Here is a 526,928-nt window from a genome sequence, read left to right as displayed (position 1 = left end):
TACAACCGTTTATAACCTGCATAGTTCACATTTCTGTATAGCTTTCATATTTATATCCTGTTCATAGCTTGTACTCACTACAGCCTGTACATACTTATAGTTATAGCATATTCATAACATACTTCATACCGTGTACATTATAACATACCATAATAGACCCATTTCTGTAATATACTCACATATCTATATTATTGCTAATATACATTGGTAATATATCTATATCATAGCTAAAGCACTTCTGGATGGATGCAAACTGCATTTCGTTGCCTTGTACCTGTGACATGTGCAATGACAATAAAGTTGAATTCTATTCTATTCTATTCTATTCTATTTAGTCAACCACGAAGTATTCTAGGGTCAAATACGGGGCCATGTGTCCAACAGCTGAAGCTTGGCTGAATCTGGGTCACGTAAGTGGACGATGATCCCAACAAATCAACAACAGAACGGCTGAAGAAGAAAAAAAGAGTCCAAATGTTGCAACAGCCCAGTCAAAGTCCAGACATCGCCATGATTGAAATGCTGCGGTGGGACCTGAAGAGATCTGTGCATAAACAAACGACCGCAGACCTCGATGAACTGAAGTGTGCCAAAATTCCTCCACAACACTGTGAGAAAACTTCATGTTTTTCCTGCTAAAAGTGGTTCTACAAGCTGTTGAATCATGCGCCGTAATTCGTTCTTCACACACTTCTTCTGCGCTTTACCGCAGCTAACTGTTAAATAACGATCTGAGGTTGTATTTAAATCATTTTGAGACCTGGATTTTAAAAATTATATCCTGATATGTAAAACCTCAGACCTGACAGAGAGAGTACAGTCTTTTTCCCCCCTATTATATACACAATAAAAAAAATGGATGTGACTTTACGGAGCCAAAACACACAGTCAGCTCTGGTGAGTGATACCTCAAAATAACAGCGTAGTGCTATTTTGGCTGATCAAAGTCCTGCTATTGTTAAAACACAGCCATAATCTGTTGCAAAAAGAGTTATTTTTAACCAGGTGACAGGGTGGTGTTGGCCAGGTTTCCATTGTGTTCAGGCTGGCATGGGGCGCTACAGTATGTGAGCATGTGTGTGCTTGTGTGTCCGTGTGAACAATGTGTTTTTGTGTGACAGAGACACAGAGAGTGAGGTGCTTGACAAAGGGGAAGTGGTCTTTAGGAGTAGCGTCTGGCAGGCTGACCGCTCCACAATAGCAGCAGGGAGGACAGGACATCCTGCTTAAAGCCTAAACTGAGCTGAGACGCGCACACACACACACACACACACACAATGCTTTGCACACCACCAGATGTCTTTAACCGTCTTAATTGCTGATGTTGAAGAACAAGCACTTAAAGAAGTGTGAGTCACACCGTGTGATAAGAGCATATTTCCTGAATGGTGTTTCACGTCTTGATTACTGTAATTGAATCCAGATAGTGAGCCTAAACAAGCTACAGCTTCATGTAATCATCCAGAGGGTATCCCATTAATTTGGCAAGGCCTAATATAAGTCACAGTGGCATGTAAAACAGTGCAAACAATGCCATTTTCACATATGTCCTTACAGTGACTTTCATCTGCCACCACCAAATCCACTTTAATTTATTCAGCCATCATCAGAGGGGCTGGATGCTAAAGCAGTATTAATAAAGTTAAATGTGATTAATAATCAGAGTATTGGACCTATATTACCTCGACCTAGAGCCCCAAAACGTCCCCCAATCACACAAACCTATGCACTCCTCCCTCCTGCTTTTCTGTGTTTGGTAAGGGTAACTAAGCTGTGCGGCCCTGGCCAGGGCTTTGTGAGTCACACCAACCAGAACAAAGACCCCATTACTGCCACCCCCGCCTCCTTCCCTCCCTCCCTGGCCTCTTCTTCTTGGACCCTTCTGTCCAACGCTCCTTTAATGCGATGATGAGTGTATTTCCTTTGCTTTTCTTCCCTTGCCTCTGCCCATCCTCTCATTCACGGGCTCCAGGAGGGTTTAGGGGTAGCCCCGTCATGCCGTACATGCCTCTCCCCTGACAACAAGGCTGGACAAAGGCAGCAAGGCAGTATAACACAGGAGTCTCGAGCTTTGTAGGCTCTTTTTGGACTGATGTTAACAGGAGTACAGTGGGCTTTACTCCTTTACTCCTGTGTGTATGTGTGACCTTAGTCCCTGAGACGGCATTAATCTCTGACCTGATTAGACACTCGATTGGGCAGAGCCCAGATCAATGCCGCTGGCTTTAACTGAGGCCTCTGAGAGCTACTACAGCTTGAGATTGAGGGGGAGTTGTTTACCCCACAGCACTGATAGGTGCAGCATGAGCAGCCATGGGTGAGTGCCCGTTTCTCCAGACTGAGAGGCGAGGCAGACAGGCTGACCAGACTGACCTCAACCTGTTCAGACTGAGCTGTTTGTCTTTGTGATATAATGGGCTGATGTTCCTCATTTCAAGGGAGTAAAAAGTCAGCTCTCAAAGACTGTATCAGCTCTTTTTCCAAACATGGTCTTCTTGAAGGGGAAAATTGGCATTGCTCCAGGGGATAATTGAATTTAGTTTAATTTTAACCCTCTTTACTGTGTGATACAATAGATAAAAGCACTGTGTTACCATAGCTGTGTTGAGTGCTGAGCTTAGAAACACTGAGGTGATGAAGTAAAAATCCATAAATGCCACTGATACATGAAAAAATGACGTCCTTCATCCTAATAGCATAAACATTATAACCAAAGTTTTGTATTTAAAGTTCGGTTGCGGGAGTGGCCTCTGTGGAAACATGGCCGACAAACCAGTGGGAATTACATCGGGGCATTTGCTTTCTGGACTTTTAGATACAGGGAGTGCAGAATTATTAGGCAAGTTGTATTTTTGAGGAATAATTTTATTATTGAACAACAACCATGTTCTCAATGAACCCAAAAAACTCATTAATATCAAAGCTGAATGTTTTTGGAAGTAGTTTTTAGTTAGTTTTTAGTTTTAGCTATTTTAGGGGGATATCTGTGTGTGCAGGTGACTATTACTGTGCATAATTATTAGGCAACTTAACAAAAAACAAATATATACCCATTTCAATTATTTATTTTTACCAGTGAAACCAATATAACATCTCCACATTCACAAATATACATTTCTGACATTCAAAAACAAAACAAAAACAAATCAGCGACCAATATAGCCACCTTTCTTTGCAAGGACACTCAAAAGCCTGCCATCCATGGATTCTGTCAGTGTTTTGATCTGTTCACCATCAACATTGCGTGCAGCAGCAACCACAGCCTCCCAGACACTGTTCAGAGAGGTGTACTGTTTTCCCTCCTTGTAAATCTCACATTTGATGATGGACCACAGGTTCTCAATGGGTTTCAGATCAGGTGAACAAGGAGGCCATGTCATTAGTTTTTCTTCTTTTATACCCTTTCTTGCCAGCCACGCTGTGGAGTACTTGGACGCGTGTGATGGAGCATTGTCCTGCATGAAAATCATGTTTTTCTTGAAGGATGCAGACTTCTTCCTGTACCACTGCTTGAAGAAGGTGTCTTCCAGAAACTGGCAGTAGGACTGGGAGTTGAGCTTGACTCCATCCTCAACCCGAAAAGGCCCCACAAGCTCATCTTTGATGATACCAGCCCAAACCAGTACTCCACCTCCACCTTGCTGGCGTCTGAGTCGGACTGGAGCTCTCTGCCCTTTACCAATCCAGCCACGGGCCCATCCATCTGGCCCATCAAGACTCACTCTCATTTCATCAGTCCATAAAACCTTAGAAAAACCAGTCTTGAGATATTTCTTGGCCCAGTCTTGACGTTTCAGCTTGTGTGTCTTGTTCAGTGGTGGTCGTCTTTCAGCCTTTCTTACCTTGGCTATGTCTCTGAGTATTGCACACCTTGTGCTTTTGGGCACTCCAGTGATGTTGCAGCTCTGAAATATGGCCAAACTGGTGGCAAGTGGCATCTTGGCAACTGCACGCTTGACTTTTCTCAGTTCATGGGCAGTTATTTTGCGCCTTGGTTTTTCCACACGCTTCTTGCGACCCTGTTGACTATTTTGAATGAAACGCTTGATTGTTCGATGATCACGCTTCAGAAGCTTTGCAATTTTGAGATTGCTGCATCCCTCTGCAAGATATCTCACTATTTTTGACTTTTCTGAGCCTGTCAAGTCCTTCTTTTGACCCATTTTGCCAAAGGAAAGGACGTTGCCTAATAATTATGCACACCTGATATACGGTGTTGATGTCATTAGACCACACCCCTTCTCATTACAGAGATGCACATCACCTAATATGCTTAATTGGTAGTAGGCTTTCGAGCCTATACAGCTTGGAGTAAGACAACATGCATGCAGAGGATGGTGTGGACAAAATACTCATTTGCCTAATAATTCTGCACTCCCTGTAGATGCCTCCATTTTTTTGGGTTTGGGTGATTTTGGGTCAGTTTCCTACCTGGCACCATGTGATTAACTGGTAAATTTTTCCTAGTGTTAGAGCTCACAGTGGGTGCCTTTGATGGAATATAGGGGAGGAGCCTCTGTGGTGACATGGGCGACAAACCAGTAGGAATTAAATTGGGACATTTGCTTTCTAGTCTTTTAGATAGATTCCTCCGTTGTTGTTGGTTTGGGTGATTTTGGGGCAGTTTCCTGTCTGGCACCATCCTAGTTTCAACGGTCACAGTGGCTGGCTTTGGTCCAGTAGGGCAGGCTGGTTTCTGTGGTAATGTAGGTAAAGAACCAGTAGGAACTGCACAGAGACTGCTGCGTCCTACTCTTTTAGATTTATTCCTTATTTCCTCTTTGTTTTGGCCAGGGTTTGGTGTGATTTTTGGCAGGCGTGTTTCTTCTTGCCTGCCCGCATTTGAGAAATGATATATCTCATATGTGGCATAAGCCAGCCAAATCGTTGATGTTTTACTGCTTTCACTAGATGCATTGGATTTTTCTGTCATTTCAATTCTGCTTTTTTCCTCCCTTTTAGGCATGTTTTGGTTGGGTGTTTTTCTTTTGTTTGTTTTTTTAAGTGGTTATTCTCTTGTGCTAAATGTTGCTTTAGTACAGACGATGTGTGTATAATTAAGGACCTCTACAAGGTTTGTCTTGTATTTAAGCCTTTTCGCATTCTATGATCACGCCCACATGCACCGTGATGTCATGAGGCAGGTTCCTTTGATCTTCTATCATTCCATTCACATAGTTATATAACACTGTAACTTGTTTATACTAAATTGTCAAAGTAGTTTATTTCAGTTCAATTCAATGATCTTACCTGGTATTGTTCTTTAGATACATTTTGATCAAAATCTGCTTTTATGATTGAAATAGATTTTTTTAAATAATAATTATTTTTTACATATTAGTGATATTAGCTGCATTATCTTTGTGTGCATTTAAATCAATGTGGGTGCCTTATAAGTCTTGGGCATTCACTTTCTTTTAGTTTACTGCAAATTTATATAATGTCCAGCATTGTGCATATGTATTGGCCAGATGAAGCCTATTCCAAATCTATTAGTTTAGAAACTCTATCCCACTTTGCCTATCCTGCAATAATAACAAATTAAATCATAGATAAGAAATGTTATTGTCCATATCCTCCTGACTGTTTTTTTTTAAATCCTGACTCCACTAATGTAAATTACTCCTTTTTATTGTAACAGTTTAATTGGGATTCCCAATCATTTAGGTGACAAATACTAGATGGGTAATTCATGTCAAATTATTTTCATATTCAGTTCACATTTATTTGTAAGCTGGTATAGAGACAAGTCGAAGTTGTTATTAAAATGCATCTATAATTCATCCTTGCCACTAGGGCTGGGCTATATCATACCATTCACGGTAATAACGGTGTAATTTTGGGCAACGATAGGAAAATGACATATCGCGATAGAATATGGGTAAAACGTGCATGCGCAGTGCCTATGTTAACATACACACATGGCGGCGACGCAGAATGAGAAGAGCGAAAGTGGATCGTTAAATAAAACGGATGAACCAGAATTGGTTAGTAAAAATGCTGCAACTTCAGTGGTGTTGGACTGTGGGTCAGATACACAACAAAGCACTATTTTTGGTAGAGCATGCTAGCGGGCCATCGTTATTACCGTGTTGTTTGGAAAATACGGCACGCTTAAAATCAATCCTTTGATTTTTCTGAAAATCGACAGTGCCCCTTATAATCCCGTGTGCCTTATGTATGAATTCTGGTGTTTACTGACCTCGAAACAATTTTATGCGCTCGAAAATCTGTCAAATGTTTTGGTGCGACTTTGCAAAGCCACGAAGCCGCACTGCTTGATGGATTGTCGGAGCATTACGGCTATCGTAGGCAGGCGCCTCGCGGAGTGATACGTACTGTGCTTCAACATAATATTACCGTATTGTGTGTGTATAACCTCTTTTTAAGTTTTGTGGATATTATACATGGTTATGCTGAGGATATGTTGGCCAATTTCCACTGGAAATGCCTTTTGGTTAAACTGTCAGCAAGGAATTTGCATTTCCACTGTTACATTTTTATATAACTTTAATGCACATGAAAACAGCTGCTTGTTTAAGTGAAAATACATTGATGGGGTTTTTTTTTTTCAAATGTATATCGTGATAAATATTTTTGGTCATATCGCCCTGCTCTAACTTTAACTCCCAAATATACAAAACCTGATGGTGCCCAGTGAAAGGGTTTTACATATAAAGGTTCAATGGCCCCTCCACTACACATAGTCATTATAACAGATTTATCAAAATTTACCTTGTATCCAGATATAAGACCAAAGTCCTTGACACACCTAGTAAGAACAGGTAGATAGTTAGCAGGGTCAGTCAGTGTCAGAAGAATATCGTCTGCATAGAGCTGAATTTTATGTTGTCTATCCCCAATTTTAACTCCATGAACACTGCGTGGTGACGTAGGCGCGTGCATGTGTGTCCCGGTCACAGCTCCTTTCAGCATGGCCGGAGATAAGTCACTGCCACATTGCTCTCTGCGAATTACAGTTTGTTCAGACCCCAAGCTGCAATGTGAATACAGCCGAACCGCCGCGTTTTTGTTTGTCGTTAAGAGACTCGTTCGGGATAAGTTTTGTGGAGGACAGAGTTTGCTAATATACGTTTTTAATGAGTTTTAGCCGAGAATGCAGCTGAAATGCTAGCATGCTAAGTTAGCCTGATCGCTAGAGGCTTGTGAGCGTATTCGCTGCAGTTTTTTTAACAGCGTGCACTCTTTTTTTTTTCTTCGTCAGGAGAAGTGTACTGGCAGTCGCGTGACACACACAGAACAGACACTTATTTCTGTGTTGCAGATGTGCAGTAAAGAGCCAAAGACCCAGTACTGTCTCCTGCCTCTTACTTTCACGCCAGAAAACAACGCAATGACGGGCGTAACTAGGGCTGCCACGATTAGTTGACTAGTCACGATTACGTCGACTATCAAAATCGTCGACGACTAATTTAATAGTCGACGCGTCGTTTGAAGCTTTGTAAGATCCCAAAAGACGCAGGAATAAGTAGTAGGATTTAAGAGTGTAATAACGGACTGAAACAGAAGATGGCAGCACTGCATGTACAAGGATGCCAGCTGCCGTTAATCCCTGAAGAAGAAGAAGCAGCTCTGTCCCAGAATTCCTAGTGCAGCCCAGCTCAGTTTCCAACAATGGCGGCAGCTAGTTAGTTTTAATATTACTCTTATTATTCTTTCTGGGTCACAAAATAAACGTTTAACATATTTTCAGGCGAGAATGTAGCTGTGTAAACCTCAAATATCTGCTCAGTTTATCAAGACACCACATATTTTCAAAAGCGCTCCGACGTTTTCGGAGACGTCTGTTACCCACTAGCTCGATAGCTAGCCGGGGGCAAGGCTCACTAGAGCCCGTGAGAACACCGGACTCCCGGCAAATCGTTTTCAAACCCACCGCCGTCTTTCGCTACTCAGGTTAAACATGATATATGAGTCACTTAGATAACTTAAAAATGTTATTGTTTGGCTTTTTTTTAGTATTTTATTTGTTCCTGAGTAAATCGGTTTGGCTGAGATTAAAGTTATAGTTTTTACACAGCTGAATAAACATCAAGCAGACAGCTGATTATCAGAAGTGTGAGATGCTGGAGAATTTACTCCGGTGTCCTGTTATATTTTAGATAGCAAGGAGTTTATTAAACTTCACCAAAACAATCTGCAGATTTCATTCAAATTTAATAAACTATCATCTTGTCTTTATTTTTAGTTAGCACATACCTTAACACTTAAAGCTGTAAGCTAATGATAGTTATATAAGAGCAGATGCTGCTGGTGCAATAAGCTGTAGCTGTACGTCCAATGGATGCATGATCTGATTAGTCGACTAATCGCAAAAATAATCGGTGACTAGTCGACTATCAAAATAATCGTTTGTGGCAGCCCTAGGCGTAACACATGAACGGGTTACACTTACTCCTCGGAAAACGTGTCAGTGTGATTAAGGAGGTCCTCGAAGTATTCCTTCCACCGCCGGACAATTTTCTCAGTCGAAGTCAGCAGCGCTCCACCAGCACTATACGCAGTGCAGGTAGAGCACCACTTTCCCCTCCTGAGAAGCAGGCCGAGGGGATATTAGAATACCCACCCCAGTCCGCCGCCTCTCACCAGGGGCAAGTCCAGACTGAGACAGAGTCCAGCCCCTTTCCAGGAGACTGGTTCCAGAGCCCAAGCCATGCGTAGAGGTGAGCCCGACTATATCTAGCCGGTACCTCTCAACCTCATGCACTAACTCAGGCTCCTTCCCCACCAGAGAGGTGGCATTCCATGTCCCAATTGCCAGTTTTGGTAGCTGGGGATCACTCCACCAGGGCCTCCGCTCCTGGCCGCCGTCCGGCACACAATACACCCGACTCTGGAATAGTCTTCCCCTCTTTATAAAATTCTCTTCATCCTTGGAAGTCTTTAAATCGAATCTCAAGACCTACTTATTTTCCAAGGCTTTCGGATCTCTTTGATATCTTTTTTTATTCTGTCTATTTGGTCTCCTATCTTATTGGATTGTGTTGTATGTGTATATACGTTATGTTCACATATGTGTGCTTGTGTGTGAATTTGTACAGTTTTGTATATGTATGTGTATGTACTTGATGTCTTTTAAATGTGCTATATAAATAAAGATGACTTGACTTGACCCCTACGGCACCTCCTGCAGGTGGTGGGCATGCAGGAGGATGGGCCCATGTCCCCTTTTCGGGCTGTGCCCAGCAACCAGACGCTCGCCCTCGGGCACCCTCCCCGGGCCTGGCTCCAGGGCATGGCCCCGGTAACCCTATCCCGGGCAAGGTAAACTGTTCACTCGATGTTTTCCTCATAAGAGTCTTCTGAATCGCTCTTTGTCTGGTTCCTCACCCAGGACCAATTTGCCATGGGAGACCCTACCAGGGTGCAAAAGCCCCCGGACAACATAGCCCCTGGGATCCCTGGGACACACAAACCCCTCCACCAGGATAAGGTAGCGATTCACAGAGTAACTGTATTTTGAATACCACCCTTTTAAACAGTAACTGTAACGGAATACAGTTACTCATATTTTGGATTTTAAATATGTAACGGCGGTGCATGTATTCCTTTACTTATGACTCCTGTTACCTGAGAGATTATTGTATATAGCAAAAATAATAATAGTTAACATACAAACCTAAACATGTGAAAAATAATAAACTTCACTTGAAAACTATACATTTATTCCATTACGGGCGACCTAGCCAAAGGCTGGCCATCCTGGCACAAGCTCAAGATAGGGCTCCATGTTGCTGGTGCACCAGCTTAATGAACAGCTGTATATATATATATACAGCTGTTCATTAAGCAACCTACATGCATAGCTGTCTCTTAGTTAAAATGATCTCAGTGCAATAAACAGCTTTTTAGGGCCGGAAGGGGTGCCATCAAGGGGGGGCAAGGGGGGCACTGGCCACCACCCAAGATTTGCTGCCCCCTCCAGTGGTCCCCACTGGCAAGCGGAGATGGGCATCCGATTACTTTTTTCAAGTAACGAGTAGTGTAAGAGATTACTATTGCAAAAAAGTAATTAGATTACTGTTACTTTCCCGTAAGCACGCTGTGTTACTGCGTTACTAAACCTTCATGATTTTGCTTGTGAGAGTGTCTCATGACAGTGACGTAAGCATGTGCGACGCCCGTGGCAGCAACAGACGTGTGCAGATCAACAATGGATAATATGGAGTGATGGAGAGAGTGCAGTTTAAAGCATGGACGTACTTAGATTGCTTTAAGTTTTAGTCCGTAAAAAGTGAAAAATTACATTAGCGTACACTGTACACTCTGCATGGGAAGAAAACTTCTATCTACAGCGAAAAATCAAACTTCAAATCTGAGCAAGCGCCTAGCACGCCGCCACGGGAACGTGACATTCACAGAGAAACCCCCAGATCCCCCTGCAGACATGACTGCGACACCAGGCAAACCTCCACCTGCTCCACTCCTGCTAAACAAGTGAACATAGATTTAAGAGTGATAGGACTTAGTGCCGCTGAATCTTTGATTTTATTTATTTTCTGCTGTGTTTTACTTGCATCTATTTGAAAGAGTGTAAACAGAATATGCAGAATATGCAGAAAATAAGTTTAAATGTTAAACAATTTCTTCAAGTCAAAAACTGTTTCATATAGTTAAATCTTTGCTTAATGCAGTGTGCATAAAATTAAAAGATTAAAACTCATAAAACATTTTCTATTTGATTCAATTTCATATGATGGATTATGCATAAAAAATAGAATTGGACTGAAAGGTCTGTTGCTTTATTACGTATTCAGGTCGTGTATCATGTTTTTAAAAAAATTACTAAGTAACTAATTATTTTTGAAAATGAGTAATCAGTAAAGTAGCGGGATTAATCAGTAATTAGTTACTAATTACTTTTTTCAAGTAACTTGACCAACACTGCTGTCAAGACTGTCCTATGCTGGTATTAATTCTAATAAATGTGAGCAAAAGAGAGCGACACCCTACAATGAGTTGAAACATTAACTTCTTATTTATTAATGCTTAAAACTGATTATTATGAATTTCAAAATCTTATTTGGTTTTCAGTGTTATCAACTTTAACAGCAGGAAATTAACTAGGCATATATTTCTTGTCTCTCTTTTTGACATATTTTTCAAGTAACCTGTATTTGACAACACTATAATAAAACTGGAAATTCTGTATTTGGTGCAACACTCCACATGACCACTGCTATGAAAAAAAATTCTGGAGACGCAACTGCAGCAATAACTTCAGAAATCTCTGCTGGAAACATGTAACAGTTTATAAATATTTTATTTATACATCAAAATTAAGGAGGAAAAAATACTTTTCCTGTATATTGTGAGTACGTTTGCAGGTAAAAAAAAATCAGTTAAATACAGTAAAATGAACGTGTGTCACAGCTCAAGGGATGGACATGCTAACCTGTCTAGAACAGGTCTGCAACCTTTACTATCCTAAAAGCCTTTATGTGCGTTATCTTTCTGATTTCTCATCCACGGGAAGAGATCATCACACAGATTCACCAGAATAAATGAGAACAAGGCGTCAGGTGGTAGAAGTAGGCTATGATGAACTTTTTTTGCTGTTGTTTTTTTTTTTTAATATACATTTATAGGCCGGACATTTTTTACAGCTGTTTAATCTAAAGAAACATTTACAGCAAAATGTAACAAAAAGAATGAATTTTCATCTTAACATTCATCACTTTTGAGCAGCTCCAGAGCAGCAGGTTTAAAAACATAAAATGTACTAATGGATGGACTGCTGTGCAGTTTGGTGAATGCTTCCAGTGGATGGTCTTTGTCCTGTGACTCTTTGTGTGAGCTGATGTTGTATTATATATACTTAACAAAATGTAAAACTGTAACTTACTGTCAGTTTAATCAGTTGGTGAAAATCTGCACATTAATTGATAGATTTCTTTACAGACATCATAGCTGCAACAGTGTGACAAAGCATGTGGCTTAATGATCTGGACTGATGGATTTTTACGAGTTCTTTGACACTGGAAAAATTAAACAGTCCAAATGAGGGCGCTGTTGAACTACATGTCAAAACTAGAGGCCATTCTGTACTGTTATATGTTACTGACTGTTTCATTGGTGACAAATGACATGTTTTTGATGAATGTATCACAACCTCATCTTCAAGAAATGTTAGGACAAATAAATCAGGTCCTATCAGGGCTGTTGGCAATGAGTGGATACAGGTTTGGTCCATTTGCTAATTAGTAAAAGTCAAACACAGAAAGAGTTTTAAAGTGGCCGACAGGCAGGTTGTTGGTGACTTTTACATGATAGAGTAAAAAAAGAGTAGATAAACTCGAGGAGCATGGCAGCCTTCCTGAGAATCATGGTTAGCAGGATCAGAGAAGAAGTGAAACCAAGGCCACAAGCACGGAGGCAAAACAGCAGACGCATTATTATTATTATTACAGATAAAGGCAGTGGGAGAAAACAGGAACATGAGAAGGAAAATACCCAAGGTATGAAAAATTTCAATTTCAGCCTTATATTTAAAATTGAAAGACAACACATCAAAGATCAAAGCTGAGAGAAGATGAAGTCTAAATGTCAGAGGGCTCATTACAGACATACAAACTTCGGTCCGTAAACCTTTGATGCAAACCGGTCGAGCACAAGGCCCATGTTGATTTGAGATGAAATGACCCAGTTACCACGGTCTCTCCTTTACAGCCTGTAGTGCAGATGAACCTTGATTCTTGAGAGAACAAACAGGACATGTTGTTATTTTTAAAAGTGTAACCTCCCACATTGTTCCCCTGTGAGTGACAGCTGCGATGCCAAAGTAGTCTGTGTAGGGCGACCACTGCCAAACATCACGGGAAGGAAGCGGCCACCGAGGCCCCTCTTTCTTAAGCTGTTCCTCGCTTTTCAGCTTTAATTGATTTCTTCCAGGAACACTTGAGTTTGCAGCTACACACTGATACACACAAACACAGTAGTAAATAGGTTCGCATAGAAGCAGAGTTCTTCGATCCTCTTCAGTCTTTTACACTGTGTCAGGAGCTCCTTGGAGTGGATTATGTAAAGAAGCAGCGCAAGCAGCTCTGTGCTTCCTTCTGCTGGACACACCGCACACTGCAAGAACAAACTCTGGATTCACTCACAAGTACGTGGAAGCTGCTGCTCACATTAACTTTGAACCATGTAATGTGTTCACCCCTCTCTGTGGTTGGAACTTCCTTAATTTCATCATGTATGGCAGCGACAGAGCACATATTTCTCGGCACTGACTGCTGTGTGTGATGTGGTTATGTCGCAGATTCTATCCAGATGTAAGCGCCTGTCGTTATCTTGAATCTCTCATGTGCTTTGTGACAAATGTGAGGAGTTCAGGTATGACTGTGGTGGTTGGTTAGATCATGTCTTGATACAGCCCTGCCTGCCAAGCTGAGTGTTTGTGGCTTTGGTCCTGCCCAAAGTTACCCACATTTCACTAACCATCCATTAAATCGTTTAGGAAAATTATTTTCCAATCAGCGTGTGCGCATTTGTACTATCCATATAGTAACAAACTAAATCAATAGAAGACATTACGGAAATTACGCTGAGGCCATTTCCATTCATTAGAGCTTCCTTGTGACCCATCCCAGTTTGTTGTTTTTGTTGTTGTTTTCCGTTTTGCCGCACAAAAGAAATGATGAAAAGCTGCAGTGAACTGGAAACCTTTTAGAAAAGACTGTTATGAGCTCTAGTGTGTGGTTTTACCGCAGCAAACATTTTATTGTGTTGCACTCTGGTATTAACACCATTTCCTGGGCTGGCTGCCAGTTTAAATAAGGGAGAGACAACAAGTGAGCGTGCATTTGCACGTAAAGCTGATCATGTCATATAAGCCTCTCAAAAATCAAGTGTGAAAGCCGTGTGTGTTCAGATTCCCATTTAAAGGATGTTTTGCCCTGTTGCAACACATTTTGTTGTACCAAAAGTATTCGTTTTAGTAATATATGTCAATACATCATTTTAAACTAAGCAAATTTCAAGTGTTACTCCAAGTAATGTTAAAAAAAAACTAAACTTGCTTTTAGTTTGTGTTTACACATAAAGTTGCATTTAAAAGAATTAAAAAGTCTTTTTATGTCTTACACTCAGACGTTTCTCTGCTCGGTTCATAAAACACTGTACATAAAAGATGGGCATTAAATGTGGTTACTGAAAAGTGAAACGGCTTAAATGTGAACTCTTTTTGAATCGTCGTGCCGAGCAGGGTGTGACGACTTTGAAAACAAGAAAAGGAAAAATTGTTTAGAAGTTTATGAGAAAATTACACTAATTCATATTTGATATGTGACCTCAGTAAAGAGCTTCCTAATGAGTTAATGGTTATAGTCACATGTTTTAACTCTTACTGAATATAACATTACATTACTTTTGTCAATTATAGTCCCATTAAGACTCAAACAGATGCAGATAAAGCAGGGAATGTTTTAGTGCATGGCTCCGCCTGTAACAGATAAAACACAAAAATTCCAAAGATTAACCCCTCGATGCCTAGTGTACCACATTTGATACCATAAAGTCACAGTGCAACTTTTCCCCCTGAAAAACCTGAATAAACTCCACAATGCAGCCCCCCCCCCCCCCCCCCTCCCCCCCCAATCCCAGATAAAGCAAATATGATACAAATTAAAAGTCCATCCATTCTCTTTTCCTTGTATCCTTATCAGAGTTGCTGGGATAAGCTGGAGCCTACCTCAGCTGTCATAGGGCGAGAGGTGCACTCAAATTAAAGGTCAAATTAAAGGTCATTTATAGAAATTAAAATGTTATTATGTTTTAAAGCAAATTCCTCAGATCATTCATAAAGCAAATTTTCCTCAATGATTATCTGTTTATGAAAATAAAGCTTTGAATTTATATAAATCCCTTTCATTTTACTCTGAAGCTCCTGAACTGGATAAGTGACTATGCAAATGGAAATGCAGATGATAGATTAGTCACTGATTAGTTGTCTATTTATGACTACTGTAAGTATGAAACACTTGTATTTCCTGTTCCAGCTGAACAGAAGGCCCAGTGTAACTTCTACTTTGCTTTCTGTAGTCAAATTCATGTTTATTAACATTTTAAAGCATTCATTTTTACATTAGTATATTTTTTTATTGGTTTTATAAATTAAAATTAAATAGTCTGTATGACAGATTATTCGCAGAAAAGCTTACATAGTCTGGCTTGTAAAATATGTTTTTATAAATAAGATTTTGTTTTTGTATAAATACAACCATTTCCCCATCTCTTACAAAGGTCTAATGATAAGAACTCTTTTTCTTCTGTGGTTGACCGTAGAAGATGGCATAATGCAGCCATGAATTCACCAGCCATAACATCTTCCTCAGATAACATGAGAAAGTAGGCAGGGAGGGGGGAAGCACGATGCCAGGAGAGGAAATCTGAGCATCCTGAAATGCTGAGGGGTACGTCTGAAGTCTGAAGTCCTGCAATGTTTTGCAGTGTAGCAAAGACGTGAGTTCCAGCAGCACAAGCATCCAGGCCAGACGGCAGCTGAGCTGCGCCCAGCGAGAAGTCCTGAATCTCTGACTCTGCTGAGGCCAGCGTGACACCAGCGTGGCCTCGAGTCCCAGCAGACCCAACAGCAGCAGAGAGGCCAGCTGATGTGCATCAAGCAGCTGATGACAGAGCACTTTTGCGGCCTCTCTCCACCAAACCAATTTCCCGTCCTTCATAAAACTCACCTCCGCCTTCCAGCCCGCCTCCTCCATCCACTTGCCCAGTGTCGCTCCCAGCCGAATCGCCCAGTGCAGCAGCACCAGGCTATCTGAGAGAGCCAGGTGGCTCAGGAGGACAGTGGAGGGCTTGGTGGAGATGTGAGGGGAGCGCAGGAGCGACAGAGCACGCAGGCTGAATACACAGCCCAGGAGCAGGGGGAGGCCCACCCCATGGGGGAACAGCAGCACCGTCACCAGCTTCAGCAGTAAAAACCTGCGTAGCCATCCTTTGGAGGCCGGGTGCACCCCTTTTGTGACTGAACCAGGAAGGCAGAGGCAGCTTATCTCCCAGATCGACTTTAAAAGTTGATGCGACCTGCAGAGAGTGCAGCACGGGGCGGTTAGCTCAGAATGACATAAAACAGTTTAGACACTAAATAATTCTCTAAATTGTCGCTGCCTCACCACAGACTCACTGCTGACTTATCTCGTCTACACATGAGACGAGTTTTTATGAGTAGGCAGTACTACTCATGAAGGCAGAAGCCCAGGCAAGCAAACAAACCACTGATAAATTCCTCAGCTTTACAGGAATCTTAAGATTACTCATGTTAACTTCATTTAGCCTATAAGTCAAGTTACACTGAAAAATACAGCAGTAAGTTATGCTTTTAATTGGAAAATAAATATAACGTGCAAACTTTTAAAATTTCCTAAGCAAAGTAGCTATATACCAGTTTATGTGTATAAAAACTCTCATGATTCACAGTATGTGTGTATTCAAACCTTAACTAAAAGTATCTGGGAAACAATACGTTTGAAACTGCTCTTATTAATTATAAAAGTTAGCTTCATTTAGATCAGGGGTGGGCTGCAGGTTTTAGATGTGTCCTTGATCCATCACAGCTGATTCAAATGGCTAAATTACCTCCCCAACATGTCTTGAAGTTCTCCAGAGGCCTGGGAACAAACTAATCATTTGATTCAGGTGTGGTGGCCCAGGGTGAGATCTAAAACCTTTAGGAAACCAGCACTCGAGTCCTGGAGTTGCCCATCCCTGATTTAGATCATTTCCTCAGCTTTGTTAACCTTCGTCTATCGTTTCTAATATCTAAGGAACTCACCTGTGTATAGACAGGAAGTCGCGACTGAAGGTCATTGCCCTGTTTCACCTCTTGTGCGTTGATCCCTTCTTTTAAAAAAATCACATTTTAGCCCCTCATCCCAGCCTGGCTGCCGGCGTGGGCAAATGGAAAACAGTGAGTGTGAGGAGCCCCAGCTCTCTTCTCCTTATTAGTGCCGGTTGCTTCAGCTCAGTTGGCTCATTCTCACTCTGTGGTGTCATGTCTGTGAGCAAAGCTGGATCTGACTCACGAACGCAGAGGATCTGTGCCCAAGAGTTATCTTTTAACAGCGGACATCAGCCTAACCTGTATGTTTTTATGGCACAGAGACAAAAAGGAGTTTCCTCAAAGAGCCTTTTATACAGACTAATATCAAACCAGTAACTAATACAACTTCATATAATTTTGTCTTTTTTCTTTTTAGATGTATGATTGAAGAGTTGACTAAACAGCCAGCATGTGCTGTCAACATGTCATGTATTGCTGTAGGGCAGGTAGAGACATTCCCACAACAAGGATGTGATCACTACAACAACTGCTGCCAGCTAAGAATGACTCATTACTTGACTCACTTTGACATTAGTTGTATTCAGTTCAAGTTTGTTTATACAGCACCTAGTTACAACAGCAGCCACCCAAAGACACTTTGTTCTGCAAGCTAACAACCGCACGAAAACCCCAACAATCAGATGACTCCCTATGAATGAACTCTATGCAGCAGTGGGAGGGGAAAACTCTTGTAAGAGGAAGAAACTTCTGGCAGAACCAGCTATGGGTTGGGGGCGATGGGAAAGACTGGACGTGTAGCAGTGGGGAGAAAAAAGAGGTGACTGGAGAAGAAACCAGCGGATCACACAAAGTCCGGGAGTCTGAGCCTATAGCGGCGTAACTAAGGGACGGTTCAGGGTCACCACATCCGACACAAAGACTAATCTTAAAAGTAGAGAGGGTGTCTAACTGGCCCAAATGGACACAAACTGTCTAATGGCTGAAGGCTGTTAGGACGTTTTTGTATGAGGAGAAAGCTTTTAAATTAAACTCTGTAATTAAGAGGAGGTAATGAAGAGAAGCCAGTACAGGAGAAAAATGCTCTATCTTTCTGCTCTGTTGCAGTACTGTCACTGCAGCTTTTTGGATTAACTGCACAGCCTGATAATAATGAATTACAGTAGCCCAGCCTAGAAGTAATGAATGAATGACTAGCTTTTTGGCGTCAACCTAAGACGGGATGTTTCTGTGATATTGGGCAGATGAATGAAAGGCTGTCCTAGATATTTGTTAATGTGTGGATTGAAGGGCATATGCTGTTTAAAAACAACTCCTGGGTTCCCCACAGTGTTACTGGAGACCAAGGTAATGCCATCCAGAGTAAGACATGCCTAGTTTAACTAGATGATTTGTGTCCCCTGGCTTCACAGATAAATAAAGCTTGGTATAATTTGCAAAGCAGTAAAATTATATACTGTGTTTTCTAATAATACTGCTAAGGGGAAACATGTATAATGTAAATAGCGTTGGTCCCAGCAAAGAACCCTGAAGTCCACGATTAACTTTTGCATGTGAAGAAAAGCCATTTACATCCAAAAATCTGAGTTTATCAGATGTGATTGAAACCACTGCTGCACATTTCCTTTAATACCAATCCTATTATTGGAAATATTAAAGATAATACAGGAAAATGCCAATTTTATTTAACCTCCTAGGACCTGGTGTCCACATATGTGGACATCACATTCTGCGTTGCCTAGACCAGCGGTCCCCACGGACCGATTTATGTCCGACAATATTTTCACGGACCGGCTTTAAGGTGTTGTGGATAAATACAACAAAATAAAACCAGTAACGGTACAAAAAAGAACATTTATTCATAGCACACAGGAAAAGATCCAGGGAAACCGAGTTAACGATAAAAAATAACGATAAAAACTGATAAAAACCCTGAAAACCATAAATTTCACACCCGAGCCTCAACTCTCGCAACCCAGTACCAAACGACTCCCTGGGATTGGGGACCGCTGGTCTAGACCACAATACTTAATTTTGCTCTATAAGGGCCTGATATCTCTTACGAGAACATTACACTGCCACTGGTCTATCGAAATTTAAAACGAATGTCCTCATATGTGGATATCAGACCCTTATAGAGCAAAATCAGGTAAAAAGATAATTCTTTGATTTTACATTCATCAGGTCCTAATCAGCTCAAGTAGCAAAGAGAAATTAAAAATGCATGCCATGAAAGAGTTCAGGTCTTAGGAGGTTAAGGTAACAAACTGTATCAAATGATGCACTGAAGTCTCCCAGGACAAGCACAGAGATGAGCCCATGGTCAGAGGCCATGAGAAGGTCATTAGTAACGTTCACTACTGCTGTTTCTGTGCTCTGAATCCGGACTGAAATTTCCTCAAATAGATAAGTCCTTTGCAAAGTTAGCTTAGTTAGTTGTTTCACAGCTATTCTTTGAAGAAGTTTTCAATAAGAGAAAGGTTGGAAAAGCTCAATGATTAGATGAGACATTAGATAAGGCTTGGCACGTGGTGCTTAGGGGCAGCATGTTGCTGCTCTGGATGAAGTAATTATTGGAGAGAGTTTGCAGAGGCTGATGGGAAGGCAACTGTCTAGATAAACATCAGTAAACAATAAGGTAGCTATAATTAATGAGGTACTTGTCTGAAGGTCGTAAATATTTTTTCCTTGAATGCTTACAATGTTGTTATTGTGAAAAACAAAACATAAAGTTTGATGGAATTCTTGGGTAAAAGAGCTCCAAGGCGAATAGGTTTACTGCAGAAAAGGAACCTCGTGTTGTTCCTCTTTCTTTTATCAGTGAGAAACAGTAAGAAGTCTGTGATTTGTGAAGGTGTTTTTTCATACAGCAACAAATTATTTATCCAGGCTGATTGAGAATTATAGCAGCAAGGCAAACTTGTCTAATTTGTCCCTTTCTTTTCGAGAGAAGCCACGCTGTCCAGTATTGCATAAAGTGAGGCATGCATCGCTCCTAACAGGAGCAATAATGCAATATTTGCCAAAAATGCCACAAACTTTGCACATTGAATTGCTTCATGTATTTGTTGCTGTGCTTATCACTCATAACAGGTGCAAATTTATTCTGTCTCTAAGCTGGTAAACACTTGTCTGCTGGCTGGACTGGCTTTTTACTTTTAGTCTGGTGCACTTTGCATGCAGTGTTTACACAGTGAATAAACCAGACGAGTATGTTTGTATCAGTGTAGACATGACAGTTCGTTTGTGAGTTCTCATACGCATGACTTGATTGACGCCAAAACTAACACAATTATGTTTATTAGTTTCGATGCTTATATGAAAAGAGGATGGATTTATGGTAGTGGCAAGAGGTGGAGGGATGAGATTCTAAACTAGCATGTTATAAAGAAAGTAATGTTTCAGAAATTAATGAAACAATAACAAGGAACAAAAAGGAACGAATACTTTGCAAGTAATATTACAGTGGCTCTAACATGATTTATCCAGGAAAACATTGGGTGTTAAGATTTAAACACAAGATTTAAGATTTAAAAATATTTCTTTCCCATCACTTCCTCTGTCAGCTTCATTGTCCAGGATGCAAAACATATTCAGTTCAATTCAATTTTATTTATTACAGCGCCAAATCACAACAACAGTCGCCTCAAGGTGCTTAATATTTTAAGGCAGACCCTACAATAATACTGTAGCGGGTCAGGGCTGTTCGGGGTTTTGTTTTGACAGTTATGTTTTGTTGTTCTGTTGCCATGGTTACAGGTGACGCTCTCTCTGCGACTGTGTGTTTCCGGGTGAGAGAGCGCCTTTTTTTTGTTGTGTTGTTGTGGTGTGCTGGTCTGCCTATGTTAATAAACGGCTGTGCTCCCTGCCTAGCTCACGGGAAGCAAGACCAAACGATACCTCCGTCTCCTCCTTGTCTGAGCTCGCCACATTGGTGTCAGAAGTGGGATTGCTCACCCTCGCCGTAATGGAGAGAGACATTCGGAGGCTGGAGCAAGCCGTCGAGGAGAGCATTCGCTGCTTGGGAAGCTGGCGATTGAAGAGAGAGGAAGCGAGCGGCCATGTAAGTCCCCCGACGGGTCCCGACGGCGCAAGCGCACCGTGGCGGCGGCCCATCGCGGCGGCCCATCGCGACAGACGCTAGGACAATGCTTCATGGGCTGCCTCTGTCGACCGACGCACCAAGCCCCCGACAGCGAGCAGTTATGCCTACAACGCCAGCTAAGGTACCGAAATACAACGGGCTAACCCCGCTAGAGCCCTACCTCTCACAAGTCCGGCTAGCCGCGAGGCATAGTGGCTGGAGCGACGAAGAGGCTGCCACACACCTAGCACTAGCATTGGAAGGAGATGCACTGCAGGTACTCCTTGACCTAGCCCCGGCAGAGCAGCATGAGCTCCAGGCCCTCACCATGGCACTCGAGAGGCGATTCGGGCAGCGGCACTCCACTGATCAAAGCAGGGAGCAGCTGACCAACCGGAGCCGTCGGCCGGGGTAGAGCCTGGGCGCCTTTGCAGTGGATGTGTTGCTGTATGCTCGTCGTGGCTACCCGGAGTTCCCAGCAGCAGCCCGTGAGGAGCTCAGCTTGCATGCTTTTCTGTGAGGACTTTTTCCAGAGCGACTACGCCAACACGTCCGCCTGGCCATGCCTCAAACTCTCCATGAGGCGCTCCTTGAGGCTGAAAGGACCGAGCTGGTGCTCACCTCGCGACCTAACCAGCAGGTGCCCCCCCAAACTACCCCCAAATCAGAGCCGCAGACTGCGACAGCGTCCTTGTCGACCGACCAACCGCTGCTACCGGTGCGATGAGCCTGGCCACGTGGCGCGTGACTGCCCAGCACCTGCCCCGAAGACCAGAACTACGCAGCCTCATCGAAACGGGGAGGGAGCGGTGTAGCGAGGGGACCACCGCTCCAGCTTCCTGCCCCCCTCCAAGGACGATGCACGGTGGTGGGCCGAGTCGGGCACCTCAAGGGACTCTACCTGAGCTGCTGTGTTGAGGACCAGCCATGCCGGGCCCTGGTGGACACGGGGTCTACCATTTCCCTAATACGACCTGGTGTGCTCCCTGGAACGTCCGGGCCGCTTGTGAAGGGTTGGTCACCCCCCGACACCCAGCTGATGACAGTGACGGGGGAGAGAACTGACATGCGGGGGAAGAAACCGTTGCGGATCCGAGTGAAGGATCTGGAGCTGGTGCACGACTTCTGGCTTGCTGACATTCAGGACCAGTGCATCATCGGCCTTGATCTGCTGACCCGCTGGGGGGCCTGCGTTGACGTCGCAAAGCTGGCTATCACTCTTGGCACAGAGACTCTGGCCCTCCAGTGGGGTCAAAAGCAGGGAGCGGAGGGGACCAGAGACAGACAAGACAGGCGTCGGGCAGCTGCCGCTCAGCAGATTTCGGGCGCCAGTGGCTCTGGGTCATCTCTACTCACCTCAGCCCCAGCCTCTCAGCCCGACAAATCTCCCTCCCTCGAGCCAGCCCCCTCCACCGCCTGACTGACAAGGGCCAGCCGTTTGGCTGGGGTGATGCCTGCGCTGTGGCTTTTGCGCGGCTGAAGGGGGCCCTCACCAGAGCTCCAGTCCTGGCCTACCCCGACGCCCGGCAACCTTTCATTGTGGACACTGATGCTAGCAATGTAGGAGTCGGGGCGGTCCTTTCCCAGCAGGACGAGGCCGGAGATCGGGTGGTGGCATACTTCAGCCGTGCTCTGGGGCAAGCCGAGAGGAACTACTGCGTGACTCGGCGGGAGCTGCTGGCCGTAGTGCTGGCGGTGCGGCACTTCCGGCCATACCTGCACGGCTGCCGGTTTCTCCTGCGCACTGACCATGCATCTCTGACTTGGCTCCTGAACTTCAAGCACCCGGAAGGTCAGATGGTCCGCTGGTTGGAGGTCCTTCAGGGCTACGACTTTGAGATCCAGCATCGGGCAGGTCGACAGCATGGCAACGCTGATGCCCTCTCCAGACGGCCCTGCATGGCCGTCGAGTGCCGCTACTGTCTGCGACAGGAGGAGCGGGCCCAGGAGGCGCTGGGGGTGGCTACTGCTCAGGCCGCGGCCAGCGGAGGGGGATGGCTCCCATTGACCACGCAGCAGCTGAAGCGGGAGCAGGAGGCCGACGCGACGTTGGTTCAGGTGGGGGCCTGGCTGGAGGCGGCGCAACGCCCAGACTGGACGGGGGTGTCGGGACAGGAGCCCGAAGTGAAGGCCTACTACTCCCAGTACAACAACCTGGAGACCCACGACGGCCTCCTGTACCGGAGATGGCGGGTCCCCGGTCAGGGCAGAGATCTACTGCAGCTGCTGGTGCCTCGGTCGCTGCGGTCGCAGGTGCTCAAGCTTGTCCACGGCTCGGTGGGGGCCGGCCACTATGGGAATGCCAAAACTCTCCGCCGTCTCAGGGGACGGTTCTACTGGCCTGGCTGTCGACGGGATGTGGAACTTCATGTGCACTGCTGTGACACCTGCACGACACAGAAGGGCCCAACTCAACGCTCCACTGCCCCCCTTCAGCAGTACCTGGTGGGGGCCCCAATGGGAGTGGGAGTGGACGTCCTAGGGCCTTTTCCCGTCACAGAGTCAGGGAACCGGTATGTGTTGGTGGCTATGGACTATTTCACGAAGTGGTGAGAGGCCTACGCGGTGCCAGACCAGAGCGCAACGACGACGTCTGAGAAGCTGGTGGAGGAGATGTTCACCCGTTTTGGGGTCCCGGCTGAGCTCCACAGTGACCAGGAGCGTAACTTCGAATCGAAGGTCTTCGGGGAGATCTGCCGGTGGCTGGGGGTGGAGAAGACGAGAACCACACCGCTCCACCCGCAAAGCGATGGCTTGGTTGAGCGCTTCAACCGCACGTTGGCCACCCAGCTCGCCATTCTCACCGGCCGCCACCAGCGGGATTGGGACCGACATATGCCCCTGGTCCTTTGGTCGTATCGGACTGCGGTTCAGGAGTCCAGCCAGTGCACACCTGCTGCTCTGATGTTTGGACGGGAGCTCCGGACGCCTGTGGATCTGGTGTTCGGGTCCCCCCCCGAGCCGGAGATTGATGGTGGGCCAGAGATGGACTACTACAGGAGGCTGAGGGAGCGGCTGCAGGTGGTTCATGACTACACCCGCCAGGCCCAGGCCAGCGCCGGAGTACGACAGAAAAGAGCCTACGACACCAAGTGCCGAGGGGGGGTTTTCATGCCTGGTGACAAGGTTTGGGTGTACTGCCCGGTTCGCAAACTCTGCAGTCACTGGCAAGGGCCGGCGGAGGTCATGGAGCGGCTAACAGAAGTGGTGTACCGTATCCGCATGCCGGGCCCGGGGCGCATGGTGGTGTTGCACCAGGACAGACTCTCACCGTACCGACCGCTCGCTCCAGCAGATGCCGGGGCAGGGGATGCTGGTGGCACCCCATGCTCTAGTCTGAGTGACTTTTTCCCCGCCGGTCGAGATCAGCCAGTGCGCCAGAAGAAGACACCTGGACATTTGCAGGACTTTGTGTTGGGTAATGGGGTTGTCGGGGACGACTGACCCCTTAGGTGGGGGCTATGTAGCGGGTCAGGGCTGTTCGGGGTTTTGTTTTGACAGTTATGTTTTGTTGTTCTGTTGCCATGGTTACAGGTGACGTTCTCTCTGCGACTGTGTGTTTCCGGGTGAGAGAGCGCCTTTTTTTGTTGTTGTTGTTGTGGTGTGCTGGTCTGCCTATGTTAATAAACGGCTGTGCTCCCTGGCTAGCTCACGGGCAGCAAGACCAAACGATACCTCCGTCTCCTCCTTGTCTGAGCTCGCCACAATACATTCAGAGAAAAAACCCAACAATCATATGACCCCCTATGAGCAAGCACTTTGGCGACAGTGGGAAGGAAAAACTCCCTCTTAACAGGAAGAAACCTCCGGCAGAACCAGGCTCAGGGAGGGGCGGGGCCATCTGCTGTGACCGGTTGGGGTGAGAGAAGAAGGACAGGATAAAGACATGCTGTGGAAGAGAGAGAGAGATTAACAAGTGTGATTCAATGCAGAGAGGTCTATTAACACATGTTGAGTGAGAAAGGTGACTGAAAAGGAAATACTCAACATCCCCATCATCCCCCAGCAGTCTACACCTATAGCAGCATAACTAAGGGAGGATTCAGGGTCACCTAAACAAATATAGAAAACATTTTACAATACATGCTGAGGCTAAGCATGGAAAATGATTGTCATTGTGACATATCAGCATGCCATCACACTGCCAGCTCATGCACCGTCTATCTATCATCAGCAAGGAATCCGATCTTTAAGTGATGACGTATGAACCCTGCTTCAGGGTCAAAACTACTCTGCGTTTATTAAGGCTGTTGTGTGTGTAACATGTTTTAATGCTTTGTATCTTGTTCTATTTAATCTGAACAAGCCCCTAAAAAAGTCAGTGATCACTGTCGGCCTCTCTCAGTTTTATTACCACTGTTTATTTTAAAGCTTCGTTTTTAAAACCTTATGATGTCACTACAGCCCAGCTCACGCAGCAGTATATTAATGACTAACCTCATATTGTGGATGGATTATCTCAGTTGTTCTCCTGACTGAAGTTTGGTCTGTTTACAGCATCCTGCCATGCGACTGCATTTGTCCCTAACCATCGGGAACCCTCACATTAACTTTTATTGAGTGGAAAAAGTTAGCGTTCCTCCTCCAGCTTCACTGTGTTTATGTTATGCTAACGTAGCTGTGTATCTAGCGATCACGTAGCACATCATTATATACCAGCTAGCCCAACTTGAGTAACCCTACAAACGTCACTGCTGTTTAGTTTTCTGTCTTCACTTATGTTGGAAGTGATAGCAGAGCTGCACGTCTTAATTTGTTTCAGAAATCTCTCAGTCAGGACATGCTATATTATATTTAGATGGAAACTAGCGAGCTAACTTTCTGCTAACTTCTAACTCTGTTAAATTTAATAAATTCTGTTTTCATGGATGCCTGGATGTTAAACTTAATTGTTACATCTGGTAGAGCAGCAACGCTGATCATTTTATTAAAAATGACAGAATTTAGATAGTTTTCAACTCTCAGTAATGCCGCAGTGATCGCTTGACTTTGGGACCTGCAGCGTAGTTTTGGCCCAGACACAGCTAATGACGTCAGACCAAATAGGTTATAAACAGTTCACCAAATGAATGCCCTCTGTTCCACATCAAAACCGTTATATATAATCTCAAATTAATAAGGATCCTTCATCTGTCAGTCTGTCTATTTTTGAGAAATGTTCTTCTAATCCACCTCTAGTTGGTGACTCTTTGGCCCAAGCTGGAAATTGTTAGGATGACCAGTGTGTGTGGGGTGGTGGTGGTATTGGGGGTGTCCACGTATACTGAGCCACATTTCTTTCTTGTAATTTCTTTAAGCAGCCTCCAGGAATAGTTCACTCTTAAAAACAAGTTTTCAAACAGCTATTTGAAATGGTCTAAAATGCTCTTCAGACTGGGTCTTGCTACAAAAAATGTTTTTAGTTAATTTAATCTTTGTCTCTGTTTTCCTGTGACAAATGACCTCAGTCACTCACATATGCTGTATGGATGAGTGGCTGTTGAGAAAGTCTGAAACCCACAGTCTGCATGTTCTGCATAGTCACATTTTGAGCAATCGCACACACACGTCCTTCTAGCTGTCTTCATTTCAAAACGAACTTTACGGTGGCCCTGAGAGGCCAAACGGACTGCAACTTCAGAAAACACTTGCAAAAAGAAAAATGCTGCAAAAAGAAAAACACCTGCAAAAAGAAAAATGCTGCAAAAAGAAAAACACCTGCAAAAAGAAAAACGCCTGCAAAAAGAAAAACACCTGCAAAAAGCAAAATGCTGCAAAAAGAAAAACCTGCAAAAAGAAAAACGCTGCAAAAGCACACAAAACACAACGGAAATGTTTCTGGGGAGACAATAACCCGAAGGACCAGTTGCACAAACCAAAACATGTATGTATGGCTGTATCCCAATTCAGGGTCTGCAGCCTTAAAGTACGCAGCCTTAACGGTCCTCAAGGGCCGTGTACTCAAAGACCGCTGAGGCCGGAAGTGCGAGGCTTGTAGGCTTGTGAAATGGGACGGTCTAGCCTCCGTCGCGCTGCCCAGGTTGCCTAGCAACCATGATACTAACAGCTGGAAACGTTTCATACAGCTTTGTTTGACAGAAATGAAGGAGAACATATTTTGTACATTTGTTTCTACATGAGCTTTGTGTGATTTGATAAGTATCTGAGGCTGAGACCACAGGACTGTAAAACATGATTGTTGGGCTTCATTTCTGTACTGAACAGTCATTTAAGATTAGCTAGTAAATAACAATTAGCTAATGTTGTTCATGAGACTAAAGTCATCTCACTTTGGTAATGTAAATATAATATGGCCAATATTATAGTTATTATATTAATCATTATTAGTTATTACAGCAGTGAGTTTGAACTCCGTGTCAAATACTGAGCTTCAGTAAAGATTCAAGTTGCATTTATTTATATTTCCTATCACCTTAAATCTTCACTCAAAGACAAGTATCTTTGACAGTGTATATATAGATGTATTATATATGAGACAAATATTGTTCTTTTAATATGTTGGCATTACTACATTTGGCTCAATGCTTACATATATGTGTAAAAAGAAAATGTACGAGCTGTGATAACTGTTTCTGATAGAATGAAGAGTAGACTGATATATTAAATATTCCTTTATTGGGTGAGAAAATCAGACCATGTCATAACTGTTTTAAGTCATACAGAATAGATATCAGAGCCTTAAACAGGCTGACTTCTGCTAAATGGGTCAAACTGGGCAGAAAGTATACAAACACATAACATCCTTATAGAATATGATGTAACACTATAGATCAACTTACCTCAGAATATATAAAGCATATAAACAATTACAGCAATATGATACAACAAACACAGCAGTGCTACTAATGCAAAATACTCAAAGCTTCATAGAACTGAAACAAACATTTATTTTTAGCTCCATTCTGCTGCTGATACATACTTTAGGTTTCTGAATATTAAACTTGTTTCTTCCTTTCATAGTGTGTAACCTGAAGGCCCTGAGTACTTTCTCCCACACTGAAAACACTAGGATGATAAAATTATTTGAACATTACCTAATAAGACTGATTCAGGACAGACAATTAGTTATGTTAAACTTTTCTAGCAGTCCTTCACAAACAGGGAACAGTCTGTCTATTCTCTCCATCTGTCAGCTGCTGCTGGCTCTTCCTCCTCCTCTTCCTCACACACTGCTGAGTTTGTCCTGGTGGATCATCGGGGTGCAAAGCCTCACAGATGATGTGGAGCAGTGGGTCCCTCAGTCTGTCCTCACTCTGGACACTTGCAGTTGTCACACATGGAAATCAAATGTGTGATAAGCTGCAGGATTCAAACACAAGTGTAACTTATAAATACATGTTCATACTTTTATTCCACAATCAGAGAGAAAGAAAAAGAGAGAGAGTGCAGGACAGACAGACAGGTGACAGTCTCAGGTGTACACACTGCTACACAACAGCACAAGAGAAGGAGGATTTAGTGTTTGTGTTATTACGAGTGCTAAACAAGAAGAGTTCCCAGATGGTACAGTGGACACATGTGTGACTCCTGTGATTAAAGCATCTTTCTTTCAGCTTAACGAGTGAACCGTCAGCTCGTTCAAACACACGTTAAAGTCCGTTTGGCTCGACACCACCGAACAGAGGCAGCAATATAACATAGCTAACATTAACAGTGCAGTGAATCCTGCTTGTGCTGTGATATTCAGGACTGCAAACCAAGCAGCATCACTGACTTTCAGCTTGTTGTGTTTGTGGATATATGACTGACTTTAATTATCCACAAATCATCAGATTCTCTGTAAGATTAAGGTCGACTATCGAATGGCGTATAAAGTAAAGGCCTTAAAACAAAGTAAACGCTGAAAGTACAAACATCGCTAATGTCACATAACTTTGCCGGCATGTGGCCAACAGTGATGTTTTAATGTCCTTCATTATTAAACATTTGCACATAAATAAGTGACATAATATTCAGTACTTACTTTTGAAAGTTTACTCTTTGGCCGCCCCGCTTCCACTTCTTTGAAGTGTCTCCCAGTCCCAGTGCACTTGTTAGCATGTTTTGGTTCGTGCAACTGGTCCGTCGGGTTATTGTCTCCCCAGAAACATTTCCGTTGTGTCTTGTATGCTTTTGCAACGTTTTTCTTTTTGCGGGTGTTTTTCTTTTTGCAGCGTTTTTCTTTTTCCAGCGTTTTTCTTTTTGCAAGTGTTTTCTGAAGTTGCAGTCCGTTTGGCCTCTCAGGGCCACCGTACGAACTTTATAATTTACGATAATCTGTTAGTAGAAGCTGCAAAACACTGGACTGAAAGAACACTCGGCTAGTCTACACAATGAGCAGATTTACTAGTAAAACTCTTGAAAATGTGCCTCTTGGTTGGCGGATTTATTTGAATAAATGAAATGTTAGTGAAGATGAAGAAACCCAGGATATATGAACTGTCTACAATGCAACAGTAGTTACATCTGACTGATAAATATATGATAAATAATATCAGTGATGATCTAATCAATGATTTGATTAGAATCTGCATGACCATTTAGGTTAACATGCTCATGATGAGACTCACATACTTAAAGGACACTTGACTTAATACAATTCTAAAAACATCAGGATGTTAGAACAAAGGACTCCCACGACAGATGAGCATCTGGAATCCTCTTGAGCAGCTGGTGTCCTCAGTTTCTAGATGTTTACTGACCGCTGTCAAAGAGGAGGGAATGCTACACATAGGTAAACATGACTGAGCTGTGTTACTGGCAACAAATTCAAAGTAAGCTCCTATTTTTTCCTAAAACAGTTCATTGTCTCAGTTGAAACACTTGATATGTGCTCTCGTGAATAAAATATGAGGTTATTACATTTGGAAATCCGTGCATTCTGATGTATTTTGATTTTAAACAACATTTCAACTTTGTTTTTTACAATCGTGGTTATAAAAATGTTGTCACAGATGTAGACTAGATACACTTTCACACAAAGTGTGTCCTCATATCTTTACTTCCACTGAAAGTGGCCTGTAAGTTGTTCTGCTTTTGCAGGATGATACAAACAGCGCTTACACAATGTTAACGGCTCAGATAAACAACAGTTTCCCCATGAATATTTCTTTTGTATGATTTTGGTTTTATTGCTTTTTATACACTATTAGATTTATCTGTTTGTTTGTTTTTTCATTTGTTTGCATGCACTAAACTAGTCTGGTTTCGTCTTTGTTTGACAGGTGTTATGTGGTAAATATGGTAAAAATATGAAACAACAATGCTGAGTGTCATATAACTCTACATACTCTGCATGAGGACTATAACGACTAGCAGGGGGTCATCTGAAAGGACCGTATTCTTACATATGTGCAGCATACACTCTGGCTTAAATTCTTTATCATGATGTGTAAAATGAAGCTGTACCATTCAAAGATGTGTCACTATTTCCACTGACCCAAAGCATCCCGGATGTTTGAAATAATATCTCTAGATCAGTTAACAAGAACTCTATACATGCACAAACAATGTCAGCGACTAGAAAACCACAAAGCTTTACATGTTGTTTGTTTCCTGTGAGTGTTCTGGCAGGGTTCTGTCTCAGAGGTAATTGCTGAGGTAAGTGGTAATTTCAGAGATAAAGTGACCTACATAAACATCTGCAGGATAGCACCGGCTCTGCAAAAACCCACAGAATGGACCATTTTTAAAGTCAGATATCACATCAATCATATGAAGACGTTCTTTCTCATATGATTTGAAACAGATTTGAGTTTCAGGGGATCACGCATATATTTAACGGTGATTTGAACCTCAACAAATCTCTCTTTAATCTATAACAGCTATATTTTGCAAATTATGGAGGTGAATAATGACAGATTTAACAGTGTAACACTGGTTTAAAATGATTTAATTAAATTAATGTGCATTAGTTAATGATGAGGAATGGCGGCTGCTCTCATTTCCATGAAAGGACTGGAGCTGCTGTGAAGTCAGAAGTGTTGTTGGGCCCATTTCACGTATGTAGGGTGGCTACATCCAATAAACAGAAGTTGACAGGAGTAATACCTAAATCTGTGACTACTTCCAAAAGAAGTCATGGATTCTTCTAGCATTAAGGATTATCACAAAAGAGGTCTGTGTTCCAGTTTACAATGCAGCGACTGCTTTAAACACGCTTTTATGTTTGGTGTTTTTTTTTTTTAAATGTGAGCATTAACCCACAGATAAGTCATCTGTGTCAGCGCTTTCTCTTTTTTAGTGGGTTATTTTTTCCCCCAATCATTGCTAACCCGGTGTAAGCCACATACCTAGCATCAAACCTAGTAACTAGCTAGTGAATGTCCATCTGTTCTTGTCCATCCATCTATTTTCTTCCGCTTATCCAATTCAGGGTCATAGGTGGGTGGCTAATGGATACGGATTTGTCGCAAAGCCCTGCAAAGCGGGACAGACGCTAGGAAGAAGAAGAGGTGGGTGGCTAACACAGAGCGGCAGACAACTGCTCATACTAAAAGTAAGTGTTGGGGAGTAACGGAATACATGTACCGGCATTACGTCTTTAAAGTCGAAATGTGAGTAACTTTATTCTGTTACAGTTACCGTTTAAAAGGGTAGTATTCAGAATGCAGTTACTTTGTTGAACCAAAGGGATTACATGGTGGTCTTTTCCTGTTTCACATGTTGGGCCATGCTCTCTCTATTTTTGGTAATTCCACGCCGCTGGAAACCCAAACAAAACACGCATTAAGACGCTCTAATGCCTGTGTCTCAATCTCGCGGCCCATGTCACCCCTACTTGCGGCCTGCATATTGACGTAATGAAATATTTTTTTTAATTATTGTTCAAAAAATTATTTAATATGAAGGCAATAGGCAGAGTGTTACAGGCATAGAGAATGTAGCCTCATGGGCAGTGTAGCCCTGTTGTAAGTAAGCTATTAAGACTTGACTGTACACTGTGTTCGTGTTTTCCTCCGAAACAATAAGTTCCACTGGAGCAGCCTTTCAACGCCTCTGTCTGTCTCTTGCTAGCAAAGTTGACCCAGACAACAAAGTAAAGCCCGACACGGAACCCGACGTATTAGCCAGAGGTCCCTTTACTACGGTTCAGAGCCGCGGATCTGTTTTATATACACGCGGAATAGTTTTCTATACGAGATCGCTGCAAAAAGTGCAACCTTACCTAATGTCCACCTACTGTTACTCATTTATATTAAGATTTAAAAATCTAGTTGGTATTGGTATGGCAAGTAACCCTCAGTGATAGTAATAAATCACACAGCAATAGGACATTCATGTGGTTGTAAAAAGCATGATAATATATTAAGTAATCCAGAGTATTCAGAATACATTACTCTGAGTAACGTAATGGAATACGTTACAAAATACATTTTGGGGCATGTATTCTGTAATCTGTAGTGGAATACATTTCAAAAGTAACCTTCCCAACACTGCTAATATTCACACCTAAAGCCAATTTAGAATCATCAGCTAGCCTAGCATGCATATAGATGTGCATATAGCATGCATAGCCTTGCAAGCACATTGACGTTCTTGTGCTGAGGCAGCAGAGCTAACCACTGTGTTGCCCTATGACCGTCGCAGAGAATTTAGCAAGGAAGGTAAACTAAAACTAAAACTGATATGCTTTTAGCGTTCAAACACAGGCTAAAAAGTCGAATCTATCTAACTTGTGTAGCTAATAAAGCTTAATTTAATCCATCTATCTGTAGCTATTCATATATTTAACTGCGGATTTAGCATGGAGGGCTTGATCTTATCCCAGCTGAAAATGGGTAATAAACAGAATACCTGCCACTCAGGTCATGGTCACACCCACAGCCAATTTAGAAATACCAAGTAAACTGTTAGACATGTCTTTGGGTCACTGTAGGAAGCCAGAACACCTGGAGAGAACGCACACAGGCGCAGGAAGAACATAGCAATTAGCAGTTACACAGCTGTGGCAACCGTGGTATTGGGGGAAACAAAGCTCGTCTTTTTTGTCTTTTCCAAAGAGCTACAAGTTAGCTGGAAATGCTGAGGCGAGACAGCAAAAGAGCTCTGTGTAAATGAGCAGTCAGTCTTGTAAAATTCTGAGTAAATGAGGTAAATCCGGGATGATACACTCAACATGTTAAGCGTCTCCACTTCCCGCCCACATTGGACTGTTTTATTGCATTTTGTAGATCAATACAATTATGATCCACAAAGAAACCACAGTTCAGAATCCACAAAGTGCACTCGAGTTCATCACCAGTTAACAGTTTTCAAGTGCACGCTCACAGATGCAAACAGATAACGCTAATCTGTCGAGCAAGTGTTTTTGAGTCTGCCACTGCATATGTGCACTTTGATGTACTGATTAATGCTCTAGATGCAAATCCAGATTTCTCAATGCGCCATTGAGTTTTGCGATGGCGGAGGAAAGCATTTGTTGCCAACATTAAGAGTCAAATCTCATTGAGGTCACACAAAGAACGGCTACATGTGGTAAACGCTAAACACTTTGTACGTTTTTCAGTTTCTGGCGCTCGTATTTCGTGGAATGTAATGACTCAGAAAAACAAACAAACACACAAATATCCTCTCAACATCTTTCAACATCTTAAAAGACCTGCCCCCACCTACCCGTCATTACTCCCTGCGTTTGGCGCTAATGCACTTTCAAGCTAATACATAATGTAACAGACGCCTTTGTTTTTCTATGCTTGTGCTGAACCACTAAATAGGTTACAGATGAATTATCTTGCCCTTCCATCTCAAAGGCCGTTCAACTGTGAGAATGAGTTTGCCCATTTCCACTGCAGCATCCGCACTCCATTAACTTAGTGTAAAGCACGCTCATTGACAATATACAAAGGAAATGCAGCACAACAGCTGTTGATGATGTTGTTGTGTTTTCCTTCTTTGGGTTAACCAACTATCTCTGCATCTCCTTTCTTCATAGCTAATCGTCATAATCACCTGTGTCAACCCGAGTTCCAACTTGTTGTCGAAATGTTCAGACGAAACAGCTGCGCTAAACTCTCCAGTTTACTTGACAGCTGCATCCTAAACAACGTGTTCATTACAAAGCGACTAGACATAAGCAGTCACCGAAAGCAAAGACTTTAAATGTTTCTATTTCCCAACGCTTTTCATGCAGTGCCCAGTGAAATTAGACACTATGTACACAATATGTTGTTAGAAATTGCTGTGTCAACAAGGTGTCAGACTCGAACAGGTCAGGCAGGCTGATACAACCATCTGAGGGGGAAATATGAGAAAATAAATAAAGAACAGATGGTGTTTGCATTGCACCAGGAAAGTGTGAAGTGAGTGGAAAATATGGGTTTAGGGTGTGTGTTCAGCAGAAGCAGATACTGGCCTATCAGGATAAACCAGTAAGTGGCAGTAAAAAAAATATTAGTAACAAATTTTGGCAAATGAAAGCACAATATTGCCTACAGCGAAGAAGTAAAAAAAGATCACCTTTACAGTGGTTTCCCCCCACCCGCATCTGTGCATGAGCTAAAGTGTTTGTGATGTCACTGAGTTTGATGTGACTGTGCTGCATGGTTAAAGACCAGCCCCACTTCGACTTGCTTTCAAAGTGAGCCTCTGAAGACGCAGCATCATTCCATTACTGTGACAACATCTGGTAGATGAAGCAGGCAGTCGGTCTGAGGCAGCATTGTGATTGCGGACATCAGGCGGGAGTGAAGATTGACATACCAGCCGCGGTTTTTGAAAACAAGAATTCACCGGTAAGGAGAACATGCCTTAGCTGGAGTTGAATTTGCTGGAATGTGGGTTTTATTTTTGTGATGTTTATACTTTTGCTAACAGCTGTGGGTGACAGAGAAAGCGCTCAGCAGCGTGTAGGCTTATTGTTAGAAGTTACCACTCATTGTCTGAGCGGTGCAAATAATGTATTTGTTAATTTAAAGAGTGCTTTGAGAACGTATTTCAATCAAAAGTGAAAGAGCAACAGAAAGTCTGTTAACTGAAACTGAATCAATGAGTTTTTAGCTTCACAGTAGTGAATGTGCATTACAGTTACGCTCAGGTGCACGGTGAGTTATGTAACACACATGCACGCTCCTTAATAATTTATCGCCTGCACAATGCTAAATAAAACGATTTGCCCTCTAGTGAAGTGGAGTCTGACAGAATGTGATCCATCTGTTAATAATGAGTCTGTGACAAGTGCTCACAATGAACAGTGTCTCAACATTTCACAAGAACTGCATCTAAAAGAGACATTAGCTTATGAAACCAAAAACAGAAGCTTTACCATGTGACAGGATGGAGGTTGAAAGTGCTTATCTGTTTTCGGTGTTTCTTCCAGAATTGCATGACAGGCTCACAGACTATCTGAGAAACAATCTACCACATTGGGGTTACAGCACTTTACACAGCTCTGCGTTTTTGTCTTCTCATATGCATATTTTCTGGGGGCCTGAACCACTTTCATTTACACATTTTTATGCACGCTCATAATGCACTTTCCCTCTGTCTCAGCAGCTACACAAATGGAGAATGTGACAGACGGTTTGCAGGACAACTCCAGTCGGTGCGAGTCCATCGATGACTTCCGTAACCAGGTCTACTCAACAGCATACTCCCTCATCACAGTTCTAGGCCTGGTTGGGAATGGCTTTGCCCTGGTGGTGCTTATCAGAACGTATCGCCAGAGCTCGCCCTTTCACGTCTACATGCTGAACCTGGCTGTGTCTGATCTGCTGTGCGTTATGACGCTGCCGCTGCGAGTTCTCTACTATGTCAGAAAGGGAGACTGGCACGAGGGGGACTTTCTCTGTCGTATCAGCTCTTACGCCCTTTATGTAAACCTCTACTGTAGTATTTACTTCATGGCAGCTATGTCTTTCACGCGTTTCTTGGCTATTGTTTTCCCTGTGCAGAACCTGCGGCTGGTGACAGAGAACCGTGCACGCCTTGTTTGCGGTGCTATCTGGGTAGTGATCTGTCTTTTATCCTCACCCTTCCTGATATCTGGCCAGAAGTTTGATCCGGTAACGAATAAAACCAAATGCTTCGAGCCACCTCCACCCGGGAAAAGCTTGAAAAAACTAATCGCGCTGAACTATGTGTCGCTGATGGTGGGCTTTGTCCTGCCCTTTCTGGTCATCATACTTTGCTACGCTGGCATAGTCCGAACCCTGCTTTCCCGCACCCACGCTGCCCGCCGTCAGCGGGGCACAGGCACCAGAGCCATCCGGATGATTGTCATTGTCCTGCTGACCTTTCTGGTCAGCTTCATGCCTTACCACGTGCAGCGCACCGTGCACCTGAACTTTCTGTCTCGGGGGGACACTACCCACTGCGAGAACGTTTCCATGCAGAAGTCGGTGGTGGTGACGCTGTGCCTGGCTGCTGCCAACTCCTGTTTCGATCCACTGCTTTACTTCTTCTCTGGGGAGGGTTTCCGCAGCCGGCTGTCCTCGCTGCGCCATTCCATGAAGGCAAGCACCATGCAACGCACAGACAGGCGAAAGCCCATCACAGCTTCAGAGTCAGGGGAAAACCAACAGCTGAAGACCGGTTAAATGGCACCATGAAGACAAGTTGTCAACAAGAACATTTTATCAGGCTTAGAGTGAGTAGCGCGCTCACGCCGACAAAAGACAGAAGTTTAAAAATGTTGACAGTTTTAAGTATTTAAACAGACTGTCTCCAGAGGATGATCCTCACGTAAGTTGATATTTATCATCTCAAAGTATTTGTTAAATATTTAAGTGATGTTATGTATTTTAAGTATAATGTAGCCTGTCGTGATCTAAAGGTTGTGGTGTAAATGCAAATATATATGTTATGTCACTGCATGAATGTATTTATATGATGGTGTAGTAGGCTATGACTTTTTATTGAAGGTTCAAGAAGGTCAAGGTTCGAACTTTGTAACTTGCATATGAAGGGTTAACCTCTGCCTCATGGTGAATACTGTAGAAAGAGCAGTGTGGTAAAGACTGTGGGTATTTATTTTCCTTTGTAATTATTCTACTCTATGCTGTCGCTTTTATTTTTCACATTTCTCTGTGGAAACATTACTTTGATTTCTAGTTTTTCAGTACGAGTTATCATCATTTCCTGTCTTAGTTTATGTGTTTTGGTTTACTCTGAGATTTCTACACATTTTAGACATTTTTCATGTATTAATAGTAATAAATATTTCACATTTTTACAGTATAATCTGGAGGAAGGTTTGTGGATTTAGAGGGTACCTCTAAAGCAATAGTTGACATTTTGGGAGATTAAGAACGTACTCATGTGAAACTGCAGCCACATGACTGGAAGAGGGAGTAAATAGCTTGCATGTTGCTCTCCACAGGTAACACATCCACCTACAGGTGTCTGTAAGGCTCACTACTCAGTGCACATATTTAATCCCTCTAATGTTTACAGCTTTAGCTTTATGCTGAATTAAACGTCACTTTCACAAAGCAACATGAGAATGGTGCCACTCTTTTTACTACCTGACATTAGCAAAAATAAGCAACATTTATTACCCAAAATGTCGAACTATTCCTTTAAACACATGGAAATATGTTGCTGTATTCAAGCAATTTTTCAAGCCATGTATAATAACTGCATTAATAAAAGATTCTGTACGTGTTTGTTCAAAGTGATCGTATGTCATAAAAGTCTATTAAATTCCCAGAGCCCTTAGGAGCAGCTACACCCTCTGGCCACTGGGGGTCAACACCAGTACAAATATTGTTAGTTCTTGCGTACAGCTCATTGTCTCCCTTGCCATACTATCTTTTTAGAAAAACAATGAGCCACGGTTTTCATGTCTAGAAACTGTGGAGGTCTTTCACAAATTGAATTTGTGAGAAACATATAAGTCATATGATCATATGTATGGTATGTGAGCATACAACCCCAGTTCCCAAAATAGGTGGGACACTGAATGATCATCTGATTTGTGTCCTCTTTTATCGACATTTCTGTTTTTTGGTTTTCTTGATTTTTTTTTTGTGGCTTGTTTGTTTGTTTTGTTGTTGCTGGGTTGTTTTTGTGTGGTTTTGTGTGTGTTTTGTTGGGATTTTTTTGTTTTTTTGGAGTGATTTTGAGGGTAAGTAAAGGTTAAGAGCGTATTTCAACCTTCCATAAACCCACAACAGCCATGCCTGAATTATGCTTCGGGGGTAATTTAGAAATACAAAACAGTGAGAGAAGATGAGACTGCTGAGGCTGACCCTGCTGATTAGAACATAGAAGGCCACTGTATTACCGCTTCATACACAGATAATATCAAGCACATGATCGGCTCCCCCCTCCATTGGCACAAAAAGCTGTTTGTCTCAGTCTGGAAAACAGGAGCTATCTATCCCATAACAGTATTAGTGTACCTCACAGCAAGGATGCTAGCTATACAGGAAGCAGAGAAAGTCCCTGCTTGATTCTTACTTGCTTCTAAAGATGGTATAGATAATTGTGCACTATTCATTGCAGGAAGTCACTCACATAGCTTTATTCAATTCATGCTGCAGATTCATTCCTATTTAATTGATTTAGCCTTCATTTATGTATCATGCTTATTTCTACCTCTGCATTGTTATTCTGGGACAATCATTTCATTCATTAAACTCTGCTTAAGGCTATTTGAGGCCCACCTTACTAAAGACAGTCTTGCCTATGATTGGCCAGCATCTGGAAGCACGGTGAGGGGCAGAAATTGTGGCTTGTAAAAACTGTTTTATTGTTGGAAAGGTTCGAAACCTGTAAACCTGCTAAGTAACATGATTTTCTAATTAATATTTTAATTATAATTAATATTTTTCCAGGTTGGACACGCTTAAAAAAAAATCTTGACAGATTTCATCTGTTAAATGTAACAGAATATTCCTGTTATTTTTAAGTACATGAAACAGCAATAAAATTAAGACTTTTATTTTAAAAGCGAACTAAAATTAATAATAACAATAAAGACATAAACATAAAATTAGCTTTATTTTTTTTCGAGGAATCTTGTCCCATTCTTAATTCAGCAACACTGTAAAATTTAAGCATGAACAGCCTGTTTAAGGTCATTAGAGAGCATCTCGATCCAGTCTGAGTTTGGACTTCAAACTCAAAACCTCCAAAACCTTCATTTGTTTTTATTTGTTTACTTTGTTTGTTTTTTTTCTAATCCACTTTCACTGACTTCACCTTGTCTAACAGGTTCTATTTAAGTGATATCCTTATTCATCAGGTCTGGAAGTAATTAGGCCTGGGTGTGGTTACTGAAACTGAACTAACCATTCAGACTGTATTCCTCAGATATTTTACTCATAGGAGCAACTTTTAAACATGTTTAAGTCATTACTTAAAACTTTACGCATATTAAATGTAAATGTCCAACACTGTAAGATTATACTGAATGGTTTTGGGGGGTTTTGTGTTTTGTTTTTTAAGGGGAAACAGACTTACTTTTACAACATGTGTAAACACTCACTCTGTTAGATGAGAAACACTTGGAGGAGCTTCCTGGGAGAGCTGTTTCTGTGTCAGGCATTTAGCCTTTCAGTCATATTTTCAAATTAAGTAACCTACATAATCAGAAAAGCTTGCTAAAATACTTCTGAGGGATTTTTGTATTTGCCTTAGACAAAGAGTTCACACTGATGAATACCACGAGAGGAACAGGCCTTGAATATGTAGTTGTCCACGGTGTTTTAATATTCTGTGTTTGAGAGGCCGATCGAGTTTAGGGTTTTATGGAGCTGATCAAAAACAGAATGGCCCAAGGTGATACAGAATTACCCCACAGATGTTTATTTACAGTACTCTTTTCCTTCGCACATGCAGCTATAATTTTTGAAAGTTTTTGTCAGCTGATTTGAAATCTTCGAAAAATGTTTTTCCATAGCATCTTTCCTTCCTGGTAAACAGTCGTATCTGTCAAACTAGTGTGTAACAAAAGCTTTCTGTTGAAACTCTGAACTCTCTAAACACAAGCTGATATTTTTCTTAGACTGGAGAAAGCACATCAAGAGCCAAAGGCCATACGTATGCAACATGTTTTCATCCCCGGGCATCCCGGCATTCTGTGAAATCCTGCTTGCGTCACAGAGACAAGGTGTCCTTTGGCTCTCGTGCCTTGAGACAGTGTCTGCATTGATATTAAATGCAGGGAGAGAACAGACTCTTTTTAGGAACCACAAACGTAGCAGCAGGCTGAAGCAGTGATGGTGGAGTGCCTTGAAGAGCTGGTCAGCTACAAGATTACAGTTCATGACCTGTGTGGGAGGTTTACACTTTGTTTTCCTCACTTTTTACTTTCACTTTCACTCACTGCTTGATTCGGCTTGGCCACCACGTTTTTTGTATTGCTGCCTCTGTATGCAACCACAGTCAAGGTGTGATTGACGTGTCAGTCAAGTCTACAATCAAGAGAAGCCTTCACGAATGGAAATATAAAAGGCTTAAGGTACAAACAATGGGTTACACTCAACAACAGGAAGATCAGATTAGACTTTGCCAGAAAGCATTTTAAAAAATCTCCTGCACAGTTCTGTAAAAACTGATTTGGACAGATGATCAGGATGTCCTAAAACTCCTTGAAAAGCCTTTAATTGATCCAAAATGCTGCAGCAAGAGTCCTGACAGAGACTAGGAAAAGAGAGCATAGTTCTTCTTCATTGGCTTCCTGTTAAATCCGTATCCTACTCATCACCTACTTGAATAATGTCTTGAATAATCAGGCCCCATCTTATCTTAATGATCTTATAATACTGTATCACCCCATTACAGCTCTTTGCTCTCAGACTGCAGGCTTGCTTGTGGTTCCTATAATATTTTAAAGTTGAATGGGAGGCTCCCAGTTCGGATTCAGGAGACAGACGCCCTCTCTACTATTACCATTAGGTTTAAAACTTTCCTTTTTGATAAAGTATATAGTTATATAGGCTGGATCAGGGATTCCCATGATGCATTGAGTGATTCTTCTTCACTCACCTTTTTCACTCACTATGTGTTAATGCACCTCTTTGCATTTAATTATATGTTATTATTGATCTCTGGCTCGCTTTCCAAGCATGTCTTCTGTTCTGTCTTCATCCACTGATCCCCAGTCGTTTGCAGAAGACAGCCGCCCCTCCCTGAGCCTGGTTTTACTGGTTTCTTCTTGTTAAAAGGGAGTTTTTCCTTCCCACCCTCGCCAAAGTGTTTGTTCATAGGGGGTCATATGATTGTTGCGGTTTTCTCTGTTTTCTTTGTGTTAATCGTGGCTCAAGAGTTGGCAGATCGTCTTGTAATTGGAAGCTTGCCGGTTCGAGCCCCGGCTCCGACAGTCTGGGTCGTTGTGTCCTTGGGCAAGACACTTCACCTGTGGTGGTCAGAGGGCCCGGTGGCGCCAGTATCCGGCAGCCTCGCCTCTGTCAGTGTGCCCCAGGGCAGCTGTGGCTACAATGTAGCTTGCCATCACCTGTGTGTGAATGGGTGGATGACTGAAAGTAGCGTAAAGCGCTTTGGGGTCCTTAGGGGCTAAGTAAAGCGCTATACAAATACAGGCCATTTACCATTTAATGTGGGGTCTTGAGGGAACTGTTGTTGTGATTTGACACTCTATAATTATAGAGTAAATATAATTGAATTGAATTGAAATGTCAAGACACAGAAGCTCCTCACAATGCATTGAGGTCTCCATCCAAAGTCCATCACCCCAAGACTCTATGAGCAACAGAAAGAGGTAGGGTGAGGATTAATGAGTGCCAGAGATACAATCCAGGAAGAAACATGGAGCATCTATGAACAGATTAGGAAGACTGCACCCCGGAGAGGAAGCTAGAAGAAGTGGCTGACATCAAGAAATCATACCAGTGTCTAGAAAAGCCTGGCTTACAGGACAACAGACGCTCTGATCATGGAGGCACAAGAACAGGCCCTAAGCAACAGATCCATAGAGGCAGAAGTCTACCACAGCTAACAGGGCCCAAGTTGCAGACTCTACAAAGATGACCTGAGACTATCTAACACATAGTAGCAGGATATTTGTTGGGACTGTCTACACTGAGAGGCTAATTAAGTGACTGAGACAGTACACAGGAACATCTGTGCCGCATATGGACTAGAAGTCCCCAACTCCCGATGGGAGACACCACCGGTGGTGTTTGGGAACAACAGGGCAAAGGTCCCGTAGGATTTCAAGTTTCAGACAAGCAGCTGCTGGTCAACCAACCGGACATGTGGAGAAGACCACAGTTGTGACAGATGTTGCAGTGCTAGCAGACAGCAACATCAGGAAGGAGGAGAAAATAGAAAAGTACCAGATGCTGAAGGCACAACTAGAGAAGGTAAAGTCTAAAGTAGTAACAGGAGCATTAAGAGCTGAAAGAGTGGTTCCAACAGATCTCTGACCAGGAGAGCGCAGTCCTAAGAACCGCCTCTGGAGGAGGACCCGAGCTTCAGGAACATATAGATGTTACATACAGCATGTTTGGCCTTGTGGTTTTTAAATTACTAATTGAATTCGGAGACGAGAGCCTTGAATCTAAATAACTACTGGACTCAAGTCATATCAGGTAATCAGCCAAACTTCTTCCAATCAGAGAAGACCGCTACACTAAAAAAAACCCAGACAGTCATATTTGCTGTACTAACCCTCCAGACGAGGCCCCACCTGCTCTAACAGGAAACTTGTGAAGAGTGCAGCAGTGTCAATGACAGTAATTGTGTATCGCATTGAAAATATTTTTAGCCAGCAGTGTATTTTTGTCCACACTGTGACGCACGCAGAGAGAAAGGCCCCTTCAGTCTGCATGACTTTGAAAATGTTATCATCCCATCACTTCTCTAAATCACATAAAGCCTTGCGGCATTTGTTTTCCACAAAACAAATGAAAACGAGGGTCGCTTTTAAAATGGATTGGGAACTGTTGGGATGTTACAGTGTTGATGTTGTGTACGTTCTTGTTTTTATCCTGCACCTATAGACCTGACGAGAACTCGTCGGACATCAAGTCCTTGAAGTAGGAAGTGCTAAAGGAATTAGGATCTTGACAGTGTTTCTCATGACTTTGTGCAATATTTCATATTAATTAAAATTGGCAAAAGCCATAGTTTCACTGCTCTCTGTCCGGCCAGCTTAGCTCTCCAATAAACAGAATGAATAAGATTCCTAAAACTCTCCAATTCTCAAACTCCAAGAAGCCTAAATCTTGTTCAATCTGTGTGAGCACCAATGACCAAATGAGTCACAGACTTGCTGATCTTCTACCATGAAATTCTCACATAATCTGAATCCGATCAATCTGAGCAGAACTTCACAGCTGAGTCCACACTACGAGAGCACTTTAATGGCAAAAGCTGCAAATGAACGTTTGGCAGAAAACTTAACTTTGGGAGGATTATTCAGACAGAAAGCTCATTGTTCGGGGGGAGGTCAAAAGAAGCAGTCCCTTTTGAAAATTTCAGTTTGACTCTTTGAGGCGGAAAACTGCTTTGTTAGTCAATGAGGGAAGAAAGAGAGGATTTGGAGCTTTGGTAAGGAGAAGACAGTCATGATGCAAATTTCACTGAAATGCTGCAGCATGTCCAGACGCAGTGAAACTGGGTCATCCTGCTGATATCCCAGTTAGACCTCGTCTGTTTTGGTGCCTTATGCACGTCACTGCCTGAACATTAGCAACACATACTGGCCTGTTTGAAAGCTTCAAGACAAACTGGTTAGGAGTATACTGCGACAGTTTGTGAGCAGCCTGTACAAGTTCATCTGAACCAAAGAGAGCACTTCACAGAGCAGATCTTGAGCAAATAAAAAAATGTAAACACAATTTGTTCCCTATGAATACTAAAAAGTTATCAGTTATCATCATTTATAAGCATGCAATGCTTAGGTCATGCAATTTAAAACAACAAGAGGACTTTTAACTCGTTTTAATTCTTCAACTGAAAACTACGGTGGCCCCTAGAGACAAAGCACGTACAAACTCCAAAACACTTACAAACTCCAAAACACATGCAAACTCCAAAACACGTACAAAATACAAAACACGTGCAAACTCCAAAACACATGCAAACTCCAAAACACTTACAAAATCCAAAACACGTGCAAAATCCAAAACACGTGCAAACTCCAAAACACGTACAAACTCCAAAACACTTACAAACTCCAAAACACATGCAAACTCCAAAACACGTACAAAATACAAAACACGTGCAAACTCCAAAACACGTACAAACTCCAAAACACTTACAAAATCCAAAACACGTGCAAAATCCAAAACACGTGCAAACTCCAAAACACGTACAAACTCCAAAACACGTACAAACTCCAAAACACTTACAAAATCCAAAACACGTGCAAAATCCAAAACACGTGCAAACTCCAAAACACGTACAAACTCCAAAACACATGCAAACTCCAAAACACGTACAAAATCCAAAACACGTGCAAAATCCAATAAAACAAAATCCAGTAAATAAACAACAGACAGAAATGACGCACGTTGAATTGTCTTACATTTCACGCATGCGCAGTACAAGAACTTCAGCGTTCTTGTACCACATCCATTTCAGTGTGGATGAACAACTGTTTGGAAACGATTTTTCAATTCCACTATTCATTCACTCTCGCATTCACACACTGGAGGCAAGCTACAGTTGTAGCCACAGCTGCCCTGGGGCAGACTGACAGAGACGAGGCTGCCATATCGCACCATCGGCCCCTCTGGCCAACACCAGTAGGCGGTAGGGTCTTGCCCAAGGACACAACGACCAAGACAGAGAGCCCGGGGATCGAACCGGCGACCTTCCGGTTACAGATGCACTTCCCAACCCCCTGAGCCACGGGGGTTGACCAGAGAACAGTCTTCCACTTTGTCTCGGCCCGTTTTAACTGAGCTTTGGCCTAGAGACGATGCTAGCTGGCTCATTTTTGCATATGGATTCTTCTTTGTATGATAGCACTTTAACAGTTTTGTTTTTTTATGGTAAAAAAATATAGGATTATGAGATATGCAAATCACTGTACTCCGTTTTAATTAAGATTTTACCTATTGTCCCAACTTTTCCAGGATCGTGTTTGTAAAATATAAAATTAAATAGTAGCTCTGCGCACTTAAACAACTATGACATGCGATGAGTCTAATTACAATTAAACTGGATAGCTTGACTAGATCTAAATTTTCTGTTTTTCACACAATCTTGCGAGATTTTCCATGTATCTGTTATCTCACACGTACAGGCCCAAGCCCTCTGTGAGGTGAGCGAGAGGAAACAGCTGCTTTTGAAGTTGTAGCTGAAGTGCCCTGGTGTGGAGGAGATTCACAACAACCTGAAAATTGTGGGTATAATTAAAGGAGGCTGAGGAATAACATAACACACGCCAGCTGCTGAGCCTGAGATATCAGCAGAGTCAGAAGACACAAAGAAACCAGGAAGGGAGAGGCGGAAAAGGGGAACCCAGGAAAAGCTGCTGGCTTCAGCAGAAGTAGCAGGTTTGTTTACAGAGGAGTGCTTTTGCCTTGTATCTTACAGGACGCAAAGTAGCAACACTTCTTTACTGTACTTAAGTAGAATTTTCAGGTCTCTGTACTTTACTTGAGTAGTTTTAAGTTAGGAGCCTGTGAGTTATTATATCACATCATTGCAAACATTCAAACATCAAACAGATTTGAGTCTGAAAGGTAATCCTGTTGCCTGCTAACCAGATAGATGGTATAGCGCTTTTCTAGTCATTAAGGACCCCAAAGCGCTTTACACTACATTCAGTCATTCACCCATTCACACACACATTCACACACTGGCGATAGCAAGCTACATTGTAGCCACAGCTGCCCTGGGGCGCACTGACAGAGGCGAGGCTGCCGGACACAGGCGCCACCGGGCCCTCTGACCACCACCAGTAGGCAAACACGGGGTTAGTATCTTGCCCAAGGATATTTGGCATGCAGCCAGGAGGCAGCCTGGGATCGAACCACCGACCTTCTGATTAGTGGCTGACCTGCTCTGCCACCTGAGCTACAGCCAGATGATGAGATGAGATGAAAGAGGCAAAACTGTGTGCCAAAGTCAGGGGCTAAAGTGGGTTGTGTTTCGATTTATTGTTATTTATTTATTTAACAACTGCAGGTGTCCGTAAGTTGAGGTTGTGGTACTTTAGCATTTAGCTAGCTCCACTGAAGAGGCGCAAGCATAACGGGAGTGACTTTTAAGTGTCAGCTAATTTCAAATGCACCGTTTCTATCAGCTCAGCAAACATCAGCAAACACACAAACTTATTTCAAAGGGAGAGAAAAGAAAGAGAGCTAACTTCACCCAGAGATGGAGAAAGATAAGAAAGACAGGAGAGGAAGAAGAGAAGCTGTGGGTACCGACAAAAAGAACTAGATCGCGGATACAAGCGGTGGAAATGGGATTCCTCCAAAGGGTGGCTGGCCTCTCCCTTAGAGATAGGGTGAGAAGTTCGGCCATCCAGGAGGGGCTCAGAGTAGAGCCGCTGCTGCTCCACATCGAAAGGAGCCAGCTGAGGTGGTTCGGGCATCTGACAAGGATGCCTCCTGGGCGCCTCCTGGGTGAGGTTGTTCCGGGCATGTCCCACAGGGAGGAGGCCCCGGGGCAGACCCAGGACACGTTGGGGAGATTATATCTCTCGGCTGGCCTGGGAATGCCTCGGTGTTCCCGTGAATAAGCTGGAGGGGGTGGCTGGGGAGAGGGAGGTCTGGGCTTCTCTGCTTGGACTGCTGCCCCTACGACCCGGCCCCAGATAAGCGGAAGAAGATGGATGGATGGATGGATGGACTGCTCATTTAAAGCTTACATGTAAGTCTTCATGCTTTTAAATCAGATATTGGGACTGTACAGGCGACATTATGTTTTTTCATATTGCTGAAAAAAAGCTGAGGTAGAGTAACTGTTTTATTTAAAGGTGTCACGTTATCTGTAATTCTGGTTTAAATTATATTCTTTGACTTGTTGTTATTCACAGTTATCCACAGCGTCATACACAACAAAAGGTTGCATGAAAAGGTTAGTGCAGGATAAACAGGTTCGCTTGTTGTTCTGTGTTGGATTTAAAGGTTCTCCTGCCTGTTGAATCCATTTTAACCTCTCCACTCTTTTTTAAATATTCCTTCTTTTTCTGTTCTCATGTTCTACTTAACTGATTAAAGCTGACTACTTTCATTAGAATTAACATTTAAACTGAAGTAGAGTTTTTAATGTCATTTATTCGTGTTATTTCATTATTACATTAATATAACACAAGGCTCAGTTAGCTTTGCTCTAAAATAGCTGGTAGTAGCATCCTCCAAAGAGCTGCGTTTTACTGTTTTACTTTGAGTACATTTTAGAGCCAGTACTTTTTTACTTTTACTTGAGTAAAGAAGCTGAATCAATAACTGTCTTCAACTTTTACTGGAGTATTTATTAATGACTTTATCACGTCTGAAGCATTGTCTATACAATTTTGAACTAAAAGGCAGTCGCTATGGAAATAAGCTACATGCAGGCTAATTAAATGAATTGATTTTCTCATTAATTTATATTTTTATATATGCTTTCAGACTAATCAGACTATTAGGGAAAAAAGCAACAAGCAATATAATTTGCACTTTGTGAATAATGACATGTACACTATAAAAAATTACATGATTTATTTAACCACAAGAAGTCATACTGGATAGTGTTTAACAGTAATTATAGACTTCCAGTCCTCCTCTGGCATTAACATTGGGGAAAAACTGTGGGCCAGGAGCTTCATGGTATGGTTTTCCATGAGCGAGCAGCTGCATGCAGGCCAGGCACAATTCCAGGCATTGGCTGGAGCCACCACTGGACTCTGGAGCCGTGGAAATGTCTTCTGTTGAGTGATCAAACACACTTCTCTGTTTGCAAAGTATGATGGACAAGTCTGAGTTAACAAGCATATTACCTGCCTGGCTGCACTGTGCAGGGAAATCCTTGAAGGGAATGAAGGGAAATCTAGATCCTTCAGCTCACTGAGACATTTTGGACAATTCCATGTTTCCAGCTTTGCGGGAACAGTTTGAGGAAGGCCCTTTCTGTTTCAGCATGACTGTGCACCAGTGCACAAAGCATGGTCCATAAAGGCATGGGTTGTATGCGTTTGGTGTGAAAGAACTTGACTGAACCACAAAAAGCCCTGACCTCATGCTCTTCTGGATGAATGGGCAAAAATTCCAACAGACACATTCCAAAATCTTGTAACAAGCCTTCCCAGAAGAGTGGAAATTGTTGTGGCTGCAAAGGGGGGCACCAATCCATACAGAACCAATTTAGATGTTTTACATCTGCCTGTAAGGCTGTGAGACTAGACCCTGGCCCCTGGTAACACAAAGAGCTCAGCCCAGAGTCTACAAAAGAAAAGAGACGACTAAGAGCTTGTTCACACCTTTAGCTTATTTACTCTACTTGAAATCTGCTGACGAGCCAGTAAACTTGTACTATACTTTGGTTTCTTTTCATGCAGAGAAATTCCAAGCGAACACCACAACAAACCACACGAGAACATTCAGTCCATTCTTTGACAAAAATAAATAATAATTTACAGCAGAGATGTTCTTTTATAGATAGTTGCTATAGTTTGTGTAATCTCCATGTGTACTCTGCTGTATCAAAGCATACATACTTGCAGTGTACACCTGGTAGTTGAGTCTGAGGGAGGCTGGATCATCTTGATGTGATACACATATGCATGACTGTGGACACCCTAAAATATTTTAGATTGGGTTTCTTGGATTTCATTAAACATGACTGTCATTGTTGGTATATGAGACTGTGGGCGGGACTTAATTGACTCATCTGACTTCCAGTTCAATTCAATTAGGCCAGCGGTCCCCAACCCCTGGGCCACAGACCGCTCCGTGAGTCGTTTGGTACCGGGCCGCGAGAGTTGAGGCTCGGGTGTAAAATTTATGGTTTTCAGGGTTTTTATTGTTAACTGGGTTTCTCTGGGCCTTTTCCCGTGTTGCAGTTGTGCGTCTTATTTTGAAAGAAATATTTACGCGTTACCATAGCGACGAGAGCATTAAGGGGCAGAGAGGAGGATGTTACTCTCAATGTTGTTGGCGCATTTCAGCAGGACGCTGCTAAAGTTACACAATTACACAGTAAATTGGCTTTTATTGTTATATTTACAAAATACCACAGTTTTTGTGTTGATTGTATGATTTTCTTTTGTTGTATTTATCCGCGACACCTTAAAGGCTGGTCCGTGAAAATATTGTCTGACATTAAACCAGTCCGTGGCACAAAAAAAGTTGGGGACTGCTGAATTAGGCTCATTTACATGGCATCAAATCACAGCAACAGTTGCTTCAAGGTGCTTTATACTGTAAGTTAAAGGCCCTACAGTATTAGTTAAAGTTGGAAGGAAAAACCCATTTTTAACAGGACCAGGCTGAGGAAGGGGTGGCCGTCTGCACTGCAGGCCTGAAGTGGTGCCGTGTTATACTGCTCCAGATCCACAGAGCAGACGTGTACCTCTGTCGGTGGGTGAGGCAGTTGCTACTAGGGATGGGTACCGGTATCCGGTGCCATGATGGCACCGGTTCTGACATAAACGGTAGTAACCAGACCGAAAAGCAGCGCACATTTCGGTGCTTTTTTTCCTGAGCTGTGATACACTTTAGATTCTAGCCAATCATTTTACGTTTCCGAGGATAGTAGGCGGGTCCAGGTACGTACGTTCTTTTAGAGCAGAGCTACAGATTAAAAACGCCCAAGGCGAAGCGGTCAAAAGTCTGGCTGTACTTCACAGCAACATATGTAAACTCAGCAGCCTGCAACAAGTGCTTTAAGCTGATACTGTGATACTGTCAAAGGAGGTAACACCTTGAATCCGATGAAACACCTGGCGACGCATAGCGTTTTTTTTAAAAGCCGAGAAATGCACCGTATTTGATAGCTTGCTGCGAGACCTCACACCGTGCACATCTACTGCAGGTGTGGTGCCTGTTATCGGACCCGGTGTTAGCAACATCCCCCAAAAACCCGAAGAGTACAGTCCTGGCCCCTAGCCCTGCCAGTGTAGCAGAAATGATGATGGATGCAGCAGCAGCCGTTCTTCTCTGCGTGAGTAGCTTAATGTTGTTCGTGTGTAATTTACGTTGAGTAGGCTAACCACGTTATTACATTAATGCATGTAAGGTGAACTAGCAAACATCATCATAGCTACATGCGGCTGTCTTCTTGTTTGATGGCAGATACTCCCTTCACCCTGGCCAAAAAGGCTAAAATGACCAAAGAAAAAGTGGAAAACAGTTAAACATGAGAGGTTTTTGGACAAAGTTTGTGTTTTTTCCATTGTTTAAGCGCTGCTTCCAGCCAAGAGTGATACCATATATGCCCCATAGCTGCAGAAAAGGCTAACATTGTTATCTTTTTACAAAAAAACAGCTGAACATGAGAGGTTTTAGGACAAAGTTTGTGTTCTCCATTCTTTAAGCACCGGTTTGAGCACCGTTTAAGCACCGGCACCGTTTCAAAAGTACCGGTTTGGCACCGGTATCGGATAAAACCTAAACGATACCCATCCCTAGTTGCTACAGTAGGAGAAGACAGCATGCAGGGTTAAGGTTGTTTACTTTCTTTTTCAAGTGGCCATTGTGTTTACTTCCACCCATCACATGGCACCTGGTCACAGTCTCCTCATCAGGGCTGAGCTCGACCCTCAACATCTACCATCACAAAAACACACACGCGCAATCACACACTCAGATGCACACAATGGGCTGCTTGTTATCTCCAGCAAGTGTACAGGAAGCCTCTCCTGCAGATTTCAGGGTCAAAGTCATGATGTCGGCATGGTCCTGCATGTGCCACTTGCTCATGCCGCAACCTCATCAATGCAGCCTATTGATGCGGCAGCCATTTCCTCCAGTTAACTGAAGACAGCACCTCTTATCCTACGGCCAGTTAACACTGAAAGCCACTGAAATATGAGAACATGGCGATTTTGTTGTTTTCACTGGCGTATATTTCACATCTGAATAATCAGTGGTTTATGTGTAGTCTGCTGCTGCTATTACATGGGACACCGGCTTACGTAGGCTGTTGCAAAGCTTGTAATTAGCAATGTACCCAGCACGTCCTGATCCCTGACACTGCAGCCATGATAAAAAAAACAAATCTGTTTTCATCAAACAGTTCTCTTTCGTAGAAACCTTTTGCCCGGTTTTATGGAGCTCACATGCTCATGTTAAGCATTTGTCAATATTTGTGGAGACAGAAAGTCTGAAAGTTTGAAGACCTACCATGTTTACTGTTTCATAAAAGTCATAGAGCAGTGATGTGTTTTTGAAGTTAGTTCTGCTTAGTGTTGCCACTGCAAAACTCAAGGGGGAACTCGTGGAATTGTTCATGAAATGAAGAATTCCACTGCAAAACTCAAGGGGGAACTCGTGGAATTGTTCATGAAATGAAGAAAAGTTTGCATGTTCTTCAACAAATTTATATCTTACATTCAAGACATGAGGGAAGTAATAAACTTTAAAATTAAAAAAAAGGTTTAATGTCTTCCTGCTCTTCCACCCACGGTGATGGCGAGGACGCTTCATGCTGTTTTCAGAAAATTCAAGTCAGTGGACCAGAGGAAAGAGAAAAAAATGTAAAGCAGATGTCCAGCTGGGTTTGTAAGCACAGCCAAACCCCCTCCACAGCACCATGTTGAGAGGAAAGAACATAAATTCTGATGAGATGCTGTACTAGAAGCCAAAACAGGTTAGAGATTTCAAAATTTTTATTCTACTGGCTTTCGCTGACCTAAAAATCCCATCAGGCTGCTCTGAGACCAGCGCACCTAAACATGCAGCACAAACAGATGCAAAAAAGCTGGAGCTGTGGAAGAGATTTCACAAGCCCCGAGCTGTTTGGAATCAGAGTGTGCAGAGTGTGTGTGTCTGTGTGTAGCCTCTGGGTAAATGTGCAATAATGTAAAACAGGATTTGGATCACCCTCAGCTGTGAGCAGGTGTGAGGTTTTTTTCCAGCTAGTCAACTTCCTCTCTTCTCCTCTTCTGTCCACTGACCTTGTTTTTAGCAGTTAAGAAAATCAGCCACTGCGAAAGGGCTTTGCCGCAGATTCACAACATACATTTATCGGGCCGAAAAACAACTGGCAGCTTTGTGTCCCTAATTACGCTGTTTGCCAGCCGGTAATGGGATGCATGAGAGCTTCATTAGAGGCGGTGAGCCCCTCTCTGTCGTCAGTGACCTCGAGATTTGCATTCGTACACAAACGCACCGCAAATGCAAGAGTACAGGAGGCGGCCAAAGACTCAACATTCCTCGCTGGTGGCCGCAAACACATTTACACACACCAGGGTGGCCTGGCCTTCAGTGCTGCCATCATTCAACCAGAAGACAAAAGACTTGAATGCATCTGTGCTTCGATTCTTCTGCTGAAAATGGGTTTGAAAAAGAGCCACCTTATTGCTACATGTTTTTATTTTGTGCAGTTCTTCATTAATCATAACATTAACTGTTTAATGACACATAACATATTTAAAATAAAGGACTGGTGGTATATATCTACAAGTTATTTTGACTTGGGTTTAGTCAGTCTGCCTAACAGATGTTTTATCATGTGGGTCAGCTCTTGCACAAGCACATGGCGACTGTAGAAAAGTAAGTGTGATGGTGATTGTGTTACAGTCCAACTGCAGCACAACAAAATAGTTGCAAATGTGTGCCATGAACTGAAATGGCTGCTTCAAAGATGGGGACCAGGTCTGACACCACTCACAGTCCGTCTTCAAATACTCTGGCGCAATGTGATGGTGACAAGGTGGCAATAAAACTGTGTCTGTCTGCTATCGGTTTGCTGCCAGTTTGTGACTGAATGGGGTTAAGTTGGCAACTACATGCAAACTCTGCATGTAAAACTCATGCAATTAACTGATGAATAAGCAAAGACTGCAAATCTGATGTCGTCTACATACACATAGATTCCAATTACTCATATTTGGTGTTTATAACTAGGGTGGTAATTAGTTGCAAACCTTCACCAGTCTGTCTGAGAGTGATTGCAGTCAGTCTGAGTTGCCTATCTGGCAACCTGAGCAACTGCCTTGTTCCTGAGCCATTATCCAGTTGATACAGTGAGGACAAACTATGACAAACTATAGCAGAGCGCACGGCCTGTTGTTGACGTTCTCATACTGTTTCTGAGTTACTACAGACATGTCATCATCTGATGAGCAGGTAAGTGTGTTAGCCTAACTATTAGCCTAAAAATCCATCATCAGTATTATATGAATCATGAGATTAAATCACACTTACCTAGCATGTTTTGATCCTGCAACTTGTCCGTCGAGTTATTGTCTCCCCAGAAACATTTCCCTTGTGCTTTTGGAAATATGTTTTTTCCTATTTCCGTTTTCTTTTGTCCTATTTCCGTTGTGTTTTGTGTGCTTTTGCAACGTTTTTCTTAATGCTGGTGTTTTCTTAAGTTGCAGTCCGTTTGGCTTCTCAAGGCCACCGTATAAAGCACTTTAACTGATCTTAAAACTAGCTATTTATTGATTAGCAAACCATGCTAGGCTAAAGGCTACTAGCATTCAACAGCAAATTAGCAGGTTAACACTACGTTCTGCTAGATAATTAAAGCAAACAAATATTATCACATTATATTTACTGTACCTCTGTCTCTGCTACTTTTTCCTCTTGAACGATCAGATGTAATTGATTCTACTGTAAGATGGAGTCAAATAGGAACCACACCAAGTCAGCCACAAAGTGGCAAACCACATAAAGATACAGAGCTAGGCGCTGAGTGCTGAGGCCCATAGTTTTCAAAAGTTGCCAGCGCTTTGGTGATTCAGTAACTGCAGGGTTCCAAACCTCCTGTGGTTTTAACATCAGCACAAACAGTGCACACCAGGAGTTTAACAGCATAGCTTTACATGGCCGAGCCTTTCATCACCAAGCACAAAGCCAAGAATTGGATGTAGTGTAAACATTTTACTAAACCTGCTATGGAGGCGGCAAATGCAGGATGAGCACTTGTCAGAATGTTGTTTCTAAAATGCTTCTTTTTAGTGAAGAAACCAGCAATTGCTTTTTAGGAATGTGGGATGTTATTCCCCCAGTAACCAACTGGAATCAAATCTACAAAATAAAATTATGGCGTTAAAACATCTAAGACGGTGTGTGCATGTCAGAGGTCCCTTTGGTAGAGTCCTTAGCACTTCAGGAATTTAGAAATGGACAAAAATATACTACACTACTGTGCAAATAGTCTGGAATTTTGCTAGGAAAATGGGAAAAAGATGGAATGATTTATTGAAAAGTTCTCCTTTGGATGTTGGCTGTCTGTTATTCTGTTCTCTATCAAAATGATCCCACACTACTTCAATAATGTTGCAATCTGGGCTCTGTGCAGGCCTTGGATAGTGATCCATAGTGTGTCTTCTATCCAGGTATGTTTTTACAAAGTGTTTGGGATCACTGTCGTGCTGAAAAATGCAGCTCTTGTCAATCAGATTCCTTCCAGATTGTACTGCATGCAGTACTACATGGAGGATCAAAAGGTGACAGTACTTTTCTATGCTCATACTTCCCCAACACCATCGGCTGAAATGCAGCCCCAACCATGACAGTGCCTCCACCGTGTTTTACTGTACCCATCTCCTGACCTCCTCCATACATACTGATCATTATTTGAACCAAAGCTTTAACATTTGGACTGATCCATCCATAACACTGCCGCTGATTTTCAGTCTAGTTCATGTATAATTTGGCATAGATCAGTTTTTTCTCCCTGTTTTCATTTCTTAAGAATGGCTTCTTGACAGCCAACCCTCCACTGAGAGCAGTTCTGATAAGGTGAACAGAAGATGAATCATCTCTCAGTTCCTTTGTCAGTTCTTTTCTTAAGGATATGACTTTCAGATCCTGCTCATCTGCTGTAGATAGGTTTTCAGGTCTGACATTTATACCTTTTTCCTGCACCAGTCCAGTTTCCTCAAAGGACACACTGCACACCACGCCAAGTTTCCAGCTAATAGCTCTTTGGCAATCACCTTGTAAGTGTAAAAATATTATTTCATGCCTGTCAAACTGTGTTATCCTTGGCCTTTTTCATATATTCAGCTAAAGAAATGAAAGCAAAACGTGTCTTTTTGTGACAGGCTGTTAGTAACAAAGTGCCTAAAGATAACATTTTAAATTCAGTTCTTTACTAAGTTTTCTGTAGACACAGCGTTGTGTCCTCCCTTTGAGTTAGGTGCCTTTTTGTGCTTGAATTCACTGGTCAGTATTAAATGGTTTAACAGAAAAACAGCAAAAGAAAAAAATCATTTGAAAATGGTCAGGCACAAGGACTGGACTGAAGATGCCGTTTAAAAATGGCACAGTCTGATACCATGAAGGCCAAATAGAAAACCATTTTAGGATGTTATAACAATCCCAGATTTCAATCAGCGCCCTGTACTACTCAGTGTTTCATACAGATGGAACAGCAGACTTGTTATACGTGCATCTCTGCACACATGCGGTGATGAGAGACACTATTTTACAGTCCAGACCTGAAGGAAGCACCAAATGGTTGTTACCATCATTCACATGGTAGTTCAGAACTGCCTGTCTTATTGTAATCTGCATTCAGGGAGCTGTTTTCAGGTGAATGGGTAAAACAATATTAAGTAGTTCTATCTGTCTGGTTCTTTATTCCTTTCTGAACTTTTATTATAGTCTGTTTAGCTGGTTTCATGTGTGTGAAATGGCTAATAATAAAAGGTTAATAAGATCCTTGCTAAAGTAACAGTTACAGCCTCTGTATTTAAAATAAATACTTGTGTTTAGAGCTAGCAGGGAATATGTCTTATCCTTGATAATATAAGTACCCAAATGCTTGACTATTGAGCAGAACAACAGTCCCTATATTTAATCTTATATTTTTCTCTGTCCTTTTTACTGCACAGGGTCCACAAACAGTGGGAACAATCCATGATCGCTTCCTGAACTAAAGCCAAACTTCCCAAATTTCAGAATGACTTCAGACCCACGGCCTTGACCTCTTTATTAATAAAATCATGAGAAAAAATATTTAAAACAGCAGTGAGCATCTTGACTCACTTTGCTTCTAGAACCGAGAAGGGACTCAGGATCTTCGCCTTAAGAGTTCGACTGAAAATGCAGAATTGTTTGGGGACTTCAGCGCCACACAGCCAGACATGCAATTGCAGAAGCTCGCTATCAGAGTTAAATGTCAGTCCTCTTTTTCCTTTTGTACTCATGGACTCTACAAAAATGAGACATTGATCAGACTTAGATAAGTTAGCATAACCCATCCACCCAAAACCAAAAAAAGGTTGTTTTTGTGCATGCATGGCTTTCTATATTGTGTGCTTCTAAATTCAGGATTTAGTGTTACATTCATGCGTCTATGTGTGCTAAATGGGTTACCCACTGGTTATGGTGTATCCCACTGCAGTATGACTAACAGCCCCATGGGGACAAATAAAATCAGTGATTGATTTATGGTCAGATTTTCCAGAACTCCTGAAAACCACAAGAAACCCACAGCAGAGGGTGATAAAATAAGAGAGATGACAGCAAAGGCCTCACTGTAGCGTGACATTCAGCCTGCTTATGTTGTATTTGGTGGGGGGGGGGAGAGACAGGTGTTCGAGGAGAACCAGGCAGTACACCGAAGCTCTAAACCAATGAACATATGGTATGTTTTTGAGCTTTACTGGGGATGGAAACCACATTTAAACCACATGAGAATGATCTGTCTGGATATTTTTTCCCCCTCAATACAGATGTCCTCTATGAAAACTAGGGAGGAGAGAAGTAGTAAATGATTATGTTTTATATGTGTTGCATGCCTCCTAAAACTTATCTCTCATACTGATAATGTGGCCCCTTTTGCGTCATGCAGCATAAATATCAATCAAGAAAACATTATGCTGCATGGGAGATTTAAGTCTTATAAACATTTAACATCAAAGGGAAATCCTTATATTTTTGTCTTTCTTCCCCATATGAGGTCGCTCAGCATAAAATGTTAATTCAAGCGGATACAGCGGAAAATCTTACAACATACAAATAGTGAAGTTAGTTCACTGTCTTGTCCAGTTTCTGTTTAGTCTTGGTACTGGATGATATCTTCCTATTCACTCAGGATTTCCCCAAAACTAGCAGTATGAAGACAGTTAACATCATTCCGACATCTACCAGTCAGGTATTGTACTAAAGATGTATTAAAGCTTCATGAACAGCCGAGCATCGATAAGTGAGTGGAAGATGCCACTGGTTCAACCTTCACATAGTAATGGTGTAGTACAATGGTCCCTCGTTTACCGCAGGAGTCACGTTCCAAAAATAAATTGCAATAGGTGAAATCTGCGAAGCAGCCAGCTTTATTTTTTACAATTATTATAGGTGTTTTAAGGCTGTAAAACTTCTCAAAACACACTTTATACACTTTTCTCAGACAGGCATGAACATTTCCATGTTTTTCAAGTTCAAAACTTCGTAGTCCAGTATTATAGAATGAAACCAAAATCAAACCTTGTTTTCAGGTCCAGAACACGGGAATAGAGCAGCTGCCAGAGAATTCAACATTAATGAATCAATGTTACTGAAGCAGAGGAAGCAAGAAGAATGAGTTGAGTAAAGTTTGACTTATCTGACTGTTTTGTTTCGCTTAATGTGCCTCATAATCCGGTGCGTCTTATGGTGTGAAAAATACGGTAACTTCTACCTTCCTTTAGCATGTCCAGAAGTTGGGGAGAAAACTTACAAACATACAGTGCAGCACTTCAGAGTCACACTGCTAGCCATCGAAGATTTACGTAAATTTGATAAGCTGAACGCATTCTGCACTGTACAGGAGACATGGCACGGAGAAGACTGATTGACAGTGGTCTACAGCCAATCAGGACGCAGAACATAATGCGCTGTAAAAAAAAAAAAAAAAAAAAAAAAGCCTGCAAAATTGCCAAAAACCCCGTTATAGCGAGGGACCACTGTAATGCTAATGTAGTAATGCTAGCATCATAAACCTATACAGATTCACTATAGAACTTTCACTTCTTAAAAGCCTAAAATTAAGTTCTTTTGCTCGTTTTTGGACAACTTACTTGCAAACACACCAGACTGCTAAAATGACAATCGAGCCCTGACATTTTGAACATGTAATTCACAACATCCAGTTACACTAATTATCAGCCCAAACGTGCATTTGCACATAAACACAGGCCAAGATGCATGTAAAACATGTTAGTGAAATCAAGAATCTAAGACATGAACTGTTGTTTTTAAGATATATTTTTAAGATATTATTAGAGATTGAGCGTTAGCTGCTCCTAGAGAGCATTCATCCAGCTACAATTTAGCTCCATGGTATGAATCAGTGGGTTAGTAACGCTAGCTGATGGAGTAATTTGAAAACAGCCTTGTCCACTCAAGACAATTTTGTTATGTGTGACAGCTAGCAGTTCATCTTTGTATTGGCTGTGGAGTTTTCACAGAAGCCCATTTTTACGCAAACATTAGGGCCCAACCATCTCAAATCAGCCAATTTTTTAGCACATTTTTTGCTCAAGCATCTCCGATTGGACTAAAAGTTTCATGGACTAAAGCTTTAACATGTGTAATCATTTCTGTGAAATTTTAGCTTGAAATTGAAAAATGGTCAATGAACCCGCTTTCTGGGCATTTTTGGCACAGCGAAACCTGTGGCAATGTTTTAACATGAATACTGCAAAAACTATTAAAGACAAAAGCCTGAAACATCCACTGGCCCATAAAAATGAAGGAGAACCTGTAATATTGGGACAGATACATAAAAAAAAAATGTCTGACACTTGGCTTGTTAAAATATGAAAACAACTTCAAGCTGTCCTGTAAAGTCCCATATTTCAATAATAAAAAACTTCACATTGGAAAAAACAATTAATAATAATTCTGAATGGTATCTACTTCAATTTCACAATACTGCAAAATGACACATGTAGAATATGTCGTAACATGAAAATGAAAAAATAGCAGTTTTCATTTAGCTTTCATGTTGGATGGAGCAACTATGACAAGTTGTCCCACAGAAACAAAAATATCGGTGGATTTTGCTGTTAATACAACAAAACATTTATCATATAATATACTCATATTTTCACATCCAGATGGCACTCTTATTATAACTCGGAAAATCTTGTTAAATATGTGGATATTTCTTGTTTTCGAGACCTGGGTCACTTAATCTCAAATCATTAAAACATTTTTTCTGCTCAACCATCTGCAATTTGCATAAAGAATTGAAACGTCAGTTTCTGCTGGACATATCTCTTCAACATGTCCTTGAAATCCTTGTTGAGCTTTCCAAGAAAAGAAGCATTTATGGTCAAGAATTGTTTCATATTATCTTTATGTTTGTTTGGTTTTTTAATCATTACTTTACTAGAACACAATGAAGTAGGCTGAGAGGAAATCATTAATGCCAAGTAAAGCCTCTAAGGTACAGGCATCGTGAACTCTTAACTTCTAATCCTAATAAACCAAACGATCGGCATCTATGCATTTGCATCGCAGGATATTATTGCAAATGTTTATGTATGTTTTCCAAATTCAACTGGATTTAAACATATCATGTGTATTTGTGTAATGAGGGAGGGAGTGCTCTCAGGAGATCAACGCCCTATATCAACATGTGCATCATTGTCAAGCAGTTCCTTTTCCTGAGGTAAAAAAAGAGTTTTAACGAACTCTGAAAAGGCAAAAGTGCTCAGAGACACGACCAAGGTAAGGCAGGCTGAAACCCAACCATCAAGACTGGACCAAGAAACATCTGAAAACAGATTTTTCAAAGGTTTTATACACTGATGACATGAGAGTGACTCTTCATGGGCCAGATGGACGGGACTGTGGCTAGACCAGAAACATGCACTGAGATCCACCTCAAATCAGATGCCAGCAAGGTGGAGGTGGGGTTAGATTTAGAATCTGTTGGGGTTTTTTTTATTACTCTCACTTCTTCTATTCTTCTAGGAAAGCCAAAACCTCACTTTTGCTTTCATAGACATTCAGGTTTGACTTTAGCATTTTGGATTGACCCGGAACACTGTACTTGATCAATAGTAAAAACGAATCCTCAAAAATATACTTTGGCTAATAATTGTTCACAAGGTTCAGAGCTACTTAGTAACCAAACCTGTTGTCAATAAATATCGTTAGCTGACCAATTTTGACTGGGAAGATATTGTTGCTGTTTTAACCATGTTTGCAGGGATAAAAGTCACATGTTGGGGATTTTTTGCAGAAGATCTATCCCAAATCTTTCCCATAAAATCAGTCCAATAAGGGAACCAAGCTTATCAGGGAAGGTCAGATTTATTAAGTTCACATGCCGGCTTATTGAGGTTTTCAGTTACAGAACTTCTAAATCTGTCATGCACATTTAAATTATTCTGCAAGCTATTGTTCCAAACTGAGAACTACTGAACAAGAAACATTCAAGCCCTTGAAGTTATCAGCATCCCTGATGCTGTCTTTGTGTATCAGATGTTTCCTGCACAGGGCCTTAGCGGAAAGGAAGTACCCACCTATCCTGACTCTGACACTAGCTATCTCGTACTGTTATGTTGTTGCTAAATAGACCCTTTGCCCCGAAGCCAGCACTGCAAACGTTGCTTATTCAATAATAAATCGGATGTGTGCAGCAGGTTTCCTAGATGTTGATGTCATCTGGAAGTCACTGTTCCTGTTCCCAAGGGTAGAACCAGCCAGGGGCTGGTGGGAATTGTTCACGTGCTGAGGAAGGGTTACAACATGTGTGCATAGTGTGGCTTTGGGGTTATCACTGAGCTACTAATTGGAAAGGCTGTCAAAAATTAAAAAAAGAAGAAGAAACTTTGTGCAGTGTAAGGTACCTTTTCCCATTTCTCACATCATCAATCAAATTTGTACACGTTTCTGAAAAATTACAGCAGACGGGTGTGGACAGAGCAGGGAGGGGGGATTTTCATAATAGCCCTGTGATAACCCTCTCGTCAGTGCTAATGCACACATGCCTAGGCCCAGCTATACACTAAACATAAGACAGAGCTGCAAAACAGATTGCTACCAGATGTGCTTTTCCTCTGCACCAACTATATGACAATTTCCAACCTTACTCAAATATTTACCGGAAAACTGCAGTTATCATAAAACGTAATTTTCTGGTAAATATTTGGCACAGAGATCTCATCATCCAACACTAAGAAATTCATGACAAATCGTTCAGGTTGTATCCCTGGGAAAATCACCTACTGAGTAATGCTGCAATTTTCTCAGTCTTCCGTACATTTGATATCCAGCGGTATTTTCTTTATTCGTAAGAGAGAAAACAAAATCATAAAGCTGGTTTGGATTTCATTAAAGAATAAATTCCAAGCTCAATGAAGAGGTTTCTCTCTAATATAGTCCCTACTGTTCTTCTCTCTCCTGCCAAGTGGTATCATGCTACAGAAACAGCAGCGTGCAGAAGAGAAACTATTAGAGTGTTAATGGTGCTGTCTTTGGCAGGACCGTGTGCACCTTCTGCTCAACTCATCCCCCGATCCTGTCGGTCTGAAGCATTATTTTTAGCATATTTAAGTCCAACGGCAAACTAATCAGTCAATCCATCTCACAATTTGTCTTAGGATTTATCACCTTCATCCTTCGCCATCGCTGAATTATACTGCTATAGGCCTTGGCTCTTCCCAAGGTAGAACAGTTTCTGTATTTAAATATGGAGAATCTTTAAGCAGCTGATGCCAATTTCAATGGCAGATTGTTGTTGTTTTTTTTTTGGGGGGGGGGGGGGGGGGGGGGGTGTTTTTTTTGTGTGTGTGTGGGGGGGGGGTTCTCTTCATAGTTTTGCTTGTAATTGAGTACTTTTGATGGTATTGATGGTTTAGTTTATTATTAGCTTTTTTAAATTTACCAGCAGCAAAAACGATGACCTCCAGACAGAAGCTGAAATGTTGGCTCAAATATTCAGTTCAATTCAATTCAATTCAATTTTATTTATATAGCGCCAAATCACAACAAAAGTCGCCTCAAGGCGCTTCATAGATACAGAGAAAAACCCAACAATCATATGACCCCCTATGAGCAAGCACTTTGGCGACAGTGGGAAGGAAAAACTCCCTTTTAACAGGAAGAAACCTCCGGCAGAACCAGGCTCAGGGAGGGGCGGCCATCTGCTGCGACCGGTTGGGGTGAGAGAAGCAAGACAGGATAAAAGACATGCTGTGGAAGAGAGACAGAGGTTAATAACAGATATGATTCAATGCAGAGAGGTCTATTAATACATAGTGAGTGAGAAAGGTGACTGGAAAGGAAAAACTCAATGCATCATGGGAATCCCCCGGCAGCCTACGTCTATTGCAGCATAACTAAGGGAGGATTCAGGGTCACCTGGTCCAGCCCTAACTATATGCTTTAGCAAAAAGGAAAGTTTTAAGCCTAATCTTAAAAGTAGAGATAGTTTCTGTCTCCCGAATCCAAACTGGAAGCTGGTTCCACAGAAGAAGAAAATATCAACTGGCTACTCCAGAAGCCCTGAAAACAGACCAGACAATGTGTTTCCAGATAGTGCACAAACCACTGAGCACCTTTTCTCTCCTTTTCCCTTCATGCCTTTTAATCCCACTATGCATTTATGTTGTCTTCTGAGGGTAATGTACCATTTGTTGTTGTAGTGTCCACTATTATGTCAAAATGATGGACAAAATAAGGAAAATTATGCAATTCTTGTCATAGGTGTGTTCTACAAGAAATCTGAAAAATGCTTTAGGATTTATGCTGCCACCCTAAAAGGGGACTCATGGATAATTTCCTATATGAATGGATCCTCCCTTTATTTATTTTTTCAAACCAAAATGTTTAAAAACAGTCAAAACCAGAGTAACTGTAAATCCCACTCATTTCTGTACACTGCGTCCATTGTACCATCTTCAGGATGATTTGTACTTATAGTGGAAAACCAGTACTTCCATAAAACAGACAAGTCCTTCAGCACCACAGCACTGTTGAACAAAGGATAACTTGGACTTGATGCAAGGGCAGGAATATGCAATCCTGAGACAGTGGACCAACACGAGTTCGTTGCAGCTTTAGCAACAGTGATGAGTGAAGTCTGGCGAGGAGGCCTAACAATGCTGTGTAATTTCCAGCATCCTAATGTGGCAATCTTCCTGTGGAGTCCAAACTCCACCTATTCAACTTCATCACTCATATACAGTTCTAGTTCCATCAAGCCAAAGCAAAAGTGGCTATTGTCCCCTGAGATTTAAGTCTGTCTGGTCACTGAAAGATTGAGTTCAGCTGTGCTCTAAATCTTTGTTTCCCCTCACAAATATCCAATCCATCCGGAGCTAGCTCGGCTGAATAGAGTAAACAATGGACCATTATTTTGTCAGCACTATAGTAAAGACACGCAGTACCAACTGTACCCTGTTCACACATTTGGAGAACATGGAGAGTATTATGCATCCAAATATTCAATATTCTTTGAGCATGATGTTCTCCCTCATTTCCTGTCACCACTCCAGTGGCAAACAGCTAAACTCTGCAGAACAGAGATGTTTTGGGGTTTTAGCATCATTTTAGTGAAAGATACCAAGAAAAGAAAATAGATTTTTTGGAATCTCTGGACCTTAGGAAATTGGATCTTTCTGTAAAAGTTACCAAAACACATCAGATTGAGCTACTTTGTCTAGAAACAAAAGGAATGACACACTTTATCTGATAACTTTGTTCCTTATAACTTACAGCCTTTTTTGTGCCACAGACCCGTTTATGTCCGACAGTATTTTCACGGACCGGCCTTTAAGGTGTCGCGGATAAATACAACAAAATAAAACCAGTACCGGTACCAAAAAAACAGAAGGTTTATTCATAACACACGGGAAAAGACCCAGGGAAACAGACTTAACGATAAACAACGATAAAAAAATAACGATAAAAACTGATAAAACCCCCGAAAACCATAAATTTCACACCTGAGCCTCAACTCTCGTGGCCCGGTACCAAACGACTCACCCGGGGGTTGGGCACCACTGACTTACAGCACATAGTGTAGTCTGACTACTAGTTCAAGGAACTTTCCTCTTAGCCTTTCCTGTTTTTTTCAATCTACCTTCAAAAAGGCACCCCCTCCTTAAAAATGATTAGCGTGTAAAACAGAACTTTTAATACTCACCACTGAAAAAATATCTCTCCTTTAACACCCGAATGATACAACATCAAGAGCCAGAGGGATGCATTTTAAGGTTGCTATGTTCTACATCACAGCAGCACACCAATAGAGGAAGGCTCGATGTTGTAAAAAGAGCAGTTCTGGCATTTGGCAGTACTTTATGTTCTTATTATCAGTGAAAGCTGACGGTAGCAAGTGAGCTGAAACAGGAAAAGCAAAACTGCATGCAATCCCCTGATGATTTTGTCCTGCAGGCTATTCTCACGGTTGCAAAAACTGTATATAAGGTGTAAACGTCACAATAAGATGCAAACAGAATGAGATGTTTGCCTTTTTGGTTAGCATTGTCACCTCACAGCAGGACTTCTTCTAATCCAAACCTCCTGGTTGACTGGAGCCTTTTTGTGTTGGGTTTGCATGTTCTCCCTGTGGGTTTCCTTTGGGAGATCACGCTGCCCCTCATAATTCAGAGTCATGCATGCTGGGTTAAGTGTGATAAATTGGCCATGTGAATGTTATTTGTCTCCATGTGTTAGCCTAGCAGTGGATTTGGGATTTTGGGATCCTTGTTCTGTTGGAACATATAATTGTATCCAACTTTCAACCATCTAGCTGCTGATTTAAGATGAAGTTGAAGAATGTCTTCATTATTTCATTCACCTTGTTCAATGCAGCATTAGCACTGGCTGCAAGAAAGCTCCAGAGCATGATGGTACCACCACCGTGCTTGATAGTTGGTACAGTTTCTTAGGTTTGAAAACCTTTACTACTGTGAACACAAGTAAAGATGGGACATGCTATATAACAACCAGCTCAACCATTCATTGTGACCAGATAGCTTAATCTTTGTCTTGTCTGACCATAGCTTGTCCATGTGAGCCATTTGAGCTTGAAGGTGTTGATTTTCGAGTGGGTGCTTCTTTCTTAATCAGCCTCTCTGAGTGTTTGGCGATGTTTTACTGACAATGCTTCACTGTGGGCAGTGAGACTGGTGTTTCAGGAGTTCATATTTCATGGTGGTTCCTGTGTTGTTTCTGAGCATCCTAACCAATTTCCTGTCATCTGAAGGTGATGGTTCTTCCAGCATTTGTGTGTTGACGTATCAGAATAACTTGTACTTATATCTATGTACAGTTGTGCTATGTTTCCCTGTTGAGCAGAGGATGGATGGTATTGGTTTGGGAAGTTTCTTTTTATTTTATCAGTATTTGCTGGCGTATGCATGTATATTGCCACTAAAACCTGATTTTACTGTTTTCATATTTTCTGCTTTAAAATCAGATCAAAATAAAATATATTGTAAGTTTTTATAAGCACATATTAAGTTTTAGTTTAGCGAAAAGAAACATTTAGCCTCCATTTGTCTTCACATTTAGAAGAAGACGGTGCATTCACTGCTCGTACTGCTTGGCCTCTCTAGATTTATGTCAAAAGTCATGTGACGAGCCTACATGAAGAGATTAATTCGAGCTGCTGGTGCTGGCCGGTATTGTTAACCAGTAAAATTTACATATTCTCCCATTATGCAAATTGTCAGGTTAGCTACACCCTAAAAAGACTTCTCTTTCAGATATTCAGATCAACAAAAATGTAATCAGTCATCAAGTTCATTCCATTTTTCTGCCAGTGCAGGATTTCATATTGCAGTGCTCATCTTTAATTTTATCAGATACAAAGCCAAAATTTGACACAAAGAATCTCCAGAGTCTTCTTGAGTTTTTGATGTTATTTAAGGTGGTGCCAGAAGCCTTGACTAGCAACCTTTCCAATTTGCACCCCACCTTTTCCCAAAGGTAAACTGGGATAAGCTCCAGCCCCACCACAGTCAAGATCGGATAAGCGGTAAAGGGAAAAAAAAGAGATGGTGCCAGGTTAAAACAGTCCTGTCTGCTGGATAAACTCCTCATGTTTCATCAGGTTAGATCCAGCACCCCTTAAGTTTTTTAATCATATGAACTCGGTGATATCAATTGTTAAAAACTAATGTTGGGTGACCAAGCATTGTTCAAACCCACAGATATTTGTTTTCAGTTAACATAACTCATTACAAAAAGATGTCAAACATCTCTGAGTTTGCGGGAAGACCTTATTTACAAAGTGATGGAGTAATGGTGCTGTGGCATGATGAAGAAGTGTGGCTTTATTTCCAAAGTTTAAAAAACTCCAGAGTTCAAGAAGTTGAGCAGGCATAAATGAAAGATACAAGAACGATTCTTTTTGTGCTTTTTCTGGAAGCGGAACATGATGTGTTGAAATTGGATTTATCACATTACAGCTGAAGAAAGACGAATGAACTGTGCACTTGTGTGCCTTCAGGAAAAAAAATAGATCAGATGGGTGAAAAGAAATTAAGCGGCAGAAAAACTTCAGCAATGATGAGAGGGGTTTGATGTTTTTTTTAAAGAGTCTTAATATGTTTGGGGATGAGTTTTGCCCCAGGAGGCTTATTGTGCAGCAAGAAACATCATATCCAACAAATGCTCATCAGGTTCCTCCCACTGGACATCAGCCTGAAGGTGGAGCCATGGAAACTTAACTCACACATGAAGATCAATCATTCTCTTCCTCGATTGTCTTTTTGCAACCTCTGTTCTTTTTTGAGTATAAAACAAAATAGACTCCAACTTGAAGAGCTGTCGTATTTGCTGCTTTCCAACTTCAGAGTTTGGCTGCTTCCTGTGGTAGAGGAGGAGGAAGAAGGAAGAGCTTTAAAAAGTGCCTATGTGCATCTGCCAAGGCCAAATTCTCTAGAAGCACAACAACACATCCTCTCCTCGGTTCCTCCGTCTCCTCAAGCACACACAGGTGCAGAGCAATGCTGCATTAAGGAGTGTGTAATGGTGATAATGTCTGTTAATGGTTTAATAATTTGAGGCTGTGGTAATGACAATAATGATGCACCAGGAATAGTCGCGTCCCAAAATAGAGCAGGGGATGGGTGCCATTAAACAGACTCCACAGAAAGGTCCTTTGTTTGTGTGTGTGTGTGTGTGTGTGTGTGTGTGTGTGTGTGTGTGTGTGTGTGTGTGTGTGTGTGTGTGTGTGTGTGTGTGTGTGATGTGAAGGATTCACATATGCAGAGGGTAAGTGTGCAAGCATGCATTTGTTACAAAGAGAAATGATTTCATTATTGTATGTTTTGAATTGTTAAACTCTAAGATTGTTAAAAAAAATGAAAGCACACAGTGTGTTTGTGTTTGTTTGATAATGCATGTGTTGCACCTTTTGAATACCTAAACAGCACTTAGTCATCAAAGTAACAACAATGCATGCAATAAAAACAAGTGTTAAGTTCACACCTGCAGGTTAGAGTAACAGCAAAAGGCAGGTGTGAAACCCTCAGATCCTGCAGCCTCTAAAGATGTTTCCATATTAGAGTCATGCATGAAGTCATATCATAAACATAGGATACATTTTTATAACAGCATATGTGTCACTGTTGCAACTGCCCACCCTCAATAGCCGAGTTCAGTTACAACGCTAACTTCCTCCATTTGAATAAATCATGTGAATATTTTCATTTCGTGTGTAATCATCTTTCAGTCATGTGGACAGTAAGATAAATAATACGTTCTTTATTTGACCCATTTTGGGGGAAATGATCATATTACAGCAGTTAAAGTAATGATAAAAGATTTCACGGGGGCAGCTGTGGCGAAAGGTTGGTGGTTCAGTCCCTGGTTCCTCTAGCCTGCATGTGGAAGAAAACTTAGGCAAGTTTCCCCTGATACAACCATTGGAGTGTGAGTGTGTGGATGAATGTTATCTTTAAAAAAAGTATCAGTGTGTTTGTGAATGGATGAATGAGGCTTCCCATAGGTGGTCCAGGTGAATCAGTGTTTTAATAACTGAGATAGATTTGGTGCAACCCACCTCAGTTTTCCCCTGGAGATGGAGTCGATTATTCTGAAGAGGCTCATCAGTGGAGAACGGCTGAAGGCAAAAAAGATTCCCATAAAACAAGCAAACAGCAAAGGAAAGGTCATATATTACACATTTATTATTTGTGCGTTATCAGCTGGAACAATCCGATACGCTTTTCATCTGCAGTATTGAAAAGATGTATTTCAAAAGTCTTCCTGCATTCATCCTGACAACACAATGGAAAGGATGGCTGTGTCTGATTGGCTGCTTTCGCAACCTCCCGGCTTGGGTATTTAACCCCCTCGACTTGTCGGGAGGCTGCTCAGAGCGCAGGCGGAGCAGGGAGGGGAGGTTTTACGCACAGTTAAGCACGGTGTGAACTCTGAACGCCTGGAACTCACACAAACAGAATCGGGCCAATCAGAGGAATATTGATCTAAAACGTTGAGTTTGAGCACATCATAACAGCGCGGTCCGGTAAGTCGAGTGAAGCTGGTATTAATTTAATAATTAACATTTGATTCAATTTAAATATGGAGAGGCAACAACAAATGTATGTTGTGTTATACTAGACTCCTATCTATCTATCTATCTATCTGCAGTTTTGTGTATTTATTAACTGCTCTTGTGCGTCTGCTACTGCATTCTCCGGGCTTTTTGAAGTTTGCACTTTGCAATATGTTTTGTTGCCATGTCATAGAGTTTTATATTTACTGTTTTGAACCCCATTCAGTCCTTTGTGCCGGACTTGGTGAATGCTTTAACCTACTTCCAGCCTGTCCTCTGATGCTCCTGCATGATCGTGTAGTTTTCGGACAGCTGCAGAGCTGAAAACGAGCGGCTTGTGCGCCGCATCACCAACTGATCTCAGGCTGCGACCTTTGTCGCTTCCAGAACCTGCAAGCGCGCAGGCTTTGTCTTTAAAATGTGTGCCATGAATGCATCACAACACCATCAAAAGAGTAAAGCTTTGAAGAGCTTTTCCTTCTTGCTAGACAGGATTTATCGGATCTTTTCACCCTGGAGATCCTGCAGGGCACTGTCGGAGAAACATTTAACACTTTAATAGTGATTTTTTTAAAGGAGGCTGTTTAACTATTACCTAAATTCAGGTTCGGTGGATTTGGAAACATTTGGAAGCATTGGTTTTTATCCCCTCAGAGCCATGTAAAACGGCACTGTGATGATGTGCACTGGATTTTAGACATTGCGCTTCTAAACAGCAGTGACAATGTGACGAAGTTCAACAAATATTCCCACAAACTTTACTTATGCGGGATTTGTTTGCTCGGATATACAAGCTCCCAAGCTTTTTGTCTAAAAATAGAGTTTTCAGGTTTACGCGCACTGTGTTCTCACTTTAAAAAAAATGCATAACTTTCAGCGGCTGTTTTCTGCCGCAGGGAATCATTTCAGTCATAAAGGCATGCGAAGCTTTATCTGATTGTTGCACTTTTATTGCCAACTAATTATCTGGCCAGCGCTATAAAATTAATGATAAAATTAAGCCACCTCCTTTCCACAGCTTGGGATGAAAACCACATGTTGCTTTCAACAGTCACATTTATTGTGTGCTGCTCGGATAATTCAGAATGTGAAGATCCCAAGAAAGTGAAGACAGTTTGATGTCATTTCCTCACATCATGGACATCCTGGAAATTTATGCTGAGGATAAATGCTTCCTAAAATCTTCCTGCCATCTCTTACTTTGAGGTCACTCTCATGACTTCTGCCCTCTCCTTCATTGTAGCTCAGATACCCCCCTCCTTCATTCTGGCTCTCCCTTTCCTGTGCATTCCTCCCTATTTTATTGTCCTTCCAAACTGTACGGTAGATCAAGTTGTCAGTTTTCTCCTGTCCTGGCCTCTTGTGTCTTCCTGCATTTCATTGTTTTTTAAAAACACAGTTTTCAACACTTCTCTGCGCTCCCACCTTCAGCCCCCACGCACAGGCATACACTATCTGACCACCGCAATATCCTTTCCACTGCTGCTCAGCTGGTTGCCAACATTCCCCCTCCCTCTCTCTCAACCTCTTCAGATGTGGAGCCAGCAGAGCTAAAGGTTGGAGATGGTCTCTAAAGCCAAATCTATTAGATTAAGAGGATTGGGCCAGTTAAAACTCAGGTTTCCAATTAAATCAGACAATTCTGCTCTAACATAGCCTAATGAGCTGCCATGTTACACAACACAAAGGCATCATTCACATGACTGAGACATACGTTTGGACGATGGCCACATTTTTCAAAACTGATTTCTTGTGATATGTGTGTGAGTTGACCCATGTGATTTTCTGTCTTTGTGTGTGAGAACAGAACCAACTAGTGTTTTTCAGTCAAATGCATTTATGAATAGCAGTTGTCTTTGAGCGAGTGTGTGTGTGTGCATGCGCTCAAGCGTAGGTTGCTTCTTTTAGTGCATCTGCATTAAATTTTGCAAATGCAAGTGTATTCTGACATGATTATTTAAAAGTAACTGTGTGTCCGCAAATTGTTGCCTTTCCAAACCATCATGTCAAAGAGGTTTGCTCATCTGCGCCAAGATGAAGATTGTACCCATCTGTGTGTGAGTGTGTCTGTGTGGTGTGTGAGCATGTGTGTACGTCTTCACCCCGATAGCGTGTCTCTATAGACGCGGTTGTATTCGTCAATCAGCCCATTTATCCCTCCACGCTCCAGGCCATTCTGAGGGTGTGTGTGTGTGGTGGGGGGGCATGATTCTTGAGAGGGCTCATAGCCAAGTTAGAGTCCTCTATGAGTGAAAGAAAGAATCTATGTCAGAGCGCACGGGACACACAAACACTGTTTTCATCAATATTTCATCCCTCCTGCTCCCTTTGTTCACCAGCCTTTATTTTACAGCTTCTTTTTCATCACACAAAAACGCTGCTGTGATGATGTGTTTAATATACGTGCACATGTACTCAGTTAAATATATTGTGACGCCTGTTGATTCAAGAGCAAATTGTTTACTCAGGATTGTGCTTGAAATGTTTGCTTTGTTTTATAATTACTTAGACCTGAGGATCAAGCGACAATAGGCTGGCTCATTGGTGTGGGGATGATTTTGCTCTTACTTGATCCATGAACATACTGCAGGGGTCGCTGAGATTGTTAAACAGGTTTCGTTTTTTTAATTTCTTCAAAAAAAAAATTTTTCACCATAAACCAACAACAGGAGAAATTTAAATTTGCACCTGGTGATGTTGGTCATGCTCAGAGGGGCATGATTACCTGTAGTAAACTTTTTAATAATCCATTCAGTAGTTATTTTTATAATTATTTTGTACGGAACCGTAAATGTGAACCCCGAGTTGAAAAATCACAGGATCAGCAACAAGTACATATTTTATAGGGTAAACAAAAACACAGGCGTGCTTTTGGCGTTCTAGATGAATCAAAAGTCATCCTCTTCCAACCATAAATATCTTTTTATGCGCCCTGAGAATCTAACATTTGTTAGAAATACTTTAGTCCAAAGCGGTGAACTCACCATCGTTGCTGGTTTTCACCTCAGCATGCATCCTGGCAGGCTTGTCTTCATTTCACACATGCAGCAAGTTTTCTGTTTTGATGGTTGAACTATTTTCTCCGCAGGACAACTTGGACTCAGACGTTGCCAGCTGTGGAGCAAGGCCCAGTGGGTGGATGCGTGTGTGTGCCTTAAGTGTGTGTTTTCTTACTTCTGTGCACCTTTGGGTGAGGCTTCTGTGAAGATGAGGGCCATCACACTGCTGTGTCTTCTGATGGTTGCGGAGGCTGCAGCCTCCAGGTTCGTCCGTGACTCCCAAAGTGGGCTTGAAGCTTTAGAACCCGCCAACAACAACGCATCAGTTGTTCTTCCACCCTCGCAGCCGGGCCGACCACGGAGCTCGCACCCCCCCATGTGCATAAAACCCACGGAGATCAGGCAAGCCTTCAAATATGTGAACACCATCATATCCTGCCTGATCTTTGTCATGGGAATCATTGGCAACTCAACACTGCTCAGGATCATATATAAGAACAAATGTATGAGGAATGGACCTAATGTACTCATTGGCAGCTTGGCACTGGGAGACCTGTTATATATTGTCATCGCCATCCCCATCAATGTGTACAAGGTAACCAGATTTATACTATGTGTCTTTATGATTCTTTTCATAGTTTAACATAGACTGTACATAAAAGATGGACATAGCTACATTACCCACTGGTTGCTGGATTACCCCTCTGCCAGCTATGAGTCTGTTTGTCTGTTGTTTTTTGTGGCTTCATTTTGGAGTTTGTCACTTTTATGTGATCTCTGTCTCTCAGGTCTCTAATTCAGAAACTGTTTGCTCTGTTAAAATCACACAGTTATATCTTTGAATAAAATTCAATTCACTGTTAATACAAGTGAAAGTTTCGCATGACAAAGTCTTCATTAAACAATTTAGCTGACTTACACAATATGTAAAAACTTAATATTGATTCAGTTTATTACCAAAGCTGAGGATGCATCTCATTTAGTATTACTTCAAGCTAAAGCAGTTTACATTGCCTAAATGTAAACCTGATAAATAAATCAGGTTTATTTATTGCTTTGTAAGATTTGATGTTGCAGACTTATCTACCTAAAACTTCAAGGGATTGTCAAACCCATAAAAAGGCAGATGTAAAGTGTTATGCTGGGATTTTCATAGAAATGTCTTTATTCACTTGCACTAGCCAATGGTCAGAGATTTTAGTGCAGCCAGACAATCCCAGCCTGCAGGAGCTTATTAAACCAAAAAACAATATTCGAAACTTTTTTGTGGGAGTATTAAGATGCATTTCAACAGCATGATTTAATGAAGAAACATTTAGAGTGCGAAGGCTTTACAACCTCTGATAGATTAGCGAACAGTACAGATTGCTGTGAGCAGCTGAAAAATATAAAGTCCCTTCTGATATTCAGATGTGTGGCCATAATTTGTTGTTACACACGCTGTCCTGACCCTGAGCAGAACTTATTACCCCTGGGAGATGGACTTGGCAGTCACGAGGAACATGCTGTTGTTGCTTTTGGCATTAGAAGCTGTATTAATGAAAGAAGACACGAGGAAAGAAGGACCCCTAAATGGACCTCAAAGAGGTCTGCCCGCATGTTTACACAGGTGAACTTCTTACATTTACAAAACTCTCTCCTCTCCGTCTCTTTTTCCTGCAGCTGTTAGCCGAGGACTGGCCGTTTGGCGTGTACGTCTGTAAGCTGATGCCGTTCATCCAGAAAGCGTCGGTGGGAATCACCGTCCTCAGCTTGTGCGCACTCAGTATTGACCGGTGAGTACACCACTACTCCACACACATACATAGACACTGATAAGTGTTAGTATTAAAATCAGCTAATGGATGTCTCTGTTTATAGCTACCATGCAGTGACATCATGGAGCAGGGTGAAAGGGATGGGAATCCCACTGTGGAAAGCTGTGGAGGTGACACTGATCTGGCTGCTTGCTGTGGTGCTGGCAGTTCCCGAGGCGCTCGCATTCGACATGTTGGAGATACCATACAGAGGCACCAAGCTGAGGGTTTGCCTGTTGCATCCAGAACAGACCACAAGCTTTATGAAGGTAACCACCAGATTGTCACAGTCAAGTCAAAATTTACAGCATCACAATGTAGAGGTCACCAGTATGAGGTGGAAAAACTGCACAAGTACTTTTTATATAAACGTATTAAGGTCATAAGATGTTAGTTGTTGCAAAAAGGTGTCCTTTGCTACCTTTGGTTTCCCAATTTCCATCACTGTGCACAGAAATTAACAAGATATTGTTAAACTCTTCTACGGTAAATACAGAACTACATTTTGGCCTATACTCTTATTTCTGCAACATGATCACGTTGTCCACCATGTTAATTTAGGATGTCAGCTTGATAGCATTCTCTAAAAATCACTTAAATACTGGGCTAACAGCTGGCAATGATGACATTCTCATTAAAATGCAGGACACTTAACACAATAAATAACATACAAGCTCTTCCTCCCCCCCAGCCAGTAACAGCAGATGGCTCCCTGAGCCTGGTTCTGCTGGAGGTTTCTTCCTGTTAACGGGAGTTTTTTCACCCCACTGTCACCAAGTGCTTTGCTCATAGGGGGTCATGTGATTGTTGGATAGTTTTCTCTGTATTATTGTAGGATCTTTATATTACAATATAAGAAGCCTTGAGACAACTATGGTTGCGATTTGGTGCTATATAAATAAAACTGAATTAAATTAAAGGTGACTAGTGTTTTGCTATAAACAGAATAAATCATAACATTATAATTTATACCATCAGTTCGCAAAACAGATGATAAACAGCCTGAGAAATACGAAGTGTAGAAACAACAACATGTCTCAGGCATTTTGCCTTCAGTACGGAAAAACTAAACTGTTGTAAATCGAAGAAATGCATCAGCACAGCTCCATGTGTTGATCACAGAACATCAGTTTGCCCGGAGAAGTCGTGTGTAATGATTGTTGGCAAGAATGTGGTAAGAGTTAGATTCCAGGCTGAACCTAATTTATAGCAGAAAGAGCTTAAAATGATATAGGTACCTTCTTCAAACGTTGTGGATGTACCTCACAGAACTCCTGTTCACTTGCAGCTGCACATTAGTCCCACTTAGATCAGTGGTCTACACCAAAAGTGGAAAAAAATCCACTGTCCTGTTTTGTATTTTTTTTAAAGAAAGCGATCGGGATCTGCACTAAACTAAACTTCTTCTTTCCGCCATGTCCTTTGTCCTTTTGCACCGACTTTCATAAAATTGAGTTTGTTAGTCTTTGAATAATCCTGCCAACAATTACAGACAGTGTGACAGTTTAAAGAAGAAGAACAACACACAATATCTAAGTTAGGCGATAGGCAGATAGGTGAAACTGCTGCAGCTGATCGGCGAGGAAGTGACCTCTCCCATCAGGATTAAAATGTTTGATGCTGCCGGGTCAAAGGTTCAGATTTTTCCTTTAATTTGTCTGCCGTCTGAACCTCCACCTTAGCTGAGGAAATATGAAAACCAGCAACATGGAAAAACTCCAAACAGCTGGATACTTACATCTTTCTGAGATGTATGATCTAAACAACTTCAGTTTGGCAGAGAGGAGTTATGTATCAATTCAAAATGTTTGATAGGGATTATTATCCCACAAACACATGGTCAAAGTTATCCAGCGTGTTGATTTGAATCTGTTAGGATTGGGCTGAGGGGGAATAAACCCCTTGGATTCTATTCAGCTTGCACCTGATGTTACTTTCGAGTGCAAATGTCAACAGAATGGTTCTCTTCAAAGTAAAGCGCCTGGACAGCAATGATACAATTAGAGTGTTTCTTTAATCAGGCTCCTTTTATCACTCTGCCAGTAAGTTATTAGTGAAAGCAAAGAAATGCAATACAACACACTGCAGGCAAAACATGTCAAATTACTTTTTCACAGTTCATTGATAAAGCCACGCAGCAGGATCAAAATCACAAAGATATTTTGATTCTTTTAAGTCTGAAGGAAGGAACCACAGAGTTCAGTGGAAACAAAGCAGGAAGCTGGCTTTTCATGTGTCGTCATCGGTGACAGGATTTGAATTATCTTATAAACCTACAATGTCAGCTTTGATCAACAGTCAGATTTAAGCTGATTATTGCTATGAATCAAGGTACTGTTTATTAGTCATAAGCCACTCCTCATTTCTTTACAATCTCCAGGAAACCAGAGTTTCTGTTATTTTTTTTAAGTCCTCCAGGCTTTCTGAAGGTCTTTCAAAGTTTTTATTTAGTTTGGACATCGCCTGCATCATCACACATTTTTAGTCCGGTCCTTGTGCCTGAACATTTTTAGAGGATATTTTTTTCCCTTTGTTTTTTCATTTGTTAAACTGCTTAACATTAATCTATGAGGGATGAGTAAATGTTGTCTACACATAACAGACAACTTGGCAAAAAACCCAGTTTAGCACTTTATTAATTGCAGCCTGTCATAAAAAACACATTATTTGTTCTCATTTCTTGAGCTGAATTAAAAAAGAAAAAAACAGAAAAACACAGCAAAGTTTTTGAAGCCAAATAATGTTTGCATTAAAATAATATTCTGCACCATCAAGGTGTTTCCCAAAAAGATGTTTTGGTGCAAAAGAAGTGGCAGGCCTAAAAAAAAAGATGTATCCAATTATCTATGTCAGAGGAATTGTATCTGAAAATTATGTCCTTAAGAAATAAGAAAGTCATCATCAGCATGTATGTAAAAGTTCAGTGTCTGCAGCATCTGTAAAACACCGTGGAGGCTCTGTCATGTTTTGGCTTTCAAGGTTGTTGCAATTTTACAAACTCGTATTTTTCCTTGTATGCTGTATTTCCATGTATGTTTTCACCTATTTCCATTTTTCCTAGGAAAAAAACAAAAACAAAAAAAAAAAACAGAGGGGTGGCTCAAGACTTTTGCACAGTACTGTAAAATATAATACACATAATTTTATGTCGGTTTAACAAAGTAAATATTCAAGCTGAAATATCAGCAACAATATCAACATTATCCATATAAGCAAAGATTAGCAAAGACGCAGCTAATCCACCAAAGATGTACAACAGGTCAGGAAAACAGTGATTATGTTGATGACACAAAGTTCTGGGAAACTTGTGGATCAAATGAGATACAAATGGATTTATGTACTTAGACCAAAGTTGCACTGTACCTGCCTCTTACAGGTTTAACATGACATTATCTTGAAAAATAGATATGTATTTTTTCCAGTACCCTTGTTTTGTTTTTTCCCAGTTCTACAAGGAAGCGAAGGACTGGTGGCTGTTTGGCTTCTATTTCTGTTTCCCTCTGGTCTGCACGGGAATCTTCTACACTCTCATGTCCTGTGAGATGCTCAGCCGCAAAAAAGGCATGCGCATCGCACTCAATGACCACATGAAGCAGGTAGAGATGCAAATGACAGCCATGCTGGGAACCATTACACTGATTAGCTTATGCAATGGCAATGTCTGTTATAATTTACAAGAATCACTCTCAGAGAGTACTGGTCACTCAAACTAATGACTAAATTCACTGGCGCAGTGGATCTTTATATTAGTTTGTGAAATACAGCTAACCAATGACAGCAAAACTTTCTTTCTGTACACAACACATTACAGTAACCTGTGAATTGTGATTAGATCAAGAGCTGGGTATGGTCACCTTACTCTTCCTCTGATTTCTTTGTGTGCGTGTGCTGCAGAGGAGGGAAGTAGCAAAGACAGTGTTCTGCCTGGTGTTGATTTTTGCTTTCTGCTGGCTGCCCCTTCATCTCAGCCGTATTCTGAAGAAAACAGTCTATGACGAGGATGACCCCGACCGCTGTGAGCTGCTCAGGTAGGCACGTAGATAGCCAGTGCCATTGTCCTCCATTCTGAACCTTCCTGTAGTCTTGCATGTAAACCTTGGCTTTTTTATCTGTCAGTTTCCTGTTAGTGATGGATTACATTGGAATCAACATGGCCTCCATAAACTCCTGCATTAACCCGATTGCCCTCTACTTTGTCAGCCAAAAGTTTAAAAACTGTTTCCAGGTATGCAATAAAATTACAAATGTGGTTTTACTAGAAAACCTATTTGTCAAAAGTCTAAACCTTATGTATTTTTTTGCTGTTTCGTAGTCTTGCCTGTGTTGCTGGTGTTACAGAACATCTCATCTGGATGACCGAGGACGCTGGAAGGGCTCATGCCACGGTAACGGACTAGACCGCTCCAGCTCCCGTTCCAGTCAGAAATACACAAGCTCTTCATAAATGCAAACACACAGACACACTAATTGCACACCTCCTCCTGTACACACCAGTGCTCCCATCAGGGACAAACAGCAGTCTCAGTGCCGACAAACTGGCCTTCAGATCAGAGTCAGAAGGGGAACCTGGAGTCACTTCTACAGGACTCGCCGCAGACTGAAAGACTCAAAGATCAACCCCAAAATGCTGATGAAATAATGGAAGTGTGCCTCCTCAGGCTGTAATAGTAAATGCAAAAGCTTTGATGAAACCGATGCTACATAAACACGTTCATATTCCTACGCTGAGGCCTCTCTAGAGGACAACTCGGTAACACTAAAAATGCATTTATACAGAATGTTTATTCAAACCACTATGTAAATGTATGTACAGTATTATTTACATATAGAGTGCAAACTTACCATCATATTTAGCCTTAGTATTTTGTGTAGCTATGAATAAGCACTGAAAAACACTACCTGTTGAAGCTTTATTACCTCACGGGGAAAGCTAGAGGGAAACTGTGACCCTTAGTAATTTTACAATGTAGCTTCTATTTTTCTAAGAAAACAACACACAGCACACGAAGAGCTTGTGTTACCTAAAGACGTGAGGTGTCCACATGTTATTATTGCCAAATATTTCACCTCTATCGGAGAGCAATAATGTTTCTGCCGCTGGAAATTAGTCTGAAAATGCTTTGTGAGAGCTGTTTAAGTAATACATTTCTGAGCCATGTAAAAGCTTTTTGGAAGGAAAAAGAAATTTGCTGGATAAGCTGTATGTAAGTGAATGATTTTAAAACTCACATAACAAGGGAAGGTTAAAAAGTTCCACAACACAGCCCATAAAAAGCTGAGGTCAGACATGACTTAAATGAGGCATCATGGACCTGTAACTTGTGCAGAGAGCAACCATCGACTTTTGTTTCAAACAGACTCAGCTTTTATGTTGAGGATCGTTACTAGGAATGACAGCTGGGTGCTCAGACCCAGAGACCAAACGGGAAATTGCAGTGGAAGAGCTTGCAGCTTTGAACGAGGAGTGTGACCAGGAGCACACATATTCTTCTTATTATCATTATTATCTATTTTTTAAACAGTAAATTAGTCTCCCAGGGTCAGACAGTCGAAGCAGGGCTGGGCTGTAATGTCCTGAGTAGGGTTTTCGCGATACTAGAATTCCGACACTCAGGAAAATACTCAATACCTGATGCTATTTCTAACACCAAAATGACAAAATAGGCATACTTCTTTTAAAATATTAGAACAATGCTGGTTCATGCAAAGGATTGAACCATAGCCCTGTTCATTTTCTGTGCTTCTGTTGACTTAGTCCCACGTTTTTGTTGCTGAACAGAGTTGAAGAGGTAGGCTGCCAGTGAGAAATAAAACTGGTTTTTTTTTTTACACAAACAAATGTGCCTTCGTGTTAAATTAACAGTCCATTAACTTTACAGACAAGCAGGACTGATAAAATCTGCTGCCTAGCTCCAAAATTACCGTTATTATTTCATTATTAGTCATAGCTGCTAGCTTAATGATAACAGAAAACTAACGTGGGTTAGCTGCTAACAGTTAAATGGCTAATGCTAACATTTATGCCAGTCAGATTAATGTTTGTGTTAACTAAGTAATACTTAATGTGTTTGAAACAGGAGTTTTACTGACCTCTCAAACTTCCTCAGAAAGACAGGATATAAGTCTTTTTTAAGATGCTTTGCCAAGTCTGTTGATGCGTTCAGCTGCTAGTGGGGGGAGGGGCCGTGCTGCATGAATTTGTCTGTCTAGACTTCTGTGGTGAGTCTTTGTAGAGCCTACAAAGTCACCTGTGTAACTGACCAATGTCATTGGCAGCATTTGTGTATGTGCAAGTGCATTACATGTTAATTACCCCGTGGCTGTGTTTCTGTTTTATATGCCAGCCAACAGAAACAAACGAAACGCTTTTTGAAGAAAAATCTAATCTAATCTAATGTCATCTCACAATGAGAAGGATAAAGGTAGCTGAAAGTAAAGTGAATGCAAGAACTTAATAATCACATATAAATCTAATATAAAAACTCCCCCTCAGAAGGAACGCATTTATTCTGTATTCACAACATTGTCACTTGGGGAGAAAAAATTGCATGTTACAGTTCATTTTAAGAAAATGGGACAGTGCCAATATTAATAACACTCAGTCCAGTGATAAAGAAAAGCCCAGGATGAACCCATTTTATGTAGCGTGCTAATTTCCGTACAGTGTTTCTAAGATGTGATTAGAAACGCTTTCACTGTTCTCAGTAATCGTGAAATGTGCGTATTCTGAGAATCCAGACAACGTGTTTGAGATCATTTGGAAGGCTGAAATAGAGCACACTGAAATATGTTTATCATTTTAACGCCTGGACACAACATCAATCAAGTCAGCTGATCATGCAGTATGTGACTCATTAAAATCTATTTCTTGCCATTTTGAGCCTGCTTTTAGCTGCGTCTAAGTGATTGTACAACTTTGTAAGTTTCCTTTGTAAGTGGGACCAACAAGCTGAGACATGTCGGTAATTTGACCTGGACGATCAAGTTAAATGTTTATATCCCCTTATGTCTGAAATCACATTTATATTAGTATGCAGTAATAAATATCATTTTATAGCACTTGTGTTGTTTGAGGGTTTTTGTTTGAGTCATTACAGGTCAGTAGAGATGCAGTCACTAATTGACACCTTACAACATGTTACATAAAGTAGAAAACGGTGAACAAAACAACCCGTCTTCTCTGTCAATAACAGCTTGTAGAAGCTTAAATGTGATATAAACATAATGCTTTCTTTTTCTCAGAAGAAGCTGCATTTGGTTTGCATTTGATATCACAGATCATAAAATGACAACTTGTGAAACGTCTTGACTTTACTGCTGACAAATAGAGAAGCTGATTCCAAGAAGCGGGTCTTGTGGTGATTTACTGTAGACCGAATGTGAGAAAAAGGATCTTTAACAACTGTTCACATTACAGATCTCTTTAATCTCACAAAACTGGCAGTTGTCACAAAACAACATAGCTGAGTCCTGAGGTCAAACGGAGACGGCGCTGCACTGGATTCCTGGAACAACTGAATGAAAGAATTTAAGCATAAAATCCTCTATTGGCACGTTTACAAGGACTTTAAGGCAAATATTTAAAGATTAGAAAAATAATATTCACTTTATAGGACTTTCTGAGCTCCTACGCCAGACACTTTGGAGAGTTCCAATATGTTTTACATAAACGTGGTATGGGCTGGAACTTCATCCTGCTTCTATTCAATTCTAAACTTCGTGACGCTGACAAAACCACATCAACACTCAAAATTATTGTTTGTTAAGAGAATTATATATTCTTAGCAATGCTTCAGTGTCCCAGTGCTGCTGTCAACAAACACATGTCCAAGTAAACAGTATTTAAAGTTTGTGACCATGTTTCATGTGGTTCTCTGTCATTATATGAGTTTCGTGTATTTTGCATTTGTGCATGACTGGCACATTAAACTAGGATTTCGAATTAAATCATTTTGAAAACCACAGCAGTGGCATCAATGCATTATTTCTCTATTAGTCATCCCACGTTACAGTGGCTATTGAGCACTTGTCTGTCTGCATTTCTGCATAAAAATGACCTTGAAGATTAAAAGATTTTCATGAAATTCAGGAAAAAAAATTCAAAATTACACCTACATGGGATGGGGCAAAAGTTTAAGAATTTCTAGATTTAGTGGATAATTTAAAGGTAAAATTAGGAGACACATGTTATCAATCCATTGAATGAAAATCGGGCGTGGATGGTGGGTTTTTGATGTTTTTAAGTGAACAACAACAACAACATGACTGGAACAACAGGGATCTATCAAAGGCTGATCTTTACAAAACACATTTGAGGGAGTGGGTCGTAGTTGGTGTTGATGCTCATGCAGCTGGAAGAGGTTACAAAACCATCCCAGAAGAATTCGGACTCCACAAGTCCAATCAGTCAGACAGATGGTGTTCAACTATGAAGGAGAGGTTGACAATCAAAGATCATTCCCACAGCAAACCATGTTACAGTCATCAAGGTCACAAAGGAACAGTCGCAGGCCTCTCTCTCTCTTTCTTGGCTAATGTTTGTGTTGATGACTCCACCATCAGGAGAACAGCCAACGGCAATCTTGTGCATGGAACGGCTTCAAGGACAGAGCGCTGCTCTCCAGAAGAGCGTACGCAGTTTGCTCAAGATCACATGGACAAATCACAATACTGCTTTAACAATATTTTGTGAGCAGGTGAGACTGAAATCAAAGTTTTTGGTGCATCTGATCTAGGATGACTCAACTTAATTTTGAACTTTAAAGAAAAGTCCACACACAAAATTCACTTGTTTTAGCTGCCAAAGTAACCCTTTAAATTAGGGTTGTCAAAGATAAGGCTGGGGACTAGAATCGGCCTAGCAAAGCCGCTGGGCCACCAAACAACTTTGGAAAATGTCAAGGATGCTATAAAGTTTCAACTTTAAATTGTATTTTCATTTATTTTTCACCTTTTCCTACTTTAGAAAGACCACCCTCATTGCCAGTCATACTGCACTAAAGTAATTAATTGGTAAACAATTAAAAGAAAAGCTTTTTCACTGTTTCTGTTTTGTTTTCTTACAGTGGTTCATTCTCTTTAAATGTACAAAACTTTAAGTTTCCTATAATTTTGTACATTTATTTCTTTTTTATTATAGCTGCATTTCTTGTTCATGTAGGAAAAACTGGGACCAACTGTTACAATACTTTTTTAAATATTTATATATCTCAGGGATTTAAGATGCGCGTAAACTTTAAGTTATATTTGCTCGTCCCACTTAAGCTCTAACTGAGCTGTATGACGCATACAGTGTACAATAAGTTTGATATGGTCTAACGTGCTTACCAACTGCTCATCTGTCAATCAGTGGTATCCTTGTCACTCTTTGGTAATTACTTTGATTGCTGCTTTGAAGATGGAAAAAGTTTCATTCAGATCCTGCTCACTTTGTTTTCCAGTGATGATTTGGCCCATTAATACTCAAAACCCCTGAATGTCAGTGACACTGTGGTCTCTGGTGGTCACATCAATGGTATTTAATGTGGCTCATGCAGTCATGCAGCTTCTAAAAAGATGGCACAACACATTCTCGTAAGTTGATTTTATTAGCAAAAATTCACAAATGCTTTTCTGGTGACTTGTGGTACTTTGGTTATGTTAGCAAATTTGTGACAAATTTTGACATTTACAGCAATTTATCTAACAATTGTAATTCATTCTCACAATGCCTGCAGTCCTGAAACCAGGTTACTCCACACTTTGTTTCTCAGCTGGTTGTTGTTTTTCCTCAAACTCTTTTCCATACTCGAAGAGCGCGCCTTGCTTGAACATGTGACTGATGAAGAGATGCGATTAACCTCAAATGACTTTAACCTTGTTATTCACACTTCACTCCCCTCATATTTTCCCTCTGTATTCTTGGCACTGGGCGCAGTCCTTCACACCACATTCTTCTTCTAATAAGGACATTCGTCAAACACAGCTTCAAAGGACAGATGAGAGCAATCTAGGGAAAAACAACATTTAGATCTGGACATCCGTGAAAACCGTCTCCCTATGAAGGAAAAAATAATAATAATAATGTGAAATCCATGGCTTAAAAAAGGAAAAATCAAAGTCTTTAAGAGTTTAATGTTTCATATTTGTTTTACTCATCATTCCAGCATTCAGGGATGATAAACACAAAACGTATTCACATTTATCATCATTAATCAATTTGAAAATACTACAAATACAAAAGCTGCACAGATGTTTGAAACTGATACAGACTGTGTTCAGGAATCGGAGAACTTGCCATTCCTCCTGCTCCCCAGTATGTATATTTAAATAATACGAAAAAAAAGTAGAAATGTCCAGGTAACTCATTTTCATGGTGTGGATGCAGAACTGGTGTCTCCGACTCCCCCCGCTGTCCCTCGTGCCAAACGCCGTTCATTCCATGGGTTGCTCCTGTCTTTCTTTGAACTCATTAACTCTTGCCTGGAACAAATTTAAAGAACGTCCAAGTCAGAGATGGATTTCAGGCAGCATGTGGGAGTGTCACATTTAATTAAAGCCAGCTGACTGTCCTTTCACTTAAAATTACTGTTTGCTAGAACGCCCAAGGTTTCTTTCTCTGTCCTGTTATGTGCTTGGAAATTCAGGTTGGCTTCTTGTTGCTTTCCCCAGTTTAGAAATGAGAGCACCAGGTCAGCTTCTCCGCAGGACTCCTGTGATGGGAAGAGACCCTGCGGTAGGAAGAAATTGTTGGCAGCTGCTAACACGGGCTGATGATCCTCCCTGCACAGCACACAAGACTAGCACACCACCTGCCTTTGTATTTTTTACTTATTGGTGGTAAGTCAATGCAAAAAAACAAAACAAAACAAAACAAAAAAACCCTTTGAAATAATTTTTTTTTAAGAAAAAAGAAAAAATGGATTTGACTGTGCCTTTAGTTATTTCATCTTTTTTCTCATTAGAATAGTACAACAAAATCAAAATACTGTCCCACATCAGTGCTGAAGAAAGACAAGCAAAACAAAATGGGGCGATCGTGGCTCAAGAGTTGGCAGTTCGTCTTGTAACCGGAAGGTTGCCGGTTCGAGCCCTGGTTCAGACAGTCTCGGTCGTTGTGTCCTTGGGCAAGACACTTCACCTACCGCCTACTGGTGATGGCCAGAGGGGACGATGGCGCGATATGGCAGCCTCGCTTCTGTCAGCCTGTCCCAGGGCAGCTGTGGCTACAACTGTAGCTGCCTCCACCAGTGTGTGAATGTGAGAGTGAATGAATAGTGGAATTGTACAGCACTTTGAGGGCCCCGAAAAGCGCTATATAAATGCAATCCATTATTAATATACACAGTATGTGCAGTTTGCATGCTTGGTTTGAATATTCTCCTCTCTATATTTTGCACTGTGATAAAGGAACTCCCAGAGATCATTCATAAAAGTCTTTGAGGTCCCACCTCTTACGTGCAATCTGTGCTCTCTTTGTAAATACCACAGTGCATTTTTTTAACGCCAAAACCAATTTGCGTGGGCGTTAGTAAATCTTTTATGTTGTGTGGAGGAACAAAGAACATATGAAAACAAATGGAAAGAAAAAAAACAACCAAGTTTTCAGAACTTCAACTTGTCCAGTCTCATGGAAACCGGACAAGTTGGTGTTCAGCATGCATGAAGTTGACAGTGTTGCTGCATTTGTTTCAACAGGTAGCCAAAAAGGTCAAGCTGAAACTTCCACAGCTCAACAACCAATAACCAGCTTCCATCCATCAATTTTCACAACCTTTTGTCCAATGCAGGGTTGTGGAGGGAGTGGAGCCTATCCCAGCTATACCCTGAAATGTAGGGTAGACTCTGGCAGGTTAGCAGGCTATTGTAGAGCCAATACGAAGACATAAAGAACAATTTACAGTGACATTCACACCAATTTAGAATCCCTAAGTGGCCTAATATGCATGTTTTTGGACTCTGGAGGAACCCATGCAAACTCCACAAAGAAAAGCCGGTTCACTATCAGCGGGGTCAGACCCAGGACTTCGCTGCTGTGAGGGGACAGCGCTAATCACTGCACCGCTGCCCTATCAGTCCAGTACTGTCCACTCTAAATACTTTTAATGGTTTAACCTCCTAAGACCCGAACTCTTCCACGACATGCATTTTGGATTTCTCTTTGATATTTGGGCTGATTGGGGCCAGATGAATGTAAAAACAAAGAATTGCCAGATTTTTTTTTTTTTTTACCTGATTTTTGTTTCTAAAAAAAATGAGATCCACATATGAGGATATTCATTTAAAATTTCGATAGAACAGTAGCAGTATAATGTCCTCATAAGTGGATATCAGGCCCTTGTTGAGCAAAATTGAGTATTTTGGTCTAAATAACCCAAAATGTGATGTCCACATATGTGGACGCCAGGTCCTAGGAGGATAATTTAGGTCTCTGTGTTCTGACCAATCACTGGCAGGCACATTCAGCGACAGCTTCAGTGTTTAGTAGCAGAAGCAGCTCCACCCAGGCCGAGCTGGACATGAAGCCTCCTCTCTCATCAAAATGGAAAAAAGAAATTATTCCACAACTGTGGAATTTACTGCTCATGACACAAGGCCTCAAGCACTTATTCCTCAGTCATTTATGTGCTCGAATCACAAGTCGATAGAAGTTCTATTTTCAGAAATCATATGAGTATAGGCAGGTGCATGCTTTTTATAATGAAATTACACTAATAAAGTTAGCGAGGAGATTGCACTCATGGCACTGTGGCTGATTTAGTTAATCAGGAGATAACATGCAGACATGACCGTAAGCTGGGATTTCTGCAAGATTCCAGCTCTATCATCAATTAAGGGAAATTTAGGATGCGTAAATGATGATTGACTGGATCATGTCGAATGACATCTCCATTTATGTTTTACGAGATAATCGCTGTGGTCCAAAGGGACCGTGCATTTATACTTGAGCCGTCACAATAGGGAAAACAAGTTATCTGCCCTCCACTGATGATGGCTTTTTCCCCCCATTCCCCACGCACACGCTTAAATTAGAGCTGATTAAACCAATTCTGACCAGCTGTGCTGAAACCACAAACTCAGACTTTCCTGTCTCAGAGTAAAGAGTTCAAGGTGATTCTCAGAGTTTATCAAATCTGTTTTCTGGAACGCACCCCGGGTCATTTTTCTATGTAAGACACATGTTGTGTACAGAACAGTCACACATGCTTACCTGAAATGTGTTGAGAACATGTTGACAAACATCGCTGAGCTCGTTCAGGCCTCTCCGCAGTGGCTCTGCAGCTGGAATTCCCCCTGAAGCAGATAGCAGATACTTCTGACGAAAACCACCACCGACAGCACAAACAGAACAAAAACCACCGCAGAAGATGTAGGCACTCTGTTAGCCACTCGTCTCTGGGTTTCATTTAGCGCTGTGAGTCATCAGGCGCCCATGATGAGCACAAAAGCGGACACTCTGCACAAATTTATTATTGACAAGGGTCACCAGCGCTGTTAAGAGATGAGAAGCACGCATCAACCACATTTGCAACGTGGGATCGTTTTGTCTTGCCCAATTTGATATTTCAAGTGTCGAAACAAACGCCACACTTGCAAGCGATGCATCGTGAGCGCTACAGAGAAACTCTGCCAACGAACTGACTGCACCCTCACCGACGATGGCTTGTAGGCACGCTACGCGCTCTGGTCGGCATCTCGATGGGGAAAGATTCATTCTGCTGCAGAAATAACGAGCCCAAACACGCCTCGAAGCTTTGCAAGAACTACTCGAGGGCCAAAGAAAACCAAGGAATCCTGGACATTTCCCCCACAGTCACATGACCTGATCCTTGTAGGATATTTACCATATGGGGGACTGACTGTGCTGTTCCTTATTTTCTGTTATATATACTTTTACAGTGGTGGATACTCATGTTCTAAATAGAGATGGCACGATACCACTTTTTTATGTCCGATACCGATATCATAAATTTGGATATCTGCCGATACCGATATGAATCCGATATAGTGTGTTTTTTAATCAATAAAACGTTTTTTTAATATCTTGCTGCATTTTGTATAAGTTTATACTCAAGTTTAAATAAATAACAACAGTAAAGCTATTCTGTTATACCTGTATGTAAAAAATACACTGCGCCCAAAATATTTCATAGTTCAGCAACACTGATCAATCTAATAAACTTAAACCTACTCCATCCTCCCTATTCTGGTATTTTAAAGAGTACTTAGCAGAAATATTAAGCAACCTAACTAATAGGGTTGCAAACTCCCAGCAAAAAAAAATAGGGAACCACCCCCCACCCTCCACCTCATGATGCTTAATCGATGTAATCAAATTTAATTTGATGCAGTGTGAAAAAATGCACAGAAATAAATTATTTTTCAAGAATAATTAAATAGATTCAACATCTTTCTTCAATAGAATTGCAGAATTCACAGATGGTACTTTCCCAAAGGAAAAAGTACTATAGCTTACTAGGGTATATTAGACTTAACAGTTACTATATACAGTAATGGACTTCTATATATTTTACATCAGATTAAAACTTTGGGTGTAAGAGTCAGATAATTATTTATTAAAAGCTAGATATTTTAAATGAGAATAAGAAAGAAAAGTATGTCTTTGTGCCCCCTTTTCCCTGTTCATGCCCTATCGGCCCCCCTGGCTAAACTTTGCTAGATCCGCCCCTGCACAGTTACCAGCCGTCAGCTACGTAGAAAAAGATCCTGGTCTAGAAAGTAATATTAAATAAATTCTAACAACAGCTTATCAAGCTTAATAGTGTTGCTGTTGTTCAGCCGCTGGTTTCCTCTTTCTGGTGAGAAGTGGGCCAAAAACAAAGAAGAGAGACGGACTCACGACAGAAAAGCCGATCAGCTGATCATTAAGCAGTTTCACGATTGAAGTAGCAGCAGGAGAGAGAGAGAGAGAGAGAGAGAGGGGGGCAGTCGCTCCATATATCGGTTGTTAAGCTTAACGTGGGAATGCTTTACAAACATTCAGAGATGAACTTACACACTTGCTTTACTTCTCTCTGGGAAAACGTCCTCGGAGATGAAATGCTGGATTGCTAGCAAGGCTACAAATACACACAGCCGCTCTATCACGTGATGCATACTGCTGCAACGTGCTACGGTTATGAGCCGAGTTACGCCGTGTAGCAACTTTTGTGGGGTGCTTTTTTGATATTTAATGGATCGGATTACATTTTTTATTTCTCGCCGATATCCGATCCAGTAATTTGGGTCAGTATCGGACCGATACCGATACGTAATATCGGATCGGTCCATCTCTAGTTCTAAATAATGAGGTCCATGTATGTACCAGCAATCGCTGTAAGCCAAAAGTTGTTTTGTGCTCTTGAGTCTTTGACAGGTTTTCTCAGGTGCACAGCTCTTGCTATGAGCTTAAAAAACTCTCCTCGTTTAATTCTTTTGTTTGCAATGGGCGGCCAATCAGAAGAAAGCTAAAGGTAGGTGTGCCTTAAAGGAAGAAGAGCTAAAAAAAAAAGAAAAAAAAAGCTTGTTTCAGAGTTGCACACAGCTGCATTTAGGTAACAGCTCTGCCTCTTCGTTCTTCACCGTGTTCTTCTGCGGCGCCACAATAGACAGGGACAACTTTGTGCAACAGTTTTTATTGATATGTGCGCTCTTATCACTGCTCATCTGTTTTTAGTCGGTGAAACACTCGTGTTTACACTGTGAAGTGATCGTTACAGAATTGCACATTAAACGAAGCATTGAAGTAAACAAAACAGGATTTTTTTTTTTTTAGAATCTAGTTACTCGATGAATCGTTGAAGCCCTAAAACGCTGTCACAGAAATTGCTGAGATGCTCGCGTGTCCTCATTCCAGTCACACGTACTCACTTGTTCACCAGCACACTTAAACATGCAGACACACACACACACACAAACTAAATCTAGCTCATCCAGGTGATACAATACTGTCAGAACTCTTTCTACTAATCTAAGAGAGCCAGTGTGTAATTTTTGACAGATATAGTCAAAAACAACATGTTTTAAAAGAAGAGAAATGCTGAGTTTGACCCAAAGAACACCATCCGCACAGTCAAGCATGGAGGTGGAAAAACTATGATTTGGGGCTGTTTTTCTGGTAAAGGTACAGGACGACTTCACTGCAATGAGTGGCCAGTGGGCGAAGCTATGTACCATAAAATTCTGGCCTAGAACCTCCTTCCCTCAGCCAGAACACCAGCAAATCAACCCACAACTTTCATGTAATGCATTCTTTTCTGGATGTTTGGTTGATATTCTGTCTCTTTCCATTTAAATAAAGCTGCCATAAAATTAGAGACAGTTTATTTGTTTGTTAAAAAGTTTGCATATTCAGCTGGAGACCTAATAATTACTCCCCCCCTGTATACGTGTGCCAAAATCTGGAATAGAAATAGTAAAAGTGGGAACTAATACATGGACAGCTTTACATAAAATCATATTAAAACATGAAAAGAACGCCCGATTGAAAAAGTCAAAGGAAAAACTGAACTGAGGCCTGGTTAAAAGAATATTTCCCTTTTTCTTATGCTAAACTAAATATACAGCGACACAAAACCGGGATATGGAAAATGAATGTTCGTCATGAGCGACTGTGCAAGTGCACAAAAAAAGAAACAATTCAGGGTTGTGTCATTGATCGTTAACTGAATATGCTTTTGTTGGCTGCTGTTGAAACCAAGCTGTCAATTTTTTATGTCGCTGCGCTTGACTATCTTGTTTTGATAATCTAAGCGATTAACCAAAAAAAGATGTGGCATTAAAAAACAAATGAAAAGAATGCTGCGGCCCTCCTGGCCCCCTCAACTGACACGGATGACCTCAATCCAGCGTTGTGATTGCGGTCTTGGTGGAGAAATTTAACAACCAAAATAAATACAGATCATTTCAAAGGGCGATCTGATGCCCGAAAGCGTAGTGGAAAAGAGGGGGAGTATTTTTTTATTTCTCCTTGTGCCTCGAAGGTAATTGGGTCTAGCTGTATTGAAGCCGTGAAGAAAAAAAAGAAACCTCCAGGCAACCAGAAACTTGGTTCAACAACAAAAACAAGCTGTTTTCTCAGTCTCGCCGAGTCCTTTCATGTGACAGGGCTGCTCTTATCTTTTGTGAAAGCGGATGACAGATTTTTTTTTTTTGGGCAACGGTGCAAGTGCTTATAGCTCTCAAAATTAGGGCGCGTGTGTTATTATTTGCAGTATATCGTGATCAGCCTTTTTACCTTGCAACGCTGCCTGAAAACCTTTATTCCCAATAAACACAGCCATACGGAGCGGTGTGTATTAACAGAGACGTCTCTCACCTCGTGTCTGAATGCGAAAGTTGATCTTGCTCTCTGACGGATGGGTGATGGTGTAGCCGCAAAACTCCACATCCGCGCTGGCAAAAGAGAAAAGTGGGAAAATGAAGCTGAGGTTTGCGAGCATTCTCAGAGTTTTGCTTAAAAAAAAAAAAAGACTGGTAATGACTACATTTTTTTACATTAGCAGAGCTTCTCCTGGCAGGATGACAAGAGAGCCCCAAAAACAGGGAAGAGGGAGAAATCACATGCTTCCTTTTGATAACACTGTCATAAAATAAAATGATTATCTTATTATTGTCTATGAGCTGGAAAGCGAGGAAAGTCCCTTCTAGCTGGAGTCTTACTACAGATAACAGCCGTCAAGCTTCAGTTTGAATGTCAAATAAGCCACATGTGTGGGAAGCGATTTGAAATATAAAAAGAAAAAAAGAAAACACGACGGTGACCATGCTGAGTTCAAAGGGGGGGAAAAACAACACAAAAACGCTCACTTCTTCATGATCATGTATCTGAGGGAGTTCCCTAACGTATGGTCCTCGTCGTGCAGCACAAAAGTCACACAGCCCTCATCTGCCCCGTCGGCCTGGACCTAGAATGCCAAAAAAGACCACTCTTAAAACATCGCACAGCCAACATGGAAGAGAAACATTACACCAGCTTCCTCCTCTGAGATTAGTGAGTGGGCGATTCGCTCACGCTCATTCTGCACTTCCAAAATATTCAAAACATACAGAGTTACAGATGCAAATAGAAACAGACACTGATTACATGCACAGTTGGGTCCAAGAGTATTTGAGAAAGGACATGATTTTATTTGATTTTTTTGCCTCTGTACGCCAGCACAGTGGATGTGAAATCTATGAGAAAAAGAAAAATCAAGATGTGACTTGGAGGACTTGGAGCTTTAATTCAAGTGTTTTAACAACAAAAGTGGACCTACTGTGCACATTCCCAGCTCCATATTTTGCTCATTGGACTCTTTGTTTGGGTCACAGTAAATTTTCTTATCTTTAAACTCAGGCCTCATAAACTTTATCAAACATCTACAACACACAATGTTACCCCGTTCCTCCTTCTTTTAGGCCAGCCTTCATCTGATTGGCCACCATTCACAAAGTGAAGATCTGCACTGGAGCAGCTAGAGCTTATTTAAAGTGCCTGACTTGACCATGTTAGGGACATCCACTCTCAACAGGAGAAACAATAGTTTGCTGTTTAGAGTAAGCCGGAACTTTTTAGCTCTTAAGAGTCTTTTTTTTTAATGTACAAACACTAACTTCATTATTTTCAAGTTTTTGCTTTCTTTATGGAAAACCATCAAAGAATTGCAGACATTTTTACACGACAACCCACATTTTTACAGCTGCGAAGGCATGCAGGCCTTCACTGCGGCCGTCTTTAGCTGCCGTTTGTTTGTGGCTCTCTCTGCTTTCAGTTTTGTCTTCACCAGTAACTGAAAAACATGCTCTGCTGGGCTGAGCTCTGATTTACCATTCAGGAATATTTCATGTCTTTGCTTTAGGAAATTCTTGGATTCCTTTCCGTCTGCGTTTTGGGTTATGGCACTGAAAGCACCGTCTTATCAGTTCTAAAGCACTTTGGCTGAATCTGAGCAGAGAGTACTCCCTGTACGCTTCACAGTACATCCTGCTCCTTCTATCAGCACTCACATCATCAATAAAAACCAATGATCCAGTTATACCGGCATCCACACATGCCCATGCAACAACACTGTCTTCACCAAAGATGATGAGGTACTTCCCCTCTTATCATATTATCCCCTTCCAAGGTAGTTAAAGCAATACTTTTAACCCCCACTTGAATTAAACATGAAGCTTCATATTTCATTTTTAATTGGCATCTTTATTTCACATCATCTGAGGTAGGAAAATTAAGAAAAATGCATCACTTTCCAAATACTTATGGCGTTTATCTTCATAGGATATGAACACTGTTTAACTACTGCCCCCTAGTGGAGATACTGTTAGGTACCCGTGGACTGAGACAAATCATCTAAATTAAACAAGTAGGTACCCTCATGTTCCAAATTACTGTTTGTCTCCGGTGCTGGTAATGCTTCAAAAAGACAGATTTTAGCGTATACTTAAGTTAGATTAACGCCGTTTAAGTTTATTTACTGCTAGTCACTGTAGCTACCCACGTGAGGAGCACACAGGCGGTCAAATCGCTGTCATTTGCTTCTTTAGTTAATTGATCCGACCTGGAGAAAACAAAGACGAACCCATCCAACCGCGCACACCATCAAACCACACACGATTTTCGCTTTTTACCATTTCTAGTACTGCTTTCTTTTCTCCTTCCCCGGCCATGCTTCACTTTCCCACTGCATCCGTCAACAGAGTAAGGTTTAGTACTGTGCTCCTAAGCTCTGAATCTAGTTTGACAGGCAAAGGAAAGTTCAATACGACTGGAATTTACCTCAATGTTTTGGTAACATATGTATGATTGTAGCCATAAATGATCAAATTATCAGATAATAATTTTAATTTAAAGTGACGCAGCTCTGTGGTTGGTAGCATATTTGTCAAACGCGTCGTTTGGCGACTCTGCAGCGTGAATATGGCTTAAATTTTATATTATTGTTGTGCCTGGATGCTTAATAACATAACATGTTTACTTAAACAAATAGTTATTTTTAATACTTACCTAATAAATATTTATTTTAATAAAAGCTAACCTGTTCAGCAATTAACAATGGTAAGTTTTGTCACATCTCTAGCTGCAGGGGAAAGCGTTATCTAGCGTTCAAGTCGCCTGGAAGACTGTAACAGGGGCGAAATTTGCGCCTCTTCTATAACAAGTTGTTTATACGAAGACGTGACGACGGAACTACGTAATATGTAACTGGGGTAAAAAAAAAAAAATGTAGTTCCAAAAGGGAAACAACGACGTTAAGCACATAGAGACAGAAATGCGGTAGGAACTACACTCCCCAGCACGCGCTTGAACATGTTTCCGGTCTGGACGATTTGCGAAGCAGGCAGAAGTCACTCGAAAAGGATTAGCCAACTAGCAACTGAAACGTCTTTAAATGTGGGGATTTTGCGCTAAATGAGCCACTTTAATCGTCGTTGAGACATCCAGGTACTGAATATGATGTTATGTGACTATTACGTACGTTAGCTCAGTAGCTAAAAACAACCGACATGGCGTCAAGTGGCTAACTACCTTTCTGACGCTAATATGTAGGTATAATGGTCAACAACAGTGTTAGCTAGCTTGTTGTTTCGCAAATTTTGGTTCATCTAGTTTTAGCTGACATTTTACTCTAGCATGACAACCTGTTCATGATTGGGAATTTTCCTACGGCGTTCTAATCGCAGTATTTGGATTTCTTAGTTACACCTGTTCACATGTCATTTTATTTCCTTCTTCCTGTTATCTGTAACTATTTTTGGCTGTTTCACAAGAATTATTCTTCCCTAATCATTATCATTTGGGTTCCCCCCCCCCCCCCAGCTCAGCAGTAACACCTCGCCTTCCTTGTTCTTCTACCTCCAGGGAGGTAATAAAGGTGAAAACCCAGCTGTTGCCATGGCAATCCTGTTTGCTGTGGTGGCTCGAGGAACCACTATTCTTGCCAAGCATGCATGGTGTGGGGGTAACTTCCTGGAAGTTACTGAGCAGATCTTAGCTAAAATTCCCTCAGAGAACAACAAACTGACATACAGCCATGGCAGGTAAGGGCGTGTGCGGCCTGTGTCATCCCCAGTTGGCAGTTTACATCCTGTTAGTGACAGTGCCTACGGCGGTGTCATGTGATAAAGTACAACAGAGTTCATTCCTTGTAAAAACTGTAGGAAAAACAGCCCTACTGTATAAAACACCTCTCATCTAACGATTAACCCTTCTGCTTTATTTTTAGCTATCTGTTTCATTACATCTGCCATGACAGAATCATATACCTGTGCATCACGGACGACGTAAGTATATATTTGACAGTCATATATTTTTGTCAGGGGTTTGGATTTGCAGTAGGCCGTTTGTAGATGTTATGAATGTATTTTAAAAACCTGAATTAGTATAAAAATAAATATAAACCACCCAGCCACTGTAGGAAATGGACACATGTCCTGTGTTATTGTAGAAAACCTAGCATTACTGCTGTTGCTAAAGATGAGATAGGGTTTTGAGGCAGCCACAATTTATTGTATGCAACTTCTTATAAACCTATTTGACTCTCATCTTCTAAAGGACTTTGAGAGGTCACGTGCATTCACCTTCCTCAGTGAAGTGAAGAAGCGTTTCCAGACAACATATGGCTCACGAGCACAAACAGCCCTACCTTACGCCATGAACAGCGAGTTCTCCTCTACACTGGCAGCTCAAATGGTGTGTATGATGAAAGCCTGAATGTACCAAGCAACGTTTCCTGTTACTGCACTGTGATGTCCTAATATTTCTGTGGTTTAAAAGAAAAAAAAAGGAAACTGAAGAAAACGTGAAGAAGTGTGACGTGTTCCTTTTCTTTGCAGAAACACCACTCGGATCCACGTGGACCCGATCGTGTCACTGAGACTCAGATGCAAGTGGACGACCTGAAGGGCATCATGGTCCGCAACATAGGTGAGCATCTCTTTAATTTCCTCATTTTGTATTTATTCATAAATAAATAAATAAACAAGGCTCTGAGATGGAAAAACATTGACTAAAACTCTAATAAACCAAGTTAGATAAAACCTGTAATGTTTGTCTGGTGTGTGGTGTGACTTTAAATGAGTGCAGTGTTATATCATGAGCGACCACCTCACTTACGATGCATGATGTGCTGTGTTTAGTGAATTACTCATATGTATTGTATTATGTGTATTCACACTAAATTCACTGTTTGCATTCATGTTTTTACAGACTTGGTAGCTCAGAGAGGAGAAAAGCTGGAGCTGCTGATTGACAAGACAGAAAACCTGGTTGATGCAGTGAGTTTAACTACAACTGATTAGGCTCTGTTGCTTCTACTTATTTTCTGATGCATAACATTTGTCGTTAAGTATATACTGCAACTGCAGTCTATTAAACAACAGATATTGTTACCGATTACATTTTTTTTCCTCCTCCTCCTTCAGTCAGTCACATTTAAGACCACGAGCCGTAACCTTACACGAGCCATGTGCATGAAGAACTTCAAGCTGACTCTAGTCATTGTGCTGGTTGCCCTTGTGAGTACAGACACCGAGATGATGAAAACAAGTAGTGCATTGAGCTTGGCTTCTCTGTGCCTTATTTAGTGCAGCAGTTGTGAAGGAAGTGAACTCTGTCTGTGCTCTTTTTCAGGTGGTGATTTACATTATTGTCTCTGCTGCCTGTGGAGGTCTCAACTGGCCCACGTGTGTCAAACAATGAGAGGAGAGGGGGGACAGACGAGAGGGAGATGAAGGAAAAGGGACAAAGGGGAGAAGTGCCTGTTTAACTCTGCTTGCCAGTGGACACAGTAGAAAATACCACGTTCCTTGCTTTTTACTCCTTTGGCTTCAGAAGAGCTGGAAAACTATTTGCTCCTCCTCCTCCCACCTCCTTTCTCACCCTGACTTTGACAGTGCACATTTATATGCCTTCTGGACCTGGAGTCCCACCTCATACCCACACTAATGGACAGCAGCCACGTGGCCTAAAACTGATGTGGAACAATGGTCTTGTCTTATGTTTGTCTGGTGCATTCATCTTGTCTCATGCACTCGGTTGGCTGATGTATCAGTTACTATACTGTCCTGCACCTGCCTGTGTAATTAATCCATATAGATTTAACTACAAAGGTAGCAAAGTTTGATTTGTGAGTGTCCTGTTTAATCTTGGATGCCAACAGAGTATGTGGGTAACGTGTTTTAAATGTATCACGAGGGTGTAGTGTATGGGCCTCTGTTGAAGAACTTTAAACACATTGTTGACTAAACTGATGCAGTATACAGACTTTCTGAGAAGTTTTATCACTTAGCACAGTTGTATCTTCTAAGGTTAATGTTGTGAAATACCCTGTATGATCATAAAAATAAATATTGTACATTTGATTGATTAAGGATGGTTGTTTTAAAGCAAGTGTGATTTCTGCCTGTGGAGTTGAGGCTTCCCTTCACCTTTTACCTCCCTCTTTGAGGTTCAGTGTGCCCAAGTTTTCTTTCTGTTAACAAAATGCACTTTTTTATATTATGTTGTACATAGATTTGCTTCCTGACATTATATGGCTGATGATCATTATGTAACAATTGTACATCCTCATTTAAAATAAATAAATTCTGATGGAACTGAGTGATTTGCCTCTAAACCAGGAAAGGACAAAAGGGTGTTGTGACATGTATTCCACAAGGCTGCAGGCCCTGATGGCATACCCGGGCGTGTTCTCAGAGCGTGTTCTGGGGAGCTTGCAGGAGTGCTGACAGACATATTCAACCTGTCCTTGGCCCACGCTGTGGTACCGGCCTGCTTCAAATCCACCTCCATCGTCCCGATACCCAAAAACTCCAACCCATCTTGCCTCAATGACTACCGCCCAGTAGCACTCACCCCCATCATCACTAAGTGCTTAGAGCAGCTGGTCCTAGCACACTTCAAATCCTGTCTCCCCCCCACCCTGGACCCCCACCAATTCGCATACCGCCAGAACAGGAGCACAGAGGATGCAGTCTCCATCGCACTGCACTCTGTCCTCTCACACCTGGACAACAACAACACCTACGCCAGAATGCTGTTTATAGACTTCAGTTCAGCGTTCAATACAATCCTCCCCTCACAACTCATCAGGAAACTGACAGACCTGGGCATCAGTTCCCTCATCTGCAAATGGTTACTGGACTTCCTGACCAACCGCCCCCAACATGTCCGGCTGGATAACCACTGCTCATCTACCATCACAATGAACACCGGTGTACCACAAGGCTGTGTGATGAGCCCCTTCCTCTACTCCGTCTTCACCCACGACTGCAGACCTGCTGATGGTTCCAACACCATCATTAAGTTTGCAGATGACACCACGGTGATTGGCCTCATCAGTGACAACGATGAGGCCGCCTACAGGGAGGAGGTGGATCGTCTGGCTGAGTGGTGCGACACAAACAACCTGCTGCTTAACACCGAGAAGACCAAGGAGCTCATCGTGGACTACAGGAGGAATGCTGACCCACATCCACCCATCCACATTAAGGGGACGGCTGTGGAGCGTGTGAGCAGCTTCAAGTTCCTGGGAGTCCACATCTCCGAGGATCTCACCTGGACGACCAACTGCTCCAAGCTGGTCAAGAAGGCTCACCAGCGCCTCTTCTTCTTGAGGACTCTGAGGAAGAACCACCTGTCCTCAGACATCCTGGTGAACTTCTATCGTTGCACCATCGAGAGCATCCTGACCAACTGTATAACAGTCTGGCACGGGAACTGCTCTGCCTCGGACCGGAAGGCGTTGCAGAGGGTCGTGAAAACTGCCCAGCGCATCGCCGGAGCACCACTTCCTGCCATAAAAGACATCTACAGGAAGCGGTGTCTGAAAAGGGCTGGGAAAATCATCAGAGACCCCAGTCACCCATCACATGGACTCTTCACCCTCCTGCCCTCTGGGAGGCGCTACAGGAGCCTCCGGACTAAGACCACCAGGTACCGGAACAGCTTCTTCCCCACAGCTGTCAGACTCCTGAACTCTGCCTCCTGACATCTGACCCACGTTAACACATGGACTGAACATACACACACCCACAATGGACAACTGTACCCTCAAACACACAATAATAACATGGACTGAACCACCACTCACAACCACTAGCACTTTATATAGATACTGTAGAAATTATCCACATATCTAATTTATCTTAACTGCACTACTGTATAGCTCTGTAAATAATCATTCTGTACATACGATAATTTTTAACCCTACAACTGTTTACAACTTGCATAGTTCCCATTTCTGTATAACTGTATATCTCAGATTTCTGTAAAGTTATTTATTTCATATTCTGTATAGTTTTTCATATTTATATCCTGTTCATAGCCTGTACATAGCTTGTACTCACTACAGCCTGTACATACCTATAGTTATAGAATATTCACAACATACTTCATACCGTGTACATTATAACATACCATAATAGACCCATTTCTGTAATATACTTACATATCTATATTATTGCTAATATATATTGTAATATATCTATATCACTAAAGCACTTCTGGATGGATGCAAACTGCATTTCGTTGCCCTGTACCTGTGCATGTGCAATGACAATAAAGTTGAATTCTATTCTATTCTATTCTATTCTATTCTATTCTATTCATTTTAAAAAGGCTAACTGAATGTATCGGTGTGTACTGATCCTAGGTAAATAGCACATGCACGGAATACGTTTATTTTTATTTTACAACTAATTATGTGAGAAATATGGCCGTCTCACAGAGGTCAAAGTTCATGTAAACAACTCTTCTTCAATCACTCCTCCCTGTTGATAGTTGAACTCTGGCACGGTGAAACACGTGACACCGTGAAGTTTTCCACGACAAAAATACAGTGAAAAGGGGAGAAACGAGCACGTGGAACCGATTGCCCACCGGCACCTCGAGCGCTCGCTCCCGTCGCTGCTGCTCGCCCCTGTGACAGGTAGCTAGCAAGTTTTGACATTTCTGTGAAAGTACTTTTTATGAACTCACTTGCCTACAGTATGATTTAAAAGGTGGAGAGAATGTAAGAACGTTTTTGTTTTTCTTCTTTGTAAATATGTAATTAGAAAATTAAAGGTATCGCAAATTACACCTGTTTTCAACAGAAAATAATGTTAACGCTAAACGCCTCGGCTTGTTTGTTAACCGTTCTTTATTTGGTCATTTTGGCCAGCCGTTGAAGTTAATCTGTGTATATACTGAACCATTTTGTAACTACAGTCAGAGGGGAACTGCTAACAGACCGTAGACCCCACAGCGACTTCAATGAGCTTTTTCTTTGCTATTTGTAGCAACATCCTATGTTTACTCCTGAAGAAATTGTAGACCTGAGTGACTGCTGGAGGAGGACTCACACACGAATGGATATCCGTCGGGTTCAGGGGTCGAAGATGTTTTGATCAGAAGTTGCTGTACTAATGACCATCATGTGAAAGGGCCAAGGGATTATAGTGCTTCTCTAAACGCCACCTAGCAGCATTCATTCTATTTTTGATAACCCCTGAATAAGTTAATTTATGACAAACTTTCAGTTGGCACAATGTAGAACTTAATGTTATTAAAATTTCAGCCACATGTAGCTTTCTGTGAGTATGGACATGTCTCTGTGTAGTTGGTGTTTGCTCATTGCTTTGAAGAGAGCAGACTGCACAGGCTCATTGGTTTAACTTTGTTTCCCTGGGCTGTCTCTGACCAGCCTTTTTCCCTGAACAGAGCTTGCTGTTTTAGTGTTGGACAGTCCAGTGACTGGGCTTTTGATGGCTGGTCCTGCTACTCATAACCACTCTCTGTGTGATACTGATATGATCCAGTCAACCAGGAAAAGGCCATTTGGGGCATTGTATGCTGTGCCCGAGGGGCTTCGTGAACAGAAAAGCATTGTTCTGTTGCTCTCACTCCAACTTTTAAATGTATAATTTAATTTGCAGGCAGTAACTTGCACTACATTGATCTGAAGGAGAACAGAGACACTTAAGTGGATCCCTTAATCAAACACATTGCGTTGTTTGTGTTTTAAAGCTGCTTTTAACTTTTTGCATTGTTGTGTAAGACCAGTGTTTTTTGTTGTTTTTTAAAAAGCTCCAATCATGTTTATGTCAAGATCAACAGGATTTAAAAGTTGTAGGACTCTTAAAACCAAGAGCGGGGATAATAACTGTGCTCCATACCATGATTTACATCTCAAGTCAAGATTGGACTGCCGTGTCTCGGGTCACAGGCCTTGTATAGATTAAGCAGAAATAGCTTGGGTCTTGGTGGTCTCAGTCTCTGGTGTCACATCACTGTTGTCATTTCAGGATCAGGTGTCAAGCTGGCTGTGCCATCAAAGAATGATGTTGTCAGACTGAAAACTGTGTTTTGCCATCATTGTGTGGGTTTGAATGCAAATTCCAATACTGATGTACGGTTAAAAACGTTCATAGCGCAACTTTCTCCTCTTGCTAGGCCTCACATCATTCTGCTCTACTTTTCATTTATCCGTTGCTAAAAAAGCCGCCTGATCCATTCCCTCATAAAAGAGGGACTTTGGCTGCTTAGCAACAGTGAATGCCAAGTCGGTCTGGCAGCCCATGGCCACTCCCCTCGGCATGGATAAGGTAACGTGTTGCTCTCTGCCTCACTTGATCCTTTTGTGAACTTGGGGAATGAACCTCTGCAGTGAGCGCCGCCTCTAGCTGGACCTTTGCATGCTTGCACAGGCGGAGCAGTGTGCAGCTAAGTTACTGAGTTTGTCTGAGACAGGAGCTGGTTAGATGGATTGATGATCCACTTCTGCAGCAGGCCTACAGGACAAAATCACGTTACCTCAGGGAGTGAAAGAAGTGAAGCTAACAACTGCATGGGGGGGGGGGCACTCTCACTCAGACTGTGATGTTACTGATGCACGGCTGATTCTGAACACGAGGACAGAGGAGCGGCGGGATGGCGATAGACTCTCACCCAATTGCCTGCTTAGCTGGCTGGATTTTGGACTTTGCAAGGAAAGTAGTAATTGGATTGTCTGTGAAAGGCTGAAACGAGGCGAATGGAGCTACAAAAAGTGCTTTCCAGTGCAATACAGTAAGCTTAAATGCTGACTAAAGATATTTTCTTTCTTACTGTAAATCTCTGGATGCAGAGGATGCAAATGGAGGTATTGAAAGTTAGTTTATACTGTAGCCGAGTACCTCTCCTTAAATCTTTGTACACAGTTGTGCTTCCTTCTTTGACTGTTCCTTATTTCTGTTCACTGTCTCAGTGTCTTGTAACTTGAATCTCTCAGTTTTATTTACCCATAAACATCGTCAGATTGTCAGCACCTTACATAATACGCCATGCCCAGGCTTATTTGTAACAACCAAAACAACTGCTCTTTGTCATTATTGAGTTTACAGCATTGGCCTTGAAGGTGCACTTCCACAGTTCAATGTGCACATCAGCTTGTCAGGGCTATATATTATACTTCATTGTAGAGATTGCAATGTACAGTAAGGTGTGTTCTCTCTGCCTGTTAAACAAACACATTCATCGAGTTTTTGACCACAGATCGTGCTGATAAGATTCACTGAAACTGTTGGAATTTTTTCAGCTCTGATATTAAAGGCGAGGCAGGATATGGACATAACGCCATGTTTCTTCAAAGAAATAGGCTGTGATTTGACTTCTTGAGGGTTCAAGCTTTAGTTCAGTTTTTGTGTCATCGTAGGATTTCCCATTTCAAAGAGTGCTTTATTTGAATAAATGTAACTACACTGAACCTTTTTTTAAGGTGATTGAGATATTTTTATTTAAAAAAAGAAAGATCAATATAATCTGCAGGTGTCTGCGCGACTGCCAAGTTGTGTCATACTTCAAGAAGAGCCAGGTCTTTGCACAGGGAAAGAAAAAGGTCATTTTTCTGGATTGTTTTCATAATGCTGCAAAATATCTTGGCACTAAAATACGCAAATAAGCCAAAGGCTTATAGGCTGTTTCCCAACAATGGGTGGCGGGCGCTTAAGTTAACAATGTTTTCCCAATAAAAGGATGAAAATGATGGAAACAAAAATCAAAACCTACAAGTAAAAAGCTTTACAACACAATTTATCCAATTTTATCGAAATGTAAAAAACGTCAGTAAGGATGTTTTTTAAAAGTAGCTAGTAGACTGTATGACTTTATCTTTGTGTACATCCAAGTGTTAATTGTTCTTAAAAGCAGTAGCAATGCTAAAAGCTGTTTGTGTGTGCATTTTCAAGTTGTTGGTGACCCGATGTCTGCTTTTCCTGTCATCTGTACCCCAGTGGATTTTGTAGTTGTGGCTGGCGAGCTCTGCTGTCCAGCCTGCTTGGATAAACACAACAGTGCATAGCAAAGCTGTGGAGACAGTTCATTCATGTTTTTACTCTCACATGAGCCACGGCAGAGTAAAAACATCCCTCCTAAAAGTTGGTCCATCCTTGCATTGAAGCCATTTTTGAAATCATGATTCTACAGCACTGACTGTGATATTTTCGTGCAGTTCTCAGTTTAAATATAAAATGCATCACGCTGAAAAGATTACAAATTGTTTGGGTTGGTTGTTCACACAGGCTCACCAGTTTTGCTGAGCTGTAGATTCAGTTTCCTGCTCTTAGCTGACATTAGTGGCATCGTGTGTTGTTTTCTATTTCAAGGTTCAATAAGTTGTGTATTCAGAGTTGCTCTTCTGCTTATCTTGGTTGTAATGAGTTATTTGGGTTACTGTTGCCACAGTTGGCACCAACAATCATGTCCCGTTAAAAGTCACTTGCATCGCCTTTCATCCCCACTCTGATGCTCAGGTTGAAATTCAGAATATTTGTCAAATTTCTTGGTTTATTAGATACTTGCTTTATGGAGGCGTTAAACAGGTGTACATAATGAAGTGGCTGGTCAGTGAATGTTGGTGCTTTTATGCTGTTCTTTGAACATACAAATGTATTGACAGGCTATGGTGCTGCTTTCACCAAAATGGTTTCTTTTTCTCCTCTTTTACAGAAATCCTTCCCTGGTATCAGATTTTAATGGGCTTAAGTGCTGCCAGCTGAACGCATAACTGAAGCTGTTCAGCACTTAGGATACACAAGAAAAAAAATCCCATCAGAATTCTTAAACATGGCCAGTGACCAACCTGAGAGCATGGTGCCTCCACCTCACAGTGACATAAAGCTGATCCTTTCATCTGAGACTCACCCATCCACGCCTGTGTCACCTGACTCCAGCAGTAGTATTTCGTACATGAATGTCAGAGGAGCCAGCAGCTCTGCTGACATTAACGTACTGGAACATCGCCTTAGCCAGGGCTCCCCTGTGGATAACCTTTACAATACCACCTTAACACATGGGGATGTCTTCTGTGGTGTGACTTCAAACTTGAATCAAACCTTCATTGCCACACCTGTGAATGATGGCATTAATTTCTGGAAACAAAACTTGAGCCTCATGAGCAATGAAGACGCGGAGGCTTTTATTAGGCACAGAGGGGATGAAAGTAACAATACTGTAATGTCTCAGAGTTCATGTGAGGCATCCTGGAGGGGATCCAATGAGAATGACTGCTGCTCTCTGAGCTCTGGGGAAATGGTAATGAGGAGCAATAGTTTCTGTCTGGAGGACCAGTCACTCTTATTAGTCTCTTCCCTGGAGGAATCATCCATCTCTCCAGCTGCACGTCGACTAGAATCACCTGCTGTATCGAACCTGCTGTCGACCACCTTTCTAGACGTCTGCAATAAACCCGCAGAGAGAGTCTCAGAGGAGAACACAGGCCATCCTTGTCTTGGTGTGACTTTCATTCAGGCAGACAACAAGGAGCTCCTCGATGAGGAAAATGAAATGGCAACATCGAATTGTTTTGTAGCTTTGCCAAATGAGAATGAACGGGGGCTTTTCACAACGTTTATCTGTGAAACCTCTCCAGACTGTGGAAAAGAGGCAAACTGCACCAGTGCTGAAGCAGAACCTTTGCCCCCATTTTCAGCGGCATTTACACCAGAACAAGGCAAGACCTTTGTGTCCACTCTGTCAAATACGCAGGAAATTGATGAGGGTGTTTGTACTTCCACTCCAGTGCAAAACATTGAGAACAAGATAAACGGCCTCCCCTCGTCTCCTTGCATTAGAAATGTGAGCAGCCCAGGATGTCACCCTGTTAAACAGCAGCAAATATCTGTCACTAATAAACAATGTTTAGACCCAGGACTGCCACCTACAGCAAGAAAGGCTAAGAAAATAGAAATTAAAAGGTTTCCCAAACCTGACTTCAGTCATGTAAAATCCAAAGTCGTAACAAGAGATCCACAGGAAACCTCAGTGCCAGGTACTGTGCCACAACATAAACAATCAGAAGTTAATTTGGGGAATAAACGTACTGAATCCCTGAGAAGAACCCCAAATGGTATGTTTCCTGCCAAGAGAAGAAGTAGCACTACATCTGATTCTGCCACCAGTAAAATATTTAATGATGGACAGTTAGAAGTGGATGCTGGAGCTGCTAATTTGGGATTAACAGTGACACAGTCACGTGAGCATACTGCTGTGGATGGCCAGGGCAAGAGCAGAGAAACCCCAGCAGGCCAGTGCAGTAAACCCAGCTCTCAAACAGAGGGGCCCTCTTCCAGCAAAGTATCCGAAACCTCAGCACAGCACGCTTGCAGCCAGAGCAGCTTCTCATCCCTAGAAAAATCCCTGGGTAAAAGTGGCCCCAAACCAACTCCAAAGAAGGGTGTGTCAAACAAAGCTGTGGCCAGATCAGGCTCATCTTTGGGTCAGGACAAGTCTTCTGTCTTCAAGACATGGCCTCGCTGCTCATCTGAGAGTTCGTCATCAGCGTCCAGGACACTTCAGGAGACGCAAACAACTCTAAAGTTCTCAGCTAGTTTTAACATTACTAAAGCTGACACCCACCAGAGACCAACCAAAGCAAAGAACCTGAGCTGCTCTTCCCAGAATAAACAGGCCATACACTCTGAGGACCCTACTCAAAACTCCTCCAGAGAGGTCAAGAAAATAAGCCTCGTGGTGAGTAGATGGACCATTGATTTTGAAGGTGAATATGTATGAGTGTCAGAGGTGGGGGGGCTACAGGGGGCTTTTTCTTGTGTGTTGTAGTCCATCTGGGCCAAATGCACAAGACCTGCAGACTAAGTGAAGAATTGTTCTCTTTTCAGGCAGAGTCAGCAAGAGCTCATTTGGATGATGGTAAGACTAGATGTGTACCTTGGCGACCGTCCCCTAGACTTGCTAGGAGAACACCACTTTCACAACCTCCACCTGCCAGTCCCAGACCAACCACTTTGTCAGCCAGGCAGAGACGGGGATCCCCGGGGATGAATGAAATCAGGACTCCTAAAGCTGTAGGGAAACCTCAATCCGAGCAGACGAGCATTACAGGTATGGGTCATGTTTGCTTGATTAAACCTGTTATGTTGAACTTGGTCTGTGGCAACAGTTCAGAAATGTTAAAAGTTATTCTTTGTCTTGAGGAAGCCAAAGTTCACCTATAAATTCATTAAAATACTAGACAGGAGGCCACAGTCAATGCCTTGTAAAAGTAGAACCGAGGGATTTCTTAACTGGATTTTTCGATGTTATGTAAACAGAATTGTGTAACAGGCCTTTTTAACCTTTTGGCTCAAAGCACCACAGTTTCTTTTCTTTTTTTCCCAGGAAGTTGGGCATGTAGTCCAACTGATAAAGCAGGACTATAAATATTTATAATATTCACCCAATACTTCAAGAAGAAACGACTGCAAATTCATTACTTTTCAATGTGCTTTCATACTAGAATTAGGTTGTCATGACATTTCCTTTCCACTAGAGGGTGACATTGAGCAAAGTCTGTCACAAATTATTCAGGTGTTTGTCAAAAATGGACAGCTTACTCAGCGCCATTGTTAGATGAATCCTGAGGAAAGGAGAGAGACTGTTCATCTGATGCGAAGCGGTCTGCAAACTGGAAAGTAGGGGAAGGAAAGGGAGTTTTTGAGGTTAGCAATGGTTTGAAAGGAGGACAATATTTAAACCAGTTGGACCTTTAGCACAGTAAAATGTCATGACCCATGACTGTAGAAAACAGTTGTACACACAGCTTTAAATTTAAATTGAGCTACAGCATTTTTGTTTATGGATTGTTGTTAGGATTGTTTGATTTTTAAATATTTAGAGTTGGTAAGATTGCAAAGTTCCCAAACTTATGTTTCAGTGACTGTTAAAACTGAAAGTAGTCACACTTTCGCATTCTAGTTTCTGTGCAATTGAAAGTGGTTTTAGCTTTAACTTTTAAAAATATCCTTATTTTTATCTGGATCTGACACATCAAAAATACCTAGAACATGACTCTTTATATGTATTAGTGAGCTTATCCTTAATAAAGAGGTTCATGCTGCTGACCTCATTTCCTTCCCCAGGCTGTCAGAGAGCACAGGCAATAGGAGAGCCATCCCTGGGATCTGCCTCAGCAGCCAACATTGAGCCCCAGGTCAATGGACTACAACCTCCTCAGACTCCCACTCAGCCCTCTGTTATAGGTCCTCGGTCCACCCCTGTTAGTAAACTACCACACAGGACTTTGGGGCCTTTTAGGAGCCTTACTCAAACCAGTGTTCAGCGTGCGCTATCCCAAAGCTCTGGGAATACACAAGGTGAGATTAATAAGAATTTTCTGTCGCTTTTAGAAATAGGATATTATTTCTAGAAATAGTGCCAGTATGCTGTTATATAAAGGTATAAAAACAGTTATGAACTGGTTTCTGGGATTAGCCATGATGTTTATTGGAGGGTTTTTAAGGACACACGTGGCTAGGATGATGACCTACTTTGCCCTGGCTAGGATTGGAATCTCCCCTTGGGCAGTCTTTCTCTGATTGCAATGCTCCACCTCTGCTATGATTATAGGTGCTTGACATCTTAAACATAGATTTTTCTGATTTCTTCTGAAAGGATGTAGAAACATGTTAAACATAAAGCTGAATGAATGAACGGAACCCCAGGAAACTGAGAAAATGATCTGCATTGTAAGGGTTATCTGCTTTGGAGTTCTGAACAGCCAATCAGAATGTACTGATGTGTCATGAATAGATGGAGCAATGTTTTGATGTGAGCTTCCCGAATCCTCAACGGCATAGAGCTCTCTGATTGGCTGAGAGAATATATTTGTCTAAGTCGGGGACCCCCTTGTTGGTTGTCATGGCAACGGCTCCTATTCCACTCTAGTTCACATGCAGCATTGCCTGGAGGAGAAAGAGCAGACATACACTACAACTGATGCCGTCTGAGGTGGATTAAAAGGAGCATTTCTTCTGTTTTTTGATTGAAAACCAATGGCTGGCTACACTGGGCTTCGAAGCTGCACCTGGACGGAATTTCCAGCTTATGTTTTCAACAGTTCTTCTTTACTTACACAAGGCAGTGCAGCATCCAGCTGTGACCTCACTCTCTTGACCTGCCTGCTCATTGGATCCTATCGCTTTTGCATCATCCCTTTGTTAGCTGCATTTAATGGAAAAGAGAGAAATCTGTGGAGAAGTAAGTTGGGCTGGCAGCTGACTCATTAGTGGGGTTGCCATGGTGAATTATTTACTGTTTGGGATCTTATCAATTTGGATGACATAAGCGTTTGTTTAGCGTGCTAAAAATTGTAGATTCAGTTCTTTTTGCTATTGTTTTGGTCATTTTGTCATCACCATTCCTTATAATACTCTCTTCCAATACTTAATTTACATTGTTACATTCTACATTGCACATGTTAGAACTAAAATATTCTTTGTCTCTAAATGGCTTCGAATGACTTTCTGACAAACTACTAGTGATGCTGAAGGTTGTTATACTAATTCCCAGTGAATTTCCAGAACATCATGACATACACTGCGGTATTTAACCAGTCTGTCTCTAATGCCTCCAACAGTTTCTGGAGGAGTTTCACACAAAGCAACCCCTTTCAAATCTGTGGTACTGAAAGCAAGGCTCATCGCGACCTCTGGGAAAAACACTGGACCAAGTAGGATCACACTACCACACGCCACACATATCGCAGTCTTTCATTGTAAAATGTGATTAAATTTAAGCCTTCTTTGAATAACAATTGATCACTTTTTGAACAGGGCATTGATTTTTTTTTTCCATTATTTTTTTTTATCTATCTTTTAATGACCTTGATAAATGTGACCTAATCTGTTAAAGTTTGTATAGTATGGTAACGATGCTTGATAAGCACTGTTTAGTCTTGATTAAATTAAATTGTCTCCTCCTCCTCAAACTAGTTCTAACTTAAAAGCAGTTTTCTGTTTCACAGTTGTCATTCACTCAGCAGGCAGTGTGTCACCTTCATTATGGGTCAGATTAACTCCAGCCTCTTTTCTCTCCTGGATCTTTTGCTTGTAACAGCTTTGTCTACGGTAAACAAGCCTGCTGCTTCCACTGGAAAAGGAGCATCAAATTCTATAATCGGTCCTCTGTTAAAGACAGCTTCTGCAAAACTTGCTCGATCAACGCTGGTTGGATCTGGTAAGACTCGTTTTATTCTCTCTGTATTTTACAGAATTTTTAAAGACCTCCTCACCCCTAGGACAGCAGTCCTCACTCATGCCTTATTGGCTGATCTAGCTGCTATTTAAAGAAATCTATATGTAAGTATAAATACAACGTAGACCAGGCAAACAAATTGTGCAGACAAGCTAGTGTGCTGTCTACTAATGACTAACAATTTCATATTTCCACTGCTGCGAGGAACGTGTGGCATATTAGTCAACCCAGCTTTTAACTTGAGAGTTGCTCGCTGTGATTCATACGCAGTGCTTGAAATTTCAGGGCTTCTCATCTCTTGCTGTCTTTTATGGTGTCAGTGGATTGTGTCTTTGAGCAGAAGCTAAACTGGAACACACATTAAATTAAACCTGATTTGTCATCATACTGACCTTGCCATGAGCTTCCTGTTATCTATTACTATCCCACTGCCAGGGACACAGGGAAATGGAGTAATGCCTTGGCAACTTCAAATTCCCATTGGCTGATGTTCTCATGCTTGCTCCTCCCACCCTTTTTTCTGCTCCCTAGCCCCACCCCCTCTACTCTCTCCCCTGGCATCCTGGCAGTGCTACAGCACCGCCATCATCCAGCTTGGAGATGCTGCTTTACTTTGGGAGATTTGTGCATTTTTGTGAAAAGCTGACGGCTGACTTTACAGAGGATTAAGAGATTTTTGCTTCCCCCCCATTCTGCCTTTATCACGTCTTTCAGACTGTGCCACGACCAATGGCCAGGCTTTGACCCTGTACTGTTCACAGCTGGGAATTAGATTTTGAGTTGGGACTTCTGCCATGCCGAACTGGGTGCCCTCACTTTTTTCAAGGCCATCTCAGTGGAGTAGCTGTTACTACTGCTTTATATTGATTTATTTAGTAATTTTCCATCAGACCTCATCAGTGCTGCTGTTACCTGAGGCATGATGCACTGAGAGGCACCACAGCTCGTGGTCCTTAGCCAGCACCAACCATCTGAATCGTGAAACGGGTTTTTGATTTTTAAATCAAACTGTTAGCTGAAGACTTTGGTTCTTTTGCATTGTTTTTGAGATGTTATGGTCTCCGAAGCTCTCCTTGTCCAACATCCACGTGCGTCTGACAGCCAAAGGTTTACTCCGAAATATTCAGCTGCTCTCAGGATGCAGGAAGAACACTGTGGTTTTCCAAGCAGGTCTGTCAGTTGTTTTGGTGTTAAATATTGTTGTCAGTGTTATTATGACATTTTGAGCAGTTTCTGTACTGTTGTATTTAAGCCAATCAGTTTGCCTTTCAAGTAGATCTGTGGTGTCAGTTTATGAAATCCATTTTTAGCTATATACTAATTGGCAATACAGATGGCTCCAAAGCATGTGACCCTGGGCTGAAGTATGCTAGGACTGGAAAAATTGAAGAATAATTTAACCAAAAACTGTAATAGTCTTTTTTTCTCTCTCTCTCTTTGACATTCAGTGTTTGTTTATATTATCTTCAAACGTTGATTATGTATCCAAATGTCCCACTTCCCTTCCATGCTTCCTGGGATTTCTATGACTCTTGTTTCAGTCAAATGTGCCAGGGTTATTTTGGTTCTTTATGTCTAAGTGACTCCATGGCAGTCTTGTTGTAATTGTAGAACTGCATGTTTGCTTAAAGCTTTTGTACGTTTTTTTTTTTTTTTTCTTTTTTTCCTCAATTGTGGTAAATTTGTTTTATGAAGCAATTTTGGAAGCATTTTGTATCCTTCTAGTAATTAAATTGTATCATTTCTTTTTTTAAGGTCTAATCTGCTACTGTATCACTGATTCACAAGTATTAAAACTCGTGCATTTTTCTTATTTTCATTCATTATCATACTATTAGAGTTGTGCCCCTTACTGTATTAGCCAAGAACTGTAACAAGCCCCTGATTGTGAGGGGTCTCATCATCCTTCATGCTTTGTGCTATGATGTGATATCTCCTCACACCAGCAGAGCACAATGCTGTGGAGTCATTAAATCTCTCTGTTTAAGTATAGAAGTTAGATACAGTTGGTGCAGTTATTCTTCTTTGAGTCTGAAGTGAAATGAGAAGCTTGTCATTATTTTGTATTTAGACACTTGGATGAGAATAGCTGTAAGTCCTGTGTTGCCATGGAGCAGTAGACAAAGAAGGCGATTATGTGCTTATGTAAAGGAAATTAAATGTCATGTGGGTGCAGATTTGTGTGTTTATGTAAAGCAAAAGTGACACGATGCTTTTAAAGCATTGTAGAAAGGTTTAATAGTGACTCGCTGACAATACGTTTGTTAATATTTGAATATTTAATTAATGTTTTGAGTTTGTATTAGTGTTACACTGGGTCGTCATCACAGGAGAAAAGTGAATGCTTCACTGAAACATAGTTTTACAGCCTGAAATGTGTAAATGTATGAAGCAAATGATACAGTAGATAATCTTTTTCTTTCTCTTCTACACAAGCACGTTTATATAACATGTTGGTGAAGTTGAGATGTTCTCTATTTGTTCTAGTTTCCAGCCAGCAGAGGGCGTTGTAATTCAAACAAACCTCTGCTAGGTTTGTTAAAAGCATTGCAAAACACTTCTAGAGTTCCAATTCAATTTAGTACAACATTAAAAAAATCTCAGAACTATGAACAAAATCCATATTGAAATACTTGGCCAAAAAGTGTTTCATGTTTTAACTTTGTTTACAAAAAAGAGAGTGTAGACATTGAAGTCTGTTACATGTAATTCAAATGGACGGAATGTTTGTAAGACGTTAAAACTGAAAACAAAAGCTTGGAAATTTAAAAACATGTTGGGATTTTTTTTAACTACATATTTCCATTATTTCAGGAAAAATGTTTGAATGGTCTTGAATCATCTGAGTCCCAAACATCAGTCTTTTATAAACATAACTTAGTCAGGATCACAAGTCTTGTGGTTCCAGCTACACGATGGTGACAATTGCTAACCAAACATCGAAATATTTAGAATCTTTCCGTGAATGATGCAGTATGTCCTTTTTTTTTTCTTTTTCTTTTTTTTTTGGCTATTTGATAGCCTCAGTGAAGAAAGGACAGGAAAGCGGGGGCAGAGAGAGAAAGGCAAAGACATGCAGCAAAAGGCCGCAGGTCGGACTCAAACCCGGGCCGACCGCTCTCAGCCGTATGGCATGTGGTTGCCCGCTCAACGCACTGAGCTAAATCAGCGCCCATGGTGCAGTATGTCTTAACAGTTGTAACACATGTAGTTGTTGCAGAACAAGACAGGCATTTTGTTTGTCTTAAAGGCTGTGCCCGACGCTCGTGCTGAACAGTTTACTCTGGCAGCCGTAAAGTAAGCTGCACATCCGGATACAGAGCTTTGAAAACTCGAGTCTGTCTGTATGACGCCAACATTTTATGGCTGCAGAATGATGAATCTGTTTTTATATAACTCTAGTTTCTCAGAGCAAGATTGCATCGATTTCATCCCTCCAAAATTTGATTAATGAATGAGTTGCTATCACAATGTTTAATTTGGTTCAAAAATGACACTCTTACATAAAAGTTCAAGATCAATGTGACTTAATTCAAAAATGTATATCCAAAAGGTCAACTTTACTGACTTTCATGACTATTGTTCAATGTCTAAACATCAACCTGAGGGAGGCTTACTGCTGAAAGGTGATAATTAGTCCCAGAGTAATGAGTCCCACCAGCAGCTGCATGTAGTAGCAGTATATTCCAGTCATTAAAGCTGGGATTCCTGATATGTCCCAGGCTATTTTCAGTACTATGTTATGAAACTGTCTCTTAAGAGCTAGCATGATATATAAACATGTCCATTAGTATCATTGTAATTGATGTTGGAGCTTTTCTTTCTTTTTCTTTTTTTTTTTTTCCCTCCCCCAAAACAGCATGTGTAGTGAAATTTTCAGTCAGGTGTTCCTCTGTTATAGTAGAGTAAACGATGTGAACTGATGGTAGCTGTTGCATATCAGTGATGTATGTCTAAGGCTGATGTAAATCAACGCTGGCCTTACTAAAATAAGCTGTCCTTGGAGACCAGTGCCTGCAGAGCACTAGACTAAAATCTAATTGTATTCAGTGAATCTATTTTTTTCTTTTTTCCCTTTTTCCCTTCGGGGCCATCAGAGGAGCAGCACTGGGATTCATCAGACTGCCTGATTGGACAGATGCATGCATAAGTGCTTTGACTCGGGCCTTGTTGCAAATGTGCGCCTGACATGAGTGTCGTGATTTGTACTGTATTGTCAGTTCACCTGCAGTGATTATGGAGGGCAGTTTGTTGATGATCGGGGTTGTCACGACACTAAAGTCCTTATTTTATTTTATTTTTTTCCCACAGTGGACAAGAACAAATCCAAAGCTGGCTCCCACCAACAACGCCCTCAACAGCAAGCATCACAACAGAAGCAGAGCAACAGGCCTCAGGATGCAGTGCCAGCGAGTCTTACAGAAGTTGACAGAATAAACCAGAACGTCCAGCAGCTCAAAGGACTCCTGAGAGGCAGTAACTGTAGATTTGAAGCACTCTCCATAGTCTTGCAGCAAACATTGACTGGGGTAAGAATTGATTTATTTCATAAAAACACTTTCATTTGCAGTTTAAAGTATATTTTATGACACACATTTGGTTAGTTTTGAGACATGGCAATCATTAACCAAGTTCAGTGAGTTCAGCTCACAGTAGTTTCTCATGATCATCTGTTCAGAGTAGAAACTAATGTTGTCGAGCAGTGAGTTTGACGTTCCAGTAAAACACATAAAAAAATATTGCTCTTCATATTAAGCTAATAATTTTTCTGCACATACGAGTCCATTGTGCTTGAATCATAACTACAAGTGTTGTAACATCACATTGTGTGTTCTGACAGAGGGGAAACTTAATGGCATTACTGTTTCCAGGAACAGCACGGGGACTGAATGTGTGAGAGGTTGAACAAGGATATACTGGGATGTTGTCCAGTATTAAACAGTCCTGCTGTTGTCTTTTGTTTTGGTGTGTAATAGTTGTAGGTGTGGCTGCATCCCAAAAGTCTCCCCTTAAAACAAATGTCTTATGTGTAGCTGTAAATGAGTTCATAGGTTGTACAGGTAGCCAAGCATGACTTGCTTTGCACTTAAATATGTATGTTTAAACTTGCTTTTATGCTTCTTTAGCTTCTAGGCTCATGGTTATGATTACTGCAGGGCTTTTGCACATCTATCCTAATAGTCGTACTCCACCCAACCATCAAACTGCCTTATTTAGTTGTTGTCAGAGCAAAACTATGAAGATAATGTAAGTGAAATTGTTTCTTTGTTTGAATCCATGTGTTCTTAAAGAGAAGAAATACTATCTGCAGGACACAGTGTTTCAGCTCTCTGGGTTGATTCAGTAATGCCCTTGTTTGATTACATCATGTGTTATGCATCAGTGGCAAAAAGTCTGGTCTGGTAGGATTGTTCTCTCCTGGTCACTTTGTGTTTTGCAGTGGTCAGACGCTGATATGTTCGTGTCTGTAAATTTTCATTTAGCACCCCGGTGCTGTAAGCTCTGTTTGTTGTGGTGTAGTTAGGGCGCTCTGCAGCTAACAGTAGTTTCAGAAAACGAAGCCACTGCTTCTCTCAGCTGTAATGCACGCAGTCACCTTTGAAGTTTTTTCTCCTTTGGCCTTAATATCAGCAACTGCTTTTACTTCTGCCTTACTCCAGATTTTGACACCAGACAAATTTATCGTTACTGCAGTTACGACAGAGTTCATATTTGGCCAAGAGAAACCTCAGAGGACTCGAGTCTAGGGGACATTTTTGTCTCCATTTAACATGATTCATCATTCCAACCAATCAAAAAAACAGCAATAACTTCTTTAAAAGCTTGTGTGGTTTACTGCACATTATTTCCCCCTGAATTAATTTTTCATTACTTTTGATAATGTCTGAAGTTTATCTGCTAGTTTGTGGAAACATCTTCTAGTTCTTACTGATCTGCAGTATGAATTCTTCCCCACAGAAATAAAAGCCAGAAGGTGGAGCATGTTCCTGAAGTATGGAGTCATGCCTTTCCTTATTCAGGGTGGAGTCAGTTTGGTGCAGGTGTCCAACTCCGAAATTTTTCAGGCTTTTCCCACCACTGCCTCTCACCATTTCTTTCTCCCTACTTACCCCATGCTCCCACAAAATGGCTAAAACTCTTTCGGTTCGCTTAGTTTGAAAGGCCAGTGTCCAGTAGCACAGATAAGTTATAAAGATTTAATTTAAGTGATCATTATTTATTTATTATTAGTTTGTACCTGAGAAGTTGATTCACTGGACAGCCTCAGTCTAGCCAGAATTTTAACCCTGACAATGGATGTGGTCCACCTGGTGATGAGCACTAGAAATTGGCTTCAAAATGATTTATATATATTTATTTTAGTAGCTTGTGAATATTTTTAAATCTAAACTTCTTTTTTTTTGTTTACATGAAAACATAACAGATTTTTTTTCATGTGGTCTCAGTGCAGTCATGAGGAAGACATTTGGAGCAGAATGCGTTTAAGTCGCTGCTCGTGTCATGTGATGTAATGTGACAGCTGGTATGAGGCACAGTGTGTGATGTTGTGTCACTGATCTTTGCCTCTTTCCCCTCTGTTTGGACGGCTGGGTTGTGAAACTGAATGCATCAACAAATATTAAAAACACGCTCGTTCCTCTAGGATACAAAAGTCTCCTCCCACTGAGTCAGTTTATACTATTGCATGTACTGCTTCTTTTTGCTACCCCTATAGGATGATACTATTTAATGCTAATGCTTGCTGTATATCAGACGCAGGGACTTGCCTTTTATATGTAATCTGAAGTCACTGAGGTTGTGAGATACAGATCTAGTGATTTTTGGATGTCGGGTGTATTAATGTTCAGATGTGTTACGCTTTGAAATCTGGTGGTCACTGATCATACCAAGAATAGCTAGCTGGACCTGGCCCTGACACTTTGAGAATGCCCCAGCTGTTGACTTGATATGGTTATGAACAGCAGCCAAACGCTAAGCGAGGACTGTTTCTTATCATCTGGTTGGATGGGGTGTTTGCCATGCCTTCTCTTAACACTTTCCCCACCAGACTGTTGTTTTGACAGGGTGAAAGAGAAATGCTATAAGATTGGTTTCCTCTTAGCACAGAAATGGAAGCACATTACAAAAAATCAAAAATATGACCTTTATTTATTTAGCTATTTATAAAAAATTTTATTTATGCTCTGTTTGCTTGTTAAGTCTCAATATTTCCAGGAGACGGGAACGTGATCTACATCAGTCATGGTCTCAGTTGAGCTTCGTGTCATCCTACACCTGACATGGATCATAGTTGTATACACGAGGGACATTTCTCCTGTCTGGATTAGGCTATAAGAGTTGTGCAGTGCAGAGGCTTGTGCTGAGTAATGATATCAAATTAAATTAGCGAAAGCATCCACTGCCTAACAAAACAATCTGTATTTTGGATAATGAAGGAGATTTTTTGCTTACACTGTAGGGCTGCATGGTAGCAAGTTGGGGTTTTTATTGTTGTTGTTCAATTTCTGGGTGAAAATCATGTGAATAAAGAAGAATAAAAGGGCACTGCTGCATTGTAGTTGATGGGAACTGAATTCAAAGAGGAAAACAAGTTGAACTGTAGACATTTTCTATACTGCCAGCTAGTGAACAAATAATATTTGAATGCTGGTGAGCAACACGATTTACAGTCAGTGAACATAAATCCTGTTGCTCACACAGAAGCTGGAAATTTCCTCTGTCACAGCATTGTATCATCACCTTATAGGAAGACGGTGCCTGTGCAGCCTGTAGCTCTACAGCAGGATGTAATATAATTGTGCAGAGGGGTGATTTAATCTGTTTGGATGAGTAGTGGGGGATGGTGGTAATGAAGCCTCTCCGTGTATCCCATGGGTAGGTCACTGCACAGCACAAGTCCTGCTCCAGCAGCCTGATGTCAGACAGCTCTGAAGAATTTCTGTTTGCTCCACTCCGGCTGCCTTTACTGCTGTCTTAAAGTGACCTCACCTCACTGAGGAGGCTGTTCTCATGCACACTGTAGCCTGCCCCTTCTGTTATTTTAGATGGAATACGGTAATGCACTCTGCAGTCACTCACCACAGCCAGGGAAGCGGCTTTTTCAGTCCTGCCTCAGATGTAGTCAGAGCAGTCTGGGAGGAGGTGGCGCGCCCACCTGGACCACTGTCTGTCCTGGAGTACGCAGGGGGGGGACTCCAGCACCCAAGCCTCTGGCTGAGGCTGGACAATGGGCTGTTCTGGCAGCAAAGCATGCCTTAGTGCTCCCTGCGCTGCAGAGAGGGTAACTAGCTTCTACATTGTTCCATTCTGCAGTGAGGAATAGATGCAGGACAGGGTGAACATGTATTTGCTAATGTAAACTGATCAGTGAGGTGATGTTTAGCTTGTCTTACTTGCCTGATTTTTCTCATATCCATAATTAAATAATACCAGGTATTCGGTGTGCTGTGCACAGTGTCAGGTTGTTGATGTGAATCGGGACAGTAAGTGAAACGTAATAGACGGGAGATAAACAGTTTTTGGATCATCTATGCGTCAGTTTGAAGTCTAGCAGGAGCACTGCAGCTACAGCACAGCCTTTCCACTGCAAAACTGACTCAGAAAGAGAGAAGTAAGGGAGTTTCTTCTCTCTTTTCTTTTTCTTTTTTCAGTTCCTCTCAGTATCACTTGTTCTGGCTTTTTCTTGTTAGCTGCGTATGCTGGTGGTGGTTGTTGTTGTTGCTGCTGCTGCTCTTGGTGGTTTTTGTGTGTATTTCAAATGCAGTATTTTAGTAGGAAAACTGCAGTAATTGGATGATTGCATTACTTGCATTTCCCCTTTTGTAATCTTGACTGTCACAATTTAGTCTTGTTACTGTGCTGGAATAAAGCTGCAGAAATAAATGCACGAGTATGTGTGTGTCTGTTTACCTTTTTCTTCCCTGCAGCGCGATGAAGCCACGCAGCAGTGCAGGGAGCTGTCCCAGGAGCTGGTCAATCTTAGAGAAGAGCTCGGTAAGTTGGGTCACCTTGGCTTCATGTTAAGTGTTTGCAGTGTTTAGCTGTGTAAAGAAACACTGCTGGTGCAGGGTTTGCATTTAGTTACTTTGTCTGGATTTTTATTTTTAATCCCTTAGGTTTAGATTTTTGTTCAGGTTGGTAGAAATTAAGGAACTCTTTAAGGGTGATTTGACTTTATCTTTAATGCCATGCCCTGTTTGCGGTCACGGGTTAACTTTTATATGTGTTTCATGACTAAAGATGATCATTTCCAGATGCAGATAAAGCTTTGACCACACAGACTGTCCATGCAGCACTTTCTTTACTTAACTGTTTTGTCCACTGAAAATCAGTTGCCAAGGCAAGTAGTTGGTTACGTTTAGTCTTTTTTTGTTAGGGATTTCCATTTCCCACAGCGTGGCAGTCTGACCTCTGAACCCACACAGGAGGGGCTGGTGGAATGCCACACCACATGAGGCCTTGTGAATTCTTGGAGAGAGTGATCCATGTTTTATGTCCAGCTTAAGTGCTGTCAAACAGGCCCGAGCACACTCAAACATAGCTCACACACCAGCCTTTATCTCTTTTACCTCAGGCAGCAGTAGTACTGTGGCCCCTCCCTCACAGCCGCAGGACTTCCACATGACTGCTCTTATATGCTGAGCGCTGTTGTATTTGCACTGAAACACATTCTTCATTTCTGGGAAGCTACATTCACCTCAGGCAGACTTTTTGTAAACTTGTTTGGATGTGTGAAGTTGTTGGAATTATTTTAGGAATATTGTCTCTCTTTTAGTTAATTTCCTTGTATGCGTACTTTGCAGATTCTCTACTTATCCAAGGAGCAATTTGTTGATGGTATTTTTGCATTGCTTCCAAACCCCATCTCACCCAAACTCTATGAGCCACAAGATGTTTTATGTGGAGGGGTTTGGACATTAAAGTCACATGACTGCAAAATGCTTTGCTCCTCTTTGTTGAACTATACGTGCCAAAGCCTGATAGATTGTCCCTTCGTTTGCTTGTCATCTGTTCCTGGATCTGCTGCCATTATTCCACTCTGAATAAGGCATTCTCAGGCAATGAAATGTAATTCCTTGACTTTCCTTTTTCTATTTTTTTTTTCATTTGGTTTGGGAGATTACCTCACTGTGCAGTGACACCCTGAGAACATCAAATTGTACCTGCCACACATGTGTCACTACAGAGCAACATCTGGATTCAGCATTTGACAGCCACTGCTGCAGGTGCACATAGTTGCAAGTCCTGAATGTTTGAGGTTTTTTTGTCATTCTTATTAGTGTTAATTGTACAATAAATAATACATTATTGTATTATTTGGTTCAGTCTGTTACTCTTGTTTTGGATCAACTGTAACCTACATAATTTCCTTAGGAACTATTAAAGTATTCTGATTTTAGAGGAGCACAGCCTGTTTGACATGGAAGAAGTTTTTGTTCTTCATAACTGTCTTAACACTATCGCAGTCTCTCTGTAGTGCACTGACTGACCTGCCAGCTGACAGATATTTGCACTGTTTGTGCACAGACACTTGAACTGCAGACAGTTTATGGAGTTTGCTTCTCTCACCCACTTCAGCCCAGATATAAACACTTGCCAGTGGAAACAGTTTGGAACTTGTCAGGCTGATTTGGAGATGGAAAACAAAAGACATCAATGGCAAATAAAGGATAAAATGGCCAATGATCATCTTGGAAATGGTTTAAGAAATCTGCCTTGAGATGTTGTGAAAGAATTTGGACTCATTTCTATTTCTTCTTGTGTCTGGAAATGACATGCAGTGTAGCTGGCATCAGCACTCGAGTGTGAGAGGCACCTCCCCTTGAAAGTCAGTTTTTCCATTCCTTTTTGGAGAGCATTTGGTGACACATGTTCGCATCAACGAGGACTTTGCTAAAAAGGCTTTTATTAGAGGACACATCAGATTTCTTACAGTTACTAATGAAAATTTTCCTCTGACTTTGCAGCTGTACAGACTGATATTTAATAAACAGAGTAGCTGAATACAATGCAGGCTGTCAGCTTTCACCAAGATAAAACTTTATCCTTCCAGTTTCCTCTGTTCATTCATCTGAGCGTCTGGAGAAGGAGAATGAGGAGTTGCGTGTTGATCTGGAGGATGCACTGCACAAACTGCAGGAACAGCACCGTAATGACCTGGCTGAGCTGGAGCAGAGGCTGCAGGCCTACTACCAGGCTGAGAGGGACAAAGTTCACCATGCCTACCAGGAAGAGGCAGACAAGTCCAAAACTGTCATGCAGCAGCAGGTTTGTCTCTACAGCACCTTCTGATTCTTATTTTGGGAAATTTTAAGATGATTTACAGCCTACATTGTCTAGTAGTCAATTTTATTCAATCCTGTGGGGAAAATTAGCTGACTTTTATGTTCTGTTTAAAGATTGAAGAGCTTAAAGCAAATCATGAAGCCATGAAGTTGGACCTTGAGAAAAGCCATGAAGAACAGCTGCAGTGTGTTAAACAGCAGTGTGAGATGTCACTGGAAGGTGAGAGAACAATCCAAATATATTCATCACCTGCATAATGCAGGCATTAAATATTGGAACATTTGTCTTTGTTTTTATTCCATGCATTTTCATTGTGTTCATTTCATTTTGTGATACTGGAATCTGCAAACCTTTCAGAGCTCAGGAAAGTCCACAACCAGGAGCTGGAGGCTTTGGACAAAACCTTAAAAGATGCTGAAGCCTCTCTCTCTGTGAGCTTCCTCTTCTGCTTTTTTAAGTCCTCTTACAACAGGACTGTAGCTTACTTTGTAATGGTTTGCTCAGTCTTTGTTGTGCTGTACATCCACAGAGTCAAATTGAGGAGCTGACCTCAGAGAATAGTGCTCTAAATGAGAGGCTAACTGCTGAGGAGAGGAAGAGGAAAGAGCTGGCTGAAAACAGTCAGGTACTCTGTGCTTATTATAGCTCAGATCTGATACAGAAGCATCTTGTGACTCTAGTGTCGTTTTCCCCCTGAGCATGAAAGGTGCAACATAGATTTAAGATAAAATGGGAACAGATGCAAAAATGTCTTCATATTTTCTTAGAGGATTTCATTCTCGAGTCTGCAATGATTTGTTTGTTCAGTAATTAACCCTCATTAACTCTTCTCTACTGTATGAATAGGTGTGAATTGAAATGAGTTAACTTCTGCTACATATGCACTAGATTCCCCCGCCCAGAGTTAATTTTCCTGCAGTGCTGTTGTACATTAAGGCCGCCACTCCTCACTAATGTAAAGTGGCTCTAACTGTACTCTGTATTGTCCCTCAGCATAGTTATTTAGGCGAACTACCTCACATTACCCCGTCACTCCATATTTGTTATTAATACACTTATTCAGAAAAAAGTGGCACAAACTGCAGTTCAATAAAACTACACATGATCAGTAATGGAGTGCTTCATTAACCACCCCCCCACCCATATATGGTCTGTAATTATTATTATTATTTATTTATTTATTTATTTTTTGGCTTCATAAAGGATCCTAAGCAGTTTCCCTCTACTTTTTTCACTCACAGAAGGACCCTCGCACTCTGTATCTGGAGCAGGAGCTACAAAGTCTCAAAGTCGTGCTGGATATCAAAAACACGCAGGTCCACCAACAGGAGAAGAAGCTCATGGAGATAGACAAACTGGTCAGACGATAAAGAAACTTAAAGTTCAGCACTGCTGCTGAGACTTTCCCTTTTAAACTCGCTCTTTTCATTCATTTTTTTTTTCCAGACAGAGAAAAATGTAAAGTTAGACGAGAGCCTTAAAAAAGTCCAGCAAGAGAACGAAGACCTCAAAGCCCGCATGGAAAAGCACGCTGCTCTTTCAAGGTAAGAGTCCACCATATGGGTTCATAGTGATTAATTCCACAGAGTGAAGCAGCTGAACAGCTGCCTCAGCTCAGACTCATTTTAAATTACTGCATTCATTAAGTGTAATGAACACCAAGCTTTTTTTCTGTGTGCCAATATAATTCCTAACCTCTAATGCACCTCCACTTTATTCCAAAAACGATCGATCACGCCACCATCCTGGTGCCGCAGCTACTCACAAAGATTCCAAATATGTATTGAAAAGTGACTCATATTCCCTTTTCCATCTGAGGAGGTCAGTGGGGTTGTAGAACTGTTTTTTTGGAATTGCTTTTACGACCCTAATTCCAAATAAAAGTTGGGATGCTTTGTCTTATCTTTGTTGCCGCGCAAAGGAAAATGCCAAAAAGGAATATTGTATGGCTGAGGCCGTCGGTGAGCACAGCATTAAAAACAGGCCTGATTCTGTGATGGAAGTCGCTGCATTGGCTCACGAGCATGTCTAGAAATGACTGTCTGTAAACTCACCGGGCCTCCACAGCGTCCCAACGTTTTGTCAAATAGGGCTGCAAAACTGACCTTTATGCCTTCAGGTGGAAGTTACTGAGATTCAAACTCATCCAAATATAGAAAACACACACACTTCAGGTGTGTGTGTGTGTGTGTGTGTGTGTGTGTGTGTGTGTGTGTGTGTGTTAAATTAAAGTGTGTACTTCGGTCATCAAAAAATGGAAGAGGCCTGCTAAATTGGTAAAGTAATTCTCAGAAGAAGGCAGCAGTGATAATTTCATGGTTTCATCCAGGAGATGAAGCTGCATCACGCCTGCTCGACTACATATTTCAGGATGCCAGTTTGAGCTCTTGTTTTCAGAGCTGGGGGCACATCCGAGTAAGCAGAGACTTTATTTTATAGAGTCGACTGACCCAGAAGGCATCTAGCTGGGCATCTATTTTCCTATTTTTGCATATTTGAGTTGTGAATGCACTTTGTTGCCAAGTACAGTGATCTGATTGGTCACATCTGTTGATTTGGATCCAGAAAATTTGAAAAATCAAGCTTGGTTTGGAAAAAATAATAATAGGTGTGTCCAAAATAATATTATTGAAACATAAAATATTTATACAGATTTTGTGCTTCTGGTGTGTAACGGCCTTTAGTCTGTGTCCAAATTTGACATAAAGTCAGTTGTGATGTAAAGTGCAGCGCAGATGTCTAAAGATCTCTTAGGTTAATATATTAAAGTTTCTAAAACTGTAAAATTGGAAGGAATCAAGTCTAAGAATGTGTTTATTAATGAAACTTGTCAGAGAAACACAAAGACACGAGACACTGCTGAAGAATTTTAGATCCTCCTCCTCTCAGCATACGGAGGTCAAGGGAATCTGTCTGGAATGCTGACCCCATTTCCAGAGAACTGATTGGCCAGTAGGTGTTGTTTTCATACGTGGTACCTGCATATGTGGAGCAGGTTAGCCTTGCAGCACAAGTGACTGTCACAGTACACCCCAGTAAAAAAAACTGTATACGATGAAATGCTTTGTTCAGGCCTCGGCTCGTCTCTGACTCTGTGTTGATGCACCGCAGGCAGCTGTCCACAGAGCAGGCCATGCTGCAGGAGTCTCTTCATAAGGAGTCCAAGGTGAACAAGCGTCTGTCCATGGAGAACGAGGAGCTGCTGTGGAAGCTCCATAATGGAGACTTGAGTAGCCCACGCAAGGTGTCTCCCACCTCCACCTCTCCCTCCCACTCCTTCAACTTCCAATCACCTCGCAGCTCTGGCTGCTTCTCCAGCCCTCCCCTGTCACCCAGATAACAACGGGCTCCTGCTTCCGGGAAGCAGAACACTGCATTTGAGTTATCCCTCTGGACTTAAGAGCCATCTTTGTTTCCTTTGCATTTAGCAAAACATCAGCCTGACCTTGGCTCATTCAGAATGAGATGAACTCTGACACTGCAGAAATACAGGAAAAACAACACTGCACAGAAGCACTTCATAAGGAAGGCCACGATGCTTGCCTTTAGAATTTGATTCTTTGGATGGAGGAAAGAGGAAATCTCAGGACTTCTATGTAATGAAACACTTTGTTATTTGTAGAGGCTTATCTTTGCTGAAGCTCGGCATACACACACAGTACATGCAGTGAAATACATGCATGTGTACATTTGCAGGAAAAAGAGGAAAAAAAACAATAAACTTCTTATGCCGATTTTTTCTTTTTAAATTACTATTATTTTCTTTCTATAAAACTAATAAGTATGTTCAGAATTTCCTTGGTTATGTTATTTTTAAAGGTTTTTGTTTTTTTGGTAATAGTTGGGTTCTGGATCATTTGTGGCCTTGTTCGGTTTTGTTTCAATGTTTATTTGACCGAGGGACCAGTCCAAGTCTCTTTGCATGTGTAGCCCATACCGAAGCCTCCTAACACAGCTTTAAAGTCAACGTCTGTGCAAAGAGCTGACCAGAAGCGGCTTTGCTCATCTGTGTCAGAGACTGTATCTTGGAAATGTCTGAGTATTTTGTGTGGAATTTGTATAATAGATGTGCTGATCCTGTTTGAAATAATCTATTAATAAAGTCTTGTATTAAACTGAAGCTGTGAAATGGATTGTCAGTCAAAACTGGTAAAAGTGGTACCCACATTTTATGATGAAGCTCTACTCGTGAGCTTTTCTAAGGAGATATTGAAGTTATGTTTTTTGTCATGTTTAAATGCCAAATTTCCCTCACTCTAGTTGACTGAAATGCTATACAGTGTATATACTGGGTCCAACCTGTTAATGCTTTTATAAACCACAAGCATTCATTCATAATCCTAATCCAAAGTATATTTCAAAATCCTAACCACCAGTAACTTTTCAACAAAGTGGAAATATCAGCAAGTGTTGCACTGGATCAAAATAAGCTGCAGGCCTCAGATCACATTCCACATACGGAGCACATTAAGACGTCCGCCTGGCACACAGCTCCTCTTCAGACAGAGCGGGACTCTGACTCCTGCCACTCTCCTTTCTGTTTTTTCTTACAGCTTCATTACTCGGTTTAAATGAAGCCTAACTCTAATTAGTCAGGGATGTTTGATTTGGTGTCCAACACAGCCCTCTGCCAGAAGTGACAGCAGCCATGTGGTGTCGTCATGGCAGCCCCAAATGATTAGGACTCCTCCCCCCAGAGCTTGTGCTATTACCTTCATTTATGTTATTCTAGAGTTAAGAAAATTGTGTTTTCCAGTTTTGTTGACTTCTGGGATCACATGACGCACGTTATGAAACAACTTTTCTTTTATCTGATGTTCCTGAGATCGAGTAATTTGGAGTGTGCTGATTGGCTCTTTACTGTTCTTTGGACTTCAGGTATTTGCATACTTAGACTCACTGTTGTGCTGCAAAATGAAACCTCTATTTGTTTTAATAGATGTATGTGAATGACTGTCGTCCATAGCTTGCTTTTAATGACATGAACTTTTCAACTTGGCAAAAATGTATTTTTATTTATATACATGCTGATTTCATGTATTTCATAGATTTAAAAAAAAAAGACACACCAATGTGTCAAAAACTCTTGAATATCAGATGGAGCCAGCAGGTCAGGTTGTTTGGGGCTATTTGGAGATGATGGTGGTCCCCACGATTGTCTCGCCATGCTGGCTCTTGGCTTTACACATGTATTCTCCAAAGTCGATGGTTTCCATGTCCTCTACCGTCAGGATGCTCTGGGTGACGCGCGTGGTGTAGCCCATACCTCTGTTAACCAGCCTCCAGGAAGTCTGGATGTGAACGGGTCGGGAGCCCTACACAACAGGAACACATGATTTCCTCCCACTGTGACAGTTATCAGCAACAATAAAGAGCATAATTGTAACAAACTCATTTTACTTTTATCAAAAGAAAATAGAAAAATCCATTTTTAAAGGTGGCAACAGAATCTTTTACTCCTAACCTTCAGCTTTTAAGTAGAACATCATGTATACCACAATTGGGTTTTGTTTTTGTTTTTTAGGGCATCTTCGAAATACTCAAATGCAGTGAGTAAATTTTATAGTGACAACAAGGCTAATGAATCATAAAAACACACAACTACATAATACCTTCTCTTTTAAAACCATTATTAAACTAAAAAAAATCTAAATATATGAAGTCTAAATTTCAACCTCAGCTCTGTCCTGTAGACTCCTTTGTTTTTCTAAATAGTAAAAAGTTGGACAGAATTATTATTATACAAAGTACATTTTAAGGGCCTTTTAAAAACATGTTGATTCATTCTTAAAAGCTAACTTTACCCATTTAAGGACTACGATGATCTTTTTCATTTTTAATACCTGTAATCGGGTCTGACTTTTAGTCCAGGATTTCTCTTACCTGACCAGGATAAGTCCAAGTGAAGCTCACGTCCACGTCTGGCTCTCCCAGCACTGTGCAGGTTACATTGACGTTGTCGCCTCCTCTCACAGAGTCTGGAGAGGCTTCAAGGCTCACAAACGGTGGCCCACTGGGAACTGTCATCGAGAGAAAGATAAGTTCCATCTCCTTAAAGTATTAAAGTCATTTAAAAAAAACAAAACATAAATATATATAAATATTTGATGGTATTCAAACAGTTGAACCATACTTGAATCTGGATTTTTCTCCACCTGCCAGTCGACCGTGCCACAGCAGCTTAACTTTATCTAAACCGCACAATAGTTCCATTACATAAATCTGTCTCCCTTTTGCAAAATCCAGACTGTTTCCACTTTAGTTGGCAGGCGTCCACATTAACCAAGCACAGCAGTGAGGATTAAAGAGGCTCTTGACATTTTTGAAATACAACCATTTCCTGGACGCCGATTAAAAAGTAGACGTCGTAGAAGTAACCAGCGCTTGATTCATAACATTGCGAAAAGTTGATTGTCGCCACTTAGAGTCAGTAAGATAAATGGTTATGCGTAGCAGTTAGTTCCACAGAGCAATAGTTAGTGTTTCTACATGCAGCATGTTCATATCTTCCATTACTGTATTTATTCATGAGGTGTCATGTGATTGATTTGTGCTCACCCTCCACATAAAGCAGCTGGTACTTTGTGGAGATCTGAGGGGTGTCCATGGTCTCAGCCTTGCAGTAGAAGACTCCCTGGTGCTCTGGCCTCGGGTTTTGCAGGACAAAGCCCTTGGTGGGATCATATGCCATCTGGGTCATATTTGCTGTGATTTCCACCGGGGGGACCTCTCTGTGCAGGGACGTCTTGGCCTGTGGCTCGGTCACACGGCAGGGAACCACGGCAGGCTGGTCTGGGCGTAGATACACAATCTCAAAGTGCATGGTGGATGGAACGAAGAGGTTGTCTTTGTCTGTTTGGAGAAAAAGTTATTGATGTTTTTGTTAAGAACTTGCCCATCCCAGCTACCATAGGGCGAGAGGCTAGCTATACTCTGGTCAGATCGCCAATCTGATGCAGAGCTAACACAGAGATACAGATGTTGTTACATTAACACCTATGGCCAATTTATTGGACAGTCTCGGTCGTTGTGTCCTTGGGCAAGACACTTCACCCGTTGCCTACTGGTGGTGGTCAGAGGGCCCGGTGGCGGCAGTGTCCGGCAGCCTCGCCTCTGTCAGTGCGCCACAGGGTGGCTGTGGCTACAATGTAGCTGCCATCACCAGTGTGTGAATGTGTGGATGACTGGATGTGTAAAGCGCTTTGGGGTCCTTAGGGACTAGTAAAATGCTTTTTATAAGGCCTTTTATAAGAAAGGCCTTAAAAAAAGACTTTGTTTGATAATCACGGTTAACTCAGAGCAGGGAGTTGAAAGTCTTGATTTAAATTCTTAGATATTATTTGAAATAAATACTGTGTTTTATTCCACTTTACTGCGAACCTTTTGCTCTGAACGAATAACTGATTAAATCATTAATGAACAATTATTGAATGCAGTTGCTTCACAGAAGTTTTGGACAAATCTGTCCTGTGGAAAAAATATTTATTCCAGTATTCCAGCCAGCAAGGAGCGATATTACAAACAGATGGAAAGAACTCATCACCTGCTGAAGCATCCAATGAAATGATGCTGTCTTACAGTATATATGGTGTGAGTACTGGGCAAAATTCTTTTTTATGCTGGATCCAAATTCTGATGGTAATTTTCTGTGTTCATAAATCCATCAGTTGTGACAATATATCTGACACCGAATCCCAAACCATGACAGAGCCTCCAGCATTTTACAGACACCTGTGGACACTCACTCTCCTAACTAACTCTGTACATACTGACAGTTATTTCGGCCAAAAAGTTCAATTGTGGATTTTCAGTCCACCGTTCTACTGAGACCATTTTTGATGAGGCTTCAGTGCAATCCACGCGATTGTATTTGTCTCTAACCATCGGGAACCTTCGAGTTAACTTTTACAGAGTGGAAAAAAGTTAGCGTTCATCCTCCAGCTTCACTGTGTTTATGTTATGCTAACATAGCTGTGTCGCTAGCGATCACGTAGCACATCATTATATACCAGCTAGTCCAACTTCAGTAACCCTACAAACGTCACTGTTGTTTAGTTTTCTGTCTTCATTTATGTTGGAAGTGATAGCAGAGCTGTACGTCTTAATCTTTCAGACATCTCTCAGTCAGAACATGCTATATCATGTTTTGGTGGAAACTAGCGAGCTAACTTGTCTGTTAAATTTCATCAATTCTGTTTTCATGGATGCCTATTTGTCAAACTTGGTAAAGCAGCAACGCTGATCATTTTATGGAAGATGAAAGAATTTAGACAATTTTTAACTCTCAGTGATGCCGCAGTGATCGTTTGACTTTGGGACCTGAAGCAGAGTTTTGGACCCAGATTCCTCTGCAAGGCTCCTGACTACGGTAGCCGTAATTAGTGATGGTAAATTCGATTCTTTTTACTGAATCGAGTTTGAATGAGTAACTCATCAAAGTGAATCGAGTTTTTTGAGTCACTGAGTCAGTTGACCAGAGAGTGCAAAAAAAATGTACAGTTTCACTCAAACTTAATTTGTTTCTCTTGTCATGTAAATCCTACTGATAAGATGAGTGATTGAAAAAAACAACTATTTTTAGAGAGCAAAAAAGAGCAAAAAAAAAAAAGATTTCTAAAGGGAACATTAATTGTATTTATTTTTATTTTATTTTATTAGTATTTTCCTCAGATGTGTCAAATATATATATATTCTCATCTAAATGTCCACTGAGCTGTGTGCCAGGGGGCGGTAATGCTGCTTAACATTGGTTGCCAACCAAGAAGAAGAAGAAGAAGCAGGAGGGAGGGGGTGAGTGAGTGATTCGTTTACGCTACGATTCTTCGTAGCTTACCAAAGTCGTACTAAAACATTTTTTGACAAAGTTTTGAGCACCGTGTACCACATAAAATCCGTTCGAGGTCAGTAAGCACAACCAGAATTTATACATAAGGCGCACTGTCGATTTTCAAGAAAATTAATTGATTTTAAGTGTGCCTTATAGTGCGGAAAATACCACAAGTTAAAAAGCAGTCAAGATCCAAAGAAAAACTTTGAGAAGACCTTCAGAAAGCCTGGAAAATTATTGCTCAAGACCACTTTAAAAGGTTAGAAGAAAGTCTGGCTCCTTGGAAGCAAAATATAAAGAATTTCTAAAATTACCTTTGAAATAGATGTATGAGACGTAGGCGCGATCGTGGTCCTTCTCACACTCTGTACCATCACATACTATCACCCAGCAGCTGTAAGCCCCCGTGTCGGCAGCAGAGGGCGACGTCAGGATCAGCTGACTGTACTTGTCGCTTTGCTTGATGCTGCAGGCGAGAACCAAAATATAAGATGCTCGCATTTAATGATTCACTGCATGAAGTAGCGCGTGGTTCCTTCCAGCACCTGAGGCGTGAGTTATTGAAAGTATCCAGGTAAGTCGGGTAAGACCATCCGATTTTGCTGCCTTTGCAGCGCAGCTCCATGTTTTTCCCAGGAGTCAAAATGGTGCTCTGGCCCAGGCGGAGGAAGCGGCCTTTATCCAACACCTGCGTCAGGAGTGAATGGCTTCTGCCTCGTCCGTCTTTCAGCGTAGGCCACACCTTTACCCGTTTCCCACCTGGACGGATGCGGTTCTCTCCGATGTCTTTTCTGCGCTTGACCTGCTGGCAGGCACCTGCAAACACAGAGCCATAGAGGGCAGAGGGGAGAAACTAATAATAAATAGATCAATAGATATGATAGATATAACTTATGTATCTATAACTTCCAAGTCTGATAAAGAAGCCAACAGGGAAAGTGCAAAAAAACTGCAGTTCCTACGATGGCCACTTGAGGGTGGCTCAAGTTAGTCCCCAAAGACTTTCATTTTAAAATGGCCAAAAAATAAACTCATTTATATCATGATATAAATAAAAGGTTTCATTTCCACCTTCATGGTGAAATTTTCTATAACCCATTTGAGGCAGTTGTACAAAACCCTAAAATGATCCAAAATGATTGTTAGGGTTACAATGACAATGTCACAATAACACTGCAGCTCTGTCCATTTCAGTTAGCTGCTCTTTCTCCAGCTGTGGTAACATTAAAACAGGATGTGTAAAAAGTCCAAGTTACTGGCACAGTATGGCCATAGCCGTTCCTCTCCTTTTGCTCTCTTGTTCTCTGTGAAACACACAAACCGTTAAATACAAGAAAAATCAGCCTGAAGTGTAGACTTTCAGAATTTGTTGTTTTATTCCTCAGAGCTGCATTAATGGAAACTCAGAGAGAGGTCAGTAGTACAGGCTAGATAATTAAAAACGCCTGCTGCATACCTTAGATCCAGCTGGTTTGAGTCGGTCTGCAGGAGCACTTTGGGAAAAACTTTCAAAAACTCAAATCTTTTGCATGCTTTTACACTTTGCATACATAAAATGCAAAGATTTTTTTAAAGTCAGTGGCTGCAGACCTCAGAGGGAGTGTAAACAGAATTTAAACTTTGCAGTTTGTGAGTGAGATCTACTGCGTGATTGCACCTCCCATTCTACGCCCACCACATAGGCCGATGCCCCCAGCCAGTCCTGATGCATCCTCAGATTGTCTCATTCTCCCTCTTCTGCATTGTTACAGCCAAAGCTGTGGTGATTACGTTAACAGCCATCTTTCTTCACTAACAAATTGACATGACAGATGTGGAAATGGAGACTTACCATTTTGGAGCTCTACCACGAGCAGAGTCAAGCAAAGCACAGCCCAGAGGTTCATGGTCAGAGGGTCGAGGAATCTGCAAGTTCTGGAGAGAGATCGGGGGGGTTTATGAAGGGGTGAGGCGGGTAAAGAAAGTCAGGCTTGGAGCTTGGCTGGAAATTTGCAGGCTCCAGTTGCCCTATTTAGATTTCCAGCTCCATCCTCCTCACAGACTGAACGGAAGAGGGAAAATAACTTCAGAGCTCCTCTGTTTACTCCCATTTCTCTGATCTGAAGAGCAGAAACTTGTAGTTGGAAGCCCTCTGCTGGCCCTCAGTGTGAACTGTCCTTCTTTTAGACAAGAAAAGTCAAGGCACATGCCCATATGTATATTGAAGGAAAGTGAAATATTAATAATGCCTCATTATGAATAGCTAGATATATGTACCAGCATGTAACCTGAAAAAATGTGAGCAGCTCATTGGGAATCCAGAGAGAGCTGGAGGGTCTTTTTTGACTTAGTTTTCTAATTATACCTTTTTATTTTTGTGTCATAGAACAAGGACTTTAGACTTTTAGTGGGAACTTCATTGATGTCATTGTCAATGTTTTCATGAGACTGAAGGACATCTACAGCTGTCACAATGCTCCTTTCTCTGATTCTTGTGTTTTTGCAGAGAAATGAGCTTAAAAAGCATAGATTACAACTACAAATGTAAGCATTTCTCTTTGCATAGAGTTTAGATGTGAAAGTGAGCTAACTTTTAATAATGAGTTTTTGTTCTTGAACAATTTTTGAGCAGCGCCCCCAAGTGGAGAGTGTGTGTTTATGGACACTCCTGTTTTTGAGAAGTTTCTGAGGAAAAAATACAAACTAAAAAGTTCATCTTCCTGTGGAAATTACAAGCGATAAGACACATCTGACACTGTATTGCCAGAAAATACATTTTATTTTATTGTATTTGTGCAGTTGGTAATAAGTGACACTCCATTACAGCATCTTCTGCAGTACGTTCTTCATCCTGTACCCTCATTGCAGTCCCCTGCACGTCAGTGTAGAGCTTCTTTGTAGCAGAACACGTTACTAACACCTGCTGAATTTGTTTCACAGTTTTTAGACCACGGAGCACATCGATGAACCACAGCTTCAATGCTCTATCTATGGAAAAATGCACTCCAAGGAAAATACCAGCAGTCCTTAAAAGCCAAGAGGAATGAGTACAACCACACAAAATCTCTTGAAACCAGTTACAAACCGTTTAAAAAATACATATATACATGAGGAATGAGGAGCTTATTTTATATACAGGAATACTTTGTTAGGCAGCGATGACAAAGGTTATATGAACAGCATGTCTACATCAAAATATCGCAAAATATCAGACAAACAGGAAAATATATGTGATAGAGTGAGAGCTCTGCTTCAAATAACTATCTTTTTATTTATGTAGTAACAAGTTCAACAAACTCCAGGGGGAACCTGTTAAATAAGACCACAGCAACAGTTACAGAGATCTCACTACCTATAACAGAGGTTTCTATGGGTTGTTACATAATACCTACACATGGCTGAAAACGATTGGCGTGCTTTCAGGTGAGTCACGTCAGGACATGTTATGTGTCTACAAAACTATTTCACACATTGTACATTTCTCTGAAAGTCTTGTGATTATGATTTATACACAGCTAGTAGAATTATATGTGTATGCTGCACTAAGCTACTGGTGTATCAAACTCTACATTGAACTTTACATTGATGCCTTACCTGTACAAACCTGTCAGTGTATGGAAAAGCTTCTCTGCAGCCTTGCACTGACTGTTTCAACGCTAAAATAAATGAAAATCACTCTCCAGTGTGTTACCTGTCCGTTCTCCCTCCATGCTTGTCCACAAATGTGACTCATGGGATGTGGTCCCATCCCAGTCATAGAGCGATTCCTCATCATGTGCCACTGATACGTAATACTGATGCTGCCTTTGCAGACTGAATGTGCTTGTGAAGCACACACGGTGAAGCTGTATATACAGGCACATCCAGGAATAGCTGCTGTGTGCTTTTATGTATCTGTTCCCTCACACAGTCTGTGAAGGAGCCGGCAGCCTTTAACACTGGCTGGTCTTTTCTGAGCAGATGAAAGACTCCTGTTCCTTTCCTTCTGCATCCACATTGTCACGCTTCTCCTGGTTGCTCCTGGTGTTTTCCTGTGCCGTGCCACTTTGAAGCTGGAGCTGGCGCTGACGCTCTACACTGTGCCACACGCCATACCCAAAGTAGATCAGGAAGCCTGAGAAAAGTGGTGATGAGACAGGGGGAGATGTGGAAAAGAGCTTACTGGGAACAGCTTGACTCTGTTCAAAGGTAACCAAAGTAATCTACCAGCATATCTAAAGCTCTATTATATCTTCATTGTTTACTCACTTTACCCATACAGATTCATTTCCAAAGGGAAACCTTAAAAGCTTCAAAAAATAAACTAAAATTGAACTGCAGCCCCTCAAATTGCCATTTGAGGCTGTTTTCAAGAGTTATTCCCTGCATATCCTCTCATGGTAAAATGTATAAATCCACAGCAGAAGTACACAACTTTACATGCTGATGTTTAAAAAGACAAAGAAAAGGTTATTGATTGTTAGCATAGACATTAACTTTAACTCATTTTGAAACTTTGATCAAATAAACAGATATGACAAGGAGGGATGAGTATGACTGCGAAACCATTTGCTCATTGGTCAACAACATGTGATTGACAAGTAATTAGCCAACAGGTAACCCTCCTTTTAACATAATATGACTGAAATTTGCAAAGCAGATTAAATATTTATTTAATATGACTCAAATATACTTCCTTAAATTTGTATTGGCTCATGGCTAAAGGCACTCACCAGCAGCCATCCACACAGAGAAACGTATCCAGGTGTCTCCACTCAGCTGAACCATCAGGTAAATGTTGACAAATATGCTTAAGATTGGCAGAAAAGGCAGAAGAGGTACCTAGAAAGGAAAAATCACACCAAAATAATCAGATTTAGATGCTGTTATCTCATAACAAAAGCCCTAGTATTAAAACCAGAGTTACAGAGCTGGTGCGTACCATGAAGGAGACCTTCTTCTTAGTCTGAGGCTGCCTGATGACCATAAAGATGCAGCTGCTGAAGACGAGCAGACACACGGACAGCGAGGCCAGGATCCACACTTCCAAACCCAAAACGGAGTTGATGTGGTATGTGGTGAGATAGCTGATCACACACACCACCAACACTGTGGATTGACGACATTCACACAGTTAATTGTGACACAGAAACCTTAAAAACAGACTGAAGTCAATCAGGAGAAAAAATCCTCACTGAGAACGTAAACTGTGAACTTACCTAGAACGCCAGTGGACATGTTGACAACACTGGACGAGCGCTCGGAAGGTGTCTCGGGAGGGTGTAGAATAGTCTGCAGTGTGGAGCTGCCTCCCTTTAGCATGTTGAGGTGGGACTCTGACTCTGTCAAGTCTGACTCACCCTCTTCAGACGCGAGGCAATCCCTCTCACCTTTACTTGCCTGCCGCTCCAGAGCTCCATCTGGCTGATACCTGGAAGAAAGAGAAATGTTGGTTTTTACTGAGGTTTAAACTCCAGATTGCTCTGCTGTAAGGCGGTGTTATGTTCTGATGCAGTCTCAGTGTTCTGCACATCTATCAACTACTGTATGTCTTTCACAAAAGCGCTAGACTTTTTTAATTTAAATGATTCAGCAAGCAAAGTGTGTCCGTGTTTACTGATATTTGTGGTGCAGGCAACAGAGGTGTGCAGCAAGTTCAGTTTAGCAAGTAAACATCTTTATTTACTCAAGCGGCCACTGAGCAGTGTACAGTCAGACCATTCACAGCCCTTACATCACCAGTGTGATGCAATAACAAGGAAGGCAATCATTCCTGTGGGCATCTGGGAAAGCTATTAGAGACGCTCCTGCAGAATATTACACAAAGATGATTCTGCTCCAGTTAAACTTTTGAGTTATTTAAAAATGTACCAACCTGAGAAGCAGTACACACACAGCAACCAGCGAATAGGCCAGCAGAGTTCCAATGGACATCATGTCCACCAGGGCTTTGAGGTCAAACAGGAAAGCCATGATGGCTAAAGTAAGCAATAAAAGAAGGAAAGAAATGAACACAAACACTTTCACCCTTAACACTAAATTTCAACAGGTAGGATCATTACTGATTCCCTTCACAGTCACAGAACACGATCCTTTACACACACATACAGTAACATGGAAAAGACATTTCCTTCTAATTGGACAGTCACCAGATGCAAATCAAATTTCATGCAGATGTGTTTTCACTAGAGCACAACAGCTGTATTCATCTCCATATTGAGTCATTTGATGTGAGATATACTGCGGTGTTGCTTGTCTTGTATCTCAGCACCAGACTTCAGTATGGAAGTTTTCTCAGCAGCATGGTTCAGTCACAGAGCAGTGGTATGTCCGCTGCTTCTCACAACATTATATTAAAGCAAAAATATCAAAGAAAGCTCCCCTGCTCAGTACCGTCAGGTGCTCAGTACATAGCCTGTGGTGGTGGTGCAGGTGTGCTGGGTCTCTCCCAGGGTTCACATCTGCCAGCCACTTCACAAAAGCTGGATGAGTGCGATCCACAGCAGGAGAGCTTTAAAATACTGCGAGAGCCAGTGTTAATTCTGTCTCACAGTCATTTTCATCATAGGTTTTGCCAACGATCCTTTGTTTTCTGACAACAACAAAACAGTAACTAAATAAAAACGAATACACGAGGACAAAAACTATGATGAAATGTATAAGCGCTTTCGTCAATAAATAATCTAATTTGAGTCAACTGAATCAACTTTAAATTCAGCTGTTTAGTTTAGACATTTATCCAACTAAGACTAAATCTAAATAATTTGGATGACTTAATTATGACTAAAACTGAATTATGTTTTAGTCAAGAGACTACGATTAAACTAAATCTGAATCCAAAATTAACACTGGTATGTGCACCACATTGACACACAAAGGCCAGACTACTTGAAACTAATACATCCTATTTTATTGAAACCTTTTTTTCAAATACTTAGATTATAAAAGAAATACTTTTTTACTTTTTTCAGCAGGAATGCACAGTGATGCTCCACTCTGTGTGTGTGTGTGTGTGTGTGTGTGTGTGTGTGTGTGTGTGTGTGTGTGTGTGTGTGTGTGTGTGAGTCCTATGCCTAGGTTTACGTGACTGTGTTGAAAACTTCACCTCAGCTCTTCTCTGCTCTGCTAAAAGTCTGATGCCAGGAGCAGCTGCTGTGCTTTGGGCTAATATTAGCATACATGACAACTTGACTGATTCTGTTTAGCATGTCCACCATATTAGTTTAGCACGCTGAACACTTGTCTTTGCTGTTTGTGCCCAAACACAAAGTACAGCTGAAGCTAATGCAACACCTCCAGAGCTGAATAAGCCAGCTGCAGTTGCCCAAATGACCACTTGAAGCTGCTTCCAGTTTACCTCCATGTCCAAATGGATAACCAGCATGAGGAAACGTGTACAGCCTGGAGCAAAGAAATTATTTTATTCCTGCTACCTTCCCTCTGCACTAAACTGGAACTCTCCATCATGGTTGTGGTGTTGTTCCCTTTTGGAGCATTTTAATTGAATTATTTAACAAATACCATCAACTGCCAGTACTTGTGTTATTTACTTAACAGATATCTGTGTCTCTGTGTATCTTCCTAACCATGCCTGTTTAAAACTCTTCCATTATTATTATTATTATTATTATTATTATTATGGCCAGCACTTGTATTTAGTTACTTTCTAGCTTCTTTTTGAAAAAGTAGCCAGCTGGATTTGTGGACATGTGGTGAACTTTTTTAAAATCAGACAATATCCTTGGAGCTGGAAACTGTCTGAACTGGGTTGTTGGTTTTGTCACATGCTTGTGGAAACACCATCACCCAGTTTATCATGCAGTCACCGTGACCAAACGATTATCTGTAGAGAGATTGTTTTAAAAGAAAAATAAAAACACCATGATACAACCCCATGATAGGTCCGGCAGCTTACCCGCAGTGGTACCTGCCGCCATGGTGGCAGCCACAGGCGACTGGCGCTTACTCACTTTGGACATAAATTTGAATAGAATACCATCTCGTGCCATGGCAAAGAGAATGCGTGGTAGAGGGAACATGGAGCCCAATAGGCTAGGGAGAAGAGGGTTGATGGTTAAGTTGAGGGCTTTCTGGGAAAGAAAACATGACACCTGCACAACTGTGAAAGAACAACAGGTGTATACAGACGTACGACAAGGTCCTTACACGCTAGATAATTAATATCAGAAAGCGTAATGGCCCAATTTGATTCAGAACCAACATTGACTGCGCTGTGTCTTTCACAGTTGATCGGTGAGGAGAAAGATTAGCTTAGAGTGATCCCACTTGGATTCTCCCTGGCTCTCACCTGCAACTACACCGGAGCTCATAGTGGCAATAAGTGGGGTCTTCGTCTTAGGATTGATTCGGGCTAAGGCTTTGAAAAGCACCCCATCCTCTGCCATAGCATAGATTACACGAGGCATAGGGAAAATGGAGCCCAGCAGACTGCATGAGATAGCAGAGACATGCAAGACCAACACATTAGTCAAAAGCCCCAAACCAGGACAGTAAATCACACACACATAGGGCTGAAACACACACTGAACGTCTTTCTTTCCTGAAGGTAATATCATCATTTTTTCAAGTTTAACAGCGGTGTGCAATCCCATCGTGTTTTAAAAGGGATTGCACTTTTCTTGCATAAGGATACAAATGCCAGTCAGTACAATAACAGCATATATAAATTACAGGCTCTGGCAAAAATACAAAATGTAATTGCTTTGAGTCCAATCAGATAATCTTCACCTGAATGTGACCATGAGATGGATTGACAAGGTTTCTTGATAGTAAACCGATTTATAGACCCTCCGGGAAGAAAGACAGAATAGAAACTGCACCATTAGATGGTTTGGAGACACTCTCCAACTTTCTCATTAAATGAAGAGGCTTTAAATGTCAGAATGACATCACAGAGTCATGCAGGTGTCTCAAAACAGACACAATTACATATTGCACCCACCACACCCCAGATTAGAAGGAAGAATCAATCCATTATAAGACACACCTGGAGATATGTGGTCAAAACTTTCAACCAAATCTCAGCCCCATTTATCCCCAGCTGACAGCGTCCACAGCGATCACAAATGTAGCATTACATCTAAAGGTTTGCTGTAGCAACACATGTGTTCGTTTTCTAATGCATGCAGCTTGATTTGTTAAAACAAATCCAGCGGTTACCTTGTGGATAGGGCGCATAGTGAACCCACAGCCACCACATACTTCGCAGGGCCCCAACCCACATATTCAAATGCCATAGGCAGGGGACTTTTTTCGTCCAGTAGGTAGTAGGGCATCATCAGCGTGAGGGCAGCTGACACGCCAAAGTATGCCAAGAAGCACACGGTCAGTGACACCACGATGCCAGTGGGAATGGCCCTCTGAGGGTTTTTGACCTCCTCACCTATCAGACACAGACGCATGAAAACATGAAGCTCTGCTTTCGTAAAACTCACATTAAAACTCAACCCAACCGTGACTCACCTGTTGTTGCAATGCAGTCAAAGCCAACAAAAGCATAAAAGCAGGTGGCAGCTCCTGCTAAGGTCCCACTGAAACCATAGGGCATGAATCCTCCAACGCCATAATCGCTGCTCACATTGGCCGTCACGGACAGGTTCCTGTAACATGTGCACTCGTGACTGGAAGCAATGCTGCTTACAATGCTCTGCACGTTGTTTCATATTAACTGATGTATTAAAGGGTAGGCGTCTTTGCCCCGTCTAGGATTGCCTCTGCAAATAAATAAATTACCTTGTAGCTATGGTGACATTTATAAGGGAGTCTTCGGTTATCTTCCAGTTGTATGCGTCTCCTTTGACAAAGCCAGAGATGATAACGAACAAGAGCACGAGCACATTGATCGATGTGAAGACTTTATTGACCCAGGCTGACTCCTTCACTCCAAAGGACAGAAGTCCTGAATGTGTAGATAGAAAACAGAGCTCAGATGCTTGCTGTAGAATATTTAAAATGCCCGCACAACTCTATCTCTGTCTCTCAATCTAACCCTGCAAGGATCCAAGTCCAGCTGTCACTGATTGCAAATTGTCACAATTTAGCCAACTGATTGTAAAAAAAGTTACCTGCTTTGTATTAGCATGCTGTATTAGCATCCTGGGTAAAAGGTTATGTCTGTACTGGTTTCTGCCGTGAAGGAGGATTATCAAACTTATCACAGCTTTTCCTCAGGTCTACATGGATATCTGTACAAATCCTCAAATGAAACTAACAGCAGTGCGTGCAACAAATGCAGAGAATGAAGGCAGAAAATTATTTGCTGTGTTTTAGGACATGACCCGACTCAGATTTTGTTATGGATTATCTTATATTTGCATAGCTTGTGTATCTGCCATCCTCACAAAAACAGCCAAACACTGGTGGACTGTTACTGAGTCCCACTGACTTAATGTAATCATCGTATTGGCAGGCCGAGAGCAAAAACCATGATTAAATTGTTTGAGGGTTAAAGGATTGAACGTAACAAAAACTAGTGCAATTGTGCAAAATTCTCCAAATTACTGTATGTGAGCAAGACACAACTTATGCTTTGACTTAAGTGATCAAAATCTGTAGGAGCTGCAAAAACAGGGTGCATGTGTGCACCTAACAGACTCACACAGCCCTCTGGGATCCCTCGCCCTCTTTAACACAAGAGTCCCCTGCTTTCCTGTTTTAGATTATGTTATATTATGTCAGCCGTGGCTCATAAGCTTGTTTTTGCTCAAGATGCAGCCAATTCTAAATTTGATTTATTCGCTGCAGCCTGTGTGTCAACGGTTTGACTTGAATCTTGTGATTTTCAGCTTTTGTTTTGCTGCCTTACCAGAGAGCAGCAGAATCAGGCAGACCGCAAAGAAGTCAGGGTACTGGGCCAAACCAGGAGAATTCATGCTGAAGTGGGTTTTACAGAATATCTCTATGTGTCCTCCTATCATTTCATCGAATGTGCCGCTCCATGCTCTGGCAACTGAGGAGGTGCCTGTGAGGAAACAAAGAAAATACGCCATTGGAGAGCCGGTGTCTTCTTTACATAAAAACGAATTTGAGCATTGCCCCTAACTCACCGATCACATAAGAAAGGATTAGATTCCAACCAGTGATGAAGGCCCAAATCTCGCCTACAGTGACATAGCTGTAAAGGTAAGCGGAGCCGGTCTTAGGGACTCGGGCGCCAAACTCGGCATAGCACAGGCCGGCCATGACAGAGGCCATGGCGGCGATTAGGAAGGAGATGACGATGCTGGGACCGGAGTCTCCCTTGGCCACCTCTCCAGCCAGTACGTACACACCAGCCCCCAGAGTGCTGCCCACTCCCAGAGCAATAAGGTCAAGGGTTCCCAAGCAGCGGCAGAGCTTGGAGTCTTCCAGGCTGTTTAGGTCGACCACTTTCCTTCGCACCAAGGAGCGGCTGAATGACAGAACCTGCTTCAGCATGTTGACACCTGAAATCAGAGAGCGGAGAAAAATGTTGAATAAACCAGTCTGCTCACATGTTGTGGGGCATGAGTTGATGATTTAATAGTTTAATAGCTTTAATATTAATACTTGAGACCAACCTGTCAAAATGACAGTGCAACCAAGAGAAAGAAAATCACGTCTTAAAAATTCCCTACAGGGCTCCAGAACTGCGAAACCAAAAGGGCAGTGTGCAAGTGCAGTCTGAGTTAGCTGCACCTGCTCTGCAGTTTGAACTTACAGCTTGTTCTCTGCTGACAAATCACAGGTTGCACAACCTGTGAGATTAACCAAAAGGTGGGGGGTCGAAAGAAACGTTAACCCTACAAACCATGAATTCTAGGAATGCTGCCAAATGCTGTTGCTGGCAAAAGGTCCATACAGTAAAGACTCCTATCAGAATGCATTGTTCAGGATTATCGTGCAGCTCTAACTACTCAAAGAGCTGCATTCATGAAAGACATTCCTGCAGCCTTCTGTACTAATTGCATATAAAGGACATTAAAAGACTGTACAGCCTCCTTTGTGTTCATTCAAATGTCTCTTGTTCCATTTATGAGATCGATGGGGAAGCTGTCTAAAAATATTTGCATGAATACAATATGTTAAATAGGCATGAATACTCCCGCTCCATTATGAATTCCTGCTCATTCTCTTTGGCGTTAGAACTCTTTCTTTAAACTTAAACTTTGTTTCTATTTAATATCAGGAGATATTAATTTTCAATGTGATGGCTCATTAATATTACAATGAGGGCTGCATCACAGAATCTCCATAAATACAGTGGATGGAAAGTGAAGATAGCAGCGAGCAAAATAAGATTTTGGCAAGTAAAAGTCCAGCTTTGCTTAAAGTATAGTGAAGTAGAAGTTTGCTAGGAAAGACATCGTGTGTGTTTTTAGATTGTGCCATGACTGCATGCAACATATGGTACGGATCTTAAAGTGAGGCTCATCAGAGTCCTCACAGCGAAACTGTTAGTTTGCAAAAACAAAAAACGTTCAAATGTTTGAACACGTTTCTACTTCATTAGACATGCGGACCTACCTTAGAACAGATGAGTAGGAAACTGAGGGGTTCACGCTGAGACACAGAACCAAAATTAGCTGCTAGAAGTCTCAGTTATTTTCTTCTGCCTTGCTTCTGCTGAGAACCTTGAGAGATCAGCTGCACAGTGAAGCTCAGGTAAAAGTGAGACTACACCTACAGATCTGCGCTGGAGCCTTAAATCTCTCCAGTGTGCTGAGCGCTCATTCACTGTGCCGTCACATAAACTATACAGAGCAGCAGTTTTCACTCCTCCCCTCAGTGGCTCAGTGTTTCTTCATAGGATTTGCCCCTGCCTTACCCCTAAACTGACGTCCCTAGAGGAGGGACGCAAGAGGAGGAGGGGACCCAAGGGAATTAAAGTGGGGTTGGGGAGTGGGTGGAAGAGAGGGGGGCACTTCCATGCTTTTGGTTTGTGGGAGTAAGATTCTGTGGAGGAACTGCACAATAAGCTCCCTTCACAAGATAACACAGAAAAAATGAGGTTTTACAGTAATGGGGAAAGGATTTTTTATTTTTTTGTCATTTCTAATACATACTCAGGCTAAAAATTCCCAGCTGTCCACGCGCTTACTGACCACTGGGCAACATGATTGGGCAACTTTCTCTGATAAACACAAGTACTGTTTACCCAGTGCAGCCCACAGGAGCGCTGCTAAAAGCCCTGATTGGTCAATGAAGGGTGTAGAAGTAGTGCAAATCCTCCTAATGGAAGACAGATATTGCTCAATGTACCCTGAGCCATGACCCATGACTACAAAATCAATAACAGCTCGCCATGGTACGCCTCCAGAAACGCCTGGCATCTCCACAGGAGCTTCACTTATGAGCTCCAGCTCCTGGAGGGAAAAACAAAGTCCCATTTTTCCATCAAACACGACCTGCAAATTACAACTAAAGGTCGAGTTTGCAGCGGAGACTGTGTTTTATTTTTTCTGCCAGGACCAGCTCAAACCAGCTTAAAACCTCAGTGGGAAGGTGGCAGCTGGGCCCTAGAAACACGTCCAACCCACAGACCAGAGATTCGACAGCATGACAACAACAAACTCTCTCTCAGTTTGGCCATCCAGCCAAGCAGCCAAATATCATGGGCGATTGCCCACCGAGCCTGGCTGCAGGAGCGGATTAGCTGACCGGCATGCTGATGGGAAAGCAAAGTTTTCCTTAGTAGTGCGCTAACAGGAGACACAGCATTTAATGCTCATGCTCTTCACATTCATATGGACTGAAATGAGGGTTAAAGCAATTTTTCTTTTTTCTTTTTTAAACTGTGTTGTTTGGTGCTTTTAGGAATGGACGAGCTTTCCTCACATACCGTTTACACTGTAACCATGGAAAGGATGGAAAGGACCCACCGAGCTCGCTGTATTTCATTGTTGACATGTGCTAATTGTGTGAAGCCAATTGGATGCCCTGATGGCTGAGTGACCCAGCTCCAAAAACGTGAATATGGTCAACAGATTGAGTGGTGTTTGTCTTGCAGATAGCAGGACTTGTTAACACGGTCCAGTTAACACTACTGTCACCAGGAAATGTTAGAGTGAACAATTATTGATAAGCCAGGCTGCAATGACAGAGATGCCCAGATTTAAACATAAATGTCTGGGACAGGAGGACACGTTTATGTGAAAATGCCAAAGTTACAGGGTTGGAGGATACCACTGATAACTTGAAGTAATGAAAAACAAGACATCATTTTTTATGTCAAATAGGAAAACAGCAAAATGAGCAAAGAAAAGTTCAGGGTGGCAAACCAGTGTGTTAAAATGCTGCTGCTGTAGATCAGATATACTGAGCTGAACCAGCATCATCGTGTAGCTCACTGTAAAGTCAAAGGAGAAACTCAGGTTAGGCATTTGCTTAGAAGGCCAGAGTGGTTTAGATGCCGAATTTCATAGAATGGCGTAAAGCCTCTTTATATTGCTTTTCAAGAACAGTCTGGGGACTCGAGCCCGAAGACATTACCTGTTCTTAGTTTGACATAATGCTGTTTTTATGAGCTACAAAGACCACTGCTGAAGGAAAAGTCACTCGGAGCTCTACTGAAAGTGATTTCCTGTCTGTATCTGGGTCACTGTGCAGTGTAGACGGTTGTTTTAGTGGGTCACACTCCTGCAGAAAATGTCAAAAATCACAAACGTCCACGCATTAAGTGTTGAATGTGGGTCATGATACAAGGACTCAAGCCATCAGATATTTCTTGCAGCATATTTGGCAGTCGCAGCAGATTCTTTTAAGCGTGATCAGCACTATTCAAGTATCATGTTTGAGACCCTCGAGTGAAAATGACTTCCAAAAAAGTGTACCCACAAAGCTGGATGGTCTTCATAGGGAATTTCGCAACATTAAATACATATTGGGTGTTTGGCAATTGCTACCATTGGACACACATCGATAATAAAACACATAACTTGTTGGATTCTTTTCATTATATGTGCTGGCTCGTCTCTGCTGAAGTGTGATATTAGAAATGAACTGTTTTCTTTATACTAATTTCACAATAAAGTTTTGTTTTGTTTTGTTTTCAGGGAGAATTTCTCATGCATGAATGCATCAGGAGTCACTAAGTCACAAATCCCTCCTAGTTAGTTTTACTGCTTTTATTCTATTTTCTTTTCTGGTTATTGCCCGGCAACAGATGGGCGCTGCTTCTCACTGGTGTACGCTGGGCTGCAGATGATAAAAATACAGAAATGCTTGAGTTTTGGTTTGAGTTGCCAAAACTATAAAGATGTCTGCAGAACTTGATAAAGTGAAATAGGAGTGGAGACTCATATAGCGTCCAGTTTCAAATCATGTGGGGCCCATCTGTATTTGTACTCATAATAGCTTTAACAATAACTAGCAATCTGTGCATATTCAACATATCCTGTCTTCTAATCATCCTTATTTTGCACAAATTACATCAGCTTTTGCTTTGCTTTTTGTCAAGCAAATTACAGTGATGTTTAAACAAAGAGAGAGGACAGAGTTTAGTGCACAATATTTCCAAATCAAGTATCTATTGTCTCTGTGTAGTAATTAAAACATCTTCATAATGTAGAACGAAGGTAAAAAAGAAACTTGCATATCAGAGCTATTGATAACTAGTCATAATGATTAGAGTATCTAATAAACCTTCAAATATCAAAGCCCCAGGATGTAACTGTGCCTAATTAGACATGTTCTCCTCAGTTCCTCTCTGCCCTGGTCCTTTTTGTTATCGTAATACTTTGTCATTTATTTTTCCAACCTCGTGCAAAGATTTCACACACAGTACCAGCTGGCTCACTGGAACTGGTTCACATCAGTGGAATGCAGTCTTGACATGCCAAAGTGTCTGTGGCAACAGAGCTTCACATATACTTCAGTAGGTCTAATCCACCAGAATCACTTAAAACACTCGACAAACAAGAGATATTCAAACCAGTTTAAGCAGTGCGTGGTCTGTCCACACCAGCAAACTGACTGGATCAACTGGACATGCCGAGTGTAAATCCTCTCTTAAATTCATGACGACCAATTTACAACATAAACGATCAATCCAATCAAAATGTGCACATTTTCCTTTTAAATAAACGGAAACTTCTAAATGTCATTTCCTTGACCTTTAGTTAATGTTCCCTTAAAGTTCCCAGAAAATGACAGTTACAAACCTTTAAAAATGCAGGATCATTTTCCAAGGAGTATTTTTGCAAAATCTTTTTTTTGTTCCTGCAGGGAACATTTCCTAAACATTTCCTGAGAATGTTGCTTAAAGGTTCTCTAAAAGTTAAATATCCTTCAGAGAAAGTTGTCATATAGTTCTAATAAGTGTTACAAGAACTGTCACCTTCAGGAAACATTAAGAAAAATGAGTTTTTACACCTTGAGAGAATGTTTAGGGAGTCTTCATGAACTGTACATAAAAGATGGACACACTTACAGCGATATCATCTATTTGCGTTGAACTGTGTTCTTTGAAGCCTCAACATTAACATTCTGGCTGCAGCCATGTTGCATTTTTGAAGCCAGAAGGTGAAATGCAAAAGCTTGATTTAGGCTTTTGCAGGAAATCTATGTCCTAATTTATGTAGTAACCATAAACTCTGTTTATCCCTACACCGCAAACTTCCACAACATTCAAGTCGTAAAGTATGTATCGACCCAAAGTGTAGTTAAATTCCTGACAGGTACACATCACGTTACATAAAGGTTGCGGCATTGAGTTAAAATCATTTCCAGTTATGGCGTAAGTTATGATTACGTAGATGTATAATTCACGTGTTAGGCTAGCAAGCTTGGTTAGCAAGCAGCATCTATAAACTGCACCAGTGTACCTCACAGACATGTATACTTTGTAGTTAGTGATAAATGGTGGTTTTCACCACACATAAATACATATTTGTCAGATAATTCCAGTAAAAATGCTCCAAAAGGGCCTAACGGCACAAACTGGTGTGGAGTTTAGTGACTCTGTTTAGTGGAGATGAGGCCTATCAGTCAGCTACTGGCTACAACTGACTCTGCGCAGAGACCTGCCAATCAGAGTGGCCATGTGAGCATGTTTTTAATGGATGGAAATTGGGCATTATAACATGGGTTTGTGTGAATTGACTTTCATTTTGAACTCCACACCAAGTGGTCATTAGAGGAACTGCAGTTTGTGACACTTCTATGTTGGCTGCATTTTTGTTCCCCCTGTTGGCCATTTAGGAGAATTTTTATTCTAAAAATTCTAAATTGTGGTCTTGGGGTGAGTTTAGCAGAACTTATTTTATAGGGTTTGGAGCCTTTTCCACAAACTATGTATTTGTACTATTCAGTACGACTTATGTCTGTGAAGGTTCTCAGTCATCCAGTCCAAGCTTTGCAAAGAGCTTGGAAAGAAAATGTTCTGGACTTCTGCTTCTTCTTGCTTGAAGACGTTTCACCTCTCATCCAAGAAGCTTCTTCAACTGAAGAAGCTTCTCGGATGAGAAGCTTCAAGCAACTTAAAGAAGTCCAGACGCTTTTCTTTCCAAGCTCCTTAGACTATTCAGTATGACCTGAAACCAGCGCCTGAGTTTTTAAAGTCATCAGGTCAGCATTCACTGAGGTTGTCGCCCTCTGTTGGCCTCTAAAATGAATGATGTTCGGGGCTCGTCTGTGTTCGGTTCACTTTTCAGACACAAAGCTGTTTCCATCTTTTATCTACTGTCTATGTTCACAACCGTGACGGCAACAGCACGACACTGAGCGGGCTTTAGGACCATGCGCTGAAGTCAGCTCAGGCAATAGCAATATTATGGCTGCTTAACCTGAGAGCTACTGACGGACAGCTCCAACCTTATGAGCCAATTTAACGCCTTTTATAACACTGTTGTGCACATGTTCTAGTGCTGGTAGTTTAGCCGTGGCTGGAAGCTTAGCTGCCGATGGAGCACATCCGACTGCCAAAGGTAACCGCGGGTCGGGCTGCAGTGATTTGCTACATTTCCGCACTGTACCGCCACTGGCGCTCCAGCAGCAAAGCGTCATGCGCACTCTAAGATCAAATCTAAAGTCAAATAAATAAGACAAACATCTGTCTCAATCCAAAGGACGCGTGCTGCTGTGTTCGCCACGTTGGCAGTAAGGTCACTGCTTTGAGGATGTGTTTCTCTGTCATCTCACACATATGTGCAGCTGTGTCAAACACGCGTGAGATGTGCAGAGGATGAGGCTGTTTTGATGCTGTCCTTCCTCCTCCCCCTTCCAGGTGGAGAATGTCAAGCTGCTTGACAGAATCTCCCACAGAAGGAGGCGGGTGGGCACCCTGTACCTGACTGCCACACACACCATCTTTGTGGAGAGCGAGGCCGGAGTGCGCAATGAAACATGGGTAGGGATCACAGCCCGTGATAAGCAGTCTGTTTGAAGAGAAAAAAATGTTAAGCGTGCGTCACCAGCAGGCTGCAAGACTAACATTTTGCAATCCTCCAAAGCACACTTCAGTAAATTTGTTTTTTTAAACCTTTGCTCAGGTACTTCACAGTTTGGTGTGCAGTGTGGACAAACTGGCTGCAACTCCTTCAGGATGCCCTCTGCTTATTCACTGCAAGAACTTCCAGGTTCTTCATTTTATCATTTCTAAAGAGCAGGAATGCCACGATATTCATCTGTCCCTGCAGCGGCTCTCCCAGCCAGGTGAGCTGTGTCATTATGCCAGCAAAGGCTTGGACTGGATTCCTCTTTGATTATCTTCTTTTTTCTTTATGCCAGCATTTCTGTATCACTGTAAATATCCTGCCTCCCTAATCTGCTCATTTGGTCTAGTTTTCATCTCCTCTGCTTTTGCAACACTTTGGCCTTTTGGACTGAAACAAGTTGAAGGTTGTGCTCATCAGCCTTTAGCTGTCGGTCCCTGTTTTGTCTTTCAGAGAGTTATGACGAGCTGTACTGCTTCTCCTATAAGCCAAATGTTGATGAGAAGGAGAGACGACAGGAATGGGACTTCTTGGACCTCAAGGCTGATTACAGCAGAATGGGACTCCCAAGCTCTCTGTGGAAACTCTCCCCGGTTAACCAACACTACAAGGTCAGTGAGCTGGCCTTAGATGCACATTCATCCTAATATGGACAGCTATGCCTAAAGGTTTGTTTGGTCTTTTTTTCTAAAGGTGAGTGACACTTACCCTGCTGACCTGTTTGTACCCGAGAGTGCCACACCACCGGTCATAGTGGGGAGCTCCAAATTCAGAAGCAGGGGCAGATTTCCTGCCCTGTCATACTACTGCAAAGACAATCATGTAAGTTTATTACAGAGTATTTCTCTTTTTATTTTCCATACACTTCCAATCTGCCCCATAGTAGTACAAGGGATATGAAGTGATGCTAACAGAGCTAATATCTCCAGTCCTGCACAACGAAAACATTTTGCAGGAGCTGAGGTAAGAGATTATTTACAGGTATATAAAATAAGTTTTGAATGCTTCACTTGGACCGTTTTAGCCACAGAAGTGACTTATGAGAAAAGTTGATTGGTCTGTTCTTAAGATGCAAAAGTTCATGTTTCACCAAAAGAGAGAAAGAAAAGGGGAAACCGGAAAGAAAAAAGGCTTTGAAAGTCTCACACACCAAAGCAAACATGAGTCACTGCTGTCAGGAAATCTTTTCCCATTTCCATGTGAAAGCAGCATCGTCATTGTGATTGGCCGGTAGAGAAAAAGCACCAGATTCTGTATTTAAAGTACGATTTGTCTGAGGTCATGTATTCATCTTAATTAATCCCAAAAAAGCGATAGTGGCAACCTGAGAGCAACTTCCGGACAAAATGTGGTCGAGATGGTTAATAATGTATTTTGCCTTCTTAATAAATACATTCTTAATAAATGTTCGGGGTAAGATATGACAGGCTGCTGATGGATTAGGTGAGATATGCTGGGATTGACGTGCTAATCACAGAAGATAAGGAGTGTTTTCAAAGCTTGTTTATGTTAATCTGACGACGTCTGATCATGTGATGTTTATGAATGAATCCCATCCTGGGAACCTTTCTATAAAACCTGAGACAAACACTGTTTTAGAGCCGGTAATAATGACACTTTCAACACAAATGTGAATGTATGTCGGGCCAATAGTTGACTACAGCTGGGTGTGTCACCTCTGCATCCTGCTCGGGTCACTAAAAGGCGTGCTTGTTTTAACGCATGCCCTAAAAAGCAATAAAGAGATGCGCGATTCTCCTTCAAATCCTTCATCTGCTCGTTGGCTTTGATCTACAATTTCAGATCTAGCACAGACTGAAGTATTATTGAGGTTCGGCTTTTTGGTATCGCGATGAAAGCAGAGCCTGTGGCAGGTTGGACAAAGAATGAATGTTGGCAAGGACTTAACTGGGTCTGAAATTATTGTGTTGCTTCCAGCTGTTTATAGAAGTCTTTCCTATTTTACTAAAATCCATTACTTATATTAAAATGTCCCTGAAACTGACACCAGATCAACTGGGATCTGACAGCAGATGAGCTGAGTTTAAATTTTATTAGTTGTTTCATCTGTTTCAAAAGCTAATAAAACTCACAGTTTTACACAGAGCATAATACCGTAGACTATCAGCTTCATGTCTGAATGAAGCTTTGACAAACATTTGAATAAAAGTGACCAATTTATGAATCACTTGACTGATGATTCAGCAGGAATGTTATGTATCCCGTGTCTGATATGGTCTTAATACTGTTCCTCTTCTTCAACACGGCCAGGTGTTACAAGGCTGTAAAAAAAGAAAGCAAGACAGACGTCCATTTGGTCATTAAATAGCAACATGAATCATTACTGTCTCCCTGATCTTGGCTTCATATTTGTGAAAGTCGTATATCTGACACAAGAAAAAGCCAAAGTGCTCATAATTTATCTTATTAATCCATAATTCGACGTTTAGGAGTGCTTTATGTGTGTGAGGTCAGCTTCCCAGGGTTCAGGGTCCTGCTTGTGTAGTTCAGCGCATACAAAGAGCTCCACTTTAGTTCATGTGCCCAAGGGGAGAGCCACACAGTGATCTCTGGCTATTTCCCATGTTGCTATTAAATGTGGAGATATGAGAAACTGTGTGGTTGAATAATTTAAATTGAACATGCAGGGGAAGGAAAAGTACTGTGAATTTCAACTCGTCCTAATTCTCATATATTAGACTGGTTATTGTGCGTGTGCACTGAATGTTGTGAACTGATGAGGATGAGTCCCCGTATGAAGCCTAGCTCCTCTTGCTTCCTCGCAGGCTGCCATCTGCCGCAGCAGCCAGCCCCTGTCAGGTTTCAGCGCTCGCTGCCTGGAAGATGAACAGATGCTTGAGGCCATCTTGAGGTCCAATCCCTGCAGTGACTTCATGTATGTGGTGGATACCAGGCCTAAGGTGAGCCCTTTGTATCTAAAGGAAAGGCCTGCAAGTGTTTAAAGCATCAACTGTATATTCAGGTGGGATTTATTTTTCCAGACTGTGCGCTGCCGGCTGAAGATCTCACAGCAAACGCTTTGAAAACATCCCAGATCTCTGCTAGGTGTTATATGATCAGTATTGATGGCAATGTTTCTGCAACATATGCGTTTTATGTAATTTGGCCTCTGAAAGAGTTTGAACTCAGTAGTTTGCTTTGCTTCTAGATCACCATAACTTTGCCTCTACACAGCAAAGCCAATGCCTCCAGTTTTGAAGAGTTAATTCAATCCAATGAGCATGAAATAACAACTCCCTAAACAGAGACATCCACTGAAATTCATCATTTTCCCTTTCTTTATATCTTATGAAGATCATGTCTCTATAACTCTTTTTGAACCATGGGCAGCACAGTGGTGCAGTGATTAGCACTGTTGCCTCACAAAAAGAAGGTCCTGAATTTGATTCCACCACCTGGCCGGGCTCTTGTGGAGTTTGCATGTTTGCCCCCATGTTTGCGTGGATTCTCTCCACGTACTGTCTCTCTGTGTTATCCCTGGCGGCCTGTCCAGGGTGTACCCTGCTTCTCGCCCTATGTTAGCTGGGATAGGCTCCAACCCTTGACAAGGATAAGTGGAAGAGAATGGAAGTATGAACTGCTTTATGTTTGGACGCTGCTTCAACTCCGTACTCAGACCATTCCACAGTTTCACTCCACGCACAGAAACACAAAAACTTTTCCTGGTAGTACGCACATTCACAAAACCACATTACTTTTTGCTTTGAACAGAAATTGTGCTATTTGTAATTCCATTAGATCTGCAAATTTCAGTATTTCAAACTGTAAGAATAGTGAGTTTGTATAATTCTCTGATTCCAGACTTCTGCACAACAGCTTAAGTAAGAGGAAACCAGCGAACTGTAGAGAATATGGGGGAGATGTACAGTCTAATGCCTGCTTTGCCTTGTTTAGTATTGCAATGCTTCTTGAAACTTTGGAATGAAAATATCTTACGTGTGCTCTCCGATTAAGTCTCTCATCTGTTATTACCCCAAGAAATATATTTTCATTGACTCTTTATTCTTTATGCCAACACAGAGGATTTTAAAATGTGACCGTGATTATATGTACAAAAGCACAGCCTCACCTGCACATTGCATCTACAGGATCAGTCCTACATTTGTCTCGATCTATTATTGTCTCTCCATTTGCCCTCTATTTGTTTAATATGCATTTTGAGCGACATATCCTGGTGAAAAACGACTCCCAAGGTTCCTCACATTGTTACTGGAGGCCAAGGTAATGCCATCCAGAGTAAGCATCTGGTTGATACCATATTTCTAAGATTTTTAGGGCCGAGTACAATAACCTCAGTTTTATCTTAAATAAAGAAGCAGAAAATTAGAGGTCATCAAAGTCTTTATGTCTTGAAGACATTCCTTCAGATAACTAATTAGTGTGTGTTATCTGGCTTCATAGATAAATAAAGTTCTGTGTCATCTGCATAGCAGTGCAAATGTATGCTACGCCCTCTAATGATACTGCCTAAGGGAAGCATGTATAATGGAAACAGAATTGGTCTCAGCACAGAACCCTGTGGAACTCCATAACTGACCTTAGTGTGTGAGGAGGACTCTTCATTTAAATTAACAAATTAAAGTCTATTAGATAGATGTGATTCAAACTACTACAACACAGCACCTTTAATACCTGCAGCATCCTCTTATTGTGAGTGGTATATCTACCAATTCTGGTATTCTATGGCAAATGCCAACTGAGCTCCATGGTCTGGACAGTGACCTCTGGCCTTCATTGTGATATCTGATGTCTCGTCCTGCTGATGGGTTAAGGACCTTCTATGGCCCTGTCCAGCTCTGGAATCTCCTCCATGCTCTTCAGACTTGGCTGCGAAACACAGCAAATCATCTGATTGATGTGCCATCGTGGAAGACTCCTCATGTTAGATGCAGTGCATCTAAATAAATGCATAAATTGTGAAAAAATAATGAATGAAAATGTCTGTGGCTCCCATCTGTAAAATCATTCCTGATGTGGGGGGTTTTCTCATTGTTGCCCCTCTAGTGTACCTGTTGTCAATTCATTGAACACCAAAGCAGCCAAAGTGAATAACAGTACCTTCTGCTACCCAACTGACAGGATCAATATCCCAGACGTTTAATCAACTTGATCCTATAGTCTGATTCATCCTTTTTTAAGTATAATGGGAGGAGGGAAATGAGTTTTAGATACACTATGTTACTATAGTCCAGTATTGCTACTATAAGTTGTAAAACCAGCCTCTTTCTGACATTACAGATTGTTGGGATTCTTGAATGACAGCTGCATAAAAAAACTGAATTTTTTTTTCTAGCTGAATGCGATCGCAAACCGAGCTGCAGGAAAAGGGTACGAAAACGAAGACAACTACTCCAACATCAAATTCCAGTTCGTTGGGATCGAGAACATCCATGTCATGAGGAACAGCCAGCAGAAAATGCTGGAAGGTAATTACTGTGTAATTATCATTTAGCTATAATGACAGCTTGAGCTGGTTTTTTATTTGCTGTCAAGGCTGTCAAAAATGTTTCACCACATCATATTTTACACAAACGTTCTGGCATTGTCTGTTTAAATTGGCCGCGTCATCACATTACTAAAGCAGAGCGGGTCCCCGTGGGATTTTTTCATATGCAGTCACGCAGAGTGAACTGTGCTGGAATCAGGCCTCAAATGAGCCCACAGGAGAATTTCTGGGTATTGTGCAGGGGTGCTCCTAGGAAGACTTTGAATCCATCTGGGTTTTATTTCAGAGCTATTTTGGTTTCCCGGAGCGGACAAAACCCTGGACATTATCCCCCAAAGAGGGACAGAGGGCGTGAGAATTATGCGATTTCAAGCCTGAAAAGTTATAGTTGCTCTCAGTTGTGATAACTCTTTGCCCACTAGCAGCACAAGGGAAGTCTTTAAATGCTGGAGACAGTGCCTTGCCCTTTCACGTCTGCCTTCCTCTCTCTGCCCGGTTGCACACTTCAATAAGATTAAGAAGACCCCCCTCCCGCCTGACAGGAAAGCCTCAAACATCTCTTCTTAGTGCAAGTCCACTGTGCGAAGTGTTACAAAACCTTAGAGGCTAAAATGAACCCGTTCACCTGCTTCTCTGTTATCAGCTCTTACAGGTCGGCAAACTGATGTAGTATCAACAAAAAACCCACTTTGTCCACACCTCAGTGAGTAATCTGAGGGTTACAGTTATCTAAAGGTGATTTATGACCATTAGTGTAATATAGTCTCATCAGCTGAGTTCGATTGAGTTCGTGTCACGCTGCCTGTGAGTGAACCTGACGATGGAAAATGTTTGTAAAATAATTTAAATACAATGAAACGACACAGTGAGCCTGCAGCCGTTGGCACTAGAGGGAAAAGTTAGTGCATCATTAAAATGAAAAGGATTCATCCTCTGGGGAACCATTACTGTCTGGGCAAATTGATGGCAGTTGAATAAGTGAACTGAAGTGGTTTTATATTGCTCATCCCCAAGTGGCTGTCGCTGGTGTGAACAAAGCCACCGCCAGTGGGAACAAATAACATGAGAAGATAAACAGAATCTGCTTTAAAAAAAACAAAATATGCTCGGGTGACCCATATGTTGTCTCAGCGTGCACAGATTCCCTGTAAACTTGTCTCTGCTGCTGTCAGTGTTCTGTGAGGTTTTAATAAAGTCCTGCGATCAGGTATGCTCCGTGTTTCCTGACAGTGAGACAGCTGTGTTGTGGTTACAGTGTGTGAGCTGCGTTCCCCCTCCATGTCTGACTTCCTGGAGGGTCTGGAGAGCTCAGGCTGGCTGAAGCACATCAAAGCTGTTTTGGATGCAGGCATCTTCATCGCCAAGGTCAGTCTGGAGGCTAATCCTCACTGTCTGCCTCACCGTTGCCCTCGATATTGGTTTAGGTGTGGGTTTGTTTGTGTTTTGTATCTTCTGTGTGTCTGTGTGAAACCAACATCATCCATCTTTGCAGGGACGATACGAGAAGCCCTTGAGGCTTTCCCCCACATTTACACGAATGAGCCACAACCACTGACAGATGAAGTGGTTATCATATTTATCATCTCATTACAATGTACAGCGGTCCCTCTTTTATCACGGGAGTTACGTTCTAAAAATAACCGGCGATAGGTGAAATCCACAAAGTAGCCAACTTTATTTTTTACAATTATTATAGATGTTTTAAGGCTGTAAAACCCCTCACTACACAATTTATACACTTTTCTCAGACAGGCATGAACATTTTCACACTTTTCTCTCTAGTTTAAACACTCTCAAAGTTCAAACCTTTGTAGAAAAATAAGTCCAGTATCATAGAATGAAACCAAAGATCAAACCCTGTTTTCAGGTCCAGAACACGGGAATAGAGCAGCTGTGAGAGAATTCAATCAATGGTACAGAAGTGGAGGAAGCAAGAAGAATGAGTTGGGGAAAGTTTGACTTATCTGACTGTTTTGTTTTGCTTAATGCACCTTATAATCCGGCAAATACAGTAGCTTCTACCTCCCTTTAGCATGTCCAGAAGTCCAACATTTTGTGCAATGGTTAGCATCTTCCTCTGCCTTCTGGGTGCTACCGCAAGTGTCTTTGATGGTGCAAAACACTTCATCGATATTGTTGTGTTTGTATGGGAGAAAACTTACAAACATACAGTACAGCACTTCAGAGTCACACTGCTAACAATTGAAGATTTATGTAAATTTGACAAGCTGAACACATTCTGTACTGTACAGGAGACACAGCACGGAGGAGATTGATTGACAGTGGTCTACAGCCAATCAGGACGCAGAACACAATGCGCTGTAAAAAAAAAAAAAAAAAAAAAAAAAAAAAAGCATGCAAAACTGCACAAAAAAAAATCCGCAAAAGGTGAACTGCGTTACAGTGAGGGACCACTGTAATGCAAACTTTGGTATAGCAAACAAAAGCACTACAACATCACCTGTTGGTTAGTGAACTCGTGTTATGAAGTTCTCCGCAGAGTGGGTTTGTTTTGGATGTTTTAACTAAGAGATGGGCCCGACAGCAAAACTGTATGCTCATTGGCTAACAGCGTGTGATTGGCACCAAGCATATCCATAGAATGATCAGTGTCAATAAAATTAACTTTATGTCTTATTCAATATTACCTGAAACTTATTACTGAACCTATAAATTTAACAGGAAGATGTTCACTGGGGTCAACGAGACAGCGAGCCGAGGACCGTTTTCCCATAGACTCCTATACAACCACGAGTGTTTTGGAAAGCCAACATTGTTGCCCCCTGCTGGCCATTTTAAAGAATGCGGGTTTAAGACACTTCAGTGTTGGCTTCACACTTCAGATCCACATCTTCCTCCATGTTTTATACTGTCTGCACCTCAAAACCACCTTTGTGGTGTTTTTAGCTACAGCAGATTACTCCTCGACCACATTTTGTTATGATACCATCACGAATGTACACAGAAAGACACACACAGCGAAACTGATACCGTCTGCGCTGCTGTGGCTTTTTAATAATGTTCCAAATTATCCAAGGGAGAAAGGAGTGTCATTAAAGAAATTGTGTGGGTCTTCTAATTAAAACATCATGATTGTACTTTTTTAATAACACGTCTCTCAGGTTCGAGGTAATACAGCCAAGATTAGTAAAAGGTCAGTATGGGGTACGGGGTTCCTGTGATTAAAAATTATCTGATGACTGGCTGGTTTTCTTCTCACAGCTGCTGTAAAATAGCATCTGTGTGCAAAGCAGAGGTACGTATAGTGCACAAGTGGAAAATCACCACATCTAATTTTGGACGTTTTATTTGTCTTTCTGTGTGTGTGTGTGTGTGTGTGTGTGTGTAGGCTGTTGCAGAGGAGGGGGTCAGCGTCCTTGTTCACTGTTCAGATGGGTGGGACCGTACTTCTCAGGTGTGTTCAGTGGCCTGTGTGCTGCTGGACCCCTACTACAGGACCCTCAGAGGATTCATGGTACATACTGGAGCTTTTTTAATTTAAGATACAGAGCAGGGTTACAGCTCAGTGGTATCATGTTAATATATCCAAATGCATTCTGGCTTTACATCAAAGGGGGTCATACTAGGCTCACGTTGCTTGTTTGTTTAATCCAAAGCAATCTTTACTGGCTAACGTGAAATACACCAGAAAAATAAATAAAACAAAGAAGCCTACTTTTGAGAAATCCCCCTGGAGTCGGGGGGGAAATTACCCCACAAAGTGGGTGTGGAGGTTCAGTCGTTCTTCCCATGACTCAAAGACATCTTGCTTGTGTTTTAACACTTTTCTTTCTGCATTTAGGTTCTCATAGAAAAAGACTGGGTCTCATTTGGACACAAGTTCTCCCACAGGTCTGCCTCTGAAACGTGACTTTCATGGCATCTGCTGGATGTGGTTTAAATCTTCTGATTTCATTCCATGCATCTCTTTTCCAGATGCAAACACGTGGTTGGAGACCCCAAAGAGGTGTCTCCCATCATCGATCAGTTGCTGGAGTGCGTGTGGCAGCTGATGGAGCAGTTCCCCTGTGCCTTTGAGTTTAACGAGAGGTTTCTAATCACTATACACAATCACGTCTACTCCTGCCAGTTTGGCAACTTCATTGGAAACAACCAGAGGCAGAGGATAGAGCTGAGGTGAGATTTAAACCTGCAGACACCATGTTAGGAGAAGATTGTCTTTTTGTCTTTCCCCTGACCTTATTCTCATATTTATTTCCCTGTCTTCCATTTGGACTTCACATAGAGTTCATGAGAGGACTCATTCTTTGTGGAGTTATCTATGGGCGAACCGTACAGACTACACCAACCCCCTGTACAGGCCAAACCACAGCCAGACTCAAGGGCTCCTCCGTGCATCAACTTCCCCCTACAGTTTTAAGTAAGTTCTCTCCAGCTCACCAGCTCACACAGCATCACTTGAACCCTGGTATGTGCACTGTAATCAGGAAGATAATCATTATGTGAAAGGTAAAGACATTCATTGAAATTTTATTCTGCTGATGCATTTCGCTTTTTTTATGGAGATTTTGGAAAGGGCTGTACAACCGTTTTGACCATGGGATGCATCCTCGGCAGTCCGTAGAGGATTATCTACGGGCCATCCAGGAGGAGACACAGCAGCTGGAGGAGCAGCTTTCTTCACACACACAGGTAGGACAGGGCTATGCTGATCTGCCACAAGCTTAAAACCATTTAAAAAAGGCCATAGGTGTAACAGAAATTGCTGAAAACCTGATGCTGGCTATAATAAAACAATGTTTTGGAGCTTGCTATGTAGCAGCAGAGTAGTCAGAATTCCCATGTTGATTCCTGTGGTCCTACAAACTGTGGTATGCATGTGCAAAGTAATGAAAGAAGGAGGACTTGTCTGATCACATTTTTTCTTTTACACTGACATATGTTTTGTTTACCTGAGAAGGAGACAACATCAGGGTGACCTGTGGGAGGAAGACAAACTAGCTGAACTAAACTTCGCTGCAGGTCACATTCACCCCAACATGGCAGTTATATTCCCTCTTCCAGCAGGATAATGCAGCTCAGCAAATTCCCCAGACCTTCCCAAATTCTCCAGTATGTGCAGCATGCTGAAAAAACCGTAATTCCTTGCGAGTAAATTTAACAACCTGTGCACAAAGAAGCCATCACGCGTGCGACCGTGTCTGCTTTGCGAGCACTGCAGCAGACAACTGTGTTAAATTGAGTTACAGCAAAATTAGCGCTGTTTTAAAAGTTTTTTGTTTAAAATTTGGAAAATGAAGTTTGCCGAATTAACTATCAAAGGATATAGCTTGCTGTGTAGCAGTGGATATACTAAAAACTGGCACAGGATTACTTTAAAGCTGAAGAAATCTTTCAAATCGGATATTCTAGGGAAAGTTTTGGAGCCTTTTTATAACTTCTGACATAAATATTATTCCATGCTAATGTGATGCCAAAGGTTCTGGAGCCTGTCTCTGGATGGGTCGCAACTGTTTTGACAGCACGGGGGGGAGGGGCTGCACTATATTAGGGAGGTGATTTTAATATTGTTGCTGATCACCGTGCATTCATACTACATCCACCTGGATGTTTTTGTGATTATAGAAAATGACGGTTGTCTTCATTTCTTACATTATCAATAGAAGATTTCTCAGCTGGAGCAGGAGCAGGAGTGCAGTGATTCCTGCAAAGCAGCCGCCTTTGATAAGAGCCCCACGGTTTGGGCTCCTGGTAACAACCTCGGTCTGGCCAACACTCCTCAGGACTACACCGGCGGCTTCATCACCGGCAGCCCCTGTCAGCCTAAAGGACCAGACAGCATCCTCCTGCCAAAGAGCACGAACCAAATATCTGACGCCAGCTTCTCCAACGGCAGCGACCAGGAGTCTGGGATCGCGGACCTGAGCTGCCGTTCACCTCTCAGCGAGGACAGCACCAGGGATCCGGACTCGGATGAGGCAGCCTACTCGGCTGCCTGAGGACGTGTAGCGTTGGCTGGGAGGCGCAATGCTAGCCAGACGTCACCTGAGCGACACTGAACAAACACTACCATTACGTTGATCGTGTGACCCGACTATTGGCCAATTTCAGTGCGGGTCTTATTGGGGTTGCACGATTTGCTTACACTTTTGTTTGCATGCATGGTGGACTTTCCATGTTCCTGCATTCCTTCGTGTTCATAGTTGTTTCCTGTAGCTGACTGCATTTAACCTTGTCTCAGTTAAAGAGTCCAAAGAAAGCTTACATTTTTGGACATTTTAATCCATATTCAACAGAAAGTAGGAGCAAGACTGACTCTCTGCAGTTTACTGTATTTCTAATGATAAGCCATTTAAGTGCTTCTATTCAGTAGATATTTGGCTTTACAATGTAAACACCTTAACAGTGTAAAATGACATGACGTGTGCTCTGAACATAGGCCAGTAATACATGGTAGTTAACATTTAATGCTGAAAGAGTGGCAGTGATTCTGATATGCCCAAATGTAGCAGCACTTCAACCCCAAAGGACTATATTTATGACTGAAGTGAACTCACTCTGCAGGCCACAGTGACCTCAGCTGGGGCTGGGAGTCATTACACTCTAATAACCAGCGGTCAGTGGTTTGTTTTCAGCACCTTGCGGTCCACTCCTGAATGTTTCAGCATATTATAGGATTTCACGGGGTTTTACTGCCAAGGGACGTAAAAGGAAGCTTTTGAAAAGACAAAGTGATTTAATAAACGTCTGTGCAGCGTGTCTCGACATCAGTGCACGACTGAACTACCGGAGCATGTGAACACACAAACATGGCGCTGCTTAGGGCAGCAGATGACCAACAGAGACTCCTTGAGTGTTTGTGTTATCTCAGCTGTCCAACTGGCAGTAAAGCTGCTTGCTATAGTAGCGTAGTACCCATTATTTTTTTGGTGAACTCCTGCTAAAGAACAGTGCAAAGATTACCGGGCAAAGCATGTGAAAATATTTTTGTACTATAACCTATTTTTGTCTCCTCTGACCTCGCTTTAAATGTTTGTTTTGTTGTTGTTTTTTCAGTGTCTAAAATGTCTGAGTCATACCAAATTCTGTCCTTGTATTAAAAAAAATACCAGAAAAAAGCCTTAAAGCGTTCTGATGCTGCCCTCATTTGTTCAGTTGGATCAAGATAGGTTTGCAAAAGTGCTCGAAAGGCAAACTTATGTAAATTTAAGTCAGTTTTCTGCCATATACTTACTTTTTTCTTGTTTTATTTAAGTGGGAATAGAGTCAGATTACAATATCACATTCATAAATGGAGAACAGTGTAAGTAAACACAGCCACTGCACAAAATGAGAGTCTTTGTTAAAGTGTGCTGTTATTGTGCCATTTGCGTATTCAGGTCACCCGTTCTCCTGATCTAATTTTGCTTCTCTAGTCAGATACTCGAGCAGCTGCCTCATAAATGCACAGTCTGACATTATTTACACAAAGCAGTACGGCTCAAATCCTTCATCTGAAAACAACAATTTATTTGATGTTTGGACTTAACATAAAACAGATTTGCATTACATCATCAGGCAGGTTAAGTAAATGGCAGTAAAGCCCCTCATTTTAGGGATGAATGATGAAGACTTCAATGTCCTTGTTGTTGCTGAACATCTGCACAGCTGTGCTGGCAGGGAGCCAGACCCCTGCCACCACCAGCAGTCCTGCTCCATGGCTCATTCAGCTGTTTTTATTTATTATGGGTGTGAGTTTTTGGTTTGTCATTGTAGTCTTTACAAAATGTACAGATTAAACCAAACCTCTACTAAAAACTGAACAGACAGTCGGCTAAGTAAGTAAAGTAAGTCAAATTTTATTTATATAGCACCTTTCAAGACAAAGATCACAAAGTGCTTCACAAAAAATACCGGGGCATTTAAAAAAACAGACAAAAAGTTAACCAAACACAATTCCAAAAAGATGAGTTTTCAGTTGTTGTTTTTTTTTAAAACAACAACAACTCCTGAAGAGTTGGTGGGCGGATCAATCCAAATACTGATAGTATCTATATCAGCGCTGGTGTTGGTATCAGATTAATACTAGCATGATAGGATCGAGGCTTTGTTTCTATCCCCTAAGTTCAGTATGTAGCCCACTGAATTGCATATATATTACTATATATGCAATTATTTAAAAAACATGTTTTATATATATATATATATATATATATATATATATGTATATATATATATAAAACATGCACTATGAAAGATGTCTGAATGTTTTTGTGTTGAGTGTCATGTCTGTTTTATTTATCACCTACATCACATTTAAACAACAGAAGCTGACCTACAGCGCTTCAAAGACAGGCATATTTACCTTCCAGGTCACCAATAAAATGCAGTTTCAAATACAACAAAAGCTGTTTTTTGTGTTTTTTGTTTTGTTAACTAATTATTGTGACGATTTAGTGACCATTAAAATGTGTTCAAAATTTGCAAACTGATGATAATTCCTTTTCTAAATCATGACACACTGCTCTACCGTCCATATGCTGCTGATATAGATTCAAATTAATGTAATACGAAGCCTGTATTTACTTGGTTTCGGCTCAATATAAAAACTTGGAGTATTCCACAAGACTAGAACTTAGTTGGTTAAGGTTAAGGTTAAAGTATTCTTAAATGTATGAATGTGATTGGATTAGGAGAATAAAATGCTGCAATATATTTGTCACAATCATAACCAAATTAGTTTTGATTGTGATTCTTTAACTTTCTTTTGTGGTAGAAACTTTCTTCTAATCATTTTCTAGAATAAACGTTGCTGCTGGGTTGGTCTTATTTGGTGTTCATACTTTGCTGACAAAAATAAATAATAATAATAATATTAATAACAATAACAGCAACATTATTATTGTTGTTGTTGTTCTAATTATCATTATTATTGTTGTTGTTGTGTTTTTATTTACTGAAATGACTTTTATTCATGTATTTATTTTCATTATACTGACTGGAGCACTAGCGCATATCTAATACAGTAAAATAAATTTGAGTAGTTTTCAAGGGCTCTGTGCTTAAGCTATACTTACACACGTATATACGCGTATGACGTTGCTGTGTTACGTGATGACGTCCAGTTGTAGGCTCAGCTATGATGGCAGCCGTAGGTTGACATCAATACGATACTGAATATAAAGTATTTAAAAGTTAGCGGAAACTCCCCCGACACTATAACGTGGAATAAACTAACAGTTTTCTGATAGTACACGCTTAAAACACACACCCGCCCGGTTTGGGGAACGGTAAGTTAACGAAGCTACGTTCACCTTTGCTGTATCAAAGTGGCGCCGAGTGTGTGTCTGTGTGTGTGTGCTTGCACCAGTCTCTTTCATGTTCTGCACACAGTCTCAGTTATCTGTGAGCTAGCTGTCCACTTGCAGGAGCTGCTTTGTCTCATTACAGAGCTCCTATTCCTCCTGCCCGTGTTAACTAATGCTAGCTCTGCAGCCTGCTAACTGTTGCAGGTAACCTAGCTAGCCGAAGTGCTGCCGAAAACCCGAGCTAATGCGAAGAGCAGTCGGCTAAGCCCGTCCTGCTCATCATGAGGAGATAGCTGCTCCTCCCACTGGTTCCTTTTATGTAACAACAGTTAGCATACATTATACTAGAATAGAAACACTAACTGCGAGTAAAGTTAGCTTCCCCAGTGTACCACAAGCAGGCTAAAGTTGTTTCCTGTGCCCAATATAGAAGCCTCATTTGTTTTCAGTCAAGTGCTGTGTCAGGAATCCTTCTGTGCCTTTGGTTTAGGTGTTAAAGTGCACTTGTTCAGCCCCCTTTAATGTAATATGCTGACCTATGACAGTACACTTATGCACCACGTTGCAGATGTTGTGTTTATATTCATGTACAATTCTTTGTCTCCTTGCATGGTGAAGTGGCACTATGCCCGCAGCTACTGTGGATCACAGCCAAAGAATATGTGAGGTTTGGGCCAACAACCTGGAGGAGGAGCTGAAGAGGATACGACATGTCATTCGAAAGTACAACTACATTGCTATGGTGAGTGGTGCCACAGTCGCCGAGCCTCTCCGTGCCCACATTTCCGTTGTTCATCGTGACTCATCTGCTTGCAGGACACGGAGTTTCCAGGTGTTGTAGCCAGACCGATCGGAGAGTTCAGAAGCAACGCTGACTATCAGTACCAATTGCTGCGCTGCAATGTGGATTTGCTGAAGATAATACAGCTGGGCCTCACATTTATGAACGAGCAGGGGGACTACCCACCCGGGACGTCAACGTGGCAGTTCAATTTTAAGTTTAACCTCACGTAAGATTGCAATCCGGTCTGTCTGTCTGTTGTAGTCCTGCTGGAGCTCCATAGATGGATTGATCAGCTGATAACGGCCCATCAGTGCATGCAAATAGTAAAACCTTTCTTGACTTTTTTTTTTTTAACTACATGTTATACATACAAAGATGCTCCATTGTTTACAGTACTCCTGGCTCGTTCTTAAGTATAATAAACAGACAGCGTTGACTGCTGCTGGAAAGATGGTGCAGAGATGCTGTCTTGCTTGTGAAATACTGTAACTGCACACAGTACTGGGGTTTTGACTCCCTAAAAACCAGCAATACAAAGTCCCCCCAAAATCCTTTATTTTTCTCATATTCAATTTAGATGTGTCCAGATTTGCAGTTAACTCTGCAGTGTGGACATGCTGTCGCTGTCTGCCCCTTCTGACAGTAAGCAAACCGTGCCATGCCTTTACTCACTACTGTAGTGTGGCACTGTATCCATCTGTCAATACAAAATGTTGAGAGATTTATCTGATGGGCTTGATCCGCTTTGTGTGAATGCATTTGACAAAGGACTTGGATGTAAAATAAGTTTGTTTCTTTCTGTGTAAAAGTCTCCACTCCAGCTTTAACGGGACATGAATCGTTTCTACATGCAGGCCCGACTGTAAATATTTGGACAGCTTTTGGTCTACGCACTGTTTCAATATGACACTAAGTTTGAAATAAAACAACTAATACTACACTACACTACACTGCCAAGTCTCAGCTTTAATTTTGAGTATTGCATTAAAACTATAGAGAGAAGTGTGTGAGACAGGGGCCCAGAGTTTTGGTGCTCAAAAGTTATTCAGGTACACACAAAATCATCATGTTTGCAGTTTTGTAAGCGACTGCTTTGAGTTTTTGACTTAAAGACAGTTGCAGATGCTTTGTAACCTCCCTGCTGATGATCTCCCAGTCCTCAACTGCTCACGTTTTCAGCTCTTTGCTGCTTGTGGCAGCTACCGCCGCCTTTTGGAATGGCGCTCAATCAGAGGGCTGACTCGGCCAGTCGAGAATTTTCCTTCTTTTTACTCTTGTAAGCCTTTTGGTTTTATGTAGAGGATTGTTGTCCTGCTGAATAATGAAACATCCAACAGGTTTTGATGCAATTGGCTGAATGTAAGCACAACTCTGCATTCAACTTACGGCTTCTGCCAGCAGTGAAATCATCAACACCAGTGAGCCAGGGCGTTTGGCAGGGTTACGTGCACGAATCCTAACAGAAGCCCTTCGATGTTAGATGATATGGCATTTTATGTTCCAAGCTTTTCCCTTCCTAGGGATAATAGAGGTAAATTTTGGTGTGATCAAACAGAACATGGTTCCAAAACACTACTTCATTTCTTTTTGTACATTTTTTGCAAACTGCAGCCTGTCAGTGGTGAGACCTCTGAAGTCATGGACAGGGAGTTGTTTCTTGAAGGAAAAACATGTACGCTGCATCCTGAAGTGCATTCATAGTTTGTTGCCACCATCTAAATATTTTTTCTGCGGATCCACAAAAGACCCAACCAGCTGATTTTGACAATCAACGTTTTCTTTTAGTTTTAGTTTTTATTTGAACGGAGGATATTCTTCTAGTACATTTCTGTTTAGTTTTGTGGTTTTCTTTTTCTTCACTGTTTGCAGTTTAGGTACAGTGTGTTAAAGGGTTAGAGCTCCCTTACATTTTTGTAATATTCATCTAAACCTACTCAAATGAATCCTGAGACTTGGCATTTTAATTTATTACACAATTTTTTTTGTCCCCCAGAAAAAAGCTGTCCAAAATTAAACATCAGTTGATTGTCTAATGTTGTAAAATTTCATACGGCCAGTTTATTTGTCATTCAAGAGCAACATTATAATCCCTAAACTTAAACTGATTACTGACCTGTTACCTAGTTGACTGTCCTTTTGTTGTTTGTGACTTTCTTCCCCTTTAGAGAAGATATGTATGCACAGGACTCCATTGAGCTCCTGACCACTTCAGGGATTCAATTCAAGAAGCACGAGGACGAAGGCATCGAGACGCTTTACTTTGCAGAGTTGCTGATGACATCAGGTGTGGTGCTCTGCGACGGAGTCAAGTGGCTGTCTTTTCACAGGTATTCTGCTCTGACTTAAACTTTGCAGTGTCATTAGTAACACTTGTGTTTACCTGCTGCTTCACATCCAGAAACTGGCTTATAGCTATTTTATACACATATGGCAGCAAAGGCAGATTTCCACAATTTTTTACTCTTTAATAACAAAGCACTTATTAGAAACACAGCGTTTTACCTTTGGTACACTATCACGAGTTTGAATATTATATATTACCTTTGTAAAAGCTCTTGATATATGAGTGTTTGAACCAAATTACATGTCTGCTGAGCTGTTCAGACATGCTGTTTAGTTTCAATTTGAAATTATATTTGTTAACCTGTAAAACAGGTTTGTCTTGTCTCGTCTTTTTAATAAGAAATGTTACAGAGCGCCAAGATTATTTAGCCACAAACGTGTTAACACCAAAAACACAGCACTGTGCCGTCTTTCCTTTGCATGTTGCTTCCAAGCAGCCAGACTTGCTGTCAGGCTTTCTAAAGCTCCTTCAAACTTTTTCTCTGAACACTGACGACTTTTTCACTGATTTTTTTTTTTCGAGTGTTTGTACCTGAAAATATTCAGAGGAATGTTTTTTCTTTTCTGTTTGTTTGTGAAGCCATTTAACACTGACCTCTGAATCGTCCTAGCATTAAAGGCACCTAACTCAAGAGATGAACCAGTGTTGCAGCCACATGTAACACACTACTTTGCAAAGAACTGGTTTTAACTCTTAACTTAACTACTTTCTTACTAGCACATTCTCACAAAAACACATCATTTGTTCTCATTTTTTATGTATGAAAAAATACCAAAGAGAAAAAAAATTGGACAAAAAAAACAAAGATTGGGTTTGAAGGTCACTGATGTCACTTTTATTCTCGTCTAGTTTTCTCAGTTGCCACAATGGAATTTATAACTACAGTGTATTTTTATTTCAATGTTTCTTTGATATGAAACTCTTAGTTATCTTTGTTTCCTTGGAGACTGAAAGTGATACAGTATTTGACACCAGCTGCTGTGCTCCTAAGCAACTTTATTAAAGTGTGTGCTGTGTGTGTTTTACAGTGGCTATGACTTTGGATACCTGATTAAGATTCTGTCCAACGCTAACCTTCCTGAGGAGGAGGTGGACTTCTTTGAGATTCTTCGCCTGTACTTCCCAGTCATTTACGATGTCAAGTACCTCATGAAGAGCTGTAAAAACCTGAAGGTGCTTCTATAAATATTACAGCAGCATGCACGCAGCATCTCCTGCTTTATTAATTTAATCACCTTGATTTCTGATGCAATCCCTCAGGTTTTACTTTGACTGCATGCACTGATCTCAAGTGTGTTGCTTTCAGGGTGGGCTTCAGGAAGTAGCTGAGCAACTAGAGCTGGAGAGGATTGGACCACAACATCAGGCTGGCTCGGACTCTTTGCTCACAGGCATGGCTTTCTTCAAAATGAGAGAGGTACGTACCCCGTGTTCGAGAGTGGAGAGGATCTGAATAAGGACCCAGTTTATAATACAGGTTAACACGTTGTCAACCCAAAACTCAGACGTGTTTAATACATGTAGTCAGTTTAAAAACTTCAGTCTCTGAGAAAGGCTGAGAGTAGGGTCAACATGAACATAGAGTTGGGGACACTGTAAAAATGGCTTCAAGTCCTAAACAGTTAATGGAGTACTTTTGTAAAACTCTGTCATTTAAAGTTTGCACTTCACTCACATCCTGATTGTTTGACGACTGATCTGACCATGAACTCAACAGTAAAGTGTTTAATGTCATAAATAATATTCAATTCAATTCAATTAATACAGTGCCAAATCACAACCACTGTCACCTCAATAATACATACAGAGAAAAACCCAACAATCATATGAACCCTATGAACAAGCACTTTGGTGACAGCGGGAAGGAAAAACTCCCTTTTAACAGGAAGAAACCTCCAGCAGAAGCAGGCTCAGGGAGGGGCGGGGCCATCGCTGTGATTGGTTGGGGTAAGTGAAGGAAAACAGGATAAAAACATGCTGTGGACGAGAGACAGAGATTAATAACAGATATGATTCAGTGCAGAGAGGTCTATTAACACAAAGTGAGTGAGAAAGGTGACTGAAGAAGAAATACTGAATGCATCATGGGAGTCCCTCCACCTATTGCAGCATCACTAAGGGAGTATTCAGGGTCACCTGGTCCAGCCCAAACTATATGTTTTAGCAAAAAGGAAAGTTTGAAGCCTAATCTTAAAAGTAGAGATAGTGTCTGTCTCCCGAATCCAATCTGGAAGCTGGTTCCACAGAAGAGGGGCCTGAAAGCTGGAGGCTCTGCCTCCCATTCTACTTTTAAATACTCTAGGAACAACAAGTAAGCCTGCAGAGCGAGAGCGAAGTGCTCTAATAGGGTGATATGGTACTACAAGGTCATTAAGATAAGATGGGGCCTGATTATTTAAGACGTTGTATGTGAGGAGCCGGACTTTGAATTTAATTCTGGATTGAAGTAAGCAGTAGGCTGGTTTTCCCATAGCAACCAGAAAAGTCCCCACCGTGCTGGCCAAACCTAATAATACAGGTTTATTGCACTTTGATAGAGATGGGCAGGTCGATTCAAATATCGCTAGTATCGATACTAACGCTGGTATTTGTATTGGATCGATACCAGCATGAAAGAATTGATACTTCACTTTGTTTTTCTTCTCTAGGTTCAGTGCGTTACTCCCAATCATCAGAAAGTAGACATGGCAGTGCAAACAGCGCTTCTTTCACACAGGCTCCGCCCCCTCCTCCCTGCTCTGCTGTGTTTAGTTGTTCTGAAGTCATGTGACTTGAATGATTGAGAAAGCATAGTGTTGACCTTAAATGAAAGCATTACAAACAGTAATGTGTGTTGGAAGGTGTGTTTTATTGTCTTAAATAATTATTCTGGAAAGTTATACCACTATGATATCAATATCACCAATACCAATAACTGATATCGGTAATTTTGGCCCTTTATTTACTTGGTACACTTTGACGTGATCTTTTTTTCACACTTTGTGTGTTATCCTAACCACTAATCGATTGTATTATTGTGTGGGGGTTTTTTTTGTAATCCTTCCCACAGATGTTCTTTGAGGATCATATCGACGATGCAAAGTACTGTGGTCACTTGTACGGGCTCGGCTCAGGCTCCGCCTACGTCCAGAACGGAACCGGAAACGCGTATGAAGAAGAGGCTAACAAGCAGCAGTCGTGACATCGCTCCGAAACTCTTCCCATCCTGCACTTCACACCCAAAATCAGTGCGGCTCTGACGCCAAGCTCCCGAGTGACAGTAATAATGGAAGAAGAAAATAACCTACACGTGCATCGTTTAGCAAGCTGTTTCTCAAGTTTCTCATAGGCTCTGCTCACTTTAGACCAATGAATATGATGGTCCAAAAAAAAAAGAATCACCGCTGTCCTCACACATGCAAACAACTGCATGTTTGAGTTTAGTCTTTTATTCCTAAGAGGCAGCGTAGACGGCGTGTGGTCGGTTCAGTTCAATTTAACATGCTTAAAAAGGTGGGATTTTAGTTTTCCTAAAGTGTTCTGTAGAAATGTTTTGCACTTTAAAGCTCTAACCTGATTTTATAAGGAAAGCTGAAAATGTTTCCGGTGTGTTTGTGTGTCTCTCTGGCCTCTTTGTTGCCTTCTCTATGTTCCCATTTCACATTGTGAACATGTAAAGCTGTACTATCACAACTCTCACCACGCTCAGCCTTAATAATAACTGCATTCTTATCTTTTAACTTTTTAATTTATTGGCATTGACTAGTTGCCCCCATTTCAACACTAAGACCACACAGATTTCCTCTCTGATAGTTGGGGTGTGTTTACATGCGCTTGAATCTTGAGGATTTTTCTAATCGGTCCCGTTAATGTTAAGTTTATAACGACCCGAGTAAGAGCTAAGTCCACTGTGATAAGCCTTTTAAAGCGGTGCAGACCATAAAGCAAGTGGATGCCATTTCTTTATTATCAGTTGGTCAGAATGGATGCACACTGATGTGCGTGTAAACATCATGGATACACATCACCTCAGCCGACCAACAAAAATGCGTTGGGAAGAAAAACAGAATGAAAGCTGTATGAAGTGCCGAGATAACCACCAGAGAGTCCATTTTTGTTTTAATTTATAGTTTTAGTGTTGAAATAAACGAAGAGGAAAGTTTTACTCGAAGTGACGGTGCTTTTTTTAACAAGCGGGAGTTCATTTGTAGTTCTGACCTTTGAATTAGACTTTTTGTGCTTTTTGGTTCCCTTCACGTGTTGCTTTTCCAGTTCATTCATGCCGCATAAAACTGCCGCATGTACAAAAGAAACAAAAACAATAAGAAGAATAAACGCTGTGTTGTTGAGTAGTATCCTGAACTTGCATAGGTGCGTGTTAAAGCGTAGGCTCACGGCTTATTAACCTCCCTCGGTGACAGAAACTCGACAGCTGAAGCACTTCCCTCTTTCTGCAGTACGTCTTTCTCTCACTGTAACCGAGTCGAAGAAGAATATGCAATAAAAAAGAGGAATGTTTTTAGATGATTTTGTAAATAAAGGCTTGAAATTTTTCTACCATCGTATCTTTCAGTGGCTTCGCGTTCTTCCATTAAAGAATCGAGTGAGACCGAAGATGAGCTCATTTTATTCTTGTAAGGCATCACAACTGTACAGTACATTGCCTCTCACATCCATATAGTCTTTAAGTCATACACAGAAGAATAGAAAAATAGAGATCGAACATTGACTGTCACTATGAAGCTTTTTGTTTTGAGAAGAGCGTACATTCTTTAATTTTCAGTGATGCTTTTAATCGTTTCCAGCCTCAGAAGGTCAAAGTAGACCACACGAAGCGACCGGAGCAGATTTTTTTTTCTTTTTTTGCTCTGCAGTACATCCACAACATGTGAGATATTAAAACAATCAACAGAATCTGCAGCAGCATCGCACAAAGGCTTGTTTTTGCTGGCGGGCCCTTCATAGACAGAACAGTCGGGAAGCTTTTTGGCCAGCAGTTTGACGTCAGACTGTAGGACATATTTGGCAGGAGGGGGGATTGAGGGGGGTGGGGCGCTGTCATACGCACAGAGCACCACCAGCTTTTAGGTGTGACGGCAACATCCTCATGTATGCTATAAAGATGTAGCAGAGCCCTTATTGGAATTTAATTACTACTAACTACTCTTTTCTGTGGTGGGCGGGGGACACGTTCACTTCACAAGGTGTGTTTGCGTTGACATCCTGAGATGAGAGCATGCATCATTTCATCAACTTGCACAATACTCAACACAGCGGGTGGAGAAACCTGCCCCCAGCCCCTCAAACGACAAAAAAAGAAACGGAAAAAGAAAAATGTCTGAAGGAATGTCAGTTATATAGCACATTAACATCACTACTAATCTATACTCAGAGCAAACATTTGGCAAACTGCATCTACTCGAGCGCTACGCTGTGAGAACGACTGAAAACGAACAGACTTGCAGACTTTTGAACTGGGACGTACAAAAGCAGCTCACTTATAGTTCATAAAGTGCAAAAAGTCCGCTCTTCTGTTGCTGCTGTGTGCTTGTCTGTATAGAAAAAAGAAAACGGGATAATTGGAATGCAGTTTCAAATACGGTCGACTTGTTCCAACTTTCAGGCAGCAGCAGATAATAACAATAAGAGAAGTAAATGACGATTATTATGTTTTCCTCCGGTTTGTTAACGAAGTCAGTCTCTCATAAGCAGGGTGCACTAATGGAAAACGACAAATATGATGTCACCACCACGTCACGTTCTGATAGGCACGGACACAGAGGAGGGGGCAGCATAGACCTGCGAGACAAAACAAGGAAACATGAATTTTAAAAATATAATCCTGAATCTCATTCTGCAGGTAAGGTATGCGTGAGCGTAAACATACATTTCTGGTTTCAAAGTGTCAAACGTGGTTACGCCTCGTTCTCTATGGTCATCCCTGGGTTACTGGCACCTGAATCAAACACACAGGTGGAACATTACTCAACATCTTGGAGTGCAGTACTGTGCAAAACTCCTGAGCTCGCACTCAGTTTTTAACATTTTAACTGGAAAATGGGAAATAGGTGCAGCAATCCATGACTGATGGTGCTCCACACACACACATATTTCACTGTACTGCGTGTTTGGGATTTTTGCCATGCAAAAAAGAATAATAATTCCATAAATTCTGACAACATCCCAAACACGACCGAGAGGAATGCAGCCCAAACCATGACAGAGCCTCCAACGTGTTTTACTGATGGCTGTCGACACAACCGTCACTCCTGTATGGTGGCCCTGAGTGGACAAAAACAGACTGCAACTTAAGAAAACACCAGCAATAAGAAAAACGCTGCAAAAGCACACAAAACACAACGGAAATAGGAAAAAAGAAATAAAAAAACCGAAAACAAATAGGAAAAAACAGATTTCAAAAAGCAAAGGAAGTGTTTTTGGGGAGACAATAACCCGACGGACCAGTTGCAGGAACCAAAATATGCTAGGTGTGTTTTATTCTGATGATTCATATAATACTGATGGATGAATTTTTAGGCTAATAGTTAGGCTAACACACTTACCTCTCATCTTTTCTTTCCTCATAAAACCGATAGATCCTCCACTTCTTTTAAGTGTCTCCCAGAGCAATTCTTAGCATATTTTGGTTCCTGCAACTGGTCCGTCGAGTTATTGTCTCCCCAGAAACACTTCCGTTGTGCTTTTGGAAATCTGTTTTTTCCTATTTCTGTTTTCATTTTTCCCATTTGTTTTGTGTGCTTTGCAACGTGTTTCTTATTACTAGTGTTTTCTTAAGTTGCAGTGTGTTTGGCCTCTCAGGGCCACCGTACTTCGTCCTTCGCACATACTAACAATGTTTGAGCCAAAAATTTCAAATTTGCATTCATCACCCCATGAGGCCTGATTTTCAATCTGGTTCGTGTGATTTGGCATACCTCAGCCTTTGATCAGTAGCTACTAAAAAAAACAAACATTCTTCTGAAAATGAGTGGCTCAAGACTTTGGTACAGTGCTGCTGTTTTATCATCAAGCAGCTGCGGAGAACCCTACAGAAGGAGCATCATCTTACCCTTCCTGTCCTTGTCCGTTGCAGTTTCATTCTCTGACCAGGAGGGGGTGCTGGTGAGCAGACGACTCTGGCTTTCTCTGAGTGGTTTGGAGGGGAACTGACGGCCCTCTGCTGCACTAAGATTACACAAAGAGAACCGGGGGTGAAAATCAACGCAAAAATGTTCCTGTAATCTAAACCTGGAGACCAATCACTGATAATGGAGCTGCAAACGGGTGATCTATTTTCCTGCATAATTAAATCTGCACAATTGATAAAACCCCTATAGGCTAATATGCAGCTGTGCAGACTCGTGTTTCTGTAAAGTACTCAAGTTCACATATTAATTGGATGGTGTTATTTTTTACTCACCTCTTGTTGGCTGGGTTGGAGCCAGTTGGTGAGGAGGGCTGCTCCGGATCCAGATTCACCAGGCAGGTTGGGAACGAACAGCCATCGCCTAAACTGTAAGGCCACCAGACAAGAAGAAGCACAGATCCAGTTACTGTAGATTGTAAGTGTTCTATGTTATGGATGCATATTTAAGTTTAAGCAGATTCTGTTAAAGCAAACCTGTGTATGTTTTTACTGAATATGAGTCCCTTGAAATTATATATATTAAAGCATGTATGGATAATCAAGGCAGCAAAACGACTCTGCAAAGTTAGTTATGCAGTGCAGTGTTGTTAGGTAACACTAGCCACCAAAAACTGCTATTCATACCAACCGCTGTGAAATGCTAAAAGCTGCAGTTCCTCTAATGGCCACTTGAGCCCGCCACCAACATTCCGTCAAACCCCATCGACTCCAGTGTTAAAAAAAATCCAACTTTACAGCACAAATAAGCACGGTTACAGCTTTCATTTTTAAAACATCAGATATTTACATTTAAATAACAGCATAGCTTGGCATGTAGTTAATTGTAACGTGACATCCAGGAAGTCCATGTTCCATTTTTATCGCAGGTCAGATTCTTGTTACTTTGCAGTTCATATGGCTGTCACTGCCAAATTGCTGTATATTCACAAAATAATATTTAAGCTGCAAAACTGGAGCATCAGCATCAACTCACAGCGGTGATGTTGCTGTTTCCTGAGATCTAATGCTCTGCTGCCGTCTCTTCTGGGACTTTCTGTCTCTTTTGAACCATTTTGTTTCAAACTAAGTGGCGATGCTCAGCAATCCCTGAGCTCACTGCTGACTTCATTCATCCACGGCTGCTTTGACAACGTTGTGTTTAAATATGCTAAAATAATTCACTAAACTGCTTTTTTTTTTCTCAACATTGCCTGAAGGACATGATTATGAAGGTGATTATAAATGTGAATTCCCCACATGACTCACCGAAGTGTAAATGTTTATGCCGGCATTATTCAGAGCTGGTTGTGATCTAATAATATAACATTCTGAAGAGGCTGTTTGTATGACTTTACTTGAGATACCAGGAAAAAAACCCATAAAAGAATGCTCTGATATCATGCTTGGACATTTTTCAGTCACATACTAGCCTCTCAGCAGGTGTGGGGTGATTATAATTCTACTGATCACATTATTGTATCCTGAAGCAGCTCCTCGAGTCTCTGACCTGATTGCTCTTCAGGCTAGACTGAGATTTTAGAGGTCATCGGGGTTTATAAACTGTAAAATAACCCTCTGTAGGCTGATGTTAATCATTTATGACTGGTTCGAATGCTTTGTCTGGTATTTGAGAAGTGGTTTTCAAGCTGCTTTTGATGAGCTCACCTGGAGAAGACAGGGATTGGCCAGTATTTGACTTCATCGCCAAACACCTGGCGGAAGTTCTTGCTGAAGCCCAGACTGAAGCCGTTCTTATCCGTGCCGTGACGAAACACCGGAGAACGCACCGCCTCTGTAACAGCAGATGAGGAGAAGAAGAAGAAGAAGAAGAAGAATTAGAAACACAGCACTCCCTCCTCAGCCTCTGCACAATCTGCTAATTTTAAACTGGAGCTCGATCAAACAGCGGATCATCGCGGGAGCCGCTCAGGCTGAACTGTGGCATCGAGAAAACAACTCGGAATCAAAGTGTCTTTGTTGTGCAGGAAAAACTAGATCTCAGGCTGTTTCGCCAGGTGTGACTTCTCCCTCTGAACACCGTATCAGTGTCTCTTACTAAGCTGCTTACTGCTCCCAGCCTTGTGTCTTTGCATTACACTGTAATATACTCCTCTGGATAATCCACTCTCCTCCATGCACAGGGACAAAGTGTGCCACTGTGCACGCATAATGGGAAACCCCTCTGTCTGACAGCAGCCCAAAGAGGCTCATCAAGGCAGTGTGCTGATGAGAATGGTGACAGATGGAGAAGGGGGGGGGGAAGCCATACAGCATCCTTCATCATTAGTGCAAAGACGACACTGTGCAAACAGAGGAGGCAGATTCCTAGAAAACAGAGCGCTGGTGTCCAGCTGAGGCTTTGCAAACACTGCGTCAAAACTCAAAACACACAGACGCACGCATGCAGGCGCGGAGGACGCCACCTACCGAGAGTGGATCTGTTCTTGCAGACGAGCCAGCAGTGATAGATGAAAAGCGAAGCCAGGCTCACGGAAAACATGGAGGCCGAGAAGAAGAGGAAGAGGATGTGGAACTTTGCCTGAGTGTCTGGGAGGCCGTTCTGAGAAGGGAAAAACACACACACACACTTTAACAGAGCTACACCGGCACAAAGCTGACACAAGAATAAACTAAATCTCATCAGCGGGTGTTCTCTAACTGGAGAGACTTCAACTAGCTGTTTTAAGGGAAGCAATCTCTAATTTAGTAGCTGGTTGGTTCATACCAGGTATTCTTTTAGGCGGAAATGTGCTCTACCTCCAGCCTTGTGAAAAAGGGTAAAACATAAATATTCATCTGTGATTAAACAAGTTTTCATTAAAAACAACAACAACAACACATTCACGCACGGACATATTACACCATGATCGCTTCGTACTTACAGTCCAAAACTTGATGAAGTACTGAAGATCCGTAGCAGTTATAAAAAGGCAGTAGAGTAGCGAGTACAACAAAAACAGCATGAAAAACTTGTAGTTGGCGAATCCCACACAGTTGTTCACCCTGCAAAATAACGAATGGATGAAAGGACGCAGGCTGCTGATGGAAACGATTGTATGCACACTTCAATATTCCTCAGACAATTCTGACATCCTTTACATCGCTGTGCAGAGCAGCAGGGATGGGCTGGGGGGAGGGACCTTTTTTAATGTTAGCTAATGAAACTAAGTCGACAGAAAGCAGCTGTTACATTTGTGTCTATTATTTCAGCTTTTTTAAGGGGTTTTTATAATACACACGCATAGCTCAGTCAACAAAAGGGGAAGATACAGTCTGCCAGGCAGCAAAGTGACAGAAATGCAGTGTTTCTATCAGGTGTTTGTGAATTTGTTTGGGTTTTTTAGCTGGAAAAATCATCAACCAGCAATTAGTCCTTTTAACCAATCAGAGACCAGCACAGGTGTGTGTGGTTTCACTCCCAAATAAAACCAGCTAATTAAATAAATAACTAGAAATCTCAGATTTTATTGCTTCATGTCCCAGTATAAACTATATACACAGTTCCTACTGATTCTCCTGTTTTTCCCCTGAACACCAGATATGGTGCATTATTCACAAGAGAGCCGACAAGCTGGTCGTGTTTACCAAAAATTAGACACACTAGGATCGGATTTGTTTTGTCTCCCTCTGCTGCCAGAACCAGCTGGTGGCTTAGAGTATCAAATCAAGCTGTTTGTGCATCTACGTCAGGGGTTTGAAACTTTTTCTGTTTTTCCAGAAGGCTTTACTGACTTAGATAAAAATGAAAGCTGGTACACCGAATCGAAATTTGCTGAGAGGTGATGATGAAATTATTGGAAGCAGAAATGAAAATTCCATCAAAAAATTAGTCTATATTTTTTTCCACTAGCCTGATATGCAACACTTCCATTATGAAACTGTTAAGTATTACTAGCTTTTATGCTTCTTATGATTTGATTTCCTTTTAGGACAGAGTGGGCTGGGCTGTGTGGTCTAAACGAGGCCTGTTTGCTAGTTATCTTGAATGCTCTGGCAATGTGGTGCAATCTCAGTATGATGGATTGCAGTGAAACTTGCTGTGGGGCTTTACTGAAAGGGAATTTATATCGCTAAAGAGCATAAGTGCACGTGAGTACAGCGGTGCACTAATGCAGTGTCAATAATCCAATACTGTGTGTTAAATAAAAGACAGTCACTCCATACCAGGGGCAGTGGTGATCCATCTTCAGGATGCATCTGTAACACAGCAGGGTGAGACGTCAGTGAAACTGTGAGTAACTCTCTGTGCACCTGCGTGCGGCGAATAGTGCGGTCTGTTCTCTAAAGGTGCGTGAGCGAGGAGCCGTACTTATCACAGACTGAACAATGGTGACATCGATCAGGCTTCAGCAGCTGGCAGCGGTCACAGAAACGGATTGCTGAGGAGACACAGCCAATTCAATCACACAGCCGTCAGCAGCAGTAGCAGCAGCCTCTCCTAACTCCTGACCACAGACTAACAAGGTGACAGGCGTGAGAGCTGCGCGTCAGTCTAGACTGTTCCAGCTGTTCTGCATCAGCGGCACCGCGTGCCGTTACTGTACCTCCAGAGTTGGTGCGGGTGTAGATGGGCAGATCCTTGGCTATCCTCCTCAGGATTTCCTGCTGAGACTCTCCCCGATCTTCACGCTCCAGCAGCTCCTTGTCAGAGTGGGACAGGTGAAACTATGGAGGGCAGAGCACGGAGGGAAAGGCAAACAACACCTGTGATTTATCAGCAGACCAATCTCCCATCACTGCTGTTCACCGCCTCTTTGCATTTGTTAAAACCGATTGAATTATTCTGCCAGACAAGCCCCATGCTGTGTGAGAATCAGTAATGCGGGAATTTCTACTACTGTGAAACCCAACTTAGCAGGGCAGTTTCTTCCATTTGTTTCTGGGTTTTCTTTTGGGTTTTTTTTTTTTTTTGGGGGGGGGGGCTTTCTCCAGCCCTCGCAGGCACTGGGGCAATTTATAACCGAACACTGTGGAAACAAATAACCATAACAAACAGCAATGATTGCTGCCTGCGTGTCTGCGGTTCGCCTCTGTGGAAATTGCAACAGTGGCTTTTCTCTTAAGATGTATGCATACGTTCACGCCGCGGGGCTTAAGTGCTGTGGCCAGGATCAGAACCATTAAGAGTGCAGATCCAGGCACTTCCACTGGAAAGTATTATTAGTCTAAATGCAGCATTCAATCACACGGGGAAGCTCTAACCTACAGCTTCCCTTCACACTGCGACATGCACGCTGCGTCACGGTCGGACACACTCACCTCCTTCAGGGGGTTCATGGACTTGGTGAAGATGGTTTGCCAGTACGCCCACACAAACATGATAAAAACGACATGGTACACCAGCAAGTATACGACTGCAAGCAAAAACAAGAAAGAAGAACACTATCATCAATTTTCAGCGGTGCGAGTTTAACCGTTTACTTACACTCCATTGAACAAGAACGATGTTGGTGATTCAGTTTTGCCTTTTTTCATTGGAAAATCGGTAGAGTATTAAAATCAGCCTGCAGTAATTATTATTTGTTGTTGTGCCAAACACTGGGATGGTGTAAATCAAAGTGAAGGAGAAATCAGGTTCAATGAACAAGTTGTATAAACTCAGCATTGAGCCAATCATGGCTTCACTATGCAGCTTAATTACTTTTAAGATGCCTTAAGTGTGTGCTGATGGAAATTTTATTGCAGGCACAGAATCCATTTAGAGAGTCTCTTTGATTATTTCCTCTGCTAAAGCGAGCGCCAGGGTGGAAGTGTGCCATTGCTGTTTGTCAGCAAAAACAACTGAGCTGAATTTCATGAAACTTGGTAGGAAGCATGTGAAAGAGAGTCTGGAGGTGGAGGTATGCTCTGGAGAGAAGAAGAATGAAAATCTATAGTAGAAGCAAGACAGAATGCATCTGCGTGAATAGGGGAGGTATAACAGTGGAGATGCAAGGAGGTAGTGAAGGTGGATGAGCTTAAATGCCTGGTGTCATCCAAAGCAACAGACAATGCATAAGAGAGGTGAAGAAGAGAGTGTGGGCAGGGTGGAGCAGGTGGAGGTGAGCATCAGGGGGTTTGTGACAGAAGGATAGCATCAAGAAACAAAGGGAGGGTTTACAAGATGGTAGTGAGGTTATAAATTGTAATAAACTATAAGACAGGAGGCGGACTTGGAGGTGTCAGAGTTGAGGATGCAAAGGTTTTCATTGGGAGTGACCAGAATGGACAAAAACAGCTCAGGTTGGAGGCTAAGCTAAAGAGGCAAGGCTGAGATGGTTTGAACATGTGCAGAGCAGGAAAAAGGAGGTTGAAGATGGAGCTGCCAGGCAGGAGGAAAACAGGAAGACCTCAGAAGGATGTAGAGAAGGAGGACATGCAGAGGGTTGGTGTGACAGAGGAGGACGCTGGAGGCGGGGTGAGATGGAGGCAGATGATCTGCTATGGAGACCCCTAAAGGGAGCGGCCGAAGAAAGACAAATATAATTAAAATTGAACTGAACTGAGATCAGTTTCATGTAACTGGAATTTTCCAACTATGACAATGAAGTTTACAGCGTAGCAGCTTAATAGGTCTTCTGACAAAGCAATTAATTTATACTTCCATGCATTTTAACATTATTTAGCCATGTTTCTTTCTTTTTTAAAAAATAGGTGGAATCTAACCTGTCAGTGACATTAAATGCTACTAGTTATCAGGATTTATCCTCTGGAGAGTCTGAATATTTAACTCCATCCAACTTCCCTCCTTAAAAAGACTGCTGAAAACAAACCACTCCTGTCTTCATTTGGTGTCTTTGAACTTACCTCCATATTGTGAAATGCACACTAAATAAAAACCTTTAAACATATAGTTTAATGACAAAACCCAATGGCACATTCCCAGCTGGAGGGCTTACCTTTGCAAAGACTAAAAGGCCACTCAGCTCAACACCTAACAGAGAACAGCTGCCTCATGGAGCTCAGGATGATAAACGCCATTATAAAGCACTTACCCTTTTCTCCTGTGTCTTCAATGGACTCTGAAGAATGGAAAGGGAAACAGTGAAAAGACACAGTCAGACTACCAGAAACAGATTTTTCACATATACATTTCTTCCTTAACTTGGGGATGACCCACGTGTGGGGTGGTTCTCACTGTGACTGTCAATATGCTCGGCCATCAGTCAGCGCCTGAATTGAAATCAGCAAAACGGAGAAACGCTGACTCTGTAGAGCCTCCGTCCCAACGTCCGGTCCCACACCAGTCACAAAATCAATATGCAACACGCTCCCTGTCAAACAGTTTGACTCATTGTTCCTCCATAGCTGAGCATTGAGTACAGGTAGTGAAAAACAGAGGAGCATCCTGCACAGCGAGTGTGTCTGTGTCTGAGTGTGTGAATTCCCACAGAAGGGACCGGGTGAAGCTGGAGGCTGACAGGAGCACCTTGATGAGCATCCCAAAAAAACCTGCACACACACACGGGCGCACACACACCTTCAGCGCTGGACTCAAACATTAAAAAGGCGGAGGTTAAGACCTGTTGGGAAATTTCCTGTTGGTGTTTTTTACATTTACCTCAAAGCAATGATTAGTTAAGCATACGGAATCATCTATCATTGGCAATCAGGCAGTAACGCGGCGTGCACACACACACAGACACTCAGAATAGGTGAGCCACGGAGCTGAATCGTGGCACACAGTCAAAAACTGTGTGCGTGTTGCCATGCCAGCATAAAAACCCCAGAGTCTGACAGTGTGTGTGTTTGATTAAGGACATGTGCATGGATCAGCGCTCCCTAATCGTGTTTGCATTCCTGATAAAAAGTGTCTCCAAAAATGGACAAGAAGCTAAACATCATCTGACTTCACTTCTTTAACAATCTTTAAAAGGCGATCGATTGTTCAAAGGCTGATGTTGTGGGTGAGTGGGGGGGGGTTACGGGAAAGTGGGTCAACCTCAGATTGCTTGGGGGTGAATTATGTAAGCCAGACAATGGGATTAACATGAGCTGATGAGCGAGCTGTATCAGCTGATGATGCTTTCACACAACTGACTCTGTGTATGGCTGCGGAGAGCACGCTGGCCCCGAGCGGCCACTTTCCTGGCCTGCTGCGGCTGTTTTCATCAGCCCGTCCCATGTGACCCGAGAGCATCACTGTTGTTTCCCCGTTGTTCAGCAAAACAGCGCAGTTATATAAAGAAAAGGCTATTTTTCTATTCCCCTGAAGTAATGAAAGAAGTCTCGTGGGTGGCGGCAGACACGTGGTGACCTGTAATTCTAGAAGAGGTTCATCGTGGGACAGGATGTAGCTGCTGTGTCATGACACTATGACTCCTGCACACTCTAAGCTCTGGTGTCTGTCTAAATTTGGAGAAGATCAGATAAAGGATCAATCGGCCAGAACATCAAACTGCTTCTGTTTGGTCTCATTAGATGTTCTCCATTATTGTTGTGACAGAGCAGATTTTCTTTCCTTGTGGTCTGACAATGTGCCAAATGGAGCACAAGAGTAGGCTGCCGAGACTCCTCTGAGACATCCTAGAAACCATTACTCACTATCCAGGTCAACTTTGTGCTCACTGTTCACCGAGGAGACTCGCCGTCTGTAACCGCGCCACCCAATGATCAGCAGCTGGAGGGGAAGTGAAGGAAGGATGCCTGACTAAAGCCATAAGAGACTTTTATTGCTGGCAGTGTTTGTCACACGATGACGCTACTGCAAACTGAACCTGAAGCTATTACAGTAAGACTTTAAGATAGTGCTGATAGAGGTGTTAGAATCAGATAATCTGAGACAGATGGTCCAATCCCAATCTCACACCCTGTGCTACATACTTCATAATAAAAGCAGGCTGCACAGTCCTCCAGTTGCACTGTGAAAATACACATTTCTCACTTGCCTGCAACAATATGCTGACAACTGGCTGAAGTGTTGTTGTCATGTGTCTGTCCACACACACACACACACACACACACACACACACACACACACATTGCGTAAACAACAAGACATTCTTGTGAATGCCAAAATAAAATAAATAAATAACAAGCCTGATTCACAAACTGCTGAAAGAGAAATGTGTTTCCACCCAATCTCAAAAAATCCACACACACACACCAGTTAGGGGCATTTCCCCTTTCCTCACACACACTCTCTCTCTTACACACACACATCAGCCCCCCTTACTACCGAGACAGCTCATTCTTACCTATGCAAAGCTGCAAAACATACGCGTAGTATGACCACGCCACTATCAGAGCGATGAACAGGACCGGGATCCAGTACAAAACTCTCTGACAGCCCCGCTTGATACTACGCGAGCCCGACGGTGCCATAGTCTAGGAGCGGATCATTTCCCGTGCGCATTCGCGTGGTGCTCTCCCCTCTTCTCCCCCGCTGCGTGTGTGTGCGTGTCTTCCCGTAGACTGTCACTGCATCGTAGCTCCGGCTCTGATCAGCCTAATCGACAGCTCAGACGCAACATCCTAAACCAGCCTCCCGCCCTGCCTCCTCCTCCGCTGGTGGTGGTGGTGCTGCTGCTGCTGCTTGCACCGCTCTCCCCTCTGATCGTCCTGCTCGACTACTAGTACAGACTACAACAACACATCAGACGGCTCACGCACACCTGTGCACGAGCTCAAGCACACATTCACTACGAGTCCGCGCTCGCCTGCTTCCCCACAGGTTGCCATGACGTCCGCGGGATGCTGCAAGCCTGGCACATTTTTCAGCGCGCGCAGAAAATGGGTTCAGCAAGTTCAGACGGACTCGTGCGCGCGCGCCGACTACAAATATAGGTCCAGTCTACACAAGACTGTGAGGTCAGTTGTACCTCTCTGGTCTGTTTTATTTTTTGTTCAGATGGAGTGATGTGATTCAGCTCCTTCCTCACACACTCATCCTGCTCTCTGTGTTCTTGTTTGTTTGTTTGTTCGCTCTTCTATCCCTCTCTCTCCGTCCTTCCTTTGTGTTTAATCATTGCTTGACAGTGGAGGCGGAGGTCTGCACGATCCAGCTGCTTCTACTGCATCTCCACCTGCAAAATATTCTCGCAGTCCTACCGCAGAATGCTTTGTAAAGGCAGACTGCACACTATAGCGTGTGCCATGTTTTGCACAGTGATTTATGATTTTTTAAAAAGCAAAGAACTGGAGGTTCGAAGGGAAACAGAAACAAATATCCCATAAAAATGTAAGTAAAGAGCACCTTCTGAGTATTTTAAAAGGGACTAGGCACAAATAAGATTATAAATATTAGTATTAATATGTAATAGTTTGTAGTGTTTGCCCTTACATTTACTCATTCCTGGGTGCGGGCTGTATTCTTACCTCTTTTTCTCATTTCATATCAACACATGCTCCAGTTGTGTAGGCTACAGCGTTAACATGGCCTCTTATTTAGAAGGGAGAACGTATATTTTTCCCCTTCAGACTGTGTTGTCGAGAATCCTAACCCTCCCCTTCTTACATTGAAAGAAACATTAGTATAGAGGACCAGGCTGTTTTAGAGTACGCCTTTGAGATGCAGGCTGTTATTGTGGCATTTTTTCTCCTTCATTCAAAAAGGGCAACCCTGAAGGCACGTGCAAAGTTGTTTATCTGTTTAGCATCCTTGTGCAGCCATGTCTTTTCAAAAGTTGATGTTGCATGGTTAGGGCCAGGGCATGACACCACGAACCTTTGCAGGTCTAAAGCTTCTTAATCTTCGGAGTGAAGGCTGAGAGAGAGCACGCCAAAACTCCGCACAGTAACATCCTGCATCCCAACGGCATACCCAGTCAGGATGCTCTATAATACAGCCTGCACTCATAGAGTAGTGTAAGAAGAGGAAGTTAGCAAACAAAAAAAAGGACAGTGCAAAAGACTCAGCAAAGATAACACAGCATGATAAACAATGAAAATAATTATTTGAAAGCACCACAGAATCACTGGGAGCTTTGCTGTATTATATTCCAGTATAAGCTGGTTATCCCCTAATTTATGTGTTGAACTTTACAAACGTTGCAAATTGATGCGTGTAAAATGTACCAAAGCACAGAAAACGTATTCAAATTTCTTCAGAAAGGACTTCAACCTACACTTAATGTGTGCCACAAATGAATCATAATTGTAAATATAACTATAATAGAATAAATAATAGAACAATAAGCACTTACAGGTCTTGTGCTCATTCTATGGATTCTCCCCTCGTGTGCCTCACAGTGTTTGGGTACACGGACCAAAATCAATCAAGTCAATCAATCCAGATCATTATGGCTCACTTTTCGACCAGTTTTCAAAAGTATTTATTTTACCAATTAATATATTACACATGTGTATTATTATTATTTGCTACGTACATTATTGAGAGCCCTGTTGTGCAAAGCTTAATTGTGATCATGAATACGTGAGTTTACATGAGAATAGCTGATGTAAGGTTTTATCTGACGATAAAGTGAAAATATCCTTATGAATGTGTGTTACTTTGGGAAGTACAGCCCTGTTAAATGGAGGGAAATTAAACTGATTGAAAAGATGGCGCTGGAGGGCAGCGCAGATGACCTGAAGCTCTCAGTGAAGCCACAACGTGACACAACAGCAGGCGTCGGTTACATTTCCACACAGATTCAGACTAATACACTTGGATAAGTGATGCTCCTCAGCCTGTGGAAACAGTCGTGTGATGGTTCCAGCGGCTCAGAGAGCCTTTTTAAAATCTGAGATGATAAAGGGAGGGGGATTGTGCTTGAGACCCGGGATCCAGTGTCTTTAAGTCTTAAACATGTGTTGTTTCAGTTAGTGGGATTCTTTCTTTAATGTTTATAGTCTCCCAACTTGGTGCAGTTCTTTGAAGTTGCTGAAGCACCACTAAACAGACCTTTTCAGATGGCACAATTTCTGTTTATATGAACTTGATTGCTCACATGAAAGTGAAGGAAAAGTGAAGCCCTCATCAAAACAGGCTGGAATGCAAAGTACAGTTGAATAGCTAAGAATGAATGTGTGATCACTGAAGTGACACTACCTTTCATGTAACTTCAGTAAGTGCAGGATTAGAGCACGAGACTGTAAATTATTACCCTCCTGAATTAATCATTTAAAGATTAAAAAAAGCCCCCGATTAGAGTCTTGAACACCCACACAGCCCCAAGTTCCCAATGATTAATACTGTTAATGATTTGCCTTCAGGTTGAGATTAAAACAGCTAATTTTATCTAGTGTGGTGCTGCCACCAGTCCACTGTAATCACAGAGAGGAGAAAGCAACAGCAGTTTGTTGAGAGGACGCTCGGCCGGGAGCGGTTTATTCGCCTACAGGCGTGAAAACAGTGATCACATGGGTGACGTGCATGTCGGTGTAACAGTCGAAGCCTGATCTGAAGTAAAGAGGCAGCTCAGCTATTCCAATATTTAAACAGAGAGTAGTCTGAAATGCAAACACATTAGTCTGGTTAATATTAAAGCATGTAACTTTTTTTTTCCTCAGCACAGCTCTACCCAAAGCATGACATTGCTTAAGAACTCATTACAATAAGTGGAAGTTAAAGGAACAGTACATTTAGTTTCTGTAACTCCATTTATATTAAAGCTCAGGAGTGAAACAAACATATGGCTTTAACATTTTGCATACGTTTATACAGAGGTCATCCCTGCAAGTGGTGTGAAAGCACTTCTCTGCACCAGCCAAGAAATGATTAACACTGTTAGCTGCCTGTAGTCAAACGGGGGGGGAAAGCCACAGTGAGTGTGTTCGGGCCTGCTGCCTCTCTGGAGGATCCTGGAGGGTTTTAGCTGCAGAGCTTTGGGGGCGAGCGAGAGGAGGAGGAGGGGAAGCTGATCTGTTCAGGGGGGCTGCAGAGACCACAAAAGGACCAAGTATGCAGGCATATCAGGCTCAGGACAGAACGAGTGACCAAAAAAAATACTTAAGCATTAATAAGAAAACCCTGATTTTTCTTTTTTAAATAAATAAATAAAAGTCAGCAACAATAAATAGCAAAAGCATATAGTTAGACTTGCAGAGTCCTGTAACGCTGGGTGTTAAGTAGCAGGTCACTGTGTTCATTTGACCGCTTACAACGCCTCTTCCATTTGGCTGACCACATCCTCTTCGTGCCACATCCTGTTTATTTCAAAGCTTCTAAGATAGAGCAATAATGTGCTGCAGTGTGCATTAACCCTTCTGTCGTCGCAGAGAGGAGAGGCTGCTGATCCACACTGTAAGACATGCACTGGTGCTGGGACCTGCACCTGCTGACAAAACAGAGAGAAGAAAAAAAAAGTAACCATGGAACCAAATCGCATTAAGAGAGCATTAAGACAATTCAGTATTTCCCTCTGAGGAACAAAAACCTTCTCTTAAAAAAGGTCATGGAGCTCAGTGAAGCAGCAGTCCTGCAAGTTTAGTAGAGTAAATTTTTAGCACAGGCTCTGTACACCTATTGAGCACAACACTGTGCCCAGCTGCCTAATATTGTGTTTGTGCCCCTTTTGCTGCCAAAACAGCCCTGACCCATCGAGGCACGGGCTCCACTAGACCCCTGAAGGTGTGCTGTGGTATCTGGCACCAGGATGTTAGCAACAGATCCTTTCAGTCGTGTAAGTTGAGATGTGGGGAATTTGGAGGCCAAGTCAACACCTCAAACTCATTGTTGTGCTCCTCAAACCATTCCAGCAGAACATTACCCACAACCTAACAGTGCCTTCACCAGCTCACCTTATTCCTATAGAAGCGTTTCCATACCCAACAAACTGTGATGCTCTGTGTATTCTGACACCTTTCTGTCAGAACCAGCATTAAGTTTCCAGCAGTTTGAGCTACATGAGCTCGCCTGTTGGATCGGATCATGCGGGCCAGCCTTCACTCCCCGTTTGCATCAGTCAGCATTGCCTGTCCATGACCCTGCCAGCGGTTCACCACTGTTCCTTCCTTCCTTTAGTTTCTTCCCTCCTTTTCTTTCTTCCTTCCTTTTTTTTTTTTTTTTAATCAGAGATCAGATTATTATGCCCTCTCCTGTGAGGTTCCTTTGAAACATGTATACAGCTTTAAACTGCACTGCTCACTGCTCATGTATGCAGGCCTAAGCCGGTATCTGGTGGCAGTTGTTCAGGCGTTAATATTACAGTGAAACTTAATGCTGCCGACGAGGACAGCGTGGGCTTCAAACACATCTCCAAAGACTGTGTGCTGCTGCAGTGCAGTTTTTAATTCTTTGTATTTTGTCCCATTCGTCAGTGAACGCTGACACCGTGCAAAAAGCTTTTACCTATTTGCCTGAAAGCTCCTTCTTCATGCAGGATTTGAAAGAGACAAACTTTTCCTCCACTCGGACGCCCTGTGAATTATGTGCGAAAGGGGAAAGAAAGAGAAAGAAAGTCAGTTTGATTTGAAGAGAAGCCACTAGATGGCAGTATAGTGCCATATAAAGCTCAAATCGTTGAGTTGTGTTTCAGTGACAAAATGCAGCAGGAGTGTAATTTAAACATGACTACGTGGTGTATCTAAGGATACTGCAAGCTAAAGAAAAATGGCACAAAATCAGCCTTTACTTAAAGTCAAAATTAAGCAGAACACATGACGATTTTGTTACTAGAAGCTGATCAAGTAGAGGAAATTCTTTAAAGTACCGCTGAATGTAAACATGCATATTTGAGTTCTTAATTAAACCGTATTTTCCTGTTTGACTCTGATTTATGTGCTCACCTTTGAGCCCATTTGCACTGACAGAGAGAGTTAAAGAAAAAAAAAAGAAGCAGAAAATAGATCAATAATGCATAAAAGCCCTCAGCTGTCCTACCCCAGCACGGCGGTGCAGCCGGTCCTTCATGACGCCAACAAACTCCCTGTGGCTGAGCTTATTGTCGTGGTCCTCGTCGAAGATCCTGAAGACAGTGCTGACCAAGTGGGGGGTCAGTTTGATGCCGGTGGCCACGTACACCGCTCTGGCAAATTCCTCTGCAGATGACACATTATCACATGTGTATTACCAATGTTAACAGTATCAAACATCAGTATCAAGCTTTGGATCCTCGCAATTATGCGGATCGTACTTTGATACCATCCACCTAAACATTGCTGCAGTCCTGCCACGCTCCACGATTCCCCGGATCTCCGTCCAACTAAGCATCTGTGCGATATGTCAGACCAAGGACACGAGGCGCCCTCAGAAGGCCTTATTTATGCCCTGAGTGGCTCCAAGCTGTTTTGGTGGCACCATCACCATATTAGGCTGGTGAATCTAATGCTGTGGTTGATCAAAGGAACAATATTATAAATATTAAAGCTCTCTCAACTTTTAAATGAAAGTCAGAGAGGTTAATTTATTCATGAAGAGCACAACTCAGACTGGTGGAGGAATTTACGACACTCTGTGCAACAAATAAATATACTTCTATTTTAATCGAATGGATTTAAGACTCGAGTTCTACACAAAGCATTGAATCACATTTTAGACAGGAGCAGCTAAAGCGCAGGCTGAACACTTCAGCCAAAGACACCTATGAGTCAAAGGTCATCAAGCCCATCATCTCTGACCAGCCTCACAAAACTGCTTGTAGCTGCATGGGAGCAAATCCCTGCAGGCAGGTAACCTCCTGCACTGGAGGCTGCTTGAGCAGTTGTAAGCTGTTAATACACTCACATGTAGATTCAGTGTTCAGGTGTGGATTTACTTTTTTTGGCTCTAGCTAAATGATGGTACCATTTTTTTCGGATCTGTTAACAGTAATGATGCTAAGGAGACGTTTAAACGCTGCACTTTTTGTCTCTTTTTACAAACATAAAGAAATTGAACATTAGAGTTGGAATGATCATAAACTGTAGTTATATCACAGATTTCGACGTCATGCGACAGACTGGCGACCTGTCCAGGGTGTACCCTGCCTCTCGCCCTGAGACAGCTGGGATAGGCTTCAGTCCTCCCGCAAGCCTGAAAAAGGTTAAGCGGAAGAGAATGGATGGACGGATTTTTCTCGACTTAAAACTCTTTATAATTAGTCCAGGTAGACTACGAAATGGTTGGTCCTTTCTATAGAAGTTTAGAAGTTGTGTTTTTGGTTTTCCCCCATGAGTCAGAGACAGACAACAAGAAGTCAGAGACACAAAATAAAACTAAAATCACTTTAAAAGCACCTTCTGTCCATGCATCCACAATGTGAGACGTTACCTTGCCCAGTTGAGCGGTTGGCAAAGTTGTACATTTGCATGGCGATGGTAAAATCCTCCAGGTTGTTAAGGAATTGGAAGAAGGACCGAAACTCCTCAAAGGTGATTCCCTGCACAGGAATAATAACCAAATAAAAAAAGCAAAGCTTTTATTCATGGACATGATACCGCCGAGACACGTAAAGCAAACAAGACATATGTGTCAACACTCCGGCACCGTGTGCTAAAATTCACACAATGCGTAATCTGCTTTCTTTCATCTTGTGGGGAATCCTTTAGTGTGTGTGGGACCTTGGAGTCATCAGATAGATAACACACCCAAACAGACAAAGTATACATTGCTGGATTTTCCCTGTGCGGTATGGACACGCTGAGCTGTCAGCAGCGGGTGAGGAAGGGGGGGAGGATCGTCGCTTTTGGGAAGAGGTCAGGCCGTTTGCAGACTTTTCTAAAGCAGATTAACCTGATACTTGAATAAACAAAAACAAAAGTGATGAATCCCCAAACATCTCAGGCTTGGCTGATGACTATAACCCCGAGCCCATTGATGTCCACTCAACCATCCTGCAGCTACTAGCTGCTTCTCTCGCCGGGGGCCCAGCCAAACAGACAACACACACAGCCGAACAAATGGAGTAATGACTAATCTGTGATGCTTTGCTGTTTTAACAATGTGAGAGCCATAAAATATCTCTCAGCGTAATGACGAGACCCACTTGATTATCAATGGAAATCTAGCAACAGGCTACTCCAGTTGGCTGAGGAGCTGCTGGCACCTTCTCATGCGGGTCAGCGTGCCAAGAGGAAAAACAAATTCAAGCCAAAATGAGGCTGTTTCACTCAACAGCTAATTCACAGAGCGGCATTAAAAGGAAGAGATGGGTGAAATGCTTCCATGTTCATGTAAACCAATATCTTCGCAGACTACTTCGGGATTAAAGCCCCACATCACCACGCGAGGATCCAAACTTTGTCTTTGTAGAAGAATCGTGATTCTACAGAGCATCTGGTGAAAAGGCTGCATAGCTTTTGGAAATCCCCTCCAACTGCTGGACTGATGTAGTGTTATGACTTTTGCAGTTGTTTTTATTGGGGTTTAGCAATTTTGAAGCTTTGTGTTTTATTCGGGCCACACAGAAGTGGGAATTCTTTCATTTTGGGAATTTAACAGGACGGCCACAATATTTTGTGGCTTTACAAGGTCTTATCTTGTCTGATGTAGTAGTTTGCCAATTAGCAGCAACACATATCTTCCATTTAGGATAGAGAGTATACTGGACTATAGGGGCGATATCATTCCCATGCATACTTAAGTGCAAACTGAGTTGAATTAAACTAACCATCTTCAAGCTAAAGTTTAGCACAAACAAATGTCAACCCTCTTTTCTTATACTCAGCAGCTAATTACAGAAAGCATGCAGTGAAATACAGAAATTCTGAGCTGCGGCTGCTGCTGCAGAAAAACAAAGTCAATGCACAGTTGCCAAAAACTGCACTTCCCTGTGTGGCCACTTGAGGCTCCAAAAGCAAGCCGACTCATGGGCATCAGGGAGGACAATGTATACAACCTGCTGCAAAAATTATTTGGTCACTATAGCTAAATCTACAGCAGCCAGGCAATTTAAGAAAACACAAGCAAATAGACAAAATGCTACAAAAGCACACAAAACACAATTTTTCGGTTTTGGTGTTTTGTTGGCTTTTCAGTGCTTTTGCTGGTGTTTTCTCGGGCTGCAGTGCGTTTGACCTCTCAGGGCCACCGTATATTTACCCCTTCATAACAATTGTACTGACTATGACATGCATATAACTCAACTCTTCCAACTAAATGAAGGTTAAAGTTTTTGTGACAGCATGAATAAGACCACGGCCTTCATCATGCTGTATGATGAAGGGCATGGACACGTGAATATGGTATTTTATTTTATTTTTTAAAGGTGCAACACTTTAAACTTCGGGTGACATGAGAGTTTTCATTCATACAGGCTATGATGAAAATACAGATGTACTTCTTAAATTCATTGTTAGGAAGTAGGGGGATACTTTGCGAGTATACTGGTGGTATTGGATTATATTATATTGTAGGTTAAACCTCGTTCTTTGAGTAATGTTGACAAAGGGAAATTGAAGGTAAAAGCGCACCTTTTCATCTGGTATACTGTGACACATGTTCTCCAGATACCCGCTAACATCCTCGACATTGGTGTAGCGAAGGAGGACCTGAGCAAAATCTTCCTCGCCGATGGTGGGCATGCCTTTGGAGTAGGAGAGGAACTCTATCTCAAGCACCTCTGTCTGCAGGTTGTCCATGAACCTGAAGGAGTGAGACAGACGGCAGCTGCTGACAGGAAACGCCATCGCCAGAAGCTTGGTACAAAGGAATACTTAACATAGTCAATAACAAAACCACTAACTGTCGGTGGGTTAGTATGGTACGGTATGAAAATGATTAATGGCCGTATAATAGCGTCAGATAATGATTTTTTTTCCAGGGACATCATCATTAATCACCGAGCAAGCAACGGGCTTCTCGACTCACTTGTAAAAATCCTCAAATTTCAACTCAGCTTTGCCTTTTTCCCCAAAGAAATGCACCAAGAGTGTGGTCTCCGATTTTAAGTCCACGTTCTATGAGAGGGAACAAAAGTTCACAGCATTAACACACAGATGTAGCTACAGACTGCAAAACCACACAATGCAACAAATCCCACTGATTACTGCAAACATTAAAGCAGAAACAAAGTTTCAACAAAACTTCCCATCCAGCTGTCAGGTTCAGCTTTTGAATGTTCCAGATTCAGCTCGACTCAGAATTAATTAATTCTCCTTTTTAACAAACGTGTGCCATGCAACAGAACCATCAGCCATGCCACGCTTCTTCCTGTCGACGCGCCATTTAAAAAATTCACACCACTGATCAGACAGATGCGTAAGTGGAGAGCACACTCTGCTGCGCTCCCTAACACATTATTGTCAGATTCCAGCAGAAGCATGAGGAAACTGAGATGATGCACAGCATCGTTTTTGTGATTATTTAGCAAAAAAGCAGCTTAAAAAAGTGCCCGGCTACCTCGGTGAGATCAGAAAACAGAACTTGACTCGTGCCACGTCTGAGAACATCCCACATGCCTCGGGCAGCCACATGCTGACCGTCTTTTTTTAGAACCTGTGGTAGCAATGGAAGCACAGCTGTTAGAAGACATAACACATCTGGTTCGTGTCACCAAGAGAAGGGGAATGGAAGGTGGATGCACAGACTCAGACGGTACATGGTGTTACAGGCGGGAGGATCGAGGAAACAGAGCGAGATGGGGAACTGGGCAGGCGTACAAAAAAAAGACAGACAGACAGGTGAGCTGAATACCCACAGAGACAACGGGGACAGACACATGCAGAAACAGCGCGGGGCTGACACCTGCGTATCCGAGAGGCTGATCGGCCCTGACATGAGCCTGCGCTGCAGCGATGCATGCAGCCTCTTGGCAGGGATGTCGAGCCAACGTGGCTAACACATGTCCAAAGCATGCGAGGTGTAAGACCTGGAGGAGGATTCATGCCAGGTCAGCGCTGAAACTGAATCCGACAATATGTCATCGTTTGATGCTACACTGCAAAGTAAATGCAGGCAATCAAACACCTTCCATCACCAGAACTGTAGTGTTTTTTTTGCCCCACGTCACATCCACTGCTCGATGCTTACTGGAAGCCACTCTGCTGTATTTTTCTCAACGAGCTCGGGCTGCTTAGATCTTTGATTAATGGATAATTACCATTATTACAGTTTACACTCCTTCCTTAGCTCTCCCAGCTGCCGCGGAGCTACTACAGCTGCTCCAGAAAACATTTTCTCCTTACTGATGTGCAATAAAAGAATTTAAAAAAAGATCACAGGAAACCAGTCTTCCGTTTAGTGAAGAAAAACAAATGTAACTCCCACTTATGAACCAAAAGATGTTGGTCCCCTCTCATTCTCATTGTTTATTATTTCAACCCATCATTTCTTGAGCCTCAAGGCCTCTCAAGTCCCGACATCACCTCCCTGAAAAACAAAAGTATGGCAAAAACCAACCAGAAGCAGCCAGCTGCTGCTGACACGTGTTCTTAAGTGTGGCTTGCTTCATTTCATAATATTTATTTATCTTATTCAGTTCTTTTTTTCATCTCTCAGGCCCGAGGGAGAAAGCGAGACAGCTGATAAAACAGCTCTTCCTCTACGCCTCAGTGCTTCTTAGCAGAGAGGGAGATGTACGGCATGATCCCGCAGCTAATTACGGAACAGCTCTTTAATGCTCGCCGCTGTTCCCATCTCATCCCATGAAAAGACTCTGAAACACTTGTAATTAGAATATGCTGGGGAAAGCCCAACCGCAGCACTCAAGACGTGCCTGTTATGTCTTATTGAAAAGGTTTGACTTTTGAACTCTGTGCAGGAAAGACACCTACAGTAAAGCAGAGGGAATCAAAACACACAAAAAAGAAAGAAGAAGAAGAAGACACACCTACAGGTAAAGTGTTCAAGCAGCGCTCTGTGTTAGCTGCAGGCTCTCCTACGTGTTTGCAGAGCGGCTTTCACAGTGCTTCTGCTGCTCCTGTCTGACTGGCATCTTCATGGTCAAACCCATCTCTAAAGGTAACCTGAGCCTAAATACCACTCCTCAAGAAACTGTAAAAATAAAACATGTGGGTCCGGGCAAAAGCGGTGTCAGTCGTCAGGTAAGAGCTTTTTGAAGTGAAATCTCTTGCCCAACACTGACAAAAGGCGAGTACATAAATCATCTGAGCTGCACCCCTCCTGCTTTTGCCACACACACAAATATGAGATAATTCTAAAGCACAGAGTGAGGTATTTCGGATTTTACTGAATGTGAAGTGAGGTTATCTCGGACAAATACGGGTGGTGTCAGCCTCTCAGAAACATGTATATTTCCTATGATAACTCAGGTTAAGGAGACCACATTCCAGAAAGCGTGCAAGAAGAGGCACCGTTTCCAGGCTACATACGCTGCGAGCCTGGGATTTGTGATTTCCGTAAAGCTGCAGGCTCTGAAATGCAAAAGAAAAAAGACGGCAGGTGAATTAGTGCAGAGTGTATTTTAAAACAGGAAGACAGCTGGAAAAGACATCAAGTCGAGACAGCGTATCTGACAATGGTCCCAAATTACTGTTAAGCCTTATAAACGCATGCACAGCCAGCCCATCCTGATCTAGAGAATCCATTCTAATGATCTTTTTGATAGTTATACGGGCGCAATTTTAATTCAAGGCCGTCCAGAGATGCTAACGTTTGTCCCAGCAGAATAAGCTCCTCTATGCTGCGTTCTTATGAGATAAGACCTCAAAGAGTCGCTCTTATCGCTCTATTGAGCTCGCCCTGTTTACATCCACCTGCATGCAGTGTAAGACAACTCCAAAGAGATGAAAGCCTTAGGCATGTTTTACCCTGTATGACCACCGTCACCTCTGTGCAGCGAGTGTTCTCTCTAGGATTACTGCAAGTGTCTCAAGCGAGCACAGACCCACACAGTCTGATCTGACCTCAATGTTGAGATTCAGACTGATGTCTTTAAATCTGCATTACTTCTTTTCTTTTTTTGGCACTAATGCGGGAAACAGAGCAGGCAGTAAACACGCCGTCTCACCAGCTTATTAAGTTCATATGAGAAGAAGACTGACAACATTTCATTGGAGGTTTCTGAATGTAAATCAATCATTCTCCTTTCAGCTCTGATTTTGGCCTCCACCAACTCCTCAGGGACAATATGGCTCTTTAGCTGCAAACTATGTTCTGCTCTAAGGGGGCAGCATTCGTTGGATTTCTAAAAGCTCTTTTTTTCTTAGTTGGAAACAGTTAAAAAGAAACTGTTGTAGCCCATAAAAAATAGCGAAATATATAAAAATAATGTTTTGTTTCAGCTCTGTCAGTTCACACCAATTCCCGGTTTGTGGTCAAAGCGCGAAAATGCACTGAATAATGAAGGGATGAAAACTGCAGTTCCTCAAACGGCCATATGAGGTCATTAATAGTAAACTCCCTGTTAAAATGGCCAACTTAAGTAATGCTAGCAACACTTTTCTAGTGTTGCAACTCAAACCGGTGGCTGCTGTTTGTTGCTATACTTGTTTGGCATTCAGTTTTATCTCTACCGTTAGCGTATAACTCTCCAGCTCATTATCATGTTCAGTTTAAATAAAAATAGCTTAGCTTGAGGCAAATTAGTGGTGGCATCTATCGTTTCCTCACAACAGCTTTTGTGACACACTGAATTACCACCTTGTTGCATGTTGTTGCCATAGATTGTATGTCAGAGAGAGATGTCAAAAATGTGACTTCACCCACTGGCTAAGTCCTTCAAAGTGGGCTTCAGTGTGGAGCCAGAAATGAGCACATCTTGAGTACTGAGCAATTAGTTTAGTTCACTAGCACCTCAAGGTCCTTTATATTGTAAGGTAAAGACACTACATTAATAGAGAAAAAACTGCAACAATCAGATTACTACCCCAACCACCAACATGAGTAAGTATTCTGTGACAGTGGGAAGGAAAAACTCCCTTTTAACAGGAAGAAACCTCAGTTGGAAACACACTCAGGGAGGGGCAGCCATCTGGGCTGATGATTTGCAAGATATCAATAGACCGTGTCCAGCATGTGCACAGAGACAGGAAAAGGTGTTAAATTAACCCCACAGCAAGCCACATTGTTTGTCTGATAAGCGCATAAAAAAACAGATCCAGACCTCCAATAGTTCCTATATGATAAGTTGCAAACTTTGTCACAGTGTTGCTTGTGCAGACGGCATGCAGCATGCTTTTCAGGCCTTTTCTGGTGAATCCGGGCTGGTGAAAAAAAACATTAGAGCCACTAAAAAAAGGATTTAAGCTCATACTTGCTGGTCCTGTCTTTGCATATCTTCAGTAATGTCTTTTCTGTCCTTCTTCTTACGGAAAATTTCTTCCAGCTAGGATAGAACATACCATATATTAAACATCAAATCCATGTGATTAAATCTGATAAATCATGGTGATTTCCATACCACCAAGAACTCCCTTTTGTCCACCATTTCATTTCCATCTGCGTCAAACATGTTGAAAGCAATCCTGAAGCCTGCATGGGGCTCTAGAAGCAAACACAATGGATTTACGTCAGACAGGCGCCTTTATATTGCTTTTTTTAAAATATAAATTTTAAAGATAACAGAGTAAATCAGTTCAAAGGTATGCTGACTTGTTAAAATGCAGAGCAGGAAGAGGTACTCTGTATAACTGATGACACCTAGAACAAAGACAAAAAAAAGAAAAGAGTCAAGACAAGAAACAAAAACCTAAATGTTCCTTTTCACCCTCAAAATGGCATCAAATGACTTAACCAGTTAGCTCAAGGTGTTTTCAGATGTTCAAAGTCATGCTGCCGAGATGAACAATCCATCCAAAGAAACAGAGCACGCCTTCAGACACAGGTAATCTCCTCGTGCTTGGCGATAACATCTTAAAAGGTGCCTTTTACTTCATGCTTGGTGTTCCCCTCACACAAACACCAACTTTACAACTGAGCTGACCTATCTGGACACAAACCCAAACAAATTTAAGGCCCGTGGCTTTCTGATCGTGTTTGGGTAACAAGTTGTAATACATTCTCGAGTGATCTGTCACTGATTGAGAATAGCCGATTTGGGCTTTGTGTTGCATCCTTCAGCCCCCTTTGTTGTGTGACATGGTAAAGAGAAGAGTAAGTGTCAGGAGACATCTCAACCAACTAAGGAGGCTTCTCCCTCCTGCCTCTGAAAGCATTCCCAAGCTTTTGTTTGCTCAGGAAGATAGAGAATCGAGCTAAGATAGTTCTGGGTGACTGCTCTGGATGTTATGGGAAAAGAATTCAGGTTTGCTGCAGGGAGATATTTTCAGAAAGAGGAACACTCGAGGAATAAAACCCAACTAGTCAGGAAAGATTTAGTTATTACCGTCTTATGCTTCTCCTTGGAGCTGGAATCATTTTGCAAATGCACAAACTAAGGTGGGAGAAGATCATCAGTCGTGCATGGGATCAGCCATAAAATCATCTAAAAATATTCTAAAACAAAGCACCCAGCTCTCTCAGTTTGGCAGGTATGACCCTATAATGACAACAGATCTCTACCTTCAAAGCTTTTAAAGCTTAAACAGCTTGAAGACAGGGAAAAAAAACTTTTAAGATTCCTGCCATGTCTCACCAATACCACACACCTTCACTCGTGGAGGGAGACCCCCCTTCTCCCTTCAAGCTCAGCCTCTGAGCTCAAGTAGATGTTGTTAGACAATACAAAGAATTCCACAAAAACACTTCATACAGAGTGGCAGTCCCGGAGATGTAATCCAATGCCATTCTTAGGCTTCATCATGTCCGTGGTGATCAGGGGGGTGGCCAGTGGGACATGTCTCGACACAGCTGGGTTCAAACAGCTCCCTCATTCTCAAAAGCAACGCTTTGTTCACAGATCAATCTAGTCCTTTTTTCACTGACAAAGCTGCAACGTTTAACAGCAGGATTAAAAGCTCCAAATCCCAGCATTGGCACTTAGCTAAAGCAACACAGGAGGAGAGCAGAACAGTGAGATCTGATGCTCCACTGCCACGTCTGACCTGCTGCGCTCAGAGTTTGAAGGCCCAGGTGGGAACATTAAAAGGGGACTTTGAGTCACACTGACAACTTCAGTTGGGCTTCGTGTGATCTCACGAAGACCTCAGGTTTGCGGCAGTTTCACAGTCTGCTGTTTTCAGCACATATAGGCTAAAGACGTGCAGAGTGCGGTGTTCATGTGTACGGTTTACGAGCTTCAGGAGCCTGCGCGGTGCACACGGTGAAGACTGGGAAGTCACAATGTTGCCGAGTGCAAAGTGACAGATTTCAGTTGAGCTGTCAATGTAAAAACTTAGCACATAAATTCGATAATTTATGCCACCAACAAGAAGTCACTACACTTGAGTAGGTAACACCAGAACATTTTAAAAGCTCTAACCTTCTTAATGTTTTAGCTTTTTAATTGTGCATGGTATAATGAGCATAGTGGCTCATAGTGTAGTGGTTTACAAGTGAAGGATCCCACTGTGTGTTTTGCATACTGTAATTAAAAGTAGAAAACTTTGGGAAAATCTGTCTTGGTTGCCTTTTCTCCTTCGTATTTGTGACGCTCTGTCTGAAATGCAATACAGTCTTCAGCAACCTGTCATTTCTTTATATTTTGTGAGCAAAATGGGAATATTTATTGAAACATGCAAGCGTACAGGGAAATATAGTATAAAAGGCGAAAACAGAGTTTGTACAATAACGAGCTTAAAAGTGAATATTTGTATGATCACCTTTATTCTTCAACGCAGACTGAACTCTCTTAGGCAGCTTTCTTTTCATTTCTTTAAGTAGTCTTCAGGAAGAGCTCTGAAACATTCAAAGCTCTTCTTTGCATGTCGGCTACCTTTTGTTCCAGTCTCTGTAAAGATCGTCCCACACTGCTTCAATAATGTTGCGGTCCGGGCTCCGGGGAGGCCAATCCGTGACCGATAGTGTTCCATTGTGTGTTTGTCTATCCAGGTATGGTTTTACTGTGTTGGGAGTATCCCCAGTGTGTCTTTTGTCCTGTCTTACTCCCCTCACATCCAACCAGTCAGCAGATGGCTGCCCCTCCCTGAGTCTGGTTCTGCTGGAGTTAAAAGGGAGTTTTTCCTTCCCACTGTCACCAAGTGCTTGCTGATAGGCCATCATAGGTTGTTTTGACAAGATTCCCAACACCACTGGCTGAAAGCACCTCAAACCATGACGGAGCCTCCACCGTGTTTTACAGTTGGCTGTAGACACTCACTGTTGTACCTCTCTCTCTCCAAAACATTCAAATCAGTCCAGTTCTTGTGTAATTCGGCATACGTACGTCAGCCTTTTGTCCCTGTTTCCCTTCCTTAAGAACGGCTTCTTGACAGCCATCCATCCACTGAGACCATTTCTGATGAGGTTTCAGTGAACAGTGGATGGATCAGCTAAAGGGTCAGATGCATCTCTCAGGTTTTGTCTCCGTTTATTAAAGACATGACTTTTCACATACTAATCAACTACTGAAGTTAGTTTTTAAGCCTGGGTATTTTTTCATCCACTTCTCAAGTTTCCTTTTATTTTATGGATACACTGTGCACCATGGCAAAATCTTCCAAGTTTTCAGCTAATAAAGGCGCCCAGTGTCCAAAGAAAAACACGAAAGAGAACTGTTGCTCATGACCACTGTAAAAAAAAAAAATTAGAAGAAAGTCTGGCTCCTTGGAAGCAAAATATAAAGAAATAACCTGTGGATCAAGACTTTGGCAAAGTACTGTATATTTACTTGTATATATATAACCTTATATATACATGACCTCTCTGCATTGAATCACGTTGTTAATCTCTGTCTCTCTTCCACAGCATGTTTTATATCCTGTTTTCTTTCTCTCACCCCAACCAATCACAGCAGATGGCCCCGCCCCTCCCTAAGCCTGGTTCTGCCGGAGGTTTCTTCCTGTTAAAAGGGAGTTTTTCCTTCCCACTGTCGCCTAAGTGCTTGCTCATAGGGAGTCAAACGATTGTTGGGTTTCTCCTCTGTATGTATTATTGTAGGGTCTACCTTACATTACAAAGCGCCTTGGAGTAACCGTTGTTGTGATTTGGCGCTGTATAAATAAAACTGAATTAAATTGAACCAAACAAATAATTTATGTACTTGTGTTTTTTGGAGGCTGGGTCTGTGACCCAGCATTTTTCTGTTATTTTGTATTTTCTTTGCTTATATATTGAGATAACGTTAAGTTCTAGTATTATATTAGTTTGACTTGAGTTTTAGTCTTTTCTATGTCGCCGGATTTATGAATCTTTTCCTAACATTCGTAGCATTTTTAAGTGCTTTTTTTTCAAGGATCCTTGTCACAGGCTGCTTACAGTCATAATTATGTAATTTATGAGCTTCCAATAACTTCACCTTTGAAGCATTTTACTACAGACACAAACAAGCCTTGTTGTGTGTACTGTACCATCAATGAGCCATTCCTTCATGAAAAGGTTATCTAAAAATATATCTATGACATGTTAGCAGACTGATGGAAAGATAAGATAGAAACTACAACCCACGCTTTCTGCTCCAGATTAGCACATGGACAACAGAGCACGCATTGAACAAGACATGGGAGGGCCTTAAAAAATAAAATCTCACAAAGGATTTATGTGTACAGCAGGAACACACAGAGCGGGTTCTTTACCTCGTTCACGGAGATTTCTAAACAAATTAGATGATCCTTTCCAAACAGGTGGGGTATCAGCCAGCATCTTGTCTAATTCCTGCGAGAACAGAAGCAAATCCCTGATCTCACATTCATTTCTTAGCCCTTCAGTGTGATGTATTTGCTGGTGTTACAGTAATTTGAGAGGATTTTACACAGATAAGGAGGAGGCTCTGTGAAGCAGCATCAAGGGCTTCAAATGACGGGACAACTCACCTTTTTCGTGAGGGACTTGCAGACTCTCCTACCTAAACGAAACAAGGCCAACAGTTAGTTGAGTCAGGAGTACAGGACTGGGAAGCACGAGTGAAAACAAGTGTTTACAGGGACAGAAATATACGCTGTGTGTTTCCATGAACACATTCCAGGGGCCAATAAAGCAGAAGATAAGCAGAACACATCATAAAAACACCTGGCTGGGAAACTGTGTCGATAACATTGACATTAACCCTCCACCGACACATTTTAAAGCCTCTGTCTGGAATAACGATCACCACTAATGTTAATAATCCTGCAGATCTTATGTATGGCAGCACTGAACAGAAAAGCATGGCTTTATTACAGCCACACTCCTACCATGAAACACTGTGATTAAAATTTAGCAAATTAACACTAAGCAGCTTCACAACAATAACAAATAGCGTGCCACTACCTTTCTGCGTCCTGTTTACCTTCATCATTAGATGCAGCGATAGAGGCCACACACCTAATGTTACAATCAATCACAGTAAGTCAAGACCGCCTTATCATTACATTTATGGTATCCGTGCTAAGTTGTTTGGTCTCTGTGGGTCCCTGTGACTTTGTTACCACATAAATGAGCCATAAAAGTAAGGTTGCTGGTAAAGATGTCTATCTTTATGCAGGTGTTATGACTGAAAGCACTTAGAGCTGTGTCTAATTGTCCGATGATACTTCGCAGGCCCTCAGCAACAAGGATATTCTGGGGGGTTTTTGTTGTTGCTTTTTTTAAAACTGCTATTAAATCATTGCGTAACTGAAAACAATCGGATGAAGGAGTGGAGATTTATCTGGAAACATGACGGACATGTAATTAAGCAAATGGCAGCTGACAAAAGCAGAACAACAAAGCTCACGGAGGCCATGCGGCATCTGCTGTGTTTGTGAAGTAAATGGTAGACCAGGTCCTCGTGCACGGATGACAGAGACATCTTTAAATAAATCAAAGTCAGATAAATCTTTAATACAACAAATGTAATCTCACCAGAAGCATTATCACCTGCGTTTAGGATGCCACTGAACTCAAGAGCCTGCTTTTCACTGTAAAATTAGCATCCCAGTAAATGATAAGGACTTGTCCCCACCCTGTCTTCGTGATCAGCCAAGGAGAAAAAAAAGGTGCTGAATTCAAAACTCCATATTTTACACACATCCTGCAGTCTTAACCAGAGAAACTAAATGAGATTCCTTTGCCGAAGTTCCTGACTCCTGAAAAGTCTGATTTCTGGAATGGCACTTTCCGATATGAACCCCTGCGAGACACAATACAGCATAGTTACAGGTGCTAAATGTTGGTCCAACCCTAACCTGAGGCTCCAGGTAGCAGTCAGTTGCCACTAAAAGCTATATTAGTATGAAAATAATTAACAAGATTATTGATAAAGGTGGAACGCAAAACCGTGAGATAAAGAGACGACAGTCAAGTAAAGTGTTACGTCCCTCTGCAGCCCGAACTGTCCTCGCACTGATGATGGTGGACTGTTTGGGTGTTGCATGGGCTTAATTAAACACCTGATGAGGTGTGGGTGGAAGCATGCCGGGTTGGCTTGGGAGGATACACCATTTCGTGCTGTCCATCATGCTCTCCTGGATGTGTATTCAAGAGGCTCTGAGGACTCAAAAATGTTGGCTGAATAACGTGAATTAAAAAGCTAAAATATTTCAGCCAACTTATATGTGCTTCAAGGGCCTGTAACCGTGAACCGTTTTCATAACAGGAAGATACAATTTCGTGTGGCTTTGTTAAGTATACTAAAGTTATTTTACAAAAGAAGAAAAAGAAAAACAGCTGATTCTTCCATGGAAAGAGCACCCGGCCCCTAGATTTGAACCTGGTATGTCTGATCATTTTAAAAAATGCTTATTTATCATAAACAAGGCACAGCAGATGGCCCCGCCCCTCCCTGAGCCTGGTTCTGCTGAAGGTTTCTTCCTGTTGAAAGGGAGTTTTTCCTTCCCACTGTCGCCAAAGTGCTTGCTCACAGGGGGTCATGTGATTGTTGGGGTTTTCTCTGTTTCCTTTGTTTTATTTTAGGGTCTTTACCTTAAAATATAAAGAGGTTTAATTGATTTTATATAGATAAAATAAACTGAATTGAATTTTACATTGTGGCTTTATTTACTGAGCTGTAAGAAAAGAACCAAAACTCAATTTTACCATTTATTTCAATGTGCTAAAGCAATACACATAGGTGAACTGAAAAAAGGTTTTTTACTGTCAGTTTCTTGTTCTAAGGTCTCCAAAGGTCCTATTTGCTCAATAAAGGGCAAAGATTTAAAAGCAGATAGTGATTATTTTCAATATTTATGAATTGTTTGACCGTGTAGTGAAAAAAAGGAGGAAAACACACTCTTTATAGCCCCAAAGGCCACACTGAAATCTTCAAGCTAATCCTGGCATTTTATAAGGTAGAATAAGTAAGAGATTAATTGACTGGCTAACCATTTGACCCGAGCACCAACACTCATTCCTTCATTCCTTTCAAAGGACATGTGGCACTGTGTTGTGAGCTGGCTGTCAGGAGCTGACTCACTCTTTGGTTCACTCAGAGTGACCGACTCGATGAAGTTCAGCGGAGTCATGTAGAGCTGTCCCTCGTACTCCACCGAACTGAACAGACGAAATCTGTTTTCATAGGAGGACATGTAGGCATCTCCATCATCCAGACCGTAGGTCCTTGTCTGCAAGCACACACACAGACACACACGCGCCATGAAATACTGCAAATCATATCAGTGATTATAGTGTCTGAAAGATGCTTCTTATGAAATCCATGGAAGCTTTTTCTGTCACGAAAAGCCTCGCTCACATGGCACAACAAAGAAGCCCATGCTTTAATACGGTAATGGGGCGCATGTTATGTCAGCCTTATTTTTCATCCCTGCACAGCAGATAATGTCCCTACAACTGCTCAAACCCAGGCAGATCAGAAGGCCGGACTGGTGAAGACAGAGTGGATCTCTCTGTCAGGTGGCACACCGCCAGGTCCACTGGGCACAGAGCAAACACCCGGGGAATGCGTGCCCCCCTCTGCTTAACCATTAAACCCCCTCTAACCACCCCCGCCTCTCATCAAATATCAGCATGTCCGCCAAACTCTGGTGTCCAGTTTCCTGTGTCCCTGGATCCCCCTTTATGTGGACACCAGTTGAGCTTACCTCCCTCCTAGCCACAGATATCAAAGAAGCAATCTTTTCGCTGCGTGGAGCCAAGCGAGCACATCACACATGGTTTACGAGTTTGTTTACATCTCCCAATGATCTGTAAAAATCGTGTTAGCATTGTCGACACATTTCTGCGGTGCTGTGTAACAGGACACAATGCACGCAGGTTAAACAATTAGAACCAGGCTGCAAAAGTCTGTATATGAAGCTTATAATTGGTGCTGAAAAGAATAGGTATAAACAGGGGGAGACCTGAATCAGAAACATTTAAAAATCTGCTGAAGTGACAGCAATTACTTGTTTCTTTGGATTTTAATTTATCTATTTATTTATTTTTTGCAGTTGTCCTCTTTGTCTAAATGCTACTAAATATACTTTCCAGTGTGTTTTAATCATTTAAAGCCAATATTTGATACATGAATTTAGGGGTTTTTTTTAGATTTCTACATCATCAGTGTGATTCCCCCTGATGTAGCAAATATGACACAAATTAAAACTCATATATGCACATTAATATTTAATTTTTTTTATCAGAAGGTTCACAAAAAGGATTTAATTTTCTGGCAATTACTTCATGGTTTAAAGAAGCTTTAAAGAATTAAAATGACTCCTTTGTGTGTTGTTCTGGTTTACATACAAAGAAAACATAATATTTAAAAAATATTGTAACATCCAGTCCTGTTTAGATAAGATGATGACTTACTGGCCACTTTATTAGATACACCTGTTCAAGTTCTTTTAAACACAAATATCTTATCAGCCAATCACATGGAAGCAACTCAATGCATTTAAGCACGTAGATGCAGTGAAGAAAACCTGATGGAGTCCAAGCTGACCACCAGAATGGGGAAGCAAGGTGATTTTTTTAAGTGACTTTGAACATGGCATGGTTTTTAATGCCAGATTGGGATTTTCCCACACAGCCGTCTCTAGGGTTTACAGCGAGTGGTCTGAAAAAGAGAAAATATCCAGTGAGCAGCACTTCTCTGGGCAAAAATGCCATGTTGATGCCAGAGGTCAGAGGAGAATGGCCAGATTGCTTCAGGCTGATAGGAAGGCAACAGTAACTCAACACAACCAAGGTATGCTGAAGAGCATCTCTGAATGCACAACACGTCTAAGTTTGAAACAGATGGGCTACAGCAGCAGAAGAACAGAGGCTATAATTCACACCAGCTCACCAAAACTGAACAAGAGAAAGTTGGGGGAAAAGACTCCTAGTCTAATGAGTCTCAATTTCTCAAGAGACATTTGGATAGTAGGGCCACAATTTGGCAGAAACAACATGAAAGCATGATCCATCCTGCCTTGTATCGACAGTTTAGGCTGGTGGTGGTGTGTGATGGTGCAGGGCATATTTTCTTGGCACACTTGGGGCCTGTTAGTAACAACTAAGTATCATTTAAACACTATAGCCTACCTGAGTATTGTATCCCCTTATAGTATCTTCATCCCCTTATTATCACAGTCTTGACCTCTTGAACATGACAGTGAGTTCACTGCACTCAAATGGCCTCCACAGTCACCAGATCTCAGTCAAACAGAGCACCTTTGGGATGTGCTGATACAGGAGACTCCTATCGTGGAAGTGAAGCCGACACATCAGCAACAACTGTGTGATGCTGTCAAGTCAACATTGACCAGAACCTCAGAAGAGTGTTTCCACCACCTTGTTGCATTTATGAAATGAAGAATTAAAGCAGCTGTGAAGGCAAAAGAGTGAAACCTGGTAATAGGAAGGTGCATCTGACAAACTGACCCGTGAGAGTATAGATAGAGGAAGTATACTGCAGTATATATCGTCATACTACAAGTCATTCAGAGCACTTACAAAATGCTAAAATAGTAAATTATAGAAAAGTATTTTAGAAAACACCACACAGAACAAATTCTGATATTAACAAATACACTGCAGCACAGTATCTGGTTACAAATGCAGTCAGGTGTTCCTCTGATTTTGTCCACCACTTAAATCTACACAGCCGTGCGTACACAACATTAAATGTTCAGTCATGGCCCACAGGCTGTAAGCCAATCAGGCAAAACCTTCAGTCATGGTGGCCACTTGGCCACGCGATCTGGGACGCCTTTTGACCACTTTTTTTTTTTTTTCGCCATTTCAGCACCAAAGGTCGCGGATAGCTCCTTATGGTAACGACATATAATTATAACTGTCACTTCACGTGCACGAGGCTGTCTTGGTGATCACGTGCTGGGGTTCAGGTTGCTGCTGTTCATTGAAGATAAACTGGGAGTATTTTTAATTTCTTTCCTCTGTGTGTGTGTGTGTGTGTGTGTGTGTGTATTGGAGTGAGCTGAATGTTGTCGCCATACAGCAGCCGCTGCTTACTTTATCGTACCTTATCGGTGGCGGAAACTGATGGCAGCGCCAGATGCATGAGCCGAGCCTCGACGTGGCTCTTCAGTCCGGGGCGCCTACCGACGTGCGAGCGGCAGGAGTAATAATAGTAATAGTAATAATAAGCGGCGCCGGCTGTGATGCTCGCTCCCGCTGCGATAAGTTTCTGCGCTTTAGTCGCCTTTGAGGGTGTTTGAGGCGGTTTCCGCGCCGTGAACGTCTCTGCTTTGGAGCTGAATGAAACGATAAGCCTGCGCAGTGCAGCCATGGCTGTTTACACTATGGTGTCGTAACCGATATCACGCGCACACACAGACAGAGAGAGAGGGAGAGCAGGGGAGCTCGAGCCGTCTGCTACTCGCGAGCTCGCGAGAAATGCCGTGGGTATTTCAAGTAGCTCATGGATTAAAGAGCGTCAAATTTGTAGGAGTGAAAGAACTGCTGGGGGGGGGAAACTACACGTAGAGTTATATCTCGTGTAAAAGGTGATGTAAAGTGGTTTATAGTTTATCTTTGCTATATTTGGGTTTTTTTTAAGTGATGCTGCGCGCTCAGTTTAAGCCACCAGCCCACCAACAACTCTCTCTCTCTCTCTTACTGAGATAAGAGGGGGAAAAGGGCCCTGTAAGGGCACGTCTAATCTGACAGCCCCGCCCACTACGAGTCCTGTGGTTTTGCACCTGCCTCTGAGCACAAAACCTCCAGGAGCTCCTTTTACCTGCACTGCAGCGTTCACCGAGCCCCTTACTTACTGAAACCTCCGCCACGGCACAACAGAGGCGCGAGCATCTACTGTGGACAGGTATGCAACATGCGGGCTGTCTGACCAGCAACTGCAGCCCACCTCCAACTGATGAAGAAGGCGCACCTTTAAAAAAAACCCAACAACAACCCGGAGAAGTCTGTGCAGCCAGTAGCTGAGATTTTCTGAGTGTTTGATGTCAGGGGAAACGAACCCGAGGCTGTGACTGCCACACGGGGACATGTGCTAAGTAACACAGGAGGAGAAGGGACGTAAACATGCAATAAGTGGCAGCCAGGTAGCCTACTACGCAAGAGTGCTCCCTCCGGACCTCCTCTCTGAACTTTACCCGCTGAGCTCGGACGCGATGGCTGCTGCTGGTGGTGGTGCTGCCACTCTGGGAGAAGTTGGAGGCGTCTGGCACGGCATCGACGGTGTCGCACAAGTCGGCTCTCATTTCTTCCTCACGGAGAGCCAGACGCGGCTGGAAGAGCACCTCGTACCTGGGGACAGATTCTCGGATTTAACGCACCTCAAAGGAATTCTCAGGAGGAGGCAGTTGTACTGCAGAACTGGATTTCATCTGGAAATACTTCCGGATGGCACAGTGCAAGGCACGAGGAAGGACCACAGCCGTTTTGGTAAATACTAAGATCATTTTTTTCAAAATATAATTCCACTTGCAGAAAAGTAGTTGAGATTAAACAAATGAGAGGAAGAAAGAAAACGCGCCAACAATGGTATTAGAACAGACAGGTTTCGATCTGATTCTGATTATTTACAAATATTAATTGTGGTAATGAACTGAGTTTCTTTGATCGTATTCTTTTATCTCTGCCAGGCTTTACAGAACAACTGTGTTATTCTCCTGCAGGTATTTTGGAATTCATAAGCCTGGCTGTTGGATTGATAAGCATTAAAGGGGTGGACAGTGGACTCTATCTGGGGATGAACAACAAAGGAGAGCTGTATGGCTCTGTAAGTATCATTTCACTTGTTCCTGTTGCCCAAATCTTTATTTCTCAATTTTTTCCCCTGCGAGAGACTTTTTCATTCCTCTATAATTAATAATCCTAATGAATAACTGGGATGTGTGTTTCTGTTTTCCCCCACATCATGTTGCAGAAGGAGCTCACGGCTGATTGTGTCTTCAGGGAGCAGTTTGAGGAGAACTGGTACAACACGTATTCATCCAACCGCTACAAGCACGGAGACAAAGGGACGCGTTATTTTGTGGCATTAAATAAAGATGGGACACCAAGGGATGGGACTAAATCCAGGCGGCACCAGAAATTTACACACTTCTTGCCCAGGCCTGTGGACCCCGAGCGCGTGCCAGAGCTGTACAGGGATATCTTGGGACACAGCTGAGAGCTGGAGGCCTGGTCCAGATCAGGAATAGATGCTTAAAAAGCCCTGGCAGGCAGTCATGGGAGCAGAAAGGAAGAAGGAGGGACGCAGGCGGGGATGTGACCGGTCGCAGGCTGGCGAACAGCAGCCCGACCAGCGGGGATAAAGGCATCGGAGAAGGGGGTGGGGGGCCTCTTGTAGGAATGCACGGGCCATCATCTCTCAGCAGCCAGGAGGACAGGCTAGAATGTCTGCACGCTCTGCATGAGGGCATCATTTGTTTCCACAAAAGTACCTGCGTGGATTAGGAGACAAATAAGAAGCAGGGCTGAACGGTTGTGGAGTATCTCCTCGGTTGGACAGAGATGCCAGCTGGTGTGGAGTCTGTGGGAATCTGTGACATTACAAGATGGTACTACAGTGTCACTCAGAGAGACGTAGCTTGATCAGAAGGACTTTGAAGGAATACAGATTTTTTTTAATCTCACCTGTCTTTAGGCCTGTTTAAAAAAACAAAGTGTAAAAGCTTATTTATTCATTTTAGATACACATATTTATGTTATATATTTATTTATTTGAGAATATATTTTTACAGCTAGAATTGTAACGATAATATAGAAAACAAAAGCCCACTAGAAACTGTACTATAGAAAAACTGACACACTGAACTGAACTGTCGTTTATTCAGCTAGTACTAATGACTAAAAAATTATGAAAAACAATAGCAAATTCTTTGAAAAGATTCCCACATCTGGCATGCATTTTATCATAATGTGATTACTGTGAATTACTTTTTTTTTTGACACGGCAATTATAACCAAACTACTGTTACATTTGAAGTCAGCAAAGTGACACTATGAACAATAAATTGCTCAAATTCTGATTAAAATGCTGTGTTTGTGAGCTTATAAGGGTAGCGATCGCACAGTGTGTTCACCTATTAATCGATATGGGGGGGGGGTATTTAAAAAAAAAAAAAAAAAGGTGTGCTTTACTGGTTAACTTTGCCTCTCAACAGTTTAAACCTGCTTATGAGATCAATGTTGTCTTTCTTTATGGATGCCATTACGCCCGGAGACGAATCGTAGACCTGATGGATGCATAAAACTTCAAAGCTTCCCTCCCGAATGCTCCAAACGTAGAGGACATGATCGGAGCCAAATAAAATCTGACCTTTAGCTCGGGCCCTGCCACTTTAGCAGCTGCATAAAAAGAAGAGGTCAGGGCGATAAGGATTAAGAAAGTCCTGCTCACCATTTGAGATTTGTAGCCTTGTTGTCATGTCCTATTAAAGAATGTCCAGGTGGCCAAGACATCTTTAAGAAATTGTAGTCTCTGTTTCTCTCTTTTTTTTTTTCTCAATATGTCTTTATGTTCAAAATATTAATTGCACATGAACATCAAAAGAAAACTACATTGCAGATAGTGGCTTCTTAAGAAGCCACTATCTGTTATCTGTACACAGTTTCCTCCATGGTTGGGATCAGATCTGTGTTGAAGCATGAAAGATCAGTCTGTGAACTGAGCGTGTGTGTGAGTGTGTGAGCCAGTGGGGTTGTCTTGATATGGATAGTCAACCCTGCTGCCAACTATCTCCTGTCTACAGAGTGATACTGTGGGACTTTCCCACCTGCACACCTTGAACATCAACTGCTGTCGATTAATGACAGCATCCAGGAGTGGATTATATATCCTGCACGCACGTGGACATCCCCCTGTCCATCCAGTAAACGCATGCAGGCCTATTCCAGCATGTCTTTCTTTAGACACTCAGTTTTCAAAAAGGGCTTTGTTCCTGTCTTGTTCCATTTTTTCCAGAGTTTGTCCGTGACTTTGACCTGGAGCTTTTTGCTGTTGTTGTTCCCGACACCTCCAACAAGACTAATGTTTCGGTGCAGGCTTTGTCGCCATTGCCTCTGTAGGCACGAAAAGCAGACTTTGTTCAATCTAAGTGCGTAAGCCCCCCCTTTTCACATTTTGAAGGTCATCTCTTTAAACATGCTGGAAATCCTGACTTGTGATACCTGATGCCCAGAAGTGCTCTTTGGCACTTGTTAAACTGGTGGGTTTTTTTGGAGTCAACTTGGCCCCTTTAGACAGATGCTTTTGTTCCCCCCCCCCCCGTTCCTCCTCCTCCTCCAGGTGGTCCACGACTCCTTGCTGAAAACACTTAAACCCCTCGTCCACACCCACTCTGGAGGACCGTCTGCCATGCTTAATGGATGCTCCGCCAACTTTCATCGCGTCCTCAGCGGCAGCCTTAAAGAGCCCTCGGGAGGGAAAAGCAAATCAAGTTTGTGTGAATGTGTGGGTGTGGGTATGGCATGAGTCCACTGGCAGGTGTGGAAGTCAGTGATCTTCCTTGTCTATCTTCACAGTCCAGTCAGGCAGCGCAGGTGTTCCCTCAGCACTCAAGCTCTCACACTCTGATCTCAGGCCTGCTATTTGTCAGCTGGGGATATGACTTAGCAGCAGCAGCAGCAGAAGGAGGAGGAGGGTGGAAATATAGCCGGCTTTGTTGTCTGCCCCCAATTATCAGAGAGCATAATTTCTATATTTAGAAGGCTGCACTGGGGAAGACAGGGGAGGTGCCGAGAAGCTCACCTGTTGCTTTAAAGCTGTGGCCACTTCTAAGACTGTGTTTGCACAGGGATGGTGCCTGCAGCTTTGTGTCATTGCAATCCTGCAACTATTGATTTCAGGCTCTTTGTTGTTTGTTTATTCCTTAGTAAATTGCTGTGCGCACAAATTATTAGCTGCATGTGTGTTTATGGGCATTACAGCAGAAGTGTAAGTATAGCGTTATCCACTTGATACTTTTAGGCTTTTATCCTAGTCTATGGAGAGACACAGAGAAAGAGGGAGAGAGAGGCATTCTGGAAAAATCTACATCCAGCCTTCCCAAATATCATCCCTTGATCCAAGCTTCCAGTCGTCATTCATGTTTTGTGCCCTGAAAAAGAAAAATAGCGTCTTTTACACGTCCCGCATTGTACTTTGTTAGAGTTCAATTATTTTTAGTGTCATAGCTAAGAGGATTTTGCGGTTTTGCACTTCGCACGCGGCAATTAGACCGGCATACCTGATTTACTGACACTCCACATCGCGAGCTGTCAGCTCCAGTGGAAAATATGCTCCTCTGTTTGCATCTCCATGGAGACATTAGTAGAAAACAGCCATGTTTAGGTGTTGTGCGGTACAGAAAGAGTTTAGAGTCTCGGTTAACAAGGCATGAAACGGTGCCGGTGCTTTGTTCGACTAAAGGGACGTGAACACACAGAACCTGGTGGAGGCTGAGGAATCTGAGCTGGCATAACAAATGCACAGCTGCCATTTTTAGCATCTAAAAGAGCAAAAACAGCACACAGAGATCAGCAGGGTGTCGATAAAAGTATATACCACACATGATGCACTGTAATCACCAATCACATGCAGATAACAGGGTTTAAGAGAATGTAAAAGACAATATAAAACTTTTTTACACTTTCTAATCAGTTTGCAAATTTAATTATTATTTTTTTATGGAGTCAATAATCATCTTTATGTCCGGATTTGTTGATAATTACAGCTCCACCTTCAACTGTAACACAGATGCTAAATGCTCCACTGTGCCAACATCCAGTCAACAGCTCTGTCTCCTGTTTGGCAGAGTGCAGCTGAGCCTTTTGTCACTGGAAATAACCGTCTGCTCGGCACTTGGAGCAAAGTTAAGAAAAGCATTGAGAGTGAAGCAAAACAGTCCGGCTGTGGCCAAAACAAAGAGCTAAAAGGCATCAAAACAGTACGCAGAGCTGAAGCTTTGATATTACAAACAGGAATTTCATCAGTTGTTAATATAAAATATGTGCTAATACAGCGTTGATTGATCGAGTATTATATGACAGTACTGTGTGCTAATTTATCATTGGGATAATGGGTATGCTCACATTTCACACTTGAGTGCACATTTCTGATTAAATGTTTGTGCCTGTTTTATACTCTGAAGGCATGAACTTTAACTGTTTTACAGAATAAAAATTGCATCTTTTTATTAAGTCCCCTCACTTTAGACCAGCTCGCTCAAAAGAGGCCCCTCACATCTGCTGACCAAACCAGTGTGTGAGTCCCTCCGGAGCAGCCGTGTCACCGTTTCCTCTGGCCTGCGTGTCCACATTACAGAGTCACAAATTAGGTCTTGACATTTCGACGCTATAATTGCCTCCCAAAAAGCATGAGGCATCAATTAGGCACTCAGCACCATGGCAGGTTATCCCTACAGGACGTAATCGCCACTCCGGGCTCCTTGGCTGGACTGTCCCACCAGGGCAGATGCAAAACACCCACACACACAATAACCCTGCAAATATGTCTGGATCACTAGTGGATTTGTTTTTTGTGCAATCATGCCAAGATAAGCAATAAAACCAGCCATTCTTGCCATTCTCATTAACACCAAATTATCTCTTTGAACTGAAAGCAGTGTGGCAAAAAAAAGTGTGTGGAATCCATGCTGGGGGAGTGGCAGCAGGTCTGAAGGTGCCGCCGCACTAAATAACAGCACAGATCTCTTTGATTTCCCAACTCTGCTGCAGTCTGACAGTTTGTGCTCCCGCAGGGCGTGGAGATCTCTAGGGTCAGAAAAAAGGTCAATTGGTTCATTTCCATAGCTTCCACTTTTAACATTCTTGGACACTTTGGAAGCAATTGAAAGAAAAAAGGAACACCAGCTAGCATTTACAGACACGCATAAACAAAATAACACACAGAGAAATAACATATAAGAGCTTGTGTAGCTCGGAAATGCTGGAACATATTAGATATAACAGACTTCACATTCACTTGGAGCATTGTCTTTCTTCTAATCTGGTAATTTGGGAAGATTGCAGGCAGCTACAACAACAAATAATGACTTTATTAAAAGTTATTTGACATTTGTGCAGCTGCTTTAACCAGTGCAAAAGTCCACCGAAGACACACATCCTAGTTTGGTTTAGATGAGATGACAGCATCACACAGTAGCTGCACGTTCATGACGTGAATGTGGCGTTCCACCACATCGCAAAGGTGCACCACTCGACTGAGATCTGGTGAGTACAGTGAAATCACTGTCATGGTGAAGAAACCAGTTTGAGACGATCTGAGCTTTTGTGACAGTGACTGTGAGCAGAAAAAAGAGCAGTAGTCTTAAAATGTGATGCAAGAAAAACAAGCCTTGTCTTCATCAACAGATTACCTCACTGCGTGAAGTCAGGCTTTCACTTAACTATGTTTGCCTTGATACATCACACCGAGTGGGACTGTCTGTTTTGACCGTACGGGTAGAAGGCGCCAAAGTAAAGAGTCCAGCTATGTGTAACGCTTACCGCCTGGTTAAAGAGCAAGTGAGATAGAGGGAGACTGTACTCTCGCTGCCTACCGGTGAAAGTGGAAATGTGCTTTGTTGCCCCTCAGTCAGGCGGAAAATTGCAAACCCATTTGTCATTGTGTGCCAAGATGCAGAGGTCAGTCAATGGGTTCCTTCATGACAAGCTTACGGAATCGAATGTTTTTCCACGGCCTCACCCTTTCACACCTGCACCTCCAGGTAAAATAACAAAACAAGGGGAGAAGGAGAGAAAAGAGGGCTTAAAGCGAGCCACATAAAGACGGGGGAAGAGAAAAACGATACGCGAGAAGAATTCACCGTGAAACCCTGCACGTCTATTGGCCATTTCAGCTCATTTGAACCCAATATATGTTCAGCTCACAGTGGCAGATGAAATACCGTGCTTTGGCCAACATCCAAATCCGGAGAATACCACTAATTATTCCTGCGTGTGACAACAGAACATTCTTACGGGCTCAGAGAAGATGTTTTTTGTTTGCCTCTCATTGAGGACAGCAACTGCTTGAGCTGACAGAACAACAGCAACACTTAAAACTTTTCCACTGCTTGACTGTTTCGTCCACACTGAGGGACGAAACAGCTGAGCTGCAGCAGTCTAAAGTCTAAAGTAAAAACAGAATCAGGTTGATATGTGCCTTTAAAAAAAGTGATTATGCTTTAAATGAAGAGCATGGGCAACAGGTAAAAGATGAGATGAGATCACACATTTTAAAAACATTTGTATTATTTGATATCAACTTTAAAAGTCGTAACTATATCTGTGATCTTTACATCTGCTGTTGTTTCCAGGAAATCAGCAAGATATCTTGCATGTTTTTCACCTTGTGAAAGGAAAGTGAAGAAGACAAATATTCTAGCTTTAAATATCAGCCTGTGAGACATTATCCTTCTCACAGGCTGATTAACCTTATTAACCTTCTTTTTTTCACGTCTTTCTGTTTCCCTGAACTCTGTTGCCTTTTTTCTTGCAACACATTTATCCAATACATTTAGGCACTGGGCTCAGTTTCAAATATTTTCATCTCGTGTTTTCAAAGCATCATTATTTCAGAGAGGTTTTTGTTTTTATTGCTTTTTACTCATGGTCAGTATAAAACATGGGAGTAGTTTCCGGGTCAGAAAAATGAAGCCATTGCAAAATTGCCTTAGACCATTCTTAATGCATTCTCTCTAAAGGCCACCAGATGGCGATAGCTGTGGTTGAAAAAAGACGTGATCCTATAGAAGTCTGTGGGAAAACAGCTTTCTGTTTTGACCCCTGTTAACTCTTTCCAGATGTGTGTATGGGCTCTGTCATCCATCTCGGGTCACAGTGAATATAAAAGTAAAGTCTGTTTTGTAAATCTTGGTCATACAAAATTGAGGATTATCTATTATGCTCTTTGGCTAACAACTTGTTGCTGTGGAGCAAGTGGTTTTTCACAGTTAGACACGCCCTTTCTCATCCTATTCAGATTTTTGAAATCAAGATGGCGACCAGTGACTGTAAAAAAAAGTGGACAAAAATGCTCCTATTCCTCACGATATACATAAATTTAGCCTGGATATGGGAGGTGTCATCTTGCAGTATTGATAGATTCAAACAGAATTAGCTGCTTAGCTAAAGTACTTTCTAACAATCACACAATGCAAAGACTCAAGCTGCACTCTAAAATCTCAGTGTCAACAAAGCTATGGTCATACCAGCAGCAGTTAGCGAAGTGATGCTAACATGAACATGCTACGATTTTTACCATGTTGACATGCTAGTCTTAGCACGTTTGCCATCTTAGTTTGCATAACACTAAGCAAATGCTAACACTAAATACAAACCACATCTCTAGGTTTATGAGAGTATTACATGAAATTTAGACGTTGATTTGACTGGAACATCCAACCGGGCATGCAAAAATTTCCCTGTAACCCGAAAGCTATTTGACTACTCTTATAAAAGACGTTTGAAAAACAACTACCATCTAACAAAGAAAGGTCAATAATTGCTCTCCATATTAAGCATTTCAAACCACAACAGCCTAATATTTGTGTAGCACTCTTTGAACTTAGAAACTCATATTCTAAACATGACGTTATCTGGAGATCACGCTGCCAGAAGTACAAAGACAAATGGGCTGTAGAAGAAACCGGGAGAGAAGAGTTTGTAGGGATTTGCATAGCTTCACTCTAAAGTGTGAAACTTCTTTTGCACTTATATCAGTTCTTGTCAAGTAATCCTTAAGTTAAACAATTAAAATTCATTTTCCTTTCCCTTCTAGGAGAGTGTGTTTAGTGATTGTGAACAGCTTATCTCCTATGACAAGACTGCTCTACAGATAGAGTAAACAGGGCTTTGCCATACAGTACAATAATCTGTAGCTCTTACATAGTTGCATTGTATAAATCACAGGGCTAAACATGAACAAGCCCCGGCGAGTCACTAGGCTCTGAGGGTGCCGCTTGAGTCGCTTGTTGTTTTGGAGAATAGAAAGGAGTGTGAGCCAACACAGAAACCACTTCAGAGAAATCAATGTGAATCAATAGACCTGTAATCTGCTGCATTATAAATGCTAGGATCCCTAATTACATCACTTATGCATAGTTTTAAGTGTGTATGATATAAAAGCTGGGTGAAAGTGGATTTGCACAACTGTTATCACGGTTGTAACCTCGGATCACATTAAAATGAAACCAGACAGCGGTGTGTGCGTCTGCATGTGTGTGTTCCCTGCTGCTGCGGCTGCTCTTTGCTGTGATCTCTGGGAGTGTTAGCGGTGCAAAACGTTGTGGCGAACTTCAAACAGGCGTTGCAGCAGAGCTCAGATCCTCCTCCACAGTAATAACTTTGAGTGCTTCTGGAAGAAGGAAATCCCCTGGCCAGGAAAGACACATCACTACACTACAGAGGCAACGAGACGGGCGGTTTAACACAGCCAACTCACTGACTCCACCTTTAAACCACAACACACAAGACTAGTGGACGGTGCTAAACCTCAGTTAACTTGGACACAAACTTCTGCACATCCCAGACACCACCAACTGTAAAACTGAAGGCCATTTTGTTTTTGTAAAATAGGGGGGGGGAGCCTTCTTATGGGTTTATTGGATAAGATAGCATTAACTCATATCAGGTCTGTATTTATACAATCTAAAACCAGACTAAGTCTATCTCAGGGAGCTTCACAGTGTGCAGACCATTCAACAATATGTGGATCTAGTCTTATAGACCTTTCTTCAGATTAGGAAACCTTTTACAAAGTAACAGAATTTGGATCTTCTTCTAGTATAAACAGATGAGAAAACTGGATGAATGACAATGAAAATGACTTTAAAAACTCTCAAATGGAATTATAACATGATTATTTCCCAGCCAGCATGTGTGATGAAAACTCCTGTGACAGTATCTTTAGAAGACTTTCTAATGGACCCATATCAATCAAAATCCATCCCAGCATGCTGCTCACAACTGCTGATATCTCCTGCTTATCACAGATTCAGTGTTTAATCAGCAAAGCCTGGAGCAAGCCTTTATTTTCCCAAAGCCTGCATTTGTTCCAGTATCAGAGGCAACATGAAAAACCACGAAAGAACCGCAACAGGTGATAAACCACAAGAGTTAAAAGAGACTGAAAGAAGAGGACGCGCCGTTCAAAGATTGAGATTTTGACTTTTTTTAGAACAATTCTAGTTCGGTGAGCATGTTGCATACATGGTGTAATACCTGAGGTGTGAATTGGCAAGTTGCGTGTTCAACAAATATAACGAATGCAACATCACCAACTGTCCCTTAGAAGAATACCAAATTCTTCTTCGCTGAAGATGAAAATATCACACATATGCACAACAAACAACATCACAGCTCGTGCACGTTAAAGGCCTCATAAAAATCTGATGCTGTCTGCAAGCCAGCTAGCATTGGCACCGTTGCCACTGAAAACATATCCTCCTCTTTGTGGCTGAAAATTGGGTTGTGGGCATCTCTTTTTGTCATGTATGAAGCGTACACAGTAATTGGAGACTAATTGACTCACTATGCAGTCACCTTGCAAATTTGTTACAGTTACAGTTAATTGCTGTCTTCAAACTGACGTTGGTGCATCAAGACAGCGATAAAGTGGCAAAAAGATGGAGCCAGCCTGCTATCAGTGTCAATTAAACGTGTTCAGGTTGGCCAGTAAATGCAATATCTTTACGATAAATTGGCAAAAATCTCAAATTTCTTGCTTTCTACATACACAGAAATTCACATTAACTACTTACGTACATTCAGCCAGAACCTCATAGATTTGAAACAGAACTTCAGAAACCAGTGCAGACTGACTCAAACTGATTGCAGTGTACGGGCAATCTGTCTGAGCAGTTATGTGAAAAACTGTCTGAGAGTAAGTGCAGTTGGCGATAAGTTGTCACAGGTGACCTGTGCAATTGCCTTGCGATCAAAAGTTGGTTGCTGCAACCACTGATATTTTTACTAATTATAAGGAGGTTGCTATTCTATTTTTACAACATGCAGCTGAGCCATGCTAGCAACTCTGAGACACATTAATGCTTTCAGTTAAAAGCAAAGATACAGTTTAAGAGGCAAACATAGTTCAGTATATAACTCTTCATAGTTCATATTCATAGTTCTATCAGGACCACTTTTTGTAGTCTGGCTCTGTTCTGTGATGTAGATATTGAAAACCAGTGCCCAGTTTATGGTCTCCACTGTCCTCATGAATTGTAGCACATGCCAATAGTGACAACTGCTGGTGTCGAAATGCTCTACTGTCATTTGGGTTGGATTTGCACCTCTTGATTTTTGTCAAGCTTAGTTTATGGTAACCTAACATAAAGCAATTTGTGACGGCAACAGTGGCAAGCAAAAACTAGATGTAAATGGTTGAGGAAATGTGGTGACATCATAGTCAAAGCATGCAACAACCAATGGTGTGACCTTAAACTACACTTGAAAAGGTGGAGAGAGTGCAGAATGTGAATCACAGAACAGAGCGGGCATCAAGGACAACTGAGATGATATATAAGTCCGAAATGGTGCAAATAACATGAAAAATTGGGTGGGTTGCAAAGTAGCTTGCAGGGGCAGTGGTAACTATATTCAGGCTGAAGGGTGCTTTAATGCGGGACTTTGCTGATCTGCTGAGAATGTTGGCTGATCTTGACTCCATGGTCCACTTGAGCTAACGCTGAGCTCAGTTTGAGCATTGTATCATGCTAACATGTGGATATGAACACTAAACACAAAATCAGGCTAACGTAGATGCCATTTGTTTTCCAGGTACGTGCTCAAGAAGTATTGGCCAAATCAGAAACTGGATGTGGCCATCAGTTTTATTGTAGACCTTTCCAAACCCTAAACCCCAGATGTCAAACTCAAAGTGACATTACAGGAAAATTCATGCAGATTTTTAAGAGATCTAATAATGTGGACATACGTGGTTTAGTCTCTAATAACACCCAGGACTAGTTAGAAAAGCCTTCACAGATCAGTGACCGCTATAAGTAGAATACAAAGATTAGCAGTAGCTGGACAGGGAGTGGTTTTGATGAGGTTCTTCTTCCTTGTCCTCCTGCTCATAAGGCATGCATACCTCTCCACGTCCCAGTAACTAATCACCATACAGATCTGGCCAAGAACAGAGCGACCGAACACACAGGAAATATCATATTTAAGCTTTGTAGACCTTCACTTGTGCTTCTCGGGTTCATTTCCCATGCCTCAACCAAGGAGATATGAACAGGGTCTGCTTCGGTAGGCAGACATTAGACTTCAAAGCTTTGGGACTCAGCAGAACAGTTTGGGGAGTTGTTCAAATGTTCCAGTGTTAGAGAGGGGAGACATTTATTTCCTTGCCATTTCCCTATAATGCTTACTGTGCTTGCACTAATAGGCTGGTCCAGCTCACATTAGTCTGTCTGGTCGGCTCTGATCTTTCAATAACCCAGGTGTGTTTTTATTGGATTCAGAGTTATCAGTGAGGTGATCAAAAACCTGCTGCCAGCTAGGCAGGTCAACCACTCTGTATTATTGAAATGCAAAAAGAAATTGTTGGGCAAAAGAAAGACAATACCTGGTTTCATTACTAAAGAAAGCTAATTTTGTCATATTTGAGTATTCAAAGGTAGAATTTGACACTTTTCTTTCTCAGTCTTGGTTTAGATTAGAAAATAACTCAGTTTGTCTCTAAAAGAAACAAACCAGGAAAAGCACTATCTTCCAGTGAGTTGACACCCAGGATCAAAGCGCTTCCTTGCGCACATCAGGAAAATACTGGGGACTCATTTCAAGCGCTCAAAGTGCCACGTAGATGCTTAGCCACACATTCCCCCTGTCAGAGTCAAACAAAGACAGTTTTCTTGTGAAGAGAAAGGCATGCTATTTCCCCAACATGCCTCACCCAGAGCGACCAATCACAGTCGCAGTTACAATCCCGGGCCCTGAAGGAAGACAGGTAAGGGTTTATGTTGTCATTGGTGGATGTTTTGCAATCGGGTGTAATACATCTCACAGTTAATGTTTATTTTCACAGAGACCACCTCATTCCTTTGGTCTGACCCACAAGGATGCTGCGCGAGATCAGAACAGAGCTGATTGAAGTATGCTTGAATGTCTGCAGAGTGGCTGACATAATTAATTTGTTCAGGTTTGGCACTGGGCTTGTCATTCTGTAAATTGGAAACATTTCAGCAACACATCCTTTTAAAAAAATGTAAATCAAATGCAAAAAATAGCATTTGGCATTTGCAAAAGATTCCAATGGGGGGAAAATGCCAACACCGTATTAGGGAGGTAGCCCATATCTAACCAGTTAAGGTAAAAAAAAATATATGTTTTTGAAACAAACTGGTCCAAGCAAAAGTATTTATATCTCCAAAAAAGAAAGGTGCTGAGAGATACTAATGTGAAAATGATACTATTGATGCTAAAAAAAAAATTACTGCAACAGAAAACTATTACTGCTTTCAGCAGATAAAGTTAGCATAATTTAGATGAAATGCTTTTGCTAAGGGTGGAAAATAGTGAGCGTAATCTGCTGTCCTGGCACTGCAGCTCAGGACCTCAGTCCAACACAAAAGTCAGGGCCTTGTGAAGTCAGATGTAGTCTCACAGAGTATCAGATCAGTAATAAAACATCACTGTTAGCTTCGGGTTCTGAGCTGAACCTGAAGAATGTGGTTCTAATGGAGAGGACAGCAGGAGACCCAATGAAGTAGATAATTATGAGACGAGGCCTGAGAACTCTTTCATGCCATCTTTTACTTCTGAAAGCCAGTGACATGCACAAGTATTGTCTATTTGCCTCGCTGTGATGTTGTGGGCAGAAAAGAAGAGAAGAAAAAGCTGATGACAGGGTACTTTCATGTTACTTATCGTGGCACCTTATCAGAGTGATCTAGATGGGCTAGACAAAGTACCACCAGGTCCCGTAGCTCTGAGCAAAATTTCATCTGTTCCATCACATCGCCCTGCCTTTACTCCTCAGGGAAGATGAGAGGTTGGTGGTCCACGCATTTAGACCACAGTGAAAAAAGAGGAGGGAGCCTGAATGACAGATAAGTCTAGTCTCAAGAGGAGGCAGCTGTGTTTTATGAAGAACTTAGAAATAGGGAGCTGGATGAAAAGAGACAAAGAAAAGCTCTGATAAACTACACACACATGGTCTCACGCAACACTTCTCAAGAGGAGATAGCGTGCTCATCTCTTAAAAGTTCCTCAAGCTTTCAGAGGGTATGTTTGAGGATGGGGGCGATGGGACTCGAGAAGAAAACGTCACCACCAAAAATAAACACTGGGAGAGGCAAACTAATGCTTATTTATCAGTGCCGGAGAATCTCTGATTGTGACGTAGAACAAGCGTAACAGCTTTGATGTTAGAAAGCACTGATCCCCTCGCAGTACATTGTGTCGCCGCTCTCAGGCCTTCAGAGTGCGCTATGATAATGTTCCCAGATGTCACCAGATATGTATAACACACACAGAGTCAGGGAGACTGTAACGGGAGTGACAGTGGAGCTTGAAGTAGTCAGGAGAGTTAACAGCATTGACACAAGAAAGCCCTGCAAATCCTAAGATGTCAAAAATGAATCAGAAAAACTGAAGATTTAAGCTAACTAACTAGCTAACTCCTGCTAACATGCTCAGAAAGACAGTTTGGATAAATGTGTCTACTGCATTAGTTTAGAATAGTGGCATGCTAATGTTTGCAAATGGCACTAAACAGAAAGTCCCAGTCAAGCGAATGATTGTGGTCATAAACAGACCTGATGATGGTGCCAGATAACAGTGTAAATGTAATGCGCTGCTGCTAGCTTGGCTACTAGTCAAGCTAGCAGCAGCTTTTGCTCTATAAATCTACAAACAATGATTTAAAAAGTTTCTGGGGACATCTTCTCCTACACCTCTGGACCACTTTAGGGTCTCCTCTAGAAATCTGTACTCACTCCTCACCTGATCCACAACCTTGAGCTTTGGAAACTGTGGATTCTCCAACTAAAACCCCTCACTCGCAGCCAAAAACACAGCTGATTACTATCCTGAAGACCAACTGGACATGCTGGAAAAGCTGATGTGAGTTTGAGATTGGCCATATTTACATCAGGTTCCAGTAAATGTTTGATTTCACATCATAAATAGCCAGGCTAGTTGGGCTAACCAGCCGGCTAGCCGATCTTGGGGCAGTTTAACTTCAGTGCACAGATTCAAGCTGCTTCAGTCACAAAGAGTCAGTGAGTTAGAGTTGGATGATTTGGAATTATGGTCCTCGTGGATTGTATGAAAGGATAAACTGAACAAGTCCTAAAAATCAGAATATGATCAGAATGTCACAAAGAACAGTTCATCAGCCAGGATTTCACTGTTTACACACCTAATTATAAAGAATGGACAGTTGACTGTATAGTGGTGAAAAACTCACAAGCATCATATAACCAACACACGGCCTGGTCCATTTGTCACACACACCAGGAACATCCGACACCTACAGCGAGGGGCTCTGCTGTGACTCTGCTGTGTGCACAGTTTTACTGGCATGCTGTGGGCCCACCAGAGTTCACCTTTATACCCCAATGAAACAGAAATCTGATGAGAGTGGTCCCTTCGATTTTAAGGCACGATAGGTCACTGAATTGTTAAATGAGTATGATATCAATCAAATGTTATGATCTTTGTGGTCATCATATCTCAACCCTCCTGACCGCTTTATGAGAGACTGAAGCTAACCTGTATTAAAACCCGATTCTTTGATCCCCATGATAGAACAGAGAAAACCCAACTCATAGTGGTCAAAAACATTTATAATTCTTTTTATTCAATCATCTTCCGGAAGAGAGAGCCCTGCACAGCCCCAAAAGCCAGTTGCAGAAACTCTAACATTAGAATTTAAAAACGTCTCACATATAGGTGTTATTTTGGTACTTTACACGTCACACAGTTTCGATACAAACACTCCTTATATGGTACAAGTTCCTCTTTTCTGTCTGGCTTCCTGTTTTTATTAATATACTTGTATAGCTCTACACTAACTTCCTGTTTTTCAGTCTGGCTGAGCACTTAGTTTATGAGTCAAAAGTGGCCTTGCTTTACAAACCTTCATTATTAAAGTACATAAAACAATATAATAAGAAAATAAGCACTAAGGATATATTAATTACATGACACCTGGCAGCACATTGTGGACCAACACCTTAGTAAGAAGTTGTATATTGTATTTTTTTCCCGTTTTTCATACACCAAGCATCACTACTCTCTGGTCACTTACTGATTAGCATGACTGCACTAGCCACCTCACAAATGACTACCACCTAAGTTAAAAGTGTAGGTATTTGGCAGTCAAGATATATAATTTCCTCCTTTCCGTTGCTCTGGTGCTTGTTCCTGCATGGAGCTGCAGTGGGAAACCCCAGATCCCCAAGACAGCACACTCTGCTCACCTACATCAGTTCTGCCAGGTGTCATCTTGTGAAAGTGCAATAAAAAAGCATTTTTTCCACGCTTGTAATGCATGAGTAAGTCAATAAAGGACTAGAATGCTGTCTTGATTAGTTTGTTCTTTCTTAGAAAAAGAGGCTACCTCGTTTCCTGAAAGAACACCAGGCTTGTATTTATAGATTTGTCATGGCGTGGTAAATTTGGAACACTGTGCACTTTGGTGTCAGTCACCTTTTATCAACCCTTCCTATTAAACTATCCACTGTTTTCTGTCAAACATAGCGCAGGCACTATAAATTGAGGCAATACAAAGTCAAACACAGTTGCAATAAAGACTAATTTTATTTCAACCGTGGCTAATTTTAGAGCTTTCCTAATATGCTTTTTATTGTTCATAAACTCTGGCTTCAGACGCTGCCGTCTCCAGCAGCGGAGGTGGAATTCTTACTTTGTCGAGATAAGGACAGAGTGCTCTATTTGTCAGTGCATGGGGCCCCTTAAGGTCCCGGAGAATCTGATGTCCACACACTCTTTCGCCTGCACTGACATTTTCTCAGCAGTATGAGGTTACATACAAGAAAAAGACATCTGCATCATCAAGCCCGCTTTTTGTCCGAACAAAACAGCCTCTCACTCCTGTTTCTGCAGACGTTGGCCGGTGGAAAATGTCAAAAGTTCCCAAATGTTTCCCTGCAAAACGAAGTATTCCGTAAATAAGAACGGACAGGAGCTAGTATTTTTAGATGACCTATGTATCAGTGGCTATTTTTATCTGCAGCTTCTGTTTGGTACGCTGACCTGTGACCTGTTGGGCTCTTACTGAATTCTAGAAAGGGGCAAAGAGCACTAAGCACACTGAAGTACATCCCTAGGATTACAAGCATTGCAGGGTGAGAGTTTGTAACCTGTAGTGGCTGCAGGCAAGCAGGGTCACAGCCCACCCATGGGTGGGGGTGGAGGGGGCGGACAGGGTCACGCAAGCTGAGGAGGATGCATGTTCCCAGACAGAAAATGGAGCGCTCCAGAGCTCAAACACAAAACATAGGAAAATGCTGGAAAACAGGCGGGAGAGGCTCGAGTCAAAACCCCAAGTTTGAAGAAATGGCTCCTCTAGGTTAAAAGTTTAAGACAAATGTGATGAATGTAGCACTGTGATGACGCCAACAGAGATGCATTTCAGGTCGGAACATGCTGACAATTAACTGCGCTTTGAATCTCAAGATATCGCTAAGCAGCACTGGGAAGATTACAATTTGGACCGCGCAAGCAACGCGAATGACAATATGCTTTGGCATACTCGATTGCAAAGGGGTCCCCCGGGAAGAAAAGGTTATAGGATCTCTGAAAAGACAGCCATTGTTCGTCATCTACAGCAAAATGACTTTGTAAAATTGAGAGGAAGAAAGGCAAACCACTGGACCAATGTGATACCAGTCTCTGAAAGTGGAGAGCACTGATGCATGAGTGGAAAGCGCCTTATGTCAAATATAATTGCCCTGCTCTGAAAAACAAGCTAGCAACATCTGATTCAATATCCTGTCGTTTGGCTCAGGTTACTTCCTGTCCGCTTAAAGCATGTTTGTCGTGACAATGGAGCTCCCGTCAAGATGGTGGGATGTTCAGTCTGAGCTAAATGTGTTACTTTTTCTTTCAAGTGAAAGGATTTATTTTAATCCGGCATAGTTTCCAATCTTAAAGTAACAGTTGCACATTTTGGGAAATAAGATTCTCACTTTCTTGCCAAGAGTCAAGTTAACAACTGTGTGTCTCTACAGGCTACAGATGTTTGCGGGTTTGCTTCTGTTAGAAGACTGGAAAGAAACTGTTTGTCCAAGTGTAACAAAATCTGCATCCCAGTATTACCAGCAGTTATTCAAGTTATGCTTTTTTTTTTTTTTAAACATACTCATTATATCAAAGATTGGCCTTCAAATTTGGCTTTTGGGCTGTTGCCATCTTGTCTGTTCAGGAGTTTTTTTGTTTTCTTTTGTGAGATCATATGTAGATAGTTGGGTAGACCAGAGGGGTATACTGAGAAGCAAGATTAATAGATTAGCCAGATATCTCAAGCTTAAAGTCAGAGTTTCCTGTGTTACGAAAGGGGCTCTCTTTTTACCCTGCTAAATCACCATGGTAACTGATGTAGAACACATAACCTGGTTATGTCAGTTCAACCCTTTCATGCATAGTGGTCACGACAGTGGACAGCTATTCAAAGGCTGTTTTCTTGTATTTGTGTCAGTGTTGATGGCATACTTGCACATAAAGCACCACATTGCACACTGACGTGTCACTCCATACCCTGCCACCCACTGGTCCTTTAATGTTATTATAGATGTGTGACGTGTTTCTGTTATTTAACCCTTTCATGCATGAATTATGACAACCTTAATCAAGATTTTTTTCTTAAGTATTTTTATTCATCTTTCATGCCTAAAGATGAATGAAATATTAGGGGAAAAAATCCTGATTGAAGTTGTCATAATTCATGCATGAAAGGGTTAAAATCCTCTCAAATTGCCACATTTTCATTGACTCCTTTGTGTACATCATGTTTCAAGCACAGTATAGATTTTCTGTTGGGTTTACATGTTTTATATGAAACATATATGTAATGCAGATTTATTCCATACCCGAATAAAATCACAGAGTTAAGTGCAAACTGCATTGCATTGTCACAGGAATGTGCATGTTGTTTAGAAAATGTGTACATGTTTTATATTTGATTCTCATTGGCTATTTAGTCTGTTTCACACAGCTGGAATTCCAACAACTGGCACGCAAAACAGACACATCAAGAATACCTGTTCAATCAGTGCAATTAATTTCACTTTCATCTGCCAACAAACTTTATTAGTCTATGAGATGGTAACCTTTAATGTTTAAATGTATCCAGGTTTAAGTTTCAGAACTTGCAGCCATCACCTTGTAAATAAACAGCAGCACTGAGAGCGCACTCAACAATAAAATACTTAAATAAATTGTATTTTATTACACTAACTCACCAGACAGCACTATCTAACATTGTCACTAACTGGAGTAGGTGACACTCATAGGGATCATTTTCTGTGAAGAAAAGCCATGTGACCTGTGAAACCTCCTTTTTTTATGTGAGCATGCACAGACCCTGAAGTAGAAAGCAGAGAAAGTTGATAACCACATTGTGATACCTGTTATCGCCAACTGGAGTTTTAGGATTTGTCAAGCCAAGCTAAGCCAAAGACAGCCTGGCTGTGTTGAACTTAATATAACCCTCTAAGGAATTACTAGCTGATGCCAGCACTAGCTAGAGCTGATAAAAAAGAAGCATTCATATCTCAAAGTGATATTAAATGGGATGCTAACTTTGATTTAAAAAGACAATTTAAAAATTAAATTGACTTTCACAGGAAACTGGGTAGCTGACTCCAAAGTCTGTCCTTTACAATCAAGTACTGAAGAAAACAGAAATGCACCCACCCACCTAGAAATGCTAGCTGTGTACCTTATTACAGGCATAAAATTTTGCAAGAAGGGTATGCAGTAAAAATGAATAAATACCCATCATGCAGTTGTTTGGAAGAGGGAAATAAAGTAGAGCAGTCAGAACTGTTTTTGTATCAGGCTGTCAACATATTTCTTGGAAATTTGGGCATTTTAACATTTTGTGTGTGTGTGTGTGTGTGTGTGTGTGTGTGTGTGTGTGTGTGTGTGTGTGTGTGTGTGTGTGTGTGCGTGTGTGTGTGTGTGTGTGTGTGTGTGCCTCATCTGGAATGTAAGGGTGTGGTTAGATGAGAGTGATGGGAGTGATCTTGGAAGGAAAAAACACTAAATCCTGACTGTGGCATTTCCAGTTGAGCCAAAAAACAAAAAACACAGAAAACCACACAAATGCAGAAGAACTCTTACATGAAATTATAATGAATGCAAACAAAATAATGACTGTAAGAACAATTTTTAATAATATTAACTCTATTTTCTTACCTTTACAAACAAAATGTTGTCGAAATGTGGAACTCTGCCTCTTTTTTTCATGTAACAGCTGATTCAGTGAGATTTAATCACAATGCAAATGATGGTTTTTTTTATTGTAAGGGGAGAATTCTTCACACACAAAGGGTAGTTGTGGTTTTCACGCGCTTCTGTGCTCTGACCATTATTTTTTACATATACATGCTTCTCTTAAGCAATGTTAATAGAAGACATAGTGTATTTTCACTGCTATGCAGATGATATTCAGTTATATCTATGAAGCCAGATGACAGAAATCAAATAACTAAACCACAGGAATACCTTAAAGACATAAAAGCCTGAATGTCCCCTAATTTTCTTCTCCTGATTTCAGATGAAATTGAGTTTTTTGTGCTCAGCTCTAAAAATCTTAGAACCATGATGTGTACCCAAATACTTACTATGGACATTATTACCTTGGTCGGCAGTAACACTGTGAGAAATCTTTGAGTCATTTTTGATCAAGATATGTCCTTCAGTGTGCATATTAAAGAAATTGCTTTCTGTCGCCCATGCAATATGTGTAAAATTAGAAACAGCTTGCCTCAGAGTCCGTGCCTTTATCATGTCACAACTGGACTATTGTAAACCAATATTATTGGACTGTTCTAGAAGTTTCCTCTGTTGATCCAGAACACTGTAAGACCTCATAGTACCTTATTATCCTTGTAGTTCCTAGAGTTTCGTGAACTTTCAGAGCCCTCTCATCCCAGTTTGGATTCTGGAAACAGTGCCTTACTATTTTCAACATTAGCTTATAGTTATTGTTAGATAAGGTGACCCTAATTCATCCCTTAGTTATGCTGCTATAGGCTTCTCCTCTCACCTCCTTTAACTCCCTCAGGTATTGATATGCCACTATTGCCTACCATTACATTGTGTGTTCTCTCTCCCATGTTTTTCTTCCTACATCCCTGTGCCGTCCTCTTTCTTTAGTCTTTTCTCTCACCCCCAGCTTTCGGATGTTGTGCTCCCTTCTGAACTCTGCCGGAAGTTTCTTCCTGTTTAAAGGGAGTTCTTCCTTCCCACTTTCATCAAGTGCATGCTCTTGGGGGCCTCATCTGATTGTTGGCATTGGGTCTTTACCTTACAGTATAAAACACTTTGGGGTGATATTGTTGTGAATTGGTGCTATATAAATAAAACTGAATTTAACTGAATTAAAATTAATTAGTCTAGAGCAGCAGTAGGCAACTCCAGGCCTCGAGGGCCGGTGTCCTGCAGGTTTTAGATCTCACCCTGGGTCAACACACCTGAATCAAATGATTAGTTTATTACCAGCCCCCTGGAGAACTTCAAGACATGTTGAGGAGGTAATTTAGCCATTTGAATCAGCTGTGTTGGATCAAGGACACATGTAAAACCTGAAGGACACCAGCCCTCGAGGCCTGGAGTTTCCTACCCCTGGTCTAGAGATCTGCAGCATATGTGCAGTAATATTGTGGTTTAATCGACATCGATTACTGAATGTGTTATCTGCATCATCAAACTAGCTTCTTCATTAATTATTTATTACATTAATAGTGTTAATGAACCAGTTCCAATCTTTTTTCTGTTATAATTGAAACTGTAAGTCATAGGTGTCAAACTCCAGGCCAGTGTCCTGCAGGTTTTAGATGTGTCCTTGATCCAACACAGCTGATTTAAATGGCTAAATGACCTCCTCAACATGTCTTGAAATTCTCCAGAAGCCTGGGAACGAACTAATCATTTGATTCAGGTGTGTTGACCCAGGGTGAGATCTAAAACCTGCAGGACACCGGCCCTCGAGGCCTGGAGTTCGACATCCCTTCTGTAAGTCAAAGCTATTGTGAAAAACTGCAGTTATAAGTCATCATCACTACATATTATAAGTGTGAGACATTTTTTTGCCATAAATGAAACAAAAAAACAAAGCAGTTCTTTTATAATTCCCTCCTTCGTGTTTGCATACTGTTATATTGAGATAGAAAGGTGGAGGAGGTAGATGTCTCCCTAGGACACGTGTCACACTGCGTCCTGCTTTGGTTTGCAGTCCTGAGTTGTTGGCTCGGTGCTGAGATGTCTGCAGTGGCCCTTCTCATGGCTTTTCTTTTGCCCCTTGCTGCTGGCCTGGAAGCATGTCCAGCTGTCCCATCATTCTGTCAGCGCCGCTGTCTCCCTCAGCCCCAGATTAAAAACGCTAAAGGGGCCGCCAGGAAAAGTGGCTTGCCCTCGTCTCTCAGGACTTATGTCAAAAATGTTTCAGTCCTCAGGTAATTTGCTACAGTCTGGGATCCTTTCACTATTTACATCAAAGACCTTTGCAAAAAGAGGGAAAGAGAAAGAAATGAAAGGTAGGAAAAAATGATATTTAGTTGTGAGTAGTGACAGATCTACATTCTTGAGTATTGACATGCGATCTTAGTGAGGAGTCCTCCTCTCTGCGCGGATGCTTACGGAGTCTAGAGCAGTCCTTCAATCTGACTGATAAAAGCAGTGGGTCCATGGACTGTCTTCCAAAGCAAAGCTTAGTCAAACAAATCGACTCAACTCCAAAAGAATGCACAGTCACTCCTACACAAATAGACAGCACACCAGACACCAGAGGTTCAGAAAATCACAAACAGTTACTCCAGAGAGCAGTTCCTCATCTGTTTTTCTCACATTCGACAGATTCCAAAATATGAAGGGCAAAATGTGCATAATGTGCTGTCTGGATTTTTCCTCTGCATACTTTTTCAGGCAATTTCATCATGTTGCCAAAATATAGGGAGGAGCACTGAATCAGTCTGAAATGGCCTTGGAAAGGTGAACAAGTATTCTGCATTTAAATGTAAGCTGATTCTCCCTCCTGTGTAAGATCATTTTCCGCTGTTGGACCTACAAACGGGTTAAGACCTGTGAAATGAGGGAGAGGAATCAGAAGTGTTCCGATTTTGAAAGTGTATTTGTGTTTTTCATTTAGTTTCAATGACAAATACCGAGGAAAAAATATCAGGACTAATGATTTTTATTAAAAAAATAAATAAATGATCTTTTTGGGGCAACGTGATATGGTGCATAGCACTGTCACCTCACAGCGAGAAGGTCCAGGGTTCGACTCTAAGCTTGGGCCATTCTCCCCGTATCCTTGAGGAATCTCTTCAGTTTCCTCCAAAGTCCAAATACATGTATGGGGTTAGGTTAATTGGCCGTAGGTGTAAATCTGTTTCTCTGTGTTAGCCCTGCAACAAACTGGCAGCTGGGATAGCTAGGAGTTTTAATCTATTGAGCATTTTACACAAGTTATAACAGGCAGTTCAACACATGGTTTTTAGCTTAGTTTTCGTCTGGCCTGACCAATGGGCTCCGGTCATGGTGAGGCGTCCATCATCCATCGACAGTGCATAAGACACACTACTTCTCCCAGAGTACTGGTTAGATTTTAGTGAAACAAGATTAATTTGTCCTGGTGGTAACTGTGAGCCCCACTGACACCTTAGTGGATTTGAATCTTTCCATGCGTCACACATTACAATAACCTGTGACTTGAGCGACCAGATCACTGACTTTCTGAGGTGACCACTAAATTCTAATACAGTCTGCTGTCTTCATGCGTAAAACAGTAAATGATTTTCATCATCTCAGTTTGAAATGTGTACTTGTCCTGATTTTTTACACTGCAAAAGAAATTTAGCCTTTCTCTAATCCTTTCACATTCCCAAGAATCTGCCGCTGCCATGAGTGAAGCAAATGATGGAAATTACAGTCACAAACATACCCTCCCACAAAAGATAAGTGTTTTAAACTGCATTCTTTGTAATGACAAGTAGGGGGCGACTTCAAAAATTATGGTCCCATTTAGAGTAAAATGGACAGTAAAGCATTCCCTACCTTGTGACTGACAAGTCATTAAACTATGAGTGTGCACAACCTTGCTAACTAATTTCTTTTATATCCTATCGCTGGTTACTTTCAGGATCAGTGTGGATTTTCCAATACCACAAATGTTGTAAGTGTTGTGATGCCATAAATCTCTCAGATGGCCCCAATCAGAAAATAATCAATAGAATACCTCTTTTTGCATTTCTTGTTCTCTTCGATGTGGGCGCCCCCGTGTGGTCACAGACTAAATGACCACAAATGACCTTTTTGAAAGGGTGGTTCCAATCTCACCTAAATCTCACCTAAAATCAGAGATACTACAGTAGTATGACACCTTCAACATACTGACTAGAATTAGATTTGTCAGTTCTACACTTTAAATGGCGTGTCATGTAGAAAAATAAAAAAAGTATTATAAGACTTTGGGGGCGGGGTGTTTGATTTGATCAGTTTGTGTGTTGAACCCTAACCAAAAACAACTTTATGGTTATTTTTTAACAAAAACTAAGTTGATGGCCTGCATCTAAAACCCGCGATGCATGTTGGGTACTGATTATCAATCAACGAAACATGAAATGTCCAAATGTGCTCTACCAAAGCTGATAAATATATAAGAGCTGCTGAGTCTGAGTAAATCTGTGATGTTTGTCACCCTCGGTCCTGAAAAGAACGCCTGTAGATGTTTTCTGGATGTCTCTCCTTCTGGCAGACAGTCATAAAGAGCACCTGCGTTGTGGAGTTGCTGGGCTAAGTACAGTGTGCATACTGTGTAGTGTACATACTGCACTTTCAACACATACAAGTGTGCACATGTGTGATGGAAGTGTTTGACACCAGTCCCGTCTCAGCATTTGGACTTTTGAAACGCACCAACACAAAGGAATTTGCAGATCCTCTGCAGGCCGAGACAAACCTGTGATATCTTCACAGTACAACATCTCGAGCTTTCTACAAACCAGGAATGCAACCTGGCAGAAAAAAAACAGTGATTAAAGAGGGTAACAGGATCAGCTGTAATCAGCTTGTCCTGAGAAAATGCCAGGGATTTTTCATCCTTTGTCAGGTCAATCCAAGAGGTGATTTCTTTTCCTATTAATTATCTGCCGTGCCGCAAAAAAGAAAAAAGAAAAAAAATATCATATCTCCAGCATGAGCAACTGTCTCTGCTTTCTTTCCAGAATTATCAAAACAGGCAGTGCGGGGAATCGAGCTATACAGTGATGTGCGTGCCCTCTCATTTCTTTGACAAAGAACAATGGCTACCTCATAACTCCAGAGTTTCTTCAGAAGTGGGGGGGGGAATAACGATTATCCAAAGACATGTTCTCTCATGTGACAAATTCTGTTTTCTCAGGCCAAATCCTTTGGTGCCTCTCTGCTGAAAATATTCAGAGCTTGTAATAGAGATTTAATCAGAAGATAAGGAGTGGCCTGAGCACTGAGAGACGGAAAGAGAGAAGAGTGATGATCGTGCATCTCGAGCTTATCGCTGATGGAATAGCTCAATGACATCCTCTATTTAGCCCGAATGACAGCCGCCTTTTATAACACCCGCTGGAAGAGAGGTCACGAAGGGAGCCAGATCACCTTCTCTGCCACACAGGTGTATGCTGTGTCAATGCTGCCCTCTTTTGATCGTGTAAGGAATATCATCAAACCGGCTCAGCTTTTTTACACTTTCATTCTTATATCCTGGAAACTACATATGTCCACTTATACCCTACTGCTGGTTGATTAAACAGCTTAATTTATGGGGAACACAAGAGGGCTGTTTTAAAAAAATATTACATAATATCATCAAAGAGGAACTTTGACATGGTTTTACACCTTTGAGTTAATTTATTGCACATTTTTTAAAATTGTATGTATCCTAACTTCAAACATTGCATCAGACAGATGTTAAAAAGCGATCGGTCATCATGTCAATGTTCAAGTTACTTCATTTAAAGGCTCTTACTCATTGCCCTTTCAAACTGCCATGTGCAACGGCAGAGTTGAGATCATAAGCCGGTGGAAAAAAATGTAATTAAAAGATTCATTTCATGAACACAAACACATTCTGTTCAAGCTTGGTCCTAAAGGGCATGCTTTAATATTGTTTCTAAGGCACACAGGGCAGGGCAGTTAAGATCAATTACTAAGTTGCTGTGTGAATTCAAAAGTGTAGTCAAAACCCAATAAATTCTTCAATTTATCTCACACAGTCTTAAGTGCAGTCTTATGGTGAGATGTGGAGGCTGTGTATATGTACCCTAGACCCATGGTTTTCAAACTTTGGCTCTGATGCCCTTGGTGGGGCATTACAGGGGGAAGCATGAACATTTTTTGGCATCTAAGACAAGGTTTGAGAACCAGTGGGATAAACTATGCCTCTAATGCTCTTTAATGCCACACAAGTAACATGACATTAACATACTGTGTGTAGGCTCATTTTTAGCCAGCGGAGCTGCTTCTGATACTGTCCTAAAACAGCAGGGAACCAAATGGAAATTTGAAGCCTAGTATTTGCAAAACACACATTAAATATTAATTATCACTGATGCAATCCAGAGCTACACTGTTGCACTGTGGTTGATGACCTGCCCCGTGTTTCTTGGGCAAACACTCCTCCAGATGTTGCCACAGCCTCCATCAGCTGTTACTTTACTGCTGTGACTTGTGAAAATGTACATGAAAATAATGTTTTCAAGCTCTTTTAGTGAGATTATGAACAAGATTTGATTTGATATGTCACCACTCACTGTGAAGTATTTTAAGGCTGCCTGAGAAATTGCCCTGCACCCCTCAACAACTCTGAACAATAAAATTAAATGCTAATTGTAAAGCTGTTGTTGAGACCGTTGGCTGTTAAGTTTCAAAGAGCTGAGACACTCAAACCATGAATGGCCCACTTTACCCAATGGCCCACTTTACCCAATGGCCCAATTTACTACAGTTTACCTTATTAGCATTTTAAAGAAAAATACATTTAGCATCTGTTGCAAGGTTGTTGGGTTCTGGTTTTGTTTTTTCCCTTACAGATTAAGAGCTGAAAATACAAATAAAATAAAATCAGTTTCTGGTCTCAGCCTGGCCACAAATATTCTTTAAAAAAAATGTATGGCTCTGCCATTGTTCAGGATTGTTTAGGAGCTATTGATTTAGATTAATGACATATCACATGGGCACGGGAGAAAGCAAATACACACTTTATGAATTTGAACTTAATTTATTTACAAGAAAAGTAATACATTATAGGCAACTTTAAAAATCTGTACACTGTACATTCAATGCTTTGAGAATTTTCCACCCTCAGTTGCAATTTATCCCCACTAGGTGGCTCTGCTGCTGTCAGCATGTCAGTCTCTGATCCACATCAAAACCAAGGCCTCCAAATGGGTGGAGAAGAGTTTGGTGCCAACACTTCCCTGTGTAGAAGGTTTGAGGGGGGTCTCATTGTGGTGAGAGGGGAGAGGCTGGAGTGAGGAACTGTGGGTGAGAAGCTAAAGAAGGAGGTGTTGGAAGATGGAGGTGAAAGGCTGGGGGGGAAGGAGAAGTGAGAGGCAAATGACGCAAAAGAAGAGGTGGCATACATGGAGAAAGAAGGGGAGAGCCAGGGAGAAGGAGGAGGGCTCAGGTAGTCATGGCATGGCGTGGAACAAGCGAGAGGCTGAAATGGGGAATAAGACGGGAAAAGCAAAACGGGAGGATCTTCTTTGGAGTCGGATGAGCAAATGGTATCCACAGATGCTGCGTGCTGGTTGAAGTCTGGTTTCAGCTGCAGACCCTCTGCGTGATGTTTAAGCCCCTCAATCAGGCTTGTTCTCTGTGCCGGTGTTATCCTGTGCATGTAGCTGGTCAGCTGGGCCACACACTGCTGAAAACCTGCACTCTCTCTGCCAAAGAGAGGAGGAGCATTGGACTCCGAGTGGCCACTGTCTGCCAAAGGAGCATGAGTATCCAATGAGTCTGCAGGATGCAAAATGACAGAGATGTGAGGGATAAACAAGTGGAACATGAATATGCTGGTTTTAGTTTGATTTTGCTTAACTAACCATTGCTCGGGCCCTTTTTATCAGTCCACTTTTGGAGATAGTCAACAGCCAAGTCCAGAATCTCTGCTTTCTCTATTTTTGGATTCTGCAGCCGCTGTTGATGATGGACAGGTCAAATCAAAATACAAAGAAGAGGAGAAACCGTTTTTTCCCACTGCATTTATGGCTTACTTGCCAACTCATACACAGTTAAAACAAGGATGTACAGACATTACTCACTGGATCAGATGTGGCATTCATCAGCAGATGCCTCAGTTCAGCTAGACTTTGATTTATTCGATCTCTTCTCTTCTTTTCCACAACTGGCTTCAGAGTCTAGGAGAGAGGTCACGACAAAGCTTTGCTTTAGTGATGTGATGAAAGTTCAACACAACAAATGCTGACTTCACTGCTTTGCTAAAGCTAAGAAGCTACTTTTGTCCTCGTCTACCCAATTTAGAATAAGAACATTAGCTTACAGTGATAAAAAGTTTTCCTAATCCCAAAAAGAATCATGCAATATAACACAGAATAATGATACAGTTTCCTACCCTTTTCCTGCTCTTCCCATCATTCTGGGTTTGGTTTTGGAGTTTCCTGGTCATGTTGCAGTGCTCTATCCAAATGTCCTCCAGAGGTTTAAAGCCCCCTGCCTCCTACAGGGGGACTTATAAGTGCACCTCCTGCGACCTCTGATTGGCTGGCACGTGTGCGTGATGACACTGACCAGAGACTGGAGTGACTGTGGGAAAACTTGAAACTATTACCAGCATGGTGACAATTAAAGACAACATGTTAAATCTGTGGATAAACGTGTGGCCTGCAGATAGATAGATAGATAGATAGATAGATAGATAGATAGATAGATAGATAGATAGATAGATAGATAGATAGATAGATAGATAGATAGATAGATAGATAGATAGATAGATAGATAGATAGATAGATAGATAGATAGATAGATAGATAGATAGATAGATAGATAGATAGATACTTTTTAATAAGGAAAGAGGTTTGGTTGCTCGCAACACTTCCAAGAAGGTGCACTTGGTGAAGTGAGATCATGGGAAACATCCCATTCTCGTGGGAACAGGGACAAAGTGAGAAAACGAGCAGCTACAAGGACTTTTGTGACGTGTGAGACATCAGCACATTGCATGAAGTGATTTTTGTCCTTCCTCTTCTTTAAAGACCAAGTTAAGATGAAGGAGCAGGGCGCAAGTTGAAGATGGCCTCGTCTGTTGTCTGCGTTTGCAGCTATACGCACACAAGATAAGCGCTAAAAAGTAGATTAAAGCAACTTCGTGAGCGCACAGTTGTGGATATGGGCCAAATGGGAGAAGGGCAAGTTGGTGTGCTGACGTGATGACGTGTGAAGATGATGATTATGACACCCAAGCGTTAAGTGTGTGCCGATTTCTCCTTCGGGACAGTTGGTTGGGTGTTTGGACTTCACACAAACTCTTTCAAAATCAAACCACTTGTCGACCTCGCTCCACGTTCCCAAACCTGTCAGCTCCGACACCCCAGCCTCCTTTGTCACTGACACACACGAGGAGTCACCATATTAGAACTAAATGTTCCATTTCTCTGCTAGAAGGGCAGCATTTCAGACCAGTCAGTTTCCATCCCAGGTTTCACGGGCTCATTATTTATGGGGCGGGTCCACGTGGCTTAAATCCTGCACACATTAATGCTCGAGCGCACTCGGAGACCCAAACTGTGCGTTTACTTGTATTTGCATTCACAACTTGAACGCCTAATTCCTTTCTATATCTATATTTTATATCCTCATGCTGCAAATGGTGTATCTTACAGAGCGAGTTTCTTTCCCGACTGCCATAGAAACCAGGGCTGATCCCCGGGCCTCCACTAATCGCCCTTTCTTTGATTTGAAACGGAAGTATCATTGCTTTTGAAAAGCCACTTAATCTCCTCTGGATCCCCGTGATCCGATCATCCCAGTGTTATCTCCACACTCTTTAGCCTATTATGAGGATCAGGGTGACCATAAATGCAGTGCACAGAGAGCTACACCAAACTAAAAGCGCAGTTAACGCCAACTTCACTCACTCTGCGTCATGTGAGAACACGCAGGCCGCACTGAAACAGTCGTTCAGCTGGATGATTTTGTATTTCGATAGTTAATAAATACGCCGGGGAAAGATTTTTTTTAAAGAAGAAAAAAAGTGGGTCTCACCAGCATGACATGTTGGAAAAAATTACAGTAAATCAGGGTCAGAAATACATCTGTTAATGTATAAAATGTTTAAGGCCAAACACATGAAACAAACAAGTTTAAAGAACAGCAAAAACATAACAGTGTGTGGAAGCGAGATGCCGTGAAGGCATCCATGTTTCACTTTGTTATTCAGTAGAAAACTAGAAAAAGTAGATTTTTTTCTTGGTGATGTTGATAATGATCATTACACCTGAGTGTAAAAATCAACTTCTAAAAAGTCTTGAGCCATTCCTCGTGGCTTTATGCTTCGCCTCCAGTGACTTTCTGTAGTGTTCAGGCTTTATGGAGGCGTTTGTGTTTTTCTGGACATCGAATGTTTTTTTATATATTTTCAGTTGTTGTACCTGACCTCTGTCTAAGCAATATCTTGGGGATGTTTTTGTTTTTGTTTGCTTGTTAAGCCACTTAACACCGACTTGTGAATCATTCAAGCATAAAAAGGCACCTACCTTAATGGAAGAACTCGAGCAAATAATCTATTTTATTTATTTTGTTTTAATATTTCTGTATTTATTTATTGTTACCAGCGGCCTCTATCTATGGGGCAAAAAATGCCAAATTTAAGACACAATTTGACATGCAGAAAAATGACTATTTTTTTGCACGAATAAGGGGATTCCCAAAGAGATTTTATTCTAAACATCGCGTGTGCACGTTGTCCTTAAAAAAACAACAACTGAGGACAATCCACAGGTGGAGGACAAAAGAAGAACATGCAGGCCTAAAAACATATCACCAGCTAATGAAAGTATCAGTAATGAAAAGCACGTCCTTAAGAAACAAGGGAACAAAATCCTGACACAAGACCTGAGAGATGCCACTATTCCTTCAGCCATTCTTAAAGGAAGGAATTAAGGGTGGAAGGCTGAGGTCTACCACACTACACACGAATCAGTGCCGAAAAATCAAAGTCTGAATCTGGGGTGATAAATCCAACTTTGTTTGCTTTTTTGTTTGTTTTAAACGAGTCTCTTTGAGTGTTTTTAAGGTATTCTGTGTCGGGGTGCACAAGCAAAAGGGCAACACAAGGCTGGTGAATTGATGAAGAAACGCACAAAAATAATTCAAAATAAAAATATGAATGAGGCAGTGTTTGCGCAAATACCGCTGATCTTTATTTTCAAGCATCAAGCAGACACAAGCATTAACCGAAATGAAAAGGAGTAGACAGAGTTCATCCTTTTGGGGAGCCGATCTAAAAGAAACTCTCCGAGTTAAATGCGTAAAAAAGGCAGGCCTCGTGTGTAGCTGTTTCACTCATTCAAAAAGTTCCATTAAATCAATAAACATTTTTGATAAGAGTGCCTAAACAAAATCATTTTAAATTTAATGGAAGCAACGGCTGTATCGAACCACGTGACTCAGATTAATTCAGTTCTCTCGGGTGTCAAGAGGGGGCGTGACCGCGTGCACGGGGATCAACAAATTGCAACAAGGGCGCAAACTTGTGTCATTCGTTCGGTTTGGATCTGCAGCAACGAGGAGAGGCACGAGGCAAGCATGAAGGTTATATCTTCACCTGGAGCTCGAGGACAGAGGGCCGCCAGAAGGGTGAGTTACATCTCCGCAGACAGCAACACTTTGTGCAAAAAGCGCGATCTTCCTGTTTGCAGTCTAAAGTGTTTTACTTTTTCGCCCCCAAAGATTTCTAAACCTCAGATGGAGAAGCGCAGGCGGGAGCGCATCAACCACAGTCTGGAGACTCTGCGAGTTCTGATGCTGGAGAGCACCCACAATGAGGTACGTCTCTGCGTCGTGGTTGTAATTTCGATTGTTCATAATGGGTTTTTTTTTTTTGTTGTTGTTTATTTTATATGCTGTTTGTGAGTGATTTGAGTAACGTGCATTCCCTTTAATGCAGAAACTAAAGAATCCGAAAGTGGAGAAGGCAGAGATTTTAGAGAGTGTGGTCGATTTCCTGAAGGCAGAGAAGGATGTACAGAATGATCACCAGGCCTCAAAGAGGGCCCTGTCCGTGGAGCAGAGACCGGCCTGTGCCTGCCAGTCCAGCTACCATGACGGCATGAGGACCTGCCTGCTCAGGGTCAACCAGTTCATAGCCAGCAAGAGTCAGGAGGCAGGGGAGCCCAGCGGAGCGGCTGTTCGGGCTTCCTTTACGCTTCCAGAGATCCCCATGCACCCCACCACTCCCGGCCACATCCACCATCCTCCTGCTGCTCTGCCTCCTCATCCTCTGCCCTTCCATCACCCCCAGCTCTCTCACCACTACCTGACGCAGACGGCTGGCTTCCACGCTGACACCAGCAATCTGTCCCCCGCAGGTGTGGAGCACATCCCTGATCCCCTGTGGAGGCCCTGGCCTCAGTGATTCCAGCATCAAGACCGAGGCTTATGAGTCCATGTAACTACTGTACCTACTGTAACTATGCGAGCAAAATGTATAAATGTGTATTTTTTAGGCTACTGCACAGCCTGTATTTAGCTCACTCAAGTCACTTTCTATTACCTCGCACATGTACGAGTGTAATCAGTGATTTCTCTTTTTAAAACGTTGAGCTTCGCATATGTGCTCATATTTTTAATGTTTTTCCAAGTTTTTTTTTTTTCCACATTTACGCATCAGTACGTAAAACATATATTTGTGCTGACAGGACGGGCGTAAAATTGCTTTCCCTGCTTTACTGTTGCTGAGGGTTTTGTTTTTGTTTTTCCCTCTTTTTTGGCTCGAACTTGTGTATATATTTGAGCCACTGTGTGTGAGAAATAATTCATGAATGTGTTTGCTGAGTCTTCAATAAAGACACAGTTTGCTCAAACCTCCCAGAGTGGCCTGTTGTATCGTGTGAACCTTTTAAAGCTGCTGCACTTGAAACGGGCACAGGATCGTTAACCACAACGATCGACAGTTATGACATCCTTTGTGATGCTGATAGGCAGGCGAATCATCAGAGCAGTTTTTTTCGGGGGTTGAGGAGCAAACAATGGCGGCCATTCACACGCTGTCCAGAGTCTAGACTCCTTCAGGGTGCGGCACCATCCAATCCACAAAATCCTCCCACGTCAAAGAAAAGGCTATTGGAAACTAAAAAGCAAAACCAGGTGTGAAATGAAATCTAACACACACACACACACACACACACACACATATATATATATATATATATATATATATATATATATATATATATATAGACACACATGTGGGGGGGGGGGTCAATATTAGGGTCTTTTCTTATTCTTTGATATGCCAACAGCTTTTTTTGTTAATTTCTCTGGTATTTTGTATGAAGTGTTTGCTACTATTTAAATGTCCAACATATTATAAATGAGGGATCGATAAAAGTGAATGTCTGGTTTAAATCTAATGCGTTTCCCTTTCAACAAATTTTATTGTGTTTTGCTCAAACAGAAGCCAGAAAAAAATAACAAAAATTAGATTTACATTTTTGAATTGAATCATTTCTAAGGCATACTAAAAAAACTTATAAAGAATTATCTAAATATGTTGATTTATCTGTTAAAGTGAGACATTTTAGCGGGTTTAAATTGACTCAGAGCCTCACTGAAATTGCTGTATTGTTTTATGATGCAATACTTACCCTACATACAGATTACAGACTTTACAAACCAAAGTTATACAGCTGGATGCTCCGGCGGATCCTCTTTTCATAGTTACAAATCTTTAGTTAACTGAATGCAACATTTTTCTGAATGCTTGTGTAATGTAAAATAATGTAAGACTTATAGATTATTCCTCTCACAGATACAATGCAAAAAAAAATGCTTCTGGGGGGAAAGAAATGCAAAGTTAATTGTACAAGTTTTAGTGTAAACTGTAGAGATCCACAATTTTAGAATGAGCTTCAAAGCAGTTGCTACTAAAACCCTGTATGATAAAGACCTTATTGGATTAGTGTTATTTATATGTGAGGGTCCTTGGGTTATTTTAGGATATTTGCAGTGATTTAGGGTAGGATGATAATGTATGCTGAAAATTATATATGTATTTGGTCCATGTTATCTAAAGTCCCCATTTATAAGCTTTATATAATATTATGTTGGACCTTGTATTTGAGTTGATTTGTGATTTAAGAATAAACTGAAACTATTCCAAACTTCTTAAATCTTATTCTGACAATTAAACACACATAGAATAAGTAAACTAATTAAAGTAAATACATTATATAAATACAAATATATAAAACTATATTAACTTTGGTCCAGATGGTAAAAAGGCCTGGTTGAGTAATGTAGGTTTGCCAGTTTTGTTGAGGTATATTTGATGTGGTCTGTTTCCACCAAAGACCTATACTATAACATATACTAACAAGGTTCTGTAAAAGGAGCATGTTGGATATATTCAGCCAGTGTCTTGATGGATCTCCGTCATTTAGATTTTGGGGATATTCAGCCAGCAAGTGTTTTGCTGTTGTTTGTGTCCTCAAAGCCACTTAAAGGACAGCATCACGGAAACTGTCTCTGGTGGTGAGGGGAGGGGGGCTGATATTTATTTAGCCTTGAGAAACTTTGAAATCCACGTTCTGGGTTTTGGTGACAGATTTGATGAAACTGTCTGAATAGGCTACCGCCAGGTGTGATCAGTGCGATAACAGCCTCGATTGTGTGCTTATCTGCGTTTGAAAAAAAGATCCACTCAAAACTGGGAACTGCCCTCCATCAGCATTTCAATGCACGCTGGATGTGATAGGTCACAGCCCAACGCTTACTCGTCCTGGATAAAGTAGCGGTGATTGTCCTGCAATCATCCCCTTTTATTTGAAAATGTAACTGCTCTCGTTTTCCCTTCACATCGCTGAAATGCCTTAAGTTTACTGACATTTTAAAAAAAAATGACAGAGGACACAAATAAAAGAAGACGTTTTAAAAAATGTATGTTTTTCTGTGTTTGTGCGTCAAAACTCACAAACTCATCCACAGCTTCAGGTTTATAGCGACTTGAAATATCGTGTGTCTCTTTAAGTCTCCTTATCATAAATCCTACAGGAATTCCTTCAAAGTGCGTTTGAAAACATCTATCAAAGGAGGTGTTAGTCCCGCTGCGCTGATCTCTGGACAGGATGCTCCTTTGTGCGCCTCTAAGCTTTAACCGCACGAAGAAAAGCCCACACAAGACTAAGTAAATCAATTAAAGTTGAAATCAGATTAGGTTTCATTAGAGGGGCATCTGTCTAAATGAAGATCAAACAGGTCAACAGGAAACTTGTGTTTTTTAAAGGCGCTGTGAAGTGGATAACAATCAACCTATAAATCAGATAGATTTGCTCAGAATGACGCCAGAGAGGACATGAAATTGAATTTTGTCCCAAAACAAATATCCCAAACTGTAGCATCGGAAAGTGTTTGACTAAACCTGCAGATCAGCAGCTGCTCCCGCTTCGTGATGGTTTTACCACATTAGGGAGAACACAATAAACACGCCGTTTGCCCTCCACAACAAACCATTTGACGCTCGCAGGAGACACAAGTCAGAGCCACAAAATACAGCACAATGATTTAATAGCAGGTAAACAGACAGTTTTTATTGTCTGAAATCAATAAAAAAAACAAAACAAAGCAAAGTATCTCTCTCGTGTAGACCGACTAAATACCCGAACGTTCAGCTGGTTTCGGTCTGTCAGTGGCTCGGCTCTGGCTGTGTTTAAAGCATATTGCACCTCCAGGTGTTAATGGGTCAGCTGGAGCACGCGCGCTGGAGGTAACCGACTCGTGCACGAGGACACCTTCGTCGTCGCCTTTGTGTCGTAGTGCCAATTACCGCACGTCCTCGTGAGGTTAGCGTTAGCCAAATTAAGGATACTCACAGCAGATGTGAAACATTTTAACGCAAACCGGTGATGCAGGAGTTTGAGCCCGTAAATGCGCTCGGCTTCGGCTTTTACACATGTAGCCTAGCTGCAAAGCAGGGTTACAATTACACAGATTAGCGGCGAAATTCAGCAAAGAAACCGATTTACGTGCGACTTTTATAACATAATTGTATTTCTTCTGTATGAACAGTTTTTAAAAAGCTCAAAATCCGCTGGCTGTTCCGGACAAACGTTTAGTCGCATATCTATATTAATTTAGAGTATATGTTTTTCCTTTAAACCCTCAGACAGGCTTCACTTCTTGACTATTAGTGAACCCCTCCGCTGGTGGTAAATGGAGAGGAACGCACATTCATTTAGTTGAACAAAGCAGCACTGCTGTGCTTTTTTCTCTGCTGCGAGCTGTGGAAGAGGTCAGTGGCTGGACAACATCTGCTCTGGTGGCAACCAGCATGCCCCAGTAATTAAGGCAAATGTTCACAGAAACAAACACACAGAGTGCTGCACAGGCCTGGTGTGTAATTTGTCAGGATGCAGCACATGTCCTAAAGGTAAAATGCCCTCTAAAATGAAAACTAATGCAAAGGTGATGGTTCATGAAAAAAAAATGTTTATTTGTATCAAGAGAAAAGTCACAGTAATAACACTGCAAAGAAATGCCAAGAAACAAGCAGAGTGTCGCAGGTTTACATGATATTAACTACTTTGTGTAAGCGTGCGTGCAGCTACATCACTCCATCAGACTTTGCCCACAGCGAGGCCCTGGGCTTTCTGAAACTCCTGTTGTAAACTTGACAACACTTCTCGATGCTGTTCGGATTTCTTTTCCATGTCTTTCAGTAGCGTCTCATACCTCTGACTGCAAAAGGACAAAAAAAGGAAACCACTGAGTTTTAAACACACACACAAATGAGGAATATTTATATCCCATTCTTGTACACTGAACATCTGTAATTATTCAGGATTATAATACTTTAACATTTAATATCTCAAACCATTCAAACACAAAAAGAACGCTACCTTAAATTAAGTATTACAAGCCCACACACCCACATTTTTGCATTTTGCATTTCGTTGCCTTGTAATTGTGACATGTGCAATGACAAAGTTGAATTCTATTCTATTTTTATCTATAATTGTACAAAAAATTTAACCCGTTTAAAAAGTACAAAGTGGCAATAAAGCTGAATCAATCAGTTAGTTTAGTACTTTTGCCTAAAGGACTCTGGTCTTTTTAAATCTTCTCCTGCTATTATGTAATCTCAGTGAGGAGAAAAGACTGACACAGATCAAGCTCATGACTGCCCTCTACCTATGAAGGAGCACAGTGACACAGCTAAAGTCTGTTCTCATATCTACAATGGAGCCATCTGTAAGCTGCCTGCACAGTTAATTTTTAATGGGCAGGCATTGTTTCTGATTTTATGAGGTTCCAGTTGGCCCAAAACTACGTTCACATGTGAACTGCAGTGTTTACCACAGTATTAGACATGTGGCTATAAAAAGGCTATAGACACCCTTTGGAACAATACATATTGGAGCAATAATCAGCTGCCTCTCCAGTGAGTCCAGTGAAAAGACTCCGGTTTCACTGTCTTAAGGTGCAGACTGGAAAAGGACTTCAGTCCACAACAGGGGAAATGGAATCAATTTGACCATAACATGAGACTTTCTTTAGAGGCAGCTGGGTGATATTGAGGACAGCTACAAAAATGGCTTGATGTGCCCACCAGTGGGGAAACATGAGGCGGGAAGACCTGGGGCAACACAACAAGAGCAAGGGCACAGCAAGATGGATCTATTCTCCTGGACAGATTGCAAACAATGAAAAAAAACCAAAAACAAAACATGAAGTAATAAAATACTTTTTCAAACACTGTCCCGTGTATGTCGACAAGGACAAGAAGAGCAAAAAGAGGGAAGAAGTAATGCTGGAAGTTGAACTGAAACAGACAAATGTTTTCCCAGGTGATGAGCTGGTTTAATTAGCTCTGTAAGTATAGCCTGGAGTTAAAGTTTTAATGCTTCATAAGAGTCTTCTGTTGCAGATTCAGGCCACAGTGGGACCAGAATATTGGCACAAAAGGAACCTCTGAGTCCACTGTATTTACTCTACAGCGAGGTAATAGTCATCCTAAACAGATTTGCTGACTCCCACCACGTCCTGAACTCATCCTGAACAAAACTAATTTCCCACGTGTGGGACTAATGAAGGTTATCTTATCTTATCTTATCGGAAAGGAAAAGAACTTGGACTCTTATCAGTTATTCCTTGAGCTTAATATGACTAAACGACATGACAGCTGATTTCAGGAAGTCATGCACGTGTCCAAGACTGACTGCAAAGCAGCCTTTACAATAACACCTTGAATTACTGCTGCGGTGGGTGATGGCGCTGCTTGTCTTTTTACTTGTGTGCAATCACCAGTGAATCTGAGCTCTTGGACTTGACGGTAGTTTTTTTTGTTTGTTTGTTTAAATTGAACTCTCTGAATGTCACAAATTCTGCAATACTGATGAGTCTCAGTTATAGACCAGAGGAGGCCAATTAATTTTCCCAAGAACCCGGGACTGTTGTGGAGGATTGCACCAATAAGCTGAACTCAGATGTGCTAAATATTAATTCAATATTAATTTTAACTTCTTTATAAGCTTGTTGGGGCAGCCATCCAAAACAGTCCCAGCTTCTCATGTTCTCAAAAATCATTGCCCACCCCCGATATAGACGGTGTGTGCGCCTGCTCCACCTCTCCCCCATTATCACAACACCTACACTTAGTCAACTCACAGAGGGTGTTTTGAATCATAATTGATCCCCAGTGACCAAAACCTGATGTATTCCCATAGCACTGTGAAGGTGTCTTCACACATTGGTGTGGGTGAAATGGCTTACATTTCTCCGTTGATGTACTCCAGCCTTTTGGCTACTGTGGCTTTGGCCTCATCTAGGTCCTGCTTCACTAATACAGGACCAATGAGCTTATAAACGGTGTTCGAGCTGTCCAGCAGATCAAGCTCCTGGAAAGACAAAATGAGATCTCGTGTTTACTACAGAACACAACACATACCGCAACATAGAAACAAATGGTCTGCCAATGGTGCTATCAGTGAATAAAATAGCAAATAAGCGATCATAGTTACCTCTTTAACAATGTTGTTCTCTGTCAGCTGCGTCTCGAGCTTCTGTCTGGCTGACATGCTCTTGCTAACCTCTGAACAATACACAGTTAGCTAATCAGGGGAGGAACTGGTTACATTTTAATTACAGCGAAAGTATTGTTGCGACTATAATTCAAATGAATACGGCAGTTATAACGACACACTTTAATGTATATCTACCTTTCCTAATATGGTCAGTTAGCTCAATGCATCATGTCACTTTAGGAGAAACCACGCAGGGCTAGCTAGCACCCACCTTTCTGCATCTGCGCGTATTTCTCCACTTCCACCTTCAGCTTCTTTTGAATGGCTTCTGCCATGTTTGTGTTTGTTTTAAATAGTACTGTCGAGTGAGTAAATGTTTCAAAGAGATATAATAAGTTATGGATGATATGGCATATGAAAGCTCTATGCGAGCTAACCGGAAAGGGCAGAGGCTAGAGCGGATATTAGCTCATCCCTTCAAAGTAAGAGCACAAATGGGGAAGGGCCGTGTATTCGCGACCAATGAAGTAGTCAAATTAAACCATTCAGTCTGTGTATATTCATGTATATTTACATATAACTTATTAATATGTGTTTCCCTTAATATGTAATTTCCCACTTATTAATAGGGTGGGTTTTTTTTACACCGCCATGTGTGCGGCTGTTTACGACACTGTTTTACGACACCGTACGCGCAGTTCCTCTTCGCTTCGGTTCAAGATGGCTTCGTCGTTTTGGAAAGGTGTTGTCGGCATCGGACTTTTCTCCTTAGCTCATGCGGCTTTCTCAGCGGCACAACGTGAGTTTCATTGTAGAGAGCGAAAGACACGTCTCTGTAGCTGTATTTAACGCAGACTGTCTCCGGTATCACCGGGTAGCTCGACAAAACAGCAGCTCGGGCCTTTTGGCTAGCTAACATCATGCTAGGTGGGCTCTGCTCCGCTTTGAATGGGGCGCAGTGGTTGCCATTGAAATCTTTTCCTTGCAGTGCAGCCGAAAGAGTCAGTGCTAGTGGTAGACAGCCATTTAGAGTAATGGCATTTAAAGAGGATTTCTTTTGGAGCCCTTTTTAGAGTTGGCTAATTAGCACTGTTTGTGCGAGGTGTTCATTTTAACTGCATTAGCTCAAACATGTTTCTCCCATCAGATCGATCATACATGCGACTTACAGAGAAGGAGCATGAGACGCTACCAATTGATGTGAGTAACTTTTATCCTTACTTTCAGCCTTCTTCCTGATTTCAAAGACTTTTCTTTTTGTTTTACCAAGCGTTTTCCTTCTTTGTGTTTCCAGATTGTACTGCAGACTTTGTTGTCATTTATCATGACCTGTTACGGTATTGTCCACATCGCTGGAGAGTTCAAAGATATGGATGCTTCCTCAGAGCTGAAAAACAAGTAAGCTGACTTCACCTTGGCACACCTCCATTCCCTCGGCAGTGCAGTTGTTTTTTGTCCTCTGTCACAGGGGAAGCTCATGGCTCACCACCTCAGCGACATTTATAGTAATATTACTGTGAAGCTGTTCACCTCGAATCCCACAGATGCAGCTTTACATCACACAGCTAGTGTGTTGAAAGCCTCCTAAGACTGAAAACGTATTGAAAGCAAAGCCAACGAATGGGGCCTATACGTGAAAGTAAATGAAAGGTTGCTGGGTTGACAGAAGAACTTTGGGTCACAGTGTGACATTATTATAACTACAGCTGCAGGTGACAAGATGGTGTTTTGGCTGGAGCTTCACTCTGTTGTTCAGCGTTATGAACATTGACTACTTCAGCTGTTAGTGAAGGGAGGAGTCGTGTGCCTGTCTAGTATCATACTGTTGCAAATGACTAAAATTATTAATTCAATCATTTTTAGCATTGATTAATATGAGTCTTTGTGCTTAAACTGTAAGAACTGTGTAACATTACAAATAAATCACACATTTCTGTAGTACATAGTGAAACACAGGAACTTTTCTGTCATTTATTTGTTTATATATTCATTACTTTGGCATTGTATGTATGGCTGTAGGTAGGTGAGGTGTTTATCAATAGGAAAAGCTGTCAAATTCATGAAAATACTGTTAAGCCCAGGCTCTATACCCTTGTTTACATTTTTCAAAGGCATGGAGTGGGCCCGGTCTGAATCCTTGCCAGGCTGAATCTGGTACCTGGGCCTCATGTTTCCCATCCCTCCTTGATCACCTTTAATCCATCAGTGAGGTTTTATCAGATCAGATAAAAGAATGAATAAAGTGATTTGGAGGCAACTGCAGCAGCAACATTGTATAAACTAAGCAGTCGTACATAAGAATTAAAGAGATGTTTTAAAGAAGTAAGGCGGTAAGCAAGCCAAGCATAAGTGACTTGTTCATGTTGTGATCTGCTAACTGGTTAGTTTGAGTGCTAAACCCAAAATATAGGCAACGTTTTTACAGCGGGAGTGTAACCACTTCTAGATTTAATAAGTGAACCCTGTAGATGCAAATCGGCAAGCAAAGCATCCCACATGAGAAATCACAGCTTGAATGTTACACAGTTGATGCAATTCTCCCCGAAAAATGTCTCATCTGATGACTGGACACTGGGTTGTCCACACTGCAACACTGATGATTCCAGTGGGTGTTAACATTGGTTTGTTTCTTTATTCTAACTCTGTATCAGGGACCATTGGGATGTAAACACACTTTTCTGTCCCTTCTCTCCTACAGGAGTGGATTATATAATTTAACAAATGTAATCAATCTCCATAACTTCCTGCCTCTTGGTGCCAGTGTTTAAGAAGTTTATCTTTCTTTCCCCAGGACTTTTGACACTCTGAGGAACCACCCATCCTTCTACCTTTTCAATCACAGGGGTCGGGTGCTATTCCGCACACCAGAGGAGGAGCCCTCTTCTGTACGCAACCAACAAGCTCTGCCCAACCCCATACGGTTACGCAAGCTGGAGCATTTGCACTGAGACTGGCCTTTTCCTGTCTGTAACACGGTCATTGTCAGATAAGATTTGTTTTTGTTAGACAGAAGGAGGGAGAACATGTCAGAATTCATCTTTCTCCTATTTAACTTTTCTTTAATTTTTTGTAAATAAACTAATAATGCTCTCTGAACATGCATCTCTGTCCATAACGTGGTTGCCACCATATTCAACACTGACTGTGCCAACCCCTCAGTTTTTGTTTTTATTATTTCCAAGCAGACTTGTTTGTATATACAGTATGTAAACGCTTTGGAGTCTTAAAATACTGAGACATGTACCCCTTTGATCCCTTCTGAACTGAACTGGGATATTACTCTCCTTTGTATATCTTTTGTATGAAGGGAATAACAAAGCCTGCTTTGGTTGCTGTTTCGTTTCAAACACACGTCAGCAACTGAAAACTTTGTCAACTAAAATGAGATTAATCAGTGGACTCTAATATTTGCTTTATTATTTCCAGGAAGCATAAATGATCTGTACACTCTGTATGTGAGCAAAATGGTTTTTAAGTCACAGGAAATGAGGTGAACACTGGGATGGGCGATATTAGAGCGCTATTATAATGAGACTGTGAACACTATAAGGCAGACTAGCCAGTACTGGTACATTAGAGTGGATTTTATTTCTCTTCATTTTACATTTCGTCAATATTCAACAGATTGTTTTTAATTTAATAAAAGGCATACTGATTTTACAAAGTGTCCAGAGCTCCTTTTTTGTTGTACTTGGGCTGGAATATTGCTTTTGTCAGACAAAACTAAGTGGACTATTTATTTTCCAGGTAATCTATTTATGCAGGAAGAAGTTGGTAAGAAATGGTAAATGGTTGGTACGCATGGCTTTAAAAATTAAATCACTATAGTGACAGTCTGCAGAGCTGTGCTGTACCTGTGACCTTGGTGCAGGACTGCTGCATCACAAAAAAACCCTCCTGATCCAAAAAACCTGCAGCTGCTTATGATGGACACTAGGTGGCAGTCAAGGCTGAAGTTCCAGTCTGGGTTAAAATGGAGCAAACTAACAAACCATGTAGAACAGAAATGGAGAAAAAGTACATATTAAATGCTTGTTTCACTAATGTGTATTTAATATAAAACATAATCAAGTAATTTAAAAATTGAGACTTTAAAAAATTTCGTTGATGTACTGGTGCAATTTTCAAGAACAAGGGTGATGTGCAAAGCTGCACTAAGTACACAGGGATCAAGTTTATGAGCTGCACCATAAAGCTGGAGGTCATTTCGACCACGTCTACGTGCTTAAATTCGCGGAGTTGCTGATGTGTGATTGGCTCGCAAGACATCTCTGAACAGGTGTGCCTAATAAAGTGGCTGCTGAGTGTAAATGCAATTCCAGCGTTTGCAGGCTTTTGTAAAATTACAATTTGTTGTAATCAATGACAAAGGGTCACCAAGAAAATAGGTCCAGCTGCCGTGTGCGTCGCAGAGCTCTGCTCCACAACTCCATCACTCTGTCAGACACACACTGAAAGTGTTGTCTGCAGCATTTGCTCAGTTTAAAATTGAGGCTTTACAAAAGAAACACAGACTCTAGAGACTTTATGGAGGTTAAACCAAAACTGCTTGAATAAAAAAGATGAAAGTAAGCGAGCTGTGTGCTCATCAACTGTTTAAGTCTTTAAAAAAAACACCAACTTCAAGTTAGAACTACACAGTCTGACGCACAAAACACCGTTCTACCCGTGGTTTAATTTTTTATCATTTTTTTTATTTTTTTGTTTTGATAAAAAAAGAAGTAGGTTCATAAAACTTTCCACTTTTTATATGTATTTTAACAGTTTACAAAAATGGCTTTGAACATTTGTCTTTCAAAATATTTCTTAGACTCTGAAATAAGCAATTTCACAAAAATAATCTCTATTCCCTATGAACATTAAAAAGTAGTGTACATCTGTTGTAAAAACAAGGAGAACTCAGGAGGAGTGCTGACGCCGGGTTCATCTGAAAAGCAGCAGAGGAGAAATGCAAAAGGTTCAACTTCAACAAAAAGGCGACTGCTGGATGCAAAACTGCGTTACGCTGGGGAACCGCTGGAGCGTTTGAGGTGTGAGGATGACTCGGGCGTGAGTGTGCGCCTGTGGAGTTGCAGGAGTGACCCATGTTGTATTGCTGTGATGGCAGGTGAGAGGAAGAATGCTCCTCGGTCACTTAACCAGTAAACACTGCTGCTTCTGTGCAACTATCACAAAAAAACACTGATTCGGCTACTTGGTGCTGTCCTTCAAAGTCACACTTTAAAAGGTTGGAGCTGGTTGTGGGTTCAGAACATGTTGGGAGCTGCCATGAGTGAGGCATATGTGAAGTCTTATTTAATGCGGTTTGGGGTTGGGCAATATGGTCATAGTCACACTATGAGTTTGCTATACTGACTCAAATCTATTACACACCAATACTGAACACAGTATTTTCCATGATGTTCAGCCTTGTTTGCAGCCTGCTGACTGATTTAGCCATAAATACGCATTTCTAATGCATTCCCAGAAAAGCGACTCTATATCGCTACTAGGGGTGGGTTTAAAAAACTCGCTTTTCTGATTCAAATCGATTTTAGCTTGAATAATGCGTTATCGATTCATTAAATCCTGAATCGATTTTTAAATACAAATGTATTTTGCCAGCAATGTCAGAAGCTCACAAAATTATTTCAGCAACCACCAAACAGCTAAAACAGCAAATGAGAGCAGGTAAACAGATTCTGCACGAAGCGCGGATTGTTCAGCCGATGGCACGGACACGGACACGCCGTCGGGGCTGAAAGCCGACATCTCACAGATTCTGATGCTGAAGGTTTGGACGTCTCAAATCTCTGTTGTCTGTTACTTCTGCTACTATGGCACTCATAGTCTTATTCCCATATTGCCCACCTCTGATGCCAGTGCAACCAATAATAGTGGGGGCATACTGATCAACAGTAACATGGACAACAAAGTGCATCCTGTTGCCGATTTAACACAAAACAATATGAGGGTTTGTCTTGCTTCTGGACAGTATCTCTCTTTCCATCCATGAATTTTCATGAATGCACATTTTATTACCCATAAAACACTTTTCAGACCAGCTGAAGAAGGGCCTGTTTTGTTTTGTTTTTTTATTTTTTAGCATAACTATCCCAATAAGCCAGTCTATCCATTGCTCTGTTGGCTTACTGTGTTATCTGTCTAATGGAGTGTATGTGTGGTTTCTGAGCAACGTCCCCATACAGACAAAAGCCATATGGGTGTTTAAGGCATCTGTCAGAGGATTATTTTTAAAGTCTCTGTACTCATCCCCAGTGGAGCTGCTCCCCAAGGCCCCTCCTCTGAATAAGCCCTCTGCCTCTAACAGGATGTGACGTACAGCACAGGGACTATCAGTGCATTTGTTCCTCTCCCAAGCTGGTTTCCAAATCGGAATTTCCGAGGCTTGGTCTGGAGGGATGCCTCTCTTCGGGTGGCGATGTCCAGCCGGCAAGAAAATTTAAGCAAAAGTGGCTTTGTCACTACCTGCCATGGTCATTGGGAAGCTGTGGTGTTGTTTGCTTCTCCTCCAGCTCCGTGAGGGCGTTCTCCAGCTGCTGGATCAGTACTCGCTTCTTGAACCTGTTCGGGACATGTTTAGATGTTACTTTGGATCACAGCGACGACTTTTCAATAACAGGAAGAACAAGGAGTCGTGCGACATCAACCTCACATGAAATCAGTGTAAGAAGAGACAGAACAGATGAATCCACAGATGAACTGTGGCAAGGTGTTTGGAACAAGTGCAGTTGTAATGCTGGTGGGAGCTCACACTATCGATTTGATTTCCTTTTCCAGCTTACTGCAGTGGGAACCTCAAACTTTATCACAGCGCTGCAGATGAATTCGATTCAAAGGGCTATGAAATGAATGCCATTGAAGCCGCAGTGCCTCAGAAACACTGAACTCACTGTATGTCAGTGCAGCGACGCGCTGTTTAACAGGCTTGTCTGGGGATTTCAAAAGATTCAAAGCCGCTCAGTTTCTTACCTCATTGCTTCTTTGATGGCGTGCTGGATGAAGTACCTCTGTACGTCTGGCGGGCCTTTCACCTGCTGCAGTAGTCTGAGTATTGCATCATAGTCTGAGAAAAGGCACAAGGTAAGGAAGCGGTTCAAATGTTCCCAGCACGTCCCCAAATTAGAAATAAAATGAATCAGTATTTTACATTTCTCTGCCACCTCTGACTGATTTAGCTCAGAAATCAAAAACAATTTGGGATTTATATGAAAAAAAGTTTTTAAAAATGTGTAAACGTATTGTTAGCGTTGTATTACTGGCCGCACAGCTGACAGATCCATTATGTTTTATTTAAAAAAAAAATACTGCAATGTTCCTCACTGGGTGCACATAGACTGTAAATGGGCTACAGCTACCTCTTCTCTGATGTAATGAAAAAAAGCTAAAAATCAGAAAACTAATCCAATTTTAAAACATGTGAAAGTGTGATATGATCAAGCGTTAAGGACAGTCAAGCTTTGACCTTTAACTTTACCCTCATAAAGACGACATCTGACAATAACTCTAACAGACGCCCAAGGAGAAAAGAGTTTTCATGTGCTTGAAGAGGTTTAACATCCGTTTCATCCGAACTTTGAACAAAAGGGAAACATTTTATCTTAAAAGAACATTTTAAAGGCACAGCAGCATAATTCCCCCACCAACAATGACCAAAGACTGTTTTAGAAAGTGCATCACTCTAATTACCTTTTTAGAGCATCTTCATCTGGGAGTTCACATAAAAAAATATATGCATGGGGATGAAAATCAGGACCCTGAAATCTCAGCAGATGACTAGAAATCAGCTTGTGCTGGAACTCATAATCAGATGATGAATACGAACCGTAGATTACCTTAGAGTGATTCTTAAGTATTAAATGTAAACAGCTAAAGAAGACTGTGGCAAGATTTAAACATTATGGGACGAATGCTGCTGTGTTTGGCTACGATGCGCTCGGCTTTCAGTGGACCAACTTCCTGATAACCTCGGTATGTTTGGTTCAGTTCACATTTATTTACTTTTCAGTGAAGTATAATGCAAAGAAATTCACTGTTGAAAGGACAATGTTTTCAAGTTCAATAAATCCACTGTGATCGGGCGCCGGTTTAGCTCAGTGTGTTGAGCAGGCCGCGGGTTCGAGTCTGACCCGCGGCCCTTCGCCACGTGTCTTCCCCTGCCTCTCTCTCTTTGCTGTCCCTTCCTGTCATTTCTTCACTGTATCTGTCAATAAAGCTGAAAAAGACCCAAAAAATCAATAAAAATCCACTGTGATCATTTAAATCACAATATTGTCCAGAATGTCCGACCGTCCACTAGAAACACAAACACAAATATTTTAAGCAAACAAAAGATCTGAAAAGGTTTGAGGAACTCTTTTGAACTTTCTCCAACGTCGTCTGAATAAGTCCGTGTTTCATGCTCTTGAAATTGATCATTTGTATTTGAATTTAAATATTTATTTTTAAAATTTGCACTTTTTTCTAATAAACTATACAGACTGTCACGCATCAATCTTAGTTCTGTGTTTTGCTTCTGCTTCTTTTCATATTGACAGTCTTTCTTTTGGCTATTATTAATATGAAGGCCTGGAAAAATATGTTTTAGAGACTCACCAATTCTTAATGTAGCCGTTCACACAGACCACATAATTTTGCTGGATAATTTTTGGCATTTTTTCCAATCAAGCTTGAATTTTCCGATTTTTTGCAAATAAACAGATGTGACTAATCAGGCCACTGCATTTGGTAACAAGTGACCTCGTAACACACATATACAACTACTAAAATAATATTATTATAAATCAGACACACAGCTAGATGCTGCTTCAGGTCAGTTAGCTCTCTGAAATGATTTCACAGCTCCCAGCTCTGCTAACAAGAGATCAAACTGCTCACTGACGCCCTGAAATATGTACGAAAGCGGCCGTGATGCAGTTTCATCTCCTGGATCGAACCCTGAAGAATTGGATGAACTGAGAATCTGTTTCTTCCTTTTCTTGTTGTGACACATCAGGACCAGCTCATCGTGGTTTGATGGAAACTTTTCATAAACTCGTAACGCTTACGTTACACGGCAATGCCAGAGCTGAAAAATTCTGAATTTTGTGTTGGGTTTTTTTGCAAAGCACTCTTTGTGTAAAGATCTTTAATTATGATATTGTTGAAAAACAAAAATGCACTCACTTCGTCCGGGTTTGCGGACCTCCTTGATGACCCGCGTCCGCAGCTCTGCCAGGTTGCCGTCTAGTGGAGCTATGAAAATGATCTCAGGCACTGCCGGCTCAGCGTCAGCGCCATCCAGCTGGCTCTGTGGACTCAGGCGTTCACAGTTGTGCTTCTCCTCCAGCGGCTGCTCGTTTAGATGATCTTCCACCAGCCTCTCCTCCATCGTACCGAGGTCCTCCCCGCGAACTGCTGCTCCTGTCCCAACGTTCTCCTCTAAACTCGGTGAGGATGTATTCCCTGCCTCAGTTTCCATCTCTGCAGGCCAGATTTCCCCAGAGTCGAGCCCGAGAGCGCTGTCGCCATTACTCTCTGTGACCACCATGTTGCTGCTATCCACTCCTGATGATGCAACAATGAACAGCGTGAGCCTCATATTCACCACCTTCGAGCATACTTTGTTATTACCTTCGCATCTTACCTTTGTTCTGTGGAACCGGTTTGAGGAGGTTCTGCTGCCCCTGAATCCCTGCTAGGTTCTTCCCAATCACCACATGGTTGGTGTTCCCTGATGGTGTCTGCGGCCGCCGCAGCAACGGTGACATGCTCCGCCTTCTCTTCACAGTAGCTCCCAAATTGGAGTCACTGGAATTTCCTCTCTTCTTATTTTGAGGGCCTGCTACAAACTCATCCGCCTCATCGATCATCATCCCCTGGGAATAACAGACAGAGAGAGGAAACCGTTACACAATGTAAGGGTGCGATACGGAGTGAAGACATCTGTGTGCAGCTAAACTGCATTACCTTCTTATCCTGCTTGAAAGGATTCCCAAATGTGTGCAGCCGTTTAGGCTGATCGGGGTCGATCTCTCTCAAAGGAGACGGCATCATTTTTAGGTACTCCTGATAGTTTCCCATCTGAGCCACTGGAATACTGTGCAGGGAATCTAACAACCACAAAACGATGATTTCATGAAATGTTGTAGTAACTGCACCGGATTCCAGCTGAAGAAACGCATGATGCAAGCTCATTAAGTTGTTGCCTCCCACTAGCAACACACTGCGTATTGACTTACCTTCATCTTGCCCTCGGATCAGTTTTAGTGACGTCCGCAGCAAATTGGAGCGCATTCGTGTGAGCTGATCCAGGAGGTTCCGTCTTGGGATGTCGTAGGCATTCCGATAAGCTTGAGGCTTTACATCCTGCAAACACATCTAGTCAGAAAGAATCCTACCAAATACTGTACACGCTGTGTTTTCCCTCTCCGCTGACAGAAAGTATGCCACACACTGCACAAAGTGTCCGACTGTCCTAAACCTACCTTGTTGAGCAGGACGATCTGGAAACCGGCAAACTCTTTGAAATTAATGTCCGGCAGGCGAAGGGGCCCCTCCCCCGTGATTCCCTGCAGCAGCTGCTTAAAGTCTCGCCGGTGGGCTAGAGAAAGCGAGCTGGAGTGGTTCTTCACCTTTATGCCGGTTTCCTGCGGAGCCTTTTTCCCCACCGACACAATCAGACGATCCGACTCCATTTTTGCCTTCGAGCCAACAAAACAACATCTCAGTATGAGGATAACAAGAAAAGTGAAATGAGTGAAATATAAGTTGGAAGACATCTCTCCACTCTGTTTCTTGGCAGTCTTTCATACAGATCATTTCAGCCACAGATAATCTTAAAAAATAAGACAAGTATTTATAAAGACTTTATATCCTCATGTAGAAACTCTTTTAGCTCCACACTTGATAGTTAAATGATGGCTGCACAGGACTCATAGCTGTATAGTCAGCACCTGTATCTGCAGCAGACAGTGAGACTGTCACTCCTGAAAATATCCAGTCAGTGTGCATGAGTTTCCAAACTATGACTTGAATAATACTTCCACTTAGAAGCCGCTGCTTGATGCTTAACATACTCTTCAAAGTAACAGAAGAAATAAGATGAGAAGCCTTTGATGGAACCGGAGGCCTCACACAGCATCAGTGCTCGTTGTCTTTGACAAGTTTATAGTTTCAGTTCAGTCTCCTCAGCGCCTGTGTCGTTTAGTCTGATCTCTACATTTCATCACGATCAATAAGCACCACAAAACCTCTTTTACTGCCTGAAAGTGACTTACCTGCTGGCTGAGCTTCTTCAGGTAAGAAATGACGCTGTAACTCAGTCCGCAGTCCATGGTGTCCGCGATAAGGTTAGGTGCACCCATCATCCTCAGTGCCTTTTTCAAGGGCTGTCAGAATTTAAGATGTTAGTTACAAGAAAAACACCATAAATCCATTTAAACTAAAGGCAGCATTAAAGATGTTGCATTCATTTACCAAGAGGTAGTATGGAGGCATCGTCTTCAGGTACATCTCAAAGGCCTGTCGCCACTTAAGGTTTGGTTTTAGTTTGTGCACTTTGAAAAAATCGTCTGCAGGGAGAAGGAGAAAATGAGCAGTGGGTTAGTCTGAGAGATTATAGCATCTGCATCAGTGTCCAGCTGCAGCAGACCCACTGATCCACATGCATCAGTACTGAGGATGATGATGGTAAGTCTACAACAAGCTTTGAAACACACATAAATACCCAGACAATATTCATGTCGTGTACAGAATTGTTAAAGATAAACCTTTTAATGATGTCCTGTGTTGTTAGACTGATACTTGTCATGACTGGAGATGATGAGGTGTCCCAGAAAAGGAGAGCTTTTAAATATAATGTCAGCTCAGGCCTACTGACCCAGAAGTTGTAGTTTTGGTTTTTTTAGGCCACCCTAAAGACAAATTTACTACAATATGTCTCACCGAGGAGTGGAAGAAGGACTGGGTAGTTGTACGGCATAACAAACAGATTAACACAGGTGAGAGTGGTGCTGGCTTTAAGGTAGCCAAAAGGATGCCCCAGGTCATTCTGCTTCCCGCTGCTGCTGACAAACACCTGAGGACAGCAAGAGAAAACATGAAGGTAAAGCAGAACTGCTAAAAATGAAGCCAAGCTGTATTCACAGAGCTTTAATGGCGTGACCAACAACTACTTCACGACAGCCCAAAAAAGGTGAAACGCTATGATGAATTTAGCAAGTAACCTCATTATGTCTGGGTTTCTAGAAAGTCCCCGAGGCAACACCTGTGACTTTGTATACAAGGCGATGAGCGTTAGTGGAAGCATTTACTCTACCTGCCAGCACATGTGTGGGGACTTCCTTTCCAGGATGTACTGGGTGAGCGGAGAGGGCTCCAGTTCATACTTGTCGAAGGGAAGCTTGTCGATCACCATGGGTTCACAGTCCACGCAAGAGAAACGCACCACGGGGTGAGCAGTGCGAGGTGGCTGTGAGCAGCAGATGGAAATGAGCAAACTGTTAGGTGTGTTTGTCTTTGATACACAATCCTCTGACGTCCTTATGACAGCAGTATATAACAAAGCATTAAAGTTTTACAGGTAATCGCAATTATACTGGACGGTTACTAAAAGGTGTTACAGAAAAAAACTGGTGCCAATAAAAGAGAAAGGAAGTAAGAGAGTTTGCGTGTCCATAAAGCTACACAATACAAATATTGACATACAATCAAACACTATAAGATGTAATCTGAAAGACAGACTAAGAAGGCTGCTGAGGTAATTTGAAGCTTCTCTGCTCACTAGGGTTGGAGAGTTCTGGTCTGGCCAGAAGGACTCTGGTATGGGCCAATGCCCGACTGGCACCCCAGTCTTTGGGTTTGGTCGCACGTAGATGAGTTTGTGGCAGCTGTGCCATGGCTGTGGGCCGAAGGATGACACGGGCCGACTTGAGTCCACAGAATTATCTGGAAAACAAAAAAAAAGAAAACAATAAGCGGGCTGATACTAACTGTTCTACTTGGCAGGGACGAACCTGACGGGCAGGATCACGCCACGTTGACTGATATGAGCCAACAGGCAAATAAGAATACGTTGGCACGAACGGGGGAAAAAATAACAAAATATGCAAATGGGAAAGAACAGAATTTGATTTTAGTTGATCACATTCATCCAAACTACATTCAACAAGGAATTTCTAGTTTCTCTTTCACTCAAAAAATGATTCTTTGCCCTCTTAAACATGAAGCGATAATTTTAAATAAAATGCAACTTAAACATATCAAATCCAAGGTTTATTTATCCAAATAACTAATCATTAAGTACTTGGCCAAATTAGAAAATGCACTCAGTTCTCCTTTAATTTCATTTACTGTGTTTAAAGTTTAAACAGGTGAAAAACTTCATCCTGGGATTTGAACTTTTAACGGTCGCTGTGTTCTGATCACTCACCTTCCCCAATTGGAGGCGGATCTGGCCCGGTTTTTTCAAAATTAATGACAACACCGCTTTGAACCTTTTGGACCAGAGACTCCAGACACTGGTTCAACATCCTCTGTGTTCGCACGCAATATGATCGCCCTGAGCGGAAAAAGCGAGACACACGCCGATCAGGCATAAGAGAATTTATTGTGGACTCTACCCCAAAGACTGCAGACACACGGTGAATGAATGAAAATAGGAAAACATGACAAACCTCCAGTAACTTCACACATCTGGGTGATTGCAGACTCATCCGTGGGGACACTACCAAGTTGCTCATTATCTGGTGTAGCTGCTCCTGGCAGCCTCAGTACCAATGCAAACAGACGCTGGTCCCAGCGAAAAGGCTCTTTGGTCAGCTCGCTGCCAGCCAAGGGAGAATTCAGAGGCAGGTGCAGCTACACAGCAGACAAGAATGAAGCAGGAGAGCAAGTTAATAAGTGGAAATGCAAAAGGTCGCTCGTTTTACAGATCTTAACCCTCAGATGGCTTCAGTGACTCAACGTATGACATGTGTGTACAACAGACCCAGCTGGAATCACTGTATAAATACTACATGGTAGTGCCACTGCATTTGTTTGTGCTCTCACCTCATCTGGCACTCCCGAGCTGTGCGTGAGCTTGTTCCCATCAGTGATGGTGATGATCACAGATGGCTCAAGGAAGAATGGGTTGCGGCCCTGAGAGGGAAACGATAACATTCAGCAATTAATTCCAAGTTCGATACTAAATGGAAAAAAACACTGAGGCCATTTATTTTCACTACTCTGACTTCTTTTTTTTTCTTTGCATTCCAACTCACTGTTCAGGGCTCTGTGGATGAAAAGGATCATAAAATTGGTAACACATGTGAACCTAATAGCACAACCGTTACACGTTGCACGCTTCGACTAATTGCAAAATGCTGGTATACCGTTTAAACAGACATCTACTAAGATGCAGGAATCATTATGGAATTACCATCCCACAGAAACTACATGATATCTTTTTCTTTGTGTGTGGGTGAATCTGTAAGGTGCAAAGCGTCCGTGTGTTCCTTGTTAATAAGGACAGAGGCCTTTAGTACTGCGCTGCAGAGGTCAGCCTCATCTAATTCAAACACACAGAGAATGCTTAAGTAGATTTAAACGCTCCTGATGCACAGAACTCGGGTCACTGCCCGAGCGTAGTAATCCATCTGTGCCTTAGAGCAGGGGTTTAGAAAAAAGATGTACTTGACGAGAAGATGACTGGGTTAACTGAAGCGAGGTCGAGTGGATTAGGCAAAAGTCTCTATTCTCCGTGTTGTCTCCAGGTACATGATGTCTTCCTCTTATTACTTCAGTTACATTTACTCCAACTTAAGTCTTAATTTGGGTTTAGCCATAAAATGTCTCGGTTATAAACACATACCAGTCTCCGCTATTCATTTTTGTACTTTTCTTTAAAAGTTAAAATGAGTAAAATCCACGTCTCCTTTCACATTATTCTGGTAGACCTGCCCTTGGTCACCTGATTAGTACATCAGCAGCTTAAACAAGCAAACCTAAATTAAAACATCAAAAAACATACAGGGTAAAATCAATTCAAAACTACATCAGTGTGTTAAAAGCACTATTGTGTCCCATAATTTATTTTTAAGACAATGCATTTATATCACTGACTAACAGTTTAAAGCAATCACACAAGGGCAGAATGTGTGAATCCATTTTCCACCTTCAACTCCACAAAAGCTGTGAACTGCATGCAGATGCATTAAACAGTAGGAATGCACAAGATGAAGACTGTGCATGTCTCCGGTGCTTAATCAATTCAGGTTCCAGAGTGCAATAGGTTTAAAACATTTCCTACATGATAATATGAGGCATGGTGTAAAATGAGACTGTCGAGCACACCGACACTGTCACTAAAACCTGCCATAAATGCTGCCATAAGACAGAGTCATGGTGTCGAATACATCCAATATGTTTCTGATAATACAACCATTACCTGTAATAAAGTGTCATAAATCCCACATATGTTCCTTTCTAAACAGACAGAAATTCATTTATATAATTTGCACTCAGAAACTTTCCTGTTCTATTTGAAGATAACCAGAATACAGCCACTTGAGTCGAGTCCCCTCGAATTGTGCTCATTTACCAAGATTCAATCCGACTAATGACAACGTGTTATCTCACTGCATTTATAAACTAGACAGCAATTATTTGCAAACCTATGACAGTGTCGTTGAGAGCGACTGCAATCAGTCAGCCTGCAACTGTTTGCAGAAAAGTTGCCTCCTATTAGGCAAATATTGATATTCCATGGTATGATATCTATTATATATCAAAAATATCACATTTTACTTAATAAAATATCAATATTTGGTGTCTAGTATTGTTACAATATTGCCACGCAAAATATTGACTATGACTATGACATAGACGACTGACTATGTTGTCCTGATTTTTTCTCCCCTAGCAAACAGTAACAGATTCCAGTGTGATCTGGTCACAGTCCTGTGTTTCTGGTTTCATTTATAGGCTGATATTCAGTGGGAGCCAGTATGTGAGCAGGTGAGAGAGAGGATGAGAAGAAAGAGAGACGATTTTTTTGATGAATGTCTGTGCAGATGTAGAGTCGGAGCACAGGATAGTGGAAATGTGATATACAGTAAATGGCTTCACTCAGTCAGATTTCATCCCAAACTCCAAGACGTCATGCACTAATGGGCAACTTTAACTGCATCAGTCAGCCCCACTACACAAGATTCCTGTGGTGAGACACTCAGTACTGTTGAGTGAGGTAATTTCAGACTCATGATTAACGGCTCATTCACATGAAAGTAAAAGTAGGACAGCAACCTCCTTGTGAATAGGAAAAAAACAGTTGGTTGCCTGATGATTGCACTCAACATTTTTGCTTTTGGAAAAAACTGCAAGTAGTTGTAGCAACTTCTTTTTTATCACAAGTAAATTGCATAAGTCACCTGGTGGGGTACCTGTCTCAAAACCATCAGGATCTGATTGGGACCGACTGCAATCGCTCTCAGCCACACTGTGGCAGCTTCACAAATAACTGCTGTCTAATTCATAAATGCAGACAAAGTGCCAACGCATTGCAATCAGTGTGAGTCTGTCTACGCAGCACTACTGTGACAAGTCTCTTTACAATAGGAGACTTGCCTCAAATGGTTGCCAGCTATAGGGTATATTCCGATATAAAAGCAAAGTTGCTCTACACCTGTATTACTCTGCAGATAAATCACCATCCTGCAACACTTACACCACTGTTTCTGAATTTCTATTTAAGATTGATGACATGAATGCGTAGTTATTGTAAATTTCTGAGTATGTAGCACTAACAGATTTGGGATTTTTCCTGACTTGTCACATTTTGTTGCCATATTATCACAAACAGACTGCAAGTAACTGAAAACTAAACCTCACACTACACACAATAATCTGGGCCACTTTTGCAGATCATGTAAACATAACATTGTGGTGACAAAGGGACAGAGTGCCAAATGTTGGGATTTTGCTTTACTAGACTTGATGTATACAACGTGAAGTGCAACAAGTGCGACTTTGCTCGTGCGTACTGTGGCTCTCCCTATGAATGAATCTGTGGGGAACATGGATGCTCGAAAAAGGGCTTAAAAATTAACTGTGCAGTGTTGTGTTAACATCCATAACAAACAATGGAACACGTTCCCGTTTCAATAACTCTGAAACCTTTCACACCTGCCCGTAGTTGTCGATTCCCGAGATGAGGCGGTTGAGGTTAAGCAGGTCGAAGGCGGTGCGAAGAGCGTGTCCTAATGTTGTGAGCCCGGACGCCTGCAGATTCTTCAGCTCGCACATGAAGGTGGCATGGTTCTCCTTCCAGCCGGCCTGAAACACAAGCAGTGCAGAGACATGTGTTAAAGGCACAAGCAGTAGCGAAGGAGGTCTGAAGTCACTGTTCTGCATGAACAGCCACTAACCAAAAAAGACTCACACCCACACACAGTTAGATCAAGTCATTATAAGGAAAAAAACACAGCAAATTGTGTTCACTGAAAAGCTCAAACTGACCCTTTGGTAAGAGGAGTTTCAGTTTCACTGACTCTTTGTACCGTGGCGTAATTGTAACTATAAAATTTGATCAGGTAATGTGAAGCTCTGGAAATAGAAGATAATATTGTTGAAACTCACACCCACGTTTGAGCTGCAAGTTGCCTTTCAGAAAAGGTCTAATTTCATACATAACAAGCATCCAAAAATACACTTCCCACCGCTGCCTGTCCTCCGTGACAGAGAGATACTGCCAAGACAGGATGTGAGTGTGTAACTGCTCTTGGACTTTTCTCCAGCGGGGTCAAGTGCTTTACCGCTGCAGATTCATGCTTAATCTAAGGATGACCTGCAAGATTACCACTTCCTTTGCTAGGAGAGGGAGGGGAAGAGACAGAGAGAGAATAAAAAAAAGAAGCTTGAATTGCTGGGATGAACGCGAATGCTTCGAATCAAGCCAGTGGGTAGATTTTTGGATTAACATGAGATATGACTCCAAAGCCACGATTTAGATGGAATTTCTACACAGCACACTGTTATGTGAATGACATTAGGTGAATGTTGGGCAGTTATACAAGAAAACCTCACTAAAAACACTCAAGAGGGTTAGCAGCAAAGTAACCCAGACACCGATCATCCCTGACAGAAGTGTAAGGCTTAGTGTGCACTCAATAATTCAGACTACAGAATATTTCTCTTTCTTCCCACCCAACCTCATCTCTCTCTCCCTCTGCATCAACAATTTATTGCTTCTGTAACTGTGCAATCAGACTAGCTCCGTTCACTATAACCTTGTCCTTTATCCTAATCCTCGGCACTCAAAGAAAGCAATAAAAGAGGGGACAGCAACAAAGACAAAGAGAGGAAGAGCAGGATGAAGCTGAGGGTAGACTTTAGAATGAGGAAAAAGCACTTCAGCACCTGGGTGCTTCTGAGGGGTGGGGGGGTGAGAATCATGTTTTGGATTGTTGTAATCTATAACTGGTGGTGAATACTGTGAATACAAGTAGCATAATCTCAATCCTATAGATAGCAATATAACAACCATATGAAAATTATACACAATATTTAATAAGATGAGATCAGGGTCATTTCCAACTTCATATTTTTATTCTTTGACTTATTTTAGAACTGGTTATTAATCGATCAGTTACTTTTGGATTATTCATCAATGCAGCTTTAACGGAGAGTTCAAAATACTTATACTGGTCCTTGGCAGGGGCTTTCATTTCATTCACGCTCTAAAATAAGCAGTTTAAGACCACCTCCACCTTAGAGCCAACTTTCTTCTGATTGGGCGCCACTCACAAATACAAGGTTTAAAGTGCAGGTAGGTGTGGCTTCTCTATTCAGACGGAAAGCCATGTGCCTGAGACAACAGGCAAAATATCCAGTCTTTAAGTCTGACGTCATTAGCCGTTTCTGGGTCCAAACTTCTCTCCAGGTCCCAAAGTCAAAGGACCTCTGTGGCATCACTGAGAGTTGAAAACTGCCTAAATTCTTTCATCTTTAATAAAATGATCAGTGTTGCTGCTTTACCAGGTGTAACAATTAAGTTTAACATCCAGGCATCCATGAAAACAGAATTTATTCAATTTAACAGAGTTAGAAGTTAGCAGGAAGTTAGCTCGCTAGTTTCCACCTAAACATGATATAGCATGTTCTGACTGAGAGATTTCTGAAACAAATTCAAACGTGCAGCTCTGTTATCACTTCCAACATAAATAAAGACAGAAAACTAAACAGCAGTGACGTTTGTAGGGTTACTGAAGTTGGGCTAGCTGGTATATAATGATGTGCTACGTGGTGTCTAGCTACACAGCTATGTTAGCATAATATAAACACAGTGAAGCTGGAGGATGAATGCTAACTTTTTTCCACTCGATAAAAGTTAACGTGAGGGTTCCCGATGGTTAGAGACAAATGCAATCGCATGGCAGGATGCTGTAAACGGACAAACTTCAGTCAGGAAAACAACTGAGATCATCCATCCACAATACGAGGTTAGTCATTAATATACTGCTGCGTGAGCTGGGCTGTAGTTACATTGTAAGGTTTTAAAAACTGAGCTTTAAAATAAACAGTGGTAATAAAACTGAGAGAGGCCGACAGTGATCACTGACTTTTTTCACGGGCTTGTTCAGATCAAATAGAACAAAATACAAAACATTAAAACATGTTAAAAACACAACAGCCTTAATAAACACAGCGTAGTTTGGACCTGGAAGCAGGGTTCATACGTCATCACTTAAAGACTGGATTGGAGATATGAGCTCACTGACATCATACAGAGCCGCTGTTAGTGCCACCTTTACCATCACACTTGGTTATTAATTGTTCAGTTAATTTTGATTACTGATTGTGAGAGCTTTAAATTGACATACAACTTTTATATTGTTTTTAAAAAATTGTAGTTTCTTTTTAATTTTATCAAAAGTATAAAATTCACATCATCCTGGAGTCTGAAGCCTGAGCTTTTGCCTCAATATGAGCTGCAGAGGTGGACAGAGAGACGTGAGCTAAAAATGGTCTTTTTGCCTTATTTTAATATGAAGGTCAACGAAGAGAAAGAGCCCATCTTCATCTTTGTAGCAGTCATCCGAACACACACACACACACACACATATATATATACACACATATATATATATATATATGTATATATATGTATATATATATATATATATATGTGTATACATATATATGTATGTATACATATATATATATATATATATGTGTGTGTGTGTGTGTATACATATATATATACATATACATATATATATATATACATATATACATATTTATATATATATATATACATATATATACATATACATATACATATACACATATATATATATATATATATATAAGCGGTGAAACGATACACAAAATTCACGGTTCGGTTTGGTTCGATACTTTGGTGTCCCGGTTCTGCACTAATGAGCTTGGTGTCACCAACGGTTTGGTGTCACGGTTCGATATTTTTTCAATACAAAAAAATGTTGATGCCTTTTTAATTTGTAATTTATTAAAATTATAAATATATATTTTAACTCAGAAGTACAGTTTTTAAATTTAATGTTGCTGAAACAACAAAATAATAAAAATATCTGATCGAGAAATCCCTCATCTTTCCAAAATAAAAGCTATACTATACGCTTCTTCTGGGCTATATTCTCAGCAGCATATTAAACATATCAGGTCTCCATAAGGAGAATCATGTGCTAACGGCTGTCTAAATGACTTGGGTAAAGTTTGTAGCATGTTTGTCAGAAAAATTATGTAGTGCATAACTTAAGTGATGCAACAGCAAATGCAAAAACTCCTTTACCATATTCAAATTTTTTTTACTTCTATATACTTCATTCATAATATGGCTGCAGGGTGTAGCATCAGTAACAGCAAATGGCATACATCACATCGCTTATACATGACACATTAATATGCATGAATGAGAAATTGTAGCCGTATGCTTTACTCAAATAAATGCCATTTTTAAAAATGCATGATTTTATAAGTACAAATAAACTGATATTGTGTAAACTTGCACTTTGTACTTGCTTCCATTATCCCATCCAAACTGCTGCTGTGTTACTTAACACATATTGCCTGTATATGATTTTTTTTAAACCTCTAAATATCCCAATAGAAAAGAAGTTTACTGGGTTAAACCAAACAGCTGCTAATTGTAACAGACATTTTGTAACAGGAAAACAAAAAATTCCGAGCTGCCCATCTTCACTACATTTTATAACCTATTTCACAAGACGATAAAGTTACAGAAGTATAAAAACTAGCATTCTGGCGAAAAAGTAATTACACAGTAGTCAAAAGTATAACTAGATTAATAGTAGTGAGTTGAATGTTTTAAATTTAAAATAAGCTTTTTTGAAACCTTGAATTAGTTTGAATAATAAATAATGATTTTAAGTATATTATCCAAATAACTGGGCATATGAAGATGGAGCATAAAATATTGTGTCACATAGTTTGCATTTAATTATCATGAGATATGATTTCAGATTCTCACTTCTGGTTTCAGTGTCTTTAAAAACACTGCTGCTGTTTGAACAGTTCAGAGTAAACAGTAACTCAGCTTTTGAGAGGATTATAAAGAACTGAAATTTGGAAGTAATTTGTCATTGCAGTGTGAGCTGAGCGATGCTTTCTAACATATGCTTTTGTACATTTATTAACTCTTCAGCTTTGAGCATTTTGCTTCTTGGTAGTGAGGCATGCAAACTATTCTGTTTTCTCCAAGCATTGATGGCACAGGACGGAGTAAGCTCCCTGCACGCTGTGTTGAGTAGTAGAGTGTGGTTTGTAGACAGAGTTATGGAAGCCTGGAGAGACCTAATATAGTGTAGAGAGCAGCCACTGAAGCACACCAGGGACCTTAGGGGTTCATGTGGATTGTATTTTATTGGGAATGAAAAGATCAGATGGAGATATGTGTCAGGTCATAAAACATGTCAATAGATTATAGTCAGGAAACCTTTGTTGATATTAACCCCGTGAAATGATCGCAGTGATTCCCACGTTGTATTTATCTGTTCCTGTGTATCTGTGCATGTATGAAGACTACTGCTCCTATGCAAGGACATGACGATCACTCGTATCGGGATGACAAATAATTATAATATGAATAATGAGAACATGAGCGAACTCATAAAAATACAAAAAAAAAAGAAATCTCATGATGAAGAGGGCTTATCAACTTTCAGCCCAGATTGGCCAATGGCGATGCGTGACTGATGCAAGGGGCGGGGTAAAAAGTGATCGGCGGGCTCTTTAACCAGTCTACACGTTGTTATATTAAAAAAAGAGCGACGTCATAGCTGATAATAAATCTCCACGCCTCCATCTCAACGCCCGAGACTTTTCTCAACACAAAAGCAAAATGTCTGCTGGATGTTCGGAGGCAGTGCAGCTCCGCGTTTGTCAGTATTTGGAGCACTAATTTGCCGTTTTTTGCCACCGGGAAGCCGCCCAACACTGACTACAAACCAGAAGGACAATAAAATCTCACTGACAGAAAAATACGAACGGCTTGTAAAATGTAAAAATGGCATCAGTTGCTAATTACCTTCACTCCGTATGGTGGATCATCGAATGTAACTAGCATGTACCTGTCGCCTCTACTAGCCGGGTCTCGGGCACGCAGCTGTCAAAAAAGAAAACCAAAACAACATATATTAATTTTGACCTATCTTCCCCAAGGAACCCTAAGCTAACCAAAGGTGCATACGTGCTGAAAAAGGTCGGGGTAAAATCATTATTTACCTTCATAAAGACCTCAACCGCGCCTTTAGCAACGTCCAGATACGTCGTACCCAAATAAGTGCGCTGATTCATAGAGGCGGACGTGTCTAACAGGAAAAGTAAAATAGGCATTTTAAATGTAAAGCCGCAGTTATATGCTTTTCTAAAATAACTATTATCCACATATGACCTATCGTGCAGCCCAACAGTTCACACATGTGTGCATATATTTGTTATAATAAGCCCCCCCTCCAGTAGAGGGCCGTTGCCTCTGCCCTCTCCCTATCTGCCTTTCTAGAGCTCTGTCTCGGCTCGCGCTGTTCAACTTCTGCTCCTAACCGAATGGAACGCCCAGCTGCTTTCAGTGCGACGCCATTGGCCGAGTCCGATGGGAATGACCACGCCCCCTCAAGCACAGATATAACGAAGTCGAAATGGCTCGTGAGTACAGTTTGTCAGTCTCCTGGTGTTGGGGGTGGTTATTCAAAAGTGTGGTATATTGCCCTCGTATCTGTGGTCCCTTGAGGCTAGTTTGAAGCCACATAACTGTTTGTTATGTGTGAGAATTATATTCTTAGACCTGAAATTTCTTGCCGCTTGCACCGTATCCCTCCCGCCCCATCACAACCTCACACGCGCGCCCACATATGTGATTCTTTTGCTGCGTTCAAGACGTCTCAAAGGCTCCGTCGTTCTGACTAACGTAATAACAACGCATATAGTTACATGACCTTGTTAACTAAAACAACAAAAACTGGGGAAGAAACTTACACATGCATGCTTGAGTTTGCAAATACCACAGCAGGAAAATAATTCTCGCTACCGAACCGTGTTTTTTGTATCGTTTGGCCGTAATGGTGGTAACTCCGACAGTACTGAAGTCACAATAGTGTGCTTCGATGCTAACATGATATTAAGAAATAACGGAAAAAATCAAATTACAGTAAGTTTTAAAACTTTATACCAGCAGTTTAGAAAAATACCTCATGCCTGGTGGAAGTTTAAAACGGGCTATTTCTTGTTTTCAGTTGGCCTATTTATACGTTATATGCTAAAGAAAACAATTTATTGCACTAGGAAAGTTTGAGTATACTTTACATCTGAGCACATTTTTTCACAGCAGTTATGTTGTCAAAGCATTCTGCAAATATAATTAAATTATGCCTGGGGGGTAAAGTTTTCTCTGCTCCGATCCAAACGTTGTGAAATTGTAATAAACACGTTAGCCCGCGTGCTGGGAGAACATTTACGTTCTCACGTACTCGCCTTCTGCCATCCCAGCATGCACCGCGAGGTCTGCAGTACAATTATTCACAAAGAAAAAAAAGGCTTGAGGAGCAACAACAACAGGGTGGGAGCAGAAGCACAGATCTCGTTTACAGCTCCAACGTTTCACGAACCCGTGTGCTGACAACAAGGTAAAGTTTCACTCTGACTTGTTATTGAAATTAAATAAATCTGCGCTTTGCTTTCTGAAATGACACTGCGTGTAGACAACGTTTAAGAGGCAATTTGCTATCAGCTGGGTTTTCTTAGCCGGCTAACGCTAGCCATCAGTATTGAACACCGTTAGCATTACAGTGAAAATATGTGTTATTACACGAGCAGATAAAGAACATGTTATACCATCGGTATTACTTAATAATGGGCACCGTATTACTTTAAAATCACAGTTGTTATAGATTTATGTCAAATATTCAACGAAAAACCAATTTCTGGTGTCTGTTTACGTTGTTACCTGTGCTTTAAAGGCAGCTTTGAGTTTATATACACTGACGAAATGCTAAAGAAATCTAGATAACTTAATAACATATCATATCTCATATACTGAAAGTGACTTCGCAGCATCGTGCTTCAAATGTAGTGATTTTATTGTGTTTTTCTGACGTGGAGCAAACAATACGTAGAAAATAAAAAAGTGTTACAACACCACAGGTCTCGCTCCTCGAGCTCTTCCGTTACCATGTAAACACAAAGGGCCACGTGACCAGGCACATGGAGTTCACTTTAACTTTGTTTGCCTTTAATAAAAAGTTGTACCAATGAAATTGCCTTAGCTTTCTCGCTTATCATTAAGGTCTGAGTTTTGTTTCAAGTATTTGCCTTTAAAAATACACGTCGCGATAAAATATAGCACGTGTAGGATTATCAGTATATAACAAAACCTTGCTGTGCTCAAGTTTTAAAGACATGGGTTTAGGTGGTTTAGAAAAGGTTTTAATGTTTATCAATGTAAATATCTTATTACACTGTTAAATTTAAAAAACAGACTAAACTAAAAACATTTAGATGAGTCTAACATTCTAATTTTTTTTTAATCACGTAAGTGATATAATTATATTTTTTGCTTTAAATTGAACAGAGTAAATCTAGAATCTAATTAAGTTATAAGTGTTTAAATGTACTTTTAAATATACTAGAATGTCATAATAAAATGAAGGCAATGGGGGTGGGGTAACTTTTGTTGGCGGGGGATGGCTTCACTCTTTGTTATGCAGTGGGGGGTGAGGAAACAGAGGGTGTGAACCCACAGAGGTGGGGGAGAAGCTAAACAGACAAAGCATCTAAGAGGTGGGCAGAAACTTGCCTTCGAGTCACTAAAGTAAACAAACAGGAACAGTAAAGTGTAAGGTAACTAGACGGTATAGGAGATATATGAATAAATGAAAGAAATGTATTACCACTACACTATTACTAACCTATTAGAGTTTCATAAAATGTAAAAGAGTGGCAGGCTGTTGCCTCTTGGCGTATTTTGCGTTTCATCACTTGTGTCTCTTCACAGTATCATGTCATGGCCCTAAGGAGCTGAGAGTGGGAAGTGCTGTTCACCTGAAGGGAGCTCACAAAGCTTGAGAGTTGCTAGAGAAGAGTTGGCGGGGCCTGGGCAGAGGGTAGAGCTCAGCGGGAGCCAATGCAGCAGCAGCAGCATCGACCGCCAGAGCTGGTGGGAGGAAGCCTTCCCGTGTTCGTGTTCCCCAATGAGCTCGTCTTCTATGCCGATGATCAGTCGTCTCACAAACAGGTGCTCACGCTCTACAATCCCTATGAGTTCGCCCTCAAGTTTAAAGGTCAGTGAGCAGATCGAAACAACATCTCTGTGTTTACGTATAATTGTTATGTTCATTTTTCATCTCCAATCACATGGCTACATCGTGTATTGTTTTCTTCGTTGTCAGTGCTGTGCACAGCGCCAAACAAGTACACCGTGGTGGATGCAACTGGAGCCGTCAAGCCTCAGTGTTGCATTGATATGTGAGTTAGTTCACGCTTTGGTGAACCTAAACTAGCAGATTGATTAATTTATTGCTGTCTGTACAGCTAACTTTCTGCATCCACGCAGAGTAATCCGACACCGAGATGTGCGCGCGTGCCATTATGGGGTCTACGACAAGTTCCGGCTGCAGGTGTCAGAGCAGAGTCAGCGGAAAGCTCTGGGCCGCAAAGAGGTGACGGCCACTCTCCGTCCCTCTGCCTCACAGGACCCGCCTAGCCCCCGGCCCCAAGATGAGGAACGCCGAATTGCTGACAGCGAGTTTTTTGAACAGACTGCATTCCAGACAGGTAGGAAAAAGAGGGGAAATCGCTGCTGTGTGAAACTGCCTCTAGATGGAGCCAAATTATCACAAAATTCAATTGGTGAGCATTTCAGGCGATATTCTGATTCTAATTTTATTATTGTTCTTCCAACCCTGTGTTGCTTTGTTTTAAATAATATTCTTAATTATACCCACATTAATTTAGTGCCACATAATCTGCTGTATGTTGCTATTGGGTCCCCCTTCAGACTTAAATGGAAGCAGTTTAAGTTAGTTTGGTAAATTACCAGGCTTTTCCTGAGTTACACATGTGATTGCACTGAATCTAAGTGTGTTTATTTGTGTGTATGTGACACTTGCAGAGAGCCGTCCTGTTGCTGGAGGACCCAGTCTGTTGACAGTACTGCTTGGGCTGGTGTGTATGGCCGCCCTGATGCTCCCGACACTGGGGGAGCAAGAATCTACTGTGCCTGTCTACCTCCACTTAAGTGTTAACAAGAAACTTGTAGCTGCTTATGTTCTCGGTGAGTAAAAACAGAAGGAAGTTGCATGTTCAATTCTGAAGTGAGAACCAGGCTGTTTGTTTTGACAAAGCATGTGATGAAGTTTATAATACCCGGTGTTATTTCTTGTCATATTTTAGGGCTTCTTACAATGGTCATCCTACGCACATGAAGTGCCGTGAGCCGAAAGGAGGGAAGAAAAGAAACAGAAATATGAAGAGAATGTTCTCCCACCAGAGGCACTACTATGAGTAAAAAAAAGTAGAGCTGACAGCAGGGGAACAGGGGTACTTATTCGATTACCTCATCCTCTGAAAAATACATTTTAGCATACTTGTTTTCAAATCTACACATTTGTGTTAATACATACACGGAACTAAAGTGACGTAAATGGGAAGAGCTGTCGTGTGTAAGGTCAGAGTGAGGGGAGCTGTCCCTGAGATAAAGGGCCTGTGAAGAAGCGTGAGGCCGTTTGCTGTTGTTTGGCCTCACATATTGTCTGTAACGCTGTTGCCATTATGTGAAAGAAAGTGGTCATTTCAGTGTGAAGGAATCAACATGCAACATGCGGTACTTGTATATAAAGCCATTAAAGTTTTGTTACCTGTTACCATTATTAAATTGATGTTTTTTTTAAAGCTTTTTAGAGTAGAGTGAAGACTAAATGCCGTTCCTTGCATGTGTGGATACTTTGTATGAGTGGGCTTTAAGTTTGTTAGCAGTAAGATACTTCTACCTGTCACCAAAGGAGGGATCTTCTCTTGAAAGAAGAATGGTTCGCTTGCCGTGCTTTATCAAATGTTTAATAAAGTCTCAATACAGCTGTAGTGTGTCATGCTCAAAGATAGATTCTGTTTTATTTTTTTACACATTACGTGTTGTGTCAGGAGAGCACACGGCACAGAACGGGACAATAAAGCTGTTAGTTTTGCAATGATGGTGACTGAAAATAATCCAGCGGTCTCCCTCAGGGAAGGGGTGTCATCTCACAGCAACATGATTTGCAGCTGCTTGGGAACCAGTTGCCTCTAAAGCTGTAAATAAGGCAGAGTAATAACACTGAAGTAATTATACAGAGAAGGACGTGACACTCAAGAGAATGCTGAACTGAAATCTGTGGAAGCATTTTCCAGCAGCAAAGATGGTGGAGGATACGCATGCACAGGGTTGTCTGATGGCATGCAAGACATTGTGCACACATTGTTCTATGAAGTATTAAGATATTAATAAAAGTAAAGTACTATGAAATTACATAAACATTAACAAAACACCGCTAAATACAACCAGGAGTGAGAAGAGGTGATCAAATCCACCACAGAGTAAAGTCTGGCCTCCCCAAACAAACGGTGTAAAGGACTATTATAAAGTTGTTGCATCCAGTAACCTACGTTTTTTTCTAGTACAGTCATTTCTCCACAGTCATCATCCCCACGTGGACACATGTTAACAGCACAAATACTTATTTCAACTTGTGTTTTTAATCACATCTAAGGAAGAATATTTTAAGCCACCCAAAGCGTCTGTGAATATTTCAGCTTGGACACCACTATCTAAAGTGTCCCGACAAAAATGAAATATGATTGACTGATTATTGAGGGACTGTCTTGAAAACAAAGTTCAGTGACTCAAACTTGATCCACCAAAGCAAAAGTCTCAGGTGTAATTAGGGAGCATGCAAACTGAGGCTCTCTGGCTGAAACATCGGGCACATTTCACTGTTACATCGACAGTTTTAATGAGCAGCACCTGCGCAAAGTTTGCTGTGTGTGTACATCTCTCTGATTCCTGTCAGGATGGCCTGGACCATGTGATCTCCGATGGAGCGGGACACAATGGCCTGGCTTTGTGTTGCTGTGTGAGTGGCAGGGATTCAATTCAAAGTGGCCTTTCCAACATCAGTGGAAAGTTTATTCAAAATCCGAGATGCAGTGATCAGAAGGACTCTGAGAACTCTCTCTCTCACCACTTCCTGCAGAGCCAGCAGTGTGGAGCCCTGTGTTTTAGAATTTTTACTTCAAGCTATTCAAACAAAACTGAGATACCGAAACATAGTTTAACTGGTACAGAGTCCATCTCAAAACTGACTCACTGAAACTTCAAGTATATCTGGGCTTGAAACATAACGTAACGTAATAAACATCATTTGAAAGAAAATCTGCAAATTACTACAGGATATGGATGGACCTTGGATGTTTTGTTTCAGCTGCTTATTCATCAAAATTTTGCAGTTTGAACTCCCAAAACCTTCGAAGAGAAACAAAACTGAGATTTTATCTCAGCATTTATGCTTCCCTTTAAAAAGCCTGGAGGGGAATCCCAGCGTGTATCCTGTAAACACCACAGCACAATCATAATGCCTCAAATAATAAATAGATTAATTACTAGGAAATTACCTGTTGCCATCTTTTCTTAGTTAATAATGTTCAGAGAGTTCGATCTTATTCTAATAAACAAACATTTACATATAATAATAACAATATATTAATAATGATACTATTATCACAACTGCAGATACTGACTTTAGGTTGTGCACATTGTTACCATGTGGTACAACAAGCATCAGCATGAAAAAAACTGAAGTGCATTAAAATAAAATGAGAGATCCCATCCTGCAGAGGTCAGGCTCCTGCTGTCCTTTTCTCTGCCCACATGCAGGCTCTGCCCCCTCTAGCCTGCAGATGTCCCTGTTGAGGCATTTTGAGCTGAATTTTGATAAATGTCCCTGCAACTATTAGGCCACATAATTATCGGTTGGCTAAAAACAGTTGGGCGGTGTTTTTGGCACACTTTGGGCCTCTTACTACCAACTAACTATCGTTACAACTATGAACTCCTTTGTATACCAAAGTATTCTAGAGTCAATCTGTCTGACAGGTAAAGCTTGGCTGAAAGTGGGTCATGCACCAGGAAAATGATTCCAAGTATAGCAGCAGTGAGACTTGCACTACATTCCCAAAAGTATTCACTCGCCCATCCAAATCACTGAATTGTGAGCGAATTCAGGGTTCCAATCACTTCCATGGACATTTCCATGACTGTTCCACAGTCAACTGTTAGTGGTATAAGTGGAAGCAACTGGGAACAACAGCAACAGTAGAATCACAGAGTGGTGTCAGTGGATGCTGAGGCGAACAGCCTCCTCGTCCAACATCAGTGTCCTCAAAAACGTGAAGCACTTTGAACTCTGTTTTGAAAAGTGCTATATAGTTTATTTTTAAATGTGCTTCTGGGAGAATGGTAAAACATTTCCATAAACTCACTCCTAAAGAGTTGAAGCTGTTATCACTATATCATTAAATCCTATGGATTAAGAATCAGATGTCACTCAAGTTCATATGTGAAGGTAGACGAGTGAATACTTTTAGCAATATTGTTTACTTCTAGAAGAACTGTAACACTGTCCTGCTCCTTGATGCATCCGCATTTAATTTGTATATTTTGGTTTATGAAGTACTAAAACTGAGAAAAAATAAATAAATAATTGACTCAAAAAAAAAAGTAAATATAAATGCACGAAATGTCCTATAAAACACTGGTACCGTAATTGATGAAATGTGAAACTTGCCATTCAGATTAAACTTTTCCATACAATGTTTGTTTTCCTATATTTATCGTTTCCCCATTTTCCCCATGCATTATTTCTATATGGATTTTTAAATATATCCAGTGCATTTGACTGGATATTTCTTTAATTCATTCCTTATTTTTTCTGGATTTTTGGCAGTCAAACTGAGAAAAACCCCACAAACTCCAATTTCCGTTGCCATTGGACTAATATTTCGGGAATTTATTTTTATTTTGGTAGTTTTGATCTTCCATATACGAGCGCTAATAAAGAAGAAAACACTGATACAAAAGCATAATGAAATAATTTATTTACTCCTGATGTCCGCTACAATAGCAGTCACAAAAGACGAGCATAGGCAAGGTGTTAGCCAGCTTGGCAGATTACAGCCTCTATTACAGACATACAGGTATAGCATATCATTTGCTAAGTTCATGCCCTGAACACTTCATAAAATGAGCAGAAGAAAAAAAAAAAAAAGCATCGTGAAGGGAACAAAAACAAAACAGCCGGGCGAGCAGAAACCCAACATTTTCCTATTTGTATATAAAAAAAAAAAAAAAAAAAAAAAAAAAAAAAAAAAAAGTGAGAAAAACAAAAACATTCAGTAAGTGAACTGCAACCACACTTGTTTAAATTAAAAGGGCACACTTCCATAAAATGATTTACAATCACTTCCTTTTTGTACATAAACATTTAAGGTTACAGAGGGGTTCGGAAGTATCGAGTTATACGGATGGATATGAACACTGGGGTCAGGACAAATGAAACCAAATTTAGGTGCAAATATCACAGTGCAGGCTTTAACCTCTACATATTGTAGTCAGACTTTCTTCTTCTTCAAATTTAGTTGTTTCCTGCTTAAGACTCACACAGGCTGAAACACTACAGGACCAAGCATCCTGTGCAATACGTGTTAAAGAAAAAAAAAAAAAAAAAAAAAAAAAAAGAAGAAAGAAAGAAAGAAGTGTAACCACAGCAGAAAGAGCAGTCTCTTTACTCACAATGTGATGGTGCTGTTTTTTTGCCTCGTGTTTTCTAGCAGTCACTTGATTTGGTGTAAATGACAGCACAGATGGTTTACTGCAGATAGAACGCTGTCACAATCCAATTTTATAACAAATGTGTTTTCCATAAATAAGAACACTTTGCCAGAAGGAACAAGGGGAAAAAAAGAAGTTATATTTTCATACTTTTATCTACAAAAATCATCCTGGTAAGAACACAGGAACTTTTAGTGTTGAGACTACCAGGAATGATCATGATTTACCACTGGGTGCGTTAATTGCTCAGAATTACCAATTAAAGTAGCAGCAAATCATTTTTTTGGAGCTGAAGGGGAGGGAAGAAAAAAAAAAAAAAAAAAAAAAAAAAAAAAATGCAAACACCACAGTTCACAGCCTATACCATAAAAATATTTAGAATATCTGCTCAGGCAGCAGGAAAACAATAAGTTAAATCTTTTCTTACAAAATCTGCAGACTGTGCGCACACCAAGGCCAGTGGGCCAGACATTTTCCAGCACAAAAACAGGGAAATACACACATCCAAGTAGTCTTTATATGTCCAGTGCTCAATGTCTCTCTCTGGTGAGGGGAACTGGCAGGACAGATTTATACAACAGCCACTTATTAGTATCCCTACGAAGGCTGGCACCATCCAAGATCAATTAGCAGCTGGTGCGCGCAGCGACTTCCCTCAGTCCTAGTTTTACTAGGATTACCTCTTACACAAATACATCCATGGCTGTAGTCTCCTTAAAATCGAGACCCTCCATAAAAGGTAGCCATAAAAACAGCCAGTCAGAAGAAAGTGTGGGGAAAACTCCACTTGAAGGAAATGTAGTTGGCGATGTGTAGGGTCTGAAAAGGAAACCGGTTCCCTGGAGAGAAGTCTTTTCCACTCTCCCCCCCCCCCAAAGTCTTAGATATCCCATGCTCATTTGGGAGACAAATCCTGGAGAGAAGCAAAGGGTGAGTTGCTGGACGAGGAAGGCGACACTCCCTCCATTTTGCCTGGCGAGTCGGTGGAGGAGCCCACGCTGCTGAGGCTTCCATCCAGTAAATCTGGAGAGTGACTGAGAGGGAAGAAAAAGGTAGTCTTCAGAAAAGCTTGCATAACTAATTCACCCTGAATGAATGCACTGCTCAAAATCTCAAAAGTCAGCACTCACACCGACTCAACTTTGAGACAGAATCGCCCCAGAATCAATATACTTCGATTTCTATGGGAAGTAAATAGTTCTTAAATAAAACTGCTGCCAGTGAGGTGACTGATTCCAATCAGGATCAACAAGGCTCAATAAAATCCCCTATTAATTACTCAAAATCCTCGTCATGTAGGGGTTTCCTTGTTTTTCCATTTACGAGATGGTGACTAGTAATCAAGCTTGGCTTTTACAGCCAGTGTGTCTGCCTACCTGCCCTCAGCACTCAAAAGCTCATCATTATCTAAGCAGCTTCTTATTTGCTGATGGGCCTGAGAGTTACTTACCAGGAGCTGAGATCTGACAGGTTGGAGACGTCCGAGGACAGCATGGTGGTGGTGCCCTGGAAGAGCCTCTTGGGTTGACTCTCCGTTTCCATCTCACCTGCAGAGTAAAAGGCGTCCAACATTTAGAAATCGACACATGAGCTGTGCGACTATTCACAAAAGAGCCAGGCAGATGAACAGGCAAAGTTTACACTTGGTGAACTTTTACCTAGTCACGTCCATACTGATTAACAGCACGTTCAATCTGCAGCGTGGCAGTGTTTTGTCAGAGGACCACAAAGTACACACGCACACACAAAATCAAAACAAATGTCATGTTTAATGATTAAGGATTCAAATGTGAACCTCTCAGAATTTGCATATTGCAATAGGTTTACTCTACTTTACCCGTCTGTGTGTATACACAGGCACACATTTACTGGCTACCGCATCGGTCAATGGCAGCAGCAACAAGCAGCCTGAGCCGGTTGTGACACTTGTTACCCTCTCATATAATGTTATTTCAGTTTAAAACAATCAGGTTACAATGATTTAATATTCTCGCACTGATTTACTCCATTTAGAAATAACATGCAGTCAGTCTGTTGACTGAAGAGCAGCTTGATTTCAGATGACTCAGACTGAGACTGCTCGTCAGACATGTAACCAAACCGAGTTGTGTGGCATTAACATTTAGTGTCCAGATCACAAGTCAAATGTTTTTCTTCCAAGAATCTTTATTTCCATGAACCATTATAGATACTGTTTAACCACAGATATGGCACAAGCACAACATCATCAAGTCCGTTTGGAAAATATTTTGAATCTCATGTATAACATCGGCTGGCATGTCCAGCCCTATTGGGCTGTTCGATATAACGAGATCCATCAGATGAAACATCTATCGTTTCATTTTACGCTATTGTTTGTTTCGTGGTGTCGCAAAATAAACTGTTGACAGCAATATTTTTTCATTGTTTTGATGGTCACTGTAGAATTTCTTGAAGTTCTCTCTTTCTCTTATATTTAATATAACCACACTACAGATGGACAAGTGGCTGTTTTTAAGCGTTGTCATTAGCAACAACGGAAAAATCATTGCGTGGCTCCGCCGTCCGCTTGTTTATTTCCCCACATAAACCTTTCACAATTAAGTTGAAGATCCTGTTCAGATTTTTCAAAATAAACTGAATCACACAAAAGAGCCGTCAGGTGCTAAAAAAATAAACCTTAGAACAGGCGTTTCCCCGCAGCACGCCGTGTAATAAATACTCAATGAAAATTGCAGCCGTGCCTCGACTCCAGCTACACGACGCCCAGCTGAAAACACTTTAACCAAGTCGAGTTGCCCGAGATTCACAGAATTTACAGAAAATGTAAAAATTTTGTGATATATTTCTTTGTCAGGACGATAAATGTCTCATATCGGGATATGAGATTTTGGTCATATCGCACAGCCCTACCAGCCTAACAAGCATTTCCTGCACCACAGCGCTTAATAAGTTAACTTCATCAATATAAAGACCACCGAAGACTCATTTCCACAACATTTGTCCTGTAGTCTAAGAACAGTGATGATTAACAGAAATATGCATTTCATACCATTTAAAATGTATTCAATTCGTAGATGTCCCACATTTCTTTACAAATATATTCTTCATTGCAATCAAAGCTTCAAGGCCGACATGTTGAACAGATGGCTTCTGACTACGGTCGCGCTGATGGACGATAACGTCAGAGCTCACCAATCAAGACGACTTTCACCTCATTTCCCCTTTGATGCATTAAATTAAACATTCTCAGATTCAAGTTTCAAGTTGCATGTTCACATCCACATCCCTCCCATAACCAACACTTTCAACACATATGTCCAAGAGCACACAGGTTCATGCCCAGACTTTCAAATCGATCATCATTATATGACAGAAGACACTAACAGGATACTTCTGACTGCATGATGGTTTAGAAACTGGAACTTAATGAGCCCACTCACCAGTTTTTTGCTTTTTGGGGGAATTTTTTGGCACATTGTGCTTTATAGAGGGTGGATAGTGCTGCCATAATGGAGGGACTATAGATCAAATCATCCAACCCTAGTTCCAACCATAAAAGAAATCTACATCATGATCAGAAACCCCTTTTAACCCTTCGCTGTGACCTTTCAGAGTAATCTCACGTAGACTGAATGGTGTGGAAGGTCACAGCCTATTGAGTTAAAACCAGTTTCTGGTTATGACGTAGATTTCCTAAATAAGTCTAAATCAGGCATTAATCACTGGATGTGAGCACCAGTCTCTCAAGTCAAACCAGATGAACACCTTGGCCATGATTAACTCCTCCCTCAGCAAGGTGTTGTAAAATAAAGTGGCCCCTGATCCCACAGCGAGAACAATGTGCAGAGGTTACACCAGACAAGTCAGAGGACTGACGCCTAAACCCTAAAAACAAAGTAAAATATGCTTAAGGTAGCTAAAGTTTGTTTTAGGACGCCACCAGCAAACTGATGCGATTACAGCTCATCTCTTTTGAGTGGGAGGTCAATCTCATAATCTCCGTGTAAACACAGAGGGTCAGAGGTTACAAATGCCAGGATGTACATACACTCAAATCGGCTACCAAAACAGAGAGCAGAGGTAGGTCTGATTGTAACGCACTCAGAGGGAGTGTGTCCGTTTGCTGCTGTGTTAATGTGCAAAGCCTCCCTTACACAGAGCATTGAAAGCATGTCTAAAGCATGACTCACCTTTGCGTTTTATTGGACCGAGTATGCTGGCTCTGATGCAGTTGATCGGACTTTGACTCCGCCGACTGAACAAGACAGAAAACAGGAACAATTAAAATCAATACATTTGGAAATACAGCAACAAACTGTGGGCATGAGCTGAAGTTGCTGACATAATTGTGCAAAGTCTGTAACTGACAGATTTTAACTCTTTAACTTTAAGCTGTGACAACTCAAAAGAATTGGTACTCACCCAAATCGCCGTGTTGGGCTGGGTATTGGGCTGGGAGTGAGACCATTGCTGCTCACCAGAATTTGTAGTGAAGGAGAGAAACACTGCTGCTTGTAAGAGGGGGAGAGCAGAAAACAGAACGCATTAGATAAATCTGCAACTGATAACATTCAACTGCTGCAAAATTCCTGCTTAATCGTCATCTTTTTGTTCTAATATTTTAGAGTTCCTTATATGTTAAATGTCAAAAGAAGGGGTAAATAAACCTCTCAAAACATCTGACTTTATTGTACCAAAAGAATTTAGACAAAAAATAAAAAATAAATATTGGCTTCTATATACAAAATCTAACATGAAACAATAATTAAAGTGGGCCCATTATGAAGTAAGACATACCACTTTGCAACTATCATTGAGTACTTGCTTGGTCAGTAAAACACTGATAGTTTTAAGACTTTGCCTCAAAATAAGGATTTAAAAACCCTGAAAATTAAACTTCTATCGTCATCTTTGCTGTTGTAGAATTCTCTCTCAGATGTTAATAATCCTTATGAGACACACACCAACTTCAGACTGCTCCAAATACTCAGTTTTAGATCGTTTTACATGGTCACCTCAGGAGGGGGACAAATAAAGGAAGAGGAGCAAGAATTGTTTGTTTCAGACCACGGAGACATTAAAGTGTAGTGCTAATATAAAAATCTGAATTGTTTTGTGGAGCTGGAAATAAGCCGAATGAATCTCTTAAGAGAAAATGTTGCATCTTGGAGCTGCAGCAAACTAAAAGCCTTTTTTCACTAGTACCTAATTTGGCTCGACTTTGGTTGGTTTCCACTACAAGCCGGTAACACCTGATGTGCATGAGGTTGTTAAAGCAATGCAGCCGAAAGTCCTGTGAAGTCATGTGTATGAGACATGAACACCACAGCATGTTGAGGCGATGGTACTACAGCTTTTTGCCAGACTCTGGGATCACGGTGTTTTTTTCTGGCCATCACGCTCGTTGCTGGGTTTAAAAGAGGGACGTTTTGATTTTCACAAAGGAGACCCTCTCATGACTCATCAAGTGATGCCTCTGACTAGCCAATCTGTGAATGCAGTCTGCTGGCGTCACATTTCCGGATCGCATCGGCTCTTTTTACCAGGCACTACCGCATAATGGAAAACCTACAAACGGAGTTGAGCTGTGCTGAGCCAAACAGGTACTAGTGGAAAAAGGCTAAAGGCCTAAGAAGCTCCTGCTTCACTGCAGCCAACTGTTCCCTGCAGGCTGCACATAATTAAATTATTAGTCAACTGGGTTATAGTAAGTAATCAAAATGATTTGCCTAGATGTAGTTAATGAAACTATAATGCGATAACTGTGTGATTATGTCAGACGTACCTTTTTTCCTATTCCTCTTGTTGGGGACGGGGCTGGAGACACAGGCACAAAGTCGATTCGCTTTGGAGATGAAGATACAGGCTTTTCCAAATCATTGTCACTCTAAAAAACATTAAAGATTTCACAGTTCACCGTGTGTTTACAGCATCCTTTGGTCCAATAGTAACAGCACTGCAAGTGTGGGAGTATTATACTACCAACTCAGCCTGACCTTTAGAGACTGGTGGCCCTGTTAACTCCCAGTTATTTCAGCGTTACTCTAGCATGTTTCTACTTGTCCTCTCTATAGTAACAAAGAGAGACCAAGAAAGGCCAGGGGCCAAAACATGCAAAACTGCCCGTCAGCAGAACATAATCAGCAACATATATGGGACAGAGTTTTTACCAGACTAAGGCTTTCCTCCCAAGAATGGCTCATCTGCATAGCAGCTTGAACTTCCCTGAGTGCACAACAACAATCAGAACATGGAGTCATCAGCCTGTCACCAACAACACAGCAGATCTCCTCATTCAAACACTGTGTGTATAAATGGATAGCTTACCGTTCATGTGCAGTTTCTCTGTTCATCACATCTATGCCCTCTTCCTACAAGAGAACAAAAGAGACCCAAAGGTTTAAAAATAAAAAAAAAATAAAAAAAAATCACATTAGCTACCATCACATCATTTGAACTTTTCTGAGTTATGTTCTTTAAAGTGGACCCATTATGTTTTCCCCTGGATAAAAATGATATGTACTCTTATTAAAATATTATTAAATATGGAAGAGAGAGAGAAAGACATCTTTTTTTTGATGGGGGCCAAGAAGAAGCGCTTCAGTTCACAGTACAAGATTAACAAGCCCATTTCAGGCTCAGTCTTATCTCAGATGCTACAACTGAACCACTCCCCACCACCAACACCCATGTGTTTTCTTATGGAAATCAAGACTTGCCCTGCAGGAGTGTGATGCTAATAGTTGATTAGCTTGTTAAGATCAAGGACCCTGTGAATGCCTAAAGAGGTTGCTCTTGCATGTCTCTTACTACAGCCGACGTAGACATTGGTCTGAAGAGCTCAAGTTCCACAGGAATTACTTTTACTGCAACCATCTCAATTCCTTACTTGTTTAATTTGATGAAGTCTGGTACTCGGGACCCGAATGGGCGATGAAGGAACCTGTAAGAGGAGGAGATGGCTGATAATGAGTAAACACTCATTACAGTAAGTCAGGCATCTCAATCAAGTCAGTATGTGTTTATGAACCACTGTACCATGTTGGGCCTGTTCACAACTGTAGTGCTATTTCTCCGGCACCGTAGGACCTCCTTCTGGAACACCTGGGAGTTATCACTGCAAAGACGAATTATGAACGCCTTTAACCATCATGTCAATGCAAATTAACTTATTTCAATGTGTGAATAAGGAAAGAGTTTTAACTTTGTAGTAAATTAAAGTCAGATTGCCCTACCTTAATCCATTTATCATGGGTGCACTGTTGGATCTTCTCAGGTGTCCATCGCTTGGAACTATGGAAGCTGGGATTTCCAGATCTAGTTCCATCTTTTCTTGGGGCATGACTCCTGAGCTGTTCATTTCGCTAAACAACGCTTCACCACCACCCCTCACCGATTCAGCAACTTAAAATGGCGAACCGACTCAGTAAAGTTACATTACTGATCTTCAACCTGTGCAAACTTTACATGTTCTTGAAGCAATATGAGTAAACAGGCAGTTGAGCTCACCTAAGACGAGCCAACACAGTGTAGGTAACTCTCGGCAATCTGCAAGGCCCCGTGCCCAGGCTGACTCCGGTGCTGAAGCAAACTAACGCTGTATATGTACCATAACGGCGTCCAGTCCACAAAGCAGCCGTGTGGTTCACCGAAGCTGCCCCTCATCAACCCTGTCTGTAACCGGTCACCAACTTTCCTGATGGATTGTTAGAGAGCCATGGCTATACACACCGCACAATGCCTACTAACAGTTGGTCTGCAAGGCAGCAGTTTGTGACGACTGGATCCAAACTACCGCTGCATGTTAGCGCCTTAAATGAGCTAGCCGTAGTTAAACTAGCCAAATGGTCGCTCTGTCCACCAACTGAACGCTCGTCTTTCAGTCTACTACAAACGACATTAAAATAGCCGAGCTACATGTAGTGATGCTCATCAGCCTACCCTGTAGCTAACACCGCACAGCTAGCTAATGGAAGCCACTTGGCTCAGCGACAACAAGAGTCCAGCTACCTAGCCCGATAAGCTAACTAGCTAAGTTAACCACAATGCCATTTTCAGAAAGAGAGAGGCCGGGTCACCGTCTCACTTCACGTTTTGTCCATCAGCCCGGCAGCTGCAACTGCACGCAAGACGAATTAATCCGTGTCAGCTTGAAATATTGTCCACAGACTATCAAAAAAATAAACCCTTCTGCTGGGCACCGCCAAGAATGAACCAGATCCCCCAGATGATCACACAAGAGCGAAAAGCTAGCAGCGAAGTTCACGCCCCCTTTTTTTAGCGTTAGCAGGCCTGTCCAATAAAAGCGCTCCACTAGCCGGCGTGCTCAGGCGGAAAGTATTGTGCTCCATCCGTGCGTTTGTTCCCCTCCAATTTCCATACATGCAAACGGTTTCACGGCAAGCCCCGGTATTCACCAGTTCCACAAAGAAATCAAAATTTACTCTGGCACACAAAGACGGCTAACGACGCGATAGTTTGTCAGAGACAGCTATGTTTGTTTTATTCCGGATATTGTTTATATCCTTCATTGCGATCAATAAAGATTAATTGAAAAAGAATGGCATACAATTTATGAAGTATAGTCTCAATGTTTTCTGTAAGGACACTTTTTTCAGATCTATAATATAATTATGGCTAAAAGATTTCAGTAAGGTTTTACGGCAGTAAAATTTTACTGGAAAACAAACACCTCAACAGGTCTTGAGACAACGTCAAGAGGCCCTGTACAGGATGGACTGTCCTTACTGTTTTCACGGGTTACTTACTACCTGCAGATAACCATGTTTATTATGGTGCCTGTTTTGTGGTCATAAATGAAGTGAAGCTTGCAGTGAGGAGGCAAACTAGGCAGAGAAAAGTGGTTAATTTAAGGCTGGGTCTTGATAAGCATCATGAAACACAGCTGGTTATGGTTAAGATTAGTCTCAGTTTGAGGTAAGAGGAAACACACAGTTTCCATTAGACTTGACACATGAAACTGGAATATAATCTAGTGCCTAGAGTTAAAATAACATCCAGTCAGTATGAAAACAAATGTGAGCGGTGCATCTGCAAACATGAGTGGCTTTTCATCAACAGCACAAATTAAAAACCACAGTAATTATTAATTAGTGGTTGGCACTCTTGCCTCAGAGCAAGAAGGTTGCTGGTTAGCTGGAGCCTTCCTGTGTAGGCTTCCCCCCACAGTCTAAAGACACCGAGGTGTAATGTCCAGGGGGGTTATGACCCCTCCAATAATCAGACCCAACCAATATAACCCCCTCAATAAAATTATGAATTATCGTGCATAAATAGGCTGTTGATTTTCTTTACTCATTTCAGGTATTACCAGCAAAATAGTTGCATGTTTAATGATCTGGGAATTTACCCAGATTTATTTATTTATTTAGGCAGAGATCTTGACCTCCCACAGTGTTCAGCACAAAGTTACGTCGATGTAAAGACATGCATGTTTGCTCTAGGTAAAATGTCTTTCTCTTCGTCCTTTGATGCACTGGATACATTTTTAGAGCATACCCCATCTCTTGCCCCATGACAGCTATGATGGGACCTTTCATTTTAACGGCGAGAGACAGAACATGAACAAACAACAAGTTATGAATTGAGTTGCATGTCACTCAGTGTCACAAATAAGTATTTGATGTTCTCCAACCAAGCAAGAATTCTGCCTCCTAAAGATTGATTGTTTGAAGTCTCTCCACTACCATGGGCAAGACTGTCAAAGGACGTCAAGGAAAAGATTGTAGACACAGGTCTACAATCTTTTCCATATATCGCTCTTCGTCTGGGGCTCCCAAGGTCAAGATGATCATGTGAAGGATGGTGAATCGGCCCAAAACTACACAGGAAGAGCTTCTTAATGATCTTAAGGCAGTTGGGACCACAGACACCAAGAGCACCGTTGGTAACACACTACGCAGTAATGTGCTGAAATCTTGCAGTGCCCACACAGTTCCCTTGCTCAAGAAGACACATGTATACGTCGGTTTTAAGCTTTCTAGTGAACATTTAAATGATTCAGAGGTTTGGAACAAAGTGCTGCATTTAGATGAAACCATAATCAAGCTCTTTGGCATCAACTTGGCCCACCGTGTTTTGGAGGAAGAGAAATGCTGAGTTTGACCCAAAGAACACCATCCTCACAGTCAAGCACGGAGGTGGGAACATGATGCTTTGGGGTTGTTTTTCTAGTAGGAGTACAAGAGGGGCCAGTGGACAGAGACATGTACCGTTAAATGCTGGACCAAGTCCTCCTTCCCTCAGCCACAACACCTGAAGATGGGTCGTGGATGGGTCTTCCAGTGTAACACTAACCAAAAACAAGCCAGAGGCAACAAAGACGTAGCTAAAGAAGCAGCACATTATGGTCATGAAGTGGCCTATCCAGTCTCCAGACCTCAGTCTAATGAAAATCTGCAGAGGGAGCTTCAAGTTGCCAGGCAGCAGCCAAGAAATATAAAGGATTTAGAGTTTCTGTAAAGAGGAGTGGACCAAAATCCCTCCTGTGTGCAAACGTCTTACTGCTGCGCTTGGCAACAAGGGTTTCTCCACCAAATACTGAATCATCTTTTGCTTAGGGATCAAATGCTTATTTCACTCAGTGACATGGAAACCAGTGTATGACTTTTAGCTAATGTGTTGGGTTTTTTCTGGATATTCGGTTAATATTCTGTCTCCATTAAAATGCAACTGCTATAAAATTACAGATTTTTTGCAAGAGAGCAAACTTAAAAATCTTACAAATCATCAGGGGACCAAATAATTATCCCCCAATGTTCGCTTCAATTTCCAAATGAAGATCAGACAACAGGAGCTCAAATGTTCATGATTTTAATGAGCAAAGATGGAAGACCAAATCTTGGCAGCATCATTCTGTCTCTGTCACTATTTATATTTTTTGGCACTTCGTATTTCAATATATCAATAACTTGCTGTAATAGTAAAATGAAAAACTTTCTTTCAGGTTTGGTGTGGAAAAATTTAATGGCTGGTGCTGCAACACTGACGATTACAGAACATTCAATTTAGCGAAACTGCACACAAAAAGGATATTTTTTAAAAAAGGGGCCTTTAATTAAATTATGTGTGAATAAAACATATGTAGATACAGATTAGGAATTTCAAATATTCAAATGAAAGATTCTTAACCATTAACAGTTTGTGATTGAATATCTGCAGCGTTAAAAGGATCACCTTTTATGTTACACAAAGGAAGTGCATGTCTCTAAAGCTTTGATTTCATTCATTTTCATAAATTTCTTCTCAGGTTTACCAATGTCTACATAATTTAATCAGGGACAGCAGCAATTTACTTTTCTACCTAATGTTTCTTCAGCGTTACAAAACACAGTACCGTAGAAAAGTGAAGTATTCTTCCAAAATATACACACACTTCAATAAAATTTAACTTCCTCTTAAGGTGTCCCATAAAACAAAAAAACAAGCACATTTTAATAGTTTCAGGTAGAATTACACAAACACAAAATAATAATATTAATAACAATAATCATTTTACACAAAATACAAAATATAAAAGAGGAGGTTGTAAATCTTATGGCAGCACAACAATTACGCGACTGCACTTGAAGCTAGCAGCATTTCCCTAAAATGCTCTCAATTAAAAAATAAAAAGGAATAAAAGTGGGGACCATAAAAGCAATATTCTAATTCGAGGTGAAGCTGGGATCCATTCTATTAAACCCAGACGTGATTCTTTCTCAAGCAATCAAATGCCAAAAATTTAAACCTTTGCGTGTCCATGCGTGGTGATTCAAACACAAACATCACGTTGGGTGTATCCTCAGGGACCCTGAGCAAGCCGATTATATTCTCATGACACAATACAAAGCAATGAAATATAACATCAATGCTAAATGGAATTGAAATAACCAAATGTTGAAAACTGTTACGAGGTGCTCTTCATGCTTTGTACTTCTCCTTCCCTGTTTCACTAATGACGCAGATATGCTGGAACAGAAAAGAAAAGAAAAAAATACACTTAATTCTGTCAGAGATGTATAAAGAGAAAAATAGTTTTAAAATATGAGTTACAGTACTAGGAAAAAGTCTTGAGCCACTTCTTATATTTTGCTAGGAAATTAGGAAACGGCTGTAGCGATTGACAGAAACGAAAACAGAAATGGAACTACAGAGAGCAAAAACAGAGTTTATACAAATGCAACAAACTTGAAAGTCAATATTTGTTATAACCACGTTTGTTCTTCCACACAGCCTGAGTTCTTATGCTGAAAAGTTAAGCCATTCTTGGTATTGTATACTGGATCAAAATCTGACTTTTCTATGTTCATAATAATGTCCATTAGTTTCCCATCCCCCTGAGTCATGGATTGCATTTATATAGCGCTTTTCAAGGCACCCAAAGCGCTTTACAATTCCACTATTCATTCACTCTCAGATTCACACACTGGTGGAGGCAAGTTGTTGCCCTGGGGCAGACTGACAGAAGCGAGGCTGCCATATCGCGCCATCGGCCCCTCTGGCCATCACCAGTAGGCGGTAGGGTAGAGTGTCTTGCCCAAGGACACAACGACCAGGACAGAGAGCCCGGGGATCGAACCGGTGACCTTCCGGTTACAGGTTCCCATCCCCCTGAGTCACGGAGCGACCTTTTCAATATACAGATCAACTGCCTGGGAACTGGGCAGCACAGTGGTTAGCACTGTTGCCACACAGCAAGAAGGTCCTGAGTTCAATTCCAGTTTGTTCTCCCCGTGTTTGTGTGGGTTCCCTCCGGGCACTCCGGCTTCCTCCCACCGTCCAAAGACATGCAGTTTGTGGGGATAGGTTAATTGATTAGTCTAAATTGCCCACAGGTGTGAATGCGGGAGTGAATGTAAGCACGAATGGTTGTCTGTCTCTCTGTGTTAGCCCTGCAACAGACTGGCGACCTGCCCAGGGTGTACCCTGCCTCTCGCCCTATGACAGCTGGGATAGACTCCAACACCCCCGCGACCCTGAAAAGGACAAGCGGAAGTGAATGGATGGATAGATGGATGAACTGCCTGGGAACTGGAATCAGTTCTTGACCCTGACGGGCCGGTCAGATCTGACTACCAGATGATCTGTTTCGTGTATGTACAACACACACACACATGCGCACACAGTGGTGCTGGGAAATAGTTGTGCACACTCTTACAGCCACATGCTAATATGTTGCTTAAGCTCTTCACTGTGAGATCAATTGAAACAAAAGCATCAATAGAATTCATAACAAACCCAATAATACACTTAAAATCACCCAGCTGAACGTGGACATTTTAAAGAATCTGACAAAGTCAAAGTGCCTAAAGCTCAAACCATCCAGAACACAGAGCCAGCCACAAGCCAGCGGCCTCAGTATGAGCACAGGGCCGAGGCAGTTATGAAGAAAATTATAAAGACAAGTGGAAAAGACAAAGACTTGAAACTGAACAAAACTGATATTTGTTTTGTTCCCGTTTTGTTTGGTAAGGTAAAATGTGTCAGGTGTTTCTGCGACAGGTTCCCCTAAAGATATAATTTAAAATCAGTTCTTTGCCAAGTCGCCTGCAATGTGACGAGTCAGCACTGGTTCATCCCTTGAGTTGGGTGCGTTTTTATGCTTGATTTATTCATAGGTTAGTGTTAAATGGCTGGTTAAACTGGGTCAAACTGTTAATGAATACCTTTTGAGACAGGCTGCTAGTAACAAAGTGTCTAAAGACAACCTCTGGAATGAAAATGAGTGAAAAAGAAGCCAATGTCTAAAGAAAATCTTTGAGAGACCTTCAGAAAACCTGGAGAACTGTGGCCCAAGACCATTTAAAAAACTTACAATAAAGTCTAAAAGGCTTGGAAGCAAAAGAAATGAAATATTAGAGGGCTCAAGACTTTTGCACGATACTGTTTATCTGTTTCAAATACTTACGTTTAGATCTCTAAAGTACTCGTTGTAGTCTAGCGCATAACCCACCACAAATTTGTCAGGGACCTCAAATCCTACATCTGTGAGAAAAAGAAAAGAACACGTGAAGCTTTTCTTACATCTTCATTGTTACAGTTTAACAAACTGTTCTATAAGCTGAACTTCAACCAAAGTCTGTTAGGAATTCACAAGTTACAAATAATCAACTCACAATCTGGTCGGTAGCCAACACTTCTTGGTGTTCTCTTCACCAGCAAACTGAAGACACAAACCAAAATGACAATCAAAATCTGCTCTAGCTGCTTAAAACCCCTCAGCCTGAAACATACCAGTCTGAAGCAGCTTTCCAGTAAAACTCCAGCAGTTCAGTGAAGCCATGAATTACCTCGCTACTTTGACCATTTTAGGATTGTACTGTTTGAGGAGCTGCAATAGCGTCTTCATCGTCTTCCCTGTGTCGATAATATCCTAGAAGCACAAAAGAGGAGCACAGATAAGCACTACTGGAAATAACAGCTGCCTACTTTAATACAGATGAAAAACAGTACGTACCTCCACAATCAAGACATTCTGTGTGCAAGAAAAAAAAGAAAAAGCCATTAATCAAGTGAAAAACAAGTCATCTTAAAATGCAACTGAGCTGAATAGGAGAGCTGTGGTCTCCTGATTACACAGGGAATGATTGCAACAGTGCAAAAGGCTGTAACTATGTGGGAGCTGTTTTACTTACAACCACATAAACAGGCCTGTTTTAAATTAATGTAAGACATTTAGGAAATGATTACATGAAAACAATGGCTTTGCTTAAATGTGGATATATTTCTTTCAAATATCTGCTCATGCTGACTGCTAGCAACTTTAGATTGGAGAAAAAACAAGGGGGTAAAAACCAGCCTTTAATATTTTTAATCATGTCAGTAGAGTTGTAGCTAGCCGTCTTTACCTTGCCTGTCAGAGTAGACAGGTCGTCTCCACCGATTACTTTGATTTCACCCGTCGACTGGTCATTCTGTGCAGACAAAAATAGGAAAAGAATAAAGGAAACCTTCAGACTGGCAAGAAAGAGTCTTTCACAGGGCGGCACAGAGTCATGCAAAAGACCAGATACACCCTTCTCGCTTCCACTGACTCTACAGCCCTCAGCTGACATGTTAAATCTTTAAGTTTGAAAAAGAAGTTTTTGAAAAGCCTCTTCACAAAACATGATAATACGGTTTAACTTTCCAAAACTGCATCTGAACAAACCACAAGACTTCTGGAGCAATTTTCTTTGGAAAGAAAAGACCAGAGTGGAGAGGTTTGGCTTTAATGGAAGGCTCCAGATCAGTGGAGGGGTGATGATGTAGGCTCGTTTTGCAGCCACAGGACGTGGACACCTTGCATTGAATCAGCCATGAACTCTTCGGTACCCCAAAGTATTCTAGAGTCAAATATGAGCCCAACTGTCTGACAGCTAAAGCTTGCATGATGCAACGGGACAATGATTCCAAGCACAGCAGCAAAACTACAACAGAATGGCTGAAAAAGAAAAATCAACGGCTCAGTCCAAGTGCAGACCTCAACCTGACTGCAATGCTGTGGCAGGAGCCTAAGAGAGCTGTGCATAAACAAATGGACTGATGCAACAAGAAGGTCAAAGACCGAAAGTCAAACCATAAAGTCTGAGGCTGAAAATGATTAGAAACAACATTTATGGGTTGTTTTGCGTTCATGCAGTTTCTTCATTGCTCTAGACAGACTTCATGTTTTTATTTATTTTATTTTAATAATTTAATTGATGTTCAGGCTTTATATTTCCAGGCATCCCCAGTGGGCTGACTGAGAGACACCGGCATGGCCTCATACGACCATCATTTATTTGCCGAATCCTTTCCCTACTGTGCTGTTTTGCATTTTACTTTTAGAATTTAAGCAACTTTTAATCATCAGCCAAACTTTTTAGTTTATTTCCACTTTTTTTAAGTGTATACTCTAAGAAAAAAAAGTTCCAAGAGGCTTTGGTGATTTAAAGAAAAACTATAAGACGGATCAATTACATAGTAGCTCTTGAGGCGTATGAAGTCGACCGTCATTGGGATGGAGCGATCGCTGTTCCTGTTCAGAGCCTTGATGTAGTCGAGCAGGTCTGCGAAAAACTTGTAGCCCCCTTTCAGCACACAGAGAGCCACGATGTGGTGTCCACCCATTTCCTTCATGATCTCTCTGGCCAGCCTCTCAGTCCTGATATCACACGGTTTGGGGAGCAAGAAATAGAGGATAGTGACCTCAGTGTTCTGCGACAGTCAGCAGAAGTTGTCATTTCTTTTCAGTTTGTGTCAGCAAGCAAAGGTTTCTAAAAGATTTCTGATTGCTGTAAGTTTGTCTGCATTAATCAGTGAATCCAGGTTTAACAGAGCACTTTCATCCACCACTTGCAGGAAATCTCTGGCAAGTCATAGCTGTATGAATGGGACCACCCACCTGTCCAAGATGAGTCCATGTGGGATATAGACCCTCTCCAGGTCAGCAGCATAGTGCTTTGGTATGCAGAAAAGGTCCAAGTCATAACCCTGCTCCTCATCACTGATCTGAAAATAATAATAAGAAAAAAACATTAGCACAAAAGAATTGAAAGAAAAATCTCAGGGGGGGATTACCCAACAAGGAGCATGGGGGGGGCACCTGACACAGGGCAACCAAGGTGAAAGAGATCAGGTTAATGGAAGTCTACTTTCCCACGAATTTTGCTGCCACACTAGTTTATCTGCCTCATTTTACCACCTAGGGCCACACTGACCGTCTCAGGAAAAAACCCTGGATTCTCAGAAAGAGGAAGTTTTCCAATTTGGACATCCTTAAAGCGTCAATGAATCATTCCTTTGTTGCTGCTGAAGGTCTCCTCACAAACATTCTGTCCAGCAAGATACTGCCATCTGATCTCCTTCCACAAGTGTATGCCTCTTCCTAAGGAGGTACTTGGTAATTTGTAAAATTACATTTTATGCTGCAGGTCAAACAGCAGACCACAGGAAACCAAACAACGTGACTGGCATCATGTGACAGCTGCAGCACAGAGTTCGAGGAGTCGTGGGAGGGATGAGAAAAACTGAGAAAGGGACGGTGCAGAATTTGAATCAAATACAGGAATGAACGCACCAAAACTCTGGATAACACGGTTCCCATTCTCGTGCCACATGCGGTTACACTGAAATAAAGCCTTACCCTTTAGTCCTGCTGACATGTGGGTCAGTTTGTGAACTCTTGATAAAGGCTGATACAAAGCAGATGTCATCACCGTCACATGATTAGAAAGAGTATGTTCCACTATTACTCACAGACTTGCTGTTTGTTTTAAAGACGTATTCGGTTCATTTCCTGCTCCGTATTTATATTCAAGAACTCAGAAATGTATCATACCAAACAAAAACAATGGAACAAGGAAAAACAAATCAAGAAAACATAGTTGTATTTGCTTTATTTGTGGGCATTTTACCCTTTATTGGACTGGGCGGTGCAGAGAAGAGACAGGAAAGTATGGAGAGAGGAGGGGGGATGAAATGCAGGAAATAAGTCAGCAGCAGGCTTGAAACCAGTACTCTAAAAGTACTCTAGCCTTCAGTAGGAGTCTCCTAGTCAACCATAATTTCCCTCTTGATTAGAAATGGCAGCTATTTTAAAACCTATATACATTTAAAGCCCAAAACTAATTCAGAAAATGACAGCAGACAGCACAATTATGTGCAACAAATACTATTATCAGATATTCTGAAACAGTCATAGAAACACCTTAATAAATACGTACCCCTGTAAACACACAATGATTTGGAAATGTGCTTACAGACTAGCCCTGGTCAGGAACAAAGGTAATATAACTAGCAAAATGTCACTCTGCTGGTGCAACATCCTTTATCTATAGAGGACAAGAAGCAGATAACAGTGAAAAGAAACAGACTTCCTTCACATACATTTACCTAATATTTTAAACTTAAGCTATGTCTCATATAACTGCTGTTATAAAGCATCAACATTTATCGAAACACAGAAAAACAAATCCAGTGATCCAGACTGTGGTCAAAGGAATGATGACCTTTGTGCTTGCATATTGGTCTATGTTTGACAACTTGCCAATTCTTCTTTCAATGTGATTAAGACAACAGCACAGTAAAAAGATACATGTTAGCCAAATGGACACTTTGCTTTATTATCTGTGTCTGCAAATGTTTTGGGAAATCTGTTTCCCAGAAAGGATCACAAGTACACTGGGCTTAAAATGCTGGCAACAGCCTGAAAAACAGCACACCGGTTATCTATTTACTGATCCTAGTGTAGGGGCCAGGGTAGCCTGTAGTACAGTGCACAACACAAAACACACACCAACAGATCCAGTAAGGTAGGACCTTGTATTTTGACTCAGAATGATGTAAGTAAATGTTACTTATCTTTTTGTTAACAGCTATTTCAGTCCATCTGTGCGTCTTTTCTTTATTCGTAAAAATGCTTAAAATTCCGTACAGCTTGGGACTACTTTTTCCAGAAGCAGAAGAGAACTTTTTCCATCTGTGACATCAGCTCTGCAGCGCAGACATCCACACCAACATATTTGATGTAATGTAACACATACTGGTGGAGAAATCTAATTTATTTCATTGCTGGGCCAATTTAACTTTCCACAATGCAATCACTGTACACCACCAAGCCGTTCTTCTACAGTTAGCTACTTTATATTTCAGACTGAAGTGGGCAAATCGAGCCAAATATCAGTAGCAATACTAGTATTGGTATGGGCTCGATACTAGCACAAAAGGATCGATACTTTGACTTGTGCTAAATTCATTGTTTATTTGGAAATGGGTATAAAATATTTATTTATAGCCTATAATACATTTAAACAACAGAACTACTTATGACGTTGATTACTTATGATGGAAGGTAAAAATCACAGTGATTTGGTTGTCATTAAAATGTATTTAAAATTGTCAAATTAATGATGACATCTCCACTGCTCTCCCCTCCATCAGCTGCCTTTACAAGTAAAAAGTATCGGTATGTGTACTGGCACTGTTTTTACATGGTGTCGGACCAATACCAAACTGCACGCACACTCGGGATCCTAAAGGGTTTAAAGACACCACATTCTCATACAAGTGTGGAAGCAAGATTTATACAGAGGTCTAAAGCCGCCCCAACATATTAGTATATTACAGAAATACCACAATAGACCCATTTCTGTAATATACTCACATATCTATATTATTGCTAATATATATTGTAATACATCTATTTCATAGCTAAAGCACTTCTGGATGGATGCAAACTGCATTTCGTTGCCCTGTACCTGTGACATGTGCAATGACAATAAAGTTGAATTCTATTCTATTCTACACCAACATAAACACAACACAAACATAACGTCGTGCACCGTTACTTAGGAGCCACACTTAAAGGGCGCGTGCTCTAACACGCCCCCTTCTTTACCCCCTCGTTCGTTTCGAGCACTTTGTTATTTTGTATAATGGTTCTGCTGACAAACGCATACACCCGCACGTTAGTGGGTCCACCGCTTGCGTCACGTACGTAAGGCATATGTGGAGCGCGTGTCTATAGAGCGCCACAGGCCAAGCTGTACTGAATACAATATCCATGCAAAATAAATAAAGTAAAATACAACAAAAAGTTACCGATGTGTGAGTGGTGAAGAGTACTCAGTCCACACAGGTAGCTATCATCTAATAACTGCGGCTAACAGCCCGCCCACACACAGCGTGTTTGGCTGCATGCAGAGGTAACCTCCAACCACCTTCTGTCTCTTATTTCACTTGGGAAGAACTTACCACCACACAGGAGCTGGAAGTCGCCATGTCCGTGTCAGTCCCTGCCGTTAACAATGTGTGTACTCCAAGGTGCGGACTTCAGACAGAAAACGCTACAGCGTATCCTCAGCTTGATCTCGCGGACTCTTCACCCTCGCGACAGCGTACACATGGAGCAGATAGGTCCGCTGCTACCAGAGGAGTCTGTCTTCTTCCGGGCTCGCGCCTCTGCCGCTGTCCCGTTGCAAGCACGTGATCGTACGCACAAGGGCGGCGGGCAAATCGAAAAATGCGGGGAGGGGTCAACTCCTCCCATCGTACATAGGCTGTTGGAGAGCTGCCAATCAAAGAACAAAGCTCCGTGGAAATGCAACGAACCCGAGTTTAAGAAGATTCTATTGGTCATAGATACACGATGTTGCGCACACCCACCCAACACTTCAACCAATGACCTCATTTAAAGTTGCACTAATGAAAGAGGCTACCTTTTTAGGCGAAGCTGATCATCATTCAGGACAGGGTGTTAACCGTTAACTTCTTCATCATCTTCTTCTTTCGGCTGCTCCCTTTAGGGGTCGCCACAGCAGATCATCTTCTTCCATCTCACTCACTCTCACTCATCTCACTCCATCTCTAGCATCCTCATACCAGCCCTCTGCAAGTTCTCCTCCACTACATAATCTTCTCTGTGGTCTTCCTCTTTTCCTCCTGCCTGTCAGCTCCATCTTCAGCATCCTTTGTACAGTGTGTCCACTATCTCTCCTCTGCACATGTCCAAACTGCCTCAGTTTTTCCTCTCTAACTTTGTTTCCAACCTAAGGTGTGCCTCTGATGTACTAAATTCTAATCCTGTGCATTCTGGTCACTCTCAATTAAAGTCTTAACACCTCCAGCTCACTCTCCTGTCTTTAAGTCGGTGCCACCTTCTCCAAACCGTAATTCAATTTTCAATTCAATTCAATTTTATTTATATAGCGCCAAATCACAACAAAAGTCGCCTCAAGGCGCTTCATAGATACAGAGAAAAACCCAACAATCATATGACCCCCTATGAGCAAGCACTTTGGCGACAGTGGGAAGGAAAAACTCCCTTTTAACAGGAAGAAACCTCCGGCAGAACCAGGCTCAGGGAGGGGCGGGGCCATTTGCTGCAACCGGTTGGGGTGAGAGAAGGAAGACAGGATGAAAGACATGCTGTGGAAGAGAGACAGAGATTAATAACAGATATGATTCAATGCAGAGAGGCCTATCAACACATACTGAGTGAGAAAGGTGACTGGAAAGGAAAAACTCAATGCATCATGGGAATCCCCCAGCAGCCTACATCTATTGCAGCATAACTAAGGGAGGATTCAGGGTCACCTGGTCCAGCCCTAACTATATGCTTTGGCAAAAAGGAAAGTTATAAGCCTAATCTTAAAAGTAGAGATAGTGTTTGTCTCCCGAATCCAAACTGGAAGCTGGTTCCACAGAAGAGGGGCCGGAAAACTGAAAGCTCTGCCTCCCATTCTACTTTTAAATACTCTAGGAACAACAAGTAGGCCTGCAGTGTGAGAGCGAAGTGCTCTAATAGGGTGATATGGTACTACAAGGTCATTAAGATAAGATGGGGCCTGATTATTTAAGACCTTGTGTAACAGGGTCATAAATCACATCTTGTTATAATTACACAAAATGTGTTCTAAACCCCTAAACCGTTCCTTTTATATCTGACTTTTAGGACCTCCAAGCCTGCAGTTATGTTCATTATCAGTTAGAGCCCCTCCTCATTCTTTTCTTCTTCTTCTTTGGTGCAATCCTATAAATACAGTGTACCCTTTTTGCCTCTCCCCTTTTCTACAATTCCCCTGTGGGAGAGGTGGGTGTCATTTCTTTCCAACACCTTAAAACACACACATAATTCATATTTAGCCACCCTGATGTTCCTGATTGCAATTTTAGTTCAATTATTGTCATTATTAAGCCTGTTTTTTGTTCGATGTTATAAGTGTGTAGTATGTGTGTATCATAAATGTGTTTTAGGCACCATAAATGCTAGCATGAATATATACTCCTTGCTAGCTTGGGAGCTGTGGTGGGTTGAGCTAACCCTCTTCCCCACTGTTTGTATTTGGTCGTAGGAGCTGGAGTGGGCAAATTATTTACTTGGAGGTCTTTCTTTCTTTTACCTTTATTATCAGGTATGTCGGATTTCATGTTGTTGTTTTTGTTTTATCTTATGTCAAATATGTTACGTGTAAATTCATACTTTATGTTTAATGTAAAAAATAAATACCAGCCCTTTTCTACAATTCCCCTGTGGGAGAGGAGCTGGAGTGGGCAAATTATTTAGTTGGAGGTCTTTCTTTCTTTTACCTTTTTTTATCAGACACAACGCAGGAACACACCGGTTACACTTGTATGTGAGGAGCAGGATTTTGAATTCAATTCTGGATTTAACATGAAGCCAATGAAGGGAAGCCAATACAGGAGAAATCTGCTCTCTCTTTCTAGTCCCTGTCAGGACTCTTGCTGCAGCATTTTGGATTAACTGAAGGCTTTTCAGGGATTTTTTAGGACATCCTGATCATAATGAATTACAGTCGTCCAGCCTGGAAGTAATAAATGCATGAACTAGTTTTTCAGCATCACTCTGAGACAGGATATTTCTAATTTGAGAGATGTTGCACAAATGGAAGAAAGCAGTCTTACATATTTGTTTAATATGTGTGTTGAAGGACATGTCCTGGTCAAAAATGACTCCAAGGTTCCTCACAGCGTTACTGGAGGCCAAGGTAATGCCATCCAGAGTATGAATCTGGTTAGATACCATATTTCTAAGATTTTCAGGGCCGAGTACAATAACCTCAGTTTGATCTGAATTAAGAAGCAGGTCTCACAAATCACCTCTAACACTCGACTCCACCCACTCCTACCCTGCATGCACTCTGTTCTTCACCTCTTCTCTGCATGAGTGGGAGGCAGGTATAAACACGTGCATTGCTTTGACTTACGTTCATTCTTCTCATCTCCAGTACAAACCTCCACCTCTTCAGGCTCTCCTCCACCCACCTTCTACTCTCACTATGGATTTATATTCTCTGTGAAAATCATAGTCCGTGCAGACTCCTGCCTGACCTCATCTGTCTTCAGTACAAACAAGTAGGGGTCAGAGCTGATAACTGATTTAATCTCACCTCCCCACCTTGAACCCATCTGTCCCTACTGCGCATCTCACAACCGTCTTACCGTCCTCATACATGCCCTGCACCAGCCCTACATACTTCTCTGCCACTCCTGAATTCCTCACTGCACGCAGCAGTTCTATACTAAGAAAAAATGCAGTTTTATGCTGCAACCCCCCAAATGCACCCTCTGAAAGACATCTTTACCCAAGAAGGTTTGAAAAAATGTTTTAACTCTCTGATTCCTGTGTGGATTACGTTTATTTAAATTTGTTATGAAAATTATTTTTCCTAAAAAAAAGAAAAGTTGTTCTGGGATTTAGAGAGAACTTTGGGGTCTTCACAATTCTGCATTTAAAGAAATAGAAATTTAAAACACTATAGCCTATGGATATGGTTACTAATTTTATACCCAGGTTGGATTTAAAATGACATCCACAAGCTCATTTGAATGTTAGTTTTTTTACATTGTGTAAATATAGACTGGGGAAAATAAGCACCTGCATTAGCCTTATTATCAGTATGACAAGTAAAATAATGTCTATTTCTTGCTCCAGAGTTTGTATAATATTATAATCCATGCAGTATAGTAATGCAAAGACAGTTTGAAGTCTCTAGTCTGCTTGCAGGCAGTGACACTCTGGAAGTGTTGTTTGATGTCCTTTCACTACAAAAAGTCCAGTCATTTCTTTTGAACAGTAGCTGCAAAAACAGTAGCCCTATATACCTGATATATGTCACATAGACTTTGGCACTTTCCCACAATAAGCACAGGCATTCATGAAATGAAACAGGCTGAATTCAGTGAACTGAAGTCACAGTATTGTGCACTAAGCCCCACTGGCGTACTGTTGTGATTTATGGTGACAACCGAACAAAACAGCCATTGTTGTGTTACATTATTGTGAAACCTGTTTTTATGTGTAAGTCACAATGTCTGCACACTCTAAAATTCTGTATATAAGAATATAATGACAGTTCAAAATGTAAGTGGGAAGTAGTTCAGAATTACAGACATATTAAAACCATTTCTTTCCTTGGTCATTTTATCACAATGATGGAGGAAATCCTACAGTCACTTGTTGACTTTCACTATAATACTACAACTCGGTTTATTAAAGACCCGTCAATGATTTTCTTAGGAACAAGTGTATATGACTGTTCTTCTGAATTAATTAGATCTTATAGTAAAGTAGTAAAGCCACAAACTGAGAGAATACAAATGTGTTCATTTTTCATACAGTTATGTCTGATGATATATGGAGGGTGACATGACTTTGGCTCTGTACGCGAACGTAATAGATTTTCCAATGAAGGAACTGAGATGCATTTGAAGCACAGCCTCTGGCTAAAATGTATTACATTTACCACAGTCCTCAATCAGCAATGTCTGGAAACTATGACCACCATCAAAGAACGTGTGCAGCCTTCACTGAAGCTGTGTTCAGTTGTTTGTTTCAGCGTTTAGTTTCATCTTCAGCAAGTGAATCTTTTCTGCAAACTACTGCCCAATAACCTTTGCTGAATTTGTCTATATTTGAGCAGACAGCTCAGAACTGATCAGGCTGCTTCTAACTTCTGTCAGATCATCAATAAACACCACGGACCCAATCCATCAGAAGCTCATTCCTCACACTGCCATCATTTCTCTGTCCATTCCCTTACAGGCTGATTTGAGTTTCATTTGTGCCGTTTCAGAGCTGTTTGGGCTTCTTTAGTTGTTGTTTTTTTAGCCAAGTTTAATCCGGCTTTTCTAATCCTCAGATTGATGATTTGTTTGTAACTTGTGGTGAACACTGTGGATTTCCACTCATGGCAGTCTCTATTTATGATACGCTTTCCTCGTAGACACCGTTCTTTACTTGGCTTCCTATCAGGGGTTTTTATTTTCCATGGAAAGGATCTTGTAATCACCCATTACTGGGTTCTTCAACAAGATTCAACAAGCTGCTGGAAACATTTCTTGAGAGATTTTGGTCAATGTTGACATGACGACAACACTGCTGCTGCAAATTTGTCAGTGGTACATGAATGGTGTGAATCTCTGTTCCATCACACCCCAAAGGTTCTCTACTGGATTGATATCTGACTGCTATGGAGGCCATTTGCCTACAGTGAGCTCATTTTCATGTTCAAGAAACCAGTTAAAGCTTTGAGCTTTGTGACACGGTGTAATATCCTGCTGGAAACAGCCATCAGAAAAAGGCTACACAGTGGTCATAAAGAGATGCACAAGGTCTGCAATAATAGTAAGGTGGGCTGTGGCATGTAAATGATGCTCAGTTGGTACTAAGATGCCCACATTGTTACACCCCTACCCTGAACCGCTGTTACAAGGCAGGATGAATTCATGTTGGTTACACTAAACTCGGACCCTTCCAACAGATCGTCACAGCAGAAATCAACTCATCAGATCAGGCAACATTTTTCCAAACTTCAGTCCAATGTTGGCGAGTCCATGTGAAATGTAACGTCAGATTTGTGTTCTTAGCTGGTGTGGGCTTCTGCTGCTGTAGCACATCTGCAATCAGCTCAAAGTAGTCTGACCTCTTGCATCAACACAGCATTTCTCAATACTCGGATCAGCCTGTCTGGCACCGAGAACCACACCATGTTTCAAGTCACTTTAATCACTTTTCCTCTGATAGTTAGTTTGAATATCAGCAGATTGTCTTAACCACGTTGGCATGCCTAAATACACTGGCAAAGTTACTGCCTGTGATTGGTGATTTAGATATTTGTGTTGAGCAGTTGAACAGCTGTACCTGTTGGCCTGTGAGTAATAGGCTATTGTAGCATAATGATGGCTATATTTCACTTGCACTGACAACTTTTTCAGCTCATGTTGATCCCAGAAACAACTCCAAATACAACAGTACTTTCAGCAGCCTAACCTATGTAATCAGAGGACAGACTACCCCTGTCTGTGGAACAGCTTTGAATCAACAGTACAATAACTTTTGGCCTTTTGAAAAAGAGTGCACATCAATACAGTGTTTTTGGCAAATAGCTAAAGCAACAAATGTTGCATCACTCTGTAACAACATACAGGCCTGACTGTACCTGCATGTTCTCACAGCTAGTGCGTCACATTAAAACTTTTAAAACTCACTTTTGTATTTCTCTTGCCTCCTTTCTGGGTTGTTTGTTTTTTTCCTTTTTTCTCGTTGCTTGTTTGGTAAATAATAAGAGAGGAAAACAACGTCCCAACATGAGAAGTTCTTTTTTGTATTCACTGTAAACAGTTTGTGTTTTCCGTCTTCTTTTTTTCTTTGTAAACTATATCCACAAATACTCAATAAAAATATTTTTGAATAAAAAACCCTCACTTTTAATACTCTAATTGGCCACGTGTAGGGCTTCTAGTCTCTACTACCCTTAAGACTCACTTTTAAAACAAAGACTCGATTCACTCAATAAAAGTGTAAAATAAAAATATTTTCTATTCCAATCATTCATGGATACATTTGTAGAGATACAAGTAACAGTACATCAAACAAAGTCAAGCCAACTCCTCTAAAGGGCTCTACTTGGCCCTTTAGCAGCTAAATAAAAAAATGCCACCTTTAACAGTGGGAAAATCCAAGTGCATGCTGGCAAAACTTGTAATTGTGACTGTCTGAAATCCAGATATTCAAAAGTACTCATGATGATAATACAGTAGCAAAATATTACATATCAAGAAAGAAAGGCTAACATGAAAAGAGTATTCTTAAGACGCGATTACAGAAACAAGGTAATCAAACTGCACGAAGTCATCGACACTAGTAACAAACAGACCCCTCTTAAAAGTGAGTCCTTTAGAAGCTAGGGAAGAGGAAACAACGCTTTGACGTTCAACAAGTGTGGGTCATGTCATTTGTGGCAACATGGGCAGTGAGTGACAATCAGAAGATCAGTTCATCATCTCCTTTCCCCGACATTAACATGTAGTTTTCAAAATTGGTGCAATAGCTGAAATGTGGGGAAGCCTTGGCTTGTTATGATGCTTTTGCAGTCCAGTGCACTGCCGAGTACCACCGGTCATCCTGTTCAACTCTTAAAAAAAGGGTTTCATGAAGAAGACATCTGGTGCACACTGGGGGCATCCTGTCCACGTGAAACACTCTGGGAGCTTGTAGACCACAACTTTGTGAGTAGGCTAAGGTTTAGTATAAAGAAAGGAAAAAAGAAAAGAAAAAGAATCTCTCTCCGAGGTCTTGCACTCCTCGGGTTTTCTTCCTACATCACACCGACTGGGCCAAACCTGTTAAACCTGAACCCACCCTAAAAAGCAAAAACCATAAGGAAAGTTTGGTTAATGATGGCAATCGGACATTTTTACACTTAATTCTTTGTGCACAACCAGAGGAGCAGTTACGTACTTAGTTGCCATTCACTTGTGTTGATGGTGTTCCTGCGTGGTCGATTGCTGCCCTCTCTCTACTGCGATTCTCTCGTTCCTCATCCTCCTCATCTCTCTCCTCATTGCCACTGTGGTTCTTACAGTATAGCCTTAAAAAACAAAAAACACAAACAGTGTTTGTAAGTTATGGAAATGTGTTTGTTTTTTTAAGTGATGAATAAGTTAGGAAAGTGGAAAACCACAGAGTGAGTGCTGAACTGGCCGCCAACACTGCTGATTTCATTACTGCAGAGCTCCAAACTTCCTCTCGCATTAACATCATCACAAACACTGTGGACACAAACACTGAGAGCTTCATAGCAGCTCCTGTAGGTGTGATGTGTAGATAGAGCAGTGCTTTGATCCATATAATGTAGCGATCACAGCTGTAAACCATGCACACCATTTATCAAACCTTAAAAAAGGACCATGTTGCTGTATTTTAGCCTTAAGTCTTTAGTGTTTAATGGTTTGCAACCTCCGTCATGCTAACACTGCACTCTTCACCTCTGCTGGAGAGGAGAAAAATGAGGAGTCATTCAAAACAGCATGTGAATGGTGTTTATCAGAACAACCTGCATGAGCTCACCACAGCTTTCCAAAAAAACTGTAATGAATCATATTAACATTTTGTTTTCCAGGCTGACTGATAACAAACTCAGAAATTAGCCGCCTGGCAACAGCCGCTTTGCTAACCGCATTACAGAACCGGGACAGCCTGCCAGCAGCTGACTGTCGTGGCTTGTTGCTCCTCAAATTGACCCTAACACAACTATCAAGGCACTCCGTCTGGCAGACCATCGGGTATGTACTGAACATCGTGAAAGAGGTGACTGTGTGCATCCTGCTGGATCAAAAGATGAATCTTCATGAAACACACACTTGTACTGAACGAGCAACAAAAACACTTTAAGGAGAAATAAGCAAGGAAGGAATTCTCCTTTCACAATACACTCGATGCTTTGTGACGACACTAAAAAAATCAATAAAAAGTCTTAAGAGCACAATTTTTCTACCTCACTTCCATAGTCGTGATCACAAAATTGGGGCCGGGATTACGATAATCAACATAATATATACCAGAAGGTGTTCTAATTCAAATCCCTACACATCACTGAGACAACCATTAATTATCTTTGTGATCCAGTATTCACGTCAGTAACTGAGTTACAAAATAATTGCAATGCTCTTGATGATCACATATAAAAACAAGTGATTGTGTGTTAACAATTACTGTCACTATAATGAGACCACAACTGTGCAATAAATATATAATTAAGCAGTTTAGGACACAAAAACAGAAGATAAAATAGAGAAGTTTTGCTCACTTGTAAATGCCACGCGCCATGTTTTCAATATACTTGGCTTTGTCCTGCAGGCCGCAGTGGTAGTGGTAGGTCTTCACACATGCTTTGATTTCACACCCAATGGTAGCACCCAACTGAGTACACAGCGTGCATTTCTGGGGGAAAAAAACCCAACACAATCCACAACTCTGTCAGAACGAATTTTAGATGCAAAACTTTAAACTGTTATTTGTTTCGTGTCCCCACCATTCTTTTGCCTCTTTTGATTTCCTGGATGACAGTTTTCACATCAAAGTTTCCAAATTCGGCCCGTGACGTGGTGGTCAGCTGTACCGTCCCCGATGAAAAAAGCTGAAACAGATCAGAGATTAAATGCAGGCCGGCGGTACTTTAAAAGCACATCCACAGATTATTCTCCGAACGGGAATTCTCACCATGCACTTGTAGTGTGCGGCCACTTTTTTGGAGTTATCCGTATGAAGCATGCCTCTTGTTTCATTCTCTTCCTCACCAGCATGGCAAAAGCCGCAGCGCTGGCCGCTGTCTCCAGGGCTGGTCCGGAGAGGTGACCTGTCCCGCTAAATAAACAAAAAGGGCACATCAGCTAAAATTCACACCCAGCACAGACACCATTCAAGGGAATCTCGTATTGTTTTATGGACTCTGAGCGATGCCGTACGTGAGAGGAGCTCTCCTCATCTGCAGCCTGTGACGAGGTAGAGCGTGTGTCTTCTGACTGGCCGCGAGATCCCGCCTTGGCTCTCCCCTTCTCAAACCTTCCCCTGCCCCTGCTTTGTGGAGGCGACGAGTCTGAATCCTCAGCCACAGCTCCCTCTTCATCTAATGACAAAGAAATGAATCGGGTTTGACAAATTTCAACTTCACAACAACACAAAGACACATGCAAGTGGAAGAGTTTTGACAATAAAACAGATTACAGTTTTAAATCAGAATACTGCTAACAATGGCTGTTGTTGCACAGGTTCAATGATAAATGTCACAGGCTTGTGGTTAAGTAGTAGCAGTGCAACTGATGTTAAAGTAAACTTTACCTTGAATGCCATCCTGGGAAGCATCCCTGTGTTTGCGGCAGTAAACGCTACAATCAGAAATAAAACAGTTCAGTTAAAAGAACCCAGGACTGAATATGAGTGACAAATGGTTGAGATTAATGACCAGCTGTGCAGCTATAGTTAATAAATGTCTGGGTGTATGACTGTTTATTGTACAGTAACGCTCAGCAGAATCCAAATGTAAGAGTCTTACAGGTAAATCCCTTGTGAGGGATTCTCTTTGATCTGGGCTTTGTCCTTAACAGCACAGTAATAGTGATACGTCCTCCGGCACGTCTTCACATCGCAGCCGATGGTCGCACCCGGTCGGTGACAAGAAGAACACATCTACAACAACAGCAGATGCAGCGACATTATTTTGTACGCTGATTCAAAACAGTCATCAATTAGTAACGCATTCATACGTGGATCTGAGAAATGATCACTCCAAGTATTATGCGTCTGGTGTGTCATATGAAAATATTAAAAACATGTCCCAGTGGGACACCGCTGATTGATTCAAGAGAAGAACAAATTAAAATCAGCAGGGAAGGTTAAACCAAAAGGAAAACAATGTGATACAATTTAAAAGAAAACCAGCACAGGAAGCTTAGATAACATACCGTCTGTAGATGAACACTGAACTGATCAGAAAGCGTTGTTTTTCAAAACTGATGAATATTTTTAGTTATTTTTTTCTTATTGTAAGGATGCTTTGTTGTTTATGATCATACACCAAATGTGTAGTTACTGGTCAAATAAGACCTGCCTTTTAAAGGAAGGGATTTAACGTTTTATAGTCAGAAATATGAGCTGATTCATCAACATAATATCCAAAAGATGAATCAGTGACAATCTGCAGAAAGGTTTGAGAAACAAATTAAAATGTTTGCAAACGCACAACTTTAAAGGCTACATTTTTGACTCTTTACTAAGTGATGATTTTAGTGATGATGTAACAAAAACAATTATTAAATAAGTCAAATACAACATGTGCAACTTATTAATGCACAGCTCTGCAGATCAATTCTCATTTCGAAATAAGCTGCATTTCAGTGTGACACCCCTCTCACACTTATATACTGGAAATACAGAATAGTGCAAGCACACACTTACAGACCACTGCAGTGCATCCCATTAGCATTTAGTGGCACACTTTTAACAGTATGTCAGATTGAGGCAAGAAGAACCAGCAGCTTTAGATCTTTTATTGGATGAGAACAGCTGACATTTCCCACTTAAAGATGCCAAGAAAGAGGATATAATGTAATAATAGCAGCTGGTATCAACCCCAGTCCTCTGTAGCAAACTTGCATAGTTACGTAAACACACACACACAGCTTAAAAGGTGAGACACCATTATTATAATGATGATGATTATTATAGCAAAAGCAGTAAAAACTATGAGTACATTTTGGCATTAGTAACTATTACTTAGAAGCAGGCATTGTACAGCCACAGATGTGCAGCGTTTCCTCAAAGAGAAATGCGCTCAGGGTCATTCCCTTGAATCATTCCACAACTGCTTTCAGATGCTAAACAGTCTCTGAACTGAAAATTTGGGCCTTTAACACTAATTTGGCAGCGGTGCTAACCCATGGATGCAGCCTGTCTGCTGACCTGAGCACAACAGTAGGTACTCACCAGTTTATTTCCCCTCTTGATCTCTTTTTTCACATCCTCAATGGAAAATCCTCCGATGTTTTCACTGTCTGAATGTGATGTGACGAGGGCTGAAGAGAAAAGCTGAAGAGGACAGAAAAAGAAGAAATAAAATAATGAGAAATTTATTTACGTAGCATTAATATAAGGATGAATTTGATATACAGAACATCTCTGGCATTATTTCTCTTAACTACTGCTGATGTACAGTTTTCCACAAAGTCATTAGATCATTTATGGGAGAAGAATCATTTCATTTCACAACTGCATGAAGAAATAAAAACAAAAACAGACGTGAGCTGTTCACTATTCTGCTCATGTGGCAGAGGGCTGCAAAGTAGGCAGCTTGGATGATGGATCCCGGGCTGAAAAGCTGAGAACAACGCGGCTTCCTCACCATGCACTTATGGTGGGCTGCCACCTTCTGGCTGTCAGACACCAGCAGCTGCCCACACTCCTTGTCCCGGTTGGTTCTGCAGAAGGCACATTTGGGTAGCCGTGCTGCTGCTGCGGCTCCTTTCCTCTGTCCTGACATGCCCAAAGGCTTTTTTGTTTGTGAATCTAATTTAGAAAAGGAGAAGAAAAAGTAAGAAAAACAAGATAAATTTCACTTGCAAAAGCTTGTAGACTCTTTTAGAAGGGATGGAATCAAAGGAAATGTTCACTATGATGCATTGGTCTACATGGACTTTAATCACCGCTCATAAACTAGAAACTACAAGACAGTAGATACTCACTGCCAACGTAGGCAAAGAGTGAGTGATGAATACAAACATCACTTACAGTTTGGATATTTAAGCATAAACCACGTTCTTGGACTCACACCCCCCCCAACCCAACGCCCTCACTTAAGTGAAATAACACGTAAGTTGCTTTGGAAAGGAGCCACGAGAAACTCTTTTCCAGAAACAGCTGGAAACAAAAACTTTCAACTACTCGCAGACAAGTAACTTCAAAACAGAGGGGAAAGTCACAACAGAGCCGCTCGTGCCTGCTTTAAGTGCTGCTTGGCAAAGCCAGGAATGGATCACACATGGGGGGGGATTTCCAATTTCACTTCAGTTTTTCCAACTTCAGAATCTCATAAAGTTTATTCTAACAGAACGTGTGGGGTTTTTTTCTAGATGCTGAATGGAGAGGGAAAAAAAAGTAACAAGCACCTACAGTTTTTGTGTGTGAAGAAGGCAGTCAAATATAAAATCCTGTTGTAAAGTGTCATGGCTGAAGGCCATATTGTGGGGATGCAGGGAACCTTTACCAGTCATCCAAAGCCTAGATAAGATTAAAAAGGAAGGGAAATCAGCAGAAGCTGGTGGCGCACATCTGATGCAACCCGGAGTACTTTTAATTATAATGTCCTCCATAGCAGTTTTATTTGTGATGACTAGTTAGTACACAGGCATTACCTGGAATTTGAATGATTTCAAGTTTCATATTGTTTTTGATTCAATGCCAGCTAAATTTTAATGCACATCTTATTTATGTATTAATCTAAATTTTATTAAAATTCAAACAAATCCGTTAGTGTATTCTTCATAGGTGGATCAAACCCCCAAACGTGTGCTGTTATTCTCACATAGTCCGCTGTCATAGTGCTCTGCACACATTCTTTAAAGGAAAAAAAAAAACAAAAACAAAAAAACAAAACAAAGGAAAACTTAAAAGATATAATCAATCTACAAACGAAACGGTGTGATTTTATGTAGATATTAGAGAAAGAAAGAAAAAGAATCACAATAGCAGTGCGCTGCGACGCCTTGATAGAGCCATTACAGCCATGACAGCAGGGCCAGGATTTCACTGCGGCGGCTCCAGCAACAGAGCTCAGCGTGCAAACACACAATACTGGCCGAGCAAATAACACCAAAAAGACTATATTTCAACATCTGCTGCTTTCTGAATCGCTCTCATATTACAATCTTGCACTACAAGACGATAGTTGTGGCGGATTTTTGACGAGAAGGGGCGAAACATAAGAAGCGACTGAAATTTCTCCCACAAACTTTTGAATTAAAGGGGGTGTGTGACTCTTTCTCCACCAAACTAGTTATAACTGAAAACATTTTTACTACGAACATCTCAGCGCCGCGAAATGTTCCTCCCAAGGCCTTTTCATGCAGAGAAATAAAGGTCGGTTGTAGGAAAATGTGACTCTTCGACATTATGATTTCACTGGAAGTCGAAAAACTGCGAATATTTCCCTTTAAATGTGGGAAATTATCATGACAGGCGCGGGTCTTTGCGAACCGTTTCGAAGTAAAGAGCGCCATACGTGATGTATCCCTGTGAAAAGCGAGCAGCTCGGCTTGTACGCAAGCAATACGGCCTGAAACGACAACAGGCCATAAAACACAGCGGGTATCATCCAGCCGTGGATTCACAGCTCGTAGCTTACCTGTTAATGTAATTTTATCGCGCCGAAACGCTACAAAAGAAGGAAAAGTGCTCCGGCCAGCGGCTGTGTTTCTTTCCGTCCTTCAGAAGTGATCGTGTGCTTTTCGCAATAGCACCAAGCTAGCTAAAATGTCCACGGCGCTAGGACTTCCGGGTCTGGCTTTCACAATAAAAGTCATGACGACAAACTTACGTGTCAGGCGTAAAAAAAATAGCAAACATGTTTTTTAAAAAGACCTAATTGAAATGGCTTTAATTTTGAAGTGTATCTTTCCTAAAAGCAGAGCAGAACAATGGCCGGGCATGCAGGTTTAGTAAAAGCTAGTACTGATTTTAATTTAAATATAAGTTGTTGCTGTTGTTGTAGCTAAAATCAGCCCATGTTGTCATGTTTTGGGGATTTTTGTCTTAAATTATCAAAAATAAATGTCTCTTCTAAGAAAAAATCCATTTGATTTAATTTAATTTCTTTCATGTTGTAATATTGCTACAAAGATAAGTGTGTCTAAACCTTGTACGTTATCACATTTTCATCACATATCATCGGGGCACATGAGACCATCAAAGAAGGACTTGTAAATAAATGCCATTTACACTGTGTAATGTAATGTAATTACAGATGGATCTAAGTTTGGTCCCCGTGACACACATTAAATGATAGATAGATAGATAGATAGATAGATAGATAGATAGATAGATAGATAAAAGAATTAATAGAATTTATAAACTATAAAAAATAAACTGCTAAAATAACACTTTATAATAACCTAAAAAACACAGTAATAAAAACACATACATAAACTGATAAAGTGCAGAGGAGAACTTACGACACTGAGTGTATGAACCTCAGTTTATGGGCTGGTGGAAGGGGTCTCTCATGATGTCCAGTGCATGGTTCTGTATCTGTTGATATAAATATCCCTTAAACAATTGAAGCTGCTGTTGTTGCGCTGACTTCTTGTCACCTCAGAGAAGTTGCTATACCAAATAATTTTTGAAGATGTCAGGATACTCTCCACCGCACAATGCTGAAAGGAAGTCAGCACAGCTGCACCAAGGCCAAGCATGTATCAACCTCCTCTTCATACAAAACAGTTGTCTTAATAATACTGTCTGTTTTGTGGCCCATTTGAGGTTGCTGGGTATATGCAGAGTCAGGTATTTGACTGTGGTCACCACAGCTTTTCCTCTAATGAGGAGGGATTGAAGGATGTGAGGTCTCCTCCTACCACCACAATCTCTTTTATCTTCCCCAAATTTCCCACAAATTGTTTGCATCACACCAGCCAACAAGTTCTTCCATGTCTCTCCTCTACATTGACTCATCATTAATTGCAACAGCTGCATCATCTGTAAAAGTCACAATATGATTGCCTGGATACTTTTCTGAGCAATCACGTGTGAGTAGTGTGCACAGTAAGGGGCTCAATACAAGCTCAATCACAGCTGAGTTTTTAGGCACTGGGACAATAATGGACCTCTAAGGCACCACAGTCGGAGATATGTTAAAAAATGCATGTCAACACCATGGTGGGGCCCTGAGTAGGAAAAGTTTAAACCAGTGATGTCAAACTTATTTTATGTCATGAGACACGTGCATCCTACTTTGATCTTAAGCCGGGCGGTCCTGTAAAACACCCCTTTCTGTCACTCTAAAGAAATGTAACTTGCATTTAAACCCTGAGATATCTTAATATAAAAAAGTACAATTTCAAGAGAATGCCTCAGTTTTTCTACATGACCTGAACGGTAATAAACAAAATAATGAAGTAATAAATGTGTAAAATTACAGAAAAAGTTCTATAAAAAATGCACCACAGTATTTCATTTAATTACTTACGTATTACTTTATTATTTTAGTGTGATATGAATGTCAAGGACACCCTTATCAGTAGGAAAAGTAAAACTTATGAAATTACAGTTGCAAGGTCTAAATTTATGCCCTTAATTTACTGTTTTCAAAGCCATCCAGTGGGCTGAATTTGGAGTCTTTGCCAGCTCAATTCTGGATCCCCTCATGTTTGACACCTGTGGTTTAAACTATTCTAGAAACATACAGCATTGTGCAAAAGTCTTGAGCTGCCACTCAGTTCTTTATATTTTGCTTCCAAGGAGCCAGACTTTCTTTTAGTAATAGTTTTGCATGCTTTCATCTTTCTCTTTCAGCTAATTCCTTTATGGATCTCTTCCATTATCCCACCCTATACCTAGAATCCACCTCTCTCACTCCAACCATCTTTCCTTTTTCTCTCTCTCCTCTGTTCGTGTGTGTGGGTTCCTGCCTGTGTTCCAGAGGTGGAGTGTTTCCTGGGTGTCGGCCCTCGTTGCCCACACACCTGAAAGCAGTTGTGTTGATTATTACCTGGACTATTAATCCAGTCATGAATTGGCCTCCGCAAAGCCTGGACTTCAACATTATTATTATATAACATTACTAAGACAATGTGGCATCACCCCGGCAGAGAATGGAGCAAAACGCAGTCACCTTCCAAAGAAGAGCTTTGACTGTGAAGTGTCCATATGTTCCCTTAAATGACATTCAAAGTTTCACTAATTTCTATGCAAGTAAAAAGCTTTTATGCAGGATTTGTTAATGTAGTGTGGTTATTATAACAAATTTGGACAACATGTAGTTGGAGAATACAGAGGAGAGTCAACCCATTATGCCTGTCATCCGTTATTAAGGGATGGTAAGTGGACATACATTAAAGAAAGACTTTGGTAACTATTCACGTTGAGGAACTTTTTGTGGTCCATATGTGTTCTAGAAATTGCTTGCTTTGATAATATCTAGTGAAATGTGTTTTATAGATGTTGCTATTGGATACTGTATTTTCTTGTGACTCAACAAAGAAATCACCAAAAGGCGATTAGATGAAAGAAAAAAAAAACAACTAATCCTGTTTCTTATTCTGGACGATTATACAACGTTTAGATTTCATAACTACAGATAAAACACGAACTATTTCTCAACTAATGGCTCATCTCTTCCCGATAATTTAGATGCACTTGATTTCTATTAACGGGCTGTCCGGTAGAGTGGCCTCCCTTCAAGTCTGCAACATACTCCCCCTCATTAGTATGCAACTTTGTGAAACATGCGCACCCGTAGTGGGGGTAGAGGGCGTGCCCACATTACGCAAAAGTGATAGGATAAAATTGGTGTCAGTCATATTACATAGCAAAACATGACCGCCCATTGTCCCCGGGATGAGAAGAGGACGGGTGTTTCGGCAGAAAAGAACAGGGAAATGAAGTTGACAGACGGGCAAGCCCAGCAGCAAGTCACTCTGTAATAACTAGGAAGCTAGCAAGTTCGATGACAGGAGTCACTAGAAGTGAAATTTACGTCAAATATCACTGCTATGAATGTCTCTAGTTTGAGGAAGTTGTAGCTACAGTTAGGGGACGTTAGGTAGCTACAGCTGTCAGACAACGTTACAGACTTTTTCAAAGTAACGTCACAGTGGATATTGAAAGTGGAGACGACTCGCTAGCCCGCTAGCTCACCTTTGGTCACCGAGCGTCTTTGAAGTTCAAAGCTACCCTTCATTCGGTGAGTGTACACAGCCTGAAGTAAATATTTCAGCAGGGTGTTGTGTGCGTGTGTGCTTCCCCACAACCGTCGTTCTCTAACTGCGTCCTGTTGGTAGTTGCCTTGTTTCTAGCTATAGCTAACTAGGTCACAAGCTAGCTCAACTTTTCCGATGAGCATGCTGCAACGTTGACATTTTGACGTCCTGTTCTCCGTTACATCCTTGTTTTGGTTAGAAAGCTTGCCTTCTACTGTTCAGCTGACCCCGCTTAGTTTGAAAGTGGACTAATATAGACTAATATAAAGAATCCACCCTAAACTCGACGTAAGAAACGTTAAGTACGAAAAGTTGCTAGCCTTTTTTCGACTAACGTGAAGTAGCGTTGTGAGTTACTTTAAACTTTAGTCTCTTCCTTATGAGCTTCTGTCTTTAGCCAAACGCAATAACTCACTCATGTGTAGCTCATCAGGTGAAGTTTTTTTTTTTGTTGTTGTTGTTTGTTTTGTTGTTAGCGATTTCCTGATGCAAAGAGGTGCAGGAAGTCGAATAGGTTTATTTGCACAATTTAAAAACCCGTGTTATGTTTCATCAGAGATCTGGTCTTGGATTACCTGTCTTCAGCCATGCCTTTTCCTTTTGGAAAGTCTCAGAAGAACCCAGCTGAGATAGTGAAGAGTCTGAAGGACCATGTTGCATACATGGAAAAGCTGGATGCTGGTGACAGCAAGAAGTGTGAAAAGGTCAGCTGTGGATTTCTCTGAGGATGGCATGAATGTTAAAACTTACAGTAACGCTGAGCAGCAGCTGATCATACTCTTTTACCCCCTCATGTTATTAAGGTTGCAGAGGAGGTGTCCAAAAATCTTGCCTCACTGAAGGAAGTACTTTGTGGAACAGGTGACAAGGAGCCCCAAACTGAAGCAGTGGCTCAGCTTGCACAGGAGCTGTACAACACCAACCTTCTAATTTCTCTCATTGCAAATCTACAGAAGATTGATTTTGAGGTAGGAGAAAAAATGCCTTCTTTCTGCACTGACTTTATGAGTTTAAAGTATTGATTGCTTGGTGCACACATTGAATGATCAGGGGGAGTGCGTGTTTGCATGCCTGATTTGAACGTCTATGCCCAAAGCAAAAAAAACAAACAAACCCTGTGTATATCAGCACCCAGTCTGAGTGGTTGTTACTGTGCAGGGGAAGAAGGATGTGGTCCATTTGTTCAGCAATATTGTGAGACGTCAGATTGGCACCCGCACGCCCACGGTAGAATACATTTCTACACACCCACAGATCCTCTTCATGCTTCTCAAAGGGTAAGTTCATATTTTCAGTGTACAGAAACTCAGTGTTTGGTCATTTGATCTTCAATCTGACTGCTCTTTGTCCATTTACATGCATTAACAACAGATCCACCCTTAGAGCCTCATAAACAAACAAACAAATCCTAAGCATGAAATAAAAAGCATTTGGTTTTTGCTTTTTAGGTACAAATACCTTCCTTTAACATGCCTTGCAGTCTTCTGCATTAGCCAGTATGAGTTTCAACAACTCCCAAAGGAACAAGCATGAACTTGCTCACATGTGGGCTACACATATAGATGATGGATAAAGCAAAAAGTACAGTGCTAGTTTTACAGCTCTGAAAAACTGAGTCATCCTGCTCACTCACTTAGAGACCAGCTGCATGCTCCGGCTGCTGTTTGGTGGACCGAATGCCATCTTATCCGGTTGAATGTCACAACTATAAAGAGGAATATTTGGTTTGTTTATGAGAGGCAGACATCAAAACCTGACATTTAACGTTGATGTCTCGGTTTGTTACACTGCTAATGAACTCCCTTGTTGTGCGTGGGGAAATTGTGTACTTTTTGCACAGGAAAAAAAATACCTCTCTGTGGAAAATGAGATCTAGAAATGTCACGTTCAACCCAAAATTATACCAAACAACTTCATTGATCCCACTAGGAACGATTTGTTGTACACAAAACACAGGAACATTCATACAAACGGATGGGCAATAATGTGGAAGGAGATGGATTAAAATAGAAATATATATGAATAAAAAAAATACTAATAGAATATAAACTACACAGAGCATTTTGTACTATGATTGCAGAGGGAAAGATTGTCCAAAGAGGTAAAACATTACGACACCCTGATGGCTGCAGAGGCAGCTCACTTACAAGACCACATTCAGCCAAAACACTTCCTGCTTTCATAAAAAAAATATCTTTTTTTGGTTCACTGTTGAGCTTGTGAACAACTTTTATTAATAATGCTGTTCAGGCTGCTTCTACTATTTACCATTAAACCAATAGATAAAAGGAAAAAACTGTGTAGACTCACAAAAAGTGGACAGTGGGTAACAGGACTGGCAAAAAAAATATTTAGGCTGTGGAGAAACTGATTTTTTTGTTGTTGCCCTCTGTGGTCATAATAAACCTGGTGATCATGAAAAATGCCACCAAAATATTTGTATAACGGTTCCCACACATCACCTTTTTAAAGCCTCTTTCAGACGTTCAGTCCTCTCTGCTCATCAGAGACATCTGAATATGTCACCTGAATGGCCCCCCGGCTACTTTTCCATGGAAAAAGTCACAGCTTTTAATACTGCAAGAATCTGAATGCATGCCCTTCACATGAACCAATAGGCTCACATGTCTCGCGCCAGTATCTTGCGTTGCCCTGCTTTTGTTAAGAAACATGAGAATGCTTTAAAGAGCAACAACATGAGGGGGCGAAGAAAAAGAAGTTTGTATGACACGCCTTTCCTTCTGTTTCACAGTCTTGCGCTGCCCAAGCTCATTAAGACCTCAAAACAGATTGTTCTTTAAATGACTTGTTGTACATGTCACAGAGGACAAAGCATGAACATCTAGGTTGTTCCACATTTTAGCACAAAATTCAAAAGGCACATTTTGTGTACATTTAATGGCCAGATGGGTGCACAGACCTCTCGAAAATCGCAAAATGCCTTTCACATCTTTGTTAACGTTGTTCACTTTGCGTCATTTGATTCATTTCACATCTATTACAGATTGAAATGTTTATAAAATCCAAGTTTACGTAAGTCTCTGCCAGGTCTCTGTCTGAAGAAGTCTGCGACAGGTTGGATTAATCAAAGTCAGCAGTGACGGTAGTTTGTGTTCCAGCTGTTTGTACAAGTCTTCTGAGTTCATAACTAACCTGCAGCAGCAGAGAGCAGTGCGATAAATATGCTATTACAGGGTCCATCGCGATCGAACTACAACATCCTTACCTTCAGACTGGTAGGTGTTTTTTATAAACTGGACTTTAACGTTTTCTCAGCTCCATATGGGACGTTGCGTTTCTAATTATCAAAGCGACCAGAAGCTTTTGACGTTTCTTGATGTGCTGTCAAATATCTGGCAGAGCTTAAGGGACACTGTCTAGCATAAGAGGGTTGTGGCTCATTCTGTCATAGTTGTGAGAATATAGGGATGAAACCGGGATGGGCGTTAACTTAAGTGACCTTTATCTGAATACTGTCTCTTTAACAGATTGATGAGAGGGCTTATAATGCATTCTTTGCAGCTCCTTGATTTAAGCCCAAGAATATATCACACTAAGAAATAGTACAGCGTCCACTACTGTAAATAATAAAGACTGAGAGTGTTAATGAGACCCTTTGAAAGCAAACAGCAGCCTTTTTATTAAAAGTTACTATTGTGACGTTGTATAAACAGTTCTCAAACAAAAGCTTGGTGTACTCTTGCCATTTTTCTACCTGCTTAAATGAGTATAACAAGCTTTGCATCCTGTGCTCCTCTCCCTGCCAAGTAAGCAAATTGCACTGGTTCAGACTTTCCATTCACACTTAACAAAACATAGTTTTCTCCCAAAGTTTTTCATAATTAATGAGCACAACTGATCTAAAATCACTGCTTATTGGTCATCTTTAGATGAGTACATAAGTGCTCCAAAATGCGAAGATCTGGTCCAAAACAAGTCTGCCATTCAGCAGACTTGTTTTGGACCAGATGTAACACTTTTTATTTATTTATTTGTTTTAAGGATCTCTTACACATACTTCAGGCTCTTTTAAAAATATAAAAAATATTTTGGCAATTTACAGAATCTGTTCCATAAGTTTTACCCTAGTTTAAATTCTTAGTGTCACTGAGTGATTGACGACTTCTCTGCGTGTAGATCGCTGCTGCCGTACTCACGTTCTGCCTTAGTTTAATCCATTTGTTTATTTTTTGCGAGGATCTCGTTCCTTCGTCATTGGAAACACAGAGTTGATGTCAAACTAACAGTGAAAGTGTTTAGGATGTGATTATACATCTCGAGTGAAAGTTGTATAACTTGTGATGAGTTCACCATCACTTGGACCTGACATGTATGAACCTGTGCAGATACGAGGCTCCAGAAGTGGCTCTTAACTGTGGGATGATGCTGAGAGAGTGCCTGCGTCACGAGCCTTTGGCGAGGATAGTGCTCTTCTCTGAAGACTTCTTCTGCTTCTTCCATTATGTGGAGCTCTCAACCTTTGACATCGCCTCAGATGCTTTTGCCTCGTTCAAGGTACACTAATATATTTTCTTTTTAATGGCAAGATTAACATCCTGACTGTTCCTAGCTGATATCTTGGCCTCTTCTATTCCCCATCAGGATCTTCTCACGAGACACAAGATTATGTGTGCAGACTTCCTGGAGAATAATTATGACAGAGTGAGCTTTCTTCAGTGGTTTTGATATTTAATTGGAAAAACTGCTCATTCTTTACCTAACTTACTTTTGACATTTTTATCAGGTGTTTACAGAGTATGAAAAACTTCTGCACTCTGAGAACTACGTCACAAAACGGCAGTCTTTGAAGGTACATCCTCCTGCTCCTGCTCAGTCTTACGTTTAACTGACAAGTTTGTGGACTGATTCTGTAAACTCATGTATATTTATTTATTAGCTGCTAGGTGAACTTCTCCTGGATAGGCACAACTTCACTGTCATGACGAGGTACATCAGTCGGGCAGAGAACTTGAAGCTGATGATGAACCTGCTGAGAGATAACAGCCGAAACATCCAGTTTGAAGCATTCCACGTCTTCAAGGTGCGCAAAAATTTCTCAAAATCCACTCTTAATAAATCTGAATTGTCATGAAAACCCCACATACCTGCTACCTTAAGATGGTCTAATATTGAATGTGGGTTTTTGTTTAGTCAGGCTGAGTCATTGTGATTTCTCTTATTTAAAAGTTTGGGTGCTGCTAACAGCTTCACCTCATGTTTTTACTGCTAGCTGGATATTTGGCCAGATTTCTGTTAGTGTCTTTAGTATCATTTAGCTGCTTCTCCTTGGAGTCCTCCTGTCTAGCAGTTGGTCAGTCAGGAGGACTCCAACTCCGTCGTGTTGGACTACAGCTGGCGAAGGTGTCCTTGATCTGCTCTGGAGATGGGATCACTGAACCTAATCAGAACCTGCAGCAGGAGGAGAACTGGTTCATGATCAGAGCAGAACAAGAACTACCATCGCAGCTGCAGTGCAAGACTTTGGCTAAAAGTTGATTCATTGGACTCTGTGCATTGCATCCACAAATGGTACTTAAACCTTTTACATAATCTTTCCAAAGGTATTTGTTGCAAACCCCAACAAGACTCAGCCCGTGATGGACATCCTTCTGAAGAACCAGACCAAGCTCGTGGAGTTCCTTGGCAACTTCCAGACGGATAGATCTGAGGACGAGCAGTTCTGCGATGAGAAAAACTATCTGATCAAGCAAATCAAAGACCTGAAGAGACCCACAGCGTCCGAGGAAGCTTAATGCAGTCGTCCCATGCTAATAATGGGACGACTGCTCTGTCAGGTGGTAGATTTTAGAGGTGGTGGTTCAAGAGGAAAAAACAAAACAAAATAAAAACATGCATAATTAAAAGTTCATACTAAGTATAAAAAATAGGAAACGTTAAGATTACTTCCTTCACTTTCTGGCTTAGTGTGGATGTGGAGGTTCTTTCCATCCAGCAACCTGAGTGGGCCAAGAACTGTTATTTAAACCGCAGTGCTTCTTGTTTAGTGATAACCAAATGCCTTTTGGTTCCTTCTTCTAATGTTGGACCTTACGCTGTTACTTTTCCATATACATGGAAATTCACAACCAGCTCGAGCACTGAGGTCATTTTCCAGAACTTGTACATGCTTTAGAGATTGAAAGGTTGAGAGGTAAATATATTATTTTTCTAATGTATCTTTTATGCTAAAACATTTAAAGCCTCCAGTAACTCTTCTTTCCGAATGATGCTTATTCTCATTGCTTAGGTTTGGTTTATTGCCTCTTTTGTTTTTTGGAAAGCTGTTCTTTGTACAGGGACTGTCTTTAGAAATCCAGCTTTAGAAGAGTGGCACGTCGGCTCATATTGGGCAGGTCAGCTCGTAGTAGTAACATTTGGCAATTATTGCGCAGTTTTCAGGCTTTCGTTGGAGTGCACGCGATTATGCTGGTCAGAAACGACCCCGCAGTGCTGCACTAGCCAATGCATTAGCTGTCACAGGAAGAGAAAATCAAAACCATAGAGGAATCAATTAATTGTACTGTGATTTTTCAGGCTGTGCTCAGCGATGCTTACATGACTGAAATAGAAACAAGGCATCAGATAACGCTGCAGGTTACCAGCCCATCCGTTCACAGCTAACACGGACAGCCAGGATACACCGATTGATCTCGCTGGAAGCGCTTCATTTCTTCTTCACGTTCTAAAACTGATGGCAACAAATTGACAAAAAAATCATAAAAATGTTACACTGTTATATTCATATCGGAGCACGGTGTGTTATTGAACCACAGATTTTTATAATAATTTTAATCGGGGTTGTGTTTTTCCCCTGATTAATTTCACTGCTACACTGGACTTGATTAGTCTGAAGACTGAAATATTACTAAAACAAAATGACATTTCACCTCAGAAACCACACAAATGCAAACTCCTAACCACACCATCATTCACTTTAATACAGAAGAGACAAACTGCTTAAGGAGATGGTAAATTATTAGGTTGGCTCTCTTTTCTGATATGATTATAACAGTGACACAGTGCATAACAACATGCCTGCAAAGCATCAGAACAGTAGGTCCCATCTCATGTCACAATATTGTCAGGATAACCACATGCACTGTTCCACATGAGATTTTTGGATGATGAGCACTGACTTTACTCCTCACGTGCATCACCAGAGCTCAGTTGAAATAATTACCCTATTTCTGCTGTTGTTGTTGTTATAGTGGCTGAAATTACAGCGTTTCAGAATGCGTTGTCTGTGCAGACTGTTAGTGTATATACCTCATGGGATTTGAGTTTGCGGATGCTGGTTTTTATTTTTTATTTTTTTTATTTTATTTCCTTGACAAGATATTTAATTTGACATTTGACCAAAACAAAAGCACACAGCAGTGGTTTGAATGGATGCCGACATGTGATACATTTGTTCCGACTTGAGCAGGGACTGCAGCCTGGTTTTCACAATGGAAAACTGGATCCTTTTTTTTTTTTTAAACTTAAACTTTTCATTGTGTGGTACCTCACAAATGTTAATTCATAATGAATTGCAGTGTGGTACCTTGTAATGAATTTTTGCCTTATTTAATTCATGGATCATGATTGATCCTTTCAATTTCTAATTTGTTTTAAACCAAAGCTGATATGAAAAAAATGGTTTAAAAATGTAAAAAATTAATTAAAAAATGTTCATTTCAGGTCCCAAATACATTAGCAGTTAATTTCTCGGGTTCATGCGTAGACCAGGTTTATTACTAACTGTGATACTTGCTTATATGTAAACCCTGGGAGTGTAAATATATTTTAAGAGATCTGTAGTAGGCATCACACAGTGTAGTTTTCAGTTGGGTTGATTTGGCTTGATCCTTCTTTGGTCCACTTCATGAGACCGTCACAAAGAGTGAGGACTTTCAGGAGCCATTAAATAATTTGATAAACTTGCTGTGAATGTGGTACAGGATGCATAGATAAACTGAAGTCCTACACACAGTGCATTGTCATGTCATCAGTTTAGAAACTATAAAACAAATTAAAACTGTGAGAATACATTGGGTATAATCCGTATACACAGTGGTCATTACTGATGTCTCCATGCAGCTGACTATAGATTTACTGAGGACAAAAAGTCTGTTATCAGTAATAATTAATGGAAGGAGGGGAAAAAAATTATTGCCCGTATGAATTTGTATGCAGACTTTCTTGAAATTTGGCCCCAGTCTTGACATGCACTTTTAGAAGGATGTGTTGTGCGCAGCCATCCCACTAGGGGGTGCTGTTAGCAACAGTGTTAGCACTTGTGTTAGTTGTACAAACAAAGCATTTCAAGTTTCTTTAACCCTACCTCCTGTTATGAATATACGAGTCACTGGCAATATGTAGTCACAAATTTAAATTTCTTAAAATCAATAATATGTATGAAATGAATTAAACTTTTCTGGGTTATTGTGCTTTACGTTTTTTGACTCTGTTGCCTTCTTTTCTTTCTTTACCTTTCCACACTGGATATTTTATTTTCTTCGGGAGCAAATTATGTGTACATAACTTTATAAAGGATAAGTGAAGTGTGAAAGCATTCATGAAAATAAAATGTCATTGCAATGTTTTGTTTTGCACTGTTTTTGTTGCCTAAACAATTATTACACATGAACGTGTAGGGTGATACAGAGTGTGGTAGTCACTCAGCAGCTCACTCAGGTGTCCTTTCAGTTGCACATCTTTGATGTACCAAAGGATGCTTCCGGTGTGCATTATCTCACTCTTTGCACAGCACCGGTTGTGTTATTGCCCAATAAAAAGAGCCGTTTTTCTTGGCCATTTTATTTTTCTGGAATAATTCTGTTATTGTGTGCAAATACAAATAATTTATGCCTTCTAGAGAAAACTAGTTTGTTTCAAAATGCTATTTTCAAAATCTCTGTTCTTTGATAAAAACTTTAAAATTCATAGCGGGGCTAATAATTTTGTCCACATCTGCATGCGTTCTTCAAGCTGGCTCTAAGTAAAGAGCAGGGTGTATCGCAAGCGGAGTGGGCAGTAGTATCGTGATTTATGAGATGAATCATCATCAGTTTGCAAATTCTGATTCAGAATGACTGACACTGATTCTGAGGATAGAAACAAAGTATCTATCCGATACCAATACCATCGTTGGTATCAATACTATCGATATTTTGATTGATCCTCTCACGTGTAGCAGGCAGTGCGACGGCAGGAGGAGCAACTTTATCTGTGCTGGAGTTGGGCGCAGTGTCGATGGCGGGGGTAACCCCGAGCCACCTAAGGCACCAATGTAAACCACTGAGCCACCCTGCTGCTGCCACCAATGCACACAATGGACTCTGCATTTTTTTTTCTGTGTTTCTATGATGATCCCTTTTCTTGTGTCTGTGCAGACATCAATCACGTATTGCAGATGAGTAAAGTAAAATGGCAGCTGGGGGCCTTCTTTCTCTTTACGCAGCCAATCACAGGCTTTCTAACACACACACACAGCCTGGGAAACTAGGTCAAAGTTCAACCAGAGAAGACGGAAAGTAAGGCAACTGTAGCTCGGCTCCACGGTGGAGAGGGGAGTGCCGCCGTGCTTTGGAAAGGCCGTGCATCCCTCTGCTTGACAGCTGCAAACAGAGTTTTATTAAATGGTGTTTTGTGTGGGACTGCAGAGGAGGGACATCCTGGCTGCGGACAGCACAGAAGGCTATGTGGGGGCAGGGTTTTACTGGGGTTATAGGTCACAAGCTTCCTGGGTTTCTTTGGCCAGCACGGCGGTGAATGGATGAGTGAGGTGGGTCAATAAAATTGATCTCACTTCAGGTTTCATATTCAGATTGTTTTTTTTCTTCCCCAGCGGATGTCGCTTCAGAGGAAAGCTTGTAGATATATGATGCCAAATATCTACAAGTGCATTGATTATGAGTGGATTTAAGGACGCACATCCGCCTGCGCTCCTGCCCCCACCCCCACAAAGAGGAAGAAATACAGAAAGAAAAAAAGATGCTGTTACAATTTCATGAATGACAAAAGTTTTTTTTGTTGTTGTTTTTTTGCGCTGAAGGGTGGTAAAAGGAATACACTGAGGTGGAAAATCCACAGAAATTCTGCGAGATGTCTGCTTTATGGGAAGCCCCCGTTGGTTTGACTACACCCATTAAACTGAATGAAGCTCAACACGATCTGAGGTAAGCCGTGTGCTGACAACTGCGCTAATAGAAACGTTTGATTGACAAGGTCTGGACATAAAGTCTGATGCGGCTGTTGATTAGTTTGTCTGCGCCACCTGCGCATTAATCTGAACGCTGTGTGAGGCAGTATTGGATCTATTGGATTACTCAGTCTTGGTGTAATCTGCACACGAAGGCTGACAATAGCTTGTTAAAGTGCATTTGCTCAGGTCGCAAATGAAGGCCGATCTCTTTATTAATCCGAAAACACCTAAACATGAACCCGCTTACTGCTCAGCAGCCGGCACTGATTGTCTTAATTGCGTCATTAGATTGATTGAGTGCTATTCTTTAATTGAGGGGCTCCATGCACTCATCAGGGCAGCACCAGACGCCGCTGGCGCCACTTCGTGAAAGCAGAGCAGAGCGGGGCTCTCCGGCCTTCTGAAACTGTTAGTTCAGGGATAAAAAAACGAACAAACATGACCTCCGATGTTGTATCCTGAAATATGGTTTTGGAAAATGGAGCGTCGTAAGTTTAAACTTCCTCCTGCGTCTCCAAACTTTAGTGAAACACGTGGGCCGTGCAGATATCATGGAGAGAAACCTCTAGAACTGGTGTGGCTCGATCGAAGATTAAGGCTTGATTTTAACCTTTGGGTAATGTGGAGTACCAAAGCTGGCCTGCACTCATGCAAAGCTCGGGGTACGTCGGATCATTTGTGAGGCGTTTTCACGGTTTTATTTCTGAAAAATGAGACTTCACATTGGTGCAAAGGGAAACATCTCCATGTTTTCTCCACGCTGCAGAACAGCTTCGATACCTCTGGCAGCCCGCTGTAACTCCTCAGATAAAGGATTTCCTCGGTGCATCAGCTGGTTAAATCTGATGCAGTGTTTAATTGCACAGGTTAATCGGATTTTTAAATGAGCAGACGGAATAATTTCCTTTAATATGTGCACGTGTAACAGATCAGAATCTCTTGGACTGTAACTTTTGAGTGTCAGTGAAGGGCTAATGGCAACGTGACCATCCTTGTTGCAATGTCGTGCCTGTAAACCGCCGTTTATCATGTTTAACGTCTTTTAAACTCTAATATAGAGCATGTTGGTGTTAATGAGTTTCCTATACCACTTAAAGGCAACACATGTATTCAGTCTTAATAATGGAATCCGTTTAAGTAATGATTCATTTTCTGTTTGATTTCGTTGCAGATGGTGCAGACTGGCGGTGTGTGGAAGTGATCCAGTTTATCACTTCCCTCCATTTTTGCCTCATGGTCCTCCAGCTAAGGTGCATCTAGTGTAGTTAGTGAAGTATTCAAAGTCTACTGCCCTAGTTGCCCCTTCTGTCTGGAGGACTTGTTTTTCAGTTCACTTCAATTTTATTTGTGTAGCGCCCAATCAACAAGATGGCGTACGGCGCTTTATATTGCCCCCCCCACCCCCACAAACGAACACTTGGCGACAGTGGTAAGAAAAAACTCCCCTTTAACAAGAGGAAACCTCGAGCAGAACCAGGCTCATGTCTGAAATGAGTTTTCCCCTTTTCTTTGGCTTTTGTCTTAGCTGTAGGAACCCGCTGCAAGATAAAACGTTTAAATAAAATTGTAGTAAAGTTCCTAAAATGCAGTCTATAATATGTGAAGTTCATCATGTAACAGAGTTGATTCAGTTTATGGTAATTTATTAGTATCTTGACATACCACCTTTTTTAAAAAAATAACATAAAAGAATCTCTTTATCTAAGTTTGAACTGTAGTATTGTAAAAGCCAATAATCAATGCAGTTATTCATGTTGACTAAAGAGAATATTTGTGTACAGTGGCTCGTTTTTAGCAAACGTTGCCAATAGCTCACTGCTCTCCAATGCAAGTTTATGAGTATAGTAAAAGATTCTGAATTCTGGAAGCATAACTGAGAACATCTCAGCTGTGCTGATTTATTTATTTTTTTAATCTATTTTTAAAAGCAGTACATTGGCTAGTCGGGTACAGTGGTGTGTACTTTGCTTTCACCATGGTGTAAACTGACACTAACAGAAGAGAAAGTAGAGGTGTGGACAATGGAAGAAGACAAATATCTACATTGATAAATGGATGCTTTAGTTGCCCAGGGAGTTGTACCCCCCCCACGGCCCACCCATCAATTTGTATTTTTAAAATCGAAAAATATAACACAACATGCTACTGGAACATAGAAGCAATGGTTGCTGGCCATTAAAAATAAATTTAAAAAAAAAAAAAAAAAAAATCATCTTGTATAAGTGTGAAAGTAAAAGCAGTCGGTGTCTGTCACATGTGCTTCTTTACAGGTCTTTCCTCTGACATCTTCCCTCATGACTTTTCATTCCTTGAGATGAACACACTGTTGTCCCGGCAGTTCCAAAGTGCTCACAGTGCAGGTAGTAAACGCTCATCTACTGCAGTTTGTGCACTTGAGGTATTGCTGGTCACCTTTCCGCCTGTTCATAGCACCTAAACTCAGCTGGGCTTACAGTGAGTTTTGATGGTTTGCTCTCAGCTTCTGAAAGACTCTGCTGTGCAAATCCATGCAAAGCTCTCTGTTTGTCAGAAATGCGACGCGTGTGTTTTGTCTGTCCTGAGCAACACTTGAAAGACTGAAAGCCTTTCACAGCAGGCACGAGATGAGCTGGTGCTGCTGCTGTTTCTACTTCTGCTGTGATTCTGGTGTTGTGACACTTGCTGTTTTTAAGATGGATGATTTAAATTTCAACACTTAACATTGTGAATAGACGAGGAATTTGTTTCACTATCAGCCAGATATTGAGTCCTGCATTTATTGGATTGTACTAATTTCTGTACAAGTAAAAACTCCCAAAACAACTTTTCTGACTTGATGAACTGTTCAGTCTGCGGAGTTGAATATCTTGTCCTTGTCTGTTGGGCAACGTTTTTGCTGTTGACATGCACACTGAACACTAGATGGCACCATCTCAACTTTAATGCTTGTAGATCTGAGTGAAAGTAAGACTCATTTTAAACTGACATGAACAAATCTGTATAATGTAACAGTGAGTTTTGTGCTTCGTGCACAACCAGCTGTCTGTATGAACAATCTCCATGTGGATAAAAAAATAAACTGCCGCTCATACATGTCTTTGGTGTTTTGTGTGCAGCTCCTGGTAAACACTGGTTTAAATGTAGTGAAACGCACGAGTGATGCACCCCAGTTAAATCCCGTACGGTTAATCTAAAGCGGCTCGTGCAGCGCATTATTAAGCCCCTCATATTTCCACTCGAGCGCCCACACAGGGCCACTGTGTCAGCGCGCATCACTGAGAGGAGCTCTCTGTACGCGCAGCTAGCTTCACGCCGTGGCGCGCGCTTTTTAAGGAGCGCGCACATGGATTCGGGGAGGGGGGGGGGGGGCGTTCATCCATCTGTGCGGAGAGATGACACTCGCTGCTGCAAGGGAACAGGGAGTCATAAGTTCTCGGCATCCGTGTAGCTTCGCCAAGAAGCCCGAGAGAGCAGCTTTGCAGGGCGCACGGACTCTGAGAGGAGGAGAAGCGGAAGGATGCTGATCCGAGCCGAGCCGGGAGCTGCAGCTTCACCTCATCAGCGCAAACGCTGGATCCTTCTGTAACTTTTAGCGCGCTGAACTTTACCGCTGCTTCTTCTACTCTGTCCGCTTTGGTTGAGTGCTGCTGCCCGTCAGCCATGGCTTCCTCACCGGTCCACAGTGCGCTCTTTCTGTGCGCCTTCCTCCAGCTGTTCTCCCTTCCCGGCGGACACGTGCCAAACTGCCAGGAGGTGCGCACAGTATTTCAGTCTCTGCACCCGGGCTCCAAGTGGGTCCCCGAAACCCCAGTGTCAGGTAACTCTCATTAATAAAGCTCGTAGATACGGGACGTTAATGTTTTACGTACTCCTGATAATGTTGTGGGATAGAGCACGTTTCTAACAATCAGCACCAACACATTAAGTCAGATATAGATTTGTAAATATATATTTTTTCCTAGCGGATAGTACCACTATAGCGATTCTCTTCTGTCATCGAGCCTTTCCGTGTTTTGTTTTGAATGCTGACCTTTTCAGTGAGAGCCAACCCACACACTCTCATCCCCCTGGCTGAACGTTTACTAACCTGCTCTGAGAATTTAAAAAAAAAAAAAAAAAGAAAGAAAATCTGTCCGCATTAAGCGGAATATCCTGTTACAAATACGAAACTGAAACTTGTAAAATTTGTTCTTGTATTGATCTGAACATGGAGTAACCTTGCCTTGCACCTCACTTTGATTCGGTTAGTGCTGAAACATTGCAAGATTTGAGTTAGTGTTTTAAGGAGGCTGTCAATATCCTAACTTTGGTGCTTGTTTATATACATGACGATGGGGTAAAAGCTGAGGGAATGAAAGAGGATTAATAGTCAACATGTAGACAGCCATTCCTGTTACATTGTCAGCAAATATCAATTATGTGTGTGATCTGAACTGCAAGAAAACTGGAAGTTATTTTGTAAATGATGCCATGATCCAAACTCATTTTTATTGTTTTTGTTCCATGGAGCTCAACTGTCACTGACTTCTATCTTCTCTAATGAAGAAGGAATAGATCTGGAGAAGTGAGTTGGCGAAAAACAGAAAAGGTTAATTTTGAAATGATTCTGGTCTTTGTGGACAGAAGTCCATATTTTTGTCCTCTTTTGCAGAATGCAGCATGTTGGTGCACTGGAGCCTGTTGCGTGCATTCTGATTCACTATGGAAATGGTAAAAGCCTCTCATGTGTCTGCATCACAGCCAGCCGCAAATGTTAATTAGGTGTTTTAGTGTCATGTCAGCACAGGGAAGTGCTCCAGGTTATGTTTTCTCTCCGTTCGCAGCATGCAATACTCCCACCTGATTCAAAGAAGGGTGTTTTTTTTTTTTTTCTTTTTGAATAACACTAAATGTTCTGTAAACATGAAAGAGTGTGGCGAATCGCAAAATACTTCAAATCAAACAGCAGGAGAGAGCGAGACCGCGATGCACTTTGAAGCATATTTTGTCATGCTCCTTCTGCCACATATTAATCTCCCATCGTGTAAGGTGCATGCAGCCCTAACCGCTGAGCCCTACATTTCTCCAAGCATCCATGTTTAATCACACACCTTCCACCTAGGCCATCAGGCGTTTTATCTGCCAGCCAAAGGGGAGGCTAAATATTTCTCTTGGCAGGCAATGAGAAATATTTAGCCTTCCCAAATCTGAGGCTAGGCAGACCAGCTGTCTGTGCACCATCTCTAAGGAATCAGTCTGAGCTGGACACTAACAGTTCATAACCATTACTTTCACTGGAAATCAATTCACCAATCAGCCAAAGAACAATCCATCACGGCCAGCGAAGGCATGGTTTGGTTTACTCATCCTCGCTGCAGGTCTGTTGCAGATTAATTGCTTGGTTTATGGCTTATACAGTTCTGTAGAAAAGGTGTTCACAAGCGTGTTAAACCTAATGTTCTGCTTTGGCTCCCTGAAGTCTGCTGATTGACTAAATGTTATGTCGGATATAAAAAATATGTAAATACAAGAAATGTTTGTATCCCCTGTATCTATGATAGAGGTTAACAGCACTACCCTCAGTGATGCTACACACAACTGATGCTCCTGGCAATTTGTTAAAAAGACCTTGTGCATGGAAGAAACATCTAGAAGTTTTATTTGGTCTTGAGCATTTTGGCAAATGACAAATATACTGTACATTAGGTCCTAAATATTCAATAATACTCTATAAATACCCCCTTCTCAGCAAAACAATAGCACTTTAAGTATTTTCTCCCCTTAATCAACTGTGCAAGCTGAATTTTCTGAATGCGTTCTGCATTATATTGTGTTTCAATGCAAAACAGCAAGAGGTAAAAAAAAATCAATCACTTTCAGAAAAGCAAATATCAGACAAACTGCAGGGTTAATATACCCAGTTAGAGTTCTTTCTCCAACATTTAGATTTAAACGTTAGAAAAATAAGAGTGTACTGTAACACAGCTCCCAATAAAGTATCTATAGTACATCCCTCAAGCTAGATTTACCAGCATGAAACTGTTATTTTGACAGCTACTGTAAACTACAACAAAGTTTACTGTACAACATCACTGTACTGTGATGCAAAGACTGTAACACAGCATTACACTTGCAGCACTTTATTCTGTCTTCATTCTGTCTTCAACATTTAAGCACCGGCCCTGCAGATGAATGTTTGTGATTTATCGCTGTTAACCGCTTGGCCCATTGCTAATCAAACTCTAAATACCATTCTCAGTTTTCAGGAAAACACACCAGTCAAAGTCAGAGTGGAAAATAACTAATAGAACCATCACAAAGCTGCTGAATTAATGATTTCCTCATAAACACCCATGAGTCACTGCTGTAGACAGGTTGGAAACGACCATGCTTCAAGTCTTTGTCACTTCTTCAGTTCTTTAACACTGACTGAGCACGTTGCCGTACATCATTTCATCAGTTTTTACAGCATTTGTATTAAAGTGTAGGCACTTATGACTAATGAAGAATTATGTAACTGTACCTGTATGGTGACAGGTGTCTCTCACATTCACTTCATGTCTTATGAAAAGAAACTGAAGTAATATAGGAAATTAAAAATCCCAGATGTCCTGAAATATCTGCAGTTCCGCTGTATCACAGATACTGGGACTGATGGGATTTGATTTTGGGCTCGCGGTAGTGACGCTGAATGGCCCCACAATGCTTTATGTGCAGTGACCAGTGATGGTCCTTAACAGATTTTAAGCACTCTGTAAAGATTTCAGAGTGAGCGGCTTATTGGGCATGCTCGAGCTTTTGGTGGAATTTCCATAACTCTCAAATCTTCCACTTTTGCCCTAATGAGCTGACTTTATTATTATTAGTATTATTTTTGGGGAGGACATGAAATCGGCAGTCACTTTTCACACATTTAGTACATTTTTGACCTATTTTTTATTCATTTTTGGTCATGTCTCATCCATAATATATACTTACCATTAATTTATGCCGAATAAGTTGGAGTCACAGCTACAACTGCTTGTCATGCAGGCTGATATAACACGAGTTCTCAGATGAGGCACACAGTAAATGAAAGATTGATGAAATTACTTGTTGAGGGTGGCTAGTTGTGATCCGACTGAGGGAAGTATCACTTTCTGCGCGCGTGTGTGTGTGTGTGTGTGAAATGTGAAGTGGACTGTATCGATATTGAGTATAGTGTGGGGGAGGTGGCTGATTCAGAAACATGTCTGCAGGAAGCAGAATTTCTAATAATGCTGCATGTGGTGCCGGAGGGGGCAAAAAAAGCACCAAAAGACTAAAGTTTTTCTTTCCAAAAGTGTGATTCAAAAGAAGTGAGTGCAGAGGAAGATTACAGCAGGCATATAGAGGGGAAAAAATCAAAGCTTGGCACATCTGTAGGAGTAGTACCACTCGTGTCTTTGTTGCGGCTGTTGCTGTGGGTGGTTGGATTGGCTGAAGGTGAAATGGAGGCTGGGTGTCGGTTCACTCCATCGTGTCATCACATATGTGTGAGGCGAGGTGCACAGGCAGCGCTGAACACTCACCCCGGGACATGAGCGAGAAAGCGGCTCCACTAGTGACGGCGCTGGCTTGATGATGGGAAGACCTTTTGGATCTCCGACAGCGGCGGTGGGACCTGATTCATGAGAGCAGCATCAGATACTCACGGAATATAAGAGTAACACTTGTGTGCTGGAGGCTGAGATCCAACTAGTTTCAGCAGAAAATCCTGCAAAGAGGTCCTGCAAAGGAGTTTTTTCCTTCTTCTCCTTTTGCTGTGAGCTAAAACAATTATAGCTTTGTGTTGCTTTATAGTTCTCAGCAGGATGCCATGCAAAAAGGTCCCAAATGCCCTGTTTTAGAAATGACAGCGAATGACTAATAGGTGGATGAGTCTGATCTGAAGCGAGAAGCCTTTTCAGCTGGTTAAACACCGATTCATACTTGGTTTTATTCAGTTCTTCCTTTTTGAACGGTCCCACTTTAAAGACAGGAGCCTTTTGTTTACTGCCTCATTGTTATGTGCAAAGAGACAAAAAGGAAGAAGCAGAGAACAATGTTGGGCACTTTCACATTCCTGCTTCCAGCTTTCAAACCATTGCTTCATCAAATGGTTTAAAGTGGAGCAGCTCTAAAAATATTTAAAGCCACTTTAATCCCCAGTAGTTAATGATATTATCACTCCTTAGGTTGGTTGTAAATGGCTCTATCTTTAAAAAGTGACACTGGCTTATTTTGCCCCGGAGAGGTAGCCACGGATTCCCACGCGCTTCCACTCGAAACTAGCTGTTGTATAATTTATGCTCATAATGAATGGCTTTTAGCACATTCTATATTTTAGTACAACTTGTTTTTTCCCCCATGGTCGCCATCATTAAGCTTGCATAGTGATAGCTTTCTAATTGGTGCCGAGAAACTTAGACACATACTGTACTGTATCTGTTCCCCTGACTCTGAGTTCCCGTGCTTGTTAAAGATGTGAGGACTCCTGCACTGTTTGTGTGTGTTAGTGTGAAGACAGGGCCATCGTTTCCAGCAGTGGCCTTTCAAAGGAAACTTTCTGTGAGGGGTAGAGCAGCGAGGATGGTTAGATGAGGCTGTGACAATCTGAAGGGCGATCAATGTGTTTATAAAAGGCATTCAGAGACACTCATAAAAACAGCTGCTGTCCTGCACGTCGAATTACCCGGCTTCCTTTCACAGTATTGATTGAAAGCACGCAGTAATTTAAAGGCGCCACCTTGGACCGAGGTTGCATGCTGGGGAAATTTACATGTAAATTGCTACCTTGTCTTTCTTCATTTTGCGGGAGAGAATTGGCCATAAGGACGCCAAAAATTGACCAATTAACCAATAACAGGCTGATTTTAAAGTTGCTCACAGTGCCCAGGAGCTATTAAGCTCAAGGTAGATGAAGGAAAACGAGCTCGGAACAAAAGTGCGCGCAGATGAAAAGGAGTAAAAGAGGAAAAATAAGAAAGCAGAGGGGCGAGAAACAGGGATGGAGCCTAAAGCAAGGGGGAGCGGGAGGAAGCTCGTTCCCCAGTGATGTGTCAGTCAGAAAGAAAGCTTTATTTAGACGGTGAGATTTTGTTATTTCTGAAACTCTATGGGGGAATCATCTCCCTCCCGAATCCTTCGCTTATTCCCTCAGTGCTGTGGAACTCGTGTAATGAAACACATTTATCATCTGCAAAACGACAAACGGTGCAGATGAATCTGCCTGTTTCGCCGGAGATAATTGCTAAATCCCCGTCTCTTCTCCGCTCAGGCCGCGCTCGCCTCACCTATGGCGCTATTGACAGCTTAATAATTTTGCCCCTGCAGTCTGAAATTAACTTGATCTTATCCGTCAGGAGTTTTTTGTCTGTATTGATTTAAGATATTAAGCCTGTCAGTATGCACACAAAAAGGTGCTGGGTGACAGCTTTATTGCCTCTTTTGCTCATTAGACTGTACACCCTAAACCCTGATGGGAGTCAGGGGTGAGCTGGGAGTTAGCAGAAGCTGTTCTCCGTTTAATTCTGCAGCGATTCTTAATTATTAAGACTGTCGCTCTGTTGCATCTCCCGGTAGTTTAATGTGCACCGTGTCTGTGTCTGCATTGTTACAGCCCGAGCCCGCTTCTGAAGATCTATTCTTTTGAAGATCTCACAGAGAAAGAGCCCCGATCCAGTAGACACTCACTTTTGTTATTAAGATAAACCCTCTGCCTCCACAAAAGCCTTTCCTCCGTCTTTTGACACACCAGCTATCCAGACTTTTCTGATACATTCGCAATCCTAGCAGCCCCCCCTTCCTCCAAATTAATCTCACTGCTTCCGCCTCCTTATATCCTCGCACCCAAAGCAGCGGCAGCCAAAGCTGGCAGGCTCCCCTGACATTTGTTTACCGTGGCATCAATCAGGCCCTTGTCACCGATGCCTCTCAGGGAGGCAGATCCTGGAGACAACTCCTCAACGAGGCTTTGGCACGTTACCACTGCAGCCTCCACTGAGCTCTCAGCAGCCATGTGGGACAGAGAGGCTGAGAGGGGGAAGCACCGAGGAAAGGGGTTTTCACTGGAGCTGCTCTTTGTATCTAAACACTGGATGGTTGTGCCCTACTTATGTCTGACTATCCATCATTTTCAAGCTGAGATAAGGTGGAAACCTTTAAACTTTGTAAGTATTTGGACAATTATGCAGATTTGTAATTTTGCAATGTTGCCTCTCTACACCACAACAGGGGATTTTAAACCAGTCAGTTAGTTTCAGCTTTAATTAGGAATTAAAGCCTGTTTTTATACACACTCCCATTTTCAGAGGCTCAAAAGTAATCAGAAAATTGGCGGAAATCGATATTACTGTCCTTTATGTGGACAAACGTTCTAATCTCTACAAATTTTCAACATGAAGGTTTTGGTTTTACATAGGAATCTTAAATTTTATTTTATTTTATGATCAAATACTAACTTGAAATGGGGTTTCTGCGGCCAAACTAACTCCTCCACTGCCTCTTTTTGTCTTTATAATTTTTTATGTTGTTGTTTTTGTTGTTCTTATTTTTTTTGATTACTATGTAAAGTTCTTTAAGTATTTTCTGTTTGTTAAAAAGAAAAAAAAATGCGAATAAAAAGAGATTTGTAAAAAAAAAAAAGAAATGTCAAAAAGCAAAAAAAAAAAAAAAAAAGTAATCAGAAAATTGACTGACAGGGAGTTTCATGGCCTGATGAGGCCTGTTCCTTCATTATTTTATGACAAGATAAACAGATACACTTCCAGTGCTGAACTTGCATATGACTGCTGTCGACGCAAGTAAAAGAGGCCATCATTAGGACGAAAGATCAAAAGAAACAAGAGAGATGGCAAAAACATGTACAAGTCAAAAATCTGGTGCTTTAAAAGAAGGAATTCACCAGCTCAGCAACATCAAAAGTGAAGTGAAAAAAGTGAATGATCACAGAATTATTTCTATGATGAACAGCTTCACAACATCTAACCAACTGAAGAACCCTCTCAACGAGGTGGGTTAACTATTCTCAAAGTTTGCAATCAAGAATGGAGCAAATTATTAGATGACTCAAAATGCAGAGGATTTACAACAAGGTGCAAACCACCGATTACGTTCAAGAACATGAAAGCCAGATTAGATTTTATCAGAGTCTGCACAGTCCTGGAAAAACATCTTTGAACAGGTGAAACCAAGATTAAATTGTAGCACAATGAAGGGAAGAGAAAAGTATGGAGACTGACAGGCTCATGATCTGAAACACAACACATCATCTGACAAACACGGTGGAGGCAGTGTTACTGCATGAGTGTGTATGGGTGCCAGTGGAACCAAGGTCACTAGTGTTTATTGATTATGATACTGCTGATATGAAGTATCAGGATGAATTGTAACGCATGCAGGGCCGTAGTCTCCAATCAGATTCAGCCAAATGCTGCAAAACTGATCAAACAGTGCTTCACAGTTCAAATGGATAACGACACAAAGCATCCTGCAAATGCAACAGAGCAGCTTTTCAGTTATTAAATGCAAAAGATAGGCAGAAAGACTCACAGACAAACAACTGAAGGACATTAAAGGTCTGGCAGAGCATTTGGTGATGTTTATGGGTTCTACACTCCAGGCTGTCACTGACTGCACCGGATTTTCATCCAAGCACTAAAAACAGTCCTTATATTTGCTCCTTATGTTGGCTCCACGGTGTGGTGGTTAAGACATTTTACTGGCAAGCAAAAGATTGCCAGTTGCAGGTGGAGACACAAATCTACTTTGGGGCTGAATCAGGAAGGCCACCCGGTGTGGAGACCACTTGTGACAGCTGAAAATAGCACGCATCAAAAAGAATCCTTAAATTTAAAACGATGCCACTTTGTCCACTTTTGAAGCTCTGAAAATGTGGAACTAAAAAAATTAAAAACACTGTAATTCATATAAAAATGTCTGTAATTTCCAAACAGTTATTTCAGTATTTTTTAAGCCCTCCCCAAATTAAACCGATCTTCTGTATTTGTGTCACATCTTGACTGTTCAGGCTAAAATCCACTGTGAGTACACTGAACTTTAGCTCAGAAAATATGATGCAAAGCATTTATTTAAAGACACAGATATTGTGTTGTTTCCTCTTTATTAATGTAAACGCTTTTTATCTAAAAAAAAAACCCCAAACAGATTCACACTCCTTTTGGCATGACCATCGAAGTTTACTGAGTTTCACAGTGTCGACAGGCTCTTGTTTATCTTTCCTGCTTTCCTCCTGCGTGGGATTAATTGAATTAATTTCTTCGAGGTGTTTGCTCTTTGATCAGGTTGTGTCTGGCTACATCGCCCCCTGAAACATCCCTGACACCCCAGTTCTGCTTTCGCAGGCTTGAATGCATCGCTCAAAAAGGAGCTCGGGGAATCCAATTATTTCTCATAGGTGTAAACAACCTTTAGTGTCCACAGCTAGGTGAACGAATGTTGTTTCACTGCCTTCAATCTTATTCGTGGCTGTTTTTTTTATGTGTATCCATAATGAAAGCATGCTGAAACCTAGGTTTATTTGTCTGCATGATGCACTGCTCCTGGCTCTCATCTTAAGTCTAAAAACACAAAAAAACATACTTTTTTTGATCCTCGGAGTGAAAAGTGTAGCCTTGAGTGGAGGAAAAGTTTCTGTTGACCAAATTGATCTCTGAGGAGAACTACACAGCTTTAGTGTATTGCCCGAATGTGGATCAAAATGACTTATTTTTAAGCAGCAATTTATTTTTGACTTGAGCCCGGCTACATAACACAGCCTCTACATAATAATCGCTCATTAAGGCTGCGGACTCTGCTGGAGATATTTCTTAGTTTTTGCGTTCGGAAAATGCTGCTGAATCTATTTGTGTGTGTTTGTGTGTCTTTTTTTTCTTGAAAATTAAACAACAGTGGCTTCGCAGCTACTTCCCTCTGTTCATCCAGACTACCATCCTGTCCCTGCTGATTTCCTGCCAGGTGCAGATCTGCAGGTTTGCCAAACCAAAGGCCCGACCTGCTGTTCCAAGAAGATGGAGGAGCGGTATCAGGTAGCGGCGCGCAGCAATATGGAGTCTGGTCTGCAGGTTGTCAGCGCACAACTCAAACGTCTCATCATCCAGAACGCCGCGATATTCCAAGGTAAGCAGTCTGCACAGTTCATCCAAGACCTGCCTCAAAGAAAGACGAGATAATCTCATCTGGCACGCACAACAAAAAAACAACCCAGTGTCACAAATGCACACATTTAAGCACATAAATCAACAGTGTTCACTTTCTTGGCTATAATTTTTTTTCACATCAGCAGCTCACTCCTCCAGGCAGTGAGTCACGTATAAATAAAGCTGTAGCAAAATGCATACAGACAGGAGGCTGCTGTTCAACTAAATGTTGGAATGGCAGCGACGCGTTGTTTAAGTGACTTTAGATGTAGTGTGGTTGTCTGTGCCAGACATGTTGCTCCAGAAAGTGACAGCCTCCTGAGATTTGGCGCACTGCAGTTGGCGATGACTGTTATTCACAGGGAGAGAGAGAGAAACCCCCCCACGACAGTCAGCAGCCTTCCTGGAAACCTGGATGAGAGCGGTCAGAGGAGGCGCGCTGCTAGGACTACCTCAAGCGAACAGACGCATGCAAAATAACAACTCGGGGAAACGGTGACGTGAAAAAAAGACGTAGATTTTGTCGAAGGTGCAGGAAGCAGGTGAGTGACTGAACAGTGAAATGAAATACCTGGTGTAGCAGGTGCTACTCAGGTGTGCAAAGACTATTACAGTGTCCGAATCATTCTGTTAAAGAAAATGTACAATGCTTCTGTGTTTTCCTGTTGAAAATTAGATGAAAAGAAAAACACTCTTGTAAAGTAAATGCAAAGCTATAACCTGCAGTAGGTAAAGGTGTTTCCTCCTGCTTCTAGTGTATGCATGGTTCAGTAGTCCAATATAGTCCAAACTATGACATTTGCCATGCTGAAGCCAATATGTACAGATAAGATCTTCACTCTGAGAATAAAGCTCAGGCTTAAAATACGACTGCTATCCAAGTATTCCTCTCAGCCGGACCGGACCAGTGAAATTATGAGTTAAACGGGTAAAATTACACAAAAGGTTATGATAGTTCACTGTCCAGATTATCCTGTAATTATAAAGTTTTTACTGTGAACTCACTGACCTATTAACCGCCCTCAAAAAAACCCCCAAACCCAGACATTTAGATATACATGGCAGAAAAACTGGAATTTTTTTGTCATTGTTTAGCTATTACTTAATTACTTTGGTGAAGTATGAATTTTAATGCCTCTTTATGAATAGAAAAAGCTGTAAAAGTTACAAAAATACAGGCAAAAATCTATGCACTCCTTCACATTTTCCGAAGCTGCCCAGCTGGCCAGATTGGATTCTTCACTTGGCTGATTCTGGCCCCTGGGCCATATGTTTGACACCACTGCTCTACATGGATGCTTTCAGGTGACCTGGGAGAGAAAAAACAGGCAGTGAAAATACGCTGCTTCTGGAGGTTTGTAAGATCCTGGGCATCAGTTAAGAACTCCTGTCACCAGTCAAAAAGAAGGGAAATTACAATCTCAATACGGCCACGTCTCAAGAATGACAAGTTTGACAAAGACCACTCTCCAGGGGAGAGGAAGAAGAAGCGGACAGCAAAAGAAGTGGCTGGATAATATCAAAGGAACTATTAGGGCTGATGCAACACAAGTCCAGGCTAAGAAATGAGACAGACATAGAGAGAGCTGGCCGGTGGTGTGACTGCTGTGGTGTCTCCACAGTACGTGGGATCATTGGACACATGCATCGTAAGAATCCTCCAGAAGCCTAGACCTATTGCAGCATAACTAAGGGAGGATTAAAGTCACCTGATCCATATATGCATATATGATCTATATATGCTTTATCAAAAAGGAAAGTTTTATGCCTAATGTTAAAAGTAGAGAGAGGGCGTCTGTTTGTCCGAGGGGCCTTAAATACTCTAGGAACCACAAATAAGCCCACAGTCTGAGAGTAAAGTGCGCTAATGGGGTGATAAAAGACTTATAGAAGGTCTTATAAAAGGCTGTAAGACCTTTTTGACCTCTTGACCTCTATGAATACTTTTCTGATGAGTTAATGGCTCAGTCACTCATTTAGAATCAAACTGAATAAATCTTGATCTTTGGTTGTTTCAGACTGGATGATTATCCACAGCACACTCATTGGCTAATGACTTGTGATTGACAGGTAATCACATTACGTCTTCTAGTAAGGCAATAAAGTAACGTGTTAGTGTACTACATGCAGTAATGACATTACAATTGTAATCAGATAAAAAGGAAAAAAACATCAAACATGTTTTTTCTTTAATCAACTGATTTCAGGTTTCTCACTTCTGAGTGGAGATGCGGACATTGTTTTTATTTTTATTGCACTGCAGGAAAGAGCACAAAGTTCAATCGGCATCCAGGACAGAAAAAAAACTTGTTGTGCTGCAAACAGACTCTTTGCAAACATCTGCAGAAACAGCATGCTAACACAAAGCTAGCAAAAAAAGCTGAGTGACTCCCAACCCCAGTCCAATAGCCTCGTCTTCAACAGGTAACAAAGGCAGTGACGAGCAGTCAGGCTGTAGGCTCTGTTTCTACCTGCTCATGTTTCTAAAGCAGAATCTCTGTGATGACTACTTTGAAGTGTCTCTACGCTGGTTTTCAGCTTTGCTTTGTGTTCATACACAAACAATGAAAGAAAGATCACACGTGTCCTTGGCAGGACAGCGATTTCGATCAGTGTGTGGAACTGTAGCCTAACTGGTAATTAGGTTACAGTGTGTATCAGGTCATTTTACCAGACATTAATGTACTGAGTCGTGTGATGAATCTTCCAGGGAATAATGAAGTTACGTACTTCATTACTGTCAAGAAATGTGATGTGTGCTACATAACATTTTCATTTAGTTACAATCCCAACACTGCCAGTGAGCGAGTGGTTTCACAGTCAGTCGTTGTTTTAAAAAAAGAAAAATCCAAGATGGCGACAGCAGAAATGACACAATCTCACTTTGAATGAAAACTTTACAAAGTGGTTTCAAATGAGCTGGACGGCAACAAAGAAGCACACTGCTCGTCTCTCTCTGTCGCCACGCTATCGACAGCTCTTTCAAAGTATCCCTTTCACTTTTAATGTTGAGCTTTTGTTATCGTGCTATGCAGGCCTTTTCAACCCAGCAAAGCAGCACTGTTTACTGTCTCGGGGTTTCCAGTTGAAGAGGGACTCACTGGGCCAACTTTTTTGAGAGTACACACTTATGGGCTGTGAAATGCGGCACCATCCTGACACGGCAATTAAAACTTGAGGTTTAATGGGGACCGTGGGGTTTGCTTGACTTGGTTGTTTCACACTAACAATGTTAGAGATTGCCGCTGTGGTTTGGCTGCTCTTTCCTAGAAGGGGTTCAATACTAATTGCTTTAGCATAGGGCTGGAGAGAACTCCCCAAACAGCCCACGGACTGAAATCCTTTTAACATCCTGGTCTTATCGGTTTCCCTCAACTTCATTTTCATCCTCTCTGTCTTCTCCTCCTTTCTTCTTTCTCTCTCTGCGACCCTGCCATTCTCTCTCGCCCTCTCCTTTCTGTCTCGTTCAATCTGCTCAACTTTTCTCTCTCCTTCTGTCTTCCCCTCTTTTTCTATCTTCCTTTCGCGTTGGTGCGACTATTGGGAATTGAGTGCATGCCTTGTTTGCAGTCTTCTTTGCAGCTCTCTGTCTCTTCTCTTCAGCATCCACTTCTGCCAGAGATCAAAGGGCTCCCCCTCTTCACTCCTCTGTCTCCAATCTCTCCATCCCTGCATCCTCCTCTCCTTCCAGCTCCACCTGCCTGCTCTTCTTTCCCAAGCCTCAGACTACACCAGAGTTTTCACCCTTTTGAAGTGAACTTCTGCAAACAATGGAAAAGTAATGGCTCTGTCTATCTTTGTCTTTTAAGTAGTAAGATGACAGGCCGCCTTAACTTTAGCTTTCTTTAGGATCAATACCAGGAAATAGGTAAGGCATTAGGAATTGTGCTTTGCGCATGTTTCAAATGCCAGTTCACAATCTAATGAGCCTTAGCTGATCTCTTTATAGCATAGCAGGAAAATACAACATAATGGATAAAACATCGCATCCTCTCTAATATGACAGATGATTGGATTTCACTTTGATTCGCATTAGCGCGATCATACGGCCGTGTTCGCCTGCGCGCCGAGATTGCCTCACGTTCAGCGTCTTGATGATGTCAGTTTAGTTTCAAAATGAGAATCTGTGCCCCGCGCAGGATGCACAGCTTTAAATCTAATCTTTGTAACGAGAGTCTGATCTCATGCATGCTGAGAATTTAATTTGGTAAATAAATCATGGAGTTCAATATTTCTGACGAGTGCATTAGTATGTGATGTTGCACATCGGTGAACATGTTTTTTATTGCAGAGTTTGGAGTGGCGAGAGTAGATGATAGTGATTAGGGTAATTTGAGAGTCTTTAAAGGGGCATTGCATAGATTTTAAACATAGAGCTTGATCTATGCTTTTCACTGGTAATAACACGTCTGGTGAAAGTTCTCATATACGGTCCCACGTGGCTTTTTAGCCTGTCCTCAAATAAAAATATAAATAAATAAACACGTGACATCACAAGCTTTGGGACCACAGACTGTATATAAAAGATAGACAAGCCTGGACTTCAGCATAGTCGCTATTACAAAATTGGACTTTTGAAACTGGGTGTGATGAATGTAACCACGACTGAAAACATACCCTGCTTTATCATTTCTTGTACTAACTATACTAATAATAATATTAAATATTATTAATAATATTAAAAAAGACTAAAAAACAATCAGTGAGATCATAAGGTTAGAATGCAAGTCTTTACTTAGGTCATGAGTCGATCAAACGAATAAATCGCATTTATACAATTGGGCTGCTTTTTGTTTTTTTGCATCTGCCCCCTGCTGGCCATTAGAAAGAATGCAGGTGTAAGGAACTTACAGGAATTGGCCTTGCTTTTTACACAGTGTGCAAAAAAAAATTGTATTTAAATTTTTTAGTTGTAGAATTGTATACTGGTAATACTTTTGATGATTTACATTTTAAAAACTTAATTCTAAGACACTCTGCAATTAAGTGAAATGGGCGTGTTCATAGTTAAAAGTAGATTAGATTAGATGAAACTTTATTAATCCCTCGGGTGGGTTCCTCCGGGAAATTCAGATACGCCCCAGGAGAAGGAGGAGGGACTCCCAGTGGCTGGGAACTGGGTGATAGTCGGCTATCAGCCAATTGGGAGCAACAATTGTAAGTGGCTGTATGTCTACATGTGGAGGCCACACCAATCTTTTATCTACAGTCTGTGTTGAAGACTTCAAATTAAACAGACCACCCATAAGTCGACTATCTGGGTTATAGAGTTACAAAAATGTGGTCTCAAGGTCCTATCTCTATACGTCTCTCATCAGCACAGGCATGTAAACACTAAACTGTTGCATAAGCCCTTTGAGTGCCCTGTTTTCTGACTGCTTGTGCAATCATACAGTCTAGACAATTTTGAAAAATAGTGAGAAGATAATGACGGCTTCTCACAGCTCAAGCTGGCAACCTTTTAATTGCTTGATTTGTGTGACTAACACTCGAAAGCCCCTGGAGTGCTCGAATCACAATTCAAAATAGACAAAAGAAGAGAACCATCAGATTTGAGGAACTGGAATTAGGAAGAATATCTGAAAAACTAAAACACTTAGTGTGGGTTTGATTTTATAGCATCCAGCTGACAGTGACCAAACACTGATGTTGTGAGTGCTGCCCGGGGCAGTGAGTTTATCATTTTGGTTAGCTGCTTCAGCACTAAAGTTCTTAAGTGGACTGTCAGCACTAATTAGTATGAACATTCAGGTGTGATTCTGAGTTGCACAAGTGCGGTAAACGGTCTGCTTTGAAGAACAAGTCCAAAAATGACGTCTTTATGTTGAGGCTTAGCGAAGTAAGCCACAGATTTGTGTTTGTGATGTGATTATACTTCACACCTCATCTCATCCCCTCTGACTCACCCATCCTCCCTGTCGTCTGTGTAACTGCCCGACAAAGCAGAAATTCATCCAAAACTGTCTTCTGGCATTTTGGGTGATTGGCAGCTCTAATTGATGTTATTTCCCCAGCGTTGTGTCCTTCAGAGCTGCGCTGCCACTGTTGCGACGACTCTCAGCATGAGCCCGCAGATTAAAAATGAGATTATACTTCTCTGTTAATGAGAGACGCGTTTATTTAACTTTAACTAACTTTTATTGGAGTGATCTCTTTTTGCATGAGTGCTGAAAGCCGCTGTAGCTGATTGGCACTGCGGGCTGGATAGGGCTGTTTTCTTGTGCGGCGCTTGTGTAAAAAATGACATATCAGAAAATGACTGCAGTGCTGGTGTAGCGAGAAGACCACAGTGCTGTCTCGCTCAGTTTCAGCACAGCTTGGCGTTCCCGGGGAATAGTCTTCACCCAGAAGGGAGTCAGATTCAAGTCCAAGAGCAAGCCTAATTAATAAACATGAGAGGACAGGATTGGCCCGATTGCTTATAAAGTGGAATGTGTGGGGAGGAAAGTTGTGCAGTGCAAGCGTGCGCGCGTGTAGATATCAGAGAGTCTGTGTGATATCTGTTGAAAAAAGTGGGACAGCCAGCCTGGCGCTCCTGGAATGACTCAATGAGTCCATAGAAGGCTTGCTCAGTGGGGTGTTCGAAAACAGGTCTGACTTGGACTACTTTCAGGCAGCATGAGGGTGATCTGCGCGTGGCTTCACTCGTTGCCGCGAGGCAGGGGAGCTTTCTCCACTTTACTCTGAACTCACAGGGGTGATGCTCTGTAAATTATCAGGAGTTTGGAAAGAGTTTGAAAGGATGCTCGTATCTTTTTATCAAACATAAAGACACCGGGAGTCCTGCTGTGTGTATTGCTCAACAAACTTGGCAAATGTTTGAGTGAAGAAGAAGACACACACACGCACACACACACACACACTCACACCATCATTTTAAAAGGGAATAAATCTTTTGTGTCCTTGAGATCCTCATGCCTCGTTCCTAGCGGGCCAACAAATTAGCATCTCATTAGCAGTCTCAAAAAATTCCATCGACTTCCCCCGCTTCTTCTAGACGAGTTTTAATTACTCTGAGTGTATAAGGAATTACAATGGCAGACCCCCTGTGGCCGTAGTGGAGGTGGTTGTTGACCTTGACAGGAGTTTGCCCTCATTTGTCTCTGATAGTGCTGAATGGACATTTGCTGTGGCAGTAACCCAAACGAGATGTGGCAGGAGGCGGATGATGCAGAAACCTGGCAGACTCGAGCTGCCTCTCCTTCCAGCAGCCAATAATCAAAACCAGACCTCGCTGCCCTCTGTATCCCTTCCCTGTCTCCTGCTTGTTAGCCATCCGCTCGATCCTAAGTGCTCCGGGCGTCTGGCCTGAGCAGGCCTTTCCTCTGCTCTTCCCATCATCTGCTTTCCAATAATCATCCCGTAGCTCGCTCGCTCTCCATGGAGTCATTTTGTCTTCTGGAAAAGTTTCCCTGAGTAATCCAATAACGGTGAGGGCTGGTGGGATGTATGCCTGCAGTGAGATGTCTGAAGATGTTTACTTGCTGCCCCGGGCTAATCTAATAACTTAATGATGGGGAGAGGCAGTTTTGCTATGTCCAATGGGCTCCTTCGAGCATCGTTTACCAGACACGATGAGATATACCAGCCGTTACCACATCTTCTTTTATCAACTGGTAATTTGGTTTTAACCTAATTGCTGCTGTTTTATCATTGTGCGTCACTTATTAGTTTTCCCGTAATGAGATTTCCAGTACTTTTTTGAGCCCTCTGCTGGGCCGGCAAACTGTTGTACAGATTGATACTTAATAAAGCACTATAATTCTGAAGGGTGTGCTGTCTGTCTGACTTCTGAGGTTTCTCTTGGAGCTCTGGAGCCACAGAGGGAAAAGCGTGTCTCTTTGCTGTGAGCCCGAGAGAACATAGCGAGCTAGATGAAGAAACAGCAGCAGCGGCAGATACAAAGGAGCACCCAAACATCCAGGTACAGCAAATGTACCCGTGACGAAGCCTCCTTATTGTTTCTGTCGCTGTTTTGTGGAGAAAGCCTAATGTGATTTACTACTGGCAAACGGATGTTTGGGTGCCACTGAAATTAAACTCTAACATGTGTGCTTTCCTTTTGTGCGTCATCCTTTTCTGCACGACAAAGGCAGAAGCTGAGAAGTAGCTGCAGACAGAAATGTATTAATCTTGCTTCTTCGCACGTTCTTTTAGATTGAAGTGGAAAAATTGGAAGAACATACATGAATGTGTTAACAGAGTTTTGTTGTGAATCACATTACCTTTAGTAATGGTGTAAAAACACATTTGCAGTCTTGTAAGAACCACTTGTAATAGAAATAAAGCCAAAAAATCAATATGTGTTTTATGCCAGCAGTGCTTTGAATTCAATGAACTGATGTCAGAATTCTCAGAAACTCTTGTTATCATAACGGCGCTTCAGCTATTTGGAATTCTCTTTTAGTAGGACTTTGAGTACATGTCACCTTTTTTCATTTCCTTGAAAGAAGGCATAAAATAGGCAAACTGAATTGAAAACAGTTTCTCAGAGTGATGAAAAAGTTGTGCAAGTTTGTGGCTTCCTGGACTAAATGTGAGTGAGTATGTGAGTAGTATAGCCTGGTGGTCATTTGTTTGGCCAGCTACACCCTCGCTCTCTGCCTCCACTATCTGAACTTGATCTTTGGCTCAGTGCTGAATTCACCATTTTCCTTTCATGTAGCATAAATGGTCAACACTGTTTCCACAGGAGGTCGGTAAGTCTTTTTTTTCTAGCCTTTAGGTGGGTACACTTGTGATGTCGCATGGATCTGAATGTCTTTCATCAGATTTTGCTTTGCTGAGTCACACCATTGGTCACAAATTGCTTTTAGTCATGCCTCAGATTGTTATCATAATTATGCATTTAGGTTCACCCTCTAGTTCTCTCCATATTATATAGAGGAAAATGGTGCAACGGGGGATACAGTATCCTGTCCCACGCTAGGCTACTTAATACACTGAAAATATATTATTAATACAGGCTCTGTCAAAAAGAATTATCCAGTTTCAAAGTTCTTTAATTCCACAGCCATTCACTGGTAACAACTGAAACTACATTTAAAAGGAGCGGATTCGTGACTTAAATGTGGTTTCTGGTAGTTAGCATAACAACAGCAACGGCTAAAGTGATTCCAGACATGCTAACAACAATAAGGGACAAGTCTGACTGTCGTATGGACATGTGCTGTGTGTCCAAGGGGGACCCTTTGGAATAGAATAGAATAGAATAGAATGCCTTTATTGTCACTATACAGTTGTACAATGAGATACAGAGCATCTCCTACTCAGTGTAAACATGGCGGGGGGGGGGGGGTACAGTTCTGCAGGGCTATGTACATATGGACAGTATTAACATAGGGAAAAAGACATACATATATATATATATATATATATATATATATATATATATACTGTACAAATATACAAGCCGGTTTAAAAAAAAAAAGTAATATGTAATAAATAGTGTTGTGTATATACAGTTGAGTTATTGCACATAGAATTGGTATTGCACAGTGGTGGTCCATAGAGGAAGTGGGAAGAAAAAAATTGGGGGGGGCTGTGTTATCAGTGCATGTGTGAGTTCAGGGTGGTTATGGCTTTCGGGAAGAAACTGTTTTTGAGTCTGTGGGTTTTTGTGCTGATGCACCTGTAGCGCTTCCCTGAGGTGCTTTAGCACGTGTGAGAATTGTAAGTTTTGTATGTAAAACTATATTATAATGACGTCAGATCAACCTCAACCTCTGCAGATGCAGCTAAAAGGTTTGCTGTGTGTTTGGCTTCCATACTTTGTACTTCCATACTTGTGCTATTTCGAGTGTGTTCACACTATCAGGTGTGAATCCTGAATACTTTTCTGGATGGTGTGTGGACTATGTGTTGCATACTTTGCTCCCATAATGGTGGGAAATGGAAGGAGAACCAAACAAGGCAATGCTTGATATCTAGCTAACTGTTAGCTAGATTAACAGCGAGGTTGTTATTGTAATTACCTAAAATAAAAAAAGCAAAGCAAAAAAATTAAGCGTGAAAAAACATTTTTAATTGACCTAAGTAAAACAAAACAAAACAATCCTGTTAAAAAAGTAAAATAAAAAAAAATTTAAATACTAAGTAACAAACAGAAAGAAAAATACCCATAATGCCTCAAGAAATGTCTAAGAATAAAATACTTCATGCAGTTATTTAGGTATATATCAGATTTATTCACCTTATGAACCCCAATGTGCCACATAAATTATCTAGTATATAAAAAGTTATATAACATTGACACACTATACTATCAAAAGAGAAACATTCTTCAATAAAACTCAATAAAAGGTCTTGTGTAAGACCTTTTATTGAGTTTTTTTTCTGGGCATTAAATTTTTATACTTCTGCCAGGAGGAAATGTAATTTATTTCAACTTTATATCAGCTGTTTGATCTAAGTATTACTGTCATCATTTGTGGTCATGGGACCAATCATAGGTGATTTAAGGTGGTAGTGCCTGTGTTTCATTCTCTGATGAAGAACAGGTGTGCGCTAAACGTCACACACTACTTAAGATGAAACTCATAAACTGGAGTTGTGCAGCGTGTGAGCTGTTAATTCCTTTGTTGTAATTATTTGATTTTTTTTGTAACTAAATAAAGGGTAATGATTTGAAAAGTAAAAAAATTTAAATTATTGTCTTTTCATACAACTCAAATATCTAACATAAATTAGCCGTATTAGGCATTAGGATTTGTTTATTGAGATTTTGAGTGTACACCAGAATCGTGATGTTCTGGAAGCAGAAATTATATTCATGTTCTCCAGAGGATTTTGATTGTGAGCCATAGCTGTGTCCAAATTCACAGGCTGCATCCTCCTGAGGCCGCATTTGTAGTCCGATTACGTCACAGTGACGCGATGAAGGCTGTCCAAATTCGTAGACTCCTCCAAATGCGGCCGACAAATGCGTCCTCCTTTCCCCCAGATTTGAAGCATGGGTCAGGTGTATACTTCGTGGCCCAAAATATTCCAGAATTCATAGCGCGGCCCAGCCAAACTCCAGTTTCCAACAATGATGGCAGCTGCTTAGTTTTAATATTATTCTTATTACTCTTTCTGGGTCACAAAATAAACTTTCAAGATGTTTTCAGGTGAGAATATAGCTATGTAAACTTCAAATATCTGCTCGGTTTATCAAGACATCACATATTTGCAAAAGTGCTCCGACGTTTTCTAAGACGTCTGTTACCCACCAGCTCGATAGCTAGCCCGGGGTTCAAGGCTCACTAGAGCTGGCGAGAGCAGCGAACTCCTGGCACATCGTTTTGAACCCCCCGCGGTCTTTCACTACTCAGGTTAAACATGATATATAAGTCACTTCGATAACTTAAAGATGTTATTGTTTGGCTTTTTTCAGTGTTTTACTTGTTCGTGAGTAAATCGGTTTGGCTGAGATTTCAGCTGAATAAACGTCAAACGGAAAACTGATTAAAGTGTGCGATGATCGAGAATTTACGGCAGTGTCCTGATATGTAATTTAGATAGCAAGGAGCAGATGCTGAGTTTATTAACCTCCACCGAGCTGTCTCGGTGGAGGTTAATAACTGAAGGCTAGAGCGTCCCATTTCACAGCCGCTCACTTCGGGCCTACCCGGCCTTCGGAGGACCCGGCCCACGTAGACCGCAAAGGCCGGGTCCTCAGGAGGATGCAGCCTATGAATTTGGACACGGCTATAATCTTATGACTATGATTACTATTACTTTCTATGTGCTGCAAGATTGTGACATGATGGTACGTGCTCCTTTAGAAACTGCAAGTCTGTATGATACCAAACTTATTTCAACAATAAGGTAGTTTATTTATTATATGTTGCAAAAGAACTACTGTACCCACAATTCTAAATAGAAATAACAGCGTGTGATTGGTGGAGCTCACTGTGACTACGGAAACATCACAAACTGCTGATTGGTTATTGCAGTCAGGAACACATGATTGTGTCATTACAACACATATTTAAAACTATTATTATACAACACTGTGATGATGAAAAGGATTCAACTGGAAAAGGGATTTACAGGCATTATTCTTAGCAAATTCCAAATAATGATAAAAGAATTGGTTTAACAGCCACTTTCAAATATTTTTAAGTGGACAGGTGTTCTGTTTGACTTGAAGTAAAGTAGGCCTGTCAAAAACAGGTACAGAGTACATATAGTGGATATAAAACAGTACTGAAAGACATCTATAAATTAGAAACACTTTGCTTTTAAACAGAGACAACAGCAGGTTTATTGAGGTTTGCTCCACTGGTCCTCTAACCCGGGCTAACTCACATCATACTAACTAATCAATGGCTTTGTTTATTGGTGGAGAGTCTGTAGAAACGATTTCATATCATTCTTTTTATTCCCCCAGATACAGTTTTTTTCTTTCTTTTTTTACATGCTTTTATTTTTCCATTGTTTGGCTTTCCAAAGTGTTCGTCTTATCTCTGCAGGCTTTTGTGTTGGCTGCTAGTCGCTCCTGTCTCCACAGGAAGCCTCAGCCTCCTATTCCCAACAGGGTTGGCATCCTGTTTAAAGTGCTCCTGTAGTCTTGTGCGCGTCGCAGTACACCTTTTTAATCGGGCCTCTGTCTTTTGATTTGACCACGCTCAACCCCCCCTCAAAAAATGCAGCGTCTGTCTCTCTGCTGATAATATGTCAGCCAGTCAGCACCCCATGGGGTACTTATTTGCATATTATTTCAACTGTGACTCTGGAAATCTTCAATAGGAGAATTATCACCCCAGGAAGAAATGAGCCAACTCCCTCAGACGAACTCTTTGGGCTGTTCGTCTTATTCACTCCCACCATTATTTTTTAAACAAAGGCTCATTCCTCCGTTGAGATTAGGAGCCGGTGTAGTATGTTCATATTAAATTTGGAAAAACCTGTGAAAGATTGGTTAGCTTTGCTTCTGAGCTTTTAGAATTAAATCTTTAGAAATAAAAAGAATTAAAAAAAAGAAAAAATTGCTTTAAAAGTTGCAGGTCCATTTTTTTGTTTGTTCCGATCTAGCTTGTGTCCTTGAATGTTTTCTCGTGAAAAGCAACATCTTACTCAACATAAATGAGCCTTTCATGGTTCTGAAGTGAAGCTTTTACTTGTAGTTGCGTCTGCCAATGCACTCATCCTCCTCCTTGAGCTGGGAGGCAGGCGTTTGGGCTTCAGCTCCCACCAGATCAGAGACAACACTTAGCTCTGGCAGATCTGCCTCATTAGATTCATTTATTCTAGAGAGTTTTGACTGAGCTTTGGCGTCACCTCAGCGGAGCGTTATCTGTGGGGTGAACGCGTGATCCCGTTCAGTTCTACGGTTGCGACACCACCTACCCTGTTGGGTTCTGTAAGCCGATGTGGAAAGAAAAAATTGTCATGGGTGGTTTCTAGGGACGAGCCTGGCTCTCAGTGTTTGAGCCACGTTTTAATGATGTGCCCTGTTGCACGCCTCTCGAGCCGAATTTCATCATAGAGGAAAAAACAAACAGTGTGGAGTGGGGATCAAAGTGTCATTTGAAATGCTATCATCAAAAAGCGCTGAAGGGACTGACAGCTCCTCCCAGCTCCAACTGAGGGAAGCAGCCTTTGTTTCTTTCCAAGTCTGATGACTAGTGCATCAGCTGGGAAGGGAAAGGGAAGAGCTCGGATTAAAAAAAGGAATAGAGAAAATGAAGAGTAAGTAGCAGAAATGCAAAGTAAAGAGAAAAGGATGAAAAGCAGCATATTGATATGTACACATCGCCTACCGAGCTAATAAGCTCCTTTAAATGAATCACCCAGTGTGTCCATACATCATGTGAGACTTTTTTCTCCCGCTTAATGGATGATACAGATCTGCTTTTCAGAAATGCCTACAGTTCTTTTTAATCAAAGCCTGCTCTGCCAGTGAAATCAATGCAAATGTAAGCTCACATCTGAACAGCCACATCTATTAACAAGGGGCACTTTAGAAGGCACACATTTGTCTTCACATTAACCCAAATGGAGTCTATTTTTAGATGTCACTTTGTTTGCATCCTTGCACCAGGGCGGGCACGTTTGGTCTCGATCTGGAGGCTGAATGATTCTTTATAGCTGATACACTGTGGCTCCAAAAGTTCCCTTTTGCTCAAAGCTCTCACTCCCTCAGTCTGAAGTTATTTGAGCGCAGCTCTGTGGGGGCAACCCAAGCAAGACCTGAAGGTGTTTGCTTGTCAATCTTTTTCTTTGTGCACCACGTTTGGCAGGTCGTGGCATGGGACCCCTGTTCCAGAATTAATCTTCAAGGTTGCGTTGTTTGTGAAAAGCCGCCTCTGCTTTGCCGAAATGCACTCCGCAGTCGGTTCGCACATGTCTGACACGTTTAAGCGTAATTCAGGTTACTATTTCATGGTATCAGCAAAGCGTTTGCATGAATAGGAAGATTGTAGGACTGTCACGGCAGCCAGGAGTGAGCCATTTATCTCTGCTCATCTATTTTTCCGCAGTTCATACTTCACCTCCCGACCCCACCAGGTTGCCCTCCAATCGTGCACTTATAGTTCAAAGAGATGCATTTTTCATTTCGGCCTATGAAATATTGAAAAACTTACGCAATGTGTGCTCAGCCATGCGAACATAACAAGCATGTCAGGTCAGAGTGGAGCAGGGCAGAGGGGCTTATCTCCCATCTTTGGGATCTCATTGCCTATTTCCAACAATATAACAACATTTATTCAAATTCAACTTCCTCTTGAGGAAGAAGACTCGCTGTTTCTCAACCAACACTATCATGGAGACAGTTCAAATGACTTATGGCCGTTATTGCAGTGAGACTATACGGATTTCTAAGTTGCAAAGATAAAGTAATATGATATTTACAACATGTATAACCTTAGAACTTAGCCCAGATTAGTTGTCTAAACTGATTTTATCTATATATGGAGCCAGAGTGAAACTGGGATTTCCTAGTTTTGTTAATTCAAACTACAAATGCAGTTATGCAAATGACATAGAAGAATATGAGACTGTGGCTCAGGGAGAAATGCTTTGAGTTTAATTGCTTATGTTAGCATAAAGCCATGTTAGCATATGTTAGCATAAAGCTAAGCAAAATGAAAATGCTATAATGGAAATGTAACTTAATCTCCAAAAATATAGCATAGAGTCCCATGACCAACATGGAACTGGCAAAAACTGCTGCTTCTCTCTGCTTCTCCCAGTACACAGGTTTAATGTTTAAATGTCCACCACTACAGCACTGAAAGCATGTTAAAAGCCCAACAAAGTTAGCTGGAGTAGATCATCTGCTAGGCCTCTTCCACTATTTTTAGTCATTAAACTGTACTGCTTTGCTGTGTGTGCTGTTAGCTAACACGATTAACATCATGGCTTATTGTGAGGTAGAGACTATCACACAAGCTTGTAGTTGTGTTTTGGGGAATGAAATTCTAGTTTATTTGGCTGTGCGATTAATGAATACAGCTTGCTAACCGAGCTAGCTAGCATTAAGTGATAAATTAGCACGCCACCCTTTAATCCATATAGAGGTTTTTCAGGTCATTACTTGGCATAGTTTGGGAGTTTTCCCACCACGTTGAGCGTTAAACAACCGCTGGTTGCTAAGGAAAAATGTGTACTTCCCGTTTGGTTGGTAAATGGTCGCCCTAAAAACTTCCTTGCGATTACTTTGGTAGCTAGCAAATTTCTGTGGCTTCTTGTAGTTTGAAGACTGAAGACAAGAAGGTTTTCATTGTGATTGGTGCTTACCAGATGATTGCAGACTGGTGTCTAGGCCTGTATGACTGAGGTCTTATTTAGTTGACCCTACATTGTCACATATCCAAAGTGGGAGACGGGTATATGTCATGTGATTAGTGGTCATATGAATGCAAAACCTCATTAAGCTAACATATGTCCAATCTCCAAAAGACAAAATAACACTGGACCATATTAGGTAATTTCTCTTTTCATAACAGCAGTGGCAGCCATGCACACACAGAAACAAGTTAGTGGCATGTTCGCTTTAGCTGGATGACAAGCGGCTGTGTGTTGGTTTTAGCTTAGCTAATTTAAGTCAATGGACTAGACCTCTGGACTGTTTGTGGTAAAGGTGCCTTCTGGAGCATTTTTAATACAGTTGTCTGACAGAAATCATGACCTGCCTTGTGGTTTAATTGTACTAACTGTACTTTTGGCTCTAGGAAAGCTCAACTTTAATTGAATCAAAGCAGGAGTTTGCACACCAGCGGGTGATAGTACTTCCTAAGCCAATAAAGCAGTTTTTTAGGTCTTACATTAAAACTCTTTTCTTAAGAGAATATCTAGTGTGTAGTCTTCCATACAGTAATGATTGACCCTAGAAATTATTGATGAATTGGAACACTGTGTTCGCCCAGCAGGAGTGTGTGAAGAGGGCACTGTAGCCCAAGGACGTGCCAAGACGGAGCAGCTTAACGAAGGAAAGAAAGAGAGGTGGAAGTGATGGTGGTGGGGAGCTGCTGTACACTTCCCTGTCTGTATGGCGTGACTGATGTGAAGAGAAATGTTTGGGTGGTGAAGAGTCTGCTGTGAGTCCCGGTGGAGCTTCATCAGTGGACCCACCCTACCCCCCCCCCTCCCATGACTGGACTAGAGGCTAAGTGGTGTGAAGCAGGGAGCTCTCCGACAAGCTCCATTACTCCTCCTCAGCCAATTCCCCTGGTCTGCCTGTCAGTGAAGAGGTGATGGGTGCTGGGGAGTGGTGGGTCGATCAAAGGAGGTAGAATGGAGCGGAGTCTTGTTCATTTACCAGCTCCCTCATCAGCTATGTGTGCTTTTTAGCAACTTCCAAATGAAGCCTCTAAAAGTAGTTAATTCTGCCTTGTTAGGCGGACTTTTTAGCATGCACCGAGAGATCGTCTCTCTCCTCCTAAGAGCCAGCGAGACTGAGAAGTAGCGGGAAGAGGGGAGGAACAAACAAAGATGGAGAACTGTGTCACGGCTAACTTGAACCTCGTTAGTATCGATCCTCTCAGATTGAGCACCCTTTCATTTATAATTCATCTCTGCCTGATGGACACAGATGGAGGCTGGAGAGGGTGGGTGCAAGCTGTGTTTTAGTGCGTTTTCATTAGCAGTCTGAGATGTTTGCCTTTGATGGCGGCAATCATAATGAGCCACCAGGGGCCTGTGTTGCAGCTTGGGTGTCCAGGGGTTCAGCCTTGCTCTGTCAGGTCTGATGGGAGCTGCGGGCAACCCTGGTGGCTTCTGGTGCATTACAGGGGGCCGGGATGTTTGCTCCCTACTGGAGTGCTATAGTCCCAATTCAGGGAACGTCAGTTTGAACAAGGCTAGCGGAGGGGATCACTCCCTATTAATATTTGAGGAGCTCTCGTTGCTGCAGCTGTTTACTTAACAGAACACGCTCCGGGGCTCCCCTGAAGAGCGCGCCGCAGAGGAGCTGGCAGTGTCACCCTGTCACTCGCTCCTCTTGTCCTCACCCTCCCACACCCCTCCTTGTCTCTCATGGGTGCTGTAGTGCTACCTGTCTCTTTTCCCTCGAGCTCCTTCCCTCCACCCTCACCCCCATCCATCACAGCCCTCATCACGCTGCTTTTCCTACCTGTCAGCTTCTGCTGGGACTGTCATTATTTTTCATTTCTGCAGCCATGTCACACAAGCGCGTGCTCCCTCAGTGAATGCCGCGCCATCTGAGTTCTCCGCTTCAATTTGTAAACACATCCGTACACGTGTGATCTGCTCAGTTGGGATTGCGCCGACGTGTGACGGCGCTCTGAGCAGCCTGGGTGGATTAATGGCTGCTACAGTCAAACTCTGCCCTCCCTCTCTACCAATCTAAAGATAATAACAAGCGTTCACCCGTGCAGGCCTTCCTGGTCCCGGCCTCATTTGGCTGAAGTGCATATCACCGCTCTGAAGTCAGACAGAGTTCAGGCTTTCATGCAGCTTTAATAACCGAGATTTTCCTCCCTAATTTCTCTCTGTCCTGCCTGTGCAGATATGACACAGATCACGCTGCTGAAAGGAGCATTCGGGGCTTTAGGAATTACGCCCGTTTGCTTTCCTGCGTCCTTCAAAAGCGACGATCAATGCAGCGCTTGTGTTTATATGCTAACAACGAAGCTATTTACTGTACGTATAACAGTAATGTGATCTAAAAGTGGTATTGATCTTTACATCTGTCCTATGAGTAAAGCCCTGCCTTTGTGCAGGCTCCAGAACAAATACTACCAAAGTACTAAAAGATGCAGGATTTTAAATGTCCTCTTTCTGCTCTTTTAGGCCCACTGTTCTTGTTTTTTTTTTTTTAAATCTCTGTCTTTGTTTTTCCAGTATTCTTCTCCCAGCTGTCTTCCTTTCTGAAGGCTTCCTGTTCTCCTCAGTAGACCAGGATTTGTCACAGGTGTTAGCAGGAAGCTCTCGTTCTCATTATGCCACAAAGTCTTTTCTGTCCTGCTTTGAACTCTGCTTCATTTTGTCGATTTCAGCATTGAAAAGCAGACTCGATACGCCTGAGTAGATTGCATAATCTTAATGACCAGGCCCACATCAGGCTGAGAGAGAAGGTTTGTGTGTGTGTGTGTGTGTGTGCGTGTGTGTGTGTGTGAAACGCCCCATTAATTGAAGCAACAAGAGCCTCCCTGAGCCGGTACAGATTTCCCCCTCATGTTGAGCTTTGTCTTTCGCAGCTTAATTTGCACACCTTACACCACGCTGGTATCTCTTATGTTGTGTTATTGTTTGATTCCAGGCCGTGTTTTCTCCTAGTGGGCTTGTTTGTCGAGCAAAACTGCACAGTCAAATGCACCTGGGAAAGTTTAGAAGCTGCTCACGTGTCTGTCTGCACGGACCGCGTTCACATACTTCTCTACGCTTTTATTTCCTCTCCTTCAACTACAGATACACATTCTTATAAACCACCCTTTGTGTGATGAGGCTTAACATCTTGTATAGGTGTATAAGGGAAAAAATATCTTTTGCTTCTGAAGGTTGGCAGAATTTCTTTAAAAACGAGGTTACTAAAGGATGGAGTATTTTTTTTTCTTTAGAACGGATTCTTTTAATTTGGCGGGGAACACAAAGACAGAAAAATGACTCATGTGTAGTTAATTGATTACTCATCAGTACTTGAGTAACTTTAATTACAGTTACAGTCATGATTAACTCAATCTTTTACTTAACTTTTCTGTCATCTTCACAACTGTCACCATCCATTACATAATGATTTCAATCCCATACTGCTTCTGTATTTGTCTGAACACTAAGCAAAATCTATGCAAAATAACCGATAAATAGCTTCTAACACCTGAAAAACTCTCATATGCTGACGTTGGTCAACAAAGCAGACAGGGGCTGATGCCTCTGTTTGTCCCCTATATTAATACCTATTACCATATGATGTTTTATAGATTAGAAAAACCTCAGATTTTATTTTTTTCCCATCTGGATTGACATTATGACACCAATTGAGCCTCACGTGCTCAAGATAAGCAGTTGGTAAAACCCTAAGACTAGTCAGCAAAAGATCGAAGTTAGACTTACCGTATTTTCCACACTATAAGGCGCACTTAAAATCCTTTAATTTTCTCAAAAATTGACAGTGCGCCTTATAATCTGGTGTGTCTTATGTATGAATTCTGGTCGCGCTTACTGACCTCAAACCAATTTTATGTGGTACACGGCGCTCAAAACTCTGTCAAAAAATGTTTTAGTATGACTTTGCTAAGCTACGAAGCTGCACTGCTTGATGGATTGTCGGAGCATTACAGCTACCGTGGGCAGGAGCCTCATGGAGGAATCTGCGTCCAAAACTCCGTCCGCCTCAGGTCCCAAAGTCAAACGATCACTGCAGCATCACTGAGAGTTAAAAACTGTCTAAATTCTTTCATCTTTAATAAAATGATCAGCGTTGCTGCTTTACCAGGTGTAACAATTAAGTTTAACGTCCAGACATCCATGAAAACAGAATTTACTCAATTTAACAGAGTTAAATTTAAAGTTAGCAGGAAGTTAGCTCGCTAGTTTCCACCTAAACATGATATAGCATGTTCTGACTGAGAGATTTCTGAAAGATTAAAAGGTACAGCTCTGCTGTCACTTCCAACATAAATGAAGACAGAAAACTAAACAGCAGTGACGTTTGTAGGGTTACTGAAGTTGGGCTAGCTGGTATATAATGATGTGCTACGTGATCGCTAGCGACACAGCTATGCTAGCATAATATAAACACAGTGAAGCTGGAGGATGAACGCTAACTTTTTTCCACTCTATAAAAGTTAACTTGTGGGTTCCTGATGGTTAGGGACAAACGCAATTGCATGGCAGGATGCTGTAAATGGACCAAACTTCAGTCAGGAGAATAGCTGAGATAATCCATCCACAATACGAGGTTAGTCATTAATACACTGCAACAACATGGGAATAGAGCAGCTGTGAGAGAATTCAACATTAATGAATCAATGGTACGGAAGTGGAGGAAGCAAGAAGAATGAATGACTAAAGTTTGATTTATCTGTTTTGTTTCGCTTAATGCGCCTTATAAATCGGTGCACCTCATGTATGAAAACAGAGCCGTTCACCGATGGTGTGCCTTATAGTCCGACAAATATGGTACAAACCTCACTATGTACCTTTTGTATACATTCATATTTCACACTCTTTTATGTGGAAAATAAAGTTACGCACACCTGTGAAAACCTAGAAACACCCTATGATTCAATAGGTTGCAGAACTACTGAATCTTTAGCAGCAATAACCTCAAGTAATACTTTTCTGTATGAATTTATCAGTCTCTCACAGCTCTCTTAAGGTCCTGACAGCATTTCAATCAGGTTGAGGTTCTGGACTTCACAACTCCTGTTTTTTTTTTGATTACATTAAACATTAAGGGTAAATATCACCATCCTAATTTGAGCATTTCGTGCAGTTACATTAGAGATATTTCAGTATTAATGTTAAAATATCTGCAATGCAGTTATGTGGTTAAACACTGGTTAGAGGTACACCATGAAAACAGTAGGAGCAGTTTGTTCAGATGACTCACACATGCAGTAAAAGTGTCCAAACCCTGATGAAACCCCAAGAGAGGTGTTGGGTTTAACCGCGACATTTCAGAGCAAACTGTAGACAAGACCCAAGGGTGCACTGATGACTGGATCTCCTTACAACACTCCAGTACGTGTACAGATGCCCTCACGAGGTTAAGAGAGTAAAAATGAGAAGAGAGCCCGTGAAGGCTAATGACCATCTCAGGGGAAAACACGGTCAGCAGCAACGCAGAGAGGAAGGAGAAGCCAGATGGCCCTAAAGAAACAGACAAAATATTATAAGATTTTCCCCTTTGCTTCCAGTTCTAAATATTTATGTTAATTTCATGCAAATCTCTTTCCAAGAAATTTGAATGCCGTGTAAAATGTTAATGAAAACAGAATTCATTGACTTGTAAATCTTTTAAAACCCTATATTATTAGGTGAAAATTTGCAAAAATAACATATCAAATGTGGAAACTAAGGAAAATTAATGCGTTTCTCTTACGGCAGGGAAAACAAGTGTTGAGCGCATCAACATATTTTTCACTGAATATTTTTTTAATAGGAATATTGACATTAAATTTCCACCAAATCCTGAAGGTTCCGGGGGCCTCATATGCCTCACTCCATGATGTTTCCACCTCCAAACACCACTGCTGATGTGGTGTTTTGGGGGTGATGTGCAATGACATCCAAGGAGTTCAGTTCTAGTCTGACATGATTTTTCTCCCAGTAGTTTATTGGTTTCTCCAAATGTTGTGCAGCAAACTTTAAGTGAGCTAAACATGGCTTTTCTTCAGCAGAGGAGGTTTGCACGACAGTCCTGATTAGTCTTTTGAATAGTCTGCCAGAAATCTGCTTGTGGCTGGTTTATGGTGGAATTTCCACGTTCCTGGATGCCCCCAGCAGTGCTCACTGGTACATTCACAAGTTAAGAAATATGTCTACAACCACTGACAGCAGTGTGTTTTGCAACACTAAGGTTGCGATGGGCTTGAGAGAGCTCTTTGCTTTTACCCATCATGAGAGGCTTCTTCTGTGAGACCCTGGTTGAAGCCTTTTTTATAAGCCATCAGTTAGGACTGAATCAGCTGATATTAAACTGCACTGACAGGGGGAAGGATTGCCTTTGAAACATCGAAGATATCAGCTGGTTTCTTGGTTTTCCATGTATTTTTGCACCTCCTTTTCATTATATGTTTAACCCACGTTCATTCCGTGTCATTCCGCTTTATTATTATATGGACTTGTTTATTTTGATTTCTTTGCATGTGTGGATTCCCTGGGTTGTCACTGACATCTGGTGAAAATTTCCCATCAATAGCCCCATTAAAAATATATTTACTGAAAAAAAAAGAAAAAAAAGTTGACATATTCAATACTTATTTTCCTACATGTTACGCTTGATGACCCCCCCCCCAAAAAAAAGAGGCTGGAATAGTTGCGTAGAAACTGGTGAAAAATCTAGTTTCCATCCATTTTCTTAACCGTTCATCCAGCTGAGGGTGGTGCAGGGCTGCAGCCTGTTCCAGCTGTCACTGGGCAAGAATGGACAGGTTGCCGGTCTTTAGCAGGGTTAATCTCACAGCTAATTATGTTCATTAGTGACATGACTGGGTATTAAAAGAGCATCTAAAGAGCCTTTTAGTTGTAAAGATTTTAAAGAGTACATCACTCTCCGCAAGATTGCAAGGGCAAGACGTTTAATAATTCAAGAATGGTTCCTCAATGTAAATTTGCAGAGGGACTTCTTTCTTTACAACATTAAAGGTTTAGAGAATCTGGAGAAATCCCTGTATGCAAAGAAGAGCGCTGAAGCCGTTATTGAATAGCCATCATCTTCTCCATTGAAAACAGACACATTTGTGTAGTGGGAATTGTTACACGGGCTCAAGAAGATTTCTGAAAACCAGTGCGCGTGAACGCTGGACACAGTTCATCTCTGCATCCATGGATACAAGTTAAACCACTCACATACGAAGAAGAAGAAAAACATTTAAATTAGTGAAGCCGTAGCCTTCTGTGTAAAACCTGGGCAACACAGCGGTGGAGTGGTTGCACTGATGGATGGATAGACAATACAGTCTCCTGGTGGATGTTTCCTTTGCACTTTTTCCAGTGAAATGTAGGCTTTAAATGACTTGCAGATGATTGCATCATGGCTTTATGTTCATAACGGGGGCATGAGATCACTAGTATAAAATGTGCACTAAACAGCTTGAGCTTGAGCACTAATGGGTACTCTGTTACTAACTTACCATTAACACTTTTTATTAACTGTGTCAGCTGGAGTCTTTCTGTGTGGAGTTCACGTGCACGTCACAGTCCCTGTGTGTGTTTCCTCCAGGTAATCCAGCTTCCTCCCACAGTCCAAAGACATGCACGTTAGCATCATTTAGGATTTCATATTGGCTGTGGATGCAAAGAAGATAAACTGCTGTGTGAATACACGTGCAAAAGATAAATATGGCCAAGCCGTTCCACCTTAGGCACCTTGAGAAAACCATCACTCAGTTTTACACCCCCCACCCGCCGATTGTTCTGGTTTTACGGCCCACAGATTTTTCCTTTTTAACTTTTTAAGGCAAACCCTTTTCAGAGAAAAAAGCTACTGCACACACCAGAGAAAAGAACAAACCTATACAGTTACCTATAGTAACCTAAAAAAATGTCGGCTTAGAAAAGAAAGCAATCCAAACAGTACTGAAAACAGGGCCATATTTAAAGTTCACCGCAATTAACTTAATAAACTTAATAATGGGAATGAGAATCAGCACCTCCAAATCTGAGACCATGGTCCTCAGCTGGAAAAGGGTGGAGTGCCCACTCCGGGTTGGGGACGAGACCCTGCCCCAAGTGGAGGAGTTTAAGTAACTCAGGGTCTTGTTCACGAGTGATGGGAGAAGGGAGCGGAGATCGACAGAAAGATTGGTGCAGCGGCCGCAGTGGTGCAGACGCTGTACCGGTCCGTTGTGGTGAAGAGGGAGCTGAGTGTAAAAGCGAAGCTCTCAATTTACCGGTCGATCTACGCCCCTACCCTCACCTATGGTCATAAGCTGTGGGTAGTGACCGAAAGAACGATACAAGTGGTGGAAATGAGCTTCCTCCGAAGGGTGGCTGGCCTCTGCCTTAGAGATAGGGAGAGAAGTTTGGCCATTTGGGAGGGGCTCAGAGTAGAGCTGCTGCTCCTCCACATCGAAAGGAGCCAGTTAAGGTGGTTCGGGCATCTGACAAGGATGCCTCCTGGGCGCGTCCTGGGCGAGGTTTCCCGGGCATGTCCCACCGGGAGGAGGCCCCGGGGCAGACCCAGGACACGCTGGAGAGATTATATCTCTCGGCTGGCCTGGGAACGCCTTGGTGTTCCCCTGGATAAGCTGGAGGAGGTGGCTGGGGAGAGGGAGGTCGGGGCTTCTCTGCTTAGACTGCTGCCCCCGGTTATTATAGTTATTATAAAACTATAATAACCGGTGCTGTGTAAGGAGTTTAAAACTCCAAGTCTGCTTTACCTGATGTGTGAAAGCAGCAGTTCCTGTCAATGACTTGTGTCTAAATACTTATTCGCTGGTTATTGAATTTAATTCCCCATAGTAAATTAGCTGCAGAAAATAAGCAGACTTTTTGCACACCACAGTGAGATACCCAGACTAAAATATGCTGGCTGCTATTGTCCATTTTAATAACCTGCATAGAAAGCCCAAATTTGCTGTCAGAGCCACAGCACATAGATGGAGCGGGCTGTAAAGGTGTCATGTCTGTTTAGTGTTTAGCAAAAGAACATAATAATATAATAGCTGATTAACGAGGTTCACGCTAAATTAAAGTGCCAGGTTTGTAAAGGCTGATTATTCAGACGAGCTTTGAAGTTTGGCTTGAGGTTTTCAGTGTGATTGCTGTGTGATCAGCTATATAAACATTTAACAATGAATTTGTACACATAAAAAAGTTCATAGCCCGAGAACCTTCCATTCTTGGCTGCTGCAAACAAGGCTTTTGTGCTGCTGATTTGTAGATAGTGACTCCAGCCAGAAATTCTTTGTATGCCTTTGGTTCATCTGGCGGAAAGCTCCCCTGTTCTTTGAAAAATAATAGGGAGCCTTGGGAATGTACTGAAATGAAAGGACAAGACAAGGCATGTCAGGAAATTACTTTCTCACTAAATGATTATTTCTTAAAGAAACTCAGTTCTCTAAAGCAATGCCTTCCATTGACCATTTTCCTGAAGGTGTCTTTTTTTACTCTCTTTGTGTTCGACAGTGAAAAATAAGAAAAACACAAATTGAATGAAATTTCAATTAAATGTGTTTCCTTAAAAAAAACCCTACAATCGATAGCTGTAGTTACCATTTGTGTCGCAGGAATGGAAAAAAGAAACGTTGACTGTGAATGTCATTTGAAAGTCTGCACACTTTGAATGGCAGCTTCTTTGAGTCTCACAGCGAGACACTGAAGTGAGGAACACAGAGAAATTAAATCTAAGACACAGAGTTGCAGTCTGACTGACGACGGCTGTCACTTCGTCTCTGACTCTCACAGCCGCTGTGACAGTGCACATGCACTGCAGAGCCATCGGCAGAAAGTTCAAACTGGATTAGCCGTGATTATGACATGAAATAAATAGGAGCGTTAGTGGAGACAAATGCTTTGTATGCGTATGTATGCTGCTGTTGGTGCACGTGTGTCCTTGCTCCTGCGGTTGTGGGTCTAATTATCGGGCCTCAGACAAGAGCCAGAGGCCAACAGGTGTCTAGAAGAGACTGCTCTGGATCAAAGCCAGTGAAAATAATTACACAGCCCGACTCTCCGTCTCTTAGATAAGACTAACTGCCTGCTGCCTCGCACTCGGACACACTCTAACCGCAGACCACATATCCGCAGCCCTTTTACTTGAAGGCAAAACAGCACAGTCAGTTACATTTATAACCCGTGGTGTTGTGACGACAAGTCGACAGACGGACGGACACCCTCGCTTTCTGTTTGCTCGCGCACATGCCTGCATATGCAGAAAGCTGAGAGGGGAGCACAGACAGGCAGACAGACAGCAGAGCGGTGCCACCCGGTTGAATTTTTTATCTGCTCATCATTAACACGCAGCCAGGAAGCCAGGAGCAGACTTTAAAGGACAGACGCACACGCTCCACCAGTGCTCTGGCATTTTCATGGCCTCATTTCAAAGCGCCCTTTGAAGTCTCTTAACTCACTACATTCGAGCCACATTTATCTAAAACTACTGTAATATGATAGAAGTGATCAGTTCATCAAAAAAAAAGGAGCTTGATGTGATTCGATTCGACGCCACCGGACTCGCCCCACGGTGACGTGACTAACCTGGGCTGATTAGATTTTTACTCAAAAACAGATACGCGTGTTAAAAGATTTCCTACTGCGAGGAGAAAATAGCAGGTGGAGTTTTTTTTTAAATACAGAATTAAAGATGATGTTAAATCTGATTCTTTTATACTGAAAAAAGATGGGATTTAAATGACTTCTGTTCAGTGTCACAAGCAGACAGATTGTTCTGAAAACAAATGCCTCTACATCCATCATGTATGACACATCAGAGATAAATAAATCTGAGCTAAATCTGCAGTTTAAATTGACTTCATCTGCAGCTGTGAAATCACGTCACTCTATATGCACGGTGGCGTTTTACCTGGATGGAACGATGTAACTGACACCGACAGCTTTGATTAAATGGGCTCTAACGCAGTTTTATCAGCTGGATGTTAAGCAGATGTTTATATATTGGAAAATGTTATAGATTATCTCATCAGCTCTGCACAACAATGCTCAAGTGATATTTTATATTCATGCCCCACAGTACTATTAGTTCAAACCCTGCAGTTACACACAGGGATATTGTGCCTCTGGCAAGATGCACACTGGATGTGACGAGTATGTAAATGAAGTCTGACTTTACGTTGTGATCCTGCGATTCTGACTTTGCCAGCCGTCCTTGCAAAACTGTCTTTCTCTCTCTTCACTCACAGGATAAATTTACATTTACCTCAGGTTCACCAAAGCTATATCCAAAATACCTGATCATCCATGCTATCTGTATATGCTGTTCACAACGGACTTTAACAGGACTAGATGACATTACTGATAGGGCCTCTTGTGTTCCTCTAGAAGGAAAAATCTGTGTGATTTTCCTTCCAGGTGAAAGGCACTGCTCAGTGAACACAACCACAGATAACATCTGCCACTGATGGACATTGTTCTCATTGATTCTCAACAACAGAATATGTTTCTCAGTTGACTGCAATACACTGTGTAACCTGATCAAGGACAAATTTTGCCCCCGATTATAAATATAGCAAAGAACCATGGGAGTGCAATGGTAATGGGTAGGAGGAGAAAGGGGCTGATGTCCTTGAATGTTTATTTTGTACTATACAGCTGTTTTCACACATGAACTTTGGAAAATGTCATAAAATGCCAGGAAACAGGACAACCGCTCGCTTGCTGTGAATTCACCCAAACAGTATCTGGGCTGTCATCGTGCTGGACTGAAATAGCTAGCAGGTTAAAGACATTCTAATGACCGATCAGACTGTATTTGTGTTCTACACCTAGTGGGTAAAGTATGAAAAGCTTATGTGTAAAAACAGCTTAAAGTTAGTCCGTAAAATCTGAACAGTAGATGTCAGTAGATTGCAGTCAACTGAAGTTTGTTTTCTTACCCATCCCAAGTTCTAGTGCATTATCCTAGCTACAGCTATAGGATGCTAACACTGTGTCCACCGTTTATCTGTAGTGAGTGCAGCCTGTTTACGTCAGGTGGTGTCCATGTCTGTTTACTCAGAGGAGGAAGTGAAAGGAGTCTGAAATGAGTCAGTGAAGCTCACCTCTGTGTGATGATAGCCATACTGAGGTAAGCTGTTGAGGAAATGCTGCTGTTAGCATGTGTTAGCTGCTGTTAGCCTCTTATAGCTACTGTTCGCCTATGTTAGCTGCTGTTAGTCAGCATTAATAAAATTTTCTTTGATGTCCATCTAAGATTGTTGGACTTGGACATTCAGTGAAAAACTCTGATATAATGTGAGAATATAATCAAACTGTTTATCAGAGGGAAAGTGTGATTACTAGGACACTCAAGCTTAACATTAGCGGGCATAATGTTAGGTGTTAATATTAGGAAATGTTTATGCACATTTCTGTGTGTTGGAGCTCTGACTTTGACTTAAAACACTTGAGGTGAAGAGGTAGAGGATGACGTTTCATTAAGATGCTGGTCGTGTTGTCTTTTTTCTTCGTGTTTTCTTTTTTTGGTGAATTGGACCATTACTCAGATGATAAAACATAGATATGATCCTCCACATGTTGAGTCTGAAGGTGAAGCAATGAATTAAAATTTACCTCCATGATTCTTGAACTTCTACGAGTTCTCGGCTCCTCTCCTTTTGATGAATTATGCATGTGGCTGGTCTCTCGCCACACAGATAAAACACAATAAGACGTAATGTCCATCTTGGCCACTGTATCCAGGATGGTGAGGCAACATGGCTGCTTCCCCAAACCGGTGCCCACTCCTATGTATTTTTAATGGATTCATTCTAAGTTCATGAGACCGTATCAATTTGTTGGAAGAACCTCAAAAAATGACTCACTATACCTTCAAATTTTTAATTGAACAAATCCATCACATCACATCCAACACATCCAAGAATCTTCTGCTTCTGTTGGTGAATGAAATTCTGGTATTTTGTTGGTCTGTTATTTAGAATTAAAACAGATGTGTGTGTGTGTCTGTTCTTTGTACCTGCATAGTTAATGGAGACTTCCTTCTATCTAGCTAGTTAGTCTTTGCTGATACTTTAGTACTTTTAGTAATAGCTGTTTGGGTGTTAGAAACCCCAAATAAAGCTAGAGCGCTAAGGTTGAAGCCTCAGACTGGGGAGTATGAAGCCACGATTTATGTGATGCGCGTGATATCAGGATTCTCAGTGGTTTTTATTTTAAATGGTTATCAGTGTATTTATTTTTTATCACAACCTTGAGTGGAATTCATTCAAAACAGATCAACATTTCTTTCTGTATATTAAATATTTATTCTCTTATTGCAAGAGGCTTATTGACGGCACTGTGTGATGTTGTTGCTCCAGCTTCCTTGAGTTAGCGCTGACCTTAGAAAGACAGATTTTACATTTTGTGCTCCACATACCTGGAACAAATTGGAGCCTGATGCTGTGAGAGCAGCGGGACATTCACCCCTGATTAACTCTGAATATAAAGGATTTAATTTGTTTGTTTGAATCAAGCCAAGGATTTTGTTTCTTCATTTCAGGACACATGCTTGTGTGTGTGTGTGTGTTTTTTATAGTTTGTGCTAAAATACACGTGTTGGGGATGTTAGCTAAAGTGAAACACAGCCGCCCTCACCTCGCAGCTCTGATTTCACAGATTGGCAGGGCTGTGTCATGGTGAGATCAGGCGTCACTTGAGGCTTGAACTTGGCTGCCTCATCTGCCTGTGAGCGAGAATTCCTCCCTGGAGCCGTACTGCCAGGCTCGGCACAGACTGTGTGACAGACAAACCGCCGTCTGTGGCAGACCGCAGTGGACCCGAGCAATAGAAGAGCAAGGCCCAATAAGAGGAAGTGTCCGTCTTAAGCTCATGTATGTGTGTGGGCACGCGCGTGTGTGTATGTGTGCGGGAGCACATATATGCATATAGTCCAGACACTGCCTGAGCTACTTAACGCAGGCAGAAATGTGACGGGACCCCCCAGTGAGACTTAAACTTCAGCTCTTGTGGCTAAGGCCCAGAGGCTGTCAGACTCTTAAGTCTGCTCTGTGAGCCTGTGATCAGAGCTGGAAAGAGTGATATTGAATTCTGTCCAGGTGGAAATATACTGCTTCCAATGAAGTGTTATTAAAGTGGATGAAAATATAGTGGTTCGAGGTGTTTTGTTTTTAAATAGGAGTAATATGTATATGACCAGATCAGTAGAGGAAGTAAATCATCAAATACATTTGAATGTGTGTTTTTGAAATGAAATGAGGATGTAAATGACCACGGCAGACCCGATGGCATGAACATGCTTTGCAGCATATTGGCTTACCACACTGGTTGCCACTCATGTCAGCTAAGAGCAGGAAACTGAAGCTACACTTCACATGGGCACACCAAAGTTGGGTAATAGAAAATACCTGCTGCAACATTCAGATGGTGGGGTCAGAATCTCGAAGCGTGGATCCGTTCTGTCTTGCAGCAGAAGTTCAGGCTGCTGGTGGTGCAGCACACCAGGATGACACACCATGTGATCAACCTCAGATCTTCTCAAAGTGGATTCTTGAACATGACAGTGAGTCCATTGTACTCTAATGGCCTCCACAGTCACCAGATCTAAATCCAATAGAGTACTTTTGGGCTGTGGCGTAATTGGAGAGTGGATGGATGTGCGTCTGATAAATCTCTGATATTTCCAGCACCTTGCTGAATGTGTGCCATGAAAAATTAAGGCTGTTCTGAAGGAAAAAGAGGGAACTAGGGAGTGGGAAGTCTAATAAAGTGACGGTCGAGCTTAGATTAAAATGGTCTGTTAATATTTATCCTATAGATCCGGTACAGAAGGTAACCTCTGAGGCTGGAAAATGAAGCCAAGGGGATATTACATGGCATAACAAACAGAATTAAGTCTGGCACAAACTCTCACTTGTCTGGATTGGAAGAAAAACAGAGAGAAAAGTTTACTTCGCTGACACCATATCAATATTCCTATTTTAGCTGGTAGGATTCAGAGCTGACATACAAGATGTTTTATACCAAGAACAAGAACGTGCTTATGTGTTAGCCTGTGAAAAGAAAACCTTGTTGCTATGCTGTGAGCTAAATGCAAAGCTGACAGTGCTGGAAGTATTTTCAGCACGTAGACTCTGCCACTTTACTATGGCTGGATTTACAGTGTCTCCAACACTAACATCCTTTAGTCATCAGTCAGAACTTTAGTTTGACTCTGGCCTCCAGGTTTCATAGTGTCATCAGGCTCATAGGGGATTAAAGACTCTGTGATCTTGCACAGCCATGGGCCAAGTCCGGATTTATCTTAAAACATCCTTTTAAAACACAAACCACCTCTCTGTCCACCCTGGAAGAGGGATCCCTCTTTCCTGTTAAATGATTCTGGGAGATTTTATCCAGGTTACAAAACCCCGGAGACAAATGTATTATTAGTAATTAGTGTTTGTAATTATTACTAATTATTCTTAAAGAATATTTAAATAACCTTTTAAAAACTTTGAAATTAAAAAGCATGTTTAATCTTAAATGAAGCAGCTTTGGCTCAGGAGGCAGAGCAGGCTGCTAACTGGAAAGTTGGTAGTTCGATCCCCGGCTTCTCCAGTCTGCACATCAGTCCCTAAACACTAACCCCAATCTGTCACTGGTGTGTGATGCCTGCTTCTTTTTCTGTGTGGCACATCACTGTAGGCGTTTCAATGTGTGCTTTATTAGAAACATACGGAGCAAATGCGTGAAGGGCCTCAAAGAGCTTTAGAAAAAAAATCAAGACACAGCAGTGTGATGGTTTCAGCTCAGCAGTACACAAACAGATTTGTAACAGTGATGTAATTCATGCACTCCAATCCTGTTTTAATTAAAGAAAAATGCAATAAAACGTAAGCTTAAATTCTAAACTCATTCATCCTGCTCTGCTACTTGTGCTGGAATCACATAATGCTTTGGTGTCAGAATTACTTCTGTTTACAGGTGTTTGGATTATCTTGTCGCTTGAAATTTCCACAGCAACACGAAAAGCGCAGCACAAAGGCGTCTGTCTGTGCCTGGGTGTTTGCGAGTCATTGTCCAGCGGATGTATTTACAGCATGCTTTCGTTGTTGCGTATGCTCACTGGGATTGGGAAAAACACAAAGCAGATGAGCGGGGCACAGCGTATTCTTACAGCGTCCTATCCCCTCTGTTGAAACAGGAGACTGTCGTTTCAATAAAAGAATGTGTAACGTGATGGTATACTCCATATCCTTATATTTTCAAACTATACTGTCCATCCATCCATCTGTTTTCTTTTGTATATCCAATGCAGGGTCGTGATGAGGACGGAGCCATTCAGTCTATTGCAGTAGCCACTCACACTCACATTCACTACTTACAGCCGACTACTCCAATATACAAGAGACTGTAGACCCCGACTCATTTATCTTTGGGTCCATATTACAGTAGCTATTTGACGATATATTAGCATTTTGAATATATCGTCTGGCAGATAAATGAAAAAAATTACAGAAGAAACAGCCATGTCATGAGTGTAGACTTTACATAGTTCGTCCACTGTCACTCTGCAACGCCACAAAAACAACAACAAGCTAATGATGTTTTTATGCTCGCCTTTCATCCCGTGTCAGTCGGTGTTGTGCGACGAAACCGACGTGTTATCTGGTGTACTGAGGGTGTAAACGAGTAAGCCACGACTTGTTGTGATAATAAAACAAGTTTAATTTTTTAAATTGCAACGTTATTTTAACGGTGGCACGGTGTTTAGCACTGTTGCTTCACAGCAAGAATCTCCTGAGTTCAAATCCACCATCAGGCCGGGGTCTTTCTGTGTGGAGTTTGCATGTTCTCCCCGTGTTTGCGTGGGTTCTCTGGCTTCCTCCCATAGTCCAAAGACATGCAGTTGGTGGGGTTAAGGATAATCGGTAACTCTAAATTGCCCATAGGTGTGAATGTGAGTGCGAATGGTTGTCTGTGTCTATGTGTTGGCCCTCGGCAGACTGGTGACCTGTCCAGGGTGTACCCACCCTCTCGTCCTAAGACAGCTGGGATAGGCTCCAGCCCCCCCGCGACCCTGACAACAATACGTGGAAGAGAACGGATGGATGGACGTTAGCGTATCTTTACAAGGGGTCGTTGATAATCACACATAAGGCATATTCGGGAAATCTGCTTATGTTGCATGTTTCTGAAAGAAACAAAAAAATCTGCCAATATATCTGATTTTGAATTCACAAATATAGGTATTAGTGTTAAAAACCCTAAACTGGTAGCCACTGCAGGCCCACACATTTGTCTGTAGACATTTTAAAGCCTGAACATTAGCATTTTGGTTGCTGCCATATTTGTTTTTTTGTTTTGAGCCAGATGATTGCATTTGGACAAATTATCAGCTAACAGCACTTCCTGTTGGCTTCATTTTTTTAGCCATGGAAGTTGCAGTGTATTGAGTTGTTTACCATCAGAAATGACCGATCGGGTTACCACAAGTGTGCAAATTACTCTCATTATTAAGGTAAAATTCTTTGTACAAACCCTTAATAAAAAACCTTACAGCTCAGTCAGACTGCTGAGGTGTGAAAGATGCACCGAGCGTGTTAAGCACAGCACATTTGTTGTGCTTCTCTCTCTGTTGGAGCCGTTTCCTTTGATGATTTCTTAAAAAGTCAATTGACTGGCGTGTGAGACGAAGCTGTCTACGCGAGGAGCAGTGAAAGTCTTTCTATTCTATTCATTCACGGGGCCGAATCTGCTCCGGCTGACTTCAATGACACACTATTTATTTATCCTTGACTTTTGTGCTTTCAGCATTTGTGGTTTCACAGTGTTTGTTCCGTAACACGGCAGCGACCTTATGCATCTGCTCAGCCACACAACACGCTCAGTAAAATTGCATCACACTAATTTGTCTTTCATATTTTCATATTCAGCGTGATGTGGCTGTAGTTCATTAGAGACCAGACTTCAAGGAACAGATGGGAGCACTCTTAATGACCAGGTGGACAAACAATGATTTACATAATCAGCACCTCATCTGTCAGGCTGTGATGCTGTGAAGTTTTTTCTTCTCTTGGATTATTTGTTTTTATTCGACTAAGCATTATATCAACCCAATTAAACAGCTTTACCAAAAACTGTGTTCAAATTGATAAAACACATGGCATAAATGTGTAAAAAAAAAAAAAATTAAACAAAATTGCTGGCTTGTGAAAACCAAGTAGCTCCATGTTTGAGTTTGATTTGAGTTGCCTTTAAAACCGCGATAAATCTCCAGCTTCTCCTAAAACATTAACAAGAACAGCAGATAAGCTGAAAATAATGACTCCAAAATTGAAGACATTACCTTCCTAACTTGTTAAAAGCTGACACCTTAGTTTCACACAACAGCAGCACTAAGCAGAACCCCACCAGATATTATCAACTTAATTGCAGTCTGCACAGAGCAACAACATGACAACGTAAAACAACTGTTTTACATATTTATTTATGTGATGCTCCAATCTCGTTTTATATTTAGGAACTGAAATATGAGAAGACAAAAAGATGTGAAGAGCCAGGCTGTAGTCCTGTGTACATCCTTAGTACATCATTAGTGTATTCACAGGAAGTAAGAGGGTTACTAGCAGCTAGGTGTTTCTAATCAAATGCAATTGATTAACTGAAGATTGTAGCATTGTGTGTTAACACACAGTGTTTGTTTGGAAGGTTTGCCAGGCAGCACGGGTTAGGTTGCAAAAGTGTCCCTGAACAAACCACAAGACTTCTGAAACAACGCCCAAACAAGATCAGAGTGCACATGTTCGGCCTTAATGCACGTGCAACCTTATTTGCTAAAAGCAATGCTGCAGAGCAACACAAACACCCACAGCAGCTATAAGGACAGTGGTGCAGGGGTGATGATTTGTGCTTTGCAGACACAGGACCTGGGGACCCTGCAGTTATGGAGTCCACCATGAACTCGTTTGTATATTAAAGTATTCTAGAATCAGATCTGAGACTGCTAAAACTTTAAATTGGGTCATGCAACAGGACAACAGCCCCAAACACAGCAGCAAATCTGCAACAGAATGACTGAAAAACAAAATAATCAAATGTTGACACCTGAACGCGATTGAAATGCTGTGGTGAAACCTGGAGAGAGCTGTGCCAAAGTGAACACCTCGGGAAAGTAAAGCAACATTGTGAAGAAGAGTGAGCCAGAATTCCTTCACAACGATGTGAAGTTATTGCTGCTAATGATGGTTTTACTAGCCACTGAATCTTGAGGTGTAGTTAGGTTTTGACAGAATTACATAGAAAAAAATATCTGTAGCTATTTCTCCAGCTTACCTCAGAGCATGATGACTCTGTCTTTACAGACAGAAGAAATCAGTCTAGCTATAACTGTAAGTGAATGTCAGTACTTCTGCTGGGCTTTACACTGTGCGATCTTTGGCCCATTTTGAGCCGATTTTTCAGTCGTGCGACCGTTTTGGGGATCGGCCCGAGTTTCGCCTTCATCGTGTGTCATGCATCGTGTAGTATACGTGGAGAAGCGATTAACGCCTCACGATCAGCTCCCGATCATCAGTCGTTTGGTCGTAAGAAAATCAAACCTGTTTGAAATCCTGTCGGCCGTCGTGAGGGTGTCACCGCAGCCTCTCACACTGCGCAAAGTGAAAAACGGAGCAACACGGCAGTGCAGCGCGTGATCTGGACACAAGCGATGAACGCACAACATCTGAGCCTTTTTTCGATGTGGCCTCACAAAATGATCACGACCGCAACAACCGTGAAAATAGTTGGATTGACATTGCTGCTCAATCACAGCTGCCTGATCAATGTTTTTTATTAGCAATTTAGCAAAGTTGATGGTGGTGGTGTGTGTGTCTGTGTGAGTGAAAGACAGATTTTGTGTTATAACCTTCATGTTATGGACGCACAGTGTGAGCACTCAGGTTGCATCAGAGCATCGGCCGTATAGTGTGAGACCTGCATCGTGACCTACGAACTTCTAACCTCTGCGAGTCAATCGTACAGTTTGAGCAGGAGCTGAAAAACATGACTGAAAAAAAATCGCACAGTGTTTGCCCAGCTTTACCAAATCCTAAAATGTCAAACTGTAACTGTAACCTTTGGTAACACAATATGTAACCAAATAACTGAAGCTCAAATATCCGCTCTAGCTTTAAGCCTAATATATGAAACATCAAGCTTTGTTCTTTCTCTTTGATGTTTTTTCTTTCGTTTTGAAAAACAAAGTTCATCTGGTGTCAGCAGGCCTTTCATACCTGTAATAAGTGACAGCGAGTACGTGTACGTGTCGCTCTTCAGCAGTGAGCAACACATGTACTGCAGGAGTGTGTGCAACAACCTGACATAGATGCTGTGATCACTTTTCACGATAACAGGAAATAATACGAGCGTTGACACTCCTGTGCAGGTGAACTGATTTTATTTTATAAGTGACACTCTGCATGCACACTGTACTGCTGCTAATCAGTATGTTTAGTCTTTCTCGTGTGGGGTTGTAGTGAGATTTGTTTGTGTGAAACACCTTCAGAATCAGCGTTACGGCTGTAAATGCACAATGTGTCATTTAATTGTGCGGCTGAGGACAAATCTTTTGGCTTGTTTGTGTTCAGTCTGCTCATCTGTTTGTTCAGCTGACTGAGAACATCCACGAGGTTTCTCTTACACCGTCACATTTCATTTTCATTAATTCCTCGGTCTGTTTTCTGCCTCTTTGTCGGCTTTGCTTTTATTTTTACGTCTCTGCATAATTTTTTTTTAAATTTCTCTGTCAGCCACTCGCTGTCTTCCCTTCTCATTGCCACTTCAGACGCATATTTCAGAGAAGACAAGCACTTAAACTGAATCCACAAACATTTCTTTAATAAGCTCAGACTTTTACAATCATTCTTTGTGAACTAGAGAAGCTTGTTTTCAGAACTGTAAATCAAAGAAAAGATCTAACGTCACTGATTTTGTAGATAAGGAAAGCATATGGAGAAAAAAGTCCACATTTCTGTAAGAGATTCAGACAAGTTTCAGGGAATGATCAGTGGCTCCATGTCAGTGTGACTTACAAAACAACACCTCCCAATTGTTACCTTTTTTTATGGTTATATTTAATGAACCAGCCAATGAAAACAAACCAAGAACAGTTGATAAAAATAGCTGCTGTCTTAACTTAGACAGTACCACAAATGTAAGTTTTTTATACGTGTAGTGTGGGAGGCATGGGTAATGTGTCTGCAGTGGGCTGATTCTAGCCCGTAGTTATATATGTTAGCACTATAAAGAACTGTAAAAGATGACCGTGGCTAAGTGTTATCAGCTGGCTAGCTAGCTTGGTTTGTAAGGTGCATCTGTGATTCACATAGACCAGGGGTGGGCAACTCCAGGCCTCGAGGCCCGGTGTCCTGCAGGTTTTAGATCTCACCCTGGGTCAACACACCTGAATCAAATGATTAGTTCATTAGCAGGCCTCTGGAGAACCTCAAGACATGTTGGAGAGGTCATTTAACCATTTCAATCAGCTGTGTTGGATCAAGGACACATCTAAAACCTGCAGGACACCGGGCCTCGAGGCCTGGAGTTGCCCACCGCTGACATAGACTGTATATAATAATAATAATAATAATGCATTTTATTTGAGGGCGCCTTTCAGAAACCTAAGGTCACCTCACAAAGAACAAAATTAATAAAAGTAACAATAGTCATAAAATACATAAAATAAGTTAAAATTGCAAAACAGAGCTTGACAACAGATAAAATCAGCACTAAAGCGAATAAGCCAGTTTAAACAGATGTGTTTTGAGCTGTGTCTTAAATACGGAAAGGGAGTCAATATTTCTTATGGCTGGAGGAAGAGAGTTCCAGAGCCGAGGAGCAGAGCGACTGAAAGCTCTGTGCCCCATAGTAATAAGGCATGAGGATGGAACAGTAAGATGAATAGCAGATGATGATCAGAGAGGGCGGGAAACAGTGGTGATATGGAGCAGGTCACACAAATATGAAGGAGCAGATTTATAGATACACTTGTATGTAAGAAGTAAGATTTTAAAATTTATCCTGGCTTCTATGGGCAACCAGTGAAGCTGCTGAAGAACTGAGGTAATATGAGCTCTTGACGGAGTACAAGTTATGACGCGAGCTGCAGAATTTTGAAGAAGTTGGAGTTTATGAAGGGACCTTTTAGGGAGACCAAATAGGAGGGAATTGCAGTAATCAATACGGGACGTAATAAGACTATGGACAAGGATGGCAGCAGCATGGGGGGTAAGGAAGGGACGGAGTCGATTAATATTACGTAAGTGGAAGTAAGCAGACCGGGTTATGTAATTAATGTGAGACTGGAATGAAAGAGTATTATCAAGTATGACACCCAAACTCTTAACCTGAGGGGAGGGAAGGGTAGGAGCATTTTCAATGTTAATGGAAAAGCTGTGGGATTTGGTTAAGATAGATGGTGTAACAACAAGTAAAACTTCAGTTTTATTTCTGTTAAGTTTGAGAAAATTGGAGGAGAACCAGGATCTAATCTCAATGAGACAGTTTGAGAGGTAGGTAGGGATGAATTGGGTTTAGAAGAAATGTAGAGCTGGGTGTCATCGGCATAACAGTGAAAATTTTTATTATATTTTCGGAATATATGACCAAGAAGGAGCATATAAATAATGAATAAAAGAGGCCCTAATACTGAACCCTGGGGCACACCAGCAGAAACAGGATAGAGAGTTGAAGAATGGGCTTTAAATTGGATAAACTGAGTGCTGTCTGAGAGATAGGAGGTGAACCAGGCAAGGGGTGTGTGACTAATGCCAATGGATGCTATCCGTGTTATCAAACACCGCACTAAGATCAAGAAGGATGAGGATGGATAGGAGGCCAGAATCAGCTGCCATCAGAAGGTCATTGGTAATCCTTAACAGAGCAGTTTCTGTGCTATGATTGGGGCAGAAACCAGATTGAAATTGTTCATAGAGATTATGGTCATTGAGATGTAAATGAAGCTGGGAGGCGACAACTTTTTCAAGAATTTTTGAAATAAAGGGGAGATTTGATATAGGGCGAAGATTATCAAAGTTATTGGGGTCTGCACCAGGCTTTTTGAGAGTTGGAATAACAGAAGCCTTTTTCAGAGATGAAGGAACTATTCCAGTGTTCAGGGAGGAATGAATAATATTGGTTATGAGTGGTGCTAACAAGGGAAGACAGACTTTAACTAACACAGTGGGGAGAGGGTCAAGTTGACAGGTGGATGACTTAGATTTTTTAATAAGATTAGATACATCAGTTATGGAGGGAAGAGTAAAGCTTGAAAATAACTGACAGGAAGATAGTGGGGGAAACAGGAAGTTCAGAGTCGGAAGCTCCTAAAAAGTTAAGTTGACAGTGAATATCAGAGATTTTACAAGTGAAAAAAGAGATAAGAGAATTGCAAAAATCAATAGAATACATGTGGGAGGGGAATGTGTCTGGAGGTTTTGTAGTTTTACTGAACAATGAAAAGAGAGACCTGGAGTTACCTTCATTAGAACTATAAGGTAAGGTAACCGGATTTCCTTTTGATGGTCAGCAGGGGGCGACTTGTCTGGTTGCAGAAAGATTTTTTGTAGCCTTTGCTACTCTTGCATGTGAACATCGGTAAACATTTTTCCTGATTACTTCATGGGCCCAAATGCTAGTTATTATTCAGACAGAAGGATAATACAAGTTGAGCTCTTTGGCTAACGATGTGTCAATCAAGCTGTTTGGTAACTTCAGAGCCTTTTTCTAACAGGACTTCAATAACGAGTAGGTAAATAACTGGGGCTACATCCATCTTTTATATACAGACTGTGGTAATTCACATGGATATTAAATGGAAGTGAACAACATGGAAACCTGGATAGTGGAGCACTTTTTGTTACTTGGTTAAAAACAATGAATAGCAAAAGAATAAAAAAAATGCACCCTAAATTTATGAATTAATTAAATTTATTAGTATTTCACGCCAAGTTTGTGTTGGAACAAAAAAAATTAAGTTCTTTTAATCATTTGCAGGCCTGTGGATCCTTCCTTTCAAGCTTTTGGACTCAAATGTTTGTAGATTTAAGTTCCGTGTGTCTTTGTCAGAGCTCCTGCTCATCTTTAGACTCTGTGTAATGCAACCCTTTTAGCTTCCACTGTTATCTGCCACTTACTTCCTGTCACACCTGTACCTCTGATTTCTTGTCCCCTGCCTCCCTGAGCCCCGACACTACTCCATCTTTTACCACCATCATCCACTCTGGGAATCCTTCTCTCTCACGCTTTCTTTTCAACTTTCTCTTCCTCTTTTCCGCTCTTTAATGTCTTTGACATTAAAGCTCTTTCCTGGAATGATAAATGTTTTATTAGGTCTCACTCTCTTTTTTTGAAGGGTAAATACAAAGAGGAAGTGAAGGAAAAGTTCGTATCTCTATCTCCCTCTTGGCTTAATTTCCATATCTGTCAGTGTGCTCCCCTCCGCTGTGACCTCTCATCTCCATTCATCCTCGCTCCACTCTCCTCTTTCATCCAGTCTCTCCATTTGACGCTCTCATCTTGCTTTACTGGAAACCAGCAGCTATGTATTCGCTACGCAGAAGTCCGGTAATTGCAGATGGAATAGAAGTCTCAAGATGGATTAAACCCAAGGAAAATCCTCAATTCTGCAGCTATAATATTTTGTGATGCATCAACAATTCCTCTCAATAGGTGTACAAGTATCTTTGATGAAATTTTCCAGCAGCTCAAACACATTTAGAAGTGAGTGGGGGGTTTGCTGGTTGGACTTTAAAAGGACTTAACTCCTCTGCTGCACTGTTGCTGAATCTTACATTTAGCCTCTAGGCTCATGGATGATTGTATTTCCTGTGCTGTATCGCTGTCTGTCTTCTGGGACTGCATGTGTGCTCCCTGTCTCTGGCACCCCTCGGCTATGCTGCTGATTGCTCCTCCTTTTGGAAAAAAATGGGTCACGTTATGTGGGCTGCAGCTCGACACCTACTACTACCTGATTTCAGGACAGCCAGCAAGCAATGCTTGATGAATCCCGCTGCTGACTAACTGCCTCATGTTGCGAGAATTGAAGAAAATGGCAGAAACGGTTTTTAGCCATGCTGGCAATGTTTGTTTGTTGGTGAGTCCTTCTGTCCACCATTTACCAGTCTCTCTACTGTTGGACAGCTTTCCATGAAATTTGGCACATCCATTGTTCCCAGAGCATAAATCCCACTGACTCTGGCAAGTCTTTCATATATGTAATTCCATAATTAGGTCATTTTATAAATGTGTTCAGCTTTGTGTGCTAAAATAAAAATCATTCTAAAGTGGTCTTTAACAATAGTTCTCCAGGCTTTTCTTTGGACTACACTGGCTGCTTTTTGACTCATTTTCAGTCCAGTCCATGTATCTGACTATTTTCAGAGGATAGTGGAAAGGTGGCTGTCAAGAAATCATTCATAAGGAAGGGAAACATGGAGAAGGGCTGAGGTGATGCCAAATTACACAAGAACTGGATTTAAAATCCAGGCAACAGGTCTGATGGAGTGATGAATCCAGGTTTCAAGATTATGGTTCAAGTTGCTGTCAGAGGAAAGGGACGACAGCAAGTGAGTGCAGCCATCTGTAAAACACGGTGGAGGCTCTGTCATGGTTTGGGCTGCATTTCAGTCAGTGGTGTTGGGGAGCTTGTCAAAATTGATGCAATTATGAATGCCGAAAAAGTACCATCAGACTTTAAATCATTCCAGCAAACACACTGTGATCACTAACTCTTATCATGTGGTATTTGTTTACATTGTTGTACAACCCCAAGGTATATGGGTGTGTGTGGGTGTGCTGGTGACCAGTGTTGGGCAAGTTACTTTGAAAAAGTAATTAGTTATGGTTATTAGTTACTTCTTTAAAAAAGTAACTGCGTTAGTACCTGAGTTACAATGTTCTAAAAGTAACTAATTACTAGAAAAAGTAACTATTGCATTACTAAAATGTTTAACCCTCTGGGGTCCACTGTATAATTGGCCGTTTTTGACTACTTTTGATTTTATCTCTGCATTTCACCTTTAACAACTATTTATTTTGCCTTGTTTGGTATCATTCTTTTCAGCTCAACCTCACGTCTGAATTTACATCTATTTTTTCATTTTGACATACTGTATTAACACAATTGATATAAAATCAGACAAAAAAACATAAAATCTGAGTAGAAAAAGGTTAGATTTTTTACTGTAACAACCACAAACATGTTTAACGAATCATTTTCATAACTTGAAATGCAAATATAAATTGTAAATTTTAAAAACCCATGCACAACTTTTGCAAACCACAAAGTTATTTGCAGCTATTTACCTAAAAATGCAGCCAAGGTGTTTTTTTATAACCATTTCAAACTATTTCCAGAACAATCAGGTGTTCCTGCATCAAATAACATGAAACACAAATTATTTGTGCCGCTCCAAAAAGTAGTTCCTGTCCACTATAAGACAAAGGAGAACATTGAAAACCTGATAACTGCAGGCCTGACAGCAGGAGGTGTATCATCCTGTTTTCTACCTGGAGACAGAGTTTACGCTGTAATCTGCCTTTGGTTGCTTTTTGGCAGCAACTGTGACATTCACCAGTCCCCTCATTGTTCTGACACACAACACGAAACTATCCACTACACAACACACTAGCTACACACTCCAGACATGCTAAACGTCACAAATCTCGTGGACTTTCAACACAATTTGAAAACTGGTTTATAGCATCTTGTTGCTATGGCATCTTAAATTGGTCATGTGATTGGTTTACCATGACTACTTTATGCTTCCTCAGCCAATTAGCAGGACTCGTGCGATTGTTTCGCCCCACTAGCTCCCGGTAAGAAGAAGACAGCTTCAACCCTCTGTGTGTTGAAAAACAGTGACGCGTCCGCACCGCATTTTCTTGTTAGCAATGATAACGCCGTTGTAACGGTAGAAATAGAATCGTTACAGTGACGGGAATAACTGTCAGCAACAGTTATTTCCATCACTGTTGCTGACACGAGTGGAGACTGACAAAAGGTGGTTTGAAGAAGCTGTTCAATAAGTTGTGTGTGGACTGGATCACTAGACAGACAGTTGCCTCTTAACCTCCAGCAGACAGCCACCTCATCACTCTCCGTGCCTCCTCTGCACCCACCACAGAGCCAGCAGTTAGTTTGCCAGATGATTTTGAGTGTTTGTGCAAGAAGCCTGATTAGAAGTTAAAAAATAAATCTTGAGAGCTAAGTTGGTTATTTTGCCCTCTGTGCTGTTAGCTGAGAGCTTTTTGCAGTAGTAATTCGTAAATACGCTGTACATACTGAGCACCTTGTGATAGTTTAGTAGGAGTTAGAAGGCCTTTTTTTATAAATCGGTTTTCTCCTATTTTGTGGTTGGAAGTAAAGCTTAGAGAATTGTGATTTGCTTGCCTTTTATTTTCTGTTAGAGAGAAATAAGGATCACTAGAGGTTTTTTGTTTGTTGTTCGGGGAACTGCTCAACTCTGAAGTCAGCCAAATGCTGTTTAGCATCTTGAAGTGTTCTCACTTTCTTGGGAGTGGGAAGAAATGTGCATCAAATTATGTCCAGGTTTAAAATCTGAATCATGTGCGCACCATCTTAAAACCTTAGAGGCATTTTCCAAACCACCAATTTTTATTACTTCTTTCCAAGCAGATATCATTATTTGTAGTATAGGTTTATCTGCCATATGTATTTTATTCTGCAATTTTATGTCCGATATTAAAGTTGAAACTGGGATTCCTTTTACTATTGTTCCTTCAACATCTTTCCATCCGGCGGTGTAGTCTGGACAACAGAGACAAATCAGTGGTCTTAGCTGAGCTGCACAATAATATTCTCGTAGACAGGGAAGCCCACGACCTCCCTTTTCTTTCTTTAATTGGAGCGTTTTATATTTAACTCTAGCTTTTTTCCCGTTCCAGATATATTTTGACAATGTTCTATCCCATGCCGCAAACTGTTTTTGTGGTATGGCAATCGGTAGAGACTGAAACAAATACAGCAGTCGGGGAAGAATATTTAATCTGATTGATTCGATCCTGGAGTGTAGGTCCAGAAACGGAATAATGTTCCATCTTTGTATGTCTGATTTTATAGATTCATTTAGCGGGGCATAGTTGGCATTGAACATTTTGGTGAAGTCACGATGTATTACCACCCCTAGATACCTAATGCTATCTGCATCCCATTTCCATTTATAGCGATTCTTAATTTCGACTTGTGGTTCATAGTTTAAATTTAATACCTGCGTTTTATTTACGTTGACCCTTTATCCCGATAAAGAACCATACTCTGATAGCGCTTCCATGATTTGGGGGAGTGCCTGTGAGGGATAGGATAATGTTAAAAGTAAGTCGTCAGCAAATAATGCTAATTTCTGTTCCCCTCCTAGCGTTCTTACTCCTGTTATATCCTGTCTCTGCCTGATCCACTGACTTAATGGTTCTTTAAACAAAGCAAAAAGCAGCGGTGAAATGCAGCAACCCTGCCGTGTCCCTCGTTCCAATATAAATGGTTCGGTGAGGTCTCCGTAGATTTTGATTTTAGCTGTTGGTTTGTTGTTTAGCCCTGAAATAATATCAATTATAGATTTATCAAAATTAAACTTCTCAAGCACTTTGTATAAAAAGCACCATCTCACTGAGTCGAACGCCTTCTCGGCATCTAAACTTAACACTAAGGTCTCTAATTTTTGTTTGTCAACTTGCCTCAATATGTGCAAAACCTTTCTGATGTTGTCCTGGGCCTTTCTCTGTTTAATGAAACCAGTTTGGTCATTATGTATTAACCCAGGTAATATCATTTCTAGTCTCTTAGAGATAATAGATGTAAACAACTTGTAGTCAATATTCAATACACTGATTGGGCGATAGTTACTACATTCTAATTTATCTTTTCCTTCTTTTGGTATAATGGAAATTATTGCTTCCCTCCATGAAGAAGGGATAGTTTTCTTTTCCATTACCCAATTAAATGTCTTTATCATGGTGGGAATCAAATGATGCTGCATTATTTTATACCATTCTGGGCCGAACCATCTGGCCCTGCCATTTTCCCTCCCTTTAGTCTTTTAATTGCCAAGTAAATTTCTTCTTTAGTTATTGTGGACAGCAGCATTTTATTTTGTTCCTCTGTCACACCTTGCAACTTTAGACCTGACAGGAAGGTATTGACAATAGAGTTGTTATCTACAAAGGGTTGGGAGTAAAGTTTTCTGTAGTAATTCTGGAAGCATAGTTTAATTTCCCCCAGTTCAGTTTCTATTTGTCCATTAAGAGGATTCGTTATTCTATGTATAGTCATCTCTGCTTGTTGCTTCCAAATCCTCAAACTTGATTTCAAAAGGTATAACTCATTATTATTCATTTGTCCATAAGGGAGCATTTCAAAGCTTTGAATCTTTAAGGAGTAAACATGACTTAGGGTCAGATGACTCTTTTAGATATCTACAGGTCAGAAATTATTTTAATCAAAACTTAAAAGTGAACCCAAACGAATTCTTGTTACTAACCAAATCTGGAGCGCAAAGTAAAATTATTTCCAAATTATATCACAGCATCCTGCGGTGTAAAAACGACAGCACTGTGTATATTAAAGCGAAGTGGGAAAAGGAGGGTAATTTGTCAATTACAGAGAAGTGTTGGGCTCACGCATGCAAGATACAGTGGGTCTAATGTTTGGCATGAATTTTGCTGGAAAAGCATCATGAGATTTTTCATTACCCCTGCTCAACAAAGATATCGAGGACTTGGTGATAAATGTTGGAGATGTGGGGGAGACGGAGCCAACCATTTCCACATCAAGTTATTCGCCAGTATTGGTCTCTAATCCATGATCATTTACAAAATGTTTTTTCATTTGTTTTTCCTTCAACTTTTGACTGCACTTTTTTGTGCAATGTACCAGTGTATAAACTGAATTCCAACGACAGAAGACTCCTGTATATCCTTCTGGCCGCAAGTAAAAAGCCTCTTACGAGAAGATGGCTTAAGCCTGAACCACCAACGATGGAAGACTGGATGCATTCTGTACAAGAGATCTATACGATGGAAAAAGTGTCATTTTCTCTTAAACTTCAGAGGGATTCCTTCTACGGAATATGGTCTAAATGGACAGACTATGTTAAGCCTGTGAGGTGTGATTTTGTATAAGACGTTACAACCCTGAGTATTATGTAAGCCTTCCTGCCCTGCTGCCTCCTAACCCAAGTCCCTTTTTTTTCTTTTTTTTTCTCCCTCTTCTTTTTTTCTTTTCCTTTTTCCTTTATTTTTTAATTATAAGTTAAAAATGTGACAGCAAAGAAAGCGTAAAAAGGCATACTACTGTTATGTTCAACTGCTGTCTCAATGAAAGAGATAATAATAAAAAAAAATTATGTCCAGGTTATCCCCAGGCCAGGGATGTAACAACTGCCAAAGCAGTAAAAGCAAAACAATAGAGCTCAATCGGTCATAGACTGACTTCCTGGCAGCTCGGACCACAACGTCATTGAAGCAGTGTGCGATCTTATCTTGACAGAGAACGGAACAAAGGGCTGCCAATATCTAAAGAAGGGCATTTCTATTAGAGCCATCCTGAAAACTACTTAAAGAAATGACAAGAAAGTTGCCAAAGAGAGCTCAGGCTGTGCTGAAGAAAGTGGTCACATCACATTGACTTTAAAGCTCACTGGAACTGTAAAAACTCTGTTTTTGCCCCTCATATACTATGTGCTTAAACATTTCAATAAATCACTGCACTTATTTCCTATTTTCTTAGCAAAAAAAAAAAAGAAAATTGGAGTGGCTGACGACTTTTGCACAGGCTTGAACATCTAAAAAGAGCAGCTTGTGCCGGCTCTTAAATTTGACTTTCATTTTCTTTAACAGAAGATGTTGCGTCTCTTACTGACTGAGCTGCTGTGTGCTGCCCAACAGTTGAAAGCCTGACAGGAAGCATCTGAGTCGTTTCCATTCCCTACAAACACCTGTGCTATCACTGGTCCCTCCCTCCCCTTTGTGCCCTCACACACCCACTACGTGTTTGTCATGTTTCCTGCAAAATCTAACATTTCCAGCTTTGTTTCTTTTGAGCGTCATTTGTGCCGTAATCGCGCCGGCCTCAGCCATAGCTGCACGCAAAAACCTGACAGACCGCACACTAAGAGAGCAGCTCTACAGCGCTGAAGCCATTCCCTCCATTTCCCCTCAGTTATCTCTTTAGGCTATGGGGACATGTGATTGGTATGCCGGCTAGCCTAGGACTAATGATGCATGGAGCTGTAGCCTCTGGTTAGACGTCATGGACCAGAGGAAACCAGCCAGGCGCCCGTGTACGGTGCTCTGCGCTGCCCTAATCGGTCATCCCCCGAAACATTAAGCATGTCAAAGCGGGTAATGGATTGGCCCAATTAACATGGAGCTTTGACGGAGAACACACCTGTTTATACGTCCAGCCCTGACACATTTTTCTTTTACCTCGCGGTTTGTCTCTGAGACTCTCTTATCAAGGTAAATACAATTTAATTTGGGAGCTGAGTCCTCTCTCGCGTCTGCAGACAATTAGTGTTTAGTGATTATTCTGAGAAGCGGCACAGACAATGGATTTATTCAAACAAAGGAGCTGAAATAATGGTTCACAGCCCCCCCACCCCCTTCACAGTTGTAGAAAAGCTCCCCGCAGCTCCATCCTCGCTGATGTTGAATATCATTGTAGACGTGGTTTGTGTTGGTGTTTTCGTCTGTGTGTGTGTGTGTGTGTGTGTGTGTTCGTTTTAGTATGTTTGACCCTGCAGTTCAAGGACAGTCTTGTATGTGCCGCCTCTGGCTCCTCCAGTCTGCACCCAAGTGGTGTTTATTTAGGGAGCTCATCTACCCACAAACACACAAACGCACACCAGCCTAACCTTGTTCTCTGAAACACATCACCCGAGTTCTACACATATATCAGAAAACAAAAACTCTGGAGTTTCTATCCTCTGTTTCCAATAATTTACGCTGAAACACACACACACATGAACACACACACACACAGTGTCCTGAAGCTCGCAGTATGTCCTGCAACCCTGCCTCCCATCCTACTGGATTAATTACTCTCCTCGCTGCCTGTGATCCCCGAGAGCGTCTGAGCCGCGTTAGCCGGCCTCTACCTCTCGCTGGTGGGCACAGAGATGGCAGCGCTTGCCCATTCATCACCGTGACTTTGGGAGGAGAGACGCGAGGGACGGGGCGCGTAGGCGAGCACGAGTAAGAGAGAGGGCAGAAGTGAAGGTGAGACTAAGGTGGTGGGAGAAGGGGAGCGTAAAAGAGCCCGGTCCCTGCTGACCGAGGCCCTGATTAAAAATTAAAAGTGTTGCAGTTTCGCCGGTTTCAGAGGTTCGGAGTGTAACGCATGGATTGCTGAGGTGATTCTCAGAGGAGGAGACGGAGGTAGTGAGGTGGCTGAAGAGGAGCTCTGGGGCTGTGGGAGTATAGGATTAGGAATGGGGGAGGAAAAGTAGGGAAGAGACACATCTTTACCTGGAGATAAATAACCTAACATTGCTCAGCCCGGGGACTCTCCCCATTGTTTCTGCCCCAAGAATATTGTCACATTCATTTTTTTACCCTGCTGCAGACATCTTTTTTACTGTAGATGGATGAGGGCTGGGGTAAGAGGGGCTGGGAGGGATGTGGAGGGGGGTGGTTGGCCAGGTGGAGATTGGTGCAGAAGGTTAGCGCAGCTCTACGTAATGGAGACAAAAAGGAAAGCAAAGACAGACAGAGGAGACAAACTGCACAGCGTGGATGCATGCGTGTGTGTGTGTGTGTATGCGTCGGCCTTTGATCAAACCACTTGTCAGGCTGCTTGTGAGTGTTTGTGAGCCCTATTTGTGCCTCTGCGTGTCTCATTTGTGTGCTGGTGGCTGAGGCATGCACCGTGCAAAACTGGGATCAGCCTTAACAAGTGTGCGTGTGTGCGTGTACGTGTGTGTGAGGGCACAGACAAGGGAGTCCTGTTCTGCTCGTGGGATGAGAAAGCAGTGTGTGAGGACGCAGTGAAGAAGAGGAGGGGAGACTGGGGAGGCTCGAGGAGGGTGAGGTGTGTCTCAGCCATTCAGGCGGCGTAGGCGTATGTCTTTCATCTCGTTTCTCACACAAACAACAAAGAGGCTCTGCAAGTTTTCCCCCCGTCATGTACAATACCCTTTCCTAACTCTCACCTATTTATAGTAGCACAGGTTGAGAAGTACCGTACACCTTTGCAGCATCACTTAATTAGGTGCTTGTTTACCAATAAACAACTACAGAAACTACAGTGTATGAGACTCAAGTCTCTTATATGACAGGGAAACTGGCTTATAGTCAGCCTGGAGTGTTACTCTAGTCCTGGTAAAGGAGGAAAAGGACATTTTTAGTAGGTTTTTTAGGATTGCTCTTTCCACATCACTAAGACAAGGAAAAACGTAAGCAGTCACAGATGCAAATTCAAGCGCCGCTTGGTGCAAAGTCACAAAACATTAAGTGGGAGGAAGTGGCGGAGACTTATTTACATAATGTTTGCCAACAATCACATTGACGGTTTACACAGCAGCAAGACTTGCAGAGCAGCTGTGATGACGTAACCCGAGATCCAGACAGTGAAATGTAAGTCCATGTTTTTAAGAAGAGCTGTCGGATTTTTCTTCAGCGTTACTTTCTGAGAGGGAGCGCGTTAGTACCAAGCCTCACGTCGGAAGTTATTACCCTAGCTTTGCAGAAATGACTGCGAGTCCTTAGAAACAGCTGGCTTATTTCACGCAACAGTGTTTCCCACCCAGGTGGGCTATTGTTTCTTTAACGGGGCATGTAAAAAATATTTAGGCAGATAGTTATAATATAAAATAAAATACAGATTATATTCCAAATGGGAATAAAGTATAATGGAGCTTGGGGCGATTCATTTAGGAGCAAACAGGAGCTGCTAATTGCATGTTTTCCTGCAAGAGATGCTTTATAATGTTTATTGCACATAATTACCAAAAAAATAATAAGATTAGGTTCAGAAGAATATTCTGGTGTTATTTATGTTTATACAGATTCTATCTATGTTTACAGTTTTCACAGGACTCTATGCAGTCCTGTGAAAAACTCATTATACCCCACGATTCAGTAGCGTACCAGCTTTTTCTGTATGACTTTATTGGTCTCTCACATTTGTTTGGAGGAATTTTGGCCGACTACTCTTTCCAACATTGCTTCAGTTCATTGAAGTTTTCTGGTATTTAGTTATTCACAGCTCTCTTAAGGTCCGGCCACAGCATTTCAGTCGGGTTGAAGTCTGGACTTTGACTGGAACATTGCAATTGTTGCATGACCCACCTGTTGGACACATGGCCTCACATGTGAGGAGTTCATGGTCAACTCAGTGGCTGCAAGGTGCACAGGTCCTGTGGCTACAAAGCAAGCCCCTCCACCACTGTGTTTGAGCAGAGTCTGACATTGTTGTAAATTTGCTGGGACGTCCTGTTACAAAGATTGTGGCATTTTGATTACACACACCAGACCAGCAAACTGCAAAAACCTCTGCTTTAATGGAGATGCTTGCACTTGCTGATGATCAGTTAATCAAGTGCAATGGACTAGCAGCACGTAGCTGCTAATCTTTCTCGGCGACGTCTCTGAACGTCACCAGCCTCAGTCCACCGCTTCTGAAGCTCTAAAAAGTCCTTGATGAACTTTTCTTGAAAATCCTCCCAGGTCTGCAGTTATTCCCGCTGCTTGTGCATCTTTTTCCTCCCACATTTTCACGTTTTTAATTTCGCAGTAATATGCAGCACTCTGTAAACAGCCAGCCTTCACAGCAATGACCTTCTGTGCCTTTCCTTCTTTGTGAAGGGGGTGTCGATGAGCATCATTTGGACAACTGTCAAGTCTGCAGTCATCCCGACGACGGTGGTTGTGTGCAGTGACCTAGACTTCACTGTGAGATCTATGATGTTTGAGTATTCCCATATGGAAAAGATATTTATAAATCTTATAAAGTTTTTATCTGTCTTGTATGAAACTTGTATGAAAAGCATACAAGAGTGAAAACACATATAAGATCCCTTGAAAAATTATATAATGAAACTTGTATGTTTTGGATACTTACTAAAAAAATATATGAAAGTAATGAGAAAGTGGCCACTTTCATGAGTAAATCATATATGTTTTTACTATTTCTTTTCCATATGGGTTATTATAACGTGAGATACTGCATTTTAGCTATCAGCCATAATCATCAAAAATAGGACAGAAAAGGTTTTAAAATATTTCACTTTATCTGTAATATGATTTATAGAATGAAAGTAAAACATGAAAGTTTACCTTTTTGAATTAAATTACAAAAAAATGAACTTTTTCTCCTAATGTAACTGTTTAAAACGCTCAAGTTCACATCAAATAAAACTGCAGGAATATTGTTTAGACTATAAACTCAGGATAGTCATCAATACATTAACAGTTTACAGGTTTCCACAGTTCAGTCTCAATGTGAAACTTGAATCAACATCAGCGTCTGACTGAAGGACTACCAGACATCAAAGCGGACCCTATTTTCCTGCTATCACCGCCACATTGGTTCCAGCTGCTGTGCTGTTTGACGTGATGCAACAACGTATTTATTTTCCATTACCGCTTTACCGCAGTACATCAAAAATATTGACACTGCATGATTCCCAATAAATGAGCTTAAAAAAAGCCCCTGCAGTCTCCTCCTACAAATGCACAAGATGTCCTGAGATTTGGGGATTATGCCAGTTTGTGAAACAAGAGACAGAAACAATTAATCTCTTGACCAAAGAGGAAGAAGGATTTGGATCTCAAACAGTCGGATTGTTGCCCATAAGCCCTTTTTAATCTCAAGCAATTATTTTCTTAAGCACGATGACACGGCGGTTTGCAAATTATAATAAACCATCACATTCAGATTGATAAAGGGCATAAAAGCCTCTCTGGGTTATTAAAGCTAATAAGCATAATTGGCACTAAATCAGGAAAACAACAGAGCAGAGACCCTTGAGTTGTGTTTTAATATCTGAAATATGCATTAGGCTTAGTACCCCAAACATCATTTCAGCAACAGACATCACAATCTGGTTAAAGCCTTTTTCCAGGACGTTCAAATGTGTTTTGCTGCCGTAATTGACCACAACATTGCATCTGGTGAAAATCGTCATTCATGGTGTGTGGCGTGCAATGTTCCTTTTAAATTTAGCAAGGTGATGGGAAGAATATATTTGGAAAAATATCAGCAGAAAGGATAAACAACAGACCTCAGACAACCGAGAATAGTGGCTCCTCTCATTTTCTAGAGAGTGTGTGTGTGTGTGTGTGTGTGTGTGTGTGTGTGTGTGTGTGTGTGTGTGTGTGTGTGTGTGTGTGTGTGTGTGTGTGTGTGTGTGTGTGTGTGTGTGGTCTCCAGAAAGTTTTATTACCAGGGCTAAAGAGAACTTTCACATGAAAGTAAACTTTGAATTTTGGAAATGGTCAATGCTCAGATTCTGGAGGAAGAGTGAAAAGTATCAGGAGTATCAAGAATCTGAGGTCTTTGAAGTCCAGTGAAGTTTCTGAAGTCGGCCATGTCCTCTGCTAGTGTCCACTTTGCTTTATCGAGCCTAAAGTCAGCCCAGTCATCTACCCAAAGAGTGTAGAGCACGTCAAGCTTCCATCTGCTGACAGAGTTTATACTGATTTTCTTTTCCAGCAGGATTTAGCATCTGCCCAAATCTACTGCTAGCCAAATCGACTGACCCAAAGCCCACAGAGACTCCATAGAGTGGAGGAGAAGCACCTGACCCAATAATACAGACGAGCTCAATGAGTGTTGGTGTCTTGAAGAAAATCCCATACTTTATCTTTAGTGAAGCCTTAGCTGAAAATTTGGGAAACATGAGCGTCCAAGGTTAGCTTGCCTGCTGTTATTTCACAACAATCAAAGTTCTGTACAGTCAGGCGTTTCTCCACCACCAGGATGAAATGGCCAGAGTCCAGTGGGAGAAGGTTGTGGTGCTGGAAACAAAGCTGTTGGCAGATTGTTTCTCTCCATCTCTTCTGCTTCCACGGTTTTCAGCAGCAACCAAACAAAAGCCTGGCTTCTTGCCTCTGAGCTGCCTGTGTGGGATGAAAAACACTGAAGCACACTTGTTGCGAGTTGTGTTCACATTTTGAACCTCTACATATAACCTGGTTTGTTCTCTCGCTGACACATTCAGCAGACAAAGCTCAACAGAATTTCACTTATTTCACTAAAAACTTTATTATCATCATGTTTGCCGACGGCTGATGCTGCACCGATGCTGTGAGCGCTGCAGTACTCCTGAGAATCATCGTTTAGTTTTGCCAGTTTTCCTGATGTCTCGGTCACACGGGCGCAAAGACCTGTTCGATTGGCCACCGCGTAGCAACCACCTGTCGCTGGGGAAAAATTAGTGCTGTCCCACTGGTTGCGAGTGGTTGCTGTGAAATTGATCGCTAGGTCAGTCACGCCAGCCTAAGGACCAGCCGCTAGGGCAAAGTATGTATTCCCCGACCGAGCCCCGACACATTCACCCGTACTTTGGATTTTTCAAATAAAAGCATAACCGACTGATTCTCCTGCCCTGCTTTGTTCTCTTGGTATTTCTATACTGTATTTTTTAACAGCTTGCTTTAGCAACTTCTTTTTGGATTACACTGTTAACTTGGTTCTTGCATCACAGTTTCTCTAAAGGATTAAATATGTCACTTTTCCATCAAGTAAGAAGAAAACACCCGAAGAACATGAGTATTTTCTTAGAAATGAAAGCAGGCAGCTACATGTGTGCATATACTGCCAAAAAGATGGGCTGCGAAGAGAATGAATGTCGTGAACTCTATTGAGACTGCGTGTAAACCGAATTTGTCTCAGAGCAGGAGAATAAGCAGCGGCTTTATGATTTTTAAATGAGCCTCTCAAAATGCTGTCTTAGCTCATTCACCTTCCTTTGTTTTTCCTGGCATCCATTGTGGTCGTCACCACGATCTGGGGTTCCTCCAGTTTACACATGAAACAGCGATGCACTGATGCTTTCTCTGTCATCCTCTGAAGTCTGGCTTTGTGAGGTGTTGTCTTCTTTGCTCTTTGACTTGTTGCCGCTCCCAAACATTTCTTTTGACACAGCTGCCTCCTTTTTTCTAAAAACTCTTTATCTTTCCTTTGAAAGCTATCTCAATTTTAGTGGAAGCTTCTCAGCAGATCTTTCAAACACTGTTGTTAAATCAGCATAAATCTGTAGCCTTTGGCTATTTCCCGCTGATATTTTCTCTGCACTTCCATGACCTCTGCGCACCCCACCCTCGACTGTGTATTTTAGCTGTGATACCTCCCACCTCGGTGACAACTATATCGATAAGCTGAGCTGCTGTTTCTGAGCTGCAGGGTCCAATATTTCCTTTCCTTCTTGGATGTGAAGACCTGCAAGAAGCCCAGCTTGTGCCTTTTCTTCCTCCACCACTTTTTTGTGCTAAATTGTTTCTGGTAAAAAGCTCCATATTTCCATGTCCTACATCAAAGTCTGTCAGCATGCTCCTTATCCTCGAGGCCACCCATCTTCTCTCAAAGGTGAGACTTTACACTCCTGCTGCAAAAAAAAAAATGTTGCAGCCATTTTTCCCTCAAAGTTAATCATTGTTGGGCAATCAAACACACCTCACACTGATTCAGTGTTTTGAGTCACATCTGAACCCACGTTGACAAACCGGGAGAAGAAACACTCCTCACACTGCACTCTGCGGCTCTGTAATGAAACTGTCATCGGTGTCCTTCAACCCACATGGCTTGAGGCAGTCAATTACAAACACGATCACACGCTAACACACGCACTCAAAGTCCATTCGATCTCATGACAAAGGATGGGAATAAGTCGTCTTCAGGCAGTCCTGACACTATAATAGTGGCATCATGCAAGGTGCATCATTATTTTCAGGGAGAATGTTCCACATATAGACGAGCCACAATTAATTATTAAAGTGGCAATGACCTGGCCTTTAATCTTTTATTAAAGTCAGCTTGTAATAATTAAAAAAACCTCATCTCATTTGTTCACACACACATACAGAAGGTTAGAGTGGGACTTCATGATAGCTCGAGCAACAGGACTGTAAAGCGTCAGAGCCTCCAACACGTGTCAGGTTAAAACCTGACGTGTTTTAACTTTATTATTATTATTTTTAATCCACCGAAAGTCATCAGTCTGGGTTTTATAATTAAGGAAGCCTCCTCTCATGCAGCCTCACTATTTCCCCTCACACTGTGCACCCATCTGCTTCAGAACTTCAAAAACACTTGCTGCTTCTCCTCATAAGTTCTCTTCACTTCAGTCCGCTTCTCCTTTTATGTGTCATAAGCCCGACTTCCAAAAAAAAAGAAAAAGGGGATCACGAATCTCATCTTTTATTACTGCGAGCGCATCGTGAAATGGCAACGCAAATATTCCCTCTATAACATTTGTCTCTGTTTGAAAGTGAGCTGTTCAGCATTAAGCCGATGCATGGGCGTAATGCGGCGCAAGCATGAAAACTAGCATGAGGGTGAATGAGTAGGAGTGCATTCATCACGAACCACAGGATCTACTTAGAGATGCATATTGGATTAATAGAGCTCGGATGCTTGATTTGGAGCGGAGTGCTCGCGCTGCGTTAGTCGTGACCTCTCTCATCTTCGATCAGATGTGGACGGGCTTTTTATCCGCGGCCTTGAACGGCAGCCCCAGAGAGCAATAACGCCTATGGGTGTGTGTTGGGTTGTGTATGTGTGTCCTGTCTCTGCGTCTCGGTCTGTGCGCTGGAAATGAATCCATTATTGGAATAGCCTTTCACTCAAGTATCACTTTTCTGAGTGGTAGGATTCCTCGGGGTCCGATGTGTATTTTGTCTGCGAGGCGAGCGTTTGATTGGGGTGTCAGGTCTCTCTCACCCGTGGCTGAGTTTTGGCGAGAGGTGTGCGACGTGTCTCACAGCTCTGGCACTGCTTGACTCCAGATGCCTTTGAATGGAGCTTCAAAGCTCGCCTCGCTGAATGTTTCTCTCCACACGTTCTGGCACCATTCACTGAACCCCCTCCTCCTCCTCCTCCTCCTCCTCCTCCTCTACCTCCCCTCCAGCTCTCGGTTGTGTTTTTCCACTTCACTTTTGCCCTCGCGTCCTTCCCACCTCGCCGTGTCCTCTATTCTGCTGCACACCGTGTCCTCTGACAGCGCCTGTTTGCCAGTTAGAGATACAGCATGGCTCAACTTTGACCTCTGCATTGGAGGCCAGTGCCAGAGATCAATGGAGTCAGTGGTGACAAGCAGAAATATGGAAGCACGGGAGGAAAGAAAAACTGGCTGCTGGCGTATCTGTATCACCCAGGAACAGCAATTTTTATCTCTGTGTGTCTAATGCTTCCTGTTTTAGATTTTGATGGTATAAGAAGAAGTAATCGTGGATGTGGTTTATTGCTCTTGGATATGTTTTCCAGTCAATGAGATGATGTGTTTCTTATACTTGGATAGTTCTAATGATATTTGGCTGAGCTGTCAAAAAGGAGGCAGGCGCAAAGCACACACAGATGCTACTTTTATTGCAGATTTTTTTATGGCATTGGTCCCACTTCTGAAGGTGAAAAACAGTCTATGCCCCACGACCCACGTTTAACAAAAACAACCCACGATGAATGGAGAAAAAACGCTCCAAATTGAATTCAAATCACATTTCATGTTTTAACCGTTGTCGTCTGCACCCATCAGCCGCGGCGTTGTTCCCCAGCAGTGGGAATATACACTCATCTTAATCCTTCACAACTGCTTTCTTTTTGTAGCTGTCACAGTAAGTAAATAGTTTTCCACTAATTATCCCAAAGCCGCTTTAGATATTTGTCCTTTTTTGCAATAAAGTTGATATTCCTAGCAAATTAACCAGAGCTTAAATGGAAAAAATCTTTTGCATTAAAAATTATTAAAACATTTTGTGCTCTGAGCTCCAGTGAATCAGTTTTCTTTGTTGTTGTGCTGTTTGATGAGCAGACCTCTGCTGCTCTTTGTGAATTCAGGCAATTGCATTTTACAATGTATTAAAAAAACTGTGGCTGCCATATATCACCATGGCTGCTTTCCAACTCTCAGCCAACCAGGTAAAAATAAAGTCTGATACTTGCCAGCTTATTTTCAAACCAGTGACTTCTATGCCTGACCTAGCTTGGTGGTTCTCAAACTGTGAGACCTGTTTAATAGAGGACAAAGTCTTTGCAGGTGGGCGTGGAGAGAAATACTGAATGTACACTAAGTAAGCAAACATGGCTGGTAATTATGAACAAAAATTTGGGGATGTAGAGTCTATGCATATCATATATGTACATAAACATCAAGCTTTACATTTCTTCATGCTTGTGAATGTTTTCATCCTTCACTGTGCTCATCATCTGAACTCTATTAGCGTAGCTTGGCATGCTTCACAGTTTAAAGTGATTATTATTTATCTTATACTGAGCCACTGTGAAGCCCCTGCAGTTCCTCTGCCTGAAACAAGCCAGTATGGCTCTCCTGCCTTTTAGCCATCTTCTTTCTGATTGTCAGCCCCTTGCAAATACACATGCTGCTATAAACAGTCTGCATCCTGTGCTGTGATGTGGATACATCAATGGAAAGTACAGTATGTAAGGCCCAAACAGAGTTGGCCCTGCTGTATGGTGGAAAACTTCATTTCATCTATTCATACAATGTCACCTTCAGCTTTTCAAACCAGCCACCCTGTGAGAGGCACATGGACCTGTTTTCTCTAGTGGCTCATACCCAGTGTTACATTGCAGCAGAAGGACGGCACACAAAGATGAGCTATGCAGTGTGCCCCAACTGTGACAGCAGCAGCAGAAGCTTGGAAGTCAATATTTGGTATGACCACCTTTATTCTTCAACACAGCCTGAGCTCTCTTAGCTTTCTTTCGCCCTGTCTGAGTTTTCGTGTATTTTGTATTTTGCTTGAGTTCAGCAGTAAAGCTGCTGTTTAGTTCAAATCCTGTTCTGTGTGTCCTAACCTGCCTGGCCCACAGCACCACATGTGTAATTTTAATTTTGAAATAGTCGTCAGTATGAATGGAGGAAGTCAGGAGAGAGGTCTGTAAAACACAGCAGAGGCTCTGTCATGGTTTGGGCTGCACTTCTGCACTGATCTTGTCAAAATTGATAGAATTATGAACACAGAAAAGTAACGCCAGATTTTGATCGACCATGTTATAAAATCTGGAAAGCATCAGATTGGCAACGGCTTCATTTTTCGGCATGGTAATGATCCCAAACTCACTGACAATGCAATAACTGTAATCCTGGAACGCTATCAGTCAGTAAAAAGGAGCCAATATCCAAGGAAAGACTTGGAAAGAGCTTCAGAAAGCCTGGAGAACTATTGCTGGCTGAAGCTCGGGCTCCTCAAATAAATAACAAAAAAGAAATGAGAGATGACAAATTTTGCCAAATTTTTTACTGAAATAGAAATATTTGAGAACTATTTTTTAATTAATGCATCAAATTATGAAAAAATATCTTTTAACTGTCTCAGAACTTTAGAAGTAAAGTTCTGTTTGTGTGTTTTTATCCAGCGCAGCTTGGGACTGCTACCTAGATTTTAACCTTCAATTAATGTAGAACAGATAACGAGTCTTGTTGGACTTGAAGATTATCCTGAAATAATAAACCACATTTTCAAAAAATATACACAGAAGTAAAAGTGCTGTATATTTTTTTCAGTGGATCCGAGTGGACTGTATGAGTTTTTGGAGAAAAAACCCCCCAAAACAACAACCCTCTCGAGTTGTTTTCTTATTAGAAGCAGACTACGAGTAATAAAAGCAGCGTATGAATTTTGTTTATTTTACTGCCTAGCTGGGAGGAAACATTAGCTGGACGCTCACAGGGCAGCAGTTAAATGAACACAAAGAAAAATCTGTTAGCGTGTGTGTGTATGAGTGTCCTTACACCTGACTTACACCTCGCCATCCCACCATGGTCCGCCAAATGTTCGCCCTCGCTGTCACCACCTGGCTGCTGCTGAGTGCTCTGATTGCACTGTGCGCGGCTGCGTGTGGGCACGAGCGTGTGTGCGTTTGTGTGTTCGACGAGGTGCTCCCTAACAGATGGAGTAACCTAATACACCTCTCATTTCTACCCCGCTGTCCATTGGCCCTCATGGTCTGCTGGCGATGTTATCAAGGCCTTACCAGCATCCTGCCTGCTTTGTTCCTGGAATCAGCCGGCCCCGCCCCGCTCTGTCTCACTGCCGCCGTCCCGTAAAGCCCCGAGCAGATGCAAACGTACAACAATCCCGCAAGGGGGAAAAAAAGGGCTGTCAGGTGGAGCGGGTCTCAGGTTACCTGAGTGCAGAGTGCTCTGAGTGAAACGTGCCTGGAAAATGCAGCGCACTGTTTACAGTCAGTGAACAGATGCTGCTTTGTTGTAGCTCATAAAATCACGACTGAACGTCGACGCTGCTGGGAGGTGTCTGTTAGAGTCAGCCTGCGCACGTGCTTGGTGCACCCACAGACACATGATAAGACAGTTGGATCCCCCTTTAGAAGCCCAATCACCTTACATCAAAAGTGTCACCGTGGCACCCCCGCCAGTCCTCTGTCTGCGTCCCGGACAGGTACTGCTTTGTTAACGGGACCAGGTGGCAGCGACTCCTCCATCCGTCTCCATGGCAGCTAGAGGTGAAACTCCATCAGCCAAATGGATTAGTCTCATTGGCTGGGTAATTTATTGATGTTTTCCTCTCAGGGGATAATGGGTGTATGGGCCGCTGATTGATGAGGCAGCACGGTGCATGTCTTTGCCTTCGCAGCGTGTCAACCACAGGCAACGGTCAGCCAAGCCTGGTACGTTATGAGCCGCAGATTTATGTACTTATACGTAACGTGGAGACTGATGGGCTCCTGAACATCAAATATGCTTATTTGACAGGCCCTTCATAGATTACGGGAGCGCCTGTTTTATGTCAGAGCTGCAGTCACTTAAAGGCTTTAGATGTCAGAAAGAATTTACCTCATTGTGCCGCAGATTTATCAGACTTATTTTACTAATAACATGAAATGTGTGATACTTGATCGCTGCTTAATTTGGGATTAATGGCTTGAAATGCACAGAAACCAGATATTATGAGAAATTCGCATAGTAGAGGTTTACTGGACCGCATTTAGTCAATCCGACATGACCATTTCAAGGCCCGAGAAAGATGAGATGCCCAGATGCCTTGGAGTAAACAGGTGGTCTGTCAGTAAAAGGCCTTCAGTCTCAGGAGAAACAGCTTTCCAGCAACCAGCAGCCTTCTGCCTCCATCCCTGATGCTCACAAAATGAATGTTACTGCTAATTTTAAGCGTGACCTAATATGCTGCTCTGGGCTCCTGCTCTTGTAATGCGTGCTCTTGACCTCGTACACTTGTATCCGGCGTGTCACAGGTCCCCGACATACGGCCCCATTCCCCTCCATTAAAGGATACCTGATCCCGTCCAGGCTTTCACCGCTGAAAGAACATGAGGAGCATTTGCAGGAAATGGGCTCGCAATGGTTCATGCTATGACCCCGGCTACTCAGAGCCATTGAATTGCATTTATGAAGAGCCCTCTAGTATTTGTCTTTACCATCGCAAAGTGGCTCTCCTCTTTACGGCGTGAGAGATGCTACAGATAGCGGCTGAATTTCAGGGTTTGATGTGGGTGGATTTTTTTTAGAAACCGCTTTGTGAGCTGGATACATTTTCCTCACTGCCTCCACTTTTCAATCGATAACTAAATATCTGCTTGTTGAAAACTTTCTGTGCTCATCTGCGAGTTCTGTGTGTGACCGTGTGTGTGTGTGTGGGGGGGTTTGTTTTCCCTCCTTTCAGTCTGTCTCCTTGTCTCAGCTGGCAATCTGCACATCTGCCTCTTCACTGATCACAGAGGGAAGTGCTTCACAGACACAGCAGGACAGCCGTAGAGTGAAAAACCAAACAGATGTGTGCTGCTCCTGAACATCCTCCAATGCTTTTCTTAACCTTTAGGCAGCCAGCGACTGTTCTGCTGAGCGAGCAGGCTGCTTACATACACATTAGAACCTAAAGCTGCAGTTTAATCCAGCCTATGATAAAGTTTCCTTAAACAGGTTCAGTATTTTATTAACCAAAGCTGGCTAATTACAGGGTCGTTACTTCACAGGATTCTCTTTAGACAGTTAAGGCAGCATATTTCAACACTTTCAGCATTTTAAAGTTGAAAACCAACTTTTAAACTCAGGGTTACAACCTTGAAACATGGCAGTGAAGCTATGCAACATCAAAAAATGTTCTAATATTTTCTGTTATTTCCAGAGCTGAGCTTAATTTTCCCCATACAAAGGCAAATACCTTGTGCCGCAATGAGCACGATAAACCAGAAAGATTAAAATGATTCAGCAGCAATTCAACAACACAAAAAGGTGGATTTAGTGTCAAATTATTAATAATAATATGCTCTGATCTGCCTGCTAGTGTGCAGTTTGCAGTTCGGTTGCCATAAAAGGGCAAATAAGTGCGCTGCAGACATTCGCTCGTGCTAACAAGTAAACCACCATCTGGGTGTGCTATATTTGTTTATCCTTTGATCTGAGACTTTGACAGAAAATCAATTTCTTCTTGTTTTTTTTCTTCAAAATAAGTTTCTGTAAATTAATAAATTGGAATCGCTGAGCCTCAAAATGAGTTGAAACATTTGCAGCTCATATCAGTGTGTCTTCACCTCACTTCACACCATAAATAGCAAAACTGGATCACTTCGGGCCTGCTTGCATTTATGCATTAGCTGCTGTGTTTCGAGTCCTACTAAACATGGGAAGAAGAAATTGCACTCGTTTCTAAGGTTTTACATATCAGATGATAATAAAAATCTTACAACGAGGTAAATATAACCTCAGATGAACAAAAACACTGTGAATGTTTAATTTGAGGAACGAATGTGTTTATTCCTCTGTGAGAGTTTACTTAGTTGAAAGAATTCATTTCAATCATAGTGAAACATCTCATATATATGTATTTATATCCTCATGTGGATTTCTTTACGCATACACAGAAAGTCACATTATGTCCTAAAAACAGAGGAGTTAAATTGTTTCTCAACGCCAAAGCTCCACATAGGCTTCACTGACCTCAGAGAGGCATGAAGAAAAACAAATTAAACTATCCAAGCAGGGAAAAACGAATAACAAAGATGAAATGGCTATTTGTTGTAGCACATAAACCAATAACTTCCTCTAATGTTCCCTAAACCACTGTTTTTCCTCTGCTCCTCACAAAGCATTTGCAGCAGTCACTCCCAACAAAGTGATGTAGTGGACTAGCCGTGGTATAAATGGGATTTCGGGATCTCACGCTATTCTTCCGTCCAAAGCTTCATTTCACTGAGTCCCAGCTCCCCTGCTAAGTTCAGTAATGGAGCTTTAAATCCCCTCTGTTGTCGGGTCCTCACTCATTTTGCAACTGGGTCGATGATGGAGCTCCCGCATCTTGTGCCACCTTGTTGATAAGAATTCACTTTGTGCCTTGAAAGCCACTGATTATTTTCTCTTCTCACAGTGGCCCCTGCTCCACTCCCTCCTGCAGGTTTTGAATGCTTTTCTCCTCACAGACATCCTTACGGCCATGCCTCTCACACTTGACTAATATATTGACGTTATTGGTGTCTTTTTACGATTCTGTGAGCTTTTTACAGACCGTTGCTTTGTACTGTGGAAAGGTCAAAGCCAGAATCTCACTGTTTATCTATTGGAGAAGCTTGTTTGAAGCCATCACCCGTTACTGTAATAACACGCATGTGTTCGTGCTTTTCCTCAGAGTGTGTGTAAGCACATTAGAGGAAAACAACAAATGGAGAAAAAGTGGGGAAAAGGGAACGCGAGGCTGCGCGTGGGAAGTTTTCCCTGGCTTTGATCATTAAGGATAGGATCTTTGTTTGGGGGAAAGCTCCTGTTTGAGTGTTTCATGTTTTTGAGTTAAGCTGATGCCTGTTTGCTGAGAAGTTTGAGGTAATTGTAGTGATTATTAAGGCGTCACTGAATGACATTTTTGAGCTTTCAGAAGATGGCCTGACTGTCACCCTGTCTCACTCTTTCTTGCAGAGGCCTTTGACCTGGTGCTGCGCCACGGACGTAACTCCACCCTGACGATGCTGAAGTCAGAGTTCCCGACTCTTGCGAGCAGTGCCCAGAGCTCTGTGGGGCAGCTGTTCCTGGACATGTCGCTTTACATCCTTGGCTCGGACTCCACAGTTGACCACATGGTGGCGGTGCTCTACGGCCGCCTCTTTCCGCTCACGTACCGCCGCCTGCTGGGAGGCAGTGGCACCTCAGTGTCCGAGGAGTGTGTAAGAGGAGCTTGGAAGGACTCGGGAGCGTTTGGCCCTTATCCTAAACTGATGATGACTCGACTCTCTCGCTCCCTCCTGGCCACACGAGTCTTCCTGCAGGCGCTGAACCTGGGCATCGAGGTTGTCAACACCACAGACCATCTGCGGCCCGGCCGAGAGTGCAGCCGGTCCCTGCTGAGGCTGTGGTACTGCCCGCACTGCCAGGGCATGCTGGGGCCGCCGGCCTGCAGAGGCTTCTGTCAAGCAGTGATGCACAACTGCCTGGGGGGAGCTGCAGAAGTGCAGCCTCATTGGAGGAGCTATATAGATGGACTGGGGAAGTTGGCTGGTGCCATGAGGGGAGAGCAGGATATGGAGGCTGTTGTTCTTAGACTGCCCACAATGATTAAACTGGCTCTCAAACACGCCGTGAATACCCGCAGCCACCTGAACACCCTGGTGAGTCCCGTACACTAACACACGTACACACTGTAAGATGTGCTTTTAAACTGAAGAGGAATAAATCCAGAGCGATGTCACAACTTGGACCTGCTTTATGGTCATCTTGGAGTATTGAAGACAAATGTGATTTGATCTTGGTATTTATCACCCCTGTGCAAATGCAGTGTTACTTTTTCCGTCTGCGTTTGTTTGTATTCCCAATAAAACTTTCTTCGAGTCATCACTCGAATATGAAATATGCTGCAGGCTGGTAAAAACCACCCACAGGGCCTTTTGTTTATTTTTTTGCTTGTTGGTTTAGCTTTCCAGCCCCGCATGCTGCTGCCTATTTAAATGTTAATTAAAGGTCTGCAGTATGGGGGCTCTGTTGTTGAAGTTACAACCTGCTAGAAGTCTGGTCTTTCAGTCTGAAACCCTACCAGAAAGGTCCCGGCAGCTTACAATACTTGCTGCTTTGAACACTACGAGATGAGATGTTGCTAATCAAGGCAGCAATCATCTCATTTTGATCTCAGCAGGTTGGAAGAGAACACAGCTACAAATATCACCTCAGTTGTGGCCATGAGACGAAAACACTTGATAAACTTGTTTATCTGGATTTTCAGTTTCGAGATGATTTGAATAAATTTCTCTGAATGTTGTTTATTTGCTTGTTTCCTGGCCTATAGCGCATAATCACTGCAGTCCTTCTCACTGAGCCGACCCACTTTCCTTCTGCGCACATTAAAAGACTGCAAATGATTCATTTATATTATTCTAAAGTGTTTTAATTTTACCTGACCTCTTGGTATACCTATGGCAGTAATGTAAGAGTCTACATATTTTTTTCACCTTTGATTTCACTACATCTCTAATCGTGCGAGCAGAGATTTGGTGACACCTCCCGCTGTAGTATCACACTGATAGTATGTATGCTTGTAACCACATTAGACCCACTGAGTCACATCCTTTTTCAGCGTTCGGTGCTGAAGAAGACAGGCTGAGACGTTTCCCTCTGCCTCAGACAGCAGGCTGCAACACATTACTTCTCCACATCCAAAGCAAAAATGCACTTTGGGTGGAACTGCATTAAAAGGAGAAGCAACAAGCAGGCAAGAGAGGGATGAAGACTAGCACGTATCAGACAGATGCTCCCAGCACGTCTCTCTGAGACTTGTCTCTCACTTCTCAGCAGCGGTGACCCGTTATGTGTGGCGTTAACTGCAATAAAACCGTCAAGTTGGTTCTTAGCCCACATGCGAAGTCAGACAGAACTGCTTATGAAATATGAAAGGCCCTTTCTGCTGGGGTTACAGAGCTGGATGTGCTTTTTCTCCTGGATATCTGCTGAACTTTTCACTCTCACACCCTGAATCCCCACAGTGACCAGGTTTTCACTCGGAACCCATCATTTATTAACGCACAGGTTGACCTCACTTACTCTGCAGTGTGAGGGTATGGCTGCATCTATGAATCACTGACTTGTGGGGGAAAGCTCACTTTCTTCTGTGTGTGTGTGTTTGAGATGGAGTTTTAAAAAAAAATCTCGTCTGTGGTACTTAAGACTCCAATTCAAATCATCATGACGTTAGATTGTGTTTATGAGTCTGTGTCCTGTATATGAGGCAGAACGGGGCTGCTGTGACAGTGTATTCACTGACTCAATGAAAAAGTGTGTGTGTGTGTGAGACAGAGGATGTGAACGTCATCTCGCTCCTTTCTTAGTGTCACAGAAGGGACAGAGGTATTGTCTCTCTCAGGCTAATTGTGTCACACTACAGAGCCTCACCCAGAGTTAAACACCTGAATGAAGGACACACTAACTACAGTGGTGTCAGGGTTTTTTCACCTGTATAGACGACCTGCTGAGCTTAAAATTAACTAACTTTAAGCATAGCATGGTTGTTGGTGCCATAAACAGCTGATCCACTGGGTTTTTTCTTGCACTACCATCTCTAGGGCTTACAGAGAATGATCTGAGACAGAGAAAACATTCGCTGAGCAGCAGATCTCTGGGTGAAAGTTTTTCATGCAGAAGTCAGAGGAGAATGGCCAGATTGCTTCAAGCTGAGAGGAACAGTAGCTGAGTTACCACCTTGTTTGTAGGCTCTTCTACATACTACCAAGGTGTGCAGAAGAGCATCTCTGAACACACAAAACACTGAACCTTGAATGAGAAGAAGACCAAACTGGGTGTCAACTAAGAACAGGAAACTGAGGCTACCATTCACACAGGCTCATCAAAATTGGGCAATAAAAGTCTGATGAGTCTCGATTTCTGTTGCTACATCCGGGTGGTAGGGTCAAACTTTGGCATGAAACATAAAAGCATGGATCTATCCTGCCTTGTATCAGCGGTTCAGCCTTCGCTTGGTGGTTTAATAGCGCAGGCGATATTTTCTTGGCATACTTCAGCTGCCTTAGTATCAGTTAAGCACCATTAAAATACCTAATTCTTCCTGATTATTGTTGCTGACCTCGTCCATCCTTTTATGACCTCAGTGTACCCATCTTCTGATGGGCCTATGCACCATATCACAAAACTCAAATAATCCCAAACTGGTTTCTTGAACATGGAAATGAGCCCTATGGTGAAAAAGCTCCTTCCCAACAAACCAACAAACAGCTTTATAGTTTATCCTGTTTGGTAACATGTAGAACATCAGCTATAAGAGGAACGATAAGAGAAAAAGTGAGAAGCAGTAAAAAAGTTGCATTTTTTTAAATGAGAAGAATATACAGAATTGCAGGCAGGTGACAAACATGGTGACACCCAGAGACAGCTGTGGCTGCAGGGACTGGTTTCATGTTGTCTAACCAGCTGTGCGGTTCTTTACCGTTTTGTGGTCATTACACTAACTTTTTTATTGTCACCCCACAAAACAAAAACAAATGCATGCACTATTTTTTAACTACAAATTTTGCCACAAGATCACATGATGACGAGGTGACAGCAATTTAAAAGGTTGAAAGTAAAGCGTGGACATAAAGCGTGGATGTAAACGGCAACATGATTGCTTGGATGGATTTTCGGATATGATGTACCTTTGAAGCCCAGTTTTCACTATAAATGAAACAGATAGAAAAATTTTAATTTTCAGAAATGTTTCTTCGTCATGGAAACTAAAACTGTTGGCAGAGCTGTCAAAAATGTAACCTGAATTAAATGGTGACTTGTTGGGGATACGTTGATTGTCCACCACAGCCTATCAAAATCATTTGCAGGGATACCAAACAGGAAGTGAGTTCATATCACTGTAATGCTTTGATCTGTGGGTCATGGATTTGGACGCTTCATTTACTGAGGAAATATTTACGTTATGTGGCGATTATTTGGCAGTGCAGTAATCATTTTGCCTAAAATAGCGCAGATGAATCCTCAGACCAATTCTCACCAAAGTTATCAGATTGATTTTAGATGTTTATACAGCATGTGTCTGTTACAGCCAGTTGAAATCAACACCAGATGGCCTAACAGGAAGTTTTTCATCTGCTGGCACCAAACTTGGAGCATGGACTCTGCACTCTTACTGGGGTTCTCCCAAACATTTCATCATCTTGTCATGGTGGGGGGTTATGGCAGCTTACAGCCATGTTTTTAACATGATCAAATAAAAACTGCGTTATCAAATAACTTTGATTTCTAATCTTTAAAAAAATCAGAGCCGTGGTGATTTTTTCACCTAAGAGGAACCCTTAAGTAATATTCTCGTGATACAATATTTTGTACAACAGCCTAATGGATCTACCGTGCCTTGTTTTGGGGTTTCATGTGATTCTACATGTGGTGCAGTTGTCGTAGCGATCTCGCACTTAACCTTCCCGCCAGTCAGAGTGCAGACCCTGTTACTAAGGGCGACAGACGGATCGACCCTATCTGAGTAAGAGAGTCCTCAAGGTGCGAGAGAGACATCTCTTCTCCGCTCTGCGGGCTTGAAACACGTAACTCTGCTGGCGAGATGACCACTCATCGTCCGCCAGCCCACTCCTTGGCATGTTAACATTCATTTCCTCCAACTCCAGCGTGAATCAGCCAATGTTCAGAGAGACGGAGAGGGCAGCCAAGAGCCCTGCAGCTCCAATCTATTCCCCTGTCAACTTCCCACCCTTCTCCTGGAGTTTGATGTCATCCACCTCCGTCTCTACATCTCATCCTCAACATCCCTCCCTCCCTCTCTCTTCCCCCCCCCCCCATTTATTTCTTTTCCTCTCTTTTTTTTACGCACTGCTGTGAAAGAAGATGCATGATTTATGAAGCTCTATTTTTACCAGTTACTGAGGAGAAAGAAAGGAGAGAAAGAGGGGACAAAGAGAGGGAGAGGCGAAAGAATAGAGTGGGAGGGGGGAAGTGTGTGAAGAGCAAGCCCAAGGGGAAGGAGGACAGGAGAGTGTGGAGGAGACATCCATCACCCCTCGACCCCTCGGCTGAAAATGAAGACGGGAAGTAGGTTGAGACAGAAATATGATGGATCTGACCAAGATTAGAGGAGATATACTGCGGAGTACATGACTTATGTGTTGTTATACACTCAATGCAGCTGGGTGCTTAGTTTTAAGTCTAATATCAAATACCTCTTTGTGTGCCTGTTACAGTTTTTGTCAATAACACACTCTTTTCATCAGCTGTCTTTATTTGGTGGCTTTCCCATTGTGCTCACACATATCAGAGGCTGATCAAATCACATCCAAACTGTTGCTTCAGTGAGAAAACAAGAAAACTAATTAAATCTTCGCTGCATTTTTATTGCCTATTAATCCGTTCGAACAAGTGCGAAACTACTGCAGAGAAACGGGAAGCGCAGCCAGCTCTGAAACTGTTAATACCATCAGAGCCAGCATCCAGCCAATCAGGTTTCCAAACGCTCCAACATATTTCTTATTTATCAGCTATTTCTTAGTTATTTATCTAGTCGTGTTTAAATATTTAATTGATGCATAATTAATAAAAGTCATGTTTAACTGTTCAATGCAAATTATAGAAGATGATTTGGGATGTTTAAGGGTCCCAGAGGGATCATTCTGTAGCTTAACACTGTAAATTATGATAGATTTTTATCACTCACCAGCCCCTTCTTTAGATACATCTTACTAATACCAGGGTTGCTTTAAATCTTCACACCACAGGTGGTGGATTTTGGTCCATACTGACATGACAGCATCACACCGTTTCTGCAGATTTTTCAGCTGCACGTTCACGGTGCAAATCTCCCGTTCCACCACATCCCAAAGGTGCTCTGTTGGCTTGAGATCTGTGACTGTGGAGGCCATCTGAGTACAGTGAAGTCACCGTAATACTGAAGAAACCAGGTTGATATGATTTGAGTTTTGTGATATGCTGTGAAATCCTGCTGGGAGCAGCCATCAGGAGATACTATGCATAACGACAAGATCAGCAACAATACTCTAGTAGGCTGTGGCATTTAAAAGATGGTCAGCTGGTACTACGGGACTTAAAGTCTGCCATGAAAATGTGGCCCACACCATTATACCTCTACCAACCTGAACATTAACAAAAGGTAGGATGGATCCATGCTTTCATGCTGTTTCTGCCAACATCTGACCATCCCAGTCACATGTTGCAGCGTTTTCCCAGTCTTCTGTTGTTTGGTGAGCCTGTGTGAACTATACTCTTAGTTTCCTGTTCTTAGCTGAAACGATTGGCATCTGCTGTGGTCCTCTGCAGCTGAAGCCCATCTGCTTCAAAGTTTGTTGTTCAGAAGCTCTTCTGCATACAGCAGGGAATGCAGAAGAGCATACAAGCCTCACAGCAGTCTATCTATTCTCCTCTGAGCTCTGACATCAACAAGACATTTTCAGCCAGAAACTGCGGCTCACTGGAAATTTTGTTTTTCAGACCATTGTCTGTAAACGCTTCTGATGCTCAGTTTGAACTTCAACAGGTCATCTTAAATCCACTGATGTGCTCTCATGTGATTGGCTGATTAGATCTTTGTATTAATAAGCAGTCAAACAGGCGTACCTAATAAAGAGGCTAGAGAGTGTGTATCTGTAAGCCATGATAAGGAAGCCCAGCAGTTGAACTAAAATTCTTCTTGTGCTACTGGTCAGCCATGTTGGAACATGTCTGAGATATTTTGAGCTGTTTTAACTACTAGTTGAATTAAATTAATTGTGTGCAGAGTACCAGTCAAGTTTGACAAACATTAAAATGTTCCACCGAATTTCATTAAAACAATATTGTTTTTTCCACACAAGTTAAACTTGTAGATTGGATCAGACCGAATCCGTGGCTGGAAGCTCTGATAGGAAAGCTTCTGTGTGTTCTTGCTTATTGCAATGACCTGAGCAGTGGTCAGATTATGCAGAAGTGCCAGACACTGCGTTTAGGGTTAAAACATCAAATCTCATATTCTGTTTGGAGGCTCATCTGTTGTCATTGATTGGCTGTAACAGATAAATGGCTTTGAAAATCTAAAATCCGTCTGATAGTTTTTGTGAGACTTAAAGATCAGTTGTTAAAAAATTGTGGCCTTTTTGATTCAAAGGGGAGGTCACATCAATCAGTTTGACGGGACAAGCTGAGACAATTTTACCAGATACAAGAATTACTTCCAGCTAATTAACACCTTTCCAGTTATTGCAGCACCCTCCAAGTAGTGACGTTTTTTGTTTTTTTTGATCTAGCAATACAAAGTTTGCTTTTGCTAAACTGCAGAACGGCTTTGATTGTGACCTCATTTCATGTCTGCCACTTTTCCCTGTGATTGTGATTGGCTGTGTGTGGCGCAAAAATCGATTTGATAACTTTAATGAGACATTTATGAGGCTTGCTCTGAAGATCTCTGTGCTGGTTTTTCTAAGGATTGGGAAGAAAAATTATGATTTTTTTTTTCTTTTTTCATGAGATAAAATGTGATGGAAATGCTTTGAACTCTGCTTGATCCAAGGAGTCCAACAGTACCTCGTTTTTGAAAACTAGGCACATGGTTCAATAGTTTAACTCCAACCGAATGGTGACGCCGGGGTGCTTGATGTGCATACATGAAAAGAATTATGAGACTGTCCACAGTTAATACTCTTTATTTTCAAAACTCTTTATTATATGATTCTGGGTGGCTGGATTTCAGAGAAAGAAAAAGGAGGAAGAAGATAAAGATGAATAAGAAATGACAGAAACAGCGGCGGGTCCTGTGCAGGCTTTTGTTTGTTTAGCTGCGCTTTAATAACAAATGACTAATGCTGTAATTTAAAAATTTATCAAAACCAACTCGGCTTTTAAGTCTAATTCCCTTTCTGGTCATCACTTGTATGGTGTATAATTATTTATAATATGGATACAAATTTCAATTTGAACAACATCCTTCTCACTAAAGAGCCATTTATCAAATGCTTTCCCCATGCAGGCAATTAGCTCCTCGTTGCAGGGGGCATCTATCACATTTCTTGGACTTGTTTTCCATCTTACTTGAATAAAACATCAGGATTTACACCCCCCACACCCACACACCACCACCCCCCTTGATCTGCATTGGGACAGTGTTGATAAAATCAAAAATACATCATGCTTTAATAGCTTTTCACAGTCTCCGAATGCTTCAGGAATAGTAGCACAGTGAGTGAGGAGTGTGAAATCCATTTTTCCAAAGAGTGTCTCCATACGCGTGATTCACAAACAACGAGTTTCATTTTAAATTAAACTGTCAGCTGCACATTATCTGTTTTAGACATTAACATCCTCCTTTCAGCTCAGCGTTTAGTCACTTGTGTGTTTTTAGCACTGATAGTTTTGCTACGGGATTTCTGTGTTCACTGGTCCATGTGCGCTTTACATTACTGCTCACATTTCCCACACTTCACCTCTGGCTCAGCAAGTCCCAACCAGGGGGTACATGTACCCCCTGGGGTACCTCTGGAACTGCCAGAGGGTAGACTGTGGAGTAGCTCAGCTAATTTGAAAAAAAGTTTAAAAAAAAATGCAACACAGACAGTATATGTGGGCAATTTCACCAATAGGTCAGCATGCTGGAACTTGTAAATGATGCTTCACCTTTGAAAGATATTTGTAGATATTTATACGGCACACATTACAGTGAGAGCGAGAAACAGGAGTCAGGAGCAGGAGTGATGCTAAGATAGCACGAGTGTAGATGTCACAGGGCGTGCGGGAGATTTATGAGCTCAGTTAGCGTTAGAGCAGCGGTCCCCAACCCCCGGGCCTTGGACCGGTACCGGTCCGAGGCCCGGGGGTTGGGGACCGCTGCGTTAGAGCATCTCCTCTGGTATAATGGCTGATAACCATTAAGGAGAAAAAAATAAGAAGAGGTTCAATATTAGGATGGTTTCTCTTCTCAGAAATCTCAAAATGGATCATGTTTTAAGTGGTTAAGGTTTTGCTGTGCTAGCTAATCAAGCTAATAAGTCAGCCTCAGGCATACAGCGGAGCTTTATGTAATTCCTAACATTGATCACTACAACAGAGAAACACGAACCTGTGACATGTTTTTGAAAATTCTCAAAGTTTTGAATGTGATCATAACATTTTCTGGAAACACACGTGAGCTACTGAAATCCTCCTGAGGTCACAACAGTGATATCAGACAGAAATGAGAAAATCTGACAATAATAAAGAATAATTAATAATAATAGAAAAGTGATGATTTTTTATACATTTCCACTATAAAATAATGTCAAAATCTATGATGTACTAAAAGTTCACCATAAATTAATAAAAGTTAATCAAAATGCAAGAAATTAAGTAGAGCCCGACCAATATATCAGTCTAATATTAGACATTTGCTGATATGTCAGTATCGTTAAGTCTGCAACTTAAGAAAACACCAGCAATAAGAAAAACGCTGCAAAAGCACACAAAACACAACGGAAATAGGAAAAAAAAGATTTCCAAAAAGCGTATGGGAAATGTTTCTGGGGAGACAATAATTCGACGGACCAGTTGCAGGAACCAAAACCTGCTAGGTAAGTGTGTTTTAATCTGATGATTCATATAACACTGATGATGGATTTTTAGGCTAATAGCTAGGCTAACACACTTACCTCTCATCTTTTCTTTCCTCACAAAACCGATAGATCCTCGACTTCTTTTAAGTGTCTCCCAGCGCAACTCTTAGCACATTTTGGTTCCTGCAACTGGTCTGTCGGGTTATTGTCTCCCCAGAAACACTTCCCTTGCGCTTTTGGAAATCTGTTTTTTCCTATTTCTGTTTTAATTTTTTCTATTTCTGTTTTCTTTTTTCCTGTTTCCATTTTTGTTTTTCCTATGTGGTGTTTTCTTAAGTTGCAGTGCATTTGGCCTCTCAGGGCCACCATAGAATCGGCATTTATATTGACCGATAAGCAAAAAACCGAAAAAGTTAAAGTAAGACAGGAGAAATACTCTTCAACCATGTATTAGTGACAATAAAACAAAATTAATTTTAAAATGAATTGTTGTATTATTCTAGTAAATAACTACAAATCTGCTTATATTTCACGTGTCTACAAGAAAGCATATCAGAAAATTGTTATTGGTCTGAAAAAATCCAATGTCAGTTGAGCTCTAAAGTGAAGTGTCTAATCGCCATTTAATATGTCGAATGAAACCTACACTCACATAAAACTACGCAACGTTAGCTCAAGAGAGAGGGAGAAAATGACTTGCGTGTGTCTCCAAACACCAGCTGGCAGGACGGGTTAAACGATGCCCCTCTCTAACAGTTCATGCAAGCACAGGGCCAACATGGGCATGCTTATGCTGTGAAGGATTTGCTTGCTCACGTCTGTTGTAATTGTAACTTGAACATGTTTGACAAAAATACAACGTTTTTTTCTGTGCTGGAAAGAAACCAGATCAGTTAAAGCACGATCTCAGGTGTGACTGCAGTGTAAAGAGGAAAAGCTTCGTTCCTGACAAATCTGATAAAAAAGCCTCAGTACATGTTTTTCCTAAATAAAATGCAAGCATAACAATACACCCCCCCCCCCCCCCGAAGCCATTAGGTTACTTCTGTCATACTCATTTCAAACACAGAGCCTGATAAACATCAGCGTTACCGTGTGAGCAATTGCTTCACTGTAAAGCTCTTCCTTCATAAAATCCAAGCCTCTGACCAGATATATACAGATAAGAACCAATCTGAGCTGACGGGCTGTTTTCATTCTCAGAAAAAAAAAAGAAACAGGCACCTAATAAGCTCTCAATCGTTGAATTTTGTGCACGTTATGGTTGTGGTATGGTCTGGGAACATGTGGCTACGTTCACTCTGCAGGTCTTAATGCTCAATTCCAATTTTTTGATCAAATCCGATTGTTTTGTCTGCTCGTTCACACTACAAATAAAATGCGACAGCAAACGCGCTCTAGTGTGAACGCTCAAAGCGGCCCGCATGCGCAAAAGAAGACGTCACACACAACGCGCTCTGTTTAGACCCAGAGCAAACAGTATTGTTTGACTGATGGCCTTAATATAAAGACTTCGGACTTTACGTTTCCCAATTTTTGCTTTAAGTTATTTTGTTATTTACATAATAATGTAAATAACCTAATAATGATCCTTATTGCTGTTTTAGAGGAGCGGTGCTTCAAAGGATAGTTGCAGATTTCTGTCAGAATCTGCAGATTATACAGAACAAATAAAATGTTCACGTTTCTCCAACGTTGTCTTCCCAACAGTTTCACTAACATCTACACTGGATGGCCAGGAAGCGTTCGCGATGTCTTCTCCGGAGCTGATAATTGGTGTCTGTCTTGTGTCAGTGACGTAAAAGACGGATTTAATGCGACTTGACCGTCAAACAGCAGTCGCTTTCTAAAACATCGAATATGTATCGGATTCAGTACCACATACGAAAGTGACCCAGATCGGATTTGAAAATATCGGATTTGTGCCGTTCACACTGTCAGACCATGATCGGATATGGGTCGCATAGGGTCAAAAAAGTGGGATTTGATGCGCTTTAGCCTGCAGTGTGAACATAGCCTAAAAGACACCTAATCCTACAACCTTGTAGCCATGAATTTATTAAGAGAGACCTCACAGTTATAAAAGATATGTCAATTGGTTTCTAAGGTGCCATGAAAAATGAGTTATCTTGTGTGAAGTCTGCTGTCTGTGTATAAACCAAGGTCGGGGCCAGTGAAAGAAACACTAACGTGCATGTGTAGTGAGCTGCACTCATGGTTCAGGAGCCACAATTAATATTATAACACCTGAACTCCACAAGTTGAAATAGTTTGCTAAGAGAAAAGGATTTGAAATGCGCTCTAATAGTAACCACAGCTACGGTTAATCACAGGGACTTCAGATCTTTGGCTGTGGTTGTGAGTCAGCCAGCAAAGACTGACGCAAGCAAAACTTTTGAATCAAACCCAAGTCCGGCAATATCTTTCAGCCTGAAAGTCTCGATGACGGTAAAAATAATAATAAAAACCGATGAAATAAGATTAAATAAGATTAAAATAGAGAGGAAATAGTTTTCTTGTTAATCTGGAAACATTTGTTATGATAACTCAGATGATAGCGATGATGATCTCGCAGCCTGAGATCAAAGGCTGTAGTTAGTCCCACGAACTCGTTTTAAGACCAGAGGTGATAGATCTTTTAGAGCGGTGGCCCCCAGGTTGTGGGATGCTCTCCCTCCATCATTACGTTGCCTTGATTGTATTTATTCTTTTCAAAAGCAGCTTAAGACTCATTTATTTAGATTGGCTTTTAATTAGATTTGTGCTGTATGTTTGATTATTAATTTATTTTATGTATTTCTGTTTTATATTACTGTGAAGCACTTTGTGGTATTTATCCTGTGAAAAGTGCTATATAAATAAATTGATTTGATTTGATGATGTGTTCACTGAGCACGCATGATTTCCTCTGTGCTGAACAAAAGGAGATTCATTTGAAACCAGATATTTTCATGTAAAGACATAAATTAAATTGACAGCAAAGCATGTTTAGCACTGTTGGCTCACAGTGAGAGGTTCCTAGGGTTAAAAGAAAGTTAATGTTATTTGTCTCTGACATTCTTAATCTAAAAAAGTTTAATTCCTTAAATTAAAAACAAAAAACTGCTCATTTCAGCTCCTTTCCAGATGCCCTTCCTGACATAATTCCAAAGGAATTTGTGTTTCCTCCTGGCATCAAACCAGGAATCTTTTACTTGGATAAAAGTGTAAACCCCTATTGTGACAGTATGGAGTGACGAAGAGGACCCAAAATGCAGACACTAAGGAACGTGGAAGAAAACTTTATGGGCTCAAAATGTGGTCATAAATATTTTGTACTTGTAAAAAAGATTTGTATGTGTAAAAAAGATTTGTGTGTGGACAAAAACCCCTGCAAGTTACAAGTATGAATTTTGACCCTATTTTTCTTCCTTTCATCTGATTGGTCAATGTCATGTCAATCACAAATGTAACAATCCAATCAGAGAACAGATGGGTTTGGCTGTCGGAGGGGCGCTTTTTTTGAACTGCAGGTCTTTGAAGGGAATAAATGCCCTTTTACATGCCAACCCAGCGTTTTCCTTCATCACCACGAAGGAAAACAGTCTGTGGTCGTCCGAGTTTGGTGATTTTTGTGTCACAGGTCTACGTGTTTAATATAGGGACTTCCACAGCCTTTTCAACAGCGCTGCGGACCGCGGGGTGGGGGCGGGCAGTGTTTTGGAAATGACAGTCTTCATTACAAAGCTTTCTTCGTTATGAATTAGCATACATGTTTTTATTGAACATTTGAAGAACCAGCAAAAAAAACCAGAAACTCTTGTAGAGGACATAAAGTCAGAGATAGAAAAGACAAGGAGCAGGTGCATCTAGTACAGGTAGAGCTGCTGCAAAAACCCACAGAGCCCAGCAGCCAGCGCAACAAATTCTGGATCCTTTGCTTTTAGTTAGCAGTTAGCATTAGCAGCACATCCTGCGTCCGATGTGAAAGAACTTTTATGCTGCGCACTGTGACTCACAGCAATGGTCCCGGGTCAGCCCTGACTTTGTGTTAAACTAATCCTAAAGTAATAATGGTATTTCTAACCACTGATATAGCACAACTTTATCCTTTCAACAGCTACTGAAAGTTAGGGGACCTAGCTGCTATCGGATATTTATATAGAGATCCTCCAGCTTCAAACTGTATTACCCTTCAAGGACCTGCAGTTCAAAAAAGCGCCCCTCCGACAGCCAAACCCATCTGTTCTCTGATTGGATTGTTACATTTGTGATTGACATGACATTGACCAATCAGATGAAAGGAAGAAAAATAGGGTCAAAATTCGTACTTGTAACTTGCAGGGGGTTTTTTGGGCTAAGTCCACACACAAATCTTTTTTACGCACACACAAATCTTTTTTACGCACACACAAATTCTTTTTACACATACAAATCTTTTTTACGCACACACAAATTCTTTTTACACATACAAATCTTTTTTACAAGTACAAAATATTTATGACCACATTTTGAGCCCATAAAACTTGAATATTAACAGAAAGCGAGCCGGTTATTAAGGCTGGGAAAAGATTACAAAACAAAAGGCAGAGGTGAAGCTAAACAATAACCTAAACTGGGGAAACTGAAGATAAACATAAAAATACCAAACCATGAAACTTGGTGTGGATACAAAGATACAAAGATACAAAGATACATGGAACATGGACAAGGGGAAGCAAAACTAGACACACTGCACATAGGACAAGGACTTTCGCAATAAAACAGGAAACAGAATGGAATGCAGACATGACAACACGAATGTGATAACATAGGACACACAGCATGAAACACATAAAGGGTGAGGGAAGCTTAAATACAGGGGTAGAAAACACAAGGGGAAATCTAATAAACAAATGAACTTAGCTAACTTAAGGAACTTAAACATCAACATCAACATCCAAAAAAACTAAAACTTGAAACGCTGGGTCAACAGACACAGGAACGTGACAACTACACTATTTAGCCAATTTCTTTATAAAGTTTATACAAAAATAGGAATGAATTATTAAAAATGAACATTTGCATATCAATTAAAACAGCCCATGCAAGTGTAACACATAAAAATCAATGTGACTCCCTAATAATGAATAATAAAGTTGAACAAACAAAAACAAAGGTAAGCTGAGCATGTCAAGGACATAAAATCTATCATCAAATTTATGAGAAGGCCCTGCATTATAAATGGGTTTCTAATAGTGATTTAAAAGAAGCCACTGACCAAGCAGGCCAGAGTGAGTCTGGCAGGTCGTTCAACAATCGAGGAGCCCAAACAGAAAACGCTCGATCGTCATTTATCTTTAAACGTGAGGCTGGAACAGTTAGTGGGATCTCAGGCTGCACACAGGTCGGCACAAGAACAGCAGCTCTAGTGTGCACTCTGGAGCCAGGCCGTGAAGGGCTTTAAAAGGAGTCAGTAAAATCTTAAAATCAATTCTGAAACAAACGAGCAGCCATCGTAGACTTGTTCAAACTGACCTTGACGCTGCATCCTGAACAGTTTGAAGTCTATTCATTGATTTCTGATTGATACCTCTTTAAAAAGGCCATTACAATAATGCAAAAATGACATAAAAGCACGAATTTAGAGCCAATCCAGAGTTTTCTTTTTCAGTGTACAGTGTGTATTTCAGCAAAAGTTAGTTTATATGCTGGTGACAGGAGGAGGATGGGGGCTGAGTGCTGACTCAGTCTGTCCCCTGAGCCTTGACTTCTCTGGAGCACGAGCATTACTCACTAAATTTTCTCCAGTATGTTGTTACAGCTGTGCGTGGCATCGTGCCATCCTATAACACCGATAGTATCGTCTTTGCTCCTGAAGCCGTTTGCTTATTAAAAACTCCTCGCGATCATAATGAAAGCAAAAGCCCGATCTCACATTAGTCCCAGCGCTGTGTGCAATTCCATTGATTTGTTTGCGGTGCATCTCTACACCATGTTTGCACATGCTGAGCCCGAGATGCAGGTGTACCAGTGCAACCAAGTGTGGGCTGCGAGGTTTGTGTGACTCGTACTACTGGCCGCCAGCACCCCTCTCTTCCTCTGAGAGAAAGGCACAGGCTGCCCGGTGCAGATAAAAGTGTGCAGATATTTCTGAGTTGCCCCGCTGAGGCAGACTTTATCTGCAGACTCTCCTGTTGGTTGTGTTAGTCGAGCCCTGGGTAATATTAATACCCCACTAATGAGCACCTTCCTTGAAGAATCCGGAAAACAATCGGCGGGGATGGGGTGGGGCTGTGTCGGCGTGCGTGCTGAATCAGTCCTCTCCCTTGTGCCACAACTTCCCTACGGCTTCCCGAGAATGCTCAAACAAAAAGGAGAAACGCAGCTCCGATCACATTAATCATGGCCCGTGGAAGCACCGGCAATTGCTCCAGGCGCACGAGAACGAAAGTATCGCAGGAGAGGAAGATGTGGAAGGAGAGAGTGGGGTGGAAGAAGCAATGAGCTCAAATAGGTGTGTGTGTGTGTGTGTGTGTGTGTGTGTCTGTGTGTGTTATATTCCCTTAAGCACACAGTAGGGAAGATGGCTAGTCAGGGAAGCTGTGTGTTGGTAAATGCCTAGTGCAGGAGAACTCAGCCATCTGTGACTGTCAGGAGTGTGTGTGTGTGTGTGTGTGTGTGTGTGTGTGTGTGTGTGTGTGTGTGTGAGTCTCTAACACCATCCTTGGATGACAAGGCTGTATTGATTAACCCTGATGGTTCCGTGTTGCAGCCGATCAGCATTTCAGTGTGTCAGCACGCGTGCGATAAATGAGCGCGTGCGCTGTTGTAAGATATGCAAGTGCTTGCAAAGAGTATATTATGTAGGAGTGTGTTTATCATGTTAATGGGATTAGGTGCATTATGCAAAAATGAATAATTGCATGAAATGATTCATTTTTGTTTATGCTGAAAAAATCTGTGTGCGTGCATGCACTTCTCTGTGTGTGTGTGTGTGTGTGTGTGTGTGTGTGTGTGTTATGTGGCCTCGGTTAGCTCCAGATGAAGATGTCCGTCGCCGCTCTTTCGGATCCCATCAGTATTCAGCAGCAGTGATGCCAGCCTTTTCACTTAAAGGGGAGCTGGGCGCAATTAGCTGTTAACATTACATGGCAGAATTAAGCCCGGCCAGTATTCCCCAGGGAAATTAAACCACCGGCAAATCATTAAACCACAAGCTAAACATTAACAGCCATTTGCATTTTTATTGCACCTGAAAAGAATGTGCCCGGTCCGTTATCTCTGAGAGACAGAGAAGGACTCCTTGTTTATTATTGTTATGTTGTCTCTGGTGTGAAACACAATGGCATTTATACGGGAAAGACGCAGCAAAATGAGAGGCTGGAGGTTTGGTTTTTTTTGGAGAGTTATGATTACAAATTTGAACATGGCTGGCAGAGGATACAATGACTTGTTTGTTATGCAAATCCCGGTGCTTTCATCCCTCCCAAAAATAAACAATCCCAAACAGATGACAATTTGCAGAGGCGCTCAGCTGAGTAAGGCCGGCAGTTTGGTACTGACAGGTTCTTAGCGTCTGCAGTGTCACCGCTGCTTGAATGAAGAGGCTTTTAGGAGCAGGAAGTGGGTACGGTGCCACATAAGTGGTGATGAAGAGGTTCTGGGGAGAAGTGAGATCTTCCTTTCTAATCTCCTCTCTCTCTTGGGCAGGTGAGCGGGATGTGCGGACAAACTCCTCAGCGGGCCTCTCGCTCCGTCGGATCCCCTCCGGCCGCCGCAGCCCGTGGGGCTCAGCCGTCATCCTCGGACCCCGACGAGACGTTGGCAGACCTCCGCAGGTGAGGAAATCGGGCGCCAGGACAAGACCTCTTCTTATGATGAAGCGGTTCTCTGTCTCTCCAGGGTGCCATGGGGGCAATTTTTTTTCCCTGACAGACAAATATTGCCCCTGAAGCTGTCGACAGGTCCGCTCCTGCTTGCGCGTGATGCTCTGGCTCGGTCTCTCTCCACTTGAGTGTTTTTTTTAGCACTTCTGATGCAGTAACAGGCTTAAATGAACAGTGTAATGACGCCCAGCAGGGCTGCTGGCCTCAGCAGCACAATGGCCAGATTAATGTCAATTAGGAATAGAGACACTGCTCATTTTGGCCTCTTTTATTCTCTCCTTCTCCAGGGGGATCTAATCGAGTTGCTTTCGCTGCTATCAAGCTGAATTCCCTCTCTTGCACTTTCCCTGCCTCCTTTCGCTTTTTCTGCTGTTTTCTGCTCCGCTCACTGATGATGGTGTTAACTGACGTTTGTATTCTTTGCCTTTATGTTTCAGGGACTTCATAACCAGCCTGAGAGGCTTCAGCTCCTTTTACAGTGGTCTCGGGGAGGCCTTATGCAGCCGCGAGCCTGCTCCAGTGAACCACTCCCTCTGCTGGAACGGGCAGGAGATGACAGACAGGTAAGGCGGGGGTCTGGTTTTTGTTTGCAGACTGCGAATCAGCACTTCACAGTTTATTGGCTCTCTCTAAATGATCGCTTATACAAACACTTTGCTCCCATTCTTGAATTCCCAGCCCTCCAGCTTCACATCTAGGAGTGTAGGTGAACTGAAGGGCAAGTTTTCCCAGAGCTGATGAGCTTCCCACAAGGCCCCCCCACTCCCACCGTCTCACCCACTGAGTGCGAGTGTAAATCTTGACTTTGGCTCTATGGGATGTTATTAATGTCAGGAACACTGTCACCTTCTTCTCGCTTAGTTAATTGCCGTTTCGATCGCTCTCTCCTCCTTCATCCAGCGTCTCCTGTGCACCCCGCAGAACAGCATTCGGTTTCCACAATATTTCATTTCACCCGTCCTTTGGCTTCACACATCACAACTCTCAGCGCTCTTTCCGCCTGCACCGTCAGCTGGCCCCGATTTCAATTTGGCTCACATAGTTACAGATATCATAGGATTTTTAGGCTTTTAAATCATGTGTGGAATTAAATCAGTGTAGATGCACACATTTTAGTATAAAAGCACTGGGGGATGATTTAAGTCTTGTTCCCAAGGATGAAGGAGAATAAGTTCAGTACTTCTTGCACAAAGATATAAAAAAAAGAACCCGAGTCTGAGGAGGAGATATCAGGCTGGCAAGGGGGCAGAGCTGTCCTGAGGGGATGATTACAAGCTGGACCAAGCAGTGCGACAGGAAGGTGCAGGGGAGGCAGGAACAGGAGACAAAATGATGGAGAGATTACAGTGTCTCGCGGCAAGCAATTCTCCATGTCACCTGCGAGGGCATATGTCTGCAGATTCACTCGGGTGCATTTTCACTCCGAGATTTGTTCTGGATCATCTTCCATTATCTCCAGAGATAGGACCTTCTTCAGAGCCAAATGTGGCATTCATTCAGTGCATTGTCTCATGCAGATAAATTTAGACCGGGTGGGTGGGGAGGATAAGCACTGGAGGGGTCGGGTGCTGAATGTCTCTGATACTTGAGGAGTGATCTGTGGAGCTAAATGAGGCGCCTTTTATCGGGCTCTGTTTACCATCACACCTGGAAGCCAGATCAGAGGAGGAACACTTTTCACCACATCAAAGAGCGTTACCGTGCTAACTGTGATAAAAACGTAACGCCGTATCAACTCAAAACATTCCCTCTTTTGGATCTACTGACAGTGTAAATTCATGCGTGTGTGATAAGTGATTCAAAGATAAGATTCGGTGTCGACCGTGAATGTTTCATTTTGGGGACTGTGACGATGGAGACTGAGAGGAGGTCAGAAGATATCATATTTAAAGAGTTTCAGCTGCTGCCATGTTGATTTTTGCAGCCAGAAATAAGCAAATGTGGTCCAGAATGGATAGCAGCAAGACTGAAAGTTAAGGTTTACAAGGTGGTAGTGAGACCTGATGCGATGTATGGTTTGGAGATGGGAGTGACCAGAATGGACAGCAGTAGAAATGAGACTATCAACCTGGGAAGGTTTGAACATGTGCAGAGGAGGGATATACTGGAGAAAAGGTGTTGAAACTGGAGCTTCCAGACAGGAGGAAAAGAAGAAGACCTCAGAGAAGATTCATGGATGTAGTGAAGGAGGTAGAGTGAGATGAAAACAGGAGAAAGGACATAAAGATAGAGTGCTAAGTTAGCTGAGTTAGCTGTCCCTAGCCAGCTTAGCTAGCAAGCTGCACCCGTGAAGTACAGACACTTGCTGCAACAGGCACCAGCAGTATAACACAGATAGGTGGAGTCGAGCTCTAGGCCACAGCCCAACTGTAAGCCTAAATCCACATGGATGGGAGCCGGATTCAAGTGGCCACTAAAGGAACTGCAGTTTTTGGGGCTTCAACTCTGTTTTCAGCCTCAGTGGCTGCCACATGCTCCGTGCCCACTGTCATCCTTTAGCGTTGTGTTAAATTATAGTTGTCTGAGAGCCTACAGCACATGCTATGCTAAATGTCTTGTGAGGCCTTGAGTTGAGTCAGATACGACTCTTTATGCTAACACTCTGCCAGCGGCAATGCTATTTAAATATATAGACACTTAAAGAATAACAATTCAATTTTATTTATATAGCGCCAAATCACAACAAAAGTCACCTCAAGGCGCTTCATAGATACAGAGAAAAACCCAACAATCATATGACCCCCTATGAGCAAGCACTTTGGCGACAGTGGGAAGGAAAAACTCCCTTTTAACAGGAAGAAACCTCCGGCAGAACCAGGCTCAGGGAGGGGCGGCCATCTGCTGCAACCGGTTGGGGTGAGAGAAGAAGGACAGGATAAAAGACATGCTGTGGAAGAGAGACAGAGATTAATAACAGATATGATAACAGAGCCTAATGGGAAAGTTCTGTTTTTAAGATTGTATCTAATTTATTTTTAAAAAACTGGTTCTACTTAAAGAGGTGAAGAAAGTTGAAGTATCACCAAAGGTATTTCCATTCTTTCTGAGGAAAACGTGAATTCCCTCAGCAGATTTCATTTAATTGTGTAATCAGAGTCCCCAACTTTTCTTTACATTAGTGCCAAACTGGGTCAATAAAAAGCAGAAATGGTTTGTCACACTCTGACAGACTCGACTGAATTCATGACAGCTGATGTGATGTGGTACATGTAAGAATTACTGTGGCCCCAAAGATATCATAGACAATAATGCATATCTGTATATATGTTTTTTCAGTCACAGTTGATTTAAAGCAAATGATTTAGTACCTCCGTCAGCTATGGGTCTAAAACAATTTCACCCCACCCTGAAACATTAACCTCATGGTTTAAAGTTAAGGCAACGCGATCTTCATAGTCAGTGTCATGTTTCGTCTTTGCATGTAGGGTAGCAAAACCAAATTTTACGGCAATCCATCAACAGTTTCTGAGAAAGTTCAACCTGGACCAGTGCAGACTGGCCAAGAATCGAGATAAGTCGTTTCAAGGAGCCATTAAAAGGGAACCATTATCCTCTCCCTTAGAGTCTCCCATGTGAATATGCTGTTACTGAGGTGGATGCTCATATTACAAATGGTCAGTGTTTCAATGGTTTCAGCATATGTACAATAAAAGCTAAGGCTTTAAGGATGTTTGTACCTGCCATGTGAACGGCACCGTATGACAAAGTTAACGTCAGACTGTCGCCAGACTTTCTGCCGGTCGTGCACCGCTTTTTGAAACCTGCTGCGTTGTACTGTTGCTACGGCAGCTAGGATGAATAAAACGAGTGCATAATTGTGTCAGTTTTTACCACCATTTTAATGATACATCAGTACAGAAGAGCAGAGCTACTGATGATGTAAAGTAAGAAACTCCGCCCACCTGCTGTTCAAACTTGTCATTTACAAGGGGTCAGCCAGTTGGAAGAAATTTGGCTTAATTTAGTTTAAAGGACAGGGAAGGATTGAGGATTAAAGAATAATGAGGATTATGTTGAAGTTAGAATCATGCAGCGCTCCAAAAATAAAAGTATAGAGCATAATGCGCCCACTTTAATGAGACTTAAGTTCACCCACCCGCTGCTCCATCACAGCTGTTAGTATGAACTCTGAATTTTGTGTTTTCTCAGTGCGACATTAAAACAAAGGAACAGTGTTAATAATCACGTGTGTGTCTGTGTGTGTGTGTGTGTGTTAGACAAGATTCTTAGGCACAGAAAAAGGTGTTTGTATATACGTGTGTGTGTGTGAATGTGGCTTGTAGTAGGAAGTGTTCTTCTACTTCTGCGGGTTATTTTGCTGCGAGAGGTGGCAGCCTCACACTGGACCTAATGGCAGCGTGGCAATTGGTGATACATTAGATTAAGTTATCGCAAGCATGAGCCGATGTGATCAGCTCTGCTGGCAGCGAACAATAACACAAGCAGGATTGGATAACGAGCCGAGAGTCGACAACTGAGACTATCGGCGGTGAAAAACGGTTTAACGGTGAGACACGCTAAATTATATTGTGGTAAAATTATCTGACAGGCACTTATCATGTGAAACACTAACCTGCCTCGGCTTCTTATCGTCACTCAGAATCTCCCCGTCCTAATCCTCCCTCCTCTTAACCATATTTCCTCTTTTCCTCTGCTTAAGTGATCACACGTTTTTCCATTATTCATGTGATAATTAGCAGCGAAGAAGGGATGAGATCATGGATAATAAGAAGAATAAATAACTGGGGAAATGTAATTTGAGTTTAATGAAAAGTCTGACTTGGAGGAGAATGAAAGACTGATGAAAAGAGACGGCAGCTCATAGGTGTGTGTGTGTGTGTGTGTGTGTTGGGGGAGTGTGCACACAGGGCTGCTTAAAAGAGAGAGAACAAAGGATGACCTCATACTTTACACACAAACACACACGTGTGCACAGATTCTTTTTTCAAGGCCCCTTTTTCACTCTCGCTAATCTATTTCCTCTAAAATAGTTCGTCCTTCATCTTTTCAAACATTTACAACAACACGGCAAACAACAATTACGCTGCAGCGTGACATCCGCTCTCCACTGCGGCACCTGAGAGAGACATGTCTGATTCAGGTTCACCTAAACGTGCTCGTCTCACTCAAGCAGAATTAGCTGGTCTCATCCTTCCGAGCGTGCGGTGAGGAAGGGATTAAACCCTCGGGACTGTCAGAAGTGAAAAAAACACACCTGCAGGAAAGTCTCAACATGAAAGAACAGCTGTGGAGAAATCTACCTTTCAGACATCGCAGCTCCTCCTCTTCATAGTGTACACAAGTGTAAACAGAGCAGCACTTCCTCAGTCGTACATTTATGCATGTAAGAGCCTGCCCGTGTGCTGCTTCTACCTAAATATACCCTCACAGCTAAGGCAGGGCAAAAATACATCTCTGCTAATGTTCTCTCATTAACTTCAGATGATTAAAAAGCTACTAACTGAGCAGATAATGTGCATGAAATTAATCAGCAGCCAAACTTTACATGATAGTTCAAGATCTTTGGGGATGTTGTCGGCACCCTTGAAACACTTAAAAATGTCAAAGAAGGTGGTAATGTAACAGCCTGCCTCTTAAAGGCAGATGTTCAGAGTTAGCATGTGATGGATGATGAATTGCAGCCTTTATAACTATATTAACAACATTAAGCTGTCTTTAAACAGCAGATCTTAGATAAATATCAACCTTTTTCCATTGAGGGAAAAGTTGGTTCTTTGGTCAGAGCTCATTGACAAATGAGTTTTTTAGCTCAGGAAACTAAAACCCAGAAGACCTGCGATTCCTCTTATCAACACTAGATGGTAATAAAAGCCCTGTTTGTGTCTTCCACAAAGGTAGCTTAGCCTGAAGTCACTGAAGCTCTTCAGAGTTTCATAAACATAAGGCTTATTTAAGCATTTTCTTCCCGTCCTTTCAGATATCCTGGGCCCGGCCTAAAACGACTGCACCCCAGCTCAGAGTCCAGGAGCAACAAGCCGCCTGAGCCGGTCATCAGCCAGATCATAGACAAACTCAAACACATCAACCAGGTGAGCTGTGCTCTTTTATTTCCTTCATGGTTATAGCTCCGGCTCTGCAGAGGTGGGATAGTCCACTCTCCCATTAGCTCTGCTTCTTGGCTCACAGCTGGACACTGATTCCCAAGCTGCTGGAGGCCCTGCTCTGCAGCTCCTGTGGGGGTGAGCACAAGCCAAGCAAAGGTTTTAAATGAGGATGCTTTGTTTACTATTTTGCCCTTTTTAAACACAGCAAAACACTTGTGACTGGAAACTGCTTTAAAAAAAAGCTCTTCCTGGACACAAATTCTCCCGCATGGCAGCCAGAATATGAAAGGATGCGTGTCCTCCATCCACAAAAGGCCCAGCTGTCATCAAGGCCGAAGCCCTTGTTTTTTTCCCACCACTTCCGCTGGCATGTAAACCACTGTCGGGGCAGGCTGGCTTTGTTCAGAGATGCAGGATCGAACTCACGTATCAGCCCACAGATCTGCCGGCACTTCCTGATTCTTGGTGGTTGCACTTGTAGCTGTCAACACTTCCAGCTGACTACCCCTCGCCCCCTCCCGCATGCATACACACATATGTGTGCGTGTTAACACGAGTGTGTTTGAGCTTTAGGATGTTGTAGCCCTGTCAAGGTGGATTCCCCTGTTTAAAAGGGAACCTGGGAGATCTAAGAAGTAGCTCCGGACCCTTCTGCACTCCCCGCTGACAACCAGAGAGCCTCAAGAAAAAACAAAATTCAGAGGGCTTTGGGTTGAAACGATGTAATTCTATCATTTACTTCCACAGTATCACTTCATTCATATGTGTCAGACGCCTCCTGCTGCCTTCAAACGCCACCATACCTGATTCATCCTGGCTCTACATACATTAGGCAGTTTAAACGCTCATTCCTAAAAATGTGGGTCTTATATTTTTTTATAGCTTTGGCCATCTTTTCTGTGAGCTGTGAAGACGTTGGACTCACCAGAGAAAGTTCCTGACATTCACTGGGGAAAGAAAAACTGTTTAACCATTTTATTTGGTGCTAAAACGCAAAGAAAGCATAAAATGTCAATAATAATCCCTCAGTCGAGACCAGGATGGATGTTTTGTGTAATAATTTCAGTGTAAAATCAGTGTGATCACCTGACTGTGCATTTTTTGCCCTTTCAGCCTTCTTTGGAGCAATTTTGTACACTATTATTATAAGTAGGAGTGAGAGCCAAAATAAAAGCCAAGCTGTAATAAACCTGAATTATCCTGTAAGCTTAAAAACACAGGACATACCCTTTAATGTAATAAGCCTTTCAAAACTTCCTGCATCGGCACAGATAAACAATTGTAGCCATATGATTACAAGCAGAGCTGCTGCAGTGCAGACTGTTTACCGTGTGGATCGAGGTCCTGATAGGCTTTGGATGAGATTTTGCAAGAAAATGCAGTTTAGTGAAATGACTGAGCTCACTGTGTTATAGACATTGAGACAATCCCTTGGAAGCATGAACTCAGTCAAGTCATATGTTCTCAGTAACCTAATTCCCATTTCTAATTGGCTCCCATGTTGCACTGATGATGTGGCAAACATGTGGACGTTTATGGGTTTTGATTCTGTTTACACAATCAGTTAATATTTATGCAGATTGACCATTCGCAAGGGAGCTTTTAGTCTCATATCTGATGACCGTGCAGCAGAGTCAAGCGTGTTTCTGCTTCGGCTCCCCTTCCCTTCAGATCTTAACTTCAATGGCCTGGATTAACATCTGACAAAAGAATGACTGCACTTGATTGCATATTTCATGTGCAGTAAAACTGTTCATGGCTCACAGCCATGCTTTCCCTCCCCCCTTTTGTTGCAGAAATTGGTTTTAAAAATATTAGTGTAATCCTATCACCATTATACTTGGGCGTGCAAAATGACAGGAACACCTTGTAATGTTGTGCAATCTGCTGCAACAGTCCTGCTGTAAATCAGCCCACTGAGAAGTATTGGAATTTTAGGGGAAGATGACTCGCCGAGTTTATCTTGATTGTAATTTGTAATTTTCTTGTAACATCTCTTATCAAAACATGAAAGTAATTCGTTTTCGTAAAAATAAAATTACTTTTGCTTTAGTTGGAGCTCTGAGACACAATAAAAGTGCTAATCTGCACAATGTCCATTTGCCTGACGTTGTTGTTAACATGGTAATAGATCTAATGTTTATTATTGCCACTGTGGATTTTTTTTTTTTGGCATGTTAGTATGGGAGCTCAACCAATAAACTGGTAGAGTGATGTTAATAATGGGCGCAGACTCTAGAATACTGGTTATACTGTGGCTGCAAAACCAGCACAAACTCTGACCCCTCCACCGCTGTGCTTGACAGTTGGTAAGAGATGTGCTCTGTTCGCTTTTCTCCAAACATGGCGCTGTGCACTACGGTCACACATCTGCACTTTGGTCTCGTCTGTCCAAACAACATTGTTCCTGTGTTTTGTTCAGATGGAGCTTTGCAAATATAAACCATGCTGTCATGCTCTTTTTGGAGAGAGGAGGCTTTCTCCTGGCAACCCTTCCAAACAGGCCATACTTGTTCAGGGGTGAATTTGCTGGACCGTCCACATATCTGAACGCTTCAGACCAGGAAACTGCAAAACCCAAACTGCTCACACTTGCTGATTATCAGTTAATGATCAACGATTAGCAATGCCTGGCTGCTACTTGCAATGTATTCAAGTTTTCACAGACTGCATAGAATTGTCCGTCCATTAGGGGCCAGTATTACCAGTTAAGACTTTACTCCCAGCCACAAATGTTAACCCCCTGGTTGAGCTAGAAGAAAAAGAAGGGGATCGTCAAAGTCCTTCGGCATACCTACGAAATACATGAATGCATACAAACCTTTTACCTGCTAATTAAAAACAGTTGCCAGACTCAGTGGGATCCTTCCTTTGGGAGGCCAAGAATAACAATTTGCCAAATTTCAAATCTGAAACCAAGTTGTGTGACTTGGCAGCATGACCATACCCAGAGCTACAATGCTAATATGTTTGAAAGGATACCTGCCAACAGGGAAGGATCAAGTCCCTCTTCAACAGAGAGGCACAGCCTTAAACATACTTTCTAATCCTGCTAAATGTTTATTGAGTATACACCGCATTTCATGGTCCTGCTCTCTGCTTGCATATTGTAAACAACCACCGAGGGCACTGGAGAAAGTGATGTTGTTCAGTTAAAAGCAGTTTTACAAGGTCTCCGCCTCCCCGCCAGTTGAAAGACCACCAGTTCCAGATGATGCAGGGCTAAAAGCAACCAATTAACCATGTGATATGAAAGAGTGGGGCCATGGCTCACAGATAATTACTTTCATCTGCCCTGTTTATATGCAAAGTGTATGAGGACAGGCCAACGGTGAGATAGTAATGTTGCGTAATGGTCCAGGAAGGCAAACAGCGGAGTGCCATGTTGATTAAAACCTGCTTGGCATTCAGATGAATGTGCACATGTAAGTCCTGGATATGCATTCAGCTCTGCACGCTGGACAGGGGTCGCTTGCATACAGTCCTCTGCAAATCCTATAAGGCTCTTTTCTCCTGTGCACGTTTTCCATTTGAATGAACATTATTCTCCTTTTGGCTGGAGCAGCGAACATGATCAGCGGTTCTTCCAGGTCGTACTGACCCACTTTCAAACAGTGAATCGGTCCCAGACCATAGTATGTAAGACTGTGTCGTAAAATATACACTCTCCAAGAGCGAGAGGGAACGTGGGACCCCTCAAAAAATCGACTTCCTTCCAACTTAAATCCCTCTGATGTTTCATTCTTCGACTCTTAAGTGCTCCGTGACGATGGCCTTGTGAAATGCAAGTATGCGGCGGAAATGTGTCATTTCTCACGTTGTCAGTGTTGATCAGAGTATCAGCAGATACAGAGACAGTTTGGCAGGGGACCCCTTGCCTTTGTGCCTCTGTGAGGCTAAACTAAACACAATAAGAAGAGGAAAAAATTCAGAACCGGTCGCCTCAGCTTATAAAACAGCGTTTTCTCACGCCTGAACCAGTTGATGTCATGACTGAGCCGTAGCCAAGTTTAAAGTGAGCCGCACACTATAAATGGATGAGGAGAAATGGCTTTCTCCTTCAGTTATTGCTTCCCGACTTGGAATCTTTAAACAGTGCGGGACTGTGAGGAGCCACGGACATTTTTGTGCATGCAAACACTATGTGTAACAAATTCCCGTGTGAGGTCCTGTCTGTATATGCAATATGAGCTGATAAAGACGAGAGTGCTCGAGCTCGCTCTCTCCCCGGCTCTGACGTCAGGTTGGAGATATTCTTTTGATGCCAGACTGGCGATTCTTCCTGGTTTTCTTGCTGAGAAGTGGACTGTGCGAACGTGACTCTGCATTAACACTTTCGTTTTTCGTGAAGTTCTTGCGCGCAGGGGACGTAGGGGCGTTAGCGCTCCTAAATTAGAACATATTATATTGATGATGTGTTCTTGTTCTGAGGGGAATAGTTTGGTTTTTTTTTTTGTTGTTTTTTCTGAACATCTGTTTAACTTCCCAGAGTATCAAGTTTCTCCTCTGAACAACTAATCTGGCAGGAGATGGTTGAGCTAGTGGCAAAATAGAGCAATTATGTGATTGGTCTTTGATTACAGAGCGTTTCATTTGTCAGATGAGTTTGCCATTTGGAGGGTCAGACCTCCTGGGATTCTTCTGACAGCCCCCTTTTCTGGCTACACGACGCTCTTTGGAGAGCTTAAATTTGGAATGCATCCTTTATGAGTCAGTTTCATTAAAACACAGCTGTTTGATCTGACACTGTTATAATTGCTCTGTAATTTGAAAAATAACTTCTTCACGTTGCCAGCCAAAGATTTCACTTTCAGCTATTTGAACATTTTAGCTTTTACTTCCATCCGTCTCTATCCCTCCCTGTTCGTTTCACTTCTTTCCATCTCCCCAGCTGTGCTGAGTTGTGTGTGACAGAGTGCAGCGCTGTCGCCCTTCGCTCCTCCAGCCCCCACCTTCTATCCCTCCCCTAAAACCCCAAGACCCCCCCTCCTTCTTCCCCACACCCACCTCTCTTCTGCTCGCAGCTTCCCAGACTAATTGAAGCCAGAACCTGGGAAAATCCTGCAGGTAGGACAGGAATCCAGGGTGGAAAATAAACCAGATCCCAAGCGCCACAAATTCCATCACGCAGTCTCACTTCCTCCGAGCCACCAGAGCCTGGGCGGCGTGCCCTTGACACCTAGTGCGTGCTCGCGCAGAATGCACTCTTTAATATCATAACTCACAGAAACACTCGTCCTGAGTCACTGTGCACAGTGGTAGTAATTAATTGCGGACACATTGAAGCTCATATAGCAGGAATATATAAATAAGAAACCCTTTACTGAATACTACTGTAGAGATGTGTGCAGTGGCCTCTAACTTAGGACTAATGCACACTATGGGTGTCTGCTGTTTTGTAAACTTGCTAACCTAGTCATTACACGTACTCCAGTCAAAGAGACTGACTTCTGTTTGATGTTATTGACTGAGAGGGTTTTGAAGCGTTTTTTTTTTTTTTTTAATGCATCCCCTCAGGGCTTTGTCCTCTCGCCCTCCTCGTCTTTTTTTATTTTCTTTTTTTTCATGTAGAGGAAAGAGGGGATGCTAATATTTGTGAGCGGGTACGAGCCCACGAGGGGTGCTTTAAATGAAGTGTGACACCTGGTGTAAACCTCTGAAGGGGCTGCAGGGCATTTGTGTACCCCTGTTAGCGCACCGTGCATGCGTGTTATCCTTTCGTTTTCCGGAGACTTAGGAATTCATGGTAAGTTTAGGATTTGAGCAGTTGTGGTTCCTTAACTTGACAAATCCAACCAACAGATTACACACACACACACACACACACACACACACACACACACACACACACACACACACACACTCACACACCATTCTCCCACCCCAGGCTTTCTCCCCTGCTGACTGTGAGGTCAGACAGAGCATGTGAAGGGCCTTTTCCTCCCAATTAGTCTGCCTGCTAATGAGTCCCAACCATCCCTTCTACCACTGCCACCCGTTCCTCCTTACCTCCATACCTCCACCTCTCCCTCCATCTTTGCCCCCTCCCCAAACCCTCAATCAATCCTGAGGCCCATGCCACCCCCTTCGCTCCCACACTACTACCACCCCAGTGGGTGTAATTATCACACAGCCGGCTTATAAAAACCCCGCAGCACAAGGCGGGCACTCGCCTTGCTGAGCAGGAACACCGGTGAGGGGTATTTTCCTATTTTTTACCTGTGACTCTGAGCTGAGGGCTTGTTTGTTTGTTTGTTTGTCTTTTTCGTGCTAATTTTTCTTTGCTGATTCTTGACTTTTCGTTGAACTGTCAGGGAACCGGACAGCTGAGTCTTCCTGCTGCGTTCTCACACTCTCTGTCGCTGGGCACAGTCATATGTTGCTGTGTAACAGGATACCTCCCCGTAGAGGTCACGGGTCACACTTCCTGTTTCCTGTTTCTGTTAGGTCATCATAGGGTCTTATCCTCGAGGGTCATAGACCTCCCCGTTCATCCTGCGCCTTTTGTTTGGGACAGCAGTGCTCAGGGCGGAGTGGGTGGTTACAGCTCAGTTGAGACTCCTCTCTAGACCTGTCAAAATGTCAGCACTCCCAAATTTTATCATCCCCTCTCATGCTCCCCGTCTTCTCATATCGCAAGACCCCTATTTATCTCTGTGGTTAGCGGTTTTTACGTTTCTCTTTCATTCTTTCCAGCACCTTCAGTTCTCTATGTGCTTAGGCTAGAAGCTAAGCTAAGCCTACAGCACATTAGCTGATTGCCGCTCACACACAAGCATAGCTCCTCCACTCTTTCCTACCCGCTTGCCCCAGTGATCATCCACCGATTCTCACTAGGTGTGATCATGGGACATGCAGTGACAGTCTGCTGATGTTGAAATGGAGGATTTCTGAGCAACACATGACTCTGGAAAGCATGGCGATAACGTGTAAAGCAGATGGGCAGCGGACAAAAAGAGATTGTCTGACGGGGTGTAATCAGATTTAGCAACCAGCAGCCCGAGCAGAAATGAGACTTTTTAAACTTTATTAAACCCCATAGAGACAATCAGGCACATTCACAGACATAAGTCGATATTTTCATTTGGTTACCCTCAAAAAAAGATTGAAAATTGCTGTCATACCAGATATATTTAATACTAAAGGGAGTTAACCCCCTGCGTTCATGCGCCGCCTCAATCTGAGCCTAGCGTGTTGGAAAACAACATTCTTCTATTCTTAAACACCAACAGTTTAAGCTCCCTCTGCAACATCATCTAAACATGTGTTCAGGATTCAGTCCAAACTGAGAGGTCTGGAAATAGAGTTACGGGCTAAGGTGGAGCACAAACACTCCCAGTTTCATGCCGGACCGGAGAGCCGCTTCTTTTTTTTTCCTCCTGCGTGTTCTGTGTCCGACTGGAATGAACATCAGGAAATTAATTTTGTCTGCATTAACCGTCTGAGGCTGAGCTCCTGTTGCGTGACACGCTCGAGCGTGGACAGATAGGGAAAGACAGGAGGGTAAGGGGAGAAGAAACAGAGGAGAATGAGACAGCGCTGGTCCTCCTCCTCCTCCTCTCTTTACATTTCACATTCAATAAAAGTTGAGTAACGACTCGAGGAGAGCGGGTGGGAATGCGAGGCAGGCTGCGCTGACCCAAACGCCGCTCTGCCCCGCTGAGGAGCTATCCATGACTCACTCTGTGGAAAGTGCCTCCTGTCATTCCTCCATTTGTCTGTCTATCTGTCTCTACTCTCCCATGATGTGCCTCATTTATTTCCACTCTCATGCCGTTTCTCCCCAGGCTACGAGCTCCGAACGGGGATATCTGCCAGCGTGACAGAAACACAGCAGCTCACGGGACATGTGCGCATTAGATGCAAGGAAAGTCCATTTCCTTCGTTTATCAAGAAAAACAGGCTTTGTCTGACACAATGACCTGCACGCTTGCTTTAAAAGTGTGCTGTACCTTTTTTGTGCTAGAGGCGCTCTGATATCAATACCAGAGTGTCGCAAACTATTTTTAACCAGGGCCTGGAAGGTACAGGAGAAATGTCTTATAATCTGGGTCTGATTTTCTTAGTTCAGCACACTATTTCTGTTAGTTATAACAGAATTATACTCCTCAAGCACACTTCTATGGCAAGCATCGCTTAGAAGGAGGCTGAGAGGCTAACACATGCATGCAATCAGACAATTAGACAGGCTGTAAACAGAACTTCAGGTTAGTCAGAGAAACAAAGGCATGATGCAAACATCCGTTTTTGTAGCTTTGTGCTTTCTCAGTGGAAGAAGGGGTTATTACCGACACTTGAGGTTCACTCTGAGGTTGGTTTCACTTCTAAATAAAGATGGGAAAGTTTAGAACATGTGGCTAGACTGCTTGAAAGCATTACACATGTCCATCAAAACAATTGTTTCCCACCTGATGAGAATTGTGGGTAATTTTTTAGCAAATATTTTCCAACTCACACACTCAGCAGACATGGGGCAACATCAGCATCAGTTTGGAGCATGTGTGTGAGTCAGACTCCACATCAAAGGGTTGTGACATGTACCAAAGATGTTTTGGTCTTCAAAGACAAATCAGCAGCATTGTGTGGAAAATACAGGGCCGTGCAAAGGTCTCGAGCCACCACTCATTTCTTTCTATCTTGTTAGAGAAATGCGAGGTTCAATGATTTATCAAAACATGCAGCATAAAAAACAGAGTTTGTGAAGTTTGAATGAGCTTCACATGACCACCTTTATTCTTTAACACAGCCTCAACTTTCTTATGTAGCTCTGTGATCAGTTCTCCAGGCTTCTTAAAGGACATTCAAATCTGTTCTTTGGATGTTTCAGCCGTTTGTTCCATCCTCTGTCAAAACGATCCCACACTGCTTCAATAATGCTGAGGTCCGGGATCTGGGGAGGCCAATCCATGGCTGATAGTGTTTCATTCGGTGTCTTTAGGCTCCACTTGCTCTTTTTCCTCATAGTCTTTACGGATGCCCTGCACACCGTGCTGAGATATGCATGTACATTTACAATAAACGGCTCTTTGGGAATCGCCTTTTTTGGTTCGTGCCACTTTGTCTGTTAAACTGTGTGATTTTTAAATCTTTGTAAAGAAATGGGAACGCATTATTTATTTTTGTGACAGGCCACTAGTAACAAAGTGCCTAAAGATTCAATTTAAAATGAGTTATTTGTAAATTGTCTGCTATATGTGCATACAGGACTTCTTCATCCCTGGAGTTAGGCGCCATTTTTCATGCTTGAATGATTTATAGGTCACTGTTAAGCAGCTAAACAGAAAAGTCCTGGTCAGGTACAAGGACTGGACTGAAAATGTGTGAAATAAAGCTGCCAGTGTCCAAAGGAACAACTAGAAAGCCTGGATGAGAATTACATCACATAAGGAGTGGCTCAAGACTTTTGCACACTACTGCATTTGTGACCATTTTTATTATTTGTTAATTATAGGCCTGTTTTATTCCAGGAAAACCCTGCTTCAGTGCCCAGCACGTCCTCATTCCTGTGAACTTAGCCTCCTACCAGCGCTGCTTATTGATTAAATACTTTTCCTGCAGCTCATCAGACACTGAAAAGCTTTGTAAGGTGGAGGAGGACAGAGTCTGTGGAGAAAAAAGCTCCCAGAAAGGGAGAGGGGCTAAAACAGTTTGTTTCACACAGGTGGACAGTATCAGGTAAATAAGGATTATTTTTAATTGTGAGTCATGCAAAGCTACTTTAAAAAAGCAGGACTGAAACCCCTTAAATCAGGTCAGCTAATTTCATCACTGTGTCACTGATTTCCTTCAGGTCAGAACAATTAAACACTGAGGAACTTTCTTTTTTTAACTTGGGAGGTAGTCTGTTTGGAAACCTAATCCTTGAATTCTGTAGATTAGATTTGCAGGCGTGATGTAAATGTGTTGAAGCACTGATAGAAACATTCAGTCCTACAGATTCCATCTGGGCCGAGTCAGCATGTCCAGACAAGTCCTGTGCATGTAGAGGAGGACATAACACAGGCCCAGATCCCAATCACAGACACTGATAAAAAAAAATTCCCTGCACTTTTCCTTTTTTACTCATCCTCTCCATTTTTGACTATCACCCATTCAACCAGGCTCTTCCTACATTCTGAAAATTTCTGTGACTTATGGGAAAATGTGATCCAAGATCTCGGTGCCAGCTCGAGCAGACCGCAGCTGATGATCAGCGAGCGCAGGTTGATTTCTATTAGCGGAGGTCAGCCAGAGGCTCTGAGGCTCAGCTGCAGCTGTCGTGTCGAGCAGTGACCCTGTGTGGAGTTCATGTCATGTGTGGGAGGCAGTGACAGACTTGTGGTTTCTGTGTCTCTGTCTGGGCTGGCCTGCATTGAGCAATCTGCCACATGTTTGGGCTTTGTGTGCAGCCTTTGAGCCCATGTTTCCTTGGTGTGACTTGCACTTTTGTGTTAAAGGGAGGTGAACCCTGTGGCGTGCGGGATGCCTATGGTCGAGCTGATTACATGTTCCCTGTGTCCAGCTGTCTGTGGGAGCCAGCTCCCGATGCTACTCGCGAAACAGAGAAGAGGAGAGCGAGAGATTTCCTCTCGTAATGGAAAACATGCCGAACATTTCTCGAAGAAAAAAAAGTCCCTTTTATTTGTTTCCTCCCTGCTTCCTCTTGCTTTGGTTTTTCTTTTCTCTTTTTTTTTATAATTGCAGAAGATTCCAGTTCAGAGCTGCTTGAGGTTTCTCCTCTTGTGGTAAATCTGGATGCTCTTGGCGTATCACGCAGCGGCTTTGCCATGCCAAAAGCGCAGCGTCACTTTCGATACAAACATCCACCCCACCCCTACATGCTACCGCAGCCGCGGCAGAGGCAGGCAGCCAGTGGGCAGAATCCACAGCGCCCTGCCACAGAGCTACTGCCCTGTCATCCTCCCCCCTGTCCCGCTGTGGAGAAGGGTCAGTGCCATGCCTGCATAAACAGTTTCTTTTTTTAATTCTCCAAAACCGTTTTCATGCATTCTCCATGTACAGCTCATATGCTCTTCACTCAAATGTGTGCATGAAACTAGATTTTAATCAACATCTTAAAAAAAAAAAGATTAGCTCTGAGACAATGTTGGTCGGTTAGTTGGTTTGTCTACTACTTTATCTTAACAGTTATCAAACTGTCATGAAGGTTTGCAGTAATACCCGTGAGAACTATTCCTGTAGACTGCCTCTGGTGTCACTGGCAGGTTTCCCGTGCTCGGCAAAATATTTCTAGACTTACTTGGTCGGCTGGCATATTTGTGGTCTCTAAATATTTAATCCACAGTGACTTTTGTGGTGCCCTCTAGATGTACTATAACAATAACAGCATTCATGTCTTCATCAGAATGAATTGTTATTTCTTTGATATTTTAATTGTGCTCCATTACCAGGGCTAAATATTGATTTATCCAATACAGTGGTTTAAGACAAAACAATTAATCCTAGAATGTCAATCGTTGTGATGTGCACAGCACTTTTTTCTGTTCAAAATCCAGAGAATTGTTTTAATTAAAATAATTCCTCAGAAAAATAACAGTGTTCTCTGAACTGATCAGAGCTCTGAAGCTGAGGTGAATCATAAATGCCTTATTGTTTCAAGGTTCAAAATGTACATTTATCGTGTGTTCAGCAAACAAATGTACGATGTTCCCTCAGTTTTCATGCTGCAGCTGCACCGCACATTTTACAGTGTAATCCATCGGTTGCCATGAGGACGACGACTTTTTGCTGGAAGTTGTGACTTGTGTGTGTGTGATTTGGGTTAAAGTGAGGGGGACTTCTGGATCCAGTGCCAGGATATATTTGGAACGGCAGGAGGATGCAGGAGCTTCCTGACAGTGACAAGAAAGCCATCCAACCAACTTTGAGACTCCATTCTGGATTTTGGTCTTTGTCACTCCCGACACAACCACAAGGCACTGGTGCTAACTACCCATAGCTGGGGATCTGGTTCGCGGCCATGAGGGCATGTTCACGCACCACTGCCAGGGGTCAGATCTCCTCCAATCCCCCTGTAGCTCCGCCTGAGTCCAAAGGGTGCTCTGTTGATGTGTGGCGCTACAAAGACACTATGCACTAGCAGGAAGGGACTTGCAGACTCAGGTCAGCTTTTCATTGATCCACAAGCAGCGGCGGTTGCTGGTGGTGTAGGCGCGCACTAGATGGGTCACACCAGGTTTAAACTGCTATTGATTTTGTGTTTTTAAATTTTTACATGTGTTGCTTTGCACATATCCAGCTAGCATGTTTACATGTTTTTCATTATATTTATTACTCGTCCAATAGCAGCCACTGGCCTCGTTGGCATCTGGTGAAAGGAGTCCGATGTAGGTTGATGAGTCTGAGAAGCTCACATCTGTCTGATGACAGCGATACTGAGGTGATTTGGTGAGGATGCTACTTTTTTCCTGAATTTCTTTGTTGTGGATTGTTGGATACTGGTGTGTTAGAGCTCTAACTTCAGTTCGGGGCATAATGCTTGAAGACGAGGATGACATTTTATTAAGTTGCTGGTTGTCTCTTTCGTACGCATTTTTGCTTGATTGGTGAAGGGGACCCATTTCAGATTATAACACACCATGTCTGAGTCTGAAGGTCCAGGCATGAATTAAAACTTCCCTCCACTGAGTGCAAGCATCTATATGTTGGTCGTTCTCCAGCCACAAACATAAAACGAGGTTGGGGGAACGGTGATATCCATCTCAGCCATGGTATTCAAGATGGCAGGGCAACATGGCGGCGCCCTGCAGTCTATGAGACTGCATCAGTTTGTTGGAAGATAATAATTACACACTAATCAATGTATATTTATGAGTCCCACATTTTTTTCCATTGAATAAACTTCAAAAAATGACTAAATGTATCTTTACGAAGGGGAAAACTGGGTATAAGACAAAAATATTTATTCTTTGTAGCAGGCTGTAAACATTTTAAATTCTGCTGTGAAGTTGTCCATTTCATCTAAGAGATCGGTGGGATCGTCTGACTTTTTCACAACATTAAACTTGAAGGTGCGTGTTTGCTTTTGTGTGGTTTTCTGTTTGAAGAAGCAGGCCATTGATTGTATAGCGTTAACTCCCAGCTACCTCCGTGTTAGGATAATGAACTGAATTACTCATTCAGTGACTGAATATATCACCGCATGTTTGCTCGCAGCTGACTAAGAGCTTTTAAGTGATTCAATTCGGTCATTCACCCAAAACATTTATTCTTTTAAACGAATTGATTGTGACATTAGCTGACATGCCAAACTAATGACAAACACCGGTGTGTCAGCACTGTTATTGTGAGGATATTAGCCTGCCGACACATTAGCGCTGAGCTCAAAGCCCCACCAAGCTGCAGATCCTGCACGACTGTAAACACTTATCCCTGTGTCATCTACCGTCAGGATGTAGTAAAGCAGACGTCAGAGTGTCTGTTTATGCGAGTTTGTATGTATACTGGAGGGTGAAGATCTGCTCATGGCAGTAAACTCCAAACACGGCTGTTGACATCAGTGGTTTTCCCTCCTCTCCTCATTCCTTTTTTTAGGTTTTGCTCTAAAATACCCCGAGCCACCTCGTTCTCTCCCCGCTTTACAAGTGTCTGTTTGCCTTTTAACAAGGTTTGCCCCTCCCGTGCTTGAGTCTGGACAAGTTGCCAGGATACAAGTCGTTAGAAGGAATTTCGGGCCCAGCTTGGTAAATCTGTGGAGGGCTCTGGCGAATGCAGGCAAACACATATGTCTCTTTAACACAGTTCAGTACATTAAAGTTCCATTCACGATGTGGAGAGTGTACTTGTGGAAGATAACGGGGTGTTTTCATGAGAGCTCAGCTTTGTCAGCAGGTGGTGCTTCGCTGCACAGCCTCAAAAAGAAGCTAAAATATTCCTGTGGATCCGATGTCTGTGAGTTACTGTTTGTCCGTCCCTCGGTCCAAGTGACCAGGCTTTTAAAAATGTTGTGGTCATCATCCGTGTATGGCCTCAATGTTGCTAAATGAATGGAGGTTTGTTGGTTGGCTGTGCTGGGAACAGGGTAACGTGTGTTCCCTCTCAGAAATTTAGAGTTTATGTCACTTGTAAAAGCCAGATTGACTGGCTTGTATATGGAGGCGAAGGGAAAAGGGTTGTTTATCTTCCGACTGACGTAATTCTGTGATTAGCTTGGGCTTTTAATACCTCCGCTCTCTATCGCGCGCACACAAACTCAAACACACGAGTCTGGGCCCAGACAGACGTAGACGCAGCTGACCTGAGACGAGGCCCATATGAACCCAATTTTCTCCCAAAGACAACTGGAAACATCAGCAAAATATGCATGCTGACGTACACAGATAGGAAGGAAATCAATAAAAAACAAACAAGGAGGAGCTTGAGCAGCGAGATGAGAGGACGCTGGCGGCTGGAATTTAGCACATCTGTTACTTTGGCGAGGCTCTCAATCACGTGTGATGTCATGAAGCCTGAACGATGGTCAGAGTGCGACCGTGTACGTTGTCTCCAAGCTCTCACACGCATTCTTTTTTCACACACGAATGTAAGATGGGAACTGAATGAGGTTTTTCAAGGATGTTTCATTCAGTTTAAGTTATTAAACGTGTAAAACTTGATGTATTTTTATTAGGTCGACTGGAATTTAAACATCGTTAATGAAATAGCTTAACAGCTCCAGGGTATTTTTTTTTTATATGATTTATGAGTTGATGAGTTTCCCACATTTCTCCCAAACAAAGGAAGAAGAAGTTAAGGAATGTGTTGCAGAACTCATTATGAGCTTCTGTAAATTGTCTAAGTCACACAGCCACTGCTTTTCCAGCCCAGAGGCCAAACTGGATAAAGGCTACGCTGAAAATCACATTTCTGTCGCACACTTACTCGAGCTTGTGGTGCATGTTTGTCTTTTACCAGCTTGCTTTGATGTCGTATTGATCCATCTGCAGGATTTTATCTTCTTTTCAAGCTAAAATGCTCCAAAAATATTGCAAACATCATTTCTCCTAATCTCACATCTAGCTGTGTATTTTTAGTTGCCGGGGGAGGGGGGGACCTTGATGTCCACTCGGGTGGAGTGTGTTATGTGGTGTTATCCTTGTTGCCCTGAGACAACCACTCAAGACAATGATGTTTGCCAGTAACAACACAATCACACCAGTCTGCTTACCCCACAGTTTCTTTTTCGACCGGCAAATTACATGGAGCGAAAGCCACAGCGCTTTGAATGAATCACGTTTGGACAAAAATAACAAAACTGGCACCGATAACAAAACTGTTTTTCCTGCCTGGTGATTGTCATACACGTTTGGTAAATACCGACCTTTTTTAGATCTCGCCAACTTTTTCCTTTTTCCCTGGAATTCCCCTCACCCTGTTATAATCGCATGCTACACACTCAGATCAAGAGACACCCCTTATTTATTTTCACAGCTTTGTTAAACTTTTAATGTGTGCAGGCCCACTCCGCAGCCGCAGAGTGACTCGCGGAGAGGCTGAGGGTGCATTTTTTTCACATGATTACCTTTAACCGCTTCCTGTTTGTCCCACAGTTGCTGCAGATTGTGACGGTGTCTGAGAAGCGCTGGAGAGCCCGGTCTCGTGGAGCAGGAGCGAACGGGTGGAGCGAAGAGGGGGAGGAGGAATTTGAGAGTGGCGACTGCGACGACGAGGACGAGTGCGCGGGGGTGTCTGGGCTGGGCCCGCCGCCACGACGCAAGCGGTTACGCATCTTTGCAGGTTAGACGCACACGATATGGACTTTCATTTGTGTGGTTTTAAGTGATGCTGTATCCACGCTGACTAATCAAAATCAGCTTAACTTGTATTTATGAGCCAGGCTGTAAAAGGAAGAAGAAAAAGGCTGTTAAGTTGTTTATGTTTGTGCCCGCTAACCAGATTAACAGATCTGGCCTCTTTTGCAGCGAGTCAGAGCGATCGCAGTCCAAAGCAGAGAGGTGGTTTACGTGACTGCTGTGCATGTTGACACCAACGTGACACTATGTGGCAGGAGACATGAGACTTCCGCAGGTAGCTGCCTCACCTCCACCTCGTGACCTGCCGTCAATCTTGGGAAAAACATCAGATGCACGCTGTGAAAGACAAACAGAGAACAAAAAAAAGGCCACAAACAGTTGGAAGAAAAAAAACCAAACAGAAGAAGAGGGAGAAAACACCCAGGGAGCAGAAACAAGAGGGTTCGATACACTGATACAAAGCCAGCGCAGCTGAGCAAACACAGCAGTGGGAGTAGTCCTCCTGTCTGGGATGTTGTGGCAGAGATTTGGGTTTGCCGGGCAGGGAGCGAGAGCAGGAACCCAGGGTTCACACAGGAATCCTGCAGGGCCATCGCTTCCAGCGTGAGAGCCTGATGCCCTCTCTTAAACACTCCTGTCAGCCTCTCTGTGCAGCTCTGCTTCACTGCAGTATATTTCTAGATTAGGTATGTGTGCATCGGTGTGTGTTTGCAACCACCTGAACGCCTGTTTGCACCGGCCTCTATGCAAGTCAGTAATGTTTGTAGACCTTGAGAAGTCGGTGCTTATTGGCAGATGCACAGATAGCTGCTGATAGCCTGTGATGACCTAGCAAAATGCTGACCCCACACGGCCTCTCAGTCCATTCTGGTCAAACGGGGGACTGGAGTTCAAAGGTTAACCTGCAGAGCAGAGGGGCCTAATGGCCTGCTTGTCTGTGCTCTGCTGGTCTGAGATGGACGAGGCAGATCGGATTTCACAAAGCCTGGTAAGCGATCAGTGGTGTGACACACACGCATACCCACACAGGCCGTGGGGAAAGGTGACCGAAGCCACAACAACAAGGTGCAGACAGGCAGGGCTAAGCCACCAACGTAGTCAGCTGTCAGCCTGGTGACCAGAGCGAGGCTGTTACCAAACGGTAACGACGGATCTCTCCTCACCGACTCTCTGCGCAGATTCCATAACCTTCTGACAACACATACGCAGACGGCCACGCTTCTCCTCCCGAGCCAATCAAACCTCCGCGCTACACATTCCCCAGAACATTCCAGTCCCGGAGCTATTCCAGGACAGGGACACCCCACCACCACCTGCCCCACCTCCATACCTCCTGAACCAAACTGGTTGCAAATTACACACCAAAGAATCTCTGTGCCATGACCTAAGGTGGTGTTAAAAAAAAAGGAAACAGTATTAAATTTGCGAATCATTTAATGATGCAAATGTTGCATTAGCGGGGTTGTGGATACATTTTTATGATCACTGGATTTACAGAGAGATTTATTGAAATGTGGTTGGTAAATAGACTCATTCTTATATAGTGCTTTTCTACTCTCCTGGAGTACTCAAAGCGCTGTATACAACTGACTGTCATTCATACGCATTCATACTCCGATGGATGCATCGGAGAGCAACTCAGAGTTAGTATCTTTGGCATGCAAACTGGGGGAGCCAGGGATCGAACCACCAACCTCCCAATCTGAGCTACAGCAAGCAGGTTCTGGGCCTTAAGTAGTCTGTATCGTGACAGAGCCTCCACCGTGCTTTACCATAAAGTAAAATATTAAGTTCTGCCATAACTACCTAATGTTTTACTACAAGGACTGGATCCATCTCTCACATCCTGTGTCATATGTGTTCAGATACTTTTTATAGGCTGCAGACAGTTTTTAGGCCTGATACTTCTTCTTTTATCCTCCACTTGTCCCGTTTCCTCAAACCTTTGAAGGACAAACTGCACAACACCATGAAGTTTTCAGCTAATAGCTCTTTAAAAATATAGTTTTATACCTCTCATGATAACTGTATTATTTTTTGGAGATTGAAATAAAGAAATGCAAACACACTATAGTGCATGAAATAATCATTTGATCTCCTGATGAATTTGGGCTGTTGAGTTGTTCACTCAATGACATGGAAATCAATTTATAACTTTTATTTAATGTGCTCTTTTCAAATTCATTATTTTAATTATTTCCCCCCCACTGTGTGTTTCTTTGTAACAAGTGCCTCAAGATACAGTTAAAAATCAGTTCTTTGCTAGATTTTCTGTTATGTGTAGACATTAAGCTGGTTCATCTCTTGAGTTAAGCTCCTTTTTTATACTTGACTGAATCCTAAGTCAGTGTGAAGTGTCTTAACAACCAAGCAAAACAAAACAAAAGTCATTCTTCTGAAAATGGTCAGGTACAAGTAACGGACCGAAGAAATGTTGAAAGACGACTTTAAAATGACTAGAAAGAGGCTCATTGGAAGGAAAATATGAAGGAACTTTGCACAGTACTGTACCTATGAATAGATGTGTGTTTGTGAACAGATGGAGTTGTCTCTAGCTTTGTTGTAGTCCAGTAAAATGTGATTCTATATGGCGTGTCTTTACCTTTATGATGAGGGCTCACCTGTGTTTCTGTGCTTTCATGCACACCTGGCCTCTGACTGTATGGCCTCTATGAGAAACAAAGGATGTGCCGCCATCTCTGCAAAAACCTGCTCACAGATTCCTCTCAAAGCCTCTCTTCATTGCCTGAGCCTCACATTTTTTTCTCCTGTTACCACCTGGTGCTAAAAAACTTCACAAAAACATCTGCTAATACACACTCATTTACTGCATAAAGTCTTCAAATTTGAAGAAAAAATTTAATTGTGAAAAGCTGGCAGTGAGGGAATCATCTGTTTCCAGCTCAGTGTGGAAGCCCAGTGAAATCCAGCAGAAGGTAATATTTCATGGTCCAGTCAGTACACAGTGGGAAAACGAGTGATTAAGCCAGAGAAGTGGCTAAGATGATCACACAATTTTAATTCCCTTTAATAAAAGGGTTGTTTTTTGTTTTTTTTGTGGCACTAAGTGGACTACTACTAAACAACCTGCGAAAATGGCTTTTTGATGCAGTTTGGAAACATTCGGTAGTCTGCAAGCAAACAGTGTGCTCTGCTTTGGCTCAGCAGCTCAGATCCCTGCCTCATGTGTTTTCTTGCTGAGTGGACGGGCTTTTGCTCGCTATGCTCAGCAGGAGCCACGTGAATAGACCTCTTGTTATGTTCCTGAGCTCAGACATTCGCTCACTATAAGCGCCCTGAAGGAAAGCCGTTCCTTTGGGAGCTCTGGATCTTTTTTATCAGCGCCAGAGGTTAGCAAAATACAAAGTGGAAATATTCCTGTAATGTGAAACACGCGGCTTATGATGAGAGGCTGGGCTCGGCTCACCTTTCAGGTCTGCTACAAATTTTGCGGCTGGAACAAAGGAGTGAGTAAAAGAGCGAAGAAGGTGATGAGAGAATGTGGGGAACGAACACAAAGAGACAAAAACACCTTTGATAACTGTAAAGGCTGATACACTGGGAAACCTAAACATTCTTTATTCTGTATGTGGGTCAAATTAACAGCCTAACGTGCTGTCAGTGCTCCAGCATGGTATGTTAATTAACTGCAGCTGTGACCTCTGACCCTTCTGTACCTGATAGGTGAGGCACACGGCGCCTGTCTTCCACAACAGTGTTTGCACATGTCTTCATCACAGCGGACACAGTTTACATTAACAGCACCGGATGCATCCACCGTATAAGCAATTTCCTTCTTCTTCAAGCTTCATGTAATTTCATAGAGCTGATCGTCAGCGCTACTGTACTCATGAAGAGTCATCAACATATGGTTGCCAGCCAGGGAGGCTCGGTGCCACAGGCCAGGATGAGAAAGAGACGGGCTCAGACGGTGCACATGTGAGAGGAAGCGTGCAGGTGTCTGCGTGCCCACGTGGCAGGCAGAAAAAACACGCTTCACTCCTTGGCCCCCGTGCATCAATCAGCATTAAGTTGTCTTTTTAAACATTTCATTCAACATTTTTCTTTCTAAAATTATGACAACTCGTAATTTTTTTGAAAAATAAATTGTAAAAACATGTTGGGTAACAGGAGGTGAAAAACAATTAAAGAAAAACATTGAAATGAAGTCAAATACTGTGAGTTCTGTGTGGTGATTGGACAAAATGTGCCAACAGTTATTACCCAGGTTATCAAAACGATACCAGATCTGAAGTGTTCACCTCTATAAGGAGTTCAGAACTAATTAAGTACGAAGAAAATTAATGTGATAATATATCTGTCAGTGAACCACAAAGTTGCTGTTAAAGGAGGTGGTTACTGTAATGTTTTGGACATTTCATTATTAGCACTGTATTCTCTAAAAGTGATACTCGTAATCTCTCAACCTTGCAAAAGGTTTGTTTCCTTTTTCAAATACCTGCAAAGGTATTTAGATAGATCAGGGGTGGGCAATCCAGGCCTCGAGGGCCGGTGTCCAGCAGGTTTTAGATGTGTCCTTAATCCAACACAGCTGATTCAAATGGCTAAATTACCTCCCCAACATGTCTTGAAGTTCTCCAGAGGCCTGCTAATGAACTAATCATTTGATTCAGGTGTGTAGACCCAGGGTGAGATCTAAAACCTGCAGGACACCGGCCCTCGAGGCCTGGAGTTGCCCACCCCTGAGATAGATAAATAGGTCAGTTGGTGGTTACACTGTGGAGATTTTGTCCGTATTAAAATACATAATGACATCAGAGTTCCTGCAAATTTGTTTGTGGCACATCAATGACGTGAATCTCCCATTCTCACATGACAGGAGTACATGTCAAGAAACCAGTTTGAGGTGATTTCAGCTTTGTGACATGATGAGTAGCCTGGTGGAAGCAGTCATCAGCAGATGGGTGCACTGTGGTCATAAAGGGATGGACATGGTCAGCAACAATACTCAGGAAGGCTGTTGCGTTTCGTTGATACTCAGTCGGTACTAATAGTCCCAAAGTAGGACATTAAAGTAATCTGTACAGCTTCACACACGGCAGGATGGATCCATCTTTTCATGTTTACAACAAATTCTGCAGTGGCACCCAGTGCGGTCACGTTGTGCATTCAGAGGTGCTCTTCTGCACACCTTTGTTTTAATGAGCAGAGATTTGAGCTTCTGTTGCCTTCCTGTCATATCAGAGTAGTCTGGCCATTCTCCTCTGACCTCTGGCACCAACAAAACATTTCACCCTGAGAACTGCAGCTAGCTGGATGTTTTCTTTATTTACAACTGTTCTCTGAAACCCTAGAGATGGAGATAAAATCCCAGTAGATCAGCAGATTCTGAAATACTCAGAGCAGCTTCACCTGGACTGTCCAAAGTGTCACTTTTCCTCCCCATTCTAATGCTCACTTTGAACTTCAGCAGGTTGTTTTGACCACGTATGTACCTAAAATATATGTATTTAAATAAATACATAAATAAAATGCATAGATTAAAATGATGTGATCTGCAGGATTACTGCAAATCAAAATCTTAATTCCAAAAAGAGATTTGGACAGAGTGCCTGCTGCTTTCGTCCTTGTCTGACACAATGATGACTGTTTACCAGCCCAAATCTGTGTAGGCTTCACATGATAAATGATTTCAAAGTACTAACTGTTTGCCGGAGTGGGTATATAAAATTTCTGGAGAAGTCTTAAACTGATGACAGCGTGAAATCCTTGAGATAGAGGAATTGTTGAAAGGCTGCGTAGTTGAGGGGGCTGATAATGTGCAACACACTGGAAATGTTCTGACCCAATGTTCTCCGTGTCCATCCCTCTTTGAGCTTATAAACAACCTCTGTAAATTCAGCCAATCCTCCTCCTTCCACACCCCTCACAAAAATAATGAAGCTTGCCACCATCTGTGTAAACAGGCTTGGCTAGTAAGAGTCATAGTTTCCCAGTCTTGTTCTTCTTGGGGCTGATCACAAGGCCTTGTGTGTCCCCAGTTCCTGAGCTGAATGATAGTGATGTGCGATACCACTGATTTCCTTTCCGATCCGATACCAAGTAATATTCAGGGTGGTATCGACGATACTGATCCGATACTTTGTACAAAAACGTATTTTATTTATTGTATCTCAAATTATAGCATCATAATGATTACAGGACATCAGATTACTTGTTCTTATCACTTAATAATGCAGAGTTCATCATATAGAAATAAAAAAACTGAAGTTGTGCGCATTTTGAACACCTTGCCTGCCTGCAGCACTAAAGGACTCCGTGAGAGACATCTGTCTCGCCCTAGCAGCACCTGTCCCTCTCCTCCTCTTCAGTTCGCCTCAACATATGCTTGTCATATTCTGTGATATGATTTACTCTGAGGTGTTTGACAAGGTTAGTGATGTTGCCACAACCATACATGCCAACCCTCCCGATTTCTCCGGGAGAATCCCGAATTTCAGTGCCCCCCCCCCCCCCGAAAATCTCCCGGAGCCACCATTCTCCCAAATTTCTCCCGATTTTACACCTGGACAACAAAATTGAAAAACCATGTTGCAGAATTCATAGCGCGGCCCAGCCAATTCCAGTTTCCACCAATGGCAGCAGCTACTTAGTTTTAATATTGCTCTTATTTCTCTTTCTGGGTCACAAAAAAACTTTTAACATATTTTCAGGTGAGAATGTAGCTGTGTAAACTTCAAATATCTGAGACGATCGACACATCATCTTCAAACCCCCGCGGTCTTTTGCTACTCGGGTTAAACATGATATATAAGTCACTTTGATAACTTAAAAATGTTATTGTTTGGCTTTTTCAGTGTTTTATTTGTTCGTGAGTAAATCAGTTTGGCTGAGATTAAAGTTTTTAGATTAGATAAAATTAAATTTAACTTTATTAATCCCTCGGGAGGGTTCCTCCGGGGTTTTCACACAGCTGAATAAACGTCAAACAGAAAACTAATTAAACAAAGTGTGAGACGGTCGAGAGTTTACGTCAGCGCCCTGTTATATTTTAGATAGCAAGGAGCAGACGGCAGAGTTTCACTCCACTCCACTCACCGCTCGTGACGTACTACCCGGCTTTCTTTAGACCGCGAAGGCCGGGTCCTCAGGTGGAAGCAGCCTCTGAATTCGGACACCCCCGCTGTTTCCGGGTCGGCCAATAACAACGGTGATATTTAACGTATTTTACCCGATAAATAAACCCTGTAAAATGTATTTTTAATGTCTCCCTAATTCTGAGGTCTCAAGGTTGGCAAGTATGGCCACTACACCTCACTTTTTTGCCACATGTATTGCAAACCACGTCTCAGCTGTTTGTGGAGGTAAAATAAGTCCGCACATGACTCCAATTACGCTCAGCCATTGTTGTGAGTGCGCACGCCAAGGGGCTGCGAGACTTTTATACAGCCCTATTTCGCACATGACTATGAAAGGCGGAAGAGGAAGTAGTTCCTTTGAATGTAGACAATCCGAATGTTATAGTTTCTTTCCCCTGTGTTCCTGTTAATGATAAACTACAAATTTACCCTAAATTACTAAAATATCGATATTTTAATGTGAGAATCGATTCTAGAACATAAATGATTGGTATCGGAGGAATCGATATTTCAGGATCGATCCGCACATCACTACTGAATGAGGTGGTAGTAAGAGGGGAACATGGAAACGGAGCAGAAAAAGAGGGGGGAGAGGAACAGGGGGATGATGTTGTCTTCTTATTGTCGTTGGTCTTCTGTCATGGCGTTATCTCAGATCAGTTCAGGGATAAAACACTCCAAATTAGCCAGAAGGCAGGAAGAAGAGCCCTGGTTTTAATTTATGTGGATACAAGGGCTCAGAGCTGGGTTCTCATCATGTACTTGAAGGGGGCCCACCAGCATTTGATTCATTTTGTAGGCCTTTTGCATTTCTCCGTGTTTGTGTGTGCCTCTCGGAAAAGCGTTTGTTTGCTCAAGAGCTTTATTTACATTCACAGGCACTTTTTGGACGCACTAAATTGATTCCAGGCCTGTTCCTGGGTCGTGTCCATCAGCTCAGCCACAGTCCACAAACACTCTGCACACAGCGGGACCATTCTCGAGGTCCGCCGCTCTGCTGCTCGCCGCCACAGTGACACACAGAAGCCATTTTGTGGGGAATGTCTTAAAAGCTCGGCTGAGAGTTTGGGAGGTTTGCAATTCACACGTTAACCCTCTAATCTCACCTGCGTTTTTTAAATTTTCCCTCCATCCATTCCCCTCCCTCTGGCCTGCTCTCACTCTCTCCTTCCAGGCTGTTTGTGAAAGTAACTCGACGACACAGTGAACAGTCCTGCTGTCACTACACTCGGAGCTGCTGCAGGAAACCGCAGGCTAACCACTAAAAAGGGCTCAGACAGATAGTGAAACTGCGCTGCAGGAGCTCTCTGTGTGTGCAGTCAGACCAGCCAAGTTGTCACTCCTGGCTGTATTTGTAGTCTTGCTTTTATCTATGACAGGAATGTGGGGACAATTCGGCTGGTTAGTCAGTGAGGACATCTAAACAACAAACATATCAGAATCTACCAGCACCATTCCCATTACTGAGCTGATTGCCGGACCCAGGAAAAGAATGTAAAGATGTTTTTGTGGGATGTCGGCTTCCTTTATTATAAGAAGATAAAAACAGAATCCAAAAAATGTGCTTGTTGGAGGCAGCTTGACCAGGACGAGGCCCAGGATGCCCCTTGGGTCAAATGCTGACCCATCAGCTACCCACTAACTTGATTCTCTCTCTCTCGTGTCTCTGTCGTTCTATGCCAGTCTCTCGCTTGTTCCAATAAGAACTGCCATTGTCCAGTCTTTTCAGAAGCAGTCTCAAACGGTGCACCCTGCCAACCTCTGACCCCGCCTCAGGACTGACCTCTTAGAGGGTTCACAGCCCTTCTCTGTACGCAGAAGCGCTCCCCCCCTGCCCTGAATGAGCTCTTCGCCCTGAGTACAGAATCAACTCTTTGTATGTTTGATTTGTTATGGTTTTTACCTCTCTCGCTAGTGCGCACACTTTCCGCCCTCGCAGCGTCAGCACTGCAAGGAATTCTCGGTTAAGATTTACGTCCCTTCTCGGAGCTTTTATTTCTATTCAAGCTAGATCTTTTACTCCTTTCTGTGATCATATTAGCCGCTTCGGGAGGCGGAGACTATAAATACACTGGAGTAAATCTAATTTGGATGGCGCAGGGGAGAGGGCAATGGGTGCAGCATGCTGGTCATTCCCTTGGTGACAGCACCGCCCTTCGTTGACCATGTTAATTAATAACTGTTGACTTGCATTTGTTCCACAAGCCGCAGTAGAGAGAGTGCCTGTGATGGGTCGGTTTTCCCCGGTCGACAGGAGGGTGTATTCCTCTCCCATCGGAGCAACGGGGAACTTTTGCAGATTCACTCAAGCAACGTCTTCTCGCATTTTTTAATCAATTGTGCACCTTTGTTTTTCAAAAGCAATTAAAACGCCATCATCTGTGTTTTCATGTCCCCGGCCCTCTTTGGCATCGTGTCTCTCTGTCTTGCTCTCTTGCCCTTTGTGTGGGAGGGTCCCTCTGTCTAGAATAACAGAGTTGTGGAAGTTGGGAGGCCGGAGTAGCTCAGAGAGCAGCGCCGTTGCAAAGGCCAGCGCCAGGGCTGCCTCTGGGCGTCCCGTTTTTCTTGGCCCGACATTCCCAGCCTCTCCGAGCGCCCCTGTGGTCGGCCTGTGGGTGTGGAGGCAGACGGTCACATTCCCAGCCCATCGACAGAGGCATCCCGGACCGCTCCCTGATTTCACTCCCGGCTCTCAGTCAAGCAGTGTCCCAGGACTCAGCGCCCTGGCCAAGTGTCGGAGTTTGAGAATGTGACCAAGGAGCCGATAATCACAGTGCACTGTCTTATCAATTAATCTCTTCCAGATAAGCCAAACGAAAAAGCAGCTCCTATTATGTTTTTATAGAACCCATGTCTTTGCAGCTGTAAGGGCGGCTACTGAAAGAAGACTACACACACACACACACACACACACACACACACACATATATACATGCTGGCCATTCAATTTCTAAATTTGCTGAGTTTAATATCCAAGCGAGTAGTTTGCTCTGCTGCGATGGGACAAGGGATAAAATATTTGCTTTATCTTGGAAACCAAAATATCACTTAATCTGTTGAATCTTCAAAACCCAGATCAAATTTGAGCAGCTTAGATGTGTTATGCGCACACATCGTCTGCCAATGTAGCAGCAATCTAAACCATCTCCTCCATTTCATAAGAAGCACCTGTGTTTGGAGACTTAACATTCCACATACTTATCTGACCAAAAAAGGCCTTTGTGCATAGCACACATGTACTGAATAAACTGTACTGCACCATGAAGGCACACACTCTCACCGGAGGGGTTACAGTAACGCTTCAGCCACTGGTGTGCACCCACTCTGTTAAGATGAGTTAAATTAAGAAAACGTTTTTACCGACAGCATTTCGTGTGATTTTTTTTTTTTTCTCCAACCTGTACTCTTCACCTGTGCTGGGAAATGCGTCTCTCTCTGCTCGCCGTTGCAATTTTTCTACATAGTTTGCTTGTTGTGACAACTGCAAAGCGTAAAGGACGAGCCTCGGGCACCGAGTGCTGCTGAAAACAACGCTCCAGACTCCCCTCCCTCTCTGTCTTCCCCCTGTCCTCCTTTTGCACAGACAGAGACAACAGACACACTTAATGCACATGCACGCACACACACACACTGCAGCCACCGTTTGACCTGTGAGGAGAATCCAAACAAACATCCGCTCCCCCGCTAAAATACCGCAGCGCCTGGATATATTGGTCTGTCCTCCCAGGGACCGGTCACTAAAGAAAACATAAAGCTAAACCCTGAATGCGACCTCGTTTGTTAACTTGCATGTGACTACCGTGCTTGCTTCGCAGCCCAGAGCCTTTACCGTTACCAATCAATGGTTGGACTGTTGACCTCTCCCCTGGGTCGTAACTCAAGCTCATAAGGCCACGATAAAGGTAGCAGGGGTACGCTAGCAAGGTGGCGTCTTTTTGCAGAGGCTCTGAATGGATGAGCAGGAGGGGGGCTGTGTTCTGCCAAAAGCCACCAGGGCCCACATTGGTCACATTAATCACAGTCTGGACTGTGGCTCTATTTATATCCAGGAGTTATTCATCTATTTGCCTAATTGTCCCTGTCTGTCCGCTATCCCGGTTCCTCCTCAAAAGGGGGAAAAGAATCTGGATTACTTGTGTCTGTGTTCTCCTCTCAGTCACTTTCACTTACTTGCTGCACACAGGCACAGGTGTTCATCACTAATTATACCAGGATATTATTAGTCCCAGCCCTGCGCAGGAGTGTAAGGGATCTAAGTTTGCATAGTGTTCAGTCCCCGTTGGGTTGTTTTTAAATCCTGCAGAACAAGGCCCCTCTGTGGTGCTGCTCATGTCAAAGTGTTTAAACTAGCAAGAAAAGGCCCTCTCTCCCTCCCCTCCCTCCCTGGCTTTAGGGATTTTTTTCAGAGCCTGAGATTTTTCCCTTTTTTCCACTCGCATTATTGCCGCTGTAAAGCAACACCAACACAATGTTCTCCCACTTTGTCTCCAGCTTTTTCACAACCACACATAGGGACGGGCGTGCGCGCACATCCCACTCAATCATCCCCGCACAACTCCACAAATGCAAACGCGCATGCAAACGGCCCCCCCACCACCCCCGTCCGAGACCCCGCCCTCCCTCTTACCCACAGTGTATATAAAAGCTGTATCAAATTGCACCTTGAGCTTAATTGGCTCGGCAGTACAGTGCGCCGCTGTCGACAGTGACAAATCGTTCTTTCAGAGCCCCAGAGAATGCCTGCCCACTGCCATGTCAGAGGACACAGGAGGAGGAAAAAAAGTCAATTGTCCCCTGGCCGCCATTCAAATGATGTCGTAACGGCAAAGAAATTTGTAGGAGATGCATTTCGAAGCTCTGGAGTGCATTCACAGTGCTGTGCAAAAATCTTGAGCCACTCATTTCTTTGCATTTTGCTAGAACAATAGGAAGTGTGCAAACATACATGGAAGTAGACTATATGTAAAGCACCAACAGAGTTTATACAATTCTAATGAGCTTGAAAGTTTATTCTTCAACACAGCCAGGACTCTCTTAGTCAGGGTTTCTTCTCATTTCCTTCAGGACACAAAGTGCGTAATGTCAAGATATGCCAAGGTGTCAGCTAATAACTCTTTGGGAATCACCTTGTTGATGTAAAAAAAAAAATTCTTTTGCCACAGGCTGCTAATAACGAAGTGGCTAAAGGTGCAGTTTGAAACGGGTTATTTGTAAGTTGTCTGCTGAGTTAGGAGTCGTTTTTATGCTTGAACTGCAGTGTATTTCTCTGTTCAAGATGGTGCCTGAGTGTGTAGGAGCCTGAGGCGCTACACAGTTAGGCGGTTTGTTGTGTTTTTACTCAAGTAAAGCAGGGCGAAGCTTTCATCAGATTCCTGACTGCTCCCTGTGATCACACAGCGGCTCAGATCAGCCACTTCCTCCTGCTGGATCGCTGCCGTGAGGGGGAACAGTACACAGATCAGATGAGACAGCTAATTCAATTAGGAGCAATGTGTTATTTTTAGGAGCTCAGATGTGACCGTGCGGTATGAGTGTGTGTGAGGATGAGAATGTATGCACAACCATCAGGAGTGTGTGGGAGGAAGCTATGTCAGAAGTCCACCTGCGCACATGTGTGTGTGTGTGTGTGTGTGTGTGTGTGTGTGTGTGTGTGTGTGTCTGATTTAACAGAGGGCGGCTCAACTCATAGCTCGCATTCCTAACTGTACTGCTGCTTTATTACTGATATCCTCCTGGCCTCCCTAATAGCTCACCCTTTATATTTCAGCCTTTCTCACAGCTTTTTGCCAGACAAAGTAGCACAGAATATTTCACACAAAGGGAGGGTGATCTGCTCGGTGTCAGGGGGGAAACAGATGTGGATGCAGTGCAGCAAGAGAGCAGTAAGCAACATCAGAGCAGCAGGTAGCCAAGGAGTCACTGCAGCACGCAAAACAGATGGAGAAAAATAGGAAAAGAGATTATCAAACCAAAGCTTTCTCTGACTCACATCCACAAAATAGTGACACTAAGCCCCAAGCAGCCCCATTGGAGCAAATGAGTTACCTGCGTTGCCTCAGGGCATCATTACAGTATCTGCAGAGGGAGAGATGAAAGTGAAAAATAACAGTATGCCTTAAATGGAAGCTTTCACCAGAGGCAAACAGTGCATAAACCTCGCACAACTCTAATTTTCTCCATATTATCCCTGGTGCCATTTAAGTGCTCGCCGCGCATGTGCGATACAATAAACCCTGAGCGTTAGCTGATTCTGATGGACTCCAAGGTCCAAGCCACATCAGATGTGTTTTAGAAGCCGGATCCATCAGCTAATAAACACTGATCCCCGTTGGCTCAGATGGCTTTTTCACTTGACTGCCCACTGGTGCGTTATCTGTTCTTTTTTTATTTATTTTTTTTTCAAACATTTACGCTTGGTTGCAGACCTGTAAAAATTATGAAAATTAATAGCCTACTTTCTATCACTTCCTCACCCTAATTACTTATTTAACAGCAATAACAGCACAGTAACTTATTGTTGCTCAAGTGTGTAAGCAGGTATGTCCTAGGCTAAACCGCTAACAGATGTGTTTCTGCCCCAGTAAACATGTAAATACAGGTTAGCTTAGCAATGACAAATACAGGGGCAACAATCCTGTGATGGCACCCTGGTACTGAGAAAACAGCAGGGACAAAAAGTCTTTTTTCAAGGTCAAAACGAACCTAGATATTTTTTTATTATTATTTTATTTTTAATCTCACATGAGAAATAATGAAATAAATAAAAAGATTCCAGTTTATCTCCACAAATGTTTTTCTCCTAAATATGCCAACTCTCTCCATATATATATATATATATATATATATATATATATATATATATATATATATATATATATATATATATATATATATATACATGTATGTATGTGTGTGTGTGTATATACATACATATATATATGTATGTATATGTATATTTCATTTTCACTTTATTGTTTACTCATCACTGCTGGCCGGTTTGCATGAATTCTCATAGCAACAACATAGCAACCATACTTCCTGTGCTCTCATCAGCACTACGTTCATATACAGTGCTGAGCACAAAACTGCTACTTGACAATGACAGTGCATCTTCAAGGGAAAAAAAATGCACAGTCTGCATGAAAGAGTTAATGCAGCAATAAGAAAAGGTGACAACTTTCCACCTTTTTCTGCTTACTGGAAACAAAAGTTTGCATTTCCAGAACAAAAAGCTGAACTAGAAAAATTTGCATTTCCTGCGAAAATGCTGTGTGGATGCTTTAAAGCTGAAGCTGTCTGCTAAAACTAGCTGAAAAAGCTGAAAAGTTGCAGAAATTGTAAAAACTTTGCGTAAGCAAATGAACTTTGCTAAAATGTAATGACTTAGTAGAACTGCAATATCTTAGAGGAAACATAATACTTGGCAGAAATACATTAGCATAGCAGAACTTAGCAGAAATATTGTAACTTACCAGACACATGATAACTTCTCAAAAATACAAGAATTTAGGAGAAATAGTATAAGATAACAGAAAGAATATATTTAGCCAAAAATACTTAAACATTACGGAAACACTATGATTTAGAAAAATAGTACAACATAGCAGAAATACTGTGATTTACCAGAGACACTGTGATTAACTATGAATATTGTAATTTTAAATTAATACTATGTTTTAGCACAAATACTATAATTAGACAGAAATACTATCATTTGGCAGAAATACTATGTTTCAGCACAAATAGTCTGGTTTAGCACAAATATTATAACATTGCAGAAATACAATTATATAGCAGAAATGCTATATTTAGAAAGAAAAATATAATATAGTAGAAATACTATGATTTTAGCAGAAATACTACAATATAGCATAATAACAATGATTTAGAACACATACTATGAATGAGCAGAATAGTAATAACTTAAGTGAAAATACTGGAAAAGTAAAATGACAAGCTGAAAAAAAAACGGAACATGGTTAAGCTCCCTCAAAACTAATTATTGTTCACCTGTGGAAAAAAAGAAATGCAAATACATTTGAAAAAAACAAACAAGAAAAACCAATAGATAAACACAAAATCAAATATGGATACAGAAATGTACAGAGAGAGACACACACACAGGGTCTATGCCAGTCAACCATTCTGAATATATTATATTTTTATCCAACAATGAGATGCTGCCCTAAAGAGGGTCTTTCTCTCTCTCTCTCTCTCTCACACACACATGCACGCACGCACACACACACACACACACACACACACACACACACACACACACACACACACACAGAGCAGCAGCAAGTGAACAGGGGCTGTTAACAGCATGTTTCTTAGTCAGTCAAACAGCTGTGAGCTGCTGAATTTGAATCCACCAATCAGAGAGGTTATGTACTTTTTTCCCGCCAAAACTGGTGCACCAAGTGCAGGTTTTACACACACACGCAGCACAGAGAAACATGATTTTTGCAGACTATTTCTCATATTGAGGATTCCCCTCAAACAAATGGCCAGAATTACCTAACCGTAGGGGTTAGAGCGGTCGTTCTTAGACCGTTTTGTTCAGAAGAGATGGGGGAATCGTCAAGTGTTGTCTACTTAAAATAAAAATGTGAATTTTTAGAGATATATGACATGGATGACTGGTTGGCTTACAAGCCGTGAAGGCCCCAATATGCAAATTTGAATGCCTCAGCCCTCAGATATGATTGGCTGGCTGGGAAGCCGTGCAGGCCCTGATATGCAAATTTGAATGTCTCAGTCCTCACAGAGGATTGGCTGCCTGGGAACATGGCAGTAATATATAGAAATAGTATGATTAAGCATAAATACTACATTTAGTAGAAATACTATGTTTTAGCACAAATCCTATAAAAAGCAGAAATACTATAATTTAAGAAATACTATATTAAGCACAAATACTATAAAAAGCAGAAATACTATATTAGGCACAAATCCTATAAAAAGCAGAAATACTGTACTATGATTTGGTAGAAAAACTATAATTATTAGAAATACTATATTTGGTAGATATACTATGTTTTGGCAGAAATACTATATTTACCTCAAATCCTATAAAATAGCAGAAATAGTATGATTTAGCAGAAATACTGTATTTAGCACAAGTACCGAAAAGTAGCAGAAATACTATGATTTAGCAGAATAGTAATAACTTACAAAATTACAAATATGGACGCATATTGAAACACAAATGCACAGAGGGACACACAAACACAGGCTCTAATCCAGTCAACCAGTCTAACTATATTCAATTTAAATCCTACAATGAGATGCTGCCAAATAAGGGTAGGGTTCTCTCTCTCTCACTAAACACACACACACACACACACACACACACACACACACATAGAAAGAGAGAGAAGCAAGTTTCTAGGTCAGTCAAGCAGCCTGGGAGCTGCTAAATTTGAATCCACCAATCAGAGAGGCTGTGTACTTTTTCCCGCCAAAACAGGTGCAGCCGTTTTTACACACAGGCAGCAAAGAGACAGGATTTTTGCAGTCTATTTCTCATAGTGAGGATTCCCCTCAAACAAATGACCATAATTTCCTAACCTTAGGGGCTAGAATGGTCATTCTTACACCGTTTTGTTCAGAAGAGATGGGGGAATCTTCAAGTGTTGACAATTTATCATTAAAATATGAATTATTAAAGATATTTGACTTGTAATGCACCATAACTGAGTAGAGGCGAAGCGAAAACTGCCTTGACTTGCCCTCAAACAATGCTTTGTAACTCTAAATCTATTTGGAGCATTGATATCATTCTTTCACCGTAAGAGACAGCAGGCTTTGGTGAACAACCATGGAAATTTTCAGGTCTTTATGGAAATCTATCAAAAAGATATGACGAGAGGAAAAAAGTGGTTCATTTCCAGAGTTTGAAAGCTGAAGAAATCTGAGCGAGGGACAAATTTCCTACCCTCAAACAAACGTAATTCATGGCCAAATGGTAATAGGTGAGAAAAAAAATCTTAAATTGTGAGCGTCAGGAGTGTCTGAAGATATATTGGCACAAGCCTCATGTCTTGACTTCGCTTTGTTAAGGAGATATGGCGATTCGAATATGCCTCTCATTAGAGAAATCCAGCGGTGTTTTTGAACAAACTCTCTATTGACTTGCTATGGAGAGTTTTCAGACTTTGTGTTGGTCTGAGGAGATTTACCAAAATTCTATAAATCCCACAACAATGATAGTGACATTTTCTGAAAGCCAGCAAAAATACCTACGTTTTGATGTATAATTTGTGGGAGTTGAGTGAAAATTGAGCCAGTAGCAAGAAGTTGTTCGGACGATAAGAGAATATTGCAAAAGGCACAGTGGCTCACTGAAAGCCAACTGCATAGCAACCATAACAACGCATGTATTTTCTGAAAAATCACAATTTTGCAACCCAAAACTTAAAGAGGGATAAGATTAAAACGGTAGAAGATATGAAAAAGATGAATTATACATGAATAGCCCAATATTTTGAGAACATTTTAAAGTTTGAATGGTTGTTCTACGTGAAAGTATGAGGAAGTAGTTAAGTTTCAAAAATAAGCAATTTTTAACAGAATTTTGGAAGATTTCCATTCATTTCAATGGGACAAATTAAAGGAAAAAAATATTTTCAAATTTGAACGGTGAAAATAGCATAAAAAAAATTGTGGAAGTAGTTCTACGGCGAACTTGAAGAATAATAATAATAATAAAGAATAAAGAGAAACAGGAACTCAATAGTGTGGATGCCTTAAGCATCCACACAATGAAAAACAAAGCAGCACTCAATAACGGGAGAGATTACATTTCAATATACATTTGTAAAAAAAACAACCAAAAGGGCATATCAGATAGTTCAAATGGTAACTGATACACAATAATAACATTTCACTATCTGTAAAAAAATTTAAAAAAAAAAAAGGGGGGGGGGGGGGGTAAAAGCAGACCATTTGACAGTAGATTAACATAATCATAGAAGAAGAATGATGACAGGAAAACATTACAGCTCATTTGGTTGCCACATGATACTGATGAGACAATCTAATTACAGGTTGTATTCTGTGTCTTCATCTGTGTGATTTCTCTCTGACAGTACTGAATATTGACTGTCTGAATACAGCAATTGTTTGTTCTGTGTGGAAGAGAATTTTGGGATATATTAAATTTAGTAAACACGTAGAAGTTAAACCATTTTATGAGATTTTTGAGATGCATTTTATACTCACAAGACTGTCATATGTGCTTCTGATTATGGCTCATTTTGCTTTTTCGGGTAGGAATATTTAAGCTATATATAACTTTTTTCTCATGTAAAGCACTCAGTCATTTTTACATGTAGTAAGTAGAAATATGCAACTTCGTTGAAGATAATAAGTAATTACCTTTGGAAGAAAGGAGAAAAAAACATCACTGTAGATTTATTTGATGAAAAGTATGTTTTTATTCTTTTGGCTAGAGTTTGGTGCTGACTTCAACTGGGGATAGTTGGTCAGCAGAAGGAACGATCTGAGGATTGTGTCCATCCCAGTGGCACGCCTCCCATAGAGAAAGCACAGCCGGATGACCAGCCCGTTTTCACTCCCGAGGCGTAATATACTGACGATTTCTCAAGTCCTGAGGCGGAAGGTCTCCACTTTGGTGGCTGCAGGATTTCGTCTCTGCATTTTGCAGATGTGGTTCTGTTAGCTTCATTAGTGGATAATCTCAACCTTGCACTTGTACAGTTTGCTGCCAAGTGTGAAGCAGCAGAAACAGCTGAATTAGCAACTCAAACTCTATGCCGCAGATATTTTGGTCCATCTTGACATGGTAGCCTCACACAATTGCTGCAGAATTTTTTAAGCTGCACATCCATGATGCAAATCTCCCATTCCACCACATCCAAAAGATGCTCTATTGGACTGAGATCTAGTGACTGTGAAGGCCATTTGGATACAGTGAGCTGACTGTCATGTTCAACAAACCGGTTTGAGATTATTTGATTTTTATGATGTGCATTATCCTGCTGGAAGAATCCAACAGAAAATACTGAACCTAACTGAGTACCGATACTGACATAAACAGTTGATACAAGGCAGGATGGATCCATGCGTTCATGTCCTTTACACCAAATTCTGATCCTACCATCCAAATATCACAGCATTAATCGAGATTCATCAGACCGACAACATTTTTCCAACCTTTCATTGTTCGGTTTTTGTGAATCTGTGTAAATTGTAGCCTCGTTTTCCTGTCAGGAAATGACAGGAAAGTGAGACCAGTGTGGTCTTCTGCTTGAAGTGTTGTGATGTGTTCTGTGTTCAGAGAGGCCCTTCTGCATACCTTGGTTGTAACAAGTGGATATTTGAGTTACTGTTGACTTCCTATCAGCCTGAAGCAGTCTGCTCATTCTCCTCTGACACCCAGAACACCCAGAGAGCTGCTGCTCACTGGATATTATCTCCTTTTTACTGTTTACAGTAAACCCTAGAGATGGTTATGAGGGAAAATATATGAAGAACAACAATATGAAGGGTTGTTGCCAAATCCCAGTTATAATACAAATAGTCTCAAATAGTCTTGTTTTAACTAAGATGTCAGTTAAATTGTGACAGATGATTCACATGTTTTCGACATGACCATATGCGGCTTTTGTGGTTTTTCACTTTAATTTTTTGTTTTTCAGCATCTCACCACATTTCAGCACTTGCTATCAGCAAAATTTATGTCTGTATGATTCAGCACGTGTTTACAACAATAACATGCAACATCTGGTTATATGAGCAGCTTGGGTTTCTCCCAATGTAACATTGTTTTTACAGCTGTGTCAGACATCATGCAGAAAGATGACAGACATGTGTTTTTCAGCTTTTGTGGCAGCCTTTATTTCTAATTGCCTCTCCTTTTTCCTGCTTCTCTCATATTTTTCATTCTTTCACCTTCCTTCATTATCTTCTGTCCATCTCCTCTGTCTCTGACTCCGTCTGTCTCCCTCCTCAGACCTTTCTGATAACCTGGCAATGGATGACTTCACCTTCCAGGAGCAGCTGTTAACCCCTCGTTTGGCTACAGCTGGGATGGGAGGCGTCTCCTCACTCGCGGTTCCACTGTGGAGGAGCTACCTAGTTCCAATTCTCTCCTTGATGCTCAGTCTGTTCCCGGTCTATCCCCACTGACCCATGCATTCCCATTACCTCTTCCCTCTAGGATTCAGTACAAAATGTGTGGAATGTGACAAACCTTTTTTGGAATTCTTGTTCCTGATATAAAGTTTAGTGGCTCAGCAGAGGACGCATGAACAACAGAAAATGCTACATTTCTCTTTATCTGTCTGAACAAGAATCTGTTCAACCTGTGTTCTTAACAAACCTATTAAAGCACATTAGACGCCATTGTGTAAATAAGAAAGTTGCCCACTGGTCCGCTGCCACAATGGTTATTTCAACTTTTGCGTCCTGTTGCCTCACCTCTGTTCTCACACTCACTTCTTATGTAATGTAACAAAGTGATGGAGAGACTCGTTTTTAGACATGTAAAGGACCTAGCACAAAACGGGCCTTTTAAAAAAATAAATAAATAAATGCTCCCGCTCAGTCTGTACTGAGTCACAGCCCAGCAGGTACAAACTGGAAGAAGACGAAATCAGCTGCTGTCCTTTTCCTTCGTGGCAGAGCATGACCTCCTGCCAGGGCTGGACTTCATCTGGTCAGTTTTAGTGAGCTCCTTCCCCCTGAATGATGCAATGAATCACTTATTTAAACATGCACTGTTCCTTAAAATGCTCTGCTACTACTCACCCTTCTCTCTGATTGTTTATGTCGTAGTGATAGCTAAATTATTACCGACTGCTTCCTTCACACTCCCACCATCACTGTTTGCTCTGTTATGTAAAGCTGGTGCACTTTTTTTAGAAACAGTAACAGCCCTATAATTAAAAAAAAGATCCAAGGGCTATCATTCGAATATAAGTCTCCAAAGTCAGCCTGATAACTGTACAGGTGTATGTTTCTCTGTGTTGGTGCCATGTTTACATTAACGTGTTTATTTACAATACTGGCATTTTGGTTTGTGGACTAATTATTGGCCGGATTGTGAAGCCTTGCTGCAGTTTCTAGCTTACTCTTTAGCACTGTGCATAAAGCGATCATTAATGTGAAATATAAATATGTATAAAAACGTGTACATTAATTTTGTTATGTTGCACTGGTCTCATACATTTCCAAGGATGGCCTCTGTATTTAATCTTTTTTTCTGTGCTTTTTGGGTTAAAAGCAAAAGTGAGATTCTTATTGTTTCATTTGTTTGGTTTTTTAACATGGTGCTGCTGCTACCACACAGCTGACTCCACAGCTGCGAGTGCCGAGTCTGCCCATGGCCCACTGTTTGACTTGTCATGTCAGGAAAAGCACAGGTGTACAGCTAAGTCATATCAGCGATCGAGCACGCCGACTACCAGGGTCCTGGCAGTGGAATGCCTAAACAAAGTGCAGGCCTAAATTATTTGACTAGCGCCACCTGATTTATGTCTCCTATGGCCAGTCCCCTGGCCAGTGTCCCACCTAGGAGTCATAAGAAATAATGATGTGTTTGTTTTTCTCTCAATTGAATGTTGATGGGGAAAATACATTGTAAAATAAACTCAATCTGTTTTGATGTTTTGTGCCTGTGGCAATGTGTTTTTAAGCTAAGATAGTAGCATCACAATTAGCATTAGCGTATTCAGCTAAGCATTTAGCAATGAAGCAAGAAATGAAGATTAAGACACGAAGGGGTTGGAAATATGCGTAGCTGCTAACACTAAGCACATTTCAGTGGTATGAGTGTAACAGGAAAAGCACTACACACAAGTTTAGTATAAAAAGTGCTGAATGAATGTGTGGGCACTTCAAGTGCTTAGAACAGTAAGAGTGGATAGAGCTACTACAAGGATAAGAAGTAGAGCTAGCAAAAATGCTGACTGTGTAAGCTAGCAGACTTTTTAGTGTCACAGCTCTATCATTAAGACCCAAGAATCTGATGGATTTGCTATTCCATCCGTCTGCACAGTCACAATATGCTAACCTCCAGTTCTACTCTAGCTTCTATGAATGTGTGTGAATGTTAGAGATGTAAAGAATGCAGCAAGATGTAAAAAGTGCTTGGTGTGGTCAGGTAGAGTAGAAAAGCACTATATAAGAACCACTTGCTGTGTGGACAAGCATGGATGAACTTGATGGATGTTAGTTCGCTACTGTTAATAAACCCAAATAACATTAAAAAGTGTCTTTCTGCTCCAGGCGAGCACTCCCATGACTTCTTTGTTGACTGAACATTATGTTGGCAGGTCAAAAGTCATTCACTTGTGATTAGTTGAGGCAAAAGAAAACACCCCCTTCCAGGAATAAACTGATTGACATGGATGTAGTGTCAGGCTGAATGAATTAAGTAAAATTAAGTTGCAGATTAACTTGACTGTCAGGCTTGTTTTACGTGAGAGTAATAGCAGAACGAGCAAATGTTTGGAATAAAAGCTACCAACAGCTCAATGCTAAGTTGTTGGAGGAAAGTGGAAAAACAACCCCAAAAACATGAAGTGAAAGATTCCAACTCACAGATTTGGCTTTTTGGGTATGGAATAATCCTTAAAATGCCATGAAAAACAAGGATTAAATGGATGGCACGCTGCTGCGATTACAAATTGCACACACAATGTTCCAGGCATATATATTACTTTCTGTGCTTTTCGCTACTGATCCACTTCAAAGCGAGTCATGAATCATGAAATTTATGTGTTTCTGGACTGCGCTCGTTGCTCTGAGTCCTCAAAGCAGCACGTGGATCATGTGTTTTTTCTTTGGATCTGTATTTTCTCACTCCCAGCAGATTATGAACTACTGTCCTCTCTGTCCCTCTCTGCGGGGCTTCTCTCTATTGACCCAGTCTGTTAACCTCCTGAGCTTAACTTAACCAGGTAGCTATACTCATCCACAACCCAGCAGTGAACCAGGGTTCATTAGTCCCAAGTGTTTGTGTTTCGTCTCCATTATTAAAGCCTGTCTGCTTCCCTAACAAGGCCAATCACTCACAGCTCCGCAGATAACACGCCTGTCACAGCAAACGCACTTCAAAATCCCATTTCTGTGTCCCCGATTCTCTGCTGTAACTTTTCACACCCACACACCCTCTGCTCGGCAGTGCTAGATAAAAACGCCATTATTATCCAGCTGTGCCTTTCTCTCCTGAGCTGTATTGCAGCTTTTAAGATGTAAACGGGAGGCTGATTATAAGGAGATGAGCAAACGCTGGCTGCAGAGAGAGCAGCAGCTAGCCCGGGATGGAGGGGGAGGAGGGGGGGAGTATACTCTGAATGCTAATGTGAGGCTGGAGAATGGGCATACAGGCCCATTGAGATGCAGAGTCCATGTGTTTTCTTAGGGTAATATTGGGGCAATGTTCGAACAGCCGGCATTATGAGAGTGAAAGGTCAATGTGATGTTAGTCAGCAGGAACAGTGAGAATTGCTGACTATTAGGAATTGTTGCATTTTCTGCCTGAGTGATTGACTCCCCTATGAATATGTATTTCAGCCCTTTTTTCATGGCCACACAAAGATGTTTGGGCTTGTGTACCTTCACGAGCCAGAGGGGTCATCAAACACTGCATATAAATTAAAATAACAATGTAATTCAGGTGCTCGAAAGTGCACGGGCACATCCCCGCCCACCCCCCAAAGTCCAGTCCAATTTTTACCAAGCTGGATGTTGAAATTCCTTCGCTGCAGAGAAAGGCCCGAGACATGTCATGTCGCTCAAAGCTCATTCACGTCTAATTACCATGGCACTGGACCATTTTCTCACCTTTTGTTGGCCCGCTGAGAGGAGCGCCGGGCCCACGCTCTCCCATGCACACACAGCTCCAGCATCCTCCTCCTTCTCCTGCTCCTCAGCAGCCCCTGGCTTCCCCTGCAGCAGCCGCAGTCACACAGAATGAGTGGAGCCGCCTGAGGAATGTGGACACAAAAGGAGGAATGTCATTTTGCCGATCGCTAACCCCCCCGCGCCCTCCCCAAACCAACGGACATGTGCACAAGTCCAGGCATTTTTAAATGCAGGGGGTACAAAAATCTTGTCAATGCTACTTTTGGCATAAAAAAGACTGTAGTGCACTTCATCCTTACTGAAAATGAGCAAATAGTGCAGCTTCTGATTGTGAATTGAATTATTTTTCTCCTTTTTTTGAGGGTTCTGGTGTTTTAAGAGGTTGACACTTTGAATTTTTCACATGCTTAATCTTTTCAGTGCTAAATAAACTCAGATTGTTTTTTCTTTCCTCTTTTCTTGCCAGCGTTGCGAGATGGACAAAGGTCAGAGGCAAAGAGCAGCATGACAACACCAGCAGACAGGCGCCAACAAAGTGCAGCTTAAAAAACTAAAACATGGCAGGAGGATGCATCATTTCAAACATGTCCAGCAGCTTTTTGTCTAAACAAAAAAAGCATTCTTCCTCATTTCATCTCAGTGAGCATCTGCTTTTCACTGATTTATACATCTCCCATTAGATGCAAGTGCAATCTCAGTCCACCTCTACAGCCTGCTACCATGCTTCCAGCAAGCTGCGTACTGTTGTTTACAGCACTATATGACAGGCAGCTGGATGTGAGAAGCACAGCTGGCCCATTGCTAACACAGGACAGCCTGACCGTGTTTGTGTAAGGAGCGGGCCCTGTCATTTTTTTTGACTCCTTGTTACAGAAACACTGGCCACGCTTTCACCCAGCCATTTTAAACAAACTCTAATGTACTGGACTCAAATAAAAGCGTCTGGGTGAAGACTTAAAAGACTTCACACTCGTCTCTGTTTCCCCACCTTGGATAAGATGTGGTTACAAAATGTCCTGGCTATCATTCAAGTCATTGGGTGCCCTAGAAACAGAGATAAAAATGGTTTATTGTCACTAATATCTGTTAAGACTGTGTGTGGAAGCCTGTTTGATTCCAAGGACTTTTATCTACTCTTATCTCAACACTAACAGCAAAAAAGAAAAAAACTGATAAGAAATCCCTGCTCAAAGCAGAGGTCAGACTTGGATCTTCTGTGAAAGAGATCTGTGATTTTGAGCACTTTTGCATATCTAAATGAGTCTTTTCTTTATGTCATGTGGGCCAGTAATAGGTCATACCCACATGTTATGCCACCGTGTAGCTCCACCCTCAGCTCCAGTCCTGATTTTCAAGCGCGGCTTCCTCCAGTCTAAACATTAAAGTGGGAGAGAGCTCCTGGGTTGGTTGGAAGCCCCTGCTCCACGCTCCACCCCTGGTGTTCCTGATCTCCAGGTCTTTGTCCCCCGGAACTTGCTCTCACTCCTGGGTGTCCACCAGGGCTTTTTCTGCTCGCATCTGGATCCCAGTACAACCTGCAAGCGGTCCAGCGTCCTCTCCCACTGAAACCCTCGGCCTCCTCCGATTCGGAAAAGAAAAGAGAAGAAGACTGAAGAAACCCACATTTTCCCGATAACTTTCCACAGCCTGCTCTCCTCCCGTGGTTTTTACTTTTCGTCGAAACTCTGAAGCAGTAGTGAGACTGTGATTGTTGCTTTCAGTCTCAAAGAAAAAAAAGTTTTTCCATGTTTTAACCCCGTTGTTTTGTCGCGTCTTTGTGTGTTTTTCAATTGAGCCTGGAACTCGACACTTAACCCACGTACCTGTAGCTGTGAAACGTCCGACGTGAACGGTGTTTTTTCGGTGTCTTTCTGCTCTCCCGGCCTCTGCTGCTGTGAATGAAGTATCTGTTGAGCCGAAGAAATCAGCGCGTCTCCATGAGGAAACTCGACCGTGGACTCGCTGAAACTTTGTCCTAGCCGTGCACACACTCACACCTGAGCGACTTTAACATTTTTGCGGTTTTCGCTGTTAGGCTTCTTATTTTTCTGTCTTCGCCTGGCCCAAAATGAAGAGTTTGTTGGCGCTGTGTGTCGTGTGGACGGTGGCTGTGTTGTCGGTGTCGGGGACTGCGGAGCAAAAGTTGAACAACTGTAATGAAGTTCGTGCTGCCTACAGCTCCAAAGGCTTCAACGTTAACGACGTCCCCAACAAAGGAATCAACGGTGAGGCCCATTTTTATTTATATGTGTGTATACAAATATATCTCAAGTTTAACCTTAAAACCCAATGGGTTCTAAAGTAGGGAGCGGGGACCCCCGGTGGGTCTTGCAGAGGTTTCCGGGTGGTCCTAGCTAAGAGAACTTTTTAAGCTAGCAAAGTTAGCTTGAAGAGAGTTTAGCTTCAAATCTGTGAAATTAACTCCAATATTTCAATCCAAACCTGACATTTAGACATCTTTTAACCACACCCATGTTTTCCATTTAAGCCAAAAACTACCTAACTGCCACAAATAACCTCTACAGCAAATGATTAAACGGTCACATTTATCAATGGACATTTAGTGCTTATTCCAGATTTGATATAGAGGCGTTGTTAATCATACTGACATGCTGCTTTTTTCATTTTCTTTTGGTCTGTGTTTTTCCTCAATTATTAAGTAGCAATGAAACATTTGGGAATGCATTCTTCTGGCTTAGTGCTGCTGGCAACACTTCACTGCTCCAGTGCGTAAACACAGTCATCATTTAGGAAATACTTGTAGGTAATTCATAACAATAAAGAGCTATAATCAACACACGGGCTCTGTTCCGCACAGAAAGAACCCAGGCCCATGTTTATTTCCAAGCTTCCTCAGTAGAGACCCCCATGGCTGTGAAGCACAGGCCGCCGTCAGTGATTTAGTAAACATTCCTCTGCATTGTGGAAAAAAGAGCTTATGGATTTTTCTTTCTCTCCAGGCTTGGCTGATTTATTTTTTTTTAATTTGTTTTATCTCCTAAATCCACCTCCAGACCAGTCACAGGATGCAGAGTGCTAAGTAATAATGGAAGCAGACATGTTAATAATCAGAGAAGAAAAAAGGCAAATCAATGATGCTAATCATGAGATAAGCCCAAGTAATGGAAACTTTCCTTGAAGGAGGGGGGTGGGGGCGTTTACAGTAAATCCTTGAGGGCAACAAGGGGAGGGGTTGAAATTCCTATGTGCCCTGCATACTTTCACCCACCCCTCACTGCCACTCATTTCCTTTTTAATTTTAATGGCACTTAAAATAAATATGCAACGTTTGGTGAAGTTAGGTTTGCCAGTTTTGGAGTGGCTTCAGCGTGGTGTATGACAGTATAGAAGTAAGTCATCTGGGGGGAAGCTTAGGTCTTGTTTCCCACTTGGGAAAAAAAATACATATGTAGGTTTTGGCCCTCATAAAGAGCTTAATTAGCAGAAAAGCTATTTTTACAACTTGGATAACTGTTTTTGGCGAAGTGCTCACAGCATTATTCCATCTGACTACGTGAGCCAATGTGTATATGTTCTCTTTATTATCATAAAGCCCTTTATGAGTTCTCGTTTGCATACTAAGAGGATGTTCAGATCAGCTTTTTCTTTTGGGGCCACAATGGCTCATTCGAATTTGAGTTGGGTGTAGCTGTCAAAGAGACAGAAATTTGAACATGAAGTTTCACACAAGTCTCAGTCTTTTTTAATAAGGTTTGTGTGGGGTTTTTGTTTTGTTTTTTTTGCTTCTGTCCTTGTGATGGTAAATGTCATTAGGAGTACCACAACACGTCTGTCTCGGTCAGATTTTATTGTCTTGCATCCCTGGGTTTGAAAGGATGTGAATGAAAGCTTGTCCAGGTTTGTGTGCTACATACACACACGTGGCTTTTCCTTACAATAGTTTGCCGGTGTATGTCTGGGTTTTTAGGCAGGGCTGACCTCAATGAGCGGCTCTTTGTCGCTGATAGAGACTGAGATGATAGAGACCCCCCCCCCCCACACACACACACACACTGAATCTGAATAAAGCAACTGTTTTACTATTACTGTGTGGCAAAGTTGACATGCTTTAAAAATGATGCACAATATCAGCCAGTTGTCACAGGACGAGTTTTTGAAATGTTTACGTCCTCTGATATGTGCGTCACAAATCAGTTTCATGGAATATGAGTCTTATTGGTGGGATTCAAAACTTGCCTTTTGTAACCGCAAGCATGTTGTGTTATTGTTGGCAGCACGGCGATATGAATGTTTGTTGCCATTAAAATTACTGTCAGCCTGAGCTGAAGCCAGACTTGAGATTCAGTAAATATGTTTTAATGCCGTAAAACTGAAATGGAAACCCTGCTTTGCTGTAGACAGAATTAAGTGGTGCAGAGGAAGAGCAGACTCACTCGGTAAATTCCTTTCTGATCCCATAGTATCAGTCGTTTACCACTCACGTGAAAACGGTTCAAGCCCCGTTTCCAAGGTTCCTGTCTTATGGATGATGATTTGTTTATGTCCCGTGGTTGGATACTTCACTGAAATGGGAAATAAATTCGATTTACTCCCTTAATGATGACAGATAAATAATGCTGGTAATCGCACAGGATGTAAATGGTGGTTTTGCTGTCTGACTATATCTGCTAATAATAGTTTAGTTCCCTTTACAGCTGTATTTGATACTGTGATAAATTGTTAACAGCATTTCCTGCAAAGCTGTAACAGGACCATCTCTTTAGTGGTTTGGGCCATGTCAAAGGCTACCCAAAGCAGGGTCAGACTTCACGCTTCATTTAAAAGAGTGTGTGTGTGTGTGGGGGGGGGGGGGTAAATCTGTTTTGATTTACTCTGGCTGTCAGGCTTCATATCATGCTTCAGGTATGAGACAATAGCAAAGTTCAAAGAAAGGAGGGTCGTTTTCCCTCCTTTCAGTGCGTGGAACATCCTCTGCTCATAATCAGCTCAGTGCATTATGGCTGAAACTTAAGGCGTGCATGACCTCAGCGCGTTGGCCTCTCGGTAAGCTCGAGACATTCTGCAGTCTCACATTGTAAGGGCTACCCCCCTCCCTTAGCTGGTGGCAGCACGCCCCACATCATTACAGTTTGGGGAAATGGCAGGTTGTGCTGCTGCAGCGACATTCTGCAGATAAGATAAGAGCAGGAAACTGGGGCGCGCACACACGGTCTGCAAGTTTTTATGGTGCAACAACCAATATTGGAGTGGCTCTGCTCACTAGACTAGTGCCCCAGCATTTCGCGCTTGTAATAATTAACCAATAACGAACCCGTCAAGTGTCTCAAGGTCAGACTCGTAAAACCAACTGGCAAGTGTTGTCATTAAGAATCACTTCCATAGTTTTATAAAGTGTTTTTGCTTCCAAGAAAAAGAAACTGTGGGAAACGTCAGTGCAAAAGTTTTGTTGGCACTGTCAAATATAACACCCACCCACACCCTAAAAAATAAAAGTTCCTGCTTATACTTTTATCTTCTATGGTTAAAATCACAGGCCACAGTGTGCATTGCCAAAAGTCAACAAACCTGACTTCTCATAGCAAAGTGTTACCAGTCCAAACATCAAAAATGCTTGTAGAAACCGACCTTGCATCTCTTGCATGGCAAAGAGTTGGAGGAATGCAACATCAAGGGTCCCACAGGGACACAAGACATTGAGTTAATGAATTAATTGGTTTTAAAATGTCAAACTTATGTTTTAAAATCCTAAGACATAGGAAGTTGGATTTTTCTAAACATTGTTAAAAAAGCAGAACACATATTTTATATTGTGGTCTGGATGCTAGTTGGCAATGACGCAGGGAAGGGCGAATTCAAAGAAAATTGGCTATGCAACAAATATTCTGTGGCATGGCTGCAAAATGTGAAACATTAAAACAAATGTGAAACACGAAGTTTTGTTTGAGGCTCTGCAGGCTGGGAGTGAAGACAAGGCGGCTCACAGCAAGTTTATATTAGCATCATTAGCTAAGAAGGAGGTGTTTGTCTTAATGTTGAGTGAGAGCCTCAACCAAAAAAAACCAAACCACTGATGTTCCTAAACCTAAGTAATTGGTCTTTTCATTTTTAATCCTTAATCTTTTCTTTGTTAGATTTTCAGACCTTTCCCCCCTCAGAGGCAACATGTTTTTTGTTTACTTTGAGAATATTGTAGGTCCCCAACTGATTGAAATGTAGTCTACTTAATTAAAGGTTTTTCCTCCCATGGCAGAAGAAGCTCAGGCAGGCTGTATAAATACATAGCTATTTGGCTTTCAGGTCTCACATATGGAACTGCAGGCTGCATCCTTTGAAAGATGCATTTGCTGTGAAATGCTTCATTTGTTCTTTCCTGAATGGTACATTTAGAGAAGTACATGCTTTTAAGTCTCCGTTATTTATTTATTTATTTATTTATTTTAAATCGGTTATGTAGGGATCAGATGGATTCAGGTGGTGTGCCAATCAAGAAACTGTCTGTAGGCCCACCCATAGGTGTGGTTACAGCCAACAGAAAATTCACACATCTAAGTCTGACTCATAGCATTTACGAAGAACCACTTATAGCTCTTTAAAGCCACATTCTTGCTTGGATCTAGACTTGGTGAGCCTACAAAGTAATTAAAATGCATTATACACCTATCTAGTCTAATAAAAACCTTATGTTAAGTGTCCTTTTTGCCCCTGGAGGAATAAGCTGCGTAAACATTAATATGTGAATGATTAGTTTGAAAATGTGTGCAGGTTGGGATTACATAAACAGTCCTGCATTGAAGCCCCCCCCCCCCCCCCCCCAATATTAACCCTGCTTAGTTAAGGGTAGTTAATATTTGTAAAATGAATTGCATTCATCTGGCTTCATTACTGACGTGTGTTACCTTCATTTGGTTGCATGAGGATGTAAAGATCTTCTGTATTTGTGACTAATCGTTGATGCTGAACACAAGAGTTCCAAATCATGTGGGCTCAAGTTCATGACAGCAGCTTTTGGTGGCTGCTGCTGAAATGCAGTCATAATATAACGGCTCCTGTTGCTGTCTGCAGTGAATTTGTAACATCTTTTGCCTTACTGTTTGACTCGCCTTGGGGATAATTGAGTTTATGTATCATGAGGATGAGGTCTTGTGAATCGGTGAGGGGTTTGGGGGGGTGTTATCCCGGCTGTGAGTTTGAGCACCCAGATGGGGCCAGAGGAGGAAGGGAGGGTGGCTACACGTGCCTGCCAGCTCTTATCAGTTTCCTGCTATCACAGTGTGGCAGCTCTGAGATCATGGGTTTTCATGGTATCCCGTTCCTAAGCACATCAGCATATCACAGTGTATAAAAATATTCAGGCTGAGCACAGAAGCGGCTTGGGAGCGCTGACGAAAGTACCTGGTTTTGTTGTTGCGTGGATCTTGTGAATTGAGGCCTGTTTTAGTCTTTGGGTAAGAACCACCTTCAACAACTCTGGAATGTTAAGTTTGTCTCTTATGCTCATTTAGTATGCTGCAAGTGTAGCATCAGTTCAATAGCTGTGTGTGTGCGCGTCGACTCGACGTCCTTAATTCCAACGCTTTGCATCCTTTGCTTTGGTCCCCACAACCCCCAAATGGCCAAGTGAGCGACAGATCAGTGGGGGGTGGATGCTCTGTGTGGGAACAATTGATTACCCCCTTTTTAGGCCGGCCTGCCTCCCCCCCTCCTCACTACATTCCACACCGGACCACCAAGACCTGCACACAGGAGTCCCGGAGCTGGGAACACACGGCAACAAAGAGAGCACTGGAGGGACTGACTGAGGCATGCAGAGAAAGGGAGAGATTTGACTGACAGGACAGAGTTTTGTACCCGAGTCCACTTGAATATCCACAAGTGGTGGGCTAGACGGGAGCCAGAGAGTGGTTGGGAATGTGTGACACAGGCTCATTGAATCCAGGGAGGCAACTGGATGCATGTGAATCATCCTCGGTTGGCCATATAGGCCGTGTACAAGTCGACATCTAGCCTGCTCCGCTTAGTAAATCCCTCTGAGTGCACGTGCCTGTCGAGCACAATACAAGGTTTTAAACAAGCACCTCACAGTACATTTTTGGCACTGCAGGCCACAGTTGAACACAACTGTATCATTTGGTGGCTCTTGCTCTCATGCAGACTGTGGGGAATCCTGATCTGGCCTTGCGGTTTTCCGTATTTTGATTTGAGAGAGATGACACCCCCCCCCCCCCCCCCCCCCCCCAAAAAAAAAAAAAAAAACAAACCTCCTTGTTAACACATCCTGTTTGCTCGCTGTTTAAAAAGGAAAAAAAAGAGTCGACTGTGCCTCTTCTCTCCCGACTGACACATCAGATCATTTTCTTCTCCCGCCGCTCGCTGTTTTGCAGCTCCTCTGGGAGGTTTTGTTTCACTGCTAGTCTTTCCCTTTTCTCTCCTTCTTGTTCTTTCTCTTCAGTCAGTCTTTTTCTTCAGTCAGAAGTGGTTCGCTGGCACTTTCCTGCCTTGCAGCCCACCTAGCTCCCGTCTAGTCTCCTTTTACCACTGTTGTTCACTTGACCTGAAAGGGTTTTAGATTATGTGAACGCCAAAAGTAAGCCACATTTCTTGTTATAGCTTTGCGCACGCTTCTGATGGTTAGGGAGGCACCAGTAAGACATCTCTCAGTATGAAAATATGTTTAAAAATTTGGCTTGTAGTGTGAACTGACATGAAATGATGCTTTTAAACCCACAAGCTGAGGAAGTATCTGCTCTGAAACACACAAAAATGTTGTCTGTGTATCAAAGACAAGCACTTTAGGCTAGTTTTGGAGTGCTGTCAGATCACTTGAATACCTGCTCTGTATGCTTTTGGGTTGTTTTATCACAGCTACTCCCTCACCACCTCAGCCTGTCTCTGCCAGTTGACTCCAGGCTTCTAAGCTGCTGCCACTTTTTTGTCCTTCTGATATTTGAGCTGCCGTTTTGCTGACCACTTGGTGACACCCGGCCAGCTGTGAGGAGTGTGGTGCAGGGTCGTTAGCGCTGATCTCATACTGCAGGGGTGGAGTGTGACACCCCCCACCTCCTTGCCTGTTGCATCGTGTCTCCAATCACTCACTCAAGTCATCTCACCGCGTAGCATGGAGTGTGGTTAAGATGTAGGTGTAACTCGACCAAGGTTAATTGATTTCCTCTGAAGCCCCAGCGGGCTTGATGCCCCGTGTTGATAGTCATGATCGTCATTAGGATTTGTGTGACCACCAGAGGCCTGTGCGGTTGGGGAAAGCTGTGAGGGAGCGAAGCCAGGGACTTGCCTGGGTGTTTGGGCTGAAACCCCAGTGCTGGGTGCAGGCCAGAGGAGCTGTAATCCTTGCTAATTACTCCCAAGGCCTGCATCAAGACTCCCACTGACATGGCAGTCAGTCACTTAGCTCAACTTTCCAAACTGCAGTTAGCTTAATAGGTTTCCTAATATTTACCCATTCTCTCTCCTTGTGCGCTGCTCACTCTTGAATTTATTTTCATATAAATTATATTGTTTGAGATCAAAAATCTCTCTTGTTTTTCTTGTGTAAACACCCCCCAAAAAAGCAATAGTCAGATTTTTGGCTGCTCGACATAGCTTTGTGAACTTGATAAGTTCGCACCACGATAAAAGCAGGTTTTGAAAAGATGAAGGAGACGGCGGCAGACGTTCTTCTGGCTGAGGCCGGATAAAGGAGCGTGATAAAAAACATACACATAAAAGGATCGAATGCTTTGCTAAGTGATGGCTGCAAATCATTTGGTCAGTGTGTGCTTTGTGGGCAGAAAAATTACTCGTTATGTGGGAATGCGAGACGGCGCGCCAGTGGTTGAAATATTGTGAATGACTGAAACAGCAAGTAGCTTTGATTTATCGACCCATTCGGTGCACATCGTCGTGAACAGACTGAGCCATCCATGACTGAGAACCATTAAAGCATTGTACCCCAAGGTTTAGTCTTTCCGCTCCTTTTGACAGTCTGCAGTGAGTGCTTCTCTTCCCAACGCCTCTGTTGGGTGTCCAGTTTCGTAAGGCCCAACAGGTATATCAGAATCTTTGTTGCCCCCCCCTTTGTAGCTTTGAGCTTCCAGAAACTTGATCTCGTACCTGACCTCATTCTGCCTGGGGGGGCTTTGCCGGGCCCCGTCCTGCTTCAACATCTGGTGGACTTCAGCTGCTTTTTGAGGTCTGTTATAAACATTGTCAAAGAGCTCCTAGTCCTTAGGAGTGGTTCGTTGGGTTTTACTACCAACAATGAAATGTATTGTTTGCATGTCAGGTCTTTTAAGAGCCCTCGTATGTTTCGAAAAATTAGAATTTTTTTGAGTGGCAGGGTGTTAATTTGGGTTTTGCGACTTGCACAGGGCACACATAAAGGCCACAAACTGGTTTAAGCTTTCTCCATATATTCTACTGCATAGCTCTCATGCATTGTGTGTGAAGCACATCTATTTGCAAGCTTAACGGTAGTCCATTTCTCTGACAGCACAACAGTGTTTGCGCAGGGTCCCCTGGTAAAGCACTTGGCCTTAAGTAAAGAGTGTTTTTCACCTTCTCCTTTAAAGTCTGTTCATTTGTGTGCCATGAGTCAGTGGAAAGATGGAGGGCTGGTGTATAGGGACAAGCCAGGAACGTCTTTTGTGCCTCCTCCCCCCCCTCTTGCTCTTCCCTTGTGATAATCACGCTGTGCTGTAACTTGTTCTCTCCATTTGTCTGCAAACCCTGTCTGCTTGTCTCTGCAAATCTTCAACGTAACAGTCTCTCGCTGTAACTGCTTCACATTTCCTCGCACGCGTGTACACGCAAACACTGACCAACTAAAGCGGCAAAGTGGAATCTGTAGTTAAAGCATTGGTCTAATACTTCAAATCTGCGGCTCATCAAAGGCAGCATCACCTGAGAGATAGATGTGGGGAAGGTTAAAAGATTAGACTAGTTGTTAACGTGAATCCAACGCGTGCTGATAGATGGTGCAGTTGTTGAGGAAGATTCCCAGCAGAGTGATGGTAGGAAGGAACGTTTCTTGATTTACTCGCAAGTGTTTAGTGTTGTCTTTTCTTTTATGTACGAATCTGTTCTCTGTGCATTACTCGACACAGATGCGTCAAAAACCAGCTGGCTAAGCAGAGCTGAGTAGCAGTCACGCCGCTGAACCGGGGCTGATTTATGGACGGGAGGTTTTCAGAAAGTAAAACATGTTGCAGAAAGTTTGTGCGGCGCACACTATGAAAGTACCCCAAGCTAAATCATATCCTGAACCAAACCACTTCTGTTTGAACTATGAATTCGCCATAACTATGTTAATATGAATTGTGGCTTCAAGCGCCCTCGTGGTTAGAGGCTAAACTCGCAGTTGTGTTGGAGGCCTGACCTTTCTGTCTATAATCTAATTTCAGGGCAGTTATGACCGTGGCTTGACCTGCGTGCTTCTTTCTGGGCCGAATGTTGAACCGTTTTATTCTAATTTAAGAGCATTTAATTTAAAATGGGCATTTTAAGCACTAATGCCTGAACCCGTTGAATCGGTAGCTCCCTCATAAGTTTCCCCTCCACGTGCACAGTCTTTAATCAGAACATATAGCTGTTTTGCATGTATTGGTCAGGGATTCAAGCAGGTTTTTCTTGAACAGATGTGCATATAAAGTCCAGCAGGTGAACTTGCAGAGCAGTTGCGGAACAGCGGCTGGAATTTGGTTTGACTTGTTAAATGCACTTGGGGAAGTTAAGAAGCGAGCTGAAGTCCTGACAAAGCAGTGACCTGGGAAGTGGTGAAGGCAGGGAGCTTTTGTGTTGGGAGACAAAGCCGGAGATGCAGGGCTGGGATGGGAGAAGGGGGGAGAAAAAAAAAAGGCCGAACCGGAGGCCAGGGCAGTGTTGAGGAATCTCCCCAGGGGCTTCTGGGTAAATGTTCATGGATGACAGCATTTTGGAATGTTCACAAATGGAGAGTTTTAATTGGCCCGAGCCCCCGACTGGTTTAGTAATCAGAAATGGACTCTGGTGGCGAAGGGCTCCGATTTATGGATCCTAGTGTGAGGTTTGTTTGTTAGGTTGAGAGCCATTAAGAGAACAACTCGCAAGCTGGACAAAATCTTGCAGATTTTAGCGCAGATAAAGACTTAAATGTGACATTTCTTCACTCTAAATGGGAGCTGGGCCGTGCTCTGTTTTTCTGCTGAGATGGCAGGAGGCATCTACTGCTTTTGTTTTTTGTTTTAAAAAAAAACCCAGTAGATGCACTTTAGGATTTTAATGATTTTTTGCTCTTGCACCGCAGCAGTAGCCACATTTTTTCTTTTCTTTCCTCCTCACACTGATGCCACGTGACAAGTACATTTTGGCAGTTTGGTGTTTTCACAGCTGTGCGGTGGAAGAGATTTTAATTCTTGATTTATTTAAGGAAACATCATTTTACACAGTTATTATCCAAAGCTCTGTGGCTGCCTGCATAACTCTGAATATTCACTCCAGAGAGTACTCTGCTAAACCTCAACTTCCTCCCTCACAAATGGATGGTGAACATTGTTCTAAGTGGAGTAAATCTTTCACGTCACAGGCGGTGTTCGAGTTTCCCAAGCTCGACACTAGTGATCAACTTCCTCCGTGACTGTAGTCTGCATTAACCTCCAAGGCTGAAACAACATCGGTGCCTTGACTCGTCATGTGAACGATGGTCGCTTTATGGTCAGCTGACTAACAGACTCAGAGTTGTCGTTACTCGACATCTTGTAAACCTGCTGTGAGTGAAATCAAAGCTTCCCAATAAGATGAACAAGAAGGCGGTCCTTCAGATGATGCTTGGCAACAATGAGCTAACCTGCAGTGTGATGCTGAGTGTTATGTCATGCGGTCAGCCTGAGATGGTTGTTGGGTTCTTTTCCTGCAATAAAGGTGAAAAACAAATCTCTAAAACTTACACGGATAATCCTCAAAGTTAAAAAATAATAATTGTATACAGCCCTGCTATAGAGACAACTATCATTGTTATTGGACATATTGAGTAACGGATCAACAAAACGCAGTTTAGTGTATAGTCTAGAAGTATTGTAGCACATGCAGTTTTTGTCTAGGACGAATAACTTGATGAAGATGGTGATCCTGCTGAGGGAAAACCTTTTGTTCCAGGCACGTTTTCTGTTTTTGCAGATGTTTGGATGTAAGTTTGAAATGACCGTCGTAAAAGATTTTACCGCTTAACTTAAATTTTTAAAGCCATTGCCCACTTCACTTGCATCCTTTACAAGCTAGAGGGTAGTTACGAGAGCTGTGTGTGAGTGTGTGTGAGTGAGTGAGTCATAGGTTAGCTGGAGCCTGTCTCCAAAAACTGCCACTCCCTGTGAGGAGCTACAGATCTACAGTATGTGTTGTAGTGTCTTCTTTAGAGCAGATGTCCAGGTCAGTAGTGCTGTGCTGTGTTTGTAGAGCAGACGGGATTTCTGTGCAGACACTTGACTTGACACACAGCTTATGATCTGCTGTGTTCGTTAGCTTTGCTTCTATGCAGGCGCTGACGACACCGCTTGAGTAGAACCACGTTAAACAATCGTTTCTTGTCCATCAAGTGCAGAATTTGTTTGTTCGGTTATTCTTAACTTCACAAACAATGGATACAGGGCAGCATTTCTACCCACCATTTTGTTGAGGCTTGTGACTTCAGATTCAGAATTCCCCTCCCAGCACATTCAGAATCTCTTGGACGTCCCTAATGGTGCGGGACCCAAAAAGCATTATTGGTTTGGCCAAAGCTGCCATAAACTTGTCATTACTCTATTTTTGTAAGGGCTGAAGTGTAGAAAAGGAGTAGGTGGAAATATCGCCCTGCCCTGATGATCTCCATATGAACAGCCCAGTCTCTAATAATGGTTTCCGCTTACAGCATAATGTTGCTGAACATTTTCTCCCTTTGCGGTAATTCAGCTGAAGCTCAGTATGTATTCAGGATATTAGAGTGTACGTTTAACATTGCTCTATTTCTTCTTCTTTCTTTTTTTCTTCTTCTTTTTTCTTCTTTTTCTTTCTTCTTCTTTTCCCAGTTGCTGAATGTGATGGTAGTGGTGTTTAAGCTTAAAAAGGGGGCACACTTTTCAAGTTGATATCTCAACAGTAATTACTTTAACGTAATGGTCACCATGCAGACATGAGTAGGTTGACTCCTCAGAAGGGAGCAAGGAAAATGTGGATGTGGAAAGTGAACCAGAGACACTTCCCCCTCCCTCCCTGAACTAGTGCTGGCATGATGCCCTTCAGCAAGTCTGCGGTTGTACTGAGTAGCAGGCAGTGAATGTTTATAACCCCCCCCCTCTAAGCTGTAAACAAGGTTTGAGTAAGGCTTGGTTAAAGAATTTCTTGAAAAGCACTTATCCTAGCTGTACTGTGAAAAATCATGGGATAAAGTAACACTAGACTGATGTCATGGCAGACACTGAATCGCTAAGCCCTGCACAGAAAACATTCATTCCATCATTTTGCATAGCTGTGGGTGTAATTTCAAAATGCTCGCTTCCCAAAGTAATTAGTGAAAACTGACTTAAAAAGCAAAGCATTTTTTAGTCTGTACCGTGTTATTTAGTTCTGCATTAAGCGCAGAATTATTAGAATTCTTTCGAACATTACATTAGCTGAGAAAACTAATGGATCAGTGACGAATGAGCGAATGAGTCAAAGGATTTCTTAAAACCCGGATACAGACGACAACTTTAGGCTTCTTGGAGATGAAAGGGAGGAAGAGAGGGAGACAAAAAGAATGGGCTGATTTGACAACATGTTGCAACAGGAAAGAATCTAAGAAGGGAATGAGTTGGAGGGGGGAATGCTATGATTTTATGTTTTTGGAAGCGATATGCGCAGCTGTTTGCTTATCCTTTCATCTCTTTCTCCTCATTAAATCAACCCACAATTTATTCTGCTCTTAACGTCATGCTTGTGCGTAAAATATCACACCTTTTTTAAATGAGCGGTGACGTCGACCTGCTCCGCCACAGGTTTGGTTCACGTGATTGTGCCTGACAGGATGTGGAGCAAGAAAAGAAAGTTGCCCAACAAATGGCACCAATCTCTTAACCCCCTCGGGAAAATTGCACCGCAGACAGAGGTGAGAAGCAAGAGGAGAATGTTATGGCTGCAGGGTGTGCAAATTTACAACAGCGTGTGTGAGTAACGCTCAGCAGACTAGCAGCACTCTCCCTTTTATATGTTACAGGACCGAGCATAATATGTGAATTAATAGTGAACCTTTGCATTCACGGGTGTTGCTTTTTCTTTTTTCTTTCTGGTACTTCACTCGGCTGGGAATGTTTGAATCTTTTGTTTTATATATTGAGCATTCACACATAAATCAGAGCGACTTGGAAGGCACCCGCACATTTTTGGTGTTTCGAAGTGAGATTTCCCAGCTTTCGCCATCTCAAACGACCTGCATTCCACTGGGACTGAAGTGTGTGTTTGTGTATATACATGAGCTTTAAGCTGCATTTATCATTTTAATTATTTACAAATGTTGATGGTCGTGTGAAAGCTCGGTGTTATGGTTCAGTCACAGATGACTAGGCTCCAATTAGTGACAGAGCGCTGTGTATGGTTCGTGACATGCTGCACCCTGTGGCCTCTCCACACCTCTCTTTGCAGTTTTAACGATTGTAGTGTGTGCCCGTTAAGTAGTCCTTTTTATATGTTGTCTGTTTCCGTGTCTCTTAATTGCCTGTACTTGTGAGGATTTTTAAAATTTTTATTTGGGGGGATATGTGTGTTGGCGGCGTTATTATTGGAGTGATTGGGGTTTGAGGCATGACTAACTGTGTGTGTGGTGGATGTGCTGGCTAGCGGACAGGGAGGGAGAGGAGGGGTCAGAGGACAGGACCTCTCTCAGAGGAGTCGCTGTTAACCCCTGACCTCGCTGGTTAAGCCTGCAGGGTGGTGGCGGGCGAGGCGGCAGCGGGGGGCACTTTGAGGTCCGTCTGGTTCAGGGGCACATGATGGCAGGCAGAGGGGGTGGCGAGGTGTCTAATCTGGTTTTTGTCTGTAAGGCGTTTTCACCTCCCCCACCATCCTTCCTCTGAGAACAAAGTTTGAGAGGCAGGACAATGTCAAAGGGAAGTGACTTATTTTATGAGCCATTTAAAGGGGATGGTGGTCGCTCCCCCCTCAACAGCCACAAAGGAAAGGCCAGAGAGGCAGCAAAGAGCCCATGAATGCCACGACACAGTCGCATGTTTGTTTACAAGATGCTACTCTCTCGTTTTCCCTGCCATAAATTGCAGTTTTCCTCTTCTAAGTGACACTTGAACAATGCTCTGTCACTGTGTCTTATTACATCTTAAAGTACTTGGGGAAACTGGAGGGGATGACAGAGGCCCCTCAAAGGAACTCCATCAGGCAACTCGTCGCACAAAGACTATTCATGCTAGTGCTGGTGGAGAAATGACTGATGCATCAACTGACAAAGCTTTTTCCTTTTTTCCCTGCAATGGTGAGGCAGAAACATGTCAGTGGGATGTTGATTTTTATAAGCTCTAACTGTTCGTGTTCGCTGCGCGCTCTTTTTGTTCCAGCGGGTGCCGTTTCTCTCCCAGCGGTTTGAGCAATTGGCTGCCAAAATGTTTTCACAAAGTATGCATTAGCTAAGATTCTTCAGTTTTCAGAGACCTAATCCTTTGAGCTAACAATGTGACATTTGTACAGACATTCCTGTGAAATATTGACCATCTCACTTTTATTTGTGTACTTTGGTAACTACGGCTATTTTCCACATGGATATAGCCCTTTTGATTGTACGCCTGCGCTGTGGGCAAGCAGGGGGCCCTGCTCGAGGAGAGACTGGATGGTTGTTTCACCTAAAAGTTCAGCCTGTGTGTGTGTGTGTGTGTGTGTGTGTGTGTCTGCGTACCTCCAATCAGGCTCCTCATACAAAGAGCCATGTGTTGAGCGGTGATGTGATGTGTGAATATGTTTAGGTATGGGGTGCCAACTGTGCCTGGGTATGTGTGAGAGGTAGGTGCATATGTTTAAAGGAACAAGGGGGATGAGTTTGAGGAGAAGGGGTGACTTGAGGCTTATTTGGACTCGATCCCAGACAGAGGCGTCCAGTTTATGGCGCCACGGTGCATCCCTCCCTCTGGTGCCCCGTTTAGACGATTGCACTGCTGAGAGTCACGCCTGACCCTTAAGTTTCATTATTTTTAAGTTCTAGGTGCTTATTCAGACATGCTGGGAACTATGGTATGTTTGATTCACTGTGCTGAAGAAAAACTTGGTTGGTGTGTGTGTGTGTGTGTGTGTGTGTGTGTTTGCAATCTTTTTATGCTGTGCTGCCAAGAAAAATCACCAAAAGTCGGGCCCTGTTTGCTAATAGAATTCAATGGGCGTCTTCTATTACATTTACAGCAGTAATGAAAGCAGCCTCAAGATGTCACAGAGAAACACATCCACATTGTCAGGGTTGTCATAGCAACGCATTAAACATTTGAAGATAACACAAGGCGGGGGAAAAATCCCAGTCATATGCTTTGATTTTAATGTAATCAAACCAGTTTCAACAGGCAAAACCTCAACTGCAGCAGAGCAGCTTCCCTGAGTGTAACAAAAACGAGTAACACAAGGAAGTGAATAATAACTGATTATCAGCGCTGAAAGTGACGGGAACAAAAGATGAGCTTAAGGTAGCTTTGCCAGGTTTATTCAGGACATGTTAGTGAATGGAATGGCCAGATGTGGTTTACATACGGTTCTTTTAGTGTCACTTAAAGGAAGTACAGGGTTTTGGTTTTTTTGTTTGTTTGTTTTTTTTAATGTTGAAAAGTCTCAACTTGTCATAAAATGTAGAAACCAATAATAACCTTTTTGAATAACTGTGAGGGTATCAAGTATTAATAGTGTGTCAGTAATGTGGGAACTTGGTGAAATCTGAAAACACTAATCCAGGATTTTTATATATTTATTTTTTTGAATGAGTGTGGCTGATAATCCCAAAGCGTCAGTCCATGAATGACATGCTAGTCCTGCAAGTAGCAGGAACGTGTTCAGCACAAGCTGGTGGGGAAAACTAAACTGGCTGCTGGTGCTGGGATCCAATGAAAGGATCCCTGTGTTCTCCCAGATTCCAACAGCTACATTTAAAACAAAACATTATTGCAGCTGCGGCTTGCATACGTCCTCCCCTGACCCTCCTTTTAATTGGATGGTAAACTGACTTTTGGCAGTTCGCATTTTGTCAGACACAGTATTTGGGTTTTAACAGAGATGAACAGGCTGCTGTTTTGTTTTTGTTTTTAATCGAGTCGATCTTTCAGAGTCATGTCTGTCAGTTTTGTACCCCAGCTGTTCGTGCTGAGATTCTAGGGGAGAAGAACACCACTTGTTTAGTATAACGAGCCTTGAAGAAGGCATCACTTGGCACTTACTCTTGATGGAAATCTTATGCATATATACACTTTAAGTTCACACCGAAATAGGGCTGCCACGATTAGTCGACTATTAAAATCGTCGACGACTAATTTAATAGTCGACGCCTCGTTTGAAGCTTTGTAAGATCCCAAAAGACGCAGGAATAAGTAGTAGGATTTAAGAGTGTAATAACGGACTGAAATAGAAGAGGGCAGCACTGCATGTACAAGGATGCCAGCTGCCGTTAAACACCAAAGAAGAAGAAACTGTCCCAGAATTCATAGCGCGGCCCAGCGCAGTAGTCAACAATGGCGGCAGCTAGTTAGTTTTAATATTAATCTTATTATTCTTTTTGGGTCACAAAATAAAGTTTAAGATATTTTCAGGCGAGAATGTAGCTGTGTAAACCTCAAATATCTGCTCGGTTTATCAAGACACCACATATTTTCAAAATCGCTCTGACGTTTTCGGAGGTGTCTGTTACCCACTAGCTCGATAGCTAGCCGGGGGCACGGCTCAGTAGAGCCGTGAGAACACCGGACTCCCGGCAGATCGTCTTCAAACCCACCGCCATCTTTCGCTACTCAGGTTAAACATGTAATATAAGTCACTTAGATAACTTAAAAATGTTGTTTGGCTTTTTGTAATATTTTATTTGTTCCTGAGTAAATCAGTTTGGCTGAGTTTAAAGTTATAGTTTTTACACAGCTGAATAAACCTCAAGCAGACAGCTGATTATCAGAAGTGTGAGATGCTCGAGAATTTACTCCGGTGTCCTGTTATATTCTAGATAGCAAGGAGCAGACAGCTGAGTTTATTAAACTTCACTGAAACAACCTGCAGATTTCATTAAAATTTAATAAACTATCATCTTGTCTTTATTTTTAGTTAGCACATACCTTAAACACTTAAAGCTGTAAGCTAATGATAGTTATATAAGGGCAGATGCATGCTGGTGCAATAAGCTGTACGTTTTAAGTTCAATGGATGCATGATCTGATTAGTCGACTAATCGCAAAAATAATCGGTGACTAGTCGACTATCAAAATAATCGTTTGTGGCAGCCCTACACCGAAATAAGGAGTCCAAAACTTTCTAATTTACATTACTTGGAGAGCATTTTCAGACTCCTCAGCCCAGCGTGCTTGCACATATGTTTATCTCCATTCATGTGCTTGTGGTTGACGTCAGCGCACTTACCTGCAGTGTGGGCGAAAAGTTAATCGTTTCCTCTTAAACACTGTTTAGGAGGGACAGCACTCAGAGAAAGCTTTGGCACTGAAAGCTTTTTGCACATCAAGACGGGAGTGTCGGGATAAGAGCGGGGCTCTATAAAGCGGCCAGCTAAAGGCTCCTCTGAGCTGCAATTAAGTGCATTTAAGGGGGCTTTAACAGCCAGGGTGCGTTTGATTTGGTGAGAGGTGAACCTGTTATTTCTCAGCATAAGGTCTGAATCCCACGGAAGAAATCAATGACTGATCTGCATTACTTGCTGCTACAGTGACATTAACAGCATCATAATCGAGTCTTAAATTTTATGTTTCTATTTCAAATCAGGACTTGTTGCTCGAGTTTATTTGTGTTGACTCGCATGTTTCTCAGATGACGTGGAATTTTAACGCACGTTCTCCCTCGTCTGTTCCAGGAGTCCCCCTGAAAGTGTGTCCGCAGGGCTACTCCTGCTGCACTGTGGAGATGGAGGAGAAGCTAAGCCAGCAGAGCCACACAGAGATCAAAGCTCCCGTCTCCAAGCTTAGCACCAGCCTACAATCCACCTTCAAACAGAGGCATGACCACTTTGACAGTAAGCAAACACACTGGCTCACAAACACTTGCAGCTTTTCAGGTTATGTTGTAAGACTGGCTTTGGTTTCCTCATCGCAGCATTTGTGCTACACTTTTATTTATTTTAATTTTTTTTCCCTTTTGATGGACACTCCCACCTGCCAGCGCACTGCTCATAGCAGAGACAGCCAGTCTGTGTCTTGTGGCCTGTCCACCTGTCTCCCAATGTCTCTGCTCCCTGTCTCATCGTCCCCCTGAAAGAAATGTAAAAAAAGAAAATAAAAGAAATACAGGCTTCCCTTTCTCCAGAGAGACGCATGCTTCCAGACGGACCACACACATCTTCAGATTTAGTCGTCTCTATACTTCCTGTTCCTATGTGTGTGAGCACATGTGTGTATGCCTGTAAATATTGGGATCAGGTTTCCCCTGCTGAGGGCCAGAGCGCATGGGAACATGCAACAGTGCTGACTCACAGAGGAAGCAGGGCAGCTCTGAATACCTTCAACCACCGAACCATGCCACCACTGCAGCCCTGCGATGATAGGATAGAGGGGAGGATGAGGATCCCAAACAGGCTGAGTGAAAAACATGGGAAGAAAAAATATTTTTAGTTTCCCGGTGCATTGGAATCTTGCTTGTTAAAGGAGGTTATGTGCATAGCTCTGCGTTGGTGTGCGCACATGTGGGTCAGATCTTATGTGTCTGTGAAAGGCAGCGAGGGATGGTGAGTAACAGGGAGCATGTGTATTGCAGCCAGATGTGAAGAGGAATGTGACGTGTTGGAATGCAGTGGCTGCTCGAGCTGTCCCGCCCATCTTTTTCTCCTTTCTTACTGCCCTTTGTCCCCATCTTATGCCTCACTCTCCCAAAAACCCCTCTCTTTGCCGCTCTTTCTCGTTCCATCTCTCTTCACTGTGTCCAAGTGCTGCTTGTGATTCACTGCACTCAGTTCTCACGCATACATGTCCTCCACCCTGTTTGTCTTGCACAACTCATCTGGTGCTTAGTGGCAATATTAAGGGCTGTTCTCATTACTGAGAAATCTATAAATTATTATTTTCCCGTTTAATCATCTCGTCCATAAAATACAAAAAAAGCCTGTAACAAATGGTCAGCTTCAGAAACGTCAGTGTCACGTTTAGGTAACGACCACAAACCAGGTTTAAAAACAACACCCGAGATGCGTGCGAGCAAATGAAGATGTTGTTTCCGTAACAGGGTTCAAATTTAGAGTGGAACGTTGAGATTAAAATAGTGTTCACAGTGTTTGATTTTAGAGGAACTGATACCAGAACCACAATTTCGTAAAAATAATCTTTCTGAACAATTGTGGCTTCGGCTCTTTATGTCAAGTTTATCCATCCAGAGCACCACCGATCAACTATTGCATAAATATTGTTTTGTTTAGGAATTTTTCCGCTATTATTCAGCACGAAGTGTTTTTGTAACGGAGTCATAACAACTGGCTTGCGCAAAAATTCTAAAGCTTGGCAACACCCAAAAAGAACGTCCAGTTTATCAGAAGGGCACAGCTCTACGGATGACCGTGAACCTCTTCCCCGCGTGCTCCCTCCTCATCATCACTGTAGGCAGGTTTCTGCAGTCTCTCAACCGTTAGATGTGGGATCTCTTTACAAAGCCCTGCTGTGCTCTCTTCTACCTAAACCGCCAGGCCCTCTCTCTCTCTCACATCAAATGTGGTGACGGGCTCAGGTTGCCGGCCTATTATTTCCTTTTGTCACACCAAGACACCACCGAAGGAAGCGCTTACAGCCGGTGAAATGGGAACAGGAAGTGTTCATTGGTCTGCTTACTGTTGCAGAGAAATGACAGCAGCGGCCGTGACATCACAAGGAGTGCGCACATGTGCACAAACGCAGCTGCAGCTGCAGCTGCACATGAAGACGAACGCAGCGTTCGCTCGCGCACTAACAAACTCAGGAAGTAGTGTATGTGATTGGGCAGGCTCTCATCATGCGCCTGGAGCGAAGAGTCATGGCCAATTAAGACCAGAGCCAGAAATAGTTCTCTCTTTCTCTGTGTGTCTCGTCGCTGCATGTTTATTCTGACCTCAGCCTGTCCTGCTGCAGTGACCCTGTCCAGCAGAGCAGCTCCATGTCTGGGAATTAAGTGCTTGGATTATGGCCCCATTGCCTCCAGACACATACAAGCAACATCCATCTGAGCACCGAGCTCAGCAGCAGGAGGGACGGAATCCCATACCATAAGAAAAGGGAGAAGCTCGGCGACTAATTGGCACAAATAGGATGCAATTACCGCCTGGGCTGGGATTGGGAGGAGCATAGTTTATAGGGACACTAGTGGGGGGAGTTTTTGGAAGAGGAAGTGGGAGGAGATCGGTGAAGTTCCTCTGTTCCTGTGATGGATTGGGCCCAGGATCGTTGTTCGTAATTTAGCGCTTTCTCTGCAGCACGTTGGAATAGTGACAAGGTGGGGGGGAGCGTGCAGGAAGGGAAAGACAGATAGTCGAGCAGGAGTCGTCCTTTTCCTTACATTTCCCTACAGCTGACACTCTCATGTGTAACCTTTCACCCAGATTCTCTCAGACCATTGGCTGAGTGACAGGTACATTTTTAATGGGGAAATCCAGAGGGAGCGTTCAGCTCCTCGGCCTGTTGGCAGACGACTGCGTGTCATAAATTGTTTTTAATGACAATGCAAGATGCCTGAGTAATGCTGCTCATACTTGGACCCCTCAGCCCGGGCCAGAGAGCCTCCGTATCCCCGCCACTCCTGCCCCCACTGTGCCACCACCCCTCACACACCCTTCTTAAAAACCCGTGGGTTTGTCCAGACGCATAATGGGGCTTATCTGTTTAGCATATAGGAATTACTCCTCTAATTAACTGTAGAAAGGAAATGGAGAAGTTTAGGGTTGTCCTCGTGCTTCATGCCTCTCCCACCTCCTCCTCCTCCTCCTCCTCCTCCTCCTCTTCTTCTTCACCTCCTCAGTCTCCTTTCACTGACTTTCATGTCAGTGTGGCTACTATGACATTCCAGGGGTGGGGGTGGACCATTTTGTTTTAATCTCTGTCAATGGAGCGTGGAACTTGGTGCCCTCTCCCCTGGCTCTGTGTGTGTGTCTGTGTGTGCGCGTGCACTTGTGATGGCGAGGAGGTAAATGGAGGGGCTGCAGTGTTTCCGGTATCCTTGGCGACACAGTAGGGATTTGAAGTTCTTAAAAAAAGCCCTCAACTTAACCCGCCCCAAGCCACCCTTACCCCTCCTCTATCTCATTTTTTCTTTTTAGTGTGTCAGTCTGAAGTGGAAGTGACAGCACTACTCGGGTCCTCTGTGTGAGTGTGAATGTGCGAGAGTGTGTTTGTGTGTGTACTGGTAGCAGAGAGCATTTAGTGACTCCCCCTGCGAGAGCATGGGAACTTTACATTTCAAAGCCACGCAGTGGGCACCCCGAGAAACTGCAACGGGACAGAAGGTCTGTGAGAGGGGTGTGGGGTGGGGTGCACAGATAATGGATAAAAAGGGCGAGTGTGTGTGAGACTGAAGGTGAAACATGTTTCAGAGGCTCTGTGGAATTCTCATTTTATTCAGATTAAGAAAATTGGGCAAGGAGGGTGGTGTGGGGGTCTGGGAGAAGGGGCTTGGATTATTTGGGGGGTGGTAGGGGGGTGATGGACATTCCTCAGGATGAAGTAGGTCATTGTTCCTCATCTCTAGTGAAGAGAGCTCTCTGAAGGAACTGATGAAGTAAAAGCAGGGGAGGGAGGCAGATGCAGTGCTGGTAGGATAGTTGTGGGAGGGGGGTGCATACAGGTCCATATACGGTAGCTGGGAGGGGCTGCTGCTGGTGGTTGTGGGGTCGCATTATTCCGTAATCCTATTGAAAATGTCTCTGAAGGACAGTCCAAGAGAAGCTGGCAGAAAGGAAGGCGAATGGAATGTGACAACAGAAAAATGCCATTGATGGTGGTCAGTCTGAAGCACACTGATGTGGAGAGACATCTCTGCTGATGCTCCGCGCTCACCCCCTCGTCTCCAACTGTCCCCTAACACATTCCTTTTGCCTTTCATTAAAGATTTTATGCTTAAGCTCGTTCTAAGCGTCAGGACATGGGGCACAGGTGAAGGGGAGTAACGTCAGTCTGATTTCAAATGGTGGCAGCAAAATTTTTAATGTACTGAAAGCAAACTTGGGCCTCTAAAGTCCTTTAAAATGTTGAGAGAGGAACACAACAGTAAGTTCAAAATGTCACAAAAAACAGGAAAAGTCCAACTGGGCAGATAGTCATAACTTTAGCCCTGAGCTCCTCTAGATGTTCTCTTCGTGACATCTTGAACTCTTCCCTGTAGACACTTAAATATAAACAATCTGACACTGTTTGTTCTTGCTCTTTGTCACCCGCAGGCTGTAGACTAACCCGGCCTTTCTTTCACATCTCCACAGAGTTTTTCCGCGAGCTTTTGAAAAACGCAGAGATCTCGCTGGACAGCATGTTTGTGAAAACATACGGGATGATGTACGTGCAGAACTCGGAACTTTTCAAGAACTTCTTCCAGTCCCTGACCCAGTACTACGTGTCCGGCAGCGCTGCCGTCAACTTGGACTCCATGCTGTCGGACTTCTGGGCCGATCTTTTGGAGAGGATGTTCCGGCTGGTCAACGTGCAGTACGAGTTCAGCGACACCTACATGGAGTGCGTCAGCCGACATACGGAGGAGCTGCAGCCGTTCGGCGACGTGCCCCGCAAACTCCGCATCCAGTTAACGAGGTCCTTTATCGCCGCGCGCACCTTTGTGCGTGGCCTGGCGCTCATGCCTGAGGTGGCCAATAAAGTTTCCACGGTAAGTGACGGAGCACAGTTTAACAAAGAGAAAAACTAACGGCCGAGAACGAGACTTGTTTCCTTGTAGTCCTGTCCATCCCTCCCTGCACCGGTTCTGAGTGCACATCTCTGATCTGTGGTTCTTTCTCTCTGTCTGGTAACATAAACCACTCTGACTGTTCTGGTATGACTTGTTTTTCCACTGTACTGAGTGATTCATAGGCGATTAGATTAAACTTCTTTGTGGATCTGGCTTATGCAATTAATGGTCATGCTTTTTCAGAGTATGAGAATGTGTCTCTGGTGGTGTCGAGTGAGTGCTTCGGCTATGATGTAATGAAAACGGCCCACTAACTGCCCTCTGCCTACTCCAGGTCAGCGCCTCTCCCAGCTGTGTGCGAGCGGCCATGAAGATGTTGTACTGTCCCTACTGCTCGGGCCAAGTAGCCCTGAAACCCTGCCAGAATTACTGTCTGAATGTGATGCGTGGCTGTTTGGCGAACCAGGCAGACTTGGACACGGAGTGGAACAACTTCCTCGGTAAGCAGACGACATGCGAACAAGGGCACCTTCAGCAGCCACTGTTTAACAGAAACCTGCCCGTGATTACACCGCCTTATAACCATAATAGCTGAAAGTGTTTAATTTGGCAACAGAGTATATTTATGCAGCCTCCTGCTCCTGGGTTCATTGCCGCTTACTCATAATTCTTCAAAGATCATTAGTTTCATCGACTTTCTTATCTAAGCGTGCACCCCTTATTCTCCTTGTGAGCATGAAACCAGAGTGGCAATGGGATTTGTGACATGATAGACTCGGGGTAAATAAAGGAGGTAAACTGCACTTCGGCTTTGGAAGAAAAACATTTAACATAGGAACGGTTTTATTGTTGGAAACCATGTACAAACATGTCCCTCATTCTTTAGTAGGTTGTTTAAGAAAAGGGGGAGGGAGGGGCTGTACATGCGGTGACCCTTGGAATGAATGCAGTCTTGTGCTGTGTACAAACAGACCCAGATCAGTTACATTACACTCAGGGTTGTGCACGCATCCACAGTTCTTATCCTCCATGATGGATTTTTGTGACCAGAAACATGGTTTCTGACTATATCACCGTTACATGTGTCTATCTCTGGCTGCCGGCACCGCTGCGGTCTGCAGAGGCGTCTGGTTTCTGTTTGCTGTGCTGCAGCTTGATCCTGCCCTACACTAATGGCTCATCACACTGGTTAAAAATGTCTCACCCTAATGCGAGTGCTTCTCCCTAGTGGTAAGAGCGTGTAATTGCTTTCCCCTGTGTTGATTTCAACTTGCTGTTTTGTTTTTCAGATGCCATGCATAGTCTCGCCGAGAGGCTCGAAGGTCCCTTTAATTTCGAGTCTGTCATGGATCCCATTGATGTGAAGATTTCAGACGCCATTATGAACATGCAGGAGAACAGCATGCAGGTGTCGCAGAAGGTCAGTCTCATTTCAGCGCCTTTCAAATGAAACAAAATAAAAAGAGATGAGGATGGAATTATTAACCCTCCCTTCCAAGTGCAGAGGAAGGAATTTTTTTAGCACAGCTTGTCCGAACATCCTTGTTTTATTTTGAATGCTTAGATTATTTTTTACTTTGCACATAGAAACAAAATTATTTCACAAAAACTACCAGGGTCAAAATAATTACCTCCTGGATGCTAACAGTCAGTCGTTTACTCTTTTTGCCGGATAACAGCCTGCAGTCGTTTATGGTAGTTTTCAGCCTGTCTCAAACGCGTCTCCTGAACAATCCCAGCTCATTCTTTGGAGAATCTCTGAAGCTCCTCCCATTTTCAGTGGGATTCAATTCAGGGCTTTGCACCGGCCGGTCAGTAACGTTCACTTTGGTCTTCTGGCGGTAGTTCTTCACCAGGAGCGACATGTTTTAGGTCGTTGTTGTGTTTGAAGATAAAGAGACGACCCAGACCCAGGTTGGTTTCTGACTACTTGAGGTTTTCTTTTAAAATCTTCACATAAACTTCTTTCTTCATGATTCCTTCCACCTTGATGAGATTCCCAGTTCCAGACACACTGAAGCATCCCCACATCATGATCCTCCCACCACCGTGTTCCCCTGTGGGGACGGCGTCCTCTGAGTTGTAGAACTCTCACTTTTTTCTCCAAACATCAGCAAAGTGTCTGCAGCTAAAGAGCTGTAGTTTTATCTCCTCTGACCAAAGGACGCTCTTCTAGTCTGGATTATTTGTCTCCAGGTCGTTCTCAGCACACCTCAGTCTGGCTTGACGGCGTTTCTTCCGCAGAAGTTTTTCCTGGTCTCTAACCTCGCAGCTCATTCCTGTGCAGGTCTATAGTGATTGTCTCCTTCAGACTACAATTTCAAACTTGGCTAAGTCATTCACGGGTGTCTTGGCAGTTGTTCTCTCACTATTTTTCTTTCTAGAGTCTTTTGCTTCCCACCGCTGCCAGGCGTGTTCTGTGTTGTGTGTCTGTCTTTACAATTCTTGATGATACTCCCCACTGCAGTTCTTGACACTTGGAGTCTTTCTACAGCAGTGGTTTGTGCTATGGCTCAGTTTTCCATGGGGACAATGACACTGACCCTGGTCAATTCTTTTGTTTGTTTTTGTCTGAAATAATTCTTATATTGTGGGCAAATAGAAATAATTTATGCTTTCTGAAGAAACTAGTTTGTTTAGAAATGCTGTGTTGAAAATCCCTTCTTTTGTTAAAAAAGCACTCAGGACATTTTTGACCAAAACGTAACATTTCACAGGGTGGCTAATCATTTTGTCTTCATCTGTAAAACATTTCTGTGTTCTTGTTCCTCCTCTGACAGGTTTTCCAAGGATGTGGGACGCCCAAAATAAGCGCTGGCTTTCGTTCCAAACGTTCTGTTAAAGAGTCCACCTTCACCAGCCGCTTCCGCCCTTACAGTCCTGAAGCAAGACCCACCACTGCTGCTGGAACCAGTTTAGATCGACTGGTGAGGACTAAGAAGGCAAAGAAGTGAATATCACATTTACTCTGAGTAATTGTTTTTGACCTTTTTCTTTTTGTGTGTTCTAAACAGACAAGTGAAGTAAAAAAGAAATTGAAGCATGCCAAAAAGTTCTGGTCCACGTTGCCAGAGACTGTGTGTGTAAGCGAGGGGATTGCAGCTGGTGATGAGTGCTGGAATGGTACAGCGAAAAGCAGGTGAGAGGCACAGACTTCACAAAGAAAGAATCTAAATTTTACTGCGTTGCTTGTAAATTATTGAAATTAAAGTCTAATGCCAGACTTGATTCCACCAGGTACGAATCAGATGTCATTGGCAGCGGGCTGGCCAATCAGATATCAAACCCGGACGTGGACGTGGACATAACAAAACCAGACATCGTCATCCGCAGTCAGATAGCAGTTTTGAAGGAAATGACGAGCCGGCTCAAAGCTGCACACAGCGGCGTCGACATTACTGCAGAGAGCGGTGAGAGCGGTTAATGAGCTTCACAGCTTTTGCGACTCGGTTTCCTAGCTGCACGTCTCACCTGCTTGTCTTTTTTTGCCCCCTAGATGATGACGGCAGCGGAGATGAGAGCGGCAGCGGTTGCGACGGTCCGAACTGCGACATGTACTTCTCTGTTCCACCAACGTCTGATAAAGAACGGGGTGGAAAAGCAGTGGCTGGAAGTGAAGTGGCTGGATCACCACGGGTTAATCCAGTGCAAAGCAATAACTCAGCTGGGGTCACCTCACGGGGAAGCATGGCGCTGGCGCTCTGCGGGCTCGCCCTGGCCCTGTTAGCTTCCCGCTTGAGATAAAACTGGCTGGACAGAGAGAGGGAAGAGAACGACCAGGAGCAACAGCACGAAGGGGAAAACTGTCAGAGAGACTTTTAAAAACAAAAAGACTGCCTTCAGGACATTGGACTGTCCACCGTTGGGGTGGGAGGGGAAGAAACTTCTTAATATTACAATAACCTCACTATTAACTATTTGTTCGTATGTTGTTAAAGACATCAGTGTACAGCAGTATGATTTTTCTTCCCAAGAGATCCACCTTTGTCACCCAGATAAACCTGCCCTCCGACAGCTCTCTCTGAGCTACTTTTTGGTTGTGCTTGCAGCATTTCACACTTACTTTGGCAGTTTAATCTCATGATTAACTTTGTGCCTTCTTCAATGACTGACATCTGACATCTAAGCATTAAGAAAGATATTGGGTCAAACTCTGAGTGCCTGTGTTGGGACACATCTTTAAATTTCTGAGGCTGGTCTTTCTATCGGTCACAAAACTCGACTAATAGAAACAGAACCCACGTGACGCTGTCTTGTTACTAATTCAAAGCTTTTTTTTTTTTTTTTTTTTTGCACATTATAAAAGTGCATACTGTGAATATTTGTGCCTGTGTGCATTTATACTTTTAGAAAGGCCAAAAATTCTGAAGCATTTTGAGACTCGTTGTTTTGCTCTGTTTGCTTTGGAGGCAGCTCGTCTCAAAAATGCAGTGAGAGTTTACAGCACAGGTGCTCATGTTTGACCTGAAGATGGCGTCGTTCTGTGGAAGAGTCTGCGGGGTGCTCTGCAAGCCCCTAACACGCATAATGTACGTTTGCTGCGAGCGTTTTCGCATCTTAACTTTAAATTTCTTCATTATTATTTCACTGAACTTCTTTCAGCTTAAGCAGTTCAATAGTAAGTCATACCTCGTGCTTACTGAGTCAATGTGATCTAGACCATGAGGTTGAGTGTCTGATAGAGTTGGATATGTGGCTGATGTCCCCTGCCATTAAACCCCCAAGAAGGCAAAGCTGACATGTCCCAAATGCCCTCTTTTTTCTCTCTTTGTTTTTTGGTACTGTAAGCTCAGTTCGGCACAGAAGATCTGACTCTATACAGTCTTAACGTTTGGAAAGAAAAGAGGGCAACATGCACGTTTTGGGAGCTTTTTAATTAAACAAGACAAGAGGAACAAAAGTCAGTGTTTTAATCAAATGGAAATCTAGAAAAGATTATTTTAATACAGGGTTTTATGTTGAGGAGGTGTTGAGATTTTTAGCTTTTTTTTTTTTTTTTTTTTTGGTATGAAGATATATATTAGGTACTACAGTGGATTTTACTGGTAGTTGTAGGTGGTGGAAGAGGTCAGTGTGCACAGATAAGGGGGGGCGCTCTGGTCAGTGTGCACAGGTTTTGGGGCCTTTTGTTTTGTTTTTCTGGCCCCCGTCCCACAGTACACGCTGTACCTCGTTAAATGGCCTGTGTCAGTATAAATGGACTCATTCTGAACGGTTCTCATCATTTCAACTCAAAGTTAAGTGTTTTCACAATTACTACCAAAATTAATGCAATGAAAGGTGCCTGATTATTTTTTTTATGTTTGGTACATTACTAGCATCTTCTTACGTTTTTTTGTTTTGTTTGTTTTTGGGAAAAGAAAAGAAAGTGGCTGTTGTTGATGATTTATGATCTATCTGCTCAGATTCCCTGAAAGGTGTTTGAGTATATTGTTACCAGCTGACAAGCACAATGTAAGTTTTTTTTCTTGGAGTTTTTCATTTGATAATCGGGTCTGTTAAGTTGCATTACCTGGACATCTCATCTCTACAACGATGCCGACTCATGCAGCATTGCTGCACTAATGTATTCCATGTATTTCAAACATGCATTTAGAACTTACACATTATCAAAAATGCAACATCTACAATGTTTCAGTGTGCAGATTAAGGTGGACAGAAATACACATTTTTGTAAAAGTATAACGAAAAGATTTGCAGCTTTAATGCGAGTCTGCACGGATGAAGCGATTAGATGGGAGTTTATTCCTTTGCATCTTGTCTGGCTTTGACATTAACAGGTTGATCTTGAGCTTACGGGACATCTTCAGGTTATCAGTTATCATCCGCAATCATCAGACGAGGACGTCATATCAAGATCTGACCTTGGAGGATTTGATGAGACATCTATGCAACCCGTATGAAATACTGAAGCCTTAATTTAAAATCACAAAGCTGTGCTTGAGCAGCTCGATTTGGCGTTACTTCTGCAGGTGACCATTTTAATTCTAGGTTACTGTTTTTTCTCCCTTGTGTTCCACCAACATTTCCACAAGGGCTCGTGCACGTGTTCGTGTCATGCGTGGGGAGTGTGAAGAAGCCCGACGTTTGGAGAGACGGAAGAAATGTTTTAGGCTGACGATGGTGACAAAAATGTCTGTGCTTGCAGGCCAGGGCAGCAACGTTTCCAGCTGGCAGGAGTTGGTCCAGCTGCTGGAAGACGTCCATTCAGTCCACAGAGCGAGTTCAGTCTTTTAAAGTTGGACTGTTGTTGAAATCTTTCCATGTATGCCTTTGGCCCACAAGAACAGAAAGGACTCTCTCTGAGGATGGAGTGAGTGAGTGACTGAAAAGAGTGGGGGGGGGGGGGGGGAAGTGTAAATAAAAAGCAGCGGTTTTAGATGTCTCTAAAAGAGGCCCTACAAGTACACCAGATTTCTACTTGTCAGAGTATCTCCTAAATGTTATGGAAAAACAAGATGAGATAGATGTTAAAGTGTAAGAGAAAATGTATATTAAACAACATTTTTAGTCTTGTTGAAATAAAGACTGCCAATATTTAAATGTGGTGTGACTGCCTGCTTCTTGGATTTTAATTTCTTGTGGTCACTGTTTACATAAATGCATGCATAGTGTCGTGGTTTACAGTCGCTTGGTCGGATAAAGATTGCTGCAGATCCAAATCCCCTTTGATTTATGTCAGGAAGGCCATCCGGCTTGATAACTGCCAAGTCGATCATGCACAGCTGTGGTGACCCCATGCAACAAGGAAGCAGCCAAAAGTAGCTTTCTGCTGTTTACAATGCATGATGCGTGCACACACGGGGCAGAGGATTATAGGATACTATCATCATTGAGAAATGAGGCAACAAGCTATGAACATGAGCACTTGTGTTTAATTGTCCTTTCTAATAAATGTGTGTTTGACCCTAATTTGAAATGTTTTTAAGGGCACGACAGAAGGTCCATCTCCAGCTGTTCAAACCATATTATGGGAGATGGCCAATCAGGAGGAAGCTGACTTGGAAGTTATTTTTCAGGCAGTGGATGAATTGAGGGGTTCTATCAAGAACCTGTTTACAATTTACTGGGATTTTTATGAATTATGAATCAAAGTAAATATTATAGAGAAAATATAAATTGCCGTCCTTTATTTAGAGAATATCCTGAGCCCCTTATATAGAAGTCCCAGAGACCACCCTCATCTGCCTATAAGGCATACAAGGAAACAGAGCTACAGTCTACAGTCAACCACCCTCACTGAATAATGGAATTGATCAGTGGGGACCAAAGAGAAACAAATTCACCCAGTTGGTTTTTTGGAGGCAGACATTCTCTCCAGACTAATGTGATCTAGAAGTAAAATTCTATATTGATTTGATTAATACAGAAACTGTGTTTTCTTAGTGATGCATAAGGAAGTAAGGAGTATATGTGATGTATCTGCTTCCATACCTAGTTCACTTATGCCACCTAAGATGCACAGCTTAGGTGAGGCTTGGATACAGCAACTAAACCATGTGTATAAGTCTTCACATATCCTCTGCCAGAACCTCTAAACAGCAGAATTGTCTTTGCAGTAGGTGCATATGTTTGAGTGTGTAAAGCCCATTTGGAACAACCTTTGTCCTGTACAGTGTGTTCTACGAAGAATTTTGCATTGTATAAGATGTAAGTTGGGGCTTTTAGTCATTTTGAAAGCGTTTAAGCATAATTCAGGGTAGCGGAGGGGCTGGATCCTACCACAGGGTGAGAAAACCAATCTATTATCACCTATGGCCAATGTAAAATTAACGTAACCCCATGCAGATCTTTGAATAGGATACTGGCAGACACAGGGAAAGCATGTAAACACCGCATAAAAAAGGATTGCTGGACTCAAACCCAGGACCTATTTGCTGTGAGACAACAGTGCCAACCACTACACTATCGTGCTACTCACGCAAACTTTGCAAACCAACAGCTAGAAAGTTTTTGAATGCATTTGGAAAGAAAGTGTTTAACGTTAACTCAAAATTGTCAACCTCACAACATTTGTTAGGAAGTCTTTTAACATCCACGGTCGGATTATCATGACCATGATCATGACCTGGACAGGTCGACAGTGTGTCACAGGGCTTTTTTATTCCTGTATTCCATTATTTTTATTATTGCTGAATAGACCCTTGTCGGCACTGGCTAAAATTTGGCATGAACTTTAGTTTTTCAAAGAGAAATTTACGTATTTCATAAGCACCTTTTATACATCTTCTTGCTTTCTATCTAACATTCACACTCTGATAATCACGCTGGAAATAGCTTAGGGTCAGTATCTTGGCCAAGAACACTTGGAGATATAGGCTAAAGCAGGCAGGGATCGAACTCCCAACCTTCCAATCAGTAGTTACATTTATTTGAATTACGCAGGGGTAGTTAGGAGGTTAGCCACAACAACCATCAAGTGACAAATGACAATTGTGTGTGTGTGTGTGCGTGCGCATTATGTACATGGTTCTGTGCTATACCATGCATTATGCATTGGTTCTGTGTGTCTGAATATGTCTAACTACTCTGTATGGAACAAGAGTTACGAGCCTATTTTAAAAATATAGGGAGTATGATTAAAACGTTGTCAGAAAAAAAACGACTCAAGTAAAGTACTGATACCTGATAATTGTACGTAAGTACAGTAACGAAGTATTTGTATTTCGTTACTTCCCAGCTCTGCTTAAGTGTAATGAAACAGCTCCTAGTATCCCTCACTGTTTTTTAAAGCTTTGTTTATTTATTTATTTAATCAAATGTCCATTTTTTCCGCTCGCTTGGGTTGACTTTACTGTGTGTTCCGTTGAAACCTGTCCGGCGGAAGTTGTGATCAAGGCCTCGTCACAAAAGCAATGGCGAGCGGTATCGGCAGTGAGTAATATATTTCAAGTCTTTCTGTTTTTCCTCGTCATTTATAGACAGTAGTAATAGCAAACAAACTCCAAGCCTTGCAGCTAGATTATTTTAGCCAGAACCTCTAGCCCCTTACCTTGCTAAAACGTTGCACCGTGTTTACCTGTGTGTGTGTGTCTCACGAATGTGTCCCCCTTAATCGACTATGCTAAGCTAACGCTATAAATTAAATATTAGCAACGCGTATGTTGTTGTTTTTTTCTAGAAATGTATGTGATACGTCTCTTGATAGGGTTTTGTGTTTTAACTTATATTCACGCCCCAGTAAACGTGAGGAATGCTTTGCTGTAATCATATTAGCATACCCAAGCTAATATCAATAGTGTAGCATTAGCTAGCTACCTTGGATAAATAACGAAAGACTTTTAAATCATTCATTTGACGCCGTTGCCCTTGGTTTTTTATATTTTTAAACTTAAAATAACGTTTTTAACATATTACGATCTGAACGGTTTTATTGACTGTACGGGAACAGAACCGTCATACGTGTGGTACTTCGGGAAAAAACAACAACAAACCACTAAAAAACCTGAGACAGTCCGCAGAGACTGATTCGTCATCAGTGACTGATGATAGTGTTCTTCTTAAATATACTAGTTTTTTTTGAACATGTTTTTTGTGTGTATTTGACCAAGTAAGCAGGGATAGAAAGTTCCGTAAAATAGCACTCAAGTAAAAATAATGTTAAATGGGATTTTACTCAGTTAAAATTGTCAAAACGCAGTCAGATAATATTGCTAGTAATAACAAAGCCATAACGTTAAAATCTAATGTGGCAGAACTACTACTACACGTAAACACAAGCCCCATTTACAACATGAATAATTTTTTTACTTACTATTATGAACCATCATCAGTGAAGGTCGTGGTTATCGCCACTGATATATTTTATGTTCAGTTACTGAGATTACCCTCAGATGCTTTTGCAATTTGGATGGAAGCTTGTGTGGCAGAATGAAGTCAACTGAGTTGTTTCAGAATGTCTCATATTTTATGTGGCTCTTTTTGTGCCATTGCTTTTGCCCTAAAATACAGGTTTTCAATTAACTTCTTTCAGCTGTGCCTTTTAGGGGTCACCACAGTGGATCATCTGGACCATCTGCCTCTATCTCACTCAACCCCTAACATCCTCTTCTGTCGCACCACCCTCTGCATAGTCCTCCTCCACTGCATCCACGAATCTTCCCTCTGTTCTTCCCCTTTTCTTTCTTTCAGCGTCCTTTGTTCAGTATATCTATTATCTTTCCTCTGGACATATCCAATCAGTCAGCTATCTCCCTTTCCCAGTCCCTGCTCTGTCCTCCACGCTCCAAAATTTCTCTGTTACTGACTCTAGACACACTAACCTTGGCCTTCTTCTAATCTGTCTTCACTCATCAGTGGCACAGTTTCCACTGGTACTCTGCTTGCCAGCAGCACTGGTTGCAGTTTGTGGGCTCCTGACCAGTCCAGTATGCAGATCTTACTAATGAGCCACATGATTGGATTGGTGATGATTTTAAGTCAGATCCTCTTCCTGATGCACCCCTCTCCATTATTCATCTGGGTTTGGGGCAAGCCAGTACACTGTGTACTGGCTTGTGGCACCCTGTGGCTGGGTTAGCTAGTAGCAACAAAGTAGCAGGAAAAACAGTCAATCGTGTAATAAATTCCTCTTCTTTTTTTCCCCTAACAGAACACAAGATGCTGAATGTGGGGCCGACGGAGCCCTGGTCAGTCAGGGAGAAATTGTGCCTGGCCTCCTCTGTTATGAGGAGCGGAGACCAAAACTGGTAAAAAGAAATATGCTCAGCTACTTTTGTGTGTGTGTGTGTGTGTGTGTGAGAGAGAGAGGGAGAGAGATTTAGTTTGCCCATGGGACCTCATATTCATATTTTAAATGTGTTGGAGAAATGCTGTAAGGAGAAGATATGTAAAATGATTTAAGGGTCTTGTTTGATAAATATAACTGTAATTGTATTTACTATCATTATATACCACTATTTTTCTGCAGTTCTCCTAAAAATGAGCCATATAATAGGAAAATTATCTTCAGAGGGTTTTGTACCATTTCTTTTAAGATATCAGTGTTTGCAAACAGTTTGTGCTTTCCCTAAGATTACTAATTTTTGTCTAAATGTATCGTACTAGAATATATCAGATTGAGTGTTTTAACAATGATCCTTATGGTGGTTATTGTTCTGTGCTCATAATCTGTTTCAAACACTGGCAGTAGGCGAGTGCAAGGCAGTTCGTAAGACAAAATAATATTATTTTATTTTATTTTTAAAATGCTTGAAAATGTGTGTTATTGTTAGATTATCTGCTTAATGCTTGAGTTTAGTCTGAGGAGACTCTGTGTTCCAGGGTAAGTGTAAGTAGAGCCATCAAGCCTTTCGCAGAGCCTGGGCGTCCACCAGACTGGTTCTCACAAAAGGTGAGAGCATAACAAATATTCCTTTTGTGAATTCATCTGACACTTCACTTCCATAAGTCTTCAGGAACATTGTCTTTTGAGTGTAACTGCAGTTGGACTGATCCCCTCTGCTCACCTATAAGAATAATTTGTTCTCTGTTTCTCAGCACTGTGCCTCACAATATTCAGAACTGCTGGAAGCTACTGAAGCCCCTAAGTCAGTATTACAGTGTACACACACATCTGTGTGCAGATATAACAAACAATATTATTATGCATTTCAAAAATAATTTGAGAGTTGACTCAAAATGTGTGTTTTCCTGTTCCAGGCGTAAGCGCGGTGAGAAGGGCGAGGTGGTCGAGACCATTGAAGATGTCATCGTTCGTAGGCTGACCACTGAGAGAATAGAGGAGTTAAAAAAACTTATACGAGACACACAAGAGCAGTACAGGTACATAAACTCTTAAAGGGAAAACATTTGACAACTTTGATATCTGAACTTTAACCCCTTTTTGCTTTGTTTGTTTTAATCACAACAGGAAGTTGAAGAAGGAGGTGGATCTGATACAGATGGGTCACATGGACTCCCAGCTGAAAGAGCTTTGGGGAGAGATCACACTGTAAGCATCTTATCCGTGGAATAGTACTTCCACCTAATGGGTGGATTACCATGATAGTTGTTTCACACAACCAACTCTAGAGTGTTAAAGATCTTGCAGAACGCTGCCAGTAGAACTTTGCTCTGTTTGCCAGTAACCAACAACTATACATGTTTTGTACACTGTTCTTTTATTTATATATATATGTGTGTGTGTGTGTGTGTGTGTGTGTGTGTTTTCTAATATATCTCTTATTCACATTTTTCTTCTGTCTGTGCTGCTGTAACAAGTAAATTTCCCCAATGTGGGATTAAAAAAGTATATGTCTGCGTCTGTATCTCTGTAGATGAGTGGGTTATTTAGATAAATGAGGGCGTTCTCTCATTTAGTTTTGTATACAAACTGTTATATTGTCATGAAATGCTTGTTTTTTGTGGCTTTTTTTAATTTGTCTTCCCTAGAAAGAAGAAGCAGGACGAGGAGGAAGCAGAGCAGAAGAGGAAAGCCACAGAAATGGCGTACCAAGGTAGTTTAGGTTCACTTTCACTCTACAAAGGCTGGTGCATGTATTTCTTAGGAAAAGGCGAAGAATTAGTTGCAAACTTGTTGCTCTGTGGTGGGTGTTGCCATTGTCATTGTCTGTATGTTATGGTAAGATCTGTCAGAGCTTGAAGTTAAGTATATATGTCATAGTATTAAAATTCGAGTGAGTCATTTGATATAAAAACAAAGTTCCCATATGAAGCTGAAACCTGTGATCTTGGTAAACTAAGGATCAGATTTTTAAAGGTAGAACTTCATTTTGTACCTACACGTTTTTTTAGCATAAAGATTTCCCTTGTTGGCACAAACTCTAATGCTAAGATTAAAGACGACCATCTCTCACATCCACGTACAACCAGGAAGATTCAAATCACACGTCAAACCTCGGCCCACACATGTAGCCGACCTGTTGCAAAGCCCTTGTGGTTTTGGCTATGTGGTCAATACCAGAAGGGAATTAGGATGTCTGAAAACAATAGCACTATTAAAAATGATGACAGGTCCTCTGTAGCCAGGCATTTTATGTCTCCTGGACTATTGCACTCTACATTTTATGGCTATTTGAGGTTGTTGAATAGAGGAAACGTTTTGAAAATAGAGTTTAGACCAGGGGTGTCCAATCCCAGTCCTCGAGAGCTACCGTCCTGCAGGTTTTAGATGCATCCTTGTTTTGACACACCTGAATCAAATGAATGGCTTGTTATCAGGCCTTTGCCAAACTTGATGGCATGCTGAAGAGGTAATCAAACCATTAGGGATGCATCTAAAAACTGCAGGACAGTAGCTCTCGAGGACTAGGATTGGGCACCCCTGGTTTAGACCATCTGCAAACCGAGTATCATGAAGATGAAGTAGAAAAATCCTTTGCTGTAATTTATAGTTTGATATTTTTAGGAAAGGGAGGGAAGCTTAATAAAAACCTTAGGGGTAACATAGATGTGAGATCAGAATAAACTGAGAGGATGTAATAAAGCAGGAATTATATGCATCTATATCTCAGAAGATTGCAACTTCTCGTCCTTCTTGGAATGTTTCTCAGCTTCTCTTAAGACAAGAGCGTCTTTCACTCAAGTGCTTGGGTTGGCGTGACGATCCTCTCACATGATGCTCAGGATTTCTCTGCTGCTTTTCTCAGATTTGTTTTTAAGGTCTTCTGTCTGTATCGCAGCTCGCCAGGCAGTGAAAAACACACCCAAGCGTCTGCCCAGTGTGACTGTACGGTCTCCCCTGGGTGCCAGCCCGCCAACCCTGGATTCTCAGACTGACTCTTCAGTGCCCACTCCACCCATGGATACAGGAGCCGGTGTCTCTGAAGATACAACCACCACCCACTCAGTTGTAAGGACACTTAGTTTGCCATATATACTTGTTTAGCTCACAGGATAGAAGAATGATGGTGAAGGGAAACGAGTTTATAAGAGTCCCAGTTTTCTGTTAAGAGATGAATTTCAGCCAAGCTCACAGCAACATAAACCATGTTTCACTGCAGCGAATATGGAGACGTCTACAGTAACATTAAACATGAGTATATTCGGCCCCAGGGGTCATAGTTTTTGCCTCATTACAAGTCAGAGGAATAAGATCATCTCGCTCCATCTCAATGACTTCTCTGCTGTCTGTCAGGCTCAGGGGGTAGGAGTGTTTCTGCCAGCAGCAGACCCTCCAGGACCCGGGCCCAAAGATGGTGGACTCGCTGCTCTAGTCGATGACTCGCCACAGAAAAGGCTCCTAGCCCAGAAGGCCACACCGCCACCCTCACCTCTACTGTCAGAACTGCTGAAAAAAGGCAACCTCATCTCAGCCAGCCCTCGCCTGGTGAGAGGCAACTTAGCATGGCTCATAACATCCAGAAACGATGTGATTACAATGAAAGCTACGAGTCTCGCTCAAAGGCTTTAGACTCAGTTCTGTAAAATACCTGAAAACCAGCAATGTGTGAAAACAAATCATTTAAATGCATCTGTAAAGTGCAAATAGATTTGGAGTATTTTTAAATTCCTGGCTAAGCCACTGAGTTTTGATACCTATTCTAATACTAACATTCAAAGAATGAAGCTAGGAGTTAATCCACTCAGTGGGCAATAAAGCCTTACTGTGATATTCTAACATCAGTATTCTTTTAAATCTTCTTTTATGCTCTGATATTTTTTGTTAAACCTCACTTTGGTGTTTTTGTTGTTGTTGTGTTTTTTCTGATGTCAGGTTGCAGAGGGCGACTCCACTGGAAGCCTAACTAATGGCGTGCAGACTGCTACGGCAGCCACTGCCTTACCACCTGGTCATGACATCATCACAGGTAAACACACCTAAGTTTCACATTACACAGGAGCTACTTTCTTTACAGCTTGCCTGGTTGCTGTCCTGGGAAATAATTGCATTCATGGGGCTCCTAAAAATGTCCTGATTTTAAAAAGCAGGTTAAACAAAACCTAACTGAGCATCGTGACTCCTGGTTACTTGTAATTAAGATAGACAGAGCATGTTCAAAGTAACACTAAATGTCTTGGGGGTGTCTGGGGGAACGTTGTTGCATGTCTCTCCTCCTTTTTTTCCTGTTTTTCTGCGGTCGGTTTCTAAATAAAGTCACACGTCCGCGTTGTTGCATTTTAGTCATTGTTTCCTGGTTCAAAGAGGGAGATACGGGTCTTAACTTTGCAATAAGATTGTTGTTGCATGCTTGTGTACTTATTTCGTCACCTGCACGGGTTTACAGAGGGGGAAGCAGAGGCCGCAGTAAAGGCAGAGCTCGGTGAGGACACGGGATTAGTAGAAGAAGACCTCGTGGCTGTGTCTTACATTGGTGATGAACTGGACCTGGAGACAGTGGGAGACATCATTGCCATCATTGAAGAGAAGGTACATACTGTGTAGGGGCTGCATTCGTTTGAGATTTATGACCAGGAGCAGAGTTTATTTTGTAGGTTTAATATCAAGTATTTTAGTCGTTGGTTAAGGCAATGACACTAAAAACAAACTAATACAAAGAAAATATGATTTAGAAAATATTTAGTGTTAATTGGAAAACAAAGAATGAAATTTGCCATATTTTATGTTCCCATTGTCAGACTTGGACTAAGCATTTAGCTAAGAGTGGCCCTGAAGAATCTCTAGAGCAGAACAAGGACTGCCTGTAGATGGCATAACTACACTGAGGATTGTCACAGCAGCAACCTGAACAGACTGCCTACAGGAGAGCACTAGACAGGAAGTACTGACAATTGCTCGTTAACAGCAACTGAATTTTCACAATAAGAAAAAGGGGATTTTTCCAGTAGTATATTGGTTTCTTTATTCCTTTGGATGCATGGAAAAATTTAAAATCTCAAAATTCACTTGGCCCACCCAACCCCTAGAGCCGGTGCCAAACATAAAGTCTGCAGCCAGGCAAAGACTCCAGTCCGGCCCACTGGACAGCTTTGGAAAATGTGAAGGAGGACGTAAATTTAAGAGGCCTTTCATACTGCACCAAAGTACTTAAGTAATAGCTAAGCAATTAAATAAGAGAAAAGTTCCTGTGTTTTCACTGTAGAGGTTTCTGTGGTTTTTAGTGGTTTCCACCGTTAAAACATATTTTCTGTGACTTAACAAAAACTTTGCCAGAACTTTCTGGAATTTTACACATTTTTTTTCTTACAATTTAAACCCAAAGAGTCGTGTTAATACATTTTTCTCATTTGCTACATCAGCGTTTCTTTAAGACATGCTGTTGAAATTGCACTTCCTTTTCAAATATTAAGACATCTCAGAATGGCGAGTTTCACAGCTGTCTCAAGATCAAAGTAGGCTGGATGTGGCCCATGATGTAACGATCACAACCTTAGTGTGGTCAATGAACTCCTACCAGTATGAGAGCCATACTGGAAGGAGCCTAGTGATCCCAGTAAGGTCACATGTGTCTGACAGGTCAGGAGGAAGAGGCCAGACTAAGAGTTATCGCTGGTGGTTTTGGTAGGTTGGGGGTTAGCTTAAGAACTCCTCTTGTTTTTTGTTTGTTTGTTGTTGTTTTTTAATTGGAGACACTTCATTGCTGCTCTGACAGTCAGCAGGTCTAATACCTGCTCTTTCACTAACCTGGCTCCCCATGTAAAGTTCATGTGTGGGGAAACACTGAAACAACATAATGGTTTATCTTTTTAATCATCATCCCAGGACGATGACCCTGTGGCTTTGGATGCAGCTGCGGTGGAAGCAGCTCTCTCTCTGTGCGAAGAGGCCGTATCAGAAGGTCACACCCTCCCTGGCCCCTGGGAGACCCAGGAGCTGAAAGCTTCAGAGCCCACACCCACCATCCAAGAGTCAGCCCCCCCACAGACACCTCAGGATATGGTCGCAACATTAGCCCCGACACCTGCCAGCCAGGAGACACAAAACCAGCCAGATACTAAAAGGGAAGAACCGCTTAAGGGAAACTATGAAGGACCTGAGGTGACGGGAAGTGATGTCACTTCTTCTGTCACCTCTGATGATGGTGTAGCAGCAAGTGAAGTCGCAGAGGAGGGGCCCGTGGTCAAAGAAGTCACTGAAGCTACAGTGAAGAGTGAAGGAGAGGAGTGGAGTCAGCCTGAGCCCAACCCACCTTGCTTAGGTGCGTGGATTACACACCGATCTATACCCACAGTGGAAATGCTCACACATTTCTGTTTTCTCATTGTCTCCTCGTTTCTGTCCCACAGACTCTGAGGACAGCTCTGTGTCCGGGAAAGAGTCCAAGGTAACACATTTAAGGCTACGTACATGTGTGGACGGCATATGATAACAAGAATAACCGTTATTTTGCTCTGTGTGCTTGAATCCAGGAGGTGAAGGAGGAGGAGGCAGGGAGCGAGGGCGACCCCGAAGAAGCGATGGAGCTGAAGGACGAGTGTGGAGAGGGGGAGGGTCCATATTTATCTGAGGTGGATCGGGCAGCAAGTGAGAGTGAGGATGGATACGGCCCGCCCTCCCAGCGCTACACTGCTGATTCACTGGCCAGCAGCCCGGCCTCTTCTTCCCAGCTGTAAGTGTCCAGGTGCTTATTCTTCCAGAAAGGGCTTAGGCAAAAATATTCACCCTGTCCCTGGTTTTACCAGTAATAGTAAAACCAGGAGTCTGTTTCTCCTGAAATAACCCCTGCTATTCTTCTAAACAAAAATATTAGGGGAAATCTTTCTTTGAAAATGGATCAAACTTAGCCGACTTTTGTCATTTTCATTGAGCTAACAGTCTAACAGTATATGCTTTTGTTTTTTTGCTTTTCTCTCCCACTCTGCTCCGACTTCCTCTCTCTTCTTTCTCTGCGTCAGCTCTACATGTGGCGAAGACCAGGAGGCGGTCCAGGCGCAGAAGATCTGGAAGAAAGCCATTATGCTGGTGTGGAGAGCTGCAGCCAATCACAGGTAGAGCTTTGTACCAGAGCTCAACAATAAATTGTTCAAGTCTTGTTTTTTTTGGTCAGTAAGTTCAAATCAATTTCATTGGATTTATTTTTTTTTGTCTTATTATTGTGAGTTTCATCAATTTCCAGCTTTTTGTATCGAGCTGGTGTGATTGAATGAGTAACTACCAGTGTTGGGACTAACGCGTTATTAAGTAACGTGTTACAGTAACTACGTTATTATTGTGGTAACGAGCACGGTAACGAGTTATTATGCCAAAATCAGGAACGCGTTACTCGTTACTGGGATTTAGATAGGCTCGTTATTCGTTACTTCGTGTGGTGGCTATCACGGAGCTTCCACAGATTCAGTAACATTAGCAAGTGGTGGAGGCCAGCAGGTGGATGAAGGAAAGGGGAGGCAGGAGCAGAGACCCGAAGCGGCCGCTGGTCCGAGAGTGTCAGGTGAACTGAACTTCAGGTAAGAAGTTATGACCTGCAGTCTATCTGGGTCAGATATAAACCAAGTTTAGTTGGAGTTTATTTTCGTTATGCTGACTTTTTCGTACTGCGTGCTAGCTAGCATGACGGAGTTTCTATACAGCTGGGTGGGTGCTATGTTACTGATGTTGAACTTTATTTTGTTCATAGGTTAATTATTAGAGTTGCCAACCGTCCCGTAAAAAACGGAATCGTCTCGTATTCAGAGAAATTATTACGCGTTTCGTATTTAGGTGAAAAGGAACAGTTTGTCTCGGACTTCAGCTACAATGAAAAAGACACAAAGCTGGAGTTATTCTGTGTCTTTGCTGCACAGCTGCCTCTTCTTCTCTCATTCTCTCCCCTCCCTCTCCTGTTGCTACTTTAATCATGAAACTGATCAATGATCAGCTGATCGGCTTTTCTCTCTTGTTTATTTATCGTCCACTTTGCGCCAGAAAGAGGAAACCAGCGGATGTCGCGGTAAACAACAGCAGCACGTTTGATCAGCTGTTGTTAGAATTTATTTAATATTAATTTCTAGTATCAGCTGATGTTTGCTGGAGCCACAGCTGTAAAGCTGCTGGTCATGATGTCGGTTTGGATATGTGGTGAGAGGGAAACATGAAGATGAAACCAGGAGATGTCCTTACTGAATCATCAGAGCTGAACAGGTGATGGAGAAACAGGTTTACCTTTTAGGTGACATGAATGAGTTGAAGGGAAGTTATGAACTGTTTCTGAGAGACAAATAACACCAGGATCCTTTTCTAAGTAGCTGACAGCTGGTAACTGTGCAGGGGCGGATCTAGCAAAGTGTTGCCAGGGGGGCAGGTAGGGTATTAACAGGGAGAGGGGGGCACAAGGAAATACTTTCTTATTCTCATTTAAAATGTCTAGCTTTTAATAAATAATTATCTGAGTCTTACAACAAACGATTGATAGATTGATACATATATACCATCAGAACAGTGAACATCACTGTCACAACAGTGTTTGTTTTCATTCAAAGGCTTTATGATTTTTTCCTATAATGGCGGGCCGGTCTCTAGTCAAAATGCCCGGGACGATTTTTTGTCCCAGTCCAGCCCTGTATGCAGCTCATCTGCAGTCTGGTGTTACCTGCATCTTCCTATTCAGAAGGCAGAATTTCTGAGTTCTGAGTACAATCAAAAGCACCACGACTGCAGTTTTTGTGTTGGATGTAAAAAGCGCACATGACGCTGTGACGTAGGCTAGAATCATGGTGGCGGTCAACGACGGTCCAGGCGTGGGATTTCTCTTGTGGAAACATGCACATTATTTTTTCCTTTGGTAGGTGGCACAGTGCACTTGTGGCAAGTAAGCAAGCTAGAAGACTGGCACTCTTGCTGGGTATCCAGTTAGCAACACATTAACAAGAGAAGTCTGAGTAAAACCAAAGTTACTTTCCCTAGTAACTAGTTACTTTGAAAGTAACGAGTAACTTGAAGTAACTGAGTTACTTTTGATGGAAGTAACTAGTAATGTAACTAAGTTACTAATTTAAAGTAACTTACCCAACACTGGTAAGTACACTGTTGTACATTCTGCAGTGTGTTTGCATGAAACCATTTGACTTTTTCCAGTCAGTTAAAGAAGTTAGAGACTCGCTTGAATCCTACAGATTAACCCGGGTCACGTTGTTGAGAGGAGACAGGTGTTTTACTTTTGCTAATGTTGTGTTTCTCAGGTACGCCAGCGTCTTCCTACAGCCTGTGTCAGATGACATCGCTCCAGGTTACCACAGCATTGTACACAGGTCAGACCGCACACACACACCCTTCATTTTTGAAACAAGCTCAGCTAAAAATCGTTGCAGCCTAACTGTTCAACTAAAGTGCCAAAACAAACTAACTGCTGCTGCTTTCTTGCTGCAGACCCATGGACCTGTCCGCCATAAAGAAGAACATCGAGTCCGGTGTTATCCGTACCACCGCTGAGTTCCAGCGCGACATCATGCTGATGTTTCAGAATGCCGTCATGTACAACTCGTCGGACCACGACGTGTACCACATGGCGCTGGAGATGCAGCGCGACGTCCTGGAGCACGTCCAGCAGTTCCTGGCCACCCAGCTCATCATGCAGACCTCAGAGAGCGCCATCTCTGCCAAGAGCCTCCGAGGCAGGGAGGGAAATCGTAAACCAGGAGAGCCAGCCGAGAAGGTGGGTTGAGCAGCAGACAAGTCTGATTGTGATGAAGCAGAGTTCTTTATTAAAAGCAAAAGAAAGTTTCCCCACATGCCAGTGCTGATGTTTTGTAACTACACTGTAAAGTCTTGCCTCTCTCCAACACTGAGTGCTGTGACTCCTGTTAGATCGGTGCAATAAATGTTCTTCCAGGTATTTAGAGTTTTATGATGCCTGCAAAGCTGCTGTAAACAGTCCCTCTGCCTGCCTCCAAGAGAAGGTGGAGAAATCTAATCTAAGTTTAATGCATTTTAATTATTTACAGGGAGTGCACAGTCCCAGAACTGGGCTGTTTCTTGTAAACCACAGATAACACTTCCAGTTTATGGAGTCATAAAGGTTTTTTTTTTTATGAAGGGCATTTTATATTGGTGTAGATAAATGTGTTTGGTATATCAGGACGATAATTTCAGTGTGCCATCATGCTGCGGTTGGCAGTCATTTCAAAACTGGATGAAAATACACGCTTATGTGGAAGAAACACATAAATAGTGGATTCATTAAATGTTTTGCACGTGTCAGTTATGCTCTCTGAAATGTCACAGACAGACATGCTGTTTTATTTACTGTCAGCATATGAAACCTGAGGAAGCTGTGGGTTCAGCACACATTTAAGTGACCATGCAGTCAGTGTAGTTCTGATTTATTTCACATAGAATATGACAAATGGACTAGTTTTCTAAAAGAAATTATTGAAGAATTGACCTCGATACACCTCACCCTGTCTCCACATTACGATCCCAGAGTGATGCTACTGTACTGTGTCAGTGTGAAGTACCAGAAACCAGTGGTGCAATTAGGACACAAGGAGTTAAGAGTGCCATTGTATTAAAGGGTCGGCACTGATGCGCATCATACAAGTTAGGCATGCTCACTTTGTTACACAGCACTGTCTCTTCTAATTGCTGTAAGTGCACTTTCTTAATCTTGACTTCCCAGCTGATTCACATCCTGCATGCTGGCTGCACCGCTGCTGTCTCTCTAGTCTATCTCTGACCCTCTGCTCTGTTTCCTGTTTCTCTCTCTGCATCTCCTACTGTGTGTGTGTGTGTGTGTGTGTGTGTGTGTGTGTGTGTGTGTGTGTGTGTGTGTGTGTGTGTGTGTGTTATTTTCTCCCATACATTGCATATAAAAAATGGATGTAACTTCATCCTAGCTAACCATTTTCTTCCACTCTTGTTCTCAAACATGGAGTCATTGTGGAAGTGCCTTAAACATTAATTTCTTCTTATCGCCAGCAGGGGGCGACAAAAGGTTGTCTGTGGAAAAATGACACTTCAGCTCCTTTGATCTATTACCTCAGTAAACACTTTTCTGATGACTGTCTTAATAAAACATGAGGTTCATTTTATGAAGAGTGAAAAACAGGATAAAGCTGTAGCGTAGCACGCAGCATCCCTGAATGTGTCAGTCAGATCCAATCCTCGCTCGTCATGTTAGATTTCAAAATAATAAAATGGCGCTGTAAAAGCTCCGCTTGAGGCTTTACAACTGGGCTTTGCATTCACAGTTGTCACAGTGGCTACATCCATCTTTTATCTGCACCCTGCTTTCTCCTGTTTGAACGCTTGAGTGTGTGTCTAAGAGGATATGATGGAAATTTGAAACATTCAGACAACACATTTTGGGAAGATGTCATGTTTTCTTGGAAAGTCCACACATAAAGATACATTTTGCAGAATATATTTAACAAATATTTCTACAGATGTAGTAAACTTTTAGTGTTTTGTTTAACTGCTACACATCAAAGTCCAACTTTTCCGTTTTAGAACTTTAACAAGTTGTGCAAACTGTGGTGCGGTGCCTGTGAGAGGTCCTCACACCTCTGTGCGTTGCTTCTGTTTGTGCCTGCTTGTGTACGCTCTTCATCTCCATGCGTCTTAATATTTCCAGTCTGCATTCAGAGACTGTGTGTGTGTGTCTTGATGTTGTGTAGAAATGTGCGTTTGTGTATGTGCAGCTCTGAAGTCAACAGGACCCCCATCTCCTGAGCGTGTCTCTGTGTTTGACGCAGACTTGTATGAAACTTGCTTTCTCACGCCTGTGTGTGCTTTCTCTCTCTTTCTCACTCCGATGTTTGTCCTCCTACAGGACAGTGTCCCAATGGCCTCTCCTGCTTTCCTTCTCTCTCTTTTTGTAAGTATTCAGGTTCTCGCTCAAGTTTCACCAGAGCCAGGCCACGCTCCGTAACATGTACACACATCCACAGTGTTACACGCTGCACACACCTGTCTGTACCTCTGATCTTTCTCTTTATTTCTACTGAAGCGGCTTTGGAGGACAGTAAGGATTCAAGACGCCATGAAAGCCATTAAAGGTGGACTAATACGACCAGTCAGAAAATAAAAACTATATAGATTGATAGGAGCAAAAGTCAGCTTGCAAACTATATTGCAAACCTAAACTGGCCAATTTTAGTTGAAGTCACTCGCACTTCAGACTGGTGGGAAATACAATACAGAGGATGTTGCTTGGTGGGAAATAACCAAGCAACATCCTCTGGCTCTCACAAATAAATGGGGAAAGAGACACAACCTTCAGTTCTTTTAAGAGCCACTTGAGACTGGCTTTAAAAGTGAGTCAATCCTCATTGACTCCCATGTTAAAATAACCAACTCTACATCAGATAATCAGATATCACTTTTCAGCCCGATAGAAAAAGTATTTTTGGTGTCTGTGATATAATATTTACCCTGTCAGAAAGACCGTGTTTAAGTAAAAGTGGGTGTGGACACTTTGATAGACAGCCAGTCGCCAGCAGAGACAACTGTAGCAGCTCGGTCTCTGTTAGGCCTCAGCATGGATAATTCAAGTCATCTGCATTTATAGTGTTGGTGCCCTTTAGAGTCTTTTAATTAAATTATCCATAAAATTGGCTTCAGTTTTTAACATAGTATTTATAAGTAGGTATTTCCGTGATGCAGTTTTATGGGAGCAGCTTTAGTTTTAGCTTGTAACTTGGCGCACTGCCCTCAGGATGGTTATTCTTTTTTTGTGTATTTTTATTGGCTGATAAGTTAAGACACAAACACAACAACCGGCTGATTTAGACGGGTAAAAACATACAACACATAGCAAATGTGAGGAAATAGTTTGGGTTTTATGTGTCAAAAAATGCTGATATAAGAATATCAGATTGCTTCACAGTGGTTGTTTGTAAACAAGTGGTTAATGTAAAATGACCATCTTTTATATACAGCATGTTGAAATAACCTCCACTCCTCATAGTGGCGATCCACTGACGGCAGAATCAAAGACGTTGTTGCTCTAAACCACTGAGCTATTAAAGTGGTGTCAACTACTCAGCAGTGTAGAAGTGATTAAATACAGAAGAGATGGGTCGTGAGCCTACGCCCATCCTGTGCTCTACAGATGTGCCATACAGATGATATAGAAATGAAAGACTTCTTCCTCTTCCTTGCAGTTTCTCTCTCTCTCTCACACTCAAACTCTCTCTCTCTCTCTCTCTCTCTCTCACTCACACACACACACACACACACACACACACACACACACACACAAACAGACACTCTCATATATCTTTGAAAATACTGTCTGTCTCACCCTCATAAACGTTTACATTTCTGTTTGCACCAAAGATTTTTCCCATCCCGCACTCACACGCTCTCTCTCACAAACACACGCACGCACACACACACACACACACACACACACACACACACAGGTAACTTTCATCACCCAAGCTTCCGTCGACCTTCGGTTAATGCCAGTTTCCTGTGTTTTTCCGTTAATGTGCGTTAGCATCTCTGCATGTTCCAGTTTCTTTTCTCCTTGTTTTCTTTTTATTTTGCTCATGATTATTTTTTCTGTTCATCATTTGGGGAACGATGCCTTCCAGGGTGGATTGTGCTGTGTTTTTGTGCGGAGCTCAATGACACAAGGAGGCCTGCCACAGGGCCTGCCTGACCTTTGACCTGTACACCCTTACATTAAGCGTGCTCTTTCTCTCTCTCCACGTTTCTTTGTGTCTCTGCTGCAGGATGGAGGCACTAGGGGGCGGCGGAGTGCCATGGAGGCCGACCTCAAGATGAAGAAGTAGTGCAAGAGGGGGCTGAGAGCCGCTCTTCGAATCTTGCAGCTGATTGCTTTCTGGTCACATTGGTCGTTTTCTGAAGAGGACTGTGCCGTCTCCATGTGCCTGGTTTTTGTGCACACACACACACACACACCTATGCTAAGGGACATAAGTGTGTGTGTGTTTGAGAGAGCTGTACAGCGTTTTCTCCGCTCCCATTCATGGGGCGCCATGGGATGTTGCACCAATTTTCCCAAGAATAATTTCACCAGCACGGGTAGCGGGGGTCATAATTTGCCCCTGCTGCAACACAACAAGGACTTTGTGGATAGAGAACAATACTTTCACCAGCAACAGTTTGTTTGGGATCAGATGGGAACGGGCCAGATGAGTTCTACTTGGCAGATTTGATCACTTTGAGTCGTGCGTACGTCCTGCACCCGATTATGCTCAGCCCCTTTGGGCTGAACAGACGTCAACAACGAAGATGGCCACACGAGCAACCATGATGTATAGTTCCACAAATTCAAAGCGAGTCTTCTAGTGCTGCATGTTGGGCTGACTCCACCCCGAGCTAAGAAATCTGTTAGTTTGATCACTGCTAAAGCATAATGATAAAATAAGAGTTACTTAAAATATTTCATAAAATAGATTTCTGATTTTCTTTGGTTGCAAAATTGTGGTTTGTGTCTTCTATTAATAGTAATTTAATTGATTCAATCTATTGGCCATTGTATACCAGTGCATGTTTCAGCCCATTAAACTGCAGATCCTTCACTTTTCTACTGATCATACTTCTGAGTAGAATTGATAATAAGGGTAATTATATAAATATAGATAAAATTCAGCCACAGGTTAAACTCAGTGTAACACTTCCAACACTGAGCAGGGCTGCCACTGATGTTTGGCAACAAGCTCTTAACCTGAGATATCGACAGCACCAAAAAGAGGCTTTCAAAACATTACCCAGCTCTAGAAAATATTTAATTGGTTGACCTCAAATGTCAAAGCACTTCTTTTACAAGGAAATACACTAAGGCCCAAAGTTGCCCTTGAAGACAGGAAGCAGCTTTAAAAACCAGTGGTTTGTGACAAAACAGCTGTTATTTAATGGGCTTTAACAGATTGTTGCTGAATCATTGCCACTTATTACTTAGGATGTAGGCTGTGTATAGAGCACAGGAAATGTTTTTGTAATGCGTGTCAAGGAGTGAAGTTTTCTACTGGAAAAGGTTCATGTAGTTGTGTTTGGGGTAGCTGATACATTTGTGTAAATTTGTTAATAAAGATTTGATCTAAACGTGTAAGGGATCAGTTTGGGGATTTAAGCAGCATTTCACTTTGAGTTTCTTGAGTAATGATTAACCTGACAAGGGGAATTCATTCTGTGGGAACAGTTTCCTGGTAACTGCACTTTGTGCCCTCAAGCTTATTGTAATCAGGAACGGGATTATTAACAGTTTCTATTACCTGTAAATGGTGATCCCAGTGTTCAAAAGAAACATGCAAACACAGCACCGAAGTTGTGCAAAAAGTTTATTTTGCATTCTGTATATTAAGAGGCATCTTTCAGGAATGAGACCTGCCCAATCCTGTACTGACACATCTTTACACTCAAATACTGGTGCAATACGGTCACCAACTACAGAATAGAGGAAAGGGAAAAAATTAATATAAAAATACAGTGGGCCTCCTGTCAGAGTTTCATACAGAAAAATAAATAACTCACTTTAAAAAAAAACTACAGGAAGGCAATCAGGTTCCAGTGCATGGCAGACTACATGTAGCTGATGGTTAAAACCACACACGGGTAATGGTTTAGCGTCTCATCTTCACCCCTAGTTGAAGTCGTGAACAACAGGACTGGCAGAGGAGTAGAGCTTCCTCTTGACCAGCCGGTACTCTGGTCTCAGCTTCAAAACTTTGTTGGCATCGAAGATGTTCTTGAATGACGGCCAGCCGTCACTTTCTGCCTTGAAGACCACAGACAGCTCGAAAGTCGGTGTGACGCTGGAATCGGGGAAGATGCTCCCAATGTACTTCAGGCCATCTTTGCCATCGACGTAGAGCTTGATGGAGGCCCCCCGGAGCCCACAGGGCTCATCAGCAGAGGCACGCACCACATCCTGACTAATCCTGGTGGTCATGTGGCGAGGCAGCAGCAGCACCTGGCAGTTGAGGATGGAAGCCTTGGCCTCAGTGAGGCGACGCTCCATCTGCTGAGTCACAACCTGCTGGAAAAGCCGCTGTTCGTGCTCCAGACCAGCGTCCAGGTCAGCAACTGAATAAAGAGACAAAGCAGCGTCAGAATGAGAAACAAGTCACCATCTCATTAGAGTTTAATATCCACGTCAAAGGGTCCCTCCTTTTCTCTACACTAGCAACGTTGAGTGTCAGACCCTTGAATCAATTCACTTTGGACAGATTTTCAATCACGTGAAAGCTGCACTTAATATAGTACGTCACCAGAATAAAGGCTTTGCATCAGCAGCGAACAAGGAAGCGCTCTGAAAAGCTCAGCAAGTGATCAGCTGATCCAAGAGCTGAAGGGCTTGCATCAGACGAGTGTCCCGTGGACGAGCACCGCCAGTTCAATCCCCCATTGTTCTAACACGAAGGTTTAGTTACTTCCAACCGGTTCCATGGTTTACTTTGGACCATTGATATTTAAATAGCATTAGCTGTGTTTGAAGGCTCTGCCAGCCAGAGAGAGAGCAGTCCTTAGACCAGGAGCACTTAAGGAAGAACCTTCGCCTTTTTTTAAAAACTGGATAAGATTATATAACAAAACAAAACTTTATGAACAACTTACAGGATGAAATGCTCTCGCTTTCTTCGTAGCTCTCGACGCTTCCCCGCCGGGATGAACTCATCTTTTGTCCCGTTGTCTTTAGCGGACAAAAGCACTTTCCTGTCATCTCTACGACGTTTTCTTCCTCCGACAAGAGGTGTCCAAAGACCAGAGCCGAGCTATAGACCATCCTGATTCCTGTTTGTGAAGCACCGGTATCTCCTCCGAGCGTCTGGTCTGTATCTTCTCCATGTATCGAGTTGGTTGAGCTGAGCGGCTGTCGGCTGTGAGCGCGGAGGTTTTATACCCGAGCTGTCGGTTGCGTCAGCTGAGCAATCGCACGTGTGGGCGGGGCTTGGTGGATTGAGCCAGAAATTTCCGGATCACGCAACGCGCGAGGAGATTGCAGAAAGTTGGTGTAAATGCTCAGTAGTTATTTGTAATATTTAGTTTTATTATTATTATTATTTTTTTAAATTGGAGATATTTACTTATGTATCGTCCTACCTTGTAATATTTTTGTGCCTTGTACACGTCTATTGTTTTTAACTCTATATATTTATGAAAGTTGCACTTAACAGCCTACAAAATAATATTAATAAAAGACTAAATAGATTAAAAAAAGATAAATGACACATTAAAACAATTATGACATTAAAAGCACCAAAATATAGCAAATAATGGACAAAATTAGTAAAATGACTTAAATCAACATTGTGTTTTTACTACCTATTTTTACCTTTGTTTTTTTATTCTTTTTGAATTTCATTTTCCTTTCAGTTTACCTCATGAAAAACATTCCATTTTTGATGTATTTGTGTTTATTTTCTAACTCCACTCCCACACATTTTAAGAGTATTTTCTTAAAACGTTTTATAACATTTTCTAACATTTATTTTTATAACCATGTAATATACAAAATGTTTTGATTTCCTGGAGAAAGGTTTGTAAATTTATATTTATTTCAAGTAGCAAATAATCAAAAAATAAACAAAAATAGTGGGCAGGCAACCATTCATTATAGTAAATAAGCTGAATAAGGTTTAGAGTCAGTTCATACATGATTTTTGAAAACTCAAGATCAAAACAGAGAATATTTGGATTTTCCACATAATTTATATTTCCATATTTTTCCAGAAAACCATATGGGAAGTAACATTTATTGTCTATAAAAATTTTAATTCATATAATGTAGAAAACACACAAAGTTCACTTTTCTTCAGTTATGCTCCAGGACCTTTATTTGTAGTAGAATATTTGTATTAGCATGTGTCTGTAAATGAAGGCTCTAAATACCTGATTTAAAAAACTACTAGTACTAAAAAAATACTAATAAATGAACATGGCATACAGGCTGCCAAGGAAATATACTAGCCTGTGACGAAAATATAGGTCAGTACAGTGGGTGTTTGTGGTGTCAAGTTGAATACCACATCAGCTTTCACACAGAAATCTTCCATTGGGCTAATAGGTTTGTGGTAGTTTATTATTCATATGCAGTAAAATTACCTTTTTTGTCAGATACATATTTAACACATCTGGGCTTCTGGGTTTGGATTGTTCTCATGAATTTATCTAAAAGTGGCCTGCTGCAGATCCAAAGGTTTACGCAATCCATCTAACTCTTATAACTGCACACAAGATTCCTCTGAATCCCACAGTGTTGTTTTCAAGTCCAGACATGATGGCGTCATAAATCATGCATTGCTCACAAATGACTGACTGTCTAAAGCAGCGGTCCCCAACCCCCGGGCCTCGGACCAGTACCGGTCCGTGAGTCGTTTGGTACCGGGCCGCGAGAGTTGAGGCTCAGGTGTGAAATGTATGTTTTTGAGGGTTTTTATCGGTTTTCAGCGTTATTTTGTTATCGTTTTTATCGTTAACTCGGTTTCCTGGGTCTTTTCACGTGTGTTATGAATAAATCTTCTTTTTTTTCGGTACCGGTACTAGTTTTATTTTGTTGTATTCATCCGCGACACCTTAAAGGCCGGTCCGTGAAAATATTGTCGAGCATAAACCGGTCCGTGGCGCAAAAAAGGTTGGGGACCGCTGGTCTAATACACACCAGTCATTTAAATTCATATTCATCTGGCGAGGGAAAGGAGCTTTATCCTCCAATCAAAGGACAGTGTTTCCATGATGCCAAATAGCTCCTTGCTTTAAGTCCAACCTACTTAGGCTACGTGAGAGCAGACAACAGTAGGAAGGTTACAGGTTAAAGACTCACACCTGAGTCATGGTCTTGGGAAATCTCCCTGCTGTGAAACGTCACAGCTGGCAGCCAGTCACGTTCAGACTAGCTGCTGTCGTCAAGTCAGAGCCTCGCCACTAAGAAGGAAGCGTCTTTCTGTGGAAATGCAGGGGAACTACACTGTGAGGTGACAAGGAAATGCAATGTATAGTGACAGTGCTGTAAAACCAACACCCACTGTTTAAGACATCTAGTGTGTGTGTGTGTGTGTGTGTGTGTGTGTGTGTGTGTGTGTGTGTGTGTGTGTGTGTGTGTGTTTTAATTACACAACTATTCAGAATAAGCTTTCTGTGTTTTGTCACTTCCAAAGTAAACTTCACACATGTAGTGTGTGAGGCGAGGGGTTTAATAACAGAGACTCAGATTAAGTTGTCAAACTAACACAATTTTAAATGCAAAGATTATTTTTGATACGCAAATCTAATATGGCCTCATGCAACCAGTGATTTGCACCTGTTTTAAACCCTCTGCACTTACATTCACCAAGGCGTCTCTTGATGACAGTGTCCTCCAGAGTGTTGTCAGGACTTGGCTGGTTGTTGCTTTTAATAGCCAGAGAAATAATTCTGTGATCACCCTCTTCAGTTTCAGGCATTCCCAGTGCATTCCTCCCCTACTGTTTAGCTTCTGAAAATGCAGGAAAATGTCCCAAATTCCCAAAAAGTTCAACTTTTGTTTTCTTTTAAAGTCCACTGTGGTGGTGCAGAGAAGCACAAAGACAAGATTTGGATCACTGTCTATAAATGTATGGACCTTAATGTAAAGCATAACAATAATACAATATGTAATTCATTAAACTTAAAATAAAGTTTATTAGTAAACTCTATTATGAAGTGTTACCTTTGGTTCTTTTATTAAGATATTAAGAAAAGCTGCAAGGTGTGAGTACATGTGATACTAAATGATTCATGTAACATATCCTTCTCAAAGTGATCAACACTGACTGCTATTCCGCTGACTCACTGCTATAATTATAAAACGTCCTGTGAGCATTCAGAAATGTGAGCAAAGGAAAAATCATGTGCAAACAGAGCACCTTTCATTTAGTGCCAAGGAAGTGTTGCTACGTAAATGTAAATGTGACTTTTCTTATTCTTTTCTTATTTGTTTATTTATTATACTTTTATTATTGCTGCCATGGTTCTTAAATGTTTTACCTGCTGCACTTTTTAACTTATTAACTTCTGGATTAAATGTGTGACCTCTAAAACGATCACTGTCTGTGGCATATTTATTATCATTGGTGGGGAAAGAAGGCTGCATGTAAAAGAGGGAAAAGAGAAAAACTGGAAAAGTATAGAATTCAAAAGAGTTCATGTAAAGTCATGGTATTTAGTAAAGAAGAGGGAAGAGGAGGAAGATGTGTTCAATGACTGTATAAACAAAAGAAGCGGTCACAAGATGCCTGGCACCAAGCCTGTTTATCTGCATTTCACATGCACTCACAAACACCTCATGACTGAGAGCGCAGCCGGTGAAACTGCTCCGCGAGGTTGCATCAGATCAGTCGACAGCCACGGGGATCTGATCCAATTGTGCTGCATTATGAACACAGAACAGTTGTGGGGTTTATAATATTTAGATCGATAAAAGAGCAGAAATGGAGATGAAACTGTGCATCAAGTGGACTCGACAGGCAAACACAAGTTATTGTTCCAAAACCGCTAAAAAAAGTAACAAAGTGGAAAATTGTTTTCCTTTTGGCCTTCAGATGAAAGAATCTGCAAAGGAAAGCAGTCGTCTTTGGTTGCTCTCATGTGAATTAATCTCCACATTAAGGCCTTATGCTCATAACACTGAAAATACATGTTTAAGGGAAACATAATTCAGATGTTATTATATGAAAAAAGACTTGAATTCAGTGTTGAAGATCATAAGCATTCAACATCTAGTTTAATAGGAATTCTGATCTTATTGGCTGATTTTGTAATATTTAGCTGGAGTTAAAAACAAGACAAAATGTGTGTTTTATGGAAGTTCATACGATGTACACCACTTCATATGAAGACGCTCCTGCTTTGGAGAAAAGAAATCACTTTTAGTTGAAGATACTTTTAACAAATTGTTTCATTCAGCAGTGCAACTGAATGTAACTGCGTATGCTAATATTTAATGATTATACTTCTTTGTTCGATTAAAACAGACGCATGATTCCAGGAGGCAAGTCCAACCTGTTTTCCTGAGAGGAGCAAAACAACACAACATCCCACACAGCTAACATCAGCTGACGCACTGATGGATAGATAGGAATGAGCGCATTGTGGCAAAGCAAACACAGAGCAGGCTGTTTACTAAATGTGAAGTTAAAAGTTAATATTAGTGAACTGACTTCATGGGACAGCTGTTATTAAACCCCTCGCCTCACACGCCTCAGTACACCACCATCAAAATGTTGGACTGTGAATAAAGATGTGTGGAACTTTATTGTAAACCCTCTTGAATCAAAGCTGAATGTTGGCACTTGAAGTGCCAACTTTGATGGTGGTGTACCGAGGCACAATTATAAAAACTTTGTTAATGTCCAAATACCAGTGGACCTACCCGTGCTGATTATGAACATAATAATAATAATATCTACAAATGTAGCAGCTTTTATAGTGTTTTTGCACAGCATGATAACCAAATGCTGTGCTTGTAATCGAGGCTTCATCACTGATCCATGAGCCAGTCTTCACTCTCAAGACTTTAAAGTATTCAGAGATCCCCAGTAGTCCTTTTGGTCATGTGATACACATATTACAACTATAATGCAACCCTGTGATGGAGCGAGTTGAAAAAAGCAAGAGTCACAGGAATTATTAGAAAAATAGAGTTTCCATTTATTTAACCCCAAAATTACATTTACAAAAGTAATAAATGTTGAGCTCAAGAGGTCAAAGAAACAAAACTAAACTCAGGCAAAGAACTGCAACCTTAACAAACCAAATGACTGCCCAGACAAACATAACTGACCTAAACAGGAAATGACTCACAAGGGTATAGATAATGGCTGATCAGACCACTATGACACACGAGGGGTAACTAAACAAAGTAATGAACTGGTATGAATACATAAGTAAAGTAAATGTGCGTGCTTACAAATAGAACAAATGTATCCAAACCAATCAATAAACTTATTGGAAACTAAAGTGTGTTATTGTGTTCAGATAAAAACAAACAAACATAGGAGTTACAGACTTTTAGAGTGTGGCCATGGGTTTGACCATCACAATCCCAAATTTGACTTAACTCTAATTTTACTTCACAATAATAACTTTCCTGCGTTAACAAAGCTAAACCGACAGCAAAGGCAGAAGGAAAGCTGACGGGAAAACTAAACTAAACAGTAAAATAAAAAAGAAGAAAAGCTGCAGTTTCAGTCTCGTGACTTCCAGCAACATCGTCCACAATCGTACCGCACGCATGTTAACTGGAATTATAAACATCGGTTAAACCGTAATAACTTTATAATAGCAATCCAAATAAAGTTTACAGATTTATCATTTTACAGACATCATTTGCACCTTTACAAAAACCTTTTTAAACCTTTATTAAAAAAACATTTATGGAATAGTACATTCATTATTATTACATTCAGTGTTTAACAGTGTTGATTCACAGTTGATTAACTATCAGTGTCCATTTATTAATGATAGTTATTCCAGAATATCACCTAACAAAAATCTTGTAAAGCTGTATTGATTAAATATTGAGTTTAGTACATAGACATGAACATGTTGCACAAGCCTGTTTTAGTGTAAATGAATGAATAATTGAATAACTGTAATTAAAATTTCAGCTTAAAAAACTGCAGGGATTTATTCCATAAACTAGCATCTTTGAAATAAATTAAGAAGGCTGATAGATGATTCTAGTTCTTTTCGATGCGCCACTTGACTTTTGCAACTACTATTCACTTTGGACTTTTACTTGGACACCTACATTAACCTTTGTGTTTGGTTGTGAGAGCACAGATATAATTTTCTAAATGAAAGAAAGATTTTGATGATAAATCAGTGCTTTCCTAGTTTTACAGATCGTTCATGGAAGGCGTAGCAGCCCACAGATGAGCTGAATTTGGCTGTTTTTAGCCATATTTAAGAGCGAGCTGCTGACCTTTTCCTCCTGCTTTAAAAAACACCTTTGGATCCTTTGTATGCTGAAATATCCTTTTTACAATGTTAATTTTTAACTTCACAATAAAAGTCTCATGTTTACGGCCGTGCTAGCCTGACATTTGAGAACATGCTAATTGTTTTAATTATCTCAACATGTTTCAAATTATTATTAATTATACATTTTAATTAACAGTTTTAACAGCTGGAACAAATGAATCATGCCAGACCGGTTTATTTTGAATGATCATTTAATCACCATTTGTCTTTGCATTGGGTGGCACAGTGGTGGAGGTTAGCGCTGTCGCTCCACAGCAAGATTTGTGTGCGAGTTTGCAGTTCTCCCTCTCTCCTCCCACAGTCCACAGACTACACTTTGACTGGTGAGTTCAAATTAGCCCCGAGTGTGATTGGTTGTCTGTCTCTGTGTGATAGCCCCGCAACAGGCTGCTGCCAATTCTTGGAGAATTTGAATTATTCTATAATGTGGATGCACAAAAGGTACTTTCAAAATAAAATGTAAAAAAAAAAGAAGAATCTATATAAGAAACTCCAACAAGCTATAAATTGAATCCATTGTTTTAAATAATATACGAATATCCTATATGTATATTCGTATAGGAATATACGAAATGATCATTTTGCAGAGTTAGCACACAGTGACAGAGGTTGAGCCTCATGGAGGACCCGAAGAGCCACGAGCATCGAAATAAAGGATTTTGTGCTTCAGTAATGAATTGTGCAATAAAATATGCATTAGGAAATCCATTTAGGAATTCATTTTATAATTTTTTTTATTTCTTTAAACATTACTAAAGTAATTTGTGATTTAATAATTTCATTTAAAATAAAGGTACAAGTATAAAATTGCATAATTAAAATTAAGGAACTGACCTCCCAGCCTATTGTTCCTTCAGTGGGCTGGTTTCAGTCATTATGCAAATGTACTGTTTATAAGATTTGGGGAAACCTGCAGTCAGCTGAGACTGAAGAAGTCACTTGGATGAGTGACGAAACGTTTCTCCCACAAAACGCTACGTCCAGATGAACAGAATCAGCTTTTGTAGATTTAAAATAAAAATCAATATTTCAAAATGAATCCTTTAATAAATACTTAATAAAAACTCAAAACTTCAAAAACCGTTTTCAATTTCCACATTAAAAAAAGAGAATTTTAAAATGCGATTTATTTCTGACATTTTCCATTTCCTGCATTTTTCCCGTTCCTGTTAGCTCGTGAATTCGCTATTTTATTAGCAAATAGATTAGATTTGGGATTTTGAAATAATGATTTATAAATAGTGTTTTTATTTTAAATTAAATGATTGAATAATAAATTATTTTAGTAATTTTTAAATTAATAAAATAATTTAAAAATTAAATATAAAATGCATATTATTTGGACAAATTTATTATTGAAGCACAAAATTCTTTATTTTGATGCACGTGGCTCTTCTGGTCCTCCACAGAGCTGGTCTTCATCTTTGTCTGCTGACTTAGTAAGTGTCCTCCGTGGGTACCCTCAGAGGCTGAGGTTGCTCCAGGCTGATCATGAGCGTGGGGTCTCTGCTCATCACATCACCATTATTAGAATCTGCATTGCCCACAAATGGGTGTGCCCTCTCTTGCTGAGGATTTGGTGTAAGACAGAACTCCTCTCTCTCCTGCTGCTCCAAGTGTCTGAGGATGGCCTTGGACAGGAAGTGAGGGTCATCCTCCTGCTCCTCTAGAAAACGATGAAGACGAAGAAGAAGATTATCTGGTTGTTAATTCCATGTTTTCAGCTTTATAACAATCGAAGAACTACACAGTGAAAGATAAACATGAGTTCACATGAGGCCAGAGTTAACTGGACCAAAGCCAGAAATGTTCCTGAAACTGATCCTCTGACCTACATATTTCATTTCAGCTTCATACTGTGTCACATTTAGACTCCAGTGTAGCAACAAAACCCCTTTAAAAACAGCCACAACGTCCTTGTGGGAAAGTGGATAAGCTGAAAGCTAAAATCCTCCTAAAAGCAGCCTGTGTCATGCTGGGAGTACAAAGTTCTCTCTCTCTCTCACACTCACACACACACACACACACACTCTCTCTCTCTCTCACACACTCACACACACACACACACACACACTCTCTCTCTCTCTCTCACACACAAACACACACACACACACACTACCATTGAGCAGGATGAGCTTGTAGCGGTTGCGACACTCCAGCGAATGCTCCAGGATGTCCTGCAGGGTCCTGAAGAAGAGCAGAACCTGCTGTCTGCGCTCAGGCTCCCCAAAACCAGCGCTGCTCTCCTGGGACATGTTGTACAGCGTCAGCAGAGGCGTCGCATACTCCACCACACACTCATGGACCTGTTGACACACAAACACACATAGACATGAACAAAAAACAGACACTCAGGGAAAGATATATTTCCCGGACAGATAATCCTTTAAAAGCTTGCAGCACTCTCCTCTCAGATATGTTTGATTCTCGTGTTTTACAGCTAGATGGTGCTGTTACTACGCTTTCACAAACTAGCTCTCCACCGGTGGATTCTTTGGTTTAACCAGGAGGTCATACCAATGCTGTGCTATTGAAGGGAAATAGTCAAAGGTGAGGTAGATTATTTTACTTCTTTATTTCAAAGTACAAGAAATATCAGATGATAAGGAGTCTGTTTTATAGTATGTCGTGACCCAGAAATAAATATTGAGTGAAATAATGTCACAATGATCAGATCAGCTCAGCAGACAGTGTAAAGCTGTTAGGATTTCCTGGCTTCACTGAGGAAGATCATGATGTTAAAGCTACAGCAAAAGTAACATAAAGAGCAACTTTAGCGCTTGGTCACTCAGCATGGACGGTACGCAGCACGGATCCCTTCACACTCATAAAAGCATACACCAAACACGTCCTGCAAGTTTACGTTTATTTGAATGATAAAATTGCCCATCTCTCCTCCCTTCAACACAGCCTGCTGTTTCAACCCCTCCACCACCCCAGCATCCACCTGTCAAACTCCCAAATTGATATTAATCATTGTAATATTGAAGAAAAATGGCAAATTGACGTTAGAAATCATTACTCAAGATGTGTTTTGTTTCTAAAGTATTAGACTGTAAATTACTTGTCCAAGATGAAGTAAAAAGTGCACATTAACTATGCACTAAACTGAATATATATGCATATATATGTAAAAAATAACCTGATTCCATGTAATGTCTGCAGCAGTAAATTAAAGCCATTCACTTTGAGCTATCTGTGGCTATTTTTAGTCCTAAATGAAAACCCAAATGCTTTCATGTCGCCCCAAACTTCCTTTCTTTTGACTGAACTATTGCTTGTGAGGACAGTCAGTGTTAGATTTGTTGCATCAAACACGTTGGATACACAGCACGCTGATGTTCTCTAAGATACTGAAGCAAATTATGAGAAAAAGGCCCTTGAGTCTGTCACTTTGCTGTGACTCTCGCTGTCTGTCATATTTAAACTGTGCAATCTTTGCAAATCTGATCAAAGGAGAAAAATCTGAGCATGAGTCTTTCAACCCACACTTGCAGCAAAAAAACCCGACGTTGAGTTCATTTCCTGCACGAGACGTTTACAGCTGTTTAATACTGACCAAACATTTTTAATATGGACTTCAGTCCAGTCTGATGCACATTAATCAAGTAAAAAAACAAACAAAACTATGCCTGGGTTACTTTATGCTTGCATACCTTCCTATTCTCATCCATTATGCGGTACACACTGTGCTTGTAGACCCGCCCCCGGACTCCTGCCCTGTCAATCTCGTTGTTTGGTAGGTTGTCATAGAATTGGATATTTTCATCCTCGTCCTCCAGCTTATGGGAAATGTTGGCATTGAGAGGGATGAGGATGAGGAGCTTCCTGGAGCCACGACCCCAAATGGTGTTGTTTAACTGGTGTGTGGCACAAAACCCTGCGATGGACTGCTCCAAATCTGAATAGACACGCAAACACAGAAACAAATTCAGATCTCTTCATTCACATTCATCCTCCATCTCTAGAATAGAGAAGAAAGTGTAGCAATGTGAGCCAAAAAGAACAGACGACAGAGTCTAGCAGCTTAATAGATTCAACTTGAACTGGTTAATAAATTTAATTTAAATCAATTCACTTGTATTTATATAGCTCCAAATCACAACAACAGTTGCCTCAAGGCTCTTTATATTGTAAGCTGAAGACAGAGAAAACAGAGAAATCCCCAACATTCACGTGAGCCCTTTAGAGCAAGCTCTTTGGCGACAGTGGAAAGGAAAAACTCCCTTTTAACAGGGAGAAACCTCTGCACACATGGACACACACTGAATTTAACAGCACACGAGGGCAAAACATGATTTGTTTGTAGATGTTGTCATGTTACTGACGTGGCAGCACCAGTCGCAGGTATCCCAGGTAGAAGGACCAGGCAAGGCCGTGGGCTACGTTCTTCTTCCTCCCCTCGCAGATGTCTGACACCTCCACTGCCGACGGACCCTGCATGCCAACCACAGAAACAGCCGCAACAATGTCACAACACTTCACCTATGCTCAGGAGCCACCTGACACCCTGCTGAAGGTGCCAGGCGAAAGAAAAGGGCATCCTCTCACCCAAGCTGCCCTTTTCCATGTGGAACAAATATATTTTTAGGTTGAATTCAGCATGACGGACACAGTCAGCTGCACCAAAAGAGATCTGTGCAAAACGCAGTGGTCATTGTTGCTAATGAAGACATGTTTAGAGTCTATTTTTACTCAAGAAATGCCATTTCAGTTTTAATCAGGTAAAGCCCCGGGGAGGGACTGGTCTTTCTGTAGCGTAGTCCTTTAAAGCTGGGGTTTTTTTGTGAGCCACAAACACACCGAGCTCTGACTGAGATCAAATTGTCAGG

General features: G+C 41.9%; 28 protein-coding genes and 1 non-coding gene across 43 annotated transcripts in view; 14 read left to right on the top strand and 15 right to left on the bottom strand.

Annotated features, from left to right (window-relative positions):
* Positions 1-15,192: 15,192 nt before the first annotated feature.
* On the bottom strand, positions 15,193-16,100 carry LOC146392063 (uncharacterized; the record flags this gene model as incomplete). The annotated part of the gene is made up of 1 exon (XM_084945896.1): positions 15,193-16,100. A coding segment is annotated over one exon (837 nt), but the record flags the coding sequence as incomplete, so codon positions are not given.
* Positions 16,101-30,832: 14,732 nt separating this feature from the next.
* Positions 30,833-38,628, top strand: cysltr1 (cysteinyl leukotriene receptor 1). Of its 4 annotated transcripts, none has more exons than XM_084940911.1 (4): positions 30,834-30,993; positions 31,252-31,374; positions 34,457-34,609; positions 35,370-38,628. In XM_084940911.1, the coding sequence occupies exon 4, from the start codon at positions 35,378-35,380 to the stop codon at positions 36,410-36,412; it is 1,035 nt and encodes a 344-aa protein (XP_084797037.1). In that variant the 5' UTR covers positions 30,834-30,993; positions 31,252-31,374; positions 34,457-34,609; positions 35,370-35,377; the 3' UTR covers positions 36,413-38,628. The 4 variants fall into 4 exon arrangements, with proteins under 4 accessions (XP_084797046.1, XP_084797037.1, XP_084797021.1 ...); XM_084940895.1 differs by having other exon boundaries at positions 30,835-30,993; positions 35,367-38,628; XM_084940920.1 differs by lacking the exon at positions 34,457-34,609 and having other exon boundaries at positions 30,833-30,993; positions 35,367-38,628.
* A 29,543-nt stretch (positions 38,629-68,171) lies between these two features.
* LOC146392061 (endothelin receptor type B-like) lies at positions 68,172-80,205 on the top strand. The gene is made up of 9 exons (XM_084940874.1): positions 68,172-68,321; positions 71,440-71,945; positions 73,013-73,125; positions 73,211-73,415; positions 76,593-76,742; positions 77,041-77,174; positions 77,263-77,371; positions 77,459-77,531; positions 77,641-80,205. The coding sequence occupies exons 2-9, from the start codon at positions 71,559-71,561 to the stop codon at positions 77,745-77,747; spliced, it is 1,278 nt and encodes a 425-aa protein (XP_084797000.1). The 5' UTR covers positions 68,172-68,321; positions 71,440-71,558; the 3' UTR covers positions 77,748-80,205.
* Positions 80,206-82,714: 2,509 nt separating this feature from the next.
* polr1d (RNA polymerase I and III subunit D) lies at positions 82,715-92,849 on the bottom strand. Its single transcript, XM_084940883.1, has 5 exons — positions 92,734-92,849; positions 90,934-91,031; positions 90,443-90,519; positions 86,336-86,418; positions 82,715-83,607 (listed from the first exon to the last, which is right to left on the bottom strand). Exons 1-5 carry the CDS (start codon positions 92,770-92,772, stop codon positions 83,560-83,562), a joined length of 345 nt encoding a protein of 114 aa, XP_084797009.1. The 5' UTR covers positions 92,773-92,849; the 3' UTR covers positions 82,715-83,559.
* A 539-nt stretch (positions 92,850-93,388) lies between these two features.
* sybl1 (synaptobrevin-like 1) lies at positions 93,389-96,703 on the top strand. 2 transcript variants are annotated; one of them, XM_084940862.1, is made up of 8 exons: positions 93,389-93,547; positions 93,923-94,143; positions 94,329-94,386; positions 94,658-94,795; positions 94,939-95,029; positions 95,312-95,379; positions 95,527-95,619; positions 95,735-96,703. In XM_084940862.1, exons 2-8 carry the CDS (start codon positions 93,998-94,000, stop codon positions 95,801-95,803), a joined length of 663 nt encoding a protein of 220 aa, XP_084796988.1. In that variant the 5' UTR covers positions 93,389-93,547; positions 93,923-93,997; the 3' UTR covers positions 95,804-96,703. The 2 variants fall into 2 exon arrangements, with proteins under 2 accessions (XP_084796988.1, XP_084796981.1); XM_084940855.1 differs by having other exon boundaries at positions 93,390-93,547; positions 93,965-94,143.
* Positions 96,704-98,906: 2,203 nt separating this feature from the next.
* Positions 98,907-123,998, top strand: mtus1a (microtubule associated tumor suppressor 1a). Of its 3 annotated transcripts, none has more exons than XM_084940826.1 (15): positions 98,907-99,032; positions 103,070-105,091; positions 105,241-105,463; positions 106,480-106,713; positions 107,976-108,068; positions 108,455-108,574; positions 112,904-113,121; positions 117,520-117,586; positions 119,646-119,860; positions 119,992-120,097; positions 120,236-120,309; positions 120,408-120,503; positions 121,120-121,236; positions 121,325-121,422; positions 122,990-123,998. In XM_084940826.1, exons 2-15 carry the CDS (start codon positions 103,187-103,189, stop codon positions 123,216-123,218), a joined length of 3,795 nt encoding a protein of 1,264 aa, XP_084796952.1. In that variant the 5' UTR covers positions 98,907-99,032; positions 103,070-103,186; the 3' UTR covers positions 123,219-123,998. The 3 variants fall into 3 exon arrangements, 2 of the variants coding, with proteins under 2 accessions (XP_084796952.1, XP_084796943.1); XM_084940817.1 differs by lacking the exon at positions 98,907-99,032 and adding an exon at positions 100,731-101,152; XR_014801438.1 differs by lacking the exons at positions 98,907-99,032; positions 120,236-120,309; positions 120,408-120,503 and adding an exon at positions 100,731-101,152 and having other exon boundaries at positions 122,990-123,102.
* An 857-nt stretch (positions 123,999-124,855) lies between these two features.
* pdgfrl (platelet-derived growth factor receptor-like) lies at positions 124,856-130,774 on the bottom strand. Its single transcript, XM_084940842.1, has 6 exons — positions 130,537-130,774; positions 129,251-129,521; positions 129,020-129,171; positions 126,437-126,730; positions 125,762-125,898; positions 124,856-125,193 (listed from the first exon to the last, which is right to left on the bottom strand). Exons 1-6 carry the CDS (start codon positions 130,589-130,591, stop codon positions 125,005-125,007), a joined length of 1,098 nt encoding a protein of 365 aa, XP_084796968.1. The 5' UTR covers positions 130,592-130,774; the 3' UTR covers positions 124,856-125,004.
* Positions 130,775-131,444: 670 nt separating this feature from the next.
* On the bottom strand, positions 131,445-141,444 carry slc7a2 (solute carrier family 7 member 2). 2 transcript variants are annotated; one of them, XM_084940796.1, is made up of 12 exons: positions 141,168-141,444; positions 139,730-140,107; positions 139,489-139,644; positions 138,417-138,582; positions 138,147-138,283; positions 137,844-138,066; positions 136,972-137,111; positions 134,539-134,641; positions 133,883-134,094; positions 133,606-133,772; positions 133,397-133,505; positions 131,445-132,798 (listed from the first exon to the last, which is right to left on the bottom strand). In XM_084940796.1, the coding sequence occupies exons 2-12, from the start codon at positions 140,097-140,099 to the stop codon at positions 132,617-132,619; spliced, it is 1,965 nt and encodes a 654-aa protein (XP_084796922.1). In that variant the 5' UTR covers positions 140,100-140,107; positions 141,168-141,444; the 3' UTR covers positions 131,445-132,616. The 2 variants fall into 2 exon arrangements, with proteins under 2 accessions (XP_084796922.1, XP_084796931.1); XM_084940805.1 differs by lacking the exon at positions 136,972-137,111 and adding an exon at positions 136,579-136,715.
* A 4,928-nt stretch (positions 141,445-146,372) lies between these two features.
* On the top strand, positions 146,373-160,471 carry mtmr7a (myotubularin related protein 7a). Of its 2 annotated transcripts, XM_084940775.1 has the most exons (14): positions 146,373-146,566; positions 146,866-146,988; positions 147,131-147,293; positions 147,527-147,684; positions 147,767-147,895; positions 149,860-149,994; positions 152,388-152,520; positions 153,796-153,905; positions 155,890-156,015; positions 156,343-156,392; positions 156,477-156,677; positions 156,787-156,921; positions 157,067-157,193; positions 158,165-160,471. In XM_084940775.1, exons 1-14 carry the CDS (start codon positions 146,543-146,545, stop codon positions 158,498-158,500), a joined length of 1,950 nt encoding a protein of 649 aa, XP_084796901.1. In that variant the 5' UTR covers positions 146,373-146,542; the 3' UTR covers positions 158,501-160,471. The 2 variants fall into 2 exon arrangements, with proteins under 2 accessions (XP_084796901.1, XP_084796911.1); XM_084940785.1 differs by lacking the exons at positions 146,373-146,566; positions 146,866-146,988 and having other exon boundaries at positions 147,145-147,293; positions 147,501-147,684.
* A 1,121-nt stretch (positions 160,472-161,592) lies between these two features.
* cnot7 (CCR4-NOT transcription complex, subunit 7) lies at positions 161,593-169,460 on the top strand. The gene is made up of 7 exons (XM_084940752.1): positions 161,593-161,770; positions 162,407-162,530; positions 162,605-162,798; positions 164,738-164,899; positions 165,945-166,089; positions 166,223-166,333; positions 167,966-169,460. Exons 2-7 carry the CDS (start codon positions 162,414-162,416, stop codon positions 168,095-168,097), a joined length of 861 nt encoding a protein of 286 aa, XP_084796878.1. The 5' UTR covers positions 161,593-161,770; positions 162,407-162,413; the 3' UTR covers positions 168,098-169,460.
* Positions 169,461-169,502: 42 nt separating this feature from the next.
* On the bottom strand, positions 169,503-181,881 carry zdhhc2 (zDHHC palmitoyltransferase 2). Of its 2 annotated transcripts, XM_084940732.1 has the most exons (14): positions 181,198-181,881; positions 178,996-179,022; positions 177,281-177,375; positions 176,566-176,686; positions 176,331-176,400; positions 176,186-176,218; positions 174,904-175,024; positions 174,747-174,785; positions 174,449-174,581; positions 173,687-173,813; positions 172,316-172,408; positions 171,965-172,080; positions 170,783-170,851; positions 169,503-170,694 (listed from the first exon to the last, which is right to left on the bottom strand). In XM_084940732.1, exons 1-13 carry the CDS (start codon positions 181,322-181,324, stop codon positions 170,811-170,813), a joined length of 1,143 nt encoding a protein of 380 aa, XP_084796858.1. In that variant the 5' UTR covers positions 181,325-181,881; the 3' UTR covers positions 169,503-170,694; positions 170,783-170,810. The 2 variants fall into 2 exon arrangements, with proteins under 2 accessions (XP_084796858.1, XP_084796867.1); XM_084940741.1 differs by lacking the exon at positions 174,747-174,785 and having other exon boundaries at positions 181,198-181,877.
* A 2,358-nt stretch (positions 181,882-184,239) lies between these two features.
* Positions 184,240-205,425, bottom strand: micu3b (mitochondrial calcium uptake 3b). 4 transcript variants are annotated; one of them, XM_084940696.1, is made up of 15 exons: positions 205,159-205,425; positions 202,168-202,315; positions 199,610-199,641; positions 199,373-199,451; positions 195,354-195,401; positions 195,163-195,245; positions 195,016-195,087; positions 193,133-193,174; positions 191,202-191,297; positions 190,671-190,759; positions 190,274-190,445; positions 188,133-188,241; positions 186,765-186,922; positions 186,234-186,302; positions 184,240-185,220 (listed from the first exon to the last, which is right to left on the bottom strand). In XM_084940696.1, the coding sequence occupies exons 1-14, from the start codon at positions 205,423-205,425 to the stop codon at positions 186,234-186,236; spliced, it is 1,464 nt and encodes a 487-aa protein (XP_084796822.1). In that variant the 3' UTR covers positions 184,240-185,220. The 4 variants fall into 4 exon arrangements, with proteins under 4 accessions (XP_084796822.1, XP_084796829.1, XP_084796835.1 ...); XM_084940703.1 differs by having other exon boundaries at positions 184,240-185,217; XM_084940709.1 differs by lacking the exon at positions 191,202-191,297.
* Positions 205,379-208,551, top strand: fgf20b (fibroblast growth factor 20b). Its single transcript, XM_084940763.1, has 3 exons — positions 205,379-206,540; positions 206,774-206,877; positions 207,025-208,551. The coding sequence occupies exons 1-3, from the start codon at positions 206,267-206,269 to the stop codon at positions 207,268-207,270; spliced, it is 624 nt and encodes a 207-aa protein (XP_084796889.1). The 5' UTR covers positions 205,379-206,266; the 3' UTR covers positions 207,271-208,551.
* Positions 208,552-233,685: 25,134 nt separating this feature from the next.
* her11 (hairy-related 11) lies at positions 233,686-234,948 on the bottom strand. Its single transcript, XM_084938601.1, has 4 exons — positions 234,895-234,948; positions 234,584-234,679; positions 234,365-234,458; positions 233,686-234,278 (listed from the first exon to the last, which is right to left on the bottom strand). Exons 1-4 carry the CDS (start codon positions 234,946-234,948, stop codon positions 233,686-233,688), a joined length of 837 nt encoding a protein of 278 aa, XP_084794727.1.
* Positions 234,949-238,053: 3,105 nt separating this feature from the next.
* On the top strand, positions 238,054-239,051 carry her5 (hairy-related 5). Its single transcript, XM_084938590.1, has 3 exons — positions 238,054-238,136; positions 238,230-238,325; positions 238,447-239,051. The coding sequence occupies exons 1-3, from the start codon at positions 238,086-238,088 to the stop codon at positions 238,912-238,914; spliced, it is 615 nt and encodes a 204-aa protein (XP_084794716.1). The 5' UTR covers positions 238,054-238,085; the 3' UTR covers positions 238,915-239,051.
* Positions 239,052-242,967: 3,916 nt separating this feature from the next.
* On the bottom strand, positions 242,968-246,003 carry pfdn6 (prefoldin subunit 6). Its single transcript, XM_084940686.1, has 4 exons — positions 245,790-246,003; positions 245,516-245,586; positions 245,268-245,392; positions 242,968-243,233 (listed from the first exon to the last, which is right to left on the bottom strand). The coding sequence occupies exons 1-4, from the start codon at positions 245,851-245,853 to the stop codon at positions 243,113-243,115; spliced, it is 381 nt and encodes a 126-aa protein (XP_084796812.1). The 5' UTR covers positions 245,854-246,003; the 3' UTR covers positions 242,968-243,112.
* A 180-nt stretch (positions 246,004-246,183) lies between these two features.
* mmgt1 (membrane magnesium transporter 1) lies at positions 246,184-249,182 on the top strand. The gene is made up of 4 exons (XM_084940673.1): positions 246,184-246,317; positions 246,666-246,718; positions 246,813-246,916; positions 248,310-249,182. The coding sequence occupies exons 1-4, from the start codon at positions 246,239-246,241 to the stop codon at positions 248,464-248,466; spliced, it is 393 nt and encodes a 130-aa protein (XP_084796799.1). The 5' UTR covers positions 246,184-246,238; the 3' UTR covers positions 248,467-249,182.
* ints6l (integrator complex subunit 6 like) lies at positions 248,527-268,825 on the bottom strand. 2 transcript variants are annotated; one of them, XM_084940639.1, is made up of 18 exons: positions 268,262-268,823; positions 268,065-268,142; positions 262,664-262,813; positions 259,550-259,639; positions 259,174-259,357; positions 258,930-259,058; positions 258,282-258,445; positions 257,817-257,969; positions 257,444-257,576; positions 256,976-257,070; positions 256,777-256,887; positions 255,985-256,200; positions 255,739-255,865; positions 255,467-255,609; positions 255,144-255,375; positions 254,684-255,064; positions 252,491-252,584; positions 248,527-252,082 (listed from the first exon to the last, which is right to left on the bottom strand). In XM_084940639.1, the coding sequence occupies exons 1-18, from the start codon at positions 268,370-268,372 to the stop codon at positions 251,983-251,985; spliced, it is 2,691 nt and encodes an 896-aa protein (XP_084796765.1). In that variant the 5' UTR covers positions 268,373-268,823; the 3' UTR covers positions 248,527-251,982. The 2 variants fall into 2 exon arrangements, with proteins under 2 accessions (XP_084796765.1, XP_084796775.1); XM_084940649.1 differs by lacking the exons at positions 248,527-252,082; positions 252,491-252,584 and adding an exon at positions 252,816-253,733 and having other exon boundaries at positions 268,262-268,825.
* A 598-nt stretch (positions 268,826-269,423) lies between these two features.
* mospd1 (motile sperm domain containing 1) lies at positions 269,424-273,109 on the top strand. Its single transcript, XM_084940662.1, has 6 exons — positions 269,424-269,658; positions 271,026-271,311; positions 271,420-271,495; positions 271,584-271,804; positions 272,142-272,303; positions 272,423-273,109. The coding sequence occupies exons 2-6, from the start codon at positions 271,155-271,157 to the stop codon at positions 272,452-272,454; spliced, it is 648 nt and encodes a 215-aa protein (XP_084796788.1). The 5' UTR covers positions 269,424-269,658; positions 271,026-271,154; the 3' UTR covers positions 272,455-273,109.
* Positions 273,110-276,140: 3,031 nt separating this feature from the next.
* On the bottom strand, positions 276,141-285,346 carry pabir2 (PABIR family member 2). Its single transcript, XM_084940628.1, has 10 exons — positions 284,108-285,346; positions 283,911-283,989; positions 283,762-283,815; positions 283,200-283,243; positions 283,043-283,097; positions 282,658-282,759; positions 281,295-281,380; positions 281,063-281,127; positions 278,341-278,437; positions 276,141-277,924 (listed from the first exon to the last, which is right to left on the bottom strand). Exons 1-10 carry the CDS (start codon positions 284,230-284,232, stop codon positions 277,786-277,788), a joined length of 846 nt encoding a protein of 281 aa, XP_084796754.1. The 5' UTR covers positions 284,233-285,346; the 3' UTR covers positions 276,141-277,785.
* On the bottom strand, positions 282,833-282,989 carry LOC146392044 (small nucleolar RNA U109). The gene has a single exon (XR_014797249.1). It is a non-coding gene; the product is annotated as a small nucleolar RNA U109 (small nucleolar RNA).
* A 2,343-nt stretch (positions 285,347-287,689) lies between the features above and the next one.
* On the bottom strand, positions 287,690-296,812 carry hprt1 (hypoxanthine phosphoribosyltransferase 1). Its single transcript, XM_084940618.1, has 9 exons — positions 296,589-296,812; positions 293,239-293,345; positions 292,815-292,998; positions 291,722-291,787; positions 291,331-291,348; positions 291,164-291,246; positions 290,990-291,036; positions 290,782-290,858; positions 287,690-288,842 (listed from the first exon to the last, which is right to left on the bottom strand). Exons 1-9 carry the CDS (start codon positions 296,613-296,615, stop codon positions 288,795-288,797), a joined length of 657 nt encoding a protein of 218 aa, XP_084796744.1. The 5' UTR covers positions 296,616-296,812; the 3' UTR covers positions 287,690-288,794.
* A 6,342-nt stretch (positions 296,813-303,154) lies between these two features.
* Positions 303,155-310,695, bottom strand: phf6 (PHD finger protein 6). The gene is made up of 11 exons (XM_084940606.1): positions 310,532-310,695; positions 308,534-308,697; positions 308,119-308,220; positions 306,689-306,822; positions 306,475-306,521; positions 306,102-306,262; positions 305,857-306,000; positions 305,669-305,773; positions 305,444-305,577; positions 304,096-304,225; positions 303,155-303,997 (listed from the first exon to the last, which is right to left on the bottom strand). Exons 2-10 carry the CDS (start codon positions 308,669-308,671, stop codon positions 304,096-304,098), a joined length of 1,095 nt encoding a protein of 364 aa, XP_084796732.1. The 5' UTR covers positions 308,672-308,697; positions 310,532-310,695; the 3' UTR covers positions 303,155-303,997.
* Positions 310,696-313,705: 3,010 nt separating this feature from the next.
* cab39l1 (calcium binding protein 39, like 1) lies at positions 313,706-322,536 on the top strand. Its single transcript, XM_084940592.1, has 9 exons — positions 313,706-314,086; positions 314,659-314,806; positions 314,906-315,070; positions 315,261-315,379; positions 318,449-318,617; positions 318,705-318,764; positions 318,847-318,912; positions 319,000-319,143; positions 319,664-322,536. Exons 2-9 carry the CDS (start codon positions 314,690-314,692, stop codon positions 319,853-319,855), a joined length of 1,032 nt encoding a protein of 343 aa, XP_084796718.1. The 5' UTR covers positions 313,706-314,086; positions 314,659-314,689; the 3' UTR covers positions 319,856-322,536.
* Positions 322,537-327,604: 5,068 nt separating this feature from the next.
* On the top strand, positions 327,605-461,193 carry gpc3 (glypican 3). The gene is made up of 8 exons (XM_084940568.1): positions 327,605-328,084; positions 337,222-337,383; positions 400,232-400,917; positions 417,490-417,617; positions 418,103-418,228; positions 423,604-423,715; positions 439,258-439,444; positions 459,541-461,193. The coding sequence occupies exons 1-8, from the start codon at positions 327,928-327,930 to the stop codon at positions 459,714-459,716; spliced, it is 1,734 nt and encodes a 577-aa protein (XP_084796694.1). The 5' UTR covers positions 327,605-327,927; the 3' UTR covers positions 459,717-461,193.
* A 3,567-nt stretch (positions 461,194-464,760) lies between these two features.
* On the top strand, positions 464,761-494,912 carry gpc4 (glypican 4). Its single transcript, XM_084940581.1, has 9 exons — positions 464,761-465,622; positions 483,382-483,540; positions 487,951-488,348; positions 488,704-488,869; positions 489,659-489,789; positions 491,150-491,296; positions 491,384-491,508; positions 491,607-491,779; positions 491,866-494,912. The coding sequence occupies exons 1-9, from the start codon at positions 465,466-465,468 to the stop codon at positions 492,111-492,113; spliced, it is 1,704 nt and encodes a 567-aa protein (XP_084796707.1). The 5' UTR covers positions 464,761-465,465; the 3' UTR covers positions 492,114-494,912.
* A 2,227-nt stretch (positions 494,913-497,139) lies between these two features.
* On the top strand, positions 497,140-514,207 carry brd8b (bromodomain containing 8b). Of its 2 annotated transcripts, XM_084940536.1 has the most exons (19): positions 497,140-497,243; positions 498,961-499,057; positions 499,632-499,701; positions 499,848-499,897; positions 500,010-500,132; positions 500,221-500,301; positions 500,742-500,806; positions 501,992-502,161; positions 502,447-502,638; positions 503,026-503,119; positions 503,537-503,679; positions 504,973-505,408; positions 505,497-505,534; positions 505,620-505,819; positions 506,106-506,198; positions 508,368-508,436; positions 508,555-508,840; positions 510,956-511,000; positions 512,865-514,207. In XM_084940536.1, exons 1-19 carry the CDS (start codon positions 497,225-497,227, stop codon positions 512,922-512,924), a joined length of 2,331 nt encoding a protein of 776 aa, XP_084796662.1. In that variant the 5' UTR covers positions 497,140-497,224; the 3' UTR covers positions 512,925-514,207. The 2 variants fall into 2 exon arrangements, with proteins under 2 accessions (XP_084796662.1, XP_084796670.1); XM_084940544.1 differs by lacking the exon at positions 510,956-511,000.
* Positions 512,865-515,987, bottom strand: LOC146392036 (DNA damage-inducible transcript 4-like protein). The gene is made up of 2 exons (XM_084940555.1): positions 515,713-515,987; positions 512,865-515,181 (listed from the first exon to the last, which is right to left on the bottom strand). The coding sequence occupies exons 1-2, from the start codon at positions 515,879-515,881 to the stop codon at positions 514,739-514,741; spliced, it is 612 nt and encodes a 203-aa protein (XP_084796681.1). The 5' UTR covers positions 515,882-515,987; the 3' UTR covers positions 512,865-514,738.
* Positions 515,988-520,737: 4,750 nt separating this feature from the next.
* The window catches only part of sting1 (stimulator of interferon response cGAMP interactor 1), an 11,659-nt gene continuing 5,468 nt past the window's right edge, over positions 520,738-526,928 (bottom strand). Inside the window, exons 4-7 of the mRNA XM_084940526.1 lie at positions 526,425-526,533; positions 525,753-525,997; positions 524,216-524,402; positions 520,738-523,762 (exon numbers count right to left, since the gene is read on the bottom strand). Coding sequence (XP_084796652.1) covers positions 523,533-523,762; positions 524,216-524,402; positions 525,753-525,997; positions 526,425-526,533 — 771 coding nt within the window. The 3' untranslated portion in view covers positions 520,738-523,532. The remainder of the gene's footprint in view (positions 523,763-524,215; positions 524,403-525,752; positions 525,998-526,424; positions 526,534-526,928) is intronic.

The sequence above is a fragment of the Perissodus microlepis genome, chromosome 2, assembly GCF_051167445.1.
Source record: "Perissodus microlepis isolate ML-2025 ecotype Zambia chromosome 2, ASM5116744v1, whole genome shotgun sequence".
NCBI lineage: Eukaryota > Metazoa > Chordata > Actinopteri > Cichliformes > Cichlidae > Perissodus > Perissodus microlepis.
Note: the sequence above shows the minus strand (reverse complement) of the source record. Positions and strands in the feature narration are given on the sequence as shown.

Excerpts from the sequence above, each read along its gene's own strand:
- mospd1 (XM_084940662.1), top strand. The coding sequence starts at position 271,155 with ATGCAGCAGCAGCAGCATCGACCGCCAGAGCTGGTGGGAGGAAGCCTT. Across the intron at positions 271,805-272,141 it reads ACAGACTGCATTCCAGACAG|AGAGCCGTCCTGTTGCTGGA; the intron begins GTAGGAAAAAGA and ends TGACACTTGCAG. Across the intron at positions 272,304-272,422 it reads TGTAGCTGCTTATGTTCTCG|GGCTTCTTACAATGGTCATC; the intron begins GTGAGTAAAAAC and ends GTCATATTTTAG.
- mtmr7a (XM_084940775.1), top strand. The coding sequence starts at position 146,543 with ATGGAGCACATCCGACTGCCAAAG. Across the intron at positions 146,989-147,130 it reads GAGTGCGCAATGAAACATGG|GTACTTCACAGTTTGGTGTG; the intron begins GTAGGGATCACA and ends ACCTTTGCTCAG. Across the intron at positions 157,194-158,164 it reads AGCTTTCTTCACACACACAG|AAGATTTCTCAGCTGGAGCA; the intron begins GTAGGACAGGGC and ends CATTATCAATAG.
- sybl1 (XM_084940862.1), top strand. The coding sequence starts at position 93,998 with ATGGCAATCCTGTTTGCTGTGGTGGCTCGAGGAACCACTATTCTTGCC. Across the intron at positions 94,144-94,328 it reads CTGACATACAGCCATGGCAG|CTATCTGTTTCATTACATCT; the intron begins GTAAGGGCGTGT and ends CTTTATTTTTAG. Across the intron at positions 95,030-95,311 it reads CATCATGGTCCGCAACATAG|ACTTGGTAGCTCAGAGAGGA; the intron begins GTGAGCATCTCT and ends ATGTTTTTACAG.
- hprt1 (XM_084940618.1), bottom strand. The coding sequence starts at position 296,615 with ATGGCGACTTCCAGCTCCTGTGTGGTG. Across the intron at positions 291,037-291,163 it reads AAAATGGTCAAAGTAGCGAG|TTTGCTGGTGAAGAGAACAC; the intron begins GTAATTCATGGC and ends TTGTGTCTTCAG. Across the intron at positions 288,843-290,781 it reads AGTACTTTAGAGATCTAAAC|CATATCTGCGTCATTAGTGA; the intron begins GTAAGTATTTGA and ends TTTCTGTTCCAG.
- mtus1a (XM_084940826.1), top strand. The coding sequence starts at position 103,187 with ATGGCCAGTGACCAACCTGAGAGCATGGTGCCTCCACCTCACAGTGAC. Across the intron at positions 120,310-120,407 it reads ATGCTGAAGCCTCTCTCTCT|AGTCAAATTGAGGAGCTGAC; the intron begins GTGAGCTTCCTC and ends GTACATCCACAG. Across the intron at positions 121,237-121,324 it reads TCATGGAGATAGACAAACTG|ACAGAGAAAAATGTAAAGTT; the intron begins GTCAGACGATAA and ends TTTTTTTTCCAG.
- her11 (XM_084938601.1), bottom strand. The coding sequence starts at position 234,948 with ATGACCAGGAAACTCCAAAACCAAACCCAGAATGATGGGAAGAGCAGG. Across the intron at positions 234,459-234,583 it reads TGAATGCCACATCTGATCCA|CGGCTGCAGAATCCAAAAAT; the intron begins GTGAGTAATGTC and ends CATCATCAACAG. Across the intron at positions 234,279-234,364 it reads TAAAAAGGGCCCGAGCAATG|ACTCATTGGATACTCATGCT; the intron begins GTTAGTTAAGCA and ends TGCATCCTGCAG.
- pdgfrl (XM_084940842.1), bottom strand. The coding sequence starts at position 130,591 with ATGAACCTCTGGGCTGTGCTTTGCTTGACTCTGCTCGTGGTAGAGCTC. Across the intron at positions 129,522-130,536 it reads CGTGGTAGAGCTCCAAAATG|GTGCCTGCCAGCAGGTCAAG; the intron begins GTAAGTCTCCAT and ends CTGTGTTTGCAG. Across the intron at positions 129,172-129,250 it reads TTCAATAACTCACGCCTCAG|CATCAAGCAAAGCGACAAGT; the intron begins GTGCTGGAAGGA and ends TCTCGCCTGCAG.
- her5 (XM_084938590.1), top strand. The coding sequence starts at position 238,086 with ATGAAGGTTATATCTTCACCTGGAGCTCGAGGACAGAGGGCCGCCAGA. Across the intron at positions 238,137-238,229 it reads GACAGAGGGCCGCCAGAAGG|ATTTCTAAACCTCAGATGGA; the intron begins GTGAGTTACATC and ends TCGCCCCCAAAG. Across the intron at positions 238,326-238,446 it reads TGGAGAGCACCCACAATGAG|AAACTAAAGAATCCGAAAGT; the intron begins GTACGTCTCTGC and ends CCTTTAATGCAG.
- zdhhc2 (XM_084940732.1), bottom strand. The coding sequence starts at position 181,324 with ATGGCACCGTCGGGCTCGCGTAGTATCAAGCGGGGCTGTCAGAGAGTT. Across the intron at positions 175,025-176,185 it reads ATGGATCACCACTGCCCCTG|GGTGAACAACTGTGTGGGAT; the intron begins GTATGGAGTGAC and ends GTTATTTTGCAG. Across the intron at positions 173,814-174,448 it reads CAAGAACAGATCCACTCTCG|AGGCGGTGCGTTCTCCGGTG; the intron begins GTAGGTGGCGTC and ends CTGCTGTTACAG.
- fgf20b (XM_084940763.1), top strand. The coding sequence starts at position 206,267 with ATGGCTGCTGCTGGTGGTGGTGCTGCCACTCTGGGAGAAGTTGGAGGC. Across the intron at positions 206,541-206,773 it reads GAAGGACCACAGCCGTTTTG|GTATTTTGGAATTCATAAGC; the intron begins GTAAATACTAAG and ends ATTCTCCTGCAG. Across the intron at positions 206,878-207,024 it reads AAGGAGAGCTGTATGGCTCT|AAGGAGCTCACGGCTGATTG; the intron begins GTAAGTATCATT and ends ATCATGTTGCAG.
- polr1d (XM_084940883.1), bottom strand. The coding sequence starts at position 92,772 with ATGGCCGGGGAAGGAGAAAAGAAAGCAGTACTAGAAATG. Across the intron at positions 86,419-90,442 it reads CTTTCGCATTCAGACACGAG|GGGGAATTCCAGCTGCAGAG; the intron begins GTGAGAGACGTC and ends TATCTGCTTCAG. Across the intron at positions 83,608-86,335 it reads ATGTTCTCAACACATTTCAG|GCAAGAGTTAATGAGTTCAA; the intron begins GTAAGCATGTGT and ends AATTTGTTCCAG.
- phf6 (XM_084940606.1), bottom strand. The coding sequence starts at position 308,671 with ATGTCAGGACAGAGGAAAGGAGCCGCAGCAGCAGCACGGCTACCCAAA. Across the intron at positions 306,001-306,101 it reads ATGAGGAGAGCTCCTCTCAC|CGGGACAGGTCACCTCTCCG; the intron begins GTACGGCATCGC and ends TTGTTTATTTAG. Across the intron at positions 305,578-305,668 it reads TCAAAAGAGGCAAAAGAATG|AAATGCACGCTGTGTACTCA; the intron begins GTGGGGACACGA and ends TTTTTCCCCCAG.
- gpc3 (XM_084940568.1), top strand. The coding sequence starts at position 327,928 with ATGGCTTCCTCACCGGTCCACAGTGCGCTCTTTCTGTGCGCCTTCCTC. Across the intron at positions 328,085-337,221 it reads CCCCGAAACCCCAGTGTCAG|GTGCAGATCTGCAGGTTTGC; the intron begins GTAACTCTCATT and ends ATTTCCTGCCAG. Across the intron at positions 439,445-459,540 it reads GCGGTTACGCATCTTTGCAG|ACCTTTCTGATAACCTGGCA; the intron begins GTTAGACGCACA and ends CTCCCTCCTCAG.
- gpc4 (XM_084940581.1), top strand. The coding sequence starts at position 465,466 with ATGAAGAGTTTGTTGGCGCTGTGTGTCGTGTGGACGGTGGCTGTGTTG. Across the intron at positions 483,541-487,950 it reads GAGGCATGACCACTTTGACA|AGTTTTTCCGCGAGCTTTTG; the intron begins GTAAGCAAACAC and ends ACATCTCCACAG. Across the intron at positions 491,509-491,606 it reads AATGGTACAGCGAAAAGCAG|GTACGAATCAGATGTCATTG; the intron begins GTGAGAGGCACA and ends TGATTCCACCAG.
- slc7a2 (XM_084940796.1), bottom strand. The coding sequence starts at position 140,099 with ATGCTGAAGCAGGTTCTGTCATTCAGCCGCTCCTTGGTGCGAAGGAAA. Across the intron at positions 138,284-138,416 it reads AATGTCACCATAGCTACAAG|GAACCTGTCCGTGACGGCCA; the intron begins GTAATTTATTTA and ends CACATGTTACAG. Across the intron at positions 134,642-136,971 it reads GAGCTCCGGTGTAGTTGCAG|CCATCATGGCTTTCCTGTTT; the intron begins GTGAGAGCCAGG and ends TGCTTACTTTAG.
- LOC146392061 (XM_084940874.1), top strand. The coding sequence starts at position 71,559 with ATGAGGGCCATCACACTGCTGTGTCTTCTGATGGTTGCGGAGGCTGCA. Across the intron at positions 71,946-73,012 it reads TCCCCATCAATGTGTACAAG|CTGTTAGCCGAGGACTGGCC; the intron begins GTAACCAGATTT and ends TTTTTCCTGCAG. Across the intron at positions 76,743-77,040 it reads TCAATGACCACATGAAGCAG|AGGAGGGAAGTAGCAAAGAC; the intron begins GTAGAGATGCAA and ends CGTGTGCTGCAG.
- ints6l (XM_084940639.1), bottom strand. The coding sequence starts at position 268,372 with ATGCCTATTTTACTTTTCCTGTTAGACACGTCCGCCTCTATGAATCAG. Across the intron at positions 259,358-259,549 it reads GCTCGGGAGTGCCAGATGAG|CTGCACCTGCCTCTGAATTC; the intron begins GTGAGAGCACAA and ends TCTGCTGTGTAG. Across the intron at positions 259,059-259,173 it reads GATGTGTGAAGTTACTGGAG|GGCGATCATATTGCGTGCGA; the intron begins GTTTGTCATGTT and ends TTTTCCGCTCAG.
- brd8b (XM_084940536.1), top strand. Across the intron at positions 502,162-502,446 it reads CAACCACCACCCACTCAGTT|GCTCAGGGGGTAGGAGTGTT; the intron begins GTAAGGACACTT and ends GCTGTCTGTCAG. Across the intron at positions 502,639-503,025 it reads TCTCAGCCAGCCCTCGCCTG|GTTGCAGAGGGCGACTCCAC; the intron begins GTGAGAGGCAAC and ends TTCTGATGTCAG.
- pfdn6 (XM_084940686.1), bottom strand. The coding sequence starts at position 245,853 with ATGGCAGAAGCCATTCAAAAGAAGCTGAAGGTGGAAGTGGAGAAATAC. Across the intron at positions 245,587-245,789 it reads ATACGCGCAGATGCAGAAAG|AGGTTAGCAAGAGCATGTCA; the intron begins GTGGGTGCTAGC and ends TGTATTGTTCAG. Across the intron at positions 245,393-245,515 it reads AGAACAACATTGTTAAAGAG|GAGCTTGATCTGCTGGACAG; the intron begins GTAACTATGATC and ends TTGTCTTTCCAG.
- cab39l1 (XM_084940592.1), top strand. The coding sequence starts at position 314,690 with ATGCCTTTTCCTTTTGGAAAGTCTCAGAAGAACCCAGCTGAGATAGTG. Across the intron at positions 314,807-314,905 it reads ACAGCAAGAAGTGTGAAAAG|GTTGCAGAGGAGGTGTCCAA; the intron begins GTCAGCTGTGGA and ends CATGTTATTAAG. Across the intron at positions 315,071-315,260 it reads TACAGAAGATTGATTTTGAG|GGGAAGAAGGATGTGGTCCA; the intron begins GTAGGAGAAAAA and ends GTTACTGTGCAG.
- cnot7 (XM_084940752.1), top strand. The coding sequence starts at position 162,414 with ATGCCCGCAGCTACTGTGGATCACAGCCAAAGAATATGTGAGGTTTGG. Across the intron at positions 162,531-162,604 it reads AGTACAACTACATTGCTATG|GACACGGAGTTTCCAGGTGT; the intron begins GTGAGTGGTGCC and ends ATCTGCTTGCAG. Across the intron at positions 164,900-165,944 it reads AAGTGGCTGTCTTTTCACAG|TGGCTATGACTTTGGATACC; the intron begins GTATTCTGCTCT and ends TGTGTTTTACAG.
- micu3b (XM_084940696.1), bottom strand. The coding sequence starts at position 205,425 with ATGGCTGCACTGCGCAGGCTTATCGTTTCATTCAGCTCCAAAGCAGAG. Across the intron at positions 191,298-193,132 it reads ACAAATCCCAGGCTCGCAGC|GTTCTAAAAAAAGACGGTCA; the intron begins GTATGTAGCCTG and ends TTGCTACCACAG. Across the intron at positions 186,923-188,132 it reads CAACCGCTCAACTGGGCAAG|AGGAATTTGCCAGAGCGGTG; the intron begins GTAACGTCTCAC and ends TGTCATCTGCAG.
- pabir2 (XM_084940628.1), bottom strand. The coding sequence starts at position 284,232 with ATGAACAGCTCAGGAGTCATGCCCCAAGAAAAGATGGAACTAGATCTG. Across the intron at positions 283,244-283,761 it reads GACTTCATCAAATTAAACAA|GAAGAGGGCATAGATGTGAT; the intron begins GTAAGGAATTGA and ends GTTCTCTTGTAG. Across the intron at positions 281,128-281,294 it reads AGCCCAACACGGCGATTTGG|TCGGCGGAGTCAAAGTCCGA; the intron begins GTGAGTACCAAT and ends TGTCTTGTTCAG.
- mmgt1 (XM_084940673.1), top strand. The coding sequence starts at position 246,239 with ATGGCTTCGTCGTTTTGGAAAGGTGTTGTCGGCATCGGACTTTTCTCC. Across the intron at positions 246,318-246,665 it reads GGCTTTCTCAGCGGCACAAC|ATCGATCATACATGCGACTT; the intron begins GTGAGTTTCATT and ends TTCTCCCATCAG. Across the intron at positions 246,917-248,309 it reads TCCTCAGAGCTGAAAAACAA|GACTTTTGACACTCTGAGGA; the intron begins GTAAGCTGACTT and ends TTCTTTCCCCAG.
- LOC146392036 (XM_084940555.1), bottom strand. The coding sequence starts at position 515,881 with ATGGTCTATAGCTCGGCTCTGGTCTTTGGACACCTCTTGTCGGAGGAA. Across the intron at positions 515,182-515,712 it reads AAGCGAGAGCATTTCATCCT|TTGCTGACCTGGACGCTGGT; the intron begins GTAAGTTGTTCA and ends CTCTTTATTCAG.
- cysltr1 (XM_084940920.1), top strand. The coding sequence starts at position 35,378 with ATGGAGAATGTGACAGACGGTTTGCAGGACAACTCCAGTCGGTGCGAG.